Source organism: Penicillium cosmopolitanum (assembly GCF_028827165.1).
Source record: "Penicillium cosmopolitanum strain IBT 29677 chromosome Unknown utg000004l:1.0-4361866.0:1.0-4365735.0, whole genome shotgun sequence".
Classification (NCBI taxonomy): Eukaryota; Fungi; Ascomycota; class Eurotiomycetes; order Eurotiales; family Aspergillaceae; genus Penicillium; species Penicillium cosmopolitanum.
The window spans coordinates 2,010,681-2,432,299 of record NW_026622674.1 but is presented as its reverse complement, the minus strand read 5'-3'; the positions used below and the strand labels follow the sequence as shown (position 1 = coordinate 2,432,299).

Here is a 421,619-nt window from a genome sequence, read left to right as displayed (position 1 = left end):
TTCTAGGGATACACGAATTCGGTGAGCATACCCTACGATGGTGGATAAAATAAGTTGAGAGTGATATACTCCCAATTATACTAACAACCTCGGCATTAAACATACTATCCAACACTGTCTTTACTCAAGTATAGCACCAAGTTCCTCGTCATTCCAAAGTTTTGAGCGCTTCCAATGCATGGAAATGTCATTTCACATTGGAGAAAATCACCCGTAGATCATAAGTTATTTAAAGAGCCAGACGCAGAGGCTTATGTTGTAGATATTCGCAATATGCTGCTGCCATAAGTAAGTCGAAGGTACTCGCATGGCCGACCAACGAAGTTGTCACTATCAGAGTCGTCATAGGTATCAAAACCAATGGCCATCATATACCAGAGAGCTTTGTCTAGGGTTTGGATAGAAGGTAATGAAGATTTTTGATTCCTAACGTCTAAGAAGAGATCCCATACTTGAAGTTTTCAATTTCACCCTGAATCATCTTTCATAATCTTTTTCTAGATGCACAGTCTACACTGATCTGCCGTTCCCAGCGCCACCTCACTTCCTGCTAGTCTTGCATGGTGTTAACTAGCCTAGCAAGCAAAGCCAAACAACCCAGAAAAGGACCCTGCTAGTAAACGCAGGTACCCATGAAATCACTCTATGATGCGAACACTTCATTATTCGGTCGCAAATTCACTCAACACAGGTCCCAGAACCAGATTGGCGAGGAAGTGCAGTGCGCCGACCTTTTCCTCAGCCACTCGGCCTAGTTGCCCTCCCAATCCCCATCGCCTCCATCGCCCAAGATTTCCAACTTCCCCAGCCTCCCCAGACCCTCGGACTCGATGACCCAGACTCCTCCAGCCAAGGTCCAGACATCCGCATTTAGGGAAGACAGTCAATGATCCCCAAATTGGTTCTAGTCTCTCGGGTGGGCCCACCCGATATGATGAACCATGGGTCTGCGCGGGGGATTGATAGGTTGGCCTGTTAATCCGACCATAATGGGCGTGATAACGTGGGCTTGACCCGTGTTCGGGAGGGAAATGTCATGTTGTGAATCGTTTGTTTGGATGGAGCTCGGACTCGCGTTTTCGTTTTTTGTGTTGCTGGTTCGTGTGGATGGGATTCCAATCGGCTTGCTTGCCTGATTTTAATTCTGGCTGGGCGCCTTGATATATAGGCCCACTTTGCTTTTTTCCTTCTCCCACTGTGTATCTCTCGCGCTCTCTGACTTGGTTCGCCTGGAATAGACTCCGAATGGCTAGATATGGAAGGTGAGATATGCTAAACTAGCTCCTAGTTTCTGTTTTTCCGTGTGTCAAATTGGGCGGAAGCCGGAGGCGAAAAGAGGGGGGAGGTAATCTGTACGAGAGTTTATGCTTTTCGCTCAGCTCCGGGGTGGCGGCGTAAATCCATTTCTGTTGGAAGAACACTGTTAAAACATGCACATACTCCAATACCGCGAATGAAGGTAGACCAATCGCTTTTGCGGGCTCGAATTAGCGCGCAGTCAGGTCTGGAGTGCATGTGCTCAGCATCTTATCATTGGGGGAGTGGTCAGGTCAATGTGTTCCTCCTCTCTCCACCGAACGCAAAGGCTCTCCTGCAAGCCAAACCCGCGATTCAGCCATATCTGTCTTGGTGCTGTACTCTGCGGCTGGGCCGGAGTGGGCAAAGACATAGTGTCGGATGCCATCCGATGATACTAGTCAGGGGCATCGCAGGAGTCCGCTTTTCCGAACGCACCTGGGCAGGGCACATACGAATCCACAATATGGATCATTTATCCCAGGCCCTTTCATACGAGAGTCGAGGGTGACACTAAGGACAACTTGGAAAGAAGAAAAAAGCAAAGAGGGATTTGTTCGTGTCAGCTCGTTCGGTAGTTTAGCCGGCTGGCCGGTCCCCTCCTCTCACTCTCCATCCCGCTCGTTCCCGTTTAGGTCTTGTCCTTCAGCCACAGCCGAGCTATCTCCGCCAGACAATGGGACAATGGGCTATAGATTTTGCAACTATTGACTTTTTGGACAGGGGTTGTTTGCACCTGAGACCTAGACGAGACTGTCTCACTTTTGGTTTGAAACTGACACCATGCAGGCGCTCAGGCCATGCTTTAGGTCAAACAAATTAGATGCTCTGTTTGTCGGTATCTTTTTTTATCCTGGTTCAATAGTTCGTCAATTTATACTGCTGTATTGCCTGTATGTCATATATTTCATCGTACTCAATAGAGCAATATCTGTCAAGTATGATCTTATTTACTACTCGTTCCCACATGGGACATATCCAGGAAATCCCGCATAGGAACTTGAAGTTGCCGTGGCCGCCTCGTCAAAACGATCAAGGATTATATTGGCAGCGCACCGTCTCCAAATATAGTATCTAGCATGAAATCAACTTGACGGCCCCGCCACCCCGAGTGGTCGGCAAGTTCAATGACTCGCACAATTCCCAAATCTGGCTTAACAAGACGAGAAATGACTTTCATGAATTTTGCCAAAATCATCTATCGCGAGAGACTATCATCCTCGATCCTCAACACAAACCCGGCTCGGCGATCAGGACCATTTTCTGCGAAGTAGTCCGTACATACGACCGATCTTTCTACCGCAATCCACTTGGCCCTTCCTCATACCCTAGAAAAGTGGTAATCACCCAAGAACTCCACAATTCCTAACAACATGCGCAATCTATCAAAACACGCGGTCGGCCGTAAGGTTGTATTCCAGGACAATTGATGTATCCCTCCGATAGATCTCCTTTCGTAGTTAACGTACACTGGCAGTAGAATATACTAGTCCTAGTACTGCACAGTGCAGATTTCTTTTTCGAATTAAGTTTCACGTAGCACAAGATAAAACCAATACCCACCGATCGATCTAATAGCAAACAATCCCCACGGTCGAGTCAGGACGTTGCATATTCATGCCACTGGCAGTGGATGTACGTACAGAATATTTATGTACCTAGGTATGTATGTCGACCCCGAAGCGATCCAAGCGACCGATCCACAAAACCCACATATGTACAATATACCCAGTACGGGGTACGGGTATCGTAGCGATCCCCCAAACGGGCCGATCGGCGGTATTTTCTTTGGTTCGATGTACGATACGATATTAGGCCAAGATCGCAAGGTGGTCATTGCTACGGAAATTATGAGGTCTATGTTCCTACTGCCAGTGCGACTCAGCTGCGAACAGCAAATAAATGGGCTTTAGCCCGGGCGTAGCGACGTTGCCTCCCTCCCCCTCTTCCTCTGCGGCCCCCTTTTGCTCAATTTTGTACCATGATAGCACGGTGCCTGGGTGGTGGCAAGATTGCAAATCCGTCTCACGACGTTAACACAGAGTATTAAGACGGCAGGATGTGGCACGCCCGGTAAACTGGATTGAGGCAAGGGCGCTCGCCGCTTGTGTCACCGCAGTCCTTGGAAGGGTGGTTGAGGATGCAGATCGGGGCTGGGGCTGGTTAGGCATGGACCGCATCGTGGATGCGGATACGGCGATCAAAGCGCGCGCAAAGCTGGACTGCGTTTTGGCGCTCGGGCGTGGCTGGGATTATGGGTGAGACGGGGGGCGCATTTGCTAAGTTAGTTTACGGAAAGAAATGGATACTGTATGTACACTGGTAGGTGCTAGCAGGTGCCAGTGGTTGACACGGTGACGGGGCCTGTGGTTTTCATTGGTGAGATTGAAACGGACACATTAACGTCCGGTATACATGTATCCGTCGACATCATCGTTGACTAGAAATATCAATACGGGGTAATTCGCTTGCAAAGTTTGAAGCGATCCCGAACGCAAGTATTTCGCCGAACTTCGCCTCCCCTAGAGGAATAGCCTTGCCCTGTACAGGACTCCCTATGCGGATGTACATTGCTCGTATTGTACGTGCAGACAGCCAATCATCTCCGTTTACCCCGGCCAGAATCATTTCCCCGGGCCCAGCACTAGTTATCTAACGCGGCCCCGCCATCCATAGGATGTACATACATACGTTGACGTATCCGTCGTCGGATAGAGGGCCCGAACTTCCATGCGGGGTTGAGGGAAATGAAACTTCAGACGGCGGCGCAAACTAGCCGGGGTATGGACAGCGCTAAACATCCTGGCATGCTGTGCGGTACACTAAAGGGGTGAGGGGCTAAGATTGGAATAGGGGATGTGTTGGGCTCTGTCCAATCCGAACCGCATACTGGCTGGACAGAACTTCAAGTTGGACTCTGCGTATCCATGGATGTAGCTAGTTTCAGACGAGAATCGGATCAGGCTTCGGGGTTGATACCCTGGTAGTTTGAACGCGGGATCTTTAGTCTTCTTAGTTCCATGTCTGAAGCTGTTTTGAGTTGTCCGGGTTGTCGGAAGGGAAAGGATTGGGTCGCGTGGTGATGGGCTGATTGTTTTGATTTGGAGGTATGCAATTGTCCTGAGAGGGAGTCGTGTTGATGTTATGCAATGAATTTGGTTGTTATATGGATGTGTACAGAGTACCTGCACGGGCATCGGACTACGGTGGTTGCCCTGTGCGCCGACCTGGAGCCGATGAATATGACGGCTATGTACCTGTACCTCCGTAGTACATGGATGTAGTTGAGTGCCTTTAATAGCTCTGTACATACTCAGTAGATTGGCAAATCTTGGAAATATGCAGTGTAAACGGTTTCCAGGAACTGGTCATGCACTATATTTCATAGAAGATATCCATATCCCGAGTACAGTATAGTATAGTATAGTATAGAATAGAATACTCGTAGTATGCCATAGTACTGACTGCTACCAACCTGCCAATTTTCCAAATCTGTCCGCGCTAACCGGAAATGGCTTAATGAGGGGCCCAGACCCTTGCATGACGTAACGCTCGCACTCTCGCCCGCACGGACTCGCGCTCGGGCGAGGCGTTGATGCAGCAGTCTGAGTAGAGCAGAGTAGAGCAGAGAACAGAGCCAGGGTATATTGGTGAGATGAGGAAACCCGGAATAATTACGGATAGACCTTGACAATCCATGGACCATGGATACCAGACACGGGATATAGACCCTTCCCCCCTCCGAAAGAGACGGCTAATGCTGCAGGGGCGAACAGTACAGACAAGTACCTACTCTGTCCTCTCTGGGCAAACCCCTGCACGACCCCTGGCTCGCCGTGATGTCCGACTGGAAGGGCTACTGTAGTCTGCAGCCCATCAGAAGGCAAAAGAGGTTGGGTTCGAGCGAATTCCTAAACTAGGCCCGACCAGCATTAGCATTAGCATTAGCATTAGCATCATCATTGGCATCAGCATTGGCATCAGCATCAGCATCTGTATCAGCAGTACTCCGTATGCCAGACAAGACTGACGAGAGAGGCGACCTAAGCAATCCTGCTTGTTTTTACAGTTTGGGTCTTCATCATTTCTCCCAGCTGGCTGGGAGAAAGTGAAGTTAGTTTGGTCGGTAGTTGGGTACTGGGGTGAGCTGAGCCGCGTCACGTTGGGCGCGGGAAGATGATTGGTGGGTTCAGGCGAAGTATGGCAGGCTCGTTCGCGGAGCATCAAATTGGGTCAGAGCCAGAGTCAGAGTCAGAGTCAAACTAAAGGAGAACCGAAAGGAGGATCTGAGCGGGTCATCAAGAAAATGGGGATGGGGATGGCAGGAATGCCAGTTCCGGATGGTGGTCGACATAAGATAAGATTAGAGCCATGGGCCGAAGTCGGGACGGACGGGGAAGGGAGAGGTGGTCCAGCGATGATGGCTACATTGGTGGAATGGTGGAATGGTGGAATGGTGGCACGATCAGGAGAGAAGTAGTAAAATACTAGTATTCTATAAGGATTAGAAGGTACCTAAGTAGTTTGGATGTGGCTTAGTTGAGAGACATGGACTATTCTTACAGAATGCCAATGGGACCAACTGGGAGTGGGCGGAGTTAAAGTCCTCGACGTAATATGTGGTCGCCACCGGGGATTGCCTAGGTGAATGGCAGTATAATCTGTGATAATACTAGTAGTTATTATATCAGTATAATAGTAATAGTAATAGTAATAGTAATAGTAATTATAATTATAATAGTACTCGTATGATATTATAGTCCCCCCTATAGGTGTTATATTATAGAATAGAATATCCCTATCACACGGACCATCGGAGTATCGGCCGAAGCCAAATCACTGTCTGACAAGCCCCACCAAGTAAGTTTCTGGCCTTTTAAGTTACCAGGCAGTACTGAAGTAACTAAACTAAAGTAAAGTAACTAAAGTTACTAAGGTAGGTATGTGTATTTGTATTGTATCCCCAGTATCGGAGATCCTTGACCCTAACCTGCCACTGCCACTGCCACTGCAGAAAGTCTTGCACTTCCCTTGGCATCCGATCTTCGCTCTGCCCTACTCTTCTCTCCCTCTCTCCTACTACTCTCCCTCCTACTCTCTCGAATTCCCCATTTTTTACCCACCCAACCTCCCTTTCTTCCCCCCCCTCCTTTTCTCCCTTAGGCGCACCACCATATTCACTCTCCTTCCATCTTGATTTCTGGACTTTCCTTCTTGAATTGTTCGACTCCACCCCTCCCTTTCCCTCGACTCCATCTGCACGAGGCCCGACCCAGCACGAGCACGAGCCAGAGACCACCACACCGACCGGGTCCAACACCCATATTTATACATTCGCCCTCGCCTCTCCCGAAGTTTCACGCGGAGGCGATCGAATCCCTTGTGTTATAGCAGGTCTATAATTAACATCGACGTCGATATTTCACTCCATTCCCTCCATCCGATTCCCTCACTGCCTTACCTTCGGCCCGGTGTCCGGCACACGGCTTCCTCGACCCGTCCCTCCCTCTCCAAGTCACTACGCTGCAAGTAATGCCGGTCCCTTGGTGCTCCCACTCCGAGCTTCTCCTAAGCTCTCGTTGAATTACTCCTATCTGAAAGAATCGGCGTTAAAGAGGATGCTCAACTGCAACCCCGGAACTCTTGGTTCGCAAACCTAAGTCACAAAACGGACACCCGCCCGCACCGAGAATATCAGAGGTTATAAAATTAAAGAGAAGGAGAAAATAAGAATGGCCGAAAATCGCTCTGCCATTGTTGGTTTGGAGGAAGCGGATCAGTCCGCGACTCGCAATAGTCATGTCTCGCTCGACGCTAAACCTGGTCCCAACCGCTCCGATGAACCATTACAACCGCCCACATCCAACGACAAAACAGACGCCCGCACGAAGCAGACACAGTCATCGAACACCAAACAATCGGTGCACCCCGATATCGCCGAGGCTCAAGCCACCCTCCGCCAAGCCTTCCCTCATGTCTATGCCACCGGCCGAGCCGCTTCCACACGATCTTCGACGAGTTCTCTTCAGGCCTTGAATGAAGACACCGTGGTGGATGCCCGATCGGATCAAGGAAGTGTTGGGCAAAGCCCTCGACGAGGGTCCCGACACTCCGACACTCGACCTGAATACCCCGTCTACCCCGATCAATCCTATGCCTCACTCCAGTCTCAAATACATCCAACCTATCATCATCGATCCCGGAGTTCATACCCAACACCGGCGGAGACAGCTACTCGATTTGCTCATGTTCGTGCCGCCCGAACGGCGGGCAACACACCCGTTTCGAGCCCCGGCCTCTTCTCGATGAGGACCCCTCGCAACACACCGCCACTAGGTTCCGAAGACGAAGGATCGCTCGGCAGCCCATATCTCCACCCAAGTCACCTCCAACCTCCCAAAGAGACCCACACCGCCGAAGTCGACCGAGATTTAGTCACTGGCAACAAGGTTATCAATCAGTACGAGATTCTCGAGGAGCTCGGCCGAGGCGAGCATGGTAAAGTAAAGCTTGGTCAGCACGTCGCTACCAAGCAGAAGGTTGCCATCAAGATTGTCCAGCGGTACTCTAATCGCCGTCGGTTAGGGAAGTTGGGCAATCCGGAAGATAAAGTTAAGAAAGAGGTCGCCATCTTGAAAAAGGCCCGACATCCGAATGTTGTCAGTCTCCTCGAGGTCATCGACGACCCAAACCGACAAAAAGTCTATATTGTTTTAGAATACGTGGAAAACGGCGAGATCATTTGGCGCAAGAAAGGAGTCCGAGAAATTGTCCACGTGGACAAGTTGCGGCTGGATCGCGAAAAGGCAGGGATTCCCGACACTCCGGCTTTCTTGGAAGAGAGCCTCCAATTCATCCGAACGGCACAATATCTACGCCGACAACGGGACAAGGCACGACGCCGAGTCGAAGCGCAGGCCGCAGACGCACAGCAAGGTCCTATTCCTGCCTGGAGTTTGGAGCACGGTGTTGAGTCTTCCGACGAGGAAGAGGAAGGCGAGGGTCTGGGGCTTTCCATGCGACGGTCTTCCACCCGCTCAACTGTGCTCATCGATGAAAACTCCCACAGCCAATCGTCCGCAAATGATTCCATTGCAGCTGTTGAAGGAAGCATGTATGGTGCTTATTCGGATTTCCCCTTCGAGCGCCGTTTCAGCACCACTTCCAGCAGCTTTGGCTACGCCCCATCCGAGCCTGACTGGTCTGCCGACACTGATGACTTGTCATATGTCCCCTGCCTGACTGTTGCCGAAGCTCGCAGCGCATTCCGTGATTCGGTTCTTGGTCTGGAGTACCTCCACTTCCAAGGTATCATCCACCGCGACATCAAACCCGCCAATCTCCTCGTCACCAGCGGGCACCGAGTCAAAATCTCCGATTTTGGCGTTTCCTACCTCGGAAGGCCTATGCGGGACGAGGAGGAAGAGCAGCTTGGGGAAACTGACGCAACTGAGCTGGACGATGCCCGTGAGTTGTCGAAGACGGTCGGAACCCCGGCATTCTACGCGCCCGAACTTTGTTACGTTGGTGATGATTTTGAAGAGACTATTGGGTCAGTTCCGAAAATCACTGGCGCCATTGATGTTTGGTCTTTGGGTGTCACATTGTACGGGATGGTTTTTGGTCGCCTCCCTTTCCTGTCGGATGACGAGTATAGCATGTTTCAGACTATTGTGAAGAAGGAGGTCTTCATTCCCCGCAAACGTCTCGTTCCTGTCATGGATGAGTCCCTTGGCCATCTACATCTACCCAGGGATGTTCGCGAGGATAATGTGCTTGAATACGAGGATATCGATGATGAGTTGTACGATCTACTCCGTCGTCTTTTGACCAAGGATCCGGTCAGGCGAATTACTCTGAAGGAGATCAAACACCATCCTTGGACCTTGTACGGCTTGCCTAATCCACAGATGTGGGTGGAAGAGACAGATCCCGGTCACCAAAGCAAGGGCAAGCGGATCGAAGTTTCCAACGAAGAAGTTACCAGTGCCGTCAGCAAGGTCCCCTTCATCCAACGGGTACGATCCAACGTTGCCAAATGGTTTGGCGGTCGGTCCTCCAAGGAAAAGCGCAATGCGAACAATTCCTCAGATACGCTCTCTTCCGCCTCGAGCGCGAGCACCTTCGGGAAAGCCTCGCGTGGTGGTGACAGCCGCCGCTCAAGCTTACGAGGCGATGAAGACATTTTCCGTCTGTCCAAATTCGGTGGCCAGGGCGAGCATCCACTCGCTCAGAGTGTCACAGCAAGCCCGGTAGAGGAGGAGTCGTGGGCGTCTTACTTTGAATCCCTTCCTGTCTTGTCTGAAAACAAACCTGTCGTTGCGCCAACAGTCACACCTCGACCGGGCCCTCCCCGACGCGCCAAGTCCTCCATGTCCACCGCGGAATCGACCAAGACAGTGAAACAATCCAGAATGGACTCTACTCCAACTGGCCGACCACGGTCTGGTGTTACGCCATCCATTATTGAAGCACTCGGGACAACCAGCATCGGCAGCATCTTCAGCGGTGCGACTCGACGGGCCTCTGGGGCATTTGGTAGCCGTAGCCGCCGCTCGTCGCCAACCGGTGAGACAGCTCCCACTTTGGATGACGACCCTCGATCCGAGCCTAGCCTTGCAGTGAGCAATGCTTCTGCTGTTGGCCACATGCGAGCCTCTGGCTTATGGAATGCCAACACTTCTTCATCTGGTACTGGATTATCGATGCCAGTGGGCCACCGACGCAATCGGTCTCAACAGCTCGCAGGAAAATCTTCTGCCGAATCTTTCAATCTCACCAAGGAGGCGCTCCTCCGGCGTAGGAGGAGTGACATCGAGCCAAGTGCGGAGAATGCGCTGGCCCCCAAGTTTGAAAGCGCTATGTATTCCACCGATTCGCTGCAACTACCGGCATTGGCTCCTCCCCTAGACCATGGATATGCAGCTGAGCCTGCACATGGCGATGCGCCTCAAAATGGTCTCAATGCATCAACGCCTTCTGCTGCAACGATCTCATCGTCCTCTGCCGACGATTTCACCAGCGGCATGTCGCAAAGTGCTTCTCACCCTAGCATTCCGTCTGTTGTCTCGGGTGCTTCATCTCTTTCTGGAGATGGGCTTTATTTCGGATTCAAGGACAGAGATTCGGATACTGCGTCCCAGGTACCTTCTATACTTCGCACGGGCGAGACAGTCAAGGCTCGCCTCCCCGGGTCTCCACGTCCTTCCGAAGAAGACGAGTCACGGTACTACTGCGACGATGAGGAAGAGGAGTCTGACTCGGAGGAAGAAGTCCTGGTGATCGGCAAGAAGAAGCCGCCTCCGAAGTCCGAGAACAAACCTACTCTCAAATCGAATTGATCTATGCTCTGATCGCATAATACACTGATCAATACATACCCATATTTACCACCACCTCACGCCCTTGCTTCATCTATTTCTGTATACTGAGGGGTCGTTGCATATTATGTTGCTGTTTTTCCTGTTTCGCCACGGGATCATATTTGGAACTTGAACGTGGCATTCTAGAATTTGTTCCATACATTCTACACGTCTTGTACATATACATATGCGGCGACATGGGCATGTTCCTACCATGTCGCGGGATTTTTCTTCTTTTGATTTCCCCTTTGCTCCGATCGCACAGCCTATGGAAAGATGGACTGGGCTGGGCTGGGCTCGGCTTCAGGAACTTGGAGCCCCTCTCCTTTCCCCGCCATCATCCAGCCGAAAGCTACCTGCCCACCTTCACCTCTTTCTTCTTCTTCTTTCTGGTCTTTGATTGCCCCACACCGCTCAGATCTTGACCTTGATTTTTCCCGCTTACCTGTATTTAATCCTTAAGGGTGATGATTGTTTGTTGGATCTCTATTGCAGGTGGTGGTATGATAAATGATGGGAGGCGTGGCACCGCCTGTTGCAATGATATGTCACGAAATGAATAATGGGGATCTCCCCAGCAGATATAATTGTTTACACACTTCATCCAAAAAAGTCTTACGTACGTGTACAAAATGCCACATGCACTGCACTGCAGGTGTAATAGTAGTAGAATTGGCTACTCTCCGGTGGGGTTCAAGTTCTTCACAACTCCCGACATTTTGGCTTCGCTTCCATCGAAGATCTACGTCAGCTCCTCTTCAACAATTAACAACATTCCACCAATGAGATCAACCCACCACCCTGAACCGAACCACTTTGTACTAGTATCATGAAGATTCAATCTAAGCTTTTAATCTATATACTCCGTACTCGCCCCTCACGGAAATAAAAGTATCAAAATCAAGCGACGCCCCCAATTTGAACTTGAAGCCAAGCCATTTTAAGACACGGCACTACTACCACTACTAGTAGCGTGTACGCCCAGCCCAGGTGTACTTACTCGTACATAGACGCCCCCTCTTCTCCACCCTGACCTGACAACCGTCACACCGGCGTTTCACGACGCAGCTAAACCTAGACTGGTCGTCCTCCGGACAAATAATTCACCTTGAAGGCGTGTGGACTGGAGCTTAATCAATAAGGAGGAGATTTCCGATCCTGAAGGGGTGAGTGCCGAAATGTGCTAAGGTTAGAAATATAGATCCATTTTAGACTCGGAGAAGAGTCGGGTGGTTTTTGATAAATAGGGGAGATCTGCGTCTGCGTCTGCGTCTGCGTCTGGGAAAGAGAAATGGAATAAGGAATGATCACACCTTGAAAACCCCATCAACCATTGGAAAACAAAATATTCTACTCGACAGCTCGGTATACGTACAATACATCCATAGTACCAGTTACTACACACCGACAACAGGCAAAATGCTGCCAACCCTCCTCCTAGCAGGAGCGTACCTCCTCGCACCAGCAACAGCAGCCCTGACCTATCGCGGCGCGGACATTTCCTCATTAATCGTGGAGGAAAATGACGGAATCTCATACAAGAATTCAGCGGGCACAACCCAGGTCTTGGAAAAGATTCTTTCAGGCGCTGGAATCAACTCCGTTCGTCAGCGTGTTTGGGTGAATCCTAGTGATGGCAGTTATGATCTAGACTATAATGTCAAATTGGCCAAAAGGGTGCAGAATCAGGGGATGTCGACGTATCTTGATTTGCATTATAGTGATACTTGGGCAGATCCGAGTGCTCAGGTACGTTTACGTTTTTAGTAATCTACTCCTCGCCTTTTCCTTTTCCTTTTTTTTTTTTTCTTTTCGCACTTCATTTCTTTATTCGTGTTTTGACTAACGTTTCCTGGAAATACTTCAGACAACTCCATCCGGCTGGTCTACCACCGACATCAGCACCCTAGCATGGCAGGTATACAACTACACGCTAGAAGTATGCAACGAATTCGCCGCCAACGACCTAGACGTCGAAATCGTCTCCATCGGCAACGAAATCCGCAACGGACTCCTCTGGCCCCTCGGTAAAACAACCAGCTACAGCAACATCGCTCGAATCCTACACTCAGCAGCTTGGGGCGTGAAGGACTCCGATCTATCAACCACTCCCAAAATTCTCATCCACCTGGACAACGGCTGGTCATGGGATCAACAGAAATACTTTTACGACACGGTGCTCGCAGCTGGAACGCTGGTCTCGTCTGATTTCGACTATATCGGCGTTTCATATTATCCGTTTTATAATAGTGCTGCAACACTGGCGTCGTTGAAGACTAGTCTTACGAATCTGAAGTCGAATTATGGGAAGGATGTTGTTGTTGTTGAGACTGATTGGCCTTATTCGTGTCCGTCGCCGGCTTATGCTTTTCCTAGTGATTTGTCGAGTATTCCTTTCAGTGTTGCGGGGCAGCAGAGCTTTTTGACGAAGCTTGCGGCTGTTGTTTCGGCTGTGGGTGGGTTGGGGATTTATTATTGGGAGCCGGCTTGGGTTGATAATGCTGGGTTGGGGAGTAGCTGTGCTGATAATTTGTTCTTTAGTTGGTCGAATGATCAGGTCAGGGCTAGTTTGAGTACGCTTGGTGGGTTGTGAGGGTGAATTGGTAGCGATTAATGGGTGCTAGGTGTTGTTGAATTCAAGTTTCCTTAGTTAGGCCCGAGGCAGTGGGGGTGGATGTTAGGGAACAGATAATTTGACTTGATTTCAACTCAATTGTACTCTGTAGATGGACGAAGTGGGTCGTTGATTTCAATCGTTCATTTTTTTTCTACATATTGTATAGCCGGCTGCTGTCAAGCAGATGGCTATTGTTAAAACCGAACTAGTCATGCTTACTCCGTACTCGTACTGGAATGCAATTTGTGATCTATTGATTTTCGCTGACATCATGATCATGTCGCTGAATTGAATTTTCTTTTTTAAGATATTGCACCCCTAGATGCAATGTTCCTAATTTAAGCTTGTCGAGGCAGAAGAATTCTTCATACAACTTGCAAAGCCAAATTTAAACTATCTTCAAGGCAACCATCCTCTGCTGTTGTTCAGTGTTCACCTAGTTCACCTAGTTAACACGTCAGACAAGGCGCACAGCAGTCTGCCTTGCCCTAAAAGCAGACCCCTCTTGGCCCGAGCCCGCGCTTATGCCTGAAACGGTATAGATCCGACTGGAGACCGTGGGTGAAACTCAGCTGCGTGGCTGTGCAAGAACTAAAGTCCCATAGTGCTTCTCTTGCTCCACCGATGCTTGTATGTCTTTTGGAAGGCATCGAAATTCGGTAGATTGGCAACTGCCACAGGTACAGTGGCTCGTGGCTTTGTTAGATAAAAATAGGATTTGAGTAGGGCTAGTTCAGAGGGTACTCGTAAGATGATGGTGTCTAAGCCTATCTACTCCGTAACTATCGCTGTTATCGACAAAAAAGAGTGGAACAATGTGGGGAGACCCCATCACCAGTTCTTCATTGTTCACGGTGTGAGACAAGATCCTCCAGGGGCCCAGCTTGAACGAGTGGGCCTTGGACTGTCCCTTTCAAGTTTCCCAGTCGATTCAATCTCGTACTTCGTAACCCTTTAGCCTTTGGCATTGGCATTAGGGCCCAAATCCATCACACTTTTTGGGTGCAGACCGCCTTGCGCACGTGAAGTCACCTTTATCGTATCCCACGCATGAGCACCCTACATTACTCTCTCTCTCTCTTCCTCCCCATGATCATGTCGATTCTATGCTGACAACACATTGCGCGAGTGTCGAGTCCTCCTTGCGAATGACACCCCCTTATAACCCTTCCTTTTTCTTTGCGTTCAACGCTGGACCTCACCCCGCTCCTTGATCTCATCCGATCCGATCTGATTACTCCCCGCCTACGCCTACAATTGGTCTCCGTCTCCTCTTGCCATCATCACCTGATCGCTCGTCTCTCTGACCAACTTGTTGCGACATTTTGCGTTTCCCTTTCGCGAGTCCGCCATGGCGTCCCACAACCAGGGCCAGGGATCGGGCGCCTCACCCGGCAATCCAGACCATCGCAGCGTGAGCCCGTCACCCCACACTCAGCAGTATCACGACCCAACCTCCGGCTTGGGCCTGGATCCTTCCATGTCCGCCGCCTTTGCGACAAACCAACCCTTCAACAACCAGGACCCAGGAATCGGCGGCGCAGACGCGTATGGCTATTCTACTGGTTACTTGTCGGCCGCCCCGCCCGCGCAGAGCCTCGAGCAGTTCCCCCCGGTGATAAACACCAACAACATCTCCATGTCGCAGTCTTTCGACCCAAATCTCGTCAACCAAATGGACCAGGGACAATCGGGTCTACACTCCCGGCAGCCCGATGAGAACTTCTCCAGTTTACTCAATAACCCCAACGACTTGGACTTCTCCGGCTATCATAACCACAGCCCCCATAGTACTACCGCGTCAGAATACGATTCGTCGCATCTCCTGGATCCCCAAATGCATCAACGACCGGCATCCATGCACCAGGCTATCAACCCGGCCGATCTAGTTAGCCCCATCTCCAACCCCTCTGCGTCGTCCCACCCTCCTCCCAAGACCAACAACAGTCCTCCCCGGGCCCCATGTCCCCTCCCGGATCAACCCCGGGCACGTATTACACTCCCCAGCATTCACGACACACCTCGTTGGATCCGTCTACGGCGACTTATTTGAGTGCACAACCAAATGCAGACTGGGGGTCAGTTATGAACAATGTCGCATTCCAGGGCCACCGGAGAGCAGCGTCAGAGGTTTCGGAGGTTTCCTCGGCCAATCACTCCCCATACCTATCCCAGCATGAGTATGACGGCATTGAGAACAATGCATCGCCTTCACTGGCTCCGCAAAATGATCCTGCTTTGTACGATAATCAGCTGGGTATCGAGCAGTTTACCCTCTCGGAGCAGCAGCAAGGTTTCAGCCCACTTCATAGCCCGTACATCTCACCTCGCCTCATGCCACAGCAGGGAGGCGAGATTCCAAACAATGGCGCTTATCTCAATGCCAACACCACGTCCCAGTTCCCTCCTGCGCCGACCGAAATGTACGGGATGCCGGGGATGCACTCTTGAACCAGGGCTTCGACAATGGCATGACAGATATTGGCCAGGCATCCTCGATGGCCCCTCCTTCCATCAACGTGGAATTTGCCCCGCCATCACGAGTTCCAAGCTTCGGTCCGCCCAAACCGACTACTGATCTGGACTCGTTGAGCCCCCCCTGCAATGCGTGCGTTTCAATTACTCCAGCCTGGTTTTTGTTTCTAGCTACATATACTAACAACGCATTAGGATCTCGTATGCGCAGCAAGTCTGACCCATATACACACCCAGCGTCTCGTTCAAGATCACCGGCGAACTCGGCCACGAGTCTTGAGCCTGTTGCCCCCAGCACTCCTCGCTCGTTATCCCCACACTCACGCAGTAGCCCTGGATCCCGCGAGGCATCTCCCTCCCGTTCCAACCGACGTCTCTCAACGTCGTCGATCGAAAGCCGAAATTACATCCTGGATTTGGCCGATCCCCAACGCCCCGGTGCGGTCCCGGGCGATTCCAAGCGTGTTCAGAAGCATCCTGCCAATTTCCAGTGCACATTATGCCCAAAGAAGTTCACCCGGGCGTATAATTTGCGCTCTCATCTCCGAACCCACACCGACGAGCGACCGTTCGTGTGTACTGTCTGCGGCAAGGCATTCGCCCGTCAACACGACCGAAAACGACACGAAGGGTTGCATTCTGGCGAGAAGAAATTTGTTTGCCGAGGCGATCTGTCACGGAATGGAAACTGGGGTTGTGGTCGTCGATTCGCCCGCGCCGACGCTCTTGGTCGTCATTTCAGATCCGAAGCAGGTCGAGTCTGTATCAAGCCATTGTTGGACGAGGAATCCCAAGAGCGGGATCGTGTTCTCATGGAACAACAGCAACAGCCACAACAAGCGGCCGGGCATTTGCAACCTGTCCCACAGCCCATGGTTATGCCCGGGGTCCCCGGAATGGATGGCCAGTCTGGTAGCAATTTCGTTCTCCCTGCTGCACTTCTTGCACAATACCCCGCACTTCAAACTCTTCAATGGGATCAGATCCCTGCTGCGGGCGAAGATCCTGGCGAAATCGGCGGTCGGAGTAGTTTCGATGCAAGTTCTGGCGGCGAATTCGGCTATGATGAGGAAGATTCCGGCATGAGCGGTGGTTATGGAAATAATCAAGGCGGCATGTACGGTGGCCAGATGTTAGGCGGCGATCCTGGATATCAGGATCAAAAGTGGACTGGATAACAGAGGTGCTGAATAAGTTTATGCATGGATACCATACCTTCGTTTATACCCCCATTCTTGCAGATTCGTTCTTGGGATTTTTGGTTTGCACTTTGGAAAGGAAAAGCCTCGACTTCAATTTTCTTCTCCAGTCGAGTTTTCACGCTCAAGACACTTTCTGTCCTATTCCTTTCTTTTCCTTTCCTTTGGCCTGTGCCCTTTATAGAAGCTTTTTGGCGTTCAGATACATTGGTCATTTTGGGGAGCTTTGTTTTTTCCCGTCACCATGGTGGGCATTGGGGTTTTGATGCTTCCTTTTTTTTTACCCTTTTTGTGGCACACTTTATACCAGCATTTGAGTGTGCTATACCTCCGATATTTTGCCTTTCTCCTCCTTTCTTCCTTCAACCCCTTTGCAGAGTCGAGGCGAATGAAAGAAATATTCGCCCCGCAGTCTGCTTCTTTCTTTTCAATTTCCTTTCGATCATCTTCGTTGCCGCGGAAGTTTTGCCATCGTGATGTGATGCATTTGATGATTCCCTTCTCTCATACCCGTCTTTTTTTTCGACTCGTTATTTCTTTTGGATATACCTCTAGTTTTTGGAGTACTATACCACAATTTTCAAACCATTTATTTGGCTGTCTTGAATCCATCCTTAACTCTAGCTCTTCCCAACTAGTTATTTGGTCTCGCTGTCCTGGAGATCATTGGATGTAGGTATAGTGGCGCCGCAGGAGTTTCCAACCCTCTATTGCCCAGCATAGGAAGGCAGATACTAAGAAGGACAACACTGGCATGGGACCGGAAACTTTTGCGGCACCGAGTCAGCCACCCGTTCCAAGGTTTCAGCCGTGTTAAAAGTGATTATTTACAATTCGATATCTTAACGATTTGGGACCAAAGAAAATTGTCTTTCGGCTTGCAAAGCAAGCAGCGTTCACGATATGCCATAGCACTTTCACTCTAGCCTTAGTTGATCGGCTTTGTACACAAATATGATCCAAACCAGCAACATAGATATATAGATAATGAACCTGGTAGAAAGACCTCATGCATCCCATGCTCTTATTCGCTACCACCCAAAATCACTCTATACTATCAGCCATCAACAGCATCATACCTCAAGAATTATGTATAGCTGTACTTGCAATAACCCTCTGCAACCAAACTGGTGAATTTCTGATAGGCTTGAAACAAGCCTACGTGTTTGAGATTATTTCAAAGGCAATATTATACGCAGCAGGCATCGAAACGCCCACAATACTCGTTGAATAAAGTATAAGGACAGTGATGGGCTTTACCCATCGCATCACAGGAAACTGTGTCGCCTCAAGGACAAGTAGCATCGCAACAGTCTGCACCAATGTTGTTGTCGAAATCACTGCGTTTCGTCTGGCCCAGCTGAATTCGGGGTATTCGCGAAATACGGTGTACAGATGCAAGTCTAGCACCAGCCGACTAACCACCGGAAGAGATAGGAACATCCATGGTGGAATCACAAGGGAAGGAGAGACCAGGACCTGGCGTAGGCCCCTTTGAACGCATACGCCGCCCTGGAAGAAAAGGGCGGCGCACACGGTGTACTGGGAAGTGCGGCCAAATTTGTTGAGGCGGAGGAAAACAGCCTGGTAGAGAGGATCTTTTGTTAGCAAGCAGCTATGCAATTGTAAGGGAATTTGAGGCCAAGAATCCAAGGACCTGTTTGAAGTTGGGCGTATAGCATACCTCGAATCCGGTGGTTATAACTGGGATAATAGTCGACCAGTCCGCGGGTATAACTACCGTTAGAACAGTTCCAAGCCCGCACGTTACAGCGGTAGAAGTAATAGCCGCCTTCCACGTTCCGTTTGAGCGGCTTAGAGCATTTGCATATTCCGATAGCGACCAACTTCGAAGATTGGCGGTTCTTTTCGGCGGTGGAGCGCAAGACCGGTCCAGACACAGTCCGATAAGGCCGTAGGTGGCGAAGGCGGAAATGAAGACGATTCCAGGATATTGAGAGACAAAAGGTTTTGTCGTGGGGTTACTGAAGAGCAAGATAATGAAAGATACGAGAGAAGCCATTGCCATCATGCGCACGCTGACAAAGTAATACCAGTGATCAATTATGGGACGATTACAGGATGCGACGACTGTGATGGAGTCAAGGGCGGGCATAAATGAAAGGCCGAACCATACATCGAGAGCAACTGGGCGAGAGGGATTGAGATGCCATCGTCCCATATCTTTGTAGTCAAGGGCGGGTTTTGTGAATGGGATACTGTCGTGGGTAATTGTGCCACATTGATGGGGGAACCAGCTCGACTCCGAGTCTCCGATAGCAAGGGTAGGTTGGAAAGAATCATGGTGTATAGAAAGAAGACAATGATTACACTGGTCTGTATAGCCAAGAGTCTTTTGGTTTTGATATCATGCATACTAAAGACAGATTATGCCTTCGACAACCCTAAGTCGGTAACCGTTAGTTACCATTATGAAATTGGATAGTGGGATGACTTTGGGATGAAGATCAACCAGGATGCGAGACCACGTTTTAATATTTCTAGAAAATACCCATGACTTCCATAACTGAGATCTGTAGATGTTTTAATATCCAGATTACAGGATCCGCATCCTCTAATTACTGCCCAGCCGAGTGTTGATGTGGTGGGGCAGATCGTCCGGGAGCCTTGGGATGATACGGCGCTCCATAGTTAGCCGCAACCAGTATTTAGTGGTAGTCGGGCCGGTAGAAAATGGGCCCATCTTGTAACCCTGATCTCCGAAATTCCTGCTCTTTCTCCATATAAATTTGGGACATAGTAGCTACTACACTGTCCAAGAGGCTGGCCCATAAGTTCGGGGCTATGTGGCGTTGAAATGGCATTCTGCAAGGGCGTATGGGCGCAGAACACTCCACTTTCAACTGCACCAGGGGTTCACCGCTGCGTCCTAATTTGAATGGCGAACACTGCTACATGTGGACATCAGGGCTACAGACGGCCTCTAGATCGGTGGGACTATAGTTATGCTTTATGAGTTGTTACCGTGTATAATCTACCCGGTCAATTGGCCGTAGGATGGTCCGAAAACATCGCATCGAGGTCAATGAGCAACTACTAGGCCTTAGCTTCTGGAAGTAGTATTCGCCTTGGTTCAAGGTTCAAGAATACTCGTATACCGGCATTGAAGGTAGTAGTATATTACTGGATTTGATCGAGGGATCGGCCCGCACCCCAGATGCCCAGGTGGAGAATCGTCATGTTGGCTATATATTGAACAATCATAAAGTTTATTTGTATGCGATTTCCTGCACGGGCGATCATTGGGCAAATGTACAGATGCAACATTATCCTGCACTATATCTCTTTGATCATGATAATGAGCGACGAGAAAGAAATATATTCAATGTCATCCAGACCATATGCCAACGTCGAAAAGACTCTGTTGAACCGAATAGTAAAATCAATCGAGCTTTTTGGAATTTTCTGTATGAGATCCCCTGTAACAGTGAGCTTATGTGGCAGGCCTTTGGTGCCTTAACCCCAAGGTTGACTCACGCAGTTGTTCCAAAGCTTTTGTCGAACGAGACGATATTGCCCTGCAGAAAGAATGGACGGATGATTCTGGTCAGTATGGTCGACGTTTGCATTTTAAATTCATCATCGTTGATACCAGGCTGAATGCAGATTACAGTAGTATATGTATGTAGATTTACTCTGAAGCCAGGGTCCTGAATATCGCCGCACGGCTATAATCAAAGATCTTCCTAGGTGACGAACTTTGTCCCAAGTCAGGCTGCCTTCGTATGACAGTGAACTATACTATGGACAAGTCTCTTCATGATTGCAATTTTTCTCACAAAGTACCCCATGATACTACGCTCTTTGATTCCAAATTCCCTTCCATCTGTCCAAAAGATCAGAGATGAATTAGAGGAGCCGAAATCGGGCGAGTATTCTCAGCTCTGCCGTGACCAGCACGCGATCTTGATATATTTCTCTTTTTTGCAGGATCCAGTACATACGACCATAGGGTGTGGAGAACAGGGCTTCCCGTCCGCTCAGCCGTACTTAAGCCACACGCCGGCAGGTTAGTAGTATGGTGGGTGACCACATGCGAATCCCTGCTGTTGTATGTTCTCTTTTTGGTTTTTTGATTTTTTTTGATTTAGTATTTGCCGCTCTAGTATGCAGTTGGGCCAAGCCCTAACTCTGGTACTTTTACCCTACAACGTAGATACTAGTATAAGACCACATTGGAGTATATGAGTACGTCTATGAACCCGCGTCGATTTTAATGAGAGTGCATTAAACTAAATCTCCTTCTTTATTCCACTCAAGACAAATATCCAGTTACAACAACCAAGCAATTTTGAAGTTTATGACAATGTACCACTCTCAAAATCGTCATCGCCCATATTTGCTTGGTCTTTCAAAACAGGGAAGCCAACATTCGCCTCCCAGCAGCCATTGGCGGTATTGAAATGCAAGTTTCCACCATACTTCTTAGATGTCGTATCCGTATCACCTGTTACTTGCATTAGTGGTTATTGGAAAACATACAAGGACTGTAACGAGTTCCACTTACAGTGATCAATAGCAGTCAGGAACGTGCTTTCACAGTCATCAGGCCAGAAAATATCCTTGCTCGTGGCTTTCTCGCAATTCGTTTGATCTTTAGCAAATTTAATATCCACCTCAAGACTACCACCAAAGACGCCGGAATTCCGGTACCAGTGAGGGCTGTCCTTAGTAGTAGGGTCCTTAAAATCATGTTGACAGAACTTCTGGATCTGAGGAACGGCTAAATCTCGATCAACAGGCATCATCGAACTTGTTCGAATGTTATTGCAGTAATCGACCGTTGTGGTGGTATCGCGTTTTACCGCTATGCTCCACGACGAACCATCCTTCGTTTGGAGATTACCACCTCGCTTTTTAGTCGTGGTGTCGGTGTCACAGCCATCTATCAGGTAGGTGAAGCCTTTCTGGCAATCCTTTTCATGCAAAGAATCTCCTGGGGTCACCTCTCGCTTGTTGTTGTACCTTGGGCGGGCCATTCCCTCAATTATCACAATAGCAGGGTTTTCAGACGAAGTATACGTATCTTCAAAGGAATTTCCCCATGCCCATTGGCCACTACCATGTGCCTTTGTGCACCACTGTTTCACGAATCCCTGAAAAATACAAGTCAATTTGCGTTGAGATAAAAAGGTTCAGCGAAGCTCAGGCTTACCAAAAGTTCATCACGATTCACTGCGATGTTGCTAGGGTTCTTATCATCACCAGCACATTGCTTCGTAGAAACTGTAGTGAGATCCTTTTCATCTTCAAATGGCGCAGTCTCTCTGAAGAACTTGACAGCCTGTTCCGTCTGCCTTTTTTTTGAATTAACTGAGCTCTCTTTTTGAAAAAAAAATTCCCCCGGTCAATCAAGACTCTGGGATTTCAAGATGCTCTCCCAGGTGCCCGGGTTCTCTATTCTAGGCCTTGTTATAGTGTGGCTTATTCATTTTACAAGCCTAGGCTATACAGCCTATTCCGGTTCTCATAATCATTTGTACACACACCATCGAAGAGGCAAAACTATTCAAGATATCATTAATCACAGGCTCAATAATCGTGCTCATGCTTACGAAAGGCTGTTTTTGTGGGAGGCCTATAAAATCATTGGGTACGTTATGACGGAGAGATTTTCGCCTTCTCAGAGTATCTAGCCAATATTCCTGTTGTCTATGACCAAGTTTTCGGTATTTCAATAGTTATAGTCAAACTGAGGATTACATAATACAAAAGCTCATACTTCCTTACCTTTTGAAGCCTAACGGAAAACAACTTATCAAACCCGGGCTAGATAATCGATATGTGATATCTGTTAGCGTCTCGGCACAGTCGGCAAATTATTCTCTGGATTATCCTGAATTCATGCTAAAATTAACGGGCCAAAATACAGCGGTCCAGGCTTACCCTGACATAACTCCGCCAGATTCTGAGGATGATCTTGTGAGAGCGGAACAGGAGTTAACTAATAAACGTCTCAATTCTATGATTAAGATGGATAAAGTCAACCCTTACCTTACGATAGGTAGAAGCGATCAAATCCATACTCGATTTATTCTGAAAGTTACGAAAAGGGTGGTAGCGATCAGAGATAATGCGAAGAAGCCTAGTGTTGGGGATGTTTCCAAACGTCTTGATCGTGCCGAGACGATTAGGGGACGAATGGTACTACTCAGGAAAGTCTCGACAAATACCTGGCTGATCCAGCATCTATCCAGAAGCGATAGTTGGAATCTCCAAGACACTAAGGACAAGATAACCCGTACCACTGTTACGACTGTGGACGACGCAGAGACCGGAGTTCTAGGTGAAGACAAGATATCCAAATACCAAATAATCGACTTTCTAGCAACCTTTGTAGATTCACGCAACAAAGCAAAAATTAAAGAGAAGAAAATTAACAGTGGAGTTGATTTTGAGACCTGGGTGTGTTTCCCTTCTTTCAAGGTATCATCTTATTAGCCCTAGAGGTACTAACTGCATGTTGATACATAGGCTAATGAGCTTAGGGACGTTTTAACCAGTACCAATGGTCCTTCAGTGAACGATTTAAGTCATAGCCATTGGCAAGAGATCGCCGCTTAGGAAGATAAAAATTGGATAGATGAGTGTTGATCCTCGAGAGATTTGACGTTCATACTTAGTAAAATGGGAAGTACATAATGTCTCCTACTAGCTTTCAAGTTGCACGATCAGTGTTACCTCATTTAGAACCTAAGAGGTGCAAATGAGTGTAATTTTAAAGCTATCGTAAACACTTTATTACATATTATTCAAAATCTGTAGTGATGGCCAGCATCGAATCTCTCTCTCTGGAAACCGCAATTTCTGTTTAGAGTCAAGGGCATCTATCGAGAGTAGCCATTTTTTTTTGTTTTTTGGGGGGATTTTATTTTGAGAAAATCTTTCGAAAGGATTCAGGGTTGGAATGGTATTGATAGTAATAGTTTTGAATCTAATCAGTGCGACATACTTAACTTATCTACTGGTTTATAATACATATACAGCCTAGTTTGTGTATAAGCTTGTAAGTTTCAAAGTTACGGTACAGTTCCAAAGGTTCCCGTCGTATGTGGTGGGGCACTACTGCACCAGCCTAGGAGGGGCAAATGAATATCAAAGCTAAGTGGAAATTTGAAATGAGAAGAAAAGATAGAATAAAAGTTGACTTTGCCCCCTTCCTTTCCCTCAACATTGAACTTCATTTTCCCCACTTGTCACTGCACGCAGTACCAGCACCCCTGGCACCACTGCCCATACTATTTCCTAATGGCGGCTACCGAACATTCCGGTATCAGCCTTATGAGCCAATACAATATCGTTTTACCGAAAAGGCAGGCATTTGACTCTTCCGGCAAACCTATACCTGTATGCGACCCCGATCAATGTGCTTGGGCGATAAAGGGGGAGGATATCCCCGTCGATCTAAGCTCGTTTTGGCATCGCAGAGCAGTCATTCGTGGGATTCGTGATTCACTTCAATTTGCAACAAGCCCGGCAATTATTGAGCTATGCTCCGGCGACGATGATCAGGCCCATCGATTTTCCCGCGCCCGCAATGCTCGCCTGATAATGAGTAATATAATCCCCGATATGCAAAATCCTGCCACTCAGCCGTACTGTATATGGTATCCCGAGCTTGCATCAGAAGAAACATATCGCGAAGTTGCCCGTCAGTATCCGTCTTTGCGGTATCAAGTAGGCCGAGCGTGTGCTGCAGCATGCTATACAGATCTTTACAAAGAACTGGACCTTTTGCCTGATGTCTCTATTGCGGAAGAATCCCGCGAAGTTGACAAAGACGCCGCAATCTACAAGATTATCATGTCCGCCCCCCAACGATATGTTGTCATGGAAGATTTCTCTCGATCCGTTCATCTTGAAACCCCATGAACACCTGCGTTTCTGAATGGAGATATGAAGCCCCGATGGGCTTTGGGGCAGCGAGTGAAGCCCCGATGGGCTTTGTTAGGCCTGAAGGGGCAGCGAGTTGACCCTGGTAAAAATCTACCAGAGACGACTGCTGATGATATTGACATCGAGGAAGATGGATTTATCGGCTTGCAAGATATCAACTTGGAGGATATTAGCGAGGACTTCGCTAAACTGGGCCCAGGCCAGTCCGATCAATTGTGGATGCCTCTTCCGCCTGATCTCCCAGTTCTCGAAAAGCGTCTCCAGACACAGATGGCCGCGTGGGAAGGCAATGTGGATCGATACAGTCGACTAATGCATCCACGCAGGCTGAGAACCAAAGTTGAATATAATTGTGTTCTTCGTGGCATTTATCACAGTACAACCTTTGCCAGATGGTGGGCCTATCAGCTAGAAACAAACCCGGGACGGGCTATCCTCCCAGGTAAATTGCTTAGCCAAGGCAATGAACGGGAGTGCAAGGAGATTCGCACTGCGATTAATGCCCGCATGATAATGAACAATGATATCTCTGGTATCGACGATGACTCGGACTGCCTCCCGTGGGTTATATGGCTGCCCGTGAAGCCCTCTGCGACAACTTTAGGTGATCTGGTTCGAAAGTGTCCGTCCATGGGACACCAAATTGCGATCACATTTATAATGTGTGATTACGAAGGCATGTTCCGGAGTCTGAAGCCCCCCCTACACCAAATCATTGTATGTGGCTGCTAGGCGAAGTGAAAATCCATTCTACCTCCAATACCTTGAGGAAATCATGGAGCACGACATAACCCCCCCGGACTTTCACGACTTCAAGAACTTTGATCGCATTGCACCAGGCTTACAGACTGATCTGGAGCCTAGAGATTCTGTCACTGGTCACACTGTCAGCTACTATGACATGGAGCTCGGGTATGGGCAATATCCCGGTGCAAATGAATTCGAAGAAACTCCAGGTACATATGGAGGCGGGCTAGCGAGTGCGGGAAGGGTGGAGACATACATGTGGCTCTCAACTGAAATGGCACAGAGGTTAAAAGATGAACTTGGGGTGCTGCTCTGGGAAGGTGCGGATATTGGTCTTTTGGATGGCGATAGTGAACTTTATTCCTGGTCTTCACGCCGTATACAGCCCATGGATTCCAAGGTTGGTAGTATGTAGGTTTCGATATGTCGAATACAGTCAGTCCCTTTGATTTGAGTATTATCTGCCGGATATTCGCTAGCTTAGTTACCGATGGCAATATTAGAAGGTAGCACCAAAATTAATATCCAAAGGATAAATATCGACGGGAACAGGACGCTGTCTCATGCCATCCGTATCTTGACCTGTTGAGGCTGGTATGCGCCGCCTCAGGCATCCTAGGATGCTGCTGCAGGTTCGCCGTTTGCTCAGTAGTATTAGTTGTTCGTTCTCTCGCTTAGTTCTTCATCACACACACATCTCGTTCATTTTCTAGATTCATCATGACCACGCCCACTGAGTGCTCACTGAGCCTGAGCCTGAGCGACCTCATTAAAGCGGCGAGCACCAAATGAGGCAAGCCCACCCGTATAGTATCGCTAATAGCTGTGTCTAATAGAGTTTCATCAAGAAGGCTCTTGCTTGGGTTCCTTCTTAGTTTTCTTATTCCCTTTATAACCTGACCTCTATTCTAAACAAATTAATTAATCTACCTTACAATTATCTATCCTAAGTCCCTGTATCGCTATATTATAGCCTCCGAATATTTATCCTTAACTCAGAGTAGTAATATAATCAACGTCTTCTAAATTCTATATCAATATTGAATAAGTCTGGTATTAGGACCGGATCAGATATCTACCCTACTAGAGAGATGGTAGTGACCTTTCTGCATAAATGAAGTTATCGTACTCCTTTCCATTGCAGTAACACAGATTCCAACTTGAAGGTGGTGGGCCACAGGGTGGTCATATAGTGTGTGCGTATGCCAGTGTTCACACGAATCGCCCTTAATAACCACGACTCGGAAGCGCTGCTTCAAGTTTTATCCGAGCAATCTATATCACCAGGAGCGGCGTATGATGAATCTCGAAGACCGTAGAATTAAACCTAGAAACGCCGAAACCAACTCGAACGGGCTATTTACAGGACCGGTACTCATCAAAAGCAACAGTAGATAACGGGCGATAAGCGTAGCCTAGGTATTTCTTCTAAAGGCAGTAAAAATGTCAATCTCCAGCATCATTGACTAGCGTGTCGCCTGAACTAGCTTAGTGACCTGAGCAAGCCACTTCTGCGAAAACTCCTCTTCCGTAAACCGAAGTGCTGAGCGCCGAGCACGTTGCCTCATAGCAACCTTCTCCGCCTCTGGAAGCGCGAGCGCCGCCTCAAAAGCAGCAGCGAACTGCTCCTCTGTCTCGGCGCGGAAACCCGTCGCTCCATCGCCGAGGTCAATTACGATGTCCTCGCGTGGACCACCGGAGTCGTGTGTGACGCAGATCAAACCAGCGGCTTGGTACTCGACAACACAGATGCCGAAGTGCTCGTTCCACATGCCATTCACGCCAACGGAAGCGGTACTAAGGTGTGAGAGTACGGCAGGCCAGCTCGCGTCACAGAGGAAAGTAGTCTGGTCGCGGATGCGGAGTTCGTGGGCTAAAAGGCGGAGGTTGTAGATGTGGGTTTCGTCGGGGCTGGCGTGGCGGACCGAGCCGATCAAAACCAGGCGTGGTGGGGGGATATTTGCATAAGCGGGGTTGTTCTTGCGCTCTTGAAGGAAGCGCGCAAATGAGCGCAGAACCAGCGGATGATTCTTTTCTGGTCGAAACTGTGCGATATAGAGGAGTACGGGTTGGCGTGTTTTCTCGCTTTCGGTGTCGACTTTGATTGTCGATTCTAGTTCCGTGACGGCTGTCGGGGGGAAGACAACCGCTGGTGATGAGGCGGTTCCCTCGCCCGTGGTGGTGGCCTTGTCTTTACCCCAGATGGTGCGGATATGGGCAGCTGTCCAGGAAGAGTTGCACATCACAACATCGATGTGTCGGCCAACCCAGCCGTAAAGCTGTGCAAACAGCTGCCAGTATCGGCGCTTGACGGCGCCCTTCAGACCTTTGCCAGCACCGGAGTTGATACCCTGAACACCGGTTTTGTCGTCTAGCGAGGCAAGCATGTCGGTCGAAATGGTAGGATAGTGGACGTAGGCGCCAGTGGGTACCCCGGGGAAGAGCCACTTGCACATTGCGAGGGTAAAAGCGTAGCCCATGGTATCGACGAACACATCGGGAACAAGGAGGGTAAACGCATCGTAGGCAACTACCAGGGAGCCCAGAGACTGACCCAACAGTGTCATATATGGATATGAGCTGGCAACAACATACTTTCGTGTTGTCAAGTAGAGCAGCACAACCGTGGGGTTATGCAAGTGGATGTTAAATCGATTCTCAACCCGTTCCAACATAGTCGTCTTGTTCACCTCATGGTCTCCAGTGTAGATTGCGCAAATCGCCTTGGGCCAGCGCTTTTGTGTTGCGCGCACTGCCTCCCAAAGCACTCGTTCGCCGCCTCCGCCCGCATTACTATAAAGATGGTAAGGTAAGCAAGGAGGTCAGGAAAGAAGGTTTATGAAACAGGCCGGCCGTACCAAAATGGATGAAAGAAACCAACAATACCATCCCACTCGTCATCCCCACTTGCATCGCTATCGCTGCTGCTCGTAGTGTTAACCCCACTGGGGCCAGAGCTATCTACCTTCTCCCAGTCCTCGTCCTCGGCTTGGCTCCGGCCCAAAGAGTTAGACGAGGCCTTTGGGCGTGGTGCCCGATGTTCCTCCTCTTCGAATCGCGCCCGCGCGATCACATATTCACGGCGAGAACGGGTTCGTCGGCGAATCAACCAGCCTATACCGCGGAAGACGAGGCCAAGCACACTCCCCGAGAGTTGCGGCAGGAAGATCGCAGTGACGACTAAAACGAAAATAACGAGAATGGCGTTGGACAGGAAAGCCATGATCTCAGGTGTCACCAAGGAATGCGCATAGTACCATAGGAGGAGAGAAGTTGGAGAAGTCAACAAACGCCCTTTGGTCCCGCCGCATCAGTTGACGTGTTGCCTCCAGCGTAACTTACATACGCGATCATGTGATGAGACCCGCTTTGACTTCCGCGGAGCTTTGGTGCTCACTTCAACTTCAACTTGTCTCTATCCCACCTCACAATGAATTCCATTCGCTCACGGGCCTTGCGGACCTCGAGGACCTCGAGGCCCCAGACTTGGTTATCGCCTCTCCCCTCGCAAATTCGTCATTTCCATCCCTCCAAGCCCACCCGCAGTATCAACGATATTCTAGACTGCTCCGCAAGCTTCCTCCACGGCGTCCACTCCATCTCCCACCTTCCCTGGGTCGCATCAATTCCTCTCACAGCACTAATTGTACGAACATGTATTGGTTTACCACTTCATGTCTATACAAAAATCAATGCTCGCCGAGAAGCCGAAATCGCACCGCTAGCAAACAGCTGGGCGAATATTCACGCGGAGCATGGGAAAAGAGATGGCCTCACAAAATCCCAGATCGCAAAGGTGATCAAGATGAGACACAATGATTTACGACAGAAATGGGGTGTTTCATCATTCTCTCGCTTTGCCAGTCTGATTCAGATCCCGGTCTGGATTAGCTTGATGGAAAGTGTGCGCGGGATGTGTGGGAACACAAATGGATTAGTCCCATGGCTGCTCTCATTAACGTCCTCTGGAACTGATGGCGCTGAGCATTTGCATTTGGCTGTCGAACCGACATTCGCAACCGAGGGTGCCTTGTGGTTTCCGGACCTGTTGGCAGGTGACTCGACGGGCGCCTTGCCTGTGCTTCTCTCGGCTTCGATAATACTCAATATCCGCAACGGATGGCATACGACATCACGCAAAGAATTAGCAGATATGCCAAAATTACAGATGCTCCAAAATACTTTCTGGAGCGGGTTGCGCATATTCATGCAGGTCTTGGCGGTGAATGTCGGAGCTTCAACATTTTTCTATGAAATGCCGACCGCGCTCCTGATCTATTGGATCTCCAGTACCAATATTGCAACTCTACAGACCTGGTTCATGAACAAGTATATGTTCGCCAAGCCACCTCTACCAACTTGGTCTCCGAGATACACGCATTACAAATACCCTCAGTCGTCTGACCCTTATAGGGAGAAATTGCTGTGATTTGGAGAGGAATTTAATCGAAAACAATCAATCACAAGCATGGCACATCAAATGACCTGCCAAACTAAAGATGAGCCAACATGGAAATGCTCTCTGTCAAAAAGCGTCTAGTCGCTATTATAATTGCGGCAAAAACTCTGCCCAATTGCCTCGAATTCCCAAACGACCCATCCCTCAGCAAGTTGAGAACTTCCTGCCTCGCGAAGGACAGAGACAATTACAAACGGCAACCCCACTTCTCCTGGGTGTCGCATCAATAGGACACGGGGCGCTTTGTACATATATCACCAAGCCTGTATAATATCCAAAGGACCAAGCTCTTGTCCGAATGCCGTTTTCTAAGATCTCTGGTATTCTGAATACACATTTCATCTTTATCCTTCTCGCCTTTTCTGAGGAAGAAAAGTTAAGTATGGTTTGTCACAGCGATTTTTGGATGCAGATTTTTACATTCGTTCGAAATAAACATGAGACGCTTCCAAATAATTAAAAACGAGCTCTATCCTGGCTCTCACTTTCTATGGCTCGGAAACGTTTGAACCCCTCCAATGCCTCGGGGTTTTGCACCGTGGCACTGACCTTTACATCTTTGCCACCGATGATTTGCTTCACGGCTATTTCCACTCGTTTACCGTTGATGGTCATGGGTATATCAGACACTGACATCACAAACTTGGGTACATGCCTTGGTGACAACCCATTTCGAATTGCGGTTTTGATTTCATCGCGGAAAGTCTGAGTCAAGAAGCATCCAGGCTTCATCAGTAAAAAGAGGAATACCTGTTCGTCCGTGTCATTTGGTCTACGACGACCGACACAAAGGCAGTTGCTGAAATAGTCGGTGAATGGCGGTGCCTCAACAATGGCGTATATCTCACCGCTACCGAATCGTATTCCTGAAGGATCTATGACTATCAGCCCGTGGCCTTCAGACAATCTGTGAAATTTTGACTTACTGAGAACAGCATCACTTCGTCCATGCATGACATAGCCTCCAGTTGTTGGATTCCTCCTAAGCCAATCATGCTGTGCCCAAACGTCGATATTCGAAAAGCGCTCAAAGTATGCTGCTTTGTATAATCTGCCACCAGCATCACCCCAGAAAAAGCATGGCATACTGGGAAACGGTTTTTTCATTATCATTTCTCCAGCCTCGCCTGTATCTGCGATGGAATGGCCAGTCTCCGGGTCGACGATATCCACATCTGTTCCAAGACCAAGAACTTGCATTTCGCCCGCATGAAGGGGGCCGGATGGATCCATCGCGATGACATGTGTACCCGTCTCGGTGCCACCAGCAATATTGCATATCTGGACATCTGGAGGGAATGCCCTATAGAACCACCTATACTGCTCGTGGGAGAGAGGTGCACCAGTGGTATGGACAGTCTTGAGATTCGAGAGGTCGAAATCGTGTTTAGGGACTGCGCCAGAAGCTTCTATCTCCAAGAGCAAGCGAGGAGAAACACCCATGAATGTGAGCTTAAATCTATCACATATGCGAAGCATTTGTGTCGCATCCGGGAACAAGGGGCTTCCATTATAAACAACAAGAGTTGAACCGGCAGTCAAGTGGCCACACATGCCGTAGAAGGCAACCCATGACGTGCTAGTATACTGCATGACCGTATCGTTTGAACTCAAGCAGTTGTGGAGAACCGATATTTTCTTGGACTGCAGCACAATTCCGTGCTGGTGGACTATGCATTTCGGGGCTCCAGTTGTGCCAGAAGAATAGCATATCATCAAAGGGTAGTTGAAAGGGACCCTTTCGAAAATTAATTTGTCCGAGGGGCTTGATTTCTCGAAAAATGAATTCAGGCTTGCGAAATCTCCTTCATGGTCCACCGTGATTGGAACAACGTATACTTGAAGCTGAGGTTGAAGCTCAGCAACAACCCTCTGAATCTTCGGCACGGTAGAGACTGCTTTGCCTCGGTAGATAGAGTGGCTATCGAAGAAGAGAATACTTGGCGTGATCTGTTTCAATCTCGTTATACATCCTTCAGCCCCAAGTTCGGGACTTATAGATGTGAAAATAGCCCCCCATCGATGCAGCAGCATGAAACAAAACAATAGCCCACGGTGATGTCGCCACGATAGCCGCAACTCGATCTCCTTGTTTGATACCACTTCTTCTCAGTGCACTGGCAGTTTTTCTAATCCTTTCACGAAAGTCTCTCCAGGTCAAAAGGTCTGCATCGCTTCCGTAAATATCCTGGCCTTCGCGAATTCCAATCAAAGCAAGGGCATCCGGGTTGGCATTTGATAAAATCGCATTCTCCGCGTAGTTGATCTCATGCCCGCGAAAAACTCGGGGATGGAGCTCAAAGGCAGTTTTTCATCGTAAGCGATCTTGGTGGTTGGAGGAAGGGGAGGCGTAAGCTCCAAATAGGAGTATATATCAATCCAGAAATTGTGCGGCTCCTCGATAGACCACTCATGGAGAGCTTTTGTATTCTGTATCTTTTTTCCGAATTTTTTATTGACATGATGACGGTATTCGTTCATGGCTATTTTGCCTTGACGCTGCGATGGGTGCCATAGTACCTCGGGCTCAGAGTATTCGCTCGCCATGTTGGTGAAGACAGGGTAGATCAATTGGTAGGACGCAAATGGCTCTCAATAAGATTGGCTATCCTTGCAGACATGTAGATGAATCAGAATTTATATCCTTCGGATGATCAAAGTATTCTGATCATTGTCTCGGTATCTCCTTGTTGATTTCGGGAAACAGCACGTCATGAGGTCTTTCGGTAAACTCGGCATTCTCGGTAGTATGAACAGCTTAAGGTTCAAGCTACGTAGTATGGAGTCATTAGGAGGGGCCTAGCGGGATCTATGAAGAGAATGCGTAAAAGTTTTACTTCGCCCTCAGGCATTCTCTAAGAAGGAATTTCGAAGGCAAAATAGAATTATGGGCTCCAATGTGACATAATTTCGAGTGTTTGGAGATAAATTATTGAAAACCCTCAGAGGCGGACAAAATCTATGAGATTCTTGGCTCTGAACGTGAATACCTATATATCAATGATGATACTAGTAGACCAAGATATGAGTCAAGGGCTAGAAGTAGTATACTAGTACAGGCATTTTCGAAATTTCCTTGAATACCTGGGCAACTTGAAAATATGCTGCCATCGAGACCTACCTTCTAAGCACGCTGCCAAGGCCTCAACGCGGATCATTCATTGAGCGGGCCCACGCTTAGTTGAGGATGACTGTATAATAGTAAATCTTGTAGTATATCTTGGGGTATGGAATTTCATCTTTGGTATTGTGTCTCCCTAGAAACAACCTGAAGCTTTACGCGTCCAGGACCAAGTCACCGGTCGGGCCAACACAGATAACATGCCCGAAAAGAGCATCACTAGCCTCATGCAGATTCGAACAATCCTCATTCACCCAACGGTTATACTCCCGAACTGCCGAGAGAAGCAACCACGGTTTCAAGTCCAACTCCCGTTCAATCGAGTCGCAGGTATCCCCGTCCATTAGGGTGTATGTCTTACACCTAAACGGGATACACACCCTCGTACCTTCAGGAATAGCGAAACAGTCGATAGGCTGCCAGTTCATGCCTTTGACATGTGCCGAGGCAACATTGAACTGGGTCGCGATGCTGTTGCATGTATCCCCTGCTGAAGCAGTGTATAAAAGATTGCTCGCGCAGTGCCCGCCGGGCCCGAAGTACGAGGTCTGCTCTATATGTGGGCTTTCAGAAAGAACGAGATTGGGCATGGCTGTTGGGAGGTTGAGATTGCAGACGTAGTTGATGTGTTCAAGGTTCAATTTGTCGTTTCTGTCATAGAGGGAGTATGGGGACGTTTGCTTCATTTGGTGTCGTTGCACGTTGCAGAAGGAGCAAAGTTCTTCAACCGGCGTTTCATGGATGGGAGAGCTTTTGAAGCCGTCGATAACATCTGCACTCATAATGTAAGTGAGAACTATGCCTTTAACAGTCAAGACGGATGAAGAAAGCAGATCCTACCACCACAATATCTCTCTGTCTTCTCATCCCTAAGACAGGTCTCGTTCCACCCCGCCCACAACTGCCCACCCCGCTTGGCCGGAATGAGAATCCTTTCCTCTAATGCTGTGCAATCGCGCTCGACGCCCTCAAAATACGTGGCGATGGACTCTCCGCACCCGCTGTGACAGACAAGATCGCTGAGTGTGTCATTTCTCAGACCCAGACCCCACCTCTCACGCGCATACCGCTGCCCCAGTGATCGCGTCTTCTTGTGACAGTGAATCCTCTGTGTCATGGATGTCCTACATGCCGGGCTGAGTTTCGCAAGCGTTTTGGCGTCAAAATTGTGAGATTCCCTCCATAGTTGGAAGCCACGGAAATCAGGCGGGGAACTTGTTTCATCCACGGAAGTTTCTAGTTTATGTCGGTGTTGATCAGGGTAATGCACGGCGAGCTCGGGTTGCCTTGCTAGTTGGGCGAACGTGGCACCGCACAGCATGACTGAAGCACATAGTATACCAGCGCCTCTCATATTGATGCAACAACTCTAAGCGACTACGACACTCGCTCTGTGTTATCGATTTATCTGATATCATTCTCTAGAACCGGGGTGGAGGGGTTTTTATGAGCCTCAAACTTGAGTCCTAGAGTCGTACTCGTATGGATTGGAGGGAGCACGCCAGCGAACTTAAGCGAGATGAGAAAGCCAGACTTCCTTGGTCAATGCGCGATGATTCGCCCTGAAGCTAAGATGGCTTGCCGCCAAGCTAATAGCTTCCTGAATCAAGGGTCTGCGCTAAGGGCCTAGGCAGTGGGGCCAGGAAAGAATTTCTCAATGTGTGTTGGTCAAAGCAATTTTTTAGCATTATTGTGAGTGCTTGAATTTAAGAAACTAGCATTGATACGAAAGAGTCGCATTATGTGGGGGATAACAGCTATTTGACCCAACTCTCACTATAGAGATATATCGGAATCCCGGTACTCCTTCGAGAGCGTTTTCTTCTTGGGAAGCTTTCTTGTTTAGCCTCTTAAGTTGTACAGACAGCCCTCCCACTAGTAAAATAGTAAGAGCGCAGGAACTAGAAATATTTTGTTAGCGAGAAATATGGGGCAAAATGTTCGAAACTTACGTTAGACAAGCATATATGCCGGGAAGGTATTTTGGAGCATCCTGAGATCTAAAGACCAATGCACCAGTAATGCCGCCTGTGCCCCCAAATATCACCATGCTGGCGCTTGAAAAAGATCGCTTCCATTGCCCACAGATATTGTTCGCCTGCCATGCCATCACACATGGGAGCGAACTTTGTGAAGCTGCTGTGACAAGGAAAACACCAAAGTACTGTATCCCTGATGATTTAGTCCAGGCCATAAGACACAAGCCGCAAATGCTCTGCAGACAGTTCCATATAATCAAAGGACCTCGAGAGCGATACTTATCACCCAACCAGCCCTCGAAAAACATGAATGCCGCAGCAAACAGGTAAGGCGGGGTGCTTAGAACTTGTGATATACCGACGTCGAATCCCATTTCTCTATTCAAAATAATTGGTAAGAAAAAGGCTATCGCATACGCGATCACAGTGTTGGCACTTGGATGCAATTAGTACAGATGGTCTTTGAAAATCACCGATCCAAAACTTACTAGAAAATGAAGCAATAGCCCCAAATCTTAAGGTCCAGTGCTGGCGTCAAAAAGCGGCGCCAACTGAACGGCTCTTCTTGAATGTCCGGTCGGTCGCTTTCGAGGATTCGAATGATGTGTTTAATTTCTTGAGGACTGAGGAACTTCCAGCTATTTTGTGCCTTCTGGGGAAAGTCGACGATCAAGAACGCACCAATTATTCCGATAAAACACGTTAGTACTCCCTCCCAGATAAAAATATACCTCCACCCCGACAGACCTCCGACACCATTCATCTGCATGAAGCCGTAGGCAAGAACACCTGAAAAGGAAGAACCCGCCAGACTAATTAAATAGAAAGATGCATATCGCTTATGCACGTCATCTGAAATGTATCAGTAGAGATGCGAAGACTCGAACAGAAAAAGAAAGAACAAGATAACCTACAACGGCGGTACCACATTTGCAAGAGAAGAATTGTTCCAGGGAGCAATCCAGCCTCAAAAATGCCAACGAGTACCCGAAGGGCAACAAGCTGTTTCCAGTTCTTTACGAAGCCAAAGCAGAGCATTATGATTCCCCATAGAAGAACAGCACCCGGTAGAAAGATACGCGGGCCTAACTTCTGCACAAGGATAGCACTAGGCCATTGACACATGACATGCGGAACGAAGAACATAATAATGCTAAGTGACTGGTTCAATTTAGCTTGCTTTCATTTCCCAAATCATCCAATGGTCACTTACATAGCGAAACCCTTGATCCAGTTCGAGCTCCTTAGACATCCCAGCAATATTTGCAGAAGCAAGGTTAGTTCGGTCCATCAAAGATACCGCGAACATGAGACCAAGTGCCGTGATCAAACGACGATCAATTTTGCGAACAATTTTCTTTTCCTCGGACGGTGAACTTTCATCTCCATTGAATTCATGCGGTGCCAGAATGGCCTTCTCAAGGTGTTCGGTCATTGCTTTTTCGGTGTCGGGATTATTTGTCTTCATGTTGCAGAATCTGAATCACTTTTTGGGAATGATTTGAAGATCTTCGCTTGACTGGGGGCGGAAAGTTAACAAATGTGTCACCCCCGGACTTTTTCATGTCGCATCTCGGCAAGCTCGGTAGTGGTACAAGAAGCGTCCATGCCGAAGCGGAAGCTTGTAAGACCTCCCCCGCATTTTCTACTCCATTATCAAAACTTAAACTAGATAGTTGTGGCTCGGTAGCTGTAAGCCTGCCGAAAATCTCGGTAAGAAGGATGATGGATAGAAGGTGTTCGGCATTCACTTAACGATTAATAGATTCCCAACACATTATATAGTATCTCATGGAATCAAATATAACCTAGTAGTGACTATCTATCAGATTCTAAGGTTGCTGGATACTTCAACTTCTTCCAAGATATTGATATTTTCCTCTTGAACAATTCCACGACTAAGTGAAAGCAAAATGTCTGGCCCTACAGTCTACGACCCGAAGGACAAGCAGTTGGCGCTGGATTTCGCCTATATGGTAAAGACATCCAAAAGTTAAACAAATATAAGGTGGTGTTGATGACTGACAATATCCAGTATGGCTATCCTCTCCTAGAGTACGGAAAGTTTGTAGCTCAAATGCCAAATCCGACTACAAACAAGCTGAACCATGGCCGACGGCTTACGACATCTAAAGATCACCAAGTGATCCGACCTAATTCGGATACACTTTATACAACCATCTTCATGGATCTCTCGTCGCATGATCTACAGATTGAAATACCTAAGATTGAAGAACGCTACTGGTGCTATTCATTCTATGACATGTTCGTGTATCGTCAATTTTGCAAAAGCTTAGCTTACTGACGGTCTTTTACAAGGTATGGTAATAATATTGCCAATATTAGTAGCCTTCAGGGTCATCGCGCAGGGAGGTGGTTAATCCGCTATTCTGATAAAGACTTTGGTCTTCACATTGGTTCGCCATCGGAAGCGGACTATGAAGGATACGCCAATCTTCCCACTCCGTATGGCATATCCATCGCGCGTTTCGCGACGGATCAGTCAATCTCAGATCAAACCCTCGTGAATAAATATCAGAGTCAGATGCAACTCGTTTGTATTCCACGAGCTGAACCTATCGCGCCTCCCTTTCAGCTATCTATCTTCACAGCTCCTGAAAACAGTGCCTCTGAAAAGGTTTCTATCGCTGAAGCCGTCATGCGCTTGACTGCAAAGCTAGCACCGCATAATCTGTCTCCGATACTGGGGGATAGAAATTGGATTGCCCTAGCTCTGAAGCAAAGCGGCATGGAGAACGGCGTTTTCAACTGTGCCAACGGAGTCGATATCTCACATGTGTATGATAGCGCTGAAAAGAAAGCCCAGGCTGATCTCGATGCAGCTGGCGGTAGCCTCGACCACGGAAATGGCTGGAGTTCTGCGTATCCTGAATACCTCGGAAACTTCGGCTCACACTATGGGGCGAGGTATTCAATTGCCAAGCGGGGCTACTTGGCCCTAACAAGTGATCAGGCCATCTACCCATCGCTCTCGCGCGCTTTGAAGCTTCAACCTGACGAGGCGGTCTTGCTGCGATTTTCTCGTAAGCCGGTTCTAGTTAAGACGGGATTCTGGAGTCTGACTGCATATGATTCTGAGCAATATCTTGTTCCGAATGATATCAATCGGTATTGTCTTGGTGACCGCGACAACATGACATTCCCGGACGGAACTGCGCTTGGTGAGAATGGCAAGGACGGCGAGTTTTATATTTTATTGCAGCCTGCAGATATTTCACCACCAAAGGAATGGAGAAATAATTGGTTGCCGTCTCCGGCGGGAGGAGGGAAGATGTCGATCACGCTGAGATGGTATGGTGCCAAGGAGGAGATGATGACCAAGGCTTACGAGTACCCTCGCTTGGAGTTCATCAAAACAATTCCTGAGCCAACGAAGTCGGTATTGTGAATTCGATTCAGTTTTGCTATTGCTTCTTTGAGTTGATTTTTGTAAGCCGTTGGCTTGATAAGTTCAAGTTGTTTCATAATATAATCGTGACTCAATCACTCATTTTTGACGAATTGAACAGTAGAAAGGGTTTCGAGTATCAGCCAACACTTTTCTTGTTTTTTCAGTGCCGTGAAATTAAAATTGAATGATTTTGGATAGTTTAGGGGCACGGGTTGAAGTCGTCCAAATTAAAAAAGTTCTCAATGGACCAGTCGGTAAAATTCTCGAAAAGCCCACTAGGAAACTCATCCGTTTCCATTGTGTAGAGTAAATCCATCCTCGGACTTATCTCTTTTTGAAATGGGAACAATTCGTGAATTCTTGGTATCGTCGCATAGGTCCTCTCATTTGACGACCAGGGATATTTGCTGGGTTCGTGTAGTCCAAATAAAGCATTGGAGGAAGCACCGTGAGATATGATCTCGGTTCTGAATCTTCTTATCTTTTCAAGAACAGCTCCTGCCCCGGGGAACTTGATTGTTCTCTCTGCCATGATCTCGAGAAGAATATCCAGCTCTTCAAGGGATAGAGGGTCAATGCCTGTATCGTGCTCTGCAATTGTGACTGTGTTATTTTCATGGCGTAGGCTGCTCAATTGTGGAAGAGAGGCTACCATCATGGACCAGTTGTTGATAGGCATCAGGTAATTGATGTCATCTCGATAGTCCATTTCTTGGTATAGGCGGATAATACAAGAAGATGCGACGAGGGTGATTGTGGATATTACCGAAGGATGAAAGAATCTGCCATGCACATGAAAAAAGGATATAACACAAGTAAAATACCAAGTGAGAATCTCATAGAGAGCGCGATCATATATCAGTATCCCTGAGTTATCAAAGATATGAAGGTGCAAGGTCATATTCCCAACCCAATCTTTGAGTTCCGAGAGAATGGCTAAGGCCTTTTCGGAAGTTGCCGTCGGATCACGCTGCTGGAGAGGCAACATCTGTGCCAATATCGTCATCAACTTTGTGTAAAGAACAAACTGAAGAGCCTGTCCATCTTCGGGATTCTCGAAGTCAGTCACCGAAGGTGGGTGTAGATCAAAGTCTTGTAACTGAATCATTTGAGGTCGTCCGAAACAAATTGTATGCAGTTTGTCTTGTGCATATAGGAACCAGGCTATGCGGCGAGCACAGCCGGGTGAGGATCTCTGTGAATAGGTTGACTCTTTATGAAGTCCGATCTGGAAGGCAAAACGAATGGCGAGTCCAAGCCAGCTCCAGCCAGAATCAATTGTCACAACAGCCGGGGGTGTGACAGTCCATAGCGTTAGTAGACATACGGATTTGAGTATAGTAAGTGGATCATGCTCATGATTCGAGTAGAAAAGGGCCTTGGCTCTCGCATAGAACCTTTCACTTTCAACGAGGCTTTTTGTTGATTTTGGGTGACGGAGGACAGAGCCAGCCAAGCAGAGAGATTGCTGCAGAAGAGTCGACGAGCAGACGGAGGCAACGTCTTGATGGTCCACCACTGGGATTCGATGATACAAATATTTAAAATATAAGGAGCTCAGAGCTTCCGTCAATGATTTGGGGGGTAATTGATCAGCCCCCGTCGATGTTTGTATTTGTGCCTCGATGCATTTAGATAGAACCCCAACTACAGCTGGAGTTTCGCAAGAAAGTGGGCCTTGGGTAGATAGTACTGAGAACTCTCCTATATAGCCCTGGTTGTCCGAAGTGGCCGGCGACGAATGAACTGGAAGAGCAGAGCCTGGGATTTGTTCGGGAAAGCGGGAAACTTCCCCATCCTGTATTAATGAGGGTGATGGCGAGGTTGTCCCGATACTGTCCTGCGACGAGAGGCCAGACGTCACGGGGACTTGGGATGGTCGGTGACGCTGGGGCTTTGAGGGCTTCGGCTGTTCTCTTTTGCGGCAGATCTCGGCGCGCTTCTCGCAGTTTGTGCAGATTCCTCCATCGCGGAGGTGCAGAATCAAGTCACATTTGACTTTACGTGCATGACATCGTTGACATACCACCCTTGAACGGCTCCGGTGTATTTGTCGGTTTCCAGGAGATGATACTGCAGCCATTGCAGTTTGAATGCAAAAATTATTTCCACGATGCCAATCATGTAGGTTGTTGAATGTTCAACGATCATTCTGAGCATTTCCCGCGACTTCGCCGAGGTTAGAAAGGTCCAGCCCCTCTCTTGCGGAGGTTTCCACTGTTTGCTGGTCAAGCCATCGCACATACCCCTCACGGACCCACCAAGCCCAGCAACTTGAGGCATCGGATGATATTTTCGACTCTTCAAGCTTGTATACTTAGTTAGTTTAGAAAGCCAATGTGAGTCAGAGTTTCGGTAATTGGTGGCTAGCTAATGGCTATTACAGCATGATATCAGCCCGAGTATGTTCAAAATACTTGTAACACTGGTATGTAGTATAAATTCAGAGCTCGGCATTTATCGAGACATTGTTTGCCTTCCAGGTCCCGAAGCTACGAAAACTGCATAAATACCAAGCAAAGAAGAGAAATCGAGTCAGTGCCGGTACTGAACAGCACCGAATACGTCCCAACAACGAACGCGTAGCAGTGGATACCTTTCTAGATACTAGATCAATTGTCCCTAGGCCGGGATCCAGAATATTTCTTTTCCAATTCTTTTCAACTTCTCAGTAACTACTAGTATTACTTGGAGGTGGATGATACCAGATGCCTCCATCTTGACGGCCTAGTAAATTCATGTTGTTGCCAAGGTCACCAAGTTCCAAGAGGGGTACTGTAGATAGGCTGAAGTCTCAAAGGCTAAGTCGTATCTCAAATTACTGGCTAAGATTTAGTTCATAGGAAAGGCGTTCATCGCAAATGAACTCGGAGAGATTGGAAAGTGTCGCCTTCGCGAGAGAACTAGAGGCCTCACTCTTGACATGCCATGCTTATTTGGGGGCGGAATGGGTGAGATATGCTCAAGTCATTCGAAAGAAAATCTAGTCGTAGCAGAGGGTTGCACCAGATACGGAGGGAATAGTGGATTCTAATACTGTCTACACCGTCATCCAATCTATTCTCTGCGAGAACCTTGGAAGGAACCTATCCCACTATCAGTCTCTCTGTGCAACGCTGGGCATGTTGACGATGTTGACGATAAGAACAAGCGAACCTGCCACCATTTAATTTAAACTTGAACCCATTGAACTTGAATCAACGTCAGTGCAGTGTTCTAACCGCAAGAGATATAGATCCTGTAACCAGACCCACCAGGGATCAATATCCAGATTGAAATTTCATTAAAAATGCCAACGCCTTGTCGGCCAGTCTGTGCGTCTTGATCATGTAACAGGGATATTCCCCGACTCCCTCCATCATCCAGCCCCCTCCTAGCCCCCTCCTCGCAGTTTCTCGCAGTCTCGTGGGCGGGCGATTGCGTGGCGGCGCCACTGTTGTGAGGCGTTGCTGGGACAACCAGATGATCTCACCAACCATTTGGTGCTGAGATGCAGATCGGCCTCTCGGCAATCTATTTTGTTCTTCCACATTGGTAGCCCGCTAGCCAATAATAAATTAAAGTAATATAATTTAGTTGGAAATAGGCAACCAGCGCGGGTGATTGGTGACTCCACACGCCATCGAAGGTCGAGACTGTGTGTGTTAGTGTTAGTGTTAGTGCTAGTGTTTACATCCACCTCGGACTGCGCACTTCTGAGCTTCGGCCGATCACACCTGGTCCTGCTTCTCGCCCTTTCCTTTCTGCTGTCTTCTACTCTTGAAGGAAAAAGGCAACCCCCCTCGACTTGAGAGAGCTTCAAGCTATACCAACCAAGAGCTGCAATCCATCCCCTTCTTACCCTGTCAACCGCGTGGCACCATGATTGCCGATCCTGGAATGCATTCTTCCCCTTGATAGATTGTGTCTCAGATTCCCAGTCGTGATGGAACGTCGACGTGTCAAGCGCAGGCCACTGGCCACCGTCCTCTTACTAGCTCTCCTCGACTCCGCTACAGCTATCCCATATACTCCATCCTCGATATTCCTATCCCCGCAACACAATGACTCGCTTGCCTATATCTTGCGCCCCGACTCCGATGCGGGCAAGACGCAGTTCCTCTCCCTCAACATCTCGGACGTCGATACGAGCAGTCCATCCTTCAATACCTTGCTCGATCAGACCCCCTTCCAGAGCACGGAACAAAGCTCGGCCTTTATCCCCGCCATCGATGACCGAGGAATCATTACGGTCTATACTGGAGACTGTCATAACTCAGATCAAAGATCATTATGGCGATTCAAACCCGACAATGGCAGCTCCATCGGCAATGGAACCTGGGATCAGATATCCATAAGCCCGGACAACAAGAAGACACAGCCAAACTACCTGGCCGCTGGATTTGCATTCGCGACGAGCAGTAACAGCGACACTTCGATGTACTCATTTGGTGGGATGTGTCCATTCTCAAATAGTACGGATGAAACCTGGATATCGGCTGCAAACTACTCCCAAACGATGGTCACCCTGGCGCCAAAGTCTAAAGGGAGCAAGGAATATGAGGCCGCCGTTACTGGAGATCGAGCTCCCCCCGTACCCGAAGCGGGAATGGCGGTTGTTCCGCTGGCACCTTCGTTTTCGCCGACGGACGTTCAGCGAGACTTTCTGTTCATTGGTGGACATACTCGACAGGCCTTTCTCAACATGTCTCAGTTGGCCATTTTCTCTGTTCCCCAGGAAAGCTGGAGTTTTGTGGACGTGAATACGGAAAGTAAGCTACGGACCGAGCTGGCGATTCGCGATACTTCTACTGTGGAGCCGCGATCTGGTCATGCAGCTGTACTATCTGAAGATGGCCAAAAGATTTACGTGATTGGAGGTTGGGTTGGAGATACCTCTACGCCAGCTGAGCCGCAATTCGCCGTTCTCGAGCTTGGAGCGGGATATGGCGGCTCCGACGAATGGACTTGGACGGTCCCATCTTCAACTACTACTTCCGAGGAACTGGGCATTGCTGATGGGGCCGGGCTGTTTGGACACTCTGCAGCTTTACTTCCCGGCGACGTTCTGATGATTGCCGGAGGATACAGTATTCCAAAACAATCCTCTAAGCGTGCAACCTCATCGCAGCACAACTCTCAAATCTACCTCTACAACGTCACTTCGAGCAGCTGGGTGAAGTCTTACTCAAACCCCTCTACCTCCAAAACAGCTTCATCAGCTAGCTCGAAATCACACAGCGGTGGTTTCTCCTCCGGCCAGAAAGCTGGCCTGGGCGTCGGATTGGGAATAGGCATCCCCATCGTTCTCCTTATCGCACTCTGTGCTTGGAAATATGACCGCAAGCGTCGAGTAAAGGGGCAGCGAGATTCGCAACTTCGCGAACTCGCCCTAGGAGCCGAAAGAGCTCATTTCTGGGGTCGCGATGATCCGAACCAAGCGAGCAGTATTCGCAGTTCCCAAATGAGTGAGAGACACGACAGTGGCCTTGCATACTCCTGGTCAGGAAATGAAAGCCTCAGATCAAAGCCGTCCTGGAAGCCGCGAGACCAAACCGACGCTGCTGCGGAACAGACTGGTCTGCTGATGGATTCCAGTCCTGCGAAGAACAACCGCCCGGTCGTCGGTCAGCAGCGACCTTACAGCAACAACAGAATGTCCGGGTGGGAACGCCGTCGAAGCGAAGCCGCTAGTGATATCCATCCCATCGACGAACGGGAAGAAGACGAGGCCATTTTCCGAGAACGATTGATGGCAACGATTCCTGCTCAGGAGAGACCGAAGATACATGACGCCGACGACCCATTCTCCGATACACCCTTCTCTACCCCGCGCAGCACAATCTTCGGCGTCGGCTTAGGACCGTTCTATACCAGCCGCAAGGACGGCGCATCCGTCGACGATGCATCAAAGAGTGACCGGACCTCAACAAATCTATCAGACTCATCAAACTTCTCCTTCTCATCAGCCAAACCAACCGGCCAGGTGAACCAAGCAAGAGGAGTCGTCGTGGACCGCCCTCTAAGCTGGGCAAGCAGTGGCGGACACTCCATCACAGCAGCTTCAACGCATAGCAGGGAAACGACAAACGGCGACGGCGACGCAATGACCGCACAATCTGAAAAGTCATATTCAGCAGACTCCTACTCAACGGCCCAAAGCACATTCTCCCACCGCCAAGCAGAAAACGAATCCCTCCTCAACGACACCCTCGACACCCCCATAACCCCCGTCGACTCATCATCCCCCTCCAAACTCGGCCCAGCATTCAAACCTCGCACTTCGGACTGGATGCTCCAAACAGTCCGTCGAGCACTAACAATCACCCGCCGCGGAACAACCAGTCTAGAAGAAGACGAATCCGCACCCCTAGCCTCTGGCGTCGACCGCCGAAGCACAGTCATAGTGTCAAATCCCCAGTACGGCGGTGCTAGCGGAACAAGTACTCCCCGTCGCGCCGTTAGTGCATCAGCAGAACTCTTCCGCCGCAAGCAGGGTGCTAGAGACTGGAATGCGAAGAAACGAATGTCGGATGGTGGTCACTTTGCTGGTCCGCGCTCTACTCGCGATGATCTTTACGTCGGTGCTCCGGGGTATCTCGGTAACGATGATACTTGTGACGAGGACTGGGATGTTGAAGGTGCGGCTGAGGATCGCAATGTTCAGATGACATATACCGTTCCGCGTGAGAAACTTCGCGTCGTGAATGGTAATGCTAGTGATAATATCTCCGAGCGCTCTGTTAGTCGGAGTGCTAGTGCTGGCACGCGGATTGTTAGTCGGTAGATGAAGTGAAAAGGAGTGAAGTGACCTGGAAGTATCTCCTCCTCGACTCGACTCAGCTTCTGCCGATTTGTTCTTCATTTGACTAAACTTCTTGGTCCTCGCTTGACTGGGGTTCTTCTTTTTTTTCGTTTCGTTTCGTTTCCCTTTTTTCTCACTTCTCTTGTATCTTTGACTTTACCTTTGACTTTGACTTTTCTCAGCGTGCGATGATTCCCTGATGACTGTTTCCTTTTCGGAATGATTGTACAAGATGCTCTTATGGTTACGGATGACGATCGTTTTTTGTGTACAAATGGATTGGTACCTTGTGGTATGCTTTTTGTACAGTGTTGTATGGCTGCATAGCCTATGGTGTTTGGATTGGCCTGTCCAGTTCAAGTTCAAGTTCAGGCTTGCCTTTCGATGGCTGCTGTGCCTGGACCTGGGTTGGCCTGGGCCCCCTGTGTGGAGTGATCGGGTTGCTGGCGCTTTTCTAGATACGATTCGAGTACAAAATGAATTCTCTGGTACTAAATTTTTAATGCACTAAAATGGTCTCATGAACTAGGTAGTACTTCTAGTGGTATACTAACTAGGGCTTGATGTTGCTTCTCGAATAAAAAGGTATTCATTGATTCATTGCTCATGCATTCCAATTCAATAATTTTGTTTTCGGCCCAACTGGAGGCTATACAGGATATATCAAACTCCAAAATGAGAATACTTCAGGACCAAACATGTATCCGAAAGTGTGAAAATTGCAACAGTAGGAAAAGGAAAGGGGGTGGGGGAAAAACAAAACGAAACGAACACTCGTCAAAAATGATATCTATATAACGTCTCATGGCCCATGACAGACTTCTGCTTTTAGTTTAGTTGGAAATCAAAACCATCACATCCCATCACATGCACATCTAAGCACCGTTGGGAGCAGTAGCCGGCTTGGTGGGCAGGGTCGAAGGCAGCGGGGGGAGGAGGTTCTTAGCGCTCTCACGAGCATACTGAGCCATGAGGGCATCCATAATAACGAGCGAGGACATAGCCTCGACGATAGGGACGGCACGGGGAACGACGCAGGGGTCGTGACGACCCTTGGCCTCGAGGGTACCCTCACCAAAGTCGTAGGTGGCGGTAGTCTGGGCCTGACCGATGGTGGCAGGAGGCTTGAAGGCGACGCGGAAGTAGATGGCGGCGCCGTTGGAGATACCACCCTGGATACCACCGGAGTTGTTGGTCTTGGTGGTCAGGCGCTGGGTGCCGTCGGCGGAGGTCACGGTGGTGAAAGGGTCATTGTGGATGGAGCCGGGAACCTCGCAGCCGCCGAAGCCGGAGCCGATCTCGAAACCCTTGGTGGCGGGAATGCTGAGCATGGCGTGGCCGAGCTTAGCCTCCAGCTTGTCGAAGCAGGGTTCGCCCAGGCCGACGGGAACGTTGCGAATCACGCAGGTCACGGTTCCGCCGATGCTGTCGTGGTTGTCGCGGTACTGTTCGATCACCTTGGTCATGCGCTCGGAGGCAGCGGTGTCGGGGCAGCGGACGGGTGCGAACTCGTCGACCTTTTCGCGAGTGATGGTTTCGAGTAGCTTGAGGTATTCGGGGTTGGTGGAGGCGGTAGGGTGTTCGGGGGTGGGAGGGTAGAGGTGCTCGTTGCCGACGGAGGAGACGAAGCAGACGATCTCAACGCCGTGCGACAGCTTCAGGTACTTCTCGGCGATGGCACCAGCGGCGACACGGCCTGTCAACGATGTTAGTTCGATGTGCTCATTATTGACTTGATATAATGACAAGTAGCTTACCAATGGTCTCACGGGCACTGCTACGGCCGCCACCGCTGCTGGCCTTGACGCCATACTTCTCGAGGTAGGTGAAGTCGGCATGGCTGGGACGAGGGTAGAGGTCCATTGTGCTGCCACCGTAGTCCTTGGGGCGCTGGTCCTCATTACGGACCAGCATTCCAATGGGCGTACCCAATGTGACTCCAAACTCTGTACCGGATTGAATCTCGACTCGGTCCTTCTCGTTCCGCGGGGTAGTCAGGGCACTCTGGCCGGGACGACGGCGGGTCATTTGAGGCTGGATATCATCCTCGGTAAGTTGCATGCCAGGAGGAACACCATCGACAATGCAGCCGACTGATCGGCAGTGCGATTCACCATAGCTGGGCGAGGGTCAGCGAACGAGGACGAGAGTCAATTGTGGAGGGGTAATCATACGTGGTGACTCGGAAGTGTTCACCCCACGACGACATGATGGGCGAATGAATTGGAGTGAAGGCGGGTGGGAGATGAATGAGGGTAAGAAAATAGGAAGAGAAGAGAGGCAGAGAAGTGTGAAATGCTCTTGAGCAATTGACTCAGAGCTGCAGGCCAAAAGCAAAAGCAAAGAAGACTTGTGGAACGCGACGGGCAAAAGAAAATCGACTCATGGTTGCCTCTTTGGGACTAGCGCCCCCGAGTATCGGCTCCGCAGTTTCCTTCTCCCGTTGATTATCATTGACTTCGTTGGTATTTGATATTGATTGACACTTCACCCTCCAGCTCCTCAAATGCTGGCCAGGTCCTGTGCTTTTGCCCGGCTCAACGCCAGATCCCAATGGGTCCGCTATAATTCGTCTTATCCCATCCATCGCTTCGCCGAGCTCGCTAGTCGCCCATCCTCGCGCCACCAGATCTATCAGTCACTATCGACAGACCCTTACGTCAATCTATCGATTGAGCACTTCCTACTAGAGAAAGCCCCAGCCGACTCGAGTATCCTCTTCCTCTATATCAACCGACCATGTGTTGTGATCGGTCGCAACCAGAACCCCTGGCTTGAGACCGATCTCCGCGTCCTACACAATGATCGCCGGCCCGAAAATAAAAATACACCCCAGGACGATGCGGCCGTTTTTGTTCGGCGACGTTCCGGCGGCGGAGCGGTCTTTCACGATGAAGGGAATCTCAATTATAGTGTGATTTCACCCCGAACATCTTTTACCCGGGATAAGCATGCGGAGATGGTGGTTCGCGCGTTGCATCGCGTTGGAGCCGTCAACACCAGCGTCAATGTACGACACGATATCGTCATGACCCCAGGGGAAGAGCTACAAAAGGATCCCCATGAGCCTCCTACGCGCAAAGTCTCCGGGTCTGCCTTCAAACTCACCCGCCACCGAGCTTTACACCACGGTACTTGTTTGCTGGATTCGCCCAATATCCACGACTTAGGTCGATTCTTGCGCTCCCCGGCTCGCGGACTCATTCAGGCACGAGGCGTGGATAGTGTTCGGTCACCCGTCGGCAATGTCTCGCGCGATGTGGCCGACTCGTTTTTCTCAATGCAGGCCGTGATGGATAATGTCATTGAGGAATTTGCGCGCCTTTATGGAGTTCACTCTGATGCTCTCCTGCGAGCGCGACGCGCTCGCGCTTTGGAGCCCGAGATTTTTGCTGGTGATGACTGGGTGTCGGGTACAGTGGGTGAAGCCCATGAGGAGCAGGAGCCGCAGATCAGGAAGGGTGTTGATGAGTTGCGGGTAAGTGGAAGATTTATCGCGCAGAGAGAGTCGACGGCTAAAATCGCAAACAGTCATTGGAGTGGAAATATACACAAACTCCGCAATTCACTTTCTCAACATATCCCATCGAGGACGATCCCCGGGAGCGTCCACCTCTTCCGTCCTCACTTCCCCCTTCGGTAAGCTTTGTCAAGAAACAAATCACTTTCATCTACATGTGCTCACCATTGACTCGCTAGACACGCGCTTTCCTTCGCCTGAAGCATGGGGCTGTCATTGAAAGCAACATCTCGCTTTCCTCAGACGAGACTGTTGCTTCTGAGCAAGCGACCCGCGTGCATCAAGTCTTGAACGGCCAGAAATTGCACGAGATCACCCTTGAACGTTGGGTTGAGATTTTGCAACAAGGTCTTGCTGGTACAGACGGGGCAACCGAATCTGTCGTACAGGAGCTTTCCCGATTTCTCGGAGATATGCTCGGAGGCCATTAATTTTGTGATACCCCAAAATCATGTACTATACTATATTTGAGCGTCGCACCTAGTGTACAAATGCATCTGTATCATATTCACCGCTTTGATAATGTTTGACTAGCACTTGACGATGCCCCCACGAAACTCCTCTTCACCACCACTAGCTCCCGGTTCCAGGTTAAGATCAGACAGAGATTAGTATGCCACAGTCCATCGTGCACACTTTAGAGATCGGCACCAGGAGTAATGGTGTCTTTCTCCGGTAACGATCGACATGTTATTCTGGCTAAATTGGAGCCATTTAGCCACGACCGAGGCATTTGCTGTTTAGCCTCGTATGATAGCCTAAGAACATCGACTGATTGAATTAACAGATAGTACTAGTACTACATGCACTTGCAGGAGCTATAATTAGATCTGATATATGCAGATAATCAGCCCTCTCATGTTTTTCCATCAACCCATTTCTTTCTTGGGTGAGAGTGTGTACACTGATTCGCCCAGCATTCTAGGATGTAACGCTCGATCCACCCACAAGTAAGCAAGTAGTTAGTAGACCCAATGCAAGTTCCAGTACTCCGTATTTCCGAATCATCTCAAAGGAATAGATAGTTCCAACAAACTCCTCGGCACTTGTATATCCACTGGCACTCATCACAATAGTATAGTGGCTGATCCAGCCCAGTCTCATCTCACCCGCCAAGCAAGCCCTAATCCCAGCAAAAACCCCCACAACATCAAAGAAAGCAGGGATCGCCTATTGACCGGCTAATGCTAAAATCTAACCCAATTAGTCCTCATTCACCTAAACCAGTCGTGTAGTCCGTACCCCTAAAGCCCATTAGGAACCGATCACACTCTGTAGACTACTTTGACGTCGCATTGAGTGATTGATTCTCCACTATCCTCGCCAACCTTAAACCACCCCGACCCCCACCCCCACACCACCCCGCTCACCCAGAAAGCTGGGGAAACATGGACATCCCCCCTTCTGTCCTTTTGTTCCCCTTGGCATAATGCGTTTTTCCTGCGCTCTGGGCATGTGCTCAGTCAGTGGCTTTGCATGACTTTGACCATGCAGAACGATCCCGGATTCGTGGACCTATTTCCCCCGTCTTTGCTCGCCTTGTTTCGTATCGCTTTCCACCTCTCATGATGGCAATCTGCGCGGGCCAAGCTACTTAGCCTTTCCACTGTGTGAACTCGGGTGACACCTTCTTATATGGAATGCTCGCCTCGCTCGAGCTCGAGCTCTTTTCTTTTTGTCAAAACAGTTCCCGCTTCGTCGCGACTCGCTAGATCGATCAGTCAGTACCCGTCGGTTATCCATTGCTCGCTCAGTCCTGCCTTTGGTTCTGCTTTTATCTATTGCCGTCGTGGGATTCAAATAGTCTGCTTGTGCGCGGGATAGTTCTGAGCTGAGCTCCTTTCTTGCCTTGCAGTGATCATCATTCTTAGTTCATCACTCTTGGAGTATATTTTATTTTCTTTTTGACATAAGAGAGGACCGCTGGGAGGCCTTCATACACTCTCACCATGTCGTGGATTCTTAAGAAGATCGTCCACAATGAGGCGATGAGGACTGATCCTAAAGAGATCTATGGATGGAGAGTTTATGCATTGGCGTGCTCGGTGAGTGGTGCTTAGTACCCTTTTACCCATTGCCCATTGTTGTCGCTAATGCCGTATGTAGGCATGCTGTGGAGGAATGCTTTTTGGAATGGACTCTGGTATTATCGGCGGTGTTCTAACGATGGATCCATTCAAAGTGTGAGTCGCTCCTTCTAGACCGGGCTATCAAGAACTCATCTAATATCTTTCCTCATAGGACATATGGCCTGGAAGGTCTGAGCAAGGTTGCTCAAGCGAATCTTTCAGCCAACATCGTCTCCACCCTCCAAGCTGGATGTTTCTTTGGTGCCCTGATAGCCTCGCCATGCGCCGATAAATGGGGCAGGAAGAAAGCCCTCATTGGCGCTGCCGTGATTGGTATCATCGGAGTCGTTATGCAGACCGCCGCGGCCGGCCATCTGGAGGCCATGTACATTGGACGGTATGTCAATCGGCCCTCTCTCAACTCGATATGGGTAAAACTAACGCCATATCCCTAGTCTAATCACCGGGTTCGGAGTCGGATCCGCATCAATGATCAACCCACTCTACGTCTCCGAAAACGCACCACGAGCGATTCGAGGTGGTCTAACCGGTCTATATCAACTATTCATAACAATGGGAATCATGCTCGCATTCTGGATCAACTACGGAGCCGTCCAACATATGACCGGAAACGCAACCTACATCGTCCCACTAGCCATGCAAGCCCTCCCCGCCGTCCTCCTCTTCTTCGGAATGCTTCTCTGCGACGAGTCGCCCCGTTGGCTGGCCAAGCAAGATAGATGGGAAGAGGCCCGCGCAACGCTCTGCAAGGTCCGCAATCTGCCTCCAGATCATCCGTACCTGGAAGAAGAGTTCAATGCTATTGCGCTGCAGTTGGAGCAGGAGCGTGCTCTCATCGCGGGCTCGGGGTTCTGGGATATTATGAAGGAGATGTGGCTTATTCCGGGGAATCGGAAGCGTGCGATTATTTCGATTGTTTTGATGATTTGCCAGCAGATGACTGGTACTAACGCGATCAATTACTATAGTCCCCAAATCTGTGAGTTCAATTCCCTCCCCTCCTTCCCAAAAGTACCCGCAAATGCTTTCTTGAAGCCTGAATCTAACAATTTTCCACAGTCCAGAATGTAAGCTTCAAATACCCCGTAACTCGAAAATCCCACTTCACCTACCACAAAAACCCCAAATCTAACCAAATTCACAAACAAACAGCTAGGAATAAACGGCACAGCAACAAACCTCTTCGCAACAGGCGTCTACGGCATCGTAAAAATGGTCAGCTGCGGCGTATTCCTAATCTTCGTCGCCGACTCCCTCGGGCGCCGCCGCTCTCTCCTCTGGACATCCATCGCGCAAGGTCTAGCAATGCTCTACATCGGTCTATACATTCGCATCGCACCGCCCGTCCAGGGAGCCCCCCGTGATTCCAGCCGGCTACGTCGCGCTCGTGTGTATATTCCTTTTCGCTGCGTTTTTCCAATTCGGTTGGGGGCCTGTGTGCTGGATTTATGTTTCTGAGATCCCGACTGCGAGACTACGCTCGTTGAATGTTGCGTTTGGTGCTGCGACGCAGTGGTTGTTTAATTTTGTTGTTGCGAGGGCTGTGCCTAATATGCTTGCTACTGTTGGGTCGAATGGATATGGGTAAGTTTATCAGCTTCCAGCTCCAACCTTGTTTCGAACTTCAAGTTTTTACCTTGGCCTCCGGGTTTGGCTTGAGGTTGGGTTTGTGCGGTGAGTGCTTTTACTGACCTCAATTACAGAACATACATTATTTTCTCCTGCTTCTGCTTTTCGATGTTCATCTTCGTCTGGTTCTTCATTCCGGAAACGAAGGGTAAGTTGAGGAAACTTCAGCTCTTCTTTTACAAGAGGTTTCTTTTACTAATTGCTGCTTTTAGGCTTGTCTCTTGAGAAAATGGATGAGCTCTTTGGCGTTACCCAGCTTATCCAACAGAAGAGTGCTGATCCCGAGCTCGCCGGAGAATACGGTGACAGGACAGTGAGTATTGACCGTGGAGACAAGGCTCTTGAGGCGAATGATCAGCCGACCCAGGCTCATCGTGAGCATGCGGTGTAGGAATTGATGCATGTATATGGAGATAATGTGAGCCTTTGATACTAGTCTTTCAATACTACATAAATTGGGATGACACAGGCTCTGAGTCCTAGGCCCAGTTTAATGATACAATACTACTAATACTTCTAGTAGTAAACCAGTAGTTGTCGAGTACCTACCTTCGTCAATACGGTCGTACCTACCCTGCGTAGTCCTTTCCCTACCACTCACCAACTCCAATGTAAAAAACCCAATACTTAGTCCATTCTCCAGGGCCTCATGCTTTCTCGTTCGGCATCTCCTCAAGCCTCAACATGGAGAACCTCGTCAATGACCTGGTGGCTATCACCACCACTACTACCACTACTGCCACTGCCAACGCTCCTTCCCTCCCCCAGGACTAGAAGTCCTGAAGGCTGACGCCACCCCTGTCACCGTTATGGCGGTAACTGTGGTCGTTTGTTGTCCTGCTGCTCGAGGCCGCGATGTGGTTCTGCTCGGGGTCCCCTCAGCCGAACGAGGCGGTTGTTGAGCCCCAAGAGAACAATGACGTCTCGTAAGTTCAAGATGATGTTCCTAGAGATTTGGCGCACGGTCTGATCTATCGTGGCCCAGCCCTCCTCTCTCCTACTGGCGCCGCGTCTCCCTTTTCTTCAATGCCGGGCAGCCGGCCTCTCCCAGCACCCCCTCCTCCGCAACCTCGGCCACGCCGAGATCTAGACGCCGTAGGGGTCACTGGCGTTCCTCTGTTGCTTTTTGACCGTTTTTGCTTCTCTCCGAAAACCTCAGCGAGGTAAGATGAAGGGGAAAAAATGTACTTTGTATCACAACTCCCCCTGTTCTGTTTCTTTTGTATACTTTATTTTGTATATAACTATCCAGAACCGTTGGGCCTCTTCGGAGGTCACCATGTCTGAATGAATGTTGTTGACCTTTCGAGGCACCCTGATTTTCCCTCTGGGCATGCAGTTCGCTGTTCACTGTAGCCTTGAACCCAAGTTACGTATTGTAGTCTGTAGTTATCTTCAGGTCTACTATTGTGAATAAATCTCAGAAAGAACATGTGAATGAGACTCCCTGCGCAAGTGAGTATATGGCTTTAAGACATTACTACTATAAACCCCGTATTCATGTTATAGAGAGAGGACATCGTGTTTTGAGAGATAACAATCAAACTCATTTCAAAAAGCTAGCTTACATACGGGTCATACCCTTCTCATATTCAGTGTTCGGTTTCATATAAAGCAAGATCAACTGCTAGTAGTAGTAACTATCGTAACTATCGTCACATCAACTCAAGGACCCTCATCCATAATAGTGCAATCGCATGTGCCGGAGTAGAGCTCGGTGCTATATAGGGGGCTCTTTGAAAGTCTCCACGATTTTCGTAGCTCTATAAGCCGCCTCTGTAAACATTCGAGCGACCAGTAGATGGTACTCCTCAAAAGAGAGGTGATCGTATTTATTGGACCGAAGCTCTTTCAGGTTGATAAACCCCTGATCCAATTTCTGTAACTCTCGTTTCATGTTCTGGCGAAGACTCTCACTCTCTATGAGATGAATCGGTATATTCAGATCTGGATCGGGAAGGAGTGGGTCATATGGTGGAGGGTCATCGCGGCGACGGACTCTCCTTGATTTTTGGCCTTTGCGAGATGTTTCGGGCATTTTTGGAAGTGAATAGATGATTCTCGTAAGGTAAGATTGGCTCAGAAAATAGATGGAAAGTTTTTGAAACCGGAGAAATGTTGGATTGCAAGGTTAGATTTCAATGGCAGAAGAATATTGACTATCTTGGCTTCGCTTCGGCAGCCACATCAGGTAAGCCGCCGCATATGTAGTCCCCGCTACTAGACCAAATCGAGCGATGTTTAGCTACCATGGGAGTAGAGCTCTATAACCCATTTCAGACTCCAGAGAGCCGCAAACTCTGTTTTAGGTACAGTAGATTTTAGTGAAATTGGTAAAGCCATGGATCATCCCGTTTTTTCGGAAGTATGTCAAAAATGGAACATGTTGCTTGGTGTAAGACGGAAAGATAACTCTAGATTCAAAAATACGGCATTTCAATTGCTTCAAACTTTCAGTGAATCCCGCCCAATGTTAGGCTTTTTATATTCTGAAACGCCCTAATACTATATTTGCTTCAAGTCGAGTCCTTCACGACCGAATACACTTGACACATCACCGAATTTATTCATTTAAATGACTCACTGCATTTTGAGTCAAGACAATCCGTGTCTATCACCTGGGTAGTCCCGGTCCGACCCAGTAATAATGGCGCTCGAGCGCCTGGCGCAGTTCATCCGATCAACTCGAGCAGCTCACCCGTACAGGCATTCCAGATCATAACAGTGTTATTATCGAAACCAGAACCGAACAGTTGACCGTCCGGTAAGAAGGTAGCTTTATCAATCTCATTGAAATGGCCGTCGAGCGTATGGCGCAGCTCGCCTGTACGCGCATCCCAGAGCTTAACCGTATTATCATAGGCGGCAGACGCCAGCAGTTGACCGTCCGGTGAGAATTCGACCGAGGTAACCCAACCGGAATGACCCCTGAGTGTTTGGCACAGCTCACCCGTCCGGGGATCCCAGAGCTCAATAGTGTTATTATCTGCGCCGAACGCCAGTAGTTGACCGTTAGGTGAGAAGGAGACTAAGTGAAGCCAACTGGAACGCCCATTATATGTTCTTTTAACTCTAGATAGTTGATTCCAGGTTGATAATTCATTTGTGAATTTTCTCCTGATTATCGAATCTTCTGAAGTAAACACCAACCCTGCTGAGTAAAGCTGAAGGGGTGCAGTGTCAGCTATCCGCTGATTTCGAAGAATGAAATGCCAAGCTTCATGCAAGAAGGCCGCTATTTCATGATCTCTTTCAGCCTATATTTATCAGTATGGGCTAATGCACTCCAGGAAGGACTTTACTTCTGCGTACCTGTATTTCTAAGCGTAGTCTCTGGATCATTTCAACGACTTCAGATATGATACCCAAAAGGCTCATCGCTTCAACCCAATGGAGAAAATGTGATTCAAGGAATGATAGAGCTTTTGTACCAAGCTCATTGGCCGAGCTGTGGCTCTGTGCGAAGTGATGCACCCAATATCGGCAGGCATATTGCAGTTCCGATGATAGGCAGCGACTGAGAGTATCATTATCAACGTCGTCTCGCTGTGTGGTATCATTTTGCAGGTTGCAGATATCCTTTCGTAGTCCGTAATGACCATCTTGCATGAGATTGAGGCATTGTACAGTCAGTTTCTCATGCGCCAATCTCTCGTCTACCCAGAATGGCTTTTGCTTCTGTTTATTATCGAGAATAAAATCCCGAAATGAAAGATGTGAGATCCGGACTGGTTCATCTGGCCTGGTAGGAACATCTAGAATAGAATGGAACAGTTCGAATTGTGTCTGGATCTTGTAGGTTTCCATCTGCAGAAGTTTGGCAAGGGAATTTATTGATAATGGAGTAGCAAGGAGAATGAGGATGCCGAGTGTATTTTTGAACCCGTGTACCAACTGTAGGGATTCCTCTTCATCCTCATTTGAGAGAAGTCGATTTAATATGGGCGTATATGTACCCTCCATCTTTGTCACATATCTAGCTTGGTCACTGAGGATAGCTTCGATGTGCTCTGTAGGACCCCAGCGGTCATCACTGATGAATTGAAAAAGCGTGGTGGTGGAAATGAATGATGCGGTAGCTCTCTCGACCAGTGTATTTATCGTCCTGTTCCCAGGCCAGTTTGCCGGGAGGTCGCGCTCTTGCTGCAAGCGCAAGAATTTATTTTCAAAGTAGAGTCTGATATCGTGTTCTATCACAGAACTCGGGCTCTTGTGGATCATCAGGTGTTGATGATGATCTATGGTACCTTGAAATCCCAGCCTGATGGGTAGATCGGGTCTGCTTGTTAGCAGGAATCGGAGTTGTACTGAGCGTGATTCCTGCACATAGGGTAGAAGTTCGAGGATCTCGCGGACATGATCAACTTGATCGCATTCATCTAGTGCATCAATCACGATCAGCATGGGTGAACCTGAAGTTGAACTTGGGTTAAGGGCAATGAGTGGCTGCAGTATGAGCTTCTCAAATTGTTCCTTATGCGCTCTTCCTGAAATATCTGAATCGTCCTTAATTGCATTTTGGATACTGGGAAGAATCTGAGGTATAGTACCTCCTAATTGTTTCGCCAGTGTCGAAAAGAGCAGTTTTGCATTCCCTCGGTCTTGTTCGCCCTTTTTAAAGAAGAAGCTTGCCGCAAGGAGGCCCTGCTTCTTCAAACGACTGCAAACGGTTCGAGCAACAGTTGACTTTCCCGTTCCAGCCATGTTGGTTAACCAGAATATGCATTTTCCGTTAGGAGTCTCGATCCAGTGGTCAATCTCGCGCAGTAGCTCCACCTGGGTTCCTGGGAGGCATTCGGTTTGTTGGTTTTGGTTTTGGTTTTCGTAGTCGTTGAAGGCCGCACCTTTGGCGATGTGTAACCGACTAAGGTCTATCTTCTGGTTGATCAAAAGATAGGAAGACTGCCTTATATGAGTTAGCTCCTCCACATTTTCACATGTCAATGTGTCAATTATACACCTACGTTTGGTTCAGCAGTAACGATAGCCAGAATGCAGTCTTGTATCTCTCGATTTCACGGATGATCTTTATTACTTCCTCCCTTTTCATTGGCCATTCCAAATACTGAAATCCCCATTTCATCATCAATGTCTGCGTTTTTTCTGGCTCGATTTTGTCCTTTAATCTTCTGAGAATTGCAGAGCATTTGGCGATATTCTCGACCAGATTTTGGGAAGTACTGGCCTTTGTAGGATTTTGATTCTGAAGCAGCCTTTCGAGTGGTTCAAGTGTCTCGTAGAGGGCAGCGATTTCATCTTTTAGGCGATGGATATCTTCCCTTGGTTCTTGAATTTTGTTGATGCCGAGGTAAGTCCGACATATTTGAGTCATGGCTCGGGTTAATTGGATGACTGCAATAAGGCTTGTTGCACTAGAAAGCGATTCCATATTCAAAGTATGCGAGATAACCAGCAGCCCTCTTCCAAGGTTCGGAAGCTGGAGAGAAGACGAAGATGGGTCAAGGTTGACGGGGTTGAGGGGTAAGCGCTAAGAGCGAGGCTAAAGATGGCCTTGGCCTTTTTTACTATTGGTGTACGCAGCTCAATTGATGAGTGCGCTAGGGCTATTCCATGATCGAAGTTGCAAAAAGGGTGGTCCAATTCGCAGCCTTCGATCCACCCTTTACATACTTCCCGGCCAGGATACAGTAGCGCCGCAAAGGTTCCTAGTCCCTTGTTGACTTCCCTAATCTCCGCCTTCTACTGGAATACTAGTAACTACCTGAGCAGAAATATATTTGTTTATCTATTCCACCTTAGGCAAATACTACTCTACAATTAGAAAGAGGTAAGTAATGGTGGGCAATGGGGGGTTAGAAACTCTAGCGGCGCCACTGTATCTACTGGGCTACGCCAGCAATAAGAGATGCCGGAGGAGGGCAGAGTATAAGCGCAACAAAACCGAACTGTGTTTCTGTTAAAGACTACCTAGGATTATCAACCATCAGCGGCAGGCCATGCGCAAAAGGGAAAAATCTTACCTAGTATTGAAATCAAGCGACTTTTGGAACTCGGCTCTGTCGCAGGTGTTCGGAAATTCTGTAAACCTGAAGGAAAACCCTTCATTAGCCGAGGGCCAAGTAAGGAGCATATTACAACCGTCAACATGAACACCCTTCGGTCTCACTCCTTTGTTCGTACAGGAACCGCCGAACTCTGTGCAGTCTTCGTTTGTACAGGAACTGTCGAACTCTGTGAGTCCTTGGTTTGTACAGGAACTGCCGAACTCTGTGCACCCCTTGGTTCGTGACAAGCACCGCCAAGCTCTGCACACGCTTCGGTCTGAACCGGTGTACTACCAATTTCTGCACACGCTTCGGTTTGAACAGGTGTACTGCCAATTTCTGCACACGCTTCGGTTTGAACCGGTGTACAACCAGGCTCCCCACACGCTTCGGTTCGAACCGGTGTACCGCCAAGCTCTGTGACTCGAAGACGTGGTAAACACTCAAGTAAACCTTACCTGAAGAACGTTTGCCGAAGCGGAATGAATCGAAAGACCTGTAGGAGAAACATATTGGGTCAGCCCAATTGCTGGTGAGGACTTACTCCCTCTATCCAATGCTGCAGCTAAATTCCCGTCCACCCAAAAGTCTATGTCTACGTGCCCGGGGTTTCGAAGATGCCTCACCTGAGTTGTTTCACTGGAAAGGGTGATCACCAAACAAGGCTGGCGGATAGAACATGGGAGATAGACCAGCACAGATAACTGTTCGACAAAGACACTTTATTACTCTGGGGTCAGGGCCTCATTGAGAGATAACGAATTTGAGATGGATTATATCTTACCTAGGTGGACAGCCAGAGAGTCTATCGACCGGCTTGAAAGCGAAGTCCCCTTGTGGAGGGCTGACACCATTGACATCGCGTTAATCCAAATCTGCCAAAGCATAGAGGAGGTTTCCGCGGCCACCAATGGTGAAAGGCAAGATCTGACCGGGATCAGCTTACCTGGAGGGCACGACCAAAGGAAATATGATGCCGAATGGAAAGAGAACCGGGGGAAGTCTGGCGGGAACTGACACCATTGACGTCACGTTAGCCCTAAGTCCTGCCGAAGCATAAGGGTTTCTGCGACCACCAAGGGTGAAAGGCAAGATTTGACCAGCTCAGCTTACCTGGAAGTCTGCCAGGAGTTGGCGGAAGCTGACACCATTGACAAGAAGTTAGTAAAGTTCTTGTCGATGCACAGGGGTTTACCCGACTGTGCAAAAGTGAAAGGTAAGATCTGGCCGGGACCAGCTTACCTCGAAGACACAGATTCGATTACCAGGCCGTCTGGTTGAAAGATGATGTTGGAACCTAGACAAGAAAGTCTCCCACCAGCATGACGCTGGTAAGGACTTACAGCCGTGGCGGGTTGTGAAGTCGGAGTGAAGGGGCAGGTATGTGTCGGAAAGCCCTGATGGGAAGGTCGAGGACGCCTCACCTAAAGGAGTAGAGAGTTGAAAATAGTCAATGGAGTGATCGGGCTCGAGAATGCCCAAGCGATGCGATGTCAGAAGGGCAATGTCAGAAGAGCGTCGGCGAGAATGGTGACCTAGAAGGAAAGGCCGGAGAAGAGTCTCCTATCAGCATGATGCTGGTGAGGTATCTTACACCCGTGGCAGTGTCGTGAAGGTCGAAATCAAAGGGCAGTTTGTCGAAAGGCTCTGAGGGGAAGGTCGAGGACGCCTCACCTGGAAATAGAAAAGACTTCGAAACAGTCAATGCAATCAGAGCCAGATCGCGGCAGGAAAATGGCCTGGAACTGAAACCTGGAGACGACTTTTTATCAGCAACGCTGGTGAGGACTTATACCCGTGGCAGTGTGGTGGAGAGGTCGAAAGTTTCAAAGGGGCAAGTATGTCGGAAAGCCCTGAGGGGGGTGCACCTATCCAGAGACAGGGCAAAGGTCGAGGACGCCTCACCTGGAAAGATGTTGAACAGCCACCAATGACCTGGTCGAGGTTGCGAGAGAGGATCCTGATCCGTGAAGGAACCTGGGGAGACTTTTTATCAGCAACGCCGGTGAGGACTTATACCCGTGGCAGGTCGTGGAAGTCGAAAAGTTTCAAAAGGGCAAAGGTGTCGGAAGCCCTGATGGGAAGGTCGAGGAAGCCTCACCTGGAGATAATTTGAATGGCCTGAGAGACTTTTTCTATCAGCAACGCCGGTGAGGACTTATACCCGTGGCAGGTCGTGGAGGTCGAAAACGTCAAAGGGGCAGATGTGTCGGAAGCCCTGGGGGGAAGGTCGAGGACGCCTCACCTGAGATGCAGAAAAGTTGAAAGGCTAGTCGAGGTTTCGACAGCAAGCTGTGACCGGTGGAGAACCTAGAAAATGAGTCTCTTGTCAGCACGAAGCTGGTAAGGACTTACACCCATGGCAAGCCGTCAAGTTGGGTTAAATGAAAATTGTATGTCCTGCCGTGGAAACTCTTGGGAGGGACAGGGGTAAGGTCGAGGATGCCTTACCTTCAAGATGGCAACAGTGACAGCAATGGAGAAGATCATGCCCTGGTAGCGAAACCTGGAGAACAGCCTCCATCAGCACGGAGCTGGCAAGTAAAGAGAGGAATGGCATGGCAGTCAATGTCGAAGAATTCCGAGAGGAACCAATCGAGACAAGACGGCGGACAAAAGAACAAGGAAGCCTTGCCTTGAAAATGAGTCGATGCGGCCAATGCCATGGAGCCAGGAGTCGGTGCGATACAAACACCAAATGGACCAAGTGCGCGAGGCGCAAGAACGCCGGAGAACCTGGGAAAAAGACTGAAGGCGTCAGCTTGTTTTAGCTGGTAAGGCCTGATACCTTGTTCGCCGAGTCCAAAGTTGCGGAGATGAAAAGCGAGAATGAATAAAGCGAGGGGAGGTCCACCAAAGGCCATCAGACGTCTCTCGAGTGTCAACACTCGAGATCATCGGATTTCCATGAAAACAAAAAAGGCAATGGGCAGAGGAGTGGGGGATGGGAAGTGAAGGGGAAGGATGCCTTACCTGCGGAAATGAGAAGCCTGAGTCTCGAGTGTCGGAAGACCTAGAAAGAAGACTGAAGGCGTCAGCTTATTGTCAAGCTGGTAAGGTCTTAGGCCTTTTTCGCGCGCCATCGCGGTCAAAGTGCGGAAGTGAATGGCTTTCTGGATAGGGACCTCCTGTCCACCACCACCGGACGGCTCTCGAGAGTAATTTGCCGTGAGTAAGAGGGACTTGCCGTGAGTCCACCAACACCACGTGTCGGTCCGTAAGAGGGTCCCAAGAAAGTCGCAAGACAAGGTGCAAGTGAGACAACGCGAATCGCGGTATGGGAAGTGGGAAATGACAAATTGGAAGAGAGGGGGAAGGATGCCTTACCTGCAGAGATGAGAAGCTCAAGTCCAGACCGAGTTGAGTGTTGAGAAACCTATAAAAGTAGACTGGAGGCGTCAGCTGGGGTTTCCAAGCCGGTAAGGTCTGACACCTTTTCGCCGGGTCAAAAGTTGCGGGGATGAAAAACGAGAGGAGCTTCCCTGCCCTCCTACTCCCACCGGGAGAGGGTGCAAATGCAACTTGGGGGCGGTCCTTGGGAAGTCCCCTGGGAGGAAGAGGGGGCAGACTGGCAAAATGCGAGTCGGGGAAAGTGATGAGTGGGAAAAAGGGGGAGGATGCCTTACCTGCAGAAATGAGAGTTCCAGGTGGAGTTTCGAAAAACCTGGAAAGAAGACTGAAGGCGTCAGCTGGTTTTCAAGCTGGTAAGGTCTGATACCTTGTTCGCCAAGTCAAATGTTGCGGAGATAAACACCAAAGAGGACAAATACGAAAAATGCGAATTGGGCAAAGTGATGAGTGGGAAGAGAAGGGGAGGATGCCTTACCTGCGGCAATTCCGGGGAATCTCCCAGTTTGATGATTGGAATCGAACCTGCGGGGAAAAAAAGGAGGAGACCGACATCTTCCGTCAGCGATGGCCGGCAAGGACTTGAATCGGTCAAAACCAGAAAAAAGTCATGGCTCCGGAGAAACTACCAGAGTGACTGGGGGTGGGGGATGCCTTGCCTGTGTGGAGTGTGTTGAAGTGAATGGTGAGGAACCATCAGGCGCGTCAACAATGTGGACGTGTGGATGAGTCACATGGGGGATGGGATGCAAACATGGAAACAAAATGGAATGATCGAGGAGACATGATGAAGGGGAGCCATGAGGTGGATGCGGGAAGATGCCATGAGATGGGAGATGATGATGAAGTGGAATGATGAAGAGTATGTGTGAGGGAGAATGTGTGTATGTATGGGTGAGGGAGAATGTGTGTATTTATGTGTGTGTGTGTGTGTGTGTGTGTGTGTGTGTGTGTGTGTGTGTGTGTGTGTGTGTAGACATGGTGAAGGAACATGGTGAAGGTAGATAAGGGAAGGTGACATAAGGTGGAGGATGACAAAGTGAAATGACATGGGAGGGAGATGACATAGAGGTGGATGAGGTCAGGTGCCATGACATAGAGTGATGAGGCAGGATGACAAAGAGCGAGAGGGGATGGGATGAGATGGGGGGGATGAGAAGAAGGGGGGGGGGGGATGAGAAGAAGAGAGGGGAGATGGAGAAGGAGAGAAAAAAAAAGCAGGAGGGCGAGCCGGGGGGCGCTTATATAGAACAGGGCTAGCAGGGCCGACAGTGAATGTGTCGACCGCGACGCCGAATCTGGCGTTGACAATAAAAATGAAGCGGATCTAGTTTCGGAAGCGCCGCGCGCTTATCCGGAAGTTAAGGTTTCGGGAGCTGCCGTGTCGATCGCCAGAATGCGCTGTCAATGCCCATCATTAGCCAACCCTGCCGCCCACCCCTGGTCAGACGCGAGGGTCACAACTACAATTAGCTGCGGCCAACTTCGTTTGGATTGCGGTCGGGCTGTGACTCAACTGCTAACTTTTGGAAAGAAAAATTTTCACTGGAAAAACATGGTCGTCGGAGGCTGGGTGAATTGGGGACTGGGTGTATGCAGTTAGGCGCAGTACGCAGTATGCAGTATGGACTGCAGAGTCCGAGGCGTACGTTTGGGGGCAGTGTGTGTTGGGGGGCAAATTTTCAGTATGGGGGCAGCGCTTAGGGATAGTTTTCGTAGAATGTACTTCGCAGGATGAACGACAAGTATAATCAATCGAGTATCGCCGAGGTGTGCCGGTCAGTAAGCCGTTCTCGGAGAATCCGCACCTCTCCAGGCAGAACAGTATGTGTAGGGATAGGCGCCGTAGATACGCGTAAACAAGGTAGCACGGCATATTGTCGAGATGCCCATGCTATTGCATCGTTTCCGATGAGTACTCGAGTCCACACAGGTTGCCTTTCTCGCTGGACTCGAGGGAAAGCGCCAGGGTGTCAGTTGGCCTGGGAAGGCGTTGGAGAGCACCAGGGCGCGCCAGAGAGATGGTCAATCAACTCACCTGCAGTTGATGCGAATCATGCGAATCTGACTTGCGGGCTCTCCGTTTCGCACTTCAAATCCGTATGTCATCTCTTGATACGCTCTCTCGCCAATATACAGCCGGGGTGGGGGGTTGCTGGGCCCTCTGTCGTCTTCGGGCGCACGACACGCTCGTCGTGGCCCTTTGCACGTCCTTTCTGGAATCATGATCGTATAAATGCGTTCTTGAAGCTCATCACCGTCTTTGTCTTGGATTGCTCTGGTGCTAACCATCATCTCAAATACAGTGCCTCCGCGACTCGCAGTCCTGACCCGCTTGGGCTCACCTCTAGCCTCGATATCACCAGATGGACCTTTTCGCCTCATCTCTGCTTCTCTTTAGATCTACTCGACTTGATTCTATGGGAGAGGTGCTCCAGACAGGACGAGATAGGAGTCGTGTCAAGCGTGCGTCCACCACCCTCGCGTGTCCCTTCGCATCGTTTCTTCGGGGCGGCGACCAACAGACACTCCCCCATGCGGCGTGCCAACTCAAGACCTTGAGGCCGGGTACATTCGAGAAATCTGGTATCGAATCCGTCCGGTGAGGCATCTTGCCTGGCCAGCGGCTGAATCGAACGACTGCGCCGTGACCCTGGACAATGGGCAACAAGGCGTGGGTGGCGAGCCACTCTCATGGGTCTACGGATGATATTTGATGTCGGATTTTGGAAATACTCGGGGGATCTTTCAAGGATTCGTGGGCGTAGTGCTCAGTCGCTGGGGGTTCGTACCTGAGCGTTCGCCCGAGGATGGCAGCTCTAGGCCGTCAACCTTCCACCTTGAGTGTTTGCGGTATACGAAATCGCTTAACCGCTCCAGATCGTATCATACGGTTCTTTTTCGTGCTATTAGCCTCCCTACTAATAGTTGGGGTTGACATGGCATCCTTAATATACAAGGCCGATCGGCTCGCAAGAGACAAGGCCAAAGGCCTCAGCTCAGGCCTGCGGCTCAGTCAGCCCACACTGCTTTTTGGCCTTTGTGGCTTCATGCTGCGTTTTTCCTTCGCAGTAGTAGTATTATTTAGTCGTAGCTATTGCTCTGAGGGCTTTTCCCTCCATCATCATCTCCATCTCATCCTCGTCCGCTCGCGTCACTAGCCCCAAAGCGCCGACCGGATCGTCATGAAAGTTACAAGTACTAACTAAAAGCCTGTTGAACGTTGGAAAATGTCTCAAACAACCTTGATCCTGGTACAAATGGAACTTGCAAGGTTTCTCCTCTTGAAACAAGCGCAACGTGCTAAACTGCGGAGAAGCCACATATGGCGAGTACTACTATATATTTCGCCGCATACACTTGAAGCATTTCTAAGTCGCGATCCACATCTTCCTAAACCAATTACGGCTCGGACGGCTAGCAACGAACTTACTGGTGGTCAAAATATTATATTCCACTCTAACTCTCCTATACCAACCTCCCTTTCACCCGTTTCCCCTAGCAATTTAAGGGGACCTCAGGCCTTCATTATGGCGCGCTTATTCCGAACACTAAAGCGGCGGGTGGCGTGACTTGACCCACTTCGCGGTAAAGCAAGCAGCTACTAGTCCCATTCTGGAAAACGGTCAACACTACTAGTAGACTCCAACTCCCGGGCCAAAAAAATCGCGTCGCATTCGTTCCAAGGTTATTTGTCGTCATATTTCGGTATTCTCTTACTCGAAATAAGCTACTAACTTCTAATACACTACTTCGAAGTCAAACTAGGACCACCATGGAAGACGAAGAATTCGAAAACAAAGAAATTCCCAAGGCCAAAGTATATCGCCAACGGCGCAGAAACGTCGAAAAGATCCTGTGCTCTCTTTTATTTTTCAGTTCCAAGGGGCAAAAGAGCCTTTCCGATACAGAGCTGCGCGATTTGGTTGTCGAGATCGGAAGCCTTGATCTTCGGACTGGTAATACGTCACCTCCCGCGACCCGCTATTTTCTCCCCAACCTCAGCATGGCTAATCCCCAGTACATGAAATCACAGATGGCAAAAGAAGCTGTGGTAGATTGCAAGTGGCTCGGATGATTTGAGGAAGAATTCAGTTGTTTCAGTGGCCTTGAGGATACCAACACGGTGTTACCGTCCAATCTAAGACGCTCGATGGATAAATACTTGGATGAAGTCGAACAAGATACCAGAGTCAACTTCAGTCGGAGGTTAGTTGGCCGTTTTTTCTTAGCTGATCTCGAGTGCCCTCCGCTTACCTTTTTTAGGCCCATTACTCATGACGGGTGGTCAGTAAGGTATGTAGTCCTGGTTCATGATTGCGTACCAAAAAAAAGCCAAAACTAATATATGCTTTCAGTGAGAAAGACGAGATAATGAAAGAACTACCGAAATTCATGAACAACACTCCAAGTTACATATACCACAAGGAATTGGACTATCCATTCCGTCTGCTATCTCGCGCGCTCGTGAAGACTGCCGAAGTGCCTTTTGGCGGCATAAACAAACACGAAGAAATCATGGGATCAATGAGTGGTTTCGTTGCCGGAAGTTTTGCGCCAGTGGCTACAACCCACGGCAGTCATGGAATGTGTACGGGTCAACTTGACACCCTCTGCGACAGCGATAATCGCCCCTCGGCTGGCGAGCTTTCTGTCGTAGTTTGGCAGATCATGCAAGCAATGCGTTCCGAGCAACGAATTCATGAAAATGTCTGCTCCTGTAAGGTTGAAGGTCTTTTGAACTATAGTTACCCGGTATGATGGGCCTGACATCTCTTACAAAGGAAAATCATGATAACTTTCATACCCAGAGAATTTACATCATATTCGATTCCTCTGGAAAAGTCCGTGTTCTATCCGCGTCCCACTCCGATAAGCTATACGTTCAGGCATCGCCACTCCTAGACTTCGGGTGGCTTGCTGCCAAAGAGTCAACGAAATCCAAACCTATCAAGGCACTTACCGAGAAAAAGTACCTCGAGATGATGGGCGTTCTAGTCAAATGGATTTGGCCTATAACAACCGAGGAACCATACCCAAAAGCTTTCACAATGTGTCAACCCGGGTGTGAGATGTATTTTGGGCCTAAGTAGTTTCAGTGATGGGACGCAAGTTACTAAGACTCATGCCGATGTTAATATTTGCCAATCACGCCTGAAATTTTCATGTTCGATAAATTTCTAGAGTTCCTCTAGAATAGATTTGTACAGTGGCGCCACAAAGGTCCCATAAAATCCCAGTATCTATTGCACTCACCCTGGAGCAAAGGCATTAAGAATTGATCAAAAAAGTACAGCCAAATAACAGGACGATGTATGACGTAATTCGCGGAGAACGTCTGATCAACCCCATTGACCAGCGAGAGCACCACCAGGCAGGAACTCCCGTATTGCAAGATTATCTTCGTGGTATTTCCGTAAATACGAGCAAATAGAAGGACATTCCACTCTAGCTCTGAGCTCGATCCACCATATACTGCGACCTGCCTTGCAGTACCATAGATGAGAGTAACAGGAGTGCTACCGGGTCCTTTGCTTGCAACAGGTCTTCGAAGGACCCATGAATACTAAGTGTGAATATTTGGGTATTACCTGTTGAGATCTCATTATCCGGGATATACAGAATCCGGGACACTGCATGGGCGGCGTAAAAATAAGGATTCTTCTTCGCAGTAGATGATTCTAAGAGGAGGCATACAGTAGCCAAGGCATTTGGTATACCATCAATCCCCCGCTCAGGCAAAGGGGAAAACATCAGAGCAAAGGTCTCCGCCATGATGGTGAAAATACTGTCCGGCCGTAGCGGGTCGACGATATGCCATAGTGAATTTTTGCCCTTGCTCATGCGCAGCCAATCCAAGTCGGAGCGAGCGGAGGGTTTCATAGGCCATGATTCTTCTGGCGTGCATGCATCGGGGGACGAGAATGATAGGACGGCAAGAGCAGCCGCTGTGCCCCATATTGGATCTTTATCTTTTGCTTCTATCGGTTCTCTTAATCGCTTGTTCAGGAGAGTTGTGCTTTGGGACCAGTGGTAGCACTCTTCTAGGCTGCGTTGGCAGTTTATTGATTTATTTAGGTGGCGGTCATATGTGAGTGCCACTGCTAGGGAGGCGTGCATTAAAAAAGGATGCTGTGAGCGTTGTATTAGTCGAGCTCCGGGCCGTTGGTAACCTTTTACATATTTTAATCACTAAAGGGAGAGAACAGGTGCGATCAATACTCACGGTAAATGCAAGTTTCAAAAGCCTCCGGTTAACACGTATCATGTTAGGGTCATCCGGAGAGATGACTCTGATGAGACTTCGTCCAAGATAGCGTGTGATGAAGTCTTGGCACTTTGCATTCAACTGATAAGATGAAACTCCATCAGATGTCCAAATAGCACTAGTAACAGGGGGCTGGAGCTGCATTCTTCCTCGGGTCACCAGTAAACTCCGGGTCTCTGAATCGGCAGCGATGGGATGTAAATCGGGGACGTTGGACATAAAGTTGCACGACACCCCATATAAGCGGCATTTATTGCAATGTGGCTTGCCTTCATCGCACTAAAGCATAGAAGAGATACGTTCAGCTAATCCTGCTGGTGATCAATTTTATCAAATCACGAGTCACCCACCTTGAGTTTTCGGAGTTTGCAATTTCGGCAGCCATATCTCGATCTCTGTCGAGTCCTACGCCCCCGACTCTCCAATTCACCGGAAATATTCGGGGCCATTCGCAGTCTGGTACCTTCAGCAGTACCTACAGCAGTGCGTAACCGCCAGTGTGTCTATCCAATCCCTCAGAAGGCTTGAGGGATTTTCGTGGCCTTAAGACCTAGAAAGAGGAGGTGGAGGTGAAGATTAACCCGATAGCCCCCACACGCTAACGCCATTTGGAGAAATACGCTAGCCACGAGTCGGAAGCAAAGGATGGTGATTGGCTGCGCTCAACTGCATCTATAAAACTAGAAAAGTCCAACTCGGAATAGAATGAAATGACAAGATTCGATGTATTAAAGAAGCCCAGATATCCCGACACATTCCCTTGCATCCCAATCAACATTCACTCCCATACTACCAACCCATTCCACCTTCCAAAATGACCACCACCACCACCCATCTCGCCGCCATAACCCCAGCAAAAGGCGAACCATTCACACTCCAACCCCGTCCAACCCCCAAACCAGACCCAAACGATCTCCTCATCGCCGTCAAATCAGTCGCCCTAAACCCCGCAGACGCTATTATGCGAGATCAGGGCCTCTTCATACCTCCCTCTACCTACCCAACAGTCATCGGTTTCGACATGGCCGGACTGGTTCTCGAAGTCGGCGCCAACGTCCCACCTGCCTTCAAACCCAACACAAGGATCGCCGCGTACTCAGCCTTTGTCTGGAAGGCCTGCGATCCGGACTATGGTCCGTTCCAGGAATTTTGTCTCGTTCCTTGGCAACATGCTGTTGTGTTGCCGGAAGGCATGTCTTGGAACCGTGGGTCGACACTGCCTGTCGCTGTTCAGGTACCACTTTGCGCATGGGATATGATGGGGATTCCCCGGCTGGACATGGGTAGGGACATGGGTAGTATGGGGAAAACCACCCAGACCGACTCAGCTCCGACTACCGCGCAAAAAGGCGAAGCCCTCCTAATCTGGGGCGCATCGTCTAGTGTCGGAACAATGGGTGTGCAAACAGCCCGAATTCTACGAGACGATTCCACATCTTCGTTCAGGGCTGTATATGCCACGGCCGGGGTAGCTAATCTAGACTACGTAAAATCGTTGGGCGCGGACCGCGTATTTGATTACAAAGATGCGCAGGTTGTCGATGCGATTATTTCGGCGGCGGAGAAGGATGGATTGGTTATTCGGTTTTGTTTCCTTGCGACTGGGTCCCTTGGGTCTTGTCAGGCTGTGTTGAAGGCTTTTCGGAGAGGAGGGATCGGCATGACATTGTCCAAAATCGCGTCGGCGCCGCCGGTTCCTCAGGATGCGGAGGTTGTGGAAGGGGTTGAGACGATATTTTTGATGCCATCCATAGTTGAAGAGGAGAGGTTGGAGCAGTTTCGGTACTGGATTGGGACGTGGTTGAGGGAAACTTTGGTTAAGGGGGGGTATTGAGCCGAGTCCTGAGCCCAGTGTTGTGGGGAAGGGGCTGGGGGCTATTAATGCTGGGTTGGATAAGTTACTCCAGGGTGTGAGTTGTACGAAGTTAGTTGTGGAGATTGCGGAGTGAGAGTGTGGTGTGATATGTGCACATCGTTGTCGTCGTTTCCATATATTCGTTAAGGGTAGCCCAGGCTATGTACAAAAATCACAAGGCACACGCGTCACAATCCCGAAAAAGATAAACAAAGAGAATCGCCAGCGCTATGTATGTGATGCTCGCTCAAACCAAGACTTTCATGAACTGTATGGGGGCGTAGCCCGATAGTTCCATGACCAAGAGGCCGCCGAAGGCGCCAGAAATAACAATGAGATGATAATGAAAAGAACTGCAGGTACAAGAGTGGAAATGACAGCAACGATAGAAATGCAAGGTACCGAAAAAAGAGGGCAAAGAAAAACAAATAGGATCAGAAGACAACACGGCTAGGGAAACGTCGTCCTGGTGTCATCGGTTGCTGGGTCTGACTGCGTGTTATGCGACGAGGGGTTGGGCGATCTTCCAAACTCAAACCCCCAAGTCCAGGCCCAAGCTCACTGCGCCTTGGCGAGAATGGGGGGTTGTGTTCATGGATCGGATTGCGCCCGTACCGGATATTGCGGTTCGTGGCATCTGTGCGGGCGGTAAATTCCGTAGCAACGGTTTCGGAATCGGAGTCTTGCTCGTAGTCGGAAACCGGCTCATTCGCCTTGAGCGAATCCATGGTAAAGCTATGTGGGTTATGGTTGTTATTGTAACCCGAGGAGAAAGACCCAAAGGTCTGCGAGGACGAAATTCCGTAGTTTGGAACAGTTGGCAGGGCGGATGATATACCGCCAGCTGCGGATGAGAAAGACAGAGGGGGGGGCCGATTGTTGCGGAGAAAATTGTTGTGGTTGCGGAGAAAACTGTTGTGCTCGTGAAGCAAAGGACTGTTGCTGCAGTTGCGGGGAGAATGACTGGGACATGGTAGGACTGTTGACTGGGGATCCGGCAGGAGACCAACCGATGGCCCCTTGGGGTGAAAGTTCTTGACGCGGAGAAGTAGGAGCATTTTGCCGGTCTTCGTGTCGCGGAGTGGCCGATGCCGATCGATAGAATGCAAGCAAGTTCAGTATTTCCTGTACTGCCATGAAACCAAGAAGTATTTTCCCGTATCGGTCGAAATACTCTCGCTCAAAGGCCTCCTGGGGTAAATGCGCACCCAGGTGAACCGCAGCGCCAAGTTCCGTGATGTAGACCAAGATCTCCATCCCATTCCATTGGGCCAACGGTCTCTTGACTGCTTCCAGAAGAGCGAAGCCTGAGATCAGACTCGCACTGCCCAGAGCGCATGTCTCAATGTAGTTTCCAGGTATGGAGGTTTGGTGGTTTTGGGAATAGGTCCATACGGTCATGGAGCCCAGCAACAAAAACAGCCGAAGATACTGCAGGACCAGTTGACGGGGTGTGTTGACAGCATATGAGATGGGACGAGGCTTTGGTTGATTCCATTGACCTCTCGGGGCCTCTTCGGCTCCAAGATCAAAGGCGCGATTGAAAAGGGTCTCGAGGCCAGTGGCAGCATCGTGGTCGCTTGCGGGGAAGAACTTTGGGGGTTGGAAAACAGGTTCTGGGCTTGTTGGTTTCTTTTGCCATTGGTTTTGGGTAGGCGACAGATTTCGGTGAAAAGGGTTAGGCTCGATGACTTGTTCGATCGGTTTAACGGGTGTCTTGTTGCGGAGAGTCCACGCTGGGGGTTGAGGAGCGGCTGGGAGATTGCCATGGAACGGAGAGGGTCCATCGAAAGCCGACGGTCGATTTCGCTGGTAGACACTCACTGTCGGCTGGATGTTTTGAGGGGCAGATGGAGTCCAGTCCATGTCTTCGGATTCGGGAGGTGGTGTGGGGGACATGACTTGCGGACTCTCGACGATTGGCCGGGCGGAACCGAGTTTGTCAAACGGAAATCGCTGGCGAATTTGGCTGGTGGTCGCATTCGGTGTCGAATGAATTGGTCTAGGACGAGATTCAGGTACAGGAGATGTTTCGGTGCTCCGTAGAGGCGCACTCTCCCAAGAGTTGTCCGACCAATTTACCAGAGGCCGAGTGTCATAATGGATAACGCGCCGAGAAATGACAACAGACTAAAAGGTTAGCTTGAGTAGACGATGTGGGTAAAAAGAAGATACATACCAATAAGGTGAAGAGAATCATGAACATATGTAAAGCAGCAGGCAAGGTTGCTTCGATGCCACTGGCAAACGGGTCCTTCAGTAAAGACCAAAACACGCATCGGACGACCATGACAATAAGTTGGACTTGATAGTACTCGGCGAGGCCCTTAAAACGACCAGAACGCCCTTCGATCTTCATGCGCAAGCGTGGGTTCCACCATAGCGAAAGACTGCCTGCAACAAGCGCAAGACCGGCAGCTGGCGCCAGATCGTAGGCGCATTCGACTGGGATCCGTCCACCATCCAAAGTCTGACCCACGCAAGTCATTAAATGGACGGATGGGTCCATTGACACATCGGTCTCTGCGGTGGGTGACGAAGGGGCCGTCAGAGCGCCTAACACATCCCATGCAAGTTGGCCGCAGACACTCCCCCAGTAGCCTATAGCGCCGGCGTAGACCAGCAAACTCTGCCAGCTACGGTTCCTCGCCTGTCGTGCAGTTTTGCTGGCTCGGGTTTGGTCCATCATGCGCCTGAGGTGATCTGCCTTCGCCTCATAGCCGGCCTGCTTGATTCGCTGTCGCACGCGCGGCTCGCAATTGTCGCATACAGTCGGATATCGGTCTTCCATACTCCTGCGGTACTGGGCATAGTGATTTTCATGGTCGAAAGATGGGTCATCAGAGGGTGCTTGGTATGCTGCCAAGGAGTGGGTAAACAAATGTTGGTTGCGAATGCATCGGGAACAAAACAGGTCGGACTCTTCAAAGCCAATCGATTCGAAGCGAGGGCTTTGCGCGTCGGAACCGTATGCCTGGGGGTTTGTTGCTGCGGTTGGGGGGTCTGTGATGTCTCCGTTCTACATAATGTTGTTAGTTGTGGTTGATTGTGGTGACCCGGGGGGAGGATCTCCCTCGAGTCGAGGTAACGCACCTGGTCGAGGTAGTTATCCGCCTCACAATTCTCGCAGTGGAACTTTCGGACAGTGCTATTGAGCGACTGGACGGGCTGGTTAGAGCGCCGGCCGCAATAGAAGCAGGTCAGACGTTTTGAAAAGAGCGCCATGGTAAGGGCATCTCAAGCGCACAAAGTCGACCTGTTGTAAAGTTGTTGCAATAGTTACAAGTTTCCAAGGCGGAGAGAGCGGACAACGCAGAAAGGCAGAAACAGACCCAAAAAGGGAAGGAACACAACCCGCACAGACCGCCCACGGCAGGTGTTTTGTGCGCGTCCGCGACGCACCACAAGTAAGGTGCGTTCTACAAAGATCAACAATGCCAATCTATGGTCCCGATGCTGCTGATGCTGCTGCCATTCATTGAGTCTATGCCGTGATGCTTTCTGGTTTGTGGGTCTATCGTCGCTGACCATTGCGCTTCAATCCGCTCCGCTCCGAACCTTGGACTATATACCCGTGACATCATGGCTTCCCCGGTGGAAGTCTTCTGGGAACTTTTTTGGAAGATCCTTGTCCCGATAGCTGTCTTGGGACTTCTCGCGGTTTCTGTATGTTGTCTGTTAACTTCCCATTGTCAACTACCCTCCCAATGCTAACCGGCATATTGCTAGATTATCGTGGCCTCGCTGTTCATTTCCCCAAAATGCCACGCTTCCCAAAGTCGACCGCCGCGGTGCCCCGGTACACATCTTGATTGTTTTGGGTAGCGGGGGCCATACTGCAGAGATGCTCTATATGCTCAACAAAGCAGCCTTTGACCCTAGCGTCTGGGCCTACCGAACCTATGTTACGACCTCTGGTGATAACTTCAGTGCCAATAAGGCAGCTGAATTTGAGGCCAAACTCGGGGGGAGGGCAATATGATACCGTCGAGCAGCGAGATCCTTCAGCCGACAATCTTTCGATCTTCGAGAGGAACCCAGCAGAGAAACAAAATGCCAAGAACCTAGCGGACAAGAAGGGTTCCCCCAAAGACAACCCTCCTACCTCCGGCAAGTCGTTTCGAATTCTCGAAGTACCTAGAGCTCGACGAGTCCATCAGTCATACTTGACAGCACCTTTTTCGACCCTCCACTGCCTTTGGGCTTGTCTCCTCATTCTTTCCGGGCAATTCCACGGCCAGGAGCCGCTTCCGTCCAACCATGAGACCCCGTACCCTGATATAATCATCACGAATGGACCCGCCGTCGCGGTCTGCATGATGCTAGCAGCTAAAATCCTCCGGTTCTTCATATTCGTCTCTCGATGGCTGACTGGCCGCGCTTCTGCGCCGGAGATTGCCCGACTGCGAACCATCTACGTGGAATCATGGGCACGGGTTCGCAGTCTCAGCGTGTCGGGGAAGTTGTTGCTGCCAGTTGCAGACTCATTCGTCGTGCAGTGGCGTCCTCTCGAGGGACGGCGAGCATGGCCAGGCATGAAAAAGACGCAATACAAGGGCTGGCTGGTCATCTAAGTATTCATTGAAGTTAAAAATACCCAAAACAATCAAATATACGCTTTTACGGTGATTCCTGGAAATGAAACACCATTCAAGAACTTATCGATCATAGATAAGAGACCCAGACCCAGATAGTAGCCTGCCGAACCCGACCTGGTTCCGCGACAGCTTTTCCTCCACATACCGAAGTGGAGATCGCTGCTACACCATTTGTGAGGAAAGTAGTAAATAATTACATAGATGGCAGTCCTAGGATTGGTCTAATTCCCTATTTTTCGTTTCTGCGAACGATACAACAGCGTGGCATGAGACTGGTTGAGGTAGAAACATCAACCTGACGCAACCAATAAGAGCCAAGCCCCAGCATGCGCTGTACATACTACATAAACATCAACAGGGAACACTCCCGAGTGGGGGGACTATTTGCTCTCGCTTTCCATCGGACTTGATTCCGTGGGGCGCGCTTCTTCCGATGCCGCCAGGCCCGAATTCGCCCCGTCCGACAGGCACATTACAATCTTAGTCAATTTTAGTCCCCATCGTTGAGCCCCGCATCCCCTCATCCAAGTACCTCGGTCACTTCGAATAAGCTTCTCTTCTACATCCCCTGTTTCTTTCTGTTTCTGCATCCAGTGAAATTATCATTTCGTTCTCGATAATTCAATTTGTTCCCATCTCGCTCTCTTCAATATGCCATACTCTCTCAAAGGACGAAATGTCCTCATTACTGGCGGCTCAAGGTAGGAAATTGTGGGGACGGATCCCCGCGTTTTAAGGCTTCAAATCGCTAATTGATACACCGTGACATAGAGGGTTGGGCGCGCTCGTGGCTCAGAAGTTCGCTGCCGAAGGGAGTAATATTGCCATCAATTATATGTCGAACAAGCAGTCTGCCGACAATACTGCCTCGGAGATCGCAAGCAAGTACAATGTGAAGACTATTGTTGTTCAGGGTGTACGTTTTCATCGTTCGACGGTACCAAAAAGGGCTGGTCCATCTCGCGTATGAGGGCTGAATGCTAACGCCTTGGCTTTTTATTAAAGGACGCTGGGAACCAGACCGACTGTATCAACGCTGTGAAGACTACGATCGAACAACTTGGAGGCTTGGACGTGATCGTTTCCAATTCCGTATGACTATGCACTCTTCGAAACCTGGGGAAATAATCTCACTAAGACTTCTTTAAAGGGTTGGACGAAAATGACCAACTTCGGTGATCTGGACGCTATGGACGATGCAGACTGGGACAAGGTAAACGATTCACACTGCGAGTTCAAGGAGCACTAGGCTAAACATCGAATAGTGCTGGAACATGAATGTCAAGAGCAGCTTTTATCTGTTCAAGGCAGCTCTTCCGACTTTCAACGCCAACCCTGAGGGCGGTGCCTTCATCATCACATCGTCGATTGCAGTAAGATGATATCATTGACGATTTGTGCAAATGGACAAGACTAATACTAGTTTTTATCTAGGGAGTCTCCGCCACTGGCAGTAGTCTTCCTTACGCCGTGTCCAAAGCAGCTCGTGCGTACATTACTCTTCTGATTGAACGAATTCTCTCTAATAATCTCTAGTGATTCATCTTATGAAGTGCCTCGCCCAAACCCAGGGCTCCAAAGTCCGCGTCAATGCAGTACTTCCAGGCCTTCTTCTCACAGAATGGGTGCGTTTTTGACTATTTTGTAATTTGTTAATGGGCAACGGCTAATATTTGAATAGGGCCAGCAATTTCCCAAGGAGAAAATTGAGGCTTGGACTCAGAAGACATCCCTCAAGCACGTGGTAAGTCCATACTTGCCCTCAAGTGTCCCATTTGATTTCCTCTCTAATTATACTTCTAGCCCGAGGTCGAAGATACCCACGGATATGTATGTGACAATAGCAAAGAACTCGTCCATGACCGGTCAATCGGTCCAGATCGGTATGAAGCATGTTCAAGTTCCTTGAGGCATGTAACTTCGGCTAACAATTCTATCTAGATTCCGGATTCTCAATCTAAATGCTAGAAATCTTGGTACAGGACCAAAGGAAGTACGAACAATTTGTTTCTCGATAGATCTGAAAACGTGGAGCGGGTATCAAATTGGTAGACAGCCATATCTTACACATTCATCTTCACCTATCTACTAGTCCAGTAGTATTACACAAGAGGGTTACGGAAGGGAGTAAACTCCGCCCCGCCCGACATAAAAGATCGATCACCAAACATGCGAGCCTTGATAGCAGCACGAAGACCCTCGGCAACAGCTTCTCCCTCCACCTTCATCTGATCGATGCGCAACACCTTTCCATCATGAGTGAACACGTAAAGCGCTCTTCCTTTTTTGGGACCAACAGGGTGCGAAGCATTCGCAAAGGGCAGCCCGGGAACAAGAGCAAAAGAATCACATCCCTTTGGAGGTTCAACCTCCTCAACTTGTGTGAGAATAACGCGCTTTTGGGAAAAAGAAAGATTTGTGTCTCCGGGATTCGTTGGGACGAGCGCTCTGCTCCACAAAGGCCCAATAACTCGGCTACGGCGAGTAATGTCCTGCATTGTCCAAGTGGCCCAGTCGATATGTCTATCTTCTTGTTGGATTTTGCCGGCATGGATTAGGGTTTCGTTTCCTTCTGTGGGAACCCATCCTGCTGCCTTCAGGGGTGGTACGAATAACCCGTCCTTGATACCGTCAACTAGCATCTGCGCACCCTTTGGTGCGACAAGGTTCTGCAGTTCGGGGACAGTACAGGTATTGGGGTTTGGAATTTCAAGTCCAGGCTTTGGAGTCTGCGATATGATCACTCCGTGGTCAAAGTTCTTATGATGTAAAGTCTGAAGAGTAATTCCCGTGAGGGTCCGTCCAGCAAGAAGAGTATGATGTAGCGGTGCAGGGCCACGGAAACTAATGCATCGATGTAAGCTTCATTCCATCGATTTGCAGGGTTGTTCATACTCAGGGAGTAATGATGGGTGTACATTCAAACCACCATATTGAGCAGCATTCAAGATGCGCGGTGGTACAAAGAGGCCGAAGGATACGGCAATGATCAAATTAATGGGACCGTTCGGGGTCACCGGAGGCTGCTAAGATTAGCATTTGCATGGAAATTATAGTTAGATAGACTTACTGTCCACTTTGTAAATGTGTCTATTTCATGAATTGGTAGCGAAAGAGCCGATGCAGTGTCCTTAATAGGCACTAGGCAAGACGAATCAGAATGCTGAATACAACAAAAGTCCCTTGAATGCACGAACCTTCTCGGATTTTCTTCATTCCTCTTCCCACCTTTTTGCCTGGACGGCAGACCACGTCGATGGATGCAATGCGATCGGGTTGCTTGAGGTGGTAGGCATGGAGCGCTTTCAAGGAGGCAATACTAAATTCGTCCGAACCGCAAAAGAGGATGCGAAGCGGATCATGGACTTTGGTGGAATACAAACGAAAGGCTGGTCTTCGAACCGCAGACGAATATTTGCAGAGCCCAAAGGCTCCAGTCCCTCGTATCACCAACATAATATCCGGGGCAATAAATAGTATGAGGTGAGGCCAACCATTGAGAGAAGCCGGCGACTTCCCCGTCCTCCGCACCCGCAGCTTCTATCGATAAGGCACGTGATGTCAACATCATAGCCCACTGGACGACCGGCGTGGCTCCCAAACTTCGGATGATTCGTAGATCTACTCTCAGTCATTGTGCAGCTGACTACGATGCGATGCCTGAAAGCGACTCCGATTCGGTGATCCCCGCCCAGCTGTCTTTCCTCGCCATCTACAACCCAACCCTCGGCCCCACCGATGAGACACTTGAGGACCAGATCGTGTTCTACACCTCCAGGGCCGATCTCCAAAGAGAAGATGACTCTGCGACAACCGAGAGTGGTGGGAAGTTGGAGGGAAATGATAAGAATGAACGACTGCGCCAGATAGGTCTGGCGCAAGGCATGGTCAACTTCGCCAGGTGGGACATGTTCGCCTCCCCCGCAGATGGGCAATGCTGATCCGGTTTGCGACGCAGTAACTTCTCGCCGGGAAAGCCTCTGGAATATGTTGAGACTGATAAGGCGAGGTTTATTCTTGTTCAGCTGGAGCAGGACTGGTGGGCTGTCGCAGTAAGTTCAGTTCGCTTAAAACCTCACACTGTACCGTGACGTGAACATCACCGCTCATTAATCTGCGCCAGTCTATCGACTTAACTCGTCTTCCCGCCGATCCAAACCAAACACTCTCAAGTGAAGATAATGGCACTTCTGTATATCAATATTCAGCCAGGGAAATGGGACCCCCGCAACTATTCCTCCAACAACTACGCCGCGCACACTCCCTCTTTCTCCTCCACCATGATTTCTCTTTGGATGCGCTCTATGAACGTGTTGGCCGGTCCGTTCTCTGTCTTTTCCTCGAACGCTTTTGGGAGAAGTTTGCCTGGAATTGGGAACTTCTACTCACGGGAAATCCCATCGTCGAAATATACAATGGCATCAAACTCGCCGCTGGCGGAGAGTTGGGTGTAGGTGTTGGAGAGGAAGAGTGGGGTAGTGGTGAGAGAGAGGTCCTCGAAGACTTTGTTGCCAGGACAGATGGTCTGCTGGACCTAGTTGTGTCAAGATTTGGCGAACCGGCTCCCCAGCCGAATGATTCTCCGCCGACGGTCGAGTCGAACAGTCAAAACGCTTGGCTGGGATCAGATCAGACCCCTCGACCAGCCGATGGTGTCGTCTTTTCAGGGCTTGGAGCCGTCTCCCGTCTCTCTTTGGCGCGTGTCTCGCACTGGATGGAATGGATTTATAGATACGGAGATACGACATATGGAGTAGGACGGGACCCGGCCTCACTGCGTCGACGCAAGCCACGGAGGCGAGACAAACAGAAATCCGAAAATGCCACGGCTAGCCCGCAAAATAGCGTACTGCCCTCGACTCCCGAGATGCATCACAGCCATACACCAGGAATACCGCGTCCACTGGTCATAGCTGCACCGCAACCGCAACCGACCCCGGACCGTCAAAAAGAAACGAACGCTGCGGATGGAACATCAGACAGCACGTTATCCACGAATGAACAAGGATTTGGGACTGAAACGGTCATGAAATATCTGACCCTTGGATATGGCTCCGCATGGAGTTTCTCCAAATCAAACTCCCCGTCTCCCGATAACTCGACTGCGGCCGCGAATGAATCGACGGTGGACTCTCGGCAACAAAGCGGCAATTCCTCGGGTGCTGCGAAATCTTCGTTATCAAATGAGCATCGAAATGAGCCAAGAAACAACACTTCAGGTCGCTTCATACTCGGTCCGCGTGATGACTTGAATCTACTCGATGATTTAGAAGAAGAGAGCCCAGCGCCTGAGGCGGAGGCTAGCAAGCCCAAGAGCCGTATAATACATAGGTTCATTCATATCCATACCTCAGACGAAAGCTCGAAAAAGCTTCAAGCGGTCATCTACGTTGTGAGCCACCCCCGGTATTACCTGCTACCTGCCACCTGCTAACCACTCCAACATCAGAATCAACCATTCGTGTTTACATTCCTCTTCGACCCAGAAACACCCTCACTCTCTTCACCAACTCTCTATACAAGCATTCACCACCAGCTCGGTCCTCTCCAAAAACCACTTCTAGCATCGACATCACCAGCAACAGCTGCAGCACGTATCCCCCATCCCGACGCCCCAGACACCAGCAACCGCGCCACACGATCCAAATCCCAATCACTCTACGACTTCGTCTACGATCCCTCCAATCTAACAATCCGATCTTCAATCCCCAACATCCCATCTCTCGGATCCCCATCCTCGCACCACCGTGAAAACAATCCACGCACCCCATCCCCCTCCCAACCAAAACCAAGCACACCCTTATCCCGCATCGAAAGCCTCGCCATCCACCACCGCCTCTTAACAACATACACCGACACCCGCTCCAGACCCCTGGAACTAGAACGCACCTGTAAAACCAGTCGCGGGTGGTGGATCATCTGGGTACGCATCCCACAAACGCAGGACACGGGCACACATACTCCCTCACCTGCACCCCTCTCAACAACATCCTCATCAGCAGCCCTCTCATCCATGGCCGAAGGCTCAGTCTCAGTCTCAGCCTCGATCAAAGGCTCAATCCCAGAATCACCACAGGCCCAGCCACAAGAAGCATTCCTCGTCCGTAAGGCGGTCGACTACGTTTCTCCGGGCCACGCCCGCGTGAGCAGCGGCGCGCGCTTTTTCCGGGACTTGGGCGGTGCTTCTTCGTCGAAATTTGGATCTGGGTCTGGGTCTGGAAGGGCGGATACTACGCCGTCGAAGTTGGTGGAGGGTATTGGTATGGATGCGAGGAGGTATATTGAGGGGTTGTTACGGTTTAATCGGTGATTTAGAGATGGGTTGGGTTGGGATGTGGTTGGATAAAGGTTCTGTAAATGTATACTTTGACATGTGATTGTCTGTTTTTTTTTTTATCAGAGGACTGGGAAATGAGCTACCCAGGTGGCTGAATGTTCTAGGGATCCTGATAGAAACTAGGGTTTGCTACTGGCACCTACCAGAACTGGTATTTGGCACTATATGCGCATCCAACCTTGGAACTCCAGTAATATAAACCGAGTTCAATTTACAAATTCAACTAGAAGACAGACCTCGGGACCTAGACTGACATTGATATTGATATACACTAGCCTAGTACGACTCCCTAATGCCACCGTGACCAAAATCACGAGTAGTAATGCATACCTACATAATAGCAGTACTAAGAAAAGCCAAATCGAGTTCCTCGCGAGATTGGGAATCATCTATCATCACGGGATGTGAACCGAAGTCACAGTCCATGGCATTGTCCATCACATAAACCGATAGACCCTTCCGCCGTGCTTCTTACACCAAGACTTCCATTCCATACCTACTCCGGGATCATCCCTTTCTGTTCGGTTCCCGTCCTGAAAAGGTCTATATTCATAGAGGGAAGATTTAGAAAGATTTATACTGCCACTGAAAGAGGCAATTTGTCATTGAGATCCACGGAGTCGGATTTGTGGGAGAGGAAGATGAGAATAACAAACAGAATATTGGCGAGGGTTGGGGGAAAGAGTTAGGGTACGGTACGGTATGGGAGGAAGTTGGGAGGGGAAGAGCGGATAGAAGAAAAAAGAAAAGGCCCACAGGGTTATGATGAAGACAACGCCTCCCTAGACAAATTCTGCAAAATAAAGGCAAAAAAAGGAGAAACACAAGGTCGACCAACTGCAGGGGTTGTGGGTAAAAAGAGAAAATAAAAAATGAGGGGGATTGGGGGGAGGGGGGGAGGGCAACAAAGTAAAGCAGGTAGGGGGAATATCCACGGCTCAGGCGCCCGACTTCGAAAGTATTATCCACAGATCCTCGTATGCAAGCCCAGCAGCTGTCCCCTTATTTGGGAATAGAAACATTCAAATTTGCCCGAGTCTCGACCACCGGATCTTTTCGCTCGAGCCGCACCATATCGGTTGGTGTAGTTTACAGAAGCAGGCACTTGCCGCCCTTCTTGCCGCCCTTCTTGCCGGTGCCGGCCTTGAGCAGAGCCGCGCGGGTGGCGGACTCGAAGACCTCGCGGACACCCTCGTTGGTACGGGCAGAGCACTCAAGGTACTTGTAGGCACCGATCTTCTTGCGGATCTCCTCACCCTGTTGAAAGATGCGTTAGTGATTTGTTGACGGGGGTGCGTGCGGCTATGGGGCATGGCGCGGGTGATAAAAGTAGATCGGGGGAGATGTGACATACCTGCTCAGGGCTGACGGGCTTCTGGGAGGTCTTGTGGAGCTCCTCGATGGTCTTGGGGTCGTGGCGCAGATCCTTCTTACAGCCAACCAGGATGATGGGGAGACCCTGGCAGAAGTGCAGAACCTCGGAAATCCACTATCAAACAAGTCAGCAGGTATGCTCCGGTTGGTTTGCTGCTCCCGGGGGACTGGTTTTTTTTCGTCTTCTTTTTCTGTCCCCCGGAAGATGGATTCATGTGACACGCACCTTCTCCTGAACGTTATCGAGAGAGTCAGGGGAGTCGACGGCGAAACAGATCAGAATGACGTGGGAGTCAGGGTATGAGAGAGGACGGAGACGGTCGTAATCTTCCTGACCAGCCGTATCCCAAAGAGCAAGCTCGACGTGCTTGCCATCAACCTCAACGTCGGCGACGTAGTTCTCGAAGACGGTGGGGACGTAGACCTAGTATCGAAGACAGTCAGCACGTGCTTCTAGATGCAGATGCAGCTCGGTCGATGCCGATGCCGAGATATGTCGAATTTTGATGTGGTGGGTGCAGTCGCGGATCGGGAGATCCGGGGGATTTGGGGGCCGATCAAGGGCCCCAATGATGGGGGAGGAGGGGGAGTCTCACCTCAGGGAAGGTTCCCTTGGAGAAAACGCTGCAAGAGGAGACTGATTAGAGATCCGAATGTAAAAAAAGAAAGAGTAAGGGGAGGGAAGGGGGATTTGATAACTCTGATGTCTCAAGGTACCGTTTACTTACATGAGCAGACAGGTCTTACCGCAGGCACCATCGCCAACGATAACGAGCTTGCGTCGGATCTCAGCCATCTTGAGAGGGTGAAAGTTAGTTGGAAGAACAGAAGTCAAGAACGAGCACTGTCCACAAAGCGAGACAGATATAGCGATGGAGAAGGCGGTAGGTGGGGAGGAGGAGGGGGGTGGAGGAGAAGGGGAAGAAGAGAGATGAGAAAGGGACAGGTGCAGGTTTCGGGGGGCGGGTGAGTGGGAAAAAGGGGGGAGGAAAGGGTCGGTCGTACTGTGATGAAAGGGGTGAGAGTGTGGAGGATGTGAAAGAAGAAAAAACCAGCTAGTGCTCTGCACAGAAGCTAGAAGATAGAAAGATGATGAGAAGACTGGAGGATGGGAAGAATGATGTGGATGGGATAGAGGCCAGACTGCCCAGGCGCCGGGCGGTGGACTCTTTTGTTGTGTTGGCACAGTATGGTATTGGTATTGATGTATTGCCTGGTACCTAGTGTACACTCTAGGTACACTTTACCCGGGTTAAGGCACAGATAGGCATTAATTTCTCAGTAATACCAATACGCAGCCCTAGCAGGTTATGTGTGGCTGAGCGTGAATCCGCGTCACAATCATTGGGAGAGCCCCACTCTTTCACCCCGTTTACAACTTTTTCTTTCGCTGACTGCTGCGAGGTGGATTTTGCGCGCCCAAACACAGCCACCATCCGTGGCTGTGACGTTATGCAATGCTCGAGGAATCTGATATCATCGGAGTTGGGAGAGTTGGGAAGGGTTGGAACTTAGAGAGAAACCTTGTTACATCCAGAACCAAGGTTTCTAGATATCTGCTAGGTACTCCGTACCTGCAGGTGATCTTCCTAGGCACAATGGTGCCTGTTTTGCTATTGTATAGTACCGGGCATTATGAAGTTTCAATCCTTCAAGTTCTTATTTGTATTTAATTGAAAGCCTACCTAGGTACCTACTGGTCACTGGCCAGGTTGTAGCTACTAGTACTATGTCTGTAAAATTAGTACTATCCAACTTCAACTTGAAACCTTGGAAACCCGTCGACACAGACACTCACTGCCCAGGCATGCGGATATATATATCCTGGGACTGCCCCGGTGCCAGTGACCTCCGAGTCGGAATTAACTGGAAAATCTTACTAGTAGTAGTACTAGCCTCAGGATGTCCGCATGAAACAGCACGACACTGACAGAACGCACCGTCGATAACCCTGGAGAATAGTATGATAAAATCATTATACCAAACTTCAAGTTCAAGCTGAATCCAGCTTATCCTAATCAACTCTGGAGGTCGCAAATGGTTGCCTACTTAGGGTACCCTACTAAATAGTGGGAATGCTTGACGTTGTTGTCCCGTGACGATCGCTCCGATAACCTCCTTCCCCATTCCTTTGGCCTTTGCCTTTAGCCAAACGGAGTCGGATGCACCGACCGACCATTTAGATTGCTTCACCAGTCGGCAATGACCAGATTCGACGTCCCCAGATTCAAGTTGGCACGGGTACTCCGTACTCCGTACTGGCAATGGCAATCCAGGGGCCCGGCTCCATCTGTGCACTGTCGCACATCTGCCGATACGCCCCTTGCCCAACACCAATCATCTCCGAATCTCGTATTGCTTCCGAGTCCCCACTCTCCCAACGTGCCCTGGAGCTGGGAGCTAGAAAATCCGTGGTGGAGATGGGTGATGGGCTCTGGTAGCCGCGTCTCCACGACTGAACTAAAAATAGGCTGAGATCCTGGCCGACTCGAGAAAATACCGTCGCAAAGGGGGGAGGGAGGGTAAAAGGGGGAAAACGTGAGGTAAGACATGCACACGAGCTAAGTTAGAGTACGGATATAGCTGGGGCAGTTTTCTTTCCGTTTATCTTATCTTAGCTTCCATGGTTATTTGATTTTTATTGCGTTGCTTTTTTCTCTTTTCTTTTCCCTTCCGGCCGAACCACTTTTTTTTTTCGGTTTTTGGTGGAGAATATGAACTAGATAAGTAACAATATATGTACGTAGCACGTATGTAGATGGCACAAGCCGTTTCCAATATTCCGACTCAACCAAGCTGACCGCACACAAAAGTACAAGCACTCTGTATAGAGTACTCCGTACTTCCTACTCCGTACCAGCGACACGCTTCCCAATGGCCTGGGGAGTCTCCTCACACTAGCGAAAGCCACCGAGCTCGGATCGACGAGCGTAGTTAGTGTCTCCGTCCCGTTCTCCAGGACCCATCACAAGCGCCTGATTGTGGAATTTGTCAGGGCTTGCTCCTACATATGTACTCCATTTGTAGTCTATTTTTGCGCTTTACATTTGCACGCGCGTACCGGGTTCCAGAGTACCTAACTACTCCATATGATGCTATGAATGTACTTATACTCCGGATAGGGGTACAGAGTACATGCAACTCTGACTATGACAACACGGCGGAGCAACAATGTCACTGCCACTGCCACCCCCACTGCTGAACTGGACCGGCTTCCGCCTGGAACTGAACAAACCTGTCGGGTGCGATCAACGTGCGTATCATATCTTCGGTATCGATCGAACGGGTCCCGGTCTGTCTCCACAATTGTAATGGGTAAGCTTCTCGACGGGTCCGTTGACGCGTGAGTTGGTGGAGGAGACCTGTCCGCATGGGGTGTCGGGGATGTATGTGGTGGGCCCGCTGCTTGATGACCGTGACGGTCGATGTCGATTTCGATGTGATACTTTGCTCATGATTTGGCTCTTGTATGTAGGTAAATACGTATCAGATTCTACGTACATAGGGGTCATCGGATCGGGCAGGAGGTTTGGGTCATGGCCCGTTCTGTTGGGCATGAGACGTTAGTTGTGACTATGTTGCCGAGGTGCTGCTGAGCTCCATGGGGCTTGCGTCGCTGGTTGGCCCGTTATATGTCGGTCGCTATGCAGGTAAGTCTGGTGCCTCCGGTCTATGTAATAATTTCAGAGACAAAATTTGGTCTAGAATTGGTTGCAAAATTTTGGATGTGCATGTACTCCTTACTAGTCGTTGAGGCCTACGCTACGGCATGGAGGACGAAGAAGATGATGAAAGGTGTAGATGGATGAAGACAAAGGCAGGGGGCCAATATAGGTTAATCTGAAGAGCCTGGGGCGTCGTCTCAACACTAGTCAGATGGAACCATACATGTTAGGACTTGCTATGGGCAGAACCAGACATTATGATGCCGCGAGAAGTCTTATTCTGACTGCCCTTGTCGTCTACAAACAGAAATACTTCCTTCGGCAGAGATGATAAAACAAACAAAATATTCCATTGCTAGGAATGCTTTTTCTGAAAGAAGACATATCAAATGAAACAAAGCATCATTACGCAATAAAGTTATACATCTTCCCCCTTTCCAAGGCCAACTATCCAATCTATCAACCCACTGATTTCCTGCAGTGATCAGACTCGAGGCTGTTTTCGATAAGCCAACAAGAATCTTTCGATGGCCACCTGGCCGTTTGCCTGGGCGAACCTTGATGCACGTTTCCTCCTTATATCAAATTCTTCCGTATTTGGATGCTTGTCCAGCAACAATCGCAAAGTGTGGAGTCTGCCATTCTCCGCCGCGCCCTCTATCGCACTTCTTCCTTGCTCTATGGCGGGCGCTCCATTTATCTCTGCTCCGCACCGGAGCAAAATCTCTACGATGCGGATGTTTCCCTTGATGGCCGCCCCCTGCAGCGCTGTGACCCCCCTGTCATGTGCTGCTGGGGCGTTGACATTGGCTCCACGGGCTATGAGATATTCTGTGAGCTTGACAAATCCGTCCTCCGCAGCAGCCTGAAGCGCCGTACGACCCCTGGCGGGACTAGGTAAGCCATTGACGTCTGCACCGTGTTGTATCAAGAGCTCCACCATCTCAAAGTTATTCCTTGATACTGCTGTCTGCAAGGCGGTCATACCCCCAAGTTTATTTGCTGGGGCATTGGCATCCGCACCTTTCTCGAGGAGTGCCCGGACAACATCAATATTATTGCGAGAAGCAGCAGCCTGGATAGCTGTCACATCACTAGGAGAATCGCGAATCCAGCGTTGATTTAGGTTAGCACATGCAGTCAATATGCATCGGAACACATCAAATCCGCGACATGTTGCAGCCTGCATGATGGAGGATTCCTTTGTGGAAACCTCATTGTTTCCAGCGAATGCGCCTGCCTTGAGTAGGAGTTCCAGAAGAGACACATCAACCGTAATGTTTCTCAAAGCTAAAGCTAAGACTTGATGTCTTGCTTTTTGGTTAGAAACTATAGCGTCGGGACATTTCGCGAGAAGCATACGAACCAGCTTCTCATTTGCAGTTAAGACTGCCGCCTCAATAGCTGAAATACCCCTGTAAGACGCTGCTTCGGACTTGATATCTGCTCCAGATTCCAAGAGGAGATCCACCACCGACTGCCTATTCCTCTCAGCGGCCGCCTGCAGGGCAGTGCGTCCCCCATATGAACCAGCGGGGGCATTGATATCAGCTCCATGCTTTATCAATAGCTCCACGAGACTGTCTTCGCCCCATGCTGACGCTTCTTGAAGAGGCGTGAGATATGATTTGGCAGAGTATCCAGGGTTGGGGCTTACACCCTTTTCAAGAAGTTTTCTTGTCGTTTCAAGATCTCCGCACTCGACGAAGGAATGTAAAGGAGCGTTGCGACTTTGGTCCGCAGGTACTTCAGTATCGACCCCTGCACGCATCAAAAGATGAAGTATTTCGTTCTTAACCACTGGGTCTCGAAGCTGAGCAGCTTCTTTGAGAGCGGTTACACCACCGGTGACACACGGGTCGGTGTTCACAGCTGCCTGAGAATCCAAAAGAATTTCTACTCCCTCGATGTTTCCAGCTGCTATTGCAAACTGTAAAGCGGTCTTTCCATTCCTCTCAGATGGAGGAGCATTGACATGAGCCCCATTCTTAAGTAAAATCCTCAGGATCTTGGTGTCAGAATGTTTTGCTGCAGCCTGAAGGGCGGTCTTCCCGTAAAGTATGCCCGCAGGAGCATTAACGTCTGCCCCTTTTGCCAAGAGTAGTTCAACAAGTCTTTCGCTCATGACCATCACAGCTATTTGAAGCGCCGTGTGGCCTTGATTTCCTTTCGGTCTAGCATCAATGTGAGCTTCGTGAGTTAAGATCATGCGAGTCATGGTGATGTTCTTTGCGAGAACAGCTGCTTGTAGCGGAGTAAAGACCGGGGTGGTGTAAGATGACATTTCACTCTCCAACAGTTCTGTCTTGCATGTTCTCCAGCTAGGATTTACTTTGACTCCTTCATCCAGCAGAAGCTGAACAACCTCCCAGTTCTCTCTAATGGCTGCGATGAGGATAGGGGGCATGAAGGAGAACGAGAGGCTTTCAGACAGACTTATTGCACCATCGTCACTGCAACAGTAAAAATCCAAATCAAATTCTGAATCCAAATCCGAATCCGAATCCGAACCTATCTCGCTATCCTCGGTGCCAACAGCATGTGGGTCACTCTTTTGGTAACCCGAGCGTGAATTAATATTTGCGCCTGCTTCAAGTAGAAGCTCTGCCATGCCTGAATTTCCAGAAAATGCGCTCGCAAGTTGAAGGGGAGTCCCACTCTTCGAATTGGCAAAAAAATTAGGATCAGCTCCCTCTTTCAAGAGATACCGGGCTAATTCAGTATCCTCTGCTCGAATCGCCAACTGCAGGGGCGAAAGTCGAGAAGAGTTAAATGGCGGGTTCACAGCAGCTCCGAAGCTGCGCAAAAGGCTCACTGCTTCAAATGGGTTGACACTCCGAACAGAACATGCATATTGCAGTGGAGTCTGTTTGTTAACAGGCAGGTTTGGCTCTGCGCCTGCTGCTAGTAACAATTTCGCACATGCATTGTTCTTCCCTTGAAGAGCCTGGTGAAGAGCTGTTCTTGGCATGAAATCCCCAGTGAAGCAATCGAGATCCGCTCCAGCTTGAATCAAAATTTCGCAAATTTCAACTTCTCCTAATCCTGCTGCGCTTCTCAGAAGATTTCCCATGAAGATCTCCACCGCGGTGTCGTTGAATTTCAAAAGTGTTCTCAGCAGAGAAAAGGCTCGAAATTTTGAAATAAGGGATACCAACTTAGCAGTTGAACGTTCGTCAAGATGATTATTCGATGACAGGTAGATGCAGTAATTGAGATAGTCGAACAATTTATCTCGCAAGGGCGATTGGACCGAGGCTTTGGCTTTTCCTGTACATCCGAGGTTGAAGTTTTCGGATGTTATGGGCTCTAGTTTCGAAAAGAAGCTTGGCCCGTCTGAACCATCAAATGATTTAAACTGTTGGGAGAGAATCAGGCGAGTCTCCTCGGCCATGCTTTCGTTCTCGGTGTTTGCTATGCAAGTCTGGGGTTGAACCCCCCCAATTTGCGCCGTCTGATGGAACGGAAATAGGCAGATCACATTCAAATATGTCGCCGTTAGGATTGAACGCATCTGCAGCGGGCTCTCTGTTGCCTTGCAAGATAAAGTCCAACGAACTCGGATCGGACAGAATGATCGGTGGAGGAGAGGGCCCACCACTGAGCTGCAACGCTTCTGGGATTACCCAGTTCGAAAGCTCAAAGTTCGGGGGCTGTGACCAGTCGTTCAGCGGTAGAATTTCCTGACTGTCGGGCTCAGTACCAATATCGTGAGGTTGTGCTCCAGGTGTGCACACAAGAATTCCTTCTGGTGTCTTGGGATCTGAAATGACAAATGAGTATTTGAATCATTCCAAGTCAAGACGAAAATGCAGTTCCAACGTACCAGACGTCTCTATCTCCGAATATTTTGAAGATAATGGAACATGGCGAGCTATTTCTTTTCTGACTTTGGAATCCGGAACGCGCTTTCCACGCTTCAAGTTATAAACCCACCCGGGGTCTTTCCCATCCCGCTTTCGTTTTTCCTGGCGAGCTGAGACGAACTGCCAGTCTTCGCTGGTTAAATTTTTCTTGTAACCCCATTTATTGAATTGACGAGAAAACTGACTTTCACTTGGGTGGAATTAGTCTCTTTACTCATATGATAAGCAACAGCCTCGCGACTTTTACGACTGACCTTCTGTAGAAGCTGTAACTTTGAGACATGTAATTTTGAACTTGTTTGGCAGTCCAATCTCGGTCGAGCCACAGATGTTTGAGCTCTCTGCGGTGGCTTTCCCACTCGTCTTCGTGACTCTGTGCCATGAGTCTGCGTTTTTTGGTCTCCTAGAAGGGTCTTAAGCCCCTATATTCGAGAGTGGTATACAACTTGAATATTTATATTCGAGTGGATATTGAAGCCCTTTAAATTGTATTTGTGGGTGCGATTCTGAACGTTCTATTGAGGATTGCCAGAATCCAAAAAAATCTTCAACCTTTGTCAATCTTCCCAGCACAGGTCATAAGGGCTTGGGGCTGTTTTTGGCCTCGACGAATGAGAGCATTGAACATGGCGCCTCGATGGGCCAACAAGGATCATTGTGATTGGCTGAGGCCCAAATATCGATTGACGAGACGAAACGAGCTGAGTCCCTAATCCCTGTCATTCTGGACTTTTGTTTACTCTGCGAGGCGGAAATCTGGATATGGTGCTTACCCCTTTTCCCCTTCCCCTGTTTTTTCGTCCTGGTCTCTCAAGCTTCAATGTACATATATACTAGTATTTGCCATAATTCTCCAATCTTTTTCAAACGCGCCAGTCTCTACGGGGCATACTGGAACGATTCATTGTTTAGTAGCAGCACCTATCTCATACTACTAGTGACTCTTCACATTGATCATGCCCCATTTATGTGACATAAATACTATGCTACAATACTATGCTACAATATGATTGGCTCATTCCTGAATTTCGTGTCCTGAATTGAGAATGAACGAGCGTGTAATGTTCTGGCAAGAACTTCTAACGACTCTTTCCCCACGCTCCACTAGAAATTTCGGCTTTGACGTGTCTAATGCCGCCATTATGGAGGTTGGCGGCTCCTTCACGATTTCAACCCGATATTCTGGTATGACAGTTATCTCACCCACATGAGCCTCACAAAAGCGCAAAATTCGCAGACGATATACGCTATTTGTGACTTGTTAGTACAGCAGACCGCAACTCTTCATCATTCTAATGTGATCAAAGGTGACTTTTTTGAGCCGCATTAGAGACTGCGTAAAGTTGCTTTGGGTGTTGTAAAATAACACGGAGCACGAAGAAGTCCTCTCTAATCATCACTTGAGCAATGGTTGGCTCCACAGAAATTCACTTACGTGCATATTCAAGTCAGCTTCAAGTAAGCCCTTGGGGTGCCCCGCTTAGACCATGTTCGCGATTGTTGATCGGAAGCCTCAACCAACACCGATTCTCGAATGAGAGGACGCAAATCGCATAACAACACATTCGATATCGGTCGTTGTAACCGGTTATCTGGCTTTCAATGGGAAAAAACAAGCAAAAATGGACAGAGAGCGGTCGAAATTCCCTTGGAAAGACTATTTTAAGCAAGGATTTTGGCCCCCAACTACACTTAAGGCTGACTCTCCCACGCACCCAGTAGTAAGTATAAACGTGGCTATGTAGCTGTGAGTGGAGAATGGGGAACCGTCTTTAAATACCGAGTACGGAGTAGCATATCACAGACGCTATTCAAGGCTCTCGCCCACCTAAAGTCTGCACCGCTTGCCGATCAACTCCTCTTTCGTGATTTGGCCCCCATTCAAGGCTGAGCATATTGGGTTTGAATCGTCAAAAATAATGGATTGATTTAACCTTCCTTTCCCCGAGCGGGTTTTTGAGGATTTCTAAGAAGTCATTTTCTCAGCTATTTTCTTCACATTTGTTCACTATGCTCTCCATAGACGAACACAACCCTGAGTCTCAACATCTGAGTCCTCTACAAGATGGATCAGATGATGAATCTGAAGCTTCTAAATCTGACCGTCGCCGTTCAGGTGCCCGATTCTATTCGAGCCACTTTATCGAAGCACCTGATGTTCCACTAACCGCGAGTCCAGCTCCACCAGAGCTATCTTTTCTTGGAGAAGTGCGACTTTATCCTAAAATCACGCTGTACAGCATCGGCCTCGCGATAGCATTTTTATTAGGCGGCTACGATTCTGTCATTGTCAACACTGTTCCATCAATTTCGCAATTTCAAAAGGATTTTGGCGTGCAGTACGGGTCCGATAAGAACGACTATATCATACCATCAATGTGGCTGTCTCTTTGGAGTGCGCTGGGAGCTGTCGGACAGATATTGGGAGCACTTGTCTCGCCATCCTGGCAAGATCGCTCCGGCCGGCGAATTCCAATGATCGTAGGAACTGTGATTTCTGCTGCAGCAGTCGCCGTCATCTACACTTCCTACTTGCCCTCCGACATTAATGCTCGACGAGCCGTTTTTCTCATCGGCGAGATAATTTCAGGTTTTGGTATCGGTATTTTGACGACGACCGCGCAAACCTACCTCTCCGAAACGGTACCTACAAGTCTGCGAGGCTCTGCGATGGCACTCTGTCCGACATTTGTGTTGTTAGGTCAACTTGTTGGTGCTTTGGTGGTATTTCTATCTTCGAGCGGAAATACGAGCAGTGCATACCTTGTGACCTTCGTTTCTATGTGGCCATTTTCCGCCATCACGCTCCTTATTGTCGTGCTGGTTCCAGAGAGTCCTGCATTTCTTGTGCGTAACGGCAGACTGGTTGACGCACATCGCTCGTTGCAGAAACTTCACTCTAGTACCCAGGATTGCGGACAGCTGGTCAAAGACCTACAGAAAACTGATGTGCAAGAGAAAGAAGAAAATGAGAAGATCCCTTGGCGTGACTGTTTCCGAGGTACTGATTTACGACGAACTCTTATTGTGTCATTTGTATCGATGATGCCTTGCTTCTTTGGATTTTCGCTACTATCAGATGCGAGTTATTTCCTGCAGATTGTTGGAATGGATGACCATAACAGTTTGATGATGTTTGTTTTGGGTATCAGCTTGGGGTTGGTAGCCAACGCTGTGGGCGTGTGGGTTGCTAACGTCGTCGGACGACGGACGCTCATGTTAAGTTCGCTGTCTGTAACTTCACTACTATGGCTTGGGATGGGTATTGCTGGCTGCTGGTCCGGTACTGTTTCGATCTGGTAAGGTTACCAATAGCTACCCGGTTTACTATCGCATCTTTGATAGCTAACATTGGTGTCAGGTATACCGCAGTGACGATGATGTTTATTGTCGTGATCTGCGGTGTGGGTGCATGGCCTGCTTCATTTGCAGTTGTTGGAGAGACATCATCTCTCCGCTTGCGAGCCAAGTCGCAGGGTATCAGTACTGTCGCCTCCGACATTGCGAGTATAATCTTTAGTTTTGTTCTGCCATACGTCTATAACAAAGATGCTGGGAACCTTGGTGCCAAGACAGGCTTCTTGTTCTTTGCAATTTGCACAATAACGACAGTTATAACCTGGCTGGCGGTTCCGGAGCTCAAAGGAAGAACCAATTCTGAAATTGATCATATGTTCAAATTGGAACTACCAACAAGGAAGTTTAAGGATTGGTCGGGAGTTGACAGAATGGATGACTCGGAAGGATTGATGTGGAAATGAATGATGTTCTAGTAGATATAAGTCCTTATTAGTGTTGCTGGCAATCTCTAAAAAAAATTAGATATACTAGTATATGCTCTCGACCCAGGGACCTAGTTGCTGTTACTAGTACTAGTAGTTGGGGTGTACTAATCGTGTAACGATGCAGGTGGATATAGATATTCTTACCTGCCAAGTTCCTGGATGGCTTCAGGCAGGGCACGCTCATCAGAAATTGCATCTACCTAGTTCCCTTATTTAGATCATACACTTCACGCACACGATATTGTCCAGTTGGTAGTTGGCAGTTGACAGTGTAGTATATGGTTAGTAAGCAACATGGTTGGCGTCGTGTCACGTGCTCCGAGATGCGGCCGCAATTTTCCTTGGGGCGGCATCGTGAATGTTGACGAGCAGCATCAGTCGAGCCATTGCTGGGCCACCACCACTACAATGCAGAAGGTCATTCAACGGACGGCTACGGCCCGCAAGCAGGCCCAGAAGAAACTGTTCCGAGCCCAGAAAAAGGATGATTTGGCCAACCGCAAAGACAACATTCGGATGCGAAGGGACTACAACAAGGCCATACTCGATTCAATCAAGCTAGCACGCACTTCTCGCTGGGAGGACTACAGGAAGGGAGATCTTGCTCCCAAGCGAGACTCCGGACTGGAAGCTACGACCTTCGGTGCTGTCGACGCCGCTCTGCTTCACCCCCCGACCATCCCTAAAAACCAACGCCGCAAGCACATCCTTTTCGCCGCGGGAGACCGAGTTTGTGTGATTCGGGGCCGGGATCAAGGAAAGATCAATGAGATCACACAAGTAAACGAGGAGAGTGAGACTGTCACGATAAAGGACATCAACACGGTGAGCTTGCCAACCCTGCCAGCCCCTTCTACCTAGGATTCCATTCAGCATCACTAAACCGGGTCTCTTAAATAGGTCGATCTCAAAGTTCCCGACTGGGCCAAGGCCTCAATGGGTATCAAGTCCGACGTTCTCGCACAGGCGTTGCCGGTACCCATGGACGACGTCCGACATGTCATCGCACTCGAGACTGGAGCCGAAGGTAGCTCGGTTACACGCGACCACATCGTTAAACACGCCTACGCCGGAGCGCCCTATTTAGAGCGTGCCGAATACAGCAAAATCCCTCGCTACACCCGTTACATCTCCGGTCTTGACATCGAGATCCCCTGGCCCGTTGAAGAGAACCCGAACTACAAGGATGGCGAATATGATACATTGCGATTCGAAGTCGACCAAGAGACCTGGGTTCCGTCTTTGGATAACTCACCTTTCCCATCGAGCGTTCTCGACGAATTGCGAAACAAATACTCCCGATTCCGTAAGCGTCACGACCCTGAGTATGTGAGAGAGAAGGTTCTGGAGGAATATCGGAAGGAGTACCTGGCCAGCCAGTCTCTGTTCACTCCTGCGATTGAGCGCAAAGAGGCGGAGATTGCGAAGAGCAAGGCGGCCAAGCTGGCCAAGATGGATGCTGATGGCAACATGCTTCTTGATTCCGAAACAAGCAACTTCATTGATCGCTTTATGCAGACAAGTATCAGTGAGCAGCCAAAGAAGCTATCCAAGAGGGCCAAGGCTAAGGCTAAGGCTCAAGCTGAGGCTCAGTCTCAGACTGCTTGAGTTGAAAGGGGTGATCTGTTTTAAAGATAGCGATGTGTATAAACTTCCCCAATGTATTCTAGTTTGCAAATTTACGTCCAATTGATTCCTTGGAAATGATCTATCGATCGATCAATTTATAATTAATTTTATTTCTCCAATCGGAGACAACTTCAATGGTTGCTGAGTCGAAGTAGAGTTTCTCCTACCAATTCTCGGGTCCGCCAGGGGACGTCAACGCCATTCTTGAATTTCCAGTTTTCAACTCACCCACCACACTCCCTCTCGCACTTGCTTCTACCCTTTCCCAACGGGCAGTCGCATGAACCAAATATGGCATTTGCCGCGATAAACAATGCCCCTTCGGCCGGTGTTCCGATCGCCGCTATTGAGGAGGCGTTTGCGACGGACCCATCCCTCAAGAAACGAGTTTACGATGCGATCGGTGCGTAGCCCACACGGCGCATCTACGCCCATCGACCAACAAAACCACATCCTACCCGACCCAGCCACTGACTATCGACCGATTCGATTTCGTTTAGGAACTACACCCCAGCATACACCTCTATTTGAGGATCTTGCTCGATATACCTCCAGCCTGCTGGCCAGGACTGCGACTGCGACTGCGACTGCGACAACCACCACCCTTCCGATCGTACCTCTGCCTAACGACGCCCCAGCTGCGAAGAAACGCAAGATACAAAATGGGGATTTGGGACCCGCTGTGCAGGCGCCTGTAGATGTGAAGAGCAATGATGCTACTGTGCAATTCTATATTCAGGATGTCTCCTTTGCCATCCCTCAGCGCAAAAAGTTCACGCTGGAAGTAACAGCTGGGCAAAGCGTTCTCCGGGCGAGAAACCAAGCTACGAAGGAGATTGATTTTGGCGTGCCAATGGACCGGATCCGTGAGTGCCCTTTTTTGGCTACTGATTGGTATATTCCCTTTGGAAATGTGAAGAACTAATCAAGTCATTCGTTTCCAACCAGGTCACGCCCTTTGTCTCCCCGTGCCGGAGAAGAACCAAAAACAATTCAACTTTTGTATCATTCCCGAGTTCGCCGATGGCATTACGCCTCCCCCCGAGGGCACGACTGGCTTCGAAGCGATGGTGTTCACTATAGCCGACGGACCGGCCAAGGCTGCTTTTACAGGAACCGGACAACAAGTCGGCAATGGAACCGGCGAGACGGCGGAGAGCTTCCTGCGAAAAATCTTAAATGATTATATGCCCAACACGAATGTCGTCCGACCTGACGAGAGACAATTCGCCAGTGCAATGCCCGAGGCGCACCGCAAGGGCGAGAAAGCATACCATATCAAAGCCTTCCGTGGCAGCAAAGAAGGTACGAACAAACATGCCATATGAAAGCTCAATCTCAGGGATGACGGGAATTGAGATCGGCCCCTCTCTCTCCCGTGGAATTATTGCGACTAACCTTGTTTATTGTTTGGTATAGGATATCTCTTCCTCCTTTCGACTGGAATCTTGTTTGCATTCAAGAAACCCCTTCTCTTCTTCTCATTCGACACTATTGATTCCGTCTCATATACTTCTGTTCTGCAACGGACCTTCAATCTTAATGTTTTAGCTCGCCCTCGTGGTGGTACCGAGGAGGATCAAATGGAGTTGGAATTTTCCATGATCGATCAGGCTGATTACGATGGTATTGATGAGTATATCAAGCGACACGGCCTGCAGGACGCCAGTCTGGCCGATGCCCGCCGTGCCAAGGTGTACAATGTGAATAGCGGCAAGAAGGACCCCAATGCTGCTCCCGAGGTCGGTGCTGAAGACGAGGAGAGTGAGCTCCAAAAGGCTCAGCGAGAGCTTGAAGACCAAGAAGAGGAAGATGAAGAGGACTACGACCCTGGCAGCTCGGGGGATAGTGAGGGTAGTGGGTCAGATGAGGATGATAGTGACGACGATGACGACGATGAAGACGACGAGGACGACGATGAGGATGACGATGTTGGCATCGAGAATCTTATCAAAGACGACCCTGGTAATGACGATGAAGAACTCCCCAATGCCGAATAAAGGCCTGGGGGGGTTGTTTCGGATTGGAACTATGTATTGTATGATGGTGCCCAGGGTTGGGCTGTAGAATAATGGGTGGCTTTGAATGGGAAATAACACCCCGAGTCAATTGAAACGAATCTACTCGTACTCTGTACTTTGTCCTCGGACTCTGTACTCTGCTCTTCATGCTTCTACACCGTATTCTCAGGGATTGAGTTGAACGATCGCCCGGTGGGTCGGAGACGTGTCAAATGCGAGGCAGGTGAATCCCTCGGCCACAGCAATATTAAGCAACTGTCAAGCCAGGGTGCAGTGCATGTACAATAAAGCCACACTGAGTATGCACCCAGGCACGGGGTAGTGAGTATGTAGATGAAAGTAGGTACAGCTTATAGCTACCAGCAGCAGCACCGAGTAGAAGAGCCAATGCCAATGCCAAGGCCGTAATGTTACCGCTGAATTAAGCGCATTCCAGCCCCGAGTCCAGCCAACGGTTTCCCCTGAGGCGGTAAGAAAAATGGAGCAAAAGAGGGAAATTTCGGTAGTGCAGAACGGGTCCCTGGGGCTCGCCTATCCCTTTGTGGCGGATGGGGAACTGTGGTCCATTAGATTGAGTTGGGCTGGATTGGGGACTTTGCACTCCCTACGGAGTACAGATACTCCCACTCCATCCAGATTGCAATCAAAGGAATGTCAAATCGAATCTCCTTGGTGCCTGCAGCAGTGAGATTGATCGGAGCCGAAAAAAGGGCCTGGGCACACTAGCTCTCTAGGTGCAGCAGATAGGTACAAGACCATCTTCCGTACGGTCGGGTGTTTCACGGTCCAAGGGCCCCATCGAATGATACGTTGACCAAGTAGCGTTGAGTTAGTGGTTCTAGTGACCTTAAGTTGGTTAAGTGCGAAGTGTAGAGTAGAATCAAGTTAGTCGGCCTGTGTTAAGGCGGTGTTGTAGTCGTCGTCCGCACCGCTGGTGTATTATATACAACGGTTACCTATATTACATAAATTACCAACCCATATCCAGTACCAATACACCCCTAATACTGGCTCCCTGTATGCTTGATTCTCGCAACTTCGCCCTGGGCGTCTCTCTCCCTTAACCACTCCCCTTCTCCCTCCTCTTCGACCGGAACCCACTGCTCAGTGCGGCTCGTACTCCTTCGAGTACCCCGGGTGCTCTCTATTCTCTCTATACTTCCCCTTTCCCCTTTTGCACCTTTCCCGCCGTTCGTGTTCGACCCCCCCGTTCGGCTTCACCCCCCATCGCACCTCTGCCTGAGACCGTTTCGGCTAGACCTTCACCCTCGCCTGTGACTCCCCGACAGCATTTGAGCTCTTCAATTCCTATTCGGCACGCTCAATTCCTTTCGAATCGCCTTGCTAGCTCTCACCGCAACCAAACCCGCCCGTCATCTCGTCATACCTCCCGCGTTACCCCCGATCAACTCTCCGATTCCCTCCCGGTACCGGTACATCGAGATTGTGCATTCATTGCCGCCCTGAAGGGATTGCTTGGGTTAAACATCAGGTGTCCCTGTGGTGTAAGTTGGCCTCTTTTACCCTTTCTTGTGTACCGTACCGTCGACTTTGTGCTGACTTTGCCCGACTCAGACAGTGTCTTTATCACGTGCCCTGCGTCCCTGAAGCCATTGCCCCGTGATCGAAACTTCTGTTCCTGGCTTCGCCACACCCTATCGCCATGGCTTCGTCTTCGTCGAACGTGGTGGGCGTCCACTATCGAGTGGGTAAGAAGATCGGTGAAGGATCCTTTGGTGTTATTTTCGAGGGCACCAACCTTCTCAACAACCAGCAAGTGGCGATCAAATTCGTACGTTCTGCCCTGTTCCGTCGGAAACCTCCTCCGTACTAACAACTGCAGGAACCCCGGAAGAGCGATGCTCCCCAGCTGCGTGATGAGTACCGGACATACAAGATCCTGGTTGGATGTCGTGAGTACCCAAAACATGTGAAATTGTGTCTGCTTGTTTTGCTGACTTTTGCCCCTTAGCTGGTATTCCCAATGTCTATTACTTTGGACAGGAGGGCCTGCACAATATCCTGGTCATCGACCTTCTCGGACCCAGTCTGGAAGACCTGTTCGACCATTGCAACCGTCGGTTCTCCACCAAGACCGTGGTGATGGTGGCTAAGCAGATGGTGAGTTTATCTCAGCCAGCTCCAATGTTCTATGGCTAATCAATCCAACAGCTGTCGCGCGTCCAAACAATCCACGAGAAGAACCTCATCTATCGTGACATCAAACCCGACAACTTCCTTATCGGCCGTCCCGGCACCAAGGCAGCCAACGTCATCCATGTTGTTGATTTCGGCATGGCCAAGCAATACCGCGATCCCAAGACGAAGCAGCACATTCCTTACCGCGAACGCAAATCCCTGTCCGGCACTGCCCGTTATATGAGCATCAACACACATCTTGGTCGCGAGCAATCACGAAGAGACGACCTGGAGGCCCTAGGCCACGTCTTCATGTACTTCCTGCGCGGAGGTCTTCCTTGGCAGGGACTGAAGGCCGCGACTAACAAGCAAAAATACGAGAAGATCGGTGAGAAGAAGCAGACCACTGCGATCAAAGATCTCTGCGATGGATACCCAGGTACGTTATACCCCCCCTCTGCCATTATGCGGTCACCAATATCTCCCGCCATGAATACACTTCCCTAACCAGAATGTCACAGAAGAATTCAACAAATATCTGAGTTATGTGCGCAACCTTGGTTTCGAGGATACCCCTGACTACGATTACCTGCGTGATCTCTTGACGCAAGCCCTCAAGAATGCCGGTGAGGTCGAAGATGGAGAGTACGATTGGATGAAGCTCAACAACGGCCGAGGCTGGGACTATAAGTCGTATACCTCTCAAGCTCATCTCCACAACCACCACCAGAGTTCATCCGGACGCGATGCGGTCCACGGACAGCAGCTTCGCAACAGCCCGAGGCCCGGTGTGACGGCAGACCGTTTAAACGCCGCGCAGCCCCCGCCCCCCTCTCCAGCCAAAGCCGGAGCTGGGAAGACGCGCGAGCGCCCAAGCGGCTCCGCCGGGATACCACCGAAGCGCCAGAGCGGGGGCCTGGAAGCAAACACTCCACCTACGTCCACCCAGGCACAGTTCCAGAACTCCAACGCACACCTTCCCGGTCGGATCGGGAGCCCCAGTAACCCTGGGCTCGGTAGCCAGCAATTGGGTGGTGCCGGCAACAATGATTCACAGCCTACTTTCGTCCAGAAGGTCATGAAGGCCCTGTGCTGCGGTAGGTGATATGACCGTGAATTCTCTCCAGCTTACGCTGCAGTCCGCTCATCTCGAGATCCAGGTTGAACTCGAATTAATATGACGCGGCGGCACGTTCTGGATTGAACACGGCCTGATTTCCTTTGCTATGTCTGCCCGCAACGATCGAATCACGGCCGAAGAACAGACAAAAAAAAGTCGGCATGGGATTGCCTTTTGTTAGTTTCCATCTGGGTCATGTTTTTCTTTTCTTCATCGGGGGCATTCGATTGTCATTGTGCACCTCGCCATTGACTTCAAATACCTCCATCTGGCCCTCTCATCATCATTTTCATCATCCCTTCTCTTTCCCTCTTTCCCATTCGACACTTCCGCCTACATTCGACACTAGGTAGAATGACCTTCCTCTCATTGATGTTACGTCTCCATCACTCTTTTATGGTGCCACGGCTCGGAACGGCGAACTTGAGAGATTTTTGTCCTGTGTTTTCGATTTTCCTTCTCGTCACTATACTCGGCATGTCCCGTTTAATACCAAAATCTCGTCCTTTCTCAGCGCAGGCGGATCTTGAAGCTTACTGTGTTATTGGCCGCCTTGCATTTTTGTCTTCAAATTCTGCTGTTTGGAAGAGTTGATCCCGATGGTGTTCTTCCCATTGGGTATCGTTGGATCGTGCTGGTGAACGTCAGTTGCTACACAATAGATGGGACTGTTCGCCGCGGGAGCAATGCGCGAAAATCTTCAACCGGACTTTGAACTCTTTTATACTGCCTTGGGCGCAGTCGTCTTTTTCGCGCGCCTCCGCTGGTTGGGCGCTTTAATATCTTGATTCTGCGCGCCCTCCGACACTCTCCCGTTCGGCCATCTCTCACGACTTCCTCATATGCGTTACTTCAGCCTTCTTTTGCACCGAGTTCAGAGAGTCCCTTTCAACAACTACATGGTCATGACCGATTGTCAGAGCCGGAGCAACGCATATTGCATATATTCTCTTGGTTCTTCGATTCTCCTCCACCTCCACCTCCACCTCTTGTCCGTGTCTTTGGTTGTTTTATCCCTTTTCGAAATCTATTGCCCGTGTCTATAATCGTCCATTGTTTTGTCCTTGCTCCGTTTCAGAAGCGAGTTTTTTTGTGTTTCCGGTAGTGTTTGGCATAAGATAGCATTGTTTTGTTTTTGTTCTTGTTCTTGTTCCTCTTTGTCCAAGTTCCTGTTCCAGTCATGTCTGCTTTTCCGTATAGCGTACATACTGCCTCTCGGAGTGGCGTGATAATACATTTGTGTGTCTATTCAGTTCCTCTCGTAGATTTCTTGTAACACATACCTGCAAGAGTGACCTGACTTGGCTCTCTTACCTCCCATCCTACCCTGCCAGCCCTAGGTCTAGACCCTCCTCACCTTTAATCAATACCATACTAGCCAGTTTCATGATATCTCCGCACTCAACCACTTATGCTCGAAGATCGTGATATCACAGAATCCTACTGCGTAGCTACTAGTAGTAGCACAACTCGCATCGCTCTACCATGCCACATCTGCAGAATGACACATCCACACGTATTGTATACACCCTACCCAAACATAGTCCACCAACCCAGTACAGTACATATGTAAATGTAACTAACACACCACATATCCCGCGTGGCAACTTCTTCACACTCACCATCTCCACCTTCAAAGTTTGATATCATCGTCACGCCTGCAGGTACCTACTATATCAAGCCAGCCACCGAAGGGTAAACGGTCCGCATTGCCCAATAACCACCCGAAACCACACACAACCCAAATCCCAGACCCCTTCCTCTCCCTTCCCCTCTCCAGCCCAGCCCTGGAGGCGGACACAAGACACACGACCGGGCTAATATTTTTCAAAATGCTCTTTCTAGCGCCCCTTCCCCGCGATACATGACATGAATACGACCCGGTAAATCCGGCATCATGGCCCTTATTGGTAGATCTAAACTTAACTAAACTAGTCTCGTCCCCTCTCCCCTCCTTTGCCGGTTTTGTCAAGTGCTCCTAAGACCCAAGTTTGTTTGTGGTTGGTTACTCGTCCATAGATAGTACGTACATATGTATGTACAGGGCTTACTGTATCCCCCACTTTCTCTCCTCCTTGCTTGACGTAAAGTCTTCGATGCTATTCCTCAAGTATGCACGATGCATGCACTGTGTCGTAGGGGCGTCCGATGAACCCCAGTCAGCATCCAGACTACGATACGTAGCTAGCTAGCTAGCTACAGTGTTTACATATGTACGCATCAAACTTGGTACAGACCCACCACTTGATTGGTGCTTTCTCCCACTCTTCAAAACGTCCATCCATCATTCCACCTGAGCTACTCGTACTCACACGCTCCTCACTTTGTAAACAGTGCACACCATTTTAAATGCGCATCGGGAATTCTAGAGGCAAAGTAAAGGCAAGGCAGAAGCGCAAGGCTAGGCTAGGCAATGTGATGTAATGCAGCGGCCAACTGACTACCTGCACTGCAATTCCCTCTAGTAGTTCAGTTACTGTAAGTAAGCTACTGTCGGTACCGACCTGCAAGCACGCACGCACCAGGTGATAGAGTTTCCACCCAAACCACTCACGACTCGTGATGCGCGGGGTCTCGCTGGCGTAAACGGCTAAACCGGACTCATGCACAGATGGCGATGAGGATGAGACGAGTGTGCATCGTAGTTTAGTGCAGGCGGGCACCGCACCCTCGAATAGAATAGAATTGGAACACCCCCGCTTTTTGGGGCCCGCATCACAGCGCATGGCAGGGCATGGCGCGAGGTCTTGGCTGTTGGTTGGCGTTTCGTGGCGGTATTGCCTGGGCGATTGGGTGGGAGAGAGAGGGGGGGCGAAGGTCTGTGGGTGTGTGGTGTGTCAGTGGGCTGATGTGTTTATGATCGGCGTGGCTGTGTTTTTTTGGATGGTGGTTGTGCTGTTGCCCAAGTGGTTCTTTTTCTTGATGGTGTGGCGTGTGTGAACTTTCTTTGTCGAAGGGACTTGTGTATTTCTTGTTTGTTGGACTAGTATGGAAGTCAAGTAAACATGGGCAAGGGAATTTCTTTGTTCGGGATCCGATAGGAATGGCTTCATTTCGGGCGCTGCTGCCTTTACCTCTCTGTATTACTCGTATACCTTTTTAGTGCCAGTGTGTTTATTTCTCCGAAGTTTCGTGTGGTTTTTGATGGGGCCGTTCGATACCTAGGTATCTTTCACAGGGGTGTGCTGGCGAGTTTACGGACCGAGGTGGTGTCAGGTTGAATGTCCACTTTGGACCGATTTGTGCGGGGCGGGGATGGTAGGGCTGATAGGCCTTCTGCTTGGTCTTTTCTTGGCTGCTTGGATGTCTTTACCTTTGGGGGTCAAGGTGCATATTTTAAAATTATGTATTCAAGCAGACTCAGTAATAGTGCTACTAACTTGCAACCTTTCTGTGACGGAAATTTGAATCGAGTGTGTTAAAAATCGTTAACGGGTCAGTTCAGAGATCCACGATATATAGTCATGACACACGCCCTTGGCAATTCTTTTTCCAACTAAGTATCTCTTTAGCTAGAGTACTACTAAAGGTTTCTATCCAACATCTTTAAATATAGTAATAGCTACTCGATTTTGAATATGTACGGAAGTAGTCGACTGGTAAGAGCTGCCGGTTACAAATGAGAACCTCAACCCGATGCCCGGGCAATGGAGACCCAGAGGGAATCCGTGGAAGCTGCAGGCAGATCTCAAGCCTTCTCGAGATAAAGAGTGATATCGATCAGGCCTCAATTAATCAGACGAAGCTGTCGAAGATATGCATTCCGATCCAGAAGAGGAAATGGGAATGTGTAGAAAGATCCGACCAAAACTCAAGAACCAGACAGATCATTTCACCAAAAAGCCACAACTTCAGCAGTGTAACCGCCCTGCAGAGATGAATGAACGAACGGGCCGGCAGACCGGCAAATGCCAACATAGACTGTCTGAACAGCTGACTCTTGGCTCTGCAGTCTCGTTTCAAACTCATGCATTTAAGCCTTAAGAGGTCGCACAAGATACGTCGTGCAGCGAGTGTCTACATACACCACCTACGTTCGAGAAAACAGTAGAATCCCATCGAACATAATTCCGAAAACTAAATCTCCGCCCAAGAAAAAGCACCACGTAATTCCGCAACTCGACAGCGCTAATTTCGCGATACCTTGTAAGAAGTAACTACTATTACAAGGAGTAGTAGATCTGACCAACAATCCCAACCTTGGAAGCTGTCTCCCTTAATTGGGGCCCTCCTGGTAGTAACTATCTAGTATGCTGTATGTAGTAGTATCCATATACATAGATATGACCTGTAGCCCTGGAGATCGATGCTGCGCTGGTTGCACGGAGCTAGAATACATATCGCATATCACACTAGTACTATTACGCAAGCGAGCAGGGCCCAAGCCCTGCAACCCGGTCAAATTTGATATCCCGACCGACTCAGACCTCGCATTCTGCACGTAGCGGTAGGTCTTAAAATTCAGACTTGGGAATGTACAATGACACATGGGTTGTGGCATTGGCATGTGTGGGTGGTGGATCGGCACAGGCGTTGCTAGTGATCGGCAGTGGCGATATCAACTTGAAAGTTAGTTATACTTGGGAGAAAATAGAATCTATCCCGTAGAGGAGTTGGGCATGGCAAACTTGAACAATGTATCTCGTAAAGATTTGGACATAAGCACAGGAATGTACACTGGGCCAAAATGGATGGTTGCAATGCCAATGCCAGTGGTACCTTCCTGCTCTGGCTCCCACTTCACTTCAGGAAAGACACGCGGAGCCAACCCTCATCGGTACTTTCAAATAGAATGGTTATATTGGATTTGTTTTCCTTGTCGCTAAGCTAAACAGGAAGAGATGGAGACTGAGATTCAAGGATCGAGTTGGAGTTTTTGTATCTGTAAAAGTTAGAGCTTGACATTACAATGTAGCACAATAAGCAGTTCATGGCATAGCTACACTACAGTTCTCATATTTATACTAAAGGACACAACAATGAGTTAAAACAGGCGATTCGTATTATTTCGCCTGGTCCAAGAAGACAATATCGTAAAAATTGTGATATCATGTTTGGATGCTGGGTCGATCTCTCTGGATGCCGAGTCCCTCATTCAGCATGGGAGAGATGGCTGTCCACACAGTTTTACACTTTCTTTTGCGCGAACCAATATCTAACAAGGGAATCTCTGATAGAATCGGCAATACGGCCATTATTGAAAGGACAAACGGGGGCTTTGTATATCGGCTACAAGTTAGTTACTAGTACTCTGGCCCTAAAGACCAACAATCACAGAAATTGATGCATTTTCCGAGAGAAATGTACCGGACAGGCTCCAAGTTCCGAGGGCAACTTCCGAGTCTCCCGTGTATTCTTGTATATAAATTACAAAGGTATAGGCATTCAATTTCAAGATTTCATCCATTGAAAGATATACATGCTGTCAATGGCTCGAAAGAATACTCAATACATTCCAAAGTTGTCTGAACCAAACGACTACTAGTACTATATCGAGACCAAAGTATATCTCTACTTATCGCCCTCCGATTTGACCATAATTAATCATTGTCTAAGGCGTCCACTGGAACCCGACGGAATGGAAAGCTATCACTTGATCACAGCCCGTCCCAAACATTCCAGATAGAGTACCTAGTTATTACTCCAAGACTTTCTCACGAACGGCCATTCACTCAATCAATGAACCCCACAGCAAAGTTTAGATAATTACAAATCCAGACCCCTCATACATAACAGCATTCCTTGCCGGCTTGCCGGCTATATGTAGAGTTCAAACCAATCAAAACAGACGGTGGCTTGGAAACTCAGCCATCCACCATGTGACAAGACAATCGCGGGGGGCTGCGCAGCCAAAAGGAAAATAAAGGAAAAAGTAGCCCTATGTAAGATAACCAATCAAACACATTCAATTGCGCCCTGCTTCCAAGCGCATTCCAATTCCCTTCCCTTCCCTTGCCATCCCATCCCATCTCACAACGCTAGTTTATCTGCCTACCCACCTAGGCATCCAACCCAATTGACAGCTCTGGTTGCTCCAAACTTTGAATATATCGCAATTCTTCTCTCTTTGGAATTTCACGTTCTAGCTTGGTCGATTCATCCGATTTTCCCGATCATGGCTGCCTTGAGTGCCATCACATCCGATGAGCCCGCCCGGCCATGGCATGCGGCTTACCCCACTCCATTGTCCCAGGCAGCTGCCTTACCCCGCCAAGAACTTCTCCAGTGGCTCGAAGGTGCGAAGGTGAATGGGAAGGACTTTGTTTTGGTGGATTTGCGTCGTGATGATTACAAGGTTTGCTGATCTAACCATCAAGAGTGCTCTACTGTACCGTAGTTTTAATGTGTATGTGTGTAGGGTGGTACGATTCGCGGGTCATTGAATCTCCCAGCTCAGAGTCTTTATCCGACTTTATCGGCTTTCTACGATTTGGTTTCGAGTAGTGGTGTGAAGAATGTTGTTTTCTACTGTGGTTAGTTCTGCTCCGACCCTAGTTCCCCAGACCTTACCTGTAAATAGGTGCTGATTTCTGTGCTTTGGTAGGCTCTTGTGGAGGTCGGGGTACAAGGTCTGCGGGTTGGTTTGCTGATCACTTGCAGGAAGTAGGCGACTCGTCTATCCAGAGTATGATACTCGAAGGAGGAATCAAAGGTTGGGCTGCGGCTGGACCGGAGTATACTGCACTGATGGATGAGTTTGATGCAAGTGTATGGAAGAAGTAATTGCTCAGATGACCAGATCGATTGCTTTGTACATACATAGAGACAGAGACAGCTGTGGAAATTAGTATTGTGATTAGGTAGTAGCAAGCATAGTACCTCGCAGTTAGTACTATGTGGTATCACTCCTACAGATTATTCAAGACATACATATGACATTGTCTGCATCCATGTAAGTGCAAATAACCAACATCCCAATTATCAAGTCCGACACATACTAAAGAGGAGTATCTGCAGTACCAATTAGCGCCTCCACAAACGCCAAACTAAAAATAAAGCCTTCATCTAAATATGTACCTATGTAGGTATACAGTTTGTAGAAATCCTCATACGAGCGACGATCAAAACAATGCCTAGACGACAGTATCAACATGAAACCTGCCAGCGCTTAGGAGATTGGGGGCCAAGCCCACACAGAGCGCGTATTCACCCACTCAATCCTGAGCATCCAGCCATGTATCCATAACATCCCGGCAAGACGATCGGAGTCCGCCGTTGCAACGCAAGCACAGACCAATGGATGATCACAATACCACCAGCACGTGAGGCGGAAATACTGCAGAAGACAATGCAAAGCTCCAGATTATGGAGGACGGAGGACACTACGAGTACGTACTCCGTCAAAGTCAGGTCCACACGGTACCCGTTTCGGCGAGCTCGGCTCCAGCTCCACGCTCAAAGGTCCTTGACGTAAGAAGTCGAGATCAAAAGCGACCTTGACCATGACCATTACCTTGAAATTGACCTCGAACCTGAAATTGCAAAAAATTAACCTGACTAGCGCGCAGATCTTCCAGCCATACCCATGGTTACATACACTTTTTCACACCCCTCTACAGTGAGTACTCGTACAATCCCTCCCCCCCCGGTGTTACATACTGTCTCTGTCCCCCGCGCGAGAATTGGGACCGGTCGGCTCATCGCGCCCGGATAGTTTTGGCTAGAGTTTTTCTGGGGTGATGCTTTGCAGGGATCATGATTGTTGAAGAGTTATGATGCGCTAGTGTCTTTGGGATGAGTACTACATACTACGAGTAACTAACTACTAGATGAGTATTTGTAATTGCGTTTGCATTTGCATTGAAGCAGACACGTAAATCTTTTGACATATTCCGTAAAAGTACGGAGATAGTACGTAGATGCTGACCAAACGAATGAGAGCCTGAGGATGGGATGGGATGACGGGACCATGGGAACTACTGCGCCCTATACCATAAGAATTGCAAACACGATAAGACTAAGACTAGACCCTTCGAATCGGGAATATAGCGGGATTACTATTGTAGTGTGTACTCGTAGTGTGTATGTAGTTAGAGGGCCCAAGGTGTTTCAAGTAGCCGCCCACTTCGGCTCGAACGGGCTGGCACTCTCCCGTGCTCCACACTCTTCTTTCCCTTCCAGTTCGCTCTCCATGTCTTGCGTCTTGCGTCTTGCGTCCTCCCCGAGGATGTATACACGGAGTACCGTATGCTCTCCGTACTAGGGTAGCTACGCGGCGGAGCCTGGAGATAGTGGGGAAGATCCCGTGTCGGCCCAGTGTCTTGGCCAGATTACAGACAGGATATGAGCAAGGGAGGGATGGGAGGGTGTGGTGTGGTGTGGGATCCATATTTCCTACTCTTCTGTAGGTATGTATGGAGTCGTCTCCGTAGAAGAAAAGAAATCCTGATGAACATTCTTCTCATCCTTTTCTCAAAAAGATCCATCCAAAATCAAGATTTTGGCCGATGTTTGTGGGGCTCATGACCTCATTTGCGGCTTCTGCCGTGCGCTCCGTTTGATCGACTGGCCGTTTGGGTTTGGGCCGGTTTTACGGAGTACGTTGCTGGTGTTGACTTTAGGCTGTGAGGGTGGTGTGGGCTCCCTTTATTTACTGTGGAGAATTTGGGAAATTGGTGCCAGTCTTTTTTGCTCTGTGCTTTGCGAGGTGTAGTCTAGAACTTTGGTTTGAGATCGGAGTGGGGTTGTATACTCCGTACGCCGTATGGAGAGGAGAGGAGAGGAGAGGAGAGGAGAGGAGCGCAGGGGAGATTGGGACGACGGTACGCGCTGATCGTTGATCCCGCGATTCGCTTAACAAACTACGCAAGCACTCGGCTATGGGATGGTTACAAATAGATACAGACCTGATTTTGGCGATGATAGCGTGGAAGAATTGACTACTGTACCCTAGGCTCAGGATCGCGGAAATGATTTATTCCCGCTGCACGTCATGGGTTGTCGTTCACTGGCCCTTTTTTTGGCTCAGGGGCTGATCTACGCATACTCTCAGACTGTGGAACATGCTAGCTATCAATGTATGCAAGTATGCCTGGGTTCGAGAACGTCTTGCGTGCGCGCGTAGGGAGTACGAGTACTCGTACATACTGTACTCGGTATTTACCTGCAGAAGCAAAAATAAAAACCAAAGCATGGGATGGGATGGCAGGTCCAGCCCTGAGAAACGAGGAGAAGGACCCGAATCCATGCATCTAGAAGGGCTCATTGGCAATTGGTGTAACGCGATCATCAATCAATTATTTTCAACTTGAACTCAAATCTGCCTGCACGTCCCTTGTCCCTTATCCTGATCTAGCTCTCGAATCCCCCCCAGTCTGGCACGGCATCGTCTGGAGTGCAGCAGTAGTTACGGAGTACGGAGTAGTGAGTACATAGATGCATACGAGACGGCAGTCGACCCCCCCCTCATCAGGCCAGTGGGCACGAGACACGAGCTTTAGGTAAACCTTACTGCTCTCCAGGATGGCAGGGTGGGAAGATTACTTGTAGGCCGCACCGCACTGGTCACATTAAACCTTGAACCTTGCACTTGACCCCGCTGGCACCGTGGCTTGTGCCGGAGGGTATACTGTATGTATATGCACCCCAGGAGAAAGGAAAGAGGGGGACGATTGGCTTGGGGGGGGAGAGATGGGATGGGGGAACTACTTCCCCGTGAGATTGGCAAGCGCCGAGCGATAGCCGTTCTAGATGTGTGGGCATGGTATGTGAGCGACCAAGGACAGACTCAGAGGAGGAAGGGCATGGGACAGTGCGAGAGACGATGTGGGGAATCCTTGCTGGTTTGAGGAGCTCGGGGGAATTGTGGATCAGGATCTGGGGGTGAATGCTGGATGGAGGGCTGAGCAGGTTGCTAGTGTGTTCTCTAGCGTTGCGCTAGAAAGGGTTTGCTGTTCAGGCGGCCCCGAGCTTTTTTGACTAGCGGCGCAATTATGCACTAATTGGTGTAGCTGCAGCGTGTGTGTGGGGGTTGGATTGGCTGTGGAGGAGATGGCGTCTTCTCGGCGCTGCAAGAGCTGTACAGAGTACGGAGTACGGAGGACCTGGGCTGTAAGCTGGGCTGCACGAGTGAGGGAGAGCTGGAGTTGGAGCTGGAGCTGGACTAGCTAGTCACGAGTACTGCAAGGAGTGTGGTCTCAGGCTCCTAAAGTGGTGAACCCTGCCGATATTGTTTTGATGGTTACATATGTAGTATGTACGGAGTATGAGTACGAGTACATTATGTGTTCGTTGGTAGGGAGTGGGGAGGACCCTGATTACTCCGGGCAGCCTGAGATTCTTTACTAGGATGTTCAGTAAGTTTAGCATTCACAAAGTATGTGGTGCCTACCAAGTATGTCCAAGTATTCCAAGACCAGCGCAGGAGCTTGATTATAGTTCCGCACCAAGCGGTTCATGCTGTTGCTTAAGCTTATCAACCCAAGCCAACGACGCGGGAATGCAGATCTGCCTAGCTCAACGATGAGCACCAGGATTCGAGTCAATCAATACGGATGTACGGAGTACTACGAGTATGTACTAGAAACACTGCCTCTGGTAGGCCGAGAGATCACTCAGATAGGGAAGTACAACAGTGTATGTAGCACACGTGTTGTAAACCGAATGTTGCGACCGAGCACACCACCATATGATACGATAGCAACTTACGGCAGATCGAGGCCCTCGCTCTCGCCCTCCGCTCTCGGAGTCCAGCCTCAGTGGAGTCCGTCTTGGCTCTCGGTTTCACTCGGCCAAGTCGTTCACCGAACGGGAAACAGGTGTGTCTAAGAGGATATGGACTCCGTTCTCAGGAGAGGTACGTACATACAGTAGACACGATAGGGAAAAATGTGTGGTCGGGATAAATAGGAAGCAGGGCGACTGCGATATCCCTGCGACCAACCTGCTTGGCTGCATGACGAACGTGCGCGTCTAGCGGACGCTGTGTGGCGGACGGCTGGACTGTACAAAGTAAGGGTGGCGAGATGGGGGGGGGGGGTTCTCGAAGGACCAAAGAAAGAAGCCAAAAGGTAAAACTCTGACGTGAGTTCGTGTTCATGTTCAGATTCAGGCACGAAAGGGTTCCAGGCAGGTACCATGTTTCCCGTTTCTGTCACGAAAGAAGAATTTTCTTTTTTTGCCTTTTTTCTTTTCCCTTTTGTCTCATTTCATTTGGGGATCCCGGCGGGTGTGGCGATCTTTTGGGCGATCGAGTGGACACTCGGTCAACTCTGTAACTTGCAATCTCTGGGGTCGCGGATATCTTCGGCCAGATTTACTTTCCAGTGTGTACGAGTACTATCCTAGAGTAGGATGTCAAGTCGTAGTCAGGGATGGTGAACAGACCACCTACCCCTGGCTAGCATGTAGTATTTTCTAGTGGCATGCAGGAAAATTGGGTCGACAAATAAGCGCTACACAGGCGTATACAGGGGCTAGGGACATTCTTGCAGACAGTAGTGTTATTCATTGACTCTAGATAGACGATGATGATTCTGTACGGATCCAAGATCCACGACTTCTTTGACGTGACTCACTTTCCGAGAGGATGAGGTGGAAGACTGTGAGTGGCTGGATAGGCGGCTTCATTGAGATAAGCCTAGTGGCTAACCCATGGTTGGGCAATTTTTTTCTCATTTCCCTTTTTGAGAAATCTTTTTTCATTTTTCCCTTTTTGAGTGGAGCCGGGTTCTAGCGGCATTCTAGAATCTGTACAAATTCTAGATGATGTCCGCGACCGGCCAGGTCGTATCAGCGATGGCGGTGGCTTTCACTGGCGGCTTATGGGTGACAGATTTTTACTGATGAATGCCGTGAATGCCGGTAGGATGGGAGTATGAGAGTAATAGACTACTGTTTACCAATTGCCTAGAGGAGTCTTTGGTTGGTTCAAGTTCGTATTGAGTTGCCACTGCGAAGAAATCTGCGTCGGCCGGGAGTCGGAGTAGCCATAGTGAGGGAGAGTACGGAGTACTCTGTTTAATGTACCATGGATTATAGACCTCCTCCCTCTCAATGTATTTACTATTTATTTCGTGATCATAACCATAATCAATATTGTACACAAAAGCTTGACTGGATTCCAAGAAGATCGACAGGGTGAATCCATGACGCGAGCGCTACGCAAGGGGCCTGTGTCTCACACGGTGGGTCTTACGTAGTGGGGACTGGAGTCTTAGGCATACACCTGGGCAGTAGTATAGTAGAGTATAGAATGGTATAGTATATAGCATAGCATAGAATAGTCGAGTATATTAGTAGACTGATATAGTATCAGTACTAAAGTACTATATCTAAACTGATATACTACTATACTGGTATAGTCTACTGTATACTCGTACTTCGCTCTTGCCTCCGTACCCCCAAAGTGAAAAATACACCATACCCTACATACCGTACATACCGGTACCCACTCGCCACATTCTGCGATCACCCCATTCACCCATGCACTCGCCATTCACCATTCATCGTCCCCACTCATCTTATCGCTCCACTTGGGCGCAGATACATTACACAAATGACACCACTGTAATACGGTGGTAATCTGGCGATCGACCCAGAATGATTCCAGAACCACTCTTTTCCTTTATTTCCATTTCCATTTCCATTTCCATTTCCATTTCCATTTTCCCTCGAGGCTTTTTACTTTACTCTTAACTTAATCCACTTTACTTACTCTCCCTTCTTCCCACATTCCAACATCACCACTCACTCTCACACTCCCACTCACACACTCTCACCACTCCCACCACCACCATCACCACCACACTCCCTCATATCTCAGCTTATGCTGCTCATCCAATAACCATCACCAATCTGGACCATCGTCCAGCCAGGGGAGGCCCGGTGAGAAAACGAACCCGGTCTCAGGCACCTCGCCGCTCCCTATACGCCATGCTCAAGAAGAAGTCGCTGGCTCCCTCATTCTTCTGGAATTTCACTCCCAGTACAACGCCGGAACTGTCTCCCACCTCGTCCGACAGCGATTCAGACGAGGATATGGAATCCTCTGGCTCCCGACCGGTCAGCCTGGCCGTCTCGGCGGGAGCCTTCTGCCCATGCGCCCGACGCTTAACGACGTGTTGGCCAACACCGCCCCGCCCCCCTACACTCTGAGCGCTTTCATGGCCTACCTCTCTCAGAATCACTGCCTCGAGACTTTGGAATTCACCCTCGAGGCTCAGCGCTACCGCGATACCTACCTCTCCCTCGCCGAGCGCCTCGGCCAATCCACCCTCACCACGGATACCCCGGAAAGCCAACATCTACGCATGCTCTGGCAGCGTCTATTGACGGCCTACATCTTCCCCGGCGCTCCCAGGGAAATCAATCTGTCAAGTGAAGTTCGGGATGGACTGCTCCGCCACCGTGACGTTGCTCTCCCACCTGTACCGGAAACACTCGACTCGGCCGTGAAACGCATCCACGATCTCATGGAGGAATCCATCTTCCTCCCCTTTCTCAACGCACACACCACATCACCCACCATGCCGCCACTGTCCGAACCCCCCCTTCAGCCACGAGGACACAGTGAATCTCCCCAGCCAAAGTCTGGACGAGAACCCCATGAAGCGGGTCCGATCTCGCGCCAGACGGACATCCCCCCCAGTCCTCGACAAAGGATCTCCCTCTCCCTGCACCTGGCGGCCGCTCGAATCTGTCCCTCGGTGCAGTTCACGCCCTCGGTAAGCGGGCTTCGGGTGCTCTCCTTAGTACGAGTGGTGAGTCTGTCTCGCTCGCTCTGACAGACGACTCAAGTCCGCAGTCAAGTCCCACTGCTGAGGAACCAATGACACCACCGACCACCCCGCCCGCCAGCGAGCCTCATCTCCCAATGCACAGCCCCAGGCTACGCACCGAGAATCCCTGGAAGAAGATGGGTATGAAGCTGGGCTTCAAAAAGCGGTCCGGCGGTGCCAGTGGCTCTCGCGGTGATCCTAAAATCCTCGGTCTTGACGACTGATTTCTTTACCACTTCACGAATATTCGAACCTCATCACCTACTCTCGCCATCACCTTACTATACCTTTATGACCTCAACAACCTGTCCCACCACATCTCATCTCACAAAACTTCTCCTCACCTCCTCATCTCATCGACGACCTCATCGAACATCAACTGCATGAATAGCATCGAACGACCCGCTTGATTTTTAGCGTTTATTGGCGGTGTATGAGAGCACGATGGCATCACATCAGCATACGAACAACGGCGTTATACCTTGCCCTTTTTTCATTTCTTTTCAACATTCTCACAAACTCTTGTCTCAAACCTTTGTCAGCGACATGTTTTTTTTTTTCTTTGTCCATTTTATGACCCGCGGAAAAGATGCACCAATACCACATAGACTGGAACACGGACCCATCCTGCACTTGCATGCTTGCATGCAGCTTCATCGCTGCACTGCAAAAGAGTTGACCGAGTTGGATGGATAGGATGGGTCTTGGGCGTTTCTTTTGACTCTTTTCCTCTTTTTTTTTTTTTTTCTTTCTTTTTCTTATATTCTTCTCTCTTCATTGGTTCCGTCCTGGACGGATCGTTGTGTTGATATTACATAGCTTGCTATATACGTCCTCGTGGCGTTGGATCAATAGACTTGATACCCCCCTCTACTTCTACTTCTTCTACTCTACCACTCTACTCTAAATTTCGCATATGTAGCTCGTGCGGTCGGGTTAGGACAAATAATGAAATTCATGCAGATGAACTGTGGCGACCCTACGTATTCAAGGGTCTTTGATGACGTTTGTGAGATAGCCCAGTAGTTGCGGGGAATTCGGATAAATCGATTTCCAGTGAGGGCGAAACAGCACTAATTACTGTGGTTGGTCGAGGTAGTTTATTCAGGCTGTTCTACGCCTAGTAGTAGTATGCAGCTTCCATTTCCGGACATGAGATAATCTCGCCACCACCACCACCACCAACATCACCGCCAGGTCCTGCCGAAACCTTGGAAACTTTAAGCAGACGAGTTAAGTAATTTGTACGAGGAACCCTACATATAACTGACTGGACCCAGATAAGTTTGCATGTTGATCAATACTATTTCAAAGTACATACTAGTATCCATTTCAAGACATTTCTTTCAATTGGATTCAAAGATTTCACGTAGACGTACTAGTTATAGTACCAGCGACAGTCCTTGATGACACTGTTCCTAGGTAGGTGCCCCTCCATCAATCCACAAAAATCACCAGATCGGAGGCTCCATTCTGAAGACATCCAATCCATCTCTTACCTGGGTACATGACTGGCTATCTATCTGGGTACTTTCCCTTTTCCCTTACAAGATGAAATCAATCACTCAATCAACCAAACTCAATCAAAACCCTCCGTCCAGCCCTAACTTCCAAAGCCGAAACATCCACATCCCATCCCCGTCCCCTCAACGCAGAAAGATACCCCTCGAACCGACCGTCTTCGTTTAATTTCGTTAAAGTTTCCGAGATGTATCCGAAGACTGTATCTGGCTTTTTTGTGCTTTCGTCGTTCGTGGATTCTCTTTCTGTAGTTGAGTCTGGGCTTTGAGTTCGGGTCGAGGACCGGGTCGAGGTTGGCTCTGGCTCGATGAGTGCGCGCGCGACGATTAGAGCATGACACCAGGCTTTTAGTTGGGTTTTTGTTGTTGCGGATGGTGTTAGGAGGATTGAAGCGTGCCATTTTGATGGTTGGGATTGGGATTTGGATTGGTTGGTTAAGTAGAGTAGGTACTCTTCTTTTTCGAAGAGAGTTTTCAGGGCCTTTAGTGGGAGGGTTGTGTGGAATGCTCGGGATGTGTTGGTGGCGATGGCATTAGCTCTGTCCTTGTCTTTATCGCTGCCTGACTCCGAATTCGTGCTCGTGCTCGTCGCAACTGCGTGACTTCGCGCGAAGAACTCCGCTAACGAAACGCCCATCTCGGCCGTACCGAGGGATTGTCGTTCTGGATGCCGTTGAGAGGACCAGAAGAATGGGGAGCCCTTTGCCAGGATTCGCTCATTTAGTGCGATCTGTGCTGGGGTTGGAATTGGGAGGTTAGTGACTTTCTTTTTTGTGCCGTAGTTATCGCTTTCGATGATGGCTGAGAAAACCATGCTAGCGCGTTGTCTGTTTAGGCTGGTCATTTCGACGGAGCGGACGGCTGCATAGTTTAGACTTAGATGGCTGGCTAGTAAGAATAAGAGGGCTGCCCAGGTCATTTTGAAGCCGGTGATGTGTGAGACAATGACGGAGCCGACCTGTATTTTGTGAGACATTGATTTGATCAGGGTGATGTGATGGATGGTGAGAGTATGGGAGGGAACGTACCAGCATGCCAACGAGGGAAATGATTGTTTCCTGCGACGAATCTTTCTGCAGGTAGACGAGACATTAGAATACACCGGACGAAATATAGCATAGCACTAGTAACTAAGGGAAGGGGACGTATCTTACTGCATTAAGTTCAGCCAAATTCCCCCATTTCGCAAAGTGAGCACTGAGACTAGCTTTCGAGCTTCCACCAGCAACGCCACAGAGAGCTCGCAAGACACCCGCTGTACTGAGAACGCTTACGCGCATCGTACCGGCTGGAACCATTGGCGAGAGACAGTCCATGATCATGGCGATGTCGTTGAAGACATCTGCCGCCAGACGGTAGGTCTTGCATTCTGGTTCGAGGGCTGTGCCGACCCGGTGGGCGAAGAGGATCGTGGCAATGCGGCCGGATGTGTCTTGGAGGATTTGCAAGAGGAGAGCATTTGTTGGGGAGGCGTCTACATTTCCGACGCCGATGCCTTGGTTGTGTTAGGTTATAGGGATATGTGGAGTGGAATGGAATGGGTGGCTGCTCGCATCGGTACCTTGGAGAACTGCTCGTGATGAGAGGAGGCCAGCGATTGAGCTGCAGAATGCTTGGAGAGAGTCCTGGAAAGATACTGTGAGTCTGATATAGCTGGGATATGCGGCGAGTAATAGTGAAGATCGAGGTCGAGCTTAGGGACCGAGCGACTCACGTAAATTTGGTAACTGATATAGATGGTCAGCATGGGAAAATAGAAGATCGATGCCAACACGGGGCAGGAACATACGGCAGATAGTCAGTAGTCACGCTATCCGGAAATCCAGAAGGAAGAAAGACATCGCAAAGCAGAGCAATCAGACCATCCTTTGACCATGAAGACGGCGGCTTGAATGTAGGCTATTTTCAAGTTATTCCATAGTCAGCATTCAGTCCAGAGTATCCCTTGACCCAAGCACGGTAGCGACAGCGACAGTAGTATTGCAGCAGCCTGTCCAGACCGCAAGATCGAAGCATTGCATTATATCAGAGCCAATAGTGAAGTGGGCATTGGATGCAAGCGATTCAAGGCATTGGGACAGGTCCGACGATGCACCCGAGCACCCGACGAGATCAGATGGATTAGACCCATAGAGTAATCCCTCGGAGAACGAATGCCGTCCATTACCATCTATAGCATCCCCGCTCGGCTTTATATCCGTGGGGCATTGCATGTTGGACAATCGGACGACGAAAGCCGAGGACCGTTGACGTACCGAGATATCCACCCTTGCGGGGGATAGTTTGGACGAATCCGAGGGTTCAGAGTAAATGAACACTGCGGTGTGATTATCTGCTTCGTCTGTTTCGTGCAGAACCAAATGGTCTGCCCGAGGGGCCATGGTCGGGGCGGAGTGGTGAGGAGTGGAGTGGAGTTTGGAAGTGCTGTAGATGCAGGTACGTACTTCACCTATGATGGTTAGCTGGCCTTGGGGTTGGGCCTCGAGGCTGGGCACGTGCGGGGACGCGTTGTTGGAGTTGGAGTTAAGAGCTGGAGAACAATTACTGGTACAATTAGAACTACAGCTGCAGCTACAGCTACGTGGTAATTAGAGTAGATATTTGGTGAATGTTTCTTCATTGTTCGGTACTTCATAGCCGAATATTCACAGTGCCAAAAATAGTCTCCAATCCAATCCCACCGAGTCCAAACCAGAACTCGGCGTCTATAAAAAAAGGTTGCGCTTTTAACGAGCAGCTCGCGCTTTGAAAAGGTAACGGTGATGAAAAACCCAAAATCAACCCCTAGCGCCTGGTTCGAGAAAAGAAGAAAAAAGTTGATCCCAATGGAAAGAGAGTGGCAAGAAGTGGAAGTGTCCCATATATCAATAGTATGGGGGGAGGCGGCTTCTTGCATCCGACGGACCATTGGCACCCTCAAGAAGAATGGATGATCGGGGGGTATCTCGATTGCGATGCGATGCCTGCATCTCGCGTGTCGCGTTCGCGTCCAAGTCTCCGCGTCATTGCCATTCCCATCGGTGTGCCACGGTCGCCGGCGTCAACGTTGCAAAATGAAAGGGTAAAAAAAAGAGACTGGGCACCAGCAGGGTATCGTCGTTCCATTCAACGCAACTTCCGAGAGAAGTGTGGTAGTCCGTCGCTCATGAACATGGTATTATCTGTGCCGGCAGATTTTCAGAGGCGGACCCGAGTCGAGCCGAGCCGAGCTCGAGCTCCACGACGGGTTCCGTGAATCTTTCCAGGTTTTTTTTTTTACGCGAACTGGCTGGCACCGCCAGTCTCAATGGCCTCCATCTCAGCCTCGCTGAAGGTCAGACGACCGAAACGGGCAGGCAGCTCGGCGCGGTCGAAGAACTGGCCGTTCTGGGGGCGGATGGGGCCCAGGGCGTGGCCGGACTGGCCACCAATGCCGCTGGTGAAGGAAGAACGACCGAGAGGACCGTGCTGTTGAGCCTTAGCGCGGTAGGCGGCGAAGGAGTCGGGAAGAGCTCCGACAGGAGAGGCGGGGTGGACGCGAGGAGTGTGGTCGACGGACTCTGTAGAATTGGAGGTTAGCTGGTGGTTACGGGTAATGGGGGTGGATGAGGCTGAGGCTCCGGGTAGGTCCGGTGGGGAGGAGTTGTTTGAGACATACTAGGGACAGAGCGCTTGCCGACGAAGCGGATCAGAGGGGTGCGGGCAGCACTGCAGAGAGAGAAGGTGGCACGCATTGTGAGGGTGTGGTGTGGTGTGGTGTGTGGGAGGTGTTGTGTTGAGGAGAGAAGGTCAATTTCACGGGGGGCTTGTGCGAAATTCAACGGGTCCGGTAGTATCCGAACCGACCGAGACGCGACAGAGGGCGATGTGGTGGAATTGGAGTGGTGAAATTGGAAGCTGAGTATCGATGGATTGGATAGAAGGAGGAGATTGAGTAAGGATTGAGAGTAGTGTGTGTGAGAGAGAGAGAAAAAGCGAGAGAGGAGGGGAGGAGGAGAAAGATAAAAGAAGAGTTCGCCGGGAGGTTACCACATTGGGCTTTCCGCTCACCCACCGGAGCCGACACGGAGCTGCGAGTGCCTGCACCACTGGTAGTCACACAATCTTAACTGTGACTAAGTGTACCGCGCGGTGCTCCTCCCTCCTCCATTGGTAGACGGCGCCGCGGCCAACTCCTCCGTTCTCCTCCCCCGCACGCCATTGAAACCATTTTCCGATGCATCTGACACAAGCCTTCCCTTCCTTCCCCTCTGATCTTAACCCTTCTGGCTACCCCGGTGAAGCTTCTCCATTTTTGAACCTCAAAGGATCGTCCTTCCTTTCTGGGTCCCTCCACACTGCCGAATGATCTCCCACTACTGGTGATTTAGTGATTCCTACAGAGTAGTACCCGGGTATAATTGTGGTTTGTGGTAGGGCAGACCCGCTGAGTAGATGCACTCTACATTAGTGTCTACCGAGTATGGGCAGCTTAAATCTACAATCGATGGAGTGTACTTGATACATTGTGTAGGAACTTTAAGATTCATTTGAAATGACCCAAATATGTTGAGCATGTGAAACTCGAATACTCAGACTATTGACTTATGTGTCAAGGTATTCCCGTGTGCTGAGAACTATGCTCAGTATTGAGCACTAAAGTATTAGCAATTCCCCTTGCTCATAGTTTCCCCCCGATAAGGCGCCACCCCGAAGCTTGGACCCTGACTAACCAACACCCGGATTCTCCCGCCCTTCTGTCAACCCACTCAACCCCAAACTTGAAGAGGATCATGCATGAGCTGTTGCTGTTCGCCTCGGTTCCGACACACCAACATGCTGAGCTCCTTCAGCAGCTGGCCGGCCTGACGGCCATGCAACCTCGCCACTGCTTCGAACGTCGTCTGATCTTCAAAGCTTATCGCAAGCCCGGCGTGGCTAATGCCCGCGTTGGCGCCAGTCAAGATCTGCAGTCGGGGGACCTGCAGCGCGTGAACAAGATGTTGAACGGTGGCATGTTCTACACTCAGGTCGTGGGCCCTGTCCAGTCCACCGACTTTGCAGATGCTGGTGTCACAGATGCAGCCGCCAATGCGAATCCCAACCCGGTCAACCCCGACCCCGATACCGATACCAAGATGGATGGCATGGACTCGGAGTCCTCGATCCCCCGGTCTGCATATGACTTCGATCAGCAGTCCTGGCAGCTGGAGTTCAGAGATATCCCCGAAGCAGGCACCCGGTCCGCCGTCACGTCCCGAGTCATGGCGACCGCCGCCCTACCGCGCGGAGACATCGTGCCATCCATGAATGCGTGGGGCTATAGGTTAGTGGCGTGATCTACCCGGATATGATATCGATTCGACGGTCTGATCTGATCTGATCTGATCTGATCTGGTCTGGTCTGGTCGATTATCGATTCATCAATCACCTGATTGGGATTAAGCTAACTCTGAATTTCTACAGCTTCGTAACCGAGTATCTCGTCGAAGGCGATATGTTCATCCACAACGATATCGTCCTCAATCTTCACCGCGTGCTCCATTACCCGACCACTCCCGGCGAAGAGAACCAACCCCGTCACCAGATGCCAACCCTCCAGCAGATGGCTCCACTGGAAAAGAGCGGGAGTTATGTCCTACAGGCATCGATGATGGTCCAGGATGGTAGTAACCAGGAGACCATGAAGACGGCATCGCAGCACTTGTTTGGACTGCGCGAACAGCTCAAGTCGGCCGTTCGCCTGGAAATGGCTGATCGGTTGTCGCTGGATACGAGGGTTAAATAGTGGCATTTTGTGCAAGGTTAGCCTTGCCTTGCCTTGCACCTGTGTCGGCTGTCATGAATTTGATACCCGGAGAGGCAGCCTCCGACCTCGACTCGATGAAATCGGGGAGAGTAGAAATAAAATCAATTAGATGAAATGAATTATTTTGAATCTACTTTGCTCGTATATCTTAAACTGTATGCTCTCAACCAAGTCTGATTGTCTCTTTGATTTCCCTTCTCCCACTCTTGAGTGGTCAATTATGCCATTTTGGGCGGTTAACCATGTGACTTCGTGAACCAGCGCGTTCAGGCGCGTCGGAAGATCCTCTCCGAACACCACACATCTTTCAATCCACCCTCATCCAATCCAACATAGAGACACCTTTATTTCCAGGGAAACCGGCACAACGTCTTCAATCAAGCACGCATTCAAGATGGCCCCCGGGGCAATGAAGCGGACGGCTTCCCCCACTCGGGCTATTTCCCCGCCTCCACTTCGGCGCAAGGTTGAATCAAGTGTCAACAGTAAGAGCAATGGCAGACCCATTACAGCGAAACAGAAGCAGCAGCAGCGCGCTGACATATCCCAGAAAAAACAGTGAATTCTTTCTTTGCTCCGACTTCACAGAAAAAGCCTGGGCCGGTGACATGGCGGGTCTTGGAAAAGGGTTTGGTTATTGGGAAACACTCGCCTGAGGCCACGAGTACGACGCTTCGGTCGAAAGATCGGAAAGTGGCAGCATTTGATCTTGTGAGTTTATTTCCTCTCATTAAAAATCTGAAAGTGAATCAAAGGGAAAGAAGAATCTTGCTAATCTATCTTCCCTTGTGAAAAGGATGGCACATTGATCAAAACAAAGTCTGGAAATAAATTCGCCAAAGGCCCAGAAGACTGGAAATGGTGGGACACGGGTGTTCCACGAAAAGTCCGAGAACTGAGTTCTGAAGGGTGAGTCCATTTCCCAGTGTCAATGCCAATGTTCGGAATGAAGTCGTTGGCGAATTCTAGTTAACCAATAGGTTACCTACTCTACAGCTTCCAGATTGTTCTCTTCTCAAACCAGTCAAAAATCAGCCTGAAGAAAGAAAAAGGCGCCGACTCTAAGAGTCTTTCCAACTTCAAAGAGAAATTGACGGCTATCATGACACAGCTGGATCTTCCCATGAGCGTGTATGCTTCTACAGAAGCCACAGAGTACCGCAAACCTCGCCCGGGCATGTGGGCCGAGTTTAGAGATTACTATGACCTTGACGTCGTCGGTGTTGATATGTCGAATTCGGTCTATGTGGGTGATGCCGCTGGACGGCCTGGTGATTTCGCCGCGACAGATCAGTAAGTGTTCCCAGCGGATCCAAGTTCGATTAGTTGATGCCTTTGTCTGTTTTGACTCGACCTAACTCTGTCAGTGGTTTTGCTGCCAATGTTGGAATTCCGTTCAAGACCCCCGAGGAGTTCTTCCTTGGTCAGGATCCGGTGGAGGCATCGGGGCTCTTTGATCCTAAGGAGTATATTGAAACACAGCCCGAAACAGGTATGTTCTGCTTTCCATGATAGAAATGTCGGATCATGGGTATATATGGAAATCGACTAACACCGATAGAATTCAAACGCAAACATCCACTCGAGCTTGTTCTCTTTTGTGGCAGCCCTGGCTCTGGAAAGTCCACCTTTTATTGGAACAATCTTGAGCCCCTTGGATACGAACGTGTTAACCAAGATATCTTGAAAACTGTATGTCGGTCTACCATACTTTTAGACTTCTCGCTAACTGTTCAACAGCGTCAGAAATGCCTCAAGGTTACACGTGAACTTCTTGAAGCGAAGAAATCCGTCGTCGTGGGTGAGTCATCCTCATTCGGCGAACTGCTTGACTTTCCTTCTTTGGCCGATAATATCGACCAGAGTGCTGTCCTGCTGGACCTTGTCGCAAGACATCCATCCCATTGCACACGCTTACACTCTCAATCCAGACAACACCAACGCAAACCAAGAAACCAGAGAACACTGGACAGCCCTCGCAAAAGAGCTCTCTGTACCCATACGCGTCATTCACTTCCTCTCCCCGCCAGAACTATGCAAGCACAACGCCACCGTGCGCGCTGCCAACAAGACCCTCGTACGTTCCGTTCCCCTGGACTAACCTCCCAACCCCAACAAGCTTAAAGCATAACTAGCCAGCGTCAGCCCGGCATATGCTTAAGTTTGTCCCAAGCGATAAACTCACTGACTTCTTCAAGAACCCCAAATCCAGAGCCTCGCTGCCGGGTATCGCTTTCGCAGACTATAAGCGTCGGTACCAGGAGCCTACGCTCGACGAGGGCTTTGAGGATATCCACCCTGTTCCGTTCCGGTTTGTTGGAGATGAGGAGGCGAAGAGGATTTGGGGTCAATACTGGGTTTAGTTTGATCTGATGGATGGGGGTGGCTGTGAATTTATACCTACTGACTCGGACTGGGTTGGTTGAGCATTTCTGTCTCCCTGGTTGGTTTATTTAGCATTTTTGGCTGGCTTTATGGATCATTTATAGATTTATGGAGACTGGTTATGTATTTATATGGGTATTATGATATCTACCCACCTCAAACAATTACTCTACAGAAGGTTCATAACCTTGGAAGTTCCTGGAAGTAATAGTATTTACCACATTCAGATTCCCAGAAAATCACCTCAAACGGGGATTCATAGGTATGGTGAACACCACAAGATATTTGCGTGGCAAATTTTCTCATGGTTCCCTTCAGAGTGGGTCTCCCCCTACCCACTGGCAGTTAAAGTATCTCGGCTCAAGCGGATTGGATAGAAAATGATTATTTCCTCCTCCGCTCCCGTCGGACGAATTGAAGCTCCGAGGCAAATAGAGTTTCACCTATTAAGCCGCATGATCTCAACCTCGACTTCAACTTAACTTTGATTCGATTTGACTGGCTTATTCGAAACTTGTCAGCTTGAAGGCTTCTATTACCTTTCCAGTGACCAAGATGCTTTCAATCAATATCCCAAAACATACCACACCGAACGAATACGAGCTAAGCGAAGTCCCCTGTCTAACCATCGAAAACCCCACCGACATCTTAATAAAAGTCCACGCCGCGAGCATAAACCCGATTGACGTGAAAAAGGCCTCGGGTATAACCAAAGCTGTTCTCAAGGATACGTATGCCAGATCTTCATTCCTATGTTTCTCACATTCTCTAAATCTAACTTTGACAACACAGCTTCCCGTATAAAATCGGCTATGACTGCGCAGGAACGGTTCTAGAGACCGGTTCCCAGGTAACCCGTTTCAAAGCCGGCGATGAGGTCTTTGTTCGGTTACCGGAATGTCACCGCGGCTCGTGGAGTGAGATTGCAAGGTCAACTGAAGAATTCGTCGCGTTGAAGCCGGACGGTCTTTCTATGGTGGATGCTGCTTCGATTCCACTTGCGGCTATGACGGCTTTGCAGTCACTTAGGGGGTTTGAGGGGGATCTTGAGGGGAAGACTGTTTTTATTCCTGCTGGATGTATGTTTGTTCCAATGTCCCATTGACTCTTATCTCGTATAAAATCCTTGAGAATATGGTACTAATCTCCGAGTCTTCTAGTGGGTGGAACTGGTCTATTCGCTTGCCAACTAGCTAAGAATATTTTCAAAGCCGGCAAGGTAATTACGACCGTCTCCACGGCCAAAGTCCCCAAGGTGAAAGAACTTTTAGGGGAGGGTGTTGTCGACGAAAGTAAGTACCCAGACAAACTCGATACCTACCCCGGGTGGACTTTCCAGAAAACTCACATATTCCCCATTGCAGTCATCGACTACAGAAAATCAGATCCCAAAGAGGTCATCCCTAAACAATCGATCGACTTCATCTTCGACACTACCGGCAGCGCAATGGAGTATCTATCCTTAATGCGACCAAAGGGTGCCATAATCACAGTATCAATTCTAACCTCAGGAGACGTTCTGCAAAATTCAAGCGTTATGCGCCGATCACCAGATAAGGCGGACAAAGCTACGGTTCCCTTCCCCATTCGTATTGCTTTGAATGTCATGGATCGGATTCGAGTGATGCGTGCGTCTAGGTATGGGGTTAAGTACGCATCTATCTTTCTGGAACCCAATGCGAGTGATCTGGATTTGATTCGGGGGTGGGTGGAGGAGGGGAAGTTGAAGACTGTTGTTGGGACGAGGGCGGATGCTAAGGATATTAATGCGGTTCGGGAGGCTTGTCAGGTTGTTTTTGATGGGAAGGGTGGGGTTGGGAAGTCTGTTATTGTGTTTTGAGTGGATGGATGGATGGATGGCAGCAAGCAAGCAATTGTAATATTGAATGTTTGGGATGTTTTATTTTGACATTGGAAATGGTGAAATAGTTTGTAATTTTAGGTAATTTAATCTTTGAATTTATCGAACCTGCATGGCAAAGGTTTCTAATATCTTAGATATTGCGAATTAGATATTCCATTGGATTTAAGTTGTGCGAAGGTCTAGCGTCAATGTACGGCGCTCGATAAGCGCAGAGCGCCGTAGTCAATGTCAGTATAGTTATCCCTGAGCTTTTTTCCACGACGAATAATGATCTGCCAATGTTTCTTCCAGAGGCCTGTAAACGATGCTTAATTGATCCAGACTGGGACGATTGTCGATATCAAATGGGATGCCAAGGTTCAGCTTTAGCCATTTTTGACTCAAGCCGAGAAGCGGACCAGACATGCGCACCACAGAATTCGGGATTTTATTTCTTGGAATTCGAGAAGATTGAGTGATTGATCTGAGAATACGGGCAAATTCAACAAAACCATGTGTCGTGTTGTCTGCCAGAATGAAGCGACCGTGAGAGTCCGGATTTTCAGCAGCACGAAGATGGGCGGTTGCGACTTCTCGCACATCAACGATTGAGAACCACATATCTGGTACTCCCAAAAAGAGCTGACCACGCAAGAGCTGATCAAGTAAAGATAGACTGCCGGATTCGGACGTTGGTGATAAAGACGGCCCCAGGACAAGACCGGGGTTAATCGTCACTAACTTCCAACGTTTAGGGGACGGCTGCGCATCGTGTAACTTCCAAGCCTCTTTCTCAGCGACAACTTTGGAATATGAGTAGGCGTTATGAGTTACCGAGCTGGTGGTATTGAAGTACTCAGTGGAGAGAGTTTTGTTCTTCATTTCCAACACGTCGGCATTGTCGCCAAAGATCGCTACCACAGACGAGGTCAAGACGACAAGCTTGACTGTCTCGCATTTCTGAACAGCGTCCAGGACGTGCTGTGTTCCCTTAAGGGCCGGCTCGACGACTTCCTTTTGGCCATCGCGAATTCTGGTTTCGATAGGGAAGGGCGAGGCAATGTGATACACAACTGAACAACCCTTCATGGAAGCTTCAAATGAGCCGGCCACAAGCAAATCCGCTTCGAACAAGGTAAGCTTGCCGGGCCATCGGTTTTGCATATCGAGGAGATGCTTGATCTTTTTTTGATTTTTGGTGCTGCGGACCGTGGCGTGGACATCGTTGCCCTTTTCGAGAAGCTGTTGAACGACATGGCTGGCGATAAAGCCGCTCGCGCCCGTTACAAGGGATATTTCGTTATCTGCCATTGTTGGAGTTGATTGCCCAAGCGTCCAATGGATATGATGAGGAGGAGGAGGGATATTTGTATAAATGCGTTTGGTAAATTTATGGTTTGCCGAATGAGTTATTAGTTGCGAGGATATGAATGGCCGGGTTGTCAATTGCCACTAGAGATTTTGTATATCAAAAATAATTTAATAAATCTGTACTACCAACATTTATTTTGGCTAATTGAAGCTCCAAATCCGACGGACGGCATTCGGTTCAATCGCAAACCCGGGCATCTGCGTGGGTCAAATGAATGTGCCCCCACTTTCGGCCCAGGTGGGACATGGGAAGAAGTGGTCGAAGATATTATTGCATACAAATAGAATTGATCTTTTTTCCCCAGACGGATAGAATATCGGCTAAGAGGCAATTTCAGTAGGGATCGAACCACTCATCCTATTTGGGTTACCTCATTGCCATTCCTGTGACACAAAAACTTTAAACTTGCGAGCTGCCAAGCCCGTCATATGGAATTTGGATTATCTATCTCAGTGGCGATTAAATGCCATGATACACACCGCAGCGAGTCGGACCGATTATCTGCCCGTTCTCCCGCTTGTTGAGAATGCGTTATTTTTCTGTTGTCGCAAACATGACCTGCCCGTATGGACCAAAGTTTCGCCAGTATGGACCAACATTATGTCAGTTAGTAAGCAAAACACATGCCGAGGTTGCAATTGACTCGGGATGTTTTGGGGCTGGGGGGCTGGGCCTTACTCACCTGTTATGATTCCCCTGATGGTCCTCACATTTATCATTCAGATCTACTAGGTTCAAGATTGAAAGCCAGTTAAAAATCTGTTTCTTTTGTTCAGAGTCAAAATGCCTGACCCTACTCTCCTTAAAGTTGCCGGATATGGCTCCTTGGCTGTTGCTTTCTCGCATGCGGTCAGTCTTGACTCTTGAAATGAATGCCATTGAAGAAGAAATATTGTGAGAAGGTTAAGTCTGACTTGATTTCTCCAGGCTGCCGCGAAAGAATTTCGAAACCTCCGCGCATTCCAGGAACTGCCAAACATCGCATACACACGCAGCACTGTCGGATGGTACCAAGGAAGCGGGTTTTTGATTTTGACTGGTATGTCTTGCCATTTGGTGAAACAGTATTCAAGTTATATTTATGCTTCATTCTAACAAATATACTCTTAGCTTTGCTAAACCTCAGCTGGGCGCAAAATCCAAAATCTTTGGACGAGCCACTTCAACGTTCCATGGCTGCTCTGCTCGTTCTCATTTCCTGGGCGAGCTCTGCTTGGTATATTCGCAGAGGAGTAAAGGCCAGTGGATTTCTCACGGCATTTGCCGGCGTACTCCAGGCATGGGCAGCTCTTCATTGATTTCATTTGAAGCAAGCTTTAGATATCGCCAAATCTACAAACTCATGGACAAGAGAAAATGTCTGAAGTATTCAAACTTGGCTGAATAAGCTACTTGAATAAATTGTTGAAAATTGTAATTCATTCAAGTTCCCAACCTAACTTTTGTAGAGATGATATAGATTACTACCTATTCCTTAAACCGAATTGAAACAGTAGTGCAGTACCTTATTTGTATAGAATTATATCCAGAAACTGGAAATCGTATACACCAAACCTAGATATTTGAAAATATAGAGGGGATTTCAAAATTAAAGATCTCGGATGCAAAATTTTCAAGATTTTTTGATGTTAATCGTAGTTGGTGTCGCCACTACGAATTTAAGATGAGAAATCACCGACCAGATGGGGGAAGCCTCGGTTCGGATCTCAGTAGGAATCGGTGAATCTCGGGGTCTCTTGACACAATAGAGGTTATTGATTGGCTTTCCTCAATCAATCGCAAATTTGAATTGATTTCGGGACAACATTTGGCCCGTCTTTTACTACCCACTATTTTAGATACTAATGGAATCTATCTCTTGAAAATGGGCCTCATCGATAGACTAGAAACTAGAAGGTTGCTAGTGGTGAATAGTGATCAGTCTGAAATTTTTTCCTCTTTCTCATACAACTTCTACAATGATAACTCACCGGTCAAGGGACATGGCCCGATATACTTTCCAGTCTCGTCAAAGAATCCTAAAAAGATCTCGCAAAGCTTGCGATCGGTGTCGGTCTAGAAAATGCAAAGTACGCAACTAACGGACCCACGCATGTTGCAATGCACTAATTCTCTTTCAGTGCAGTGGTATATATCCGTGTTATCGCTGCCAAGAGGATAATGTTGCTTGCATTTTTCAAGTTGTTGATCGCAAGAGACAGAACACAAATTCTTCTCCCAAGTGAGTGTCCGTCAAACTCACATATTCTCATTTTTTTAGGAACGATACTGATACGTCAAAATGCTTGGAAGGCAAAGTTCGTGGCTCACGGGAGGTCGTGGGAAATTATACACGCGAGTCAATAAAGAGGAAGAAAGTGACACCCTGGGCCAGCCTCTGGCGCCTGATATCCCAAAAAATCCCGAACCCAATATCCAGGCCTCCAATACCAGTTCCTCTGAAGACAAAGAATTTACAAATGGTGTATTGGGGACCTCCGAAAGGATTCTGCAGCACCAGCAGCCAGCTGAAGGATCCCCCGAAAGCTCTCGTTCTCATCAAGGTGGTGTCTCTGAGTATTTGGATCGTGATGGACGCCACAGAGGCGATGGGAATTTCCCGACTGTTGAAGATAAAAATTTCGCGCAGACCCCCCCCGGTTGCTATCAGAGAAATTGACTCTTGGGCCTTGGTGACGGGGCATGAAATTGAACGCAAGAATGCTGTAAAGGAGGACTCGGATGAACTTTGGGTGCCGAATAACTCAATGTGGCGCGGTATAGATCTCAGCATTTTTGTTGACATGAACTTGGTATAACTAGAAAATAATTCGACCTTAGCCTCCGGTGGCGGGGACGTTCTAAACGATTTAGATATACAAATATTTGGAGGGGGACGACTGTGCTAACCGAGACCGATTTTCCGCTACGACGTGTTCTTGTATGTGCCATTTCCTGACCTACTAGCAGCCATTAATATTGAATAAAAGCTTGGATATACCAATTTTCCTAACCTCCGACCGTTTAAATATACTCGCATTTAAAGCACCATCAGGCTTTCGCTGGGACTTGCAAATCAAGCTTTGGGCGCCAGCGGTTACTACCCTCTCAGTGGGTGTCTTTGAAGGGCGCAGGGCTATACCACTATAGGAAACCACCAGCCGATCCCTTTTGTTCTTAAAGACTCTCGCGAACCATTCAACAAAAACTGGACTAGACCTCCTAATTTCTGCTATTCTTCTCGCTTGATAGCTTCCCGAATTCTCACACAAACCACTCTCTACAATCATGGCCTCTCCTCAACCGCCTTTCACCGTGCGCTTGGCGCTGGAATCTGACGCCGCCACGATCGCCGAGATAGGCGTTCATGTTTTCACCATCAGTTTTGGCCATGCAGTGGAGCCACAGTCACTTGCGACATATCTGAAGAATGAATACTCAATTGAAGCAATTCTGAAGGACGTGAATGATCCGTCTAGAACGCTTCTCGTCTCAGCGGATCAGAACGGCCAAGTTGTTGGCTTCGGCTACTTGACCCGGGGAAGTGATGATCCCTGTCTTGGCCATGTGAACCAAAAAGCCGAATTGCAACGAATATACGTCCATAATTCGGTGCAGGGAAAGGGTGTTGGCAGCTTATTGGCAAACAGCCTTGAGAGTCTCGCGCAGGAGCAAGGATTCACCAATTTGTGGCTCGGTGTCTGGGAGCAGAATACAGGCGCAATTCGTGCATATGAACGGTGGGGGTATCAAACCGTGGGTGAACATGATTTCGAGATAGGCTCGGATATTCACAGAGATTTGATCATGCTGAAGAGCTTATGATTGACGATTTGGAGACACGCATCATTTAAAGCTGTGTGATGACGGGAGAGGAGAGATATGATGATGAAAGTGTGTGTGAGAGTGAGATGATGATCTAGACAAAGGAAGAAGGATAATATAGGCCGATCTGGAGTGTCTAATGTATCTCGTTTCAACAATAGACAGCCTCAGATATTAATGGTAGAAATTTACTACTGTTTGTTTTAGAAAACACCGCACCTTCTCTTCTTTCGCACCCATTCTCAGTCTTGTCAAGGCCAACCGGACCTTCTAGAATCGGTTTTCAGTATCCTAATCAACGATCTTTCAAACTCTTCGATCCATACTAAAGTGCAAGCTATTGAGGCATTGGGGAAAATATTGACAACAACGAGGGACAACAACGAGGGACAACAACGAGGGTCTTGGAACTTGTCATCGCGGTGTTAGATGGCCCAAGTGAAAGAGTCTTCGCAAAGAGCTGCGACATTCTGGGGCTTCATGCTGAATCGCGGCCATCTGTTTGCGATAAAGTGGCTTCAAGACTGAAGGATTTTTACCATTTGGGTGTTTTTCGACCGAGAGAAGGCTTGGACCTTCTAACGCTCATAACGGCCCAGAAGACACTAGCAGAAACAAACATTTAAATGACATAGGCTATCTAAAAAAGGTGCCGATGGCTGGGCTTGTTATGTCTGAGATGGTGATCTTCACATCAGCTTACCCCGGCGTTCATGGAACGTCAGCATTGAGCCTCCTGAGCAACGGCTCAGCCAAAAAGCTTGATAATTGAACTTCGTTCGCAGGAGTTAAATAGTACTAGACCATGAATCTAGCTGTTAGGTCAGGGGCCCCGTCGGTTGTATAAAGTCTACCATTGTAGCTGACTTATGCCAGTGACTAGTGGACGGTTTTCTGTGTGCAGGATGAACCAGTACCTCTAGATGTGGACTAGAACGCATGGGTTCAAGCCATGCCTATGAACTTAATAGACCCAGGGTCAATAGCATGCGAAAAAAAACGGAAATATATTCGGAAATTTCTCAATTCTCGATCTATAAAATCTAGGAGACCTGGTCTTCGCCGGTCTGTCACCCCTGCCCCCCGCCAGTGACATCTATAACGATGAGATATTTGACATGCTTTCCAAATAACCCTTTCTAACCCATATCCATCCGACAACCCTCACATTCTAATATATCAGGCATATCAGGCAACTCTATTAATCGTATTCCCAACACACCACTGCTCAACCGTCTTCTTAACCCCAGTCTGAAGATTCTCCAACGTCCTCTCCGCAAACCAAGCAAGATGAGGACTAAGCACAAGATTCAACCCATCAGCCTCACCCTCCAGCAACGGCGAATCCCCCCTCCCAATCGGCTCATTAGCAAAAACATCCAAACCAGCCCCGGAAATCTCGCCATCCCTCAAAGCCTCAACCAAAGCCTTTTCATCCACAATCCCACCCCTCGCAACATTAATCAACACAGCCTGCTTCGACATCATTCTAAACTCATTCGTCGAAATCATATTCTCCGTCTCCGGCGTCCGCGGCAAACAAAGAACCAAAACAGTCGATCTCTTCAAAGCATCCTCAAACAAAACCCGATCATCCCGCGCTTGCGTAACACCCCTCCTCTCAGCAATAAGAACATTCATCCCCAATCCACGCGCAAGAGCACTAATCCTCGACCCCAAGGCCCCAAAGCCCACAATACCAATCGTCTCCTGAGAGCACAGTAACGGTGCGCCACCATCCGCCATCTTCATCCGTCCTTTCAATGAACCTTTACTCTTCCACTCCGTATCACCCCCGACCTCGTCAGCCGGCACATCACGCACAACACCACTCAAATGAACAAGTTTCCTCCTAAGCGCAAAGTAAAGACCAATAGCATGCTCACTAACACTATCGATATTCGTGCTGGGGCAATTGCACACGGGGATTCCGCGCGCGCGTGCAGCTGCTAGGTCGACACAGTCTGTGCCTGATGCTAAGATCACGATTAGGCGTAATAGTGGCGTTTTGGATGGGTGCAGGATGTCCGCGTTCAGGCGTGTTGTTGTTGTTATTATTATTGTTGCGTCTTTGACGCGCGATTCGAGTTCGTGCGGGTATGTCCAGTTGTGGACGGATTTTTTGTGCGGGGTTTGTAGGGTGAAGTCTGGGATTGGGCAGTGGATTGCTTCTATTGCGACGATGTGGTGGTTTGTGGTCGAGTTAGAGGCCATTTTTGTTGTTGGGCGGTGGAATTGGGGGTTGGAGGGTGAGTTTGAAGGGCCTCGGAATTGAATCGATTAAATGAATTCAGCGCGAGGTAAGGGGTTGTTCTTGGAGGATTTGTTCTCTTTGAAAAACTTGAATTTATGGTGTGGGAGGTCGATCGTGAAATCCCGCGGATAGCCGATAAGAGCATTTATCTCAGGGAGCTACCTTGGATCTAATTGAGTTTCTGGAGGTCTGGGGGTGTTGGTTATCGTGTGAGAGAGCTCATTATTTCTCGGTGATGGATATCTTTTTGGGCCCCCGCACGCCCTGTCGGTGACAATCAAGCCGAGTGGGGAAAGTGGGGGGGAACCGAGGATGCAGAGGGAGGATCTAAGGAATGGCATGAAGGATGAAATAGGTAGAAATAAGGCTGCATTTATTTTCTAAAATAGAATATAAACGAAGTTTTCTGCCATTAAGATCATGGGTGCAAAATGTTCGGCATTTCAGTTGAACAATGGATGCTGTCACTGGCGAGGATGATAGTATACTGCTGGCCTGGGAAATAATTCGAGTATCTTATTCAATCCAATTGACCTCCTACGGCGAGGTGGCATTGAAAAGAGTTCTTAATCGTGAAGAACGATTTGGATAGTGACAAAAGGTTCTTCAAGCAGAATGAATACACATGTCATGGCCTGCTGTAGACCCAGCAGGTCCAACCCACCTAAAGCCTTCAAGTTTACTCACTCGGAGTAGTAGGCTATGAAGTACCCAAGGCCATGTGCACTAAAGATAGCTAGAATGGTGAAAAATAAATGGACATGAACAGTTACTCAGCAGCATCCATGCGATAAACTACGGTCGGACTCACCTCCAGCATTCACTCAGACTCAGAGCCAAACGCCGTGAAGAATGCAAGGCCTGCCATGCGCACTAAATATGACCAGAATGGCAGAAGATAAACTGAAGCCAATTAGGAGTACCGACCTGCCGAATTCTACTCGGTGTCAGTAGAGCTGCCGAATTCCACGTGCTGTGTGGCATTGAGAAATACGAGTTTATCTTAAAGAAAGTCGTAGGTAGTCTAGGCAGCGTAGGCAGCCACGGCTTGGTTAGGCAACATGTTGATTTTGGACCCGTTGCCAGGTTGATCTTATACTTATTGTGGTTATTCCGGGTAGAACATAGGGTTTGTTACATAATTGAATACTCGGATAGAGAGTATTAACCTTCGAATACGATCTCCGTAGTATTTTCTTTGAGACTCGGATCTTTGTATATACTACTAGTATGGGATGGGGGACATAAAAAAAGAAATAGTACCCCCTGTCCAGTACAAGGAATAATATTTCGCTCCAGCTTGACGATATACACTGGCAGTGCCTATACACTGTCCATTCCCAACTCCCCTCCTCTTTTTATTATTACCCTTTTCCCTTCTTCATAAACCATGGCGATAGACCACATATCTTTACACGTCCCCGAGGATAAATTCAAAGAATGTCTAGACTTCTACCTCGCAACACTTGCGCCACTCGGATATACCATCTGGCACCAATTCGGTGAAACCGTCGTCGGTCTAGGAGCGCCGCGTGAAGATCAAAAAGACCACAAGCGCCCCGACTTGTGGCTCTGCGGAATCAAGACTCCGAATGAATATCCATCCCATATCGCTTTTGCCTCAAATGGTAAGCCATCATGATATTTACTTGAACTTAGAGAACACCTTTTCTAACCTCAGGCTGAATATTCGAAAGATCGTGCGACTGTCGATGCCTTTTACGCGGAAGGTATTAAGGCTGGGGCTGAGGATAATGGGCCACCTGGAGTGCGAGAGGTGTACCATTCTAACTATTATGGTGCATTCCTGCTGGATCCTGTTGGTAATAACATCGAGGCTGTTTACCATGGAACTGCTTAAACGATGAATGTTGGCTGCGTGGATTGTTTGAGGAAGTGGATTTCTGGCATTTGTTTTGGTTTCTAGGTGTTGATGTACTTGGGCTAAAATGATGCGTTGGTGTCATTGTCACAAAGTTTGTGATTTAGAATATGGTGGTCTGAAGATATTAAAATAACACAGCACTTCCGTAATGCCAAGATAGCTTGCTAGATAAACTCCGGAGGACTAGAGTTATAGTCAATGACCATTCTATTAACAAAGTGGAGAAAGATCAGGAGTTCTATGCCTATTCATCGAGTCAGACAAAATCAATCTGCCTCCTACGAGTTGCAAGCACTGATTGATATAATAGAAAGTCCCATACAACAGAATACAATGCCTGTTGTCATTCGTATAATCACAACTATGCTGGAATACCGTTGAATACGACACCAGGGTTAATCTAACTCTAGTAGGTATAGTATTATGCAAGATCAAGTTCAAAAATATTTTGAAGTGAACAACTCGGTGAAGTTGATTTTGAGCGGCTCGACTAAAATCTCACGAGGTGGTTGAATCCATCATGCATGCATACTACTAGTTAGTACTGTATTTCCCAACAAGCCGGGTAAAGACTCTGAGTCTGAGCCCCTCGAGACGATGGTGCAATTGGTAATTTCCCCCCCAACGCCATCCATCCATCCATCCACCCGCAAGGCAATTCGACGCGAGCCGAAATGAAATGAGGCCAGCTTGGCGAGGGGTAATCTAGCTCGATGTGATATTGAATACAATGCTTCTTCCATGTTATGGCCTGGCCATGCCTGGCCATGCCATGCCATGATGTATACATGTTGTCCAACCGGCGAAGAGTGGGGGTTACATCTCGAGTACGGATCTCATTTGGTAGGCAGTATGTACATACTACATAGTACGTACTCGTACTAGCTCGGATGAAGAGAACGGATTTTGATCCGGTCGGGCAATATCTGAGGTGAGCGAGATCTTGTCTTGCATGTATATGCGCATGTAGATGTACGGGCATGACTATTGAATCATGGGAAGTGATAATATTGATAATAATGATAATGTGATGAATTTTGATGTATAATGTGAATATTATTATGGTGGTGGTGGTGGTGGTGGTGGTGGTGGTGAAAAAATGAATAATAATACATAGTATTAATAATAATCACGATCGGTGTTAAAGGTCTGTTAGTTCTTACGGCCTACTGAATTGGGGTCGATGGGTTGCCGATCGCGGAGAGGCTGTGATTGGCCGAGGAAGCGATCTTCCATCTGTTCAGTTCGGTCAGGTCAGGTTTTGATCGTGTGAGCCGAGTCCAACTTTGGTTTTTTGATCGGCAGGGTCGAGTGATCTCATCGAAGAAAATATAAAAATAATTCAGCTGACGAGGCCAGAGCCACCAGAACCAGAGAAATGACTGTCAGTGTCAGTGTCAATGTCAATCTCCCCCATGGCTGTGGTTAAAAAGCAGTTACTATTAGCCAAGCGAATCATAGCCGGCACCCGCCGCGGTCAACAGCCGAAACCACAAAAATTTGTAGGATGGCGGCGATAACCAGGGAACAACTCGGCAGCCCCTTTGCCTCACCCGGGTCGGCCAATGAAGAGATCTGAAATGGGTGTCCTGGTGTGCTCCCCGAGTCCCCAACCATGTGGATCTGACGTAGGTGCAGAATGAATAACAGAGGCAGTATTCATACTGTGCTCCTACTCGTATGCTCCGTGGTTGGCAAAGTATGTACAATTGGTACGGTCCACCAATCTAAATGGTAGGCGATGGTAGTTTGTCCTTTTTTAGTACACTGTACACAGTACACAGTGCTCACTGCTGTCTAGCTGAGACAAGTTCACAGGTTCGATCCAGTCGGAGACTGAGAGTGCGGTGCGACCGGGCGATTCCCTCTAAGGTTCTCACCGAGTGTTGTGCTGCCGTGCGACCTGTCAAGAGGAGTAGAGGGGAGGATATGGAAGACGATTCGGACCGACGATGCATCGACAATCGGATTGCTGGGCTAGTGCTAGGATGGGCTAGTAAAACCCGTCGTAGTGGGTTGGTGGAGCGGCGACATCATTCCTAAGAGAGCATGTGTCCACTGCAGTCTAGACCCTGCCGATCGCTGAGGTATCTACTGTATAGTTGAATGAGATGAAAGAATGAAAGATGAAAGAGTGAGAGGATTAAAGTGTGAAAGGATGAAAGGATGAAAGAGGTCTATACCAAATGGTATACTATCACCACCACCACCACCACCAAGTATCACATTGTGTAGCCGTTGAGAGAAGGGAAGTCTTCCAGACTGTTCTCTTTTTGCCTCTGCTGACGCGCTAGACTGGATATGGTAACCACTAGCCCATATATGGCTAGCCCATCCTAAACAACCATGGAACCCCACCCTGTCAACCACCGGAACCCAACGGAGTCCCAATTTTTTGCAAACCAAAAAGAATCCACTAACGCTTTAGCCTTTCTTTCTGTTCTTTGGGGCTTTGACACACTTTGGTTGTTCTCTGGTACTCTCGAGCACTGAGACCTTTGATCTTAACCTTCCTTCTTCCCCCTCACCTCTCACCAACTCCCACCTCCCAACTCCCACCTCCCACCTCCCACCTCCCACCGCCATCATCACCATCACCCCGCGTCGCACAACGGGGATCCCCTGTTAGGCATCGGCCCGTTTTCCGATTGCGCACGAACGGCTCTTTTCTGCCCAGCCAGCGTGTCGACCTCGTCCCAGCCTGAGTCTGTGTTTGGTCCACCCATTCGTGCGCTGGCCTTGCTTCTTTTCTTTTCTTTGCCATCCCATCACACCGCCACCTGGTGGTGACTCAAGATTTGATAAGAGTCCCGCTGCCTGCTCCTTCATGCTAGCCGCCACGACGCCTTTTCTCCATCCCCAATCCCCGCGACGCCCTGCGGCCTCGCTCCTTGCGCCATGCGTAAACCAATCCATACCGACCCGCGAGACTCACTCGACGCGCCTGACTCTCCAATGCTCACAAGCCCGCTTTCTCCATTAAGCCTTAATACCTCCGCGCCCGCCTCGCCCGCTATCTCCCTCTTCTCCGCCGCCGGCCACGGCCACAACCGCGTCTCCAGCTCCGTTTCCTCTCTCGTATCCTCCACCGGCCTGGGAAACTCTATGGACAGCCCGAGTCGGAGTCACCTTACTGGTGTTAAAGAGGAAGAGTGCTCGCGCGACTCGCTGGAAGATCACTATTTCCGTATGTCCCTCCCCACCTACCTCGGTCCTATATGACTCAATCAACTAACCCCACTCCCCATCTAGAGCACTTTGACTGCAACATGTCAGCCCCCGCCGACGAAACCTATTTCCCTATGGATCCCCAGGACAGCTATGATCTTACCGATTGTGGTGTGGGAATGGACCTGCAGTTGCGAGAGAAGCGTACCTCGGATACTCCATCGATGAAGGGTGTCTCGCGCATCGGCTCGCACATTTCGACCATGTCGACCCGTTGGAAATCCAAGCGAGCCTCCGGAAGCCCAGAGCGCGATGCTTACCCGGACGATCTCCGCTCGCGCGCCAACTCAGCTGCTTCATCCGCCTTTGCCAGCCCAGTCGTCAGTCCCATCAGCCGACTCGACTCCATCCCACCTTCACCTGCGCGGACAATCTTCGAGGAGCGCCTTAGCGAATCAGGCGCTCGACCAATCGAAATCGTCCACGCCAATAGCAATGGTCTTAGCGAAGACGACAACGACACGCAGCAAGCCACGACTCCACTGCTTCCCCCATTTATGGGCGATGACCCTACCAGTATTGTCGCCTCGCGCGTGCAATCCCCGCTCCAATCCCCCTCCGTCGCAGACGTGAGCGACTGCAGCCTTCGTTGCAGCGTGACCTCCAACTTCAGGATCGCAGGAATGGGAGTCCCATCACCCCCACTTTCCTCGAAACCGTCCGTTGCCTCAATCAGCCGGCCACGCGCCAGCACATTGCGCACTGTCTCCGGCGACGCCAGCCCGGCCCCTTTCACCCTTTCCTCGCCATCGGATGAATGGGCCAACAAACTAGGCCACGCGAATTTCACCATCGTCCCGGAACCGTACGTCCCGGAGACCCGCGACATTGAATCTTTCCACCAACTACGCGCAGATTGGGACATGGCCCGCTGCAATTTCGCAAAGCACCTCGTTCGCACGGGCGAACATTACGGTGTCACATCAAATATCTACAAACTCACCATCTCGAAATGGGATTCCATCAACTTGGCCTGGAAATCCGAGCACGAGGCCCTCCTCGCCGATCTCGGCGCCGAAGACCGCGTCGCGCTCACTCTGACCCAAAATCCCAGCCCTGCTGAATCAGTCCGCATCCCCGACTCCACGATAACGACAAGTTTCCCGAAATGGGCGACGAGGATATCGTGGGTCCGATGACTGTTGCGCCGGCTGGAGAGGGTGGATTGGGTCCTTGTGGACCCAAGTCCATTAAGAAGAACTTCTTTCGCTTTTTCCAGGACCTTGTTTCAAGGACTTGATCTTGATGCCTAGCATCGATTATCGATTCGATGGGATCTCCTTTTCTCCATTTTTCTCTCTTTCGCCTTATATCAATACCCAGCCCACATTTCAACGACTATAATAATGACCATAGACACGGCGCGAAAAACAACCCAAGAATGAAGAACCGAAAACAAAAAGAACAAGAAAACGCCAACTTACGATTAATGAATACCTCATGATACGACTCACGACTTACGATTCGGGTTTCACATATAGCGACTACTTACTCGCGCCCGATCATGCCTTTCCTTAAGATGTCACGAGTCTTTTTTACATTTACCCTTTATATTTCATCTTCATTTTCCATTCACTTTCCTTCATTTCCCACCATTGGTTTCACTCTCATTCCAATTTTCTATTTTGCTGGACTATTGTCCGTCCATTCCCTTTTTTCTACAATATACCCACCCCCACCAATCCATCCATGTATCCCATAGAACATAGCTGCAGCTGGTGGATGAAGCTGAGCCTCATATTGATTAATTTGTTCCCGTTCCGATTGAGCGGAGCGGAGTTCCTGTCGTTGTATATATTACTTGCATTACTAGTATTCAAACTACTCATACTCATACCATTACTGTATGGATTAGATATTCATTGTTTTCTCATCCTTCCATTAGAAATACTAGAATCTGTAATTCTCGAGGTCGCTAGGTACCGGTACTAGTATAAAGTGCAAACCGACTCATCAACTTCAACGGACTCGGAGAAGGGCCGCGGTGCTTGGGCATGCATACATCAACTTGAAGCTAAGCCACCGACAGTGGCATTAGTCCAAAACAGACCTCCAGCCTACTATTTCCACCCTTGGCTTCGCTGACAGATGGGCTATAGTATTTGCCAGACGCTCAGAACTACGAAACGTGGTGCATTCATGCAAACATGCAAATAATTAGGACTCGGAGTGGAAAGAGTCACCTCAATCATCCTTACGACCTAGAAATTCGCAGCCAAGATAACTGCCAAGCTCCTGCATACGAATTCTCAGTCTAGGAATGGATGTTTCAAGGCTTGGGGACTTGAAATTTCCCTTGAAAGCCACTTGATACACATCATGATGGTCTTGTGAATGAAGCGCCCAGTCATTCAAGATCACGGCTGAAGGCCTTACAGTAGTACTTTTGGCCCGATCGCCGTAAATGTGTTTAACGTATCAGTCTTTCGTTGGAAGGCGCTTCCAGCGCCCTGAAGTGCTGCCCGCTGACGTGTCTTCCCCTCGGGATACTGTCCTTTCCTTTCCTTTTTTGGTCTAAATAAAGCCATGGCACGAAGTACATCATACAGCACGAACCATCAGAACCCGACATTTCAGCCTCATCAGCCCCGATAATAAGTGGTCGCATGAGAGGTCTACAAAAACCCATGTTTGAGGAAACAGATACCTTTGATCCAGAATTGGATTTTTATCCAGACGAGAGGTTGACGAACGTTATCCCGGGGGCCTATACGGCGGAACTACATTCCGCAATTCGTCAGATCAGCAAAAAGGAGGGCATCAAAGATGCATGGCTTTTGTTAACTCGATCCGACGTTGAGAGACTTTTAAAGAGAGAGAAGAACCCGGACATAGTATACCTATCCGTTAGCGCACGACTTGATTCTTTTTTCAAAATGTTGATTGGTCGGGGTGCTACCCTTGATGAAAAGGGATGAAAGAAATAATGAAGACCGCCATTGAGGGTGGAGATATGCCGATGATCAAAGTGGTAGTTGAGACCCGCTCAATCGTTGAAAGTGGTAGCGATGCTCGGGAGAAGATGCTGGAATGTGCTGCTTATTTGGAAGATCAATTAATTACCAACGCGATACTTGACTCTGTGTTCCTGCCATCCGATATCTCATTGCACTATGCCGTCAAAATGGGGCGTCCGTTTACAGCCGCGCTGCTTCTTCGTCGGGGCGCAGCGGTTGACGAGAGGGATATTTCAGGAGCCACACCACTGATTGTGGCTTCTAAAAATGACAATCATTACATGGCGGCAATACTAATTGAATGGGAGGCGGACGTTGATGCGAAAGATGAAGTTGGCTTGACAGCGCTCTGTTACGTTGATAGAGATGGGGAGAATTTGCCCTTGCTGAACTTTTGCGTGAAGCCACGCAAAAATTGCGCAACAGAAATTGATAGAGTTAGGTGATGGTATGGAATTTGAAGAATTGCAGGCGAATGTGACCACTGGGGACCATGTTGAGTGCTCAAGCTTAATTTATAAATGATGCTGAAAAGCTTTCACGGGGTACTAGTTTGATTCTACAGTGATTAATTGCGTGCAAACTCGAATGAAATCGAGATCTTTTCGCAATCTATTGATGTTGAAATTCACCGTATTATCTTGCACAAGTAATCACTAAAACCTGTGTTAAGTCTCGATCTCCATACCTTGTACGATTTTCCAAAGTACAATAAGTGACTCATGAACGGTGAAGGGTCGCGGTGGAAATACTAACTTAGTGCTTTTGGGCAGGAATACATTAAGCTAAACACACGCACTAGTCCAGAACAGGCAAGAATTTGCACGCAAAAAAAAAGTACAGAGCTATCACAAAATCCATGCGTATCCAATGAACTTAAGTACCTTGTCACCAACCTCGGCAGAGGAATTAACCTTAGAAACCCGAGCCTTCCACCCGTACCGAACCACGTGGATCACCGCCAACTCACTGACCCCCTCGTCCCTTACAGACTCTCCACGAACTTCTCAGGCACAGCTTCGCGATTGGACCCAGCGCATCACTGTACCCACAATACGCAAGTAGCGGTAAAACAGACGTCAGTAGTGATTTGGTGGGGCGAAAGCAGTGGTGAATGCTGTCACCACCGGAATAAGTGAGGTTAGTCCCGCGTCAGACCTATCAATGCTATTATTGTATGTACTTCGTGTCTGTCTGCATGTTTGTGTGTTTGAGGGTGTTCAAGGTTGGTCCTGCTGTATGTACCTTGCACTTATGCCGCAGAAGTGCCAAGTTTAGGCCCCATCTATGTAGCTGCCTGAGAGTTTGGATTTTCTAGATCATATTGTGCCCGGGTCGCGATAATGCTTACCCTTTAGTCATGGTTGGGCTCGGGATGGGCTGGCGAAAGGATACTCGTATTGGGAGTGTACCTTTTACACCGCACCGGCTCTGAGGAACGAGTTCGATGTGGCTTCGAAGTTTCTTGGATGATGTGTCATTTCCATGATTCATTGAGCATGTATCTTTTGACGACAGAACTCTGCAGGACGCCTGAGACTCAATGCATGAGCAGAGCTGGAATAGGTAAAAATTCTCGTTTGTTGAGCATCACATTCGATGTAGACTCATCCCGGATAGAATTCAGAATGACTGATTTCCATATCATATGAGATGTCTCACTTCACTGAGAACCCAGGGAGAGGGACTCGAATGAATCTACAGGATGAAGATTACATGCAGAAAATGAAGTTTATATAGCTATATTCAGCAACAACTATAGCAAGCAGCAATTAATACTAGCAGGACCTATAAGCACCACTCGGAACACCCATTATTGCTTTTTGCTAAGAGCAGGCATTAAAGCCCCCGCGGGAGGCTCATTCTTCTTCTTGAACTCATCACACATTTGTTCCATTGTCACCCACTCGACACCCTCATGCTTGTTGATGTACTCGATGATCCTACACAGTGTCAGTCAGCAAATGATATCATGATGTTTCAGCCAGTGTTTCTCTCGGCAAGGCCCGAGCCGGCTGTCTCTGTCTGTCTCACCTTTCATGCATAAGGAGCACATGAGGTCTCCCCGAAACATCCGGGTGAATCGTCATAGGAAAGACAAACTCATCATACTCGCGATAAAAATAGTCAAAGTGATCCTGTTCCCATCTAATCAGCCTACAAGAAAATACAAGAAGTGTGTAGCAGAGACGAGATTGCAATCAGGACTGTCCAGGCGAGACACAATGGCAACCCCCACCTAACCAACTTGAATTGAAACTTGAACTCACCTTCCAAATATCCTCAACATCACGCGGATTCACCCATCCATGACTATTCGCCGAATTTTTAATAAACATCATCGGCGGCAAGTCATCAATGTACCAACTACCAGGGATCTCCACCAACCCCGTCATCTGGCCCCGAACCAGTGGCTTCATCCACGTCTCAGCCTTCTGGCTATAGTCAATCTTAGTCCACGAGTCACCGGTTCGTAACCAGTACATCTGACAATCCTCATGGGACATTGAGTGATCGTACTCAATTCCATACGCGAGTAACTGCTCGACCATCTCGGCGCTAGCCTCCCACCACGGCGCGACGACGCCGCGCGGTGGCTTGCCGCAGAATTCAGTCAGCATGTTGTAGGTTTTGTCGAGTATGTCGCGCTGCTGTTCCTCGCTCATAGCAGCTGGGTTCTCGTGTGAATACCCGTGAAGTCCGATCTCGTGACCTGCGTCGCGGACTGCGGCGCATTCTTCGGGAAATGTTTCGAGTGAGTGGCCTGGTATGAACCAGGTTGCTTTGATGTTGTGTTTTTCGAACATTTTTAGTAGGCGTGGGGTACCGATGTGTCCGGCCCATAGTCCTGTATTTTTATTAAACCAAAAATTAGCTGGTTGATCTGGGCGAGAAGCAAACATGCCTAGGTAAAGGCTGTTTTGTGCTTTGGAGTGCTTTTATTTACCTCGACTAATGTCGCTGACACTATCCTCGCCGCCATATGAGCCAAGCCAACCGGCAACTGCGTCGATGTCGACACCATAGCTGACCAGAACGCGTTTCTTGCCCATTTTCGCGATTTGTATGGCAAAATGTAAGGTTGTAGAGGGTTGAGGTGCGGGAATTTACTAGGTCGTGAGAGAGTGGAATGGAGAGCCCAGGTGGAATTAGATTATGGGACTTTTGGGGGGCTCCGGATAATTGGTTTTATTAGAGCAACTCATCTAAAGATAATATGAGGGGAATTGAGTGAGGGGAAGTTGTCACATTAGTGATGTTATCGAGGGTATCCCCCATCATTGTAGTACAGCAAGAGTGGGGGTTGTTCCACTCTGGCAAATCCCAATGCCGAGAGGACTACGCCAGGTGAGGGCATTCATTCAGTGCCGGAGATCTAAAGAGGGGGAAAGTGGCGGTCTTAGGCCGGCACAGAAAGTCTGATGTTTTACACTGACACTTGATTAGGCAAGCGAAAGAAAGTCCAAATAGCAAGTTTTCCTTTTTTTTGGTTTACAAGTTGTTCCAAGCTGGAAATTCCACCATCTAAATCTTCTAAGATAGTTATGTTTTAGATCATGGCAGATGCACAGGTCCTTGGAGAAGGACTGGACGATTACCTACTCAACCTACTACCTGATATTCATCCCCAGATTTCGAGAGTACTCGACCCAAACCTTGATGAACCTCTACTTGAAAGGCTTCGAATGGATACCTTTCACCATCAACACTGATATCTCCATCAGGTTTCCAGGGCGTCAACCGATAGGCCGAAACCTTTCTCATTTCGACATCTCGGAGAGCATTGCATTTGCCCTGCGGAAGCTTTATAATTGCTTCGAGGGAGGCAGCCCATCCAATTGTATCGTCTATCATCATGATATCCAAGAAGCCGTCGTTCGGCAGCGCGTCAGGGAAGAAATTCGTATCCTTGGCGACAATCTTCATGTTGCCAGTGTAGAAGCTGGCTAGTCTCTCTCGGGGCATAATCTCCCAATCCTCGGGGATATCGTCCAAGACGGTGCCATATTGGAGAGGAAGACTGGTGGGAAAGTTTTGAGATTTCGTCGGGTCCTTCTTCTCAGTTTTCCCCTTTTCTTCTCCTTCTTGTCCCCTCCACTCGGTGTAGGCTTAAAAGCAAGTTGGCAGGAATACTTTGTATTCTTGGCGATAGTAGCAAAAACGCCATAAATGAAACGAGTATCTCCCATCCACCGTAGATGCTCAGTTTTCAAATCACAATCGGCCAGCACACCCAGCGCTTGAGAGAGAAATGAAACCGTATGCTGCGTTCCCTGCGTAATGGAAACCAGATCCAACGGCATCTCCACCCCTTTCACGATTCCCAGAGCAGCCAGCGAAGGATCATCCGTGCCATAGAGGTTCCAAGCCATCGCATTTCCCGAGCCGCAAGGTATCATGGCTACGGCCATATTCGACAATGCCTCGACAGCATCCGATCGTCTTGCCAGTCCATTGAATACCTCATATGGCAGACCGTCTCCGGAGCAACATACAATGGCATCATATGAATCGAGGGCAATCTTTTCGGCTATCTCGCCAGCATGGCCCCTGTACCGGGTCTCCTCGACGTCAATTTCGCAGTGGGCGGCGCCAAATATCGGCGCGGCGAATTTGCGGACTTTTTCCAATGCCGAGCCACAGAATGGATTGACGAGAACCTTAAGCCTCTTGCTTCGCTGCGCTTGACCGTATGCGTGCGTCAAGAGATTTTCTGTCCAGGCTGTGGCTTGCTCTTTTTGCTCTGCACTGATTGGATATTGCAGCGCGTTTATTGGTGCGGTTGAATCTGAAGTACCGCTTTCTTCGTCGAGGTAGGTTATCGTGAGACCATCTGCAGAGATATAGGCGTTCAAGATAGAGTAGAAATCTATATTCCTGGGCCCAGGCACTACGGGAGAGAGAAAGTGTGTGAATAAACAGGGCTGTATATGTCTGTGGACCATGAGGGGATATCGATCGAAGCAATGACAGAATGAACTGGATTTGAGTGAGTTTGTGAATACCTTTTTTCGAAAGCAATCCGCAGCAATATCGGGTTGTCCTCTCCTTATCAGTGTTGTCATCTGCGATCGCAACCGTGTTAACTTCGGCTTCACAGATATCCGCTGTGATCGAATAGACACATCGGGAAAGACCTACCCGTTATTTTGAGCGATGTCTTGTTGAGTGTGAGAGATATAGAATCATCAACGCGAAATGTTTTGGAAGGGTGAAGCGGGTCCATGTCCAATGAATTGAGGGTTGGTGCCCCTGTGACAAGCTACTGCGAGCTGGTTTGATGGAGGAGAGCGAAGTCGCGGCTCGTGTGTCAATATATCAATATTCCTATCCAAGCCGTTGTAACCAAGGTAATAAACACACTGCGGAACGTGATGCAGTCAGGAGAGCGAAGAAGCCGGGGAAGCATGGGGCTGGTTCCTATTGGACACGCAATCATTCGACGTTCTGGCCTCAGGCCTTAATATCGAGTCACGTGATTACAGGATGACTTGTCAATGGTGAAAACATCATGAAAGGAAAGGAAAGTGGGAGAAAATAAGAGAATACAATATAGTTTAATAACTTTCAAAGACTTATTTAATTTAATGGGGTCTCAAACCTCGGAATTCGTTGCAAAAGGGTGCGATATATGATGTCAAGCGTGTTACGTTATACTTCGGGAACAGGTTGGTTAGTACTCCAAGTTGTCTCGGTACTAGATTCATTCCTATTTTTTGGGATTTTTTTTTTCAAAAGTATCAATAGAAACATATTTGTAGTTTCAGGTTATTGATACTAGTATCTACTTGTCACGAGTCAATCGACAAGGTGAATCCATTGGCATGAAATAGATTCTACATAGTCTCCGTTGCTTTCGCTTTCTCGCTGCCAAGCATAATATCAAATATCAATACTTGGCTACCACATATTTCCATTCAAACACCGTCTGATGTGTTTTCGTATGATCCGGTCCACGTTTAGCCATGCAGCTATTTACAACGCACCATGTCCATGCGTTTCAAAAGGCAGTCCAATACTCAAGCCGCCGACGACCACCCAAAGAGCGGCACTCACATAGATCGGAGCACTACTGAAGCCAGTCTGTGATGAGATAAGGCTTGCTACTAGTCCGCCTAATCGAAGAAGTGCCGCTGCCGTACCATAACCAGTACCACGATGAGGGGCGGGAAATGATTCCGGGGTAAACGCATACATCACAGCATACTCTGTTCTGTATTAGTTTCGGGCAAAGCCTTTATTGGAAGAGTTTCACTTACCAAAATTTGCTAGTAGACTGGTGACACAAGAAAAGGCCAAGCTGGAAGTAGGGGTGTTAACACCCACATAGGCGAACAGAAATACACCCGTAACTGCGGCAGAGATTCCCATCATCCATCGGCGACCGAGCCTTGTGTTCACACCAACAGCGGCGGACAGCGGTCCCACAATCCCCACAGCTGAGACGATACAATAGTTGCGGTAGGTTAGACTGAGGGAATAGTCCTGAGTAAACTTGGTGGCGAGGTATGAGGGAAGGAAATTGAAGTAAAGTGGATAGGCAATACCTGATAGATTTTCGTTAGAATTTTTCGAAGCCCACTACTTCAATTTTACTTACCAACTGTGAGCCAGATTGCCCAGATGATGAGAGTCTGCTGGGAAAGTTTTCGAGTTGCGAAAAGTGCCCGGAAGTGTTCGCCTTTAAAAGCTTGCATAGTCTCTGCGAGTATCTCCTTTTTTGATAGTTTCGCTGCTTTGTCGCCATTTTCAGATAAATTGCCTAGGCGAGCATCGATTTCGCGCATCATTCCAATCGTCAGAGGTTCGTGTTTTCCGTTTTGTCTGGCGACGTAATTAACTGCTTCCACTGCTTCTTCGTCTCTTCCTTGGGATAGCAAGTATCTTGGGGTTTCTGGGAGCTTGAAGATAAAGAGGCGAATGAAGGTAAAGCAAAGTGCGAGACCACCAAGCACAATAAGTGTATATCGCCTTCAGGATACTTAGTCAGATTTGAGGATTCATCTCGGGGATTCCACGTACCATCCCATATTGTCTTGACGGCGACAAGTCTCAGGAGTTGCGTCGGTCGGGCAGCTAAAGTTAGCAAGGAAGACCCAGGCTATCAATGATACCACTAGCTGGCTCATATTCCACCAGGCCGAAAGAGCTGTAAGAAGATATTGATGACTAGATAGGTTAGGGGGACATATCATTTCGCGGATCGAGAGGACTGACCTTCCAGGGACGAATTCCAAGAAAATCATACAATCCACAGGTACATTGCCCCCCCGCAGCTGTACCAATAACGGCCCAAAGACCACTGAATGCAATGAAGTTCATGGACCCCGCAGCAGCGCAAAGAAATGTTCCCGCAATGAGCAGCGTGAAATTAAAAGCAGGTCGCCGACCGATCAGATCACTGGATGTACCCCAGAATGCTGCACCCAGGATAAGACCGACATAATACGCAACAGAACTATAGCTCACTTGGACGATGCCAGAGAATTCTTGCCGGATTGGAGGCTGCACACTACCGATTCCCTGGGATGCGAACTGAAATAGAATATAATCATTAGCACTAGGAATAACCAAGAAGTCCCGAGAACCAACATTGTCAACTACCCATCCGAAGCCAGTTACGACCCAAAGCTTCCACTGAAACCTTCAAGTTCAATATTTAGTACCTTGCGGGTCAAGAATGAATATAAAATACATACCTTCCCATCCCAATCTCTTCCATACACTGCCCAACCAGCTCAGACTTGAGTCTGTAGGCCTGGGTAGTCGAAGAGCCATAGAACTGCGCAACTTCCCCGTCATTAAGAGGCATGACTTTCCCAGAATCCTCATCCGCAGAGGAGCCATTTAGCTGAGCATCTTTCTCTGTTGATCGAATATCGTCCATGATGTTAAAACTGATGGTGAGCTTCGAAATACTGCTCTACTCGCTGATCCTCCCATCGTCTCATATACTCCTCTCTAGGGCTTGGATTTCTGCTTACGGATGACACTAACCAATAATCGCTGAGCAGTTAGAGTATCCTTAGCCGATAGCAAAGGTGGGTTGCCTTTGATATGAACCTAACGCCAGCGAAACCCCCCACTCTTGAATATTACAGCAGTGGAGAGTTCAATGACGTTGACACTTTTGTGACTCGGAAGGGGGAGGGGCTTGAAATATACAGAGGAAGGAAGGGCATTTGAAATCAAAGCTATGTGATAGTTTCAAGTTATACAAATGTACTAGATAATGTGACCTCGACTAAAAGAAGTGCAAATTGTTAAACAGGGCGTCCGCATCATTCCATTCATCAGCCTCTTGCATTCCAGTAGATATTATGCGCCAACCGCAGTTAAAGCTGGACCCACATCCAATTTCTTCGCTTCGAGCTCCTTCTTGTACTTCTCAGCGCGACCGTAGCTATCCTTGTAGGCAGAAGTTACCATGTCTTGAACCGTGATCGGGGGGTATTTCGCGGATTCGCCCGGCTCGCGGCAATTCGGTAGGCACTCGCAGAGATAGTCAGGATTTCCACTGAAAAAGAATGGAATGGAGTATCTCTCTTTGCCAGATTTGTTGATGACACGGTGCGTGTTTGATTTGTATTTGTCGTTGGCCATGCGCATAAATAGGTCACCGAGATTAATCACGTATGCTCCGGGGGTAGGTTTAACCTATTTTATTATTCAGAAGTTAGTCCAAGTACTGAAATCATGATATATGAGATACAAACATCGAGCCATTGTCCAGATGGAGCATCCAAGACCTGCAGACCATCTATTTCATCCTGCAGTAGAAGAGTAACACAGCCGAAGTCTGTATGCGCTCCGATTCCACGGTTCAGCTTCTCATCTTCATCTTTGGGCTGTGCAGGATAATGCAGATATCGCATAGTTGCGACAGCGCCTTCGGTAAGTGGTTCAAAGAAGCTCGATTCCACACCCAGGGTGAGGGCCACGACACCGAGTACATCCTTCGCGAGTTCAAACGTCGCGTGGTAGTATTCCATGGTCGTTTTCTGGAACTCCTCCTTATCGGGAACAGTTTGCGGCCATTGATTCGGGCCACTGTTTAACTTCTTTTGCAGGAAGTATGGGTGGTCTTCGGGAATCTCCTCTCCAATGTAGAGGCCTTCCTTCAGTTCGGGGCCGGTGCCCGCTTCGAGCATCTGTGATCGGAGGAGTTCGTAGCCGCGGTTAAAAGAATTGTGATCTGCAAAGTCAACACTATTATCACCGAAGGTGGATTTAGTCTCACTTTTATTGATTTGTAGTTTTTCCTCTAGAGGGAGATTGAAGAAGCGCTTGGAACATTCCATCACGCGTTTCTGCAACTCCAATGGCACTCGGTGACCAGTAATTTGGAAAAATCCATTGTAGTGGCAGCACTTTCGCACTTCCTCCACTAGCTTTGCCTTGGCCTCGCTGTCATTGCCATAGAAAGGAGAAAAGTCCAGGATTGGGGGTGCAGCTGCGGTAGTCATGTTGTTTGTTTGGAGGCGATGTTATTTTGTGTGAATTGGAATCGTGAGCTGCTCACCTGGGCAAGTTTGAAATCGCGCCCGAATATATCATCGAGAATTGCAAAAGAAATGCCATCATCTCCAATTCTGATCGGACAGAATGCCGAAGAGCTGCCCAGGCGCGACATGATCAAATGATCTGAAGTTGTCGTCGCAAACGAGGGTGGGGGTCCCGCCAAAGATGGGGTGATATTCAATCCAGCCCGTCTTCAGATAAGACGATCTGCGGGGAAGATTGTGGCGCGACAGGGGTTGTTATCCAGACTGTAATAAAAGGGGCCATTGCTCTAGAGAAATACCAGTCTCAAACAAAATATCGTATTTTTGAAGTCTGTAGATATCCATGAATGGGGTGAGAGAGTCGGGTTGTACACACTGTGAGGTCCATGCAAGGGGGCTTTATAAGCATTCAAACAGTCCACGGATGGGTGCATTTTGTGCCCCTGTCCAAGAAACATCGTATTCTACCCAAAGATGTCCACGGAAACGAAACAGACGTTGGAGAGTAAGCTGACAGACGACGAAGCCGGAGTAGGGCAAACCTCTGTATATACAGACGTTGAAGCCGACAGAACATATCGTAAGAAAGTGGATTTCTGGGTTCTGCCGTTGTTGTGCTTGGTAATGCAGCTCCACCATTTCTGCTATATGAGACTGACGCATTTCAGATGTACTTTTTTGATTGCATGGACCGGGTACGTCGTCACTTGCTCAACCGTGATGCTGTACTTACAAAATTAGAGTAATCTAGCAAATGCAAAAACGGACGGCATCGATGATGACTTGAACTTCAAAGGAAACGATTACTCTCTCATCATCCTGATATTCTATATTCCATTTGGTCTTTTCAATCTACCATGGAATTTATTAATCAAACGCTATTCTGGGCGATGGACGCTTTCTACCAGTGGGTCCATTCCGTAATCCAAAACGGAAAGAAAACTAATGGTTTCTCTAAAAGTGTCCGTGGTATGGGGAATTCTTGCATTATGCCAATGTGCAGCTAAAGACTTCGGGTCTCTCCTCGCGATTAGAGTCATTCTAGGCGTCTTCGAAGCGGGATTCTTTGCCGGGGCAACATATTATTTAACGACATTCTATACACGTGGGGAGATGGGATTTCGACTGGCTATCATACAGTCGTTTGCCGTACTTGCTTCCGCATTTAGTGGTCTAATATCGTTTGGTGTATTCCAAATCAACAGTCCTACTGTCCACGGCTGGCAATGGCTTTTCATTATTGAGGGCTCAATGACCTTGCTCACTGGGCTAGTAGGATTCGCCATCCTGCCAGACTCGCCACATACTGCCTGGTTCTTGAATGACCGCGAAAAGGAGGCAGCGAGAGCTCGACTACTACGTGACTCCTCTTCAGAGGTAGACACGGGATTTAATCTCAAAGATTGCTTTCGATCGTGGAACGATTGGAAATTTCCGATTTGGTGCATGATTACGTTCACGTATCCAGTTGCCTATGCTACCGCGATGAACTTCTTCCCACTAGTAAGTCGCACCTATCAAAATGTTCTCGGCTTCCCTAATCTCTTTAGATCGTTCAACGCCTCGGATTCTCTGTCATAAAGACCAATCTATGGACTGTAGCACCTAATCTTGTTGGTACAGTAGTTTTACTATGCGTCGCGAAATCTTCGGATTATTTTCGCGAACGAACGTTTCATATTGTCTTCTCTCTGTCCCTCTCCCTGGTCGGAATGGTCATGCTTGCTGCTATCGATGTTCTGGAAAATAAAGGGGTAGCTTATTTTGCTTGCTTCCTCATGGCAGCAGGCGCATATATTCCATCCTCTTTGGTTCATGCGTGGCACAACAACAACAATGTCCACGAAAACTCTCGCGCAGCTAATACAGGGTTCTTCGTGGGCTTGGGTAACCTAGCGGGTATTTTGAGCGCAGCCACTTTTCGAACTGAATATGCCCCAAAGTGAGATCTTCTACTTTGCTTTCAGGCAAATAGTTGCTAACTATATGCCAGGTATATTCCTACTCTGGTCGCCACTTGCTGTTGTAATGCCGTGTGTATCGTTTTTGTGACAGGGCTCGGCCTATGGATGCGCATTCAAAATCGACGACGAGATCGGGAGCAGGGATTAAGATTAAGGGAGGGTCATTTGGACACCAGTCAGTTCAAGGAAGGCGAAGAAAGCCCCGAATGGCGATATTTCCTTTAGTCAATTCATACAATGGTATGCCAGTTGGTATTTGGTTCTAGGCATTAGTAATAGCTGAACTTTCACTCCGCACTCCAATCTTGTCTCATCATTGAATCATCACTATTGGTCGCTTGAGCTGCAACGACCCGATAAACAGGATGCACTAGGTTCAGAATCCTCGTAAGAAAGCACCAATCATAGGGTCGCCTAACATACGTTCCCCCGCATTCTTATCAGTGAAGTCGGTCTTTACTCCGGCTCCTGCATTTATTGCGAAGCTCCCCAAAAATATCTTCGAACCCTGAGATATCTTTTTTGCTGAAGCGCTTTTGTATACTAATTATGAAAAATCATGCTTGCGACTACCCCGGGTGTAGCAAAAGCTTCACCCGCGCCGAACATCTTCGTCGCCATGCTCTTAATCATGACCAACCACGCAATGGGTTTACTTGTGAGCGCTGCTCCGTTCATTTCCAACGCCCTGATCTTCTAGGTACGTTAGAGCCGAGGATGTCTTGAAGACTTTTGATATTGAGAAATTTAGCTCGACACATGGAGCGCCACACAAAACGAGACGCCGAAGCAGGTGGGCCTGGACTCGGGGTATTGAAGACTCGGAAAAGAACTCGCAGAGCTGGGGACGGAACGATAATTGTACGACCATCACAGCGAGAAATGCGGTCAGCAGGACGCTCTACGATCTCTACTACAAGTTCCTCCGACCGGGGAATACTAGATGATGATGATCCTTTCTTGGACGAGGCGCCTCTATCACCACCGGGTTCTGGTACAGATCCAACCTCCTTAGATATCGATGATTCGGATCCTTTCCTCGCCCCAATGATGCCCGGAGGACCATTTGAGCCATATGTGGAACCAGTTCCAGGACAGTTCGACGCTGCTGATGGATCCTTCAATATTGGGCTCAACGAGATGGGTTCCTTTTTCGGGATGGACACTGGTATTTATTCCCATGGTCGTTTCTTACCGGATTCAATTTACTAATATACCTAGCAACTGACTTTAATCTGCCCTTCGCTGCGACGGACAATTATAATTGGCTATTTGATGTCGCTTCTCTCGACGATGCCTTTCATCATTTTGACTTTCCACTGGGGTTTGACGCTGGGCCATTCCCGGATACGATGGATGCTGAATACAATCAGGTCATTGATAAATATGATGGCCCCTCGGCATTGCTTGAAGTTGCTTCTATGATGAACAAGACGCACACATCGCCACAGCGCCCAATTTCTCCCGATAGCCCAGATGTTATTGGCATGGACTGGCTATCTGGATCATCGTATTTAGGCCCAAATCCCTCTCCGCGGCTACCACAGCTATCGGAAAACGCTTGCCAACGAGTTCTCGCTCTGGTGCAGCAGACGCGCCCTATAGGTCTTGATAGTCAACCCATGGCTCTTGACTCGCACCTACTTTCCCTCCCTGCGTTGCAGAGCTACAGTGACTTTTTCTTTTCTCGTTTCAATGTGACATATCCACTTGTGCACCAGTCAACTTTCAATCCCGATCTTGTTGATCCAGTATTTCTCGCGGCTGTATTGTTCATGGGTGCCACATACAGTACGCGAGAAGCTCATCAGCTAGCCGTTGGAATCCATGACAACCTGCGAAATCAACTCCTTTGCCATCAAGACTTTTCTCCACAACCAGAACTCTGGGTCCTACAGACAATGCTTCTTATCGACTGCTTCGGAAAAATGAGGGCAGGGCCAAAGCAAAGAGAACGTGCTCAGCTCTTCCACTGCGTTTTGATCAAATTGATTCGTCGAAGCACCTGCTGCAATATTCACGACTCCCCAACTTTACCACGATCGGAGGATTTAGATTATGCGTGGCGATATGCAATGGTTGAGGAGCAGCGGAAACGCCTGGCAATGCTTTGTTTTATGTGGGATACCCAGCACGCCGTGCTCTTTTCTCAGTCTCTCTGCATGTCCGCATTCGAGATAAGGTCTTCATTGCCATGCAATGCCGCTATTTGGGAAGCAACAACGGCTCAGGAATGGGCACATTTAGCTTCTCGTGAGACAAATCGCCCTTTCCTAGCAGTTCTCAAGGGATATATTACTCCTAGCGCAGTCTCCAGACCCCGCGACTTGAATGTTTTCGCCCGCTCGGTCATCCTCCATGGATTAATGTCAGTTTCCGCTGATCTCAAACGTCGTGACCAAACAACCCTCCGGTCGGAAACGCCCGAAAAGGTTGGGGCCTGGACTCCACGTATGAGCCGGTCCTACGACTTATGGAAAGTGGATTTTGATGCAGATTGCCTAAGTATGAAGCTAGCTCAAACAGCAGATCCGCAGAGGTTCACCGGCTTGAAGATGGCCGCTCATGCTCTATATCATGCATCGTGTCTTGCGTTGAACGTTGAAATCCTGGACTTGCAAATTATCGCCGGCGCCAAACAGATTCTCAGGGAGGAATATTACACCGGCAGACCAGTCACGGTCCCAACGAAAGATTTTCCAGTGGTTGCATGAAGATTCCAGCGCATCGTCTATCGCTGCCCGCCATGCATCATTTCTCCTACAAGATGCGGTTTTAAGTCTACATGACTGGGACCATACAGATGCGTTCCATTTCCCATGGTGTTTGTATCTTGCTACACTGGCCTGCTGGGTCTTCCATCGGGGAATGGATATTTCTTCGTCAGAGAGCCGAATTCACACAGACCTCTCGTCTCTGATTGTGATGATGACGAACTGCCCAAGTGCTACTGAGCTAACTGCTTTGTCCGGAAAGTATGACCCCAAGCCCCTGGCATCGGCAATGGCCCAGCAACTAGCTACTGTTCGGTGGGCTGTAGTACATGATGCTATGAAAGTCTTAGTTGGATTGTCTTGATAAACCGAAATTGAATTTTGTATGTTTTTTGTGTCAGATTGTTGAATTGCAGTTTGGCCATACTGGTCCTATGGTCAAATAGCACAACTTGAATACGCAGATAACTATGCATGATAACCATGTGATCCTAACCTTCAACGATTGTACCATAATGAGTCCTCTCGAATTCTCCTTATTTACTGTAGAAAGCGTAGTCCGTGTATCCTTTCTCCGCCGGATCAGCCCCATAGAAGGTTGTTCGATCGTAGGGATTCAAGGGCAGCCCCTCCTTGAGACGTCGCGGTAGATCCGGATTGGCAATGAACCAGCGACCAAACACGACTGCGTCTGCACCATCAGTAACAAGCTTAGGGCCAGCATTCTCGGCGTTGAAGTTTCCAGCCGCCAGGAATGCGATACCCCCTTTCTTCAAAGTCGGTCGGAACACATCCAATGAGGGCTTGTCATTCGCCAGGGATCCGATCTTTGCCTCCTCATCAAGGACTTCATCGAAGCGAGGCTCAACCATGTGCACATAGGATGGTCGGGACTCATTCGGCAAGCTAGCAATCAGCGAGCAGAGCCCAAGCCAATGAGAATTGGGGTTGGAGTCCTTTGTATCTTGAAAATAATTATAAGGTGACAGGCGGATTCCCGTGCGATCGGCACCAATGGCACCAGCAACTGATTTGAGGACCTCGAGAACAATGCGAGATCGGTTCTCAATGGACCCGCCGTAGTCATCAGTTCGCTTGTTGACGTTGTCGTGGAGGAATTGGTCTAGGAGGTATCCGTTGGCCCCTGTTTGTATGACTTTAGTGCCTTTTCCCCTTAGTCAATTCGGACAACTCAATACTAACCGTGAACTTCAACTCCGTCAAACCCGGCCTCAATAGCTCGCTTCGCCGCCGCAGCATATTCCTTAACCAACTCCTGGATCTCATCGACGGTAATTGGTCGCGGTGGCAGGGCTGCGTACTCTGTGCCATCCAAGCCATTTCCACTGATCGGTATATCGCTGGAACTGACAGCTTGTTTTCCATCGATGAAAGAAGGAACGGTTGCACGACCGACATGCCATAGCTGACAATAGATGTAGGCACCCTTCGCGTGTACTGCGTCGGTAACCTTCTTCCAGCCCGCGATCTGCGATTTGGTGAAAATTCCGGGGACTCCTGGATATCCAGCCGCCTAAAAAGTCAGCACGAAGTTTCTTTGGGGATGTAAGTGAACATACATATCTGCTAATAGGTGTCGCCTCTGTCAGCATAAATCCTCCAGCCGAAGCACGCTGAGAGTAATATTCGACGTTGAGATCGTTCGGGACAAAGACTCCCTCCGATTCTTTGGTCGATCGCATACGCGTACATGGTGCCTGGACCACTCGATGACTGAGTGAGAGAGCGCCCAGGCGCAGAGGCTGGAAAAGAGGTCCGACGATGTCAACTGAGCCCATTGTGTATGTAATCGGCAATTTGAGTTATTTACTCATGTTTCTTCGAGCATTGGTCCAACTCTTAAATAGCCGCTCACGTTACGGAGCTCTCCTCACCCATCAACGCGAAAGTGGGATAATGGTGGGATGAGCTCATTTTGATTGCACTTTTGATCTGCATTTTGGAACGCGGTACCTAACCCCCACTGTAGTTAAGAATCAGCTGCAGGTCTTGTACTGGCTGTCCACCCCCCACCCTCGCACAATGACCGACCGCCGTATGCAGCGAGGGGCTGGGTACATCCTAGTATGCCCATTCCCGTGATTAAATTACTTACACCGATCGCCATCAAACGGGTGGCATGTAACAGATATGACTTTTAAAGAAGTAATTCAGAAATCATGGGTTCAAAGCATACAGTGAAATTACCAGTTCATTCGTGTAAATCTATAGCTATCGAGATCAAAAAACTACGACATGAATGTGAAATATTCCTCCAGCCATTTGCCAGCCTCTACGCCAGCAGCTAAGTTCCATGTCTCAACCCCCCCCGATGTATCCGTCTGGTCGCACAATTGTAACCCCAACTGTCTGCCGGCTCAAATCCCCAAACCATTTTTTAGTACAACCGATGGGGTCTGCATCGTCAAGGTAGAGCGACCATCTGCTATCTTGTAGTATTTGGGGCAAATCCGCAATTTCAAACTCAGATTTAGCAGACTGGGTGACCATCGAATATGTAAATGCAGTTGACACGGCTGTATACCTCTGGGGCTGAACAAACTCGTCTGATGGGGCGTATCCCCAGTCCGTTTCCCGTACGACTGATTTGCTCTCTCTGAAATATTTCCCAGGACGAATTAAGCAACTCATTGCCCAGGACGTGCAAGAATTCCAAGGAGCTGGGAACATCCGGAACGAAAAGGTAGATGCGAAACTGGCTCAGCAGTGGAATGTCTAGTTGAATATCCACAGGATTGGCATCGATGTATCGCGTCACCTTTGCTGGTATCTGGAGTTTTCCAGCTTGGAGTTTAGCCGATGTGATATTCTTCCCATGGCTCAGGATGCCGCCCTGGTATTCAGCCCCCACACCTGAGATAAATCGGATATTTTCATTGAAGTTTTTTGCAAGTGCTGCTTCGCCTTGTGAGAATGCTTTGCAATGCTCAACATCAAAATTGATGAGATCATTGGCAATCTTCCGACGTTCCTCCTCGTATGTGGATAATAATAATGGCCTGGAGAGTCCACGAATGACAAGATTGAGCTTCCACGCGAGATTGAAACTGTCATGCATACTGGTATTGGCCCCTTGTGCGGCAAGAGCCGAGTGACAGTGTCCAGCCTACGAAGAATTAGTACTCACAATTCGGAATGAGGAGGTAAATACCTACATCTCCAGCAATGAAAATTCTCGCATCCGAATCCATAAAATGTTTTGCCACGCGCTGGCCAACCACGTAATTCCCAAACCATTCTCTAGTCTTCCACTCGAGACGGAATGGATGCATGGCCTCCCGCGCTTTATTGATAACATATTCGGGTGTTGCTTTGGCTCGATCCACACGTTCGCCATCCGTCGCGCTTAATTCGACATACAGTCGAGTCATATTGCGCTCACGTGGAATCCAAAGAATTGATCCAGCAGCATGCGATCGCACGGCGACCTTGCTCCAGAGATCAGGAAAGTCGGTATCAATAACCCCTGCAGTCCATTAGGATACTTGTCCACTCATGTGTGTTTGGAATCGAACTCACCATCCAAAACACCCCAGGACGCGTTTGTGATTTCCCCCTCGAGCTCTGCATCCGGGATGAAGTCTCTAACCTTCGACCTTGCGCCATCACATCCAACCAAATAATCCGTTCGGATTGTTTTGATTGTGTTTGTTGATACATCTTCATATGAAACATCCAATTGCATTGTCCCTGGTACGCGAGAGCAGGTTGTAAACCGGCTATTCCGAGTCACAAAGAGACCCCTCGATTCCATATCGTCAATCAGCACTTCTTCAACCATTCCCTGGTGTGCGAGGAGGATGTAAGGATCGGAAGCGCCAACGAGGTGATCGGGGTAGTGAGTTTGACGACCGGTTCGATGGAGTTCCTTTTCTGCTGTCGATTGCTGGACGCTGTTAGAATAAACAATAGTTGAAGCGATGGAAGAACTTACCCAGAAAGAAATGTCATGCACCCGAGCTGCATTCTTGAGAAGAGGCTCCGCAAGTCTCATCTGCTTGAACGTCTCAATGGTCTTTGGTTGCATGCCATCTGCCTTGCCAGTTGACGTCTTGTCGGGGCGATCGTCAAGGATCACAACATCAATTCCGTAGCGAGCCAGATTACACCTGAGTCCGAGTGAGTAGCGACTCCAAAAGCTTTATGAACATAACTCACGCAAGCATCAATCCTGACGGACCTGCCCCTACCACAACAACTGTAGTGGTAGCGTCATGGCTACCGACACTGTATCCTTCATTGTTTGCACTGGGGGCCATTGTTTGCACTTCGATGTGTGATTGAATACTCTACAGTCTTTTTTTGCGGAGAGCGACAGGCAACACGTTATAAAAAGTGATATTCTTGGTGGTGCGGAGAAACAACCCCCACCCTTGATTTATCTCCACTAACTACCATCTGGTTACTCCCCCCATCCACGATCACATCCTGCCCCGTCATGTACGAGCTGGCATCACTAGCCAGAAAGACGCAGGCCCCCATTATATCCTCCGGCTCGGCAATTCGTCCGTTCATGGCTTCCGACTTCCAGCTTTCAAGAAGATGGGGGAACTGACAATTAGCACTCTCCTCTACAGAACCAAGGGACTGCAACACTCACTGCTGCGGTCATCTCCGTTCGGACATATCCAGGTGAGATAGAATTGACTCGAATCCCCTGTTTGTCGTTAATTTTTTTTTTTTTCATTGCGGCGTTTCTGCTGATGCTCACATATTCGGCCATCTCCTTCGCGATTGCAGGGCACATCGATCGAACCGCGCCTTTTGAGCCACAGTATGCGCTACATAGCTGGCTTCGCACTGCGATATGACTGGCCATACTGGAAACCAAAACAATACTTCCGTGCTTTGTACCATTCCCGATCATTTGCTTTGCTGCTAGTTGGGCAGTGAAATAAAGACCGAGTACATTGACCGCAAGCAGATCGCTGTGGTCTTTGTAGGTAAACTCGAGGAAGGGGAGGTGTCGGTTTATCCCAGCACATGGGACACAAATATCGAGCGCATTGTCGAAATCCTTTTGGAACTGAGAGAATCCGCTTTGTAGAGACTCCTCCGACGAAACGTTCACTCTGTCCAAGTCAAAATCCGATCGCCAAATGACGATAGACCACTTACTTATAAAAAGCCGTTCGAACTCCCAGATTTTTCTCGATCGTATAGAAATCTGGCTCCGGATCAACTACATCAAAGATAGCTATGTCTGCCCCTGCTTCCGCCAGACCATGAGCAAATGCTAAACCGCATCCCCGAGCGCCTCCCGTCACTAGTGCAGTTCGACCTTGGAGAGAAAACTGAAGGGTTAGCCCGGTCAGGTCAAGAGATGGTAAAAGATTGCATACTTTGGACATGATTGTAAATTTCGAAGGGATTGGGAGCAGTAGTTTCAAAATCTCATTACATTCACACCCACTCAAGATGCCCAAGCCCCAAATATAGCCAGTCTGAAGATACCGGGATTCGGCATTACCAACGTAGGTGGAGGAGGGGGTAACCCCCATTTTTGGAGACGTCTATCCTCGCACAGAGCGAAGCTATGATAAATACCCTGAATGCCATTGACTTATCCACGGGTATCGTCAAATCGATACACACAGTTACGAAATTAATTTGTCTGCGTTTCTTCAATATGGCACCTCCCATCCACATCAAGCAGCAGCAGACTCGTAACAAGTCTTGCAAGCTAGATATACTGGTAATTGGCGCAGGCCTCGCCGGCCTTGGGAGTGCAATCAGCTGTGCTCTTGCTGGTCATCAAGTCAGCATCCTCGAAGCGGCTGCTGAGATAAAGGAAGTGGGCGCCGGTATCCAGGTCCTGCCAAACAGCTCTCGCGTCTTGCAGCACTGGGGTCTTGAGAAGAAGTTGACACCCCACATGACAATCCCAAGTGTGTGCAACTTCATCGGTTGGAAAGGAAACAAGATCTCCCACCTTGATTTCCACGATTCCGAAACGAAATACCCTGGCACTTGGTATCGAGATTTTCACCGCGCCGATCTCCAACGGTGCCTGGTCGAAAGGGCTTTAGAGCTAGGAGTGCGCGTGATATGCAATGCCCGGATTGATGATGTGCGTGTATGTGGAAATGGAACCACAGCGAAGGCCTTCGCTGCAGATGGAAGGCAATGGGAGGGCGATCTCGTCATCGGAGCTGACGGGGTGTTCGGAAAATTGACTGAAGGCTTGCTGGGTCGCAGTGATCCACCAGTCAAGACAGGAGATCTCGCATATCGTCTACTTTTATCAACAGAAGAAATGCGCAAGGACCCTGAGCTGGCGCCATTCGTGAATCAACCTCAAGTGAATTATTGGCTGGGGCCGGATGCTCACGCCGGTATGTCTATTTGCCTATTTCATAATATAATTGTCTGCTAACTCAACTAGTCAACTATGTTCTGAGGGGAGGGGACCTGTTTAACATGGTTTTGCTTGTCCCAGATGACATTCCCGAAGATTCACTTGCATCTACAATGGAGGGGAATGTGGAAGAGATGTGTGCCTTATTTGAAGGATGGGATCCACGGTAAGAGTCTTTTTATCCCAAATGTTCCGATATCAACCTAAAAAATCCAGCATTCAAAAACTTCTCAAATTATGTCAGTCCGTGCAGAAATGGCGACTGTGCATCCGCTTCGGGGACTTCGATTGGACTCATCCATCAGGAGCCTGGGTCATGGTCGGGGATGCTGTCCATGCAACCTTGCCATATTTAGCTTCAGGGTATGTTTACCTTCTGGTTTCAGACCCCCATTTACTGACATAGTCTGTAGAGCCGGTATGGCCTTTGAAGATGGTGCCGTTCTCGGCGAATGTCTATCTCGTCTCCCCGACAATCCCGAAATCTCCAAAAGCTCGCCTTCATTTACGGAGGCTAAGAAACATGCCCTTTCTGTTTTCCAGGAATGCAGAAAGCAGCGTACTAAGATGGTTGTCGAGAGAGGAAATGTACAGCAGTATCTATACCATCTACATGACGGGCCAGAGCAGCAGGAAAGAGATCGCAAGATGCAGATGGTGCCTACCCCAGAAGGGGAAGCTTTGGCTTGGAGAGACCCAGGACTAGCTCCTAAACTACTTGGATATGATCACATTGCTGATGTATGTTTCCTTTTTTGTTATCAAGGGGCGATTGCTAATTTTTTATTACCAGGTAAATCGGCGCTGGGGAAACTCATATGGAAGTGAGATGATGGAGTCTAGCAGGCTGTGACTAGTTTGCCGAATGATATTATATTGTATTGATTAGAAAGTACTTCAGCCTAGCTACAAGTCTGTGCAAATACAAATCCATATTTACTTTATCGCCGAATGCCCCCATTCTTGACATCTCGGGCCCAGAACCTCGGGTCCAATGCAATATCTACAAGAGATAATGCTTATCGAGTTGGAGAAATTTCCCCGCCCAGCGGGGCTCTTGGCCGCCCATCGCGCGACCCCATTCTTGTTATTTTGTCGCTATGAAATTCCTCGCTTAAGCTGTCGGTTATATAGTTCCAGCAGTAGTCTACGCAGAGCGATCTGATAGCTACCTAGGTACTAGTAAGATATTAAGAACACAAAATCGTGATTCATCATCTCATCTTATTCAGAATGTGGCGCCTATTCGGATGGTCTTCTAACTCTACCGAAAAAGAACACCCACGAGGTATTCCAGCATCATGGTACCGCTCCGAAGCTATGTACCAGCTTGAGAGACGAGCCATTTTCTCTAAACGCTGGTTACTCCTCACTCACTCCTCTCGATTCGCCAAAAATGGCGACTACCTATCCTTTACCATCGCGAACCTATCCTTCTTCCTAATTCGAGACCGTGACGGAAACATTAACGGCTTCCATAATATCTGTCGACACCGCGCATTCCCAGTCGTGCAATCCCGCTCGGGATCAGCTTCCATTCTCACATGCAAATACCATGGCTGGTCATATGGCCTGAAAGGAAATCTTTCGAAGGCCCCTCGATTTGAGACCGTTCCCGATTTTGACAAAACGCAACAAGGACTCCTTCCCATACATGTCCACGTTGATAAGGCCGGATTTATTTGGGTGAATCTTCAAGCAGGTGATCCTGAAGTCAAATGGGATGAGGAATATCAGAAGATTGATCAACAGCCGAGAATGCAAGATTTCGATTTTGCCGGGAATATACGTTTGATCACTACTGGGAGATGGACGTTGATGCCAATTGGAAGGGGTTGATTGAGAACTACAATGAGTGCTACCATTGCGCCACCTCCCATCCCCTTATAAATGGAGTATCCGATCTTCCTAAATATAGAGTGGAGCCCAATGCTGCATATATGGAACATCATATCTTCAACAAAGAACAAGCTGACAGTCAGTTCCGTCGGGCTATTACCTATTTCTTCCCGACGACATCAGTTACCGTCACGTATGTTTTCTTTCTTTCTGTTGACAAAAATGCCGGACAATTACTGACAAATCAGTGATAAATTCTTCTACATTCAACGCATGATTCCTGTCACAGCAACAACGAGCAAAGTTGAAAATGAAGTATACCGACATAAAGACGCGACTGACAAGGAGTTCGAAGATATCAATGCGTTCTACCGACAGGTTCTTGACGAGGATAGGGAGCTTTGCGTTGGAGCCCAACAAAACTTGAGTGCGGGTGTCTTTGTCAATGGCGAGCTTCACCCGAACAAGGAAAAGGTATGTTCGAATCCTTCAACTTTCGCTCCGTTTCAATACATGCTTACTATTGTCTAGGGACCTATTTATTTCCAAGAAAGCGTGAAGAAAATACTTATAGAGCACAGGAAGAAAGAAGATCAGCAAGGTGGAAAGGAAATTTGGCCAGCTCTCCCCCAGCTGCCTAGCTCTGCTTCTGAAAAACTACTTGAGGAAGAGAATTTCTGCTCACAGATCGAAGCAGCAAGTTGTACGAACAAACCAGAACTGACATGGTGAGTTGATTTATAAGAGCTCTGTGGTCATATTACAATAATTCAGATTGAATTGGGTCTCTAGCGTATAATCTCAAGTGTATATCTTCTTTCGTTAGAATTGCCACTGTTCCAACCAGTTCTGCATCAGAGGGGCGGAAATCGGTCCCAGCGCTTCCATCGTCCGACTTGCCTGTCTTGCCTCCTTTACATCAAGTGGAACTGACATGGCACCATGCTCCTCATCAACAAGACCACGGTAGAAGCTGAGTAGTTTGAGGGCAGGCTTATCGGCAACTTCAGCGCTTGTAGGGTTTTGAATACTTTCCAAATCCGCAACCCATTCTTTAAATTCAACTGGTTTCACGTCGTATTTCTGTTTAATAACAGGGAGCAGTGTCGACCACTCTGTCGTTTCAGCATTGGTCAAATGGAAGACCGCCGAGGTTGACGGGCTTGCGTGTCGGCAATGAACAATTTCAGACATAATCGAAGAGAGCGTATCCTAGTATTATATTAGCAAGCAATTTCACAAGGGTGAATCAAATACAAAAGCTTACCACAGGCACCCAATCCACTGCCATTGACCCTAGCTGATTGGGAATTTTTCCCATTGCTTTGGACGTCGAAATAATAGTAGGAAGCCATTCATGTGGATTCCATTGTCCACTCGATGTAGTCGGGCCAGCGATTTGCCCCACGCGGTACACTGTTGTCGGCACATGGCTCTTTGTGGATGCCTCCAAGCAAATTCTCTCCGAAATATGCTTCGACTCGCCATAACCCTGTTCAAGAACCACGGAACTATCTTCCATCGGTAGTTCTGGCACCAAGTGTCCCATTTGAGGGCTCCATCCACCGACCGTGCTAATCGATGAAACAAAATGAATGTGAGCATTGTATCGACTTGCCAGGCTGAAGTCCACGAATCGGCGCATGCCTCTGATATGAGTTTCTTCAAAAGACTCGACGGAGTGGTTGAAGTCAACTTTCCAGGCATTGTGGATAATTGTGTCAACTGACTGAAGCATCTCTTGATACTTAGCTTCCTCCAGGCCAAATCGTGGCTCTCCAAATGATGCTTGGAGAAATTCAACTTTGTTTTTCCACGCATCGTCATTGAACAATAGGCCCTTTTCTGCAAGGCTCTTCTTCTGACGGCTCTCTGCGTCCGATCGGTTGAGACAATAGATCTTGGAGATAGCTGGCTTGCTTAGGAGGTCATGAAGAAGGTAGGTACCCAGTGAGCCGGTGGAACCAGTCAATATCACACTTGAAGGCGAAATTAGGCGGTTTGATGGAATGACCCGATCGGAGGGAAGATCATCTGTGTACTTCTTCACTAGATTTTGAATCTTCTCGCTCCTCGGAATAACATCGATGGACTTCCCTTCAAGGGTATTGATGATCACTTCAACCAGCTTTTTCACTGTGGGGTTGGCATAAAGTGTTTGCGAGGTGATTGTCCCATTCTTCGTCTCAGGCCGACGTTCCTGAATACCCTTTTGCAAAGCCTTCGCAATCTGGATCGTCATTAAAGAATCCAGTCCGAGGCTATACAGATCCTGGCTGAAAGGGATATCGGGTTTTTCGAGGACACGGCCGATGATACGGGTAACATAATCTGAGATACTAGCAGTGTCAAGGGCCTCTGGAAGAGATACCTGTAGGTCATCATCCAAGCCAGCTTCATATATTTGATCAATCTCTTTTTCGTAGTCTCGAGCCACGGCGCGTCTCTGTGTAGTTCCTTTCGGTGTTGTCTTGAATGGCTTAGCCTTGGATGCAAAGCCAATGTTGCTTTTCATGACTCTTCCATGGGCCGCGATCGTCTGGTTTGCGGCTTGGACTGTCGGCCAAATTTTGTCGATAAAAAGATTTGAATCCATTTCTGGTGCAGTGGGATTAGGCTCTATCAATAAACCAGCCTGGAATCTTGACTGGCCAATGACAAGAGCCCTTGATACCAGCGGATGGACCTCAATAATGAGCTCCATGGAGACAGGATTAAACTTTTCACCATTGCTCAACACAATCACATCATCCTTTCGGCCATTGTATTTCCACAGGTTTGGTTTCGTTGGATGTTGTGTGTAAAGGTCTTTGGTATGGTAGACGTCAAGGTCAGGGAATGTATGGAAGACGCCCTGAAAATCGCGATGGCCCTCGGAGCGCTTGATGACCATTTCGTAGACTTCGTCTCCATTATCTTGCATCTCGATGCCATATTCAGGGTTCCATTCGAAATAAGGCCAATCTTTCTCATCTTCCGGAATAACTGCCAATATCCAGCCTATTTCGCTGGCTCCAATAACAGGAACGATCCTGGTGTACTTGCGCAGCTTTTCGCCCTTTTCGTAGGCTAGTGGTGCACCGCCGAAATAAACAGATTTCAGCCCTCGCAGGCTTTCAAGCGCTTTGTCAGAGTAGCACATGTCCTCTAAAACTGATGGAGGCAAAAGTGCGCCTGTAGGTCGCGCTGTGTCAAAGAGTTCAACGAGATAGTCCACCGAGAGTGGCTTTTCGGGGCCGATCAATACTGGAACAGAATGAAAGATAGAAATTGCAAAGGAAAAGAAGCCCATAAGGTGGAAAAATGGGGTCGTAGCCAAGACCAGCTCCTGGGAAGACATGTGCCAGAATGGAGCCGACTCGCGCCCCTCAGGCCATGATATCTGATCCATCATATCTAAGGTCGCCATAAATCCGTTCGTGAGATAGACTGGTTTGGGCATCCCTAGAAAGACGAGATTAGTTCTCCGTTCTCGAGCGGTATAAAAAGGCGGACGCTTACCAGTAGTTCCTGAGCTGTGTATGATGAAAGCTGTGTTGTCCTCAACTTCAGCATAGGCCTTTGTGAAAGGATAATGGCGATCATCAGTTTTGTCGGAGAGTAGTGTCTTCAAGCTGGGGATGTTAAAGGTTTCAAGACCCGGATGGACAGCGTGAATTTCGGAGACTCGGGCGCTTCTTTCTTCGCTGAGGAAGAACTTAGAGCATTCCGTCACTTTGAGAAGATAATCAAATGCCTCATCTGAGTTCCTCGTAGAAGGAAAGAATGCCTATTTAAATTGTCAATGTTGGCGAAAAAAGGCTGGGCAGATGCAATATCGATACCTGATGGCCTGTCTTTTGACATGCGAGAAGAAAAATGCAGTAGCGGACATCATTGCTAGCCATATACGCCAGCGTCTGGCGAGGCTTTCCCTTTCCGATAACACTTTCAATCCACCAGGCCATACAATTCACGGCTCTGGCCAACTCCTTCATGGTCAAATTCATGAATCCATCTGACAACTCTGAGCCTTTCGGAATCACCGCAAAGCGTCTATCGGGTTCCTTCTCGGCGGCATCGTCTACCGATGTCAACAATAACCGTTTGCTCTTTGCACCCATAATGTCTTCTTTTCGATCGACTCTGAGTGGTGCTAAACCAAACACTCTATAGATTCAGATCGCAGGCTTGAATGAAAAAGTCTAATGGATTGAAGTTTAGGAAGGGGACCTGAGCCCAATTTATGTGACCTGACCCATAGTAGCATAAATTTATCCGGATCAGGTTTCAATCCGCGCCTGGTTCTTCGTGGGGCTTTTCAGCCCACCATGATAAACCCGCCGATCGTTCCTCGTTCAGTCGACCTTTTTCCAGGCGGGTCTCGGAAAGCGGGCATCATTGTCTTCGATTTGTTGTCATAAAATCTGCACTAGCACGCTTTGACGAACAAGAAGCCTATTCCGTTTTATGTAATAGACTTCCTTGCAGACGATCCGCCGTTGGGACTCTGAATGTTGTACGTGGCAGGTGTTCTGTTGACAAGGCTGCGCGACTAGTTCGCGTTCTACCGCACTAGTAGGATGCTTAGCCAAAACGGTAGCCTTTTCCAAACCAGAAGTTGTAAGTTCCATATGACTGCGATATTGTGATCGCCGCTGTCAATGTTGAACCACTGTGCACAGGACTGCTCGTAATTGTGAACGCTGGCGATGGTAATAATTGACTCCACTTGATATCGGTAGTTATCGCTGTTGGTATCCGATGACGCTGCCTAGTAATTTGGAATTGCGACATTTACAAGATATTCGGTTACGACGGAAGGCGCACGGGTACTCAATGCTTAATTTTTTTATTTTTTTGGTATAATACATAGTGAACATGAAGATGCAATATGCAGATCTCCACCGCGCCGCATTGTTTCCCAAATATTACGCTAATGTCCGCTCATATCCCGCTCCGACTCCACCGCATCCAAGGTTGGGGTTCTCAGGATCAGCCCTGAAGAACGCCCGAAATACATCCTTCCAGGGTTGAGATCATGAACTTGAATTCAAGTTGTTTCCACACTTCTCGACGAACTATTAGGTATTCAGGTACTAAAGCTTATCTTCAAGTTGGTTTTTCCGACTTCAGAGTTTCAAATTGTCTATCTATTAATCTAAGTACTACCTACTTACTAGTATGAATATATATCATTCAAGCTTCCGAGTCGATACTAGTATGCTAGAACGAACCACTCTGCCACCTGGGCACCTTGGCAATGCTGATCACATTTTGATAAATGAACCAAACATCAAATAGCTCAAGTAACACACCCTTCCCGATTCAAAGTTTGCCCGGTTGTATTCAAGTCAACCTGGGCAAGTTTCCCGATTTCCCGGTGACATCGGTTCCACGTGACTCATCGGATCGACAGCCGACAACCCGATGAAGATGGACATGCACCAACCCAGCTTCTTCCTCACTGCAAGTCAACACAAGACAGGGACACGCCGGTGGGAAAACTGTCCTAAATCACGAACCACAGCTTCCCGTGCTCCATTTCAACCGCAATGAAGCCCACTTGGTATCTGGCAGCAGCCGCGGCCATCACCGCAGCCACTGCTTCTCCGCACCCCGCATATCAGCAACAACCGCTCGGCAATTCACCCTCGTCCGCCGAGGAAGTCAGCCAGAGCCATGGACAATCCAGCATAGACTCAATTATTTCCAATGACCCGCTTCTATCATTCCACCGTGACTTGGTCGAGATTGAGTCTATCTCCGGTAACGAGCACAACGTCGGCATTTTTGTTGCGGAGTATCTCGAATCGAAGAACTTCACCGTCATCAAGCAAGAAGTCGAACCAGTGAAGAAAGACGACGACAATGACGACGATAACGAGCGCCCTAAGACTAGATATAACATCTACGCCTACCCCTCAGGCTACTCATCGCCACCCTCAATCCTCGTCACCAGCCACATCGACACCGTCCCACCATTCATCCCATACTCAGTCCACAAGGACCCCTCCTCCGATGGAATCTCAAACCTCCAAATCGCCGGCCGCGGCTCCGTAGACGCAAAAGGCTCCGTCGCAGCCCAAGTCTTCGCCGTCCTAGAAACCCTCTCCGAAACCCCAACCGCAAATATCGCCCTCCTCTTCGTCGTCGGCGAAGAAATCGGCGGCGACGGCATGAAAACTTTCTCGGACTCATCATTAAACACAAAAAGCGCCTACCACACCGTCATCTTCGGCGAACCAACCGAAGCCTCTCTCGTCTCAGGCCACAAGGGTATGCTAGGCTTCAAAGTCTTCGCGCACGGTAAAGCCGCTCACTCGGGCTATCCCTGGCTAGGCGAAAGTGCCGTCTCATCGATTCTCCCCGCACTGCTACGCGTCGATAAATTAGGCAAAATTCCCGTCAGCGAAGGCGGTCTCCCCGCTTCACCGAAGTATGGGCCCACGACGTTGAATGTTGGCGTTGTTCGTGCTGGTGTTGCGACGAATGTCGTGCCTGCTGAGGCGATGGCTGATGTCTCTGTTCGTTTGGCGGCTGGTACGCCTGAAGAGGCGCGGGATATTATTAAGAAGGCCGTGGCTGATGCTACGGTCGATGCTGAGGCGGAGGTTGTTGTTGACTTTGATAGTCATCGGGAGTCGTACTCGCCTCAAGATCTTGATACGGATGTCGATGGGTTCAAGGTTATCCCGGTTAACTATGGGACTGATGTTCCTAATTTGAAGGTTCGGGATGGTGTTAAGCGGTACCTTTATGGACCTGGTAGTATCTTTGTTGCGCATGGTGATAATGAGGCTCTTACTGTGCGTGATATTAGGGATGCTGTTACTGGGTTCAAGGTCTTGATTCGCGCTGCCTTGGATAGAGAGTAATCCTCTGGGGTTGGATCTGATTGACGTATAATGATTGAAGAATATTGTCTCGTTGGAATTCCCATACATAGACTCTACATACATTTCGGGCTTTATGGCATTTCGGATGGAATTTTTTGGAAGACTCCCATGGTTTCGGGTCCTAGTGTGATAAACTTCATGAAGAAATGTTTTGAAGAAATTTTGTGACTTTACAATATATGGCGAGATGTTAATCAAGCCTTCCATGGCCGAACTAGTATCGCAAGAAAACCTCCCAACGCCAGCCGATTCCAGTTGAGCCAAAAGAAAACAAAACAAAAAGGACGCTCGGATGCTAGTTCTCAGCCTTGCGAGAAGTCTTTCTCTGCCACCCGGTCTTTAGATCACCACTGGGCTTGAAACGTGGGAACGGATGCGCCTCAGTGTTAAAGACGTGCTCCTCAAGAGAGATGAAATCGCGATCTGAGAACAAAAGATAGAAATACTTGAGGGTCTCGGCCATCCAGAAACTCTCCATATTATCACGAGTAGTCGGGGGGATAATATCCGCATTGGAAAGAGAGGTAAATCCCTTAATGCGCCATGTAGTGCCAGCGCTTCCGGGAACGGCGATTGCTGGGGGTTTCTCTTCCAGTACGGAGGTGTATTTGATGAAAGATTTGAACATTTCCCAGCCCCATTCACGGTACATGTCGTCTCCGGTGATACGATACATGTAGAATAGGGATTCGATTGTTTCGGGTCGTTGGAGGTTATGACGGTCATTGCTCTTGACAGTGACATCCTTGCGCCAGGGCTCTGAGCCATCCGGCAAAGAACCCAGCGGTTGAGAGATACTGGTCATCTCGAATGTCGATCCCGACTTGGATGGTTCTGGGTATTTGTCTTCCATCATGACTGGCTCATCGCCTAGGACGAAGTGGGTAATTTCCGGGGCTAGCCCGGTCTTTGTGTTCAAATAAGTTGCCCAGCAGGACTTCATTAGCTCGCGCGAAATGAAGATTTCTTCCTCTCGCTGTTGGTTCCAGCTAGCGGATTTTCTTGCCACGGACAGGGGTAAACCACTAGTAGCGCCAAGAGCAATGGTTCCCGGCATAAAACAGACAAGGTGGTCCATCTTAGGGGAGAGACTCTTCTTCAGACCTGCTGGCCGTTCACCAAGTACCATCAAGTTTGCATCTTTAGAGAAGGCGATCAGATGCTTGCGAATGCCTCGCAAAGATTCATCCCACATTTCTTTGTACACGGGCTCCTCCTGCGAGGTTTGGAGATATTGTTTGATGAGGTATTCTAAGATGAAAGACGTGGTTAGCCTTGTCGTGTTTGTAAGCACAATAATGAAAGCTCGGGTAGAACAAACCATAATAAGAGTCACCGCGACTGCCGAGGCGAATGTTGTTCCCCTTAAATTCACCATTGTCGGGATGGATATAGATGGGAACAAGGCCATCCTGAGCCTCTTGTTGGTCAACAACCTCCATTACTCGCTCTGCAGCCTTCCAATACTCGGCTTCGCCAGTGAGTTTGGCCATATACTTGAACTCAAGCTGTACAGATGTTGCCTCCGCAGTGGAAGATGCACCGCCATCACTATGCGATTTGATACCCTGGGATGTATTCAGGTTCACACTCGCATACGGGATTCCCGAGTGTGTCTCGAATGCTCCCATGAGTCGGTCTGCTAGATCCGTTGCTTTCTCAATGTACAAATCCTCCCCAGAAGCACCGACATCATCTTCCTTGATTGGCGCAAGATTTGGGTATTGCGTTGAGAGGTAATGTGCTGACAATAGTCCTCCAAGCATGCGAATAGTTGTCTCAAAGGTACTGACATCGTGGTCTTGATTATACTGCAGCGAAGTAGAGATCCATTGCCGCGCATGTCGAACTTCAGAAGTGAGATTCATGATGATCATAGTGTCCAAGGAATCGACAATAATCCAGCCCATACCACCCTCGATCATGTTTTTGTTCCTGCCCGACACGGGGTTGTATTGGTCGAAGCCTATCCATCAGGTTAGTGATTTGAAGAAGCCAATCTTCCTCGAAAATGCGCCTTACCCCATGCTTCTTTCTCATAGCCTTCCCAACTAACCTGGAACGCCTCGCGTACCTTTTCCCGGCGCGCATTCCAGTCAACATGTTTCTCGGACGCAGATGAATCGTCAAGCGTCTGCATCCAATTCCACAGCGCGGCGCCTTTATCATATCCACCCGACCTCTGCCATCTCGGAATATTGGGCTGATTATAAAAGAAGTAGGCGATTATAGACAGCCCCAGCAGAGCTAACAACGGTCTCCACTTCTTCCTCGGAGCCGTTCGCCGCGGGGCGAAATGCGGCTTATCTTTGTACATGGGGAGAGGGCGATCTTGCTCAAAGAAAGTTCCCAGTTTGTTGGGGAGTCCTGCCGTAGTCGAGGAAAGGCCGAGGCCAGCTAGACCACTCCTGGAATTGTAACCGGCAGGGGAGAGACGGCCGGGGTTTTGTGGCGAGGGGCTGAGAGAGGAGGGAGGGTAAGGTGCCTGGAACGACATGGTTATTCGGTTTGTCCTCCTCTTGAATATGTATTTCCAATATAATATATGCCGGACCTGTTATAGCAGCATGGGATCGCTTAAGTGGTGGTTGATCGGTCTTGTTGAGAACTCGAGCTCCGAGGCTGATGCTGCAGTCGAGCGACGGGATGGGGAAAGAGAGTGTCGTGCAGAGTCCAATGTGGCGTCGCGTCGTGTCGCGGTCGGCTGAGTGTTGGTATATTGAATCCGAGATGTTGGTCGCAGGAGCGAGGTGCCCTGTCAGGTTTTCCCTTGCTCGCACAGTCTAAATTACGCGGTATCACGCGAGGTGGAATAGTTGAGGACCAATCCGAAACATGCCAGCGTGTGCTTAGCACAATTTCTCCGATGGCGCGTCACCGGCGAATCTTGAGTCCGAAAGATCAAAGTACAACGTCGATCACCCAGGGATCCAGGATCTTTCCAATGAAATGAGCAAAGGCAGAGAAACGAGGGAATCGAGTCTTTGTTGATCTGTTTTTGTTGTTTGGAGGATCCTCAGGGTTGTGAGAAACCGGGGAAGTGGAGAAGTCCGCTGGACCTGGACCGCACGTCACATGGCCCGCGCCATCAAGTATAAACATACTACTATTGGCCACCAGTTGAAAAACTGGTAGTTCACAAGCCTTCAAAACGAAGTATAAAACATACTTATTAATGAATGGAGGTAATTGCGCATACGGTTAGACAGAAGATAAAAACGGAGGCTGTTGCCGGCCAAGAGGGTCCAGGATCTCGCCGAGGCAGGTTAAGCTTCAACACATTATCTTGACGACGGCATTTCTACTGGTAGCTAACTATAATGGGTAGTGAGTAGGTACTAGTAGTAGCATAGGTAGACTGGCATGGTAAAAAGAAGTTCAAAATTTCTGACCTCGGGATCTTCAAGGGATAGATAGTAGTATGCTATTTTTACCCTTAGTATGGCCAAGGGTCAGGTGACCCGGTTTCTAAGTCAATCGGAATGAATCAATCTTTATATTTTCCCCGTACAATATTATAGCTCCTCGCTTGTCATGTCGCTGTTTAGGACTGTCAGCCTCGTTACTGAACCCGGGCTTTTGCCGCACCCCGGCGTTCGGCTGCTCTCGCCTTGAAATGTTGCCCACAGCGCCACCTCCAGGGCTTACCTATAAATGCAATCCATGGCTTCAGCCGCATTTGTCGCGACGAAGTCCTCCAGCCCAGATTAGGTTGAGGTGTTTGCATAGCCTCTTAAATTAGGGCCGCCTTAGAAAACCAAAGAGACGATCTACAATCCTATTAAACGTTCACCTGTGCCCTATGTTTCTGGTCACCGCCACTCCTCCCAATTGATACTCGGCAGCTGAAAGCAGCAGCGAGATGCATGACTACGGCAGATTCGCTGCCCTTTCTAATTTAGAAGAAGAAGAAGAAGAAGAAGAAGAAGAAGAAGAAGAAGAAGAAGAAGAAAGAGATGGTGATGATAACGACGGAGAGAAGCTTGACTACTCTTACGGGAAATATGAAGCAGCCTCATTACCTGTCGAAAGGTACGACGCGACATCTGAGTACAGCCTCGGCCTCGGGACCACGAGATCCGATTTGCCAGGATCGAAAGATCCTCATGGCGAAGCCGATTTTGTCAGTAGAACTCGAATCACCAGAGTGATATCCTGAAACTCTGCTGATCTGTATATGCATATTTTCCGGTTATATCTCGATAAACACTCTACGACTATATGAGTAGTAATAGTAGTAGTACTGCACAGTATACTCGCCAATTAGACCTGGTCTACTTAACTATTAGGTAGCCTAGTACGGATCTAATCCGCCATGAAAAGCAATATTCGTAACCGAAGTTCAGTCGGCATGTAGGATTCTAACGGACGACCTGCCCATAGGTAGTTACAATTACAGCTTCTGGTATTCAAGCTTGCCCTCGAGCTTCTTCGACTCAGCAACCTTCCGCACCGCCTTGTTGAAGTCGTCCTGGTTAACAGCATCACGGTAATCCTTGATGGTGAATAGACCCCTGTTCATCAATCATTAGTAAAAGTGCACCCGGATGCCAAAGGCAATACAGATATTCGAGTGAAGGACTTACGCTTCAGTCACCACGTTACGCAGATCAGCACCATTCAGGCCATCACTCATCTTAACCACGCTCTCAAAATCGATATCACCCTCTATGACGACTGAGGCTGTGTGAATCTTCAGAATCTCAAGACGGCCAACCTCATTAGGCAGAGGAATCTCGATCTTGCGGTCCAGACGACCGGCACGCAGTAGAGCCGGGTCCAGGGTATCGGGTCGGTTGGTGGCCATGATGATCTTCGTCTTGCCGAGGTAGTCGAAACCATCCAGCTGGTTGAGCAGTTCCATCAGTGTTCGCTGAATTTCACGATCTGCTGATGTACCTTCGGAGAAACGTCGACCTCCGATGGCATCGATTTCGTCCATGAAGATGATACAGGGTTCGTGTTCCTTGGCGTAGCCGAACATTTCTCGGATCAGACGAGCGGATTCACCAATGTACTTGTCGACAATCGCGGATGAAACAACTGGAGGAGAGATCAGGTATTAGCACGGATGTTAATCGTAAATTGATTAGAACAAGGGATTACTCGTGCACACCTTTCAAGAAGTTGGTTTCTATGGAGCTGGCCACGGCTCGAGCAAGAAGTGTTTTACCGGTACCCGGGGACCGTAGAGAAGGACACCCTTGGGGGGCTTGATTCCTACTCGCAGGAACAGCTCCGGGTTCTTCAACGGCAACTCAATGACCTCTCGCAGCTCTCGGATCTGGTCATTCAAACCACCAATTCCAGCAAAGTTGATTGACCCGGGGTCCTCCAAAGACATGTTGTAGACCAGAGGATCGACCTCGCGCGGCAGCATTCGCATAATGGTAAGCGTCGTCATATCCAGGGCTACACGGGTGCCCTGCTTCATCTTGACCTTGTCGACCTTTGAACGGCAGCCGACAACGTAACGAGGGCCCGATGAGGCCTTGACAATAACTGTGCGAGCGGGTTAGTATAATTTCCGCGATATTTGATTAGAGACACCTGATAGAATGCAGAGGGGACATACATCGCTCTTCATCAAGCTGTTTCAACACCTCGCCGATGATCTGACCAACACTCTGTAGCGCCTTGATATTCTCCTCAGAGACATCAAACTCTCGTTGGAGATCCTTGATACCCATCCGCAGTGATTTCAGCTTCGCTTCCCATTCTCGTAGCTCCAACAAGCTCCTTTTATAATCATCAAGTGCCTGGTCCCGCTCGGGGTCGTTGGCGCCGCTCATGATGGACGGCGAACGGGAATCGAAGGGGGAAATGCGTAAGGAAGGTGATGAGGGTCGTGATTGTTGATGCGGGTATTGATAGATGCAATGTCCCCGCAGATAGATGATCGGATGGACGGATTGATAGGAAGGGCAGCGGACTTCAACCTGGAGAGCTTCCAGCACCGCCCGTCGAGGAGCTTCCAGCGGCGTCGGTCACCTGACTGCGCGTACACACACGTGACTTGCATCATCTTAGTCAGCGGTGGACAGCGATAAGGCAGCAAGGCAGTGAGGCATCACGGCAGTAAGGCTATAAGGCGGTAAGGCAAAAAATTGATTAAGGTATCAAGGCTCCAAGGCTCCAAGGCCCCAAGGCTGGGAGGCCAACGTCCTCTTTCGTCATGCACCCAACCTGCAACCTGTGCCCATCCCAGTCTTCGCCAATACGACGTCAGATGAATGGACCAATGGTCCTCCTCCAATGCCGGTCCTTTAGTGGAAGATTTGCGCAATCCCGCCAAAAAAAAACTCTGCAACGGTCTATGTAGTACTACGCAAGACTCCTCCGTCATACTAGAGCTACAGCTACACGACTTACGGATAGCTGCTACCAATAGCTAATTAGCAATAAGCAAACACATCCACCACCGTACGTAAGAATCGGGGAATCAACAGGAGAAGCAGGACCCGAGCCGAGAATGGTCCATCTCCTCCCGAGGAACGGGAGATCTCGCAGGCCAAAAAGTCCGCAGACGGTCGGATCAGCCAGCAAGCGCTGGAGAAGAGCGTGGAGGCCCCACCACCGCATTGGAAAGAATCGGAGGACCAGCTGTGACCTTTTCCGGGGTCAATGGTATTTAAAGAATCGGGTGTTTCCGTAGCTGCTATTCTTTTTCTTTGAATTGTAATTGTTTATTCCTTTTTGCTCTCCCCATATATTCCCCAAGGTAAGTTGTTGCATCACATCAGATACCCCGCCATAGCTGCCCCTCCTTCCTATACACATCATCCATCACCAACCCCATCACACCTTCACACACCTGGAACCAAGAACGGATAGCATAGTCTACCCTCCTCTACACTTTCAGACCTTCGGTGACCACTGCCCCAACCAATTGCCCCAATCAATCCTCCTAAACAAATCACATCCCCTCCCCCCCTATCCTCCCACTCGCCGGACCTGTCATTTTGGGTCATCGGTGAACCTCTTCCCCCCCCGCCGCCCTGAGTCACGAGTTACGCTCATTAACCCCTCCTCATCCCCGTTTTTCTCTTCTTCTTTTCCTTTCTTGCAACTGACAGATTTTCCCCCATCTTTCAGACACAATTCAAAATGCCTATCGCCAAGGTTCACGCTCGTTCCGTGTACGACTCTCGCGGCAACCCCACCGTTGAGGTGGACGTTGTCACTGAGACTGGTCTGCACCGCGCCATTGTCCCCTCCGGTGCTTCCACTGGTATGTCAATTGATGATCCCAATTACCCAGAGCTACTCGAGAGAACCATTCGACTAACAAATTCCAGGCCAGCACGAGGCTGTTGAGCTCCGTGATGGTGACAAGACCAAGTGGGGCGGCAAGGGTAAGTGCTATTCCACCTCATTGTAATTGACATTTCTCTCAGTCAGTTGCTAACCTTTTCTTGCTTCTAGGTGTCCTCAAGGCCGTTCAGAACGTCAACGAGATCATTGGCCCCGCTCTCATCAAGGAGAACATTGATGTCAAGGACCAGGCTAAGGTCGATGACTTCCTGAACAAGCTCGACGGCACTGCCAACAAGGGCAAGCTCGGTGCCAACGCCATCCTCGGTGTCTCCCTGGCCATTGCCAAGGCTGCTGCCGCTGAGAAGGGTGTCCCTCTCTACGTCCACATCTCCGACCTTGCCGGTACCAAGAAGCCCTACGTCCTTCCCGTTCCCTTCCAGAACGTCCTGAACGGTGGCTCCCACGCTGGTGGCCGTCTGGCCTTCCAGGAGTTCATGATTGTTCCCGAGTAAGTTTCCGCCTGATTTGAAAACAACATTCGTGAGAATAGAGATGGCTAACTCACTATTTTAGCACTGCTTCCTCTTTCTCCGAGGGTCTCCGCCAGGGTGCTGAGGTCTACCAGAAGCTCAAGGCTCTCGCCAAGAAGAAGTACGGCCAGTCCGCTGGTAACGTCGGTGACGAGGGTGGTGTCGCTCCCGATATTCAGACCGCCGAGGAGGCTCTTGACCTGATCACCGAGTCCATCGAGCAGGCCGGCTACACTGGCAAGATCTCCATCGCCATGGATGTTGCCTCCAGCGAGTTCTACAAGGAGGACGCCAAGAAGTACGACCTCGACTTCAAGAACCCCGAGTCCGACCCCACCAAGTGGCTCACCTACGAGCAGCTGGCCGACCTCTACAAGTCCCTGGCTGCCAAGTACCCCATTGTCTCCATCGAGGACCCCTTCGCTGAGGACGACTGGGAGGCCTGGAGCTACTTCTACAAGACCTCCGACTTCCAGATTGTCGGTGATGACCTGACTGTCACCAACCCCCTCCGCATCAAGAAGGCCATCGAGCTCAAGTCTTGCAACGCCCTTCTGCTGAAGGTCAACCAGATCGGTACCCTGACCGAGTCTATCCAGGCTGCCAAGGACTCCTACGCTGACGGCTGGGGTGTCATGGTCTCCCACCGTTCCGGTGAGACCGAGGACGTCACCATTGCCGACATCGCTGTCGGTCTCCGTTCCGGACAGATCAAGACTGGTGCCCCTGCCCGTTCCGAGCGTCTGGCTAAGCTGAACCAGATCCTCCGTATCGAGGAGGAGCTCGGCGAGAACGCTGTCTACGCTGGCAAGAACTTCCGTACCTCGGTTAACCTGTAAATGCAGCTTACCTTGATATGAGCTTGCACCTGTGAATAGGGTGGAAACCAGCGAGAAAAAAGCGATGACTCGCCATATTTTTATGATTATGAATTTAATAAGAACTCTTGAATAAAAGACAATTCAACTATACTGAGCAGTCCGGGTAGTGGAGTAAAACTAGTCGGTTTATAGATCGTAGGACCATGCTTGCACACTACCAGTATGTGCGAGTCTAGCCGAGTAGCTCAAGTCATCGGTATCTATGACACCCTACTCATTGATACCTAGGTATCATCTCACTTTCCCTTCCAACTATCTATCCTGCTGCGTAGTTGCTGCTGTCTATATAGATCACGCTGGTCGGGCACTAAGAGCCCCGAGATCACGTGCCATCCCACCTGTGCGATAAGTGGCCCACATAAAATTTGTCTTGCCCCTCCAACCTTTTGTTGGTGCAGGTTCCTATCGCGGACTCGTTCTTTGTCCTCCGTTACGTCTTGCGAACAGCGCATTCTTTCCCTCCCTCTTTTTCTTCTTTTTTAATTTCGTTCTCCGAACGTCTCTCATTTGCCAAAATGCCGCCTTCGAAGTGGGGTAAGTTTCTTATCCTGCGACTATCGCCCGTCCTCGTTAGGGTTGCCGCAGAAGTGGCTGCCGCTGTGGCAACTTGATGCGACTTGCAACTGTGGCTTCCGTTATATAATATTTTGACTGTGTGCTAATTTTATATTTTTCTTTATAGATGAGGAGGAGGACAGTGATTCCCCTCCCGTTGTTGCCGCTCCCCGCCGCCGATTCGACGATGAGGAGGAAGACGAAGTAAGGCCATTTCTAGCGAGTGGTCTCGCCACACGAGACCTGCTGTTCTCTTACACTTGTGGACACGGCGCTGATACATACCACCTTTTCCGAAACAACAGGTTCTCGACTCTTGGGACGCCGCCGAAGACTCCGAGGTAGAGCGCGAGAAGGCCAAGAAGGCCGAAGAAGCCGAGGCCGCGAAAAAGGCCGCCGCTCTCGCCAACAAGAAGACCAAGGCCCAGCGGATAGAAGAGCACCGCGAGCAGCGCCGTCTCGACGAAGCCAACTCCGACGACTTCGATGCGGATGAGACCGAGGCCGAGCGCCGCGAACGTTTGCGCCAACAGGAGCAGGACTCTGACCTTCAGCACGCGGCCGATCTCTTCTCGGGCATCGATGTGAACCGCAACCGTGGTGCTCCCAAGGCTGTCGTCATCACTGACTCTGCCGACCCTACCAACTCCATTGATCTCTCTGCGATGCCCCTCTTCAAGCCTACGACCAAGGACCAGTTCGCCCGTCTGTCCGATACCCTGATCCCGCTGATCACCCTCCACTCCAAGAAGCCGCAGTACTCTCTTTGGGCGCAGGAATTCACCCGCCGACTCGTTAAGGAGCTGCCCAGTGCGGAGATCAAGAAGATGGCCAGTGCGCTTACTACGGCTGGTAACGAGAAGCAGCGCGAGGAGCGCGCTGCTGATAAGGGTAACAAGAAGAGCAAGGCTGCTAAGACCAAGGTCTCGCTTGTTTCGAACCGGGATAACCAAATTGATAACAATGCCTATGATGGCGGTGATGGTCTTGCTGATGATGACTTCATGTAATGGATGGACAAACATTTTCTTTTTCTCTCTCTTTTATTCAGCACATCCCCGAATACCAAGTGTATATCCATCTCCGAACAATCACCTAGCATACGCAAATAGAACCATTCGAATCTGCCTTCTGCCTCTTTACTCAAGCCATACTTCCATTATTCATATACATTAATGCCAATTTAAACATGGCGTCCCCTCCCCAAAAGTAACTCAGTAACTCAATAATTCAAGAAACACGAGCCCGACTCCTCATAACACCCCGCTCACATTTACTCTTCTGAATCATAGCAAGATACTGCGCCTCATCGCAAATCCCCCTAATACTACTAGTACTAGTAGTAGTACCTGCCCCTCCACTTCCTCCTCCACCACTAAGATCAACATACCCCTCATCATCCAACACAAAAAGCGCCTCAAGCACCCAAGACCGACAAGTAAAACCCCGATTAACCCGCATAGCACCCCAACACAACGGCACAAGAGCCAATCGATCCGACAAAGCTTGATGCAGCACCGTTTCCAGCGATCCGAGTTTCAGAGCTACAAGTAGCCGGCGCAGTTGAGGTATTTCTTTCGTGGTGGTAGTTTCGTATTTCCATGATGTTGGGCCCGCGTCGTTCGTTATGTGGTATGTTGTTCCTGTCGTGTGCGTTTGTGTTAGGAACAGGGTCCAGTGGAAATTGTAGCTGTCTCCTCGGTCTAGGAGGAGGATGTATATTGTGTTTGGTTCGAAGGAGAGGGGAGTTGTTGGGTTGGATGAGGTGGTAGTAGTAGTCATAGTATCGACTGCCATTTTTCGAGAGGGCGGAGTGGAGGTCAGGTTCAAGACCAATAACTTGAAGATTAAACAAATTTGGAACGAGGGTTTTTCTCAACAAGGTTGTTCTGGAGAGTTTTCTTCTTGATTGAGCTTGAGAAAGGAGAGGAGCGGGTGGGGGGACTTTGCTTTAATGTATGTGTGTTTGCTCTCTATACGGATCTTGCTAGTGAGATGTTGATAGCCTTGCCTTACCCTACCATGCATATTGGCAACTAGCTAGCAGGGGTAAGAGTGACAACGTGTTAAAAAGAGCTATATGCAAAGCGTCATCGTTTTCCTTTATTCAATGACGTTCTTTTCTTAATTCATGCATCCTTTCTGTCAACCTTTTTAGTCCGAACTGAAATCAGACTGCAACTAGGCGTCCCTGCCCGATGCAGCTATGTGTTGCCCTGTTCTGCTGTTACTTTCGTATGTTAGGCATTGAATGCTATATCCCGTTCTGATATAAAAGGCAAGGGTCTTTGTTTGATGGGAAATATGTAGTAACTCTATCATGCATGCAGCATGCTTGTCCTCCAATGGGAGGAGAGTAAGCACCACACCACCTTTGGATCGGTTAGACAATCTCGTGAGACCTGCTAAATGGATCACCCTTTTGCTAAATGGACCATGGGCCCTTCTGAATCCAGATTAGTATGTAATCTCTATACAAATTTAGATATACTCAGTCTATGTCTACAGTAGTACTAGTACTACAAAAGTTTCTGACTCCCTGTTGTCTACTATCAGTTAATATCTTCTAATAGTTAGCAGACTAGTACCTACCCAGGTAGCCTTCAAAGTACGTGCTTTACTTCCAAATGTTAGACGTCAGTAAATTAAATTACCACTCTGAATTTCCTACCAAACACACAAACCATCTTTTTAAAAAATGTTAATTAAAATAGCAATCCATGATGTTCAAGTTTAGAGTGAGCATCTCCATCTGACCCATTAACGAGGTCACGGTGGAGATCAAACGGGGACAGCCAGACTGGGCGGAAAAGTGGACTAGTATAAATGGCCTGAGGCCTGCAAATACATATCTCGTACTAGCAATCTCTGGCCCCTGATCCCTGACCGACTCGCGTGTCCTTTGGCGAATGCACTAGTCACGCACACAGATGTCCTGCAGGTAAAGAAGTGAAATGACTAATGGGGTTTTTATTAAGGGCATTTTGCGTTCAGTTGGATCGGGTCGTGAGCTGGACATCTTTAATTTGGGGTTTTACTCCAGGTCTTTCTTAATATTACTAACTTGGCAGCAGTCACCGACAAGTCAATGAGTAAGCCTACATTGTAGTAATGAAATTACTAGACTACATGGACCTGGTCCATCGAATTACTCTCTACTCTGTACGTTGTACATCACACATCTACACAGGCAGAAACAATAAAAATCCGGGCGAGGGACCAGAGGGTAAATTGGAAAATAAACACATTGAATCGTGCTGGAGTGGGAATAGAGACAATAAAAGAGAGAGAAATTTCCACTCAGCCCCTTTTCTTTCGCTCGCGTCAAAGCCGAATATCAAACTCCGCCGACCGACCCACGCGGTTCCGAACACGAAACGCGTGCAAAACAGATAGTAGGTGCCGGTCCCCAACCCAGCTACACGCTGCGGATGAAAAACAAACAAGCAAGCGGTACTTGTAGAAATCCACGAATCACGATCACGATCACGAATCACGATCACGATCTAGGACAACAGAAATGCGAAGAAAAAACGCCCCCCTTACCAAGTATCGGCGTACGGTAACGGCTTCAATCGCAAACCCACCCCCCTCACACACCTACCTACCTATCCTACCACGGGCAGACATTCAGTCGGTCCGCTTAGGACTCCTCAGCAGGCTTGGTCTCCTCGGCGGGCTTTTCCTCGGCCGCGGGAGCCTCCTCGGAAGCAGCGGGGGCAGCGGCCTCGTCCTTAGCACCCTCAGCGTCCTGGCTGTCGGATGAGGTCCAGAGGGTCAGGTTGTCCCGCAGGAGTTGCATGATCAGAGTGCTGTCGCGGTAGCTCTCCTCGGAGAGGGAGTCGAGCTCGGCAATGGCATCGTCGAAGGCCTGCTTGGCGAGGTGGCATGCACGGTCGGGGGAGTTGAGGATCTCGTAGTAGAAGACGGAGAAGTTCAGGGCGAGACCGAGACGGATGGGGTGAGTGGGGGTGAGGTCAGTCTGGGCAACTTCGGTAGCGTTCTAGATTGGGGTGATCAGCAGATGTTACGGAATGCGGTGTAGGGAAGGAAAAAAGAAAGAAAGAGAAGATCATACCTTGTAGGCATCGTGGGCGGCAGTGGCGGCAACCTTGCGCTTCTCGCCGGAGGCGAACTCAGCGAGGTAACGGTGGTAGTCACCCTTCCTGTAAATCGAGAATATTAGTATTGCATGATAGAAGCATTCAAGAGAAATATCGGAGAAAGTAGACGGGGTGAAATAGAGACGGTGAGAAGCCATTCTTTCAGCGATAACGCACATCTTGTAGTAGAAGACCTTGGACTCGCCAGTCTCGGCCTTGGGGATCAAAGAGTCATCAAGAACATTCAGGACATCCTGGCAGACATCCTCAAGCTCCTTCTCGATCTTATCACGGTACTCCTTGATGATACCGACGTGCTGGTCGGATCCCTTGGACTCCTCCTTCTGCTCGATGGAGGAGATGATGCGCCACGAGGCACGGCGGGTACCAACAACGTTCTTGTAGGCAACGGAGAGCAGGTTGCGCTCATCGACAGTGAGCTCGCCGCCAATCTAGAGAGTTGTCAGTTCTGTCTCTGTGGCAGAGAAAGAATGGCGGAAAGCGTGGAGTTGTCGTACCTTGGCGACTTCCTGTTCAACTGGTTAGCCCGGGCGCTCAGATAATAAACAATAGGCGAGACGGATGCGACTGACCTTCATGAACTTGACCATTTCTGAAGGGAAAGCACCCTTGAGTCAGCATGCACCACCTTATTAGAATCCGGCACAGTCAATCTTACCATCGTAGCGTTCGGCCTGCTCGCAGAGCCGCGCGAGGAACGTCTTGCTGATGAGGGGGTTAGTGGTGTCACGGGGGTGGGGGGGAAAGGTCGCCGAAAGAGCATGGTTTGATGCTTACTTCTCACGCTGCATTGCGACGACAAAGGTTAGCGATGGTTTAAATCTGAAAGAAAATGACAGGATGCAGGGACCAGGATGAGAAGATGGGAATGATGATGGAGATGTGTGAGAGGGGGGTTGAATGCGATGGCGGTGACGGAACAGATGAGGGATGGAGGGGTTGAGGGGGTCAAGTAGAGAGCAATACGTACTTCAGAACCCATAGTGGATGTGTATGGTAGAGGGAGATGGTTAAGAGTGGTGGGGATTCGAGGAAAGGGAAGATGCAGAGGAGGAAGTTGGTTCAGAGGATCAAGTGGGGGGGGCGAAGACAGGACAAGGAGGAAGATGGGAGAGAGAGCGAGCGAGAGGAGAGCAGTCGGCTGAGTTGAGCTGTGTATTTTTGGTATTGCTTGTGTATTGCTTGAGGGGGGGAAATCAAAACAATACTGGGGGTACCGGGTACTTCTATTTTGCCGGGTTTCTCCGCTCGATACAAGGTATCTACTACCCTCTGTGTACTTTCTGCCGGACGTGGATGCCCGCCCAACTGGCTTGTCGGTAACCGGAATACACAAATACGAGAATATATTACACCACTCCTGCCTTGGGCTGCGCGGCTCTGTTCACGCCCAAAAGATACGGGTAACTCAGAACTATAGACAGAGAAGCCAAGAGATTTTACTCTGGCACGGCCATCGGATAATACTGCCGTTGTACTTGTCACGGTCACCGACCGCTACTGACACTGCCGCTATTTATCGGGTCCCCGTAGGTCCGGCGATCACTAACTCGGTGGGCCTCAGGCCTCATTTTTCGGCGAGGCCCTACTATGGGACTGTACATGAATTTGCAATAAATATTGGCATATTGCTATACTCTAGGAAACTGGAAGCATATCTACATGTGCCCATATTACAGAGTAAACTCAAGTCTCGCGATGACGATGATGCAACCGCATCGAACCTTCCAGCAATTCACGGCGCCTGACAACCTCAGGCCTTCGGGCTTAGGCTTAGGGTATGATGTAGTGGCCAGCCCACTCGCCAATCTCATCACATGCCATGCCATACATACACAGCCCGGAGAGGAGGGGACTGCATCAAAGTACAATACTCCGGATGCAATAGTATTTCCAATTGTTCCGTCCCATATCTGCCGGTGATTTATCATTTCCACAATGATTTGTTGATTTGTTGATTTGTTGACTGTCCCGTATATCACATCACCTGACATGGGTGATCTAGCCCCTGGGACAGGCACATGATAAATATCCAGAACAATATGTGCACTCTGGACAACCTACTCCAGCTGATCTGGCATGATAGATCAACTGCGCACTCAAAATTGAAAATGCAGAGATGCTTTACTTCTTCTGTACTGTATTTTATCAGAGGGCTACAATTGGGTACTAGGCCCGATCGCAATGCGGCCCCAATCTAAGTCTTCTCCGCAAATCCATAGTCAGGGCCTACACCAACCACCATGAGTGTCAAGCACCCGCCAATTTCAATCGGACGATCCTCATTGACGAAACCACACATACTGTAGACACATCACATCACAGCAAAGCAAAGCATAGCCAACCCACAACTTGAAAGGGACCACCCGTGGCCCGTGCTGTTCATGTCCATGTCCACTCCAATAGGGACGAGCAGACTGGGGTCCTCCAACCCATGATGCAAGTCGTCACCAAGCTAGGCTCAGCCCTACAGATGAATGGGAATTAGCGTGCTTATATACATGTACCACTGACACTGGTCCGGTCCACTCGGGTGATTCTATGTACATGCAGCTCGCCACTGGGGAAAACCACCGGCAGTCATTGGGGAGATGCCAGAATGGAGGAGGGAAAGTTTGTGCTCGTACAGTAAACTAGTGGGAGATGACGTTGCGCGTACCTCCGTAGATCGAGGGTCCCAGGGTTCAAGTTTTGAAACCAAAACCAAAACCAGGATCAGAATCAGAACCAGGATGAGGCCAACGAGCAAGTTAGTGAAATGCGGGTAAGGGGTGACCCGTTCAACTTCCCGACTCCTCTATCTGTGTGACTGGAACGAGAATGGCTCTGTACTTGTAGCGTCGTCCTCTCTCTCAGCCCTGTGTAAGCCAGACAGAACTGGGGCCAGTCTGGCGAACCAGTCAAGAGGCGACAGCGATAGGGCTGCTCCGCTAGATGGAGCAGTGTTGGCGCGCGTTGCGTCAGGGATCTCCGGTATCGATGCCGAGAGCTGGGATTTATTAAGGGGCTCGGTGGCTCTAGGCTGCATCGTTCTCCTCTTACCTATCGGAGGACCACAAGTGGAGTTTGTCGTCTCCCTCGCCAAGTCAGATTGTCTTCCCAAGACACCGCATTCTGCAATGAGACCAGTCGATCTGGTGATGAATGCCCCAGTGTTGGAGCCAGGCGGAACACCGCAGGAGGTGCATGGCTTAAAAGGAATGTCATTGATCTATTAGCATCTGGAAGGTGTTGAAACAGAGGTAGGAAATTTATTCATTGTAGATGGAAGCCAGTAGAAGGGGAGATGGATGTGTACACCGGCAGTATAGACTTTGCTAACCTGGAGAAACTTCAGCCCTGTTTGTGATGAGTCAGCAATCGGGGAACTGGATGAGAACACGTTGTGCCTCCGCGCTCCACTTTGCTGCTGGGCCCTGCGATCGTGAAGGGCAAAAAGGGAAAAGGAAAGAGAAAAAAAGAGAAAAAGAGAGAAATCTCATATATCCTTGCGCTCGTCCCTCCTTTGGCCCCTTCGATTTTCGAGTTTTGGCTGTCCCAGGGGCATGTATCATTTCTAATCTACTAGCACTTCCTTCCCGTTTCCTTCTGTTTCTTCCCCAGCTCTCCACTCTTTCTCTTCCCCTCCCCAACCCTCCCTCCCTCAATTGTCCTCTTTTTACCACAGAGTGACTTAGAGAGTGTGAGAGATACGTCATGGAGAATTCCTTCCTGCACTCTCCGTCGGAGGTGCTGAAACACTTCGATGTCTCGGAGCGCGACGGATTGACCAGCAATGCGGTCGTCCAGGCTCGCGAGCAGTATGGTCCCAATGGTCAGTGTGCACCCCCTTCGGAGTATGCGCCTTTGCGCTGTTGGCGAATACCTGAACCGATGCTAACCATCCTCTAGCTCTCGCTGAAGAACCCCCAACTCCTATGTGGGAGCTGATTCTGGAGCAATTCAAGGACCAGCTGGTGCTTATCTTGCTGGGCTCGGCTGCCGTGTCCTTTGTACTGGCCCTGTTCGAAGAAGGTGACGACTGGACTGCATTTGTGGACCCTGCCGTGGTACGTTTCCACCCAAACCGCGACGCCTTCGCAAGATTACACCCGGATGGCTACTAATCGTTCCTGTTGTTTACAGATTTTGACCATTCTGATCCTCAACGCGGTGGTGGGCGTCACCCAAGAAAGCAGCGCGGAAAAGGCAATTGCGGCTCTCCAGGAATATTCGGCCAATGAGGCCAAGGCTGTGCGTGATGGCAAGATGGTCAAGGTCAAGGCTGAGGATTTGGTGCCCGGCGATGTCATTGAGATCGCTGTTGGAGATCGCGTTCCCGCCGATTGCCGACTTATCTCGGTTCACAGCAACAGCTTCCGTGTTGACCAGGCTATTCTGACTGGTGAGAGCGAGAGTGTTGGCAAGGACACCAAAGCCATCAAGGACATCCAGGCTGTCAAGCAGGACCAAGTCAACATGCTCTTCTCCGGAACCACAGTTGTCAACGGACACGCCACTGCCGTTGTTGTTCTGACTGGTGGCTCAACTGCCATCGGTGATATCCACGACAGCATTACCTCTCAAATCTCCGAGCCGACCCCGCTGAAGCAAAAGATCAATGACTTTGGTGATATGCTGGCCAAGGTCATCTCGCTTATCTGTATCCTCGTCTGGCTGATCAACATCGAGCACTTCAACGATCCTTCCTTTGGTGGCTGGACCAAGGGTGCTATCTACTACCTGAAGATCGCGGTCTCTCTTGGCGTGGCCGCTATCCCCGAGGGTCTTGCTGTTGTTATCACTACTTGTCTTGCTTTGGGAACTCGCAAGATGGCCCAGAAGAACGCTGTTGTGCGCTCTCTGCCTTCGGTTGAAACACTGGGCAGCTGCAGCGTGATTTGCTCTGATAAGACTGGAACCCTCACCACCAACCAGATGAGCGTGGAAAAGATCCTTACTGTGTCCAGCACCGGTACCTCCATTGATGAGATTGATGTCGAGGGTACCACTTTCGCACCCGTTGGCAAGCTTTCTCGCGGCGGCAAGGCCGTCAATGATCTGGCCACTTCCTCCTCTACCGTGAAACAGATTGCCGAGGTCACTGCTCGTTGCAATGCCGCCAAACTCTCCCACGACCCCAAGACCGGCCAATTCGCTAACATCGGAGAACCCACCGAGGGAGCTCTGCGCGCCCTGGTCGAGAAGATTGGTACCGAGGACGCTTCCGTCAACAAGAAGATCTACTCCCTAGCTGCCCACGAGAGACTGCACAAGGTTAGCGAACACTACGAGAACCGTCTTGCTCTGGAGGCCACCTACGAATTCTCTCGCGATCGCAAGAGCATGTCTGTCCTTGTTCGCGATGGTGGCGAACAGAAGCTGCTTGTCAAGGGTGCTCCCGAGACTATCCTGGATCGCTGCACTCAAGTCCTGCAAGGCCCCGACGCATCCAAGGTTTCCATGACCGCTGCCCACAAGAAGCTGCTCTCCAACCAGGTCATCGAGTGTGGTAACCGCGGTCTCCGTGTGATGGCCATTGCCAGCCGTGGTGACCTCTCTAGCAAGGACAACTTGCACAACGCTACCTCTACCGACGACTACCTGAAGCTGGAGCAGAAGCTCACTCTTATCGGACTTGTTGCTATGCTGGACCCCCCTCGCCCCGAGGTTGCCGGCTCCATCAAGAAGTGCCACGATGCTGGTATCCGCGTTATTGTTATCACCGGTGACAACCAGAACACTGCCGAGTCGATCTGCCGCTCCATTGGTGTCTTTGGTGCTGATGAGGATCTTACTGGAAAGAGTTTCACTGGTCGTCAATTCGACGACCTCAGCGATGCTCAGAAGCTCCAGGCTGTCCAGACTGCTTCCCTGTTCTCCCGTACCGAGCCCAGCCACAAGTCCAAGCTGGTCGATCTGCTCCAGTCTCTGAACCACGTCGTTGCCATGACCGGTGACGGTGTCAACGATGCCCCCGCCCTGAAGAAGTCTGATATTGGTGTCGCCATGGGTACCGGTACCGACGTCGCCAAGCTGGCGGCCGATATGGTTCTGGCCGATGACAACTTTGCTACCATCACCGTCGCTGTTGAAGAGGGTCGCTCCATCTACAGCAACACCCAACAGTTCATCCGTTACCTGATCTCTTCCAACATCGGTGAGGTCGTCTCGATTTTCCTGACTGCTGCCCTGGGTATGCCCGAGGCTCTGATCCCCGTTCAGCTGCTGTGGGTGAACCTTGTCACCGATGGTCTCCCTGCTACTGCACTGTCCTTCAACCCCCCCTGACCACGATGTGATGAAGCGCCCACCTCGCCGTCGTGACGAGGCGCTCGTCGGTGGCTGGTTGTTGTTCCGTTACATGGTCATTGGTATTTACGTCGGTGCCGCCACTGTCTTCGGCTACGTTTGGTGGTTCATGTATAACCCGGAAGGTCCCCAGATCACCTTCTGGCAGCTGGTAAGCTTACCTTTGATGCTCCCTTGATTGTAACCCTTTCTAACTATATCTTCTAGTCTCACTGGCACCACTGCTCTGCCCAGTTCCCGGAAATCGGCTGCCAGATGTTCAGCAACGACATGGCCAAGTCCGCATCGACCGTCTCTCTTTCCATCCTTGTGGTGATTGAGATGCTGAACGCTATGAACGCGCTGTCCTCCAGCGAATCTCTCTTCACCTTCTTCCTCCACAACAACCCGATGCTGATCTATGCCATCGCCCTCTCGATGGCTCTGCACTTTGCTATCCTCTACATCCCCTTCTTGCAGACCCTGTTCTCCATCCTGCCCCTGGGCTGGACTGAATGGCAGGCCGTGTTGGTGATTAGTGCCCCCGTGATGTGAGTTTCCCTTTCCGCCTTATAGTTATGTGACTGGCATAATACTAATAACCGCATAGTTTGATCGACGAGGTCCTCAAGTTCATGGAACGCCAACTGTACGATTCGAAGGTGGCTACTATCGCCCCGGTCCAGAATGGTGCCGCTAGCAAGCCCAAGCGGGCTTAAATGAACGATGAGATGAGATGAGATGATCCGATGAATCGGCATACAGGAAAGAGGAAGACTCAATTTTGAAATAGAAATAGACCTGTGAAAGCTGTGCCATCTATCCTCCATATCAGAGGCGGGGGATGTATCATGCCATTGAATAGAAGAAATGAATTTCACTCTGCTCTGACTTTGAAAGAGTTGCTGTTACAAGTTTTCCCTTTGCCCCCTCTCCTCTAATCGGGCCTCAATACCCCGAACCTAAACTCTGAATTTTTGAAAGCTGTGAACTTTGACCCTTTCGCGTGCCACCTTCCACCGCCACACCTTCGTAGAATAAATAACCTTGGAAACTACTCGCAACGGACCAAGCAAAGCAACCAACCCCGATGCAACAATGATAAACAGGCTAAAAACCAAGAACCTAACCCCCCACAGACGTATTCTAACTTCGGATTCTCCACCTCCACAGCCCGTGCCGTGTCCCATCTAAACCCCGCGCTGCAAGATCCCCAAGCGCCGCCGGACTCACGACAAACAGAGTTAGACTGCTCCTCCGGCGTCACTCTCGGGGTAACTCCGGTGCTGCGATGCCAGTGCTGACTGGTTCGGTTTTGGTGCGTCAAGACGGGAGGGCAGGGATCGACGTGCCACCCCGGATTCTTCTTGTGTGGGGGTTGGGGTTTGACATACGAGTAGGATCAAGGGCCGAGGAGAGGGTGATGTGACATTCTCCAGTGTTACCCTGCTATTCCTGGTGGATGTCAAATGAAATAACTGCTCTCATTTAGCCTTGCAGCTTCTTCTTTTCTTCTTCTTTCCATCTTCTCTCTGCATTCTTCTCCTTTTTTAAAATACTAAGATCCATCCATCACCCCCTGCAAAGCCCTGGACTGGACTTGCATCTGGCTTCTACTCCCCCCTACCCTGGATAAATAACCTCCCATCTAAACAAACCAACCCACCAATTCAGGACTTCGTGCAAGTCATCCCCGCTCATCATGGGCGTTAAGGGATTTTTCCGGAATCGCTCCGGCATGCGTATTGATAATAGTAAGACGACTAGTGCTGCTACTCTGACGCTGCGACAGAGTTTGTATCCTCTTGGTTTGGTTACGATTTTGTTCTTTCTTTGGGTATGTAGACCTTTTGTTCTTTCCTGCCCCGCTCCGGCAAGGTTAGGTCTCACTTAGTGTGCCATCATGCTGAGCCAGTCGTCCATCTTCTAGGGATTTGCGTACGGCTTACTTGATACTCTCAATAAGCATTTCCAGAATACGCTGCACATTACGCGTGGTCGTTCGGCGGGTCTTCAGGCTGCTTATTTCGGGTATGTATACATCTGTCGAGTCCTAGTACCTACATAGGTAGGGGGTGGTAGTATAATATATACTACTCCTTTAGTTATTGGGAACTTGAAGTTGAACATTGCAAGGTTCAGATTCAAAATGATTTAGGAAACCCTAACTAACATATCCATCCAACTATGCAGCGCATACCCACTCGCCTCACTAGGTTATGCCAATTGGATCCTGCGCCACTACGGCTACAAAACGGTCTTCATCTTCGGACTCGTCCTCTACGGCATTGGCGCTTTGTGCATGTGGCCCGCCGGACTGAATGAGTCTTTCGGTGGATTCTGCGGCGCTACCTTCGTTATTGGGTCTGGATTGGGTTCTTTGGAGACGGCGGCGAATCCTTATCTTACCGGTATGAGGCAAAGCATTCATTTCATCCCATGTCCTTCATGGGACTCGGATTCAATTCAATCCTTCACCCCCTACGAGTCCTCCTCCATCATGATCTACATAATGGATCAAACCCAAAAGAACATATCCAGCGAACTTGAAACCAAACCCAAAAACCCAAGCTAACACCATACCCCCCCCAGTCTGCGGCCCGCCCCGGTACTCCGAAATCCGCATAAACTTCGCCCAAGCCTTCAACGCAATCGGCACAGTCGTCGGACCCGTGCTAGGTTCCTACGTATTCTTCACCGAAACAGCCGACGACGTCTCAGCTCTACAACGCGTACAATGGGTCTACCTAGCAATCGGAATATTCGTCTTCTGCCTCGCATTCGTATTCTTCATCTCGAATATTCCCGAAGTCACGGATGAGGATATGGCATTTCAGGTTTCGGCTACGCATGTCGATGAGCAGAATAAACCTTTCTGGAAACAGTATAAGCTTTTTCATGCTACGCTTGCTCAGTTTACTTATACTGGTGCTCAGGGTATGTTTATGTTATCACAGCCACCCAGCCAGCCACTGACTAACTAACTAACCTTCTTTTCACGCTCAGTCGCCATCGCGGGTTACTTCATAAACTACGTAACAGACACCTGGCCTCCCTCCGACAGCGCCAAAGGCGCAAAACTCCTCGCCGGCGCGCAAGGCGCATTCGCCGTGGGCCGCTTCCTAGGTTCAGGACTAATGAGATTCACCAAAGCCCGATGGGTCTTTTTGGTATATTTATCATGCACGGTAGCGTTTCTAGCTGCGTCCGTGACGCAGCGAGAAGAGAAAGGTGTGGCGATGTTATTCTTGACATTATTTTTTGAATCGGTTTGTTTTCCGACTATCGTTGCGTTGGGAATTAGGGGGCTGGGAAGACATTATAAGCGTGGTTCGGGGTTTATTGTTGGTGGTGTTTGTGGTGGGGCGGTTGTTCCGCCTATTTTGGGGCATGTGGCTGATATGAGGAATGATACGGGGTTTGCTATGATTGTTCCTACTATGGTGAGTTTCAAGCTGGATTTGGATTCTTCATGGCCAAGAGTTGGGGGCGGGATTGGGGTTGGAGGCTTTTTGCTAATGGCTCTTTTTATAGTTCATGGTTGTTGCGTGGACGTATGCTGTTGCGGTCAATTTCTCGCCGTCGTATCGGGATACGGTTGATAAGGTGGGTGAGAGTACGGTTGGGTTGCAGGATGAGAGGGTTGATGAGGAGAAGGTTGTTGAGGCGGAGCATCATGATGAGAAGGAGGTGCCTGTTCATCGGGATTAGCTGTAGACATCATGATATCATTGACTTCTAGTAGGACACTAGTAATCTGTTTATCCAGATCTTTCGATTAAGAATGCAAGAGCTATTAGTACTATGCTATACACCAAGTCAACTGGGCAGTCACTGCGTTTATATCATCTACTACTACTAGTACCCTGGCCTGATTCTGTACATGTGAAAAACTATAATGAGTCGGACTCTGGGAATTGTAAAAGATGCACTGGTATCATTATGCAGGCGTTGGCCAAATATTCAAAGCAAGTCTATAGGGCTGTGATAAAAATGCAAGTCAAGCAAAGCAATGTGGGTGACCTGTGATGTATGAGATCCGGGGTAGTAGATATAACAAGAAAAGGAAAAGCTCGAATGAGTACAGATGGGCTTCATTTCATTCAGTGAGAAAGAAGCAGGTGAGACACGGAAAAGGAAATATAAGAGAGGGTGAATGTTGAGAGAGAGTTGCGTGGCGCAAAAGAAGTTGGAGGCCGGGGTGGTGGAAACAAAAAACATATCGCAAAATGCGAGCCAAAATAAAGGCTGTGTATAAAACTTGCAAACATCGAGGGGGTATAAAGTAAGCACAAGCACAAGCGCAGAAACAGCTCTATCGTTCTAACCAAGTGTGGATGGAAATGAGATGGGACGGGGAGGGGAGGAATATAACGCCGGCATCCAACAACAGCAAAAAAGCAAAGCAAGGTAGACCGTTTAATCGGAGGAAGGAACAGGCTTAGTAGTAGCAGCTGCGTCACCAGTTGCATTTGCCTCGGCACTTTGGCTGGCAGATGCTTCGGCGTCGTCGTTGGCGGTTTCGTTGGCGATGACTGCTGCGACTGCTGCGGCTGTTTCAGGCCGGGGAGAGCGTAGTGATGAGGAGCGCGGGGGCCGTAGCGGACTAGATTCTAGTTCGGCGGCGGGCTCGAGGGCGTTCTTGTGGGTTGACGTGGGGGAACTGGGTTCTTCGGCTTCGGCAGTCTCCTTGATAGACTGGCTACTCTCCTGGAGAGTCTCGCCGTGTCCAGCCCGACCATCTTCTCCCTCCTCTTCTTCTTCTCCTTCGAACTCCTCGACCTCTTCAATTTCATCCTCGAAGCCATCATCTTCCTCTTCTTCGATAATTTGGCTCTTTCGTGCTGCCGGTCGTCCAACAGGAGGGACGGATTCACTGGCTTCGACTGGTTGACCAGCAACAGGTGAATGAACCATGCCGGAAGACACCATCAGGTTGGATGTGTGAATCATCGGTCCCTTGAAGGCGGATCGCTTGCGCCTGGCGAAGACCAAGCTTGAAGAAGGCGAGTACAGTAGCGGAGTAGGCGCAGCCTCATTGAACGCAGACGGCATTTCGCCAGTGTTGACAACTTCTCTAGGAGCGCCTCCAGGTCCACGGACAAGCCGAATGTTACTGGGGAAGCGGGCTGATGAGCCTGGGGTGGTGGGAAGAACCTTGATGGAATTGTGAGGAGACTTGGAAATTCTCGCAGTTGGTGTTGCGACGGTGTCCATGCTGTTGGATGAAATTGAGGACGCTTTAGAATGAGCTCGGGTGTGATGAATGCTGCGTATCGAGGATACAGAGGAGGAGGTCGACTTCCGTCCACGCAGTCCAGCCGAAGATCGCCGGTACGAGCCGCGAGGGGTAATTGGCGACGGTGACAGTGAGTTGCGATTGCTGCGATTGCTGCGAATACTGGAGTGGCCGGTATTTAATGGACGTGGCTGACGAGGATATGAGTGCCGATTCTGACGATAAGAAGCACTGCTAGGAGCCAAGCTACTCCCCGCGGAGATCCGTTTGTTTTGCGTAGGCGTTACAATTTCTTCGGGTTGTATATTAGTCGCGGACAAAGGGGAGGAGGATGCTTTCTTTCCAGTATCTTGACTTTTCGCAGGGCTGAATTTGTCCGACAGGAATTTGCGGGATCCGGACGATTTGGAACCGGGAGAGCGAGCGCGTTTGGCGGTTTCGGCAAACCAATGTTTCAACTGGGCGAGTTGGCTGATGATCGGATGATGGCGTCTATTGGTACGGCGTCGGAAGATGCCATGGTGCTGCGTCAATTCTGGCTGCGAGGCACTGACATGTAGCATGCTGGGTCGAGAGGACCGTCTCTTGTCCTTTGGCGGGGGAATAGGACGACGGCGCATTGTCGAGTTGGAACGTATCGATTCCTTGTCGACCGACCGCGGAGTTGTTACTTCTGGCGTGCGTACAGGTAGAGGCTCCGGTAGCGAGGGTAGCTCGGGGACTGCAAGTTGAGATGGAAGGCTTCGTCTGTCTCGGCGTCCGCGCTCGTGGAGCTGGCTATCTGAGTTGGCATGCCCTTCCTCATCCACCTCAACTAGAGCGGCTGAGAGCTTTTCTAATCGACTGCTTGCAGCGCTAAGACGGCGCATGTTTTTCGCTTCTACCTCTCGTTGCTGTCGTTTCTTCTCCCGCTTTTTCTCTTTTCGTTGCTCTTTCTCAATCAGCAGGGCCCACCACCCAGCCAAGGGGTCACATCGCTGCGCCAGAACATTCTCAATAACCTCGTCAATGTTGACTCCTGCACTCTTCATTCGCTGTAGGGTCGTTTTCTCCAGAGGTGTCGTAAACGGAGAAGGTTGCGGGATTTTGAGAATAGCGAGTTGCTCGGGGGCGTGTTCGGAAAGGAATGGATGGGAGAGAATGTCCTGTAAGCTCGGCCGGATCAACGGCCGCTTAGAAAGGAGAAGGTTGACCAATGCCTTTGCCTCATCCGTGAACTTGTCGTTGTAGATGGGGTCCTCCGAGAGAATGCGTTTCTTGGTGACTTGGTCGTCGTCGTCGTCATATGGTAATTCCCCCGCCAATAGCGCATAAAGGATGATGCCCAAGCTCCACACGTCGACCTTTTCACCAGCATATTTCTCTCCTTTCAGCATCTCCGGAGCACTGTAACAGATGGTCCCACAGAAAGTTTGTAGGTAGCTGGCCTTTCCTTCATACTCGCGTGTGAATCCAAAATCACACAGTTTGACGTTCTCGTGTTTATCCAGCAAAATGTTCTCCAGTTTGAGATCCCGATGAACACACGACTTGCTATGAACATACGCCACTGCGCCGACCAGTTGGGTAAAGATCCGTTTCACTTTGTCGACGGGCAGCGGGCCATGGCGGAGAAGGTAATTGTAAAGTTCGTCGCCTATGAGGAGAAAAGAGAAGCGCAAGTTAGCTCTGTGTATCCTGCCATGTCGCAACCACCCAATTCAACATACCAGGACAGAATTCCAACACAAGCCAGACTAGCTCTTCTGTGACGACAACCTCATAGAGACGCGCAATATGAGGGTGGAGGAATTGGCGGTGGTGGTGGATCTCACGCGCGAGGTTGGTATCCTCCTTGCTGGAGGACTTGAGAACAACCTAGTAAGTGAAGATGGTGTCAGTTGCCTCTGTCTCGGGGTTTTACATCATCACCCTCGTCCACTCCCCCGTATATGCGTACCTTGGAGCCATTGGTGAGCTTGTGAGACGCGAGATACACTTTTCCAAAAGAGCCCTTGCCAATTAATCTCCCTAGAGTGTAATTTCCCACGCTGCGAAGGTCCTTGGACGAAAATTCCCTGTGAAGCCTCGCGCATTAGCCAAATGGACCAGGACCACACGACTTCGAAATTTTGGGCAGCTGGGAGTGACCTTACTCGAGTAATTCATTGTAGGAGTTGGCAAGCTGTGACCGCACGCGACTCAAGTTAGCTAACGGTCCTGATGTGATGTTCCCGTTCCTGCGCAAAGCGATATCGGCACCGGCGAGGCCAAGCGCACCACCCACACCCACACACGCACCTTTTCCTTTTGTTTCTGGCTTTGCACCCCCGCTCTCGTCCTGGGCGGCATGTGTTATGATCGATCTCCGGGATTGCCGTCGGCCGCGGAGGTCTCTGCGCGTGTCGAATAGGGAGGCGTGGAGAAGTGGGCTGTTCGGTTTTGCCATTCAAGAGAAGACGAAGGGACGGGGAAATGAAGATCGGCAGAATGGGTTGGCGAGGTAGGGAGGAGAGGGCGATGTCGAACACGAACTCGAACTCGAACTGGTGGTGAGGTATGGTGCGAGGTATAGGATATGTCCTGGTAGGGAGGAGGTTGACAAGGGAGAAATTCGGGGAATGCGGTACAAAGCAAAGCAAACCAGACGTCAACGGGAACGTGGACCGTGGACCAAGTGGAGTCCACACTATGCTATTTTCTGTTTTATTGTACTATTTTTTCCCTCGAACGGCCTTGACCAACACTAGCGTTGACTCGATTATATCATACACGGCTTGAGCCCCTGAGTGATGCGAAAGTGGGAGGAAAGTGGGAAGTGGAAATTACCTTGCCCGTTTCATAGTTAATCTACGACTAATTAATTTTAGTTCCAGTTCTTGCTGACTAGTGATGTGATGTGATTCTACTCCGTAACAAGTTTGGGGCCGCTCGGGGTCACTTTACTCTCTTCTGGTGACTTCTGGTGACTTTCCTCTTGCAACTCACCAGGGTTCCCCGGTCCATGTGCCCCTCCCCCAAATTACTATTAATACGGAGTACATGATGCGACTCAATTTATGCGCGTCTACTCATTGGTGCCCATGGCGGTGCGTTGGACCAATGGCTTACGGAGGCAAAACCTGCAGGGTTGATCATGATCATACAATGGGCTGGGGTTGATTCGGCTTTTGCGTTGCATTTTGCTTTTGCTTTTGGTGGGGAATATTCTATCCCTATCTACTTATGCCACGGCAATGATTCCAGGTGCCGCACAACACGCTCGGTAGTGACCAGTGCAGGATCGACGCGAGCGAGGCCAGTCTCGCCTTGAAAGGCGAGCGAGACTAGGCCAAAACATGAGTGGAGGAGATCTGGCTAGGGTTAGCATGTCAATTCGCCTCCGGAGGGACCTCCTCTGTTTCGCCTTACCGGGGGTATCGCCCGGGACTTTTCCAAAGCCACCCACGAGATGTTGCGTCTTCTCTAGAAGATATCGCCGATTGCGAACGTCATCGATCACCGAGGATCGGTTTAGCATCTATGATATGCTGTGAGCGGATGTCTTGGAGACAAAAACAAGGTTCCCTGAAACACCTACCGCCAGCGTTGCCCCGTTCCAGAACGAATAGCAGGTGTCCGCCACCTTGTTGCACCGGCCATTGAAACCGGCACAGGTTATTGTCTCGCTGGGTATCGATGCGATCTTGGGAAGTGAAAAGATCTCGTCAGTTGATAGACGGAGGGTCCCAACATCTCTGTCTATCGTCGGCTGGTGGGCGGCAGCATCGTTATTAGTTTCTGCGCTTCCCTCGTCATCGTCCTCACCCTCATCCTCTTCCTCGTCATCCTCTTCCCCCAAGTCGTTCGTCTGTCGTGATGCCAACCACGCAACCAGAGTCTCAAACTGCAAAGACCCAGGCGACAACAACTGCACCGGTCGGGTGTCAACTGATGCCCGACGTAGAAACTCTAGAGATCCAACTGCGCAATATGTATGACCACCTATATCGCCTTGTCAAAAAGGTCGGCCGGAGGGGAGACGTCGGGGGGGGGGGGAGTACGTACTGTGAGCTTCACGGTATGGAGACTCAGCCATGCCACCATCGTAACTCTGAGACAAAACCACCATCAGTAAACCGGACTCGACTGGGAGCGCCCGAAAAAGGAACCGGGAAGGTCAACTCACCTGGCAAGCCTGAATAAACGAGATAAACCGGGGTACATCAATATCCTCCACCTCCTCCACCCCCATCCCACTCCTACCACGCAATATAAACCGAATCCCCGCCGCACAACAACAATACCTCAAATCACTATTTCCCTCAATCTCCTCCCCCGGGCCCAGAACCTCCCCAAAACTCCCATCACCACGCTGTAACTTCGGAAGCCACCGTAAACACTCCACCCGCTTCACGCGCGCCAAATCATCACCGAGAACAAGCAAATTGACCAGCGCAAAGAAGGTCGCTGGCACATTCGCCGGATCCCAAGCTTCATTCTCTGGTGTCCGATTGCTGGCGCCAAAATCCGTGCCTGAGAAGCCCCGGAATCCTCCAGAGGGTACTTGGCAGTGGTACACCCAGTCGATGTAGGTTTGTCGTTCTTCGGGGGTGGTTTTGCTGTTCAGGGCGTCGAGGACGTCTAGACCTGTCAATGTGAGGAAGGCGAGGAGCATGCGGTTGGAGTCATTGGATATATAAGCCGAGGGGAGGAAGGTCTTTAGGCATCGTAGGTAGTATTTGATATGGCGCTCAGTGTTGAGGATGGGTTCGGGTGAGGCCGAGGCCTTGGGTTGGGCCATTGTGGAGAGTGGAAGGTTGAACAGAGTGCGAAATGAGTCGACGGAATCAATGCTGTTTTCCCTTTGATCTTTCCTTCTCCAATCAGCACTAACTTGGAATGCGACAGCGATTCAACGTGGGTGGTGGGGTGTGGAATCTCTCGGTGTTTTCCCCCACATACGCCGCGTCGGCCGCAGACACTCGGACCACCCACGGCCAACTGCCTGCCAGCTCCGCCAGCTCCGCCAGCCGCAGAAGGCCACAGCTGTCACTTTTTCTTCCTTCCAGAACTTCTCGGTTTCCATACTATATACACACACCATCCGCGCAAAATGGTCCTCCTCTCATCTAAAACCATTATCCAGGCACACGCCGTGCTCCTAATCGTCATTGCGGGATACCTAATCAAGAATCCAGCCTTGATCACGAACTGCGATCTCGTATTTATGATGGGCGAGGCATTGAACATTGTACGAAACACGTCCCCTTCTTCAACCCTCCCAAACCAAACCAATTCTCTAGTCTATCCAACCTATACTAACCTGTTATCCCCAGGACTTCCCAACAACAACCCCAGCCCTCGAAAACCCCTTTGTCTTCTGCTCAGTCCCACTAGCCGCAATCGCAATCTTCGACCTAATCCTCCTCTCAACCCTCCCCTACAAAAACGCCCTAGACGAAGCCCTCCGCTACGTCCGCCCCCTCCGTAATGGAAACCTCCCCGCTGAAGATCTCCAAGTACTCGCCAGTTTGCCGGAATATATCACCAAGTCCCTGACAATGTACTGGAATGTGTGGGTCAGTGTTGCGGCGAGTCGGTTCAGTCTTTATGGGGGTATTTCGTTCTTTATTTATCAGGGCAGGGATTCTATGGTTGCTTCGGTTTATGGGGGGGTCGGAGGCCGCGGAGGGGTTGGGGAGGATTAAGTCGAGGGTTGTTTTTACTTTTTGCTTTATGGAGATGATGACTTGGTTTTGGGTATGTTTCCCCTGTCCTTGTGGCTGTGGCTCTGGGTTTCCACCCCTTTTGGTGGGTGTGGTGATTATTATGAGGAAGGACTGACATTTTTTTTCTGCTTTAGATCTTCGCTACTCTCCGCCAGGAACGACAGGAGAAGTTGACCAAGCTACTTGAAGATGCTCGTGAGGAGGCTTCCGATTAAATGGCTAGCAGTTGACTACCCATGGCGCACAAATTGTATCAAAAGAATAGAGTGTTTGCTTCGTTTCGATTCGATCGTTCAATACATCATACTACATGGTATCCCATTAATACATACGCTGGATAAGATGATAAAACCCCTCTCCGCGGAGGGGCTAAAGATAAGAATAAATTGAAAAAGAAAAGGAAAGGAAAACGAAAATTAAACGAAAATGAAAAACAGAATCATCCACCCCGAAATCGAAGTGAAAGAGATTCAGATTCACAGAACATGGGGTAGTATCGATCATTCAGTCATAAAATGCGGGCATCTCATTATCCCGTCACAGATCGATACCCTGCACATCCACATCCAGTCCAGCTCAACTCAGCACAGCACCCTGGGCCAAGGTAAAGCCAAACCAAGGGAAGCTACTTTCTAAACGAAGAAAGCAACAGCAGCAACGGCACCAGCAGCTGCCATCAAAGAAGTATCCTTGACCTGGCCGAAGACAGCAGCATTGGTGGTGTGAGCAGCAGAGGTCGACGCAGCGGTGGAAGACCCAGTGCCAGAAGCATGGGTCCCAGTAGCAGTGGTCTTGGTGCCAGTCATAGTGGAGTCCTTGGTGGTATCAGCAGTGGCAGCGGTTCCAGTGCCGGTAGTAGTTCCAGTCTTGGTTTCAGTTCCAGTCTTAGTACCAGTTGAGGCACTGGCGCCGGTTGAACAGACGACGGAGCTGGGGACATCGGTTACGCCGCCGCGGGCACAGATTGATTTGGCGACCTTGAGAGTGGCTGTACAGAATTGTGTTAGTTTTCGTTTTCATTTTGGCGCGATTTGTACTGGATATGGATAGGTGATTACTTACTCTCCTGATCATCCTTGGAGCACTTATCAGCGACACAGCAGGAGATGTCGCTCAGGAAGGACTTGGTAGTGCAGATGCACTTGACGTCGATTCCACAGCTGGCGGGAATGGCGTCGGTTGCACAAGAGCGCTTTGACTTTGTTAGTGGCTGTTCGCTAGTTGCATGGTTGTGGTTCGCGGATACGGGGTCCTGCGATGAATTGGATACAAACGTACCGCACAATCGGGCAGGTCACCGAGACCTTGGGCGACGACGGTGGACAGCAGAGCTGCCAGAGCGAGAGTGAGCTGAGACAGCTTCATGGTGAGTAGAGTACAGCGGGGTGCAGTTAATTGTGTGGAAGAGAGTGGGAGTGTGTGAGAGAAGAGAAGTGCGAGGTGAAGGGAAGAGGGAAGAGGGAGAAGGAGAGGCAGGATGTGCTCAAGGCAGCCACGCTTTTTATTTCTCAGAGCTTCTTCACCTTTTTGGTTTCAGTTTGGTTTTGGCTAAGGGTCATTGGACTGGTCCAATCCAATGCAGCTGTTTATTCCCAGTAAACTACCTATTGGATCTATGCTTCGACCCTGCAGCTGTATGTATCGAACTAATACAAGGAATACGGGGTTGTGGGGTTTGGCTGCAGATCCGCGTGGCATTTTCGGGAATTGATTGGACTGGTATACTTCAAGTATGTAGATGCAAGATTATCTTGAATTGATGCTATCTAGGGTGATTCTCTTGTTGAGACTAAGTGTGAAGATGCTTATTAAGAGGGCCGGGGAGTTGTGAGTAGTGGTGGTGCCTTCCACGAAGGTACTCGCGTAGCTAGTACTCACGCAGGTATTCCTTTACCTCTGAAGGTCCTCACCCTTCACATCTCCCCTCCCTACCAGTGACCATCTCTCGAGCTCTCTTTTCACTTTGCACTTTGTACTTTTCACTGCCACTCTCAGCTTGCTTTCGAAGCTAAGACAACTGTTTTCATCTCATCGCTGGTCTTGAACCAAACAACAAGAAACAATGGTATGGCATCTCTCCACCTGGCTCATCAACATTGGACTGAACTCGATTGCAGGCAACTTCGAGACCTTCCCTTGGGAATCTCCCAGAGGAACTTCTCGTACAAATCATCGAGTACAGCACCCTTGAAGGGTTCTGTTACATCCCTCGTGACCACGTCTACCGGATCAGGCGCGTCTACAGTGATCTCACTTCACTGTCCCTTGTATGCCACCGCTTTCACCGACTGGCAACGCCATTCCTATACCAAGGAATCAGCTTGTACGATGGCCATCCGCATTCTTCGGATAACAAGGAATACAGTATCGTTCCCCCATGTCCCCGGGCACTAGCCCTGCATCGGGTGTTGCGTGATAATCCACCCCTGCGATCAATGTGCCTTGATCTTGAAATGGTTTTCGACGACGAGGCGGAAATCACAGATGAGGACTTTCGGGTCGCCAATGACCTTGTATCATGGCTGGGACGAACACAATCTCTTCGACTCTATGGTGGATTCCCTTGGGGTGGATCGGACTCGGGGCAACGAGAAAATACCCTGGGATTGATCTACTATGCGACCCGGAGCATGACCAACCTAAAGGAGTTCCTGCTTGACATGGGAAACGATACCAACGAGGGACTGTCTCTTTTAGAAGCGATGGAATACATCAACTTTCCTTCGCTAGAGATCTTATCTATGACCGGTAATGGGCACTCCGAAGATTGGCGTCCAATGCCCAGCTCAAACTCAGAGGTACGTGCAAAGAAACACCGGGATGAGCAGGAAGAGAGAATGTATGGCTGACAAATTGCAGGAACCTCGCACGGCACCATTCACCTGCTTGTCATTGGCCTATTGCAAAGATAGCGTTGAGGCAATCGAGAAATGTATCTCCTGGCCCAAGGATCTTGTCGACTTTACCATCAACACCTCAGGGAATGAGGAGGTCGCCCATCTGAGCCTAATGGATGCACAAAGCTGGCTATTAAACCACAAAGAGACTCTGAAGTATGCCTACATTGACCTCCTTGGACACAATCAAGGAATTCAGGAGTTTGACGCCTCCATCTTTCCCCGACTGGAAAGTCTCACGCTTTCTCGCACCCAACTCAATGATGATGTTGGTGATGGTGTACAAAACAATCTCTGCTGGGAATCTTCTCATCCTGACCGCCTATTACCACCAAACCTCAAGACCTTCGGGATGTCATTTGGGATCCTGGGATGTTGTCTGATCAATAACTTCGGCGACAAGGAGGTGAGCTGGCTTCGACAACTCGGCCAGGCTGCAGCGAGTCGGCAATCCTCGTTGGAGACCATTGACATTCTGTTCCAACCGTGGAGTGAGTATCCGCACAAATACGGGAATTATCCAGACGATCATGGGTATCCATGGGATCGAATGAGTGGGCTGCGTGATGAGTTGGCCGAATACGGAATTTCGCTGATCTATACCCCCGCTCCATGGACGAAGGAAGAATGGGAGGAGAGGATTGCCAAGTGGCTAAAAGGAAGTGCAAGGGCTCGCTTCGAGCACCAGAGTGGTCACGAGCAGGGTTACTACTAGTAGATGGTCTATGGCTATGACAATTACGATGATGACTATGACTATGTATCCTTAAATGTATGAATGAATATGAATTAGTGCAATTTCCACATCCCGTCCGGCCTGAGGCGGTAATACGAGTACTGTATACTACCCAATCTTACCAGCTAAACCTTCCTCTCCACAAGTGGGGATTTCCCCGGGACCCTCGTACCACAGTACGGAGTACTAGTACTTAGTTCTTTTCCTTTTTCTTCCTGTGATACTAGTAGTTCATGCTAAATACCTCGGCCCAATACACCCCATTTTCCATTTTTACTTTTCCCCTCCAATCTTGATTTCATCCAATCAAATACCCCAAAAATGGTAGATCTGCCTGTGATTTTAGTCTGGGGACTCCACATCATTGGTTGTCAATCCCACCGTGCAGACGAATTGCAGGGTACTTGCAGGAGGTCACCACTAGTCTACTTCATTGACTCCGTCAGCCCTCGACCCTCGTTCCTCGTTCCTCGTTTCTCGCCCCTGGCTGCTTTTCAAACCTGCAGCTTCTTGAAACTCCGAAAGAAATTTCTCGACTCTACTTTCCCCTCCATCTGTCCATATTTCAACTATACTGGTTCTGCCTGTACTGGACAGCACTCGATGGAGTAGATTTGCCAGCAGCTCCTTCTGCACTTTGGTCGAAAAAAAGAGCGATGTCCGCTGGTGCCAGCTGAACTTTCTTTTGAATGTGCTTGGGTGGAGCTCGAGAACCCCCTCATACTCCAACTATTTCCTCCTCACCAACTTCCCTCCACAAGCTTCACATCCCGCGCCCTTCCACCTCAGGCACGCAGTTTCGCCTAATTTACCACTGTCATGGGACTGGGAGTCTTAGACGTGGCGCAAAATGTTGAGGTCCCCGGTAAGCTTGAACAACCTCGAGCCACAGCGACGAAAGCTAACGTTCTGCGCGAACTCTAGGCACCTCCAACATTTACGACCACGCCCGGGATACGACCGATGGCCCCTCTGGCACCGGCCTGAAATACGACTGGACCACCAAAGAGCCCACGGTTCTTGTACCGCAACCCAGCGATGACCCAAATGATCCTTTGGTACGCTATCCCGATCATGCACAAGTCTCTCCACCACGGTGAATTGAAATCTAACCATAGCATTGATGCACTTCTAGAACTGGCCACTATGGCGCCGCGACGTTATCCTCGGCATTTTGTCCTTCGTCACCGTGCTCTGCACAACGCTCAGTTCCATCATGGCCGCTAACACCGTCACGATCGCCGACTACGAGCAAATCACCTTTGTGGACGCTGCCCTTCTCACAGGATACCATCTTTGTGGCGTCGGAGTAGCGGGTATTCTGATTGTTCCTACCGCACGCGTCTGGGGCAAGCGCCATCTATTTCTGCTCGGCCATGTCTTGATGATTGTGAGCTGCGCCTGGGCCGGTGGGAGTGGAACAAATACCAAGAGTCTTCTATGGGCACGCATATTCCAGGGTGTTGCTTTGGCCCCATTTGAGGCCCTGGTCAATGCCTGTGTTGGTGATCTATACTTTGTACATGTGAGTTGTTGTGGCACCCCCATGACAGGACAAGAAAATCCTTTTTAGCTGACAGCGCGTCTAGGAACGAGGAAAACGAATGGCCGTGTCAAACGTCTCGCTCTTCGGAGCAGCCTTCCTGACCCCGGTTTTCGTCGGCAAAATCACCAAGACGATGGGTTGGCAATGGTCCTTCTATTTCGTGGCTATTTTCCTTGCCGCGGCCCTCCCGTTCATGATCGTCTTTGTTCCGGAGACTGCGTATCGTCGGCCCGATTATCTCAACACTGATTTCAAGCACAAAGCTAGGCGGAACGAGTCTACAGAGTCTCACTTGCCACTCGATGATACTAGTGATGAGCCTAAACCGTTTGTGCCGGGGGAGTCTGGGAGACGTGGAATGTCTAGGACAGAAGTCTCTGCGACACCCATCCCGGAAAAAGATTCGCTTCTGAAATCGATGAGATTGTTCAATGGACGAAAGACAGATGAGAACTTTTTCAAGCTGCTCTTGCGTCCCTTTCCCTGTTCTTACACCCAGGGATCCTTTACGTGAGTCGCTCCCTGAATTCAATTCCCTTTCTTCCTTTGGCGATAGCTAACGATCATAGGCGTGTCTCATACAAGGCGTTGTCATCGGCTGGGCCGTATTCATTGGTGTCGTTCTAGCGATTGTTTTCCTTGGCCCACCGCTCTGGTTCGAAGAAGATAAAACAGGATACCTCTACACCGGCGCATTCATTGGATCAATAATCGGTCTCGTCCTATCCGGCCTCCTCACCGACTCAATGAACAAGATGATGATCCGACTCAACGGCGGCAAATACGAGCCCGAGTTCCGACTTCTGCTGGTCTTCTTCCAATTCATCTTTGCTTGCATGGGTCTGTATGGATTTGGATGGACCGCCAATGATGTCGCGAAGTACAAATGGTTACTGCCGGATGTATTCTTTGCTTTTCTGATTATTGGGATGGTTATGGGCGCTGTTGCTGCTTCACTGTACATCGTCGATGCACATCGTATGTTTCTCACCAACCTCTTCTATGGATGAGATTCAAGTGACTGACTGACGTTGACAGGTGAAATTGCCGTCGAGGCATTTACATGTCTACTCGTGTTTAAAAACATGTTCAGCTTCGTCCTTACCTTCTTCGCCTACAACTGGTTTGCTCGCGGTGGGATAAAACATACCATGATCGTCATCGGCAGTATCCAGGTCGGAATATGCCTCTTGACTCTTCCAATGTGTACGAGCTCCTCTTTCCCTAATTTTCTTTCCTTTCCTTTTCATTTAAGTTGGCTAATCTTCTAATACGATGCAGACGTTTTCGGAAAATGGAATCGGGCATTTTGTGCGCGGTATGATATTCTTGAGATTCTGCATCTGCGATAATGGTAATGGAGATGGTAATCAACACTGTGCTTTTATGTTTTTGGCGGTTTATAAGGGAATGAATGGGACCTTTTCGGGGTTTAGCCTTGGGCTTGAGTTATGGGATACTCATCTTTATGAGATATGATTTTCTTTGGTAGCTTTGGCGGCTTATGCCGATTGAAATGAAAATATCATACCGTTTACCGGATTACAGAGACTTGAAGTTGAATGGATACCGATGATGTGCCCTGGGCGAAGGGAATTGTAATCCGAGTCGATATAAATTTAACAGAGCACAACTTAGACCGCAGCAATCCTTTTTCTGACAACAGGGCTTACAGACCAAACATAAATGAGGTCAGAAGCCGAAATCATAGTTCAGTTGGCCTTCTGTCCTCATCGCATACCGCACGAGCATGAACGAGAACCTAAAATTCGTCATCAGTTAATTAATTGGACTGAAACGCACGAATTTGCCGAAAATGCTAAACGGTTTGGTCATTGGGGGCAAAAAACCTGCTGATATCCTCGGCCGGTGACTGGTGCAGCATCTCAGATACCAAAAGCGGACTAGTTCAGACGACGAAGGCGCGCGCCAAGACACTCTAATTGGAAATATTGTGCAGATTATCGGCGGTTGTTGACGATGTCAGGCTGATTTCACGTATTTTTGCCAAGTTCAAGTTCCTGGGCACCGGCTTGCCGATACGAGGGGAGTCAGGGTCTTTGAGGTGTAGGGTGCATAGAGCGACTCGCTTCGAGCAGCACGATATAAAGAGGGGTTATAGGAGCCCACATTTTACTTAGACCCCCCGAATACCCTTGGATAAAGTTTTTCAAATTGTTCAATCTAAGACTGGATATTTGGCCACTTTGTGCGCTATGAAATCTCTGTCATGCAAATTTCTTTCTGCTCTACAATACTATGGACACACCACTAACTTCTATCCCTTTGCCTTTCACCATGATCCAGTCATAGATGAAAATGCGAGATGGGCCAGCAGCTCACACGGGGCCATGCCTGATGCCCCTCGTCGATTCAATGCAATGGTTCCTGCTTGACCTCACTTTCCACTTATCTCTAACTTGGCCAGATCCTCAGCAAGCTGCAAAGCCATATCAATCCCCGCACTCTCACTGATACCCTTTAGTCGCTCGATGACCCATTTTCGATCACCATCACCTATGACAGGTGACTTCCCGACCGTATAAAGATGCCAGACCAGCATATATCCCCCGGAGATATTGGCCTGCGGGGGCTCCTCGAAATATTGATGCTGTCCCGGTGCAAACACCAGGCCTAGACCCTGTGGAATGCTGGACAAGATATCTTCCCCCCCGTTCCGCTATGATATGAGCCGCATAATGCAGCTTTGATTTAAGCTCCGTGCCGTCCTGTCCAGAAACAGGCCCAGACCCATCGAGGTCCGAGGTAATAATCTTGTTTATAAGCCAGCATATGATCTCACAAACAATGATCTCGACCATGCGTGAGTTATTCCAGAGCCTTATTGAAAAAGCCGTCTGATATAGATCATACCTCCCCCCTAAAGGAAATAAACGCCGAGCTACCTTTGGGCTCTTGAATCGATGTGTATGGCTGTTGCACAGCGAGGATGGCAGCGGCGGTCTTGAATCCCGCCTGAAGCGCAATCGACTCTTCTAAAAAGTCAGACCAAGAGATGGTCAGAGCAGCGCCCTTATTCTTCGCCACCACGCGCGCGAACAGCGTTGCACAGCGCGAGCTCAGAATGCCAAGTATCCAGAACGCATCGGTCGGTTCGGTATACTTGGTTGCTTCGTCCTGTAGCTCGCGCATATCATCCGGGAATGGCTGTATACTTTGAATACAAGCAGCACACATGTCCGCGCGCACCTGGTTAAACATCAAAATCGACACCCTACTAGAGAATTGAGATTTACCCCTCGCAATCACCAAAGAGGCAGCACCTTTAACATGTCGAACCCAGGATTCGAAATTCGACACGTGCTCGAAGACACCGAGCGAGATTACCGACATCAAAGTACTATCCTTGACGGACTCGGTCGGCGAGGCGATGGCATTGTTCACGTGGCGGATTGCTTCGGAGTATTTGGCGCGCGCGTGGGCGGCGAGCTCGGGCTGTCGAGTTGCTAGTGCGACGAGGCCTACGGCTGCCATACTGGCGATGAGAGTTGGATGCTCGGAATCGGAGCTGTATACGTTCGGAATATAGTTGAGATAACCGCGTGTCGGGACACGGCCGCCCGCCACGAAGTCCTGGAGGAAATAGTTCACGCCTATGTCATCCAGATTGGGGTCTGGGCCACGGGCAGGTGGAGGTGAACGAGGTGAGTGGGAGTGGGTCGTAGTAGGAGTTGTAGTAAGCTCGGTCGAGATTGTATCATTTCCTCGTGGACTCTTCTTGGACCGCTTGATGGTATGGCTTGTCTGGTCTCGGAAGACTAGGTCCCACTCATCTCGGTATCCCTGGCATGTTTCCTTGGTGCGAATGCACTGGCCGCATTGCGGGGACTGCTTATCGCACTTATTGTCCCCATGGAACAAGGTCAGTGTGTGTTGTTTGTATTAAATTGTCGCTGGAACAGGAAGGATCTACCTACACGTCGTTTGACGGCTCGACAGTTACCGCAGCTCCGAGATGCTCGGGCTCGAGGCGGTGATGGTGACATATTAATGCGCGCGGGCATTCACGCGGTGAAGGCACTGGTGGTTAAGAAGAGTGTAGAAATACAAAAAGGGGCTGCTATATTTGAAGATTCCCGTTGCTCAGCCCAGTTGAATTAGCCTCGGAGGCAAGCTACTGTCATCAGCCTCTGAGAGTGCTTAATCGACTTCAACGGAGGTTCTGCTCTCTTAGCAAGTCTAGAAGCGACGTGGGGTCGAAGTGAAGAAGTTCTCCAGCACCCAAATTCCCAAAATGGCCCCTAACGCATCGCCCCCAAACGGCCCCCAAACGGCCCCGCCGAGCTGACTCTGGGCAGAAGTGCGAGATAATTCCGAGAGAAAACGCCTCTGACACACAGTGATCTGCAGCTGTTTACCAAGATCGGTATGCTAGATGCGATCTGTTTGGTCACAGCCACCTAGGGCTGAATATTCAGCGTGATGATTGGCCGAAACGTTGTGTTGCATGCGTGGAGTTTCCTCTCTTATACGCTAATCCTTTTTGGGTATCTCAATTGCTCGGCCAATCAGCACAAGGAATTCTCGAGATTCGAGATTAGAGGTTGCCAACAAGCCTCGTAAAAGCTTGGGCAAGATGCAGCTGAGTGTCATGGCGCAATGTACTCAAAATAGAAGAGTTTTACATGAAGAGAAACATAAAAGGGCCCCAATTTCCGCCTGTTGAAAAAATAGCACACAACAAGCAGTTCTCTTCATCCACCCACCTACGCCAGTCACCTCTATACCTCGCTTCATCCACCTTAATATCAACATTTCCCTGCTTTACTGGTATCTATCGGGAGCATAATGGGAACAATCAGCTACGCCACCGGGATTGCTATCCTGCAATTTATTGTTTATCCATTTATCTTCGCCGCCTCCATATTCGTCTGGAAACGAGCAGGATGGAGAGTTGGCAGCAAGATTTGGCGTTATCCCGCCGTTCTCTCCTTACTTCGAATCGCTGGTAGCATTTCTACTTTCATTGCAATCGATCATAACTCTCATCAAGTCCAAATTGCTATTGCAGTTTGCCAACTGATCGGTATTGCACCTTTGGTACTTACATACGTGGGAATGTTGCGACAAATGTGAGTTTAAAGAGCGCGGAGTTCTACGATTTAGTAGTAACCGGAGACTAACAATCATCGATTATAGTGATTATGAACAAAGAATGCCTCCCAGGCGTCTCGCACTCGTCACTCTAGTCGCTATCATCGGCTTAATTCTCGCCATCGCTGGAGTTTCCACTGCCAAAACCTCCGCAGGGGAGACTTACAAGCCCGGAACAATGGTCAAGGTAGCGATGGCTATTTTCCTCGTTGTATTCGCCCTTACCATGCTCCTGAGTGTCTGGCTCTTCTTCGCACTTTCTTCCTCTCTACTGCGATACCAGAAGAAATTGTTCCTCGCCATCGCCCTCTCTGCTCCATTTGTGCTGGTCCGAATGATCTACTCCGCCCTCTCCGACTACACTACCATCCAGGCATTTGAGCTCGGCGCTAACGAAACTGTCTACCTTTGCATGTGTGTGTTGGAAGAGATCGCTGCCAGTACTATTATCATCGGTCTTGGCGTATCAGCTGTTCTACAGCCTGACTTTGTGAAGCTTGATCCGGCGAAAATGAAGGAGAGGGATCAGGACCAGCAGCACCCGGACGAGGGAAAGCCTCTAAGTGCGCAGGATTATAACACTGCTTACAATGGTGCCAATGCGGCTTACGACCCTGCCTATCACGGATCTCAGAGCACTGCTTATAATCCTACCTACCCTGGAGTTCCGCAAAATACTGCGTACGACCCAGTTTACAACGGAGCTCCGGCCCCTGCTTATCATGGAGCTCAGAATGTTTAGTCGTTTGGAGAGACCGGGCAAGGGTTTAAAATAGCGAGGTGCTACTAGTACCAGTATGATGTTTGATTTTCTGTTTCGGGATTTATGCGGAGTCTTATGAAGCGTCACGGTTTTTCTTAATGTTACATAGCGTGTACTTGTTATTCATCCAACGATTTTGACAACTTAAGTGCCAGTGACCCACTGTCCATTTACGGTCTGGTTTGAAGTAGGAGGTGAAGTACTTGCACAAACACACACATAAAACATACAACGCTTCACTGACAGTACAGGGATTGCCGTAGCATTCCTGCTGGAGTTCGCTGGTTCAGACGCAGCACTTCCAGTAATTATTGGGGAATATTCCAACCCCCAATCTCCGCATTGTTCAGAAATTGTCGGAAAAGCATTGATTCTTCATAAAGAAGTAAGTACATTCCATCTCATCCTAATCTTCCTAAACAGGAAGTATCTTCTCCGGCCACTCTATTCTCCGGGATTCCATACAGCCCACTCGTTGAAGCTATGAACCACCATCTTCGACTCATTGGAATCCAAACTCGCACTGCATATCCTGTAAATATCGTGGTTCTTGGCCGATCAATTGCCTAAAAGGCCCCTCGTCCTCGTCCCTCAGTTCCACCTTTGGTAAAATATCGTGCCGTGTAATCCAAGGTATTTTCAGCTCTCCGACCACCATGATTTGTGGCCTTGGTGGAGATTGTATTAGGGTCAGCTCAACGACGTCTGGAATACGTCCGTTCCCTTACTCGCTTCCTAGCACTTGAAGTCTGCGAATTCCAAATTGATATTTTCTGCTTCAAGAATCTTCCCGAGATGCTGGCAGGCGGTGTGCTGGAAACGGCCTTGTACGCCGTGTTTGTCTCCCACACGCAAAGTGTCTGTTGATTGTGCTTTGCTCGAAGGTACGTACCAGAGTGGGTGAATGACGCTTGACGTTGCGCCGTGGGATCCTTTTTGAGGGGAGATAGAGAGCTCTGAACTGCCTCGCAGATATGAATTCGAGGAAGGCACTACCTGGCAGCTACGGTGCAGTTCAAGTTTTGGTCCTGATATCTACCGAGGTAGGTACCTGGGTGGGTGGTTCGTTCTCGAAAATAAGTGTACCCTAAAGCCCATAACATTTCTAGACTGTGTAACTAAACACTAGTCATTGTGGTCTAATCACCCTTTGCATGTAAAAGCCTTCCAGGGAAGTAGTGACTGGGAGCCATTGACTGTTTACCATTTCATACGAAAAACCCGTGGACATAGTGGGCAGTGGCTATCGTACGATCGCTTTCTACATTCCCCACAGTACGTAGTACGTATTTGCCTTTTTGTATACAAAAGGTAGTTCTCATTGCCATGGCTAGGATTCTGCTCGCCAAAGAATTGGGTTACATAGTATATTGTTCCCGGCCGCTACCTATCGACTCTCATCATAGTGGTTTTTGGAAATATATTTGGCATATTATTCGATAACATCAGACTGCAGCTAATAAAAACATAGTGATTGGACCTATTCCAACAGGATACTACAGTACAGTGGAAATTTATCATGTTGAGCTTTCCGGGGGAGACTATTAGAAAATACTGACCAATGCCTAAGATGCATACTGATTCGCTGAATTTACTTCTGAATACGTTCATATCCATGGATGGGCAGCCTGGTGCGTGGAGTCCGTGCGGCCCCGCAAAATGGATCTCCCCCCGAAGCTTGGCCTCTTCTACTCTTCCACTCGAGCAACAATGAGTCGAAATTCACAATTTCGACCGGATCGTGAGCCATTACAGGATCACCCGGCATTAGAACTTCGTCGAAGTCATGTCTCTGGTCCTTTCTCATTCCTAAATCCCACATGGGCCTGGTACGCACCTACCACCGATCGCCGGGCCGGTGAGACGTCAGAGCCCCGACCCAGCCCCTCTCCGCCAGCACACGTCCAACATCTCTGGCGATCTCGCGATAATCGCAAGGGGCGTCATGCATTACGTGTCGACTATCGTGTATCTCCGGGGAATCGGAGTACGTCCCCCCCCCGCCAACATCCACTTGGCAGACGGTTGCAAGGGGTATTCTCCGCATGGCGACCCACGCGCCTTATTGGGATGTATCTTACTTGGTCGCGGTAACATTCACGCTCGGATCGGTGGTATGGATCATCAATGCATTTTTCGTGTGGTTACCTCTTGTAGACCCGAAGACCGAGTTTCCCGGCGAGTCTCTAGACGGCGGGGGTATCAGTGCGTTGATCGGTGCGACTATTTTTGAAATCGGAAGCGTGCTGCTGCTCCTGGAAGCGGTCAATGCAAATCAAACCGGCTGTTTCGGCTGGGCGCTTGAAACGGAGTTGAAGAAGGCTGAGGGTAAAACATCGCGTTCCGTTGCTGTCACTCAACTCAAACCAAACCCGCATGAATGTCGCCACCACCATGCGAACAGGAAAAATCTCGTCGGAGCAGGAAGGCATTTACATCGACATATTTCTCACGATTCTATGGCTGGATATACGACCTCGTCCAAGACCAACGACAAATCATTCCGCTGGCTACCATCGTGGTCGGAACTGAAGTCGCATTACATACATGAGCTGGGGTTCCTCGCATCTCTCGTGCAATTTCTTGCGGCGACGATATTCTGGATCGCGGGATTCACCGGGATGCCTGGTATTACCAATCATTTGAGTCAAGGCTTAGCGGATGGAGTGTACTGGGTACCTCAAATAGTTGGTGGGATCGGGTTCGTCATCAGTGGCCTGCTGTTCACTTTGGAGACTCAGGAAAGGTGGTACAAGCCAGCATTCCATGTTCTAGGATGGCATATTGGTACCTGGAATTTTATAGGGGGTATTGGATTCACTCTTTGTGGTGCGCTGGGTCCAGCGATTGGTCACTCTGGTATTGAGTACCAGGCTACGCTGGCTACTTTCTGGGGCTCATGGGCGTTCATGATTGGGTCTACGATTCAATGGTTTGAAAGTTTGCAGAAACATCCTGTTGAGACGAAAGGTGATCCCAAGCTAGCAGTCTCTGATGAGAATGGTCAATAGCAATGGAATTATCTCTTCCAGCAATATTAATTTTTTCCAATCCGTGATTCAAAAACCTTCAATTAGTGTTTCTGCCAGCGTCCCGAAATTGTTAATAAGTTAGTGTTCTAGATAGTTTCCAGTTTCTGACTTACCTGGTAGGAGATGGAAGTGTATGTTGATCAAGAGATGGTTATCTCCAATCTAAAGCCCATGGTCATTGCCACAAAAAGATACCGATCGATGCCACGATCAAGTGAACTTAGGTCGAATGAAAACTATTCCAAGTACAAAGGTATTCTGCCCTGTTGCAAGAAGGATGTGTTGCTGCACCAAGACAGAGGGGATCAACCTAAGATTGACACACCCTGGCACCTTGGAAGCAGATCAAGCCGAGATAGGACGCCCAAACTAAGCACAGCGCCCGAGATCAACTAGTTAAGTTACAAAAAAACACTCTCTCAATTCAAATTTGGATATCTAGTTCTGTTTGCTATCACTCTCATGGTATAAGCGGTTGCAGGTCAGTTTTATGCTACGGTTGAACTAGATCATGGTAGTCCAGTCTTCGCGCTGCTATTTTTTGAGGTCCGTAGCTTTGTTATGGCCATCGACCTCCCAAGCACTGTGAGCCCATCATGTAACTCACGTTCATTTTCTGATAGATGTAATCCCCTAAACTTTCTGCTCGAAAATTCACTATCAAGCCATCATGCAATCTGTGAGATTTACTTACTACATATCGGATGGCCGAATCTGCGAAGGTCATATCTGGTCTTGTTTCTGTCTGCCTCATTGAGCCGTCTCAGCTTTATTGGATCCCACAAACGGACTAATGCACAAGCTATCTAACTAACCGATCATTTATTGACACATGTGTCAATTGATGCGCCTTAAAAATTAGTTGGCTCAGTTCCTCTACCTGTATAAAGAAGAATAGTGTTTAGTTAATCGAGACTTAGAAATCGGGGGTTGGATATTCCTATATCTCCGCGAGAGGTAGCAAGGGTGGAGGAAGACGGTCACAGGTATCGCATGTAAAAGGATCAAGTATATTCCGATTTATGGCCTTGAGGGCAGGTACTAACTAGTGGTGTGTGCGATTCTATACATGTACAAGATGCAATCCCGTGTGTTGTCATTAACAAGGGTCGGCATCTGTTACCAATGATGCTTGGACACGTGCTAGGATTGCATGTCATAGTCAGCTTGCTGGGTATCCATGCATTCCCCAATGACGCCATGGAAAAATGCGGCGCAATTCTGTGATACTTCTGCCTACCTATGTCTAGCTAGATAAAATCCAAAGTAATTTAAAAAGCAAGCTGATTTCCATAGCTTCTGATATCATCAAGTCTAGTCGACGTCTTTCCCAACGAAATGGATATCAGTGAAATAAATGCCGAGGATCCGACTCAAATAAGAGAGCGGATTGGGGAACCAGGTATGACACTCTTCACAATATTGTGCTAGGCCCAACGCTCCTTGGTCAAAGCTTACGCCAGGATATAGTGGGCGAAATCCTGAAATGGATCCAATTGATTGAAAGTAAGTGATATGAAAATTGCTCAGAGACGACGCCTTTCGCATATCATATTTACCATCACCTAGAGAACTTTTCATTACTAAAAAAAATCATCCTTGTCACGTTCGCATTGAATATATCCCCTCGGGTGAATTTCTGAAAGACCTTGGAGATGTGTCAATACACTCGTCCTGGTTGATTAGAGTTTTGAAGACGTCAGAAGATTTTACCATAGGGATATATTCCTACCAAGGCCTCGAAAGAGAAACACTGAATGACGTACTTTTGCGAGTATTTTTACTAAGTTGTTGTGAACGGTCTCCTTGGGGTGAATTTACTAGTAGTACTTGATCTTCTTTTGTTCCAGGTTCAGAATTTGTCATTACGTGCAAATACTGAAATCCTGCCGGTGTATAATCTAAGCACATCTCTTGGCGTGTCCGTCAAGATTGGTCCTTGTTCATTTTTCTACCAAAATAAATGGCGTATTCTGTTCATTTGCAAAATATGAATTCTGGCGTCATTGTTCTTAACTCACCTGAGATGTCACTTCTGTCGGCTATCTGTCACGCTAAATATCCAGATATCTGAACCAAAGATCCTATTCAGGCGAATCTTTTATATGGCCCATATCCCAAATCTCATTGACGACGCACTTTGCTAAGATGGCTGTAGAGCATGAAAAACTTTGCTTACATCCCTAATTCACAGCTTCAACAAATTTAATCCGAGTGGACCGTTTCGTTCTCGATATTTAGATCTGGCGAAGGCTTTTGTCAATGATAATGATAGAGCTCTTACATTACTACAGCGTAATCTTCGCACCAAGACCCGAAATCAGGTACTCTTATTGTAGGGTCTGTCTCAAGTTGGGACGTATGCATGCGCCAGCGCGCCCCCCTCCTAATCTGGGGTGAAGGATATACCAATCTTCTTTTTGAAGGAGACTGAGGCAGCAGAATAATCGGTCTTCGATCCGACCAGTGAGATCTTTGGAAAACTCGCCCAAAAGCCTACGCATGGCCAACACCCCGGTATTTGCAGGTACAACAAGAATCAGCTCATTCCAAGACCCTGTAAGGGTGCCCAATCTGAATTGTCAATCGAACAACTCGAAAGTTCTACGAGTCATGCACTACTGAGATAAAAGCCCAGCTCTCCCCACTCGTATGTCTGTTGTCCATTTCCACTGATTGCTCTTCTGAGACCCCACATCGGAATTCCATCAACACAACCTTTACTAGAGATTATAAAATGGTCTGTTTATCCACTCCACACCAGCATTTTGTGAGGGCTGAGAAACTTCTAGAGTGAATCTGCTGAAGTTGGACCATGCCACGTCCATAATAGGATGCGATTGAGAAAACCACACCTTCAAGACGCCTTTCCGAACAAGCAATGCATTTTATGCAATCGGCCCTTTTGCGTCAACCATAAGGGGACGAGGGATGGTATCTGTGAGATAAATCATGTGACGTACTATTCTAGACATCCAAATGTCCCAAACATATTTCGAACATATGAGGACTGGAGAGATTATGCAGACCAGATTCCGGGGCACACGGAGGAAAGTGTTGACACAAACACGAGCCTCTCAACGGACATAGTTGGGGCTCAGAACTCTAACTAAGATGAGTCACTTGACCCATGAAAATATTGCCATATGCAAGCAGCGTTCCACAGCGCATATTGAAATGATTACCAAGCAACTATTGTCTCTATACAATTCGCCTTTGCATAGTGATCACTGCAGTGGAGGCTTAGTAGCTTATTTGAAGGAGGGAGGGAATTCGAGTTCCGGGCAGATTACCAAATTGATAATGCAGATTGCTCTCTTGTTTGCATTATTTGCGGGATCAATCAATATTCTAAAGGCCTCTGAGACCATATAAGCTTATTACGGATGCTAATTTTATGCTGCTATTTGCGGCCGTACCGAATTACTGCCAAGATAGGGGTTTAGTTAAGAATAATCTTAATAGTAATTGCGTAGGGTCAACAGAGCGTTCGAGAAAGAATCTTTGTGTAGAGGGGGTAGCGAGTCCGGTTTCGATCTTCCCTGTACTTAAAAGCTAAGCTGTAGATTAATGGCAGTTCCCATTACCATATCCCCTTTGTACATCATAATCACAGGTGGGAGTACGAGTGGGTTTGACCAGTCCCCATGCGGCATACCAGAGATCATGAAAGGGTTTAGGCTCAGGGGCATCTATCGTTTATTTTCACGAAAACCGCAACACTGGGTCGACTACGGCTATGGAATGCCTTAGGTGAGCATAAAAAAACTACCAAAATCCACTAGAATGAAGATAATTGTGGAAAAATGTTCTCCCAAGCCCAAATTCTAAAATTCAAGTTTCAGCTAACAACAGCTCAATCGCACCGAAGCTTGACTTCAAGGTGCAATAACCGTAACCTATAACGTCAGGATCACTTTCCGAGCCTGGTGTTTCTCAAAAATCTCATATGCGATCGGTGCATCTGCCAACGGCATGCGATGGGTGATAAAATCCGAAAATTTGTCCTGGTTCTCAGCAAATAGCGTCAATGATTCGCCGAAGACCGGTCTGGCTGCTGCACGCCCCATATTAATACTAAATAGGCAAAAGTCAGTACTGTGCCCAACAATATTGAAACAAAGACCCTACTCTAGATTCTTAGAATACGCTTCAAATGCCGTGAAAGGTAGCTCTCCTTGGTGGAAACCGATCGAGGAAACGACACCACAAGCTCGAACTAAATCAATGGCAAGTCTCATTGCTGATTTATTGCCCACGCTTTCAACCACAGCATCTGCTCCTCGACCATCTGTGGCAGCTTTGACAATTTCCGGAATATCATCTGTTCCAAGCTTCAACGGTTGAGCACCCATCTTCCGAGCCTCTTCTAGACGATCATCGACTGAATCGACGGCATACACGGTGCCTGCGCCAAGGGCCTTTGCTGAGAGAACTGCACAGAGTCCGACGGGTCCACATCCTAGACATACAACCATTAGCTGATCAAGTGCGATCTTCTGAAAATTTGGACGAAGGGCAGACGGCGCGTGTAGCGCACCTCCGGCGATCGAATCGGCTGTATCATTGTTGCGCATCAGCTTTGTGATAGCTTTCATGGCTCCGTAGTATCCCGTCGGGAAGATATCACACATGATGATCATCATTTCATCGCTAACTTCCTTGGGTATGAATTCAAGAGTACTGTCGGCAAAAGGGACGCGGACGTATTCGGATTGTCCGCCGTCCAAGGACATGCTTCCGAAAGAAGGACCGTTGACGCATCGATTTGTGTGTCCGTGCTGGCAGAACCAACATTGCATACTAGGAAGCTTTCTGATCAGCTTTTGAAATTGGCTTTGCAATTGACATATGGGATTTCCAATATTACCACATGGGAGAGAAGATAGACATGACCTTTTGACCAGCCTTGAACCTGGACACAGCAGACCCAACGCTCTCAACAGTGCCGATGAACTCGTGTCCCTAGCAGAAGTTCTAAGCGAAAATACTCATCTTCCAGGGATGCCTTTTTCTTACCATAGTATGTCCCGTGGTCGTCTTTTGGTGCCCTCGATACATGTGCAAATCGCTCCCACAAACACCCGCGATGTGCACTTTAAGGATGGCATCCGTTTCATCAATCAATACAGGCTTAGGCTTTTCCTTAACAACAATATTGAATGGCCCTTCATAGACCACTGCTTGCATGGTTGCTGTGCTCATGATGGTATATTGTAGAGTCGATTTTATACGCACGGATAGGAGCGAGAAATATAGAGAAGACGTGGAGGAAAGCTACTCTGAATAGCAGGAGATTGGGAAGATCATAACCGACCCGGATCACAACGACCCATGTCGCGCCATCAAGTCCGATGCATGTCACTCGAAATGCGGGGAATCAGCCAGACCCCCCGTTCGTTGAGGGGGTTATGACCGAGATAGCCAAGGCTGAAAAGTGAGGGGAAGCTACAGGAGTTCGGCTACCTGTCTGGCCACCAGGGCTTCCAAAGTTGTATTTATCTCTTTGAGCTTTCAGCTTTTGTTTCTAACTCGGACAACGCCTCGACGATCCAACATGTCTTCAACCAGCTACACTATTCCACCAGCCTCAGATATCACGAATTTATATATCAACGGCGAATACATCGAACCCAAGGCGGGAAAAACATATACTCTCTACAACCCAACCGACGACTCAGTTGTTTCCGACAGGATTCCTATCGCCGAAGAGGCCGATGTCGATGCTGCCGTCGATGCCGCCGAAAGCGCGTTCAATGGACCTTGGAGCCAGTTCACGGGTGCTCAGCGGTCGGCATGTTTGCGAAAACTAGCGGATCTTCTCGAAGAAGACGATCGATTGATCAAGTTACTCACACTTGATGCGCAAAGTACCGGGAATCCGGTCTCGATTATTCCGACTCGAGAAAAGACTTATATCTTGGGACATCTACTCTACTATGGTACGTACCAAATCAACTTCGATAATTAGGAAATCAGAAGCTGATCAAAATAGCTGGATGGACCGATAAGTTGCGAGGCGACTATTATCCGGCCGATGATGGTTTTGTCAAACTTGTTCGACAGGAACCTTTGGGGTATCCCCCTTTTCCATTTCTTACTCTCTGAAGAACAGATGCAAGAGTTAGAGTTGACCGAGGTTAACTAATAACTAGTGTTTGCGTTGGCATCAACCCGTTCAACGCCCCGATCGCGACTCTTTTTATGAAAGCCGCGCCTTGTCTAGCAACAGGAAACGTCTTGATCCTAAAACCGTCGGAACAAAGTCCACTTGGATCACTGGCCATCGCACCCCTATTTGAAGCCGCAGGTATTCCGAAGGGCGTGTTCCAGGTTCTTACTGGGGCCGGTGACACTGGCGCATTGCTAGCTAAGCATATGAGAGTTCGCAAGGTAGGAGTTTACTTCCACTTGCCAGTATTTTAGAGACATGCTAATTCTGAAATTAAATTTTACAGATAAGCTTCACTGGAAGTCTACCCACCGGAAAAAAGATCCAAATTGCAGCCGCGCAGAGTAACCTCAAACGCGTCACCCTGGAACTAGGTGGTAAAAGTCCAGCATTGGTCTTCGAGGATGCAGATCTCGAAAATGCGCTTACATGGTAAGTAAAGGGATAAGATGAAGACTTTTATGGTAATGTACTAACTTTTCCAGGACCGTAAATGCTATTCTCGCACGATCCGGACAGGTTTGCGTTGCAGCATCCCGAGTCTACGTCCAAAGATCCATCGCGAATGAATTTGTCGAAAAATACACAGAGCGCATGCGAGCAGCTGTTGATAAGATCGGAGACCCCTTAGATAAAGCAACCATGATGGGACCACTTGTTAACAAGACCGCACTCGAGAGAGTAAGCAAGATGATCGAGAGGGGAAAGAATGAAGCAGAGCTTGTTGTTGGTGGCGTGCGTCACGGAGAACAAGGCTGTTTTATCGAGCCGACGGTATTTCTGAACCCACAGAAGGGAGCCCGGATATACAGTGATGAGATATTCGGTCCCGTTGCTGTTGTTAAGACATTTGAGACAGAAGAAGAAGTTTTGAAGATGGCTAATGATACCGAGTACGGATTGATGTCGGGAGTTTTTACGAAGGATATTAATCGTGCCTTGCGTGTTTCTGCTAAGCTGGAATCTGGTGTTGTGGGAGTCAATTGTGTTAGCTATGTGAGTGACTTGGAAGTTCAAATTTCGTCCCTGTCAGTGTCGAGTCGTGCTAATACCTATCCCTCCAAAGATGAATGTTCAGGTTCCCTTCGGTGAAAGAAGCAATCCGGACTCGGAAGGGAATATGGGGAATATGTAAGATCTCTTCTTCCAATTTTATAAATTCATCTAACCGAGTGACTAGGCCTTGCGAGCATTTACAGAGCCAAAGACCGTGCTTATCAAGTGAGTTTACTCTGCTCTTTAGTGGAGACTAGCGCTAACGATATGTAAAGTATGAATTAAGGGGAAGATTTAGGACCTTTTGGATGGAAAAATCTTTGGCAGAGATAGCCAATTCAGGTTAATCAACGAATATTCTGTTTCCTGGACTTGATATTGTGATCAGGAGACTGATAGTAGGTGACTAATGAGGGAAAGTAGTGATATTGGTGGTGGGTGAGTGAGCGAAGCTATCTAGAGCAGGATGCCAAGGCACTTATGGCGCTCCATCAAGGCAACTGGTTGAGAAGTAGTTACCGATTTCAAGCAAAGACTTTGTGGCATAGGGAAGTATCTCAATATTATCTCAAATATCCATTCAGCTTTCAAATCCTCAAGTTCCTTGGTACCTACCTAGCCGTGTGCAATTACTGGTAGCTACCAAATCCCCCAATGCCAGGTTTGGTTTGGTTTACAGTACTGCCCTTTTGCATTCAACTCAGAATTGTACAAGGTGCCCATTCAAGGCTCGGATGATAACTCTATGATGGCCTTGGATTCAATAACGGGATTTCCCTGCTCCTGGCTGCGGCATATGTGACGGTCGCTTGTATGGCAATTTTGTCAACTCCATTCTCATTGACAGAATCGGACGAGTGAAGCTATTGGGTAAGTTAAGCACGCCTCGTTATATAAGAGGTTCCAAACATCAGGGCTAAGATTTAGTCATCGGAATCACTGGCTGTCTTATCAGCTTGGTATTCGAGGCCGCGTTGTCAGCAGGGTACATAGGAACCTCGAAATCATCTGGACTGGGCGCCGGGGTCTTCTTCCTCTTTCTTTATATCACTTTGTGAGTACAAGGCCCATGTTATAGCTCCTGTCAGTATACTAATGTAAGAAAAGTTATGGGTGCTGTATCGATGCCAGTACATACGTTTATTGTACAGAGATTATCCCAACCCGCATACGCTCTCGGGGAATGGCATGGCCGCTGGCAATTCTTTTCGCATCAACCATCGCTTATTTGATTCCGGCGCCAACTGCATTCGCTGAAGTTGGATAAAAATACTACCTTTTGTTTATCATTTTATCTGTCATCAACATACCGCTGATGTGGCTCTACTTGCCTGAAACCAAGGGCCTTGCGCTCGAGGAGATAGGTGAGAAATTTGGCGATGAAGTGGTTATTCATCTTGCTAGCCTTACCGTCGAACAAAAAAGAGGATATAAATAGTTATTATGGGACCCAGAAAAGAAACTAGCGAGGCTCATGTTTCATTGCAAACTTGGTCTTTCACGTCCTATTATGAATGGGTTAGGCATGAGGCTGAAACAGACAGATACATACTAGCTAAAGCTCACTGGCACCTCGCTTCCGTCATTTTCGCCCATCATAAAGAGAAGCAAGCAAAGAGCCCCTCTGCCGTAATGAGTCTCATTGCAAGTCCCCCTCCTCCATTCTTTGTCACTGCTCCACGTTTTTACATCAAGTACTTGGTAGTAGAGTGACTGTCCACAGGTTCTTTCTGTCCGGTCGCAAACCCGCTTTCTTTGTCGCAGGAATCTATATATCGTCACCCCGAGGCTGCCATTCAAGGCTTTACCTAACTATCAATTTCAAGTTCGCCAAACTCTGCTCCCAACAAGAAACATCTAGTTCATTTTGGCCTACTGTTTTATTTTTCCAGTTCTTGCTGAAATACCCCCGCTCTGTCAAGCAATTTTCCTAGACGAAATAATTCCCACGGAGTCACCAAAACTCAATCCATTTTCATTCGTTCAGTCAAGATATAATGCGAAAAACACCCATTTATTAGATCATCTTAACAAGGTCTTAGAAAATGGCATACCAGGAGGTTGCTCAACCAACGGATACCTGCAAGTTTCTCACAGGGTTCAATACAGACGGATCGATCTACTGGTACAAGGATTACGATTGTGGAAGCCCGTATTGCCTGGAATCGGATTACTATGAAGACTAAACGCCTCTTAAGTACCGGAGATATGATTATATACTCTTTTTGAAAGTTCGCATCCTTCAATTTAACGCTTTGAAAATGCCCAATGTACGTTCTACGTTGTATGGGTTCTATGGCAGAGGTGCATCCAATTGTATGGTACATACCGACTAATCTGAATTAGGAATTCCATGGTCCGATTAGCAAAGAGGGTCGTGCAATTAGCATTGCTCTGCCAGACCTTGAGACTACATCTTTGGGAGGCCTGTAATTTTTATTTTAAAGTAAACTTACCTATTTGGACATATATTCAGCTTCGACTCCCAACTTTTTGAGACATTCCAACAAGCGACCAAGGTGAAAAGATACCTCTGTAGATACTAGTCCCTCGTCATTACTCCGTTCCCACAGCGTTTCAGTATCTGTATACTGTATTGAACAATACCACAAAATAGTGTCCGTACCATGATTGAACGGTCATGTGGTCTAGAACAACTTAATTTTCGCAAGAGGCTGGGACAATCTAGAACATCAATCTAGAACTTCCCGTCGCATGTAGGAAGGGAGCAAAAGAGCTGCGTCAGCAATTTCGGATCTCATTCTGACGTCAGATACTAGGGTTTGACGGTAGTTATATACAACTATCCCCATTTCTCCCTTTCTAAATTGCTCTTTGAGTCACTATCTTCTAGTCACGAACAACTTACTGCCCAGGTACTTTAATATGAAGGGAACTGTATTGGTCATCGGCGGAACAGGTGCCCAGGGGTTACCCGTTGTCAAATGTGAGCCGAACGTGCCATCTCACAACAGCTACTAACATATTCGCAAGCTCTGGCCACTGACTCCAAATATAACGTCCGCGTCCTTACAAGAAGCGCCTCCTCAAAAGAGGCCAAGTACCTAGCAACACTTCCAGGTGTATCTATCTTTGAAGGAAACACTTACGACGAAGCAACTCTCCGCCAAGCGTTTAAAGAAACAACGCACGTGTTCGTCAACACTAATGGATTCGCCATCGGTGAAAAAGCAGAGATCTATTGGGGCATCAGGCTCTATGAGCTAGCTCGAGAATTTCAAGTCGAGCACTTCGTCTACGCAGGTCTGGAATACGGTTCTAAGCTTGGCAACTTCAATTCCAAGTACAGATGTGGTCATCTAGATGGGAAGGGCAAAGTCGTGGACTTCATTTCTGCCCAGCCGACGTGGCCTATGGCCTGGTCTGTTTTGACATCTTGCATGTATATGGAGGCTCTGTCGGAATTTCTGCGCCCGTTCCCTGATCCTGAAAATCCGGATACCTTGATTTTTGCGGCTCCGCTTGGGGAAGGAAGATGTCCTCTTATCTATTTGGATGATTATGGAGCATATGCGAGATGGATTTTCGATAACCAGGCTAAGAGCAATGGGGTCGAGTTGCACGTTGGGACTGAGGATATCCGTTGGGAGGATCTCGCCTCTACGTTTTCGCAAATCACCGGCCAAAAGGCAGTGTATAAGGATGTGAGTTTGGACGAGTATTTCAAGCTTAGCATCCTTGATCCGGATGCGATAGTTGGTCACTCTAGTGATCAAAATGACTCGACTTTACAAACTTATCGGCAGAACTTTTCGGGGTTTTGGAATACTTGGAAAGACAATTTGACTAAGAGGGACTATCAACTGTTGGATACAATTCTGCCGACGAGGGTGATGTCTGTAAAAGAGTGGATGGAAAAGACAGGTTATAGTGGAAAGTATGCGTCGCTGCTGAAGGATCGACGGGACGAAGCTCGGAAGTAGTCAGAAAACGGCTGGGTGGGAATTTGCACCTGGGTGGTATGATATACTTTGTCGTCGGCTCACACAACCTTGGAAGTAATTAACGAAATGGTGCTGTGACAATCCAGGAATATCAACCAGACGGCCCTATACAATACGACCGATCGTTGAGTTTGGCAAACATGCTTTTGCACTTTCTCTGCGCAAATGAACATGGAATTCTCATTTTTCAAACCCCCCCTTCCATCAGAAATTCCCGTATCTTCGAGAGACCAAAGTGATCATTCTCTGGCATTGCGTAAACCGCACCCTCCATTTCCCAACCAACCGTGCCCCTCTTAAGACCCAATTTCTCCCCTTCTTTCATGCACGAGTCAAAATCAATAATCACAGCCCTTCGTCCGTCAATCATAATATTCGACGGATTAAGATCATTGTGAACAAGTCCCAGAGGATGTTATATGTCGCACGCTATCCTCGATACCTTGCAGACAAAGACCTTTATCAAAGATCGCCACCTCCGAGTCTCTCATCCTCTGCAATAATGTCATGGGATACCTATCAAAATAAAGCCCTTTAACCCTTCCATTCTCGGGAATACAGTCAAGATATCGAGCGACGTTAGGGTGTGGATGTCTAACCACTCAGGTTCGCCTATATCTCGCGATTCCCATGTCATGTTAAGTTTCTCTCTGATATCAGCCGCGCGCTGGCGCTATCATCTATATAGAAGAATACGATGATTCTATCGGATGCAAAGAGACAGAGATCTACTTGAACGACAGTGGGACCTAGTTTAGTCAATACCTTTGAGGCCTCACGCTGCCAGAGCCTTGGGGATTTCCGTAGGCCGTAGAGAGCTCTTAGCAGCTTCCCGCAATAGCCAGACTGCTTAAATCCCTCAGGCATCTCCGTTATCCCTAGTCCATCCAGCAAGCTATTGAGGAAGGCGTTGACAGCATCAAACTGGTGCGTATCGAGGTTAAACGCAGCGATTAGAGCGTGAACGGCACGGGCTATAAGGGTAGCGAAGGTAGCTTAATATTTCTCCTCCGTAGAGAGCTTCTGGAGATCTCCTCGCACACAGATCCTTGCCTTCAGTTTCGCTAGGTATCCATCACTATCGAATTTATAGCTGAAGACCCATTTTAATGGGAGTGCTTGCACACTGCGTTCATTCGGACGCTTTGTAACCTAAAAAGTGCCCTTTCGTTCGATGGTCTTAACCTCGAGTCCACCAGCTGCTAGGAAGCTTTCGTTAAACGGGTGATTCATCATCTCTCGCCAGCTCTGTGGCTCTGGGGATAAGTCATCGCGGTGAGATTTCGTGTAGGAATGAGAGCTGTTGATTCCAGTAGCGAATGCAGCGAGTATACTCTCTTGGTTCTCATTGTCTTCTGTAAACGACGGACCTGTGAATCTCCTTTTCCGGCTATTACATTTGCCTTTTCGGTCTTGGCGTCCTAATACGCCGTGCACCCCGACCGCCTGACGTGAAGCCGCGACCTCGCCATCCTCGTTCTACGTTTTTCTTTCATAATCAAGTCTTGCATATCCAAGAGACCCGGATGACCTGCATACACTGCAATGATGCTGTATGGGTTCGTGGGTGTGGTCTCTAACCTGATGATCACACTGGTCTAATGGCGGTGTAGAATGATCATCACTAATCGGTCCGCTTGTGATCGATCCCAAAAATTACCCGGACCAAGGCCAATCAAATAGGGTGAAAAGCTGATCCACATCGTTTAACTGATCCATGCGAACAATTCCGTAACTCATATCCGGATAAGTTTGTCAGAAGCTTTGACCTGATGTTAGAAGCAATGGATCCAGTCAATTCTGTGCTAAAATAAATTCCACGAAAGGCCCGCAAATTAATACTCCTATTTTCCTCTCTACCCATATATTACATTTTGTTTAAAGGAGCAGTTTTACAGCATGATGATAGTTTCCCCTACTCCACAAAGCAACTTCTTGCAAGTTTATCTTGCTTGGTCGCATCACTGGGTCCGAGCACCTTTCGAAGAGACAAATGAAACATCATCCACCTTGAGGGTTGACGAGATATCAAACCTCTTTCAAGTCTCTAACCAAAGTCAACTTTTGGATACTGCATGCTTGTCCCGTGTGGTATCATCGTTTCGGCGACGATTCATGAGAGGGGAAATAACCCTTGGGGGTAGGCTTCCCCCTTCATGTGATGAAACAAACCTGCTTTCCGAGCGATACAATCCTCGTGTTGATTGTACTTGTGACGGTATATCGCCGTTTTCGTCCATTAAAGATGCAGATGTGATGAAAGTGAGAGCCTGTCGAGCTATCGAGAAAATGCTCCAAGCCTCGCAAGACGTAAATGAAAGGCACAATGAATGGAATGGACATGGCCTATTCACAGTTGAGAAACTGGAACGTGCAGTCGAGGAGCTTATCTCTTGTTCCGTGGACATCCAAGAAAGCCCGACGCTATGCTCTGGGGCCGATATCACATCTATCGTTCCAATCAAAGCACCAGATCGTCGACCAAGCCAATATTGCGACAGCACAATGGAATTGCATCAAGCTCTATTTCCAACTTTTGAAAAAGTCAAACTTTGCGCGGATGCAAAGTACTTCTATGCTATGGCCTGCGGTGTTAGTTTGGTTGATGAGGGCATTTTGCGTGCAATTGCTGATTCCGGAAATGATGTTATGATCGGCGATTACTGCGAAGCGGCCACTGATGAGATCCTCTTGCTATTACAGAAAACTGGGGCTGGAGCTGTGGCGTTTCTGAGGGTTTGCAATTTGGCAGGGATAATTCATGACTGGCATATGGATCTCCTGGTTGCAGCTCATCTTCAGTTCCGTGTCTTAGGCTATTACCGTAACCATGCTGTCCCCGTTTTACCTGAAGGACTATACGGCAGTCGAATGACCGAGTTGACCACTCATCGGCATATTGACATTGCCAATGCTGTTGGAGTAGTTGCAGCATCTTTGGCAACAGGACAACGAATCAACGAGGCTGAATACATGAAGCTGTCCTATGGATCTACCCTGATCAACGATCTGGTGGATTTAAGAAGCGATACGATGCGCAAACAAAGGGAGAACCCCATCCTTAGAGGCGTGAGGGGATCAACCTGTCAATATCTCAACAAGAAAATCTTCGATTGCTTAACTTTCGCCACAGAGCTCATTGAGACTAAACAACTACTTGCTATAGTAACAATGGCTTTTTGCAATTGGACTGTCATGGCTTCTCATCATAAACTATATGAGTTATACCACGAAACTTGTGAAAACACTGAAGTCAAAAAATGCAGCTACCATGGTCTTGAAGAGCAGTATGATAAGTTGGTTAAGGCTTTGCAGCCATATGGGTCACTGGGAGATGACGGCCCTCAATGGGCTAAGAAACGCATGGAGCTGGATGAGCTATACAGCATCAACCGTCAGTCAACAAGAACTCATTTCGCTTGGCTGGCCGATATGACAAGGATATTGCTAAATCCCTCCAATCTTCGGAGGATCGTTGACGTCGTACATTACTCTTGGATTGGTGATACTGGCCAGGTGGAATATTGCCCCTGATCAGGAAGAAGCTTTTGACAAAACGTACGATTGTACATGTCCGTTTATCAAAGACGTCGACGTTTTTGAATCTATAGATTATGATTGGTTTGTGTGGACCTAAGTAGAAAGGTTTATGAATCTATCAGCACATTGTTATAGAAAGGAACAGCTTGAGCTGATATTACTTATCGACCCTATAATATCAATAAGATATTTATCCACCCCCGCCAGTGGTTAACCGAGAACTTAAAATTTAAAGGGCTTGGAAGCCGCATTTCCCCTTGCACTATCACCTAGTCTTTATGTTACACAAATTTTGCCAAGGTAATTGTGGCATATTAGGGTATTTATCCAAAATAAGAATGCTTTTTTACAGAAAAATGCATTGCATGCCTTTCATTACTTGTGCCCTTGAACTTTCGCTTCCTTGTCTCCAATTTATTGCATGTGCGTGCTGTAATCGCTGCATTTCTTGAAAATCTAGATGACGAAAGTGGTCAATGAAGTTTACGCGTCCATGTGGGAGCGATGGTGTTTGTCCCGAAACTAGCTCGGGATATTCGCCGGCGGAACACCGGACTTGGAAGACTTGCAAATCCGCATACGTTATGTTGCATTGAAAGTCAACTGATGCAGAATGTAACAGATCAAGAGCGCTTTTGACCCGAGAAGACTGAGAGACGTAAGGAAATCCCGGTCAATTCTGTTGTGATATGAGGCTGAAGGTGCAAATCAAGAACAAGGCCGCACCAACGGAAATGATTCCCGAAGTGCCTAAACAAAGAACCAACATATCCGTCTTAATTATATACCTAGCCCGCTTTCGTAGCCATCACCGTGTCTGCTCTGGTTCACGACTCGCCCGACAAAGCCATCACGGCCATCGAGCCTCTGACAGGAAGAGATAACTATGTATTGTGATATGAGGCTTGTGCAGATCAGGAACAAAGCCGAACCATCGGAATTAATCCCGAAGTATCTATGCGAAGAACCAAGTTGATTGGAATCAATTTGATCTTCTCGCTGTATACATATAGCCTAATGTTTCCCTCAAAATAACTATGCAAGAAATATATCTCTGAACTACAACACTATGCAATCCGGAAACATCTCATGACCTCCTACCTCAAAGCCAGGCAGGTCTGGGGTGTGGTGTCGGGCGACCTCCAGCGTCCGAAGCACTTCACAAGCTTCTATCTCAGCCAATATATGGCGGCCGGGCTGGAGGGACGCAGGGCTATCGCCGTAATGTAGGAGACTGGGCTGCTTGATGTAGGTGTTCGGAGGCAAAGGATCAGCAGCCAAAGTGAAGGACGACTTCATTGGTGGCCAGACGTCTTCTATGGAGATTTTTGTAGTTTCCAGTTGACTGATCTCATCCGCGGAGGGCGCGGAGCGACGACGCCATTTTGCCCTGGCGAAAAAGTATTCAGATCCTCTTCGCAGGATTAGCTTCGTGTGGTCGAAGACGAGATTTTCGCCCTTTTTTATAAATGCTTGTCTCTGCTCGTGGATTTCCATATTGAAAACATAAGCCCCGAGTCTGAAGTCTGCTGTGTTTTCTGTGATACGGAGCTTTGAGAGGTTCGCCTTCCACGGCGGAGACAGAGATAGACTCTTTCAATCCTGACTAATTATATGGTCCACTATTCCATATATGGTTACCCCTTTATCTTAAGGGTCGTTTCAATATCTAACGGTCACCTGGAGACGGAACAAGCTGTACGCATGTATTATTACTAGTCCAGACTGACCGGTCTCATGGTCTATTTTCCAAATACAAACGTTTCCTAACTCTTCTTAAAGCCACAAGAATCCCTCTAAATCACCACAAATGGCGCGACAACGTGAATGCTCAGAAGCGAGAGATGGCTTTGTACGTAATAACGAGTAAAAAAAAAGGGGGGGGGGAAGAACTGACTATGTCACAAATGGCCAAGTTGGCAAATTGTACTATTATTTCAATATTAGAGGGCGATGGGATGCCGGATGCCTGAGGCATAACGGCCTCAACATGTCACTACTAGTAGTAGATAGCCAGCACTAACTAGTAGAGACATGAACACCATAAAACCAGTATTCTACCCAATTATATATTTGGTACCTATTAGGTACTTATCGCTGAGAGGCACCCTTGCAAAACCCCTGATTGTATTGCGCCTATGGAGTGTGGTAGGCTCATGATGTAAATTTTATAGTGGACTGGAGTGATAGCGGAGGAGGAACAAGGTATCTCATATTGAACACTCCACCTCCACTCTCCTGATGATCCCGATCCCCACTGTTCGACCCTACGAGACCCGATTTTTTAGATCAGCTTAAGTGGGTCCATCACCTAGTGTGACTAGTTTATGAGTGAGCTACGAGTAGACACGAGAGGAGCTCACACCCCGACTGTAACCCTACCCGATTCGGCCTCGGGTATCGGGCGTCATCAGTCACGATGCGGAACAGCACTGAGAGTCGACCGACACTGCTAGTGGTCTCAGGGGGATGGAGGTCTCTGCGGATCAGGATCGAGCTGACCACAGCTGCCAAAACCCCAGATAAAGTTCTCGCGAGATCGTCCTCCCCAAGTCACCAGGTTCGCGGATGCAAATCCTGGGCGATCCCAGTTGTCTTATGTCCCCACCACGAGGAACCGATCGAATGCGGATGGGATGGGATGGATGGGATGGGATTAACTAAAGGTTAAACGCAGCTAAACTCAGCCTAGCGAAGCCCCCCCAATCCACAGTAGCTCCGCTGGGAGAGCGCTCATTGATTCATCGATTGAGTTTTGGGGGGGGAAATGATGCAATGAGGATCCTCTTTGGATCCTCTTCAGCAGCCGACGACGTCACGGGTCCAAGAAGCTTCCGGGCTTCCATTCCACCACAGCTGGCACCTTTTGCACTTTCATCACTTCAACTTGACTTAAGTTCAAGTAAACTGGCACTGGCACTGGCTATGTCTTAAACCTTGATTCCCCCGCGCTTTTCTCTTCATCTACTGCTACTGCTGCTGCTACTCCACCACGACTCCATCCCTTCGCTGTTCCAGCCGTCCCCGGAATGGCTACTGCGCAAATGCCGGGTCCAAGGTCCGCGAGGCTGGCTGATGATGGTAAGACTGATCGTCACGACTGTATGTGCTGCGCACTGTGCACTGTTCGCTAACTCCCATGCGTTCCTGAAACAGCCGCCACAGCTGCTCTCTATGCGACACATCCTCGACGCAAGGCATCCCTAACCGTTCCCACCCCAGAAACCCAGTTTCTAAGTGAGCTTGATAACCCCCTCCCCCTGCCCCGCGCCATGGTGAAAAGATCACACAAATCTAATAATGAACATCGCAACAGATCCACAAACCACCACCGGAGCCGCAAACCTAAGCGCAGCATCCGCCGGCGCAGCCCTCGCCCACGCAAACCAAAAACCAATCGAAGTATGGTCACCCCCGAGTCGCTTCACGGACGCGGAAAAAGCCGCCTGGTCCGTGAGGGATTTCCGTCAGCCTGAGTTCCCTCAACCGAGCACTGGATACAGCGCAGCAGGACTAGGCGCTGCGATCATCGCGGTGCGCGAGCAGCGCGCTTCATCATCAAACCTCTCCCCAACTCGGGAAGCCTATACGAGTAAACCCGACATTTCCACCACCGACCATACTAGCGCTGCTGTGGGCGGTCCTAGTGCTCAGGATAAGGCGCTCCTTGCGGCGACTGGAGCCTATGCAAACCGGAAACGAGCGGACTCGGCACCAAGTGAACCGGTCTTGCCGGCTGATAGTACTACTCCTTATGCACTTCGCGCTGCGGGCGCATCACAACGCGCCAGGGCCGAAGAGGAGGGACCTCTTGATCATATCGATCCCGCTATGGAGGCGAGTCGAATCCAGCACGCGCATGCAAATGCTCGGATGTATACTTCGTCCCCACCCGTCGCGAGCGAAGTCGAGGCGCGCAATCGTCGCAACTCATTACACGCCGCGGCTCTAGTCATGGCGAAGAATATGTACGATGCCTCAGGTCCAAAGGGTGACACAGCAACCGTGGACCCAGCAATCTACGCCGCGCAAGAAGGTCAAAACCGCCTCCAATATCGCAAAACCGTCAGTGGAGCCATGGGGACAACAGCTCACAACGCCCTGGCTCTACAGGATGCGGCTCAGAAGCGTGCGGCGGAGAAAATTGCCCGTATGAGAGATGATCATGTGGAAATGCAACAGTATTACGGCACTGCGCATCAGCCTCAGCGATCGCGTCTGACGACGCGTCGAAAGAGGACGTCTAGTGATGCTGATTCGTCCCAGGTCGACGCGGAGCAGTCGAGGCATATCCGTAATCAGATGACAAGTCTGCGGTCGAAGGTTGATCGTGTTGATGTGCAGAGGCAGAGAGATCGTGATCTGCTTATGGAAGCTGCTCGGCGGAATGTCGATGCGACTATTCAGGATATGGAGATGAAGTTGTATAGTAATACTGGTCGTGCTCCGCCGTCTGTTCAGAAGCAGTGGGAGGATGCGGCTCGGGAACGAGCTCGTCAGGAGGCTGAAGTCACTGAGGCGAGTCGTGCCCCGGAGGGCCGAGTGAATATTGGCGGTCAACACTTTATGGATATGTCTGAAGTTGAAGCTGTTGCTCGATCCCGTGTTCAGCCGGCTTTGGATGAGATCACTGAGCAGGCTGAGCAGCGTCGAGCGGAGGAGCTTGAGGCTCGTCTTGATGCTGAGGAGAATCAGAGACAGGCTGCGATTGAGAAGGAGCGTGAGGCTTCTTTGCGTGCTCTTGGGGGTGAAAAGGGTTAGTAATTTGTCCTCTCCGAAACTTCGACATATTCTAATCCATTATCTAGAAGAGAAGACACGTTCTGAAAAGCGCCAGCTCAAGGGCTTGAGCTTCTTGTTGTTCAGAAAGAAGAGTAAGCGGACTCGTGGTGAACAGCCCGAAGAACAGGCCGAGGAGGCTGTCCAGCAACCGATCTCTACAGCTGAAGCACCAGCTGTCGAGGAGGCGCCGGCTGTCACAGAAGCACCGGCTGTCGCAGAGGCACCAGCTGCTGAGGAAGCACCGGCTGTTAAGGAAGCCCCGGCTGTCGCAGCGGCCGCTGAGCCAGCTACGATTCAGCCAACTGCTCATGAAGAACCCGAAGCCATCGTCGAAGATCGATCTGAAGATATGGTGGCTACTTCAGACCATGCCGCCGCATCCAAAATATCCACCGCCGAAGAGCATGGCCCCTCAACCGTTTTCGCAGCCGGCCCAGCAGCCCCAACCGCAGCACCAGTCCGACTAGTAACCACCGGACCCTCTGAAACATCCCAAACGCACGCAGGCATCCCACAACGAGACGCAGCAGCAACCGCAGGAATCAGGCGACATGCACATAGTGCGACCTATCACAAGTCCCCGGGCCGATTCAAAACTAAAGAACTGGTTCAGAGACAGACTGGTCCGTCAAAGCAGCGGCCCGATACCCGTTTACCCGCACCAGCCAGGACCCGACTTCAAAAGCGGCAGCGAGATTGGGTTTACAGGGGGTGCAGCACTGACCGGCCAAGGCCGGGGTGAATCTCGTGGGGCGGCTTTAAGCTCTCATCCTATTAATCCTGGGAATGGGGATGAATTGGATCAAAGCCCGCCTAGTCATAACGGAGGCACATTTCTTGAAATGACAAAATCGACTACCGGTGGTACGGGTGGTGAGTCGATTTCCAGCTCTGCTCAGCAAAATGACAATGGCAATGCCAATGCCAATGCCAATGCCAACGACAACGCCAACGCCAATGCCAACGGTACCGGAGCTGGTACTGGAAAGAGACAACGTCTTCGCAAAAGTTTCATGAAGTTGTCCCGTAACTCGGCAGACTCGAAGACGAATGGCTACGCCAATGGCGGCAGCCACTCCCGCCAAGACTCCTCTTTGTCCGAGACAAAGGTTTCTGGCACTGGGGAGGGTCTTCAGAGTCTACGGAACAGCGCTACTGAGCAGGGTCTTCCTGCCCCGCCTATTCTGGGACAAACGGCCAGTACGGGTCGGGAGTCTAGGTTCTCTGAAGATCTGTGATTTGATTTGATCTGATCTGATCTGATCTGAACCGATCTCGATTTGAATCTTCTTGTAATCTATCTTTTTTTTTATACCTTTTTACCCCTTTCCTTCTCTTTACTTTCCTTCCCAACTATGTTTGGATCCTATCCACTCGCTTCTCCCTGCTCAATACCTTTCTTTCCACATGTTTTATTTTTACTTTTATTCTCTATGATTTTTTTTTCTCGGAATTTACGCCGGTGTTTCAGTGCTGTGCACTATGGGGGACAGGAACAGGGACAGGGACAAAGACAAAGACAACAATTTGAAGGAATTTACGCAAAGGCGCTGGATTAAACTAACAACTACTACTACATACACGACTTTTATGCTTATGCTTATGCTTATGCCTATGCTTCATGCTTCATGCTTCATGCTGTGCCGCAAATACTAGTACGTGATTATTGATTAATCGATCAATTTGAGATTTTGCTTGTCAGCTTCGTGTGCAAATGAATTTAAGATATATTTTTATTGAAAGGTTCCATGTCCAAGTTTCTGTTTTACTTCTGACTTTTGTGTTATGGTAGAACTTGAACTAGTTAGTAGTCAAGCTTGGCAAATTGGCTCAAACTTGAAGCCCTGGTTTGTTGTCCCTTCGCCCGTGGCATTCAAAGTATAGCTCGCTCGTTCCCTCGCTTGCAGATGGCGCCACAGCATCATTTAGCCTTGGAGGATAGTAGCTTCAACTTCCAATTTCCGAAATACTACTCCGTACTAGCTAGTAGTTAGTACTGCTGTGCACCACCCCCACACCTGCCAAAACCCCCGCATTTCCCTGGAAAATTGCCCAAAGCGCCATCGCTCGCGAGAAAACATCCACCAATCCGGATGTTTTCGGGGTATCGCTACCGCGAAGACCGAGGTAGGGAGCAGGAGCCCCATGGCAGGATGAATATGCTATATGCTATAATAGGTTGGATTGGAATGCGGAGTTTGGCTGGCCTGGCACCTGAAGAAAGTCACTCCAAGTGACTCCTATTTTTTCTTTGGATTCGAGTTCTGGTTACTGCCTGCGCGAGCGAGAGCAGAGCCCGAATATGCGTCTATTCGCAATATTCTCAGTCCTCCTCCTGGGGTTGAACAACCTCGTCTCAGCAACCGATAATGGAAAAACAACCGATGTCACCTGGGATAAATATAGTCTCTCAGTGAAGGGGGAGCGGGTATTCATCTATTCTGGTGAATTCCATTACCAGCGTCTCCCGGTACCGGAATTGTGGTTGGATGTTTTTCAAAAACTTCGTTCGAACGGGTTTAATGCTGTGTCGAGTAAGTGAGGCAACTTTCGCTCCTACACCTCTTCAAGTTCTCCTATATCGCACTGCCAGTGGCATTCGATTCAATGCCCCAAACTCATGTCATATTCCTTCAATGCTGACTTTCCAGTCTACTTCTTCTGGAGTTTCCACTCCGCCTCAGAAGATGTCTTCGACTTTGAACATGGCGCCCACGATATCCAGCGCGTCTTCGACTACGCCAAACAAGCCGGTCTATACGTCATAGCCCGAGCAGGACCCTACGTGAACGCAGAAACATCAGCCGGCGGCTTCGCACTATGGGCAGCAAATGGCCAAATGGGCAGTGAAAGAACCAGCGCCGAATCATACTATTCAAAATGGTACCCCTGGATAATCAAAGTTGGCGAAATTATTGCGAAAAATCAAATCACGAATGGCGGTCCGGTTATTCTAAATCAGCACGAGAATGAATTGCAAGAGACGACGCATAGCGCGGATAATACTTTGGTGAAATACATGGAACAAATCGCCGACGCATTTACCGAGGCGGGTATCGTTGTGCCGAGTTCACATAATGAGAAGGGCATGCGCTCGATGAGTTGGTCAACTGATTACCAAGATGTCGGCGGTGCGGTAAATGTCTACGGATTGGATAGTTACCCGGGAGGCCTATCGTGCACGAATCCAGATTCGGGGTTTAATCTCGTTCGAACTTATTACCAATGGTTCCAGAACTACTCCTACACGCAACCCGAATATCTGCCCGAATTTGAGGGCGGGTGGTTTCAGCCCTGGGGCGGGTATTTCTATGATACATGTGCCGCGGAACAATCGCCTGAATTTGCGGACGTTTATTATAAGAATAATATTGGGTCGAGGGTTACGTTGCAGAATCTTTATATGGTTTTTGGCGGGACGAATTGGGGTCATAGTGCTACGCCGGTGGTTTATACTTCGTACGATTATGCGGCACCGTTGAGGGAGACGAGGGAGATTAGGGATAAACTTAAGCAGACTAAGCTGCTTGGTTTGTTTACGCGGGTTTCGGGAGATTTGTTGAAGACGGACATGGAGGGGAATGGGACGGGGTATACCAGTGATGCGAGTATTTTTACTTGGGCTTTGAGGAATCCTTCGACGAGGGCTGGATTCTATGTCCTCGCGCATTCTAAGAGTTCGTCGAGGGATGTTACGACCACATCACTGAATGTTAATACTACTGCTGGTATGTGCTGTGACTGCGAGGGAGAGAAGTCTTCACATGGATGACAATTGAACTGACGATTGAATGAACCAGGCGCTATCACTATCCCAGACATCGAGCTGGCCGGTCGACAGAGCAAGATCATAGTCACAGACTACACAATCGGCAAAGCATCCAGCCTTCTCTACTCATCCGCCGAAGTTCTGACCTACGCAACCCTCGACGTCGACGTGATTGTGTTCTACTTGAACATCGGCCAGCAAGGAACATTCGTATTCAAGGACACTACTAAAGGGCTGACGTTCCGCGCATACGGTAACTCGAACGTGACCTCGTCTTCATCAGAGTATGGCACGAAGTATACCTATACCCAAGGCGATGGATCGACAGTCATCAAATTCTCCAATGGAAACCTGGTCTATCTGCTTGATAAGGAAACGGCGTGGAACTTCTTCGCTATCCCGACGAGTTCCAATCCGAATGTTTCGCCAAGTAAGCAGATTTTGGCTCTGGGACCGTACTTGGTTCGGTCTGCTTCTATCGAGAAGGATACTGTTAGTCTGGTTGGTGATAATGCGAATACTACATCGCTAGAGTGAGTATCGTGTTCTCCTCGACTCCAGAGTTATTTGCTATACCTTCCGCAATCAAGCTAACTCAACAACAGAGTCTACCCCGGAAATTCAAAAGTCACAAAGATAAAATGGAACGGAAAGTCCGTCTCGACGAAAAAGACCGCCTACGGCAGCTTAATCGCCTCAGCACCCGGAGCCGAGAGCGCAAAAGTCTCACTACCAGTCCTCAAATCTTGGCGATCACAGGATACACTCCCCGAAATCAAGCGCAACTACGACGATTCCCGCTGGACAATCTGCAACAAGTCGACGACCGTGAATGCGGTCGCACCACTCTCTCTGCCAGTTCTCTACTCCGGCGACTACGGCTACCACTCTGGAACGAAGGTCTACCGCGGCCGATTTGATGGACGCACCGCGACAGGCGCGAACATCACTGTCCAGAATGGCGTGGCAGCTGGCTGGGCGGCTTGGTTGAATGGGGAATATGTTGGTGGAGCATTGGGGAGTCCGAGTCTCGCGACGACATTCGCAGAACTGGAATTCAATACTTCTTCCCTTGTTGAGAAGGACAATGTCCTCACCATCGTGACTGATTACACTGGTCACGACGAGAATAACGTCAAGCCAGCCGGAACGCAGAATCCGCGCGGTATCCTAGGAGCCATCCTCACCGGCAGCGACAACGAGAATTTCACATCCTGGCGCATCCAAGGAAATGCCGGCGGAGAATCAAATATCGACCCGGTCCGCGGATCCCAGAACGAAGGAGGCCTATACGGCGAACGTCTTGGCTGGCATTTACCAGGCTATACCGTCCCCAAGAGTGCGGGCAAGGAAACCCCACTGGACGGGGTATCCAATGCCGCGGGCCGCTTCTACACAACCACCTTCAAGCTGAATCTGGATAAAGATCTAGACGTGCCGATTGGACTGCAACTGGGGGCAGCAGCGAATACATCGGCGGTGGTGCAGATTTTCATGAATGGGTACCAATTTGGACACTATCTCCCGCATATTGGGCCGCAGACGCTATTCCCGTTCCCGCCGGGGATCATCAATAATCGTGGGGAGAATAGTTTGGCAATTAGTCTTTGGGCATTGACGGATGTGGGGGCTCAGTTGGATCGGGTTGAATTGGTGGCGTATGAGAAGTATCGGAGTGGGTTTGATTTTGATCGGGATTGGAGTTATTTGCAGCCGAGGTGGAAGGATAATCGGGGGAGAGTATGTGTAGATGGACACAGGAGAGTAAGCAGAGTAGATCAATGCAGCGGATGAATGCAATGCAGTTATATCACTGAGTCATAGCTCCTGGTGGATCTGGGGAAAGAGAAGTGAAGCTCAGGCCAGAATCGGCCAAAATCAAGGCGGGTGAGCGGGTCTTCCGTCTGTGCTTCTGCCCAACGTGCAACTTCCCCCCACCGCCATTTTGCATTTGCCAACACGCGCTGTTTAACCGCGTCTTTCGCTTTCGCTTTGTTTTGTTCTGGTCATAAACATTATTCTTATTCATATTCACCCTCACACTCACCCTCACCTCGCCTACCATGGCCCGCCAGTCCAGCATCGACCTCGACTCGCCCGATCGGCCCTTTGATAACATCATCAACTTCCGTGACGTCGGCAGAACCATAAACCAGTTTTGCGGTTCCTCGTACGTGGATGAGCCCATTCATTGCGAACCCCTGGAGCTCGGAGCTCAAAGCTGACCCAGGACTACAGTATCTTAAAAGAGGGCGTCTTATTCCGAAGCGCAAGAGTGAGTCCAGTCCCTACCTAGCTCTGCTCTGCTCTGCTCTGCCTGAACTGACAGCTGATCGGCGTTGACCATAGCTCGACGATGCCTCCGAACGAGATAAGCGCCGACTGGCCGAAGAACTACACATCAAAACAGTGATTGATCTACGATCCCAGTATGGCCACCCAGATTACAAGATACACTGCTTCACCGAACTAATTCTCATGTGCTTACCCCCACAGAACAGAACACCAAATGGCAACCCGTAAACGACGCGCTGAAAACGCCGCCTCCACGGAAGACGCCCAAGATGGCCCCAATAACAACGATTTCGCACCTTCATCTGTCCCCCTCGATGCCGAAGAACACCTCCTCCAAATCCCAGACTCACATCGTGCCCTGATCAGTCTAACCGGCAAGGGCTTTGAGCGCGCATTATTATCCAAATTGGACTGGATGACTTATATGTACGTCTAATTTCCCCGCACTGCACGGTGATGCACTGTGATGCACGGCAGTTCAGGCCACTCCACTACACCCACCAGCATCACATTCCTCAAAGCCACCCGGCATAAATACAATTACTTTGGACACGCAATATACCAATACTAACCCACCCACAGAAAAGTCCTCAGCCTCGCCCTATCAGGCTACCGCCCCGACGCAGTCCGTCTAATCGGCGAACAAGTAATGCAACCCCGCGGCCTAACAGGTCTAGCCCAAGACACCCTCACATCCAGCACAACCGAGATTCGCACCGTATTCGAACTTCTCGCCCGCGAAGACACCTACCCCGTCCTAGTACACTGTACGCAAGGCAAAGACCGAACAGGTCTGATAATTCTCCTCACACTACTGCTCGCCGGCGAGCCAGACTCAGAGACAGCGGTTCCATTACCCGCACTCACGGATGACTATGTTCGCTCTGAATTAGAGCTAGTGCCCGAATTCGAAGAACGCATGAAGGAGATTCGGGCGCTGGGTCTGGGCGAGGATTATACGCGGTGTCCGCCGGGGTTTGTGGATGCTACGATGAAATATTTACAGGATAAATATGGGGGTGTGAGGGGGTATTTGGCTGGGGTGGGGATTGATGATGATATGCAGGGACTTATTCGACAGAAGATTTTGGCTTAGGTTTTGCCTTGGTCTTGGAACAGACAGACGGAAACAGACACAGAAGCAGAAACACACAGAGACACAGACACAGAGCGAGAGAGGGACGTGGTATCCTATGTCCCAGTTGGATGGAATTGGGGTCCACCGCTACCAGTCATTGATGGCGGTGGCAATTCTGTAATTTGATATTTGACTTGACTTGTACATATGAGATGAGATAATGATGGGATACCCAGGGATCTTACAGTACCTAGGCTCTTAATGATTAATGGCCTGGCAGAGAGAGATATGAATGGAACAGACTCTTTTTACTTATCATTTCCCTTTCTTCAATTTCTTCTTTCTTTGTTTTATTTAGATTAGATCATTTCAACAATTCCTGCCCAAACCGAAACCGCAAAAACCTCGCCGAATCACGCCCACTTTGAAACCACGAACTAAGATACATGCGCACCCGACCAAGCAGAGGAAATTTCTCCGTCCCAGGCGCCAGTAATAACGAAACATTCTCAACTAATTTAAGTCCAGAATGAAGATTTTCCAACGTCATCGGATCATCAACAGCCGACTTGAACACAGCTCCAGTATTCTTGACGGCATTCATCGATTCGGGACGATTAAGCCAATTCAGGACCGGAGAACTAACACACTCGAAGATAATCTCCCCCTGGGGGAAAGTCTCGCAGATTCGTGTTAGAAGTGCCCTCACTTCTTTCTCGGGGAGATAGGAGAGTAAACCCTCCATTATAACCAGCACAGGTCCATCACCGATATCGAGATCACGCATCCAAGTCTCGCCAGTGACATCGATTCCGAGTAAAGAGTATTCTTGATCATTCCCAGTGGGAAATGATAAAGGTAAGTCTTCCTTTCTCAACTCAATAACCTCTGGAAGATCAATATCAATCCACCTCGTCCCCTCACTCCAGCTAACCCTTTGCGCACGACTATCGAAACCACACGCTAAATGCAGGACTGTAGTGTCGTGATTTGTTCTCAGAAATGACGACGTCCAATCATCGAAGTGCTTTGTTCGAAGGGATATTCCTGCATTTTGAAATGGTGTTGTTGGCATTGAATCGATGTCGAAGGAGAGTTTTGATAGGACTGCTGCGGGGTAGGGGTCGGCTAGGATTGGGGTGGGGAGGGAGTTGTCGTAGGCTCGGGCTATTAGGGGTATTAGGAGGGTTTTTGAGACGCCTGTTAGGGAGATTGGGATTTTGGGGGAGGTTGTTGTGGTTGGGGTTGGCGTGGTTGAGGTCACGGGTGGAGAGGTATCTGAGATAGGAGTCATGGTTGTAGTTGTAGTCATTGTCTTGGATGGCAGTCCTGTCGTGGTAGTTATGTTAACCCAATTCTAAAGGGATAGAATGGTAGGTAATATATCAATTCCTAAATATTTATACATCATAGTCGTTAATTACGTACTTTCACTGAGCGCTGCATCTGACCAATATCGGTTAGTGCATATCCACCGTTCATTCGATGGGATCCAGCCGGCCAGGTAGCAGGTTACTGGTTTGTAGTACCAAGCGGAACTTGAAGTTAAGAGAGGGGAAATAATTTCATTCATATGCGCTCTGGACAAGGTACTTCAAAATTCTTATATACTTCAATTCATGAGGAATATGCAAAGAAAAGAAACAGAATCGCCGATCCAACGATTAAACGAAACACTCTGGATAGTAGAATCAACGCCAGCGTTGTAGCATCTGCACTATTTTTGTGTATCCATTTACACGAGCGGCGACAAGCGCACTGCCATATACACCACCTTGGGCATTGATGTCGGCACAAGAGTTGAGTAATATCTTTACTATCCCAGTATGTCCCATAATTATAGCAGCCTGGAGAGGATTGCCATATGCACCACCTTGGGCATTGATGTCAGCACCAGAGTTGATTAATAGCTGTACTATGTCGATGTTTTTTCCGGATGCAGCGGCCTGGAGAGCATTGCCATATTGACCTCCTTGGGCATTAACATCAGCACCAGATCTTAGTAATAGCTGTACTGTCTCAGGGCTTTCTTTATAGGCCGCGGCCTGGAGAGCATTACCAAATCGACCACCTTGAGCATTTATTTTGGCACCATAATTAAGTAGCAGTTGTACTGTCTCGGTGTTTCCTCCCCCTATGGCGGCTTGCAGGGCATTTCCATGGTAGCCACTGCGGAAATTCACGTCAGCTCCGGCTGCAAGTAGCATCTCGACAATAGCATGATGGCTAGACGATAAGGCCTCTTGTAATGCACTTTCATTCCCGTTCTTTGGTTCAAGATTTGCTCCCTCTTGTAGAAGCCATTCAACGAATTTCACTTGTCCATAGAGAGTCGCCGCAATCAATGGTGTTACTCCGTATGAATCTGCTGCCTCGCGGTCTGCTCCCTTTTCCAAAAGTAATTTACCCGTCTCAAGGTGGCCCTCTTGTGCTGCCAAATGCAACTCAGTCATCCTAAGATCATCTCTCGTCGCGATATCCTCATTGCTCAAAGACTTAACGAGATGAGGAAGACCTGCAGTCGCAGCCATATGCACAATTTTGGTACCATATCGGGGACACGATTTGCTGTTAGATCTAACATATTGTAAAATTAGACCCATCGACTAACCAGCTCTTCATCCAGTGACACAATCAGCCAAGATACAGGCGCTTTGTATGCGTGAGCAACTAAATTAACAGTGGCATAATCGAATAATGGGTGGTCGCTAATGAGGCTCTCCTTTGCGTCCTTGAGGCCGCAACGTGTCACTCGGGGTATAGGCACTCGGCTAAATAAGCCAAACATGATTAGTAGAGAATTCTGTAAGATTTTTCGAGTATCTAAGTCAACATCCACGTGCGACTTGTCGGAACCAGTCAGAGAAAACAAAAGCCCTGCCCCTTTCGTGCGCAGGAAATCATTGACCGATTAGTGTACTACCTGTATAGTGTATAGGGTCCAATGGCGATATTCTGTTGAAACCGCTTCGACGAGTCCCCGGAGAGCGTCTTAATTCTTCGTTTCATCCGTTCATCAGTTTCGATATAGACGTTAGCCATCTTCTATGGCTTTAGGATACTCAGAGTCATCACTTGTGTATTGCCAACAGCTAGGGCATACTACATTTCAGTGACCGATAGTGGTTCCTCGGCCAGCCAGACCCACAGAAACAATAGAAGCGATTACTTCCGATTGCTCGCCTCTATCACATTGCAGATTATATATATATAAGTTTCTTCTAAGTCATTTAGAACCTCTTTTAACCAGCGATAAACATCGTTAATCGCTTCGCCTTCGAGAATCTTCCGCTGGGCGAGAGGTATGATAAGATAAGCCCACTAAAACGAACCATTGGCTTGCTGGATCAATTATTTCACTAATAGCTTCTGCATCTCTGAATCTTCACTGGGACTATCTCTAACATCTGTGTCCATAAGAGTACCCTTAATATATGCGGCAATATCATCATGGTTGTGGTCTTCCATATGCACCTCAACAGTTCGGGCACTTTTCACGATGGGATAGTATCGACACGAAATGCATACATAAATGGCTGCTTTGCCCGCACGATCGATAAGTCGATTGAAATATACCGCTATTTGTTGAGCAGACTCAGCGCCAGCCTCATCCAACGCATCGACGGAAATAGTCACATACCACCGACTCGTAGATTCTAGGATGACATTTGCTAGTAGCTTTTCCAGCACTACTCGTGGCCATTCCCACTTCTGCCCTCCAAACTCCCTACATCTTTGCTCATACAGCTTACGCAATTTAGGGCGACTGGTGAAATCGCCGTTGAAAATCTGGCTCAGCAAGGATCTAAACATTCCCAGCGGTGTATACTGCATCTCTGTACCCCGTGCGGTAAAGAAAAAGTCAAGTCGAATACCCTGGTCACGCTCCTGTTCAAGTTGCTCATACAGGAAAGCCATCATGGTCGATTTACCTGTACCCGGGTTGCGTTTGATCCATAATAGACCGCGGGGCTGACTCCTCCAGGACTTGTACTCATCCAATTCCAAAATCCATTCGCAGGTATTGATATGCCGAGGCTCAATATTGTCTCTTCGGTCTAGCATCTGCGAGAAAACCAGCGATCTAAGCAGTTCTGCAGTCATGCTTAGTAACAATTCAGGCGATGCATGGCGATACGAACCATTGTCTATCTCCTGTGGGGTCTTCGGTTGGTCTGGATTATATTAGCCAACTATAACTGGCTTGGAGAAGGATTCACGACACATACCAGAGGAAAAGTAGACCGGCCCGTGATTGACCGCGATCTGTAATCCCGCATTTTCGTTGCCAAAATATGTTGACATCGTGCCTAGTGCCCAGGTGAATGGTGCATGTTAAGGTGCAGTGATGGGCTAGGCTGAAGACCCAATGCAAGAAAGGCGCCAGCCAACGACCAGGTGATCACAGCGCCAAACACTGCCTCTATTATCGGCTCAAGATTTCTTGTAAATTCTGGTGAATTCGGAGAGACTTGCGATCCTATAGTAGTAAATGTCGACTGGCTGTCAACTGGGATACGGCGAGTTAACGAATTTTTTTGATAAAATCATCGCCAAATGCCCAAGGCGGGGGTTGGGTTTGGGGGTGATTGCGGGGCAACAAATCACAAGTTTGCTGACAAGTAAACAGAGTCGAGTATGAGAAAATGATCGAATGGTTTTATCAAGACACAGCCAAAAAGACCCTCGTCTAAGATCAAGAAATTATCCACCACCTAAATCTGCATTTTGCTCTTATACTCTCTGGTTCCGGTGGTAATTAGGGCAAAGTGAACTTAGAAGAGTGGGGAAAACCACTTTAATAATATGCGTTCCAGACTTTTTAGAATGTTTATATACTCCGATCCATGAAGTTATATCCGAAGAAAAAAAAATGCCAATTTAAATATAAAATCCCCGGAGTCCCAACGCCGTGTCCCATTCAAGTTCTCCGATGGAACTCAAAATATATCCCACGCTTATGTTGATCCAAATGCTTGTCAAAACTTGGTTCCCGCCAACGCCAATCCAGTAATGACATATTTCCAACACACCATTGTCCGATGGGGCTCACAATACATGCCCAGGTGCCACGCTTATGTAGATTCAAATGTTCGTTCATACATAAACCCCCGTCAACGCCATGACCGTTTCCGATTTTCAACCAGTTAAACACATAGAAACTCTCGAGCCGAGGGCATGGTGCCGCTGTGTAGACTGCATTGTCGCCTGAAGAGTCCGCATTGATTGTTGAAATTCATCGTTGAACCGAGATGCTTGTTGCAGAAGCTCATTTAACCTCTGCTCATGAGATCGGCTTCCTTGCTCAATGCGACCGGTAGCAGACCTGTAAAATAAAGCCTCGTTAGATTTGCCCAGAGACGCAGAGTGGTACCCGAGACTAACCATAGAAAGGTATTCAGAAGTAGATTGATCGAATCAGTATGCGTTTGGAGCTTTTGTCGGTATTTTGTAAGAGTGTCTCCACGGAAACTCCACATGATTCGTTTCCACTGTATCCTGAGTTGTGTTCTGATAGGTCCAATTGCTGCATTTCGATCGTCGGTGGCTTCACGATATTGGGCCGTGGCATTATCGAGTTCGTGAAGTGTGTCTTGGCATGATTGAATCATGTACGCCAAAGCGGCGCTGTGCTCAGGAGGCATGCTTGCGAGAACTGTCTCATATTCCCTTTTCAAAATTCCCAGAGCACAGTAAAGCCCAAAGAGTGCAACTTGTAGTTCTTTAAGATCCTGCGGTGCCTGTCTGCGCCCTCTAGTGATAGATGAAAACAAACGGTGGGCTACTTGGGCGCAGAGAACAATATCTCCTATTGAGATACCAAAAGACATGGCGTGGTATAGATATTAATGCGTGGCAATATGTTTTACCTTGTGCCTGGCAGGTGGATTGAGGATTGCCTTGGTAGAAATGGTCGCCAGAGTCGTTAGATGCGGAGGCCACCAACAGGCAACCACCCAGACACGCCACTAAGATCGCAAGATGCAGCAGCAAGACCAGACCCCTTGGTAGACGTACAGGTAACAGTATACGATACTTGTGGATCCACCCCCTTTCGTGTAGAGCCCGGTCGGAGTGAGGTTCCTCACTACACAGCCCCACTGGATGCGCGATGTTGCTCGACTTGTCGCTCACGGGAAGTGATACGGGATCACGGGATCTATGGATTTCCAAATTGAAACTTGGGCAAAGGACAAAGCCAAAATTTGGTGGCCACGGAGGTGCAATGCAGACTGTTTTAGATTTGCAAAGCCGATCAGGATAAATCAGAGGTGAAGGAAAATAGAAGGTGGAAGTGAGTCGTGGTTCTCGAAGCGAATACCTAACCAGTCGAGGGCTCTCAAGTCTTAGTTATAGCAAAGAATGTGCGTCGAAAGTTGTTAGTTCCGTAATTCGTTTGGTTGAGGCGCAGTATGGGGCACAGCCGCCTCGGGGAGATCGACCTCCCTTGCTGCCAATCAACGCAAGCCAAGGTAGCTGGACCAAACATAATTCGCTGAAGCAATCGCAGATTCAGACAGCTAAGCTGCGACAGGTACATATGAGGGTTTTCAAACGATGGAATACATTCTGTCACATCTATTGCACTTATATAAAGTTTGCTTACAGATCTCTACAATAGGAGTTCTGTAAAATATATCAATGCATGAGAAGAAATAGGAAGCAAAAAAACAGCGAAATTCCTCCAAGTCCCATTCCAGTAATGATTCTAGCAAGAGTAGGTCCAGTGTGTCCCCTTCGCTAACGTCTAGATTCTATCAACGATCTCGTTCCTATCAGAATATCCTGCAGATCTCTCATCGAACTTTTGATATAACGAATCATATAGTGATTCCACACGTCACCAATACATGAAAGTACAGTCCGGTTCAAAAATATTTACCCACTTTGGTTTCCGGGGAAAACTTGATAGTTTAGACACCAGAAATATACCGAAATTTATATGATGACTAATTTTTCAAAATTTATTATCTTTTATAAAACTACTTAAGCTTCATTTTTTGTATAGAAGTTTCTCTATATCTATTTTATTAAGAGAGCTGTACTTTTTAAAAGTTTTCAAATTTCCCATAAATCGCGCTTAACTATGTGGGGCCATACAAAAAGTTGGGTCAAATCTACCCAAAAAACTAACTTTCTACTTTCAAAAAATACAGCTCTCCTAATAAAATAGATATATAAAAACTTTTTATATAAAAAAAATAAAGCTTAAGTAATTTTATAAAAGATAATAAATTTTGAAAAATTAGTCATCATTTAAATTTCTAAAGATATTCTTGGGATACAGAATTTTAATATTATTGCTGAAGGACTACATATACAACATATATAAATCTAAAAAATAGTTTAATTTATTTATTATAATTTATTTAATCAGTATTATTTTATAATAAGGATATCTTAAAGGTTTAGTTGTTTATTGAAGATTTTAGTGTTCAAAATTCAGAGTAGGTGAAGACTTTTGAACCAGATTGTGTTATCACACAGTGTTGAACTACATCGCGGAACACAGCCTATAAACCGATGAAAGAAAATATACTCGACGAAAAAGAAAAATCCACTGTATGTAGCAATGTACCTGGATGGTGCGAAAAGCGAGTAAGTATCCCATGATTAATATGATAGTATTAGATTCAGATCGTCATATGCATGACGTGATTCTTACTTACCCAATGTTATATTCGTTACGAAGGTAGCAATTTTTGTCTAAAAGCCGCTCTCGAATGGAGAGATTGGAATTATCGGAATTCTCTGTGTGTTGGGCTGACGGTGGGGGGGAGGGGGGGGGAATAGGATGAATATTTCGAGGCCATTGGAAAGGCCTGGCGAAAAATGTTGAGTAGAAAAGTGATTGAGATGGAAGTTTTGGAGTCAACCTCGTAAAACTTGAATCAAACCGGGTGCTTAGGGATGAGGGAAGGAGGCTGAAAGAGACTGATTGAAAAAGGAGAAACCTTTTGAGTAGGTGTCTAGTGGCGTCATACTAGGGCGATGGGTAACGTTCAGGCTTTGGCTTTGGCATTGCTTTGCTAAGTTCAGCTCCGCCCTTTGCGTGCTGGACCAAAGGCTCCGGCATGCACACCCTTTTAAAATGAGACTGATGAACTCTCGGTGCCCACTGACCTGTGTTATGTTTGGAAGTATACCCGATCCACAACAAGGATAGTGAATTCGAAGAACTAAAAATAGCTGATGTATACTACCATCGAGCAATACCTTTATGAATTATTCAAGTATTTACAAAGCATAGCCTCATTGTAAGTCTACACTTGGGCTAGCAGTGAATGTGGTGGTGTTCCCGACTCTACCAGGAAGATACTGAAACAGGCAGAAGGAGCGACCCCCTAAATTTGGCTGTGGCAGTTTTCCGTCTTCTGTCCTTCTCCTCAAGTGTCAGAAAAATCCACACCCTCCATTCCTTGAAGTTTGATGGAAGTTTGATGTGACGCACGCCCTGATCATTGAGATGAACCTATTCCTACGGGTCTGGAGACGCTTGTTGCTGAGTCTGTCAATATCGGTCTATCGGTCAACGGCTTGCTTGTCACAGCTCCGAAAAGCGCTTCTCTGGCCTTTCTGCTGAAGACCGGGCCGCAATTCGCTGGTCATTTCGTGGCTGTATATGTATAGGAGACCCCCTCCTAAATACATTTTCGATGATCACATACTAACCATAGCACCAGACCCAGAAAAGAAAAAAGCCCGACTCAAGACTTGACTCATCTCTGCAAGATTCTGCTTAGCGATTGGGGCTGCTCTGGCCACATACAAGACCTGGAACTACACCCAAGAACACAAGCGTAAAGAACAAACGAACACGGATTATTATGACGAATACCATTTCGATACTGCCCTGTCTATGGACAGGCCCAAGGCTTCGCACCACCTCCTTTGTATCTCTTCCTCCCTGTGCCATTTATCGCCTACCATCCATCATGGCGTCACCAGTCATTAACGCCTGACTGTCAACTAGCAGCACGCAGCGCCGTTCGCGTACCGATCCGAGAAGCCAGCAAACACGCCCTACTCGCCCATTGCACCGACCAACTGGAACCCCAAAGAGATCCACAATATTGTGACTAGTTTCATGATTTCGGTGTTGAAGGACATACACACGGCTCATCTTCTTCGGGAGAACTCGAGCACGACCATGATTGTTACGAAAGTCATGAATTGCGAAGCACCAATATCAAATGTACTAAGACGGGAGCGGAATACGATCGACTCGAGAGGCGTCCGAAAAACCCTCGGCAAACTTGGAGAATGCATAGATTGAGCACGAAAAGCACCAATCACCCCTTGACAATCACTGATGGTGTGATTCATGGATACATATTCCAAATGCAGACGACACTGCGGCAACAGTTCTTGAAGCCGCCAGTTCTTTCCGACGCTATACCCACAGTCCGATCACTGCTGGGAGAGAATTCAAAATAACAAAACCACAATATTTGACAGAAGTTTGGGGATTTAGCAAATTTAAATGATATTTACCATGGCAATATTTGGACAACTGTTTTATTCCGAGTTGATAAAGCATATCTAGTGTTTTACGCCGGTGGACTACCGAAACGAGGAGTGCAAATAAACGAATCAGATGCATAGTATTCAAGTACTATCTAAGTTGATTTGACAAGCTATCATCTTCTTTAGAATATTTTAAATACTATAAATACTATTCGCGAACAGCTTCACATAGATGGCAAATCGTGGAGGCCTCTTCTGCCTCAGTAATGAGGTGTCGAACCCACCCCTGAGACAATCCTCGTCCCGCGTCTCATAATTGCAGGGGGGCACAAACCAATTCCCCCAGCCACCAACATTATCCCCGTCCGCCCCAGTCACTCTGTTTCGTACTCCGTAGTTTCGCCGCAAGCTTGTTCCATCTGCCTCCCCCCTCCAGATTGCCTGTCATTCTTGCAGCTGCATTCTCCCAACTTCCCATCCCCGCTCTGCAAAGCAAATCGGTGGAGTAAACAGCACGTACACCACGGCCTAGACCACACATTGCGCATGCCATCTGCACCTCCGAGCGGCTGACCTGCATCTGTCTCTTTTCGCCCATTGCCACACAGGGGCGATTCGGAAATCTCTGAGAACTGAAGACGTCAATAAGAACATCTCATCTGTTCTCATTCCGGTCAATCTAATCCAATCCAATCTCCAATCTTCAATTTCCAATCTACACTACACTACACAGCTCCAGAGCTCAGCTCATACCAGCGATCAGCTTTCCCCACCGCTCTTCCTGCGCACCACACAAGTCAAGTCCAATCTAGTCCAGACCACTAGAACAGACCAGAACAGAACACAAGACCAATCCAATCCAATCCAATCCAACCCTCATCACAACAATGGGCTGGTTCGACGGACGCTCCTCCTCCTCCCACCACTCCCACTCCAACTCCCACAACCACACCTCAAAAGGCGATGGCTACTACGTCCGCCGCCGAGCCGGTTCACCAACCCGCAGCAAATCAGGTTATACATCAACCCACCACACCCGCAACTCAGCACCCTCCTTCTTCAACCTCGGCCGCACAACCAGCGGCCGCTCAAGCGGGCGCTCAAGTCCCACCCACTCCGTCTTCTCGGCATTCAGTTCCTCATCCCGACGGGCCAGACCGCGAGAGGGCTTTGTCCAGCGAATGATCCGTGATGTGAAGCGGTTGTTCCGTGATATTATTCGCTTTGCGAAGAAGAATCCTTTCAAGGTTCTTATGCTTGTTATTGTTCCCCTGTTGACGAGTGGTGTTTTGCCTAAGTTGTTGGCTATGATTGGGTTGAGGTTGCCTCATGGGGTTATGAGTGCTCTTGGTGGTGCGGGTGCTAGTGGTGCTAGAGGTGGAATGGGGGGTATGGGTGGTATGGGTGGTGGTGGGATGTCGGAGAATTTGACTAGTCTTATGAATATTGCGAAGATGTTCGCATAAGGAGGTGGTGGTGAGGATCTGTCGATATACTATACGATACTCCTGCCATGGTTTGAGTTCCCTCCTGTCTGTCACGGGCGGTCCCAGCTCTTACCTCGCCCTCCACCTTCTTCTCCTCCCCCCAATCGCTCGAACGGTTTTCTAAACCATTGGAGACGAACGAAACACCCACTCATAACGACTGATGAACCTACCGTCCGAACTCCGAACTCATGTTTTGTTTGTTTTTTCCCCATCTTCTCTCTCTTTCTCCCGTCTTGTTCTGTCATTTGTCCTGCCCTTGTCTCGTCTTTTTCTGCTTTACCCTTTTTTTCGTCCCTTCCATCCCCATTGATTCTCCAACCCTGCTCTATCCTGTTCCTGTTCCTGTTTCTGTTCATGTACCTTGGCACTGGGAGGCACCGTTCGGATTTAGATTAGATCACTGCACAGCAATCCCAATCAGAAAAGCCACCATTTTCACGCAGCACAAGTGCCATTGCTTTCGACAAAAAGAACCTCGAACTGAGACAGAGTAGAGAAAAAGTACGCAACGAGAGAGAACTCGCGGGGTTAGGCTTCGCTCTTAAGTAGTTGAACCAAGCCGAGTCGGTGAAGTGTCGATGTGTTGGTACCCAACCTGGTGGATATGTGCCCCATTTGGAACCCCCCTACGTCGGACCTACTATATTAGTACGGAGTATGGAGTAGAGTGCTGTTGTGTTCGTCTTTTACTGGTAGCTGGACCCGCTGGTTTAGGGGATGTGGCTGGTAGTTGTTACAGATAGTCAATGGCTCCGAGTCCGGCGTAAACAAATATTATTAGGAGAAATGGCGTGTTGATATGCTCGTAGTAGCGTGGCTGGGCAGGTTAGGGTAGATTGAGTACATCATATCACAGCGATTCAATTCTATCGACTTTTCTTTTTAAAGAGAAAAAATAATAATCTAATACAGATAAAAAACCGAACAATTCATGCAGAAATTCCGGTTCCGAGAAGCAAAAAGCAAGATGCAAGATGCAAGATGCAAGCAAAGTCAGCCAATAAGCAAAACAAACAACCTATGACCGCTGCGAGCGCTTCCCACGTCTCCTGGACCGAGTCCTCGACGTAGCAGAAGTCTCAGCGGAAACCTCAGCATCTTCATCAACCTCCTCCTCCTCCTCTTCTTCCACAGTGGAATCAGCCGAACCCAAAACACGACCAACAGTCTTATTAAAGCACCAAACAGGCAACTTAAAGACCATCGTCTCCGTAATAGCAGGCCGATGAATCTCATCAATATCAAGCAAGAATTCCTTCCGCTCACCCTCCTCATTCTCCTCTTCCAGGAAAACATTCCCAATAGAGTCAACAATGAGAACCTTTCCGTTCTCCGCAACGACGCGCTTCCGCTCACCCGTAGACGTAGCAGGACCACCTTCCGTGGGGGTCGAAGTTCCCGACGCTGAAGCAGAAGCAGGCGCAGGACGGGCCCGGGGAGCTTTCTTCTCCTTGGTACGATTCTCCTTATCCATCATGCGCTTCTGGCGACGATTCATAGCTACAGCGCCCTGCTGCTGCTCGGAGCCAGATTCAGGGGCAGAAGTAGGCGCGGGAGCAGTAGCACCGCCAATCGAGTCAAGACCACCTAACCCACGAACGCCAAGTTCATCACCCCAAGCAGCCCGTCGCGCTTGACGAATATAACGATCAACAAATTCGCGCTGTCTCTTCCATCCCAGAATCAGGGCCCCATAATGCGCAGCGCCACCGAAAACAAGGAATAATCCCACCAACACAGATCCCAGACCCGGGCGAAAACGGTTGTAGTAGTATCCCGTTCCCTTCCAGAGTGGGAAACCATGGGTTAGGAAATGATCGTAGCGATCGCGACCGGGGCCCTTGAGGACATTGGCGACGAGATTCAGGCGGGCGGAGCGGATGTTTGCCTCTTTTACGGCGGCTTCGATTTCGCGCTTGCTGGGGCCTTTGTTCACGTGGACGCCGGGTTGGGAGCCCTTTGTGGACTTGGATTTGTCTTTTGAGTAGTTTGCGATGAAGGTGCGCTTCACCTTGTCTGGATGTAGGGTTCGGGATTTTTTGCGGTGGGCTTTGATTATTGTGTCTTGGTTTGCGTTGGGGGGGATTTCGAGGAAGTCTGTATTGGAGTGGTGTTAGAGAGGCATTGGGGAAAGGAGGCATTGCAAATGCAATGGCAATGGACATACCGTAGAAGGTCACATTGGCACCTTCGGAGGTTGCGACGTCGTCTCTAAGGGAGAAGATCTCGTAGTCTGTGGAATCAGTCAGTATGGTGGTCAACAGGGGGTGAATATGGACACAGTAAACAGGTAACAGCAGTGCTGTTACCAGTGCTGTTACCAGTGCTGTTAAGACGAACCATCTTTAGACCAAGCAGCGGCCACGGCTACAAAGACCAGAAGCAAAAAGGAAAGAATGGGCTTCATGGTGGTGGAATGATGGAGCGGTCAACCATGAAAGCACGGGGAACGAATGGGGGAAGACTTGTTTGCCAATACGGAGAACACTCGGCGGACAAAAAGCGGTCGGGTCGCTCTCCACCAACGCATCTCGACGTGGCCAAGTGAGGGGGGAGACTCCATGGCTGGACTCGTCTATTTAAGAGCAGATCATTCTGGAAGATCAGATCGATCTGTGAAATGTTATAACTTGACTTATTCCTGTACACTTCTCACCATCACTCCTTGTGTACCCTTCATCACCACTGATACTACTATGGCCACTCCATTCCGGTGAGGTGGCCGCAAACGAAAACATGTTTTATTTCTATTCTTAGCTGCTTTTGACTGTAACTCCTTTCAGAAGGCCATCTGGCATCAATTGTCTTAGCCTAAGACTGTGTTATTCTGGGGGGCCTGGTGGAAACGGCCGTGCCTGGAGGCTGTTGACTGTTGACTAGTCGAAAGGGGGAAGGCCCAAAAAAAAGTGACTCCCTTTGTGATTAGCCACCTTCCACTTCCACCTTCACTTCTACCCTTTTCTCCCCCTACTTTCTTACTTCCTCACCCACTCCCACTCTCACTCAATCCCCCCTTCTACCCCACCTACATCACCAATCGCCATGGCCATCTCCATTCCCATTGACGCGATCACCTCGCGCTTCGGCGATCGTTTCAACAACATCCGCGCCCAATCCCTGAGCACGCGATTTGCCAACCTGCGCCCCGTCTCCGAATTCCTCGACATCAAGCGCGTCTCCAAGCCCGCCAACTTCGGTGAGGTCCAGAGTCGTGTCAACTACAACCTGTCCTACTTCTCCAGCAACTATGCCGTCGTCTTCGTCATGCTCAGCATCTACAGCTTGCTGACCAACCCGCTCCTTCTGTTTGTCATCATCTTCGTGACTGCCAGTCTGTACGGGATTGGCAAGCTCGACGGTCGCGATCTGGATGTCGGTTTCCGTCGCTTCAACACCTCGCAACTCTACACCGCGCTGTTGTGCATTGGTGTCCCTCTGGGTCTCTGGGCCTCTCCCATCGCCACAGTCCTCTGGCTGATCGGCGCCACTGGCGTGACCGTCTTCGGCCACGCCGCTTTTATGGATAAACCAATCGAGAATGCTTTTTCCGAGGAGGCGGTCTAGGTGGTCGGCCGCGAGCTCCTAATAACATGCCCCGATGGGGAAGACCACCGGCGGCACGACCAGGGAGACACAATAGAGGAGGAGGAGGAGGAACCTTTTGGGGGGAGGATACACGGGTGGAGGAAATCGAAAGCGAAGAGGAGGATCATTATGTGGAGGATCACTACGGACGGCAGCCCATGCGCGATGACCGTGGATACATGCGACAAATAGAGTACGGAGGACGAGGCCCTCGCAGGCGAACCATCAACAACTACGACTTGATCGAGGAGAACGAGACCGCATCGGTGGATGGGGGTGATTACGATTTATACGGCCATGGGGACAGCACGGTGGCATATGCAGTTCAGCTTGCCATGCGGGATAAGGAGGATCAACTGGTGGAAACAGCATTGGAGCGGATTCGTCGCGCGCAAATGCTGGGCAAGAAGAATGTTCGTTTATCCCAGCCCGAGCTTGATGCCCTGGAGCGCAAGCGTCAACAAACAGAGGACCCGAGCGGTGCTCGGCGTGTCAGACAAGCCGGTGCTTCAATGACGATCAAGCCGCCGTCGAAGCGCAAAAGTAAGAAGCCCAGGGGATCCGAGCAGACAATGGCACCTTATCCATATACGCCGATCGAACCGGGGTGGGGTCAAGGATTCGGTGCAGCTCCTGGTCGACCATCGAGCTCGTCTTCTGCTCATCGTCCCCGAACACCAACCACCCAGTCCTTGCGCCCGCAACAATCGAATTCACCTCTTCGGCCGACGTATCCCCCTTATACGGAACGATTTCCTCCGAATGGTCGTCCGCTGTCGATGCCGGTGCATCAGCAGCCGCATCAGCAGCAACCGCCGCCCCCACTCCCGCCGCAGCAGCCTGCCTACTCACGGCCTCTTCCTGATGATCCCTCGTGGGCGCCGCCATCTTATCACCCCACGCAGATGAATCCCTACTCATCGGAACCGCCGCCGTACCAACCGCAGCTACCTAGCGATCTTCGAGTTGGGCCACAGAGTCGGATGAGCTACCCAGCGGGGATGTCGCCGATCCAAGCTCAGTATCGACAGTCTCCGGATAATGCCAGACAATCTATGGGTGCACCGCACCCACGGGGCGGTCGGCATGATCCGGATTCGGAATCGGAGATCTCTAGTGATGAGGAGGAAGAGACGGAAAGCAGTAGCAGTGAGGAAGAGGAGGATGATGATGAAGTTCAAGTGGTGAAAGTTGCGGGACGCCCTAGCCCGGCCGGTTTCCAGCGACGCAAAGTTTCTGGAGGCAGCAGTCGGGCTGGACAGAGTAGTCGGCCCTCATCGCGGAGAAGTCGGTGATGGTGGTGATGATGTGATGGTGGCAACAAAAGGAAAAGGAAAAGGAAAAGTTTGTGTGTCTCTCTTAAAGGTGTCCGTCTAATGTGTTCTTTGGATTTGATGGGCTCTTTTTTTTCTTTGCTTCTTTTTTTTCATTTCATTTCGTTCTGGCTAGCAGCAACATGCTACGAAACGGCGTTCGGTAGACTTTCCCATTCCCGTGAATAGATCAGATCAGATCCAGCATACATATGATAATCTCTGAATAAGCATCAGCATTCGATCAGCAGGCCCCAACCCCAGCCACAGTATACATACGAATACTGGATACTATAGATAGTAAATGGCCCCTCATGATGGCAGCGCAATAGACAGCAGCATTTCCTCACAAATCAGTGTAATCACAGTGGGGCCATTACGCTATTCCCAGTCCTTGTTCCCAGCACTATTCTCACTAGTCAAAATCATGCCTTGGCAGAGAATGACGTCGCCCCGGGTTTCCTTCCTCCTTTCCTTTTATCCTTTTTATACTCCCATTTCCCAGGTCCAACTTCCACCCTCTCCTTGCAGACTTATTCCCAGTCTCTGCCCCCCTCGCAATCCCCTCGAGAAATTCCCAAAACTCCTCCCCTCCTCGACTCGAAGACCTTTTCACCCCCATCCACCCAAGTCTCCATTCCGACGCCTTCCGCGTACCTGACCACCAAAACCAAAGATTGATCTGCGCCAGTCCCGGATTCCTCAAGCGCCACGCCACAACAAACCACATCGCGCCCAAATCTTATTTTACTGGAAAAAGAAAAAGTTTGCGCCCGTTCCGCCACTGGCCTTCCATCCCGTTACGGTCGATCTTGGAATGCTTGCTATACTGTATTAGACACATTTTTGTCAACAGTTGTATAAACATTTCCCCTCGATTCGGTTTAGGTACGTTATTGCGCTCGCCCTGCCTTGCCCTGCCTTGCCCTGCCCTGCCCTTTTTCACGGTCACCGGCTGTGTAATCCGCCCCCATCTATCCCATCTATTGATCGCATCCGATCGTTCGGAAGTCTGGAAAGATTGACTCCGTTAAGTCCGTACGTGTACTAATCAACGCAATAGTTTGCACTGCACAGCCGCCACGCCGAGACTGCCGAGACTGCCGACTCCGTGGATCTACCTTTATTATTATTAAGCCCCGGTCCTATTTCTTTTTAAGGTCATAAAAATATCGTCTCGTCCTCGCGACGCGCTGCAAAAAAAAGACCTTTTAGGCAGAACATATACCACACCCGCAAAGATGTGGATCGTTTCATTTTGGGTGTTTCCGTTGATATCGGCGTGCATGTGGGTTGGTAAGTGAACTCCCTCCTTTCATCTTAACGCTTTGTCGCGATCGCGATGCGACTCCGACACGAAGAAACCCGAACTGAACACGAACTGATTATTCCATAGCGATGTTAATTGCCATGTTGGTCACTTGGGTTGTTCAGGGTGAACCGCACTATGCTAGTATGGATCAGAGTGTTGCGTACGTGATCTCCCTGGGACTTGACACTTAACTCTCGACTCCCGACTCGACTTAACTCTCAGGATTTAAACTGACAAAACTTGACTTTTAGATATATCTCCGACATCGGTGCCCAAGGCCTAAAACCACTATTCGTCGCCGGAAGTGTCGTCACAGTCGTCTTCTTGGATCTGGCCTTCCTCTCAGAGCGCTGGTTGCGTCATGCTGGTCAACTCGCTCCGAATAAGGGCAAATTCGACAAGGCGTGCGCTATTTCCTCGCTCTTTTTCGCGGTCGCGGGTGCAGCGGGATTAATTCTTCTGTCTATTTTCGACACCCTTCGTCATCCGAAGCTTCATGATGGATTTTTGGCTCTGTTCCTGTGAGTTTTTCCCCCAATGTTGATAAATTGTGAAGGGCTTTTCAAAAGAGACTAACACCACTCCCTCTCTCAGTGTCGGCTACATCATCAGCGCAATCCTAATCTGCGCCGAATACCTCTGGATCGGAATCTTCTACCGCTCGCAACACCGCATCCTACTCGCAAGTTTCATAATCAAACTAGCCTTCATCATCATCGAAGTCGGTCTGGCAATCGGATTCGGCGTGTGCATGAATGCGAAAACCACGCATAAGAAGAACATCGGCGCTGTTCTGGAATGGGTCATTGCGTTTGTTTTCACGGGTTATGTCCTTTCTTTCGTGATTGATTTGTTGCCTTCTGTCCGGACGCGCAGACATTTGCCTCAGGGTGAAAAGTATCGTTATGGTAATGGGAGTGACTCTGACGGAGAGTCTGCGCCTGCGACGGCTTCGATTGAGGAGCCCTTGACTACGGACTCGGTTGGTCCTAATCCGAGTTTTTATCGGGGGCAGAGGGTTTGAGTTGAGATGAGATCTTAACTTGATCTTGACATAATGGTTGGGGTGGTTTGATATATCGATCGAGATCTTGGATTTTTTTGTTTTGCCTTTGCGTTCGTTTCAACGTCATGATGGGTTTTCATCTTCACGCGAGAGGTTTTTTGATGATTTTTTCTTTTCGTTTCTTCACTTCTTTTGATATCTTCTTCTTTTCATTTTTCACCTTTTGATACCTGGCTCTACTGCGTTTATTTTGCCCATTTCCTTTCGATCATTTCTGGTGTTCTTGTTCATATACACTATTCTTACTCCTTTTCATTACTCCATATGGCATGGCTTGTTGGCTTGGCTTGTACATTATGAGATGGAGAATAGCTTCTGATAATAATACGATGATGAATTGCAAAATTAAACTGTTTCGGTGTCGAGTTTAGTTTTAATTAATTTGTAGCACTGCCAGCTTGGGTTTGTAGCTGATTCCGAGTTGTGATCAGGAAGACTTCTCTTTGCAGGTAATACATAGTTCAGCGAAGAAAACTTGACTGTGCCCATCTTCCAGGACATTCATGAATCATGGTCGCTGGTATTAGTAACTTGTAAGCATCCAAGTAAGGTAATTCTAATCAGATCTTAGGCCAGCAGGACCCTACGAAACGCAAAGGGGGGGCCTCACTGACCTGCATTTTGACATTTGTCGTGCCTTACGGCCTTGTCGCCCGATTCCTGAGGCATAAATGATACGAAAGCTTTCTGCCTTGTGGCCTTAATGCCTTAACGCCTGGTTTCACATGCATGGGTCCCGTCGACGTCACTGGCTTGGTGGATGATTTACATATACCTGGCCCTGACTAGATCTGGATTTCAACCCTTTTCCTCCACTCTTCTCAAAATCACCATGCCCAGTAAGTCCCCGCAGCTTCCTTGCAGATATCATTCTCTCACGATATAGCGCTAACCATGTCTGCTCTTCAGGCCAACCTGACTACTGTATGCTTGCTTCCATTCCATTCGCACGTCAGCCCGACGAGACGAGCCACGACTAACTTGACCGCAGACAAGATCCTCGGCGTATCCCAGGATGCGTCCCCGCAACAGATTCGCACTGCGTATAAGAGGTTAGTTTTTCCCGACGAAACTGCGAGCGGTTATTTGCTTCATTCACCTACTACCTACTCCCAGTCGCATGGTAACTACTGGACCATGCGACAAGCCATACGATCCAGAACCAGAATCGGAAACTAACCACCACCCATCTACACTCCAGGGAATCCCTAAAAAGCCACCCAGACCGCGTCCCCTCCGACTCCCCAGAACGCAACCAACGCACGAAAAAATTCCAAGAAATCAACGAAGCATACTACACCCTCTCAGACCCAACCCGCCGCCGAGACTACGACACAGCACGCGCCTACGAATCCGCCGACGAAGAAGTCAACGACGAAACACCACCCCCTCCACCGGGCGGTTTCCCATGGTCCAATTTCGGTTTCGGCGAGCGCGAAACACGCTCAGCCGATCAGTTCGGCACCGTATTTGAAGAAATGATGCGCGAGGAAGGAATGGGTGAAGGAGGCGACGATGGACGGACTCGGCCAACGTCTAAATTTTGGGCTGTCGTTGGAGGTGTTAGTGGTGGTGCGATCGGATTTATTGTGGGCAATTTGCCAGGGGCGTTGGCGGGTGCTGTTGCGGGGAATCGACTCGGTGCTGTGCGTGATGCGAAGGGGAAGAGTGTTTATGAGGTTTTTTTGGAGTTGCCGAATTCTGATCGGAGTCGGTTGTTGAGTGAGCTTGCTGCGAAGGTCTTTCAGAGTAGTATGGGGGTATAGAGGTCTGAGGATGTGGGATTCTTTTGGCGTTGAGATGTTGGGCTGTATTGGACTCTTTTGATGGCTGTATAGTTCAATTTTGCGGGATATATTAGTTAGTTTTAGTTAGTAAATAGTGTACTGGGGAGAAGCAGTCAATATACTAAGCAGAATGCTGCGATTGATCGGACTTGGAATTTCAGTTAGTCCTATTTAGGCTTGTAGGTATAGATAACTTCATATCAGGAGGAATATGTGAGGTGATTGATGTTTTTTAAAGTTGTATCCCGACATTTCATTCATCTTTGTACGAAAGTTTCCATTCCTTCATATTTTCAATCCTTTTCTCTCCCAAGTCCTCTCCTTGAAAGGTTTCCTAGCACTAGCTCTCCTCTATAAATCTGGATCTGAGTCTCTTGGAAGCTGCATTAGACATTCATAATCCCACCTTTCGTATATCTCTTGATTTTCCGCTGTGTAGTTTCGGTACCTTTCGCGTAACACTTCTTTGTCCGCTGTGTAACTTGAACGGGATGGCGGTACATGGACATACTGTTCCGGTACATAGTGCAGAACTTCCACGAAGAGAACATGCAATGAATCGTACCCGATCATTCCGAGCTTTTCCAACTGGTGAAAGAAGTTCACCATGACATTAGGATTTGGCTTGCCATTACGAATGACAGGTTTGCCCCACCACTTCACCTTCTCTTTATAGTTTTGCTCCGCCTCTTTATCGACAAATTCGAGGAAGTACACCAAACGTTTAGCAGGCGCTCCTTGATACTCGGAATTTTCCTCCATCCAAAAAGACCGTCCACCTTCAAATCCGATCAGGGGATAGGGCTTATAGGCCCACTCCTCATCTGTATGGTACCAGTAAGGTAGTTCTGGACAGATAGAGCATTTCTCTATATCTGCCGGAAAGTAAACTGTTAAGAGTTCATAGAGTCTTTGTTTACAGTCGACAGGATTTTCACCAGTTATAATCGGAGTAAAGTTTTTGTTGGTTGACCGAATGATTTCTTTGCTGTATAAACGAGGTTCAAGAGCTTTCTCAAATTTTAAGAATAGCTTTGATTTAAGAAACCTTTTCCTGTATTTTTCATCATCCCACTCTATTGGATAGATTAGATATTGTAAGGTTTGTATAATATTAGGTTCATTATCTTAATAGATCACTTACCTATCATCAACCATTCAATATCACTTAGCTCGTATGGACGCCCCCGATGAATACTCGTACATCCTTTCAGTTTTTGCATCTCTTGTAAGATAGAGAAAACTTCATCGCTGTTGGGGATAACATCTCCACCACTAGGCAAGTCTTTAAGAGATATCCATTCGAGAAAGCTGCGTTCCTGAGGTTGATCCTCATATTCAGAATCTGAACTAGGTTCCCTGTGCTTGGCTGTTTTTCCCTTGTTGCCTGATTTCCCTAGAGTGGCTGAGGTGCTTGACTTGGTGGTAGCTTGTGTCTCTTTGGCAGTAGGCTTGGCAATATTCGATTTCTCGCTTTCAAGTTCTGCGGCACGCGTAGCCGATCGAGTGACTGGCATGGCTTTGGGTGGCGATAGAGTAGCCAATTGTGTTGGGTGAGGAATTCAAGGCATAAGAAATAATTAGACGGCCAAAAATGCTCCGGGGAACTAGATTGGGAGCCGGAGGGGCGAGGCGAGAGCCTGTTAAATAGAACAGCTGTACGAGTACGGAGTAGTGTGATTCTCGAAATCGTCTAGGCCAATAACACAGAGAAACTCTTTCCTGGCCCCCCTGCCAAGACCATAGCGCCTACTATCGATTGGCCTGGCCATGCACCACTGCAATATGTACCTATATACACCGGATTTTGTCCGCCGGGTGGGGTGTTCGGGAAAAGGCTGTTGTGGAGACTTTGTATATGGAAGACATGCCCTGTGGCTTCGATACAAAGTACACATTATATAGTTTCAAAAATCATGCCTAATTATCCCTATTCTGATCCTATTCTTGCATTCAGTCTAAGTTTGCCTTGACTCTATACGCGGTACGCGTTGGCCTAGGACGCAGTCTTCGCAGCTAGTCCTGGCGGATGGCTTCTATCCTAAAGGCGTTGTCCTGGTCTATCGTCCCAAGGCGCGAGTATTGAAGTTTTGAGACACTGAATATGGTCCTCTCTGTACCCTCTAACGGCTGATGCTGTCTGTGCCGAAGGCGAAGGGTGATACGAGTGCGGCTCAATGGACCAATGTGGCTTTCTACAACGTGGTCGTCCTTAACGGCCGTTGTTCTAGCCTGAGTGTGAGATATTTTCTGCTTTTTCTGTGAGGGCTGATCGAGGCTATTTTGGCCCAGCAGACTAGTTTTCTCTGAATCTGTTTGCGGCTGGCGTTGCTTGCGGGAGATTGGTGCTATGGTATAGGGATGGTAATACAAGAGTGTTTTGTATAGATAGCCTGAGCAGCTTGGGAGAATTTATAGAGATGTAAAGGGGGGGCCCGGTGTGCAGCAGTCTGCCGTATTCTAGCTCTGATATTGTAACGCTATTACTTCAGTGGTATGTTATGGTAGTTTAATCTGTAACTAATCAAATCGACCTCCTTAGTGAGGACATACACGAATAACAGTGCTGAATATAAGTGCTGTACCCGGTCAGCCGAGATGAGGCTCCTCACACCGCTATATTACGATTATAGGCTAGCCCGGTGGAGAAAAGGCGATGTGTGATGCAACGGGACTATTGTACTATGGTACCTGTAGTATATATTCGTCTTGCAAAGCTGGCACTGTTTGACTATATGTAAAAGCGTGGCTTATTGAGCCGTTTGGATGATCGGCTGAGCCTTAATTCAACAGCTTGCCTATATATCAGTCAAAGTGTAAGTTTGCGATCGGTGAAGCTTCGGTGTAAAATATGGTCAATGGATGCGACTGGAAAGGATCTTGTTTTAAATACCCCCGGTCGATTTGTCCTGAGCTTTAGCTTTGCTGTTCAAATCCACAGGGGCAATATGACCTACCAGGAGTTTATCCTATAGAATCCATCCATGGCTAAAAACGACACGCAGAATAGCTCTTCCAGCAAGCCGCTTATTCTAAGTGTCACGAAGATATCAGGCTCAACCCCGAGTGCTAGCCTGACCCCTACATCGGCCTCTTACAACTATCCTTGCACTGTAGCGACTAGTATATCCTATTGTGTGGCCATCTCAACACCTAGCTCAAGCTAATGTTGATTTTTGGGCATCTAGCATGATGTATTTGCATGAAAGGGACGAACTAAGTAGCGTAGTTGCTGAGGGGATAAGATGTAGGAGAGAATGTGATGCAGGCTCTCAGAGCACTGTATTGCGATATGGAATCATAATGAGCCAAGGGTCTCAAGAGGACGGTAACTCCGCGATTAATTCTTTTGTAGTGGTTGAGAATTCATGGGCCTCTTTCCATTCGAAAATATTGTGAAATTACTGCACAGAAGTCCAGCAATGACAAATTCCTCGCCTAGCAGTCCAATGTCTCCCACCAAGAACTTTTCCTAGGTCTCTCCCTGCTGATTCAATACTTAATAAACTAAGGTTAGAGTAGAACAGCAACTCTAAAATAACAGTCGTACGGCAGTATTTTTATATTTCTTCTCTTCTCGAAACTATTTCCTTCACTTCTGTGCCCAGATGATGCGTAATTTGGCATAACAGAAATATCAAAAATAAGGATCAAACGCATCCTTGACTCTGCCAACCTCTTTTTTGACTCTCTCTCGAGGAGGCTCATGGAATGGATTTTCCCCGTCCTCGTACAAAAACTTGTCCACTGCCTTTTCGATCCAGGTAGCTCCTCCAAGGAGAAGATAATATCGCTCATTGCCGATAACAACACTAGGTCGACGACCAGGCCAGAGAGTTTTTTCCCGCATCTTTAAGCGCATCTCCTCAAGGAAATAATGCCAAGATGATCCGTGGTCAATGAATACAAGAAAGCTCAATTCCACTGACTGGACTGTCTCTGGTAATTTCGAAAGGAATGTGACGAGATCAGTCTGCCTGACTATGAAACGCGATAATGCAAAATGACGAAGCTTAGACCACTTTTCGATAGGAAATATCCGCTCAAGCGACACGGGGTTAATTCCAATCGGAGGGTCTCCATACTCATAACAGCGATCGAGTCCCGAAGTGTAGAAGTTAAATTCCTCCAGATCTTCCATTACGCTGAGTGTTTCGCGAAGCCTTCCATCGCGGAATGTCTTCCAGTTCTCGGCATCTGATCCTCTTCCACCAAACATCAAAGAAAGGTCTAAGCGACAAAATCCCGGTTTTGTCAAAATTGTCAGAAGATTTTCGTGCTCCTCGCAAGGTTCATCAAATATCGTGCAGTTAATTCCTGTGTAAAGCTGTCGAGCTTCTAGAATCAATTCTACCACATTGCTTTTCTGATGTGCAAGGGCGCGCGTTATAATGCGGAATGCGCGCCACTTCTCTTTGTGCCTTTCATCAACTCTTTGCCAGGGGAATGCTATCTCATCCTCTGGTTGTTCGGTAGTTGAGGTTGGCCATCCACGAGGGATAGGATAGTTAAATCCTTCTGGAAATGATCGAATCATAGGACTATGGTATAACGGGGCAAACGGGACGCCATGAGCGGCGGGGGTGACTGTGACCTTTTTCAGCGCCGGAAACCGTTCAAGCCCGTAAAGAAACGCCTCTCTGTCATAGTTTCCAGCTAGAACGTCGGCCTGTTCGCGGAGTAAGGCGCGATAGATTTCCCACGACTCGCTCATCGAGAGTGCGGCCTTGCCCAGCTTCTTCTCATTTTTAAATTTTTGATGCCAGGCCTCGGTGCTATTGAGCTTCTCTCGTCGCATGAAAAGATTCTCAATGTTATTCACACATGCAGCTTTGAACCAAAGTGGACAATTTTGCCCCTTAAAATTTGTACTTGCTCTCAGTTGAAGGGCAGGATCTGCAAACTCGTCGTCTGGGTCCCCGTAGTCGATGTCACTTTCGTAAACCTCCCAGTTCGGTGGCCCTTCGGCTTCAGAATCATCATGCCGTCTCAGCCTAAACGCCTCCTCCGTCTCTTCATCGCTTGCATCAGTGACTGGCAAGTATAATCCTTCTTCGGGGTGGATAACGTCTGAAGCAGGGGGGCCTCTGGCAAATCGCGCGTCGTCCCAAATAATTTCTGAAATCTGATGTCGAAACTTTTCATGATCTGCGATGGCGCGAAAGACCTTGATGTTCAACGGGTTCGCCGACAAAAACACTCTCTGCAGTCTGAGCTCCACTGAGTCACACAATTGTTTCGAGACAAGGCGGAGACTTTTTATGTCGCGATTAGGTAGAAATAATACTATGGTATACCAGAGCTCCGGTGGGAGGTTATTGAGTTGATAGGAGTTCGACATTATGTGTTAGTAAATGAGTGAAAGCGGGGGAGTGATTTGGCAACCCTGAAAACCATCAGACACTCGGGTAGAGAGCCATTTTAAGGCCAAAAGATAGACTGTCAACCTCGATCTGCGTTGCCCTGTTAGCGGCATAATTAATCGGTAATATACTAGCTCGTAATCATAGCTCCCCACCAACACTTGGCCCAATCTTTAGCGTACATCGCCCGTCTTTCATCATTCCGTAAGTGCACGCACCGGAGGAAGCCTCAACCCCTACCGCTACTAGTGGGATGCCGGTGGGATAAGATATGTGAAGGGCATTTTACCAAGCGGCCATTAATATATTACTTAATCAAACTTCCAAGATTAGCTCTATTCTATCTCTTTTCGGAGTGCTGAATGTTCAAAGGCGTGTGCTTATCAGCCGTGCCGGCAGATTCTGCGCCCGGGGGCTCCAAGGGTCGACCATTGCGTAGAGGAAGCGTGTCTTTGAAGGCAACCTTTCTGCTCAATTCATGATCTCTGTGTAAATTCCGGGTCTTAAGGTACAATGCGCTCCCAGGAGATTACCTTTCCAATGCCAGGGTTATACACTGAGCACGAGGAAGCTATCTAGCTTTCGTCAATATTGAGCATTCATTGGAAGACACGCTCCTCATCAACAGACACGTAGCAACCACTAACTAATCGATGACATTAACTTAGGGAAACTTTCCAATTTGAGATTACCGTGCGGAGCTCGTGTATGACGAAGATCAATATATGGAAATACCAAGCAATACGTAGTAGCAGATGACGAATATGATAAGCTTGAAGAGAGGAGAAGAAGAAGGAGAGGGCAATCAGGTAGCAACTGGGCAGCAGCTGGGAAGCACCCTATGGGTACATCTCAACTACCTCAGTTTCCCTTCGCCAGAATCTCGGCGACATGATCCTCCACATTGTATTCCACAACCGATCGTAACTTCGTTGTCATTAGACTGGGGAAGAATCCTATATCAAAGTCAGCCTCCAATCCAATAAATCCATAGCAAAGAAATTACATACCCACGAGCTTCAGAAAGCCATACATCATGTATTCCTGAATGATGCCCATCTCCCGTTTCTTATTTTGGTTTTCTTGTGCAGCTTGCAGGATTTTGCTCACATGTGGCTGACGAATAGCCATATACTGTCCTGCCGCTACTTTGAATATCGTCTTGTAAGCTCCCGACGATGTTGAATCCCCGGTCTTGGGTTCATTACGCAGATGATGCGCTAGGATGAGTGCGAGAGCCTCCACATCCTCAAGTGCCTGCGACGAGCCCTGTCCCGAGCTCGGAGGCAAAGCGTGAGCTGCATCGCCTACTAGAATGACGCCATCTCGTTCCCAGGTTGGAATGGAAGGACTGGTCCACGTGGGATACATTCTCTCGACTTCGAGGGAGGCCAAGATCTTCTGGATGGCTGGATCCTTCCACTCCGCGTGCCTCTTTTGTAGCTGCCTTGTCACATCCGCCTTATCGATATTCTTGTGATCGGGGCATTCTTCGATTTCGTAGGTCGACCACCATGAAAGCAAATCTCCTGGTTCACAAAGATGGTATGGCGAGTCGCGATTTGGGGCATCTTCGGCGCTGTTTGAGAAGAAGTAGCCGAAGAATCCATTACCACCAAATATGAAGTTGACGGAGCCCTTTTCGACGACGTCTTTAACTTCGGAGGCAGGAATAAATCCTCCAACGCCGACAAGGCCCCTTTTGAGATTGTTAGAACAATACCCAAAAGCTATGTCGGCAAACAGGGGTGGGGGAGTGTAGTCACTTACTCGTAGTGAGGCGGATAAGGATCTTCCTTGGCATCGGAAAATAGCGCCCGTTTTGCAGTACTTCGGACACCATCTGCACCGATTACAAGATCCGCTTCGATGGAAGGACTGGAATCCACGAAGAAAATCTGATTTCTCCCATCTGGCCGGGCAACAACCTTCTCGATCCGTTTGTTGATGATGCAATCATCAGGAACCCGTGCACGCAGACATCTCCAAAACGAATCCCGACTCGACATCACCATATTCATTGGTGGCGAATCGGCCGTCTTGGAAACACTAGGCTTGAGACTCATGAGAAGTGATCCGTTTTTACTCTTCAGGTTAGATGAAGACACCGCGTAGCCTCCGCGTACCACATCCCGGAGAAGACTATCATCCAGTCGTTGGAGAACACGCAGGCCATTCGGCGCAATGCCCAAACCGCCTCCTACCAGGAGTGTAGCGGAAAGCGTGGGTCCATCTGGGCGTTGCTCTGCTGTTGTGTCCGCTTCTGTGTTGTATGCTTCGTAGATGACGATTTCATGGCTTTCTGATCCTTCGGGCTTTGGAAGGTGCTTCTGGAGTTCCAGATACATTGCGCATCCGGAGATGCCCGCACCGATGATGACGATCTTCATAGTTATGGGCCTGCTTGAGGTTTGTTGATGTCACCGGGAAAAACCTTGGAAAAGACGTGAGGTAGTAAAAAGCGGGACTTGGAGGGCACAGTCTAGCGAATATATATGTTTAAGAGGGGCGTAGCCAACGCTGCATACCTCAGGTCGGTGGATTGCAGTGATGGATATTAGCCAATGACAGGCCGGGATATTCAACCTCCCGCAAAGCTAGCCTGATATAGATTAGCGCATGACATGCCTATTCATCGGACTAATATTATCCCGACCATCCAGACGTAATACAATGCGAAACTTCGAATCACATTATGACTTTGGCAAGGCATCCAGGATATCTTCATTTCCGGTGATCATGAATATAGGCAGCAACATGTGCGAAAAATTCTGCAGGCACCGCGGAAGATGTCAAATCCTGAGCCCACTTGTCCGCTAGCGGGCTTGCGGCATCATCCCCTATGTCTTTGCCGTAGCACGGTGCCCATATTCGTATGATTCGCAAAGGGAGGGCCACCATGATATATCCACGCTGAGATACAGCGGGTGGCATATTGGTGACGAATTCTAAGGCTGAAAATATCGATTGGACATGCTGTTGGACACGATATTCGTATAGATGGGCCGACGATGAGACCACGGAGAGAAGTCGGAAGACAATGACGTTCGCTGCATCGAAAAGGGCACTCAAAGCGGTACTTGGCATGTCCCTATGAGGTAATAGGGGGACATCGCAAGGATCGCTAGGCGTGTGGATATGCTTTTCTTTGCTGACGGCAATGTTTGGCTCTGGGTTTGCTTGGTTGAGATCCGTCCGAGAAACACATTGAGACCACCACATGTGTAGATGCGTTATGATTCGATGTACCATAGTGCTTAACTGTGTTTTGAAAGAATGAAAATCCTCGCCCGTGGAAGTGATCATCTTGTCTGCAATTTCCAGACAAGGCAGGAGGGAGAAATAAACGTCCACAAGTTCGTCGAAGGGTCCCTTTGGAAGCTTCTCGAAAGGTACAGTCATCCATTGAATTGTGGAAAAAGGATGTTGTTCGTTTCTGGAAAAAGATGAAATCGCCTGTGATTTTAGACAAAAGTAAGCAAAATGTTCCTGCGAATGGCGGGTTTCTCCCAAACAAGACAGGCCAGCGCACCGTCAATAGTCTCAAGTGACGAAATATATTATGTAGAAACCCCTGGCAACAACTCTCGGGGCCTCCCCTCGCAATCATCATTGATGCGCCCCGTACATGCTGAAACCAAGCTCCCGGAGCCGTGCCAGCCAGGCTCTCGAAGTGAGTGAGCATTACAGCAGTACAAATCATGTCTCCACTAAAAGATGATGGAAGCTGCTGCGAGAGATGATACTGAAGACCCTGCAGAGCTTTCAAATACCACCTCGAAGCTTCTGTTTGTATCGCAATGTCTTGTGCCAAGAAGCCGTAAAAAAACGCCGAAGACGCACGTATAGAGTATTTCACTACGTCGTGGGTAGGTGAGACGATGAGTTCGGCTAAATTGTCGAGCCAGGTAGGAAATTTCTTCCCTGAACTGGGTTCTTTGAAGGCAAATGACTCGATGAAATGGGATACGAACAGTTGGTCGAACATTTCGGCACGGCTGGGCTGGTAAGTAGATGGTAGCAATGAATGCACAAGTCTGTCATCGACCCTCTGGTAGGGTATAGTCATAGCTTTCTGGTGAGAAGCGTTTCCAGGTATACCATTCATTGAACAGATCGCTTGCTGTTGGCTGGGTAAAGCGTGAATGAAAATAGCCTCCGTACGGGGTCCAGGACACCGAAGTCCCTTCTTCACACATTGGACACATTCTGGCATAGACTCATCACACTGTCAAACATTATCAGCCTGGAGCATAGAAATGTGGGCTTAGTATCTCACTTTCAGCCTGCGTTGGCGGCAAGTCGAGCACCCCTTGCTACGGCCCGGAACGTTGACCATGGCTCTATCCCGGGCATTCAAAAATTCAACACGACCCGGAAGCCTATATTTTGAAAGCTCATTGTCCCGTCATACCGACTGGGATGTGTTAGTCAAGTGTTAAAGTTCTCGGGTTCTCCTGTCCTCGGTCACCGCCACATGACATAATCTGCCCGAAAGAGGCTTTTCTAGACAACTGCGTGTAAAATGAGGATCAACATTGTACTCGGACTAAAAAAAGATATATTTCCATTGAAAAAAAAAATGTTGATTTGAGTCTTGGTGACTTCGGGTCCTTACTAACGGAAAAGCGTGCCAAGGGTATTTTTTACAACTAAGATATGAGGTCCTGTGAAAACAACGCTGGAAACTCGTCTTTAGTCATTTTCCGGTGAGTGTGGCCCACACAATGTATCATTCTTGTATACTTCAATTTGATTTCGATGTATGGCCGTTTTCACGGCTACCATGGCAAAGATCTGATCTATCAACCTGCTAGGCTCTTGATACAGTAAATATCCACGAGAGTCGACAAGTGAAAAGCAGAATTGACAGTATTGAACTTTTTCTCATCGTAGCTCCTGACTGGGCGAGAAAGACATTTGATTTTGATAGTCCGTTGCATCTTCGGGCAGTTCTTTGTCGCAATGCATCTCCTTGCTTTTCTCAGCCTCGTCGAATTGGCAGTTCATCCACAACCATGCTTTTCCCACCCCCTTTAACAAAGCACTTGCATGGGTTTCACCTTTCAGAGGCCAATCCGAGACCTTTTCCACTTTACCCACTGTTTTCCACTTGTCGATCAGCTTTTGGGTATCTTCAAGCGGGTAAGTAACCTCATCCTCTGTTCCATAAAAGAAAGCAAGAGGGTATCCCGGATTATTTTGCTCGGTAATATTTTTTCCCATGACGCCGATCTCATTCAAAATATTGCTGAACTGGGTCAAGAATTTGTCACCCTGTTTGAACATTGCGGAGATATTCGCGAAATTCAGGCCTTTGGCAAGCGCCGGGCTCGCATAGGAGCATGATGTGAGCTCCAAGAGAAATCTTTTGTCTTGATAGGCATCTGTTCGTAGATCATCGCGCATCCATTGATTCATAGTGGGATAGGCATTCATGATCCCTAGCATGGCCCAGACATTGAGCGTAGCCAGATCTCCACCGTTGACATTGTGGTAGGTGCTGGTAATGTTCGTAGGCGCACCACCAATCACGGCACCAACAATCGGCAGGGTCTCTGCGTACCATGCTTTCATTTCAGTGGCCCACTCGGTCGCTAGGGCGCCGCCGGAATATCCGAACATGATTACCTTTGCGTCTTCTTTGATTCCAGTATACTCTCTTGACTCCAAAGACAAAGCCGCCTTGATAGAATCCAAGGTCTGATAGCCACTTTGCGGGCCCACAGCAAAGGCCGCATTGGAGCCCTCATAATCTGGAATGTTCAAAATCGGGCCCGTTTGCAAATAGGGTGCCAAGAAAGCAAGATTGAGCCGATTCCATGTTTTACCCCAGCCCTGAGCCTTGTGTTGAAGTCCATACGAGGGGGCGCAATTGGTGTCCGGGGAATCATATGCACTCTGAAGCGAGATGACCCGCTTTTTATTTGGTATAACCGGGACAATGACGGTGGTGACTGAAGCGTCTGGGTTCTCGTCCACATCTTTGGTAGAATATAGTAGTTGATACGCCTTAGCGAGGCTCTTTCCCCGGTAACCACGTTGGCGACGGTGACCTCACGTTTTCTTAGAACCACTCCGGTTGAATTTTTCCAGCAATCGACCTCAGATGGTAGACAATCGGGATCAGGTGGTAGATAGAAAGGGTCTTCAATGGGAACAAGGGGGGGATCTTTCTTAGCGGCGAGTACCTGTTCAAACGAAAATGTTGAAAATAGAAGTGCGTGCAAGAGATACTGCATTTTGTCTAAAGCAAAGCCTCTGGTGAAACTGTAATATCCGAGAACAATGTCTGTGCTCTTCTGAATGGGATATTTAGATAGAACGTTGAGACTAATGGCGTGTATTTATATGCCACACCACCTTTTGCTTATTCAAAACTAGACTTCATCCCCTTTCCACTTACATCTAGGTACAGCGATGTGAGGGGTGAAAGGTTACACAACTGCATGATCTGTGTGACATTGGCGAAGCTAAAAGTGAACTATCAGCTACGTGGCATTCAGAAGTAGTCAATGATGAGCTACCGGATGCATGTTTCATGAAGCGGTGTAACAAGTTCGCAGAGAAAATGATCTTCGTGCATAAGCTTGACCAGGCTGAGGCGCATCAAATTCCAGCTCCACAATCAGCAATGGAGATCATGGTCGTACAACATGCAGCACAGGGTGATATCTTATTTCATAATTTTTTGAATAGGCTCTAATGAGATGGAAAGGTAATACCCCCCACAATCAAAATCACCTCGTTATTATTCATGAGGTACGCCAAGAAATTGATGTTTTGTTTCAAGTTATTTCGGAAGAGCAAGTCAGCAAGGAAGTTCGAGGTGTGGTTGAAGCGCGGCTACAAGGTACCTCGCCCGAATCAGGGCTGAAGGACCGCCATGCAGGACCACTGTGAGTGCATAAATTTGGGAACCCCACCCTCCTAACCTCGCAGACCTCGCACACCCTGCAATTGGATATCGGTATGCTTGAGAGCCTTGCTGGTACAATGCCTAGCCGTGTCAAAGCAGTCATTAAAGCTGATGGCTGATATACAGATTACTAGGTTATTAGGTAGTGCAATGCGAAACTTTATGATATATTTGATAAGTTAGGCGAAGGCCTGTAGGTATGTTCAAAGGCTGGGACGAAGATCTGTCGACGACTTGGTTATTTTGACGGAAGATGGGTTTCCCCAACTCTAATGCTTCGACTTTCGCAGCATACGGGCGCCTTATCCCGACTTGTCGGCTTCCATTGTCATTTTTGTTTGAGCTCCTAGCATACTTCTTTCTGGTAGATAAATCGGATCCTGATGCATTCTTTAATATAGCGACTAACTGTTATTTGCCCCAAGGTCGATTGTACTATTGCTGTCTGGATTGTCATGTACGATCTACGACTACGTTAAAACTAACCGGAATCTACATTGGAAAATATAAGTTCTAGGCCATAGATAGTATGAGATAGAACGAAAGGCAACAGGAATGTGCAAGTTCAATGAATTTCCTGGGCCAGGCTACCGTATATTGCACTGTATCAACTCACTGTTAGTAGATACATTGGTCGGGTGCTGTTCCTGGCGCAGTGTTGCTTGAGTGATGGTGGGCGCATCATACGCTCTATTCCAGCAAAACTGCGGCTTGCTTCTGCTGGGAACCTCGAGGCAATATCTTCGGAAGCGTCATAATTCCATCTTGCCTACATGCAAGCCATAGAGTGAATAGAATGGCTACTTGAGCGATCTTGTTCAAAATGAAACAACAGTACTGTATAATTCCACTCGGGTCCTGATAAATAGAAGTACACTAACAAAACTACTAGTTAGATCCGAAGCTAACATCAGCTTTCCTAGTCTGGAATCAAAAAGTTCAAAAACCAGGGTAAGTTACTAGTGAATATTCGCTGTAAGTTCCTGCCTTCACCTCGCTGTATGGCTGGCTAATAGAGTTGGGGCTCTTCTGTGCTACATATTGCAGTAGTAGCTATAACCCAGTTGGGGGGTGGGTTCTTGGTCAACGACATGTCTGAATCAGAATTTCCATGTGAGATCTGTTCAATTAGATCTTATTTCGTAAACGGGTCCATAAATGTAAACATCCAGTCTAGTCAGTCTGATCCGACCAGGTGGCATTGTCTGGACCGCGGATAGTTGACTAGGAGAGTCCACTCAGTCCACTCAGTCCACTCAGTACCTTGCGATCCCCCCCACTCCTTCACCGCTTGCGGCCAAATGCCCCTCATCGCCAGTCTATATTTATCCCCCGCTGTTCCTCTTGACTTTTTCCTTCTTTGACCTTAATTTACTAATTCCACCGTCATACTATTCAACATGACTACCGCTGCTGGTGTTTACCCTCCATTGGAGAGCCGTCCCCTCAAGGACACCATCGTCCTGTTCGATGTCGACGAGACACTCACCAAGGCTCGGCGCGTATGTGTCTTCAAGCTCCCTATTCAAGCTCAATGTCACTAATTTCTCCCTTGCATACAGACCGTCAAGCCTGAGATGCTCGAGCTCCTCTCCCGTCTTCGTCACAAGTGCGCCATTGGTTATGTTCGTCATTCCACCTCCTCCACCTTCGCCTCCACTTTCCCCTCATCCTCTCACCTTTTCTAACACCCGAAACAGGTCGGTGGCTCCAACTTCGTCAAGCAACAGGAGCAATTGGGCTCTGCAACAACCGATGTCACCACCCTGTTCGACTTCTGCTTCCCCGAGAACGGCCTGGTCGCCTACCGCCTGGGCAAGCCGCTCGCTAGCAACAGCTTCATCCAATGGCTCGGAGAGGAGAAGTACCAGGAACTGGCAGACTTCTGCCTCCGGTATATCTCCAACCTGAAGCTGCCCAAGAAGCGCGGTACCTTTGTTGAGTTCCGCAACGGCATGATCAACGTCAGCCCCATCGGCCGTAACGCTAGCGTGGAGGAGCGGAACGAGTATGAGGCGTATGTTGATCTCTCCCGATTGATTCATGAGAAGTGAGATACTGACTTCTGACTTGAACCAGCTATGATTTACAACACAACATTCGCAAGGATTTTGTGGCTGCTCTCAAGAAGGAGTTCCCCGACTATGGTCTCACGTAAGTCTAAGTCCCGGGCGAAATGTTGGCATTGATTGTGAACATGGACACAAAATTCTAACCCACCCTGATCACAACAGTTTCTCCATTGGCGGCCAAATCTCGTTCGATGTCTTCCCTGCCGGCTGGGACAAGACCTATTCCCTGCAGCACGTTGCGGCCGAGAAGGAGCTTTCCGGCGCCGATTACAAGAACATCCACTTCTTCGGCGACAAGTGTTTCGTCGGAGGAAACGACCACGAGATTTATGAGGATCCCCGAACAATCGGTCACTCTGTTGTGGATCCCGATGATACTATGAAGCAGCTTAAGGAGATCTTCGATCTTTAAACCGATGCGGAGAAGTAGGACTAAGATACACGAAAAGCGTGCAGTTGCGATAGCGTATGCATTGTGAGAGCCCGGCTCATTCGGGACGATATCTGCTCTGATTTTAATGGCGAATACTTGACACGAATCTAATTCTATGAATACAACCATCCATGTACCCTGCAGTGTTTACTACTAGTGTTTGTGTAGATGAGAGTTTCCCGGGTGTTTGCGGGGCCGCATCGGGCAACGTCGATCTTTCCCGCATTTTAGTCATCCGATTTCTCTCCTCCTGCCAGTACCTTGAATCTTGATCACATCCTTGGATCTCCATACAAGTTTCTTCCAATACACACACCGGCCATATGGCGCATCAAAAACACGTCGCGGAGGTGCCACGGAGCATCCTCCCTCGTCTTACCTGGAATAGTTCATCATCCCGACCCTCCGTCACCTCCTCCCACCATGCCGTCCTAGCAACAAGGCAACGGCAACAATATCTCCAAGGCTGGAGCCCTCTCAATCGTCAAATACACTCTCTAAGCACATCCTACCGATCCTCTCGGGCCATTTCCACCTCTATCCGCGCTCCTCACTCTTCCCCTACCGTTTCCCGATATACCTCCAGACTTCTCGCGAAACGCTCGTCCTCATCCGCAGAACCCCTCGGAAATCCCATCCGTCACAATGGCGTCTACGTCGCAACGTACCGACCTGCTCAGCGCGCTTTCCATGCGACCCCTGCCCGGCAGCGCGATCACCACTTTGATACTCTGAAGTTTGTGAAGAGGCTGCAGGCCGAGGGATTTAGTGAGGAACAGGCCGTCGCTATGATGCGGGTGTTGAATGATATCATCCAAGAATCTATTCAAAATTTGACTCGCACTATGGTTCTCCGGGAAGGTTAGTCGAAGCGGTTACAAATCCAATTTATTCTTCTTCTTTTTGTTACTGACGCCGTCACTTCTTTGACTCCACAGACTCAGAAAGATCAACCTATACCCAGAAAGTCGACTTCGCCAAACTGCGCTCCGAACTCCTAAATGCCGATTCAACCGAGGCACAGCTCACACGCTCATCGCATGAGAAAATCGCCGCTGATCTGGCCAAGTTGAATTCCCGCCTGCGGGACGAGATCGGTCGAACACAGGCTTCCGTTCGGTTGGATTTGAATCTCGAAAAGGGTCGGATCCGCGAGGAAGCGAATGGTCAGGAGATGCGAATTAAGGAGACTGAGACTCGGATTGAGCAGGAGGTTGCTGGTTTGAGAGAGCGGGTTGAGGCTGTTAAGTTCTCGACTCTGCAATGGCTAATGTATGGATTTCCCATTTCCCTTGTTTCCTTCTCCAAAGGTTGTATTTGTTGATTGATGCTGACTTGATTTCTTTAGGGGTGTCTGCACTGGTACTGCTGCTGTTATGCTTGGTGCCTGGCGCCTGTTTATGTAAAAAATAAGAAGGGGTATTTGAATTCGCAGCGCATTGGTTTGGAGTGTTCTCTTTTCACTGTCTATCATTGTCTATATACGAGGACGTTGGTCTCTCTGGTCCCACCTCTTTCTATCTCTTTTGTACAAAATAATCGCAGCTCATCTTGCTCCAAAGGGCGATGTGGAATAGACAATGCAAGTTCAAGATTTCTTGATGAAAGCAATATTCAAATGTTTGACCTCTTCAAGTTGATCTCTGATTATCAGGGTGGTCACTAAGGTGTTACTTCCTATGTCACTGACTTGTTCATCTATATCATGCTGGCACCTGCTGGCACCTGCAGGGGCACATCACACTTTAGTCTCCGCACTAGCCCGACGACGGCGCCCCCCAGCACCACCTTCACCCACTTTCACAATGCATCGGACTCCGCTAGCGTGGCCGCCCCTCCACTCTAATCTCGCTTGGCTAAAGACTCTCGTCACCATGGCGGATTGTCGGATCATATGGCTCTTCGCCATTGTTCTCGTCTTTACCGTGGCCAGCATACTCCTCGTGTTTACGGCCAGAAGAAGACCCAGAATCAGCAAGCCTCTGATCACAAACCCTGTCTCAACGAGTCGATCGGATCTTCAAGAGGATCATCCCTTATCTATAGAGAGTCCGACCGTGCCTGAGAAGCAAACTACCGGACCAAGTGATCAGGGGCAACGCAAATCGGTCGAACCAGATTCCAAGCGGTACTCCAAGTTCGCCATGGGTGTCTTCTTGCTTTTACCATGCACTCTGCTGGTCCTCATTCATTTCCGATTGGTAACGGCCATTCAAGCTCACTATCGATCACTTGAGCATCCTTTGCTGCAGACACAGGGCTCGTCGGGCCTACAGGAGGTCTTCCAAGTATACCATCCGGTGTCACTTTCTCCTAAAGAGGCCAGTGGAGAGGCCGGTAGCTGTGATCTGGAAGTCTTGCTTATGGACCATGTTTTCGGATCCAGTTATGGGAAGCCTTTCGTCGGTAGGTAAATGCTAGATGCTCAGTGTTCCCATTGACAACTACCGAGCCTACCTCTGAGCTGATTGCTGGTTTTCTAGGCAACTACACGCCACCAGACTGTGAATTCGACACCGTCCGCATCAATTTCACCGTCACTTCTCGAGGAAAGCAGTACGATCGCCTAGCTCTCATGTACCTCGGTGACGCGGAGGTGTTCCGGACTTCAACCGCCGAACCAACGACCGCCGGCATAGTGTGGACGTATATCAAAGAGATGTCGCAATACAACGCCCTCTGGAAACAACCGCAAACTCTGATTTTCGATCTCGGAAACATCATGAATGATGTCTATACGGGATCATTCAATGCTACGCTGACAGCTCACTTTTCTCTCCAAAACAACGAAAAGAATGCGCGATCTGCGGACCTCATCCTCCCCATTTCAGCCATGAAATCCGCATCGAATTCAGCGAGTGCATTTTCAGTCCCGGCTGATAATACAACGGTCAATCACAAGATCCCACCCGGCACATCGCGAGCCGTGGTGTCGATATCCGCCTGCGGTCAATCCGAAGAAGAATTTTGGTGGTCTAATGTGTTCTCCGATGACACGGCGAGTTTTGAAAATACCGTGGGCAAGCTTTATGGATACTCGCCCTTTCGAGAAGTTCAGCTCTATATTGATGGAGGACTAGCTGGTGTTGTTTGGCCCTTTCCTGTTATTTTTACGGGAGGTGTGGCGCCGGGATTTTGGAGGCCGATTGTGGGTACTGATGCTTTTGATTTGAGACAGAGTGAGATTGATATCTCGCCCTTTTTACCGTTGTTGCGAGATGGCGAGGAGCATTCGTTTGAGATTAGGGTGTCCGGTCTCAATGTTCTGTCGAATGGGACTGCTGTTCTTTCGGAAACTGTGGGGTCTTATTGGGTTGTTACGGGAAATATTTTCCTATACACGGATGAAGTCGATGAGTCTGAGTCCTCGAATCGGGATGTCGAAGAGATCGAGGCGGTGCAAGTCACAGCACCAAATCCAATCTTCACAATCACCCGAAAATTAACAAAGAACGAAACCGGGGCCAACGACACATTAGAATATTCCGTTCTCGCAGAGAGAACATTTACAGCCCGTTCATCCAAATTTTCCTGGTCACAGAAACTCACCTTCTCGAACAACGGCCTCCTAAACCAACAAGGATACAGCCAAATCAACAAACAACTCACGTCCGGCGAGTCCACAATTACAGACCTCAACAACAAGCAATCAAACGAAACAACATTCCGCTACCCGCTCCTAGTCAACGCAACCTACGGTATAACCGACGACTCCCTAACCATCGACGCATGGATGAAACGAGGCCTGGAGATCGATTCTTCTGGAAGTTTGGGACTATCCACGTACACACTTTCTTCGGGAGCTAAACCGTATCACCTGCATACTTCCCAGTCGGGAAAGGCACGATACAAGTCAGCCAGCGGGAGTTCCTCGTCGAGAGGTAATACGGCAGACGAATATGAAAGTACCGCCAATGGGATATCTTACGCTCGGTCTGTGCGAGCTGTTAATGGTGAAGTGGTTTATGATACTCATCCTGTTAATAAGGTTTCGTCGGCTTCGTTTCAGAGTCTAGAGTCGGGGTCTTTTGGCAGGGATAGTGTTAGAAGTATGCTTGGTCGAGGGCCGGGCGAGATCCGGGATTAATTTGAATAAGAGTCAATATTATATTCATATCTTAGACACTGTGAATGCAAGTGGGGAGTCGGGTTGGAGTCCTTGTTTGTCACTTGATCGGGAGAGGACGGTACAAATGTGTGATGTACATGGAAAACAAGAATCACATGATGACTATCTTCTTTGCGCTTGCTCTGTGAACTATCTCGTTTGAAAATCTCTTGGGGAGGGGCTTTCTTTTTGGAACGCTTTGCTTTGTTCTACTTCACAAGCACCCTTATTTTTGGTTTGGTAGTCAGGAGGCTTTTCCCTTGTGGCATCTGCTCAATGACTTTCTGTATAAATACCTGAGGCTTGCGGCAAATGAAGTTTTCTCTATGAATATGGCCATCGTACTTATAGTAATTATAGATACTAGAGGTGCCCAAGTGCGGTTTTGTCTGAAGTTGGGAATTTTTTCGTCCGTGGTCCATGGTGCACTCTCTGCTCTTTTTCTATCTCTCATTTCTCTCATTCGAGTTTTTTCTGCTCTCCATTTTCTTACTTCTCTTCGTATCTTCTCTTCGTATCTTCTCTTCGAATCTTCTCCTCTTCACATCTCCTCTTCACATCTCCTCTTCACATCTCCTCTTCACATCTCCTCTTCACATCTCCTCTTCACATCTCCTCTTCACATCTCCTCTTCACATCTCCTCTTCACATCTGTCTCTCTCACTGCATAGGTTCCAGCATCATGGCTTCCCCCACGTGCCCTTTTGACTTCAGCAGGTAATTGAAATTTGACTCAAGAACCGCCAGGCCATGAGATTGGCACTAATAATCTAAGATACTACCTCACCGGCGAGCTTTCGGACTTTACAGTGCAGTCCGCGGAACAAGAGTTCAAAGTCCACAAGTTGATCCTCATGGAACACTCCGACTTTTTTGCCGCATGTTGCAGGGGCCCCTGGCCGGTGAGTGAATAGTCATTTAAACTACATCTTCTCTTACTGACTCAAGTCTAGGAATGGCAGGAAAACAAACTCCGACTCATGGATGATCACCCTTGCCTCATCGAAGCTATGATCCTATTCCTCTATCAAACAAGCTACGACGATCTAGTTGTCAAAATCGGACTTCCGAGGGTACTGTTCAACGTCAAGCTCTACCATCTCGCTGAAAAGTACCTTATCCCCAGGCTGAAAGAGTCCATGACGCGCGAATTGCGTGAATTCCTTCCAGAACACGCTCTGGAAGATGGCTTCTCATCTGCCGTTGCGGAGACTTACAATTGTGGATATCCAGACGACAGAACGCTTCGAGACTTGTTCGTGGAAACTTCATCCCAAAATCTCCACAAGCTGAAGCGCAAAAAGGATTTTGAAAAGATGGTGCGAGAGACTCCAGCGTTCGCTATCGACCTCGTCATTTCCCGTGTGGCCAGTTTGGGGTACGCGCCCTCTTACAATCATTACAGTCACAATCATCTAGTGGGAAATTGGGGGGCCGATTACGTCTCCGAGCAAAGTGTTGGCAGTGTTGATGATACATGAAATATGCATCTGAATGCGCAGAGGAACCCTCGGGGCTGATCTTCAATTTTCCTCTTTTCTTACATATGAGCATCCTGGAATGTGAGTATTCTACAGCGAACAATAGTGGGGGGTGGTCTCTTTAAGGGATATCTCTCATTACATCAACTTCAATTCAAAGGCTATTTTCCTGCATAGTCAATTTACAAGTCAATTTACAAGTCATAGCGGGCCCCATATTCATCTTTTCTGTGTCCAGCAACATCTCCTCGTAGAAACCGGTTGGCCTCCCTGAAGTGCGATACTATATTGCTATCACACTGTAAGCTCTACTAGCGATTCTGTTTGCAATAGGCAGCAGCTAGTTACGCCCTGAGCTCACCCATCTCGTATAATTCAAATATGGAATTGCAAGTAGAATACTAGTATGGGGACCAAATCGACTCCAGAAAAGGCCAGCAATACTTTCCGTCCGATATTTCGTCATACAACTCTTAATCGAAGGGTTATGGTAGAGCTACTGATACTTTAAATAAACCAAGGCTTGTGAGAGTCAATTCATTCAATATACCTAGCTTTCGTCCTCAGAGTCTTTCATTTCGAAGGATGTCATACGCTTTATTGGGCGTGAGAGCTTCAGCCAAAGTTCATTATCCGAATCATCATCGTCAATATACAAGTAGCCAGTATCTGCGCTGTCATGGTAGACTCCGCTGTATTCACGGCATTCATCTTTAATTTTCTGTGCAGTTTCTGTTGACAGCCACATGTACCTCTCCACAACTCCCGCTTCGACCGGCAAGCCCCCATAGATGCCAGGGGCGTCATATTCGCCCCTGGGATGCGCTCCCCAAGGGACATACATATCAGAAAACTTGATAGAAGAATGAGCTTGAGTATCTCTGGGCTCCAAATCAGGCTGTAAACTTGCTTCCACTGTGGTATCGTAAGGGCTGAACTCCGATATTTCTCTGCTTCCAATGGAACGCTGCTTGACAAATTCCTGTAGATATTTGAGGTAGTATGGGTTTCTGCTCTGCTTGGCAGCCTCGAAAAAGGACTCGCGTGGAGGGGGGGTTCAACGACCTGAAAAGCGAGTAGTAGTCACAAAGTATGGAGGTGATTGCAATTTGGTGTCTCATGGACGGACACTTGCGAGCCAGCTCATGTAGAGTGTTCTCATTAGGTCTCACCGGCCACCAGATAAGCCAAGGGAGGCAGTCAGAGTCATCTTCAATGTCAGAGATATCATTGTTCATGATTTTTCGAGCATTTATCGCGGTGCGAATCTCTCGACACTCGCGCGCATTGCCCTCGCTGGCCAATTTACCCGGTAGAATAATTCTCCCAGGGTTGATTTCCAGCTGATAAGCCCACCGTCTGGCGAAACTTGTATGATGATAAATCCCACGAAGAATACAATTGTATTCAGTTTCCGTTCTGAGCCTACGTGGGTGCATCAGTCGAGCGTATCTATCCACATTGCCCTCCCATGCAGCTATTTGTGTTGGAAGGCGCTTGTCAATAAGTGGAAGATCGGGCGGAGAGGCATCCACAAATGCTCAGAGTCTCCTGCGCCAAGCTTTGCACCTGGGCCGAGTATAGCATCACGATCTACTTTGCTGATATTTTCTTTCAGCCCAATAAATCCATCTTCCTCAATGTCAATATCATCTGCAGTCGTATCTGGCAAATTTTTCGGAGGGAGATTGAAAGAAGGAGGGGAGGAGACAGATTCTCAAAAGGCGGGACGCTTGTTCCCAGCAGGAATTTATAGATTTTTTTCCGGTCCCCAATTCTCCGCATACGCTGTGCCTTGAACTTACAAATCAGTACCAAATTGGGCTATACCTAGGTAGTTATGTAGTATTCAAGGGGTTTCTCTGGCGAGTCGCGCTAATTCTCATTTGATACCAGTAAGATAGTCCCGGAGTTTCCACTCAGGTTCTTCTTGCCACCTCCTACCAATGAAAAGGGAAGTGCCCATTAGATTTAGGTGATGTAAAACTAGTATTTAGATAGGATTGTAGCCATTTAATCGAACAGTGTACTAGAACTACAAGCATTAGATATTGCTAGTTGTGGCAACAGTATTCTAGTGTCATCTATCCTTCGCCGCGAAAGCTTTCTCAAATATCGTTCATAAAACATTTCATTTCTCATTACCTACCTTGTTACATGGTCGATTTACAAGTCATATTAGGTCGTAAATTCATTCATCCCTTCTGTTTTCAGCAGCCTCCCCCCCGCAAAAACCGACCAACCTCCCTCTCAGCATCAGTCGAGCGGTCATTTCCATCCTTCTGATCCGAATTTCCGAAAAGACACTGCCACAGATCATCCTTCTTGACCATTTCTCCACCTGAAGCACCACTAGTCATTAGATTGGTCAAAGTCGCATCTTGTAATTCCATCGAATTCGCAGAATCAATAGCCGTCTCGGTCAAATCTTCAATCAATGCTTCTTCCCCGTTGCCGTTGGTCAAAGTGCGTGCGTTCTTCTCCTGTTTTTCTTTCTCGAGGATGTGGGCTAGTCGGCGGGTTACTGAGAGCTCGTAGATCGATTCCTCCACGGTTCCTGAAACAAGATACATCCACACGGTGGTTGGGCGGTGTTGGCCGATTCGATGGACTCGGGCGATGGCTTGGAGCTCGATGGCGGTGTTTATTAGCGGTTCACAGAGAAATACGTGGGTTGCGTTGATTAGGGTCAATCCCGAGGATTGTGCTTTGCCGTGAAGCAGGAAGCATTCAACCTAGAGAGAATCGTTAGATAATTATTAATAAGAGAGCGTGGCCAGAATACTTACAGCGGGGTCTTGCTTGAACTTCTCAATGCCATTGGGGGCATCAACACTACTGTTAACAATGCCAAATCGATGAAACGCTCTTTGTAAAACAGCCAAGAAATTCTTGTACTGGGAAAAGATGATCGACTTGGCGCCGGGATCATGTTCGCGCAGCCATAGAACATGCCTCGCGAGGGTGTCGATCTTTGTTCCGAAAGATCCATCGAGATCGATGTTTTTGATTTCCTTTAGAAGACCCGAGCTTATGTCGCTGTATATTGCATTCTTCGAGTGTCGCTCATGGTCAAATTTGACCGGTGCTTCTTCCTCCTGAACAACCAGGTCCTGCGGCTTGTAGGTGATCTGGTGAAAGTCATTCACTTTGAGAGGCTTCTTGCACATTGGGCAAGTTCGGTGCTGGCGCCACCATAGTCGTAGACAGTCGGTGCAGTACTTGTGGCCGCAGACAGTCAAAACGCCTAGTATTTCATGTTAGCATTGGTATTCTGCGATGTGTCGGACAACATAATACTTACCGACTTCAAAGCTTGACTGGCAGATAATACAAATTCTCGAACTATCCTCCGATCCAGACTCGTCTCGCAGATGGAGAAGATACCGGCGTTTGGACTTCAGAGATGAGATTTTGCTTTCAAGAGTCTCCTCTTGCTTCAACTTGGATGCGAAGAGAGCTTCGTCCATGGGTTTTCCAGCATTTTCTTCATCATAAGGCGCAACCGTATCTGAAATCTGTTGTAGATGACGGTAGTACTCCAACCGGTTGTTCATCGTATCACGGAACATCTCCACTTCTCGTTCCAAGTTCGATGACACCTTCAGCTGTTCGGAAATCATCTGGCCAGCATTTTTCAAAACCATGCCGACCATTTCCAACTCAGCACTCGCGCGCGAGCTACCTCCACTAGCTTGCCACTCCAGCGAAGTCACCAAGCTGCGAAGTTCACTAACGATGCCACGGAGGGAGCCAAATTCGGGATCTGGCATAAGTTCACTGCGAGTATTCATGATAGACAGGAACAGCTTTGGTGATGGGCCTTCATCCCTTTGCGCTTGGATGATGCCTGCTTTGACTTCGTGGGAGATAAGGATGTTCTTTTGGCCAGTGAGAGCATCGTGGCGATCGGCGTACATCGACCGCAAAGCTTCCATGTAGACATACATCTCATCCTGATGCTTGGTCGATCGCTCGTACTCGTCACCCTCAAGTTCGGCGTCTTCTTCTTGATCTATTAGCGATTGGGAAACCAATTTTGTCATCACTTCACGCCAAGCTTTGTATTGTTTTGCATGTTCGTTCAGGGCAGCGCACAAATCTTCAAACTTGTTCAGCAGGCGGTAGGATTCCAGTCCTCTGCTGTAGAGGAACGGCTTCATCACAGGAATGTTCACAAATTCGTTCTTCCGAGTCTTTTCTTTGATGATTCGCATGTATCGTTCCACCTTCTTCGAAATGTCGGTCAACATCTCCTTCCGAATCACTTTGGCAGCCTCGTATCCTTCAACTTCCTTTTTCTCAAGGGCCTGGAATTCATCGGAGTCGGGCTGGGTGAGATTCGTGTCGGTTTTGATCTGGTAATATGCATTTGCAGTGAAGAATACGGCGATATGCTGAACCTCAAGAGCGGCGCGCAATTTGAGTCGACACTGGCCGATGCGGCTGTTTTTATCTACTTCTTCCGCCTCGTCATCACTAATGTCCGGGGTTTCTGAGTTGGTCACCGCATCTCCGTTTGTTTCGTTCTCTTTGTTTTTCAGTCGCTGCAGCCGTAATTGCTCTCGACTATCCTTGACAAGCTCTGTGGAATACTCGAGAGTTGTCTGCCACAATGCCAGAGCCTCTTTCCCACGTCTTGCGGTCTCAAGGAGCTGACCACGCCGCAGCTGCGATAAAAGAAGCGATCGTTCTTCTGTGCGGATGGAAGTATCGGTTGTTTCAATCATGACTTCGAGGACCTCGTCGACGGTGCGGAGCGGCCCGTTTCCTGCACCCAAGGCCCTTCGATTACTCCCACTGACTTCGGGATGTAGGCAGGTTTGTCGGAGTCTAGTTAACCAGGTTCGCATCTTTTCAATTATGGATGGATCGTCCGGATTCCAGTCACCCCGGAGGGGTGCACCAAAGGCATCAAGGCCACAGTAGTCGCACATCTCCTCGAACAATTGACCATAGTGTTGTTCTTCAATGGCAGTGAATGGAGTGGTGATAACAACACGTTTCTGGTGCGGAAGGCGGAGCTCATCCCGAACTCGGTCCTTGCTATGTCGAAGGGCAATATTGTTGATGATTTTGACAAGAACAGGTCCAAAACGGGAGTATAGTCGTTTCCACAACTGACTGGAGTAGGAAAATGGATGGTAGTGTAGGAACAGCAGAAGGCCAGACAGATCGTCAATGTCTTTGCGCAGTGGTGTACCAGTCACAGCCCATGCGTTCTGGCGGGGAATCAGCCGCGCCACTTTCGCCGCGTTGCTCACTCCACTCTCAATCATCTGTGCCTCATCAAGACAAACGCGCCACCATGATATGCGGACTAGAGGCGTTTTCCGAGGCTCGAATCTCTTCTGGTGCCGCAGACTGCGGGCTGGAGCACCGCCAGCATAATGGATCTCTCGGGAGATAACGTTGTAAGTTGTCAGTACAACATCAAAATCGGCGATTTCCTCTACGATCAAATCATCCGACTGGTCTTGGTTGCGCTTGATTCCGGTATAGTGGTGAACGCGAAGTGCTGGAGCATGCTGCTCGATTTCTTGCTTCCACTGCTCCAGGATGGCAGGTGGCGTGATAATTAGAGTAGCACCCGAAACTCTCAGCCCATCTGGGTCTGGTTTGACTTGGCCCGGGCGTCGGTTCAAGCTCATTAAGGCGATCATCTCAACCGTCTTCCCTAGTCCCATCTCTTCTGCGAGAATACCACCGCGTAGGGTGTCCGCAGCGTCGGTCCAGTGAGAGATATCGCGGGTGATGATCATGAAGAGATGACTAAAGTAACAGTCTTGCCCATCTGCATCTTTCATATGGCTGAAGGATGCGGGGAGGTTTCCATTGGGTGATTTGTCGATTGGTACAAGCTTCCCATCCTTCTCCAAGCCCATTCCTTCACGTCTCAAGAGCCATCTGACAGCCCGTCTCTGGAAAGGGAAAAGTTCACACACAAGATCAGGACAGTTTATGTTCGCCGATGCGTCTATTGTGTCTTGCGGGACATGCACACTTTGGTAGAATTCGCGTGGAGACCAATTCCGAATGGATCCGAGGAGCCATTCTCGGTGTTTTCGTCTTGCATCGTATCCGACTGGTCTATCAAATGGCTCCTTCAGGGCATATTGGGCAAATGCCTCCAACGCCCCTACTTGAAGGTGGGTGAAGTCGGGAACATCAACCGAATCTTTCCAAAGTGTAGTCACCTCCAGATTCAAAAGCTGATCACTCGGAGAGTATTGAACGGAGGCCTGGTAGCTTGCTACTGGCGCGCGATTCCAGTAACGGTCCGCGGCACTGAGAAGGCTGGCTTGGTGAAGCTGCTCGAGGAAACCGAAGAGTCGCGAATCATCGAATTCATGCCTGAACAATAATTCACGCTTGTCATCGGTATCGGTATCGTATAGCGAAACTGTGTATGATTCGGGATTAAGCTCGCTGTGCGCAACTTCATCGACCGCCTCATCCTGGAGTATAAGACAGTTTCGAATTTCCAAGATGACGGGTATTTTATGAGAGGATTCAGCCGATATATGTGATGTGTGGTCATTCGAGTTGGAGGTTGGTGTAAGCTTCTGATCGAATAGGTAGGAAATTGTAAGCATGCGACTTCGACTGCGGCCAAGGAGGACCTATCTATACTTACCATGCGCAAAGCTAGCCGAGCCAATGGAATATAGCCCAATGGAACCCCTGTTGGAGAAATCCCATTTTCCTGGGCGAGACTATATGGGCCCGACTTAGCAACCTTGCGTCGTTTGACGGGACGCTCGTCGGCAATCAAATCATCACTTTGCGAGAGAACGGAGAGCAGTGACTGAGGTACCGCAGCTGTGGTACACAGAGGTTAGTTTTTGATGGTTTGTCTGCATTGGGAGGAGTTTGGCAAGATACCTGATATTCTGAAATCCTCTGCGATCACGGCCATTTTGCAAATAATAACTGACTGTCACCTCATGCCTCCATGCCTCGGGGAAAGTCGAGGTCGAGAGCGTGGCGCATTGCGACAGCTGGGGCAATCTGTTAGTCACGTGGTGATAGGTACATATTTAATCCGGCCAGTCGCGAGGTCCCACTAGCTACTTCTTGGCGCCAAGACAAGCTATACTCAGGTGCATAAAGATCAACTACTATTATCATTCCATATTGCAATATATACCGGATAATCTCTGGCAGCTCTTGGAACTCCAGCCGCTCTTTTTCACTTCAGTGCTCACCCCATCGCCTCTCTTACTCACTCAGTAGAACTGAGCACGGCCCGGACTGACCTGAGCGAACAGTGATCATTATGGAATCAGGGTGTGGAGGCCGACTTTCCGGAATCTGCCTGTTGTTAAGAGAGCGAAATTTCTTCTTGAAGATGTTGCTATCTTCGTGGAGAGCGCCTTGCATGTAGAGGTATCTACGCGTGGAAGAGATGAAGCACGTAATCAATGGTGATATGTGAAGGTAGAGAAGGTATATCGAAATACGTAGAGCGCTGATCTTAGTGCGGTAAGATTCGGTTTAAGTGCTAACTTCGAGAAAGGAGAGACAATATTTGGTCAATACAGCATAGAGCTGAATATCTAGATAAATTCCAGGGTTTTGTTAGATAAAAAAAAGTGCAAAGTGTATAAAGAACCTTAAATGTTGCAGAATTAGGGATCTTTCAAGTTTATTTTACACGGAGGGTCTACATGATGCAGCTATTGAGGTTGACATATATATCGATAGCCCATGATTCAAATCGATAGGATTCAACTAGCAGTTCGAACTCCAGGCCCGGGGCTTAAAGAGTCAAACTTCAAGGGAGTATGTCTGGAACCAGAAATATACGTAGATGTTAAGTGGCTATTTAACAGAGGACATAATAAGCCATCATGATGTGGATAATATTTACTTCTAGTCCCTGACCGAATTTGGTTCCCGCCTGAAACCCCTGGCGTCAACCGCGGATCTGATTAGTCACCCACTCTGACTAATCCTCACTCCCCACGCCATACAGCGACGTGCGAACGGTCAACCACGACGGTGACGTGTGTGTGGCTGCCTATCTACTTGAAAGAAGCTTTATTTTGCAACCGATCGACATATTCTTCCGAGTCAATGCCGACTTGAAATCACCATCTCCGCACACAATCTTCCCAACATGGCGTCCGACTCGCAGAGCCCCGAGGCTCGCGAGCTGACCTTGATAGGCAAGGTGGAATTTAGAATTGCCATGGCCGACTCCGATGAGAAGCTCCAATCACTTCTTGGGACATATCTGGCCCCTCTCCTTTTGAAGCTGAGCTCTGACAGCGTCGCGGTGCGCAATAAGGTCATCTCCGTTTGCCAACATGTCAACACTCGGGTCAAAGCTCCCTCAATCCAGCTGCCCGTCGCCGCATTGCTGAAGCAATTCAAAGAGCAGAAATCTCAACTGGTCAGGCACTTTGACCTCATCTACGCTCAGCAAGGAATCGATCGTCTCGGCTCCGATGCTCGCGTGGAAATCCTCTTGCCCCTGCTTCAGGGTATCTCGGAGATCGGAACCTCCGCTAGTCAAGGCGCTATCGTTTTCAACTTGGTTCTGCGTCTTTTGCCACTGTTCAAATTACCCGCCAAGGGCAGCGACGAGGATCTGAAATTGAAAGATCGTTTGAAAATGTCGGATGAAGATGCTCGATTTTTGTCCTTTTGGCTGAGCAAGCTTCTGCTATTAACTCCTGGTCCCGCGGACGCTTCTACCTGCGCCGGTTTATCACCAGACGAGTATAAGTTCTTAAACAAAGATGAAAAACCGACCGAAACGTGGAATCCAGCTTCACCGGGGGGGTTTGAATTTGACCGAAACCAAAGTTATTGCTCTTCGATTCCTTGGCAGCTGTGCTTTCCCTGATACTCAAAAATTCCTGCCTTCATTGATAGCCTCTGCCGATGCAAACTCCCGTCTAGCCGATCTGGGCGATGAGACTCTCAAGCGATTTGCCGTGGACATTGAAGACTCACAGACAGTCGAGCAGTTATATGATCTTTACTTTGGTGCAAATGGTGCTCCTTCCGTTCGTCCTCTAGTCCAGGTGAAGATTCTGGTTTTTCTAGGAAAGTCCATCAAAGCTACAGGAAATACCGATCGGATATTTAAGCTCATAGAGGAGGGCCTTTTATCAGATGCCGCGAGATCCGCACAGGGGTTGCAGGCTGCCAAATTAAGAACCCAAATATTCACATTTACGACATGGGTTGTCCGAATGGGCTCCCCATCGGACCTAAAGCAGATAGCCCCCAAGCTGATCGCTGGATTACGGGACTTCATTCAGTCCCAGGGATGGCCCAGTCCCGGTGCCAGCGGACAGAGATTGCCTGCAACGGACCTCAGTCTACGAGGCCTGGCATACGAAAGCATAGGTATCTTGGTACCCAAGGTTGACTTTCGACTGCGAGATGAAGAAGTGGAGAATTTCGAATTTGATCTAGTTCGTTGGCTGTTCATCTCCTTGAGTGCAGACGATTCTAGCCCCCAGATTTTCGTTAGTATCGATCAAGCACTGGGAAGTATCCTCAATTCATCATTAGACAGCCACGACAAAGAGTTTCAACGTCAACTACGCCCATTCCTTGTTCGCCAAATGGCCTTACAGGCTGGAGAGACCGACCCAGAGACCGGATTTACCGTTGCTAGGGGTGTTCAGTATGCTGCTGTGCGATTTGCAAATCGATTCCTGCCGTATAATGATATCGTGGCCCGCTGGATCGATCTCATGGCCATTGCAAGAGGACCCGGAAGGCAACAGGAAATCGTGGAGGAAGGCAAAAAGGGTCTCCATCCTTACTGGTTCCGACTTCTGAACCCGACCAAAGATCAGAAATGGGAAACCGCTTCAGAGGCAGAGAAAAAGCGTGACGAAAGCTGGTTCGAATTTCCCCAATTCGCCGAGGCAACTCGATTTCTGCTTGGCTCAGAAGATGAGGACTCTACAATGGACGACTCCTTGCCTAAGTCGCGACTCTTGTCAGGCCCTTACAAAGATGCCTTTGCGCCCGCTGTCGCTTTCCTCCGGAATACACTGCTCTGGGAGGCCTTCTCGGCAGCAGGTATAGTCACTGATATGGAGCAAGACTGGGACTTCAAACTCGAAGTGCACCTTTCAACGAGTGCGGAGGCACGCGCTGCCGTGAGACAATATATCCGGAGCTCCGCAAAGGAGTCTGTCTTTGCCTACCTGTCGGGCTTACTAGACGGTCTGGAAACAGAAAATCTCCCCGGCCTTCGTCAATGTGGCGTCCATTTCGTTGAGATTTGCTCTCTATCGCCCGATGACGTTGTCGAGGGCCTTACCTCGCGCGCACAGGCCCTCAACAAGCCTATCCTGAGCAACAATGAAGAGATTCAAGCTCTTGCCGCAAGAGCCTTTGGTATCTTGGTGTCTCACCCTGCCACTTCTGACGATTCTTTGAACAAATTCGTCGCCGAGCTAGCGAGCACACTCCAGACATGGAATACTGCGATCGGAGAGGCTGCCCTTCGCGTTCGTGGGTCAATTCTTGCACTTTCGTACCTCTTCAGTAGGTTGGCGTACCGCAATCGGCTGGATAGAGTCCCCGAAGCACAGATCCAGCAATACATCGAGACAGTACTGGACATCGTCGATGCTTCTCGTGACCAACTCCTCCAAAGGACGGCGGAAATTGCGATCGGGCAACTTAGTCTCTCTGGCACTCTCTCGCTGAAGACCCTACCGGAGGATGGCTGGAAGAAGGTTCAGCAGAAGCTGGCTGGTGATGCCAAAAAGTCTGAACATGAGACCCCTATCTTGTCTTTGGGTCTTTTAACAGTTACATTCTCTCGCGATGAGTCGACTGCATCCACATTCAGTGAATTCTTGAACTCACTCTATAGTTTACACGAAGTCCGCAGCCCAGAGGTCCAGTTTACTATCGGTGAAGCATTGAGTAACGTTGCTGTAGGATGGGACTCTCGGGCTCTCATCCAAGACTTCGATGTCGATGCGCCATTCCCTTCGTCGGGTGTCCCGCGGAAAGTCTTTGTGGAGGTGTATGACAAGATAATCGCCGATTGTACTGCACCAAAGCCTTCCCTACGCAAGGCCTCTGCTATATGGCTACTCTCACTCGTGAAAAACTGCGGCCACCTACCTGAGATGCAGGAACGACTACGCAAGTGCCAAGCTACATTCTCCAGTCTACTTGGAAATCGGGACGAGGTAGTACAGGAAACGGGAGCGCACGGCCTCAGCCTTGTTTACGAAATCGGCGACCAGGAATTGAAAGACTACCTGGTCCGAGATCTCGTAGACTCCTTCACAAACACCGGTGCAAACCTCGGCGGTGGAAATGTCAGCGGAGATACTCAACTCTTCGAGCCTGGCGCGCTTCCAACAGGTGACAACACCTCCGTCAACACATACAAAGATATCATGAACCTGGCCGCCGAAGCAGGCGATCCCACCTTAGTCTATCGTTTCATGTCTATGGCCTCTAACAATGCCCTTTGGAGCAACCGTGCCGCTTTCGGTAGATTCGGCATCAGCAGTATCCTCTCCAATTCCAGCGTTGATGGCTATCTAGCCCAGAACCCAAAGATTTACCCCAAGCTCTTCCGCTACCGATTCGATCCGAACCCCAATGTGCAGCGCTCGATGAATACCATCTGGCAAGCTCTCGTGAAGGATCCCACCGTGGTAGTCGATGCCCACTTCGAGCCGATCATGGAAGATCTCCTGAAAAGCATGCTTTCGGGCCGTGAGTGGCGTGCGCGCCAGGCAAGCTGTGCCGCCGTGGCGGATTTAGTCTCGGGACGACGCCCAGAGAAGTATGCGCAGTACCTGGATGAGATTTTCGAGAAAGCGTTCAAACTGCTTGATGATATTAAGGAGTCTGTTCGGACTGCGGCGCTGAAACTCTGCCAGACACTCACCAATTCTGTCATCCGCACTCTCGAGACCAATGGGTCGGAGAAGAGAGCTGGGATCCTACTTGGAAGTGCAGTGCCATTCCTTCTCAGTGACAAGGGGCTTGACTCAAGCGTTGAGGAAGTGCGGGGATACGCCATTGGCGCTCTGGTGCAGATCATCAAGAAGAGCTCCGGGACAACCCTGCATCCCTTCGTGCCTACCATCTTGGAGAAATTCTTGACCTCGCTAAGCTCTCTCGAGCCCCAGGCTGTCAACTACGTTCATCTCAATGCTGACAAGTACGGGTTGACGGGCCAGGATATTGACAAGATGCGCTTGTCTAGTATCCGCACTTCGCCCATGATGGAAGTCATCGAGCGCTATCTCATCGATCACCTGGACGAGACGAACCTAAAGGATCTTACGCCCAAACTGGAAGACGTACTCCGCTCCGCGGTGGGTCTGCCATCCAAAGTGGGCTGTAGTCGCGTACTGGTGCTGCTGAGCATGAAGACGCTTCTCTTCCGTCCATACGCAGACCGATTCATCCAACTACTGAGCAAGTACGTTGTGGATCGCAATGAAACAGTCAGCGCATCTTATTGCACATCAATGGGCTACCTACTCCGCTTGGCATCGGACGATCGGGTTTTGAAAACGATCGAGTATGCGCAAACCTTGTATCTAAACTCCGACGACGCCACCACCCGCTCCATCTCCGGCGAAATTCTACACGCGAGCTCCAAACTCTCCAATGACCGGTTCATGGCATTTGCGACCAGCGCGCTGCCTTTTGTCTTTGTCTGCAAGCATGACGGCGACGAGCACGTCCGTGACGCGTTTGAAAAAACATGGCAGGATAATGTGGGGGGTAGTCGGGCGGTGACTCTGTATATTCGGGAGATCGTCAGCCTTGTATCCGACAATTTGGATTCGGCGCGGTGGGCCATCAAGCACACTGCGGCACGTGCGATCGCGCAGGCGGTGCTGGCATTAGATGCGGAAATTGACCTTCCTACTGCGCTATTGGTGTGGCCTGTGCTGGAAAAAGCATTGGCTGGTAAGACGTGGGATGGGAAAGAAGTCCTGCTTACGGCGCTAGTCAAGTTTGCGCGGGCTGCCCAAGCACTTTGGACGGCGCGTCCGGAGCTAGGGGCCTTACTGAAGGTGAGTTTCTTTTTTTTTTCGTTTTCGTTTCTTTTTTCCTTGTTTTTTTTTGACCCGTATCCTTGGGCTCTATCTCCACGCGGACTTTTTTTATACTTTCCCTTTTTCTTTCCGGAGGTGTCTCTCGCCTAGTCCCGCAACTCACGAGGATGGATGGAACTCGTACTAACCACTTCCCCCTCCCCGCATTAGACTATTACCGTTCGCGAAGCGAAGCGAACTAATGCCGCCTACCGACCACATGGCCTGATGGCACTTGGAGAAATCGCCCAAATCCGACCGGACGACTTCCTGCGAGATGCACTGAAATTCGTTCCAGGCGTAATTGAGGAAGAAATTGAGGAGGACAAGGACAATAATGCAGACAAGATGGATATTGATAACAAAGGAGGTAAAAAACGAGATGCAGTCGACACATTGGCAGCATGTGTACAATGTCTATTACAAAGTCTTAATCCCGAAACGGCCGGATCGGGTCAAGGTGAGTCGAGTCCCCAGGGCAAACTTGCTTTCCGTTTGGCTTTCTTTACGAACGCCTCAACCCCTAGCGTCCGTTCGCCTGCTAAGCCTAACCATAGTGCTGGGAGATGATGTGCGACAGGTGACGGGTCCGTTGGACGAGGCCCTGAGCCACGGTGGACGACAGGTGGTCAGCACGGCCTACCGGGAGTTCCAAGCGTTTTTTGGACGAGTGGATCGGTGGTCCGGACCCGGTGAAGAGGATATGGTGGAGCCGATGTGTGGACTCGCTCGATTGCTCACGCGTGACGGGGATGCAGTTGAGAGCGTCCGTAAGGGTCGGGCGGAGGCTGTGTTGGCGTTCCTGAGGCTGCGGAAGAGTGTTCGAGGGGTGCCCGATGGGTTGGGTGAGGCGTTGCGAGGGTGGAGGGCTGGAGAGCGGGCGGGGGGAGTTCAGGGTGTGCTGGATGAGTGTTTAGGGTTGGTGTGATAGGATGGGATGACATGGGATGGATACGGGGATCCCTGTGTATATCCATGGGTACGGTAGACTACAGGGTATGGGGAGAGGATAGAGTAGGGTACCAGTACCAAGTACCGCACTCTATCTATTACCGATGGAGTGGTTCAAGTTTCTAATAAATTATAGTTACTGCGTATACTCGTATGTACCAAGTTACTCATAACTCATAGGGTAGAGTATGTACAGTAGAGTAGAGTAGCTAGTTCCCACGTGGTTGCCTCTGTCGACTTTATTTTATTTTATTTTATCTTATTTTTTGCTAAATGATTATTTGATTATTTGATTAATTCCTCATTTATTATTTGTAGAAAGTGCATATTCCAAATATTTGCTCTTTTTACACTCTACCAGTATTCCCGACTACTGAATATGCTCTTCCATTCCATCCCTCTTAAGCCAACGAGTGCGAGCGCCACTCGCTTAACCCTCGGCCAAGTCCGGACTCGCCAGTACTGGGCGGCCAGTCTCGCCAGTAGTCCTCCGTCAAGGACTAGACCAGTCTTGACTAGTCTTGACTAGTCTGCTAACTGCTGTCAACCTGGCTAGACCGGCCTAGCCGGGCCGATCCAGGTCTGCCAGGTCTTCCCCGGACGCGCATTCTTCGGCCGATCCCTTTGATCCTTCTTGTATCCTTTCGATCCTTTCCCTTGGAAACCTATCGAATCTCTTTGTCTCAGTCTTGCTCTCCTCGATTTGTGTCTAATTGTTATCCCTGCTGTATCTCCCCACCCCCACTAAGCCTAATTATCTCTAATTCCTGCTGGCACTAGTGACCCTGTTCGACGTGTTCCTCCGCTCTCAGCCAGCCCTAGCGTGGCTAGTGCATGATTCATGTGTTCTCGTCTACCTTCGTTTATGCGTAGTCTAGTGTCTCCGTGTTCCTCCCCTCTAGCCCCGGGCTGCCTCCCCCAATTGGGCAAGAGAAAAGTGCAAGAATAGCAACACCCTCCAAATCCCACATGGTTGGCAGCTGCATGCCATCCGTCCTTTTTGACTTTTTTTCCCTTTTTTCCCTCTTTTTCTTTCTCTCCTAGCTCCTGTTTTTTTTATTTTCCATTTTTTCCTGCTGTTTTTTTCCCGGCATCTGACCTGTTCCTAAGCCTCAACCCTCTCAACTCTCAATCCTTGGGATCCTTTCTGGTGGCCCCGTCCCATTCCACTCATTCCACGTCTTTCCTCCCTTGGGTCTGGTTTCTCGTTTCTCGCATCCGAGATTCCCCCCTTCCCACCTTTCCCACCCGATCTGAACCTATTCCCAATTCCTAATTCCCATCCTAAATTCCCGCCACTTCGTCAAGCCAGGAACAGGGCGCTCCGCCCGTGAACCATGCAGCCCTCTTGAACCATCTCGTCCTGCAGCTGCATCTTCCTGCTCGTGATGTGATTCTACATAACTTCCCTCCCTTCCCTCTTTTTTATTTCTCATTTTTGCCTCTCTCTATCCACTCGACCTCATCACCTCCACACTCACTCACACTCACACGAACTCTGAGCTATATACACCACTACTATCCCCACCTTAGACCTCCACTTTTATCTCTCCCCATCTCTTGCCACTTGTGATCTCATCCGATCTCATCTGATCTCATCTAATCGTCTCACCCATTTACCCTCTCTCTTTCTCATCTCCCCCCCCCTCCTCCTCTTCCCCCACCACTGCTATATAGCATCAACCCGCCACCACCAAGCCCCTGTACCTGGTACGTCTACGTCTACGTCTTCCAATCCCATCCACCTGTACAGCACTGATAGTGTCACCTTGCCCTCCAGGCACCCTGTCAGCCTTATGACTGTCACTAGCACGGTGATGCAGAACCGCCGGGCCCATGCCTCGGGAAAGCGCCCGCTGCGACTGCCCATCATCGCCCCCAAGGAGGATTCCCCCAGCAAATTAGAGAGTGGCCTGATTGCTCCTCCACGCATCCGCCTCCCTCCGCGTTCAAGAACCGGTTGCTGGTATGTCCATGTCTCTTATTCCCCTTCCCCTGCTTCCTTGGCAAGCCATGGCTTTTTTTCAATATTAACTTCCCTCTTAGGACATGTCGAGTGAGTTTCCCCTTCCCCCAGCCCCCCCTGGGATCTAGATCTGTTCCATGAACTCCCATTGACGTGTTTCTTTTTTCCCGCTCATTATAGAGCCGAAAAGGTATGTTTACACAAAATTCCTGCGCCTCTCCGGCCCAATTTGAGTGGCGGAATTCCAGTGGCTGACTTGACCCGCGCGGCATTCCACAGTCAAATGCGATGAAGGACATCCTCAATGTAATGTATGTATGAAAACTTGGATTCATTCCTCAGCCCTGTTTTGCCGCATCCTTGCTCATCATTCTACTTTCTTTAGCAATGCACTCGTCTAGGCCACAGCTGCGACTACCGCCCTCGACTGGCCTTTCGCGATGACACCCCTCGCATCATGGGCCGCATGGCCGACGTAAAAACAGATGGAAACATCGTTTGGGATCGTAAGCTAAGCCGCGTTTCTCTGTCTTGTCAGGTTCGCTTTCTAACCCGCCGCGTATTGTACATAGTTTCCTCCCCGCCTCTCTGTGAGGAGAAGGCTGATTATTTCTCCTGCAAGGAGGCTCTTCCCGTCTTCGCCCTCCTCACCTCTGATGAGGATAGGGAAAAGAAGGCTGAGGGCAGCAGCCCGGGCACTTTTCACGTTGTCGTTACGCCGGATAGCTTCTCGGGATTGCCTGAATATTCAGATGATGGCGAGAGGTCACGGTCAAACGGCGCGCCGGAGTCTGTAAGCTCTGTGGCGACGAGTCCCATTAGTGGAATTGTGAAGTCCGAGGGCACTGGTATCATTGGTGAAGATCCCAACGTGGTCATTCTGAAGACGTTTGAAGATACAACGCGCCGATCTTCGTCAACGGGGCGAATGGCGCAGATTTCACCGACGTCGGAAATCTCGGATCCTTTTTGCTCCCTCTCTCTTTCTCCTATCCTTGACTCTCTCCCTTCTCCTGTTATCTTTGATGATGATCAACCGTCTTTCATTGTTGAGGGCTGCTTAGATCAACATCAACATCAACCAAGCCAAGACTCAACTCTCTTTGCGCATTTTCGACATGTCGTTTGGAAACAACTTTTTCCCCACGACCGTGGTCAAGATGATTCATTCGGGCTAGAAACTCATGGCATGACCCTGAGTGTAGACTTTCTCGAGCGCGAGGCGGCTCATTTCCCTCCTGTGAGCATTGTGTTTCGTTCTCATTTATTGGTTCCTGCTCTAATTTGTATCTATAGCTCTCCCATGCCATCATGGCCGTGTCAGCTCTCAGTCTCTCACACAGCGGCACCGGACAGAGTCTCGACGCGTTGCAGTATTACCAGCAGGCATTTCCATCTCTCCAGATGAGTCTCCGCAACAACGATGACCTCGTCTCCGATGGACTATTCCTCACCCATTTCCTCCTTCTGATCTACGAGGTGAGTTTCCACATTTCCAGCCAAGCGCATTGAAGTGTCTTTATCTAACCCCATTCCAGGTCGCTGCAGCCGAACCCCACGGCTCAAATCTCTGGTCCCATCACATCTCCCGCCTCCTTCACATCACCTTCCTCCGCCGCAACCAATACGGCCGCGAACCCCACCCATTCATCCTATGGTGGATCTGTCACATCGATCTCTACGCCCTCCTCAGTGGAGCGGGAACCGGAGAATTCGTCCGAGCCATCATCGACCACCAAATGCTACCCGGATCAGACTGTCTCCTCTACCCATCCGCAACAGAAGGATACAGCGTCATCTACGCCGACGAGCACGAGAGTTTACCAACCATCATGCGCCTCTACGCCGATACATTCAAATTGACCGCTCGCCTCGGTTTCCTAGCAACTCAACTCCGTCAAGATAAACAATCCCTCCCCTATCCCGAATTCAACCAGCGCTCAAAAGAAATCGCCGATCTCCGCCAATCCTTCTCCAGACTATGGGAAGCTCCCGATGTCACATATTGGTCCCAACACCAAGAGCACGGAACAGGACTCCCACTCCCACGCCGCTCACAAGAAATTCTCCAACAATCCGCAACCCTCTTCCACGTCAGCCAACTCTTTTCATACAGTAGTATGTGGCCCGGTCAGCGACTCGAATCCGAATTCAGCCCCGACGGCGAAATAGATCACCACGCTTCTGAAATTCTTCAAATTGCCGAACGAACGACTCACACGCGTCGCGCTGATCGGCATTTTCTCGTTTTTCCGTTATTCCTTGCTGGCGCGACTGCTTCGGCTAGTGGGTTGAAAATGATGGCTATGGAGTTGATGACGGGTATGGAGGATGAGGAGGATGGGATGGGGAGGAATGCGGCTACTACTAGGGCTATTTTGCAGACTGTTTATGAGAGACAGCTTGAGAGGCTTATGAGGGTTGGTCATACTTTGGATGTGGATTGGGCTGATCTTATGGTGAAGGAAGGGTTGCAGATGGTTAATTTTGGGTTTTAGTTGGGGTTGCCAATGCTTGGTTGGGCCTTGTTCTTGTTCTTTGGAAGGGTGTTTTTTTTGGATTTTTGGGTGGGACTATCAGGATCGGCGTTTTGGATGGGGGCATTTGTTGCATGATGTGTACTTTTGTACTTTTGTTGTTGTTTTTTTCCCCCCATTTCCCAGCATGAGCTATGATGTGTGTATGTATAGAAACGAATTATAATGTGCCATGGAACAGAACAGAACTTGAACCATTCAACTTAGTGTGGGCCCAAGTAAACAAGGCAAAGTCTATTTAGCGCCCTATACTAACTGTACTAACTGTGCTAACCACCAATCCCATCCTATCACACCAGGCATCAACCATCAACTTGTGCCCTCATCTCATCACACCCTGCGGGGTCGTCGACTCGCCCAACTTGGCGCCTAGCACTGACACTGGCACATCTTCCAGCATTTCTCCTTTTCAATCTCCTTTGCACTTTTTACTTTTTACTTTTTACTTTTTCTCTACGCCGTCCATCTCACTCACAGGCCCCTTGGTTTATTTTTATCTCAACGATCGCTGCCCCCCCTCCCCCTATTCAGCTGTGCACTGTGCACTGTGCACCACTCCCCCCACTCCACCTGTTAGTCTCCGATGCCCCTCACTGAAGAACACAAGTCCGATTCCGATCTGCCACACTGCGCGCTTAACTCCAAGTGATTGGTACCTGACCTGACCTGACCTGCCCGAGGCTGACGCAGTCGCAGTCGCAGTCCCAGTTTCAGCTCAGTTTTGCTTTCTGCATTCTGGTGCACTGCATCCTGCAACTTCATCTGTTTCATCGCTGCCAGTACCAGTGCCAGCGCCACTGTTAGGCATCATCATCATCATCATCATGGACCCCGGCGACAGCCGTGGTATTCACCCGGACGAGGAACTCTTCCTCAACTCCAACAGACCAAACCCCAACCAGGCACACACACAGACACACGGACAGGGACAGGTTGAACCACTCCGAATCAATAAAAGAGACTCAACCTCCCCCGCCTCTGCCTCTGCTTCCAGTCCTCCCCCCGCACAAGCACCACTCCCATACCCCGATGACCGTCCTCGTCCGCAAATGCGCAGCTCGAGTTCCAATGATGCCCGTTCATCCCCAGCCCTCGACAATAGCAATAGATATGACCATAGATATGCCTCTCCGCCACCGGCTGGTCCCGGTTCGGGCTCCGTGAGCCCCGCAGATTATCCCCCAGCTTTACGTCCTCGCGATGGTCGAGAACCGAGAATTGCTACCCTCGCTGAACGAAGAGGTGCCCAGCCTCAACCTCTACCTGAATCACCCATCACCGGGCCAGATAGAGATGCGCTCGCTGCGAGAACGTACCCTCGTCCTCCCGTGGCTCAGTCTGATGGTCTCCCAGTGAACCAGAACCAGAACCAGAATCAGCCATATGACTACCGTCAACAATACTACCCACCCCCGCAAAGCTCCACACCCAGACCATCCTCAAGTCTCCAACCACCCCAGCACTCCGGCAGCGGTGGTGGCGGTGGTAGTGGTGGGGGTATAAACCGCATCAGCTCAACAGCATCAACATCAACAACCCGCGCCCAACGAGGCTCACCCCCACCACCGGAAACTCCTGTCGTGGGCCCCGGCCAGCCGGGCTCGGACTCGGATATCGAGTCTCGTTTTGCTGCGGCTGGTATTGCGGGGACATCGACTTTGTCGGGGATTCAGTCACAGTCGCATAACCAGAATGCTGCGGCTCGGCGTCGTGCTGATCAGTATGTTGGTCAACAGCCTACTCTTCACCAGGTGCAGGATCAGGCTCAGGGTCCGGCGAGACCTTGGACGCCGACTGAACAGCCTGGTTCGCAGCCTCATGGGCCTCCGACTGTTTATCAGGGGGATGAGGTTGTTAGTGGTGGGCAGGGTCAGGCGCAGGGTCAGGGCCAGGGCCAGGCGCAGGCGCATCCGAGTCAGTATGGGAGTCCGCCTCCAGGTACACACCCGAGTCAGTTTGGAAGTCCACCACCGCAGGTTCACCCGGGACAATATGGGAGCCCGCCGCCGGGTACACACCCGAGTCAGTTCGGAAGTCCACCACCGCAGGTTCACCCGGGACAATATGGGAGTCCGCCGCCGGGTACACACCCAAGTCAGTATGGGACTCCACCACCGCAGGCTCACCCGAGTCAGTATGGAAGCCCGCCTCCTCAGGCTCAGGCTCAAGCTGTGCCGCAGCAACAGCAACAGCCACCTAGGACAAATGCCTTGGAGCATGATATGGATCGCATGCGCATTAGCGAGGAACCTCCTCCAGCTTACTCGAGTGTTTCTGGAGGCGCGTCAAATGGGTATCCAAATGAAAAACCAGGCGCTGCGGGGGCAGGTGCTGCCGCAGCTGGACACCCAGCAACAGCTAATCAACCCCATCCATCTACCATTGGAGCTGCTGCCGCCGTCACTGCAGCAGCAGCTGTAGGTACGTCTGCATCTCCCGCGCCATCTGCTTCAACACAGGACCATCCCGCCTTCGCCAATGATCCCAGGCAGCAGCAGAACATGGGTCAGTCACCGCACAATTCCGCTCCCAATGGCCAGGGCCAGGGTCAGGGCCACTCTGCGTATTCACAAGCAACCGTGGCACAAGTTGCCTCCCCTGCTCCGAGCGGCCTTCCTCCAGCTTCTCCTCCACCACTGCCAGAGGGCTGGATTGCGCATATGGATCCAAACTCAGGCCAGTATTACTACATCCATCTTCCAACCCAGTCCACCCAGTGGGAATTCCCGAAGGGTCCTACGCCATTGAACCTCAATGAGACCCCGCTATCGCCCGTAGGCAGCGTGTATAGCAGTCACCCTCTGACTTCCCCGGGTCTATCGGCATTTGGAAAGCCGCTAGCTTCCCCCGGTGCACCCATGACGCCCGGATTCGAGAGCCTCCAGTCTCCAATGACGGGATTCTCAGGTCCACCTCCGAGCAGCGGGATGGATCTGTATAAAACTGCGCCTACAAACGGTGTCTACTTTGGCCCCTATCTCCGCTACACGAACATGGACCTCGAGCGTGGATTATGGCTGGGCTCTATCCTCCTCGTCACAGACGCAGCCCAACCACCCACAATCCACTGCCACCAAAGTGTCGACCTTTCCCCGAACCCAAAACAACTGAAAGCAATCAACATCGCAGCCCACCAACGCTGGACCTTCTACAAATACGAAATTGAAATCCAAATGGATGACGCCGGCCCAGCAAAATGGACATACGCCATAACTTCCCACCTTGGCTGTACGCGCTACGAGTTCCTTGTCGCAGGCCGACACGAAACGAACTGGCGCTTCATTTCCACCTCAGGCAACGATTTCTCGCTGAACGTTAATGCGAATGAGCGTGCGAGACTGGGTGGTGTGGGCTTTATGTGGAAGGATATCATGACAAAGCATAATGAAATCGGAGGGTTTCATGCGCAACTTTGTCTGGGTGGACAGATTTATGCGGATCGCATGTGGAAGGAGATTCCTTGTCTTAAGCAGTGGTTGACGATTAGTGGGAAAGAGGCGAGGAAGAATGCGCCTTGGACAGCGGCGAATCAGCAAGATGTTTCGCATGCTTATTTCCATTATTATACAAGTCATTTTGATCAGCCGTATCTGCGGGAGAGCTTTGCGCAGATTCCTTATGTTTGTCAGATTGATGATCATGATATGTATGTTCCCCGGGAGAGAAGACAGGCGAGGTTCAGTGGGCATTTCTTTGCTAACATTTATCCAGATTCGATGGCTTCGGCTCCTACCCCGAACACATGCAATTCTCAAATATGTTCAAAAACATCGGCCGCGTAGGAATCGAAATGTACCTCCTCTTCCAACACCACACAACCCTCGACATCCTCCGCAACGTAAACAACGACATCGACCTATTCACCATAACAGGCACAGGCTGGCATTTCGTCAAATACCTCGGCCCCGGCGTCGTCGTCGTCGGACCAGACTGTCGCTCCGAGCGAAACCCCCACCAAGTCATGGCAGGACCAACCTACCAAGGCCTCTTCCCAAAAATAGCAATGCTCCCACCAAGCGTACAACACTGTCTGTGGATGATCTCAATGCCACTGATCTACCCACGCCTCGAAACAGCAGAACACATCGCTCAAACAGTGACAACAGGCAAACGCGCCGTAACGGGAACATACAACCTCCTCGGCAAAGTAACAAGTTCCGTCGCGGGTGTCGTGGGCGCGAAAGATTTCGTCGGATCAGGATTCGACTCTGTCAAACGTGCCGTCGGAAAGAGCGGTCTAATGGGCGGAATACTATCCCCATTCGGCGAATTCGATCTAATGGACGAACTTCGCGACCAATGGACACACGAATCAAAAGATCTAGAGAGAACATACCTAATCCGCACCCTCCAAGGAATCGCCCACCAAAAATCTCTCCGAATGACATTCCTCTCCGGATCAGTAAATGTCTGTGGCGCAGGTCTAGTCCACGATCCAGCCCAACCATCCGATCACAAAACAATGTATCAACTCATCGCCAGTCCAGTCGTGAACACCCCGCCACCGTCCTACGTGATAAAACTCCTCCACAGCCACGGCAAACCTCTCTACGTGCCAGCGAATGGACACCGCTCCTCGGCTGCGCCGACGGATACGAAGGAGGATATGATGGAAATCTTTCAAACGGATGTTAATGGGCAAGCGAGGGAGTATAAGAAACTTATGGGGAGGAGGAATTATGTTGCGATTGTTGCTTATGATCCGGATTCGGCGCAGGGGCTGGGACAGCAGGGGTTTCAGCAGCAGCAGCAGCATCTTGTTCCGGGGGGGAAGTTGAGTCTTGCGGCGGATTTTATGGTTCAGGGGGATGGGGCTTATGCTAGTGTTGTTAAGTTTGGACCGGTTATTGTGCCTAGTTTGGAGCATGGGAAGTAGAAGGCACTGGGCTGGTTGGATCCGGAGGACTCGGACTCGGACTCGGACTCGGACTTGGATGGGTGTTGCTCAAGTCTGCCCCGAGTGTCCTTTTCTGTGAAACGGTGTCTTTCTTGAATCTTTTGGTTTTCTCTTCCTTTTCCGCGTTTAAATCGAATGCGTCATTGCTTGGTGCTGGATTTGATGCTTTTCTTCTTATGTTTGATATTCTTATCTTTTTTTTTTTGTTTTTGTTTTTGTTTTTGTTTTTTTATTGTTACCCTTTCTCACGCTTTGAATGTTTATGGTACTACACGAATTTGTTACAATTCTTTACTTGAATTGGATTTTGTTCTTGTTCGCTTCATAGCGTGTGTGCATGCATACGTGCGAGCCTCTTTTCTTTTTTGGTTTATTATTCAAGTTGCCGCAGCTCATCATTGACATCATGTTATCTTCTCATGTATGGTACTAGTGCTCGTCAAGTTTGGTTGAAATTTGAAGACTGTATGTGATATTTGAATCTATGTGTTGAACTACTACTACTACTACTACTACTAGTATATCTCATTTTCGATATTCAAGTTCCAGGCCTGTTGCAAGGCTTACTAGTCAGGGAGTTGACTATTTACTAATAGATAGGTCTATCAAGGAGCTACCTTAGTATAAAGTTGACTATCTTTGACTATTAATATCTATATCAATACATGTCTAGTTGGAAAATGAAGGACACCATACTGTAGCTCTTATCAAATTTTATAATATAGAGTCTCTTAAAGTAGAGGATTCCATACTTGGAGGGTGATTCGTTTCCTGACATTTGACCTCTAGAAGCTCCGGGATGAAGAAAAAGCCGCACACCATTCTATCTCATGCTAAAGAGTGAATGTATCCTGATGCAAAATAAAATATTACCTTGCACTTCAGGCACTCAAATCTTGTCGCCTTATTTCCAATTACACTAGGTATCTGATTATAATCATAGGCTCTGTATACAGCGCACTTCAAGCAGAAACAGGAGTGATCTGAGCAACCTCCTTCAAATCTCTGCTACTGAATCCAACGCGAAGAATAAATTCACCCTCAGGTATGAGCCACTTCTGAGAAACAATATCCCAATAACTCAAATCTCTGCGCATCAATTCAAAGCCAACAGTTTGTGACTCGCCCGCAGCCAAAGAGACTTTCTCGAAACCGCGAAGCTGCCTGGGGGGTGTTCCCTCAGGGGTGCTGTCAGGGAAAGTAACATACAACTGGGGAACGGTTGCGCCCTTGATATCACCAGAGTTGGTAACTGAGATGGTTACATTGTATAATGTCTCCCACAGAGCGGGATTACCGCCAGGTTGGATGGGTTGCTCTTCGGGGATGGAAGAGATAGAGTCAGCCAGACGCTCGGCGTTGATGTCGGAGACGGTGAAGGTTGTGTACGAGAGACCGAAGCCGAATTCATACTGCACGGAGATATTCTTGGCGTCAAAGTAGCGATAGTCAATCTCGAGCTTCTCATCGAACCAAGATTGCCAGTCGTATGTGCCGTTGGTGGACACTTTGGTGGTGGGCGGCGCATTGTAGTCGCTGGCGTTCTTGGCAATTGTGTAAGGAAGATGACCGGATGGATTAACGTCACCGTAGAGAACGTCGACGATGGAGTTACCGGATTCCTGGCCGGGATAGTGTGCGGCGACGATGGCGGTGACGTTGGGGTGATTGGCAAAGGGAAGGACATTGATGCCGGAGGAGTGCGTGATGACGATTGTGTTGTTGCAGGACTTGGCGACAGACTCGACGACGTCGTTGCCGTTGTAATCAACTGTAAGGTGCTCACGGTCGGCGCCCTCCTCGGCCCAAGTCTTGAGGAAGACAAGGCACGCATCGGGGATGGTAGGGACCCAGAGATCGGTGACATTCTCAGTCGCGATCTGAGTGTTGTTCAAGAAGTATTGCACGAGAGCGTTGTCTTTCTTGGCACGAGTCTTGATGGCCTCGAGAGGGGAGACGAGATAGGTAAACCGACCGGTACCCGAGCCACCGCCAGAAGCGAGGTTTCCGAATTCGAAGGTCTGCTGGTTGACAGCACCCATGGTGTTCTCACCGGCATCATTTCCGAAGATTGCAATATTCTTGGGAGCCTTCAAGGGTAGGGCCTGCTTCTCATTCTTCAGCAGGACAGTTGCTTCCGCAGCAAGCTTGCGAATAAAGTTGGCGTGGTTCCCGCGGACATCACGGCTTCGCTCGCCAGTGAGGTTGAACTCGCGGAGCCACGTTGAACGGGGGAGAAAGTGTTTAAATCAGCAGATGAAGGGTCCACCTCAGGGTAATCGACGTCCTGGCGGAGCCAGTAGTAAGGTGTCATGATACGAACGATCATATCATCGACGCGAGACTCATCCACAGTTCCGTTGTTCACAGCATAGGTGATGTTCTTTCCGAAGAAAGATCCGGCTTCTGGGGATAGACCATAGGCACCAAGACCACCGGGCATGTTCATGTCAAGACCGCCCTCGATCGAGGCGACACCAGAGTGAGTACCACCCCAGTCAGACATGACGTATCCCTGGAAGCCGAGCTCCTCCTTGAGCAGGCCGTTGAGTGCCTTGGAATTCTCGCAAGCATAAGAGCCATTCAGACGCTGGTATGAGCACATAAAGCTGGCGGCCTGGGCTCGAACCGCATTGGCGAAGGGCCAAAGGTATAACTCGTGCATGGTCCGGTCATCAATGTTGGAGGAAAGGGCTTCCTGGATAACATCTGTGAGGGTTCCATTGGAGTCATACGTGGGGTTACGCTGAGTCTCTTGCTCGTTGCCGATAAAGTGTTTGGCAGTAGCTTGCACGCCAGCGTCCTGATGACCGCGGATGGTTTTCTCCATGGCAACACCAGTCAAGTAAGGGTCAGCGGCAAAGCCTTCCCAGTTTCGGCCAGCGTAGGCAGAGCGGCCGAGTGGGCCGGCTACAGGGCTGAGGGCAATGTGGGCACCCTTGGCCTTGAACTCTTGTCCCATAGTATAACCTCGTTCATAGAGGAGGTCCCTGTCCCATGTGGATGCAACGGTGACGCCGGCAGCGAAAACGCTGGCATAGTCGGCTACCCGAATAGACAGGGGGCCGTCTTGTAAGCAAAGGCCAGGAAAGCTGAGCCGCGGGATAGCAACAATATTTCCCACACATGGACCGGGCTGGCCAGTGATCATGTCGGCCTTCTCGTCGACAGTCAATTGGGCCACAAACTTCTGGGCTTTAGCAAAAGCCTCATCCCAGTCACCAGAACCGGTAGCATTTGCTGCAGGAGTGATTAGCAGAGCCTCCATGGTGGTAATAAAGATTGAAGCATACGAGAGGGAAGGACAGCAGGGGAGTGTCCGTAAGGACCCAGGATGGTTGTGTTCCTGGGTTGTACATAGCTGAAAGCATCTTCACTTCGAATGGTTCCATCGAAAGATTGACCATTGGCCAGTGTGGCAGCCAACAGGCCTGAAACCACAAAATGAGCCACACGAGCCATTTTTCGTAACTTCGTTAGATGGCGGAAGCTCGAGGAGTCTCTGGAGGTCTCATCTTAGGATCATCGCTTCTTCTTATAGTCTGCAACCCGCAATCTTCAACCCGCGATCGGAGAGAAATTCTGTACCGTGGTATGGAAAGACAGGTTTGCCGGTATTTTGCCGGTGCTAACTAGAACGTTCTGAGCCGGAGTTCTGCCGAGAGGAAGATACAAAGTCTTGGCGTTCCAATCCGTGGGGGGCAACCCCACACATTCCTCTTTCTGGGGAAAATTTCTCTCATCCCCGCAAGTGCGCCAAGTGTATAGTGTCAATGCACAACACAACTCATGACGCATTTTGATTCAGTAACTCGATTTCCCCTCTATCTTTCAGTCCCATTAGCTCCCGACGCTTGCCAATTACTTCGGGTTCTGCTCTCTCGGTCGTCCGGTGTACCAACCTTGGCTCCACGAGACATTTCAAAGATGATCACCGCCTTGGCAACTGTATTTGGCTAGCAAATATTTACCTTCGGCGACTTTATTGGAGACGGAATGCCGGCATTTTCAGTAATTTGTGTTCCACAACCACCGGCGATACTTCGGATGCTCGAGATCCGGCCTCCCGACGATGTCACTGCGGAGCATCTTCATTCTAGTACCAGTTCTTGGCATCTCCGTAAAGCCATGCGGGGTGTATTTGAGAGGTCGAAAATTGACATGTCGCCGGGATACTGACAGGAGTAAGGTAGTGGCTTGGACTCGGTGAGCGTAACCTATCCCGCGTTTTCGGGATTTGTCTAGTGTCCACCGGCCCACGGGTACCTCGTAAGCCTGCTTTGTCCTCGGATGGAGCTGATGCAGCGGCCTTTTTAGAGAGCGGTATGGTGGCTCTAAGAGCTTGGCGGTGGATGTTGAATAGATTGCCTCGAAGCACTAGAAGAAGGACTGGGTTGTGAGTCATTGGAGGATCTATGAACTAAGTGAGGTATGTCTAAAACTATCCGAGACTTGGTTTGCGTCGTCTGGTAGACTTGGTGTTGAGGATGATAGGATCCCTGTTGCGGGCTATCGTATGATGGAAGCGTTAAACCCGGCCAATGAAGCTCCTTGGAATATTAAAATTGTCAAAATACTATGTCTTCTCTTACGATGCTCGTACGGATTACGTATATGAAGACTAGGGAAATTTACCGGTTCATTGATCTAGGAAATGTTGCTTTCTAGTCGTTTAATCTAATACTTTTTGGTTGAGTTATGTGTGACTGAACACTGGGTTGAAATAGTTCTTACGATAATTAAATATGTGTTTAGGATGCTCTAGCTTGAGAGGGACAACGTACTGGGTATTATGAAGATATATGCTGCAGATTGATTTGGTTTAGTCTAAACTAGCTGAGGAAAAGTGGCCTCTGAAGCTGATCAAGGTGAATAGGAAGCTTTTAATATAATTGATATTTTACCTATTATTTATGTGTATTCTTCCGCTGTGGATGGGATCTTCTAAAGATGTATTACTTCGCTGTAGCCGATGTAATGTTAACTGTGCCCTCTTGGAAGATATTAGTATAGAATGAAGGATAATCTCTAGTTATCTTGGTGAGCTTGTGTTTGTTATTTTGTAGATATTCTTTAACTGAAGCAGTAGCTAAAAGGTGTTGTACAGCACGATTATGAGGTAGATATAACGCTGAATTGATGTGATTGGGCTTGATGAAATGAGTGTTTTAATTGATGTTGTTGCGGTTGAATTGAATGTTAGCATCAAAAAGTATTTTCTTAATGTATTCTGCTACTTAAGTTTCTAGTCTATCTACTTTATATATGTCTGTAAACATGATAGGCTCTATTATGGTAGAAATATGCTTCTTAGGATATTTGATATTGAATCTGATGATGCTTTGGTATAGCTATTAAAGAAGAGTATTAAGAGCATGGGTTGAGATTATGTTATTTATCTCTTTGAGGTCAAGCGCCTACTTCTGTGACCCTTTGAAATTACTATTGTTGAATATTTGTGTGAAGACTGGAGATTCTGTGTATAGTAGGTCTTTTGAAATGGTAATTTTAATATTACTTGGCTTGACTCTGATTTTGATAAGAGGCCTATAGTAAAGTGGGAGTATTCTGAAGGATAAATATTTAAATATGTCTGTTTCTAGGGCTATAAGGTATATTGACTCCTTTATAAATTCCTGTGTGCTGGCTTTGGATGTCTTAGCTATTACTATGAGAAATATGACTTGATAATCTTAGTAGTATTGCTGAGAATAATATAGGGAAAACCTAGGGGAGATTGGAGGGGAAAGGGAAATAGGAAAAAAATGGTGAGGTGTATATTTACCTAGGGAAGGCTTATCTAAAATAATTCTGGCGGTAATCGGCCTGGTGTAATGAAACTGCTAGCGTGGGGTAGACTTTTGGTGTGGGTTAGAAAGAAGGATAAAGTAAGATGAAGATGTGATTGACTTAACATATGTACCTAGAACTGGTCTGGCTTACTGAAAAAGTGGTGAATATTGAATCTGTACTAATACGGTAGGAGAGGTTGTGTTTAGAAATTTAGATTTTAATAATGGCTAGTAGGATAATGTTTTTATAATATTTAAATATTGAGAGTAAGTTGTGGCTGGCTGATTTATTGTGTAAGAACCTTATTTAGTGTTGACTGTGGTGGACTAAACAAACAGGTTATATTATCTATTGGAATGAAGTAACTGGAGCTATCGAGGGGAGCTATGATAGATGTATAGGGCGATTGAGTGTATTATAAACCGATACAGGCTTAATATTCCTATTTAAGCGAATGGGCTAGCTCCTAGAAAAAAGTAATAACATTTGGTCCTTTCAAGTTGGGCGAATGTATGTAATGCTAGAGGCCACCATGCGGGAAGCCGACAACCATAATTGCCATCGCAGTTTGAGACTTGCAACACGTGTTATTTTAGTCGTGTGTCAACGCACGACAAATCGAACATGCACCACCTAACAAGATATATTCCGCCTATGACATTAAAGTTCTTGATGGTGTGCGTAGGGGGCACTGCTACTAGGGTAGTAGGGGTCATGGAGATGCTAAGAAGTGTATGTAGATTGTATGTAGGGTACTCTGCGGGACTAATAGGAGAGGGAGTCGGAGGTATCTGGTGATATATTAGATGTTACGCACAGATAGAATGCTTATAGATCCAGTCCAGTCCGGGCCCGTTAGGTACAGTAAAAGAAAGAAAGCATGTTCATGAAGTCCCGTTGCAGCTGACGACTAGGTACTGTCCATCTATGAAAACTTATTAAAATTAGTTATAGCTTGTTACAAGATCCAGAAAACACAAGGCAAATACTTACATCGGACTCGAGCTTCGAACTCTCTGCGCCTTAGTTGGAAGACGGGGCCCCTAGGAGGCCACTGACTTGGTTCGTGACGTCCTCCACGGTGGGACCAAGGCTAAGCGGGTCCGAACTGCTTTCCTGGCGCTTGAGGATTGAGCCGACGAGCCCGCTGACTTGGTTTGTGACATCCTCCACAGTTGGACCCAGGCTAAGAGGATCCGAACTGGTCTCCTGACGCTTGAGGATGGAACCAACGAGGCCGCTCACTTGATTTGTGAGGTCTTCGACGGTAGGGCCCAAGCTGAGGGGATCTGAGCTGGGTTCCTGGCGCTTGAGAATCGAGCCGACGAGGCCACTGACTTGGTTCGTGACATCCTCTACAGTTGGGCCCAAGCTGAGCGGGTCGGAGCTGGGCTCCTGGCGCTTAGCAGGTGCTGGGGCAGCCAGAGAGAGACTTGCCAAAGAGGCGACGAGGATAGGAACGAAACGCATTATGGGTATTTGATTTGATCGATGCGTATATGGGGAGCGAAGGTAAGGGATTACGAAGCAAAAGAGCGACGATCGAAAAGCCCGAAAATTAGAGAAGAAAATAGACCGAAGAATGTTAACAGGGGCGGGCGACATGCCAGCCCTATTTATCTTCAGTAGTCATCGCTGAATATACGGGGGTGCTAGTAAGCGTGACGAAAATGAAGGCGCAATAGTTATCGTAGGTTATCTCATTACTGATCGCCAGCGTAATTAAAAGAGATAACTTGGGTGGTATAAAACAGGCCGAAATTCTCATGCCAATATCGAGAAAAAGAAAAAAGGCTGCCAAGAAACACGTTCCTCATATCTCTCTCGATTCATTCGATCGAGTCCAACGTGATTATAAGCTTTAAGCACGCCAAAAAGGGTCTGGCAAGGCGTGGCGCCGGCCCACTCACATTCCGGGGAGATAATGCCACAAAAGGCCCCCCTTAAGTTAAGGGCAGTACTAACTAGTCGCTGATGGTTCCTGGCTATTGATGCAGGTTCGCGAATTAAGTTTGCGCTTGGCTGGTATTATGTTCCCCTCGGTTCGAAGTCGGCGTTGATCATCGCGACTTATGAGCGAGTCGACACATTCGTCCAATGGTGTTGTAAAGCCAAGAAAAGGCGTGTGATAAATTTAAGTGACGCCATGCGAAGGGTTCTGTGCAAATGCGAGCAAGTTATGGAATGCAATGTGCCCGACAGTATCTCCCTTGAATATTTAGTCTCTAATCCGTACATGCAAAATCCTCATGGCATTCCCAGGCTCGGGACTAACTGATAAATGTACAGCAAGGAGGAAGTAAGTAGTTTGAAGGCCCCGCGCTAAGACTGAGTAAAAACTGGGGCTTTTGATGGGTTCTTCTTGGCGGGGAATGTATCTTCATTTTTGAACTCATTTAAGTGCAAACGGCTTATTTTACTAGTAGAATATCATACAGGTATTGAATAATTGAGAATTGAATTACCGAGGCATGTGAGAATATATCCAGGATTATGTTAAGGTCAAATGCATTAGTTTGTTATGACCCGCGCATGATAGTTATACTGCGTTGCGGCTGAGAAATCAGCCCAAGGCAATTTATTGGCATTATTCCTAATATCTATGCTATGGAGAATTATTATTTTTCGACGTTTACATTCAGAGAAGAGTTGTGAAATAAGAAATCCAATTCTTGCATAAACTCAGTAGATATTACCAACTCTCTCGCAGCTCTCTTATAGAAGCCTGCGTTTGGTCTGTCGACCTTAAATGTTTCCCCAGCTAGCTTCTTAGGGAAGGTATTTAGACTGCGAGGGAACTTGTTACTTTAGTTATGGATATATTGATTCCAAGATGCCGGAAAGATGAATTTTCTAACCCCGAGTCTAATCAATGTGAGACGAACAACGATGATTTCAGAAAGACCAATTATCCCCAAATCCCTCCGAGATTAGGCATTCGCATCCTTTGTCGTGGCGACCGTCGTTTCAACCCCAATCGTACTGGTTCCGACCTCGGAGTCCACCTCTCCAGAGTCTATGCCATTCTGCAGCTCCGTACTGGCTTTGTTCTTCCTAGAACGCCTTAACTTGAAGATTGTCAATGAAACAGTGAAAAGATACAGGAAACTGATACAAGTTGCCTGCATGGAAAGGGAATATTAGTAAACGTGGGATATTTTCAAGGAGTCTCACATACCCAAATAAAACCGCCACGAAATTTCGGTGCTTTAGATACTGGCCATGCCACAAGCGGTATCACTAAGCCACATATCTCCGCGACGGTATTGTATGTTGCAAATGAAACTGCTCTCAGTTCTAAATCATTCGCCAAGCCTTCCGCTGTCCACGTTATGAGCACTGGGATTGTTCCGTATGACCACCCGACTGAAATGAAAGCGAAAAACTTGAGGCCATCTGGAATATTCCAGATCGAAAGAACCAAGTTTGCGAATATGCAAAGTACCCCCGAAAGAATAATCGGCTCTAATCTTGACCCACGAATATCAGAATAGAAACTCATGATCAAGGCGCCAGCAGCTGCGGCGCCGTTTGTCATAGTAGATAAGTTATTCACTAAAGCGATCGGATATTTCTCTGGCTGAGAGTCGAGCCAGAGTATAAACGGCGTGGCCTCGGCATAAGTCATCTGGCAGAATATTACCAATGTCAGGACGAATGCATAGAAACGCCATGATACGAGAACACGCTTGAAAAGATCCTTCTTCAATCCTGTGGATGGTTTAAAGCCTTCATCGACCAGTCTTTTCCGGGCCAGAGCTTTTTCTTCCTCACTGAGATATCTTGATTTGGTACGATCGGGCATATCGGGAAATATAAAGAAGCCTCTGGTAAATAGTATTAGCCTCTGTTGCTTGTTTTTTGCCGCTCTTGAAGAATAGCTCGGACTTACAGGATCGCGACCGGTATCGTGATGACAGTACAGATGATAAAAAGCCATCTGTTGGGGAATAATTAACATTTAATAAAGTCTGCTTTGCTTTTTTTCCAAATACACACCTCCAGCCTTGAAGCCCACGGTGGTTGTTTAAATTTGTATAGGCCGCTGCCTGAAGATATCCAGCAACCATTTGACCCAAGGGGTTAGCAATCCAGAACAGAGCATTGCGACGTCCCAGCTCCCTCTTTTTATACCACCTATTGATTTTATCTTAGAATCAATTTGTGGTAGAGTCAATCATCCGATCACTCACGAGTTGACGACGTGAACTAAACCAACATAGCAGGATGTTGCACTCAGTCCGACGAAGAAGCGCATGACCACGAGTTGTTCATAGTTTTTCACAAATCCGGTTCCGAGTGTAAACATGCCCCAAAATATCTCCGCCGCTGGAAGATAGTACTGTGCTCTGTAAATGAAATTAGCTCATACATATTCTTTTTTTGAAGAGGGTAGTGGTGTCGCTTACGGGTACTTGATAAGCACCAGGTTACTAGGAATCTGAAAAATGACATATCCGACCTCATCTATGTATTAAAATTGGGACCATGAGTCTGGGTACAATCATTCTTCTGAGATATAGCCGAGATAACAATTATCACGAGTCGTATTTTGGAGTACTTACAAGCCGCATTGATATAATTCAACCTATTTCCATATAAGTCGAGGTCCTCTTTCATTCCAGAGACATAGGCATTGGCTATCGGTGAGCTTTATCAGATCTTATCCAAGTAAGAACATATATCACCGTTTACATACTCAGTGCTGAAATGTCGAGATATTTGACGAAAAACGACAGACAAGCGTATGGTAGGATAAGCAAATCTAGCTTGTGAACAAGACTCCGTTCTTCAGAAGACATCCCCGCAGGGAGCCATCTAGCAGCATTCTCCAGCTTAGAAATAAAACCGGTCATTTTATGTTCTGAAAGAGTGATAGATTTCCAACAATTCCCAGCGAAGGAGACTAGGGTTTTCTAATTTAACTACCGAGACTTATCTTTTTCCTGAATGCTTGCTCTACTCCGCATTTATTGATACTTTTTGAACATTTACACAATAGCTACTTATATGGCATCATTTCAGGGAAGGAATATAGACCTTGCTCCAGACTTTGCTGGAAATCCACCCATTGCGCGAGCGGCAGATAAAATATCATCATGGAAGGGCTTGATAAGCTTTTCTCCGAGAAGTTAATCAGATAATTGCGGCGTCTGTACTCCAAATGGTATTCTACCTTGGAATCTAATCTAGACCTCGGCATATTTAGAAGATGACGCGATTCGATGACAGACATGGTCATTCGGCATTCTTCCGAAACATCGCTGCACGCCGAATGTTATGGCCTTTATCTCCGAAGAAAGGTTACGCTAGTCTGTAGCCAGCAATCGTGCTTTTGTGTGACTATGACAGTAGTTGTGAGTGAGGGGGCCTGATCTAATCAACTTTCCGGATAGAAATGAAACACATAGCCCGCACTGGTAACACAAGGTTAAATTTCTTCCTCCTTAGCTTTGGCAAAGGACGTCCTCTTCCAAGAGTCGACATCACCCAGTCACTTTAATATCCCACAAAAATGGCCAACGAAACCACACCAGCAAAACGAAGAATCTATCTCAATGGCTTTGACATGTTCACCGTCGGCCATCTCTCCTTCGGACAATGGAAGAACCCGACCGATCGATCAGCGACTAAACGCCGTGATCTATCTTACTGGACAAACCTAGCTCAGATCCTCGAAAAGGGCGATTTCAACGCCCTATTTCTTGCCGATACGTTCGGACTATACGACACGTACAAAGGCAGCGCGGAGCCGGCAATTCGTAATGCAGCTCAGTATCCAATGGGTGATCCTGTCATCGTAAGTATTAAATTCCGAGATAGGCAAGACAAAGATCCATAATTCCATGTTAGGCGATAAATTGCTATAATGGCCTTTTCCGAAGTACCAGATAACTAAGCTTGTTTTACTTGAAATCTACAGCCCATTTCTGCCATGGCTTCAGTTACCAAGAATCTCGGCTTCGCTATTACGACTTCGACTTCATACGAAGCACCTTATGTTGTGGCGAAACGCTTTTCAACCCTTGACCATCTTACGGGGGGCCGATTCGGATGGAATATAGTGACTTCATGGAAAGAATCCGCTGCAAAGGCCGTGAGTCTCATGCGACACCACTTTCTTCGTTTTTTGCGCTAATATTTGTAACTTTAGGTGGGACTACCGCTCGTCGAGCATGACAAGCGCTATGAGATTGCCGATGAATATCTCACTGTTCTATACAAGTAAATAAGTCCTATTCCAGCCCGCCCCCAACCAAAGCTTTGCTTCTGACGAAAGAAAACCTTGCAGACTTTGGGAAGGAAGCTGGGCCGAAGACGCCTTGAAAGAGGACGTAAAAACAGGTATATACACCGAACCAAGTCTCATAAAATACGTCCACCACCACGGAAACAAATTTCACGTTGACGGACCTCACATTCTCGACCCGTCACCCCAACGCACCCCATTCCTCTTCCAGGCCGGTACATCACCGGCGGGAATAGCCTTTGGTGCAAAGCACGCAGAAGGGGTATTTGTATCAGCGCCATCACCCAATGTCCTCGCGCCACGGGTCAAGGAAATCCGATCCGCGGCTGAAAAAGCAGGACGAGATCCCCGATCGGTGAAAGTATTCGCCATTCTAACTCCCATCCTTGGTCGAACGGAGGAAGAGGCACAAGCCAAATATCGCGAGGCACTATCCAATGCTAGCGAAGAAGCCGGACTTGCATTTTTCTCAGGAGGAAACGGGATTGATCTTAGTCGGTTTGATCTGGATACGCCTATCACGCCGTCCGATGTGCATGTTGATGCGCGTGTTCATTCGTCGATTCATACGCTTTCGTATCAGAATCCTGATGTCCCGGTTTGGACGCCGAGAAATATCGGGAAGCATATATCGATTGGAGGGTCGGGTCCTGTTCCGGTGGGTACGGCTGGTTTTGTTGCGGATTTTCTTGAAGAGTGGGTTCGGGTAGCGGATTTAGATGGTTTCAATATTGGATATGTGCAGACGCCGGGGACATTTGAAGATGTCGTTGAGCTTCTGGTGCCGGAGTTGAGAAGACGGGGACTATACTCGCCGCAGAATGAAGGGGGTACCATGCGCGAGAGAATTTACGGTCCTGGTCAGCGAAGGTTGAGAGATGATCATGTTGGTAGAACATATCGCCATGAAGTCTACGATGGAAGGTAATAGGCTCAAATCGTGAATTATACTATTCATTCATATAAAGCACTCCTCCACCTAAATAGGTCTCATTATTGCTATAAAATGTAGCTCACTAATCAAGTTGTATGTCTCCATTCATGTAGTCTGATCCTAACCCCCTTCTGCTATGGCACACACCTTCCCGCAGTCTATCCCCAACATAAATTGATATGTTTCAAACTAGTGATCAAAAACAAAGTCCAGTCGCTTATTGCCTTGATCAGTTGTTGTTTCCAGATAGATAGCCTTCTCCTCCGAGTTCATCTTTTCCCATTGGCCCTTTTTCCACTGGTTTCGACGAGAGTAGTATGTGTTGGCGAGCGCGTAGGCGACGATAGTGGCAACATTGATAGCAATCAGTTGGCTATTTCCGCGGCGATAAAGAGGCTTGTCATCCTCGCGATAAATATTGGATGAGGCGATACCGGAAAGTTGGATGGTGATATTATATAGCGCAGCACTGACTGTTCGCGTTCGAACAGCGTTACTCAAACGAGAGCACCATCCAACATGAGCGGCATGGGGTGATGGCCAACCAAGCAGAACAAATGTTACCGCGTAAAGACCCCAGCGTGACAAATCTCCAGCCGATGTATACAGAATGATGAGAAGGGGTAGAGACCATAGCTGAGTCAACAGACCAATCACGGAAATCTTCCTGAATCTTTCTGTTAATTCTGTAACCCAGAGGAGATTGATGGCTGCGAAGACAGTCACTGGAATTGACAGCAATGTTGTCTGGAATGTGCCAAATCCGATCGCCTTGAGCGAAAGAGTGAGATAGGTTTTCGGCGGTCCTGTGGGAATTTCGAAAAGAATTCCAATGATATAAATCGGCCAAAGATCGTAATCTTTCAAACTCTGCCAGAGCATACCGAGGGAAAGCGCTTGGCGATTGTGCATGTCTCCCTTTGATGGATCGTCTCTGAGAACTCGATTGACAATGATCTTCTCCTCGCGTTCTGTGAAGTAACCCCAGGATTCCACCAAGTCTTTGTTTGTGTAGGTCCAGGGACGAGAAAGAGAAAGCTCAAGAATCCAATCACAAGGCTAATTAGGGCTTCGATCAGGAAAAGCCATCTCCATCCTTCACGGCCATCAACACCCCTCAAGTGCAAGACACCATAAGCAATAAAGGATGCAATCACACCAGAGATAGAATCCACAAACCAGAACAATGCCAGGCGAAATGGCATTTCTGACTTGGTGTAGAAGTAAGACAAATATAAGATAGTATCTGGAATAAAGCCGCCCATGAAAAGTCCGAGGAGGAATCGACATGCGAAAAAGCCAGCTCGGTTTTGCATGAAGAACTGGCCGCCTGAGGCTATACTCCAGGCAATTATCTGAAAGGGTATCCATCGGTCGGGGCCAAGTCTTTTGCCGATCATCTGGGAGGGAATTTCGGCAATAAGAAACCCAATGCGATACATATTCTGTGCATTATTGTAATCATTGGTCGTAATATGCAAGTCGTCGAGTAGGTTGTCCGCTGCGGCATTTCCCAGATTGCCGCGATCGATGTTCAAGCCGAAAAACATGACTAAGATCCAGAGTAGAATTTTCCAATCAGTTTTACGCCTGACGGTTCTTTCTTCTCGATAAGTCCATCTCTCATTTGGGTCGAAGTGGGCAAGATTTTCGTAGTCGGGATGCGGTTGGTAGAACCTTGCAAGTAACGGGTCGTCAAAGACACTTCTAACAGTCGCAATGCTGTCCAAATCAAAAGCTTCTCGGCGCTGGAAAAGAGTTTTGTAAAGAGATTTTTGTTCCTCTTGGTGAGATGGCTCCACGAGATCGTCGGTGTCAGACGATCCATCTTTGACTACGACATGAGTCGATTTTGTCTCGACCATCTTTAACTTGAAAGAATATTAAAATGTTTGGTCTCTTCCTTCTTTGTAGGGTCTATAATTCAGATATATATGATTTTTTGTTTTCTCTCAGCGAAGTCCATAAACATGGGCAATATCTTATGACCAAGTCGTGCTCTTGGCGCTCAATGATACCATTCCCTGCATATGACCTACAATCCTTTCCTGTACATATTCTCAATTCCTTCCAGTTAATAATTTAGCCTGTCTTGGCACACTAGAGGCTATTCTGGTTAAGCGATCATACCCTTGGTCATATTTGACGCCAGGTGAATGAAAACATGCTAGTTATCAGTTTCGCCATGTAAGCGCGGGTGGCGTCAACTGTCTATAGCCCAATGACACTCCCGAAGACCTGAAAAATTGTTTACACTGATGACCGAGACTTCTAGCTTCAACAGTATTTTCCACCTTATTGGTGGACAAATTCCAAACCCTGATTTCGGTAGATTGCATGAATTCGGTTAATTTAGAATAAGCATTTCTCCTCGCAAGCATGGCAAGCTTAGCACTGGGTAGATTACCCTTGGTATCTAGAGACCTCCTTCGGCTAAGAAGCAATTCTATGAAAAGGTATATGTAGAAGTGTATTAGGTTCGCTGTTGCGGTAAGAAATTTACGCCCAGGTGGGCCAGGCAATGCTACCTGAAAGTAACTCGAAGGTAACCGAGGTCTTATCTTAGTTACTAGTACTATAGCAATCACTCATTTTCCGTAGCAAGAGAGTTTTATCTTATCAATATTATCACTGGAGTTGTTGGACTCGCGCTGGTTCTCCTCAAATATTTTCTATGGAAACTGGGAAAATATAAAGTAGGCACATAGTGAAATTTTCCAGTGATATATGTTTTGTTGATGGTAACAATGAGAAGTGGCTTGAACTTTTCACGCATTGTAGATCACTTTTCAAACTCATTACACGGTTTTCCATCCAACAGCAACTATATGGGATTCCAGTGAGAGTATTGATAAGGCTAGAATGTTCCCCAGTAATGCAAGTCGTAATCGATCCCACCTGGACGCCAAAGAGGAGCAGGGTGATATACCGGAATTGGACTAGAGGCTATATGAAGTTAGTAAGAACGCAGAAAAAAGGAAAAAGAAAACAGATCTCAGAGCTTACTGCCATAGCCTGTACTCGGCGCAGCCCACGACGGGGTGGTTGGGGATTCCCAATTAGTCGGAGTCGCAGTTACCGTGTAGCTGCTGGTGTATGAATATGGTGACTCTGTCCCTGTTAGATTTTTGATGCCATTGTTGGCGCCGTAGCTGTCATCGCCAACTCCAAAGACATTGCTGATTTTATTGATTATCTGAGTACCCGATTCCGTCCATACGGTGAAGTCTTCGACGGTGACGTTAAGGGCAAATGTCAGGTCATTTGCGATGAGGTATAACGGAGGTCGCTTCGAACCATCAGCGACCGAGCCTGTTTTGTAATATAATTGATTAGTCTTCTTGGGATTCGTGTTCCATGCTCCAATGCAGAGAAACTTACCAGAGAAGTTACGGAAGACGAGGTTGCTCAAAGCCACAGCACCAGTATCCGGTTCAAAGGTATTTTGCCAGTATTGGTTAATATCCAGCCCGTAAAGGCTAGCAAGGGAGCGGAAGTTAGAAAATGTGATATTTGTCACATATCCAGATCCACCGGGGTATGTCTTGATGAAGGCAATATTGTTTCCTTGAATGATGCTTATGTTTCTGGCTTCCTATTGGGCTTGTCAGTGTAGTTTCATGGATTTCATATCATGAAAGACCTACGATGTTGGATATTTCGGCCGAGACATTCAGACTTCCGATTGAGATACCCGAGCCAGCTTGGTTACAGACCATATTCTCTACTAACGCATGGTGTGATGGGCTTTTGATGGAAACACATTCATCCCTGTTTGTCACCTAGATAGTAGTTTGTGAGCTGCAAAGTCCAGGAAGAGAAATCTTGTTGTCTGAAATTTGGTCCAGAGGGAGACAGTTTGAAGGTAAAGGGGGAACACACTTCATTGTCATGGATATAATAGTTCGTTCCAATCGCGTCGATACCATCATAGCTTCCGAGATTCGCACCCCGTATAGTCAAATGGTAAACTTCCACATTTAATGCGAAGTCGAGTATGATGTGGAACTTTGGGCTGTCGACCAGGATCAAGTCATGAACGGTTGCGTTGATTGGCGATATCAATCTGACAAGTCGCGGACGCTCTGTGCTGTGGTTGGGATTCATGTTAGTGACAGAACAGAAAGAAAAGTTCACTGGGTCCAATCTTACTTATTGGAATTTCTGTAAATATATCCTTGTCCTTGGATGGCACCAAGTCCCGTAGAGGAATAAAATTCAAAATCAACAGCTGCAAAAAGTAAGCTAATCATCAGGGCTTGGCGTCGAAAAGGAATGAAATGATTCGTATATCTCATACTAACCATTGACAATCACCAAAACATCTAGCAAAAATCGTTGGTCACCTTCTCCATTAATGGTTGAATTGATCAATTCAACACCAGCCGATCCCTGCAAAATCAACTCACGATCAACAGACCAATTACCACCATATGCGGCAGTTACCAGTCCATCCAACTGAAGGGCCCAGTTTGTACCGTTGCTAAGAACCACGCTTCTATTGAGAAGATATTCCCCCTCTGGTATAATCAAACGACTACCAGGATGCTTGGTAACGCATTCCGTGAACGCTTTCTCAACAGAGTTTGAGATATCTGTCGAATTGTCTGCAATTGCGCCGTAATGGAGAATGTTACATTGGACAGTCTTTTCTTCCAAATTCGTGGTAGGTCCTACTGGTCCAATAAGTTGGCCAAAGGCTACCTTTAGGAGAAGCAATTGTGTCAATAGACGCATGGTCGCACTGATAACTTTAGAGTAGTTGAATTTGAAAATGATAATTCGAACTAAATCCACAGTATATCACGGTTATTTTATACCTCTAACCGTGTTATGCCTTTCAATGTTGTCTATTTACCGCTATCATGCGTCATAAATCTATCTCCCACATACAGTCATGATTTTAGGTTGTAGTAAGAAAATGCAGACGGCCTATCAATAATCACGTTTCTCAATATCCGGCAGCTGCGCAGTCTAACAACAGCCTCCAAATTTCCCTAGATTAATGACGAATATTTACGACTTTCCTAGTCATCTGAGCTAGCTAGTAGATTCTTCATCTATTTCTCGAACTAATTTTCAAAATTCTCGCGACCCTTGATTGATTTTCCCATATCGATAGACTGTCCTATTGTGTTCAAGCACGATAATGCGGGGCCCGAAGGCATCATCTGCACCCGTCAGCTTCAGAGAGTTTTACCATAATTCAACCGGATTGCGCACTTCGTAAATCGCCCTGTTGGTGGAAATTTATCAAAAGGGTCTTCTTAGCTTGCACGACTTGTGGAGCTATTTTCTTTAATTTGGAAAAGACCCCAAGTACTCCGTAGGATGTACGGCTTCCCATCCCAAGCTACACTAAACCCTTTTTTTTCTCGCCGTGAAGCCTATGCACAGACTCTAATCGACAGCCAGAAGAAAGGGATTTAAAATGGTCGAACACAAAAATGTTCTTCTCATGATTGCAGACGACTTGGGAAAACAATTAAGCTGCTACGGAGCAAAAGGAATCAAAACGCCAAACATCGACAATCTCGCATCCCAGGGAACTCGCTTTGACTATGCCTTTGCAAGTACGGCATCCTGCAGCGGTAGTCGCTCTGTTATCTATACTGGCTTACATACCCATCAAAATGGGCAATATGGGTTAGCGAGTCATCGTCATCATTTTGTTACATTTGATCATGTTGAGACTGCTCCGGGGCTTTTGAATGCGACTGGGCATCGTACGGGGATTATTGGGAAGATTCACGTTGGACCGGAGCCGGTTTATCCTTGGGAGGTTAGGAAGGAAAGTGATACTCGTGATGTGGCGTTGATTGCGGATCAAGCAAGGTCTTTCTTTGAAGAGGTTGATCAGGATGGTAGACCGTTTTTCCTTACGATTGGATACCAGGATCCTCATCGTGATCGGACTAGAGGAGGATTCGGTAATCATGGCCAGTATGACCCTCGCGTCGGAGAAGGAAAATATAAACCGGATGATGTCGAGGTTCCTCCCTTCGTCAATGATACACCCGGAACCAGATTGGAGTTGGCTGAGTATTACAATTCTATTCATCGCCTTGATCAGGGTATTGGACTTGTACTCGAAGCACTGGACGATTCCAAACTCGCACAGTCAACTCTTGTTATCTTCTTGAGTGACAATGGTCCTCCTTTCATCAATTCAAAGACAACACTATACGATGCTGGGGTTCGTTTACCGCTGATCATCAAACATCCAGAGCGGAAATCAGCTGTAAGCTCTGCGATGGTTTCTTACGTCGATATCCTACCAACAGTATTGGATTTCGTGGGCCATCCGGCTACAGAAGACCCCTTCAAGAAACGGATAGGGCAATCGCTTCTGCGAATCATTGGCTCGTCGACAGATGAGTCTGATACCGGACGTGAAAGAGTCTTCGGGTCGCATACGTTCCATGAGGTCACAAACTATTGGCCAACGCGATTTATTCGCGACAGACAGTACAAGTATCATAGAAACTTGGCTTGGCGCTTGGACTTCCCATTCGCGTCTGATATATATGGATCACTTTCCTGGGAAGATATACGGAATTCAAAGGAGAGTGAAATCAAAATTGGGCAACGGAAGCTGAAAGACTATTTCTTTCGTGGACCGGAAGAGCTTTATGATCTTGCGAATGATCCGCTGGAGGTTAAAAACCTAGCAGAAGATCCACAATATCGCTCGCTATTGGAGAGATTGAGATCAGATCTAGAGAAGTGGCAGCAAAGAACTGAAGATCCTTGGCTGTATCGAGATGGTGTTTCTGTCTGGTTCAACCGGTATCATTTCGCATCCGGGCTGAGAATACCAGATCGTCTAGATTTTGATTCTACGCGGCCTGGAAACATAGATGTGAAGGCATTCGATGGAAACGTATCTTGGGGCACAGATGTTACTCTGAAGGAGGAAACGACTGGAAATCACACTTGAGCACTTCCGCTCAGGGTGAACTTTGCATTGAATATCATAGAATGATAATAGAGTCCATTGACGTTGTGTCCAGCACATTTGTAGGACCATAAATTGTGAATAAATCACTAAGTACAATATTTGAAACTAAATGTCAGAAAAACAGCAGATAGTGCAAAGTAGAAGCCACCTTATATCGCAATCTAAACGCATCCAGTGCCAATGTAAAGCCCGCATAAATTCATGAAATTCTCATACACACCTCAACCCGTCGGATCTCCCCCGGGAAAGCACAACCCAATGCGCCAGAAATAATCCCTATGCGCAAAGAAAAGTTCCCAAAGCCGATATCTCGCCGGAATCAGCGACCAGCTTCGAGGATAAAGGGGCGCAGTCTCATCGGCGGGTGTGCATTTTGACGACCCCGTGCCTCTCGGTCTCCCGAGAACGACCTGGTGATCCGGATCTTGAAGAGATTCCTCGTTTTCTTCTGAACATGGGTCTCCGTCTCCGTTGGGCACATCTTCGACATCCACCGGAATATTGATGTCTTGCCATACATCATGCAGCGATTCCGGTGAATCAGACCCGGCAATACATCTCTCATCCTGATTTCCAACGCATATGTGTATATCTTCAACAGTGGGCGGTAACTCAGGGCGCGAAATGAATATCTCACCCGCATGTGGCGCATATCCCCATTCACTCAGAGGCAGTAGAGGAATCGGGTCATCAATATGGGTCACACGGCGAAACTGCCGGTGTTCAGGGTCGCGACTTGAATCGCTATAGTTCCCCTGTCCAAAATGCTTATCGAGGAAATCCGCGAATCCAGCGTTTCCAACCATCGGCTCCCCAAATGTCGTCACTTGCGGATTCCAGCCCATCGCTTGCATCTCTAGTCCTGCTAGTGCGGCTACAGCTCCGCCGAGTGAGTGGCCGACCAGGGTCACTTCATAATCGGGATTCTTTGCAAGCGCATCTGTGATGTGTGGGAGAACTGTTTCGCGGGTATTTCGCCATGAAGACATGAATCCAGCGTGAACGGTGCAGTTCTGACATTTCTCGGGCTGTCTTTCGTCCTTTTCTTTGCTTTCTTCTTCTTCTTCTTCTTCTTCGTCGCCGTTTCCTGGGTATGGTACGTACTCCTGTGGGACGGCGGATAAGTCGATAATCGTGTTTGTGATTGAGTATGTCCCGCGGAAGGCAACGACAATGCGCTTCGGTCCTGGCGCGTGCGAGAGTGCCACGTAGCCGCAGGAATCGGAGAGAAGCACACCTGTGCTCCAGGTCTGCCACAACGTCAGTACCATGAGTCACTGCCACTCTCGCTGTTAGCCTATTGCTGCGCATCAAAACTCACCGTTATCAGCTCAAGATTCGGAAATTCCTCGCAGTGGCTGAGGCACTTGAATGGCTTCTGCACGCCGGATGTGCCAACGCAATAGGAGATATCAACTAGTCGAGATAACTCCTCTAATGAGTCAAATAGCTCGTTTGAAATATGGTTCGTTTCAGTATGTGCCAATGAGGTGCCCCATGACGAGAATGCAAGGCAGGTAGATATGAACCGCCTCCAGGGAGACATTTTATCGCAATTGCAGAGGAGGGTTGTGGTGCGACAAGTTCCAAGGAACGGGGCTTGGAGTTGGAGAATCTGGGGAAGATTAGTCATTGCGTCATGTGGGGCAACCACGGGACTATGCAAACGGATGCATTTATGGAAGGCACGAGGACTAGGTAGAAAGGCAACAGCAGCAAACAAAATTAAAGGGAAGGAGGGAAAAGGTAAAGGGTCAAAATGCCCTGTCCTGATTTTGACCCTGCGACCTGGAAGCCCCAAAAAAGCAAAAAGACAAGGTAGGCACGCACCGGTCCCATTGCGTCTCTTCAGAGCCTCCTCACTCTTTCCCCCCCAATGATCTAGGCCAATACCATTAGACCATTCGGAGGCTTATCAACACACTAACACTTGTTTGACATTTTTAACCGATGCTTTCCCACTATCTGGTTCATTCTCCCCTACAACATCGTCTGATGGCGCTGAGTTGACCTCGCAGGCAGTCTGAAAACCACTCCAATTATAATATACCCTTCTATTTGGTTTATACGAAAAGAAAGTAAAGTCCGGGCATGATTCGCTTTGAATTTCATAGAAGTGCTTATATTCTAAGAGACTATTGTCCCATACGCATACGCATACACTGCTCAGGTAGACCAGATCACAACACGACCATCGACACCGCTCGCTGGGATCATTGTTAGTATACTCATGTCTCTCAAAGGTGTAACAGAAAGCCTTACTGCTGAAAGACGAAACCTGACCGTTCGACTCCTGGAAGACACGGACGGCATTCACGGTATTCTGGTGGGTGGACTTGAGCTTAGTGTTCGATTGCGCCTGACCCTTGAGATCCATCTGGCGGAACATGTTCAGTGCCGATTCCTCACGAGCACCACCGGCACCATCGCCGTCCTTGTTCTCGAGGGATCCTGCCAACTGCCAGCCGCTTTCGTCGCCGCGGAAGCGGAATGGCTCACAGTCCTAGAGTCGGTGTTAATGTAAGGGGGTAATATCAGGGCAATGCGGAGACAGGCTTACATGACCAGCGGCGATAATCTCATTTTCGCCGTTCCAGATAAGGCTGTTAAGAGGCAGGAGACGGGTAGAGATGTTCAGCATTGCACGAGGGGGCTGCTCCGGCGCACTCGGGTACACGACGGTAACACTGCTATCGTGACCGGTGAAGGCAAGAGCGTTACCACTCGGGGAGAAGCTAACACCCTGAATCCAGCCAGCGGAGTCGTTCAGGAATTCACCACAGATAGTGTTGAAGGGGAGGCGCTCGCCCCAGGCGCTGGGCTCGGGACGGGTATCGATACCCTTGATAAAGCTGGAGAAGACGCGCGCGTGGGAGTCGGTAGAGCCAGCAGCAAGTAGCACTGAGTTCGGGTGCCATGCAAGAGTCGTGATGGTACTCCGGATGGGCTTCTTCAAGTGCTTCGAGATCCACCAATCGTTCTCCTCCTCGAAGTAGCAGACGGCGATAACGCGGGCTCCAGAGCCAACGGCGAATTTCTGCTCCGAGGGAGACCAACGAACAAATGTAGCGGCACGGTTGATACGCAGGAGGACCAGGGTAGGCTTCCAACCGGAGGGGGTCTGTTCCCAGACATAGGCATTGCGGTCTGTTTATCGAAGTAGATTGCATTAGTTCAAGTTCAATCAATCGATTTTGGTGGTATAATTCATACCCTGCGAGCAAGTAACAATGCGACCGCTGTTAGGAGCGATGTCAACACTGGTCACAGTCTTCTCGTGGCCCTTCAGCTCGTCGCTCAGCGCGAACTTGTTGCCTGATGATTGGTACAGCTCCACATTGTTCTCCCGAGCGACAGCAAGTGTCTGTCTATCGGATGAGAAGGAGTGGTCGGCAATTGGGGCGTGAAAGAGGTGGTGAACTTGAGGAGCAGCCATGATGAAGGTACGACAGGAGGAGCTCTCTACCGTCGATAGATAGAATAATGAGGGGGAGGTAGGCGGGCAATCGGGGGGGGAAGCTGGGCGCGATGACGCCGCAGGATTGCTGACGTAATATCATGGTCACGTGATTCGCTGTCTTTTCTCGGGTTCGAAAGACTGACCCCATGCCGCACGTCTAGAGCTTCGATCCTTCCCCTTTTCCTTGCATTTGTCTGTCAGCGTTTTCCCTGAGCGAAGAGACGACGCGCTCTCTATTTCTCTATTACAATATGTCCTCCCAGAACGCGCCATCAAAAGGCGCCGACGCCAAAGCGGCCGGCCATCCCAACCAAACGTGAGCTTTACCCTTCTTTTGATCGCCATTGAGCTGGCATGGGTGACTAATAGCCTCTTTAGTCTCTACTGCACCAACCTCCCAGACAAGCTTCGCAAGCACGATCTGCGCTCCTCGCTATACACCCTGTTCTCCACCTACGGTACCGTCCTCGACGTGGTGGCCATGAAGACGAGCAAAATGCGCGGTCAAGCCCACATCGTATTCAAGGATGTTCAAGCTAGCACACAAGCACTACGTGCCCTTCAAGGGTTTGATTTCTTCGGAAAGCAGATGGTACGTCTCTCCATAAGTTGATTCACGACTTCCTGGACTCACAATTGTTTCTAGAAAATTGTCTATGCGAAGGGCACGTCAGATGTTCTCGCCAAGCTTCGCGGTACATATGTCGCCCCTGCCACAGAGCAACCTGTTGTTTCGAGCGACCTGCAAAAGTCCATTTTCAGTGGTCCTCCTGGCGCGATTCCCGCGCGGCCAGCGAACGTGAACGGCGAGAACCAGGGAGTGAAGCGCGCTCGCGAGGAGGAAAGCGATGAAGGAGAAGCCCCGATGGATGAAGACAGTGATGTTCCAATGGAAGCCTCTTCCGATGAGGACTAATGGCGCCCTTTCCAAGGCCATTGGAATTGGCCCGTGGGAAGGGGATCGAAGCTCGCGGGGTCGGATTATTTGCTTGGCGTGTCTGTGCCAATTGCCTCACAATGGCCTAGCACCATCCTGGGACAAGATGAGCTCGCGTGGGACGTGTAGGCTCACACACTGGCCCACCAGTCCGAGCCAGATGAGAAGATACGTCTCTGGGGTTACCGTCCGTGCATCTGCAATCCTTCCCATGGCATCCGCCGTGTTGCACGGGTGAACAAAGAAAGCCGGAGCGCCAGATTCCGGATGATACTACGAGACATGAGCCATTGAACATCATTAAGTCGACCTTTTCGTTTCGTTTTCTGTTGCGAGGGGAAGGGAGGGGAGGAGATGCCACCTACGCCGAAGCTGATCCCACCCATCACCCCCACATTCTTCAATTGCTTTCTATACGACTCCGGGACGAGGTACCGGTAGACTGCATCTAACCCGATAGGCCCCTGGTTGTCCCAGTGGAGCACAAAGTACAAGACGGGAACTTGGTATGTGGGGAGAGCAGGATCTCATACTCTATGTGTAGTTTGGAATGGCCATCGGTACGGACCAGGGCTTCCTGCGGTGAAGTATTAAGCGGTATCCCTTTGATGGCAGGAGAAAACTTTGGGGACGCGGACCGGATCCTCCTCATCTTCTAGTGCCGAAGCGTCCTGTGCATTCTGTAGACTCGGATCCACACTTTCAAGTTCAGTGTCCAGGTCGGCTCTGTGGACATCCACCCGTCGCGTTATTTTGAGGCCGATCGCATTCTAGTATATCCAAATACAATTATTATTCACACTCCAGATCAGTTTCCCGTCAAATATGTGGCAAGGTAATAAATCGAGCGCCTCCTGCATGACAAAAGGTAAAGAATATAAGGCAGGGATACCTGTGTGACAAGTCGAATAGAAGACCAGCCTCCTTCTCCTCCTTCCTCTAGGCCCTCTAAGCCGGTCGTGCAGGTGCAGGCTCGATCGGCCAACACTCGACATGCGTGCGCGAACTCAAGCGCGGTGAGGAAAGGAAAGGTCGACAAACCACAAGCCATGACCCACTCTCGCTTCTGTCACTGTCAGCTGTCCTCCACGCTCTGGACGAATGCAGTCTTGCACGACTCGAATTGAAGCTGGAGCTGGGGCTGTGAGTGTCCCTTCCCCCTCCAAGGCCACGCGTGCCTGGACGTTCTCGGAAGATCAGAATATCAGATCTAGCCGAAACTGGGAAAGGGTAGCCGTTGCAGATCCAATAGGGAGAGACGGGAGAGAGGGGACAGACAAGTCGATTGTGTTTTGGGGGGTGGATCGGCGATAAGTTGGGATGTCACATCCGGTTTCGATGCAGCGGGGGATCCCAGAAAATGGAGAGGTCAGTGGGAAAGTAGATGGTACTTGTGGGGAATACGGGTGGGCCATATTGTGGAGAAGTACCCTATACTTCCGGCACTTCAGGTACCCCCAGCCCGCTTGCGGCTAGAAAGTTGCTGGCCTACCATCTCGAAATCATCACGTCAAGATCGCTCTTTTATTTTATTTTTATTTAATTGATTTAATTTAATTTCTTGCAAAGGGGGCAGTCCCTGTTCTGCATGCAGCTACAATGGCATGGCCCCAATTCTCTTTCCCCGACCTTTGTGGCAACGACCAACGCATTCGTCTTGCTTGTGGCCTCAAACACAGAGCATGGGCTGATGCGTCGTTGCTCTCCACTGCACTTATGTATCCTTTGTTTGCCCACATCTTTCCCCCGCCCCTAAACCCGCTCTGACATCCTTCCCCTCCTCCCCCTTCTCAATTTCCTTGTTTTTTGGTTTTATTTTTATTTTTTGATTAATTTTGTTTTCTTGCTTTTGTTTTTTCTATCATTATTCATTCCTTGGGGATGAACCAGTTAGGTTGACTGTTTCAAAATTGTCTATACGTCGTCAGGCAACGAGATTGGTAGTAGACCTGGGTGCTGGACCACTCCGTTTGGAAGACCCTGGAATATTGTGAATATCTTCCTCTCCCCCAATTGGTTTCTTTTTGACGTTACCTCAACCCTCAACACATCACACATCGTGTACCCCGGTCCAACCGAGCCCCGTGGTCTCCTCCAATCTGAAACCTGAAACACTATACTTCCTCCATCATCTCCGCACGGAGATCCCTTCAGCCGCCAATCGCACCGCAGATTCTCAACACAGCCGTGGTACGAGCTTGGGACCCGGATCGATCGCGAAGCAATCAAGGCGTGGCTTGACGTCAGTTTATCCAGGATTCGATCTAATCTGGGGCGTACTGCACCGTCATCAGCAGGAGTTATACACTCCCGCCATCTCCGGCTCTATTGACACCCAGGTTATATTACGCTGCTGCTACTCCACCCCCATGCTGCGCATGTTTTCCCTTTGAGAGTGTGGGGAAAACTTGATCTCATTTTCAGCCGGTGGCGCTTGTGAAGCCATGGGCAACTCATTCTCCAGCCCTACGAAGGATGAGACTCGCCGTGTAAACCGACTATCAAAACCCTTGACGAAGAAATCCTCCACTCTGAATGCTCCTCAGCTTCCTCCTATTGAAACGGATGGTCCGGAACTAGCCTCGGGATTAATTGGATGGCAGAACCCTTGGGTTGGTTCAAACATCTCCAAGGATGTCAAAACCAACCCTTCCAGAAAACGAGAGTCCCTTCCTACTTTGACTGAGTCTAAATCCGAAAGTTCGCTGAAGTGGAATGTGACGAGGCACTCGATTGATGTATCTCACCCTCAACCTTCCAAAGCTCAAGATGTCGAGCCTCTCTCGCCTCTCTCACCTCGATCTGGCACGCTCTCAGCCAGTCCATCTGTAAGAAGAGCATCATGTCAAACGGAAAGTCTTGCTACCTCATCAAAGCAATCATTGGATTTGGGAAGGCCAAAGCGAGCGAATTCAATCCAGACTCCTCTTCAGAGACATCGAAGTGCGATCTATGGGGATAAGGCTCACGAAGCAACCTCATCCAATACGCATTTCACCGTTGGCAACCAACGCTTCTCGTTGACTCGTCGGCGTTCTCTCCTGACACGACCCGGTCTTGCAACTCGACGCTCAACGGCCGCCGTAACTCGACGATTTCCGTCACCGATAGGAGAGCCAGAGTGCTCTACTGAGGACTCTTTGGATTCAAATACGCTACAATGGCCACTACCTCCTCTACAGAGAACTTCACTCCCTGTCTCGTCATCAATGAGACCAACCAGTCCGACAGATCCCCGGTATACTCAACTTGGAGCGTTGAAGCTGGGATCCTTGCGAGTTGTCAACGGCTCTGCCTCTCCGTGCCCAAGTGAACGAATCCCACTTGGTCAAACACAGGTTGTCGGAACTGGCGCGGCTCTTCCAGATCGCCTCGAAACCATGCGCTCCAAGGGAACTCCACTGCAGATCCCTGCCGTTCCAGATCTACAGAAATCCGACGATGTCCCCGGAAGTCCATTCTCATTTGAAAAATCACCAACCATCACTGTACAGCCTCGACATAAAACCATCTTCCCTATTGAAGCGGAAGACGAGGGAATCGGTATGTGCGACGAGGGCTCTGGTCTTAACCAGACCGAAAAGAACACTGCCACCATCAACCGCAGCACATCCAGATCTCTCAACAAAACCGACAGCGGCTACAGTTCTGCAACATCCGTGCACTCTATTTACCGGAGTCGAACACGGGCCTCCTTCGATTCCCAGACATCTGGTTCTTGCACCGCGGACAGCACAAAGGGTATCGGTATTACCAGTGATGGTGGTGCTAATGACCAAACATGCGATCTTCGCAATGAGAAAATCCAGAGACATACCAGCCTCCAAGAGGTCAAACCGGGTAATTTCTCTCAGCTGTACCCCAATTCTACTCGCTGGTACGATTCCAGTGCTCCGTCCAGCCAATCTTCCGGATCAAGGGTTCGTCGATCGACGCTCTGCGCTCCTCGGAATACGGAGTATCCGTACCCTGTACAAACTGGTCCCGGTCCCGGTCCTGCTCCTGCACCTGGTCCATACGCCTCCTACCAATCATTCATATCAAGCTCATCATCCTCATTCGCCTCACAAGATGAGCCAACTCTTTCCACGCGAGGCCCTCTTTACGGAGACACGTTCTCGACGAGTACATTGAATGTTCTGCATGATCATGATTCGAGCTCGACAGCAACGTTGGAAACACTAAACAGCTGCCAACAACAACAATCTGGCAGTTTAACAAAGACTACCTCCGCTCGCTCCAGGTCCCGAAGCAAAAGCCTGCATGGCAAAGGTAGCCGGGCATGGCGACATGACTCGATCATCGAAATTCCAAAATTACCCACGATTCTTTCTCCAGATCATCTTCAGTCTGAGAATACTGAGGAAGAAATGGAATTGGAATTCCCTATCCCCACCTCGACCTCCACCCCCGAGACCTATCGTGGCCGGCCCCGAAGCCGCAGTCAAGACTATCGGCGTCGCAAGTTAACGAAGACGCGTCCTCAACCTGATGTTCATATCACGACCTCCCCTTATGCACTTTAGTAATGTGACGTGAACGAATGGAGTTTTATCTTCTTCTCTTCTGGTTTTTGTACCTTTCGTTGTTTTTATTTTCTTTCTTTCTTTCTTTCCGGATTTTCACTCTTCTTTTTGGCTGTCTTTTTTATTGAGGTCTCTGATCTACAAAAGTCCTTTGGCGTTTTTGATTTTATTTCTGATTTGGCGCTGGCTTCTGGTCATTTACGGTCATTTACGGTCATTTAGGTGGAGTCTTATTTGGTTTTGGTTTTGGCCATGGATATGGATATGGATATGGATATGGATACATGGATACCCTCGTTTGAACTGAACATTCCTTACTGTCATCTAACGGCGTTGTATACGGGCGTTGTGGAAATCGCAATGAAATTTTATCATTTGAAACAAATCCTTCCTCCGATCTTACGAGTTTTCTTTTTTTTTAAAGTTTTTACTCTCAAAACTCGATTCTTCTCAGTTTCGGTTTCGGTTTCGGTTTCAGATTCCGTTTGGCTTTATTTTGAGCTTTGTTGCATGCATGGAGCTGTAGCTAGTCTGGTCTAGTCTCGATCTGCATCGAACCCAACCCTGCAGAGGCTAGCCATGTGGCACTCTCACCGGGATTTCTTTCTGCCCTGTCCTGCCCCAGCCACCACATAATGTAAGGAGGTACATACGCTACTGGATTTTCTGTCAGATGATGGTGGCTTTTTTTCACTCTTTTGGCGGGCTTGGCGTTGGTAGATCTTGCAGTTACAGATGTATCACATTATGTCATTGGAGAGATAAAATTCGTCGCTAGTTTTCTACTTTTTGGACATTATTCGTATTTGATGGAATCGGGATCATATGTATGGTATAATTTAGTCATGCACTGAAGTTTGGTTTGATTTGGTTTATTCATATGGAGCACGTATACGGAGTACGAGTACAAAGTACAAAGCCCTGACTGAAGTCATATTTCAAATCATTGCATAATATTCACTTCACTTCACTTCACTTCATTAGATCTAGATCGTTCGTCTCAAGTCAAAATAAGATAAAGTTCAAAATAATTCAAATATCACATATCATAAAATAATACAGGCTCTATGCAGAAAATGTAAAAAAGCAAAACTTAAACCCGACGCGCCCAAGTCCAGTCCCGTCCCGATGCAAAGATGTCAAATCAGCCGATTCGGCTCCGGCTCCTCGGGTACTCGAACCATTCGTTCAGATCAGGTACCGTACTTGGAGCTACTTTACTTGAAGTAAAGTAACTTCGTTTATAGGAGAAGAATCTCACAGAATCCGAATCTTCTTAACCTTAGGCGTCGCATCCTTAGGAACATAAACCGAAAGAATCCCATTCTTCAAATTAGCGCGCACACCATCTTGATCCACGCGCGTGGGAAAGGTAAATGTGCGCTGGAACTCGCCGATTGACCGCTCCGACGCCCAGAAGTGGAATTCAGGCTGGGGTGTCTGCGTCTGCGTCTGCGTCTGTTGCTTTGTTGGCTCTGCATAAGGCTTCTGCTTTAGTTGTTGTGAGCTTGTGTCGTCATCGGTGTTGATGGCGAAGTCGGAGTCAGCGTCAGCTTCGTCTGAGTCATCTTCGACGGTTGCTTGGTGTTGGCGTGGAGATGCAGATGGAGATGGAGACGAGGTCTGTTCCTCGGTGTGCTCCTGCTCCTGGTCCTGGCTTTGGGTTTGAGTTTGTTGGTAGTTTCGTTCAGTGCGACCCTTCACGATGAGAGTTTGTGGATCACTGAATTCAATTTCAATATTGCTCTGGTCTACGCCTGGGAGTTCGCCGTCCAGGTAGTAGCCATTCGAAGCCTCGCGGACATCGAAGGATGGGGTAAAGCTTGGAGTAGCAACTGCGCGGGTGGGGCGCGGCTCGGAGCGGTGGGTCTCGTAATCATCGAGAAGGCGGAAAAGAGGTGAGAAGGAGGAGGGTTGGCGACACTGGAAGAAGGCCATTTTGATTATATTTGGGTGGATTTAAGAATCAGAAGATGATTGTTTAGAATCAAGAGATGTTTGTTTTTGAGTGATGATTCAAATTACACCCTGCCTCTTCCTCTCTTATATACTGTGCTATAGTATACTGTAGTCCTTTGTCAGAATGGCAGAATCCTCCAGAAGCGGGTCGCCCGTTCCACCAACTTCTCCAAGCCTCGACTAACATCTGGGGAAATCTATGGCGAATAAGGTGGCGAGTTCGATTATTCTAGTGGCTTTCTAAGCTCCCTATTATTAATAATAGTACTACAGTCTACAGGAGTAGGTTTGAAAAGGCACAGGAACCTTGTATGAATAATCTACCTCCATTGGTCATCTGAAATCTGGTGGAAGTTTCTGGGAAAAGTAAATCTTGCAGAGTTGAGATGTGATTGACTAATAAATCAAGCCCTGGTGATAATAACGTAATATACATGGACAGTGAGACTAGACTAGGCTTGTTCTGTCCTGCCGATTCTCTTCTAATATACAAAATTCTTACATTTTCCAACCTTCGTGTAGGTCGGGGCCGTCCGAACGGGTCGATCAAGATATATCTTACACCCGCGGACTTCAGCTATCTCATCTCACTCTCGAGTCCTTGACACATACTCTTGAGAAACCCTCGAACCGGGTGAAGTCGGGAACAACACCCAGAGCGTAGAACTCTTACCAGAGACCTAAAAGTAGCGGGTTAATTGAGGAACGGGGTAAACGGGGTAGACAGAAGAGGCAAACCCACGAGAACCCCACGGAAGGGGGAAGGGAGTCAGCCACTCAGCTGCTTAGCTGATGTTGCGAATTCCCGGGGAAGCGTACATCTCTAGCTGGCGGTGGCCTTTGCGCAAGAGATATTCGACGGTGCTAAAGTCCTTCTTATTCACCGAGAGATGTTTTTGGAATTCCGCACTGAACCGCTTAGAAGTGAGCCGGGATAAACCGATGAAAATGGAGGGGCCACGGGAAAGGATGGTGGTGGTAGGGTAGGGTAGAGTAGGGTAGGGGGCAAAGGGATCAGGAATACTAGGTAGAAGACATACCGTGCATATCGTTTGAAGTTATTGCGAGAATCCTGGAGAAGGGCAGTCAGAAAAGTGTGCATAGTGTGGGGAGGAGGGAGAGAAACACCCACAGCGGGCTTGTTGCGGATCTCACGCAGACATGATCGGTACAGAGACAGGACCTCCCGCTGGAGACCAGAGAGCCGGGCCATTTGCAGATAGCTTCAGTCAAGATGGGATGTGCATGGAAATCCCCCATCGATTGGGTCGTGGAGCTGGGGGGAGCTCCTCCGTTTTCCGCCGGGGGAACCGATAGCTTTCCGGCCGAGTGGAGGTCCACCATTCACATTCAACTTTGACTTCACTTGGCCCAGAAAGCACATATCTATCTCCCTTCCCACCACTTTCTACCTTCTCTCTTCACAAATAACATTATTATCATATCACTATCACTCTCGCAAATATGTCTACCTTCTCAGTATGATCATTTCCCCCCTCACCCCCAATTGCCTCCCCCTTATCAATTACGGGGACCAACCAGCCAAGCCAAATACTAATTAATCCTCCACAGCGCCTGATTCACTTCCTAGCCAAAGACGGCCAAATTTACTACGGCGACGCCATCCTCCCCAATGGCACCAGTGACATTGCCCATGCCACCCAAGCAAAAGTGATCAAAGGCGACATATTCAGCCAGTATAGAATCACCGACCAAATCGCAGACATCAGAATGCTCCTATCCCCACTAGCTCGGAAGGACATCGGCACCGTCCGCTGCCTAGGCCTAAACTACGAGCAACACGCAAAAGAATCCAACCTACCCATCCCCAAGTATCCAGTTCTATTCTTCAAGCCCGTCACAGCCATCGCGGGTCCGACGGATGATATTCCCGTCGCCCAACTCGCGCAGGAAGGAGAGGGTTTAGACTATGAATGCGAACTTGTCATTGTTATTGGTAAAGAGGCGAAGAATGTTCCTGAGTCCAGAGCTTTGGAGTACGTTCTGGGATACGCTGTTGGAAATGATGTCAGTCATCGTGACTGGCAGATTAAGCGTGGTGGTGGGCAGTGGGGGTTGGGGAAGGGATTTGATGGTTGGGCGCCCTGGGGTCCTGGAATTGTTTCGACGAACCTCATTTCTGATCCTAATGCGTTGCAAATTTCCACTACGCTTAATGGGAGACAGGTTCAGTGCTCTTCTACTAAGGATATGATCTTTGGCGTGGCGAAGACTATTGCGTTTTTGTCTCAGGGGACTACGCTGTTGCCGGGTGATTTGATCTTTACAGGAACGTGAGTATCACCCTATCCTATCCCATCTCATGCTCGAAATGCTAACGGAAGTTTTGTACTACTAGTCCACAAGGTGTTGGTATGGGCCGCAAGCCTAACCTCTGGCTGAAGGATGGTGATCGTGTGGAGGTTTCGCTGGAGGGTGTGGGTTCTTGCGCTAACAAGGTGGTTTTTGATAAGCCTGCTCCCAAGCTCTAGGTCAACCTTGACCCGGGGCACCTGTATATAGATATCTACCATGATGAAAGAAATGTTTATGTTTAAATCTAACTTATATATCGTCAATTTGGTCCAATTCCAATGGTTCTCTTCGTGGAGGAAACTAAGCGTAGATAGTAGAAACAGAAAAAAAAATATAGGCATATCATGAGAGGCTCAATCTACTTAGTCTGAGCACCATAACCCTTAACCCTCTCAGCAAAAGCCCAGCTCTGTCCCCTCAATCACCTCATTCTCCTTGATATCAATACCCTCCTTGGTAATAACCGCTATCGAGTACTTATCCATACTCCGCGCATCACGGTAATACAGGACCTTGAGACACTGCTTCAACGCTTCAATAGCCGCCTCCTTGCTAACCTCCTCCAAAGGCATCTCCTCAGGGAAAAGACGACGCAAGATAGGAACAGCAAGGTGTGCACCGAATCCCGTAGCCAGATGAGGCGCGGAGAAGGTCGTTCCCAACAGATCCGCGGAACTCAGGAAGGGCTCACCCTCGCCATCGTAGCCTGCGACCAAGATGTGGTTCCAGAGCGGGTTGAACTCGGAGCGCCGTTTATAGAAAACCTTCGATAGGTAGGTGTGTAGGTTCTTGGCATTGAGCATGTTGCCGTGGTGGGAGTAGTTCTCGCGGATATCGATCGATTCGAGGAGTCGGTCGATGTATTGCATGTCGGAGACGTCGCCGCCGAATCCGACGATGGCATTCGAGCCGAAGACGCGGAGACGCTTGACGTCTGTGAATCGGGCGAGAGAGCCGTAGGAAGCTATATGATGGAAAAGAGATTCGATTAGTGCGAGTGCTCTTCGGGGAATGGCTCAAATGAATGGTTGGTTAGGCTGGCCAGCGGGTGAACACACCGAGGTTGTCAGTGGCCAGAACGACACCGCCGTTAAACTTGACGCCAAGCACAGAGGTTCCTGTCACGGCTGGAGATGAGGTGTGGGCCTTGGGGCCAGTCGTTTGAAGGTATGAATGGTCGTAGGCGCCGTAGACATCGTCTCTGGGCTGTTAGGACGGGTTAGCCAAATGGGCGGAGTGAGAGGGGAAACAGCTGAACGAACTCGGCCCCATGCTTCCGGAAAGTGGTTCATTGTGGATTGGTGTGAGGGATGGTAAGACTCAGGAGAAGGAGACTGAAGAATGAAGAGAAGAACGAGAATGGGGAGATTGAACGATGACGATGAATGGAGCTCCGGCTTGAGCGCGCGCAGGCAGGCGAGCTGACGGAGCTCTCTGTATGACTAATCAGCGGTAGTTCCTACGCGCGCGTTTACAGTAGAGTGTTGTTACTATATAGCCAACTTCTTTCTATATATTGGATCTAAGAATGAATTAAATATTCATTATACTCAATTTCGTATCATCTGAACCCTTTGATAGATTGGACCAATCGTGGTTGTTTTGTTCTCGAAGAGTTACTCTTTCCGGAGATCTTCGTATTCGCCAGCTCGGGGCAATCATTTTGCCTCCCGTAGGGCCTCCCAAAGGGTGCTCAGCCTCCAAGAAGCTTAATCCGCCTGACGATCATGAGAGAAACCGTGGTCACGATGGAGTAGGGCTCAACGTAAATAGATGGGTATTCCCCAGTTTGAAGATTTCTTTTATTTTCTCTTGTTATATCACTATTCCTTCCCCTGGGCCCATATCCATAACAGCCAGGATGTCATCAGACTTAACACCGGCACCATTTGCGAACCCACAACAGCTACTACAATCACCCTCGCGCTTATATCGCATCTATCGACCCGCCTTTCACCGTCACTATGAGATCAAATCCTCCGACGAACGCCTCTTATTCTACGGAAATGTCTCCGTTTTTAGCTTCAAAAAGCCCGAAGTGACCCTCCACGCAGGAGCCAGCGATACCGCGCCCATAGTGGCAGCCTGCAAATTCGTCAAATTCTCCGGCAGTTTCAAATTAGCGCTGGGCGATCCGGACGATGTAAACAACGTCCAGTGGGAAGATATGACCCGGGACTCCGCCCTGGCTCTACATTCAAGATTTCGATTCGAGATGACAGTCCCCGACAAGACGCGGGCTGGATACAATGAGAGAAGGGCATTTCTCTGGAAACGAACGCACAATGAGGCGGTGGAAGGAAGGTCGCCTTTGAAAGCGAGTATGCGCAATTTCAAACTTGTTGAGGAGAGTACAGGCCAGGTTGTGGCTGTGTTTAATAGTGAGATTTCTTTCTCTAAGTGTGGTGTACTTGAGGTTAAGGCGGATTATGGAGAGGCTTTTGATATCATGGTTGTTAATTCTTACGTGGGTCTATATGAGAGAGCGAGGCGGCGCAATAATCGTGCCGCTGGTGGTGGTGGCGGTGGTGGAGGAGGCTGATTCAACTGTATCTGCTATGCAGGGCTGTCTCGCTCCCTTGGGATATCATGTATTTCGTACTATATCATTACCATTCCCGCTTCCTTGTGCCCTGCGCCGCAACTGAAAATAGCGTATGCTTTTTGGGTTGTGTAGTCAACCATCAACCATTTCCGTAGGGTTAATCGGTGATCCCATAGAAGGGAACCTCCAGTCCCGCATAAAAGACGGCGTGGTCAACGTATCCGCTGTTCACCAGTATGTACCTAGACATTTGGCGGGGACGAATCACTTTCGCTTGCTTCCAAGTCTGCATGAATTTCTTTGACATGCTCAGTAATTTCCGAACGTGAAGTATTCGAATCATAGAGTACCTAGATAAAGGTAACTGTCACAAACGACGTTACCCTTCTCACGGTGACTTATTTTGTTCATTTCGCGCCCGAGCCAGATACAAATTCAACAGCAGACCTTTGACCAGAAGCATTCTTCTCATCTAATTTCTGACGAGCATCTTGCTGCGCTCTGAGAAGTTCTTCCTTAAAGCCCCACTGGGGTAGACTGGAAGCATCCCACAGTTCCGTTGAAAGTGCTGTGTTATATTGCGATTGTTCATTGATACCAGCATGCTCCATCATTTTCTTTAGCAGGCTGGGGTTCTTGAGAGAAGAAGAGCTGGCTAACTTCGAATTGAAGTGGACGCCTTGTTTCTTGAGGGAGAGAAAGTGCTCGAATTTGGCATTGGCTGCGGGATTCGGAGACCCGGGGGAGAAGGTGGGATATCCATATTGGGCACGGGAGGAAGAGTGAGGTCTTGGATCAGAGCTCGGGATGTTGAATATGGTGAAGAGCGGCCACCGGAGGGCTGGTCACCTGGTGATTGCGCGCTGTCGAGGGGTGGTAGTGGTGCTGGGCCTGATGCAGGACCGAGAATGGGGCCGCTTGGAGGTTTGCTTTCGGGGAGAGGTTGCTGTTTCTGCTCTTGCGCATTTAATTCAGATAGTTGGGCTATTTTAAACGTGGGTCAGTATGGTAATGCCATTTTGAAGCTCTTGGCCTGGAATATAGGAATACCTTTGTCTGCTTGGTCGATCTGCGCCGAGGCGATGGGTGGCTCATTCGTAGACTGCTGCGTATAAAGTTAGCAATATCTCAATTATGCGACTTGGAGATTCAAACCTTCGATTGGAGGGGTGTTTGTGTATCTTCTTCCTCACTACTGCTGTCATATGCACCGAGATCGAGCATGATGCTTGTTCAGAGCCAAATCTGTCCCTAGGGCTGTTTGTGACCGATATGTAGAGTCGTGATCAATGCGCCGAACAAATCCCCAACGTAATAAAGGAAATTGCCACGACAAGTGTGTACAGCGGACGTTGAGGTGAATATGTTCGAAGCTCGGGCTGCCCGCTAAGCATGGCCGCGGCGTTGAAGGGAGCTGGAAATATTACGTAATCCAGAAAGGCAGCTACAGCACCGCGTCAGACAGCGGACCTGACCTCGTTGCTTCCATTCCATCAACGAATTGACCCACGACCTCCAACCGCCCTCTTCTCCCCTTCAATCTTCTCACGCCCAAACCACTCCAATACACATTCGCTCCCAAGTTACCGGGATTCCCACCATGGCATCGCTCTTGGATCACTCAGCTGGCGGCCAGACCGTTGGATACTCCTTCTCTCAGTCCGCAGCTGCTCCTGTCAAGCAACATGGATTCTACCCGTACGGAATCAAGCCTTCGAGCTACACATGATGGAATATGAGCTAATGGAACTACTACAGATACACCGATAACGGCGGCTCGACCCTGGGCATCACAGGATCCGATTTCGCCATTCTCGCTGGTGACACTCGCTCGACATCCGGCTACAATATCAACTCCCGCATGGTTCCGAAAGTGTTCAAGATCGGTGGCGACGAAGAGACCGGCGAGGGAGCTCACATCATTTTGTCCGTTGTCGGCTTCGCCGCGGACGGCAACGCTCTCAAAGAACGATTGGATTCAGTCGTGAAGATGTACAAGTACCAACACGGAAAGTCCATGTCTGTTTCAGCCTGCGCACAGCGTCTGTCAACGATTCTATACGGAAAGCGTTTCTTCCCCTACTATGTGACCGCCATCCTGGCTGGTCTGGATGAGGAAGGCAAGGGAGCTCTGTACAGCTACGACCCCGTGGGCTCTTACGAGAGGGAACAGTGCCGTGCTGCTGGTGCGGCGGCGAGCTTGATCATGCCGTTCCTTGACAACCAAGTGAACTTCAAGAACCAATACATTCCTGGTAGTGGGGAGGGACATGCCCTCCAGGCTAAGAAGGCCGAGCCTCTGCCCCGAGACCATGTCCAGGAACTCGTCCGAGATGCATTCACAAGTGCCGTCGAGCGCCATATCGAGGTTGGTGATCACTTGCAAATGTTGATTGCGACCAGGGATGGCATTGAGGAAGTTTTCCACCCGCTGAAGAAGGATTAGAGTGGGTGTTATTGTTTTTACACTAGCCTTCTAATACGAGAAATTTACAACCCTTTGGAATGACCAGTTTAAGATAAGACATGTAAAATGAAATTCTTTTCTGTACCTTTTTGTACTGATTGATATCTTGATGTCGTCATACCTTCTCAGGTTCGTAGTAGCTGTGAATATGTATAAAAGAGAAAGAAAGAAAAAGAAACCCCAATCGGGATGCTCCTGAACGCCGATACCATGCCAGGATTTTGTTTTAAAGTCATTGAAATCAGAAACGTTCCTTCATACGAGAAGCAACTGTCCGAAGGTTGCCATAGACCTTGCCCTATTTGAAAGGTTAGAAAAATGATTCTTTGCCTCTAGCTCTAGCTCCTGCTCTTGCAAGAGTCGAGAAATCCTAGGAAAATGACTTACCGGAGGGCTACCCAGAATCAGGCTAACAATAGCCTCCCGCGCAATGTGAATGTTCTTGAAACCACCAAGAATGTGAATCTTCGCATCAGCAAGCACGACACGAGTTCGGCTAGCGTTCTCGATAGCAAACTTAGTCTTGCCGTCCTTTCCAGCAATACGACCAATCGCACGACCCAGATGCTCCCCGTTAAGCGTCTTCACATCCTTAATCTCAAAAGTCTCCATGTAGAGATCATCCAAACGAAGCAGAGCGATAGCGTCGTCGATATCGAATCCATAAGTGAAGGCGCGGATGAAGTCAGCGCCCTTTTGCAGGGCTCCCGTGTCGGTGGTGAATTTGGAAGTTCGCAGCTCGACAGACCGGCTCTTGATGTTCATGCGCACTTGGAGCTTCAGGTGCTCGACGATAGGAGGGCAGATCTTGGTCCAGTTGGCCTTGAGAGGAGTCATGCGGTGAGGAGGCACGGGGACCTTGCGGTTCTCGATGCGGTATGCGGTGTTGGTATCCTTCGCGGGAGTGAAGACAGGGCGTCCCTCTTCGTCAATGCGCATTTCATTGTCGGCGGTTGAGTCGGCCACGGCGTTGGTAGAGTCCACCTCGGGTGTTGCTTGGGCGTCAATCAAGACTTCATCGTCCTCCATGGCTGTGGGTGGTGTTAGCGCGATGTGATCTTAAACCAAGACCCGAGACAATTATTTCTCACGTACCGACAGCAGGGGCAGAAGGAAGCTCTTGAGCTTCCGCCGGTTGGCGAAGAGCAGTTGGGGCAGGCATAATGTCGTTTATGTGGTTGGTGCTGGAGGTTAAAAAAATGAGAGAGGGTCTGTTATCGTAGAATTTATCAGTGGTCGCCCCTCCGAAAAGAAAAGTGTGGGCTGCCCCCGAGAGATTTTTTGGTGCAAACAGAACAAACAGAGCAAACACCCGATGAAATCATGCTCCAGTTCCAGCCTGCTTGCAATCCACTTTCCAGTCAGAGCTGCCGCCGTCCCAGTTCCAACCTTCCCCCCCCAATTATTCCCCAGGATGTGATGGGAAAGATGTCCGCCAATATCGGACGTCGGCTGTACTCCCAGCTATGGGAGTCAGCAACTCCCTTCTTGGGTCGCATACGCCCACGCATCGCGACAGAAGCATCATCGAGAAAGACCTTCGATTCTTTTTTCGCCGGTCGACGGCTATCAACACCGGCTGCGAAACCCACCTACCTAACAAGACGATTTGCTTCCGGAGGCTTTTTTGTTCTCGGTATCTCTCCTACATCTGCTGCTGCCGAGTCAAGCGCAGCCTGCATCCTTCCATCGAAGAAATTAGCGGCGCAATATGTTTGGAGGCGGACTGTGCACAACACGCCCAAGCCCAACGACCAACCTCGCGGAAAAGACCCAAAAGACCCAACCGATGATCCCCATAATCACATTGATGACCATAAACAAACGACTATCAAAAATCCCGATAATATTCCCTCCCAACCCTCTTCTTCATCGCCTCAACCCCCACCTCACTTCGCGCCCTCAAATCGCCACTTAATGGACCGGCTTCCGCATATGCCGCATCTTCATCGCCCGACTAAGGAAGAGCTTTTGGCTGCAGCTACAGGTTTCTGGTCTCGGTTAAAAGTGCGGTTCAAGTGGTTTTCTATCAGAAGCGTACGACCGTTCAGTTTAGACGAGATTGCGGCGCTCTTTTCATGGGTTCTCCTGGGCCATATTGTATGGGTCGTGGTGGGAACAACCACATTTTTCTCTCTTCTCATTCTTGCTATCAACACAGTGTTTGCACAAGGTATGTTCATGGTCTCGAGAATCATCCCTCTCACTACGCAATTTACTAACTGAAGCGTGATGAATAGAAACGCTGGCCGGTTGGGTAGGTAACTATCTCACCAAATCATCCGGGGCCAAGGTAGTTTTTGAATCCGCTATCGTGCCAAAATGGCGCGGTGGCGTCATCACCTTCAAGAACGTTTTCGTGTCAAGACGACCCGGTCAGGGCACGGGGCATGTTAGCAAGGGCTCTCCGCAGACTGCTGCCGCTGCAGCTGAGGCTGCAGCTCGAGGTGAACCATTGCCTGAAGAATTAACTGTGACAGAGGATGAGGATACAAACTACACACAGTTCGACCTCTCCATTGAGACTGTCAATGTCACCCTATCATTTACAAAATGGCTGAATGGGAAGGGTCCACTCCGTGATGTGGAAGTGAAGGGAATTCGCGGAGTTGTCGACCGTCGACAGGTCTACTGGCCGGAAGAGGACCTCGATCCCAAATCCTATCGGCATGACCATAACCCCGGTGACTTCGAGATTGACTCGTTCAAGATGCACGATGTACTAGTCTCAGTCTACCAACCTGATAACTTCCGCCCATTTTCCGTTAGCATCTTCTCTTGCGATCTCCCACAGTTGCGCAAGCAGTGGCTATTCTACGACTTTATGTCGGCCAACATGATGTCCGGGTCATTTGACAACTCTCTCTTCACCATTCACCCGCGCCAAACTCATGGCTTCACAGGAGCCCGGTTAGACGATGGCAACGAGGAAGACGGAAAGGCCAGCCCATGGAAGAAACATAGTCGAATCCGCGTGGACGCGCTGAATATTGACCATCTGAACCGTGGCGTGCAAGGCCCCTTTTCATGGATCCACGAAGGCACCGTGGACATTGTGGCCGATATCATGTTCCCAGCCGATAACGACGAGAGCCTGGCGAAAGTTATGACCGACTTTTACGATCGCCTCGAAGCAACCGTCACCTCCAACCAATTTTCCGAACCGGTGTCACAGCGCCTACACACTGATCCTGAGACCATGTCTGATGCTAATAAACGATTATTGGCCATGGACCTGCGTGTTCATCTTAACAATGTCCGGGCTGTGGTTCCTATTTTCACCCGTGACCTTTCCTACATCAACAATGCGCTCATCCGACCCATCGTCGCATACATCAATTCAAAACGCACATTTATTCCCATCAATTGTCGGTTGGTCAAGCGCGTGGGTGACTTTGATGGAAGCTGGACTATTTTTGATAGCGCCTTGATGGATGATCTTTCTGCTGCGGTAAGTTACCTTCGTATTCGATTGATCTATTATTACTTCCATTGTGAGAGTTGTGCTAATATATTCACCAGACCTACGACGCATTCGCCCGTGACGTGGTTGATGACCAAGCACGCAAAAGACGATTCAAGAAGGTTGGCTTCTGGTCCCTTCAGCTGGCTGCTCAAGCCCTCTTCATTGGAATGGCGGGCAATATCGCATGATCTTTTGTACATTTTCCAGTTGCCTTTTTACCCAAGGGCCATGTCCATGTCCATTCCATGTTCCTGGCGTTTTGGAGGTTCTGTATCATAGCCTACTTTTTGCATTTTGGCGGAGTCGGCGAGCACACTTGAATTTTTGATTCCATTTCTCGTTTTCATCTCTCCTCAATTTCTATCGAGATGTATTATAAAAGTCCTCACTTATATGACGTGCAGGATAACTTGAACTATTTGAATTCATATTCATGGGGTCCTGCCAGGGATCTCGTGGTGATGCTCGGACCTTTTTCTATTGTTACTAGTAGGTGCCTCGTGGGTCCTTCTTTGTGTTAGGACCGTGCAGATATATCTCTTTGTAAACTTTCTTAGTTTAGCTCGTGGAGACTCGGAGCTTGAAAGTACCAGTAGTTCGTCATGGGTGGTAGTATACACTACACCACCCCTACTAGTTAGTATATCCATCCCCCTAGTATACCAGTGCTGCAATCACACTTCTATCAGCCACCAAATAGAATCAAATCAAAGCATCACACCAATCAATCCGTATTCAAGACCTTAACCTAAGTGGATCAAACCAAGCCCTCATTTCCTCGTTTCCGGTTTTACCTGTCACTAGGGATCGTCACCCGTGGCTCCACCGACGAACTCGAGACTAAATGAGAGAATCACAGGAACCTCACAAACTCCCCCCCCCCCTTTTTTTGACCTTCTGCATCTCTCCTCCCCCGCCATCGCTGGGAAGAACAAAGCCCGTTCTCCTCGGCTGAAACAACCCCCCTTTCTCTTGAACCTTCAGCTTCCGAGGACCCGCCTAGCCCACCACCCACTTCGCGCCCCCTGCCCCCCCCAGAGAGAGACCTCCCCCCCGGAGAAAGAGACCCCCCTCTGATGCTGATCCCTGAATCATGTCGCAGCAGCGAGGCAGTGAGGAAGATTTCTCAAGACAGTCCAGAAACCAGCCTCCCAAACAGCCACCACCTCTGAATAGCGGTATTATCCCTCGTGATTACTTGGGATCGCGGTCGGAGGCGGCTGCGCGCCCCGGACCTCCTGGCTCTCGCCATATCTCACCGTCGCCGCTGCATACCAGCTCTCTTCCACAATCACAATCACAATCACAATCTTACATTCGCAACGAGTCGCCTATATCCCAGAGCCCACTCTCTCCTCGATCTAGCGCCAACCCGTCTCCCTTCTCCAACCGCTCGCCCATCTCTCGTATAGCCAATGCGCCGTTCCCCGTACCCCCATCAAACCCTCCCCATACCTCCTCCCCATCGCCGGACATCATGACAAGCACGGGTCCGTCAGATATTGCCGCCAGGTCCGGTGACGGTAATATTGCGAAACCGCCTGGCGTGACCGAGCCCGATCGTTCCGCATCGTCCTCTGTGAGCTCCATCCTGTCGGCGTCTGGGGAACGCCCAACTCCTCACCGCGTCATGCCGCGCACCTCCTCGATCGACTCCGCCATCTCCTCCTTGTCCTCCGCGTCTCAAAAGTCCACGTTTGACGCAAATTCCCTGAGTCCCACTGACATCGGAAATCTTATTAATGCTGCTGGCTCCGCGGAAGCGGTTATTGTGCACCTCCTCAGAGAAAAGCACCAAGCGGCCTCCCAGAACTCGCAATTGTGGAAGTTGGTCGACAAACAACGGACGTTGATCTTGGGCCTGAATAAGGACCTGGAGCGCGCATTCAAGGAGAAGGAAAGATACAAAAAGAAGTTTCAGGAGCTCCAGGAGTCCTCTACCCCGCCAGTTCCATCATCCGCCGAGACCTCGGTTCCACGAACTATCTTGCCCAATAATGAGGATTCACCTGCCGGTCAGGTTGAATCTGCACTGAAGGGTTCGACAGGAAGTCAATCTACTATTGTCCCACGCTCTGGTGATTCAGGATTTGCCGCTTCAAGAGAAGCATCTTCCCCCATCACCAGTGAGGCGCAAAGAGTTCCCCAGCCAAGTCGCAAACCACCCCCAGCGCCTTTGAATCTTCCTCTTCGATCAGGCGATGCTCGCGCAGAGCTTGCAGGATCCGATTCAGATTCAGATTACGGTGAGCCCGGAGAAGCTGAAAGGCTAAGCGACGAGCGCGGAAGGAGGAAGACCCGCGAGGAGGACGATCGGGATCGAGAGGTCGCTTTGGATAAGGATCTGGAAATTGAGATAGCAGCAGCAGGAGGAGCTGCATACGGAGCTGCAGGCTCGAGCAGTTCAAAAGACACTGCTAAATCTGCTAGCTCGGCAACTGCTCCTCGCGACTTCGCAACAAGATCGCCGCCAACTGTTGGCGCTCCTCCACCCATGGGGTCAATTCTGAACTCCCGAATCAACCATCCAAATGGACGCTCGGGAGCCTCCATGCCCAAAAGCCCTGGTCTTCCGTTGAGCCCTCGACCAGAAGACCGACCTATCGGTTCACCTCTACCCCGAATGCCTAGAGATATGGCCAGTCCCATGACAGCCGGGTTCAACCATTCTGGTCTTCCTCTTTCCCCTCGAGGAGTCAATCACCCTGCACCCTTCCAACCGGGAGATATTGCACCACAGACTGGAAGGCCTGGAGGTCCGATCCCAATGATCGACCCCACAGTCAAAATCGATAGTCCCCGATCTCTTCATTTCCCCGAAAGCACCATATACCAGGGACTGGTGTCTGACGAATATCCTGGCCTCCTCTTGCCACCCAATGCGCTTCCCGTGATTCAAGTCCGAGTGTCATCCTCACGACTTCGACCTTCCCGAATGAGCTATATGGCCTCCAAACCCCTCGATGAAGAGCCAGTTTTCACCCTCAGCGTAATATCCCGGTCTGAGATGTCGGAACTATGGCGAGTCGAAAAGGTGATTGCATCTCTGCCGCAGCTCGATCAGCAAGTCCGTCAACTAGCAACTTTCTCCGGAAAGCTACCTGAGCGCTCGATCTTCAGCGGCCATTCTCCCGCGAAGATCGATGCGCGACGAGCTGCGTTGAATTTATATTTTGAGAGCCTTTTGGATACGCCCATGGACGAGAAGGCGGCATTGGTTATTTGCAAATTCTTGACAAGTGATGCCATTGAGCCTCGTGACGATGAGACCAATTTACTCAAGGGCCAAGGGCAATCGACGCCTCCGCCTGACATGTCTCGAGGTCCGGATGGCAAACCCCGAAAGGAGGGCTATTTGACCAAACGTGGCAAGAATTTTGGCGGGTGGAAAGCACGCTATTTCACTCTCCATGGACCAGAACTGAAATACTTTGAATCCCCGGGTGGTCCACACATGGGTACTATCAAGCTTCAGCATGCACAGATTGGAAAACAGTCACAACACTCCAGCAGTCAGAACCAGTCTCCGCCAGGCAGTGAAGAAGACGCAGAAAACCAATACCGCCACGCATTCTTGATCCTCGAGCCGAAGAAGAAGGATTCCTCTGCGCTCGTTCGTCATGTTCTTTGTGCTGAAAGTGATGACGATCGTGATAGATGGGTCGATGCGTTGATGGAGTATGTGGAAAATCCTTCTTCAGACAATGACAGTCGTGGAAATGGTCATTCAAAGCATCAGTCTCAGACTCAAGGGAAGCAACAGCCCGGCCAGGGCCAGTCCAAGGGCAACCCCAATAATGAGAACAAGCGCCCCACCGGCAGAGGCGTTGAAAGTCCAGAGCAAGAACCCCGCGGCCCCGTTCAGGGATTCAGCTTCGATGATGCCGTAGCGGCTGACCCACCTATCCTTGGCTCCTCTCTCGAGCAAGCCCCTCTTTCACCTCGCATTCCAGCCGCCCTATCCACAGACTTCCGCGACCTGAACCAAGTCATTGATGCACCGCCTCAATCTCCGAAAATAATCTCTGGTCCCACAAACGGTTCCATCATCCAGGACGTCGGAGCATGGGGAAACAAACCAAAAACATCAACTAAGGAAAAGAAACGCAGTATCTGGGGTTTCCGCACGAGGTCCTCTTTCGACCTAGCTGCGCAGGTTAATAGCGATGGCACGGCGGCAAGCATCGCCCAAGCTGAGAACAAGGAACCTGTTCGGCCTGTCTTTGGTATTCCGTTGGCCGAAGCTGTGGCAGAGTGTCCACCCCACGGCGTGGTGGATGCTCAGTTGCCCGCGGTAGTCTATCGCTGCATTGAATATTTGACCGCCAAGGACGCAGCGCTAGAGGAAGGCATTTTCCGACTCAGCGGGTCAAATGTTGTTATCAAGGGCTTGAAGGAACGATTTAATAATGAGGGCGATGTCGACTTTTTGGCTGGGGATCAGTATTATGATGTTCATGCTGTTGCTTCTTTGTTCAAGCAATATCTACGCGAACTTCCTACGACTGTTCTTACTCGTGAACTGCACCTGGATTTCCTCCGTGTTCTTGAACTTGATGATAAGCCGAAGAAGATCTACGCATTCAACGCATTGATCCACCGACTACCTCGCCCGAACCTGTGCCTGCTCCGAGCACTGTCGCTATTCCTGATTGAAATTGTCAATAATTCCGACGTGAATAAGATGACTGTTCGGAATGTTGGAATCGTCTTCGCTCCCACGCTCAATATCCCTGCTCCCGTTTTCTCGATGTTCCTCACCGATTTCGAAGCTATTTTCGGTGATGCCGGTGCTACTCCGATCCCGTCTGTGGAGTTGACTGTTGACAATAGTCTGTCTGCGGATGATGTTCGATCTCCGCGTCATCAGATGTTCTCTGATATTCCTACCCCTTCATACAACCAGACCTCGTTTAGAGGCCCGGGAGGTGCGGGCGATGCACAGCAGGGCAGTGGCGGTTATGCTGACCCGTCCCGAGCCCCTCATCCCAATGACACGGGCTTCATATCTATGCAGCCAAGCTATGATCAGCATCAGCAAACTGCCAGATCTGGGCCTGGACCGGATATGTACAACCAACATGCAGCTGGGGCTGGGGCTGGAGCTGGGGCCGATGCTCCATTTTCTTCATTGAATGGAATGTTATCTACCGATGATACCCGTTCAGCCAAGACGAAGAGACGTGAAAGCTCGATGCTATTTATGGAAAACTGTATGTCAACTTGATGACTTTGATAGCTTTTTCTTTCCCCCTTGGGAATTCTTTTACTGACCATTCTCGATACAGACGCACCTGCACCTGATGATTACTCAGTTCAACAGGGCAGATAAATGACACATGCATGCAACACTACATAATTGCCTCGCCACCTTTTTGAACGCACTAGTTCCTTTCCTTCGGGCTGTGGTACCTCTCCATATTCCGAGCTATACTCCCCATTGATTTATTCACGATTTGCACGCGGAATGAGATAATTTCTTTTTTGTACCCGATTGGCATGCCATGGCAACAAGTCGTGAGGGATTTTTTTTTTTAATGATAATGGTAATTAGGATGAGGTTGCAATATGGCTATGTTGACGTTGGAAATCTCTATTTGATTTATCGTTATACCCCCTTTTTCTTTTCTTTTCTTCACTCCCTCTTTTTTTTCTACTGATTTTCTTTTTTGATGAACTTTTCTTTCTTTCTTCGATTCGAGTCTACAAGTCTTTTTTTTTTATTTTGGAACCATTTTGAAATCTATACCGGTCTTCCAGTCTTCCAGTCCTCACATTATCGTTTCATGTAGCTACGGCGAAAGAGCTTGACTAAATTACTTTCATTGCATGATGTTTGGATCTTTGAACTTGGCCTGGCCGTATTGGATATACTTGATATTTCTGTTCATTTCATGATATGTCACCACAAATGCTTTGGTAATTTTACAGCAGCAGGCAGAACAACTTAGCGAAAGCGAGACGAACATCCTCAGAACCGTTTCGACTGATCACCCCTCCAAAAACCCATAAGCTCCCCACTCTCCCTAACCCAATCCGAAGCATTATCAACCAAAGCCTTAGCCATCCCTTATTCTTAGACCTCCCATCCGAAAACCCACGACTATGACCCATGGCACTGGCGCTAGGCTGTTGCGCCGAGCCCGCACTCGCCATACTCGGCAACACATTCTCACCAGCCGAAAGACTAACAAAAAGCGAAAACGGAACCAACCAAACGCAAAGTCCAAAATAACTCGCAACCTCCGCGAAAGATGGCATATTTTCGTAATTGACGCTATACGGTTGGCGCCAATTGGAGTCCGCGGCTCGAGACGGCGACGGCGGTTTCGAGAAATGCCGGAACCAGAGCCAGTGGTTTATTAGGACCAGGATGCATGATAGGATGAAGAGGGGGTCGGATAGTTTCACGATTGGGAAGCGCCGGAGATTGCTGGCGTAGACTAGGTGGGAGGCTATTCCGAGGGCTGAGAGGAAGATGGGAAATCGGTCGATGAGGACTAGGAGGATTTGAATGGTGATTATGCCGTAGATTAGGCGGGTGAGAAGTTTGCGCGCGAGGACTGTGTGTTCTTCGACTAGCTCGGAGAGATAGTAGAGGCCCGATGCTGGGGTGGTGTTAGTTAATGGTATCTATTTATTTGCGGCCCATGTATACCCGTATGTATACTCGAAGCTGTCGGAGGAATGTGAACTGAACTGAGCTGAACTGAACTTACCGATGGCGAGGGTGAGGAACGAAAATCCCACAATTATCCCGAGGTACCCTACCAGTGGTAGAATCCACATGGTGAAGAAATGTCGCTTGGAACGGAGTGGTGTGAAGAAGATGAGGAAATTGGGGGGGGGTTGCAGATGAAGAGAGAAGGACACTTTATCGATAATGACGCTTTCGGCGGGAATGCACAATTTCTGCCTGAGGCCACCGCCCAATCCCCCCCACTCTTTTCGATTCCGCAAAAAAAAGTCTCGGGAATATGAATTTCGAGATCTCCCTCCCAAAACTCCATTACACATCTCAATCAAAACAAAGAGAGATACAGCCAAGATGTCGCGCCCCGAAGATATTCTGTAAGATCTACTCGCATTTTTTTTTTCTTATTTTCTCCCAAAGTATCAAAACTAACCAATCAATCCTCCACACCAGCCCGCCAGACCTCTTCTACAACGACAATGAATCACGCAAATATACAACCTCTTCCCGAATCCGGAACATCCAAGCAGACATGACGTACCGAGCCCTCGAACTCCTGGACCTAAAAAGCCCCTCCTTCATTCTCGACGTAGGCTGCGGAAGCGGTCTATCCGGCGAAATCCTCTCACAAGAAGAGCCGCAAAACGGCGGACCGCACACATGGGTCGGTATGGACGTTTCACCCTCTATGCTAGACGTAGCACTGCAGCGCGAAGTCGACGGCGATCTATTCCTCGCGGATATCGGTCAAGGAGTTCCCTTTCGACCTGGTTCATTTGATGCGGCGATCTCAATCTCTGCAATTCAGTGGCTTTGTAACGCCGAGACGAGTGATGTCAGTCCCGAAGGACGATTGAAGAGATTCTTTGAGGGTCTTTACGCGAGTCTTCGTCGTGGGGGGCGTGCTGTCTGCCAATTCTATCCTAAGAATGATATTCAGCGGGGTATGATTAGTGGTGCGGCGGTTAAGGCTGGGTTTGGAGCTGGTATGCTTGAAGATGATCCGGGAACTAAGAATGCTAAGCTTTACCTGGTTCTTACGGTTGGTGGGGGTGGTCTTAGTGGTGATATTACGGGCGTTGTTAATGGGATGGATGGTGTTAATGTTTTGGATGCGAGGAGGAAGGCGGCTGAGGTTAATAATGCTCGTCAGCCGCGGAAGGGTGATCGGGCTTGGATTATGAAGAAGAAGGATCAGCAGGAGAAGAAGGGGAAGGTTGTTAAGCAGAATTCGAAGTATACGGGTCGGAAGAGACGGATTGTTTTTTGATTGCGAGGAGTGGGACTACCCCCGGCTCAAACAATCATGCCCTGTCACTTTCGATACCCTTTTCACCCCTTTCACTACACACGATACCCCTTCTACAAAAATTCAAATTCAAATTCAAGATTGGGCCCGGCGGTGGCTCTGCTTGGAATCTACAATGTCATGCCAATGCCAATATAAACTTGAACAATATATGATTTGATTTATGTGGACCTGCCCTTCCTGGGCAGAGCACCTCAATTACATTTACAAGATTACAAAGAGTTGTTCATGAATGCAAAAAAGTTGTCTATTGCTGTAACTTGCCAAGGGACATCGCGAGTCAAATAGAGAAAGAGGGAGATAATACATAATTGAGGATGGGATCGCACCGGTCTATTCCATTCAGCTCCTGCAGGATCAACCGCAGGGCGCAAGCAGATCAACCGGAGCAACACCCTCAGTCGTAGCGGTAGTGGGTAGGATTGTGGTGGTGGGAGGTGACGATGTCGAAATTTACAGAGAAGCCTCCATCTTGTCGAGGACAGCGCGGGTGAACTCGTGAGTGGTAGCCTGACCACCCATGTCGCGGGTACGTGTCTGTCTGTAGAAATTGTTAGAATTGTTCTCAAAGGAAAGAAAGAAAAAAAGAATCCTGCAATGCAGTGCAAAACTTACCCCTCTCCGATAACATCGTAGACCGCCTTGGAGATGCGGTTGGCGTGGTCATCCAGACCAAGGTGGCGGAGCAGCATGGATCCAGAGAGGATCATGGCGCTGGGGTTAGCCTGGTCCTTGCCCTTGATATCCAGACCGACGTGACGGCAACCAGGCTCGAAGACAGCAACGTCACGACCCATGTTGCAGCCGGGAACAACACCGGGACCACCGACAAGGGCGGCACCAACGTTGGACAGAATGCCACCGTAAAGGTTAGGCATGACCAGCACGTCGAATTGCTGGGGGCGCGAGACAGCCTGCATGGAGGCGTTGTCGACAATCATATCATTCACCTCCAGGGTGGGATAGTTCTCCGCGACCTTGTGGAAGGTGCTGCGGAAGAGACCGTCGGCCAGCTTCATGATGTTGGCCTTGTGAATGCAAGTAACCTTCTTGCGGTTGTTGGCGAGGGCGAAGCTGAAGGCGAACTTGGCAATGCGCTCGGACTTGGCGCGAGTGATGATCTTCAGGGACTCGACGACGCCCTGGACGGACTGGTGCTCCAGACCGGAGTACTCACCCTCGGTGTTCTCACGGATGATGCACATGTCGACATCCTTGTGGCGGGTGTTGTAGCCGGGGATGTTCTTGATCAGAGAGATCGAGGCGTAGATGTCGAGCTCCTGGCGGAGGGCGACGTTGAAAGACTGGTGGCCCGAGCGCTCGACGGGGGTGTGAAGGATACCCTTCAGACCGAGCTTGTTGCGCTTGAGGGAGGCCAGGGACTCCTTGAACAGCTCCTCGGAGTGCTTGTTACCGGTGTCGACACCGGAGACATCGACCTGCTCCCACTCGATGGGGACGTTGTCGGCCTTGAAGATGGTCTTGACCGATTCGGCGACTTCGGCACCAATTCCGTCACCTGAAAAACAGCAAATATCAGCAACCGTGCAGGCAGTTGTGCCCCGACAATGGCAATCATTGAGTCGGTAATTATTGAGTCGATTCAGGAGAAGGAGAAGGAGAGGCGTTGATCGAACATACCGGGAATGAGGGTCACGGTGTACTTGCCACCATACTTAGTGGGCTTGAAGATATCGGACTGGACGCTGGCGAAGGCTGGGTCGCAAAATATTAGCCACACAAAGAACGAATTCGAATTCAATACGCGAAAGTGTTTTCGGGAGTCAATGGCATAACATACATCTCGCAGGAATGGAGCGACCGGCGGTAGTGGCCACGGAGGCGCTGCGAAGCAGGGTCTGAAGAGGTCAGTTACAATCGCGACGCGACAGGGGGGGAAGGAACGAAGCGGTCGCAGGGAAGGAGGGATCATTCAACATACCCGGGCGGGCTGGGCCGTTCTGGAGAACATTTTCGAGTTCTTTGACAGTGGTCCGTAAGTCCTTGAAGTGGGTGGTTTGGAGGGGAGTTAGGCAGGGGAGGAGAAATGGGGCGGCAGGAAAAACCGGATAGAAAGGGCCCGGAGGGCTCGGCATCGCGCGACTCTGGTTAGCGCCGGCCCGATCTTATCTTAGCATAGCTAGCATAGCATACTTTACTCCGTAGGAGTATAGTATGTATAGTAGTATACTATAGTATAGAGTATATTTACAGAGTATGTATATCTACAGGGTATACTAACTAGAATTTAATTATAGCTGATAATAGCTGATACCGGGGACAATCAAGGTATACCCTATTGACCCCCATTCCTGGCAATTCCAGTCACTCTCCCCTTTTCGGCCCGTCCTTATTGAGTGCCTCTTCCGGTCACCACCTGCACTTGCCTCCACAACACGTGGACTTCCCCTCAAAGACTTCCCTCCTCAATTAACTCCCCTCCAGGACTTTTGAAACGCCATCTCCAATGCCTTCACTGTCAACATGGTGTATTCACATTAATTTTCCAATCACAGATGATTTCTCAATACACAAACTGTTAGCCTGAGCAGGTTGTCAAAGCCATCTCAGGCTAAACACTCTTTCACTACAACCCTAACCGCCAAATCTCAATTGCTGGCTCATCATCCCAATTCAGTCCTCAATAGTTCCTTTGAACTACAGTTCATCATGAAGCCTAAAGCTTCGCTCTACCATCCATCGAGGACAATATAAATACCACCGACCATCCAGCTCATCTACTTCCTCTTTTTCTTCTTCATCGCATCCATCCACAGCAAAGATCACATCTTCGCCCGGCTTTCGATCTATCCATTCTTTCTACTTCGACTTATTCAATTCAATTCTTTCCACCACCTCCATCTCAAGATGAAGTTCTACTCCGTTGCTCTTGCCATTATGGTCGCCTGTTCGACCCAAGCCGTCGCTGCCCGCGGTCTTCAGAAGTGGTGCGGTCACCCTGGTCAGGGTTGCTACATGATGAAGCGCACCGCCGATGTTACTGGCGACGTTAAGCGTTCTGCCGATGCCCTTGCCGAAGCTATGGCTGAGGCTCACCCCGCTGCTCTTCAGAAGTGGTGCGGTCACCCCGGTCAGGGCTGCTATAAGGTTAAGCGTGCTGCTCTCGCTGTTGATGAGGTTAAGCGCTCTGCTGAGGCTCTTGCCGATGCTATGGCTGATCTTGATGATGAGAAGTAGATGGTGTGTCCCCTTTCCATTCAATTGAAATTGATTTGACTCGAATACTAACTGGGCTTTTTGCAGTCAATCCATTTCCAAGTTTCCGCCGGTGCTGGCGATATCATTCAGTCGGTGATAGTCGGGACTTTTCCATGTCCACATTGCCCACCAGGGCTAGGCTGGGCTAGTTCGACAGCCCGTTTTTCGATACGCGACTTCACTCGGAGGAACTTGAAGAGAGGTTAGGCGAATACGTGATCTGGCCATGGCACACGCTCATTTATCTTTTCTCTTGGCTGTGGCGGCCACTATTCTATTGTTTCACTCTGTCTCTGCCCATGTGTGCAGTGCATTTGTTATGATTTTGACTACATGTCGATCTACGTATCTATGAAAAATTACAAAATTCATGATCCATGGCTGGTCAATTTGATGCGATTTCTCTCTCAGTAATGGAAAATTAGTCTACAGAAGCGCCCGACATCGGTTTCCATGCCGCGAACATAGAGACGCTCTTTCAAACCCTAATCACCATGATCGGAAACACCCATATATGGTTAGTTCCATACATGGGTCATGTTTCGGTATGGAACGGTGAAATTCATACGGATACAAATTGTTATGCTATGTATGTATTATCACTGATCAAAAAATAACAACCCCTGGTGTGTCGTCGTCCCAACATTCATCCCCCAAACTCCAGCAACCATTCGCCCCCTAAATTATTTCAAGATGGCGCGAAACCTGAACCCTGGGCAGCGCAAGATGATTGTACACATGATAAACAGCAAGAAAAGACTGACTACTTCTCAAATGGCCAAGCTGGCAAAGTGTAATTAGTGTTTTACAGTCATTCTCGAAATCGGCTTGACCACTAACTACACATATAATAACTGTTTTCTGGCTCCATCGCCAAGGGCTTTGCGCAGATCCATCATTGACCGGGCCGCATTGAATTAAGGAACACAGTAAAATGCACCTTCTATGGTACATGTACCGTATTTCGCAATCTACAATTATACAATGTGTTAAAGAATTTAATGAAATTCTTTGGAAATCTATGAAGCCTCCTAGAACCGAGTTTCTGGATGATCTGTCGGAACTAGCTGTGGGCCATGTAGGTGACATTTACGAATGAGATAGCAAAGAGTCTTAATTGCAAACAGCTCTGTTACCACACTGTTTTGTATGGCAACTCAGACAAACTATAAACCGAACGATATAATCACGTTATTAAGTACAATCATGTGATAACTAAAACAAAGCTCTACACATTCTGACATGATCTGTAGTTACGTAATGATCCCTGTGAGGTTGCTCAGATGCTCACAGAGATCAACGTACGGCGTAGCATACGAAGCAAAGGAAACAGTAGCTGTTCGACGAAAGTAATAGCTTGAGGAGAAGGAGGAAGGTGAGATAGAACTAAGTACATGTAGGCGTGGATGCCTAAGTGGATGTCATCTACGTCAGGCATCCGCGAATGGTAACAACCCCAGTTCGTTACAGTCCCCTGACTCAGCAGCCCTGCGGCAAAATTTGAAAGCCTTAGCTACTTGCCGTGGTCAAGCCACATTCCTCTAAGAACATGGCCTCGAGACTAAAGTTGCCTCACCGTAATGTCATCGCTCATTCTCGCACAAAATGTCGCCGTTGTTCAAGGGGTTGACTCTTGACTCTCAGGTTCCCAGCCTGCACTATGGGGACGTGAGAGTCGTCGTAGGCCGTCATCCTTGGATTATCGGGAGGTCTCCAAACTTTACACAATCTTCGTAAGCACTAGGATTTGTAATCCTACGATCGCTCATCTAGGCCCATGCAACCACACGGACTTCGGACTACAGTTATGGCGAGATTGATAGCAGGAAATAGTCTATGTGTCACTTACTTGCGGTAGCTGAGCAAGCACTAACTAGGTAGAAGCCAGGCCGCGTCACTGAACACATTTCAACGACTAGCTGTGTGGTGCAGGATACCCAAGACCTCTTGTAGGCAGTCCTTAGGTCAAACCAGCCCTGACAACCTCGATAGAGTTTATGTCACAGCTATATATATCTGATAGAAGTTCGTTGTCTATATACCGTTCCAAAATATCTAGTTCATCATCTGATGATCTCAAGAGTTAACAGTTTCATTGAAATCATTGTACCACGGTGTTAATCCAAAATACCCATAACAACCGGTAATAAAGTCAGCATCCTACCGCATCGCAAATTCAATCATGCGTGTTCTTGTTATTGGTGGCAGTGGACAGACTGGTCGTCTCGTCATTGATGAGGCATTGCAGCGTGGCCACAAGATTACAGCCTTGATTCGGAATCCCTCTGCGCTTCCAGCCATGGAAGGCCTGAACATCGTGAAGGGCACACCAGTGGAACCTTCGGACATTGAAAGCGCTTTCAACGCAGTTCCAGGCGACCTCCCAACTGCCGTGATCGTCACGCTTTCATCCCCGAAAGAAAAGGGGACTCGAATCATGTCTCACGCGCACGAAAACCTTGTCGCTGCTATGAAAAGGCATGGCGTTTCCAAAATTGTGACAATGTCTTCATTTGGAGTAGGGTCTTCTTTCGCGAATATCACTGTGATTATGAAATGGGCAATTTCCCACACTTCCCTTGGGCATTCATTCGCGGACCACAATCATGTCGATGAGATACTCAAGAAAAGCGGATTGAAGTTCGTGGTGTTGAGGCCAGCGAGACTGACTATGGCAAAAAAAGCGCCTGTTCAGTTCTTTGGCAACGATGGGAAAGGACTCGGTATTTTCGCGGGCCTGGGGGGGATCTCGAGGGCTAGTGTGGCGGCGTGTCTGGTGGATGCTGTTGAGAAAAGCACTTGGGATCTAAGCACTCCTGTGATATCAAACTGATGGGGTGTTAGGGTATGGGCCTCTGTCCAATAGAACAGAAAACCCATCCGGCAAGAAAGGATACGCCATGAGAGATTGTGCTTTATGGAGCCTTACCTAGTAATTAATGTATGCTTACGGACATAATATCGTTCAATCGGTGATCTATTCAACTCTGCATTTGTTAGCGGCTTCTACCTTAATGAGGAGGTTTTGGCTGGCTTTATGTGTAGGTCGTAGGTGTTATCACAAGATTAGGATACGTTTCTAGAGGTTAAATCTTCTTATTATTGTCTACTTAAATCAACTTGCGTTGTAGCATGACAGGTATAGTTTGGTGGTCAGCCATCGTCATGGCTACATTTGCGTGGTGTGAGGAACTTAGAAACCGCCACCTACACTTTCGCACCCAAGCCGCACAACTTTCACTTCCACTGCTACCAATATGGCTAGTGGCATCATCACCGATATCAGCTCGTACGTTGTTTGCCATTCATTAATTTACAGTTGGTTAGAACTTACGTCTTCCCAGGGATGAAGAGTATAAGCGCAAAGTCCAACAGTCAATTGAGCCCGTCGTGGTCATCTACTTTTCGTCGTTGGATGATCGGTGTAAGGCAATGGAACCGGTGTTTGAGGAGGTAAACAACGATATCCAAGCCGTTAAATTCTATCGTATCGATGTCGACAAGCACATCATGCTGTCTAGAGCATACAACGACAAGATATTGCCTAAGGCTGTCCTCGTCAAAAACGGCGCAGATTCTTTGATCCTACGGGGCGATGTTTCCCATCAAGAGATCCGAAAAGGCCTACAAGCAATTCTGGATTCCTCTGTATGAGAAGCGTGTTCTCGCTTGTTGAATGCTATCAAACCAGTTACCAAAGGCATCAACCTAGGAGACATAGCACGTGGTTCGCCATCTTCGAATTCCCCCCCGCGGGTGATTTGCCGGGACAGGAAAGCTCCGACGAGCCATCCACTGAGGCCTCAAACGCATCGACGGCGGAATCATTCAATTCCTACTACAACCCCTTTGCGTCCTTTTGCTCCGCTTTCGATATACATGGTCATACAGCTGACCCAGCGAATGCATAGTTTGAGGACATGTTAGCTTCTATGATGGAAACGGCTCCTTGGATTTGGTATCATTTTGCGCTATCCATAGGCCGAGATTGTATCCAAGTGCAAAAGAAGTGTACGCAGGTGGACTGGTACTGTACAGGGGCTGGTTCTGGAAAGCTTCATGACTCTAGTGCTTTGACTTTTAGATCAGTGAATCGGCATAAAATAGCGTTCGAGTCTCAGAGATGTCTTTCTGCTTGGCTTTGACAGCGAATGCTATGGAATCTGCTAATTTTCCTCCAGGGAATACTGTTCAATTGTATATTTCAATTTGATAACCCAAGGTCACGTCACGTAAAGTGGAGCTTACGAAATAATGTACGAAATCCGTTCTATACCCATTCACTCGCCTAGTGGGCGGTGAGGATAAGAAAAAATGAATGTGTGTAAATTGATAAAGATGGTTTGCACTTCGCTGTAGTACGCGTGATCCCCAGGAAGCATTAAGCGCTGCAGTAAAGCAACAGCAAGATGCAGAAGGGAGAACTTACCAATTTGCCAGTTCAGATGTTGCTTTGTTTGTTAAGTTTGTCTAGAAAGTCAAGGCCTGTAATTTTAGGCCCTTGTCTCTGTGTTACAATCTCTAAAAAGGAAATGGTATTATTACTGGTATGTACATAACGTGTTATTTACCTGTATCATGTGGTTAGGTTTGAAAGACCATCTCAATGTTCGCAGCATGGAAACCGATGTCGGGCGCTTCTGTACCAGTATTACTGCTACAAGTGGAATATATACTAGTACATATTGTTGTTCTGGGATCGGCTTGACCAGTACAAACTTAATCACTATTTTCTGGCCTCACCATCAAGACCTTAAAGCATCATTCATTGGGCGGGTCATGTTTAATATCGGGACACATAAAATGTATAGTCAGCTAAATCGAGCTCCTCCAAGGTCACCCTATACCCTCGATGAAAGCTCAGTGCCCACACTCAATCGCCATTCTTTAGCTTCCACTGTTCCTCCAAAATCTCCTCATAACGATCAACATCTTCGTCAGTGATGACGATAAAGTCTGACCCTTTTTCCTTCCCGTTGCCAAAATATCCAAGATGCCACTTGCTCCGCAAATCCTTAAACTTCTTGTTCCATTCACCTGCTTTCCCTTCATCATAGAACGTGAACGCCTCTGTGAGCATATAGTGTTTATCGGTGTACATATGGTACACATTGATAAATGCAGGGTCCTAAATAGTGAGGTTATAAATCATATATACCAAATTGTCAGGAGTCCCTTTTTGGTACTTACGTTCTGTATAACCCAAGCATCAAAAGGGTCATTTGTCATCCCGTATTCTTTCGCTTCATCATATCTTTTTTTCGCTTCTTGTTTAGCGGTGACAGCTTTTGCTGCAGCGTTATGAAATTCCTTCTTGAAATTGTTGACACGAGCTTCGTCAGCCATGGCGGAAAACGTCGATTGATGATTGAAGGAAGAATATGGTATAGTATGATTTGAGATCTTTAAGGATTGAAGTAGAATTACTGGTGAAGGAGGGAGGGGCCGCTTTTATAGGTTCAGGTTCTATCTATTTACCGATGACGTTAATATAGTTGATCTGTTCCAAAAGGTGGGCCTTGTGCTGTGTTGTTCAGCTCCTTTGCATACCTAGCCGAGCACATTATGTGGCTGGCTGAACGTAGCACATCACCTCCAAATTAAGCATTAGTGTGCTCGATCTCAGGATTGCGGGGTGCCCACTGCCCAGGTACAAGATTAAACAATACCCTCTCACACGTAGAGAACTCATATGTATGCAAATAAGCCATCCCACCGAAGATACACCGGCCTCGCTATCTTATGGATGCCGCCAACATGCAAAATTTGATTGGCCATTTTCAGTAGATTATTGACAGAACACACCAAAAGAACGCATATTTTGATGGGGCGGATATGTAAAAGTTAAACAATACATACATATAGAGGTGCATGGGGATGACGTTACTGAGCGAACCCAGCAATTACGATTTCAATGTGATCAATCCTGACCTGTAAGAAAAATACAAACTCGCCAATATAGCTTGAAATTAAGCCAGAAATATTTGTCCCGACTTAAGCGTCAAGTTAGTTAAATACATAACTGGTGAAGAGAGTTCGAGTTGCAAATATTAACTTGAAAATTGTAGTGTAGAGCGGCAGGTCTGTCGCCGAGTACCATGTGGGAGATCAAGAGCCGGTAGCTGAAATACCAATGCGTTGTGCAGTGAATACTGGCATTTAGCCAGATGGATAAGGTATGGATCAGATCCAGCTAAACATTAGAAACCACGGTTGAACAGGCGGGGTGGTCACCCCCGCTTTCTTCAGCGTAAATCAGTAGATGCTCATTATTTTCCTCCTTATTTCTTTTCCGCTTTCTCTTCTCTCGAATAATCATCTAATGAGATACTACACATACGAATTACACTAGTAATCAAAATTAACGCCACAATGCTTGTGAGTATAACCCAATGCCCAATAAACTATTGTTATGGATATCTCAACTAACTATTAAATTAGAAAAACTTTGTCCGTCTTCCATCTAATTTCCATTACCATTACCAGATGGTCATACGCGGGTTCTACAGTTTTTATACTGACTGCTTTCCTCTACTTTAGGCTGTCCTCGTTCACACCTTGGAGCCTGCTCCCCTCCTCGCTCAACCTGGAGACATGTGAGCCTTCTACAAACACCAGATACTAGGAGTCAATTTCTCTAATGAGCCGTTCCAATATAGAGAGTCCTGTTATCACAGCCATCTCTAAAGCACTGTTCAATCTTGATGTTGAATTGCAAAGCGCTGAGCATGAGAGCGCCCAGATGTCTTCCCTAAACCTTATCTTGTGATGTAAGTTGTGTTGCAATTGTTGGTTTTTATAAGTAAGATAAGGATCTGGGTTAGCTGTATCACTCTGCACAGGGTGGAAACGTCTGGAGTTCATGAAAAAGACTTTGGGGAACCACCCCAGTCCATCTGGTCCGTGGGGGAGCCTTATGAGGATGGTGTTTTCCCCCCTGTTGAAATTCATATCGGCCCCAATGACTATTAGTTGATGGTATGAATATACGAGAGTGACTTCTCTTATTCGATCGATATCGTTGGTTCGGGTTCTATAAATGTAGCATCCTGCAGTTCCAATAATATGGGTTAGAATCTATAGTCTGTGCTACTGATACAACACTAAGTATGCTATTCTCTGAGTGACTAAGAATTCATGACCCATGGCTAGTCAATTTGATGCAATTTCTCTCTCAGTAATGTAAAATTAGTCTACCTCTTGTACTTTGACTATATGATCGAGTAAACAAACTGTAAGTGAAGTCGTCAAGAACAAACCCTCTTCCCGTTCATGGTCAGATCAGTGGAAACACCGTTGTGGTTGCCATGTCGAGTTCGAGTTCGAGTAATGCCGACTTCTCTCTTCATACAACCCATACTGCGACTCCATGGAACTAGTCTGCGGCATCTCCCACCACTCCTGTGCCCCTCTGTATACCGGATCTGTAGACGAGTCGTAGGGCTTTCCGGTCGATGGCTCCACGGCGGGAGTAGGCGTGGTAGTATTCTGCGCTTCCACTGCTTCCACTCCATAACCGGAAGTCATGTAGGGCTCCGCATGTTCGCCATGATATTCCACAAACTCCGCCATTGAGTCGTCATTCATTTCAAGATCCAGGGATGTAGATGATTGCGGCGTGCTATAAAACTGCCAAGTCTGTATCAACCGCTTTTGCTGCGCAGCGTCCGCATCTTGAATAGTTCAAGCTGGCCCATGGAAAAGGCAGCGGGGTCTAGCCCATGGTGACGGAGAACGGCATGGATATCCTGCACCATCAGCGCCATCGAATCTGCCTGGTTGTTTGCTTGCATGTTCGAGGCAGTGGGTGCCGATGAAGCTACGTGCGCTGAATGGTTGTAGTGCTGGGTGATGCTATAGGAGAGGTTCGGTTGGGATATCGGTTGGGGGGCTACCGGGATAGCTTCGTAGTTATCGTTACGGGGAGGGGTTGGAGTAGGTGCCATCGTCATGGACATCTGGCGGTCAAACAACATTGCCAACTCGTCCTGGATCTTGCTGCTGCTTTCCGATGCCGACATTCCGCACTAAAACAAAGATGGTCCTTGTCAGGCGTTGTGTGCCATGGTCACAGGGGTAGAGTCGGAGTAAGTCAGGAGACTACCTGGGTACAGTGAGGATTCTCGATAAAAGCAGCCAAAGACTGAGAGATATCCGAGATATGGCCACAAGAGGGACACTGGTGTAAAATCGAAGAAGACATGGCGGTCAAGTTTGTGTCTTTGCAAAAAAAAAAAGAATACAAGATCGAAGGTAAAAGGGATAGGGTATCGTAGATGAGAATAGATAGAAGTAAACAGTACAGAATACCGGGAAACACAGTCCTGCTGTGAATAGATGCAAGAACCTGAATGTGTACTTTGACCGGGGAGAGAGATGTGTGCAAGAGAAAAAGAAGAAAGAGTATTTATAAAAACTAAACTCCCCCCTCCATTGCCCCCCCTCCATCCCCGCTAGATGCCTAAGAAAGTGACCATTTCCCCGTTGGGCCGCGCTTGTCCAATCACCCAGTCACATGACCAGGCAACCCCATGACGCAAGCTGTCGGCCCCAGCTCTGGCTCTGGCTCTGGCTATCTTCCATCATCGCGTCCTTCTCCTTCCTAGCTCCATTGTTTCCCACCTTCACGCCCGATACACTTTAGGAGCTCTTTCACATTTCATACATTTACGATCATGGTTTGTTTACTCGTTTGGGGTTTGGGGCGTTGAGGTTTTGAGGTTTCATGAACTAACAAGGCTGGTAGACGTCAATTGGTACGGGCTACGACCTTTCCAACTCGGTCTTTTCGCCTGATGGCCGCAATTTCCAGGTAAGGAATAACTACACCAGGTTCTCCAGCAATGGGCCAGCTCGATGTAAGCTCTTGCAGCTAACGATGGTTCCCTACCCCAGGTTGAATATGCCGTCAAGGCTGTCGAGAACGGAGGCACAGCTGTCGGCATCCGGTGCAAGGACGGTGTTGTGTTGGCAGTGGAAAAGATCATCACTAGCAAGCTCCTGAAGCCCGGTGCGAATAAGAGAATCGCGACGGTGGATCGTCATGTCGGAATTGTAAGCTCGATCCATCCTCTCCCCATCTCTAGAAAAGTCCAGTCCAGTCCTGTCTCCAGCTGGAGTCTTACTTATCCATACGAACGAATTCAATCTAACCTGCATTTCCCACGCCCAGGTATCCGCCGGCCTCGTCCCCGATGGCCGCCATTTCGTTTCCAGAGCCCGAGACGAAGCTTCCTCCTGGAGAGGTGTCTACAAGGGTCCCATCCCGACTTCCGCACTCGCCAACCGCCTCGGCGGCTACGTACAAGCCTACACACTTTACTCAAGTGTACGACCATTCGGAACAACCGCCATCGTCGCTGGTTGGGATAGTGAGGCAGAACTAGCGGTCGATGGCCAGGTCGGTACGGGACCATCTTCTGGTTCTGGCGGCAAGGTTGAGGGTGCTAAGGGTGGTGGTCCGGGACTATACATGATTGAGCCTAGTGGACTCTACTGGGTAAGCAGCACCAGCGCCAGCGCCAGCTCCCCCATTTATCACCCAAACCCGACTATCCTGCCGGGGGTTAATGGTGCTTCTCGAATGATACGATATACTGACGAATTTGCGTTTAGGGTTATTACGGCGCAGCAACCGGCAAAGGCCGACAAGCCGCCAAAGCCGAATTGGAAAAACTCGACCTAAGCTCCGGTAACCTCTCCCTAGCGGACGGAGTTAAGGAAGCTGCTCGGATCATCTACGTTGCGCACGAGGATAGCAAGGACAAGGAATTCGAGCTCGAGATGTCATGGATTTCCTCGGTTGATGGGCCAACTAAGGGTCGTCATGAGGAGGTTCCTAAGGAATTGCGTGAGGAGGCGGAGAAGGCTGCCAAAAGAGCTTTGGAGGGTGAGGATGAGGAAGAGGAAGAGAAGATGGAGGAATAAGCGTGTAATAGATAGAATCTTGCGCGAATATTTTAATCTGATGAATTTGATTCGATTCGATTCAATTCAATTCGAGAGAGTACGCTGTTAAATTCACCTAGTGGTGTACAAGCTTGTCATTGTCACCAGAGTCCAATGCGTAGAGTAGAGTATTTAGTTAATCTTTCCCTCCAACCACTCCCTCCTCTTAACGCCAAGTTCAACAGCCGCACTGCCCCAATCCTCACCATGATTATGCATCCCACTACTAGCCACCAGACCCGCCCGCTCAAGACCCTGCTCCTCAGTGAGAACAGTCAAAAGGCCGAAGATCACGGGAACTCCGGAATCAAGCTGCACCCGCATGAGTCCGTGACTAACCGCGTCGGCGATATACTCGAAATGCATGGTCGATCCCTTAATCAGTACACCAATGGCAATGATGGCGTCGAAGGCCTTCTTCGGCGCGGTGGTCGGGCTCGACTTTAGGTCCGTCGTGCTGGATGAGAGGAGGTCGGAGGCGCTGATGCCTTCGCCGGCGGAGGCTTGGACTTGGGAGGCGGCGTAGAGGCTGGGGGAGTACCAATTAATTAACTGTCTTTCTATCTCTCTTCTTTTTCTCCAAGGCGACAGTAAATGGAGCTGAGTTGGGCCGGACTGGCAAGCTTAACTTACCGCTGCACACCAATAGGCAATTCATAACTACCGGGAACAGTCTCGACAGTGATATTCTCCTCCGTCACACCAGCAGCCAAGAGCTGCTTCTTTGCGCCAGCGACAAGCGCGTCGATGATTTTCTCATTCCATCTCGCGTGCACAATTGCGACGCGCAGGCCAGTTCCTATATCAATCGAAAACAGTCAGTTGGTGTGCTGCGGTGCGGTGCGGTGCGGGGGGGCGAAATGACAAATGACGTCTCCTCGCTGAAGGTATTGCGTACCGTCGTGGGTCTGGGCTGCTCCGGGGCCTTTGATGGGTGTCATTGTAAATTGAAGATAAAATTGTAATTGTCAATTATGTCGAGCTGGTTGTGGCTGGATCGGAGCAGAGTGGGTTTATAAAGCACAAGGGAAGGGGGGGATGAAAACATCCGTCCCGCATTTGGTGGGGGAAGGCGGAAACGCGCGTGTGGCCGAATACGGCAAAATAGAGAGTGGCTACAGTACAGTACAGGGATGACATTTCATCTTCATTCTTTACGCTACGTACTTCGTACTATAATAACCTTTGCTTTATCAAGGGGGTTTGGGGAGAACAAAAAAGAAATTTGAATTTGGAATAAGACAGCAAAGCTAAGAAACACCTAAAGATATCAAGATCATCGCAGTCGTTTACTCCAGGAGGAAGGCCTCTTTCTACCCTCTTTCTACCCATGTTTATTCGACAGTAACCGACTTGGCCAGGTTACGAGGGAAATCAACGTTGAGACCCTCGCCGACGGCGAGCCAGTAGGAAACCAGCTGCAGGGGAATAACGTTCAACAGACCCTGAAGGCAGTCGACAGTCTTGGGGACGGCGATCTTCTCGGTCTGTGCGGCTGAGAACTCGGGGTCCTCGGGGTTGCAGATGACAATGGGACGGCCACCACGAGCAATGACTAAATAGAATGTTAGCTGTGGATTCTTGAATAGTGATTATCTTTCGAATGGAATGTACTCACCCTGCTGGTATGCGTTCAGGGACTTGGTGAACAGGTTGTCACGGGTGAGAATCATGATGATAGGCAGGTTCTCGTCAACGAGGGCCAGAACACCGTGCTTCAGCTCACCAGACATGACGGCCTCGCAGTGAAGGTATGAGATCTCCTTGATCTTCAGGGCACCCTCCAGAGCAGTGGGGAACTGGGCACCACGGCCCAGGAGCAGCAGACTCTTCTGGTCCTTGAAGAACTTGGCGCACATGTCCTTGATGGAGTCGTTCAGCTTGAGGATCTCACGGAATTGCTCAGAGATCTTGCCAAGACCCTCCATAATCTCCTCACGGCGCTGATGCTTGGAGGCTCGGTCTTCGCTAAGAGAAAGAGCGAACATGACCATGGCAACGAATTGCGAGGTATAGGCCTTGGTGGAGGCGACACCGATCTCGGGACCGGCGTTAATGTGAACACCACAGTGGGTCAGGAGGGAAATGGATGATCCAACAACGTTAACCACACCGACGGTGAGGGCACCACGCTCCAAGCAGTAGCGGAGGGCCATCAGGGAGTCGGCAGTCTCACCAGACTGGGAGACGAAGACACAGGTGTCATCACGGAAGACAGGTGCCTGTCGGTCCAGGAAATCCGAGGCCAGCTCGACAGCGATAGGGATCTCAGTCAACTCCTCGAAGACACCACGGACAGCCATGCAAGAGTGGTAGCTGGTACCGCAGGCAATGAATATGAGACGACGGCAGCGACGGATGGTGGAGATGTACTGGCGAAGACCACCCAAAGTGACCTTCTTGTTGACAGCATCCAGACGACCACGCATGGTGTTGACAATGGACTCGGGCTGCTCGAAAATCTCCTTCTGCATGAAGTGGTCGAACTTACCCTTCATGATCTCCTGTAGCTCCAGCTCAATAGTCTGGATGGTACGGACGTTGGAGGTACCGTCATCCTTGGTAAGACGGTGGATGTTCAGCTGACCCTCGTGGATGTGAGCAATGTCATCATCCTCCAGGTAGAGGACCTTCTTGGTGTGCTCGACAATGGCGAGGGGTCGGAAGACAGGAAGAACTCAGCCGGCTGAGGGATACCGTCATCGGAAAGGAAAGCCCGGGACTGGGAGCGGTGGAGGAGGGACTTGTCAGGGGGAGCCAGAAGGCTGGCAGATGACTTCTTGATAGCAGCGTTCTGGGAGGCCTGCTCCGCAGGAAGAGCACCCTCTTCGGAGAACTCGACATCGACAAAGTCGACCTTCATCTTCTTGGAGGTACGCACACCGATGACCAGCGGGGGAACCCTTGCGGGCAGCGATAACCTCATGGGGATAGTGGACGGACTTGAGCAGCAGACCGAAAGCACCCTCGAGCTCCTTGATAACGGCCTTAGCCAGGACAGTGAATTCAATGTCCGGGTGTTGATCGTAAAGGTACTTGGCGAGCTTGGCAATGCACTCGGTATCGGTCTCAGTCTCAAAGCGGAAGCCCTTGCTCTCCAAGAGGGCCTTCAATTCCTTGTAGTTGGTGATGATACCGTTGTGGACAACCGCGAACTCCCAGGTGGCGTCAGATCTGTGAAAAATGGCTTGTTAGTAACGATATGGCTTGGAGGGGAAGAAACAAAGAATCAATCACATACCGGTGGGGGTGGCAGTTCTGACGGGTAGGTGTGCCGTGGGTAGCCCAACGAGTGTGAGAGATACCAGCGTGGGACTCGAAGCTCTTGGTCATATCGGGCTTGCTCTCAGCAATGAGTTCCCTCAGCTTGGCGACCTTGCCAACCTCCTTGAAAGCTTGGACTTCGTTCTTCTTGTCGCCATCCACGGCCATACCGGCGGAATCGTAGCCGCGGTATTCCAGTCGGGAGAGACCTAGAGGGGAGAAAGACGAACACGTTAGCGGGGAACTGACATAGCAAAAAAGCCAGCTGTCAAAGAATTTCATCACTCACCATTGAGAAGTGTGTCAATGATGAACTGGCGGTCCCGCTCGACCAGGTAGTTGATGTAGCCAAAGATTCCACTAGGAATTGCAAGTTAGCCATCATCACACCGCAAAAGTGGGGAAAGAAAGAGGAAGAGAGATTGCCACATACCACATGATGGGCAAAAACAAAGAGTATTAGAAAAGGTGATAATTAGTTGGTAATTGAGTTAAAGGGGGGAGGAGAAGTGATGAAGAGAGGAGGATGTTGAGGGGAAGAAGATGAAGGGAGGAGAAGGAGGGGGGGGAGTTTCAGAGAGAAGACACAGCAGAGGCTGAATCGTATTTATAGAGGGGGGAAACAGAGAAGGGAGGGGCGATATTATTAGCTCCCCAGTGTCCACAGGGAAGCTGCCGGGCCAATGCACATGTCTCAGATGGTACTCCATTGGTCTCCAGTGGTCTCCAGTGGTACTGCCCATGGAAATACCTTCAGCTCCCCACTTTGGGAGTAAGGCTAGTCAGAAAATAGTGAAGTGAATCGAGAAAAAATTGGTGAGAAAAAAAATAATGGGAACTCCATACGGAGTACTCCCTCCCTATTCTTTTTTATTCTTCTTTTTTATTATTCTTATGTATCATAACAATAACAATAACATCATCAACCTTGGAATTGACATGTGGAACCCTAATCAAGACCCCTCCTTTCCCAAGTCCAGGTACAAGGGGAAAACTTGGAATTTGTTTCGGATTCCATTACTCTGTGACATAGTAGACTGGTCAAAATGAAAAATGATCAGGAACCGATCTTCGCCTCCATGGGAACGGCAAATTGATAGTATGTTTATTTTTACGAGAGACATTGACCCATTCCATCCGGCTATTGCCCCCCCTCCCCCATAATGGAGGGACCATTGATACTATTTTTGCCCTGCTAAGCCCCCCCTTTCGGAGATGGCGATGGATTTCTGCATGGCAAATGTACGAACCTTGTTTTTTTTTGGTTTTTTTCTTTTTCCTGTCATTCTTTCTTTCAACATTGCCGACCCATCATGCAGACTAGTGCTAGTACATACAACAATGAAATCGTAAAAGGGATCTCCGGTCCGAGAGAGAGATCCACGTACGGAGGAAGGACAGCAAATTGGACCGACCGCATTGTCTTTTTTTTCCGTATTTGCATTGTTTGTTGTGGTTTGGTGCCTGAATGCTTGAGGCAAAATTGGTAACGTAATCCACGGCCGAGCTGCGCACACGGTCGGCCTGCGCACCCACCCCTATGATATAGTTTTAAAACAGAATATCGCAACCGAAACACATTAATTAATACTAATCTAGCGTTTTTTACATTGATTAATCTTGTGGCCTTTTCCTCCACATCCACTACAGGTAGGCAGAGCCCTCCTGCGTGGCTGATCCTGCTGAGTAGGCAAATTACCCTGTTCATGCGATACCACCTCATTAGCTTCTACCGGCTGAATTGGCTGCTGAGCTAGCTGTAGGCCCTCTTCGATCGATAGGCCCCCCCTCATGAGTAATCTGCCTAGTCGATCGAGTGCGCTTTTGACGTTTCTTTTCATTCGCTGCGCGTAGATTGGAGTTCTCCTTTGCTAGTAGCGCAGTGTTGTGTAGCGCTATACAGTGGCCCTTGATAATCTGATCAAGCATGATTTTTGATGGTGTAGGCGGGCTGTGTGATCGCTGGTTTAATAGCTCTTTAAGCATAGAAGCTTGCTTTTCTAGCTGAATCGCTGTTCTAGGTGTTTTTGGTGTGAATTGGCTAGATCTGCTGTTTGGTCTGCTGCTTGGTGGTGTAGGTGTTCGGATAGAGATATTAAGCTTAGAAAGTACCCTTTCTGCATTAACTGGTACTATACCAGAAGCTGCAAAGCTGCTTTGTACGATATTTAGCTGGAAAGCTTCTAGTCGTGCGCGAGGATAATCTGCTAGAAAATCAAGCTTGTCGATATGATTATAGCCAGTTCGGGCTAAATCGCTCACAAATCGACCGTACGCACGCTTTAAAACAGCAAAACACCCAACATCAAGCGGTTGTAGAAGATGCGATGAATGTGAAGGCATACAGAGTGGTATAATATCGTTTTCAGAGCAGATTTGATCGAATTGAGGTGTAAGGTGGCTACCATGTCCGTCGAGGATCAAGAGACGAAATCGCCCTCGTACGCGCGAATTAGTGTATGGAATAAAGATCTTTTGTAGCCAACGTAGGCCGATCTCATCAGTAGTCCAGCCGTTATTCGAAACCTCAATTCGCCAATCCCTAGGGAGATTTGATTCAAACCAACCAGCAATATAAACCTGGCCTTTAAAGATAATACACGGCGGTAGCGAATAGCCATCAGCGCATATCGTTTCAATCGCAGTAACCCATTCACGATTTCCTGGCTGTAGGATTGATCGCCGACCGTAGTATTCTGCTCGCGTTACTACCTTCTGTGCTGATATAAGGCCCATTGCGAAGCCAGTTTCATCAAAGTTATAGATATCCTCCGGTTGGATACCGTTCTCCTCAATCGTACGTTGTACCATCAAAAACCACTCTCGTATAGCCTTTGGATCCTCGTTAAGAGCACGCTGATAGTCATATCGTCGCGAGAAGCGTGTTCGAAGCTCATCGCGTCGTTTAACAAAGGTTGACGCCCAATTAACACCAACAGTCAATGGGGGGGTTGTTCCACGCGCTGCAAGAAGAATATCGGCCATCTCTCGTACAGTAGAGGGCCTAGGGGCTGCTCCACGCGAATCCATAGAGAGTATCCATTCAGTAAGCGAATCCTCTTCAAGTTGGGTCAATTTATAGCCGTTTGGGCGTATATCGACGCGTGATGATATACCCTTTGCGCGACTGCGGAGTGTTGATTCGGGTATATCATATAGCCTTGCTGCTGCGCGAAGAGATATGATACGTTCATTTTTGATATCGGATAGGGCTAATAAGATCCTGCCCTCTTGATTGGCCGATTTCTGCGAAGATTCAGTGCGAATTGGTGGCATGGTGGGTAATTGAACTAGGCAGAGTGGCTGGAAGACGCGATTTTCGATGGGGTGCGCAGGCCGACCGTGTGCGCAGCTCGGCCGTGGATTACGTTACCGGTGAGCCGTCTTAGTCAGCTTAGTCTTAGTCAGACTGACACCTTACTGCCTTAATGCCTTAATGCCTTACACCATTACCTCATCAAGGCGGTCAACTCCCCACTCCACCTCACCGCCTCCCCCTTCAGTCGCGCGCGCTGCCCTGCAAAAACCTTTTGAAGACCGCGCGAATTGCATCCTGCGCGGCTCCTTTGTTACCCCTTTCTCCATTATCATCTCTTCGTCCCAATTATCGCCGCTTGCAGGGCTGGGACGCTTTTCCCGGTCATATGAGCTTGCCATAACAATCCTGTCGTCAAGGATGCTGTCTGGTGATCGCGCGGTCGTTTCGGGCGTGTAGCCACCTCTCACCATGTCACGCGCCTCGGCCGGCTTCGCAGACTTCTTCCCAACGGCTCCTTCGGTTCTGCAGCGTAAGCGCGTCAAGGCAGGACATGACCGGCGAGACAGAGATGTGGATGGTGACCCTACCGACACGACCGCTTTACCGGCGCTCGCCGCATCCTCTATATCCACATCCACCTCTTCGGCCGCTCCGGCCGCTACGACTTCGCTGGAACCTGCTAAGGAGGAAGTGAATGTTCAAACAGAGTCAGAGCCAAGCGCGACCAACTCCGAACATGCATTGCCTCAAGAATCTCACCTCGCGGGTCTTCTCCCAGCCTCGGCGACCACCCATCCCCACATTGATACCTTGACACCCCTCACAAATGCAGAATCATCCCCGCCTCGGAAAGCCATGAGCCCGCAGTCGAAAACGGCGGCAGAGAGATCGCCAGACAATCATGGCGATCGCTCATTAGAACCCTCCAAATCGTCCATGACCCCGATTCACACCCCGCCCACTCCGCAATCACAGACTCGCCCAGATCATGTGGTCAAGGTTTCCAAAGCAATCTACGACCCGGACCTGAGATAAACGAGGCTCGAAGGAGCGAAAAAGGAAACCTGAATATTCCGATATCCTCGTCAATGGCCAAGCCAGACCCCCAGACCCGCGCCTCGCCATCGCCAACTACACCCGTGGCTCGGGTTGCAAGCAAAAATCCAAATACCGTCCTGCCCCTTACTACCTCAAGCCTTGGCCGTATGATGCAGCAACAAGCATTGGACCGGGTCCGCCGATTCAGGTCGTTGTCACTGGCTTCGATCCCCTCACACCAGTCGCTCCGATCAGTGCGCTCTTCTCCAGCTTCGGTGATATCGCGGAGATGAAGAACCGCACTGATCCAATCACGGGTCGATTCCTCGGGATTTGTTCCATCAAATATAAAGATGCAACTTCTTTTCGTGGGGCGGGACCGGTTTCGGCCTCGAGTTCTGCGAGGCGGGCATATTTTGAATGCAAGAAGGAACAACGGATCGGCACTAGGAGGATCCGCGTTGAACTAGATCGCGATGGGATTGTCTCCGAGCGTATGGCTTCGAAAACCATCGAGTCACAGAGGCTAGCTTCCAGAAGCGCATCAGCCACAGTGGATGCCAAAGTCGAAGCCCAGGCGAAAAAGAACGAACCGCCACCTACCGCGCCTAAGGGTCCTTCGGGAAAGTCTTCCCTACGTCCTGGACTTGTTGTGCCGGAAGGACCAAGAGCCACTGTTCGATCTCCTGTGGTACAGCAATCGCTCATCGAGGAAACCCCGGTGTTGGGTCAACTTAAACGGGAACCCTACATCTTCATCGCTCACTGCTATGTTCCTGTCCTCGGAACCACGATTCCACACCTTAAGAAACGTCTCAAATTCTTCGACTACAAAGTGATTCGCTGTGACAAAACTGGCTATTATATTATTTTTGACAATTCACGGAGGGGTGAGGAAGAAGCATCACGCTGCTTCCGGCTGTGTCATATGCAGCCACTCTTCACCTACATTATGAACATGGAAAGTCGAGTCTTGGGCAACCCCAACTACGTGCGCAGCCCAAGCCCCGAGCGAGTCCGGGCTGAGCAAAAGGCCAAGGCCAAACAAGACCGTGCCCGAAAAGAGGCCGAGTTGGATATTGAAGAAGAGAAAAAGCAGCGTGCATTCGACTTGGACCCCTGTCGAGAAGTCCTTTCCATCATCATCCGTGATCTGAGAGACAAATTGCTCGAAGATGTCAAATCACGGATCGCTGCACCAACATTGTACGATTATCTTGATCCAGAAAAGCATGCTTCAAGGCGAGAGAAGCTGGGAATATCCGGGCCCGAAGGCACCAAACGTCCCATGTTCCGCATTGGGGCTGGTGATACTACACTTGGTGGCCAGGACTCTGGGTCTGAAATTTCAAAATCCCGAGATCAACATCGATCATCTGGAATTAATGTCCTTGATCTTCCGCGCATTCGCAAATCCCATGGCCTGGACCGGGCGGGGACTGCCTTTGTCGATGAGCGAAGGCGACAACCTCTGCGAAAGAGAGAAATCCGCCCCCTTTACCATCGTCTACAACAGCTGCATGATGATGAGGATTCCGATGATGATCAGCGCACGCCTCTCACTGGATATACCGAGGAGAGGAGTAGTCGGCCCCCAAGTCGAGCAAGCTCTGATGACGATTCTGAGACTGACCAAGAGGAGGAATACCAATCCGATGCTTCAAAAAATGTTGCCCCTACGGAAGATACTTCTCTTCCTGATGTCGAAACGCTCTCCCCTGGACGCAAAAGGAAACGATTGACTGACGAACACGATGTAAGAAAACGTCAAAGACAAGATGACGAGCTATTCGGTATGGAGTCAGCGGATGATGCGCTTCCCGGCAAACATCTTGAAGCTGCCCCGTCCATCGATTCCTCACTTGCTCGGGATGAGGCTGCGTCATATGATTCTCGTGACCAATTGCCACAGGATGAGCTTGCCGACCGGGCGTCTGTTAAGGACATTTTGCTTGATGACGTGTTCGTTGAAGAAGCCACGGCTATCAATATACCGAAGGCGGAGGTGCAGTGGGGAGTTTCCCAAGATGAGCCACGCGCTACCGTTGAAGATGACGAGACAATCATCTTAGATTTGGATGGCTGGCAGCACCTGGTGAAAGACGACGAAGATCTCCGTTTCCTCCGACAAATCCTGCTCGACCAACCCTCATCCCAGATCGAAAGCCTGGCAGCATGGGCCTGGCGACAGAAAGAGATCAAGGCCCTCAACCACCTCGGCGCAAGCGGTCCGATACACAGTTCGATCGGCATTGCGGGATACTACGTGCCTAACAGCACAGGCGCCGCCAGAACCGAAGGACGGAAAAGAATCCTCAACTCGGAGAAATCGAAATACCTTCCCCACCGCATCAAGGTTCAAAAAGCTCGCGAAGAACGCGAAGCAATGGCCAAAGCCGATGCCAAAGCCGATCCCCAAGCCGCTGCAGCCGAAGCTGCCAGGATCGCGGCAGCAAAGACGATTTCCAAATCGACTTCACGATCAACCCGAGTCAACAATCGCCGACTCATTGCCGACATCAATGCTCAGAAGCAGGCACTTCCCACATCGAGTGGTGAAGGCGACGTTCTTCGCTTCAACCAGCTTAAGAAACGGAAGAAGCCCGTTCGATTCGCACGCTCTGCTATTCATAACTGGGGACTTTACGCGGAGGAGAATATCACCGCGAATGACATGATTATCGAGTATGTTGGTGAAAAGGTTCGACAGCAGGTTGCCGATATGAGAGAACGACGATATCTCAAGAGTGGAATTGGTAGCAGTTATCTGTTCCGAATTGATGAGAATACGGTGATTGATGCTACGAAGCGAGGTGGAATTGCGCGATTCATCAATCATAGCTGCACGCCCAATTGTACCGCCAAGATTATCAAGGTCGATGGCAGTAAACGTATTGTGATTTACGCGCTCAGGGACATCGAAAGAGGTATGTATAGCTATTGCTTATGCAACAGACAACACAACAATCTTGGGGGGGCATCTCACTAATTTGCCTGTCTACAGATGAGGAGCTCACATACGATTACAAGTTCGAAAGGGAGTGGGGTAGTGATGATCGTATCCCGTGTTTATGTGGTTCAACTGGCTGCAAAGGATTCCTCAACTAGGAGGATTACAATGCATCTTTCATCTCGTGGCGTTCTGGGCTGGGAGGTGGCGTTTTTGATGGTCGGAGCATTCGAGACCTGTATCAATGAAGGTCGGGTCGTGATTTCAAGCGCTACAACAACATGTATAATACCAAAATTTCAGAGCTTCCTTTCTATTTTTGCTTTGCGCATTGGCGCTTTGGCCACTAAGATGTGCTCTGTAGTATATTGTGTATTTGAAATTGCTGGCTAGGCAGCTAATTGGCGTTTCTTCGATGAATTCAAGAGGTGGGGTATCGATTGAGTATGAGGGGGAGGACGGGGAGCGGAGGTGCTGCTGCCCTTTTGTTTCGGGAAAAAATCGTTTCCAATGATCGCATTCAGACTATAGAACCATTAGCTGCTGCAGTAATAGAAAATCCACCAAGAGCGGAATTCAATTCAACTCTAGGATTGGAATTCGGTTTGACTTACCCAGGTGACTCGGAAGCAAGAAATTGGCAATACCCTCCTTAATTGCATATGCATGCCCACATGTTCCACAAACCAACTTGCCCTCCATAACCTGAGTCTCCAGCAAAAGGCGATGTAGGTCTTTCAGCGTTTGTTCGTTGGTGAGCGCGTCGCCCTCGGGCTTGGTTTCTGGGAGACTGGGGAATCCCAACTGCGCACATAAGTTAACACACATACACTCCGTCAATGCCAATCTAATTTCCTTGGAGGTAAAAACGTACCTCATTTGCGGTGGTTCGCAAACCCTCCCAATCAATTCGAGGAATGACGTTGCGAATAAATTCGGGTTGAAAATCAACTTCTTGGAGCTCGAGCTCGGCGTCGTGGAAGTGCAGAGGGAAGGAGGTGGCTGTGGTCTTGCACTCCTTGACGGCGCAGGTCACGAAATTGGCTGTGATGACCTTCATGATTGTGATTGATCTGGATAACTGGCGTTGTCTTAATTTAATGTTGGGGTTGATGTGCAGCAGAAAAAAAAGACGACGCCCCACGGGACTATAGTGTCATGTGATATCTTATCGATAAGGGTACCCCGCTGCCGGGGCACCATTGGAGTATACACGAGTAAGTAGTAGGATAGTATTAAGAAAAGACAAACTTAGTATGCATGCGCTGCAATTGGAAGAATTATATTCAATAGTAATAGATTTCAACACTTAGCTAAATGGCATCGCAAAAAACTTAAGTAAATGTTCATATTATTCCATTTGACCTGTCTCCGAGTCATACTATGGTGGGTGATATATTGCTCAAGTTCAAGATGGATATCTCATCGTGACTCGGCTTTGGGCACAAAGGAGTTCCAGTTCCAGTAGGAGCCAATTTGATGAATTTTGGGAATCCATAGGTCCATAATTCACAGTGTCTAAGCCCGCGGCTTGATCTGGATCTCCAGCATATCTAGGTCATCAATATCGTGCTCCTGAAGCGAGGTGTCCGGGTCCAGTCGGTCTCCGTCGAAATAAATCAGCAGATCCTGGTCGCTCGCAATCATGTGTTTTTCTCGGAAGGCCGAAATCAATTTAGACACGAGGGTCTTTGGCCTAGCTTTGATCTTGAGATCATCCAAGTCAGGGCTTCTTAAGATCAGCTTCAACAGTTGATTTTGATTTTGCTGGTCTTCTCCGGGGTTGGGTGAGGCTTCTGAGGGGTTGTTTGTGGTTGCATTTGTGTTTCCCGCACCAGGGCCAGTCGACATGGTAGGTCCAGGCCGGTGAAGTAAATCGGCGTTTTCGGTTGTTGCTACGACATGAATCTGTAGTAGTTCTTGTTCTCCATCCTCAGAGACAGGGTCATCTCCAATACCCAATATTCGATGAGTGGAGCTGGTAGAGCTCTTCTTGGCTTTCACCCCGAGACTCTTGCATGTTGTAACGTCGAAAAGACGCCGGCCTCGCCATGTGAAGTAAACAGAGGATTGCACCTCGGTGGGAATATCTTGGCGCCTGCACCATTCCAAGCGCACGTCTCGAAGTCCCTGGGACATTTTGCGGTGGACGATCAATGAGTTGGAATTTGGAATTTCAGAGGTAATGAGAATTCGCACGACGGGATCGTCGACTGGAGTGGTCGTGGCCGTGTTCGTCGGCAAGGCCGAGGACTGGCGGTCTTGATCTGTTCTAGGATTGCGCTGTGTGTTTGCCGTTTCTGAGGCCTCTTGGTTATCAAGATCAATCGGATCATTCGGGGCATTCTGAACCGCTTGTCCAACCACGGGCGACTGTGGCTTTTGCAGCTTGTCGGGATGAGGATCTGATTTCAGTGAGGATTGACCTGAATGCGGAGGTTGTGTTACTTTTGGCGATTTGTTCTCGTTGACAACAGAGTTTTCAGATTTCTTGTGTTGATGTTGAGGAGAAGGTGGTGTCTCTTGTTCTCTGGACTCGGGATGCGCGGGGACCTGAACAGATGTCTCCACGCTCACTTCTTCCTCAGACTCTTCAGAAGTTCGACGCCTCTTTGAATGACTGACTTCCCCGGTAGTCGCTTCATCAGATGCATCTGGTGAGCTCTTTGTCTTCCTGTGAGCTGCTTCGTTGGCCGCGATTATATCCGAGTATGTCTGACCAGACCGGCGGTAGAAGTCTGGGTTGGTGTTCTGGGAAGCCCATTCAGGCTTCTTGAAGAGACCTTTCATTTCTCTCAGAAGGTGTCAAGCAAGACACCGTTTGTTATGGCCCCGACATGGAGAAACAAGGGACAAGATCATTGACAAAGGAGGGTAGTAGTCAATTGGGAACTCAACTAGTTCGGCCTCAGGCAGCAACCGCGTTTGCTCTTTCTCTCCACGGATCCACGTGACGTACCTCCAACGCCGGGCACCTTCTATCCCGCCAATCTTCAATCTTCAAGATCCTTCAAGCCAATTGCACCCTCATCGCGTCGCGCAACCCGGCCTTCCAACATCCAAAAGCCACAGCCAGCTCGACACGCTCACAACGACACCATGGAGAACGGCTCTTCCTCAGAAGGAAAGGACCCATCCGCCTTCCTGAGTGAGATCATCGGTGCCCCAGTCATTGTGAAGCTAAACTCCGGCGTCGTCTACAAGGGTAATATACTCTGCCCGCTGTTGGTGGACGTTCTGATTCTAACTTCTTTCTAGGCGAACTGCAGTCGGTTGACGGTTATATGAACATCGCTCTCGAAAAGACCGAAGAGTTCGTGAATGGGAAGCTTCGTCGCAATTACGGCGATGCCTTTGTGCGGGGAAACAATGGTTTGTTTGATTCCTCCCCTCCTTGAATTTGTCGTTATATATGGCTTGGCTGACCTAGAATTCCATCTAGTGCTCTACATCTCCGCAAGCTGAACAACCATCTGATGTCCTCGCGTTTCTGCAGCCCTTGTGTACACTATATCCCGAGGTCTCGAAGTCTCAGGAACCGACACTTGGTATTCGATTCGAATCTCGATTCCTCTTCTTCTGCCGGACCAAAGCTTTCTTTCACGATACCACCGACGTTGCTTGAGTTGGAACCGGCTCTCCAAACTCGACTCATACAGCATGTCACCTCTGATCTTCTTTGATTTTGGCGTTTTTTGTCCCGAGCATAGCACAATGAATATGACTGGGTGTGGTCAAGGCTTTTTTCTTCTACGTTCCTCGAGGCTCACTTCCTGGGTGCCCTGGGTGCCTCGATTAAGATGATGAAAGCGGAGTGCCGAACCATAACCCTTACGAATCGAATGACTTTGAGATGCTCCTAGTTTGGCCTCGTTTGCGATTCCCATCCAATCTTGACCCCTGCAACTCTAATATCAAAGTAGAAATGCAATTTTCTCAGATCTTGCGGCCCAATTTCATCTCGTATGTGTAATCTCCCAAAAGATATCGTTGCGGCAGAATTGTTCAGGTGAGGGGCAAAAGTCAGTTAGGTAAGCCTTGGATGCCCCCACCACGTGGAGATGATCTTTTTTTCCATCTCACGACGGAAAGGAGATATTGACATATACAGAAATATCTTCTCTCGAGAAAAACGGCAAAAGGAAACACCTCGGGAACAAAATAGTTCTCCAGTGAATCACAGACTACATCACAGACCTACCACCATGTTGCAGGCCATCAGATACAACCAGGGCAACCTGGAGATCCTGGATCAATTGCAACTGCCATTCGTTGAAAAATACATACCTATCCAGAACAGCGAGGATGGCTGGGAAGCAATCAAATCGATGAAGGTGCGAGGTGCCCCGGCCATTGCCATTGTCGCAATGCTTGCGCTCTGCTCCGAATTGTACGCTCTTGGCACCGCGGGAAAGATCCCTAGTGCGCCGGCCGAGGCTCAGGATTATATCAACAAGAAGCTGGCTTACTTGCTGACGAGTCGACCCACCGCTGTTAACCTGAGCGATGCGGCTCGCAAATTGGAAGTCCTCACGGTGGAAGCTGCAGCTCGGCCTGGCAGTACTGGACAGGATGTTACAAAGGCATTCATCGGTGCTGCGGAAGAGATGCTCGGCAAAGATCTTCAGGACAACCAGCAGATCGGCCACAACGGTGCAGAGTGGATTATGAAACATGCTGCGAACTCAGACACCCCGAACGTGGCCGTTTTGACACACTGCAACACCGGGTAAGTAAAGTGCCTCATGCATGCTGATTGCTCTTCTACTACGACCGGGCTACGGGGCTAACCAAAAGCTTCAGCTCTCTTGCCACCTCCGGCTACGGTACAGCTCTAGGCGTGGTCCGGTCCCTTTCATCGCAAAACGTCCTACGACACGCGTACTGCACAGAGACAAGGCCTTACAATCAAGGGTCCCGGCTAACGGCGTTCGAACTTGTGCATGACAATATTCCCGCTACTCTAATTACGGATTCCATGGCTGCAGCCCTACTCGCAGATTCCAGTGTAGGTGTGAATGCCATTGTTGTGGGCGCAGACCGAGTCGCCGCGAATGGAGACACCGCCAACAAAATTGGTACCTATGGCCTCGCAGTTCTAGCAAAACATCACGGCGTGAAATTCCTCGTCGCAGCCCCTCTCACAACCATCGACTTGGCGACAAAGTCTGGCGAGGACATCGTGATTGAACAACGCCCATCCAACGAAGTGACCAGTATCAAGGGACCCCGTCAGCAGGATGTTGCCAGCGGTAGTGCCGCCCTGGACCTGGAAACTGTCTGCACCGCCGCGCCGGGAATTAAAGTCTGGAACCCTGCTTTTGATATCACGCCTGCGAATTTGATCGATGGAATCATCACTGAAAAGGGCGTTGTTGAAAAGGGAGCCGACGGACAATTCCATATGGATGTGCTGTTCAACTAACGACTCTGGGTTGAACTGATGTCGTCTCCTTTGTTTTCTTTTTCTCCTGGGTCTTGGCCCTGTGTGTCTGGATTTGAAAGCGACATGTCTTGGCCCTGACCCCCGTCCGGAATTCCTGCAAGAAGTTCCTCGACTTTACTCTCGATAGCGTTAAGGTGCTGCTCTAGCGCGGACGCCGTCATCTCTCCTCTATATGCTGTCAGACGAGACTATTGTTTAGGTGATTATTTTAGAGATATACTTTGCAAGTTCTGCTAGTGCCTGTAATTCATTGATTGTCAGTATTAGTACATTCTTGGTGGGGCTGATTACCATCGCTATATCCCGCCATAAAAAGACATATGTGGTACCTCAGACCCGAGAGTAATCATCTTACAACTTACCTGCGATATATCAAGGTCATTTTCATTGGTGTCTGACATTATAAAGCGGAGCGATGCACAAAAAAGAGCAATAAGTAGGCAAGGTAGTATGATTGGTATAATTCTGAATTATTAGTGACAAGAGGGAAATATGTTAGAGGACCGTTGACTATGAAGTGAAAGTGGAGTGCAATTCAAAAATAACGTGACAGTCCCACATCCCCGGAGTTTCTATTCATCCGCTGTACCCAATCAGGCCTTGGGTGGACTATACTACCTTAGTAGTAAAGAACTTGAACATCAATCTTTGATGCCATAATATTCTTCTCGGCCCAGATGAGGTCGTCGAAAGTTGTACGTGGCTACTATGGACTAGTCAGAGCCGTCACAATAAGGCTGAATTGCAAACCTATTTTAGAGATGTGTGTCGAACTCTGCTTAGTTGAAGTCAAGTTCAAAATGTATACATGAAAGCCATTTCCTCCATCACCATACAAACAATGTACTCCACGATATGTAAAGGAAATGGCGCAGCGGGGGTATATGATATTAATTGTTAGCCTCTGGACTTGGGTGCCTTTGTATGTATTTCCGCACTCTCGACACTTAAGTACCCTAATCCCTTGAAAGAGACATGGACGCACTAATTCAGCATAGTAGTATGAGCCAAAGATCCCATCAGGAACCACTTGTCTGCAAAATATTTCGATTGCTTAAAGAGTCGGTTTATCTTGCTTGGTCATGTTACTTTGTGTAAGGATGTTTTATTCCTACGAGAAATGGCAGAAACCCATGCCATATTTCATGGCGTTTACTTAGATTTTATTGCATTCAGATACGACAAAAATATTATCGGCAGAGCATGAGTATAGCGTAATCCTAGTACATTAACATGTTTCTTCTAAACTTAGTCCTGGTATACAGAACCTTTAACGATTCGATAACGTTTTTCAGCGCTAAGAGAGACCAAAGCCATTCAATATTAGCGGACTAACTGTTCGTGAGGGGTTCTGCGCGGCAGAAATACCATGCAGCTCTGGCGCCAAATATCCAAAGTATAATATACTTGATTGGATACTAACGCAGGCATGTGGTACTAGGACAGGGATCATGAAGCACGCTAGCGCACCCTCAAGTCGAGCTAGATGGGGGCCATAAGAGGACCAACGCAGTCTCCTAATCTTAGATTACCATCATTAGAAGATAATTTCAGGTTATCTATAGCATAATAACATATTGGGAACAGTTATCTAGCGTAGATATTGGAATCGTTCCTTATTACCATGGCACCTGGGGTATAGGTTTAGGAGCCCATGCCTAAGCGCCGACAAATCGGCGCCTTTCACGCTAGATTAAACTAGTGCACATGGCAAGGCAGACTCGTAATCGACTTGCAGATGGTAGAATGCATTTCTGAGCTCGTGAATGCTGCGCCCCATTGTCCCACTTCAGAGCCTGGCGAGTTTCTTATAAGCCGGACCGGGCCGTCCTTCCTAGGTCCCGCTCGTGAACTACTATCCACAAAAGAGGAACCAGATCAAAGGCCGTACAGGATGAGAGTCCCCTCGTCCGATTTCAATTTCTCTTTCTCTCCGGGCCCCTCGCCCGAAAGAACATTCACCCCTTCACCTTCCCAAAGCAGCAGCCTCTTCGGGTCCAGATCCGATGCCTCGACGCCCTCATCTGTTCCATCTGGATCATCCTCGCCAGCTTCTAATTTTCACAGTCAAGCACCTCCTGGCGGCATCTTTGGTGAACCATTTCCTAGTAGCACGAGAACCTTCACCTCCGCGCCGAGTAGCAATATCTTCGGGTCCAGCCCTAACGCCCGAACATCTGCATCGGTCTCGGCTACATCGCCGCCACCGGGCTTCTCTGAGAGTACTACTAGCCAAGCTGCTTCTGGTAGCAACTTTGATGGCCCGCATACTACCGGTGGGAGAATCTTCGCCCCTTCACCCTCCCAAAGAAGCAGTCTCTTTGGGTCCAGCGCCAATGCCCGATCATCCTCTACCGTCCCAGGAAGATCGTCGTCATTCGGTCCTCCTGACAATTCTGGTCAGAATCCAGTTACTGGCACCTTTGGAAGACCACAGACGAGCGGAATAAAAATCCCCAGCCCTTCACCGCACCTGAACAGCGTCTTCCTGGGAACCAGACCAGATGTGAGACTGCACACAACTGCCTCGAACAGAGTCAGATCATCCACGCCGGCTTCCTCTAACAATACTAGCCAAACGGAATCCGGTAGTATCTTTGGTGGATCATCCAGTTCCGGCACGATACTCTTCACTCCTCCAGTTGCCCCAAGCTGCAGCATCTTCGGTTCCAGCTTCACTGCCCAAAATTCATCCCATTCTCCTGAGCAGCATAGTCAAGCTGCATCTTCTAGCATCTTCGGTACGCCCCAAGCGAGCGGAACGAGATACTTCACGCCCCCGCCTCCGCTGAGCAGGAGTCCAAATGTCGGAACGTCCACAACTGTCCCAGCTAGAACAGACACACCAGGTTCCAGTCAGACTGCATCCGGTAGTATCTTTGATGGGCCAGCCAGCACCGAAACAAGGTTTTTCACGCCTCAACCGAGCAGAAGTCCCGATGTCAAAACGTCCTACTTGAACCGGACCAGATCGTCATCACCGGGCCCTTCTCACCATGACTATCAAGCTCAACGCACTTCCCTCTTTAGTGGACCACCTAGTAGTGGTAAAACCTCCTTGAGCTCTGGTCTCTTCACGGGCGCAGGTCCCTCGGAGCCTAGTATAGCTTCTCGGACTCCGAATCCGCGACTCAGCGTTCTGCCAAGTCGTAACATGCCACGAGATGCGCCAGCCTTACCCTTTCACACTGCTATACATACAGAACCATCTAGCTCCAGGCTACAAGAAGGAGGCCTTGGTGCAGAAACAGGTAGTGTGAACGGACATTCTACAAGCCAAGCAACAAATCAGGCCCGAGATACAGATTCTCCGATTATATCGCCCGTGGACGAAGTTGTGCAGGGTTCGAATACGATTGAAGATGATCTCTTCTCTCCGGACCCTATCGATGATCAAAACTTCCAGATGAATTTCACTGCTGTCCAGGTACAGATCCAAGAGCTTTCGCGGGTGATTTCTGAGTGTCCATTGTCCCAAGACCCAAAGTCTAGGTTACATGAAATTCACCTCAATGCGAAAGAGCTCAGTGAGTACAAGGATCAGGAAACACGCATTGTTGGATTCATTGGTGAAACCGGAGCTGGTTAGTGCTCTCTTTTTCATATCCCGATAGGGAAGTGACTGATCATTGAATAGGCAAAAGCTCCGTCATCAACTCTATACTCAACCAGAGAGGCCTCGCACGCTCGGTAATTATTCCCTTTCATCTATTAGATTGGTCACATATTTCTAACGCGTTTGATGTAGAGTGGTTCTGGGAGTGCATGTACTTCTGTCCCCATGGAGTATCGATATATCGATGAAAAGCATCCACGCGCCTATACCATAGAAGCTGAGTTCATGGACGAGAACGAAGTCAATAGTCTCCTCGAAGAGCTTCTGCGAAGCATTCGACGAGCTTCAATTCCGACTGACCGGAATATTGTCGCGGGGAAGACTGGGCAGAGTATGAAGCGATGGGCAAAAGGTCGCATGAAACCCTCCAAGCAATTTTCAGCGACAGGTCAGATTTGACAATTGAGTTTTTCTCCCGGCCCGGAGCGGAAGCGGAAATTGAGATTCTACAAGAATTGAAAGCTCAGGCTTTGGATCGATTGACATTCCGGCCTGGAGGATCGAGCTCACTACAATATACTGTCGTCGCAGATGACTTGGAGGGCTGTAAAGATACACTAGACAGTTTGACAGATAACCCCGAGGACAGCAATACCCCTGCCCTGTGGCCTTTCATCAAGTTGATCAGGTTTGTGGCACCATGACGGCAAAAAAAAGAAGAAAGTTCTAATGGACCGCAGGGTATTCCTCGAGCTGCCTGTGCTGAAGAATGGGCTGGTGCTTGCGGACCTACCAGGTAATATTCTCTGTGTGCCCTTCTAAAAACGATGTAGCTCACTGTTGATAGGATTACACGATATGAACTATGCGAGGGTACGCGCTACGGAACAGTATCTTTCCAGAACCTGCGATGAAGTGTTTATTGTAACTGGGATACTTCGATGTGTTTCAAATCAATCGATCTTCAAAATTATAGAGAAGGCCGGGGAAAGCAAACGTATACGGGTAGTTTGTACAAGGGCAGATGTAAGTTTTTTTCCCCCTTGCTAATAAAGAAATTTGTTAACTTTTATTAATAGGAAGTCTCACCGGGAGAGTCTGCTCGTGGCAGTGGTCCTCTTGTTAAGCGCATGAAGAGTATGAACGCGGACATCGATAAGCTGGAGAGCAAGTTCAGGCATATCGGGCGCCAAACGCAGGAAGCACAGGGCCAGAGAATGGCAGATCGTGCTCTTCTAGATTCTTTGGAGTAAGGAATAGATTTACCTTAGTATTCAATATCTGACTGATCATTTTACAGAGACAGGATACAACAGCTTCACTACGAGTGCGTGCGATACATCATTCAATCTGATATCTATACACCTTGATGGATTCTAACTTTCATGACCAGGCGACGAGCCCTTCTTATGAACCAACGAAACGACTCAACAAAGAGAGACCTTGTAAAGGCAATCAACAATAACCAAGAGAATAAAGTGAAAGATATCAAAATATTCTGCGTTGGCAATGAGCTTTATGGAAATCCGCCGCACAGATTGGCAGAGGAATACAGGAATCTCAGCGGAGTTCGAGAGCTTCGTTCGTATTGCCGGTCTGTCCCAGCAGAGGGAAGGATGGATTCCGCTTTGGTTTTCATCGAGGAGCAAGTACCTGCTCTGCTAGATTCAATTCGCCAGTGGACTCTGACAGGTCGTGATTCTGTGACACCCGCAAGAGCCCCTGAGCTCCGAAGCGCATTGGAACAAGTAGAGCAAATACTACGCCAGGTATGTCTGATCACTTGCTGCTCTATTCAAAAATCTCGTTGCTTATGTGAATTGACCATGAGCAGAGCTTTACTTCGAGCGGGGGGCACCTCGCTCTCATGCAGAGTGAATTGCACTCTCAATTTGATACTCAAGTCATGCATCAGCTTCGTGAGCTCATTTCAATTATTGCTATCTAGTGTTTCAGTGTCTCTAATATGTTGGTAGACTTTTCGTTCCAGAGAGAGCTGAAGGAAAAGTTTGTTGAAGTGAGCCAAGAATGGAAAATCGTATGTTCAACCGGAAACTAGTGACTCGGTTGCATGCTGAAACCTGTGTCCTCAAGTTGCATTCGGCAAGTTATGCCGCATTTTGCCGGAAGAATGGCAACCATCAGGTCTCTAACCAGAAGCCTCGTTGCTGGAACAACGAATTGATGGAGCAAGCACGGCCTACGTTAGATCCAAGATGGGAGGCTCTCAGAGATTGGTTGATATTTCGAATGGATACGTTGCACAGTGACATCTCAACGTCTTTTCGGATTATCTCTGACACACTCCAAGGCATGGCACTCCCTCACCCAGCCCCTTATGACTCACAATTATCCCTAGTATGTGGCTTGTTTTCTAATCTGCAATACTCTCCAGGTTACCTCTCGGTTGCTCCTCAGGCAATTGAAAATCTATTCTCTCTTCTTAGCCACCGAAAGGGATACATTATCCATATTTTCAAAAATACCCTCGCGCAATTAATTCATGAAACAGAGTATGCTCAGTACAAAATATCAACTTGCGAAATCAACTGACTGAGACCTTGACAGGTATACAAAAGACCACACTCTCAATGGCCATAACAACAGTTCATTGATTGCTGACCTTATGCTTGAAGCATACAATAATTGCAGCCGAGAAGAAGGTATGTTTATTATAAGTTTGTCTCGAGACATATTTGAGTCATAGACTGAGCAAGAATGATTATGTTTTAGGAAAGGGAAGTTTTCAGAGGCGCAAAGACATCATGTGCAACCATTTGAAGAATACGCAATTGTACATAAATTACACGGATTTAGTACAGTCGTCGTATCTTTCAGCTTTGGAGAGGTATTTTTATACTCTCAGGGTCCAGCTACACGAGCAAATTGAAACGGTTGCGCAAGATCTGCGCAGCGTAGTGGTTCCTGTGGGCGAGATTTCGGAGCCAGAGAAAGCACCGGAACTAGTGGATGAATTTGAGGCAAGATATAGAACACTGAAACAGAATCTGCTATCTACATTGGCAGCTTCTCAGGCAGTATGGCCTGGACAAAGTCAACATCAATGAGAAAATTCAGCTTAGCAGATGAGAGGGAAGGATATCAGGAACCAGGCCAAGGCAGATCTAAGCAAATTCCAAACTCCCTGATATATATTTTTACAGACAGACAATCTCTTTCATATAATTTTGGTCACTATATCCTGAAATATAGTAGAGTATAAAGCAGATTTTAACTAATAATCTATTATTATAAACTTAATACTTAAGGAATATAGGTATATAGAGGGCTAGTAACTAATATATAGTATAGCTAGGACTATATTTATAGAGTAATATTTTAGCAACCCTTCTATAAATTCACTTATCTTAGAAAAGCTCTTAATAATATCCTAGATCTAAAAGATAAAAATCTATAAAGATCAGTATAAAATAGTAGATATAATAAAGTACTAGAGAATAATTAATACTAGGAATAGATAGAGACTAATTCTTAAAGAAACTTTAAGAATAAAGAGATATTTACCTAATGTTATTTATCTCTAAAATTATATAGAATTAGATATAAAACCCTAGAGTAATATAGCTAAAATAAAGTATAATTACTAAAAGATTCTAATTATAAAGTAGGATAATTGTCTTTTTAATAAGATTTATTCTCTTTAGTATAAATTCTATAATAATTATCTTCTTTTCTAATTAAGTCTATCTTTAGACCTTTTTAACAGAAAAATAAGACTTTTAGTATAATAGCTATCTATAGATTCTATATAAACTAGATATAAGATAATAATAAAAAGTAATAAAGAACTAAAATATTTTTATTAGTAATAGGAAAAAACTAGAAAACTTAATAAAAAAAGAACTAAAAAACTTAGTAAGAAAGTTCTAGAAATTATTAAAGAAAGATTATAGAAAAGAACTAGATTTAAATTAATATATCTTAAAGTTAATTTTAAAATAAAGAATACCCTAAGTTTAAAAGCTAGAGAATTTTTTTTCTTACAGAAGTAGTTTTCTAAATACTATTAAATTCTATCTAATATACTTTTTCTATCTTTTAAAAGTAGAATTTTAAGAAGAGTAATTTCAATATCTAAAAGATTAATAGTAATAATATTAGCTCTAATAAGATAGTTAAATCTACTTCTATTTCTAGAATAAAATAGTTCTAAAGTAGAACTATATTAAGGAAAAATTAAAATTAAAATTTTCTAATTTAGAAAAAATACTATTAGATCTTATCCTTAGTATTTTTACTTTATTTTTTATTAAAACTATCTTAATTAGGCTATTATATCTACTATATTTAATAATTATAAGAAAATTCTTAAGATTAATTATATATTATAAGATAGGAATACTTAATAATAGCCTATATACTACAGATTAGAGAAGAGAAATATTACAGGATTTAGAGTATATAATACCTCAGGGATTTAACAGTAATCTAAGGCTAAATCCTCTTTAAGATATCTATATATTAAGGTCTATCTAAACCCTAGTATATTTAAGATTCTATAATTATTTAGAATTCTTAATCTTTTTAAGAATTAGTCTATATATTAATTATCTAATCTAATCTCTACTATCTAATATCCTTATCTAGTCTAGTTATAGATTTCTAGCCTAATAACTTAGTAACTATTATAATTCTAATTCTTCTTTATTAACTATCTAAGGATTAAAGATAGTATTCTCTATATATTAAAACCCTATATTCTCTTATAATAGTATTTATTATAAACCTACTATATCTTCTCTAGCTATTTAATAGCCTAGAGTTAAATTAATTCTAGATTAACCTAGAATCTCTATTAAATCTAAACTAGACTAGATATCTATCTATAAGACTACTAAATATATTATTAATATATTATTATTCTCTTCTCTATATAGAATATAGATCTAAAGAATTATAAGTAAATCTATAATTAGAAGTATTATAGAACTTAATATAGAGAGTCTTAAGAAAAAGAAGTATAAAATTAAGTATCTTAAGAAGTTTCTAATAATTTTTATATATTTTAAGAAACTTACTACTTAAGTTTCTAAAATTTATATAGAAGACTTCTTAAATAATCTATCTATAAATTATAGATAAACTAAAGCTAGAAAATATAAGAAAGTAGAGAATTAGCTTTCTTAACTTAGTTATATCTTTTAAGATAATTCTAAGATTTATAAGAATAAGAAGATAAAGATTCTTATAGAAGTTAAGTATCTTAATTCTAATTATAAAAATAATTAGACTATAGAAGAGAAATATCTTAAGAATAATAATAATAAGTATCTTAATAACTAGAAGTACTTTAAGAAATAGACTCTTACTCTAATATATAATAAAAATATCTTTACTAGAGAAATTAGTAATAAGATATAGTATTATTATTAATAAATTAATAAAGAACTAAAGACTTTTTACTATTATCTTATAGATCTAGAGTATTATCTATTCTAAATATTCTAAGATAAATAAGTTTTTTATTATATATTAAAGCTATAGTAGTAGTTAACTCTATATATCTAATAATATATAAAGAATATAGCTACTATTTAAATAGATTAGATAAAAGAAGTATAAAGTATATAGAAATTTAATAAAGTAAAAGTATAAAAGTATAATTTATTTAATAATAATCTAAATTTAAGTTTAAAATATCTATAATTTAATAACTTATTTCTAAACTAAGTTAATAGTAAATAATTTATACTTAAGATACTTTTATAGTTCTAGATTAAATCTAAATTAAAATAATTATTATTTAAATCTAAATATATACTTCTATTACTAAAACTAGTTTATTTAGTTTCTTTAATAAAATATCTTCTAATTCTTATTTTAACTATAGTAAGCTAGATTATTAGATAAGTAAATATAATTTACTATTAAAAGTCCTAGAGACTAGAATCTAGAAAATCTACTTAAGACTTTAATACTATTATAATAATATTTAGTTAAAAAACTTAGAAAAAATACTAAAGTTAAACTAACTTCTATAAATTCTAACTTCTAGTCTTAAATAGAAATAATTATCTATCTCTATATACTAATTTATCTAAAATAATATTAAAATATATATAGATATTAAATTTATTTTAAAATATTACTTTAACTAAGCTAAGTATAATACTTTTCTTTTAGAGATAGTAAACTAATAAGATATCTCTATCTATAGTATATAGACTATTCTAATTACTATATATAACTTTTAAAAAAACTATATAAGAGTTTTTATATTCTTATATTATAGTTAATAAAGATTCTTATCTATTAGGGCTTTCTATACTATTATTAAATATAACTATATAGAAAATATAAATTATACTAGCTCTATAGTAAAAATAATAGTATTTTAAATATAAGAAAAAGATAATAAAGTAGTTAAAATCTTATTAGTTTATAAAAATATATAAAAACTAAGCTTATATTTTTATAGCTATTAAATATCTAAAAAAGTCTAGCTTTTACTAGAAGAAGAAAAAAAATTAACTATAAACTAGGATTAAATTCTCTCTAAGTTATTAATATTTTAGAAAATATTTAAGATATAAAATTCTAAGATTATATTACTATAGAAAGAAACTAATTATTTAATTAATCTTAAAAAAAATATATTATCTCTATCTAGCTTAATCTATCTTCTTTTATAAATAGAAAGTATAGAGTTATAGAAGTATCTTAATAAAAATCTAGTAAATAGTTAATATCTAATTCTCTAAGAGTTCTATAGATATATTTATTCTATTTATATCTAAAAAGAATAAAGAACTAATATTCTCTATCCCTTATCTTAGAGATTTTTAACTATCTTTCTAGAGCTAGATATTTTAGTTAAATAGATATATAGAATATATACTGCTGTAAAACCTGCTTAGTATAATATAGGTTTAGTACAATATCCCCCTTAGTATAATAAAGTTTTAGCTAAAAATTAGATCTACTATATAAATATTGCTAAAACCTTAATAAAGCAGTATATTATAGCCTTCTTTTTTCTCTTCTATCTATATTATACTATTAAATTTATTACTAAGCCTTATTATAAATTAATATAGCTAATTAGAATACTCTGTTAAGTAATATTAAACTACTAAAAGACTGCTCTTAGGGAGTAATATTAATAATTTTCTTCTGCTATATAATAATAACTAGCTTATTAGTTTAATAAGAAATATAACTATTATCCTATATAATCTACTTTGTCTGTAATTCTATTATTAAAATATAAATATCTAGATACTAATCCTTCTGACTATATTATTAATATAAAGTAATAATATACTATAAAGCTTAAAGCTATATTAATCTATTAGATTACTCTTATTAAAGGTAATATTCTAATATCTTAAGAAGTTATCTAAGAAAAAGCTTAGGATTACTAGACTAAGCTTCTAATGTATACTAATTAACTAATTCTAACTTTTAGTAATAGATAGTTATCTATCTTTTAAAACTAAGAAAATATTTAGGATTATTAACTATTTAGTAAACTTAGAAGTACTTTTAGACAACTATCTCTTGGCGAAATCAACTTATAGCTCTATCTTAATAACCAGAGGTCCTACAGACTTCTAGATATATTTAATTAATCTGTTACATCAGCAGCTGTATCTTAATATAGGGTCTCCCTAGTTAATATAGCAGCTGTTAATATAGTATAGCTAGATACTGATTCTATATATCCTAATCAGCAAAAACAGAAAAATTTTTACATATATATAACAGCAGAATCAGATAAATATACTAATTCTACTACTACTACTATCTCTAAACCTCTCTTAATAGAGAAGATTATAAAGGAGGCCTATAAGGCTCTTAATTATATCCAGGATAATAAGCTAAACTAGCTTTTAGACTAGTTTATTATCAGCTTTATTATCTTTACTAAGGAATTTACTACTAGTACCTAAGATAATAACCCTACTATCCTAAAGATATAATAAGCTATTAAGAAGATTATAGCTACTACTAAGAGAATAAGCTCTAAGATTACTAAAATTAAATCTACTATATTCTTCTCCTCCTTCTTCTCCTTCTTCTCTATTACCTCTGTATAGGTAGCTAGGTTCTAGGGTATCTGTGACTAGGATATATCTAAGGTCTTTCCTTCCTTATATTAAATATACTCTACTATATTATTCTCCCCTAATATAGGTAAGATTAAGCTCTGTAAGAACTAAGAACTTACTATTAAGGTCTGTAATAAAGCTTAGAAGGTAAAGAAATACCCTCTACCTAAGATTATTAAGCTAGTAAATCTAGAGTATAAGAAGATAATAATATAACAGATATACTAGATAGCTTATAGTATTTAGTAAAGATACTATAGTATAGGCGCTAATATAGGGTACCTATAGCTAGTCTCCTACTAAAACTAGAGATACTAGATAATATAGTAAGGCTACTGAAGATTTAGAATAACTATACCTAGGGGAAAGATACCGAGATTAAGTATATTAGATAATTAATTTAACTAGAAGCAGATAGTAATAGCTATTAGAAGAGGGTAGTAATAGTTATTAAACTTAATTCCTTTATTATAGCTAATAAGATTTTAACCTAGGGTATTAACTAGAATATAGTTACCTATCCTATAGTATAGTTTTATTAGAAGGAAAGGATTAGATAATATACTAAGTACTAGTAGTCTAGGTATATTTAGTCTTATTATTCCTTCTTCTATAGGTACAGCTATTATATAAAGGACTACTTAACTAGAGAGTATCCTTTAAGCTCTAATCCTTTAGTACTAACTATATATATAAAATATAGTCTATAGGACTATAGATCTACTAATAAGGTCTGTAAGATATATAGATAAGTTATACAGTAGTCTAAGAAGATCCTAGCTAGCTAGCTATCCTCTTATTAAGTACTAAAGTACTTCTACTTATAGAATAAGGATAGTAAGTATTATATCTAGATTAATAATATCTAAATTATTACTAGAGATTATAACTTCTAGAGTAAAGTAGAGTAGTAAGCCTAGGCTTAAATTATAATATTATAAGTAGTACTAGCCTATATTATAGACTTATTAGAGAAGGCTCTAGGCCTTAAATCTTTCTAGTATATATATTAGAAGATACTATTAATATAGAATACTAATAGTTTTACTACTATTACCTATAAAAAGTACCCTAGATATCTAAAAGAGTCTAAAAATAAGAGTACTATCTTCTCTATAAGTAATTTCTAGCTCTCTACTACTGCAGGATGGCGTATCTTTGAGCTTCTCTATTAATGAAGGTCTTGATGTTGTTTTATGGTTTCCCTGTAATCCACACAAATACAGATAATGAAGCGCGTCGTCCAGTACAATATGACAATTCGTACCCAAATCCGAACAAGCTCACAGAAGCTCTTCTCAGGCCATCAGTGGGCCAAGGAATGTATAACGAACTGGGGTTGTTACCATTTGCAGATGCCTGACATAGATAGCATCCACTTAGGTATCCACGCCTATATATACTTAGTTCTATCTTAGCTTCCTCCTTCTTCTTCTCCTTAAGCTATTACTTTTGTTAAACAGCTACTGTTTCCTTTGCTTTGTATACTACGCTGTATATTGATCTCTGTAAGTATCTGAGTATCCTTATATTATAATAGCTTCTGGTACTTAAAGTCTAGAGTACTGTACAGATATACCCTGATATAATTACTTACTGGTAAGCTATATATAAGAGACCCTAGTAATTCCTCTGTTAGTTTATCTTAGAGAGACTGTATAAGTCTTATATATATATAAATACTATATATATTTATTATTAGCTGTAGTAGAGAATTCTCTAATTCCTCTAATAGAACCTTACTTTTGTTACTTTATTACTATACCTTTATTACCCTAATATCTTTTTTTATTACTTTTTATCTATTTAAGATAGATTTTAATCTTAATTATCTCTGTACTATACTAAGTAGACTTTAGTTCTTGCTTAACTTATAGTAAGCTTAACTTAATATACTCTAAGGCTAGCTTTAGTTAATCTACTGAGAATAATAAACCTAAGCTAATCTACTCTAAGTATATACTTAGCTTATTACTTAAGCTTAACCTTATACTCCTTAGTATCTGAAACCTCTGCTTCTAGATCCTAAGAAGTTTACTAATACTGTAGTTAAGTTTAATACCTAGCTTACTACTATATATTTAAATCTCTCTATTAATACTCTGGCTTTAGGAGATACTAAAGCCTAGTTTTCCTATATCTTTATAAATCTTAATAGTTAAGTTTAAGCTATAGTCCTTCCTTAACTTACTTACGCTTAGTCTTCCTAAGAGTTTGACTATAATACTATCCTTAATTAGCTTATATAAGTTTTTAATAATCTGAATAAAGTCTAAGAAGCTAAAGATTACCTTCTTAATCTCTGATAAGATACTAATTCTATTATAGATTTTATAGCTAAATTTGAATATATTCTCTATAAAGCCTAAGGCTAAAATTAGCCTAACGTTACTAAGATCTTAACCTTCTATAAAGGTCTTAATAATAATATTTATAACTATTTAAATTAATAGCTTAACCTTCCTTATATCTATACTAAGTTTATCAGAACTGTTTAGCAACTTATAAGCTATACTAGTAGTAATTATCCCTCTGGTATACTTAATTTAACTAAGCCTAGCAACGGCCGTAGTACCGGTAATAGTAATACTAGCAGTAGTAGCAGCGGTAATAGAAATAGTGATAAGATAGACATTGGCTCCCTAGAATAGGATAAGGACAAATAAAAGTATTGTAACGCTGCTTTTTTGAGAGGGGGATAATATAACGAACTAGAGTTGTTACTATTTGCGGATACCTGACGTAGATAGTATCTACTTAGGTATCCACGCCTATATATACTTAGTTCTATCTCAGCTTCCTCCTTCTTCTTCTCCTCAAGCTATTACTTTCGTCGAACAGCTATTGTTTCCTTTGCTTTGTATGCTACGCCGTACGTTGATCTCGGTGAGCATCTGAGCATCCTCACAGAATGGCTTCATTGGAAATCTATAGCTGAATGAGGCTCTGCGAAGACCCTTTGGCTTAAGACCACTCACCTTGATATTGAAGAAGTCTTCGTCAGTCCGGTGATTTATCTTTGAGAAATTTTCGCTGTTGGGCGGGATAATGCCCTTTTCCAGTATAAGAATTGCTTTGATTAAACCAGCCAGCCCACTGCAGCCTTCCAGATGGCCAATGTTAGACTTGACAGATCCGCTATGTTTTTATTAATAAGATCCCATCAAAAGGTGCGGGCCAACTCACATATACAGAGGATCCTGACGTGACCGGGTAGACCTAAATATGGAACCAATTGCTTTTGTCTCGATTGGATCTCCCACCACCGTTCCTGATAGTCACCGTTGTCAGTATGAAGAACTCACGAATTGATGAGAACCATACCTGTTCCATGCGCTTCAAAGTAACGAGTGAGGTCCGTTTGAAGGCCACCCTTGTTGTAGGTTTCGCGGATTAAAGCCTCTTGTATTTCGATGTTTGGCAATGTGATTCCAGGCGTCCTTCCATCCTGGTTGGATGCAGAAGATCGTATAATGGCACGGATAGAATCGCCGTTCTGGAGGGCATCATCTAGAGGTTTAAAAATCAGGGCTGCAACACCTTCACCGCGAGAAAATCCATTTGCCTGCTGATCGAAACTATAACATCGACTGTCCGGAGATAACAGGCCGAGATTGCTTAGGCTTAGGGTGGTTTCGAGCGTAAGAATCGCGTTGGCTCCCAAGGCGATCCCCATCGAGGTTTCACCGCTCCAGATTGACTTGCAGGCTAGATCAATCGCCACCAAGCTACTTGAACATGCAGTATCGATAGTAATACTGGTTCTATGAAGATTAAAGAACCAACTCACGCGATTAGACAGCATATTAGGCGATGTTCCTGTAGCGGCAAATTTCTGGGCATCCAAGTTATCTTTTGTCATCATGGTCTGGTAATCATTACTGCTGCACCCCATGAAAACGCAACTGTTTGAGTTATAAACCTTCTCCATACCAATACCTGCGTTCTCTAGAGCTCGATATGATGTTTCAAGCGCTAATCTCTGTTGCGGATCCATTACCGTGGCTTCAGCGGCTGTAATAGAAAAGAAAGGTGCGTCAAAGAGGCTGAGATCTTCAGATAGAAAGTAGCCGCCACGATTTGATAGAGTATCATAGCGGTTTGGATTAGAATCATAATATACATCGATATTTAGCCGGTCTGCTGGGAACTCTTTTGACGCGCATCGTCCATCCATTAGCATCTTCCAGAAAGATTCTGGAGATACTGCATCCTCCGGGAATTTCAGCGAGATTCCAACGATTACCAGCGCCGGTAATAGGTCTTGTAAGGACTCGGACATAGCATTCAATCGCAAGGGAATAAAATTGTTGAGGGTCGCTAGGACTTCAAATGCTCTGGTAGCTACTAATAAAAGTGATTCTTAGAACTAAGCAATGCTGGTCAAAGAAAGGTGTAGCTAACACTATATATTTCCAAAGCTAGTCTAAATATCCACGTACTACATTAGATAAAGGCTACAATCAACTCAGGATTTTACATTCAGGTTATAAGCAGGCTTTGGCCTCGGGGGCTTCAAAGTTTCGGTTTAACACTAAAACGTCGGATCGTACTCGCCAACCATAGTTCCGCCCGAAGCTACCGAAAAAAGATCATCATACCTGATACCATCTCCGCGAATTTCTTTCACTGAGTACGACCGCACATGCAACGTTGCTGAGTCGCTCACTCATTGTCACATCGTCTGTCACAGAGGCTGATACGGACATTGTTAAGGCAATGGCGGGTACGGGCATCAAAATAGAGCTTGAAGGGCGCAGAACTCTCAGATTAGGCTCAACCTGTTCAAGGTCAGCAATCTCCTGTCCACAGTCATCTTCACATCGAATTAATCCAAAAATTTTGCGGAGCTCTTCGTCTGTGGGTCTCCGGCTTAAATTAGACCCGACCACCACGATCTCGTCGGGGTTGAGCAAGAAGTCTCGCTTTCTCATTCCATTTGCCGGATCGTAGAGCTCTTGGTATTGTACCTCTTCTTCTCCTTGCTCGGTTTCAAACCACGGATCTCGGTTGAGAAGCGGATAACCAGGGTAATTAGTTTTGTCCCCAACACCCTTCAGATTTGCACATTCATTGAGGGTCAAGCCATCATCACCGTCCGCTGCAGCGACATAATTGTCAAACGAAACTGAGAAAACGTCCCGGGTGTAGACCGCCTTGACCTGTGTCCATTCAGTATACAGGTTTCCTCCGTGCGCCGGAGCCTCCAAACTGATCTCAGTTTGAACATCTTCTCTTCTGGCCATTTTTGGACAACCTTTGAATTTTTGACCAGCAGCTCCATTTTGGGTCTGAGACAGAAGGCGAATAAATTGTTTTTCATCTTTTGGAACTCGGTTCCCATGTCCCTCCAAATTTTTGTAGCCGTCATTTACCTCAATGTACTTTGCAGCGGGCCACTCATCCGCCTGACATTCAACATCTGCGTCAACGAGGTACTGATCATGCTCATCATACCACTCCTCCACCGCCCCACGCTTTGTATAGGGCTCAGGGGCGTATGGACACGTCACATACGCAGAGTGCGGGTTGTTACTGATCACCGAGGAGTAGTGCCAGCGCGGCTGAGGGTATCTATCGCAGTCTAGCGTGATAGTCCTCGTTGTGCGCCCTTGAAGCTGATCTGAGATTTCCGTTGTCGTGCGGGCAGACTTCTTTCGTCGCTTGCAGTTGGGATTGTCGGCTCTCTTTATGCCGTATTGATCTGTAGTTCGTGTTCTCGCTGACGTATGCGATGATTTCGGAGGTCGTGTGTTGGTTGGTCTCTTGGTCACTCTCTTGGGCTCGAGCTTGTTTTCGATGGCTTTGACTGCAGCTTTGCCCTCCTTCTCGACCAGGTCGCTGCATGCTTTGATGATAAATCGGTTGGCAAACACTTCTACCAAGCTTTCAAGGCCGATTGCAATCTCCCCTAAATTGAAATTAGCGCTGTTCCCCAAGACCAGTTTAATAGAAAAAGAAAAGAAACGACGACATACCAAAAAAAGGAACCGCCAGTTCTGCCCCGTCAAGGAGGGCCTCAATGCCAGTCACAATCAGCGTATAGAGTGATTTTACAGCAATATCTAATCCGACTTGTTCGGTACCCGCCTCTGCAATAGCTTTAGCCTGGTCACCGAATTTAGCCATGATCGGGTCGTCGTCATCGTTACTTTCTTCGCTATCCGGGTTGCTGTCTACTTCGGAACTGACCCCACCAGGAGGAGCTGAGAAGGCAGAGCAGCAAAAACTAGCATAAGTGTTCCTAAACAGTCGAGCTCTCCAGACTTCATGTCTAGGCGGTAGCAAGTACTTTGGATGAGTTCTGTCTCGTCAATCTCGCATCCGCTGAAACAAGGCATTCCCAGTCCCCTGCCTCCTCGCCATTGACAATTTCCAACCATAGTACCATCTGCACAGCACAGAGTCCGCTCTTTCTCCATCTTTGTCTTCTCAAAGGCACTCCTGGACGTCTACAGACTTATCCTAATCCAACTTTACAGAATAATCATCCCTTTGTTTGATCTTTGGCCTACCTCTTGCCTTCCCATGACCCAGTGAGTCCTCCTGAACGCAATGTCTTTGCAACCGGAGGAGACTCTGAATTCCGAAGCGAAGTTTGCCTTTGGATAACTAAACCAGATTGTAGTATAGGTTGAGCATTTGTGAAGGCAGAGCAATGTCAGTTAATTTGACTAGTTTATCGCAAAACTAAGGTGGCATTTAATGTAGGAACATATTCCGATTCCACGTTTCACCCACTGGACCGTGCCAAATTAAGTGTTACAGCACTCATCTGCCTTTCCTCACTACATCATTCCTTCGCGTTCCCCTGAGATCCGGCCATATATTGACTCCAGTCAGCAATAGTGATTGACATTGGAGGTAACTTCACATCTTCGTCCTCTAGTGGAAATTTCCACACATCCGCTACCCGTTGATCCGGTCGAAAAGGAGAATCAAGCAGCCACTCCGCCTCCCCCGACGAGCTATCGAGTTCAAATTCAAATTCAAAATGAGTGGTATGACCGAGACGATATTTCATGTACCTTAAACATGGCATATGGCGAGCTGTATGGCCGAGGGAAATGAGAGTTCGGTAGAAATGTTCGCGGTCGAAAATAGGCCGCTCAATTAAGCCTTCTTCAAGGTCACATATGATGAACTCCCAGTCTTTAACTTCATCGATTCTGAGTTGGTCCTCAGGTGTTGGATGAGCAACCCACTCGCCTACATAATTAGACTGTTAATAAGATGAGGAATGCGACTTCTCTTGCCTGGCCGAAGACTATTTTTCAAACGAAGGGCACGGTTAAACAGCTGATGGCGAGTTGATGAACATACCTGATGGAAGTCTTGGAGGTACATGAGTTAGCTCTACCACTTCTAATGAAGGCCAGTAGAGAGATCGGGAAGTCGGTAAGGGATGGCTTTCTGTATCCAAGGGGAACATGAAATCTGGTGTGAGCGAAAGATTACGCATTTTTAATTCTCTGAGCGATAGACTCAGATTTAGAATGTTCTGAGAAAGGAAATCGTTATCCGAAAGTAGAACATTCAAGCCAGACATCATTTCTTTCCATGGGCTCTCATCCTGGTTACGGAAATTAAAAATCTTCAGGCTATGTGGCATGGTCAAAAGACCGTCGGCCACAGCTATCGAAGTGTCAGCGTTTCGGCTCTCAGATATTTCGCTGCGTATTTCATGTAGGTATTCTCTTACCTTGACGCCTTGCTTGAATATATTCAATGTGATCCGGGCGAATATATTCATTTAGGTCCAGTATGATCTCTGTAAGGCTTATACAGCGCCGAGCAATTTCCATGGCGGATCCGGCCCATATTTGATGACAAGGGTAATCGTAATGAAAGAAAAGACGATCGATACACGCGACAGCCGGAAGAAGGGAGAGCCCGTCGTCTGGAAAGCGTGCCCGATAGACAGTCACTGACCTAGTTCTTCCCTTTGTATAATCATAGCAATAGTCACCCGCAATGGGGAAATCAGTTGTGCGAGGCTCCTTTCCCTCTTCACGACCCAACAACGCCAAGTCAAGTGAAAGCCTCGAATCGGGATCCCACAGTGTGAGAGTATTGAAAAGATCGACTATTGCCGACTGAAAGGCAATATCATTATTCTGACGTACACTGTTCTCTAGGTTATATCCTTTTTGCTTGCGGGTTTGCCAATCCGCAAGGTCAATAGGCACAACAATGTGGTAGCTCAAATGTCGGATCAGACCTCGTCGTGCCACTCCATTGCCAGAGGTTACTTTCTGAAAGTGACTCAATGGCATTGCCCTTCCACAACCTTCCTTGCTGACACCATCGGCACTGAAAACGTTGATCGGTTCAGCGTAAATGAGGGGCTCGAAACCGACTTGCCATTGACGGCATACTCGAGTACAAGGAACCAGAGAGGCCTTTAGTTCCTGCAGGTGCTCTGCAATCAAACATAATATTTCTTGAGGAAGATGGGGAGCCATGCTGGGATGGACCATGGGGATAGTACTCCCGCAGTAAGTCTTAAGAGATTGATGCGCAGGTGGGTAAGCGAATTGGGTTGGAGCAAGCCGACGGTTGAGGGGTTGCCAGGATCACAAGGGGTGGGGCCGCCCTGCCTCGCCACCGCGAGTGGCCCTGGATGCCTTGGCATGCTAACAATACGGAAGGAAGAAGCGAAAGGTCCCTGTATGTACATACACACTAAGAGGGGCTAACAGTGGAATCCCTTTCGTCGCATTACTGGTTGGTTCTTTAGCTCGCGACTTGTTTCTTGTTCTGTGGAAAAAGCAAGAAATACAACTGGTCACCCTGAATGTACAGTATGATATTCGTCATTCATGGAAATATAGTCCTTCCAAGGTTGATTTCGACGAATATACCTGATGTCAAGCCCTCGGAGTCTTCCAGATATACTCATGGGACCATTACCTTTGCGCAAAAATTCCTCAATAGCTCTTCGAGAATTTGCTTGCGATATCAACACTAACCTAATTTCAACCTTGGAAGTCTAAATTGTATGTCTTGCCTCGCTTTTTATTGTTTGCCTCAGTCACATGTGGGGACCAGTATGATATTGTAAATTTCAAGCAGATACGATGGTAAACTTGGGTAAGGTAGATTTCTAGCCCGAACGTGTAAAAACTGGTAATAACCTGGATATTTCGCTAGAAACCCTCGCCTCTGCGATGAACAGGGGACTTGAGCAGGGGAAACAACACTACGAGTATACACAAGACGATCTAATGAGGGGATTTGGGGCCAAAAGTTTCATTTCCGGACTATCCGTGCCAAGACGCTACTAAGCTTAGCTACGAAAACAAAGCTCCGACGTCAGAAAACATCCACGATTCGTTGGATACGCCCGAGTGAGGCGCCAAAAACTCCATTGATTTCCCACCTCGCGTAATCGAGTCAACGGTCCGAAATACGCCAGTTTGTACTTCTTTATGGTTGTCTCTATGCTAAGATCGTACCTGCATGCTGCTAATTTAACTAATGCTGCACTTAGCGATATGATCATCCTGTGGGTTCAATCCCGAGGTCTCCTTCCGCTGGTGGTTGGTTAGATTCTAGTGTAGCTCGCTATGCGAATGCAACGTCGCTGGGATAATAACTTGATCATTGTTTCATATATTTATGTATGCATTCCTTTTGACCCTGCAGGGTCTTATAAGGTCTTTAAGCTTCTTAAGGGTCCATAAGTGGCGGCGGGGCCTGCCGGGGGCGAAAGCTCGGGCCCTGTTTCAACAACAACGATAGCCGAAGCTACTACTCATGAGGGTACATCATAATCTGTAGTGGATTCCGGCGAGGGGAAGATATGCATCGCGATTCACTCTAAGATTGGTAGGAAGTGATCAATAACTTACTCAACTTCCACTCCTTGTAAAAAAGATCATCGTCATTCGGGAGGGCCTAAGTCCCCCCCCCCCCCCCCTTTTCCCCCTCTCTTTTGTCTTTTAGGGGGGGGGGGAGTAAAAACCAGATACAGGCAAATTTGAATAGGGAATTCAAGGGTCCCGATTAAAATCTTTTCAAATTACATTCATACGCTGACAGCTCCAAGACTTATCTGCTCAATTTACTCAGGTCGGCTCGTTGCGCTGGAAAAACGGAATAAATCCTAAGTATTGATTCGAGGTCTCTATAATATGCCAATGGCTATGCTACACAACGTTAATGTGCTTCATTACACTCCAATACAGTATGCATAGTTGAGCCATAACCCACTGCAATCACCATTGAGTGCAGGATTCCACTCATATAGCTCGTCCAAACTTATATCGCTATCTTGCGCAATGTCATAGCAGTAGACTCCAAGAAATAATAATTCAGCACGTCGTTAGTTAGGAAGAAGGCAATGAGGGAGCTGACCGTCTTTATCATGCATCAGATACTTGTTGCAAGTGCAGGGAATACCCGATTGTGTGGGGCCCGGTAGAGTGACATTCGCGCAATTTCCACTCGAAGTTGCGGTTGGGGCGGTATTAGTCGTGGTGGCAGGGACAGATGTGCTCAAGCCTGGAGTTCCAATGCAGTAGGCATAACCGGCCCACAGCCCACTACAGTCGCCATTAAGAGCAGGATTGAGCTTATAAAGCTCAGCAAGAGTAATACCATACTCATCTGCCATTCCCTGACAAAAAACATCTAAGAATAACATGAGAACCCAGTAGCAGCAGCGTAGAATGTATCGCCAGTAGGAACTTACCGTCATCGTGCATTGCGTATTTGTTACAATCACATAGAATGCCGCTTTGGGTAGGACCCGGAGCGGTCGCGGAGGCACCCGTGCATAATGATGCTGAAGTTAGAGTAGAAGTAGTTTGGGTACTAGAACTCGGGTAAGAGGTGTCATCGAAGCCGTCACCGTCTATACAATAAGACACGTTCAGCCAGATATTTGAGCAGTCGCTTTTCACGCTCGGCTGTATCAAGCGGGATATGTGGTTAGCATCTCAAGATTGCTTGCAATTTGGTGGGCACTTACTAGCTTTCTTTAAAATATTAATACTAGTATTATAAATATTATACAATAATAACTAAGATCTAGTTAAAGATATAACTAAGATCTAGTTAAAAGCTTAGTAACCTAAAAAATACCAGATCTTCAGTATACTAGGTAGCTAGCCAGATCTTCAGTATACTAAGTATCTGACCGGATATTCGGTATACTAGATAGCTAACCGGATAGCTAGTATTCTGGCTATCTATATAACTATTCTAAGGTTAAATAAGGCCTTCTTTCCCTTAAAAAATATAATAGATATATAATAATTAGAATCCTCTATAATTAAACAATAAAGTCCTTAATCTTATTGATTACTTAGTAATTAACTATCTATAATACTTTCTTCTCTATCTATATTTTCCTAAGCCTAGTAAGACCTTATTAGTCTTATAGATTATAAGCCTGGATTACCTATATCTAGCTATACTATCTTTTTATATATACTTTTTACCCTCTTTTTATTTTATTTTCTGTTTAGAAACTTTTGAAGCCTAAAAATATTAAGTCTAAAATATCTCTATATTTTAGCTAAAATCTTAATAAACCTTAAAAATATATAAAACCTATCGATATATATATATATCTATATATATATTATATACTATAGTAAATCTTTAAAAAATTAAGGTACCTAAGCTCTTAGATATTGAAAATTATACTCTATTAGTTAAAGAGAATTTAGGGTTTAATATCCTAGATCTAGATAGAATAATATCTAATAAAACTACTATAACTCCTATAAAAAATAATAAGGTACTAGCTATTATTAAGCTATTATATAATAATAATTCTTTATTATATATAAAGGATAAAACTAGTACTATTTAGATATAGAATCCCCTAAAGGAATTATTTAATCCTAAGGATTTTATTACTAAATTTTTAGTATTAAAATAATTTTTTAATACTACTCTAGGAGATTTTAATACTATAGAGTAATACCTTAATGAAGTAAAACTACTTATTAGTAATCTAAAATCTAAGGAAATTATACTATCTAATTAGATAGTTATTATCTAGATTTTAAATAGTCTAGATAAAGATTATTTAGAATTTATATAAAATTATTATAGGTTGACAAGTTGCACACACTACCTTAGTATATATATTAGTACCTAGGAATATCAAAGCAAGAGCTTTAATATAGTGGACTTTTTAGTCTATTAGAATTAGTATATAATCCTAGGCATTGCTGTTATAAAAATATTATATAATCTCTGTACAATAATCCTAAGATATATACTATTAATTTACTAATAAAACTACTTATTAATAAATTATATAGTAAAGAAGATAATAATATTTATAGTATTAATAATTCCTACTTTAACAAAAATAATATAAAATTACTAAAAAACTATAGAAAAAACAGCCTTATAAAGGTAAATTCTGTAAAAATTATTATAAAACTAATTATAATATTAATAATTATTATTTCCTATATTCTAATAAATATCTAGATTAGTAGAAATTAATTAATAGAAATAATAGAAATAATAGAAATAATAAAAATAATAGAAATAATAAAAATAATAGAAATAATAAAAATAAAAACCTTTAGAATAATAATTAAATTACTATTATTAATACTATTCTATCTAATTTAGATAATTTTAATACTATACCTATCTAGAATATTAATTATAAGACAGTGAAGTCCTACAAGCATTAGGGGATGTTTGAATAGCTTCAGTAATTGCCAAAAGAGAAAATAGTATTAGAGGTGTGCCCTTAGGCTTAGTAATCAAAAGGTTAGATTAAAGAGATCAAAAGAAGATTAGTTTTTTTTAGATAGGTTTGCCGGGGGGTAGAGGCCCCTTTTTATATTGCTCTGGCTAAGCAGTAAGCTAGGCCAGACTAGGCCTAATTAAGCCTCTGGCAGAATATTATTAATAGGCAGTATAGCTAAATAGACTAGGCCTAGATAGGCCTGTAGCAGAACTCCAGAAGCTTAGAATATAGGCCTTGTTTAACAATAGTTAAGGACTTTAATAAACCTTGCTAAGTTTATTAAGCTTAACTATTTTTATTAAGCAGATCCTTAACTAGCTTTGTTAGGCTTTAACTAGTTTTGCTAGGTCTTCTTTATTATGCTTAACTAATTTTTGTTAAGCAATCTTATATTAAAAGCTTTTTATCTTCTTCTTATATATATATATATTCAGATTAATATAGAGATTAATAATCTTCTATTAGATCTTAATAATAATATAAGTATTTATAATACCCCTAATACTAAAAATAATAAAAATATACTTATAAATAATAAAGATTATCTAGGTAAACTACCCTATTAGATTAGACCTATTTATAATTTTATTATTAATACTACTGCTACTATCTCTATTATTATAAATTTAAATTATTTTTATTATAAATAAGCAGTAAATAAAACAGTAAACTAGGGAAAAGTACTAAAAATACTAATAAAATATAAAGAAACTATTATTATACAGACTAATCTAAATTATATATATATAATATATAATATACTATATATACCTAAATTAGGTATTAATATACTAAGTACTAATAGACTAAAAGGTATATCTATTTTTAAGGAAAATAGTATATATATATATAATAATAAAAAACTAATAATAAAAGTATATAAAGATACCCTATATAAAACCAATACTAATATACTATATCCTAATAAGATATTTAATATAAAATATTAAAATAAGCTACTATATCTAGAAGATAAAGATATAGAGATAAATAACTAGTATAGAAGATTAGACTATATTAGTTCTAAAGCTCTTAAATATATACTAAGTAATATTATAAATATAAAAATATCAGATAAATACTTATATAAAATAGTTAAAAACTATAATATATACCTAAGATCTAAGGTAAAAAGATATATAAATAAAAAGTCTAATAATACTATACTCTATAGAAGAGAAGAAAGACTATACAGTAATATAGATAGTTCTATAATACTAAAAATATATAATAACTATATATATTATATAATGTTTCTAGATAAGTAAACCTATAATCTATTTACTATATTATTAAAAATAAAAACTAAGCTTTAATAGCTTTAAAAAAAAATAAAAGCCTTAATAAAAAATTAAATTAGTATAAATATAAAATAACTATTTACTAATAATAGTAAAGAATATATTAATAAACTAATTAAAAATATAATAAATAAATATAGTATTATATATAATACTAGTCCTGCTTATATAAAGGAGCCAAATAGCCTAATAAAGTATATAAATCTTACCTTATTAAATAAGGTAAGGGTAATACTAGCTAATAGTAGTTATTCTAAATATCTATAGAATAAAGCCTTATTAGCAGCTATCTATTTATATAATAGGATACTATATAGTGCTCTAGGGTTTAAAATACCCTATAAGTTATATAATAAATTAAAGCTCTCTATTAATATACATAATTAATTAAAATATAGGGTTCTATTACTTATTATACTATTAATAAGTAAATAACTAAGCTAGAACATAGACAGAAAAAAGCTATATTAGTAGGCTATACTGATTATAGCTACTATAAGCTTTATATACCTAATAAAAGGACTATAATAATATTAAGAGATATTATAATCCTAGAAAATAAATACTATAATTTTAATAGTATTAAGGATAATATAACTAATATATATCTAAATAATAATAGAAGGGTTACCCAGAAAACCCCTAAACCCTAAGCCCTTAATATATAAGATAAATATAAGAGCAAAGGAATATATAAAAATAGCAGAGGATCCCTCTTATAAAATTAAAGTTTAAATACTAATAAAAATTAATATATACTATAATAATAATAATATACTCTATACTCTATCTGATATAGCAGTAGAAGCTATATATAGGCCTATATATAGTAGTATATTAAACTTTGTTTTAACTATAACTACTATAAAGAAACCTAATACTTTAAAACAGGCCCTAGAAGGCCCTGATAGCCTATACTAGTATAAAGCTTATATAGCTAAAAATAATACTTTAACTAGCTAAAAGGCTTAGGATATTATTAATATACCTAATAATATAATCCCTATAAATAGCCAATAGGTTTTTAAGATAAAACCTACTATAAGCAGAACAGCTAATAATACTAGTTATATTACTAATAGTAATAATACTATTAGATATAAAGCTAGATAGGTTATATAAGGTTTTAATTAAAGATTAGGAATAGATTTCCTAGAAACCTTTTTAATAATATACTGAACAGAATTATAGTATATACTATTACTAATAGCTGTTAATAAAGGCCTATATATATAGTAATATAATATTAAAAATACTTTCTGCTATACTAATATAGATACTGATATATATACTATATTACTAATAGGATTATATAATAATCCTAAATATAATCCTAAATATATAAAGCTTAATAAAGCATTATATAGGTTAAAATAATCCTCTAGACTATAGTATTAATACCTAAAATCAGTACTAGAATTACTAGATTTTAAGGTATTTCTATATAATAAAGGAATATATATAAATAAAAAGGATAATTATATACTAATATACTAGTATTATATAAAGATCTATCCTATATAAAAGCCTTAAAAAACAATATAAATAGATCTATTAAATTAGATAAAATAGGTTAAATTACTATATTTTTAGGTAATAGTATATATATTAATTATAAGGCTAAAAAGCTATATATATATTAAATAAAATATATTAATAAATTATTATCTAAATTTAATATATATAATAATAATATATATAAACTAAAAGATATACCTAGAGAACTAAGAATAAAATTAATAAAAAATACTACTACTGCTAGTAATACTGATATAAAATAATATTAAAAAGAAATAGGCTCTCTACTATATTTAGCCCTAAAAATAAGACTTAATATAGCCTTTTCTATATTATATTATACTAGATTTATATTAAATTCTAGTAAAGAATATTTTAAGGCTATACACTATATATAGTATTATATATTAAAATATAATAATAAAGGTCTAATATATAACTACTTAGATAATAACCTATATATTAAAGATTATTATAACAGTAACTAGGTAAATAATATTAATAATAGAAGATCTACTACTAACTATATATTTAGCCTAGATAGTAATCTAGACCTAACTAATCCTATATCCTAGAATAGTTAGCTTTAAAAAAAGCAGCTTTATTAAGCTGTAAAGCTGAATATATAGTATTAAAAGAAGCTATAAAAGAAGCAATATATCTAAATAATATACTTATATATATTATAAGACTTATAAGGTCTTACTAGGCTTAGGGGAAATATAGATAGAGAAGAAAGTATTATAGATAGTTGATTACTGAGTAATTAATAAGATTAAGGATTTAGTTGCTTTTTTTAGAGGATTCTGATTATTGTATTATATATATTTTTTAAGGGGGAGAAGGCCCTATTTAACCTTAGAATAATTATACTGGATAGCTAGTATTCTGGCTATCCGGCCGGTTATCTAGCTATCCGGCTGGCTATCTAGAGTACTGAAGATCTGGTTAGATACTTAGTATACTGAAGATCTGGCCGGCTATCTAGTATACTAAAGATCCGGTGTTTTTTAGGGTTACTAAGGCTTTAACTAGATCTTAGTTATATCTTTAACCAGATCTTAGTTAAATTCTTAACTAGATCTTAGATATATCTTTAACTAGATCTTAGATTAGGATAATATTTATATATATAAATAATTACCTAAATTTAGGTTATACTAATACTATACTAATAATATTAATAGATAACAAAGGAGCTGAAAAATTAGCTAAAAATCCTGAATTCTATAAGAGATCAAAGTATATTGATATAATATATTATTTTACTAGGAATGCTATACAAAATAACCAAATAAAGCTAGTACTAATACCCTCAAAAGATAATATTGCTGATATACTTACTAAAAATATAACAAAAAATATATTTGAAAGCTATATACCAAAGATAATAACTAATATTTAAAGCTAATCCTTATATATATATATATATATAAAGATTAAAGGGGATATAAATATTATCCTATAATATCTAAGATCTAGTTAAAGGCCTAACAACCCTAAAAAACACCAGATCTTCGGTATACTAGATAACCAGCCGGATCTTCAGTATACTAGATAACCGACCGGATCCTCAGTATACTAGATAACCAACCGGATCTTCAGTATACTAGGTGGCTGGCCGGATAGCTAGATATCCGGTATAATAATTAATATCTTATTCTAATATTAAATAGGGCCTTCTCCCCCTAACAATAATAAATATATAATAATCAGAATCCTCTATAATCAAGCAACTAAGTCCTTAATCTTATTGATTACCCAGTAATCAACTATCTATAATACTTTCTTCTCTATCTATATTCCTCTAAGCCTAGTAAGACCTTGTCTGTCTTATAAATATATTTAGATATAGTATTTTTTAGGCTTTTTATATAGCCTAGGTTATAGTATAGCACTAATATATCATCAATATGACAGATTAGTACACACTTCATTATCTTATTTATAAAAATTCCTTTATCAAGGATAAATACTTCAAAACCTAAGTCTTTTAGTACTGTTTTTAGGTACTGGTTCTAAAGCCTTAGGGCTTGTTTTAAACTATAGAGTACCTTATTTAATTTTGTATACTTATTTTAATACTTTTTTTCAGTATATAGGCCTTTTTAGTAATATAGTATATATATCAGTATCAATATTAGCATAACAAAAGGTATTTTTAACATTATATTACCATATATATAGGCCTTTATTAATAACTATTACTAATAGCATATACCAGGTTTTGGTACAGTATAGTAGAGAAGGTTTCTAAGAAATCTATACCTAATTTCTGATTAAAACCTTATATAACCTATCTAGCCTTATAGCAGATAGTATTGTCACTATTAGTAATATAACTAGTATTATTAGCTATTCTGTTAATAGTAGGTTTTATCTTAAAAACCCACCGGCCAGATATAGGGATTATATTAGGTAGAATATCCACTATATCCTAGGTATTCTGGCTTACTAATACTCTATTTTCTTCTAAACAAGCTTTTTTCTAGTATAGGTAATCAGGGCTTTCTAGGGCCTGTTTTAAGGTATTAGGTTCCTTAGCAGTAGTAATAGTTAGGATAAATAGTAATATACTATTACTTATTAGCCTATAAGGCTCTCTATAGCTATATTAGCTATAGTATATAGTAGATTATTAATATTATTAGTAATCTTAGGTATTTAGACCTTAATTTTGTGCTTAGGGTTTTGTACTATATCAGAGGTAACTGCTACCCTAGTTTTGATATAGGGTTTTAGGGTTTTAGGGGTTGTTTTATCTGATATAGTATTATTAGGGTTATCTCCTATATAGGTATTAGTCCTAAGACTAGTATAATTTTTAATATCAAAAAATTAATTATTAATAATAGTAATATCTTGGCTTATAGTAGTGGTTCTTTTATCAGATAAATATAGCTTATAAAAGCTATAATCTGTATAGCCTACTAATATAGCCTTTTCTTATCTAGGTTCTAGCTTAGTAATCTGCTTATTAACAGTATAATAAGTAGTAGAACCCTAGATATATAGATTATTATATATACTAATATCAGGCTTTATATTATAGGATAATTTATATAGTATTCTAAATCCTAGAGTACTATAGGGTATCCTATTATATAGATAGGTAGCCGCTAATAGGGCTTCTCCCTATAGATAATTAGAAGCTTTGCTATTAGCTAAGATAGCCCTTACCTTATTTATTAAGGTAAGATTTATTATTATCAGTCAAGATCTCTTTTATATCTATATTAATCTAATTTTTAATTAGATTCTTTATCTTTTTAAAAGCTATAATAGTCTGATTTTTATTCTTTAATAATATAATAAATAGATAGCGTATATGCTTATCTAAGAATATTATATAATATAAATAATTATTATATATTTTCGGTGTTATTGGTCTACCTATATTACTGTATATTCTTTTACCCTTTTTATATAAAATAGGTAATTTAGATACCTTATTTATAACGTAGTTAGTAAGCAAGCCATATAAGCAAGCTACACAGCCGCCCACTTCTTCTACCTATATATATATATATCAACTAAAATGTCTTTATATTTATTATTTTCTAGTTAGATAAGAGTTCTTCTTATACCCTATTTTACTATAATTACTATATTTAGGTAAGGCCTGTATCCTTAGTACTTATATACCCCATACTAGTAGTATATATAGACCTAGTATTACCTAAAAGAATATATTATAAGCTTTCTTAAGCTTTAGTACTTCTTAAACAGATATACTATCTTTATAAGCTATCTATCTAGTTATATAAGTATACTTTTTCTTTTATATAGTATTTTTATTATATAGCTACTTATTTTCTACCTTAAGTAAGATATTATTTTATAATATAATTTAATAGTCTTTAATAAGCTAGTTTAGTATAGTCTATAAAGATAATAGAGGGCTTTTTAAGTATTACTTTAGAAAAGCTTTGATTAAGGATACTTATTTATAAAGCTTATTAATATTTATAGATATATATAGGTAAAATATACTTACTTAACTACTATAGCTTCTAGAAGATATAGATATATAAAGTTAAATATTAAACTCTAATAGAACTAATTTAGAATTAAAAGATACTAATCTAGCTACTTAGAAGCTATTTTAAATAGTATCTAACTTAAATATATTAATATAAGCTTATAGATAAGCTATAAGAAAATTAAGTTTATTAATATAGCTAATCCTAAGTTATATTTTCTAGCTAACTAAATTACTATATATATATTTTAAAATAGTAAAATATCTAATATTAAGTAGTTATAAAAGATATAAAGAATATATAGATATATAAATCAGTATAATATTGTAATCTATATAGATTTAGTTAAATTCTAGTATAGAATAACTTCTATATCTATTAAGAATTAAAAGTTAATATTATCTATATATATAATTATTTATTAATAGAATAAATAACTTTTAAAGCTAGTAAAGATCTATTTTATTAGATATCTATCTATTAAGACTAACTTTAAAGTACTAGTTATACAGAAGCTCTTTAAACTATACTTAGTTATATTACTTATCCTTAAAGATAAGTATTGGTAGAAGAGCCTATCCTAAAGTACTAATTAACTTAATTATAGTTACCTACTTATAGTTTCCTAGCTATAAAACTAATCTCTAACTATAGTATTCTAATTAAGTAATTACTTTATAAGTTATATAGAGACCTATTATAAAACTAGTTTTATTAAAGTTATAGATATCCTTAGTAAGAATACTATATTACTAAATTATAGTTTAAATAAGATTAAACTACTCTTAAATAATCTTTAGATCTTCTTATAGTACTTACTAATAGTTATATTACTGTAAAAAATAAGATTTAAGCTCTAGATAATATTATATAAAGTTATATACCTATTTCTTACTAATAGTTTAGATAGAGATAGAACTATACTTTATAAGAAGTAAATTAGCTATCTTTTATATATAAGCTTATATAGAAGTAGCTCTATATTAATCTAGTAATAGTATCTATTACTAAAGAAGTTTTTCTTTAATCTATATTAATTTATAATAGTTTATATAAGTTTTAGTATAATTTATAGTACTGTAGAGTTATATATATAGTATAGATTTAGATATATTAAAGTAATATACTATTTTATATATAGATAGAATTTCTTTCTTTTAAATAGCCTATATAGTAAGTAATATATAGCCCTCTTTCTTAATAGAGTTTTAGCTTAAATAGAGATAAATTAGAGGTATAGTACTTAATAGAAATTAGATAAACGCAGAAGGATATAAAAAAGTAGGCGGCTGTATAGCTTGCTTATATACGTAGCTTGCTTACTAACTACGTTAATTATTGATGCCTTAAAGCTTAGGCACCTCTATACGTGGTAGAGAAGACATAGCAATATATATATATATAGATATATATATAGGGTTATATAGAGTTTTAGATAACTAGGAACCAGGGGTAGATTAGATCAGATAAGGTTTAGTAGATACTAGGAACCAGATAAGATCAGAAACCAGGGGTAGATAAGATCTCGGATATAGATCGGATAAACAGATATACAGATATAGATCAGATATAGAATTATATAAAACAGGTGTATATCGGATATACGGATATATAAAAGATTTCCTTTTTAGGAAACTGTTAAAGATATTCAAAGTTTTAAGCTATCTAGGCTTATAACCTATAAGACAGTAAAGTCCTATAAGTATTAGAGGATATTTGAATAACTTTAGAGATTACTAAAAGAGGAAATAGTATTAAAGGATTACCCTTAGGCTTAGTAATCAAAAGGTCAGATTAAAGAGATTAAAAGAAGATAATAATCTTCTTAGGTTTGCTAGGGGGTATAGGCCCTTTTTATATTGTTCTGGCTAAGCAGTAAGCTAGGCCAGACTAGTCCTAATTAAGCCTCTGGCAGAATATTATTAATAAGCAGTATAGCTAAATAGACTAGGCTAAAATAGGCCTGTAGCAGAACTCTAGAAGTTTAGAATATAGGCCTTATTTTAACAATAATTAAGAGCTTTAACAAACCTTACTAAGTTTATTAAGCTTAACTATTTTTGTTAAGAGGATTCTTAACCAGCTTTATTAAGCTTAACTAATTTTATTAAGTCTTCTTATTAAGCTTAACTAATTTTTATTAAACCTTCTTATATTAGGAGCTTCTTATCTTTTTCTTATATATATATTCAGACTCAGAATCTAATATAATATAATAATCAGAATCCCCTATAATCAAGCAATAAAGTCCTTAATCTTATTGATTACTCAGTAATTAACTATCTATAATAATTACTCTTTTATCTATATTCCCCTAAGCCTAGTAAAACCTTATCAGTCTTATAAGAGTATATTTGATAAACTAAAGAATCTATTTATTAATATCCTAATTCTAGTATATTTTAAGAATGAAAAGAAGACTATTATTAAGATAAATATATCTAGATAGACTATAGATATAGTATACTTATAATATTAATAAGGTAGAAGATTAGCTCTCTGTACCTATATAAGTTATTATTAGCTAAAGTAAACTATAAGATATATAATAAGTTACTCACTATTATATAAGCACTATATAAGTAGTACCTAGAACTAAAGATAGTATCTTAATTTACTATTATAACAGACTATAAGAATCTATAATACTTTAATAAAGTATAGTATCTTAGTAAATAATAGATATAATAGACAGAACTAATATTAGAATTTAATTCTACTCTCTACTATTAGTTAGATAAGCTTATAGTACTACTATATATATTATCTAGAAGAGAACAGAATCTATTCTAAGATATTACAGATAAAAGACTATTAAATTAATTTAATACCTTATTTAAAAAGATATTAGTTTAATCTAACTATTATAAGATAGGAATACTTGTAGGCTGTCTGCGTTAGCAGACGGGTCGATTATAAGAGGACAAAACCACTATATACTACGTATATAGGTAAGTAGGTAAGGCAATAGCTACTGAGATATAACTTTCTAAGGTATCTAAGCCTTTATAAGTAGTATACTAATACCGCTACTGCTGTAGGAACAGAAAAGACAGAATTATAATACTTAACAGATATCTATATTCATACTATTGCGCAAACTAAATATCTCCCTATAAGCAACACCTTATTGCTAAAGCTCTAATTATATGATTCTGATGTTGAGAGTAGAATCCCTACTACACTATATATAAGATTAATAAGATAGACCCTAATCTTGTAGTCTGAGTACTACTTTTTAATAAATAAAAGCTATAGGATAAGTAAAAGAAAGTAAAGCTAGCTAATAGTATTTACTAAGCCTATTTTATAGTAGTAAAGAATAGTAAATATAGTATTAAGATTAAATAAATATAAAAACTAGTTTCTTAAAGTATTATCTAGATAAATAAGGATTATTATACTTCTAATAATAAATATAGATCCTATAGAGTAAATAATTATATAATTCCTATATTATTAGTTATCTAAAATAAACTACTCTATATAATGCTATCTTAGAGATTCTTTAAACTTAGAGTAGTAAAGAATATATACTAATTCCTATAAAACTATATTATTTATAGGACTATAGTCTAGTAGGATATATAGTATAGATTACTAAAACTACTCCTAATTCTATAATAAATCTAGGCTAAATTATCTATAGATTTTATTATAGAGCTACTTCTATTAAAGAAGAATAGCTCTATAGATATACTAATAATTACTAATTAATTTATAAAGAGTATAATATTACTTAGTATAAAGAGGATTATATTATAAGAGATAGTAGATATATTTCTAATATACTTCTATATATATTACAGCTTACTAAGGATAATTATTAGTAAACAAGGTTTATAGTTTATAAGGAGATTCTAGTAATAGTATATAAAAGCTAGTAATTTAGTACTAAATATCTACTATTTTCTACCTATAATCTAATAGAGTAATAGAATAAGTAAACTAAAAAATAGAAAGGATTATAAGGATCTTTACTATCTATATATAGGATAACTAGAAGAAACTATTACTAACCGGCCCTATATTAAATTTCTACAATATTTATTAGACCCTTGCTTCGCTAGGGTCTGACACCCATATAATAAATAGCCCCCCCCCTATATAATAATTTTATCTAAAATTTAACACAGCAACTTTATTACGTTACTATACCACTAATATAGCTGATAATAACAAGTAAATTAAGCTATATATTAAACAGGCTATTAAAAAGCTATACCTATAATCTAAAGTAAATATTATATAAATTATACATAAATTTGCTGTTCTATACTAACGGCTGCTACGCCGATAGAATAGTGTAAAATTAATTTTTAAATATATACTAAATAATCAGAGGCTTAATACTATATAAGAAGCTGCTTTATATAAGTAGATTAATTATAACGATAACCTTAGATTATCGGTTAAATATCCTAAAATTACTATAGTAGCCTTTTCAATCCTATAGGAAACTAATCCTAATACAGAGCTATTAGGTAAAAAATAGCTAAAATATTCTCTCTAACAATATCCTAAATATATATATAGGTATAAAAGCCTAGATATTAAATAACTTTATATATATAATAAAGGATAAATACAACAGTAGTTTAATAACTATTAAATACTGGTTAAAAAGTATAGTATTCTACTAAGTAATATTTATAATTTTAATAAAACTAGCTTCTAAATTAGAGTTAGAGATAATAAATAGATTATTATATATAAGCTATATCGTAAAATTATATCTAGAAACCAGATAAATTATAAATATATTATATACGTTAAGGCTGTTTTAACTAATAGTTTTGTTATTCTACTATTAATTATTATATCTGTAAAATAAGTTTAGTATTATTAGTTTAAAGACCTATAAGAGGGTAAATAAATTACAGTAACTAATACTAGCTATATTAATAATTAACTTATATTCTAATAGATTTAATTTTTTAAAAAAGCTATATATATATATATATATAAGGTTCTTAGTATATATTAATTTATAATAGTTTTAGATTATACCTTAAGCAGAAAATTATTAAGTTTATAGAGGATAAACTTATACAGTCTTTTTTTTTTAAACGTCTATACTTTATACTTAGTTTAGCTATTAGACGTTAGTATATTTAACGTCTATAAATACTACTATAGTAAGGCTATAGAAGCTATAACTATAACTAGATATATAAAGTTTTTAAAACTTAATTTTTTAGCTGTAATTACTGAAATTTAACAAAAGACCTTTATATAATAAATAATTCAACTTAGATAGTAATTATCTAGTCTTTATCTATTTAATCCTGCTTTAATCTATAATAAATTAGCTAAATATAATAAATAATAGCTAGATATATTATTAGAATCTAATACTTTAGTAATTAATTTTAATATACCTATAAAGCCTTAGGACTTCTAAAAAACCAAATAAATACTTCTACAATATAGCAAGAATATATCGGATTTTAATTTAATTATCTAGAAGTTTGTAAAGGGTGCTTAATCAGCTCTATATAAGTTAAAAAAAGTACGTCGTATATTAGAAAATATAAAAGCTATAATTTTAGTATATAATATACAGAGACTTTGTATAATAGGGGGTTTTAGGACTTACAGTATTATTTTATTATATAACCTATAAAAAATAAAGCAGAATAAATAAAAATTAAGTAATCTAGAAGTAATTAATAAAAGAAGAACAGAATAGAAGGGTATAATAACAGAATTAAAGTATAATTTACGGCGTACAGGGCGATATTTAGGGTAGTAAAAAACTTAGTATATTGATAGTTTAATAGCTATATTACTTAGTTTTCGACTTTATTTAGTAAAAGTTTCTATATTTTATAGCTTTTTATAGTGTTGAAAGTAGGTAATCGCAATAATTATTATATAGGGGCTGTTTATCATATGGGTGTCGGACCCTAGCGAAGCAAGGGTCTAATTAATATTGTAGAAATTTAATGTAGGGCCGGTTAATAATTAAAGTAGCTATTAATAACTAGAATACCTTATTAATAGGACTATCTCTCTTCTTCTTTACTTATAGATATTATATTAACCCTCTT

The 421,619-nt window shown here is 47.4% G+C and overlaps 152 protein-coding genes across 152 annotated transcripts; 78 read left to right on the top strand and 74 right to left on the bottom strand.

Annotated features, from left to right (window-relative positions):
* Positions 1-7,028: 7,028 nt before the first annotated feature.
* Positions 7,029-10,637, top strand: N7509_002294 (putative serine/threonine protein kinase; the record flags this gene model as incomplete). The annotated part of the gene is made up of 1 exon (XM_056626931.1): positions 7,029-10,637. The coding sequence occupies one exon, from the start codon at positions 7,029-7,031 to the stop codon at positions 10,635-10,637; it is 3,609 nt and encodes a 1,202-aa protein (XP_056492726.1).
* Positions 10,638-12,077: 1,440 nt separating this feature from the next.
* N7509_002293 (arabinogalactan endo-1,4-beta-galactosidase) lies at positions 12,078-13,251 on the top strand (the record flags this gene model as incomplete). Its single annotated transcript, XM_056626930.1, has 2 exons — positions 12,078-12,407; positions 12,526-13,251. 2 exons carry the CDS (start codon positions 12,078-12,080, stop codon positions 13,249-13,251), a joined length of 1,056 nt encoding a protein of 351 aa, XP_056492725.1.
* Positions 13,252-14,626: 1,375 nt separating this feature from the next.
* crzA (putative C2H2 transcription factor Crz1) lies at positions 14,627-16,928 on the top strand (the record flags this gene model as incomplete). Its single annotated transcript, XM_056626929.1, has 4 exons — positions 14,627-15,163; positions 15,223-15,568; positions 15,676-15,831; positions 15,946-16,928. 4 exons carry the CDS (start codon positions 14,627-14,629, stop codon positions 16,926-16,928), a joined length of 2,022 nt encoding a protein of 673 aa, XP_056492724.1.
* Positions 16,929-18,107: 1,179 nt separating this feature from the next.
* On the bottom strand, positions 18,108-19,131 carry N7509_002291 (uncharacterized protein; the record flags this gene model as incomplete). The annotated part of the gene is made up of 2 exons (XM_056626928.1): positions 18,108-18,533; positions 18,634-19,131. The coding sequence occupies 2 exons, from the start codon at positions 19,129-19,131 to the stop codon at positions 18,108-18,110; spliced, it is 924 nt and encodes a 307-aa protein (XP_056492723.1).
* A 2,137-nt stretch (positions 19,132-21,268) lies between these two features.
* Positions 21,269-22,519, bottom strand: N7509_002290 (uncharacterized protein; the record flags this gene model as incomplete). The annotated part of the gene is made up of 4 exons (XM_056626927.1): positions 21,269-21,417; positions 21,478-22,066; positions 22,126-22,267; positions 22,458-22,519. The coding sequence occupies 4 exons, from the start codon at positions 22,517-22,519 to the stop codon at positions 21,269-21,271; spliced, it is 942 nt and encodes a 313-aa protein (XP_056492722.1).
* A 1,699-nt stretch (positions 22,520-24,218) lies between these two features.
* N7509_002289 (uncharacterized protein) lies at positions 24,219-26,028 on the top strand (the record flags this gene model as incomplete). The annotated part of the gene is made up of 3 exons (XM_056626926.1): positions 24,219-24,821; positions 24,894-25,583; positions 25,636-26,028. 3 exons carry the CDS (start codon positions 24,219-24,221, stop codon positions 26,026-26,028), a joined length of 1,686 nt encoding a protein of 561 aa, XP_056492721.1.
* A 1,051-nt stretch (positions 26,029-27,079) lies between these two features.
* On the bottom strand, positions 27,080-28,836 carry N7509_002288 (alpha-1,2-mannosyltransferase ALG11; the record flags this gene model as incomplete). Its single annotated transcript, XM_056626925.1, has 2 exons — positions 27,080-28,406; positions 28,472-28,836. The coding sequence occupies 2 exons, from the start codon at positions 28,834-28,836 to the stop codon at positions 27,080-27,082; spliced, it is 1,692 nt and encodes a 563-aa protein (XP_056492720.1).
* A 207-nt stretch (positions 28,837-29,043) lies between these two features.
* N7509_002287 (putative mitochondrial export translocase Oxa2) lies at positions 29,044-30,042 on the top strand (the record flags this gene model as incomplete). Its single annotated transcript, XM_056626924.1, has 1 exon — positions 29,044-30,042. The coding sequence occupies one exon, from the start codon at positions 29,044-29,046 to the stop codon at positions 30,040-30,042; it is 999 nt and encodes a 332-aa protein (XP_056492719.1).
* Positions 30,043-30,528: 486 nt separating this feature from the next.
* Positions 30,529-31,665, bottom strand: N7509_002286 (acetoacetate-CoA ligase; the record flags this gene model as incomplete). Its single annotated transcript, XM_056626923.1, has 1 exon — positions 30,529-31,665. One exon carries the CDS (start codon positions 31,663-31,665, stop codon positions 30,529-30,531), a length of 1,137 nt encoding a protein of 378 aa, XP_056492718.1.
* Positions 31,666-33,348: 1,683 nt separating this feature from the next.
* Positions 33,349-33,975, bottom strand: N7509_002285 (LysM peptidoglycan-binding domain-containing protein; the record flags this gene model as incomplete). Its single annotated transcript, XM_056626922.1, has 1 exon — positions 33,349-33,975. One exon carries the CDS (start codon positions 33,973-33,975, stop codon positions 33,349-33,351), a length of 627 nt encoding a protein of 208 aa, XP_056492717.1.
* A 622-nt stretch (positions 33,976-34,597) lies between these two features.
* N7509_002284 (uncharacterized protein) lies at positions 34,598-36,640 on the bottom strand (the record flags this gene model as incomplete). Its single annotated transcript, XM_056626921.1, has 6 exons — positions 34,598-34,702; positions 34,971-35,094; positions 35,146-35,607; positions 35,661-36,024; positions 36,087-36,333; positions 36,386-36,640. The coding sequence occupies 6 exons, from the start codon at positions 36,638-36,640 to the stop codon at positions 34,598-34,600; spliced, it is 1,557 nt and encodes a 518-aa protein (XP_056492716.1).
* Positions 36,641-37,085: 445 nt separating this feature from the next.
* Positions 37,086-38,581, top strand: N7509_002283 (uncharacterized protein; the record flags this gene model as incomplete). Its single annotated transcript, XM_056626920.1, has 3 exons — positions 37,086-37,148; positions 37,208-37,437; positions 37,492-38,581. 3 exons carry the CDS (start codon positions 37,086-37,088, stop codon positions 38,579-38,581), a joined length of 1,383 nt encoding a protein of 460 aa, XP_056492715.1.
* A 202-nt stretch (positions 38,582-38,783) lies between these two features.
* Positions 38,784-40,667, bottom strand: N7509_002282 (Zn(II)2Cys6 transcription factor; the record flags this gene model as incomplete). The annotated part of the gene is made up of 1 exon (XM_056626919.1): positions 38,784-40,667. One exon carries the CDS (start codon positions 40,665-40,667, stop codon positions 38,784-38,786), a length of 1,884 nt encoding a protein of 627 aa, XP_056492714.1.
* A 1,842-nt stretch (positions 40,668-42,509) lies between these two features.
* On the top strand, positions 42,510-45,350 carry N7509_002281 (uncharacterized protein; the record flags this gene model as incomplete). The annotated part of the gene is made up of 1 exon (XM_056626918.1): positions 42,510-45,350. The coding sequence occupies one exon, from the start codon at positions 42,510-42,512 to the stop codon at positions 45,348-45,350; it is 2,841 nt and encodes a 946-aa protein (XP_056492713.1).
* Positions 45,351-46,243: 893 nt separating this feature from the next.
* On the bottom strand, positions 46,244-47,577 carry N7509_002280 (bifunctional chorismate synthase/riboflavin reductase [NAD(P)H] ARO2; the record flags this gene model as incomplete). The annotated part of the gene is made up of 3 exons (XM_056626917.1): positions 46,244-47,064; positions 47,126-47,487; positions 47,543-47,577. The coding sequence occupies 3 exons, from the start codon at positions 47,575-47,577 to the stop codon at positions 46,244-46,246; spliced, it is 1,218 nt and encodes a 405-aa protein (XP_056492712.1).
* A 297-nt stretch (positions 47,578-47,874) lies between these two features.
* N7509_002279 (putative lipoate--protein ligase) lies at positions 47,875-49,319 on the top strand (the record flags this gene model as incomplete). The annotated part of the gene is made up of 3 exons (XM_056626916.1): positions 47,875-48,846; positions 48,900-49,007; positions 49,068-49,319. The coding sequence occupies 3 exons, from the start codon at positions 47,875-47,877 to the stop codon at positions 49,317-49,319; spliced, it is 1,332 nt and encodes a 443-aa protein (XP_056492711.1).
* A 1,518-nt stretch (positions 49,320-50,837) lies between these two features.
* On the top strand, positions 50,838-52,998 carry N7509_002278 (sugar porter family MFS transporter; the record flags this gene model as incomplete). Its single annotated transcript, XM_056626915.1, is given in 8 exon segments — positions 50,838-50,933; positions 50,995-51,071; positions 51,130-51,354; positions 51,413-51,989; positions 52,131-52,338; positions 52,349-52,562; positions 52,682-52,755; positions 52,820-52,998. The coding sequence occupies 8 exon segments, from the start codon at positions 50,838-50,840 to the stop codon at positions 52,996-52,998; spliced, it is 1,650 nt and encodes a 549-aa protein (XP_056492710.1).
* Positions 52,999-54,327: 1,329 nt separating this feature from the next.
* On the bottom strand, positions 54,328-54,645 carry N7509_002277 (uncharacterized protein; the record flags this gene model as incomplete). The annotated part of the gene is made up of 1 exon (XM_056626914.1): positions 54,328-54,645. The coding sequence occupies one exon, from the start codon at positions 54,643-54,645 to the stop codon at positions 54,328-54,330; it is 318 nt and encodes a 105-aa protein (XP_056492709.1).
* Positions 54,646-55,279: 634 nt separating this feature from the next.
* N7509_002276 (NACHT and WD repeat domain-containing protein) lies at positions 55,280-57,996 on the bottom strand (the record flags this gene model as incomplete). Its single annotated transcript, XM_056626913.1, has 3 exons — positions 55,280-55,864; positions 55,920-57,513; positions 57,572-57,996. The coding sequence occupies 3 exons, from the start codon at positions 57,994-57,996 to the stop codon at positions 55,280-55,282; spliced, it is 2,604 nt and encodes an 867-aa protein (XP_056492708.1).
* A 734-nt stretch (positions 57,997-58,730) lies between these two features.
* On the bottom strand, positions 58,731-59,472 carry N7509_002275 (uncharacterized protein; the record flags this gene model as incomplete). The annotated part of the gene is made up of 2 exons (XM_056626912.1): positions 58,731-59,029; positions 59,397-59,472. 2 exons carry the CDS (start codon positions 59,470-59,472, stop codon positions 58,731-58,733), a joined length of 375 nt encoding a protein of 124 aa, XP_056492707.1.
* Positions 59,473-61,098: 1,626 nt separating this feature from the next.
* Positions 61,099-61,695, bottom strand: N7509_002274 (uncharacterized protein; the record flags this gene model as incomplete). The annotated part of the gene is made up of 2 exons (XM_056626911.1): positions 61,099-61,348; positions 61,586-61,695. The coding sequence occupies 2 exons, from the start codon at positions 61,693-61,695 to the stop codon at positions 61,099-61,101; spliced, it is 360 nt and encodes a 119-aa protein (XP_056492706.1).
* A 2,159-nt stretch (positions 61,696-63,854) lies between these two features.
* On the bottom strand, positions 63,855-64,345 carry N7509_002273 (uncharacterized protein; the record flags this gene model as incomplete). Its single annotated transcript, XM_056626910.1, has 2 exons — positions 63,855-63,942; positions 63,999-64,345. 2 exons carry the CDS (start codon positions 64,343-64,345, stop codon positions 63,855-63,857), a joined length of 435 nt encoding a protein of 144 aa, XP_056492705.1.
* A 1,390-nt stretch (positions 64,346-65,735) lies between these two features.
* Positions 65,736-67,053, top strand: N7509_002272 (uncharacterized protein; the record flags this gene model as incomplete). The annotated part of the gene is made up of 5 exons (XM_056626909.1): positions 65,736-65,980; positions 66,065-66,169; positions 66,227-66,256; positions 66,319-66,715; positions 66,772-67,053. The coding sequence occupies 5 exons, from the start codon at positions 65,736-65,738 to the stop codon at positions 67,051-67,053; spliced, it is 1,059 nt and encodes a 352-aa protein (XP_056492704.1).
* Positions 67,054-67,302: 249 nt separating this feature from the next.
* N7509_002271 (uncharacterized protein) lies at positions 67,303-68,613 on the bottom strand (the record flags this gene model as incomplete). The annotated part of the gene is given in 4 exon segments (XM_056626908.1): positions 67,303-67,446; positions 67,457-68,092; positions 68,187-68,507; positions 68,575-68,613. 4 exon segments carry the CDS (start codon positions 68,611-68,613, stop codon positions 67,303-67,305), a joined length of 1,140 nt encoding a protein of 379 aa, XP_056492703.1.
* A 429-nt stretch (positions 68,614-69,042) lies between these two features.
* N7509_002270 (zinc-binding alcohol dehydrogenase family protein) lies at positions 69,043-70,062 on the top strand (the record flags this gene model as incomplete). Its single annotated transcript, XM_056626907.1, has 1 exon — positions 69,043-70,062. One exon carries the CDS (start codon positions 69,043-69,045, stop codon positions 70,060-70,062), a length of 1,020 nt encoding a protein of 339 aa, XP_056492702.1.
* A 455-nt stretch (positions 70,063-70,517) lies between these two features.
* N7509_002269 (uncharacterized protein) lies at positions 70,518-73,308 on the bottom strand (the record flags this gene model as incomplete). Its single annotated transcript, XM_056626906.1, has 4 exons — positions 70,518-70,818; positions 70,922-72,213; positions 72,263-73,102; positions 73,177-73,308. 4 exons carry the CDS (start codon positions 73,306-73,308, stop codon positions 70,518-70,520), a joined length of 2,565 nt encoding a protein of 854 aa, XP_056492701.1.
* Positions 73,309-73,813: 505 nt separating this feature from the next.
* N7509_002268 (glycosyltransferase family protein) lies at positions 73,814-74,657 on the top strand (the record flags this gene model as incomplete). Its single annotated transcript, XM_056626905.1, is given in 2 exon segments — positions 73,814-74,000; positions 74,014-74,657. Coding segments are annotated over 2 exon segments (831 nt in total), but the record flags the coding sequence as incomplete, so codon positions are not given.
* A 675-nt stretch (positions 74,658-75,332) lies between these two features.
* N7509_002267 (SDR family NAD(P)-dependent oxidoreductase) lies at positions 75,333-76,642 on the top strand (the record flags this gene model as incomplete). The annotated part of the gene is made up of 11 exons (XM_056626904.1): positions 75,333-75,382; positions 75,453-75,597; positions 75,687-75,773; positions 75,832-75,894; positions 75,947-76,054; positions 76,116-76,167; positions 76,218-76,306; positions 76,363-76,425; positions 76,485-76,511; positions 76,561-76,564; positions 76,623-76,642. The coding sequence occupies 11 exons, from the start codon at positions 75,333-75,335 to the stop codon at positions 76,640-76,642; spliced, it is 708 nt and encodes a 235-aa protein (XP_056492699.1).
* Positions 76,643-76,783: 141 nt separating this feature from the next.
* Positions 76,784-78,137, bottom strand: N7509_002266 (methionyl-tRNA formyltransferase; the record flags this gene model as incomplete). Its single annotated transcript, XM_056626903.1, has 4 exons — positions 76,784-77,525; positions 77,577-77,704; positions 77,752-77,822; positions 77,879-78,137. The coding sequence occupies 4 exons, from the start codon at positions 78,135-78,137 to the stop codon at positions 76,784-76,786; spliced, it is 1,200 nt and encodes a 399-aa protein (XP_056492698.1).
* A 200-nt stretch (positions 78,138-78,337) lies between these two features.
* Positions 78,338-80,991, top strand: N7509_002265 (uncharacterized protein; the record flags this gene model as incomplete). Its single annotated transcript, XM_056626902.1, has 4 exons — positions 78,338-78,582; positions 78,640-78,733; positions 78,805-80,073; positions 80,131-80,991. The coding sequence occupies 4 exons, from the start codon at positions 78,338-78,340 to the stop codon at positions 80,989-80,991; spliced, it is 2,469 nt and encodes an 822-aa protein (XP_056492697.1).
* Positions 80,992-82,107: 1,116 nt separating this feature from the next.
* On the bottom strand, positions 82,108-83,188 carry rho1 (Rho family GTPase RHO1; the record flags this gene model as incomplete). The annotated part of the gene is made up of 5 exons (XM_056626901.1): positions 82,108-82,275; positions 82,373-82,507; positions 82,619-82,816; positions 82,989-83,016; positions 83,121-83,188. 5 exons carry the CDS (start codon positions 83,186-83,188, stop codon positions 82,108-82,110), a joined length of 597 nt encoding a protein of 198 aa, XP_056492696.1.
* Positions 83,189-86,541: 3,353 nt separating this feature from the next.
* Positions 86,542-90,305, bottom strand: N7509_002263 (ankyrin repeat-containing domain protein; the record flags this gene model as incomplete). The annotated part of the gene is made up of 4 exons (XM_056626900.1): positions 86,542-89,415; positions 89,522-89,820; positions 89,884-90,056; positions 90,178-90,305. The coding sequence occupies 4 exons, from the start codon at positions 90,303-90,305 to the stop codon at positions 86,542-86,544; spliced, it is 3,474 nt and encodes a 1,157-aa protein (XP_056492695.1).
* A 1,628-nt stretch (positions 90,306-91,933) lies between these two features.
* N7509_002262 (MFS general substrate transporter) lies at positions 91,934-93,684 on the top strand (the record flags this gene model as incomplete). The annotated part of the gene is made up of 2 exons (XM_056626899.1): positions 91,934-93,222; positions 93,285-93,684. 2 exons carry the CDS (start codon positions 91,934-91,936, stop codon positions 93,682-93,684), a joined length of 1,689 nt encoding a protein of 562 aa, XP_056492694.1.
* Positions 93,685-94,002: 318 nt separating this feature from the next.
* N7509_002261 (mitochondrial 54S ribosomal protein uL24m) lies at positions 94,003-95,316 on the top strand (the record flags this gene model as incomplete). Its single annotated transcript, XM_056626898.1, has 2 exons — positions 94,003-94,533; positions 94,609-95,316. The coding sequence occupies 2 exons, from the start codon at positions 94,003-94,005 to the stop codon at positions 95,314-95,316; spliced, it is 1,239 nt and encodes a 412-aa protein (XP_056492693.1).
* A 312-nt stretch (positions 95,317-95,628) lies between these two features.
* Positions 95,629-97,337, top strand: rtt106 (putative negative regulator of DNA transposition (Rtt106); the record flags this gene model as incomplete). The annotated part of the gene is made up of 4 exons (XM_056626897.1): positions 95,629-95,740; positions 95,805-96,203; positions 96,286-96,642; positions 96,757-97,337. The coding sequence occupies 4 exons, from the start codon at positions 95,629-95,631 to the stop codon at positions 97,335-97,337; spliced, it is 1,449 nt and encodes a 482-aa protein (XP_056492692.1).
* Positions 97,338-99,021: 1,684 nt separating this feature from the next.
* Positions 99,022-100,602, top strand: N7509_002259 (casein kinase I; the record flags this gene model as incomplete). The annotated part of the gene is made up of 5 exons (XM_056626896.1): positions 99,022-99,150; positions 99,202-99,271; positions 99,331-99,479; positions 99,531-99,936; positions 100,019-100,602. 5 exons carry the CDS (start codon positions 99,022-99,024, stop codon positions 100,600-100,602), a joined length of 1,338 nt encoding a protein of 445 aa, XP_056492691.1.
* A 6,130-nt stretch (positions 100,603-106,732) lies between these two features.
* On the top strand, positions 106,733-107,340 carry N7509_002258 (putative arsenate reductase (Arc2); the record flags this gene model as incomplete). Its single annotated transcript, XM_056626895.1, has 3 exons — positions 106,733-106,912; positions 106,976-107,090; positions 107,162-107,340. The coding sequence occupies 3 exons, from the start codon at positions 106,733-106,735 to the stop codon at positions 107,338-107,340; spliced, it is 474 nt and encodes a 157-aa protein (XP_056492690.1).
* Positions 107,341-113,654: 6,314 nt separating this feature from the next.
* N7509_002257 (regulator of G-protein signaling domain-containing protein) lies at positions 113,655-114,559 on the top strand (the record flags this gene model as incomplete). Its single annotated transcript, XM_056626894.1, has 2 exons — positions 113,655-114,094; positions 114,169-114,559. 2 exons carry the CDS (start codon positions 113,655-113,657, stop codon positions 114,557-114,559), a joined length of 831 nt encoding a protein of 276 aa, XP_056492689.1.
* A 1,345-nt stretch (positions 114,560-115,904) lies between these two features.
* N7509_002256 (RUS1 family protein) lies at positions 115,905-118,236 on the bottom strand (the record flags this gene model as incomplete). The annotated part of the gene is made up of 7 exons (XM_056626893.1): positions 115,905-116,813; positions 116,884-116,928; positions 117,010-117,350; positions 117,417-117,480; positions 117,570-117,582; positions 117,645-117,754; positions 118,111-118,236. 7 exons carry the CDS (start codon positions 118,234-118,236, stop codon positions 115,905-115,907), a joined length of 1,608 nt encoding a protein of 535 aa, XP_056492688.1.
* Positions 118,237-119,110: 874 nt separating this feature from the next.
* Positions 119,111-119,568, bottom strand: N7509_002255 (alpha-ketoglutarate dehydrogenase subunit KGD4; the record flags this gene model as incomplete). Its single annotated transcript, XM_056626892.1, has 2 exons — positions 119,111-119,394; positions 119,493-119,568. The coding sequence occupies 2 exons, from the start codon at positions 119,566-119,568 to the stop codon at positions 119,111-119,113; spliced, it is 360 nt and encodes a 119-aa protein (XP_056492687.1).
* Positions 119,569-120,606: 1,038 nt separating this feature from the next.
* Positions 120,607-121,601, top strand: N7509_002254 (mediator of RNA polymerase II transcription subunit 18; the record flags this gene model as incomplete). The annotated part of the gene is made up of 2 exons (XM_056626891.1): positions 120,607-121,139; positions 121,280-121,601. 2 exons carry the CDS (start codon positions 120,607-120,609, stop codon positions 121,599-121,601), a joined length of 855 nt encoding a protein of 284 aa, XP_056492686.1.
* Positions 121,602-122,016: 415 nt separating this feature from the next.
* On the top strand, positions 122,017-123,985 carry N7509_002253 (putative DNA 3'-phosphatase Tpp1; the record flags this gene model as incomplete). The annotated part of the gene is made up of 9 exons (XM_056626890.1): positions 122,017-122,107; positions 122,173-122,333; positions 122,419-122,531; positions 122,619-122,915; positions 122,990-123,114; positions 123,184-123,314; positions 123,363-123,423; positions 123,554-123,699; positions 123,758-123,985. 9 exons carry the CDS (start codon positions 122,017-122,019, stop codon positions 123,983-123,985), a joined length of 1,353 nt encoding a protein of 450 aa, XP_056492685.1.
* A 577-nt stretch (positions 123,986-124,562) lies between these two features.
* On the top strand, positions 124,563-125,847 carry N7509_002252 (NADP-dependent oxidoreductase; the record flags this gene model as incomplete). The annotated part of the gene is made up of 3 exons (XM_056626889.1): positions 124,563-124,738; positions 124,800-125,086; positions 125,168-125,847. 3 exons carry the CDS (start codon positions 124,563-124,565, stop codon positions 125,845-125,847), a joined length of 1,143 nt encoding a protein of 380 aa, XP_056492684.1.
* A 261-nt stretch (positions 125,848-126,108) lies between these two features.
* Positions 126,109-127,161, bottom strand: N7509_002251 (uncharacterized protein; the record flags this gene model as incomplete). Its single annotated transcript, XM_056626888.1, has 1 exon — positions 126,109-127,161. One exon carries the CDS (start codon positions 127,159-127,161, stop codon positions 126,109-126,111), a length of 1,053 nt encoding a protein of 350 aa, XP_056492683.1.
* Positions 127,162-128,005: 844 nt separating this feature from the next.
* N7509_002250 (uncharacterized protein) lies at positions 128,006-128,520 on the top strand (the record flags this gene model as incomplete). The annotated part of the gene is made up of 3 exons (XM_056626887.1): positions 128,006-128,071; positions 128,150-128,261; positions 128,333-128,520. 3 exons carry the CDS (start codon positions 128,006-128,008, stop codon positions 128,518-128,520), a joined length of 366 nt encoding a protein of 121 aa, XP_056492682.1.
* A 983-nt stretch (positions 128,521-129,503) lies between these two features.
* On the top strand, positions 129,504-129,881 carry N7509_002249 (uncharacterized protein; the record flags this gene model as incomplete). Its single annotated transcript, XM_056626886.1, has 1 exon — positions 129,504-129,881. One exon carries the CDS (start codon positions 129,504-129,506, stop codon positions 129,879-129,881), a length of 378 nt encoding a protein of 125 aa, XP_056492681.1.
* A 608-nt stretch (positions 129,882-130,489) lies between these two features.
* N7509_002248 (GNAT family N-acetyltransferase) lies at positions 130,490-131,026 on the top strand (the record flags this gene model as incomplete). The annotated part of the gene is made up of 1 exon (XM_056626885.1): positions 130,490-131,026. The coding sequence occupies one exon, from the start codon at positions 130,490-130,492 to the stop codon at positions 131,024-131,026; it is 537 nt and encodes a 178-aa protein (XP_056492680.1).
* Positions 131,027-132,214: 1,188 nt separating this feature from the next.
* Positions 132,215-133,240, bottom strand: N7509_002247 (D-isomer specific 2-hydroxyacid dehydrogenase family protein; the record flags this gene model as incomplete). Its single annotated transcript, XM_056626884.1, has 1 exon — positions 132,215-133,240. The coding sequence occupies one exon, from the start codon at positions 133,238-133,240 to the stop codon at positions 132,215-132,217; it is 1,026 nt and encodes a 341-aa protein (XP_056492679.1).
* Positions 133,241-134,670: 1,430 nt separating this feature from the next.
* N7509_002246 (VOC family protein) lies at positions 134,671-135,141 on the top strand (the record flags this gene model as incomplete). The annotated part of the gene is made up of 2 exons (XM_056626883.1): positions 134,671-134,908; positions 134,978-135,141. 2 exons carry the CDS (start codon positions 134,671-134,673, stop codon positions 135,139-135,141), a joined length of 402 nt encoding a protein of 133 aa, XP_056492678.1.
* A 2,922-nt stretch (positions 135,142-138,063) lies between these two features.
* Positions 138,064-139,633, top strand: N7509_002245 (uncharacterized protein; the record flags this gene model as incomplete). The annotated part of the gene is made up of 3 exons (XM_056626882.1): positions 138,064-138,352; positions 138,418-139,460; positions 139,493-139,633. 3 exons carry the CDS (start codon positions 138,064-138,066, stop codon positions 139,631-139,633), a joined length of 1,473 nt encoding a protein of 490 aa, XP_056492677.1.
* A 1,686-nt stretch (positions 139,634-141,319) lies between these two features.
* Positions 141,320-141,796, top strand: N7509_002244 (ankyrin repeat domain-containing protein; the record flags this gene model as incomplete). The annotated part of the gene is made up of 1 exon (XM_056626881.1): positions 141,320-141,796. One exon carries the CDS (start codon positions 141,320-141,322, stop codon positions 141,794-141,796), a length of 477 nt encoding a protein of 158 aa, XP_056492676.1.
* Positions 141,797-143,163: 1,367 nt separating this feature from the next.
* On the bottom strand, positions 143,164-144,403 carry N7509_002243 (polysaccharide deacetylase family protein; the record flags this gene model as incomplete). The annotated part of the gene is made up of 4 exons (XM_056626880.1): positions 143,164-143,293; positions 143,385-143,488; positions 143,621-144,198; positions 144,298-144,403. The coding sequence occupies 4 exons, from the start codon at positions 144,401-144,403 to the stop codon at positions 143,164-143,166; spliced, it is 918 nt and encodes a 305-aa protein (XP_056492675.1).
* Positions 144,404-144,953: 550 nt separating this feature from the next.
* On the bottom strand, positions 144,954-146,577 carry N7509_002242 (sphingosine kinase; the record flags this gene model as incomplete). Its single annotated transcript, XM_056626879.1, has 3 exons — positions 144,954-145,443; positions 145,485-146,241; positions 146,493-146,577. The coding sequence occupies 3 exons, from the start codon at positions 146,575-146,577 to the stop codon at positions 144,954-144,956; spliced, it is 1,332 nt and encodes a 443-aa protein (XP_056492674.1).
* A 749-nt stretch (positions 146,578-147,326) lies between these two features.
* N7509_002241 (uncharacterized protein) lies at positions 147,327-149,238 on the bottom strand (the record flags this gene model as incomplete). The annotated part of the gene is given in 6 exon segments (XM_056626878.1): positions 147,327-147,559; positions 147,611-147,898; positions 147,952-148,322; positions 148,374-148,520; positions 148,540-148,995; positions 149,051-149,238. 6 exon segments carry the CDS (start codon positions 149,236-149,238, stop codon positions 147,327-147,329), a joined length of 1,683 nt encoding a protein of 560 aa, XP_056492673.1.
* Positions 149,239-149,669: 431 nt separating this feature from the next.
* encD (Fe(2+)/2-oxoglutarate-dependent oxygenase encD) lies at positions 149,670-150,817 on the bottom strand (the record flags this gene model as incomplete). Its single annotated transcript, XM_056626877.1, has 2 exons — positions 149,670-150,008; positions 150,068-150,817. The coding sequence occupies 2 exons, from the start codon at positions 150,815-150,817 to the stop codon at positions 149,670-149,672; spliced, it is 1,089 nt and encodes a 362-aa protein (XP_056492672.1).
* Positions 150,818-151,330: 513 nt separating this feature from the next.
* N7509_002239 (MFS transporter/fungal specific transcription factor domain-containing protein) lies at positions 151,331-155,534 on the top strand (the record flags this gene model as incomplete). The annotated part of the gene is made up of 9 exons (XM_056626876.1): positions 151,331-151,477; positions 151,525-151,551; positions 151,598-151,763; positions 151,818-152,359; positions 152,407-152,798; positions 153,405-153,520; positions 153,572-153,630; positions 153,697-153,988; positions 154,042-155,534. 9 exons carry the CDS (start codon positions 151,331-151,333, stop codon positions 155,532-155,534), a joined length of 3,234 nt encoding a protein of 1,077 aa, XP_056492671.1.
* Positions 155,535-156,070: 536 nt separating this feature from the next.
* Positions 156,071-157,333, bottom strand: N7509_002238 (alkene reductase; the record flags this gene model as incomplete). The annotated part of the gene is made up of 3 exons (XM_056626875.1): positions 156,071-156,678; positions 156,738-157,068; positions 157,115-157,333. The coding sequence occupies 3 exons, from the start codon at positions 157,331-157,333 to the stop codon at positions 156,071-156,073; spliced, it is 1,158 nt and encodes a 385-aa protein (XP_056492670.1).
* Positions 157,334-157,783: 450 nt separating this feature from the next.
* N7509_002237 (uncharacterized protein) lies at positions 157,784-160,906 on the bottom strand (the record flags this gene model as incomplete). The annotated part of the gene is given in 11 exon segments (XM_056626874.1): positions 157,784-157,876; positions 157,887-158,087; positions 158,098-158,661; positions 158,711-159,021; positions 159,075-159,441; positions 159,490-159,664; positions 159,714-159,822; positions 159,944-160,106; positions 160,156-160,212; positions 160,267-160,627; positions 160,674-160,906. 11 exon segments carry the CDS (start codon positions 160,904-160,906, stop codon positions 157,784-157,786), a joined length of 2,634 nt encoding a protein of 877 aa, XP_056492669.1.
* Positions 160,907-161,184: 278 nt separating this feature from the next.
* On the top strand, positions 161,185-164,484 carry N7509_002236 (uncharacterized protein; the record flags this gene model as incomplete). The annotated part of the gene is made up of 9 exons (XM_056626873.1): positions 161,185-161,890; positions 161,941-162,079; positions 162,130-162,276; positions 162,327-162,654; positions 162,707-162,737; positions 163,190-163,615; positions 163,666-163,945; positions 164,001-164,226; positions 164,284-164,484. 9 exons carry the CDS (start codon positions 161,185-161,187, stop codon positions 164,482-164,484), a joined length of 2,484 nt encoding a protein of 827 aa, XP_056492668.1.
* Positions 164,485-164,574: 90 nt separating this feature from the next.
* Positions 164,575-167,855, bottom strand: N7509_002235 (putative NRPS-like enzyme; the record flags this gene model as incomplete). The annotated part of the gene is made up of 4 exons (XM_056626872.1): positions 164,575-164,964; positions 165,020-167,196; positions 167,254-167,521; positions 167,577-167,855. 4 exons carry the CDS (start codon positions 167,853-167,855, stop codon positions 164,575-164,577), a joined length of 3,114 nt encoding a protein of 1,037 aa, XP_056492667.1.
* Positions 167,856-169,286: 1,431 nt separating this feature from the next.
* Positions 169,287-170,609, top strand: N7509_002234 (M20 family metallopeptidase; the record flags this gene model as incomplete). Its single annotated transcript, XM_056626871.1, has 1 exon — positions 169,287-170,609. The coding sequence occupies one exon, from the start codon at positions 169,287-169,289 to the stop codon at positions 170,607-170,609; it is 1,323 nt and encodes a 440-aa protein (XP_056492666.1).
* A 316-nt stretch (positions 170,610-170,925) lies between these two features.
* Positions 170,926-173,127, bottom strand: N7509_002233 (glycoside hydrolase family 47 protein; the record flags this gene model as incomplete). Its single annotated transcript, XM_056626870.1, has 3 exons — positions 170,926-171,881; positions 171,952-172,596; positions 172,653-173,127. 3 exons carry the CDS (start codon positions 173,125-173,127, stop codon positions 170,926-170,928), a joined length of 2,076 nt encoding a protein of 691 aa, XP_056492665.1.
* Positions 173,128-174,492: 1,365 nt separating this feature from the next.
* N7509_002232 (uncharacterized protein) lies at positions 174,493-174,965 on the top strand (the record flags this gene model as incomplete). The annotated part of the gene is made up of 2 exons (XM_056626869.1): positions 174,493-174,753; positions 174,924-174,965. 2 exons carry the CDS (start codon positions 174,493-174,495, stop codon positions 174,963-174,965), a joined length of 303 nt encoding a protein of 100 aa, XP_056492664.1.
* A 58-nt stretch (positions 174,966-175,023) lies between these two features.
* Positions 175,024-176,422, bottom strand: rpt4 (proteasome regulatory particle base subunit RPT4; the record flags this gene model as incomplete). The annotated part of the gene is made up of 4 exons (XM_056626868.1): positions 175,024-175,144; positions 175,217-175,673; positions 175,818-176,132; positions 176,206-176,422. The coding sequence occupies 4 exons, from the start codon at positions 176,420-176,422 to the stop codon at positions 175,024-175,026; spliced, it is 1,110 nt and encodes a 369-aa protein (XP_056492663.1).
* A 1,307-nt stretch (positions 176,423-177,729) lies between these two features.
* Positions 177,730-179,256, top strand: aspf22 (enolase acuN; the record flags this gene model as incomplete). The annotated part of the gene is made up of 4 exons (XM_056626867.1): positions 177,730-177,861; positions 177,929-177,985; positions 178,056-178,395; positions 178,461-179,256. The coding sequence occupies exons 1-4, from the start codon at positions 177,738-177,740 to the stop codon at positions 179,254-179,256; spliced, it is 1,317 nt and encodes a 438-aa protein (XP_056492662.1). The 5' UTR covers positions 177,730-177,737.
* A 557-nt stretch (positions 179,257-179,813) lies between these two features.
* N7509_002229 (eukaryotic translation initiation factor 3 subunit J) lies at positions 179,814-180,863 on the top strand (the record flags this gene model as incomplete). Its single annotated transcript, XM_056626866.1, has 3 exons — positions 179,814-179,832; positions 179,981-180,057; positions 180,159-180,863. 3 exons carry the CDS (start codon positions 179,814-179,816, stop codon positions 180,861-180,863), a joined length of 801 nt encoding a protein of 266 aa, XP_056492661.1.
* A 2,633-nt stretch (positions 180,864-183,496) lies between these two features.
* On the bottom strand, positions 183,497-184,959 carry N7509_002228 (14-3-3 adaptor artA-like protein; the record flags this gene model as incomplete). Its single annotated transcript, XM_056626865.1, has 8 exons — positions 183,497-183,856; positions 183,932-184,019; positions 184,134-184,408; positions 184,475-184,486; positions 184,550-184,569; positions 184,636-184,682; positions 184,755-184,762; positions 184,948-184,959. The coding sequence occupies 8 exons, from the start codon at positions 184,957-184,959 to the stop codon at positions 183,497-183,499; spliced, it is 822 nt and encodes a 273-aa protein (XP_056492660.1).
* Positions 184,960-187,673: 2,714 nt separating this feature from the next.
* On the top strand, positions 187,674-190,966 carry N7509_002227 (uncharacterized protein; the record flags this gene model as incomplete). The annotated part of the gene is made up of 6 exons (XM_056626864.1): positions 187,674-187,791; positions 187,869-188,026; positions 188,103-190,190; positions 190,264-190,419; positions 190,476-190,798; positions 190,858-190,966. The coding sequence occupies 6 exons, from the start codon at positions 187,674-187,676 to the stop codon at positions 190,964-190,966; spliced, it is 2,952 nt and encodes a 983-aa protein (XP_056492659.1).
* A 983-nt stretch (positions 190,967-191,949) lies between these two features.
* On the top strand, positions 191,950-193,958 carry N7509_002226 (putative l-fucose permease; the record flags this gene model as incomplete). The annotated part of the gene is made up of 6 exons (XM_056626863.1): positions 191,950-192,084; positions 192,178-192,278; positions 192,441-192,658; positions 192,840-193,184; positions 193,254-193,690; positions 193,782-193,958. The coding sequence occupies 6 exons, from the start codon at positions 191,950-191,952 to the stop codon at positions 193,956-193,958; spliced, it is 1,413 nt and encodes a 470-aa protein (XP_056492658.1).
* Positions 193,959-194,666: 708 nt separating this feature from the next.
* Positions 194,667-197,914, bottom strand: N7509_002225 (non-specific serine/threonine protein kinase; the record flags this gene model as incomplete). Its single annotated transcript, XM_056626862.1, has 4 exons — positions 194,667-197,122; positions 197,196-197,343; positions 197,426-197,543; positions 197,622-197,914. The coding sequence occupies 4 exons, from the start codon at positions 197,912-197,914 to the stop codon at positions 194,667-194,669; spliced, it is 3,015 nt and encodes a 1,004-aa protein (XP_056492657.1).
* Positions 197,915-198,684: 770 nt separating this feature from the next.
* cdc43 (protein geranylgeranyltransferase type I subunit CDC43) lies at positions 198,685-200,248 on the bottom strand (the record flags this gene model as incomplete). Its single annotated transcript, XM_056626861.1, has 5 exons — positions 198,685-198,818; positions 198,877-198,985; positions 199,046-199,449; positions 199,513-199,558; positions 199,634-200,248. The coding sequence occupies 5 exons, from the start codon at positions 200,246-200,248 to the stop codon at positions 198,685-198,687; spliced, it is 1,308 nt and encodes a 435-aa protein (XP_056492656.1).
* Positions 200,249-200,560: 312 nt separating this feature from the next.
* N7509_002223 (uncharacterized protein) lies at positions 200,561-201,391 on the top strand (the record flags this gene model as incomplete). Its single annotated transcript, XM_056626860.1, has 3 exons — positions 200,561-200,698; positions 200,784-201,122; positions 201,311-201,391. The coding sequence occupies 3 exons, from the start codon at positions 200,561-200,563 to the stop codon at positions 201,389-201,391; spliced, it is 558 nt and encodes a 185-aa protein (XP_056492655.1).
* Positions 201,392-201,808: 417 nt separating this feature from the next.
* N7509_002222 (CFEM domain-containing protein) lies at positions 201,809-202,541 on the bottom strand (the record flags this gene model as incomplete). The annotated part of the gene is made up of 3 exons (XM_056626859.1): positions 201,809-202,164; positions 202,239-202,368; positions 202,455-202,541. 3 exons carry the CDS (start codon positions 202,539-202,541, stop codon positions 201,809-201,811), a joined length of 573 nt encoding a protein of 190 aa, XP_056492654.1.
* Positions 202,542-203,238: 697 nt separating this feature from the next.
* On the top strand, positions 203,239-204,788 carry N7509_002221 (F-box protein; the record flags this gene model as incomplete). Its single annotated transcript, XM_056626858.1, has 3 exons — positions 203,239-203,241; positions 203,294-203,974; positions 204,036-204,788. The coding sequence occupies 3 exons, from the start codon at positions 203,239-203,241 to the stop codon at positions 204,786-204,788; spliced, it is 1,437 nt and encodes a 478-aa protein (XP_056492653.1).
* An 840-nt stretch (positions 204,789-205,628) lies between these two features.
* On the top strand, positions 205,629-207,707 carry N7509_002220 (putative MFS transporter; the record flags this gene model as incomplete). The annotated part of the gene is given in 8 exon segments (XM_056626857.1): positions 205,629-205,674; positions 205,734-205,867; positions 205,945-206,334; positions 206,399-206,840; positions 206,855-206,865; positions 206,925-207,333; positions 207,394-207,561; positions 207,637-207,707. The coding sequence occupies 8 exon segments, from the start codon at positions 205,629-205,631 to the stop codon at positions 207,705-207,707; spliced, it is 1,671 nt and encodes a 556-aa protein (XP_056492652.1).
* Positions 207,708-209,223: 1,516 nt separating this feature from the next.
* On the bottom strand, positions 209,224-210,362 carry N7509_002219 (Zn(II)2Cys6 transcription factor domain-containing protein; the record flags this gene model as incomplete). The annotated part of the gene is made up of 2 exons (XM_056626856.1): positions 209,224-210,216; positions 210,294-210,362. 2 exons carry the CDS (start codon positions 210,360-210,362, stop codon positions 209,224-209,226), a joined length of 1,062 nt encoding a protein of 353 aa, XP_056492651.1.
* An 802-nt stretch (positions 210,363-211,164) lies between these two features.
* N7509_002218 (uncharacterized protein) lies at positions 211,165-212,212 on the top strand (the record flags this gene model as incomplete). Its single annotated transcript, XM_056626855.1, has 2 exons — positions 211,165-211,448; positions 211,516-212,212. 2 exons carry the CDS (start codon positions 211,165-211,167, stop codon positions 212,210-212,212), a joined length of 981 nt encoding a protein of 326 aa, XP_056492650.1.
* Positions 212,213-213,892: 1,680 nt separating this feature from the next.
* N7509_002217 (uncharacterized protein) lies at positions 213,893-215,244 on the top strand (the record flags this gene model as incomplete). Its single annotated transcript, XM_056626854.1, has 2 exons — positions 213,893-214,201; positions 214,255-215,244. The coding sequence occupies 2 exons, from the start codon at positions 213,893-213,895 to the stop codon at positions 215,242-215,244; spliced, it is 1,299 nt and encodes a 432-aa protein (XP_056492649.1).
* Positions 215,245-219,164: 3,920 nt separating this feature from the next.
* On the bottom strand, positions 219,165-220,470 carry N7509_002216 (alcohol dehydrogenase family protein; the record flags this gene model as incomplete). Its single annotated transcript, XM_056626853.1, has 4 exons — positions 219,165-219,342; positions 219,397-220,068; positions 220,136-220,230; positions 220,285-220,470. 4 exons carry the CDS (start codon positions 220,468-220,470, stop codon positions 219,165-219,167), a joined length of 1,131 nt encoding a protein of 376 aa, XP_056492648.1.
* A 352-nt stretch (positions 220,471-220,822) lies between these two features.
* Positions 220,823-222,718, top strand: N7509_002215 (aldehyde dehydrogenase family protein; the record flags this gene model as incomplete). Its single annotated transcript, XM_056626852.1, has 7 exons — positions 220,823-221,207; positions 221,261-221,342; positions 221,421-221,658; positions 221,724-221,869; positions 221,923-222,433; positions 222,618-222,658; positions 222,709-222,718. 7 exons carry the CDS (start codon positions 220,823-220,825, stop codon positions 222,716-222,718), a joined length of 1,413 nt encoding a protein of 470 aa, XP_056492647.1.
* A 2,601-nt stretch (positions 222,719-225,319) lies between these two features.
* N7509_002214 (NmrA/HSCARG family protein) lies at positions 225,320-226,377 on the top strand (the record flags this gene model as incomplete). Its single annotated transcript, XM_056626851.1, has 2 exons — positions 225,320-225,380; positions 225,428-226,377. The coding sequence occupies 2 exons, from the start codon at positions 225,320-225,322 to the stop codon at positions 226,375-226,377; spliced, it is 1,011 nt and encodes a 336-aa protein (XP_056492646.1).
* A 2,310-nt stretch (positions 226,378-228,687) lies between these two features.
* Positions 228,688-229,932, top strand: N7509_002213 (uncharacterized protein; the record flags this gene model as incomplete). The annotated part of the gene is made up of 1 exon (XM_056626850.1): positions 228,688-229,932. One exon carries the CDS (start codon positions 228,688-228,690, stop codon positions 229,930-229,932), a length of 1,245 nt encoding a protein of 414 aa, XP_056492645.1.
* Positions 229,933-232,967: 3,035 nt separating this feature from the next.
* N7509_002212 (uncharacterized protein) lies at positions 232,968-235,958 on the top strand (the record flags this gene model as incomplete). The annotated part of the gene is given in 7 exon segments (XM_056626849.1): positions 232,968-233,019; positions 233,095-233,175; positions 233,255-234,694; positions 234,747-235,072; positions 235,086-235,138; positions 235,179-235,186; positions 235,282-235,958. The coding sequence occupies 7 exon segments, from the start codon at positions 232,968-232,970 to the stop codon at positions 235,956-235,958; spliced, it is 2,637 nt and encodes an 878-aa protein (XP_056492644.1).
* Positions 235,959-237,022: 1,064 nt separating this feature from the next.
* On the top strand, positions 237,023-240,343 carry N7509_002211 (glycoside hydrolase family 35 protein; the record flags this gene model as incomplete). The annotated part of the gene is made up of 5 exons (XM_056626848.1): positions 237,023-237,254; positions 237,372-238,448; positions 238,521-239,022; positions 239,095-240,229; positions 240,314-240,343. The coding sequence occupies 5 exons, from the start codon at positions 237,023-237,025 to the stop codon at positions 240,341-240,343; spliced, it is 2,976 nt and encodes a 991-aa protein (XP_056492643.1).
* Positions 240,344-240,552: 209 nt separating this feature from the next.
* Positions 240,553-241,880, top strand: N7509_002210 (tyrosine-protein phosphatase; the record flags this gene model as incomplete). Its single annotated transcript, XM_056626847.1, has 5 exons — positions 240,553-240,659; positions 240,728-240,764; positions 240,839-240,918; positions 240,986-241,210; positions 241,367-241,880. 5 exons carry the CDS (start codon positions 240,553-240,555, stop codon positions 241,878-241,880), a joined length of 963 nt encoding a protein of 320 aa, XP_056492642.1.
* A 346-nt stretch (positions 241,881-242,226) lies between these two features.
* Positions 242,227-243,156, bottom strand: N7509_002209 (class I SAM-dependent methyltransferase; the record flags this gene model as incomplete). The annotated part of the gene is made up of 1 exon (XM_056626846.1): positions 242,227-243,156. The coding sequence occupies one exon, from the start codon at positions 243,154-243,156 to the stop codon at positions 242,227-242,229; it is 930 nt and encodes a 309-aa protein (XP_056492641.1).
* Positions 243,157-243,553: 397 nt separating this feature from the next.
* N7509_002208 (ankyrin repeat domain-containing protein) lies at positions 243,554-244,393 on the bottom strand (the record flags this gene model as incomplete). The annotated part of the gene is made up of 1 exon (XM_056626845.1): positions 243,554-244,393. The coding sequence occupies one exon, from the start codon at positions 244,391-244,393 to the stop codon at positions 243,554-243,556; it is 840 nt and encodes a 279-aa protein (XP_056492640.1).
* An 820-nt stretch (positions 244,394-245,213) lies between these two features.
* N7509_002207 (uncharacterized protein) lies at positions 245,214-246,167 on the bottom strand (the record flags this gene model as incomplete). The annotated part of the gene is made up of 2 exons (XM_056626844.1): positions 245,214-246,037; positions 246,092-246,167. The coding sequence occupies 2 exons, from the start codon at positions 246,165-246,167 to the stop codon at positions 245,214-245,216; spliced, it is 900 nt and encodes a 299-aa protein (XP_056492639.1).
* A 968-nt stretch (positions 246,168-247,135) lies between these two features.
* On the bottom strand, positions 247,136-247,693 carry N7509_002206 (uncharacterized protein; the record flags this gene model as incomplete). Its single annotated transcript, XM_056626843.1, has 1 exon — positions 247,136-247,693. The coding sequence occupies one exon, from the start codon at positions 247,691-247,693 to the stop codon at positions 247,136-247,138; it is 558 nt and encodes a 185-aa protein (XP_056492638.1).
* A 4,524-nt stretch (positions 247,694-252,217) lies between these two features.
* On the top strand, positions 252,218-252,796 carry N7509_002205 (uncharacterized protein; the record flags this gene model as incomplete). Its single annotated transcript, XM_056626842.1, has 1 exon — positions 252,218-252,796. One exon carries the CDS (start codon positions 252,218-252,220, stop codon positions 252,794-252,796), a length of 579 nt encoding a protein of 192 aa, XP_056492637.1.
* A 1,042-nt stretch (positions 252,797-253,838) lies between these two features.
* On the bottom strand, positions 253,839-255,227 carry N7509_002204 (uncharacterized protein; the record flags this gene model as incomplete). Its single annotated transcript, XM_056626841.1, has 3 exons — positions 253,839-254,917; positions 254,988-255,053; positions 255,161-255,227. 3 exons carry the CDS (start codon positions 255,225-255,227, stop codon positions 253,839-253,841), a joined length of 1,212 nt encoding a protein of 403 aa, XP_056492636.1.
* Positions 255,228-255,862: 635 nt separating this feature from the next.
* On the top strand, positions 255,863-256,384 carry N7509_002203 (putative COPII vesicles protein Yip3; the record flags this gene model as incomplete). Its single annotated transcript, XM_056626840.1, has 1 exon — positions 255,863-256,384. The coding sequence occupies one exon, from the start codon at positions 255,863-255,865 to the stop codon at positions 256,382-256,384; it is 522 nt and encodes a 173-aa protein (XP_056492635.1).
* A 26-nt stretch (positions 256,385-256,410) lies between these two features.
* N7509_002202 (uncharacterized protein) lies at positions 256,411-257,700 on the top strand (the record flags this gene model as incomplete). The annotated part of the gene is made up of 1 exon (XM_056626839.1): positions 256,411-257,700. The coding sequence occupies one exon, from the start codon at positions 256,411-256,413 to the stop codon at positions 257,698-257,700; it is 1,290 nt and encodes a 429-aa protein (XP_056492634.1).
* A 1,259-nt stretch (positions 257,701-258,959) lies between these two features.
* On the top strand, positions 258,960-260,054 carry N7509_002201 (Frag1/DRAM/Sfk1 family protein; the record flags this gene model as incomplete). The annotated part of the gene is made up of 4 exons (XM_056626838.1): positions 258,960-259,014; positions 259,115-259,190; positions 259,282-259,551; positions 259,625-260,054. The coding sequence occupies 4 exons, from the start codon at positions 258,960-258,962 to the stop codon at positions 260,052-260,054; spliced, it is 831 nt and encodes a 276-aa protein (XP_056492633.1).
* An 874-nt stretch (positions 260,055-260,928) lies between these two features.
* On the top strand, positions 260,929-261,862 carry N7509_002200 (putative DnaJ chaperone (Caj1); the record flags this gene model as incomplete). Its single annotated transcript, XM_056626837.1, has 4 exons — positions 260,929-260,935; positions 261,006-261,020; positions 261,088-261,148; positions 261,244-261,862. The coding sequence occupies 4 exons, from the start codon at positions 260,929-260,931 to the stop codon at positions 261,860-261,862; spliced, it is 702 nt and encodes a 233-aa protein (XP_056492632.1).
* A 372-nt stretch (positions 261,863-262,234) lies between these two features.
* Positions 262,235-263,400, bottom strand: N7509_002199 (uncharacterized protein; the record flags this gene model as incomplete). Its single annotated transcript, XM_056626836.1, has 2 exons — positions 262,235-262,758; positions 263,088-263,400. The coding sequence occupies 2 exons, from the start codon at positions 263,398-263,400 to the stop codon at positions 262,235-262,237; spliced, it is 837 nt and encodes a 278-aa protein (XP_056492631.1).
* Positions 263,401-265,520: 2,120 nt separating this feature from the next.
* On the bottom strand, positions 265,521-267,224 carry N7509_002198 (F-box protein; the record flags this gene model as incomplete). Its single annotated transcript, XM_056626835.1, has 1 exon — positions 265,521-267,224. One exon carries the CDS (start codon positions 267,222-267,224, stop codon positions 265,521-265,523), a length of 1,704 nt encoding a protein of 567 aa, XP_056492630.1.
* Positions 267,225-268,107: 883 nt separating this feature from the next.
* On the bottom strand, positions 268,108-269,636 carry N7509_002197 (FAD-dependent oxidoreductase; the record flags this gene model as incomplete). Its single annotated transcript, XM_056626834.1, has 3 exons — positions 268,108-268,202; positions 268,257-268,945; positions 269,017-269,636. The coding sequence occupies 3 exons, from the start codon at positions 269,634-269,636 to the stop codon at positions 268,108-268,110; spliced, it is 1,404 nt and encodes a 467-aa protein (XP_056492629.1).
* A 334-nt stretch (positions 269,637-269,970) lies between these two features.
* N7509_002196 (uncharacterized protein) lies at positions 269,971-270,468 on the bottom strand (the record flags this gene model as incomplete). Its single annotated transcript, XM_056626833.1, has 1 exon — positions 269,971-270,468. The coding sequence occupies one exon, from the start codon at positions 270,466-270,468 to the stop codon at positions 269,971-269,973; it is 498 nt and encodes a 165-aa protein (XP_056492628.1).
* Positions 270,469-272,133: 1,665 nt separating this feature from the next.
* N7509_002195 (putative lipase) lies at positions 272,134-273,488 on the bottom strand (the record flags this gene model as incomplete). Its single annotated transcript, XM_056626832.1, has 2 exons — positions 272,134-273,230; positions 273,257-273,488. The coding sequence occupies 2 exons, from the start codon at positions 273,486-273,488 to the stop codon at positions 272,134-272,136; spliced, it is 1,329 nt and encodes a 442-aa protein (XP_056492627.1).
* A 2,077-nt stretch (positions 273,489-275,565) lies between these two features.
* Positions 275,566-276,649, top strand: sec53 (phosphomannomutase SEC53; the record flags this gene model as incomplete). Its single annotated transcript, XM_056626831.1, has 5 exons — positions 275,566-275,667; positions 275,728-275,790; positions 275,866-276,182; positions 276,245-276,319; positions 276,400-276,649. 5 exons carry the CDS (start codon positions 275,566-275,568, stop codon positions 276,647-276,649), a joined length of 807 nt encoding a protein of 268 aa, XP_056492626.1.
* A 344-nt stretch (positions 276,650-276,993) lies between these two features.
* N7509_002193 (CCDC90 family protein) lies at positions 276,994-278,076 on the top strand (the record flags this gene model as incomplete). Its single annotated transcript, XM_056626830.1, has 3 exons — positions 276,994-277,531; positions 277,609-277,942; positions 278,019-278,076. 3 exons carry the CDS (start codon positions 276,994-276,996, stop codon positions 278,074-278,076), a joined length of 930 nt encoding a protein of 309 aa, XP_056492625.1.
* A 399-nt stretch (positions 278,077-278,475) lies between these two features.
* N7509_002192 (uncharacterized protein) lies at positions 278,476-280,757 on the top strand (the record flags this gene model as incomplete). Its single annotated transcript, XM_056626829.1, has 2 exons — positions 278,476-279,076; positions 279,154-280,757. The coding sequence occupies 2 exons, from the start codon at positions 278,476-278,478 to the stop codon at positions 280,755-280,757; spliced, it is 2,205 nt and encodes a 734-aa protein (XP_056492624.1).
* A 703-nt stretch (positions 280,758-281,460) lies between these two features.
* Positions 281,461-282,259, top strand: N7509_002191 (BTB/POZ domain-containing protein; the record flags this gene model as incomplete). Its single annotated transcript, XM_056626828.1, has 3 exons — positions 281,461-281,495; positions 281,554-281,680; positions 281,732-282,259. The coding sequence occupies 3 exons, from the start codon at positions 281,461-281,463 to the stop codon at positions 282,257-282,259; spliced, it is 690 nt and encodes a 229-aa protein (XP_056492623.1).
* Positions 282,260-282,809: 550 nt separating this feature from the next.
* N7509_002190 (uncharacterized protein) lies at positions 282,810-283,497 on the bottom strand (the record flags this gene model as incomplete). The annotated part of the gene is made up of 2 exons (XM_056626827.1): positions 282,810-283,241; positions 283,432-283,497. 2 exons carry the CDS (start codon positions 283,495-283,497, stop codon positions 282,810-282,812), a joined length of 498 nt encoding a protein of 165 aa, XP_056492622.1.
* A 972-nt stretch (positions 283,498-284,469) lies between these two features.
* On the bottom strand, positions 284,470-289,178 carry N7509_002189 (uncharacterized protein; the record flags this gene model as incomplete). Its single annotated transcript, XM_056626826.1, has 5 exons — positions 284,470-284,994; positions 285,049-285,506; positions 285,564-288,825; positions 288,897-289,081; positions 289,145-289,178. 5 exons carry the CDS (start codon positions 289,176-289,178, stop codon positions 284,470-284,472), a joined length of 4,464 nt encoding a protein of 1,487 aa, XP_056492621.1.
* A 1,203-nt stretch (positions 289,179-290,381) lies between these two features.
* Positions 290,382-296,245, top strand: N7509_002188 (ECM29 family proteasome component; the record flags this gene model as incomplete). The annotated part of the gene is made up of 4 exons (XM_056626825.1): positions 290,382-291,049; positions 291,099-295,296; positions 295,489-295,777; positions 295,875-296,245. 4 exons carry the CDS (start codon positions 290,382-290,384, stop codon positions 296,243-296,245), a joined length of 5,526 nt encoding a protein of 1,841 aa, XP_056492620.1.
* Positions 296,246-298,064: 1,819 nt separating this feature from the next.
* On the top strand, positions 298,065-300,732 carry N7509_002187 (uncharacterized protein; the record flags this gene model as incomplete). The annotated part of the gene is made up of 5 exons (XM_056626824.1): positions 298,065-298,244; positions 298,620-298,740; positions 298,807-299,474; positions 299,531-299,713; positions 299,773-300,732. The coding sequence occupies 5 exons, from the start codon at positions 298,065-298,067 to the stop codon at positions 300,730-300,732; spliced, it is 2,112 nt and encodes a 703-aa protein (XP_056492619.1).
* Positions 300,733-301,595: 863 nt separating this feature from the next.
* On the top strand, positions 301,596-305,647 carry N7509_002186 (WW domain protein; the record flags this gene model as incomplete). Its single annotated transcript, XM_056626823.1, has 2 exons — positions 301,596-304,417; positions 304,483-305,647. 2 exons carry the CDS (start codon positions 301,596-301,598, stop codon positions 305,645-305,647), a joined length of 3,987 nt encoding a protein of 1,328 aa, XP_056492618.1.
* A 983-nt stretch (positions 305,648-306,630) lies between these two features.
* On the bottom strand, positions 306,631-309,130 carry N7509_002185 (beta-glucosidase; the record flags this gene model as incomplete). The annotated part of the gene is made up of 3 exons (XM_056626822.1): positions 306,631-307,878; positions 307,938-308,908; positions 308,962-309,130. The coding sequence occupies 3 exons, from the start codon at positions 309,128-309,130 to the stop codon at positions 306,631-306,633; spliced, it is 2,388 nt and encodes a 795-aa protein (XP_056492617.1).
* A 3,354-nt stretch (positions 309,131-312,484) lies between these two features.
* Positions 312,485-312,931, bottom strand: N7509_002184 (uncharacterized protein; the record flags this gene model as incomplete). The annotated part of the gene is made up of 1 exon (XM_056626821.1): positions 312,485-312,931. The coding sequence occupies one exon, from the start codon at positions 312,929-312,931 to the stop codon at positions 312,485-312,487; it is 447 nt and encodes a 148-aa protein (XP_056492616.1).
* A 1,460-nt stretch (positions 312,932-314,391) lies between these two features.
* On the bottom strand, positions 314,392-316,317 carry N7509_002183 (uncharacterized protein; the record flags this gene model as incomplete). Its single annotated transcript, XM_056626820.1, has 8 exons — positions 314,392-314,583; positions 314,640-315,288; positions 315,354-315,401; positions 315,461-315,598; positions 315,655-315,810; positions 315,871-315,928; positions 316,027-316,101; positions 316,161-316,317. The coding sequence occupies 8 exons, from the start codon at positions 316,315-316,317 to the stop codon at positions 314,392-314,394; spliced, it is 1,473 nt and encodes a 490-aa protein (XP_056492615.1).
* Positions 316,318-316,976: 659 nt separating this feature from the next.
* On the top strand, positions 316,977-318,633 carry N7509_002182 (uncharacterized protein; the record flags this gene model as incomplete). The annotated part of the gene is made up of 4 exons (XM_056626819.1): positions 316,977-317,261; positions 317,385-317,558; positions 317,616-317,686; positions 317,754-318,633. Coding segments are annotated over 4 exons (1,410 nt in total), but the record flags the coding sequence as incomplete, so codon positions are not given.
* A 201-nt stretch (positions 318,634-318,834) lies between these two features.
* Positions 318,835-320,510, bottom strand: N7509_002181 (putative MFS transporter; the record flags this gene model as incomplete). The annotated part of the gene is given in 2 exon segments (XM_056626818.1): positions 318,835-319,683; positions 319,701-320,510. The coding sequence occupies 2 exon segments, from the start codon at positions 320,508-320,510 to the stop codon at positions 318,835-318,837; spliced, it is 1,659 nt and encodes a 552-aa protein (XP_056492613.1).
* Positions 320,511-321,502: 992 nt separating this feature from the next.
* N7509_002180 (putative rhamnogalacturonase) lies at positions 321,503-323,382 on the bottom strand (the record flags this gene model as incomplete). Its single annotated transcript, XM_056626817.1, has 7 exons — positions 321,503-321,591; positions 321,652-321,957; positions 322,027-322,240; positions 322,293-322,427; positions 322,528-322,735; positions 322,798-322,876; positions 322,950-323,382. 7 exons carry the CDS (start codon positions 323,380-323,382, stop codon positions 321,503-321,505), a joined length of 1,464 nt encoding a protein of 487 aa, XP_056492612.1.
* Positions 323,383-324,076: 694 nt separating this feature from the next.
* On the top strand, positions 324,077-325,585 carry N7509_002179 (sulfatase family protein; the record flags this gene model as incomplete). The annotated part of the gene is made up of 1 exon (XM_056626816.1): positions 324,077-325,585. One exon carries the CDS (start codon positions 324,077-324,079, stop codon positions 325,583-325,585), a length of 1,509 nt encoding a protein of 502 aa, XP_056492611.1.
* Positions 325,586-325,827: 242 nt separating this feature from the next.
* On the bottom strand, positions 325,828-327,152 carry N7509_002178 (lipase family protein; the record flags this gene model as incomplete). The annotated part of the gene is made up of 2 exons (XM_056626815.1): positions 325,828-326,856; positions 326,928-327,152. The coding sequence occupies 2 exons, from the start codon at positions 327,150-327,152 to the stop codon at positions 325,828-325,830; spliced, it is 1,254 nt and encodes a 417-aa protein (XP_056492610.1).
* Positions 327,153-327,772: 620 nt separating this feature from the next.
* N7509_002177 (WD40 repeat domain-containing protein) lies at positions 327,773-329,042 on the bottom strand (the record flags this gene model as incomplete). The annotated part of the gene is made up of 4 exons (XM_056626814.1): positions 327,773-327,813; positions 327,869-328,109; positions 328,167-328,753; positions 328,820-329,042. The coding sequence occupies 4 exons, from the start codon at positions 329,040-329,042 to the stop codon at positions 327,773-327,775; spliced, it is 1,092 nt and encodes a 363-aa protein (XP_056492609.1).
* Positions 329,043-329,317: 275 nt separating this feature from the next.
* N7509_002176 (U2 snRNP complex subunit MSL1) lies at positions 329,318-329,982 on the top strand (the record flags this gene model as incomplete). The annotated part of the gene is made up of 3 exons (XM_056626813.1): positions 329,318-329,382; positions 329,445-329,658; positions 329,713-329,982. The coding sequence occupies 3 exons, from the start codon at positions 329,318-329,320 to the stop codon at positions 329,980-329,982; spliced, it is 549 nt and encodes a 182-aa protein (XP_056492608.1).
* Positions 329,983-330,078: 96 nt separating this feature from the next.
* Positions 330,079-330,655, bottom strand: N7509_002175 (ATG3/ATG10 family protein; the record flags this gene model as incomplete). Its single annotated transcript, XM_056626812.1, is given in 3 exon segments — positions 330,079-330,276; positions 330,369-330,445; positions 330,457-330,655. 3 exon segments carry the CDS (start codon positions 330,653-330,655, stop codon positions 330,079-330,081), a joined length of 474 nt encoding a protein of 157 aa, XP_056492607.1.
* Positions 330,656-332,447: 1,792 nt separating this feature from the next.
* N7509_002174 (uncharacterized protein) lies at positions 332,448-334,529 on the top strand (the record flags this gene model as incomplete). The annotated part of the gene is made up of 1 exon (XM_056626811.1): positions 332,448-334,529. One exon carries the CDS (start codon positions 332,448-332,450, stop codon positions 334,527-334,529), a length of 2,082 nt encoding a protein of 693 aa, XP_056492606.1.
* Positions 334,530-335,786: 1,257 nt separating this feature from the next.
* N7509_002173 (30 kDa heat shock protein) lies at positions 335,787-336,467 on the bottom strand (the record flags this gene model as incomplete). The annotated part of the gene is made up of 1 exon (XM_056626810.1): positions 335,787-336,467. One exon carries the CDS (start codon positions 336,465-336,467, stop codon positions 335,787-335,789), a length of 681 nt encoding a protein of 226 aa, XP_056492605.1.
* Positions 336,468-337,273: 806 nt separating this feature from the next.
* Positions 337,274-337,701, bottom strand: N7509_002172 (succinate dehydrogenase assembly factor 1; the record flags this gene model as incomplete). Its single annotated transcript, XM_056626809.1, has 2 exons — positions 337,274-337,397; positions 337,529-337,701. The coding sequence occupies 2 exons, from the start codon at positions 337,699-337,701 to the stop codon at positions 337,274-337,276; spliced, it is 297 nt and encodes a 98-aa protein (XP_056492604.1).
* Positions 337,702-337,952: 251 nt separating this feature from the next.
* Positions 337,953-338,980, top strand: N7509_002171 (fumarylacetoacetate hydrolase family protein; the record flags this gene model as incomplete). Its single annotated transcript, XM_056626808.1, has 3 exons — positions 337,953-337,967; positions 338,031-338,782; positions 338,848-338,980. 3 exons carry the CDS (start codon positions 337,953-337,955, stop codon positions 338,978-338,980), a joined length of 900 nt encoding a protein of 299 aa, XP_056492603.1.
* Positions 338,981-339,196: 216 nt separating this feature from the next.
* Positions 339,197-340,096, bottom strand: pre4 (proteasome core particle subunit beta 7; the record flags this gene model as incomplete). Its single annotated transcript, XM_056626807.1, has 3 exons — positions 339,197-339,768; positions 339,863-340,010; positions 340,067-340,096. 3 exons carry the CDS (start codon positions 340,094-340,096, stop codon positions 339,197-339,199), a joined length of 750 nt encoding a protein of 249 aa, XP_056492602.1.
* Positions 340,097-340,665: 569 nt separating this feature from the next.
* Positions 340,666-341,346, top strand: N7509_002169 (uncharacterized protein; the record flags this gene model as incomplete). Its single annotated transcript, XM_056626806.1, has 1 exon — positions 340,666-341,346. The coding sequence occupies one exon, from the start codon at positions 340,666-340,668 to the stop codon at positions 341,344-341,346; it is 681 nt and encodes a 226-aa protein (XP_056492601.1).
* A 410-nt stretch (positions 341,347-341,756) lies between these two features.
* N7509_002168 (HCNGP domain-containing protein) lies at positions 341,757-342,573 on the bottom strand (the record flags this gene model as incomplete). Its single annotated transcript, XM_056626805.1, has 4 exons — positions 341,757-342,190; positions 342,253-342,333; positions 342,400-342,454; positions 342,505-342,573. 4 exons carry the CDS (start codon positions 342,571-342,573, stop codon positions 341,757-341,759), a joined length of 639 nt encoding a protein of 212 aa, XP_056492600.1.
* Positions 342,574-342,949: 376 nt separating this feature from the next.
* prs3 (proteasome core particle subunit beta 6) lies at positions 342,950-343,795 on the top strand (the record flags this gene model as incomplete). Its single annotated transcript, XM_056626804.1, has 2 exons — positions 342,950-343,047; positions 343,108-343,795. The coding sequence occupies 2 exons, from the start codon at positions 342,950-342,952 to the stop codon at positions 343,793-343,795; spliced, it is 786 nt and encodes a 261-aa protein (XP_056492599.1).
* A 262-nt stretch (positions 343,796-344,057) lies between these two features.
* On the bottom strand, positions 344,058-344,978 carry N7509_002166 (pre-rRNA-processing protein PNO1; the record flags this gene model as incomplete). The annotated part of the gene is made up of 3 exons (XM_056626803.1): positions 344,058-344,114; positions 344,204-344,847; positions 344,912-344,978. 3 exons carry the CDS (start codon positions 344,976-344,978, stop codon positions 344,058-344,060), a joined length of 768 nt encoding a protein of 255 aa, XP_056492598.1.
* A 161-nt stretch (positions 344,979-345,139) lies between these two features.
* Positions 345,140-347,470, top strand: N7509_002165 (mitochondrial distribution and morphology protein; the record flags this gene model as incomplete). The annotated part of the gene is made up of 3 exons (XM_056626802.1): positions 345,140-345,989; positions 346,057-347,267; positions 347,339-347,470. The coding sequence occupies 3 exons, from the start codon at positions 345,140-345,142 to the stop codon at positions 347,468-347,470; spliced, it is 2,193 nt and encodes a 730-aa protein (XP_056492597.1).
* Positions 347,471-348,375: 905 nt separating this feature from the next.
* On the top strand, positions 348,376-352,509 carry N7509_002164 (GTPase-activating protein BEM3; the record flags this gene model as incomplete). Its single annotated transcript, XM_056626801.1, has 1 exon — positions 348,376-352,509. The coding sequence occupies one exon, from the start codon at positions 348,376-348,378 to the stop codon at positions 352,507-352,509; it is 4,134 nt and encodes a 1,377-aa protein (XP_056492596.1).
* Positions 352,510-353,207: 698 nt separating this feature from the next.
* On the bottom strand, positions 353,208-354,071 carry N7509_002163 (SVP26/TEX261 family protein; the record flags this gene model as incomplete). The annotated part of the gene is made up of 2 exons (XM_056626800.1): positions 353,208-353,890; positions 354,002-354,071. 2 exons carry the CDS (start codon positions 354,069-354,071, stop codon positions 353,208-353,210), a joined length of 753 nt encoding a protein of 250 aa, XP_056492595.1.
* A 259-nt stretch (positions 354,072-354,330) lies between these two features.
* On the top strand, positions 354,331-355,246 carry N7509_002162 (18S rRNA methyltransferase BUD23; the record flags this gene model as incomplete). The annotated part of the gene is made up of 2 exons (XM_056626799.1): positions 354,331-354,353; positions 354,430-355,246. The coding sequence occupies 2 exons, from the start codon at positions 354,331-354,333 to the stop codon at positions 355,244-355,246; spliced, it is 840 nt and encodes a 279-aa protein (XP_056492594.1).
* A 492-nt stretch (positions 355,247-355,738) lies between these two features.
* On the bottom strand, positions 355,739-357,257 carry N7509_002161 (isocitrate dehydrogenase (NAD(+)) IDH1; the record flags this gene model as incomplete). The annotated part of the gene is made up of 5 exons (XM_056626798.1): positions 355,739-355,826; positions 355,901-356,804; positions 356,927-357,001; positions 357,087-357,144; positions 357,228-357,257. 5 exons carry the CDS (start codon positions 357,255-357,257, stop codon positions 355,739-355,741), a joined length of 1,155 nt encoding a protein of 384 aa, XP_056492593.1.
* An 896-nt stretch (positions 357,258-358,153) lies between these two features.
* Positions 358,154-358,483, top strand: N7509_002160 (mating alpha-pheromone PpgA; the record flags this gene model as incomplete). Its single annotated transcript, XM_056626797.1, has 1 exon — positions 358,154-358,483. One exon carries the CDS (start codon positions 358,154-358,156, stop codon positions 358,481-358,483), a length of 330 nt encoding a protein of 109 aa, XP_056492592.1.
* A 2,203-nt stretch (positions 358,484-360,686) lies between these two features.
* N7509_002159 (NAD(P)-dependent oxidoreductase) lies at positions 360,687-361,337 on the top strand (the record flags this gene model as incomplete). The annotated part of the gene is made up of 1 exon (XM_056626796.1): positions 360,687-361,337. One exon carries the CDS (start codon positions 360,687-360,689, stop codon positions 361,335-361,337), a length of 651 nt encoding a protein of 216 aa, XP_056492591.1.
* A 424-nt stretch (positions 361,338-361,761) lies between these two features.
* On the top strand, positions 361,762-362,158 carry N7509_002158 (thioredoxin domain protein; the record flags this gene model as incomplete). Its single annotated transcript, XM_056626795.1, has 2 exons — positions 361,762-361,793; positions 361,849-362,158. The coding sequence occupies 2 exons, from the start codon at positions 361,762-361,764 to the stop codon at positions 362,156-362,158; spliced, it is 342 nt and encodes a 113-aa protein (XP_056492590.1).
* Positions 362,159-363,377: 1,219 nt separating this feature from the next.
* On the bottom strand, positions 363,378-363,850 carry N7509_002157 (uncharacterized protein; the record flags this gene model as incomplete). The annotated part of the gene is made up of 2 exons (XM_056626794.1): positions 363,378-363,632; positions 363,695-363,850. 2 exons carry the CDS (start codon positions 363,848-363,850, stop codon positions 363,378-363,380), a joined length of 411 nt encoding a protein of 136 aa, XP_056492589.1.
* Positions 363,851-365,785: 1,935 nt separating this feature from the next.
* Positions 365,786-366,525, bottom strand: N7509_002156 (uncharacterized protein; the record flags this gene model as incomplete). The annotated part of the gene is made up of 2 exons (XM_056626793.1): positions 365,786-366,177; positions 366,234-366,525. 2 exons carry the CDS (start codon positions 366,523-366,525, stop codon positions 365,786-365,788), a joined length of 684 nt encoding a protein of 227 aa, XP_056492588.1.
* A 654-nt stretch (positions 366,526-367,179) lies between these two features.
* On the top strand, positions 367,180-368,431 carry N7509_002155 (proteasome core particle subunit alpha 7; the record flags this gene model as incomplete). Its single annotated transcript, XM_056626792.1, has 5 exons — positions 367,180-367,182; positions 367,251-367,316; positions 367,400-367,558; positions 367,677-368,069; positions 368,120-368,431. 5 exons carry the CDS (start codon positions 367,180-367,182, stop codon positions 368,429-368,431), a joined length of 933 nt encoding a protein of 310 aa, XP_056492587.1.
* A 153-nt stretch (positions 368,432-368,584) lies between these two features.
* On the bottom strand, positions 368,585-369,393 carry N7509_002154 (lumazine synthase RIB4; the record flags this gene model as incomplete). Its single annotated transcript, XM_056626791.1, has 3 exons — positions 368,585-368,981; positions 369,086-369,251; positions 369,351-369,393. The coding sequence occupies 3 exons, from the start codon at positions 369,391-369,393 to the stop codon at positions 368,585-368,587; spliced, it is 606 nt and encodes a 201-aa protein (XP_056492586.1).
* A 393-nt stretch (positions 369,394-369,786) lies between these two features.
* On the bottom strand, positions 369,787-372,154 carry gfa1 (glutamine--fructose-6-phosphate transaminase (isomerizing) GFA1; the record flags this gene model as incomplete). Its single annotated transcript, XM_056626790.1, has 7 exons — positions 369,787-370,007; positions 370,071-371,129; positions 371,150-371,355; positions 371,396-371,626; positions 371,694-371,925; positions 372,006-372,076; positions 372,150-372,154. The coding sequence occupies 7 exons, from the start codon at positions 372,152-372,154 to the stop codon at positions 369,787-369,789; spliced, it is 2,025 nt and encodes a 674-aa protein (XP_056492585.1).
* Positions 372,155-375,443: 3,289 nt separating this feature from the next.
* On the top strand, positions 375,444-379,121 carry set1 (histone methyltransferase SET1; the record flags this gene model as incomplete). The annotated part of the gene is made up of 3 exons (XM_056626789.1): positions 375,444-375,974; positions 376,024-378,940; positions 379,018-379,121. The coding sequence occupies 3 exons, from the start codon at positions 375,444-375,446 to the stop codon at positions 379,119-379,121; spliced, it is 3,552 nt and encodes a 1,183-aa protein (XP_056492584.1).
* Positions 379,122-379,483: 362 nt separating this feature from the next.
* Positions 379,484-380,023, bottom strand: N7509_002151 (RNA methylation protein TRM112; the record flags this gene model as incomplete). Its single annotated transcript, XM_056626788.1, has 3 exons — positions 379,484-379,488; positions 379,578-379,767; positions 379,838-380,023. The coding sequence occupies 3 exons, from the start codon at positions 380,021-380,023 to the stop codon at positions 379,484-379,486; spliced, it is 381 nt and encodes a 126-aa protein (XP_056492583.1).
* A 458-nt stretch (positions 380,024-380,481) lies between these two features.
* On the bottom strand, positions 380,482-381,753 carry N7509_002150 (small ubiquitin-related modifier domain-containing protein; the record flags this gene model as incomplete). The annotated part of the gene is made up of 1 exon (XM_056626787.1): positions 380,482-381,753. The coding sequence occupies one exon, from the start codon at positions 381,751-381,753 to the stop codon at positions 380,482-380,484; it is 1,272 nt and encodes a 423-aa protein (XP_056492582.1).
* Positions 381,754-382,062: 309 nt separating this feature from the next.
* On the top strand, positions 382,063-382,361 carry N7509_002149 (U4/U6-U5 snRNP complex subunit LSM6; the record flags this gene model as incomplete). The annotated part of the gene is made up of 2 exons (XM_056626786.1): positions 382,063-382,168; positions 382,222-382,361. 2 exons carry the CDS (start codon positions 382,063-382,065, stop codon positions 382,359-382,361), a joined length of 246 nt encoding a protein of 81 aa, XP_056492581.1.
* An 807-nt stretch (positions 382,362-383,168) lies between these two features.
* Positions 383,169-384,388, top strand: N7509_002148 (S-methyl-5-thioribose-1-phosphate isomerase; the record flags this gene model as incomplete). The annotated part of the gene is made up of 2 exons (XM_056626785.1): positions 383,169-383,692; positions 383,767-384,388. 2 exons carry the CDS (start codon positions 383,169-383,171, stop codon positions 384,386-384,388), a joined length of 1,146 nt encoding a protein of 381 aa, XP_056492580.1.
* A 1,915-nt stretch (positions 384,389-386,303) lies between these two features.
* On the top strand, positions 386,304-389,913 carry N7509_002147 (uncharacterized protein; the record flags this gene model as incomplete). The annotated part of the gene is made up of 10 exons (XM_056626784.1): positions 386,304-387,993; positions 388,047-388,099; positions 388,158-388,356; positions 388,419-388,653; positions 388,706-388,761; positions 388,813-388,838; positions 389,045-389,214; positions 389,266-389,292; positions 389,359-389,734; positions 389,800-389,913. The coding sequence occupies 10 exons, from the start codon at positions 386,304-386,306 to the stop codon at positions 389,911-389,913; spliced, it is 2,946 nt and encodes a 981-aa protein (XP_056492579.1).
* A 9,028-nt stretch (positions 389,914-398,941) lies between these two features.
* N7509_002146 (beta-ketoacyl [acyl carrier protein] synthase domain-containing protein) lies at positions 398,942-400,319 on the bottom strand (the record flags this gene model as incomplete). Its single annotated transcript, XM_056626783.1, has 4 exons — positions 398,942-398,965; positions 399,016-399,175; positions 399,224-399,308; positions 399,362-400,319. 4 exons carry the CDS (start codon positions 400,317-400,319, stop codon positions 398,942-398,944), a joined length of 1,227 nt encoding a protein of 408 aa, XP_056492578.1.
* Positions 400,320-400,632: 313 nt separating this feature from the next.
* On the bottom strand, positions 400,633-402,166 carry N7509_002145 (uncharacterized protein; the record flags this gene model as incomplete). The annotated part of the gene is made up of 2 exons (XM_056626782.1): positions 400,633-401,948; positions 402,016-402,166. 2 exons carry the CDS (start codon positions 402,164-402,166, stop codon positions 400,633-400,635), a joined length of 1,467 nt encoding a protein of 488 aa, XP_056492577.1.
* Positions 402,167-402,830: 664 nt separating this feature from the next.
* On the bottom strand, positions 402,831-404,502 carry N7509_002144 (F-box protein; the record flags this gene model as incomplete). Its single annotated transcript, XM_056626781.1, has 3 exons — positions 402,831-403,246; positions 403,361-403,672; positions 403,740-404,502. 3 exons carry the CDS (start codon positions 404,500-404,502, stop codon positions 402,831-402,833), a joined length of 1,491 nt encoding a protein of 496 aa, XP_056492576.1.
* A 1,862-nt stretch (positions 404,503-406,364) lies between these two features.
* Positions 406,365-406,739, bottom strand: N7509_002143 (LysM peptidoglycan-binding domain-containing protein; the record flags this gene model as incomplete). Its single annotated transcript, XM_056626780.1, has 1 exon — positions 406,365-406,739. One exon carries the CDS (start codon positions 406,737-406,739, stop codon positions 406,365-406,367), a length of 375 nt encoding a protein of 124 aa, XP_056492575.1.
* Positions 406,740-421,619: the final 14,880 nt, after the last annotated feature.